General features: G+C 41.8%; 4 protein-coding genes and 1 non-coding gene across 6 annotated transcripts; 3 read left to right on the top strand and 2 right to left on the bottom strand.

Moving 5' to 3' along the window:
* The first annotated feature begins 7,894 nt into the window (after nt 1–7,894).
* Nucleotides 7,895–13,987, top strand: SRP19 (signal recognition particle 19). The gene is made up of 5 exons (XM_047090255.1): nt 7,895–8,007; nt 8,647–8,722; nt 11,353–11,424; nt 11,547–11,658; nt 13,495–13,987. Exons 1-5 carry the CDS (start codon nt 7,967–7,969, stop codon nt 13,626–13,628), a joined length of 435 nt encoding a protein of 144 aa, XP_046946211.1. The 5' UTR covers nt 7,895–7,966; the 3' UTR covers nt 13,629–13,987.
* A 7,117-nt stretch (nt 13,988–21,104) lies between these two features.
* REEP5 (receptor accessory protein 5) lies at nt 21,105–61,062 on the bottom strand. Its single transcript, XM_047090267.1, has 5 exons — nt 60,873–61,062; nt 60,059–60,152; nt 40,603–40,741; nt 28,484–28,652; nt 21,105–23,488 (listed from the first exon to the last, which is right to left on the bottom strand). The coding sequence occupies exons 1-5, from the start codon at nt 60,988–60,990 to the stop codon at nt 23,439–23,441; spliced, it is 570 nt and encodes a 189-aa protein (XP_046946223.1). The 5' UTR covers nt 60,991–61,062; the 3' UTR covers nt 21,105–23,438.
* Nucleotides 61,063–86,792: 25,730 nt separating this feature from the next.
* LOC124522997 (U6 spliceosomal RNA) lies at nt 86,793–86,899 on the top strand. The gene has a single exon (XR_006964890.1). It is a non-coding gene; the product is annotated as a U6 spliceosomal RNA (small nuclear RNA).
* Nucleotides 86,900–108,203: 21,304 nt separating this feature from the next.
* DCP2 (decapping mRNA 2) lies at nt 108,204–158,953 on the top strand. Its single transcript, XM_047090275.1, has 11 exons — nt 108,204–108,365; nt 125,574–125,725; nt 131,037–131,164; nt 131,573–131,671; nt 141,291–141,443; nt 141,566–141,678; nt 141,778–141,885; nt 144,216–144,351; nt 147,414–147,524; nt 148,922–148,973; nt 151,285–158,953. Exons 1-11 carry the CDS (start codon nt 108,313–108,315, stop codon nt 151,446–151,448), a joined length of 1,269 nt encoding a protein of 422 aa, XP_046946231.1. The 5' UTR covers nt 108,204–108,312; the 3' UTR covers nt 151,449–158,953.
* Nucleotides 158,954–160,134: 1,181 nt separating this feature from the next.
* On the bottom strand, nt 160,135–438,156 carry MCC (MCC regulator of WNT signaling pathway). 2 transcript variants are annotated; one of them, XM_047090287.1, is made up of 17 exons: nt 437,940–438,156; nt 275,836–275,949; nt 262,780–262,922; nt 253,422–253,564; nt 236,952–237,115; nt 233,876–234,082; nt 214,756–214,902; nt 213,723–213,812; nt 212,469–212,617; nt 207,929–208,069; nt 205,010–205,113; nt 201,502–201,685; nt 191,539–191,773; nt 186,529–186,735; nt 181,935–182,035; nt 167,014–167,136; nt 160,135–165,253 (listed from the first exon to the last, which is right to left on the bottom strand). In XM_047090287.1, the coding sequence occupies exons 1-17, from the start codon at nt 437,994–437,996 to the stop codon at nt 165,073–165,075; spliced, it is 2,490 nt and encodes an 829-aa protein (XP_046946243.1). In that variant the 5' UTR covers nt 437,997–438,156; the 3' UTR covers nt 160,135–165,072. The 2 variants fall into 2 exon arrangements, with proteins under 2 accessions (XP_046946243.1, XP_046946253.1); XM_047090297.1 differs by lacking the exons at nt 253,422–253,564; nt 262,780–262,922; nt 275,836–275,949; nt 437,940–438,156 and adding an exon at nt 252,606–252,751.
* Between the last annotated feature and the right edge of the window lie 138,560 nt (nt 438,157–576,716).

Consider the following 576,716-nt stretch of genomic DNA (forward strand, 5'->3'; position numbering starts at 1 on the left):
ACTTAGCCCAACTGTTGACCACTGAATCATGTACACAGCCCATGTACCCTGACTATGGCTATTTGTACCAGAGGTGGATACTTGCCCCAGGAGAGACTCATCATCAACCAGCTAGTGACCAAAGACTTGCCTGGCTTAAGGGGCGGTGGGGGGGGGGGGGGGGGGGGGAACTGAGCCAATCAATTTGAAATAAGAGTCACAAAGGAAATTTCTGGTTGGTGATTGAGTGCTAGAACTGAAATATCTTGTAGCATTAGGCTGAGTTAACTTGAAAATAACAGAAAACCACATTTAGACATACCTTAGTTTTTTTTAATTTCAAAGATAGAGAAAACTCTAAAAAACATTTGTGAGGAGAGAGGAATAGGCTGCCTACAAAAAAGAAAAAGAAAAAATTAGATTGGTAACATTTCTCTGCAATGCTAAATGCCAAAAAAGAAAAAAACAATAGAATAATATGTGCAGTATTTGGAAGGGAATGGGAATATTACCTAAGAATTTTGAAACCAGCCGAATTAACATTTAATTTATCTGAAATACTTGTATCACTTAGGATCCTTACAGCTGTTAACAAGACCTCTAAAAGATAAGACGTTCATTTAACGAATGCTAGGTAGCTCACGGGATCTGTATGAGGGCCAGAAAATCATTCTCAGAAGCCCCACAGCAGAAAAGATACCCAACCATCTGTGAAACTGCTTCAGTAAAGATCCACTTGCTTCCCCTAAACGCCAGAACCATCTGACACCATACCCACTGTAAAACAAGATTACATGTGGTACATCTTCCTCACGCTGCTCATTTGAGGACTGAAGTCTTGCTGGAGTGGACATGATTGGCAGAGGCTACGTCACATGTGTATAGAGTCTGGGAGCTCAAGTTTTGTTTTCTCCATTGAGGAAGCTGGATTCATAAAACATGAACTCTCCAAATCCATGAGGGGCATTTTGAAAGCATTGGGCAACTAGAAACCATGAGATGTTTTGCCATAGTATTCCTGCTGCCCAAACAATTAAAACAAATGGAAAAGTGTTAAGGAAACAAAATTTGAGCAATAAAACTTTTCAAGCTGAATAAATGTGTTATTAATTGTAGTTAATCTGATAATGCTAATCCACAGTGATAATAAATCTCAGTGTTAATGTCCACATAAAACTGAAAAGATGAAATGTTTAATAATTTAAACATTAAATTCCAGATTATTCTAACCCAAATTGGGAAACGAGTTGCAAGGTAGAGAAGACATAAAAGCATGCTAAATTTCTAGTTTTATGTAGGCAGTGTCAATAGATCCTATTTTACTTTTAACTTAGAAAAATACAAAGTCAATTTTTTAGTTTAATGGTAACCTCAATGTTAAAAAATTAAAATTTCCGCCCAAACCACTAGCCAAAGACAACAACTAAGAACACTTGAACAAGATCAAAGAATGGGAGACATAGGGGAGAATTAGCCACAAAGCATAAAATGACAGAACAGTACTAAATGATAAATGGATTAAACAAATATAATAATTATTCTCAGATTGAAGTCAAGTAAAAAAGTCCTCCAACTATATGCCATTAATAAAAGACACACTAAAATGATCCAGAATGGATAAAACTACAAGTACAACCACACTTGCACAGGCAAATGTAAAGAAAGTAGTTAATGCAAATTTATGTCAGACAGTATAGTTCTGGATAAAAGGTAGCAAATATAATGAAAAAGAGATTAATATCACTCATGACTTTCTTTAAATTTCAAATGATTTAGTATCAAATGTATGAAATTACAAATGGAAAATAAAAAAACGATGAAAACAAGTGAGACTCAGTGTTTGACGGGTGACGTGGTCTATACAAAACAAAAGGAGCTGTTTTTATTTGAAACCACAACTTCCTTCCAGACAGGGTGGACCTTGTTAAAGGAAGGCTCTCAGCGGTCCTTTTCTATAGCTGAGGACCTTCATGGGTTTGGGATCTATAAAGCCAAGCCTGGAGGGAGGGTTAGAGAAAATTTAACAGATTTGCTTATGAGAGGCAAGATCTTGGGATTCTCGGGGTACCCAGGCAATGGCGGGGGGGGGGGGGGGTTGGGGGCTGAGGAGTAGAGATAGGAGAGGACAAAAGGAAAGAGGAGGCAGCAAAATGAGAAGTCAGGGTCATATGAAAACCTTGATGATGCAGCAGTTAAAATGATTTTAGAACTGAGATACGTTATTTCAGTTGGAACCCTAAGTTCTTTGCAAAATCTCTGTTCCAGTATTAATGTACTCATTGATTTTTATTTTTCAGAATCTTTTCATAACAATTGCAACTGGCTTCACCATCACACTATCAATATTTATTTGAATTTAAGTATAAATTAGATGTAAGTTTTCACCACTGTTTCCTCTGTATTACATGCCTTTCACTATCTTCAATTCTTCATGTTAATATGATTTGCCTTAACTGGACTATGTCCTTAAATAGTTCCTTTTTTCCAGAAAAGCTAAGTTAAGGATATACTTTCTAAATCCTTGCTCGTTTAAAGTTGTTTTCTTTTGCTGTCACACAAAGGATAATTTGGGTCACAATTCTTTTTCCTCAAAAAACTTATGTTTGGGGTGCCTGGGTGGCTCAGTCAGTTAAGAGTCCAACTCTTCATTTCGGCTCAGGTCATGATCTCACAGTTCATGAGTTCAAGCCCCATGTCAGGCTCTGTGCTGACAGTGTGGAGCCTGCTTGGGATTCTCTCTCCTCCTCTCTCTCTGGCCCTCCCCTGCTCACACTCTTTCTCTCAAAATAAATAAACTTATTAAAAGCAAAACAAAAAAAATTCTAATGTTTACTGTGGCTAAGAAGTTCAAATATCAGTCTGAGTTTTGTTTACATTATACATAACTCTTATTTCCTAACTTAGTGATTGTAGGGTTTTGTTCTTATCCTTGAAATAAAGAAATTATACTGGCATAAGTCCAGTTTCGTGTCTTTTTCCCACAACTCTGTCTTTTAATATTGAATCTTACTGATCTCCAGTCTTCAGTTCAATACATGTTCTCATGTCATCTCGGTCATGAGATGCTGCTTTCCCGTCATCTCCTTTCTCTCACTTTGCAGGGGCAGAGACGAAGCCATACTATGGCTTGAACACCAACTTCAGATCAACCATATCTACTAAAATGGCCCTCTCCATCAGACACCAGTCAGACTCTTAGTGGTGCCTACATGGGGACTGTACTGTCAGGAGTTCCTGGTGCCCAGACATTGCATTATGTTCCTCTAGAAATGAAAAGAGCACCTATCTACCACTCAGTATCAACATTTTCCCATAAGAGTGCTTGTGTTCAAATGCCATAAAGGATTTTTAATGAAACAGTTTTATTATAAAAAAGATTTTGCCTCTAGTCTACCCTCCCATCCCAAGATATAGATATGAATCCAACAGAGACTGGATGTGGCATGTAAGCAAATCTTACTCATAAACACCATGTTGTGCTCTGTGTTTTCCCCCTGACTGAAAGCTCTTTCGTTAGGTCAGGTTGGTGAACTTAACTTTTAGTTATCCTAGGGCAGATTCTGTGTCTTTAGAAATTGATTTCTGGGGTGGCTCAGTCAGTTAAGCAACCGACTTCAGTCATGGTCTCACTGTTTGAGCCCAGCATTGGGCTCTGTGCTGACAGCTCACAACCTGGAGCCTGCTTCAGATTCTGTCTCCCTCTTTCTCGCTGCCCCTCCCCGGCTCACACTCTGTCTGTGTCTCTCTCTCTCTTTCTCTCTCTCAAAAATAAATAAACATTAAAAACATTTTTGTTTAAAGAAATTAACTTCTGACACGATGGTAGATAATATTTTCAAAGATGGCACAGTATCTGCCATCCCACATGCTTTTTTGCAATGTGGGAATCTATTACTGAGCTGGCCCTGTGACTGCTTTGACCAATAAAATGTGGAAGAAGTTACAAGACCAGACATTATAAAGGCCTGGTAGTTTCTACTGTGCCATCGGCAGGAAGCTAGCCACTATGTAAGAAGCCCTGAAACTACCATGCTATGAGGCAGTTGTTAAAGAAAAAAGTTATTCTGACACTTGTTAAAATGGTAAGGAAGACTTCAAGGCTACTGCAATAGGGATACTGGACTAGAGGAGAGAGATCAGTTCAACTCCAAATGCAGCAAAGACAGTTGGAGATTTATAACCAAAGGGCAGAGTAAGGGCCTCAGTAGATGGAAAATTTCTAAGGGTAAATTCTTGTTGAAGACAGGCCAAGGACTATCAGAGATGGGAATGAGGAATTTGATCAGATATTGAGGGTGATCAGATAACAAGAGTAGGGGGGTGCTCAACATACTTACTTTGATGGTTAATTTTCTGTGACAAATTAACTGGGCTAAGGGATACCCACATAGCTGTTAAAACATTGCAGGGTGTGTCTGTGAATATGTTTCCGGAAGAGATTAGCATTCAAATCAGAGAACTGAGTAAAAAATATCTGCCTCCACCAATATGGGCAGGCATCATCTAATCTGTCGAGAGTACAAACAGAACAAAAAAAGGGGAGGAATGGCACATTTTCTCTCTCTTTTCTTGAACTGGGACTTCCATCTCCTGTCCTCCCATATCTGATGTCGTTTCTCAGATATTCTAACTGGGACTTACACCATCAGCTCTCCTGGTTCTCAGGCTTTTGGATTCAGGCTGATTTATACCATCAGCTTTCCTCGTTCTCCAAGCTTGCAGATAGCATATTGTGGCATATCTCAGCCTCCATGGTGTGGGCCAATTCCTATAATAATCTCATATATCTCTATATATCTTACAGTTCCGTCTCTCGGGAGAACCCTGACTGATACATTTAACTTAGCAGCATTCTTGCTAAAACTGGGATAGGCAGGCAAAAAAAAAAAAAAAAAAAAAAAACAAGAACACGGGCCAAGGTCAAGGCCAGTCAAGACAAGAGCTCAGAGAAGACTATCTAAAGAAGTTTGATCAAGGAGAGAGTCTTTGTCAAATTTCAGCCTAGCCATATGGAGATGCTACACCACAGGAAAAGGAAGGTACCAGCAACCCTTCAGCTGATTCAACCATACCAGTGAGGCAGAGATATAGGAGTAAAGAAGTCATTTGGGACTTTCTATCTCCAGCAGATGCCATGTGGAACACAGATCAGCTGTTCCAGCTAAGCTCTACCCAAACTACAGTTTTGTGAGGAAATATTGTTCTTTTAATTTTTTTTTAACATTTATTTATTATTGAGAGACAGAGAGAGACAGAGCATGAGCAGGGGAGGGGCAGAGAGAGAGGGAGACACAGAATCTGAAGCAGGTTCCAGTCTCCAAGCTGTCAGCACAGAGCCCAACGTGGGGCTCGAACTCACAAACCACAAGATCATGGCCTGAGCAGGTCAGACGCTGAACCAACTGAGCCACCCAGGTGCCCTGGATACACTGTTCTCTTAAAGCACTAACTTTTAGAGTGTTTTGTTACATTGTAATAGACAAGTGAAACAGACAGACCATCCCCTTAGTTAGCCAGGCTAGCCTGAGTTTTCTCATTGACTCAGTGCAGGCTGGGATGGCCCTGGTATACCTGTATGCATAACAGTCTCACCCCTTAGAGCTGTGAGAAATTCGAGCAAGAGCTATTTTATTATTTTTATCTGTATCCCTAACACTTGGTAAAGTAGCTGGCACATAGTAGCTTCTCAAAATGTCCTTGTTGAATGCAATAGAAGCCATCCAGTGATTTGTAGCACAGATATGTAATCCACCAATTCTTCCCCTAATCACATTTCTGTCAAAGCTCACAGATCATCTTACATATCTACCAGTCCCCTCCTGCCCATGCACACACATATATCATATCTCTTCTTCAATCCCTTCCTCCTGCTTTCAATTCTTCCCAACTATTTTAGGAAAATTTCTCTTGCCCATCTTGGTCTTCTCTTTCCACCTTTGTGAACCCCATCCCTACCCAGTAGCCTCAACCAAGGTTGACAGGTTGAATTTAGTGGCACATATAAATAAGGAAAAGGAAGACAGTTTGATAAGAATTAGATTTGAGAGGCACCTGGATGGTTCAGTTGGTTAAGCATTGGACTTTGGCTCAGGTCATGATCTCTGGGTTCGTAGGTTTGAGCCCTATGTCAGGCTCTCCACTGGGAGTGCAGAGTCTGCTTGGGATTCTCTCTCTCCCTCTCCCATTCACGCTTCCTTTCCCTCTCGAAATAAACTTTATTTAAAAAATTAGATTTGAAAACTAGTGCCATCAATCTCTAAAGCCCTTTCGTCATTTTCACAATTTTCCACATGCAACTTCATCCTCCTTTAAACCAACCTGCTTGTAAGATATTTCAACTATAGTGTAGAGTTAAATAGAAGTTATGGATCTAGCACAGAATGGCACTCAAAAATATCAGCTCCATCATTAACTCCCTTAGTGTTTAGGAACCAGGAAACATAACCAATTTTAATATTGGGACTTTTTGTCTGCAAGTATTTACATAGGTCTAAGAAAACCCTATGGTGAGTAGGCTACTGTATGTATTAAACCTCAGGCTACCTTGTTCATGTCCCATTTTTTCCATATGATATATAAAATATTGATTTTCTGAAAAGTATTTGAGTTTTCATGATGCAACTAAAGTATGAAAATAAATCTTAAAACAGGCAAAGTAGATATTTTAAAGCTTGGATTCATTTCATCCCTGTTGTGTTTTGTTGGTCACATTGCATGAAGCTCTTTTTACAGGAATCATGTACACTTCAAGAAAGAAGACTGATGTATTTACATCAGCACCAAACTAATCCGGTACTGCGAAACTACAAGGAAGATTTAGAGGCAGGAATTGAGGGGGTGGAGAAAAGTCAGGGGCTTCCAGAAGGACCAGATGGGCATTATGCTCAGCCATCATTAGCCTGAATGGCCATTAACTAACTTCAATGAGACTCAAGCTTTGGGGAGGATTTTTGTTTGTTTGTTTGTTTGTTTGATCTGTAATAAAGAATACTTACCTTTGAAAAGTGCCTTTGCGGGGCGCCTGGGTGGCGCAGTCGGTTAAGCATCCGACTTCAGCCAGGTCACGATCTCGCCGTCCGTGAGTTCGAGCCCCGCGTCAGGCTCTGGGCTGATGGCTCAGAGCCTGGAGCCTGTTTCCGATTCTGTGTCTCCCTCTCTCTCTGCCCCTCCCCCGTTCATGCTCTGTCTCTCTCTGTCCCAAAAATAAATAAACGTTGAAAAAAAATTAAAAAAAAAAAAAAAGAAAAGTGCCTTTGTTGGTGTGGACTAAACAGCAGCTACTAGAATAGGAATGAAGGTGTGTTTAGTTGAAGAACGGACATGCTGAAATAGTGCTTTGCAATTAACCTAAGGTATGCAAAAAATATAATGAATTGTAAGGTAGAAGGTGTTTTTCAGTAGTTTAAAAAGGTGTATAGTCAAATTCTTAACATTTAGACGTCTTATTGAAACAGTAATTTATCTTGTTTCACCACTATAAACATACGTATTTGCCAAGTTGGAAACAAGCAAGCTGTGGGGTCCAGGAGCAGATCAAGATTAAACATAAGAGGCATTTCCTCGTCTACTCGGATCTGTGTAGACAGATCACTCGCGGTATACAGCCTTCACCTAAGGGTGAGGGTAGCTAACACCATTCAAACTCAGTGTGAAACTGGATGTGAAGGAGCGTAAAATATTAACCCCATTTTAGCGACAGCGTAAGGTTCTAAAACTTCGGGTTTGACAAGACAAGAGAAGGAATTCGAAGCTTTCGTGGATCCTCTCGCGATAAGAGAGGTGCTAACGCCACGTCAGAAACTACATACGTTAGTGCAGAGCGACAGATGCCGGAACAAATGATAACTGAACAACCGCGGAAGCGTAGGCGGGGAGGTGGGCTGGACTTCCGCCGGAAAACGGAGTCGCCTGGGAAATCTCAGAGCCGATTACCGGCAGGCTTTCTGCCCGGAGGCCGTGGGCGGGCGCTGTGTGGGCCTGGGCGAAGATGGCTTGCGCTGCTGCACGGTCCCCGGCCGACCAGGACAGGTGGGTCCTGAGAAAGGGACGGGCTTGCCGCGAGCCCGCGGGTGTTGCGCCACCCTCCCCACCCCCGAGAAAGGCTAGCGGCGGGGAGCTGGGCTCCGGCCGCAGGCTCCGGGCCGCTCCCCGGGTGTCGGTTCCTCTGGGAGGCCAGCAGCGCCAGGCTCTTCGTAGGTCCTCGAAATTCCGACTCTGGGTAGCTCAGTGTCTGCCTGTACCTGAGACAAAGGACCTTGGGTGCGACGTGGGCAGACATTGAGTAACAGACTCACAAGTGACAAATCTGTTCTCTTGTTACGTTCAGGAAGGTTCGTTCAGGTTCTTCACAGTCTTTTAAAACCTCTGGTGCCGTAGTTTCTGTGTGACAGCAGGCCCCACCCTCGGGAAGTTCTCTAGGCAGCTGTAGCTAACTGAACAGTGAAGGCATTGGTTTAGTTTGGTTTTAAACCTTCTCTGGCAAGTGGTGTTTTCTAAGTAGTAAACGAAAGTTTACTTTTTAGGTAAGTTAAGTAAAAGGGAGACAATTTAAAGAAAAACTACTAAGTAAATAACAGGTATGCTGGCAGTCCTGTTGGTGATGAAAGAATGAATGAGTTTTTGGAAATACTGCTCTGCTGATACTAGCTGTGCTTCCTTCTGTGACAGATTCATTTGTATCTATCCCGCTTATTTAAATAACAAGAAGACCATCGCGGAGGGGAGGCGAATCCCCATAAGCAAGGTAAATGGGCTGCCACCTCGGTACTTGAGGGGCTCTGAGAGGTTGTACTGTTAGGGCTGCAAGGGCTTCTTTTACTGGACTGTATTGTGTAGGACCTGAAGTGAACAGCTGCCAAGAATTGAGGCGCTTAACAGTGGTGAAACCAGAAAGGCTCTAATTCCTAGCTGGGGGGATTTTTTAAATGGTTCTTCATGAGCCTGTGCTTGAAAGAGGATGGGTGGGGGTAGGGTTTGCATGTTGTTACTGGTTTTTAAACCAAGATTGTGAAAACCTTGCCCTTAATAAAGGAAACCAAGCTTACATTATTGTATACGTCCAGAATGCAACTGCGTTTTTAAAAAAGACTTGCAGAGGGGCGCCTGGGTGGCTCAGTCGGTTAAGCATCTGACTTCGGCTCAGGTCATGATCTCGCGGTCCGTGAGATCGAGCCCCACGTCTGAGCTGTCAGCTCAGAGCCTGGAGCCTGTTTCAGATTCTGTGTCTGTTTCTCTGACCCTCCCCCGTTCATGCTCTGTCTCTCTCTGTCTCAAAAATAAATAAACATTTAAAAAAATTTTTTTAATTTAAAAAAAAAATAAAAAGACTTGTAGAGAATTTAGATGTGTTGAGTTTTATAGTTTATGTCCATTATCTTTTTTTTTTTTTTTTAGGGGTAAAGTGTAATACTTTTAAAAAGTAGGGTGTTGCAGCTGTTAAAAATAGGATTTTTCCCTTGTTTAGGTTTTACTTTTTCATGTTTGTTTATTTTTGAGACAGAGTAAGCAGGGTAGGGGTGGAGAAGCAGGGAGAGGGAGAATCCCAAGCAGGCTCCATGTTGTCAGTGCAGAGCCCGAGGATGGGCTCGATCTCATGAAACCGTGATATCATGACCAGAGCCGAAATTAAGTGTGGGACACTTAATCAACTGAGCCAGGCGCCCCAAAGCCCTGTTTATGTTTTGTAATCTAATGACAGATTCAAGGAAGTGACCTGAAGCGATGCATTATTTTTGTGTCATTTATTATTTCCCATTTTGTTGTTTAGATATGTGTAAAGGAAGGTCTGCTTTGCTGCCCCAGAGTAAAAGAGACTATACCAAAGCCCTGATTCAGGATAATGCCTGACATCAAGCCAATGTGACAGAGGCCTCTGGTAGCAGGGTCTCACATAACTTGGAGAATAACTGGTTTTTAACTTTATTGACATATAGGATACATACAGAAATATAGATAAGTCTTAAGTGTATATCTTGATTAATTTTCACAGACTGAGTACACACATGGGTAACCAAGCACCCAAATTAAAAAAAGAAAGCATTTTCAGCACCTAGGAAGATTCTTTTGTCTCCTCACAGTCACTGCCCCCTCCTCATACTCACAAGGATAACCACTGTCCTGACTTCCAGCACAATATATTAATTTTGTTTTTAAACTTTATTTTTTAAATTTTATTTTATTTATTATTATTTTTTAAATGTTTTTATTTATTTTTGAGACAGAGACAGAGCATGAGCAGAGGAGGGGCAGAGAGAGAGGGAGACACAGAATCTGAAGCAGGTTCCAGGCTTTGAGCTGGAACCCACAACTGCGAGGTCATGACCTGAGCTGAAGTTGGAAGCTTAACCGACTGACCCACCCAGGCGCCCCTTTAAATTTTATTTTAAAGTAATCCCTGCACCCAGCGTGGGGCTTCAACTCACAACCCCAAGATCAAGAGTCGCATGCTCCTCCAACCAAGCCATCCAGGCGTCCCTTTAAATTTTATTTAAATGGCATTACATACACTATGTACTTTTGTGTCTGTCTTTTTTCACTGAACTTTAAGCTTAAGAAATTTATTCACATTTTTTAGTATAGTTTGTTAATTTTCACTGCCCTGTAGCAGCGTTTCTCAACAACAGCACCACTGACATTTTGAGCCAGATCATTCTTGTGTGGGGGCTGTTCTGTGCACTTTAGGTTTTTTAGCAGCATGTTTGGCCTCTACCCACCAGATACCAGTGCCTTGCCTGACTCCTCTGACAATTAAAAATGTCTCCTAGCATTGTAAATATCAGAGGGGAAAAATTACCTTACTGAAAACCACTGCTCTGTAGTGTTGAAGTGTATAAATATACCACAGTCTATTCTACTGTTGATGGATAATTGGGTTGCTTCTAGTTTGGGGCTATTACACATACTACTACTGTCAACATTCTTTAGCTTGTCTTTTAGGGAACATGTTTTGCATTTTTCGTGGATATATACTAGAAGTGGAATTGCCCATCCATGAAGAATGCATATGTTTAGCTTTAGTGGACGCTACCAAACCACTTTCTAAAACGGTTGTTACCTATAATAGTTGTTTAATCAGTATTCATTTAGCACTTACTATGCTCCAAGCCTCATACCAGATAACTTGGGAATATAGTGATAAAACAGTACTTGCCTTTGTGAAGTTCATGTTCTGTTGGAAGGGGATGGACACACAAGTATGAATCAGTGTTATTCCCAGGAGTTTTTAAAATTACAGTGCAAAAAACTGTACCTAATGAAAAGGAAACCTAAGGTTTTGATAGGTATTGTGATCATAGTATTTGAAATGATTCACCCAACAATACAGCAGTAGCCACTTACAGTAAGCTGTTTAGTGTTTTTGTTTTAACTGTTCAGGCTGTTGAAAATCCTACAGCTACTGAGATTCAAGATGTGTGCTCAGCAGTTGGACTTAACGTATTCCTTGAGGTAAGAGGTGTTTCTTTCTTCACTATTTTTCCTACTCAATCTCATTGATGTAATAACTTTCTTAAAGCCTGTTTTTTTGTTTTTTGTTTTGTTTTTGTTTTTGTTTTGCCTTTTCACATTAGAAAAATAAAATGTACTCTAGAGAATGGAATCGTGATGTTCAGTACAGGGGCCGAGTCCGGGTCCAGCTCAAACAGGAAGATGGCAGCCTCTGTCTCGTACAGTTTCCATCACGTAAGCTTTTCTGAATAAACAAAGTTTGGGGACAGCTTATTCCTGTACTCTGCAAAACAGGTTCTAAAACTGACCTTTTGAAAGGTAAAAATCATAATTGGCATTCTACAGATTAATTTAGAAAAGGACTACTGCTAAAGAGAGGAAAACAGTGGTTCTAACTTCTCCTAAGTTAAGGACCTCTGAGAATGTGATGAAGCCTGTTTGTTTCTCCAAAAAATTTGTTTTGTGAACATGTTATGAACCTCTGCAAGTCCATCATTATTCCCAAGTTAATAGTGTAGAATTACTGAATGGTCAGATGTTTATGCCATTTCAGATCCTAGAGGCTCTGGGGCCTGGTAATAATTTCTAAAACTAATCTAAAAAGCCATACTAAGTGAAAGAAGCAAGAGAAATGCATAGTGTGGTACCACCTAGGTACATTTAAATACAAAATATTACTGTTTATTGATATATATGTCTCATTGCTTATTGATTATTATATATGTAAATGTATTTTAAGTGGACTGTAAGAAAACCCCAGTCTTAAAATAGTAATTAACCTAATGGTGAGCAGGGAGTGGGGACACAGGGATGGTGGTCAGAGAAGACTGTAGCATTATCTCTTATTTTATTTCTTTTTTTTTTTTTTTTAAAATTTTTTTTTTTCAACGTTTTTTATTTATTTTTGGGACAGAGAGAGACAGAGCATGAACGGGGGAGGGGCAGAGCGAGAGGGAGACACAGAATGGGAAACAGGCTCCAGGCTCTGAGCCATCAGCCCAGAGCCCGACGCGGGGCTCGAACTCACGGACCGCGAGATCGTGACCTGGCTGAAGTCGGACGCTTAACCGACTGCGCCACCCAGGCGCCCCTCTCTTATTTTATTTCTTAGACAACAACAGTAATCAAACACAATTGGATATCAGTATCCCAAAATATTAATTCTTAGTTTGGGGAAGATGAATTTTTTTTTTTTTACACATGATTCTTTTCTGAATTCCATTTCTAAAAACTATAATTTTTTAAATGGAGCTATTAATTCCCTTCTTGTCACAATAATCCCAAGCTGACAACTAAATTGTTTTTAGTTTAGTTAACATAGGTTGGTTTTTCTATGCTAAAACCTGTCCAGGTTAGTAGATATTTCTGGAAACAAGATTGTGACTCCAGAGTAACAGGTAGTATATTCCCGTGTATTTCTTCTTCGGTTTGACATCTTCCTTTACTATCTCTTAAAAGATAAAAAAAACAAAAAACTTTTGACTTCACCAGTAAGTAAAATATAAGTAAAAAATTGAAAACATTTTTCTCCCTGTTTCTAGCAAGAAAATAGTTAGAAAGTAAAAAGAGAGAAAAAATGAGGAGCTTAGTGTATTGAAAGTAGCTACTAGAGCCTGAAGAGTTATTTGGTGCACAGAGAGGGTACCTGCAGGCATAAATCATCTGGGCATATGAATGACATCTTTTGTAGCTTGATGACATTGACAAAATTAAGCAGCCCTGTGTTTCTGTAGCTTAAGATAACAATGATGTCTTCATTCTGTTTCCCAGTTTTTGTATTTAGATTAATTCTCCTTTGATCTTGAAGTCAGTTACTAGAGCCAAGACCAAAATTTGTGTTTTAAATTTTTATTTTGTTCACTTAAATATTTCATTGTAGTTCTTAGAACCTTTTCTCTAGGAAAGGCTCCCACTTGAGCAAGTCATGTCTTCATACTCTTTTTTTTTTTTTTTAATCCTTGTCATTCTCCTGATGTGACAATTTGTTGACCTTTATGATTAATTTGAAGTTAATGAGCTTTTATGTCTTATTCCTTAAGTTGTACACTAAGCCTAACTTCTGGTTCCTAGGTAAGTCAGTAATGTTGTATGCAGCGGAAATGATACCTAAACTAAAAACAAGGACACAAAAAACAGGAGGTGGTGACCAAAGTCTTCAGCAAGGAGAGGGAAGTAAAAAAGGGAAAGGAAAGAAGAAGAAGTGATCGGGGATGAGAATCAAGTATGTGGTACTACTGTGAGAGACGTGAACGAAGGCTTCTAATTTATATCTAAGAGAAACAGAAGCTTTTTGTTTGCATCATTTAATCAAACTATGGACATTTGTGCCTCCCAGCTTCAGCATCAGAGCTGACAATGAAATAAATTTACATCAGAAGTTTCCATCTAGCTCTTACACAGTATAAAAGAAAATTTCTTTGCCTTTCAATGGAGAGTTTTTGTGGAAGAAAGAAGCATATTTTTAAGTGGACAATGGATTCTACCATCAGTTACTTGAAATTCTGTATCTGTCCTGTGTGTAACATGTTTCAGATAATGAGTTTAATTAAAGATTTGAAATACACATTTTCTTCAACTTTTAAGTTAGTGAAATAAAATTTGAAACTGACTTTTAATAGCTTTTGCCTATGAACTAATGCTAGTAGAAGAGGTAATTAAAGAGAATAAAATGAGTCTTAGTGTGAGCTTAAAACTAGAAGAAAATGGCTAAATCCTCTTGGACGTTTATGAACAGCTAGTCTACAGATCATTTTAATCAATTGTCATCAAGTGTTCAGTTACTAGTTTTTTGACATGGAAAATCCTGGAGTTTAAGCTTTAGATTTGCTTGTTTTATAGGCTTCAGAACATTATTTATTTATTTAAAAATATTTTTTTTTAACATTTATTCATTTTTGAGAGACAGAAACAGTGTGAGTGGGGGAGGGATAGAGAGAGAGGGAGACACAGACTCTGAAGCAGGCTCCAGGCTCAGCTGTCAGCACAGAGCCCAATGCGGGGCTTGAACTCATGAACCACGAGACTATGACCTGAGCTGAAGTCAGACGCTTAACCGACTGAGCCACCCAGGTGCCCCAGAACGTTATTTTAATTGGAGTTAATGTTACTACCTATGCTTTAACACCTTGAGATATACTTTTTCTCAAAACACTAAATTGGATTGGTGATTCTGACTTTATTCCAAAGCACTATTTCTGAAAGTGGTAATTTTGTATAAGATTTAAGAGAATCACTATCCAGCCATTTGTTTTTGTCTGAGCATCATTTGGGGAACTGTCTTCTCTGACTCCATATGCTTCTGGAAGGGCTATTAATTATAGGACATACCACTGGGTATGACCCAAGCCAGACCAATGGTTTATTTTTTAGGAATTTAAATCTGGAGTAGAAACACAGACATATAGTTGATGATGGAAGCTAAGATACTTGATGGTCTACAGATTTGAGTTATCCTAAGTCCTGTTCTTGAGGCCTGTTTTGGCTCTTCTGTGAATTCTGTAAACTATACTTTATATTCTTCCAGTAAATCCCATTTTCATTGTTTTTATTGCTTGAGAAAAAATTCCACTTGATGACAAAATAAGTGAATCCAGAGTTTCAGAGTTTTAAATGGACTTACACACCTAAGCTATAGGAAGGTGATCCATGGGTGTGTAGGAAGAAGTATTCAAATTTTTACTCTTTTCTCTCTTTAATAATTTCTGTTGTTCATACATTTTATAGTGAACATAATAGTATAGCAGTTTATATATTTGATTTACAAATAAATATTGGGGCAGTCTATGCAAAACAAGATTCAGAGTAGCCCTCTGGGAAGATCTATTACTTAGGAATGTGTTTATGTAACAAAACAATGAGAAACGTAAGCAGGAGTTACTTTTTTTGGAATAACATAAAACCCAAAGGTATTACAGGTTTTGGTTCAGCTGCTCAGTGATGCCCTCCTATCTTCCCATTCCACTATCCATGGCATGTTTCTAACAGCTTGTTGTCTCAAGCTTATAAAAGGGCTGATAGAACATCAGATTTCAAGGCAGAATGAAAACCTAGCTGTGCCAGACACTTTTATTCCTGCTTTAGGAAAGCTAAAGATTTCTCAAAATCCCTCCCAGCCAACTTTCATTTAAGTCTCATTGTCAAGAACTGTGGCTCATGTCCATCTTGAACTGCAAGAGAGGCTAGGAAAGTGACTATATAGCTTTTTGAGTCATGAAAATGGAGTCAGCCAAGGAAGAAAGTGGAGACTGGATATTGGGGCAGTCAACTTAAAAGATTTGTCACAGGGGTACCTGGGTGGCTCAGTCGGTTTAAGTGTTGACTCTTGGTTTCAGCGCAGGTCATGAGCTCACAGTTTGGGGTTTGAACCCCACGTCGGGTTCTGCAGCTGGCAATGCTCTCTCTCTCCCTCTCTGCCCCTCCCTGCTTACACTGTCTCTGTCTTTCTCAAAATAAACTAAAAAAAAAAAAAAAAAAAAAAAGATTTGTCACAGAAAGATGACCAGAGTCTAAAATTATTTGGGTTATGGGGCAATAGGGATTGTCAGAAAGGTTTCGGGACTCTTTCTGTAATGCGGCAATCAGTGCATAATTGAACTTTTCACATTGTTGCAGTCAGTGCATAATTGAACTTTTCTTTGCCAATCAAGTAAAAAATACAGTCTTTTCTAATGAGCAACACTGAGCAGGTATTTTTATGTTGAAATGCCATTTGTATTTATTTCAGTGAGTTATGTTCACATCCTTTGGCCACTTTTTAAGGACTTTATTGTTATCAATATAATAGATAATGTAAAGAGCCAGCTAGTTTTTGTGTGTTTTCTATTTATTTTTATTTTTTTAATGTTTCTTTTTGAGAGAGACAGAGCATGAGCAGGGGAGGAGCAGAGAGAGAGGGAGACAGAATCTGAAACAGGCTCCAGGCTCTGAGCTGTCAGCACAGAGCCTGATGTGGGGCTCGAACCTATGAGCCATGAGATCATGACCTGAGCCAAAGTCGGATGCTTAATAGACTGAGCCACCCAGGCATCCGTTTGTTTTTTAGGCATTAACTTCTATCTGTTGAAGAAAACGATTTAGTTTTACCCCCCAATGTATGCTTCCTATCCCTCCCTCCTACCACTCTATTTCATAACTTTAATCAGTATTCAGAGTTCACATTACTATCCTGTATTCCATTCATAGCTGAACCATGCAATACTTTGCTACTCAAATGTGTGGTCAGGGGTCCAGCAGCACTGGTCTCTCCCTCCTACCACTCTATTTCATAACTTTAATCAGTATTCAGAGTTCACATTACTATCCTGTATTCCATTCATAGCTGAACCATGCAATACTTTGCTACTCAAATGTGTGGTCAGGGGTCCAGCAGCACTGGTCTCTCCTGGGAAATTGTGAAAAATGCAAAATCTTTGGCCCCAGCCCAGAATTTAAAAGGTCCCCAAGGGATTCTTATGCACATTACAGTGAGAAACACTGAAGTATGCTATTGTTATTTTTGTTTTCTGGATTTGTGTTTTCCATAGATCTAATTATTTTATTAGTTTTTTAAATATTTATCACTAACTCAACCACACAGTATCAGCTGTCAAAAAATATCCTTTTAAAGAGTTTGTACATGTCCGTTTAATTCATCTTTTTAAAGAAGTCTTTTCTGGAGCATTTTACCTGGTTCTAATCTCTACTGGTTACCCTTTAGGCCTAGTGCACAGCTTTACTCTGCATCCAGAGTGACCTGCTTCACTGCTTTGCTGTTTTGGGCATCCTGTATTATGGAATCCTGTGCATTCTGTCTTGGGTTACGTCCTTGTTTGTAGCCCATCTTCAGGATCTTCTGGGAAAAATGCAAGGGAGGTAAATGTTCTTAGGCGTTGCATGTCATTGTACCCTCACACAGTTTGGCTGAGTATAGAATTAGAATCGAAAGTCATTTTATTTCAGAAGTTCAAGGACATTGCATCGTGGTCTTCTGACTGATGTTTTAGCTGAAGGGAAGTCCAAGTCATTCTAGTTAATGATCTTTTGTGACTCACATTTTTCTTGTTGAAACTCACAACATCTCGGGGTGCCTGGGTGGCTCAGTCGGTTGAGCGTCCGACTTCAGCTCAGGTCACGATCTCACGGTCCGTGAGTTCGAGCCCCGCGTTGGGCTCTGGGCTGATGGCTCAGAGCCTGGAGCCTGTTTCCGATTCTGTGTCTCCCTCTGTCTCTGCCCCTCCCCCGTTCATGCTCTGTCTCTCTCTGTCTCAAAAATAAATGAACATTAAAAAAAAGAAAGAAACTCACAACATCTCAATATTTTAAAATATCACAATAGTGTGGCTTTGGACTTTTTTGTCTATTGTGCTGGGTACCTACCTAATGGGCCTTTCAATCTGAAAACTTGTGTCTTTCAGTTCTGGGAATTTTCTTGAAAATTTCATCAGTGGAATTCTTTCTGATCTTGGAACTCCTTATTTGGATATTAGATGTGCTGGACTAGCTCACAAATTTTCTCATCTTTTTTTCCTCTTATTTCCATTTCTTTGTCTTTATATTCTATTTCCTAGAATTCCTCAGCTCTGTCTTCCAACCCCTCTATTGAACTGTTCATTTTTCTTATATTTTCAGCTTCTTCAAGCTTTCTTGTTATCTGAATATTTCCTTTTTCTAGCATTTTGTTCTCAGGGGGTATGCTTTATATTCTTTTGTTTTCGATTTCATTTCGTTGGCGGTGGTTGTGGTTTTTATTTTGATCCCTGTCATATTAAGTGGCTTTCCTTAGACCAGGGTTTTTTGGTTGTAGATTGATGGCTTTTTGAGTGACAAACCAAAAAGCTGATTAGAAGTTCTGAGCACATAAGAAAGGTTTGCAGACTGAATTTTACTAAAGGGATATCTGGGTGAGATGTTCTTTTAGGGGAAATTTCCAAGATCAGAAATGTTTTTTCTTAGACTGACCTGTTCCCTAGAGTCCAACAAGCTCCAAGGAGGATAAAGACCTGGGCGTCCAGTGGGAGAAGTTGGAGTGGGGGAAATGGGTCTTACCATTGAGTCAATCCAGTTTTTATTACAACTTCCCTCCCTTGACTCTGCCTGTGTCCTCCCCACTCCAGAAATCCTTTTACTATCTCTGGAGGACAATCTCTTTCACCTGAAAGAAGATAAGGTGTTTTTTCACTATTCCTTTTTTTAAATTTTTAGTTCCCTCACAACATTAAGATTGTTCTTTGTGGTTATTTTGATATTGCGGGTGACTTTATAAAGAAAAAGTTTTTTTCTTAATGTTTATCATTTATTTTGAGAGAGAGTAAAAGCAGGGGAGGGTCAGAGAGAGATGGAGGGAGAGAGAGAATCCCAAGCAGGATCTACACTGTCAGCACAGAGCCTGGCTGACCTGCAAACCGCAAGATCATGACCTGAGCTGAAACCCAAGATTCGGATGCTTAACCAACTGAGCCACCCAGGTGCCCCTATAATGAAAAAATTTTTAATGTTTGTTTATTTTGAGAGAGAGAGAGAGAGACCAAGTGCGAGTGGGAGAGGTGCAGAGAGAGAGGCAGGGAGAGAATCCCAAGCAGGCTCCGTGCTCCCAGAGCAGAGCAGGATGCAGGGCTTGAGCTCCCGAACTGTGAGATCATGACCTGAGCCAAAATCAAGAATCATGCTCAACCAGCTGAGCCATGCAGGCACCCTATAATGAAATGTCTATACCAAAGAGATTAGGTGTGGTAGGCAGAATAATGTGTTGTTCTCCCACCAAAAAAACCCCCTTGTGAATATTACTTCATATGGCAAAAGGCCTTGCAGGTGTGATTAGGAATCTTCAGCTGGAGAAAGTAGTGGTTATCCAGGTGGGCCCACTGTAATCTGAAGGATCTTTATAAAAGGGAAGTAGAGTGCTAAGGGGTCCCAAGCCAATGAATGCAAGCAGCTTCTAGCTGAAAGAAGCAAGGAAATGGATTCTCCCCTAGTCTCCAGAAGGAATGCAGACCCTTTTGGATGTCTGATCTCCAGAACTGTAAGCTACTAAATTTATACTGTTTTGAGCCACTAAATTTGTGGCAATGTGTTATAGCAACATTAGGAAACACAGACCTGGTGAACCAATATGAGTGAAGGTAAACTGCAGACCTTGGGATTCTTGACCCCAGTAGTAGTTTCTACAAGTTCTTAACACTGGCTACATGTTAGAATCACCCTAGAGTTTTAAAAGCATACTGGCACCTGGGTATCACAGTAGATACCAGAATTTCTGGTAGTGGAGGGAGATACCAGCATTTTTGGAAAGCTGCTCAGGTGATTGTAATATGCAGCCAGATCTAAAAACCACTGTATACTAAGTGTAGAGGTAACGTTTGTCTAACCCGATGGTTTTTATCTCAAAGTGTGGTTTCTGGACCATCGGCATTACCTAGGGATTTATTGGAAATGCAAATTTTTCAGTTCCACCCCAGACCTACTGAATCAGAAACTCTGGATGGGACCAGCAATCTGTTAGAACAATCCCCTCCCCTGCAGAGAAATTCCAATGCACACTGAAGTTTGAAAACCAACTGATCTAACCAAAGAACCTTCTTATTGTTCTTAATACTCTGAGATGTATATTATAGATTTTATAAGCTAATATTGTAATAAAGAGCCAGAAAAAGATTTAATGAAGGTCATTCTCAAACATAATTACTTTCCTACTGTACTACATATAACTTAATATCATCTGATGGCTCAGGATGTGAACTCTCACTCTAGACACCATGATTCTAGACATACAGACATGTAAAAGCAGATGTGGAAGACAAAGCTGACCAAAGCATGCCCTCCAGAAGCATTTTTTTTTTAATTTTTTTTTTGTTAATGTTTACTTATTTTTGAGACAGAGAGCATGAACGGGGGGTGGGGGGGGGGCAGAGAGAGAGGGAGACACAGAATCAGAAGCAGGCTCCAGGCTCTGAGCCATCAGCCCAGAGCCCGACGCGGGGCTCGAACTCATGGACCGCGAGATCGTGATTTGAGCTGAAGTCAGACGCTTAACCGACTGAGCCACCCAGGCGCCCCCCAGAAGCAGACATTTTTGATAAAATTCTCAAGTTCCTCCTTCCTTGGTCTCTTCTTAAGTATAGAGTAATTTGCAGGCACATGCAGGAAGTGTTTGCTACATCAAAATGTACTTACAGGCAACCAACTTCTAGGAGACTGGGTGTAACGAAATATGCAGTAGAAAGCAACTTAGGTTTCTTTTAAATCCAGTGCTAATTTGGGGCGCCTGGGTGGCGCAGTCGGTTAAGCGTCCGACTTCAGCCAGGTCACGATCTCGCGGTCCGGGAGTTCGAGCCCCGCGTCGGGCTCTGTGCTGACGGCTCAGAGCCTGGAGCCTGTTTCCGATTCTGTGTCTCCCTCTCTCTCTGCCCCTCCCCCGTTCATGCTCTGTCTCTCTCTGTCCCAAAAATAAATAAACGTTGAAAAAAAAAAATTTAAAAAAAAATAAATCTAGTGCTAATTATTGCTAAAAGCTTTTCACGTTTGTTTTCCTTTGGGAGTTTTTCCTCTGACAGGTAGTAACCACCAGGGGATGACTACAGGCCAGGTAAAGAATGGGGTTAATGAACAGCAGTGTTTAAGGTTCATTTACCTGTATTTTACTTCAGATATTGCTTAAATGATTCTAGATTCTCTTAAGCCCCAGAAAATAAAATGAAACATAACAGTTCAGTGAGATAACAGAAGTTTATTTACATCCATTTCCATTTAATATATCACATCTTCAGGATGGGTGATAACTTATTTAATGGCTATGCTCATTTTCTTCAGGCTATGGATAGAAAACTTTCCCCAGAGTAGCAGTAACTGTTGATCTGAAAGCTTTCAAGTAAGGGAAGAACTGTTGGGGAGATTCTTTGATTTTACCCCTGAAACACCATTCATGTACACATAAATGCTTGTCTTCTAGCCAGACACAGGCTCAATTAGTTTTTCAAATACTCTAGCCATGGTGATATGTTATCTGGGAAATTTAAACAGACACAATTGCTCAACTCATTAACTTCTGTCATTAGTATGTACACTTTGCCAAAAACAGGAACTTAAATTTCTTACAGAATGCACTGCAGGAAAAAGCTGTAAGGACAAAATAATTGCATTCAGAATATATTTTCTTACTATAGCAGTTTTTAAACTGGTATCAGCCTGTAAGTAGTTATGAGCAATAGTAACTTTTACGCTTCCCCCTCTTGCCTGGTATTTTGTATACTGAAAGTTATATATTCTACATGCTGACAACCTGATTATATATTCTGTATGCTAGAAGTTGCTAATTTTCATTCTTCTGCCACCAAGAAAGGTGTACTTTATTGTGGGGAAAGGAACTTAAGTACTCCTGGAGGAACTTTTTTTTTTTTTTTAATCTAAGGCTTGATTTTCTGCTGATAATTAATTGCTTATTTTCTAAGTTTTTTTTTTTCCTTTAAGGTAAGTTTAATAAGATGTCTTATGATTACCACTGTCTTACAGGAAAAAAATAATGTGATCCATATTATAATATTTAGCTGATATTGTCCCTAATTTTTGATATCTTTGGTATTTTTTACATCACGAGATTTCATTATGATCTTACCCATTATCCAAAGGACAGCTAATTATCTCCTTTTTGCCTTAAAAAGTATTTTACAGACGGGATAATTAAACTTGTTTTGTTATAATTGGTTTTGTTTGGTCAGTGTAGTCTAATTCAGAAGGATGCTCAGTTTTTGAAGTTCCTGTGAGTTGGCAGATCAAACCAGAAACCTTAATGTTAAATTTTTGTTCTGTACTTAAACTATGTGGTTATCTGCAATTTATCAAAACAGAGTATAAAGATGAAGGCATTTAAATGGACCACAAATGACTGAACTTTAAGCCAGGGAGGCCTCTTGTTTGTTTGACTTTAAAGGCCAGAGAAAGAAGGTGAAAGCAGTTTGACTTCACTGTCAACTGGATTATATAGGTTAGATCATCCTTTCATTCTCCCAGCCTTGGTCTAAGAGCCTGGTGTCGTCATTAGCATGTAGCTGCTAATGACAGAAACAAGAACATACCTGTAATCAGAGGTGGGAAAGTCTAGAGGTTCCTTAGGCTAGTTTCAAAAAAAAAAAAAAAAAAAAGACTCGTAAAGAAACAAGACTAAACCAACATATTACTCAGCTTTGAAGAAGAAACCAGGAATGGTTTCCGTTATAGCATCTTAAAACAGACAAATCTAAAGTTTATAATCAGCTTTTTTTTAAAGGCCACAAGACATTACTAGTTCTACAGGAAGTTGGGAGCTGTGTATTATTGGTGTGTGTGTGTACATTTCCCCATCTATCACCAAAGTGACTGCTTTACACATCTATTCTGGTATTCAGCTGCTACAAAGTTAGCGAAACAACCAGGTGATAAACCAGTTTATCACTTAACTTCATTTATCACTTAACTATTCACTGGAAATATCAGTATTTGTTTTTTTAATTTTCTGAGATATTATTTAATAGATCACACCAGCACACTGGAACCTTCAGCTTTTGGCAGGCGCTCCCTGTGAGCATTATACATGTCACAGTCAGACAGTAACATTTCCCTACACATATGTATGCACAAATACATTAAAAACATTTCATACAAAATTGTACATTACATGAAGTAGAACCTTAAAGAGTATCCTAAAATAGAAGTACAGAGAAAATGCATGCAGAGAGAGCCTGTTGAAGTACAAAGCCTGTGGGATATAGAATTTCAAGTTTCTATTTCCTACAGGATGGTAACACATGTCTTTTCCTTCCCAGAGGCAAAATATATTTTCCAAAAATTTGGACGCTGCCCATTGCATTAAATTTAAATGCCCCCTATGTATATAGACAGTAAAAGTAAGCAAAAGAAACCAAAAAAACACACATTCCTTTTTTTTAATATATCAAAAATGTTTCCAAGGCAACATTATTAAAATGATTATACCACAGTCCCTAATATAACATCAAGCGCTAATAGGCAGGTACAGAGAGGGCAGACAGGTCTCATCCAGTCAGCAGTTAGGTGCTCTTCTTTTCTTCACCAAGTAAATTCACTGCTGCTTTCTTGGCTGTTAGGAGGGAAGAAAACTGTGTCAAGACTATTTGTAATGCCAGCTCGGTTCCTAATGTAGTGACTAGATAGCAACTTGGATGACTCATATCCAGATGAGAACACACTGAGGTTTGTGGCAGGGCTGAGAGAGTTTCCAGGAAGTGGACCAGAGAGAGACCTCTTCAGAGCACAGATCCTGAGTACCCTAGCATATTTCGTTAAGGTCGTCTAGCCTAACCCTGTACAGTAACCGTCTCCTCTAAGCTGTCTACCCTCCTTCAGGTGTCACAAGAAGCAGGGATTCCCTGGGCATGTAGTGCTCCTCTGTACAAGCAAGAAATTCTTGTTTGTGTCTGGGTGCTCACCTGTTTAATTTGACTATGTCTCAGTCTGATGACAACTAGGTCATCTATCCCATGGTGACAAAAAAAAAAAAAAAATCACAGAAATTCCTCCTTCCTACACCTCAGAAATGATGGAATATTTATACACCTTTATATTCTCTTCATTGTGCCACCATTTCCCTCTAAGTGTTTGAGTTGGTGGCAAGATACTACACTCATCAAGAAAATATTCTTGTATCTGTGGGAGACTAAGCCTTCCTCTTCCTAATTACCAAGCGACATGGAATATGCTGTAAGAACTAGTGTGGAGTGTGAGATGGGGGATGGGGGTGTTATGGAAGCCTCCAGGGCCTCCTGGGAGAATCCACAAAGTGCACCTGTTTTTTTCAACGTTTATTTATTTTTGGGACAGAGAGAGACAGAGCATGAACGGGGGAGGGGCAGAGAGAGAGGGAGACACAGAATCAGAAACAGGCTCCAGGCTCTGAGCCATCAGCCCAGAGCCTGACGCGGGGCTCGAACTCACGGACCGCGAGATCGTGACCTGGCTGAAGTCGGACGCTTAACCGACTGCGCCACCCAGGCGCCCCCAAAGTGCACCTGTTTTTGATGGGGCCCAGGGTGAAGCACTGCCAGTCCTTCCCTGTTCACCAGCTGCCCGAGGGCTGTTCTCCCTTCACTTAAAGTTGCTGAACAGTTAACAAGAAAGTGCAGCCTCTCTCTTAACTAGCCCATTGTAAAAATTTACTTCCTGAGGAATCCAGAAGTTTTGAAGTCTAAAATGAGTCAGCATGCAAGTTCCTCCTAATTTATTTTCATTCTTACACTCCTGTTTAGCAATGTATCAAAGTAAAATTGGATTTTAGAGTATTGACATCTAAGAACCAAGGGTCTAAGCAATGTGAGTGAACTAGACAGAAGTGACATCGCCAGAGGTTGCTGCTTTGGCTGAGGCAAGGAACAGGAAGGAAACTTCTTAAAAGGAAACTGGCAATCCCCAGGTGGGAGGACATGAAGGCTACAAGTCAGAAAACACTTAAAACTGTAGAAAAAGGAATCCAAGTAGACTGGAGCTGTATGCCTGGGAGAGAAGTCCAGTGGAGAGAGGAGTGTGTGAAGGGCAATAGGGAGAACATATCCACACTGCTGGAGAGCTGTCTTGGGGATCTTACTGGCCCAGTGGTCAGGTCAGTTCTCTCCCACTTTCTAATTACCACAGAGCTCTCCAAACAAAATGGTAAGTCTACATCCCTCACTACTTTTGTCCAATTTATAAAACCCTTTCTGTGCCCTCTGGAACTCAAGACCCAGTCATCAGCAAAACCTCTTCTATCCCCATCCATCTCTCCGAAAGTTTCTTTCACCTTCTTGCTTTTACAGAAATCTGGCTGTCTCTTGAGAACACTGCTTTCTCAGGTAGTGGCTATTTTTTCTTTCTTCCTTGACCCTAGTACGAGTGGGTCTGGAGGGTTTGGTAAGCTGTCTTTGTTCTCCATTGCCACGTTCAGAATCTCATGACATCAGATTATATCTGCTACCAGCCTTTCTTTTTCCAGTCATCTCAGACTCTTGGGTTATGCTGCCTCATTTCTTTAAGATTTTAACTCCAAACTTATTTTAGTTATTGGTGATTTCAGTATTTTGCCAGTATCCTGGCCTCTCGGCTGTCCCCTCCAATAACCTTTACGCTCCATCCTACCAACCCCCACCTCTCTCCCAACCTCAGGCATTCATTCCACGATCCTCATCACTACCTGTGACCACAGTCCCTCTATAGTCTCAGTGTCCAGCATCCCACTCTCCCCCACCACGCCCAGCTGTGCAGCACACGCCCTCTGTTCTACTGATTCAGAGTCCTCCCCCACCACCTTTTCCACCGTCCCTTCCCTCCTTGGCCAGTTGAAGTTCCACCATCAGACACTAAGCACTCCCTGGTCCCTCTCTCACTTCATGGTTCTTTACTCAGTTGGCCTTGGCACAGAGCCCCACCTGCTCTGCAGCTGCGGAGCTAAGTGCGTCAACTGGCCTCACTTTAAGTTCACTGACACAACTTCAAATGAGCCTGTAATACTCCTGACAGTCACGTGGCACTGCCCCAGTCCATCCACTCTCCCACAGTCCTGGAGTGGCCAGCAACCGACGGTCACACTCACTGGTTACTCATCTGGGCTGCTTTCACACTAGAGTGGCAGAGCTGAGAGTCCCAAGCAAGAGCTGATGGCCCACAAAAAATAACATTTATTATCTGATCCTTCACAGAAAACGTCTGCTGACCCCAGTCCTAGGTGCCTATTTCATACCATCTCTTTCTATCACCATCTTCCCCATCCTCTCTCCGCTGACCTTCCTACTTCACTGAGAAATGGGAAGCAGTGGGAAAGTCCCTTCTGTAGGCACCCACCATCACAGGCACTCACCTACCAGCATCTCTACTCGTGTTCTCAACCTCTGTGCCCCATGACCAGTCCTGTTCCTACTCTGGTTCCCATCTCTTCTGGTCTAATTGGGGATGGAGCTCCAGAAGCTCTTCCCTCACTCATACCCACTTTTTTGCTCTCTTCTGGATCATTCCCACTAATTTTCAGACATATTTTGTTCCTTCTACTTTAGGAAAAAGAAAAAAAAGCACATCCTTAGGACCCTAGTTCCTTCTTCCAGGTGCAGCCACAGTCTTATCCTTTTTGCAGGAAATTTCCCAAAAGACCTACATTCTCTCAGCCTTGCTTCCCATCTCTCAAATCCATTCCAATCAGCATTTGGGTCCCACCACTCCATAAACTGTTCTGTCAAGATCACTAGTGCCTTCCTCACCACCAAGTGTAATGGTCAGTTTTCACTCGTTACCTAACTTGACCTGTGTCTGCAGCAGGTGACACAATGGACTACTCCCCACTTTGAAACTTTCTTTACTTGGCCCCAAGGACATCAGTCACATGGTTTTCTTGCTACCACAAATGACTGCTCCTTATCAGTCCACTTTATCAGTTGCTCCCCATCTCCCCAATCTCTAAACATTGGGGGCCACCGCCTCAGACCTCATCTTTCTAACTACGTTCACTCACTTAATAATCTCACCTAGTCCCATGATTACTATCCTGCTGGTGACCCCCAAATGTATATCTCTAGCCCAAACCTGTCTCTGAATTCTCAACATATATATCCAACTAGCTGCCTGACTACTCCATGTAGGTACCTAATAGACACTTCAAAGTTATGTCCAGAACTGAATTCCTTATTTTCCCCTCTAAACCTGCTCTATCTAGTCTTCCCCATCTCTACAACAATTCTTTCCTTCCATGTGTTCTGGCTGAAAAGTTTGGCTTTATGCATGACTCCTCTCTCATGTTCCATGCCTGGTCCATAAGCAAATCCTATTGGTTCTACCTTCAAAATATATCAAGAATCCTGGGGCTCCTTGGTGACTCAGTCGGTTAAGCAACGGACTCTTGATTTTGGCTCAGGTTGTGATTTCATGGTTTGTGGGGTCGTGCCCCACAACAGGCTCTATGCTGACAGTGCAGAGCCTGCCTGGGATTCTCTCTCTCCCTCTCTCTCTCTGCCCTTTCCCCACACTCTCAGAAATAAATAAATAAACATTTAAAATATACATATCAAGAATCCAATGACTTCTCGCCCCCTACTGCTACTACTATGAGCCAAGCCACCATCGTCCTCTCCAGCCGGATCACTGCAAACACCTTATAACTGGTCTCCTGATTTCTTCCCCATCCCCCTTCAGTCTATTCTTAATACAGTGGCCTGTTAAACACAGGGTGGATATGTTGCTCCTCTGCTCAAAACTCTCCAACAGCACCCCACCTCACAGAGTTAAAGCCAAAGCCTCTACAAAAGCCTATAAGGCCTTACCTGATCGGTCTTCCAGCCTCCACTCCCCAACCTCTCTGACCTTATCTCCTTCTTCTCTTCCTCTAGATCATTCCCTTCCACCCATACTGCTCCTGCCTCCAGTTTAAACATGCAGTTCTATCAAGAGCATTCTTCCCCATGGTTTCTTTCAAGTCTGATTCAGGACAGTCTTCTTGGTGAGGATACCCTAAATCACTCTATTTAAAATTGTACCTTTCCCTTCAGCCCTGGTATTCCCTATCTATCTGCTTTATTTTTCTCTGTATACTCTAACTGTATCATGTAATTTTAAATTTTTACTGTGTATCTCTCAACAAGAGTATAAGCTTCATGAGTTCAAGTAGTATGGTCTGTTTGGTTCATCCCCAGTGCTATGAACATGCTTGGCACATATTAAGCACCTCAAGAAATAAATACTTGTTGAATGAATGAATGAATCTGGATACGTGAAAGGGCATTCTCTTGACCTCTAACAAAAGCAATTTGAAACAGGTCAACCTGAAATGAATTAAAGAGATTGTACTGGTATATAAACACAGATGATTCTCTAAACTCTCTGCCCACCACAGGAAAGTCATTTTTCCTAATGTGCTGACTAAACAGTGCATTAAATGTGGCATGGTGGGAGAATCTTGGAAAAAGTAAAGGGCGACAGGCAAAGTATTAGTAAAGAAATCCCAGGGTGGCCTCAGCATTTGGCTGAGGAAAGCTGATAGGAAAGGGGAGAAGCAACTTGTTATTTGGGCCCAGTACTTCCCATGTCCTCTCACCTGCTGAACCCAGCTGCCCCTGGGCCTTACCTTCTTTAGTGATGGTATCTACAGTTTCTTTGGCTTTGTCCTTCAAGTCATTCACCATAGTGTCCACCTGGGACTCATGCTTCAGGAAGAAAGGATGGATGACGCGCTTATACAGCAGTTCTGCCCCGTTAGAAGGGCTTGGGGCCATGCACCACAACAGGAAGCCGCACTGCACAGAATGAGAGTCAGCAGGTTACGGGACAGTAGTGGGCATCCTGACAACACACACTGCCGCCTCTGCTCTGTGGATGCCGCTGCCTCGGCTATGTTCTCCAATAGCATTTCCAGTGTTTTCTGCAGGCTACAAGTGCCCTTTTCTTGGATGGAAAAAACACCTGACAAATCATGACCTAGTAATGCTGAGACTGAAAACAGAAAGGTAAAACACACCAAATCTGACGACCTAACTTCCTTCCTAATTTGGATCACTTTTTAGTTTATGGCTGCAAGAAGTTCTATTAATCAAAACTCTTAAAAATCAGTTTAAGAAACATAGTACTTAACTGCACGTGTAAAGAAAACTGTCTAGGGGCACATAGGTGGCTCAGTTAAGTGACTGACTCCTTTCAGCTCAGATCACAATCTCATGGTTTCTTGGGTTTGAGCCCCACATCATGCTCTGCATGCTGACCATATGTGGAGCCTACTTGGGATTCTTTCTCTCTGCCCATCCCCCCACTTGTGCTCTCTCTCTCTCTCTCAAAATAAATAGATTTAAAAAAAAAACTGTCTAAAGAAACCCGTGAAGCTTGTTCTTAGTTGGCTTACCCCAGTAGGTCTGTCACATGTATCCATCCTGTTATAGACAAACTCAGCAGAATCTCAGTTTTTGCCTTCGAGGAATCTTTACAATCAACTGTTCATCATCTTCCACTTTGAATGTAGATATCATTTCCCAACTCTTTTATGGCTGTACTTTGCCATTGAAATAAAAAAGAGACCAGGGGCACCTGGGTGGCTCAGTCAGTTGAGCGTCCGACTTCGGCTCAAGTCATGATCTCACAGTCCGTGAGTTCGGGCCCCGCGTCGGGCTCTGTGTTGACAGCTTAGAGCCTGGAGCCTGTTTCGGATTCTGTGTCTCCCCCTCTCTCTGCCCCTCCCATGCTCATGCTCTCTGTCTCTCAATAATAAATAAACATTAAAAATTTTTTTTGAAATAAAAAAGACCAGAATTATGCCCTAAAAACTTTATTAATAAGAACTGTCACCTTATATTTATGCCCCCCCAAAAGTCTTACTGTTTATTCAAATGCCAACAGCTTAGCCCTTTTAGTTGTCCCAGCCGCTTATTCTCATCTAAGACACTGAGCAAAAAAGGGGATATGCACAGCGACCTGCTCATTTCCCTAGAAAGTTCAATAACCAGCCTACTGGATTTTCTTAGGGTGAAAGATTCTAACATAGCCAGGTGATATGAAAAATGAAGTCCTTTCTTGAGATTCCAAATCTGTACATTTTACAACTTCTCCTTAAAGAAAAAACCTCACACCTCTTCTGCTGTCCATTAAACTCCACAGCCTTAGTCCTTATTATTCCAAACCAAACAATGTATTCAAATAACTGAGAAGCCACAATGCTTTTCTATGTTTGCTCTAGAGATGAAAAGCTTTTGGACTAAACCAGTAACAAAGCCTTGGGCTTAAAATGCACATATTTGTGCCCCAAAGCTCACTCCATCAGTACCATTTTGGCTCTGAGAAATTTGTATTGCATTTGTATTACACTCAAAATACAAAGCAAAACACAGGTTCTCAACAAATTACCCTCTCTAGATTATCTGAACTACAGAACTCTGGAAAAGTAACACTCATGAACTAGAATTTGTTGGACACAGGAGAGCAGGGGGCTACCTTTCAAAAGACGGGCTATCAGACGAGACTAAAAAAAAATACAGTAAAGCTATATGTTTCTTGTAAGAAACACACCTAAGGCAAAACCAACTAGGAACACTGAAAATAACAGAGTTGAAAGAGGGGCGCCTGGGTGGCTCAGCTGGTTAAGCGTCCAGACTCTTGATTTTGGTTCAGGTCATGATCTCACAGTTTGTGGGATTGAGCACCATATTGGGCTCCATGCTGACAGCACAGAGCTTGTTTGGGATCATTTGTCTCTGACCCTCCCCCACTTGCTCTCTCTCAAAATAAATAAACTTAAAAAAAAATAGATTGAAAGAGATGTATCAGACAAATACCAACTCTCAAAATAGCTTATAAAGTAATTTAACCATACACAAACATTATTGAAGGCAATGATAAAGGAAAACAATTTGCCAAGTAGATTCACATAAAACCTACATATCTTTGAAGATGTAAATTATATATAACCTTGTATGTATATATATATATGTAATTATATAATTATACCATTTGTTTTTATAATTTTATAATTATATAATTATAGATAGCTTCCAAATATAGCTTTGAATTATGTAAATTAAAGTCATAATTGTATAAATGGAGAAATTCCACGCTCATAGATTTTTAACACTTCCACCAGAAACTGAGATATCAAACAAACTAGAAACTAGTAAGAATACAGAACAAGGAATACCAAATTAAAAATCTTGATCTAAAAATATGCAGCTCTCTCCACCTAACAAATTGATTTTAAGAGAGTCAGGGGCTGGGGCACCTGCGTGGCTCAGTCGGTTAAGTCATCGACCTCGGCTCAGGTCATGATCTCACGGTTTGTGGGTTCGAACCCCTGCACTGGGCTCTGTGCTACACACTTGCTCAGAGCCTGGAGCCTGCTTCAGATTCTATGTCTCCTTCTCTCTCTGCCCTTCCCCTGCTTGTGCTCTTTCTCACTCTGTCTCTCAAAAATAAATTTAAAAAAAAATAAGAAAGTTAGGGGCACCTGGGTGGCTCAGTGGGTTGAGTGTCCAACTTAGGCTCAGGTCATGATCTTGAGGTTCATAAGTTCGAGCCCCATGTCAGGCTCTGTACTGACAGCTCAGAGCCTGGAGCCTGCTTTTCTGATTCTGTGTCTCCCTCTCTCTCTGCTCTTCCCTGCTTGAGCTCTGTCTCTCTTTCTCTCAAAAATAAACAAACATTTTAAAAAAGAGTTATATATTATAGTAGATAGAGGTTAAAGAATGGTCTCAAGAGAAACTGGGCTCTAGTCCTGGTTCTGCCATTTACTAGTGAGGCAAACCTTGCGTATGTAACTTAATTGCCTAAGTCTGTATAGACTCTATAATATAAAAAGATATTAACTGAAATTAAAAAAAATCTACCTCACATAGATTTTTGTGAGAAAATAAGAAATATCTGGAACATCTAGGAGTGCTGGGACTTTCTTCCAACAATTCTGTCTTCCACCAACAGCCATGAAACAGTAACAGGCTAACTGATTAGCTTTAAATGGGGGTAATTACAATCAAATCTCAGAACCAATAGATACCCTTTTTAAACAATTCATTTCTAACACTTTTAGTACCTGAAATAAAACTTAAGATAATGATACACCTACGCATATAATTACCAAAAAAACAAAATCAAGAAGTTCTCTAACTTTAATATAAAGGAAAAATAAAGTGAAAGTGACTTATCATAAACAATATATATTTTTAGGGCACCTGGATGGCCCAGTCAGTTAGCATCTGACATTGGCTCAGATCATGATCTCATGGTTCGTGGGTTCAAGCCCCGAATCGGGCTCTGTGCTAACAGCTTCAGAGCCTAGAGCCTGCTTCAGATTCTGTCTCCCTCTCTGTCTGCCCCCAACTCCCGCTTGTGCTCTCTCTCTCTTAAAAAATAAACACTTGAACATGTAAATGTTCAAGCCAAACTATACTAGACAACACCATAAAATACTAAGTAAAATCAGTGACTATTAACAGCTACAAACAAAATTTCCTCCATATATTTCCAAAAGGTTGAGAATTTCTGAACTGGAGGGACTACAAAGGCTGCTTCCCATATCCAAGCACTCAACCAAATGCAATTCCCTGTCATAATCTCCAAGTTATGATTTTAAGCCAATCCTCCCTCAAACCTCCTACCCCTGATGTGTGACAGACTCCACAGCTCATTTACTGAACATAACAGCAGAAAGATGGAATGTTAAGAGAGAAGCAGTGGGGGAAAAGCACGGCAAAAGGAAGGGGAAGAGCAAACATTCAGACCAGCCACCTCCTAGTCTCACCACACACATCTGTGCAACCAACCCAAACTCCACCAAGCCCTCACACACACATGGCATCATAAGACCTTCTGCTACAGGTCCAGGCCTCTCAATGAAGCCAATTCCTTGAAATACCCTCAGCACCTCAGTATGTGTGGGTGGTTTCATGTTTCCTGCTAGTTTTCTCAGAGACTCTGCTCTAGCACCTGCTGGGCTTGCTGGCTATCCTAATGAATTATAAGAAGATGTTGCCAGAGAAACCTTGATTTTCTTAATTGCAAATTTCATAATTTGCCATTTGTAGTAACCCAAAATGCAGAAATAAGTAACTGCATTTTTCCCTGGCTTTAGCTTCCATTTCCTCTGCTTAGAGCCAGGCAGACCCTATAGACCATCTCTGTAGTTAACATTTCCTTGTGGAAGACTTCTGGTTTGTAACATCCAAACATCATACAGTGTTTTCCACTGGTTGCTTATATAGGTAATGTTAATACATATATACCCAAAACACAACAATTTAAACAAAATGATGTGTGAGAAAAAGGAAAAACTACATTCTTGACAGTAAATTAGAATTCCCTATGCAGAGGCCCCCATCGAGTTCCACACTGAGTGTGGAGCCTACTTGGGATTCTCTCCCTCCCTCGCTCTCTGCTCCTCCCTTACTCGCACACATGCGCTCTCTCTCAAAATAAATAGCTAAAACAACAACAACGGTATGCAGTGTCCTAGAGGTGCCATGTACTACTACATACTAAGTGATAATTTTTTACTAACTATGTCAACAATTTGGAAAACAAGAAGTGTTGGTGTTAGCATCTAACACCCTAACACATTTGTTACTTATATAGAGGTATTTTGCTGTGTTTTACTAATATTTAGGAATCTGGTATGGAGTTTTAGATGTATATATCTTAATTTTTACCATTTAAAATTGTAGGAAATAGTCTCCTGGCTGGTATTTCCAGGTAGAGTATCTAATTTTCAGGAATGGATTACTATTGATGCAGACCTAGAAACCCTCATCATAAGTATAGGCATCAAGGTGAAATGGAAAGAACTCACTGGATTAGGAATCAAAGAGTTGGTATCTACTTTATTTTATGACTTTAGGGAAGGTCATAAACAACCTGAGAGTCCATTTTCTCTTCTGTAAGATTTTAGGAAAGTCACAAATTAATGTACTTGAAGAAAGTATACAAGACGGTAGTGGTACTACCAAATCCTACAGTTTTTACTGTTGTTGTAAATCTCTGGAATATTATCTGCCCAAGTAATACCTCAGGCCCCTCAGCAATCCAGAAAAGCTGACTCATTCATCTTTTCTGAATGAATTAAGGCAAGACTACCAGGCAGAACCAGAGCCAGGTGTCTATATTTTTATACCTCTCCAATGTGATTAGGCTTCACTCTGGTCTGCTCCTTTCTTTCCAGGACCCTGTAGCTATCATCTTGGGACAGTAAAATAATTACTGCTCTCTACCTATGTCATTAGCGTTTTCCAGTTTTCAAATGAAATAGCTTTCTTGTATTAAAAAATAAAGTTAATTACTGTTCAATTCTCATGGCTATATTCAGTCACCAGCTTTTACAACTCCCTTTCTTTAACCTACATAACTATTCTAGAGCCCAGGAGTACCCTGAACGACACAGATCCTCACAGTGCCCGCTGACAGCACAATCACGAGCAAACACAAACCCACTCTTACCTGCAGTCCAGAGTCTGTGCTATTTTGGCTGAATTCCTGGCACTATGAGCTCTCATTTGATAAATCCTTAAATTACAGATTACAGCAGGCCAGATAATTCTGTCTGTGGTTCTAATGGCTGTTGCCATCCAATTTTCTTCTAGAAGAGGTATTTCCAAGGTAGGGATACACTTTATATGCAGTTTCTGGGACCAGTCTGGTCAGAACTGAGTTAATATCAAAAAATACAAAATACCCACATTTCAACACATCAGCGACCTGCTGATACACTACAATCACCTGATCAGAAACAAAATCCATAGGGAAACTTCTGCAATGTAGCCACAAGAACAGTGATAGGCGAAAGTTAAAACAGACTGCCCAGCATGCACAAATAAAAGCTCAAAAAAGAACACGTGAAGGGGAAGACTTCCCTGTGGTCTTTGCCTCTTATGAAGTTAAGAAATGTTCTGCTTTCCAACATAGGTGCAGTAGTACAGGTGACAGTCTAAGTCAGGACTAAGAGTCGCCAGAGTTTTGTTTAAAAAACTAATCTAGAAAGTGATCTAAATGAGTGTAAAGAGCTATTCATTGTGTCAAAGCTATTCATTGTGTCACTCATTAAAATGTGATAAAGTGAGATAAATGTCCTAAAATGTCTATCATTTGGGGAATTAGTACATTGCTATCGATAATGGATTAGACAGTTTATCAAAGAATATTGAATAACATGAGAAAATACTCCTAGTATTATGTTAATTGAAACAAGCTAGATACAGAATTATGTATAAAATGTGGTCTCAACCATATATATATATGGTTAAAACAATAATATATACATGGTTCTGTGTGTCTTTATGTACTTGGACCAATATACTTGCACATTAAAAAAATAGGAAGACTAACATGTGACCGGGGGTACGATTACAAATGCTATTTTCCTCCTTATATAAAACATGTCCCAACACACACACACACACACACACACACACACACACACACACATGAATATAAACAATACAACAACAGGGACTTTGTTTTATTCACCGAAGTATCCTTCTGACCTAGAACAGATTCTGGCACACAGAAGTCCTAAATAAATGTCTTCTGAATAAAGAAATGAAAATACACTACTTTTATAATCAGAGGGAGAAAAAAGGCTTTTGTATTTATTTTTAAAACCTCCTGATAAAGGCAGACCTCAGAGCAAAGCTCTGAGCAGGCACGGTCCACTATTTCTAGTGCGACAGATTACATACTATCTTTTCTACTGATCTTTGATGCCTAATCATTGGTTCCTCTTATTTTCTCCAATCATAGGCTGCTTTAGAAAAATGGGGGGAAATGCCAATAATATTAATTCTGCAAAAGATCATTTTTTTGCAAAAGATAAATATTAAACATGTCCTTACTTGGATCTCTGCATACTCCACACAATCACCATGTGATTGTAACATGGCATATGGTCTATGCTAGTCCTTAACACAGGATATTCTCCTACCCACTCTGCAATTCAGAGGCTTCTTCTCAGTGTGTTCTCTGAAGCCACTCAGAAAATGCACTACAGCAAGAGGAAAGTATTTTGATTGACAGCATAATCCATTTTTAATAATCTCAAGTATATTATCTATTTGGAACATGCAGTAAATTCTCATGGATGCCCTGATACTACTAATGGATGCACATTCCTTTTACTATTAAGGAAGAAAATTTTGCTGCAAGGCAATTTTTGTAATGTACTTCAAAACCAACTATAAATGATTTGGTGATTATCTCGTATTTCGGATCCTCTCTTTACCTTCTGTGACCTCCATTAGCAGAAGAGATCAGGAGCGGGCTGGAGTCAGGCTTGCTCATGTTTTCGAAGTGTGAGGTCAGAGTGGCTCTGCTGTCAGGATACTGTTCCCTGCAGCGAGCAGGTGGGCCCATGGCAAAGCCAAGTCTCTTTCCTTTAGAGACTGCACTGTGATGTCACTACTATTAGATGGATCTTATGAAGGACTTCAAAGTTGTTTGTAGTTTAAAATATATGACATCCAAATAAGATTATAAAAATATAAATGCTAAACATCTTTGAATAACAAAAACACACAGAAAATCCAGCAACCTTTGAAATCTTAATTGCTACCACAGGCTTTTTAAAAAAAAATTGCTTGAAAATTCTTCAGCCATCTTACAAGGCATTCTGTGGTAACATTATTCAAAATTAAGAAATTATAATGAGCACGTTTTCATTTAAATTTTTTAACTATGTAGTTCTTTTTTTTTGTTTTACCATAAATGGTGTCCCACTACATGTAATGTTTACCAATTTTTTATAATTAATGAATTATGCAAACATTTCTATAGATGTGAATCATTTCATTCCATTTAACTGTATGGGTGTACTAGTTTTTTCCCAGTCTTTTTTTTTTAATAGAAGTATAGTTGACATATAATATTATATTAATGCCAGGTGTACAACACAGTGATCTGATAGTTATATACACCATGCAATGCTCGTCACAAGTAGAGTTACATCCGTCACCGTTCAGAGTTATTACAATATTATTGACTATATTCCCTGTGCTGTATCTTTCATCCGCGTGACTTATTTATTTTAGAACTGGAAGTTTGTACCTGTCAAGCCCCTTCACCTTCCTCCTTCCTGGCAACACCAGTTTATTCTCCGTGTTTATGAGTCTGCTTCTGGTTTTTGTTTGTTCATTTTTTCCAATTCTACATATAAGTAAAGTCACATATGGTATCTTTCTATTACTTACTATTCTTAGCATAGTTACAGCTATGGACCCTCTAGGTCCATCCGTGTTGCTGTGAATGGCAAGATCTCATTCCTTTTTATGGCTGAGTAATATTCCATTGTGTGTGTGTATACATCACATCTTTATTTCATTTAATTCATTTATTGACAACACTTAGATTGTTTCCATACCTTGGCTATTGTAAATAATGCTGCAAAAAACACAGAGGTGTATATAGCTTTCTCAATTAGTGTTTTCATTTTCTTTGGGTAAATACCCAGTAATAGAATTACTGGATCACATGGTATAGAATTTTAATTTTTTGATGAACTTCCATACTCTTTTCCACAGTGGCTGCACCAATTTACATTCTCACCAACAGGACATGAGGGTTGCCTTTTCTCCATATCCTTGCCAATGCTTGTTATTTCTTGCCTTTTTGACACTAGCCATTCTGACTGGTGTAAGGTGACATCTCATTGTGGTTTTGATTTGCATTTCCCTGATGATAAGTAATGCTGAAAAGACACATGCTTTCATGTGTCTGTTGTCCATCTGTATGTCTTCTTTGGAAAAATGTCTATTCAGGTCTCCTGCCCATTTTTTAATATGTATATATACTTATTTATTTTTAAGAGAGGGAGAGAGTGGAGATGGGCAGAGAGAGAGAGAGAGAGAGACAGAGGATCAGAAGTGGGCTGCACACTGACAGCAGCAAGCCCAATGGGGGGATCGAACTTTTAAACTGCAAGATATAATGACTGGGGCTGAAATTGGATGCTGAACCAACTGAGCCACCCAGGGAGCCCCTCTCCTGCCCATTAAAAAAAAAATTTTTTTTTTCACATTTAGAGGGAGAAGAAAGAGAGTGGGAGCAGGGGAGGGGCAGAGAGAGAGGGAGACACAGAATTCAAAGCAGGCTCCAGACTCTGAGCTGTCACACAGAGCCTGATACGGGGCTTGAACTCAAGAATGAACTCAAGCACCGTGAGATCATGACCTGAGCTGAAGTCTGACGCTAAACCAACTAAGCCACCCAGGTGCCCCTAAAACAGAGGTTTTGGCATAGAAGTCCTGTCCTTGTGAGGCACTGAGGAAAATGAGTGGAACTAAGTAGCAGGGCAGCTCCTCCCCATCCCCTCCTGCTCTGTCCCCTTGAGCTGTGTGTAACAGCTTCTGAGCATCTCCTCCTAATGCTGCTGGGGGAGCAAAGGGTGCTCCTTTGGCCTGAGGGGCTATGTAGTAGGAGAAGGGTTATGAACCACAGTTCCTCTGCTGGCTGGGACTCCCTACCCTAGGACTCATCCGCCCCTACCCACAGCTTCCTGGGACCAGCATGGACTGGCATGTGGTCTTCCTCCATCCCAGTGCCTAACAGAACAGCTGATACTGTTAGAGGAAAAGGAGCTTACAGGCCAAAATAACAGGAGATTTGAAAAGCACAACCATTTCAAAAAGAAAGACAACACGATCAACTACCAAATTCTATCAGCAATAGAAATATTAGAACTAACCAAGACTTAAGCTAAATTGCTAACTATGTCAGAAGAAACAGAGCAATAAGAAACAAGAACGAGAAAATATAGGAAAGAGACAAGCAAAAATATTAGATACAAAAAAGAGTTGAAATAAAGAATACGCTGTGTGGCATATGTAACAGAATGGAGTAAACTTGAAAACTGGAAGGGAAGATTGAAAAATATGTATCAATGAATAAATACATTATTTACAGAAGAAAATATCTATAGATTGTAAAAACAGCTAAGGCCAGAGATAAAGCAAAAATGTATCCATAACTGCCCAGAATTAAAAATGAAGACAACATCAACATGTTGGTAGGTGGGGTGAGGGAGACCAAAGAATGAGAGCTTCCTGCATCTAATTTCCTTTATCTAAATTTCTTTAGACCAAAAATTTAAAAGAAAGTAAATAGAAATGTAGAAACAGTAAGACAAATTGAACTAACAAGGACCCTCGAAATAGGTCTGAATATGTAAATAAGAAAACAATGATTAGTTCCAGGGAAAATAAAAAACAGCAAGAACACTACATGTACACACTATGTACACTATATGGTATAACTAAATCGTATTTACAAAGTCACAATAATGTAAGTGGTGAATGTGTATCTAACCAAAATTATGATACAAACACCTGAGGAAGATGGGGACACAGGAGGACTGCATGTGTATGGCAGGGAAAAGCCAGGAAAGGGAACCAAATCCTACCAGTAGGAATCAAGAGCTAATGCGTCAAATAGAAAAATTAAAAGGTGGCTAAACAAGAATGTTATTTAGAAACACAGAGGTAAATGACAAAATAATCTGCCATAAATGTAGGGATAATGGTTGCTTTTAAGGAATGCAGTATAGGCAGCAGGGTTTGCTGTTTTTCTTTAAAAATCTTACAGAAGTATTTGAGTCTTCATTTCATGGGCGACTTTTAAAAAAATGAATACTTCAGAGTATGAAGGGAAAGAAAACTCAGAATTCATAAGGGCTGGAATCCCCACTCTCTACAGCTTGGGAAGTCTGGCCCCATGAGCCTGAGGTACCATCTACATTCTATGCAACTAACGGGAAGCAGGTCTCTTCCACGGAAGACACTCAAGGAACCAACTGAAGACAGTTTGTCCTATCTATAAAGAAAGAACCACTCTATTAAAAGATGTTAACTTTTTCATTCTCAGTCAGAATCAATACAGGTCCCATTAGGAATGAGTTTCAACTTCCTAATCCTTGTCCTCACATGGTGGTGACCAAGGCTAGATTTCTACCAAACACGAGGTGCGGCAGGGCTGATCCCTGACCATTGCACCTGTCAGTGTTATCAAAATGACTTCCTCAGAGAGCCCACTTCACATCTTCATTCTCCAAACCTATATAAGAAATAAGGTGGGTTTTTTTTCTCCTAATGACTCCTAGGGTGCCTGGGTGGCTCAGTCAGTTAAGCGTTGGACTCTTGATCTTAGCTCAGGTCATGGTCTCACAGTTAGTGAGATCGAGCCCTGAGTCGGGTTGTCTGCTGACAGAACAGAGCCTGCTTGGGATTCTCTCTCCCCCTCTCTCTCTGCCCCACCCCTGCTCACACTCTCTCAAAATCGATACATAAACTTAAAAAAAAAAAGAAAGAAAGAAAAAGGAAGAAAGAAAGAAAGAAAGAAAGAAAGAAAGAAAGAAAGACTCCCACACACCACTGTAAATAATCAATGGCCTGCCAAAATGTGCAGTGCTTCTGCATCAAACCTAGGTAACACTGCCTGAAGGGAGGATCTTGGTAAACTAACAACAATGCTTGTGCTAGGTCACAGTATTTCCATCTTTTATTACCAAACACATCTTGAATACACAATTGCTTTGGCTGTTTCCAAGACAGTATACAAAATAAGGGAGGTGTGTCGAATTCTGTTTTCCTATTTATAATCTGAGGCAGAGCCACAGATGTCCAACACTCAAGCATCTGTTCCTGTTATTTAGGTCCTAAGATGGAATTTATTTTAGTGGTAGGGCACAAAGCAAATACATAGATGGAAGGAAACAGAGAAGTTCACAAAAATCCAACATACCTTCAGCATGTAGTAGAAGGGGACCCATGACAGGAAGAGGTCAGAGAAGAATTCAGCAATGCTGAACACACCATACACTACCCAATAGGTCAGCCACTGAGTATCATCTTCTTTGTTGGGACTCTCTATGGCTTTAATCCTGAAAGGCAATACAAAAGCAAGTACATCATGTAGTGTGATCTCAATGAAACACTTTCGAACAGCAGACTTTGACAGCCCGCCCTCCCATACCAGGTAGGAAACTCAGGCAAATGTATGCACCTTGTCATGGAGATAAGAATACAACGTAAGAAGCAATCTGGAAATAACAAGCCATTGTGACTACCTGTTAACAGTCTTCTTGTCACCAGAGAAACCAGCACTAGCTGTCCCCTGGATTTCCACTCTGTCTTAACCAGGCACCAGGAGATATCACCAATGACTGGGAACTCCCAAGTGCAGGCCTGCCTCCAGAGCTTTATCAAGGATTCTTAAAAAAAAAAAAAAAAAAGAAAAGAAAAAGAATTCTCTTATGGCAGGGAGCCTGGCTGGCTCAGTCGGTCAGTGGAGTATGTGACTCTTGATCTCAAGGTTGTAAGTCTGAGTCCCATGTTGGGTACAGAGATTATTTAAAAATAAAATCATTAAAAAAAAAAAGAATTATCTCATGGTAACTTAGTTTTTATGTACTTTTAATAACTGAGCTATATTATGGGTAAGTAGAAACTTCCACAAAGGAACTTCTGGGACACAGGTCAGATACTGCCCAAAGTCTGTAACATAACTTCATAACAAACAGGTAAAAACAAATATCATGGTGTCCATTTGGTTCTATCATTGTGTGATCTTTTGGCTGTAGCCTTTCTTTCCCTCATCACTTAATAACATGACTTTCTCAGTACCAGCTACTGCTTAAACAAATTTCATTCTGCAAATGAATGGAAATAAGTTTAAAATAATCTGTTACTTCTAGGGCACCTGGATGAGTGGAGCCTGCTTAAGACTCTCTCTCCCTCTCTCTCTCAAAATAAATAAACATTTAATTAATTAATCTTTTACTTCTGAATCACAAAAATTTCTTTCATGCCTGGGAATCTCTTCATTCTAAAGCTGAATTCCTTAATTTTTTAATCCTATCCTAACACATGTCTGGACACTTATCAGAACTGAGCTGGACTAACACAGGAAACTCGAAGGTCTATGAATAATATTGTTAGCTTATAAGATGGGCTAACTGCTGAAAATACTTGGTAAGATGGGTTCCCCAAAGGGACCGTTAGACTGCTGAATCATGCTGAGTCATTCTCTAAGAAAGCCTCTGAAGTGATGAGAAGCAGCTGTGGGCTTGAGGTCCGCTTGTATGCCTGGGTGTTGTAAGAAAACAACCAAAGACGGGAAAGTTCTAGCTGACTGAGATGAGTGCTAATGACATGAGGAAGAGAAGAGGAAAAAGAGATAAAATCAATACCTCTCTGCAAGCCAAGACAACGCAAAAGTTTTTCAACTTACACAAAAGAATCATAAAATGAATTTATGAGAGCAGATTATAAAATAATGGCTTGTAACTTGTGGACTATGTCTGTGTTCCAGCTTTCCTCAGATAGAAGCTGGCAAATGTAACAAAAGGCCAAAGGAAAAGCGTGGGCAAGCACATTAACCAAAGAACTAACAGTGGTATCCCCTTTACCACATAATGCCATTTTCCTATCCATTTCTATTTAAGTGGATCTTTTAAGTTATTAGTTATTAGTTTGATAAAGATTTGTTTCTTAGATGTCACTCCTGGGCAGAGGGGATATGGAGTTATATTTCACTTAAGGTCTTCATTTTGGAAACCAAAGCAATTCATGACTATGTAGTAAACAAACATCCAGTAAACAAATGTATCCACACATAAATATAAACTGAAATATACATTTCATGGAAACATTCTGGTATTTTCAATTCCATTCTATGTCATTGTTTTTAAGAGGTTAGTCAAGATCCACAGATTCAAAAACAGAAAAACCACCCCAAACAGTTCAAGTTCTGTGCTTCAAGGAATAAATTTTTAAATAGTTAATTTCCATAACTTATAAACACTAGGCATTCAAAGGCTTCCATGTTAATACACTTGGAAAACTACGTAGTAACATCGAAAGCAGGAAGAAAAGAGCTCCAAACAACACACAGGTTGATCACAACTTTGTAGAAAACCAAGGCACATGAAAGAGGTCAGGACAAAACCAGATTCTTATTAAGCTGAAGAGATTTTTAATAGAATTTCTCAGATAACTGAAGCATTTAATTACTGTTTTAATTTAAAATACCATAAGGGCACCTTGGTGGTTGAGTCGGTTAAGTGTCCAATTCTTGATTTCATCTCAGGTCATGCTCTCACGGTTTGTGGGATAGAGCCCTACATCGGGCTCTGGGCTAACAGCATGGAGTCTGCTTGGTTTCTCTCTCTCCCTCTCCCACTCTGCTCCCCCTTCCTGCTGGCACATGTGTTCCCTCTCTCTCTCTCTCTCAAAATAAGTAAAATAATAAACTAGTCACAATAAGAAAGAACATAAGTGACAGTCCATAGGTGTGGAAACTTAGAATCAAAACGGTGAAGCACTCCAATCTAGTTATGATAAGAGTAGAGAAGAGCTCAAAACTGGCATTGCCTGAGTGCTATTTATTTATATACTTCCTTGTCCAAGTGCATGGACATAGGTGACTATTCAACAATACACTCCACAGCCTTGTACTTCTACTGAATCATATTTCAACACAGTATATCGAATGAGGATGCAGCAACTTATCAGGCAACACAGGAATTCAAAAATCTTAAGCACTCTACACCCTTCCATTCTAGCCAAAATGGCACAGCTAAAGAATGGGAAGAGGTAGGAACCTAATAATTTTCCTCCCCAACATCATTTACTGGCAAGAATATCTTTTCCCCACTTCATGTTCTTGCCTCCTTTGTTGTAGATTAACCATATAAGCATTATTGACCATGAAAGCATGAGCTAATTTCTGGGCTCATTTTACTGTTCCATTGATCTGTGTGTCTATTTATGTGCCAGTATTATACTGTTTTACTGTGGCTTTGTAATCGATCTTGAAGTCTGGCATTGTGATACCTGCAGCTTTGTTCTTTCTCGAGATTGCTTTTGCCATTCAGGGTCTTTTATGATTCCGTACAAATGTTAAGATTATTTGTTCTAGTTCTGTGAAAAGTGCTACTGCTATTTTGATAGGGATTACATGGAATCTGCAGATTGCCTTGAGTAGTATGGGCACTTTAACAATATTAATGCTTTCACTCCATAAGTGTGTTATATCTTTCCATCTATGTCCTCTTCAATCACTTTCATCAATGCCTCATAGTGTTCAGAGTATACATCTTTCACATCCTTGGTTAAATTTTATCTAAGAGTTATTTTAATTTCATAATAGCCCTATGATGTAAGGATTGTTATTTTCAGGAAATACTGGGGCTTAAGGAAGAAAAACAACATGTGCAGGGCTCCTAGCTACAAGCAGCAGAGACTGGGGGCACCTGGCTGTCTCACTCAGTATAGTGTGCGACTCTTGATCTCGGGTTCATGAGTTCAAGCCCCATATTGGGTGGAGAGCTTACTTTATTTTTTTTTTTTTCAACGTTTATTTATTTTTGGGACAGAGAGAGACAGAGCATGAACGGGGGAGGGGCAGAGAGAGAGGGAGACACAGAATCAGAAACAGGCTCCAGGCTCTGAGCCATCAGCCCAGAGCCCGACGTGGGGCTCGAACCCACGGACCGCGAGATCGTGACCTGGCTGAAGTCGGACGCTCAACCGACTGCGCCACCCAGGCGCCCCGTGGAGAGCTTACTTTAAAAAGAAATTGAACAAGTAGCAGAGGTTGGATTTACACCCAAGATTAATTCCAACAAAGTCCGTGCCTACTTCACTATCCCAGGCTGTTTCCCTATTTAGAACAACTCACCACCAGGCTGCATAACACTTAGCAAAATGTCTGGTACCAAGTAGGCATTTAATAAATATTTATTGCATTACTATAAATACAAAAAGAGTTCATAATATTTCTTTTGGAAGGGACCAGAATGATCTAGTCTTGTGCTGAAGAAAACCAAGACCCAAAAAGGGTAAATTGGTCACAGAAGACAAGTAAGAGAAGGCAGTCTCAAGGCCCAGATCCTTAGAGAAGCCTTCCACCCTCCAACCTGCTTACCTGAGGGGGGACAGGCAGAAGTGGGGAGGGAAGGGAGGGTATCAGAAGTGAACAGGACATGTTCTGAGTTGGTACCCTAGTCCACTGTTTCTCAAACTTAGATGATGATCCATAACCACCTACAGAACTAGTTAAACATACACGCCTGGGTTCTTTTCAGACCTAGTGATTCAGACTCTGGCATGTAGAGCTTTAAGCTTTAGAAAGTTGTGCAGGTGATCCTAAGGCTGAGCCAAGTTTCAGAACTATTGGTCAAAGTTTCAGTCTCAGCACCACCTCTGCATATCCTTTCCAGGAAAGAAAACCCAAATGATGGATTTGTAGCCAAAGGGTAGGTTACCCCTTTCCCGCAACAAACAAGAGGCCAGGAGAGAAGAAAAGTTAGACAGAAAAGGCAAACTGAATGATATCTCTGCTACAATTAGGATGAGTCACTCTAAGATAATGTAGAACGCTCACCTGAGCATTCTCGAACTTGTAAAAGAATTCAAGATAAAAACATCTCCTAAACAAACTCTTTTGCTAAAATTTTAAGAATCAATCTAAAAGTCCTCTATTACGTTGGCTAGAATATCAACCTCCCCTGGGGCTTTTCGATCTCTAGCTAAACCCCAGAGGAGTTCTGGAACTATCCCAAAGACAGCTGGCAACAATTCCAACCACTCTCCCCACAGGCCTGGGCCATTGTCTTATTTATTCTCAATGTGCCCTTGCCCTTAAGTGAGCTTTGTTAGCCATACCACAGACACTAAACCTGGGTTTAGAACTACACATTCACAAAAGACAGACACCATGGTCTTAGATTGCTCTCTGCAGACTCACTGCCATATTCTCACTACTGATCCAAAGCCTGGTCACTTGGGCTTGGTTCTATGGCTTCTTTGTTCTCTCTCTCCTCAGCCACCTACCATGTTCCAGGGGCAGAGCTTGGTCTACCTCAAGCAAGGGGCAAAAAAGAAATGAGGCCTGGGTGAGCAGCAGAAACATAGCTAAGGTGCAGAAAATGGCTGTAAATACTATACATGGGAGGGGTTAGCAGTTCTAAAAATTCACAGAGCAGAATTAGAAATTGTAGAATGTTGAGTTAGAAGCTGTCTTAGAGACAAACTGTTCATGTTCTATATTGTATAGACCAACATATGAAGTTCAAAGAGAAAAGACTGATATTAAAGTAATTTCAATGAAAATAAAATATTATGAAGTATGTGTCTACAGGTTTTTTAAGGGCAGCAATGGGCTGTGTAAATACATTTTGGTATATCCATACAATGAAATATTCTGAAATCTTTAAAAAGGATATTAACAAAGAAAGATGTCCAAGCTACAATGTTGAATGTAAAAAAGTAGATAACTTTGTGTTTTGAAAAAAAAGAGACATGGACATCTATTTCTATGTGTTTACAGACCAAGAATGGTATCCAGAAGCATATATTTCAAATTGTGTAAAGTTAATCCTGGGCATTGGGACTGCAGAATTTCACTTTTTTAAGGTCTTTGTAATGAGCCTGTACAGTATTTTTATAACAAGAGAAAGGAAAAATATTTCTATGTGGGAGAAAAAAATAAACACCAGGCTTTCTATAACTACTTCCTCCTATGGGACTAACTGTCTCTTTAGGGCTTTGTTAAACACTGAAGTGAACATCAGGCATATTCCTTTAATTTCTCTCTTGAGGAAACAGCTCATGGTTTTCTTACAAACTTCTCTAACAATGATCAGACACACCCTCGTGTTTTAGAGCATTAAAAGGTTTTCAATAACACACATATAAACACATAAAGACACAGAGAGAAGAGAGTCCTGTAGTCCAACACATGGAATGGACTCATTCCAATTTTCTATTTCAAAAAAGCAAACTATCAAAAATTTATTAATTACAGGGTGCCTGGGGCTCAGTTGGTTAAGCATCTGACTTGTGATTTCAGCTCAGGTCATGATTTCGAGCCCCATGTCAGGCTCTGCCACTGACAACACAGAGCCTGCTTGGGATTCTCTCTCCCTCTTTCTCTGCTCCTCCTCTGCTCGCGCATGTGCATGTGCTTTCTGTCTCTCAAAATATATCAACATTTTGAAAAATTATTAATTACTCTGGATGATGGAATAGCCTGGCTTTTCCCTCCATTCCTTCCCAATGCTCATCTGGCTTTGCATCACTTCACCACCCTTGGCATGCACCTTGTATCCCAGTTCCAGCACTTACTAGGCACATGACCTTGAGCAAGTTATTCTGGGCCTTAGTTTCCTCATTTGTCAAGAAGGAATGATAAACCTGATCATGCTGTTATGAAGATTAAATGATTACATGCAAAGCACTTAGAATCAGTGACTTGAACCAAGTAAGCTCTCATTATATATAACCTTAATAGATAGTACTTATAATGTGGTAATAGTTTAATATTATTATTATTATTATTATTATTATTGGGAGGCAAGAGAGTAAAAAAAGCTTAGTCCTTCTGGCTAAGTACAGCTGGTAGAGGGTTAACAGCATTGTTAATAAGGCTAAAAGGAGATTAGAGAATTACCCATGGATTTTAATTACACTTCACTCTCCAAATCCCAATGCTATAGAGAGTAAAGAGCTGAAATCCCCAAATCCCATTGGCAGGTCAATGGGAACAAACTCAGACACTGGTGAAAACATTTTTCAGGCCCATGGTGTGAAGGTTCATGGGCCAAAATTCTTTACATTGGTATTGGATTGGTACTGATATGCACAGAACCCACTGGCCAGACCACTGGGCTCCTCCAGTGACTGGTACTGGCTGCCTTCACCCTTTCACGTCCCATCAGTTTGTTTACACCTTTATTGCTATTTTCTAAAAGCAAGGGCAGGAATGAAGGATAGTGAAAGGATAGCATTAAACATGTGTAAAGAGGGTGCCTGGGTGGCTCAGTCAAGCATCTGACTTCGGCTCAGGTCATGATCTCACGGTTCATGAGTTCAAGTCTCACATCACGGTGAGCACAAGCCCTGCATTGGGTGAGCCCTGCTTCTCTCTCTCTCTCTGCCCCTCCTGGGATTCTCTCTCTCTTTCTGCCTCTTGCTCACTTGTGCTCTTTCTCTCTCAAAAAAAAAAAAAAAAAAATAGAGAGAGAAAGAGAAACATGTGTAAAGAAAACAAAGTTTGCACAGAGGTAATCTTGGGCTACCAGTATTCTCTCCCTCCAAATCTGAGTCATTATTCAGAGAACCTAAGATATTCCCTGCCCCATATGGTAATCCACCACAGAAAATCAGTGACAGATTCATTCAGATGCAAGTATATATACTGAGCACCAACAATGCAACTGACATTGTAATTAAAGCCCTTGGGGCCAAAACAGACTCAAGGACCAAAAGCCAACAGTCAAAAAATAGTTCCCCTGCTAATTAAGGAGCATATGTGGGATTGGGGAAGGGTCTTATGAAGGAGGGTTATGGAGGCAGAGTTATGGGAAACTGGAAATCTTAACAGAAACAAAAAGTAAAAAATGGGATTTAAGATTTTAAAATTGTTAAAATGACACCCAGTGCTTAGGAACATGCACACCACTGTACCATAACAGAAGAAAACCATCAGCCATACCACATATTTACAAACCTGGAAGAACAAACTCTTATTGTACTTTTTTGCTCTTGGAATAATAATGTCTTAAGGGCCCAAAAAAGTAAGTGGAAAAAATTAATGAAAATTAATGAAAGGAGATCTTTCCTTAATCATTTAAAAGCTCAATGACCTAGATTTCATCACAACAATGATTAGTTTTCCTCTTTGTAGGTTAGTAAAAGTAACCACCCTTAATTAAGCACTTACTGAATGCTAGATTCTGTGCCAAGTGTTTGACATATACTATCCACCCCTTTTACTCAAGAAAATTGACCTTTATGAAAGTTAATCTGATTTGCCCAAGGGTTAATACAGCTAGTAATTATCAGGTCTATATACATATGCTTCTGATCACTCACACCAAAGAAATTCAGGTATACACCACCTGAATGGTACATGGTTCATATGTAATTTGGCCACTACAATTCAGATTAGCCAAATGACATAAAATTAAATAATATATTTCTTCAAAGCACTGGCTTTACTACTAAAACCAATTGTATCCATCCATGGAAGTTTAATTTTAATGAGTCCATTATATCACCAGACTGACAGTGAATCAAAAAAAAAGCAGTTAATAAAACAACCTATAATAATAAACAGCCTTGAGATATGCTGTTGGTAAAGAACAGAAAGAAATCTGCCTCGATTCCACTTGGTTTGTTTTATCTCTAACGCGGTAAATTTTATTTAATAGCAAATATTCCCGAGTTCAAGGTAGATTATTTGAAGCCTAAATATGAAGAATACAGACCATAATGTTTATAATCCTTTTTGATATGGCAAACATATAACATGACCATACACAGCACCCACTATGCATGAGACTACTTCTGCTGTGTTAATTTATCAGAGAGTGTGATTTAGGAACTCCTGAGAGCTCAAAAAGGTTTACTAATTTCTTATTACCTTGGTTGAGGAGAATGCCACTGCAAATCTTATTTGACACATACAGTGCATCAAATTAGAAGGAAAAAATTACGTATTTTAAGACATAAACACTAGTTTGTTTCCATGCTAATAAAAACATTTTTCTTCTTCATGGAAGAAAAGAAGGTAAGAAGCCATGGGCACTCAGAGTTACTTGTTTTCCACTGCAGAGTAGTTGTGCTCTCAAAGCAAGAGAGAGGATCCTGCACAGAGCTAGAGAAACTAATGGAAGAAAACAGAACATATGAAAAACTCCATTTGCTTATTACGATTTATATCAAGCCAGCCCTCCTCCACTATTCGAAAAAAGAAAAAGAGAGAAAGAAAGAAAAAAGATATGATAGGTAGCTAGGTATGCATCCTAAATATGTAGAAACTATCTTCTAAGGTTACTATACAAGAACAACGAAAATATATCAAACTCCTTTACTCTTTAATATGGTGTTTGTTCTCCTATATAAAATGACCGACTTAATGAAATACATAAATAGGCTAAATTCACAGGCAAATACATTTTAGATGAGTCTATAAAACATCTCCAAGGGAGACTGAATAATAAAACAAAAGTAGTCATTCAGTCGTCAAATAGTTTGGTGTTTAATTACAATGATCTTATTTACCAAATTCCCACCATTTTGTTTTTTAATGCAAAATGAAATATTCAGTTACAGTCAAATATAAAACATGAGGAATGTTAAAGTGTGCAGGCCAGAGAATTCAGGCATCCCCACGACTACCCCTGGCTTTGCCCCAACAAACCCATGACCCAAGTCCAGTAACTTGTTTGTGGCCTTAGTTTCCAAATCTGTAAAAGGTAGCTCTTGCCCCAGCAGCTTGATCTCTAGGACCTAAACTAGCTAACATTTTATAACTCAAAGCTTAATGTGCTACCGGGTGTTGTATGGAAACCAATTTGACAATAAATTTCATATATTGAAAAAATAAATAAATAAAAGATCATTCTTTCCCTGCTTGAAGGAAAAAAAAAAAAAGAAAAAAAAAGCTTAATGTGCTAAACTATTTGATAGTTAAAAAAAAAATGTATGCCTAAAGCAATAAAACAGCAGATGCAAATCCTACTGGAACAACCCTTTGTCAATAAAATGAATGGTTCTATAAATGTAATGTCTATGTCAAGTATAGTATCATCAAGTTTAACTTAGGCTCAAGTACCCTCACAACCTGGACAAGAATGATCTAAACTGACCTTTCCTAGACAAAAGAAGGCCACATCAAGATAGGCAGATAGCAGCCTCGAGTTACCTCTGACATGTAAGTGATCCCTTCACCAGATCACCTGGCATAACTCTCGGAGGCTGCAGGATAAATATAGTGGTCATGTGACTGAGAGGGACTGATAAGCTCTACTCCCAAGAACCAGAAGAGTGTGCTAGCGACAGACCAAAGTCAGAAGAGGTTTCTACAGGCCCCACTTATATTTCAATTGCTACAAAAAGCCATTTCATGAACAATTTTTGAAACTGCTTTCCAATTCTAAATTAATTCATTGTTCCTCGAAATTAACTAATTGGTAATGTTGTCAACAGTCACCAGTACCTTAGAATGTCCCATATGTATTTCTAGTTGTTTTAAATACCATAAGAGGAAATGAAGTTGGAAATGGACTCCTCATTCAGAGTCAGTCTTGAAAAAGAGAACTCCAAGATGAGTTGGATGAAGGCAGAGGACAAATAAACCACATCTCTAGGGCCCTCAAAAATAGGAAAACATTTTCATTAAAATTCACAGGGAGCATTCTAGAACAGAACATTAGGAATGAGATCTCTCCTCACGACTGCTTAAGAGCCCAGAAAGTAGGGGCGCCTGGGTGGCGCAGTCGGTTAAGCGTCCGACTTCAGCCAGGTCACGATCTCGCGGTCCGGGAGTTCGAGCCCCGCATCAGGCTCTGGGCTGATGGCTCGGAGCCTGGAGCCTGTTTCCGATTCTGTGTCTCCCTCTCTCTCTGCCCCTCCCCCGTTCATGCTCTGTCTCTCTCTGTCCCAAAAAAATAAATAAACGTTGAAAAAAAAAAAAAAAAAAAGAGCCCAGAAAGTAGATCATGAGTAAGTAATTTAAATCATTCATCTTATTTGCTCCTTAAGACCTTCCTTTCTCTATGGTACAGGCAAGGGAGATGGGGGGAACCCTAACCTAACCTAATCTAAAATTCTGGCTGTAATTGCCTACAAAAATAGTGACATGCGATTATAAGGATATTTTATTACTTTTTTTAGTTTCTCCACAATTCCATCTTAAAATAGCTCAGCAATATTAGCAGTAATACTAAGTGAAAACTCAACCAATAAAAAGCTGATAAAACTTAAACATCTAATATCTCAGGACGCTGAAGGCAAAATTCACACAATGTCAGTAATGGAGCCAAGTGCACGGTTCGCCAGAACACCACCTGAGCTTCACACTACCCAGAGGAGTCAAAGTGTGGGCCTTCGCCACTCTGCTCTTCAGCACTCCAGCACAGAGCTTACAGTTGTAGAGAGAAAAGCTAGTGTAATAGGAACGTAAGCAGCTTAGGAGAAAGTGTATCTGCCCCCATGTTCTCAAGAGTACAAAAGAAACAAACCATAATTACAAGTTTTTTTTTGGGGGGGGGGAAGTACCCAAGAAAACAAACACCCCCCTTACTAATGAGTGTCAGGAGAGAACCACAAGTACACATCCTCCAGCACCATTAGGGAAGCCTCACTTTGCGTCAGTGGACTTTGTTTTCCGAAACAGAAAGTGGTGCTCAACTGCCAGTCATACCAAGACAACTTCCTCCAATGCTCCTTCGGAGAACACCTCTGTTATAGGAGGCTGCCACTGCAAATCTTGAATGAGTTGATCTGAGTCCTTTGTAAACTATGCTCCCGCACTTTATCTGCTGTGAATCATTAGCTAAGAAGAGGCAGTAGCTTTTACTTCTGGTTAACTGTATTACAACTCTTGTGGCTACTCTGACAGTGTCTTTCCCAAATATCACCCCCCCACACACCATCCCCTTTTCGATCTTACCGCATAGGAGTCACCCCCAAACATCTCCTCCTAAAGATTCTCTGCCTCCTGACACAGAACTAAAGGCAAGGCCACATTCTCTCAGGAAATGCAATTCAGTGTGCCATCCTCATAGGGGCTTGCCCTGGTAAAAGAGAGCAAGTCTCTGCAAATAACTAGTTATGTCACTGCTGTTGTAAATCAATGATACATAACAAGAGAAATAACTTGTTAGTTATTTCTAATACATTCTAACTCATGTTCCCAAAACACTGCAAATGCCTATGTATGCAGATACATGACTTGGTGGGGGGGGGGGGCAGTCCCCTATTTGAGAGAGGAAAAATACACTGCATAAAGACAGTGTATTGACAATGTCAAACTGAGAAAAGAAAAAGTTTACATCAACAGTTCAATTTTCATCTCTGCATAGGGCATGGCATGTATCTGAGACAGTCGAAGAGCCACATGGAAAGTAGTGTAACATAAAACTTAAAAACATGGGCTCTGGGTTTGTTGTTAGTAAGTAAGTAAGCAAGCTCTATGCCCAATCTGGGGCTTAAACTCATGACCCACAAGATTAAGAGTCTTATGCTCTACCGATTGAGCCACCCAGGTTCCCTGGGTTTAAATACACTTTACCATCTACTAATTGCGAGACCCTGATCAAGTTACTTCTTTCTGTTTCCTTATCTGTAAAATGGGAACAATCATAGTACTTACATCAGAGGGTTGCCATAAGGATTAAATGAGCTACATTTGTAAGGCACTTAAATAGGGATATAAGTATCTATTAAATGAAGTGCTACACAGGTATTCAGCTATGCAAAGAGCTAAAAGCAGTAACATTGTTTGTATTGGTGGCACAGTTTAAAATGGGCTGGTATGGGGTACTTGGGTGGCTCAGTCAGTTAAGCATCAGACTTCAGGTCAGGTCATGATCTCACAGTTTGTGGGTTTGAGCCCCACATCAGGCTCTGTGTGGACAGCTCATAGCCTGAGCCTGCTTCAGATTCTGTGTCTCTCTCTCTCTCTCTCCCCCTCCCCCGCTCTGTGCTCTTGCTCTCGCTCTCTCAAAAATAAACATTAAAAAAAATTTTTTTAATGTGCTGGTGAGGACACAGGAGATAGAATCACACATCATTGAAGTGGGCATGAGATTTCAAAGTGTTGCCAAACATTAGACTGTATACAGTCATCAAAATGCTAGACTCTAAACATATTTAATCTTTTCGAGTCTGATACTAAAATATGCCTCAAGGTGCTTTCACATTCCTGTGTAGTAGCTGAGGGTTCCAGACCAAGACTGGCCCCTGTGTGAACTTCAGAAACATACTCTACCTCTCTGTGCCTGGATCATTTGAAAACTAAAGGAATTAGGGGCACCTAGGTAGCTCAGTTCATTAGGCATCAGACTCTTGATCTCAGCTCGGGTCTTGATCTCAGAGTCATGAGTTCAAAGCCTTATGCTGGGGAAGAAAAGAAAAGAAAAAAGAAAAGAAAGAAAAGAGAAGAGAAGAGAAGAAAAGAGAAGAGAAAAGAAGAAGAGAAGAGAAGAGAAGAGAAGAGAAGAGAAGAGAAGAGAAAAGAAAAAGAAAGAAAGAAAGAAAGAAAGAAAGAAAGAAAGAAAGAAAAGAAAACCAAAGGAATTAGATTACATGCTTGATCTCTAAGGCCCAACTCTGATAGTCCCAGGAAGGTGGTAGCCTGATCTTTATGAAAAAATGAAATAAAAATAAAAGTTAATAGACATTTTTGTGGAATTTTTTTTAAGTTGCTGAGTAGGATAGAAAGCAAACTCTCCTCCTTTCCTTTCTCTGCAGGACAAAAGCAAAAATAGAAAATAAAGTCATTAGGGGCGCCTGGGTTGCTCAGTTGGTTGAGCGTCCGACTTCGGCTCGGGTCATGATCTCACGGTCTGTGAGTTCGAGCCCCGCGTCGGGCTCTATGCTGACAGCTCAGAGCCTGGAGCCTGTTTCAGATTCTGTGTCTCCCTCTCTCTTTGCCCCTGCCCCACTCACTCTCTGTCTCCCTCTGTCTCAAAAATAAACGTTAAAAAAAAAATTTTTTTTAAGAGGAAAGAAAGTCATTAGACTTTCCCTCATAATTCCATTTGGACAAAGAAGCAGGGACAAGACTAGCACCCACTCGAGGACCCCTGGTGAGGGCTACCTTAGGTCTCTGGCAACAGACTCTGTGTGTGAGGGTGCAGCATAGCACACGCTCACAGGGCGTCTTTCAGAAAGACTCTTATTTGTGCAATGCCACTAAAAGCAGGGCTGTACTGGGGCACCCGGGTGGCTCAGTCTGTTAAACATCCAACTCTTGATTTTGGCTCAGGTCATGATCTCTTGGTCATGAGATCAAGCTCTGCATCAGGCTCCGTGCTAGGCATGGAGCTTCTTTAAGATTCCCCCTGCCCCCCTACTCTCCTTCTCCCTCCCTTCCTCCCTCCCTCTGTCCTCTCGCCAAACAAAAGCAAGGCTGCACTAGAAACAAAAGGCCATATATTACAGGATTCCATTTATATGAAAAGTCCAGAACAAGCAGATCCATAGAGACAGAAAATTGTAAGTGGTTTCTGAAAACTGGGGCATAGGAGAAATAGGGTGTGAATGCTAATGGATCCAGTTTCTTTTTGAGGGTGATGAAAATGTCTTGGAATTAGATAGCAGTGATGATTGCACAACTTTATGAGTATACTAAACACTGAATTGTACACTTTAAAAAGGCTGCATGTGAATTATATCTTGGCAAAAAAATGGGCAGCATGGGGGTGGGTCTACCTTAATAACAGAGTTCCTACAATGCAGTGGTCTGCCTTCTCTTCTCAGGAATAGAGTGAATAAAGAGATGACAGCAATTCTGTCAATAGCTCTTGACAATGAGAAGGCTGGAATTAGATTTCAAAGTGCCTGTACAGTGTGGCCAAAAAGTCTGGAAACATACGGAAATGATGTACACAGAAAATAAGAGTAACCAGTAGGGGGTGGCGCCTGGATGGCTCAGCCGGTTGAGTGTCCAACTTCGGCTCAGGTCAAGGTCTCGCAGTTCGTGGGTTTGAGCCCCACATCGGGCTCTGTGCTGACAAACAGCTCAGAGCCTGGGGCCTGCTTCGGATTCTTTATCTCTCTCTCTCTCTCCTCTTCCCGTGCTCATGCTCTGCCACTCTCTGTATCTCAAAAATAAATGTTAAAAAAAATTTTTTTTAAAGGGTAACCAGTAGGAAGGGGGTACCTCATAAGGCACTAACTGCCCCTCCAGGAGCCAGGCCTCCAGCTGTCTGTGTTCCAACATGCCACAACCTCACCTGAAGCCAGGTAATGCCAGGGTCCCACCCACAGCTTTCCCAAGGTGGTGAGTCACAGGATAAGCAATGAAGCCATATGAGCTTTTCCAAATTTTATTTCTGTGCCCTGCAGCCTCTAAGCCCAGTGCTGACCATTACATACAATCTGTGGGCCTCCTTACGATGGAGGGAGAAGAGAGGAAATAGCAGAAGCAAAAGCTGAAGGTGAGAAAGGCTGAGACTGGCAAGAGTTTTGCAGGATGGCTAATTCCTTACAGAGATCACAGTAGCCAAAATGACCTTAAAATGTTAATCATATCATGTCACCCCCTAAATTTTTTTATGTTTCTTTCTTTATTTTGAGAGCGAGCATAAGCAGGGGATAAGCAGAGAGGAGTGACAGAATCCCAAGCAGACTCCGCACCATTAGCACAGAGCCTGATGCGGGGCTTAACTGACTGAGCCACCCAGGCGTCCCTCATGTCACCCCCTATTTAAAACCCATCCAAGGCAATCAGAAAACCTGCTAACTCCCTAAAAACTACCAGGAATAAAAACTACACTTATTAACCGGCCACCAGCCTTGCCTGATGGCACCTGCACCTCTCTGGGTCGATCTCACCTTTCTTCCCACTCAGAGTATCCAAGGCGCCGTTCCTGGCACATGCTGCTCCCTCAGCCTGGCTCTGCTCTTGGCTGGCCTGGCACTTTCTCATTCCTCAAGCCTTAACTCAGATGGTATCTCACATAAATACGCAAAGGGGGTCCTTCCCGCAATCCCCTACCCCCGCTCCCTGTCAATTTTCTTCACAGGGCTTACTTACCACACTGTGTCACTACTTTATTTATTGTAGTGCATGTAGGTAGACCGTTCATTCAAAGAGAATGGAGAGCATGTTGACCTCAGCCCATCGTGTATCTCAAGTGTTGCCACAGTGCCTGGCATGTGGCTGGATTTGACTTTTGCTAAATAGATGAACCCATATTGTTTAGAATAACTCTGGCTGGGGAGCACAGGGAGAATTATAAGAGGCAAGGAGAACTATTAAAGGAAAAGGGATCACAGATCACATTTTTTTAAATAATTGTTTTAAGTTTATTTTGAGAGAGACAGAGCATGAGCTGGGGAGGAGCAGAAAGAAAGGGAGAGAGAGAATCCCAAGCAGGCTCTTCAGGGTCAGCACAGAGCCCAACATGGGGCTCAAACTCACGAAACTATGAGAGCATGACCTGAGCCAAAATCAAGAGTAGGAAGCTTAACCGATTGAGCCACCCAGGTGCCCCACATTTTAACTAACACTGATTTGGGTGCCACCAATAACACCATTTTCAAGGGGTTCCTGGCAATTACACAATTACACTGGTTAAGCGATGAACAAACTTGATTAGACTAATGTTTAACATTGACTGCCTGAATTTTACTCACAGGGGGGTCTGTGTGCTTCGTACTATGCACACAGTTACACATCACCTTGACAAAGCAGAGGCCAGGTGGGGCCCAGGGTCAGCAGGCCATTTTTCTCTCCCTTGTACCCCATTTTCAAGTGTAACAAGCACAGATTGCTGCTGCTGTACGTCACACGTTCTCAACATTGGCTGACATTAGAATCCTTTACAAATTGTAAAAGACCAACGAGCCTGAATCCCCCAAACCCAGGCTGCATCCCAGGCCAATTACACCAGAATCTCTGGAGGTTGGGACTAGGCCTCAGCACTTCTGAAGGCTCCTCAGATAATTCCAATGGGCATCTAAGGCTGAGAACCATTGTTTTAGAGAAAAGTCCAAATACCCACAGAGAGCAATCTTCACTTAATTTCCTTATGGTCAGAGAATCTTATCTTTATTTTATAGGTAAAAGAGTTGCGTCTACAAAAAGGAAGCAACCTATGAATAAATACCACTCTAGAGATGCTCATTATTTCCTAAATTTTTGCTTAAATCATGAAATTCCCTTTATTAGATTTTTAGCACTTTTCCAACCCCTAGTAAGGTATACTACAAATGTCACTTTACCTCAGAATATTCAAATAGAAAGGAAAGTATACTCAGTGAATAGAATTAATTCTAAAATATATAAAACCCACCCACCTGGCCCACTCAGAAATATGACTGTCTCTATCATTTCACAGAATTATGAGCAATAGACAAGAGCATTTGGCTTCTTGGAGGTAAAAAGAGCCAATACTATTCAGCTGACTATGCAGAAAATGAATAAATGACTACAAACAAATGATTAAAAAAAGAAAAACCTGAAATTGACTTGCTTTAAAATATGACTGAAAATGAGGTTACTGCTGGAATTAATCCACTTCAGGTCAAGGAGAAACATACTTGAATTCTGTCTGCACCTTTAGTCATGTAGAGTACCGCACATATCTGAATATACATAGCCCACCTAGAAACAGATTTTTACTTGACTAAAGCCCACACCAGTGATCTCATCACATCAACAGAGAAGGTTATGTTTCTCACAGGATTATGTACCAAATGGTACTAATGTGGAAAAGTTTTTTATCCTTCAGTATTTCCAAAAATCTGTATTCCTTGCTAGTTCAAAATAATTCAAGTAGCTAGACAGTTACTAAAATGCCACCCAAGATTTGTTCAAAATATAATCAATAACCTCTGAACTACAAACCTGAAAAATGCTTCAAACTCTTTTTTATTAAAGAAACTCTTGGGGCACATGGGCGGCTTAGTCCATTGAGCATCTGACTCTTGATTTCAGCTTAGGTCATAATCTCATGGGTTTGTGAGTTTGAGCCCCACATCAGGTTCTGCACTGATGGTGTGGAGCCTGCTTAGAATTCTGTCTCTCCTTCTCTCTCCCCCTCCCCCACTTGTTTCTCTCTCTCTCTCTCTCTCTCTCTCAAAATAAATAAACATTGAAAAAAATTTTTAAAAAACTCTTGCAAGTAGAATACACAATCAGAAGGAACGTGCATTTATGTTATTTTGTCTGTTATCATAGACATGTGGTGCAAGCCTTTTTTTTAAGTTTATCTATTTATTTAGAGAGAAACAGTGTGCATAAGCAGGGTAGGGGCAGAGAGGGAATCCTAAGCAGGCTTTGCAAGGTCAGTATAGAGCCCAACGCTGGGCTGGATCTCAAAAAGCCATGAGATCATGACCTGAGCCAAAATCAAGACAGAAGCTTAACGGACTGAGGTACCAAGGTGCCCACAAGCCATTTTTATAATCAGTGTTGCCTACAAACTTCCTATATACACCTACACCATATTCTCAGTAGATTACATTTTTGGAAAACTTTTATTCTTATACTTTTTCTCACTGATCTGAAAGTCAAACCAGTTTTCCTGGTCTGCCCTTCACAATCTTTTGGTATACATATGCAACCTCAATGGTGCTTTAGCAGGTAATACCGGATAAGGGTAAACGCTTTTCTCAACATGATGATAGGACCTCCAAATTCATAAGCAAGTAGTATCCTAATATGGCCAGACTTCACGGAGTGCTACTAAGGATATGCACCCAACTAATACAGCAACTACTTATGTCACTTCAATTTAATTGTTCAAACCAGAACTAGCTTCTAAAACATGTTTCCTTCTTTCTAGCCATATATTAAATTCTAGCCTGCCCTGTAATAGACCCGAGATGTAATAAATGTGTTTATCTGTGTCTTAGCCTCCCAGCCTGAATGTTTTCCTTTATCTCTATAGGCGAGAAAAGTTGCAGAGACCAATTCAACGAAAGCAAAACCCACCAGCTTTCTCGGGTAGTGGTGTAGAGTAAAACAATTCATTTGTGGGGAAGAATTCCTATTTGAATGAATGAAAAAATAAAATTGTAGATAGAATATTTTCAAAATAAACATTGTAGGGTGAAAACCTCAAGTAGTAATAAATTCAGATACATTTTAAAGCTTAATTATATAAATGAGTCATTTCTACAACCAAGGATCTATATTAGGAATGCATTTTATAAGGTTGTTTTTATTTTTATCCTAGGGTGTTTTCCATTTGCCTGTAAGAAGTAGCCAGTCTTTTCAAAATCATGAAAGCAAAAGTCTCCCCAGTTTCTGCATTAACATTAATTCTGAATTAGGGAAGTCCCATTTGATGGGGTTTTACTGTCTGTGCACATACATATAAGGAGAAATATCCATTTAAATAATTGTTAAGGAGAAGGAATCAGCTTTCTGTACCCAGTTAAGATCTCCCCACCAGTTAAGGCAGGACGACTTTGTTGTAACGCTTTCCATTTGTGCATCCATTAGAAGGCACCCACCCTGCCAACATAATCTGATGAAATAAGCATTTCGGCTAGTCATCAGGAGATCAGGCATCAAGTTAAGGCTCTAAAATGTGTAACCTTAAGCAGTTACTACCTTCTGGTGCACTGACCGCTCTCCCAGGAAAATGCGGATGTGTTAGTAACTAGGGCAGCCCTGGATGGGGGATGGGGAGGGAAGAGGAGGAAAGGAGGGTTGGGGGGGAGCCACTTACGAGACGTAGGCCGGATAGCCAAATCCTATCAAGTTGCAGAGGAGAGAAGCTCCATAACCGAACATCAGATACAAAGCCACCAGCCCAATGACACCTGGAGACATGAGGATGAGAGAAGTGGGTCTTGTGGGACAAGAAGCGCTAAGCCGGACAGCCCCCGCCCACACCGCAAGGCTTGGCCGGGTATAGGCGATCTAGAAAAACAAACCGCCGTAAGGTGGGGCCCGCGCCTTTGCGGGCTTTGCAGTGAGTCTGGGGATAACCAGGCAGCCCCTACCTTCGAGCCGTTCCTCGTGCTCTCCCTCCACAGGGCTCCCCCGCCGTACCGCGCAGTAGCCCAGGGAACCCGGCTCCACAGACGATCCGGAGAGGCCCCGACTCCTTCGCCTGCCCGCGGCCCCTCCCCTCCCGGGGACACCCTTCTCTGTACTGAGCTCCACCGACAGTGTTAGGAGCGTGCCCGCGCGCCCTCCCGCAGGAGGCCCCTGCCATCCCGAGCCTAGCCTGCGCAAGGCCACTGGGACACGGCACTCGGCCGCGGGGACAGACACGTCAGCGCCGGCCCTCCCCGCTCCCCGGGCGCTCCGCCACCGGGCCGCGGACACAGGCCAGCGCCCCCCCACCCCCGCCGCCGCAGCCCGGGCGCCCCGGCGGGGTCTCTGGCCCCAAGCCTTCCCGGGCGGCCAGACGACCCTTAGGATGCCTCTCGCCCCGTCTGTCACCGACCTCCGAACCCCCTTCCCGCTCGCTTCCCCTGCAGCTGGTGCAGCAGCTGCTCCCGGGGCCCAGCAGGCGGCGGCGACCCCGCACCCACCGAGCGCGATGTATCTCCTGTTCACGCCGGTCTTGGCCTCGAGCTTGGCCAAAAGGTCGGTCATGCAGTTCTTCTCCTTCAGAAACCGGTCGAATCTCTCTCTCGCGGCCGCAGACATGGCGAGGACCTTCGCACCGCCGCCCGGGCTGCTCCTAGTGCCGGGGCTGAGCGCGAAGACTGGGGCGGGGGCGGGGGCGGGGGCGGGAGGCGGGCGGGACCGGCGCTAGTTGACGCGGCCCGCTCCCCGCGCGGCCCCTCGCCCCGCCCCGCCCGCCCCACCCGCGCTCCGCCACCAGCGCCACACCCGGCCAGCGGCCCGACCTGCGCCTCCCTGGCAGTGGCAAGGGGCCGGAGCTGCAGCGGCTCCCGGCGGGGTGACCGTACCCCGCGTCTAGCAGCCTTAATCCACGGAGGGTAGAGACGGGTGAGACTCTTACGAGCTCCTTTCGCAAATCCGATGAGTGCAAAAGCAGGTGGAAAGGGAGAGGCAGGTGCCCTTGTTGCCCCCACCCTCAGTGCAGTGGGACTGGTCTGATGTGCCTGTACTACTGTGCTAACCCTACTAAAGCATTTGAAATCTAAAAATTGAAATGTACGACCACCCTGAAAGAACTGTCGGAGACATGCTTTTTCCCCCAATGCCAGAACTCAGCATAGTTTTTCTCAATAGCATTTTTGGAAAGACTCTTGAAGAGACTTAAAACACCCTCCCCTGGGGGACACCCTTTCCAAGAAAGGACTGCACTACTTAAACCTTTTTGTGGTGGACTTGAATTTGATTAATGTCTGATATACTGGAAACGTTTCCATCCCCACGCCCCTACCCCCTGTCCCAGGGGAGACGGTAGTCTGCAGTTGCGTACAAGCAAAATACCGTGAGAAGGTAGTTCCAAGATTTAGGGCAGGGCCTCACTTTGCGGCCTTCAGGATGTCCAGCTCCTGCTCTTCCTCCACCTGAACTTTGGCTCTTGTTATGTCTCACCATATTATTTCAGGAAACTCCTTTTGAAATTATTCTTTCTGACTCCTATGATCTGCACACTGGGGTAGAGCTTTCATCATTGCTTATTAAGCTTCAAAACTCCCAGTTACTTACAGACGAGAGCCTACGGTTCCTGAGTACCTAGCACTCACTGACTCTGCGCACAAACTGCCCCCCAGCGTTTCCTCTTTGTCCAACACAACCCCTCTGCTCTTTCAGATTGACTTAGCTACAGCACTGCCTTCCATTTCTGGGAAAAAAAAAAAAGCTATCTTGCCCACTCCTGGGTTTTTCCTTTGCTTTTACTCTAATTCTACTTCCTCTTTTCTTCCCTAGAAATTCTTAGCTCAATTCTCTCAGTGCTTCCGCCACCATCCAGTCACATCAGTGAACAAAATTAAACCAAATAAAAAATTAATGGGATTATTGTGATAGCCTCCCAAATGAACTGTCCATTTCTGTCTTTCCACCTGCAGTCAATTCTCAATGTGTCAGCCAGTTGGACCTTTAAAAAAAAATTTTTTTTAAGTTTATTATTTTGAGAGAGACAGCATGAGTGGGACAGGGGCAGAGAGAGAGAGAGAGAGAGAGAGAGAGAGAGAGAGATAGGAGAGAGAATCCCAAGCAGGTTCCATGCCACAAGCACAGAGCTGGATCCAGGACTCAATCCCACCGTGAGATCATTACCTGAGCAGAAACCAAGAGTCAGTCACTTAACCGACTGAGCCACCCAGATGCCCTGCCAATTGGATCTTTTTAAAATGTGAGTCAAGGGGCGCCTGGGTGGCGCAGTCGGTTAAGTGTCCGACTTCAGCCAGGTCACGATCTCGCGGTCCGGGAGTTCGAGCCCCGCGTCAGGCTCTGGGCTGATGGCTCAGAGCCTGGAGCCTGCTTCCGATTCTGTGTCTCCCTCTCTCTCTGCCCCTCGCCCGTTCATGCTCTGTCTCTCTCTGTGCCAAAAATAAATAAACGTTGAAAAAAAAATTAAAAAAAAAAATAAAATGTGGGTCAAGTGTGTTCTTTTTTGCTCTGAACCCTCCAGGAGCTTTCCATCTGTCATAGGTGATGTAATTCATCCTGCTGTCTTCTGATTTCATCTACTGCCTGCCTCCTTGCTGTGCCTCAAACAGGCTGAACACATTCCTTCCTCAGGCCTTTCACCCTTCTTCTAGCTCCATGGTTCTGAACTAGGGGTGATTTTGCCCCACACAGGACATGTGGCAATGTCTGAAGACATCTCTGGTTATCAAACAGATGGTCACAGCTGGGGAAGCCAGGGATACTGCTTACACATCCTACCATGTACAGGACAGCCTTCCCACAACAAGATTATCCAGGCCTCAATGTCAGTAGTACTGATATGGGGGAACCCTCCCTTATCTGGTAAGCTCCAGGTAACCACTTAACTGTCTCTTCTCACTTTTCGGGTCTTTACTCCAATGGCACATCAGTGGGGCCTTCTCTGATCCCAAATTGCAACCCCCAATGCTCTCTAGTCCCTGGCTTGCTTTTCTCCATAACAATTACTGTCTGACGTTCCATATGTTGTACTTTTTAAAAAAACATATTTTTAAATGTTACTGTATTTAGTTCCAATATAGTTTTATTTATTTAATTCCAATATAGTTAACGGACAGTGTTATATTTGTTTCAGATGTACAATGTAGTGGTTCAACAATTCTATACATTACTCAGTGTTCATCAGGATAAGTGTACTTTTTTTTTTAATTTTTTTTTAACGTTTATTTATTTTTGAGACGGAGAGAGACAGAGCATGAACAGGGGAGGGTCAGAGAGAGGGAGACACAGAATCTGAAACAGGTTCCAGGCTCTGAGCTGTCAGCACAGAGCCCGACGCGGGGCTCGGACTCACGGACCGCAAGATCATGACCTGAGCCGAAGTCGGCTGCTTAACCGACTGAGCCACCCAGGCGCCCCAGGATAAGTGTACTCTTAATCCCTTTCACCTATTTCACCAGCCCCCTGCCCCCCTCTCCTCTGCTAACTATCAGTTTGTTCTCTATAATTAAGAGTCTGTTCTTTTCCTTTGTTCATTTGTTTCTTAAATTCCACATATGAGTGAAATCATACAGTATTTCTTTCTTTGTCTGGCTTACTTCATTTTACTCTGTGGATCCATACACGTTGTTGCAAATGGCAAGTGTAGAGGCCACTTTTAGGCAACAGGCTTGAGCGGTGGAAACTTAAGCAAGGCAAAAGGGCCCACAGTGATCACCAGACTAACGCACACAGGCCCATTAAGCCATAGGCCCTAAGCAACCAATGGGCTGCTTACAACCAGGCACAGTTCCTAAGATACCAAAAAAGGGGAAATTCCATACATTGCCACACTCCCTTACTCCATCCTATAACTGTAGCCCCTCACCATCTTCTCATGACAGACAGCCTCTTCTTTGCTGTCCTGCCCGCTGCTCTTTGGCAATATATTAAGTCAACTTCTATCACCTTTATTGTGCTTTGGGTGAATTCTTTCACTGCCTGAGCCACCAGCCCCACCCAGTGGGGAGGCCCCACAGCAAGATTTCCTTCATTTTTTTATTGCTGATTTAATATTCCTTTGTATTTTATATATCTTTATCTTCTTTATCAGCGGACACTTGGGCCACTTCCAGAATTTGGCAATTGTAAATAATGTCGCAATAAATACAGGAGTGCATGTATCCCTTTGAAGTGGTGTTTTGTATTTGGGGGGCAAATACCCAGAATTATGATTATTGGATCATATGGTAATTCTATTTTTAATTTTTTGAGGAACCCCCATACTGTTTTCCACAGTGGCTGCACCAGTTTGCGTTCCTACTGACAGGGCACAAGAGTTCCTTTTTCTCCTCATCCTTGCCAATGGTTATTGTTTCTTGTGTTATTTTTGCCATTCTGACAGGTGTGAGGTGGGTGATATCTCATTGTGGTTTTGATTTGCATTTCCCTGATGAGTGATGTTGACCATCTTTTCATGTATCTTTTTGCATTTCTGTATGTCTTCTTTGGAGAAATGTCTCTTCCTATGTTCTGCCCATTTTTTCATTGGATTACTTGGTTTTTTGGTGTTGAGTTGTATAAATTCTTTTTTTATATTTTGGATATTAGCCCTTTATTGGGTATGTCATTTGCAAATATCTTCTCCCATTCTGTAGGTTGTCTTTTAGTTTTGTTGATTGTTTCCTTTGCTGTGCAGAAACTTTTTATTTTGATGTAGCCTCAATAGTTTATTTTTCCTTTTGTTTCCCTTGATTCAAGAGACATATATACATATCCAGAAAAATGTTGTTACAGCCAATGTCAGAGAAATTACTGCCTGGCTCTATTCTAGAATTTTTATGGTTTCATGTCTCACATTTTGGTATTTAATTCATTTTGAGTTTATTTTTGTGTATGGTGCAAGAAAGTGGTCCAGTTTCATTTTTTTGCATGTAGATGTCGATTTTTCCCAACACCATTTGTTGAAGAGACTGTCTTTTCCCAATTGGATATTCTTGCCTCCTTTGTTAAAGATTAATTGACCATCTAAACGTGTGTTTATTTCTGGGCTTTCTATTCTGTTCTGTTGATCTATGTGTCTATTTTTGTGCCAGTATCACGTTGTTTTAATTACTGCAGTTTTGTAGTATAACTTGAAATCTGGAATTATGATACCACTTTTCCAAGATTGCTTTGGCTATTCAGGGTCTTTTGTGGTTCCATACAAATTTTAGGATTCTTTGTTCTAGTTCTGTGAAAAATGCTGTTGGTATTTTGATAGGGATTGCATTAAATCTGTAGATTGCTTTGGGTAGTGTGGACATTTTAACTATATTTGTTCTTCCAACCCATGAGCATGGAATGTCTTTCTGCTTGTGCCATCTTCAATTTCTTTCATTAGTGTTTTATAGTTTTCAGAGTATAGTTCTTTGACCTCCTTGGTTAAGTTTATTCTTAGTTATAGTATTGTTTTTGGTACAATTGTAAATGGAATTGTTTTCTTAATTTTACTTTCTGCTGCTTCAATGTTAGCATATAGAAATGTAATGAATTTCAAAAAAGAAATGTAATGAATCTCTATGCATTGATTTTGTATCCTGTGACATTACTGAACTCATTTATCAGTTCTAGTAGTTTTTTGGTGGAGTCTTAAGGGTTTTCTATATATGTTCTCATGTCATCTGAAACAGTAAAAGTTATACTTCTTCCTTAACAGTATGGATGCCTTTTATCCCATTTTCTTGTCTGACTGCTGTGGCTAGGACTTCCAGTACTATGTTGAATAAAAGTGATCAGAGTGGACATCCTTGTCTTGTTCCTGATACTAGGGAAGAAGCTCTCAGTTTTTCATCACCGAGTTTGCTGTGGGTTTTTAATATGTGGCATTTATTATGTTGAGTTATGTTTCCTCTAAACTTATATAGTTGAGAGTTTTTATCAAGAATAGATGTTGTACTTTGTCAAATTTCTGAATTTGACAGAATTTTCTGCATCTATTAAAATGATAATATGGTTTTTGTATTTTTTCTTATTGATGTGATGTATCATGGTGATTGATTAGCTAATATTGAACTATACTCACATCCAGGGAACAAATCCCACTTGATCATGGTGAATAATTATTTTTAATGTATTGTTTGGATTCAGTTTATGTTGAGGATTTTTGCTTTAGAGATATTGGCCTGTGTTCTTTGTATGTTCTACTTTTTAAACTGTTTTTCTTGGACGCCTGGGTGGCTTAGTTGTTGAGTGTATAACTGTTGATTTTGGCTCAGATTGTGATCCCAGGGTCATGGGATCAAGCCCACTGTCACACTCTGCACCAAATGTGGAGCCTGCTTAAGATTCTTTTTCTGTCTCCCTCTGCCCCTCTTCCCCGCTTGGGCAAGCTCTCTCAATCTCTCTCTCTCTCTCTCTCTCTCTCAAATAAATAAATAAATAAATAAATAAATAAATGGTTTTTCTTTTCCCATTACATTATGGGCTCCACCAACGTAGATGTTTTTGCCTATTTTGTTTACTTCTTTATCTCAAACACCTGGAATAATGCCTGGCACTTTATAGGTGTTCAGAAACAATATTTTGAATGAATGGATATCTAACATGCATTGTACTACCCAATAGTCTAAGTGCTCCATGTACTAATTCCTTTAGTCCTCATGAAAGCATGAGGCAGATACTATCTGTTTTACCTTCATTTAAGGGAAGAAAATGAGGTATAGCAAAGTCTCATGAATGTCAGAGCTAGAATTCAGACCCAGACTCTTCCCCCTATATTATACTTCCAATATGGGTTGAATTGCATCCTCCCCAAAAAAGATATGTTGGAATCATAACCTTCCCGTACCTCAGAATATGATCTTATTTGCAGAAAGGATGTTTACAAAGGCAATCAAGTTAAAATGAGGTGATTATGTTGGGCTCTAATCGAATATGACTAGTGTCCTCATAAAAAGGGAGAATTTGGACACAGAGACAGACACAGACAGAGGGAGAGATGTGAGACACGCAGGGAGAAGCCCTCTGTCTATATGCCAAGGAAAGAGGCCTAAAGCAGATCCTTCCCTCACAGCCCTCAGAGGAAAGCAACCTTAGAGACATCTTGATCTTTAACTTCTGGCATCCAGAACTGTGAGACAATAAATTTATGCTATTTAAGCCAATCATTGTGTGGTACTTTGTTATAGCAGCCCTAGTAAACTATTATAACTGCCTACAAGAAGCGCCGAGTTTGGAACTTTTTAGCCAGTTGCAAGTTTGTATAATTTCCTACTAAATGATTGCAGTAATTATTACTTAAGTGGAAGTTGGGGTCATGTTTTTGAGTACTTCAAATGATTCACAATTTGATATCGTTAAGGTTCTTTAGCCAAGGAGCAAAATCCTTTTAAGTTATGTATTCAAATCAGCCTAGTTTTTTTTTTTTTAAGTTTATGTTGAGAGAAAGAGAGGGAGGGCAAGAGAAAGGGAGGGAGTGTGGGGAGGAGCAGAGAGAGAGAGAGAGAGACAGAGAGAGAGAGAATCCCAAGCATGCTCTGTGCTGAAAGCACAGAACCTGACTGAGGGCTCGATTCCACAAACCACAAGATCATGACCTGAGCCAAGATCGAGAGTTGGACGCTCAACCAATTGAGCCACCCAGGCCCCCAAATCAGCCTAGATTTTTATCAGTATGTGTCATACAGTGTCAACATTTGTACTATATCAACTATGCATGAAGTACCTGGAAACATACTATTCATTTGGATTTTTTTTGTATAAATATTACTTCTTTCTCACTTTTGTCCTAACTTAAGTTTCAAATGTTTTCCTTTCTCCATCATTCTACCTAATAGTAGTAAGACAAAGCAGCACAGTAAAGCATAGTATGTGGAACACTGTCTCTGAATCCAGCTTGGATGGGTGACATCCCAGCCCCACCATTTAGCTTTGTGACTTTGGACAAGTTACATAAGCTCTCTGTTGGTTCATCTGTAAAATAGGGATAACAATAGTACCAACTTCACAGATTGTCATGGTGATAAAATAAACTATCATTTGCAAAGTTTTTGGAAGGATGCCTAATGCAAAATAAGTGTTAAGTAATTTAAGAAAGAAAAAGAATACAGCTAGATGTTAAAACTGAGGTAGAAGAATATTACCTAATTCTTACCTTTAGGAAATTACAGTCAGTTTGGGGACTGTGGGACCCTTAGGTCATCCAGTCATCTCTACAAAAAGCTTAGACTCTTTCATAGATGAGAAAGAGGTGCAGAAGGTGAGAACTTAGGTCTCAGACTATTCACTCACTCATATTTATGGAGCATAGCCTATGTGCCAGATGCTGCCAGACCTGGGAACCAGACAGACCAGGTCTCTATCTGGAAGGCCATAGGAAAGGCTGGCCCGAAGCAGGCTGACTTTGGCAATTGCTAAGAAGGAAGTCAAACCAACTTGGGATGATGCAAATGTTATTACTATATCCCTCATAGGCTACAGAAGAAAACTCTGCCATAGATCTATGATCTATGATCAGGCCCCTTTGTTCTCTCCATAAGCTGTTTCTTCAGGTTAAGAAAATTTCTTAACTACTTGAAGTCATTAACACATTTTTGTTCCATCATATACATTAGGAAGAAGATGTGCATAATCTCCCCAGGGAATCCCCATCCCGACACCTTTGGAGGGGACCCTGGCTCTTATTGGAGCCTGGCACCAATGAGGCAGCCAGCCTTCCCAGTAAGGAGACCTTCAGCCCCTGCAGACACAGCTCTGTTGGCACATACCTCTCCCTCTGCCGGAGGAAGCTGATGGCCAGTGATGTCACAGAAATAAGGAGGGGAAAAGACAAAGTTAACAAACCCTGAGACACAGACAGGAGGAAAATGCATAGGCTGAATGTAACTTAAGAAATAGTATTCAAAGAAATAAAATACAAACATTGTGGTGCTTCACTGAATACATTCGAGTTATGTTTTATTTTTCTCATTTGTCTTATTCTTAAACCTCTTCTACTAAAAATATGGACAAAGCATTTTATTATATGTCTCCACTGATCAAACAGAAAGTAGAATTTTAGAAAATTGCTGCTCACAATTGGGAATCAACCAACCTGAGGATATCCTTTTATTCAGCAAATTATTTTTTTTACACTTTTTTAATGTTTATTTTTGAGAGAGAGAGAGAGAGAGCGAGAGAGGGAGACATAGAATCTGAAGCAGGCTCCAGGCTCCGAGCCATCAGCACAGAGCACAATGTGGGGACCGAACTCACAAGCCACGAGACCATGTCCTGAGCCAAAGCCAGACACTCAACTGACTGAGCCACCCAGGAGCCCCTCAGCAAAGTATTTTTCTTCTGAAATAAAATTCCATAGGTCACTGCTATTGCACATAAATCTGGAGATTTTCACCAGATATAACAGTGCCCTCTAATTCACACTTTCATTTCTCTGGTGGCACCTGCACAGGAGACAAATAGATAATAAGTCACTGAGGGATTGTTTCTCAAGGTTCAAGACCAGTCAATCCAGTTCTGGACAAACCATGGCCTTTAGACTACATACTGGGGTAGTACTGTGTCCACTGACCCTGAGATATGGTTCAATCCAGATTTGCCACATGGCCTACAGGGTGGTATGCATTTTTGCTTTTCTTTCCGCATAAGAGAAGGACCAGAGTCAGACAACTGTGTGTACTTCCCTTCATGACTAGGCATTAGGGGAATTCAGTTAATTGAATAAAGGAACTAACCAGTTATTAATTACCTATTGCGGCTGCAATAAATTACTACAAACTTGGTGGCTTAAAACAGCAAAAATGTATTATAGTTCTCTCTACATCAGACATCTGACACCAGTCTCACTGGGTTCAGTCAAGTTATCATCAGCAGGGTTACATTCCTTTTTCAAGGCTCAGGGGAAGATCAGGCTTTTTGTTGTTGTTGTTGTTCTTCTTCTTCTTCTTCTTCTTCTTCTCTTTCTTTTCTTCTTCTTCTTCTTCTTTTTCTTCTTCTTCTTCTTCTTCTTCTTCTTCTTCTTCTCTTCTTCTCCTTCTTCTTTTCCTCTTCTTCTTCTTCTTCTTCTTCTTTTCTTCTTCTTCTTCTTCTCATTTGGGGTTGTTGGCAGAATCTGAATTCTGTGGTCGCAGGACTGAGGTCCCCATTTCCTTCTTCATCTTCAAAGCCAGCAGCAGTGGGTTGAATCCCTCTCAGACTTAAAATTTCTCTTCCTTTTTCTTTGGTCTCGCCTCTCTGTCCCATCTGTCTTCCACTTCCATTTTCAAGGTCTCACGTGATTAGAATGAGTCCACCCAGATAATCCAAAATGATCTCCCAATTTTAAGGTCCACAACCTTAATCCCATCTGCAAAGTTCCTTTTGCCATCTAATGGGACATACTTCAAATTCTGGAAACTAGGGTATGGACATCTTTGGGAAGTCATTACTTTGGCTACTATACCAGCCTGAGGTGGGGGATCCATAACTAGCCTCAAGGTCATGAAAAAAGTAAACATGTTGAGGTTAATTGACCCATGTAGTCCTTTCCCTCACATTGAGAGCCCACCCAGGACATGGCACAGGCTTAAGGCACCGGCCCCTAGAGCAGATGCCCTGGCTCCATTTCTTACTTGCTGTGTGATTTTAGGAAAGTTCTCAGCCTCCAAAAGTCCCACTTTCCTCAGCCTATAAAATGAAGTTAATGTCAGTATCCACCTGCTATAGGGTGAATGGTTGTATACTCTCAAAATTCTTACGTTGAACCTAACCCCAAACGTGATCATATTTGGATGTGGGGCCTTTAGGGGGTTACCAGGTCATGAGGGTGGAGCCTTCATGATGGAATTAGTGCCCTTATAGAAGAGAACTCAGAGAACTCCCTCACCCCTCCCACCCTGTGAAGACACAGAGAGAAGATGGGTGTCTATAAACCATAAAGTGAGCTCTCACCAGGCGTGGAATCTACTGGTACTTTGACCTTGGATTTCCCAGCCTCCAGAACTGTGAGAAACAAATGCTGTTTAAGTCACCTAGTCTATTTTTGTCATAACAGCCCAAATGGGCTAATGTATTACCTCATAGGGTGGTTGGAAAATAAGATACTACATGTAAAGCACTCTGAAGAGAGTCTAGCCTCATGGAGTGTGCTGAGGTGTTAGCTAATCCGGAAGACTCATATACAGATGAAGCAAACAGTCACAAGAGTTGATGCCTAAAATTCCTCTCTCTTGTCTCATTCCATTGATTCCGGGATTTGGTTATCTGTGAAAACAAAAACACTCTAGAAGGAACACAAAGCATATTTTCCTCAGTAATTTGACTGTGGCAAAAGAGGAGGCAAACGAAACTTTATACTGAGCATCTACTTTGTCTTAAACAATTTGTGTGCGTGAGGGGCCTGAGAGCATATTTTAATGAGGTGGAAGCACCAAGTGCTTGAGACTTAAAGGAGCAGGCTTTCCTAAGACACAAAGTATTAAAACAAAAGTGCTAATTTCCTAGTTTTGTCTAAGACCCGTTGGCTAATCAGCAGCCAAGGGAAATGGACCCTCCAGGCCTGCACAGATGGCAGCCAGGAACTGACCTAACCACGCGTGTCAGGTCAAGTCCAGCTGTTCTCTGACACGCAGCAAGCTGATTCATGCAGCCCTTCATCACTTAGTAGTCTCCAAATGCTTCCTCCCTCTCCTTAATATCTCTCTTTCAGCTGTTTGGGGATGAGTTTTGGCTCAAGATCCTCCAGCTCTTGGACATTGGTCATGCTATGACCACAATGATTGACTCAAGTGTGTGCCTCTTCCTTGAATCCATAAATAACTTTTGCTTTATTATAAGCATGGCAGTGCAGATAGGTGAGAATGACTTCACCGTGTAGGCTTTTGCTTATCACCCAGAATGCTCAGTCTAAAATCAATGCAGATGTAGATTAATAACAGGGCAGTATTGGGGGATTTGGAATATGGCTGAGGGGGACAGGCTTGATTTTTTTTCACACCTTTGTTTACAACGACTCTTTATCTGTTGGCCACCATAACAAAAACTGCTCAAAGTGAGAATTTACTAGTTTAAGAAATCATGATGTATACTATCTCCAAATAGCACCAACTGTTGTGTCTATAATCATAACCAGCTTAATCAAATTTTCTGAAACTGTTGATACTTTTCTTTTTTTGGAAGTGTTGATACTTTTAATGATCATTCTTATGCAGTTTGAACTTGGAAACATAAATCATTAGAACTGTAACTTCTGATTTTGTAAATAGTAACTGAATTTATGTTTAACACAATACCAAAATCTATATTATGTATATATTTGGTGTGTTTATTGCTCCACACGGTGGCAAAGAAATGGTTTAAAAGAGGCATTTCCATTTCTGGATTCTCGCGGGGGGCGGGGGAGTGTGATTCCTTAGAAATTATGTCTTTAACATGCAGGAAGACCTTTATACTTAAATTGCTTGAGGGGGCACATAGGTGGCTCAGTTGGTTGAGTGGCTGAGCCTCTGATTTCAGTTCAGGTCAAGATCTCACAGCTTGTGAGTTCGAGCCCCATGTCCGGTTCTGTAGGGACAGCTCAGAGCCTGGAGCCTGCTTCAGATTCTGTGTCTCCTGTCTCTGCCCCTCCCCTACTCATGCTCTGTTTCTCTCTCAAAATAAATAAAAATAAAGCAAATAAATATTTAAAAATAAAAGAAAGAAGGAAAGAAAGAAAGAAAGAAAGAAAGAAAGAAAGAAAGAAGAAAGAAAGAAAGAGGTGAACTTTATTGGGGCACCTGGGTGGCTCAGTTGGCTAAGTGCCTGACTTTGGCTCAGGTCATGAACTCACGGCTCCTGAGTTTGAGCCCCACATCTCTCTGCTGTCAGTGCAGAGCCTGCTTCAGTTCCTGTCTCCTTCTCTCTCTGCCCCTTCCCAGCTCGTGCTTTCTCTGTCTCAAAAATAAATTTTAAAAAAATCAAAAGAAAGTTTAAAAAAAGATTGCTTGATATCAGGTTCACAACTTCTATTTAATGTTAAACAATGCCATGATTTGGAGTAGATGCAAATGTCTTAAATAAGCCACAAAAGACTTGAATGTAAAATTAAGTTGAGGATAGGCAGTTATCTTAATTGGCAGAAAATAACATCGACTCAATTTCAGAGTAATCTTTTTTTTTTTTTTTTAAGTAGGCTTCATGTCCAGCATGGAGCCCATTGCAGGGCTTGAACTCATGACCCTGAGATCAAGACCTGAGCTGAGATCAAGAGTCAAACACTTAACTGACTGAGCCATCCAGGCACCCCCAGAGTAATCTTTTAAAAACAAATTATTTGGGGGGAGCCTGGGTGGCTCAGTCAGTTAAGCTCTGTCCATCTCCCCTGCTTGTGCTCTCTCTCTCTCTAAAAAATATAAATAAATAAATAAATAAATAAATAAAAATTATTTTTTGTAGTTACTTCAAGTCACTTTCTCTAATTTGTATTAATTTACAGGAGAATAAAGGAAAAATATCAGCTTAGACTGAATATTTGCATCAGTTTATATAGCATGATTTATTTTCATTTGCCTTAGATCACATCTACACTGACAACAGAAAGTGGAGAGTTAAGCACCTATCCTATGATTTTGCCAGTAAAAATTGTATGAATAATTACTTGGTGTAGACAGCCCCAGGTCTTAACCTTTCAACAGAGAACAATTGGACATGGGTAGATTTTTCAGAGTGACTTAGTTTGAGACGAAGGAATGGTCAGTGCTGTTTTTATTGGGCATAAAATAGATCCCAGAATACAGTCCTCTACCCTTGAAGTGTGATCCCGATTATTTAGATCTAATTTGTTAAAGGTTTTCTACTCATTTTCAGAAGGATAATGAATCACCAGTATTAAATATTTATCCATTCAACAGTTATTTACTGAATCCCCACTACCTGCTGGGCACTGAAGGTGCCCCTGGAACCAAGATAGATAAGGCACAAGCTTTATGGATATCACAGAAGATAATAACCATAGCAACATTTGGTGTCCCTCATTGAGAATGTGAAATAAACTTTAGCGTCTTGAGACAATATGTTTTTTTCATCACCAAAGAGAAAATTATTATCAATTTAATAAGTTTTAATTTGGGGCACCTGGGTGGCTCAGTCGATTAAGCATCCAACTCTTGAAATCAGCTCAGGTCATGATCTCAAGGTCATGAGATCAAGCCCCACCCTGAGCATGGAGCCTGCTGGGATTCTCTTTTTCCCTCTCTCTCTGCCCCTCCTTCTGCTCGCATGCTCGTCCTGTGTGTGTGTGTGTGTGTGTGTCTCAAAATAAATAAATAAACATTAAAAAAAGTCTCAATTTGGTTATCACAGGTCACCACTTGTTCTCTTTTCATTGACACCCTTTTCTCTGCTAGCAGCAAATGCTCTCTTACTCCACTAGCTTTCCTCCCGTTTCCTCAGATCCAACAGGAGTTGGGGGAGTGGTGACTCTATGGTTGAGTCATCATTTTGCTACATTATATAATAAGTTCATAAACACCAACAGTGGAAGAAAACTAAACAGTGGGAAAAGATCCATTGTTTATCCCTTGTCTCCCAGTCTCGCCATACTTCCCCAGTGGGGTTGGTTTTGAAATGATCCGACCCATGAGGAGTGAGGAGAACTACTCATTGACCTGACCAAACATCTGATGATAACAATCTTTCTTCATTCTATAGGGAGACACTTATACTGTATAAATAGACATCTTACTGTTTTACCTCAATGGAAAATGTGTTAACAGTTAGCAGTTGTTTGTTACAGCAGTGGACTAACATCTGTTAGTAATGAGATTCTGGCATCGTGTCCCATATGAGTAATTCTAAAGAAAGGAAGTTAGAATAGCAGAGCAGTGGTCACCCCAAAATAACCCCGAGACTGCAGCTTTGGGCAGAAGAACTCATAGGCAAAACTGTGAGGTGAGCAGAGCTGTTTACCTGCTGACTCATCCATTTTACACATATCTACATAGTGTCTGTCATGCACTAAGCATGATGTTTAAGGATGAACAAGATGCACTTCCTGCCCAAAAAAGTTTAAAAAGTTTAGCTTCCTTCTCCTGATTTTTTTTTTTATCTCTACATGCCCCATGTGTCCAGGATCCTATTACTCCTTGTTCTTTGCTCTTTTGATTCTCTCCTCTCATCAAATACTCTTCTTAATTAGCTACAAGTTGGGAAGAAACTGATAGTTAATTCATACAAAGGTATAAAAGACTGTAATGGCTTAGTACATAGTGTTCTACTATATTTCTCAGAGCTGTTTGCATTTTCAGAGAAAAGAATCCCTTAATCTGAAGTAGTGAAATTATGGTAGAACTCTAGGCATTAATGAAGCAATAGCTAAGACTTTTTTCCCCAAGCATATGTAACTTCCCAAGGTCCACCATGCGTGGACAAGGCCAGGCCTGACTTTGAGGACTTAATGCTTAGTTCACTTTTAGATAAGAGCCCTAGCAAATCAAGTTGACTACTTATTTTGTGTTAGTATAATTCAACTCAAATATTTCAGATATTAAGGCACATTTCTCCCTTGTCTATCAAGTTACCGTGGCTTTTAAAAGTTTATTCTACTATGCACTTATTCGTTCAACAAATGTGCGTTGACTGGTATAAAATATCAGTGCTACTGTTAAGCAAAACTAAAACTTCCTATTGGCATTAATAACACACAACATAAAATAGATAAGCATGAATTTGGTAAGATATGTGATGGACATATTAGAAGGAAACTATATAACTTGACTGAGGAACATAAAAGATTGGGGACATATTCAATATTATGAATAAGTTAGTTCTCCCCCAAATGTATCCATAAGTTTAACACAATCCCAACATTTATGTTTTGACAAAAGAATTCTAAATTTCGCAACTAAGAATAACAAGCAAAAATAACCAGTAACATTAAAAAAAAAAGAAGGTATGGGGCGCCTGGGTGGCTCAGTCGGTTGAGCCTCCGACTTCGGCTCAGGTCATGATCTCACAGTCTGTGTGTTCGAGCCCCGCATCGGGCTCTGTGCTGACAGCTCAGAGCCTGGAGCCTGTTTCGGATTCTGTGTCTCCCTCTCTCTCTGACCCTCCCCCGTTCATGCTCTGTCTCTCTCTGTCTCAAAAATAAACGTTAAAAAAAATTTTTTTTTTCAAAAAAAAGAAGGTATGAGGAGAGATTGCCTTACCAGGTATATAACTACATCAATTGAAACCATGGCTCCTGGTGCAAGGATCACTTATATATATATATGTTATATATATATATATTTTATATATATGTATATGTATAAATAATATATATATACATTATATATTACATATAATATATAAATATATACATTTATATATAAATAATATATATAAAATAAATATATAAATTTATATTTTATATATATTATTTATATACATACATATATATAAATATATATATATACGAAACTAACATGTGAGAAAAAGCAAGGAAAAATGGCAAAAAAAAAAAACCAAGACAAACAAAACTCTAAAAGGCAAAAAGCAATTCTGGAAAAGTATTTCATATGTGTATCACAGACAAGGTTAATAAATTGATATATAAGCAGTTATCTAAGAAAAACAGGAAAATTTCGAGAAAAGTGGACAAAATAATGAATAGGCTAATTCACAAAATAAGAAAAACAAAGGGTGCCTGACTGGCTCATGTGGTGGAGCATGCAACTTTTTTTTTCTTAATGTTTGTTTTTGAGAGAGAGAGAGAGAGAGAGAGAGAGATGGGGGGAGAGGAAGAGAGAGATGGAGACACAGATTCTGAAACAGGCTCCAGGCTCCAAGCTGTCAGCACAGAGCCCAACGCGGGGCCCGAACTCACAAACTGCAAGACCCTTACCTGAGCCAAAGTCAGGAGGCTTAACTGACTGAGCCACCCAGGAGCCCCTGGAGTGTGCAACTCTTGACCTCAGGTTTGTGAGTTTGAGTCCTATGTTCGGTGTGAAAATGACTTAAAAATAAAATTTTAACAAAAAAGAAAAGAAAAGAAAAACAACAAGCATGGGAAACATCAATCCCATTTGTAATCAAAAACTACTGATTAAAACAATGTGATACTATTTTTGGCTGGTGGGTTAAAAAACATTAAAATAGATACCATTCAGGGTTTATGAGACCCTACAGAAAACCTACACAAGGATATCAACATTGCTTTAATACCAGAAGATGGGAAACAGCCTAAAAGGCCCTAAGTAGATAGTTGGTTACATGATATAGTATTATCATACAACAGAATAGTGTAGAACAATTAAAAACAGTGACATAAATAATTGTAATTAATATGAAAAGCTGCTTGTGATGTGTACTTTTATTAATTTCTGAAGTAGTACATGCATTTTTGGAAGAGATTATGCGGATATATATAAAATAAAATTTAATGTTTCTTCAATTTACTCCCTTCCATCCCATTTCCTGCTGTTAAAAATTTGGTTTGTACCCTGCCAGATCATTTCCTGTGCAAATAAAATCATATATAAGTCTATCTAGATTTATATTTATATCTAGATATAAACATGTAGAATTCTTAAACAAAATATGAGTCATACTTGAATATATGTATTACTCAGTAACTTCCTTTTTCATTCTATGACATATCATAAATATCTATGATATATTAAGTAAAAAAATAAAGTTACAAAACAACATGTTTAGAGTGATCCTGACTTTGTAAAGTGTGTGTGTGTGTGTGTGTGTGTGTGTGTGTGAGTGGTTGTGTGTGCATGCACATGTATAGGCAAAGAGAAAAGTCTGGGCATGTAGATTTCTTGTTGAGGGAGTACAGGTGACTTTCAGACTTTTTCCACTGTTTAAGTTGTTGTTTTTTGTTTGTTTGTTTGTTTGTTTGTTTAGAGAAAGAGTATGAGAAAGGGAGAGGGGCAGAGGGAGAGAAAAAAAAAAGAGAGAGAGAATCTCAAGTGTGAGAATCTCCACACTCAGCACAGAACCTGACTCAGGGCTTGATCCCACGACCCCCAGGGATCATGACCTGAGCTGAAATCAAGAGTCCAACACTCAACTGACTGAGCCATCCAGGTGTCCCTCCACTGTTTAACTTTTTAAAATAAGGAGTTTGTATTACTTTTTTTTTTCTAAAAGCATATTTTACATGTTTATTGGCCCATTACTTCATTGTATTCCTTTTTAATATTACTTTTATAACCAGGATAAAATCTGGTTTTGTTACAAGAAATAAAAATCAGTATTACTGGAAAACTTATGAGACAGCATTTAGCTGAGGGCATACTGCTCACTGGTGGATTATTGCTCTGATGAGCTTTTGTCCTCTTAGTCTGTGAATTAATGTTAATATTCTCCTTCTAAGTGAAAATATAGCTATAATATTATTCAATTATTATATAATATAAAACTATACAATGTAATATACATAAACTCTATAAATATTTAAAGTGAATTGTGGCTGCATTTAGGATTCTCTCTAGACAAGATGAGGCTTATAACTTTTTGTGGTTTTATTGACGTGGATAGTTATTTCTAATAAATCCAGTAATAAGAGGACAAACTGAAGCTGCCACAAGGGAAAGAAATTAAAAACCACAGTCATTTTGTTGCCATTTTTGTTACTGTTAAAGGTGGTGAGATTGATTTCCTTTTTGCATCCAGAGAAGTGAGCTATAAATGAACCTTCCAAGGTGAACAAAAAGAGAACGCCTTCTGCATTCCCTGGTGTCTGTTTTGTGACCCTTCCTGGTTGCAGGGAAGAGGGCCTGCCTGGCATGTAGTATCAGACCTGGGGGGTTTGCTCAGGCACCTCTGCAGCAGATAGTCTTCTGTCACAGATACTCTTCTGCAGCAGATACTCTTTTGTGACAGATGCTCTCCCATGGTAGATACTCTTGTGTGACAGATACTCTTTTTTCACCTTTATTTTCCTTACAAAATCTGTTTTCAGAAATGTCATAAACAGTCACTTCAGCCCAGGGTCCAAATAGGAATGAAACTTTAGGGTAAACCTGGGGTCTCCAGATCTTGACTTATTGTCACCTGAAAGGGAACCCCCAAGAGAATATACCCTTATCTCTACACAGAGTCATGGATCTGTAGCAGTAATAAAGGGCTTTACTCCATAAAATTCTGGCCCTGGGATATGCATGTTCCTTTATGCCTTTGTGGGTATCTATCTTCCTGTGTATCATCTTTGGCCTTGCTTTTTGTGATTCCTTTTCTTATTCTCTCATTTCCTTCATTTTCTCTTTATTTTATTCTCTTAATTGGCCACATTTTAAAAAAATGTGTTACTTGTTGACTTTATCAAATTTTCTATACATTTTCTATATTTTGTATGTTAGGAGTAAAACTCAATTGTAACTTATTTAAAGGTTCAGGATCAACCATATATATTTTGTAGCACTTATCACTAACTGTCATTGTAGTATGCGTTTATTGTTTATCTCTCCCAATATGATGCAAACTCCCCAAGGGCTGGGGACTTGGTCTTGTTCTGTGCTATATCCCAAGTGGGTTGGTCTCCAGCTGCCCCAGAGGTCTTCATTTACCCTGTCCCAGTCCCAACCCTTTCCCTTTCACCTAAAAGTAAGCATATCTTCACTCTTATGGTCATCATTTTATTCTTTCCTTTAGAGTCTGTCCACCCAAGATGCATCTCTAAGTCCTATAGTTTAACTTGCTTTTTAAGAAGTATACATCTTTCAAGTTCCTTCCAATACTCCAAGTGCCCCTCAATTCCCCTGCTGCCCCCACCTTTCCCTTTATAGCTTAATTCTGGAAGAAACTGGGTTGTTTTATTTGTCTTGTAGAGTTTCCCACATCTGGATTTTGCCAATCACATTCCCATGTAATTTACCCAGCTCTTCTGTATTTTCTATAAACTGGTAATGGGATTATAGACTTGATCAGATTCAGGTATAATTTGGGGTCCAACCTCTTTGTAGGTGGCACCTGCAATAGGTGATTATCTTTCTGTGTGATGCAGCCAGTAATCCATTAATTCATTGTAAAGTGCAAAATGGTGATATTCAAATTTAAATTTACTACTTTTTTTAAAATGTGTATTTATATGTGAGAGAGAGACAGAGTGTGAGCAGGGAGGGGCAGAGAGAGAGGGAGACACAGAATCCGAAGCAGGCTCCAGGCTCCGAGGTGTCAGCACAGAGCCCAACACGGGGCTCAGACTTGTGAGCTGTGAGATCATGACCCAAGCCGAAGCTGGACACTTAGCCGACTGAGCCACCCAGGCTCCCCTAATTTTTACTTTTTTATTTTGCTGGTGAAATACTTTCATAAGGGAAAACTTCTCCTGAACTTATTAGCTTACACTGTATAGGAAAGGTAGCATAAATGCTTGATGAAAATACACATTTAGAAAGACAAAATATGCAAAATAAATATACAAAAATAAGAAATTACTAACCATAGACTTATTCAAAGATATACTTCAATAGGAAGAATAGCTAACTTAGAGGGAAGAAATTAAATGCAAGAAAAAATTGTGAGCACAGATATCGATAATTTAAGTAGGTAAATACGATTACTAAAAAAATAATTTGAGGGTTAAAAAGCAATATGGGAGTGCTTAGCAGGTTGTTAAAACACTTAACTTTGTGTCTTATGTAGGAGAAAGAAAAAGCATTGAATACCTTAAGACTTTGTAGGAAAAATGTAGAGCTAAACGTGTATGTTAAAAAACAGAAATACAATGTATAACTTTGAAGACAACAAAGGAGGAAAAAGAATATAGAAAACTTTGCCAGTCCCAAAGAAGAGACAAAAAGAATAAAAAGAAAAAAAGAAAAAGGATAGTAAAGGGAAGACCCAAATTAGATGGTAGAATAATTCCAAATACACCAAGATCATTGTATGAGTTCATTGGATAGAACTCATTTACTAAAAGATCATCCCAAGTGATTAATAAGCAAGCAAGCAAACAAACAGCAAAACTATATCTAGTTCAAGAAACAAAGTTAAAGTGTGCTTGACTGGCTCAGCTGGTAAAGCATGTAACATATGACTCTTGATCTTGGGGCTGTGAGTTTGAGCCCCACGTTGGGTGTAGAGATTGCTAAATACATACATACATACATACATACATACATGTGAAACACACTTAAAACCATCCACAAATATGAAAATAAAGGAAAAATGTAACAATCAAATAAAAATGCAAAAGAAAACCATGCAGAAGAATAATAGTATTTAGTGGAATTAATAGCAAACAAATGAAATTTAAGATTAAAAGCATCATTTGGGGTGACAAGTAAAACTCTTTAATGAAAAAGAATAACTTGCCAGAAGATAGAGCAATCCAGAACCATAGAAGGATGTTTAACCAAACAGATTCAAGAGGAAAGATCTTAACACCCCTTTAACTAATAGGTCAAGCTGGCCAAAAGAAATAAAATTCATAAGCTTGCTTGAATTGATATAGAACAAAGGAATGAGAGCTTCCCCCCTGGTGGATCATAAGGTATTGATCCCCAAAGCCATACAGTTGTCAGGGCAGGGCTTGATTTATTGGAGTCTGTGCATTGTGACAGACCAAAATAATACAAACCAAGGGAGGATGTGGGGGAAATGGCACTATCATGTGTTGCTGGTGGGAGATGAAATGTTACAACCATTTTAGAGAGCTGTTTATCAAATAAGCTATTTATCAAATGAAGGGATTATCAAAATTGATGATCTGCGTATCCAGCAATTCTACTTGTTAGGTGTATACCACAGAGAAACTCTAATGTGTGTAGATTAAGCAGATATGTACAAGAACATTTCTTACAGTATTTTTTTTGAAACTAGGAAAAACTGGAAGTAACTTAAATGTGCATCAACAAGAAAATGGTTTATGAAAATGAAATTGTAGGTAATTAAGTGAGCTACAGTTACTATATTAACATGAGATAAATTACAAGTACATGTTGTGAAGAGGGAATATATATATGTATATATATACATATACATATATGTATATACATATACATATAATTTTTTAAAGTAAGCTCTCTGCCCAACGTGGGGCTTGAAGTCACAGTCCCAACATCAAGAGTCACATGCTGTACCAACTGAGCCAGCCAGGCACCCCTAACAATGGTATTATTTATGGATACATCACAGTATGATAAAAATATGAAAAGGGGCAGAGGAATGATACACACCAACATTTATAGAATGATTGTCCAAGAAAGGGGGGAAAGAGGCTTGCAATACTTTAAAATAAATAAACCTACAGAGTGATTACTGATAGTATTATAGTCTATAAATATGCATATAAAGTATGGGTAGGCTTACTTAAGTTTATACAAGTCTGAGAAAAAGGTCTGTTGTCATTAGAATGGTACACATAGGTGTCTGCTGTCCATTTTCAGAATTGCTACAGTTATATCACCAAGGCAATAATCTAAATTCCTTGGGAAATGTGGCAGATAGGAACCACATGCTGGTTTTAGCTGAGTTGTCCTTCATTTTTTTATGGTTTATAAATACACCCAACTTAAGTCAGGCTTGTGTAACTTGGGTAGAAGCAATCCAAGTTGCACCTTCACTGAGTGTTTTATCTACAAGTTTCTTAGGAAATTCAAAATAAATATAAAATATTTTCTCACACTCAAAGGACTTAAAAACTAATTCCAACAATTAGACAAATAGAGAACAGTGTAAAACCAAAGGTGGGCTGATTGTATGTCTTGTGTTATAAGGATTTAGAAAAGTTGAGGATCAGGATGAGCTCTGGTAGTAACTGGTGATGCTTCATGAAGTGGAACTTGGGGTGGGGGTCTCAAAAATGAGAAGATCTTATCCTGATAAGAATTTAAAGGCAATACTTCAGCTGTGCTCTTCTTCCAGATCTAAGTAAGATTCACTTCCATCAACCATTGACACTAGATTTAGAAGCAGCTCAGCTTAGAAAATATTGGTCCAGTGGGGAACATTTGATTGGATAACTGAGCGCTCAGCTCTTTCCATGCTCTGACTCTTTACTGGGTTGAAAACTGAAATGAGAAGAATGATCATGCCATCCTTCTTTCTGTCCCCTCCAAGTGTGGTGCAACGTATGGCAAGTAGCAGAAACCCAAAAGCAAATGTAAAAACAAGAGCTTATTGAACACATACTGAAGTTTAATAGACATGAACAGTCAGGATTCAAAGGGCTTGTAAATTGAAAGTCAGTCTTGAAATCTACTTTCTCTGTCTCTCCCCTCTCTTTCTTTTGTTTTTCTGTCTCTGTCTCTGTTGCCTGGCTCCCTCTGTTCACTCATCTTGCACAAAGCTCAAAATGGCAGCCTAAACTTTAAATGCACATTCCCTTTGGTTTTGCAATTCCATTTCTTAGAATTTATACTGTGGATATACTTACACAAGTGTGCAAAAATAAATGTATAAAGGTTTTTGAAAACAAACAAACAAAAAAACCCAGAAGCAATCTACATGTCCATAAATAAGGGACTACTTAAATAAATTATGGTATGTCCATTCAATGATACTGATACATACTGATTCCCCCTTTCTTGGAAAATCATTCTATAAATGTTGATTTGTATCATTCCTCTGCCTCTTTTCATATTTTTATCATACTACTATGTATCCATAAATAATACCATTGTTTGGGTGCCTGGCTGGCTCAGTTGGTACAGTGTGTGACTCTTGATCTTGAGATTGTGACTTCAAGCCCCATGTTGGGCAGAGAGCTTCCTTAAAAAAATTGTATATATAAATATATTTTTTTTTCCCTCTTCACAACATGTACTTGTAATTTATCTCATGTTAATATAGTAACTGTAGCTCACTTAATTACCTAGAATTTCATTTTCGTAAACTAGTTCATGCCAGTATTCATTGATTCTTTCTCCTTCTTTTTTTTAAGACATGTCTATTTTTTTTAATTTTCTTTATTTATTTTGAGAGAGAATGAGAGCATGTATGAGTGAAGGAGGGGCAGAGAGAGAGAGGGAGAGAGAGAATCCAAAGCAGGCTCTGTGCACTGACAGCACGGAGTCCTATGTGGGGCTTGAACTCATGAACTGTGAGATCATGACCTGAGCCAAAATCAAGAGTTGGTCGTTTAACCAACTGAGACACCAAGGTGCCCTTCCCATTAAAATCTTAAAATTGAATTTCCTCCCCAAAAGTCAGAAAGTAATTTTGGAGGCACTGAAGTGTCAAGAGCATCACTATCTCTGTGATATGGGAGCTGTAATAAGACGCTTAATGGACTGAGCCACCCTGGTGCCCCTATTCCTTTTCCTTGTGAGTATAGAAGGAATACATTTCTGCCCTTCGAGGGTGGGCATGCTGATGTGTTTTGCTTTGTTCTCTGAAATTCGAAAAGGATTTTAAGAGTCTATGTGAGGTTCTCCATGCTCTTCTGGTGCAGTAATTACAGAGACACACACTGGGAGGCTTCTGTCATGAGACAGAAGCAGCCGGAGCACGGAGCCTTCACAGGGAGGACAGTGGATGCCATATGCAAGAAATAAATGTCTGCAGCATTAAGCCACTTTGAGATTCTGATGTTGTTTGTTATCATGACATAATCTAGATCATCCTGACTAGTCACACAGTCAGTGAAATGAATGAGATTATTACATATGTACTGAAATGGAAAATGAGATTATTAAGGAGAAAACACAAGGGACATGAATGTAAAGAGAATTATTCTATTTATGATTTTATAAAAATGTTATCTACAGAAAAAGAAAGACTGAGGAACTGTTTCAAATTAAAGGAGACTAAAGAGGTATGACAACTAAATGCAGTGTGTGATCTTGGATTGGATTCTGGAACAGAAAAAAATTCTTTTTCTTCCGCTACAAAAGGCATTAGTGGGGTAATTAGTAAAATTCGAATAAGGTCTATACATTAGGTAATAATATTAAATTGATATTAATCTCTTGATTTTTATAATTATACTATGTTTATATTTTAAAAAATTAATGTTTATTTATTTTTGAGAGAGAGAGAGAGAGACAGAGCGTGAGCAGGGGAGAGGCAGAGAGAGAGGGAGACACAGAATCCAAAGCAGACTCCAGGCTCTGAGTTATCAGCACAGAGCCAGATGCGGGGCTCAAACCCACAGACTGGGCTGAGAGATCATGACCTGAGCTGAAGTGGGACACTTAACTGACTGAACCACCCAGGAATCCCTAATTGTACCATATTTATAAAGGAAAATGTTATTTTCAGGAAATACACACTGATGTATTTAGTGGTAAAGGGGCATCATATTTGCAATTCAATCTCACATTGTTCAGGAAAAAAGTATATATGTATATATATGTGTGTGTGTGTGTGTGTGTGTGTGTGTGTATGAGAGACTATATGTATATAGAGAGAAAATTATATATATATATGAGAGAGAAGGAATAATAAACCAAATGTGGCAAAATGCTAATACTTGAGAAGTTCAGGTAAAGGGTATGTGTTTTTGGTACTATTTTTGTAATTTTTCTGTAAGTCTGACATTATCAAAATTAAAAGGCAAAAATATCTCTTTATATATGTATGTACATGTGTATATATATATATATATATATATACAGAGGTGGATGGGTAGACGGAACTGGATCTCTGGGGCATAAAAGAGACTTTTACTTTTCTTGGGTGCTCTTTCATTCCATTTGAATTCTCCAGAAATGATCCATGCTTGTTATTATTTGCAGACACAAAGTTTTGAGGTGATTTGTTTCTCAGCAGTAGATAACGAATGCACCAGGTGACCCCTTGCAAAATGCAAACTGCTGCAGGAGAAAGATGACAGCCCAAGCCACAACCAGAAAAGAGACTTTAACAACATTCAGTTACAGTGTGAAAGAAAATGTCTGAAAACATTAAGCATAATTTTCTTCTTTTACAGTTTAATAGATAAATTTAAATAATTTATTTTTGAGAGAGAGAAAGAGCGAGAGTGAGAGAGTGCATGAGCAGGGAGGGGCACAAAGAGGGGGAGACACAGAATCTGAAGCAGGCTCTAGGCTCTGAGCTGTTGGCACAGAGCCCAATGCGGGGCTCAAACTCACGAACCCGTGAGATCATGACCTGAGCTGAAGTAGGACATTTAACCGACTGAGCCACCCAGACACCCCATAAAAAAAAAGAAAGAAAAATAAGGAAGAGATGGTAGAGGGGACCTGGGTGGTTTGGTCAGTTAAACGCCTAACTCTTGATCTCAGCTCAGGTCTTGATCTCAGGGTGATGAGTTCAAGCCCACATTGGGCTCTGTGCTGGGTGTGAAGCCTATCTAAAGTAATAATAATAATAATAAATAAATAATAATAATAAAAGAAAAGATGGTAATGATGAAACCTGAGTTAGTGATCTGGAAATGGAAGAAAGATTTCAAAATACAGTGGGGAAAAAAAAGCAATAGAAATGGTGAAAAAATGAAGACATGAAGGGCCGGTATGGGAGATATAACATGTAAATAATAAGATTACCAGAAGGAGAAAAAGGAATGAATGGAGGAGAGGCAATAACTGAATTAAAAGAGGAAGAAAATCATGCTCACTTCGGCAGTACATATACTAAAATTGGAACGATACAGAGAAGATTAGCATGGCCCCTGCGCAAGGATGACACGCAAATTCGTGAAGCGTTCCATATTTAAAAAAAAAAAAAAAAAAAAGGAAGAAAATCTCTTAGAGCTAAAGAACAATTTGAATTTAAAGATTGAAAGGCTTTCCTGAATTCCAGTCAGACTGATTAACAACAACAATAACAACAACAACAACAACAGATATACCCACTTACATACAAGTATATTCTGGGAAAATTCCTGAACTCCAAAAGTGAAGGTACTGATTTTATTGTATTTTTTCAAAGTACTAATTTTAGAATCTGTTGGATAGAAAGAAAAATTTACTTAAAAAGGAAAAATATCAGCCTAGCATGAGATTTTGCATTAAAAACCCAAAGTCAGGGGCACCTGGGTGGCTCAGTGGGTTGAGCGGTTGAAGTGTCCAACTTTGGTTCAGGTCATGAACTCATGGTTCAGGAGTTCAAGCCCCACATTAGGCTTGCTGCTGTCAGCGAGGAGCCTGCTTCAGATCCTACGTCCCCTTTGTTTCTGACCCTCCCTGCTTGCGTTCTCTCTCTCAAAAATAAATAAACCTTAAAAAAAAAAAAAACAAACCTGAAGCTCGAGAGAATGAAATGAAATCCACAGACTACCAAGGGAAAACCAAACAAACAAAACAACAAAAAAACCCTACCCAGGGATCTGTACCCAGCTTAGATACTGTTCATTTGTTAGAGTGAAAGAAAGGTCTGTGTGCATCTAGGGAGACTAGGATATCACAGGAGTTCCCATCAGTGAGAGAGACAGCTAGAACCCAGAATGGGGCAAGGGGGCAGCACACCTATTTACTGTGAGGTGTTAGGAATCTGGCTCTGATCCAGAACTTCTTAAGTGTGCATGCAAACTAAAATTAACAACGATGAATATTTAAAAAACAACAGTCGCTTTTTACCAAGATGCAATAATTGAAAAGAACATAATTCCCATGGCTAGTAGCAACAGCAGTGAGTGCAGGAGAGGGCTCGTTCATACACTACATTTGGAACTGTGAATTCAATACGGGCCATTGGCAAAGCAATCTGGCAGTGCCTATTAAAATAAAAAATATGCATATGTTTGCCTTAGTAATCTCCTTCCTGCTGGTCCTTAGAAATAAAGGCACTAATACGTAAGCATTATTATTATGTATATTAAGTATACTATTTTATTGCAGCACTTTTTGTAGGGACAAAAAATTGGAAGCAAAGTGTATAACCATCATGAAGGAAATAACTGGCTAAATCGTAGTATATTCATATCATAGAATATTAAGCATAGAATATTCTATTCGCAGCGTAGAATATTAAGCACTATTATATAGCTAAAAGAATGAGTGAGCTCTCCATCAAATGACTTGCAGAGATTTCCACTATGTATTTTACTAAGAAAGGCAATCCAGAGAATTTTTATAACAATCCTTTTATTTTGTAAAATGGTGAGGAGGAAATCCCCACGTATGTGAGTTTGTCTAATTAAAAGAGTAGGTAGAAGGTGTGGAAGGGCACGCAGAGGTTGTTAACTTGCTCAGAGGAGGGCGATGGAGTTAGCCGGAAGAAGGGAAGAGAGAGGAGGTAAACAGGACCAAGGACATAAGCTTAAGCAATAATTCATGACAGGCAGAGCACCTGTGTAGAGTGGGCTGATGCTTTGCAAATAAAGCTTTCAATTTGTGAAAACTAACACATGTTTTTGTACAGCTTTTATGGTCGTCTTCTAACTATGGAGCTCTGGCAGAATGGGTGTTTTACCCAAATTAGGGATGCATACTATATATTCCAAGTTTAGCAATGCAAATTCTCTTCCGTAGGAAATTAAATAAACAGACATTAATGTAAGTGCTGAATCAAAGCCAAACCAGCAGTGCTTTTGAAACCTGGCAATCTGCCTGTTGATCATTATTTGATCAGTAGATAATCTTTAAGATTTACATGGTTTTAGGAACTGTAGATACATGGTTCACATACCCTGTTGTCATGAAAACAATGATATGTATACGGGCAAATGTATGGAAATTAACAATCCATATTTGCATATTAATAATATCATGGCTTAGGCTTTTTAAGCATAAACATTACATACATTATTTATTTCCAGCATGGGTCCTTCATTGATCTGCATGAATTTTTCGTTTTCAAAGTTAGGAAAATTAACTCTTAGAAAATCATTTACTAGTAAAAACAATGAAGCTTTTTAAGTAGTAAAATAGAGGGCACTTAATTTTTTTTTCAAGTTTATTTAAGAGAAAGAGGAGAGAGAGAGAGAGAGAGAGAGAGAGAGAGAGAGAGAGGCAGAGGGAAGGGACAGTGATGTCGGACTCAAACCCACCAACCATGAGGTCATGACCTGAGCTGAAATCAAGAGTGGGGTGTTTAACTGACTGAGCCACCCATGTGCCCCAGAGGGCCCTTAATTTTTGCTTAAACAAAAAAAATTTCTCTTTGGGTGCCTGGGTGGCTCAGTCAGTTAAATGTCCAACTTCAGCCCAGGTCATTAACTCATGGTTCGTGAGTTCAAGCCCTGCATCAGCTTTGTGCTAACAGTTCAGAGCCTGAAGCCTGCTTCAGATTCTGGGTCTCCCTCTCTCTCTGCTCCTCCCTCACTCATGCTCTGTCTCTCTGTCTCTCAAAAGTAAATAAATGTTTAAAAAAAATTTTTTTAAGAAATTTCTCAGTAAGAATATCAACATGAGTGGGGCTCCTGGGTGGATCAGTAGGTTGGGCATCCAATTTCAGCTTGGGTCATGATCTCACTGCTTGTGAGTTTGAGCCCTGCATCAGGCTCTGTGCTGACAGCTCAGAGCCTGGAGCCTGCTTCTGTGTCTCCCTCTCTCTCTGCCCCTCTCCCACTCACACTCTGTCTCTTTCTCTCAAAAATAAATAAACGCTAAAAAAAAAAAAAAAAAAGAATATCAACATGAGTGGTGAAGTTTGATGTATTAACTCTCTTCATGGACATTTGCAATTTTAGAAAGGAAAAGCTTTAGAACAAAGGAGTTTTTCTAACTCCTAGTGAGAAAATAGTAGTCCTTTAATAGTCCTCTAGTAGTATTTCTAACATTAATGAAAATATAGGTTTGGCCCCTAGTGGGCAGGGAGCCTTCTATCATGCAGAGGACTAGAACCAAGAATAGGGCCCTCTGTTCCTGTCCACCTGGCTCATGCCCTTAAACCTGCTGCACTCCTCAGAGCCCTAGCCAACAAAAGCTAGATGTAGACCCTCCCAGGCTGATTAGAACAATTACCAAAATCTCTTTGTTCTTTTCCAACTTGATTTTTTCTTATTGTCTGTAACCCAGAAAGTTAGAGAAACCCCCTCACCCAAATCTCCCTTCCAATTCCACACCCTTTCCCCAAATTCTGATTCTGTTTAGGACCGTCCAGGCCTGATATTTGGACTTGGCCTCCCAGCTACAATTTGGCTTTCTCCTCTCTCAAATGGTTTTGATCTGGACTCTGCCCATCTCCTTTGCAGGGCCCTACATCAGCCTTAATTATACTGATGGGAAGCTACATCAGATGTTAAATTGTCACCTTAATGTTGCTTAAAGAGTGTTGAGTTGACACAAAGCTTAAGTTGAGTGATATTTAAAGGTTAAAGGTCCTATCAGAGTCGATGTATGGAAGTGCTAACAAGCAGGTAGTCAAGTTAGTTACTCAGTGTGTCTGTAGTCTCTGGGATTTGGAGAGGCAGTGCTAGATTCAGCATTTCAGATCTCTCTCAGGCTTTCCCCTCTATGCCTTGTTGACTCATTGTTTTGTTTTGTTTTGTTTTGTTTTTTAGAGATGTGAATAATATTAGCCAACTGTCTGATTCAGCTCTTCCCACTTGGACCTGTCAGCAGTTTTCTGAAGATATCATATTTCATTCATGGTATATTGATTTAATTATTGTAACTGGAGTATTCTCAAGTTCATCAGATTTCGGAGATCGTTTTGTTCAGGGCCAAATTAGCAGGGTCTAAAGTCCCATTTCCACCTTCAAGGTAGCCCTCTTGCTTTGGACAATTGCTCAATTCCTGCCAATCATCTCTTGGTCTAATTTTTTTTCAAGCTGCTTTTCTCTCCATGCATTATGTAGGACACAGAATGTCCGTGCTTATGTGCTGGCACTCGAGTAAGTTGAGCAGAAAGAAGGTATTTCTTCCCCATTAAGCCCAGCCAACATCCCAGCATTGGGTCTTGGGACTTGGCTTGGGTTCCTAGAGTATCCCTTAAATAATCACTGTGACAAATGCTCTCAGAGACTAGGGGCCAGAATGAAGGGGGTGGGGGTGAGGAATCAAACCCACCCAAACACAGGGATGAGAGTAGGGGAGGAGTAGCTTCTGAAGGAAAATACCTTCATGCCACCAGAGGGAAATGGATGCTGAGAAGTGAAAATGAAACAAAACAAAACAGATGTTCACTTGCTTGGACATTAGCAAGGACATTACAGAGTAGAAAAGAAAAATAAAATCAACTTTAAAATTAATGCATCAGTATGCATCTAGGTCCATCTCTGCAGAAGGCTGCTACATTGGCTGTCACCCTTCTTAGGCCCCTAGTGGCAGGGGCATCTTTGAGAGAATAGATGGTACATGTGGGAATCCCTGACCTTAAACTCTACCCAGGGTGCAGGCCTTCTACTATACCCCCTTTTTTTTTCCTTCTAAAAAGAGGGTAACCTTCCTGCCTGCTCCTCTTCCTTTCTCTACCATCATAGCCCTCTTTCTGCAGAGCCTCAACTCTGCTCAAGGAAAGATACAATTCTGCATCGTTCTGCAGAGCTGTTTACCTTTCAGTGGTTTCTAATTCTTCTAATCCTCTAATGGGAAGGCCTTTGATTTTGTATGATCAAAGGCCTATTGAAAAACATTTTTTTTTTCCAAATCAAAAGAGCAGTCTCAAGCCTTAACTGAGGACTTCCTCAGCCTCTAGATAAGAAGACTGCCTATGTCAGTTTGGACTCCTGTCTGCATAAAAGAGAAAAAAGCCCAATATTGTGGCTTAAACAAGATCGAAGTTTATCACTCTGTCAGTAAAAGAAGCCTAGAAATAGGCCCTCCAGTGTTGGTTTGGCAGCTCCAAGGCCTTCAGAGACCATGGCATCTTCTATTTTGCTTCTCCGCCCAAATGATCAATTGCTGGCCGCAGGAAGGAACAAACAGGAAGGCATGAAGAAATGCCCGCCACTTTTTTTTTTTTGAGAACTTCCCAGAGGTCCTAGGCTACCCTGTGCTTACATCTCCTTGCCCAAAGATAGTTGCCGCAAACCATAAGAGACTCTTAAATATAGAAAACAAACTGAGGGTTGCTGGAAGGGGTGTTGGGTGGGGGGATGGGCTAAATGGGTGATGGGCATTAAGCAGGGCACCTGTTGGGATGTGCCCTGGGTGTTATATGTAAGTGATGAGTCACTAAATTCTATTCCTGAAAGCAATATTATACTATATGTTAACTAACTTGGATTTAAATTTAAAAAAAAAAAAAGAAAGAAAAAGATAAGTCACAAAGGGAGACTGAGAATGAGATACTAGAGGATAAGAGAAGTAAGGAAGTCAGGAGAGGGGAAAACTCAAAGGAGAGAATGGTCCACAGGGTCAGATATCATGGAGTGATCCTGTAATATAGGCAGAGAAGAAGGTGTGCATTATTTGGTGATTGGAAGTTAATGATGGCTTTGGTTAGAGCAGTTTCCATTGAGTAGTAGGAAAAGAATGAAGTGCATTGGGGTTGGGGGGTGCATTCATGAAGACTCGGAAATGAGTGGGCATCATTTTAAGAAGTTTACATTCAAATAGCAAGAGAGACATAATAGCTAGAAAAGCGAACATAATTTTAGGATCTAGAGAATATTAAGCTAAGTGAAATAAGCCAGTCAGAGAAAGACAAATACCATATGATCTCACTCATATGTGGAATTTAAGAAACAAAACAGCGAACAAAGGGAAGAAAAAGAGAGAAGCCAAAAAACCAGACTCTTAACCATAGAGAACAAACAGATAATTACCAGAGGGGAGGGGAGTTTGGGGGATGGGTGAGATAAGTGAAGAGGATTAAAGAGAGCACTTGTCATGAGGAGCACTGACTAATATATGGAATTGTTGAGACACCATATTGTACACCTGAAACTCATACAGCACTGTATGTTAGCTACACTGGAATTAAAATTAAATTTAAAAAAGAATAGTTGCCACATCTCTCACATGTAGCTGTGAGAGGGCTAGAAAATATAGGCTTTTCAATGAGCCCTTCAACCTCCAGGAAGGAGGAGAAGCTGTCAATGGTAGTATCTTCTGGCCATCAAAGTGGCTGACACCGACTGCCTTGCCTCCCCATCATGCGGCTTGGACTCTGTAATTCCAAGACGCCTCTTTGCTATCCTGTGCATTGCTCACAATCCCTTCTATGAGGTTATATTCTGCTGGATCATCTACAGTACCTAACGTTTAGTCAAGTACAATTTTAGGATTATGTCATGTGGTACGTTTGACAGCTCTGAAAAATAGGTTTGGGTTACTTTAAGATATTGCGGTAAAGTTTCTAAGCAAAGCTGAAAGGAAGGGGTGTAGAAGTCACAGAAAGGTCTTCATTTGGAAGATATCGTAAATATTTGACACCCAAGCAGAACATGCTGGTTACAAAAGGGCAACATGAAGGATCTTCGTGGTGATGAAAATGTGGTGTGTCCTGACCGTGTCATGTCAGTATCCTGGTTGTGATAAGATGCTATAGTTTTGTTAAGATGTTACCATTGTGGGAAACTAGGTAAAGGGTAAATCAGATCTCTCTTCTTACAATTAGATGTGATGCTACAGTTTCTTCAAAATAAAAGTTTAATTTTACAAACATCAACATCATTTCATTGTAAACTATATCTCAATAATTTTTTTAGAGTCAACTGCATTTCAAACTGGTACATTTATTTTTTTTCAATATATGAAATTTATTGTCAAATTGGTTTCCATACAACACCCAGTGCTCATCCCAACAGGTGCCCTCCTCAATACCCATCACCCACCCTCCCCTCCCTCCCACCCCCATCAACCCTCAGTTTGTTCTCAGTTTTTAAGAGTCTCTTATGCTTTGGCTCTCTCCCACTCTAACCTCTTTTTTTTTTTCCTTCCCCTCCCCCATGGGTTTTTGTTAAGTTTCTCAGGATCCACATAAGAGTAAAAACATGTGATATCTGTCTTTCTCTGTATGGTTTATTTCACTTAGCATCACACTCTCCAGTTCCATCCACATTGCTACAAAGGGCCATATTTCATTCTTTCTCATTGCCACGTAGTACTCCATTTTGTATATAAACCACAATTTCTTTATCCATTCATCAGTTGATGGACATTTAGGCTCTTTCCACAATTTGCTATTGTTGAGAGTGCTGCTATAAACATTGGGGTACAAGTGCCCCTATGCATCAGTACTCCTGTATCCCTTGGGTAAATTCCTAGCAGTGCTATTGCTGGGTCATAGGGTAGGCCTATTTTTAATTTTTTGAGGAACCTTCACACTGTTTTCCAGAGTGGCTGTACCAGTTTGCATTCCCACCAACAGTGCAAGAGGGTTCCCGTCAAACTGGTACATTTAAAATGACATGTTTAGTATGCAGTTTTGACTATTCTTATCAAATTCTTTTTCAAATATTAAAGAAACAAGGAGGAAAAGTCAGTTGAATTCTCAGTAAGAAGGTCTCAATTTTTTAAAACTTTTTATTATGAACATTTGAAAATACATACAAAAGAATATAATTAAACTCCATCTACTCATCATCCAATTCAACAATTACCACCCTGTTGTTAGTCTTACTTTATCTATTTGCCTTGCAATTTTTCTCCAGTCGATTATTTTAAAGCAAATCCCAGACATTATATTATTTTACCCTTAACTAAGTCTATTTTTAAATCCAGTGATCCTAAGCACGATGAACAAAGGAAATAAAACTCCACAATTTCACATTTCTAAAGCCAGCAATTTTCACACACTGGAAAAAAAAATGTGTAGTTACTGATTCCTGGAAACGGAAGTAAGAATGTAGATAGACACAGAGAAAGCTACAGAGCAGGGATACAGAGCATGACAAGCAAAATAATGCCCCCGAAATGTCCATCCTAATCCCTGGAATCTATAAATATGTTACCTTAATGGAAAAGGAGAAAGAAAGTTTGCAGTTGCTATAAATATGTTACCTTAACGGAAAAGGAGAAAGAAAGTTGCAGTTGAAATTAAGGTTCCTGGGGCGCCTGGGTGGCGCAGTCGGTTAAGCGTCCGACTTCAGCCAGGTCACGATCTCGCGGTTCCGTGAGTTCGAGCCCCGCGTCAGGCTCTGGGCTGATGGCTCAGAGCCTGGAGCCTGTTTCCGATTCTGTGTCTCCCTCTCTCTCTCTGCCCCTCCCCCATTCATGCTCTGTCTCTCTCTGTCCCAAAAATAAATAAACGTTGAAAAAAAAAAAAGAAAAGAAATTAAGGTTCCTAATTGGCTGACTTTAAGATAGGGAGATTGCCCTGGGTTATCTGGATGGGCCCAAAGTAATCACAGGGTTCCTTAAAAATGAAAGAAGAGGGGTGCTTGGGTAACTCAGCTGGTTAAGCATTGGACTCTTGATTTCCGGTCAGGTCATGATCTCATGGCTCATGGGGTTGAGCCCCGAGTTGGGCTCCACACTGATAACACAAAACCTGCTTGGGATTTCTCTTGCTCTCTCGCTCTCTCTCTCTCTGCCCCTCCCCTACTCTCTCTCTCTCTTTCCCTCTCAAAATAAATAAACGTTTAACAAAAATGGAAGAGGAAGCAGAGGTGAGTCACAGGGAGATGGGACTATGAAGAAAGGTCAGAGTGGAGTGATGTAAGAGGAATCGACTTGCCACTCCTGGCTTGGAAGATGAAGGAAAGGGAGCAGGAGCCAAACAATGTAGATGGCCTCTGGGATCTAGAAAAAGCAATGCCCTAGAGGCCCCAGTAGAGAAGACCACCCTGTCGACGTCTTGATTTTAGTCCAGTGCAATCTGTGTGGGGCTTTTCACCTAGAGAACTTTAAGATAGTACATTTGTATTGTTTAAGCCACCAAATCTGTGGTAATTTGCTAGAGCTGCAATATCAAAGTGAGGTCCAGAGTGAAAGGGTGTCACCATTTGACAGAGCTACCATGACTATTCAATTAGAGAAGGCCACCTTTAATGGGGGAGGTTTTGTTATGCGGGAAAGGGTTTCTTCAGAGATCTGAGTCATTTAACCAGTAAATAATGTAATTACGCCAATACCTTAGAAATATGATCCGGTGTATAGCAAAAGCCTCACTTTTTAAGTCCTGCCCTTGGACTAAAAACATGAGTCAGCAGTGCGCTATAAGATTTTAAAATGCAAAAAAGGAATGTACACCCTCTGCTGGTGGATATAAAGCAGACTTTTCATGTTTTGGATTTGGTTTCCTGTATATTCTGGGAAGAGTGAAGACTACCCAGGCCTATCTGGGGGGGCCTGTCTGGACTCACCGCACTATGAACCCCATGTAGACTGTAGAACACCTATGGGGCCAACCTGAGCTGATTATTTTCAGAGTGAGTGTTTGGAGAAGTGATTTCTCTGGATCTGTTTGTTGCTTCAACAGAAACTTTTTTAAACTTTTTTTTTTAATGTTTATTTATTTTTGAGGGGGAGAGAGAGAGACAGAGAGCGAGCAGCGGAGGAGGGGCAGAGAGAGAGAGAGGGAGGGAGACACAGAATTCGAAGCAGGCTTCAGGCTATCAGCACAGAGCTTGTTGTGGGACTTGAACCCACGAACTATGAGATCATGACCTAAGTCAGAGTCGGACGCTTAACCAACTGAGCCACTCAGGGGTCCTCAACAGAAACTTCTTTTAAAGAATTCAGTATAAGAGATGCTATGAGACAAACATGTTTTCCCAGTTAAGATGCTTACAAGGTCATTTAAACAACAACAACAACAACAACAAAAAAAACCCAGACTCCAGCATGCTTTCTCAACCATAACATTTATTCAAAGACTCAACATAGTAATTAGTGTGTTAGTTACTTAGTTTCTGAAATCATAGTAAAAAATAATCCCTTCATCCATGACAAGGAATTAATATAAAATAGTTTTTAAGAACTGTTATAGAGATTATATTTCTGATTTTTAAACATTAAGAAATTATTTATTTGAAAAAAAGAAATATCCTGAAACAATTTTCTTTTTCCTGATTTGTTCCTCATGCAAAAGAAGGTTATTTACCAGTGGATTAAGTTTTCTCTTTTGGGTCTGAGAACTTCATTCCCTGTCCCTGCCCTTTCAGCTGCCTTCTTCCATTCTGGGCAAACCTGTCAAAGCATGGAGGTTAGACATGACAGAGGAGCAGGAAGGGGAGGGCGAAAGAAAAGGAAGAGGTTCTAAAGTTCTAGAGTGTAGAATTCTTTTATATATACATTTGCATGCAATATGTTTATACTTAACATACATAGTTACATATGACATGTATTTACATTATTTATATTTATTACATTATTATACATTGTATTATATGCATTATATATGGTTATATACTATATTTTACATAGATAGACAAATAGAGCAAGTAAGCTCTGTATTAATCAGGACTCTTTAATGAGAGTAACAAAAACCCATCTAAGCTAGAATGAGTTCATCTTTTCCAACAGCAGATTTACTTTGTTTAAAAAGAGATTCACACTCATAATAGGATTTTGCATCCCATCACCTCCTCCTCCTCGGTAACCTTGGCATATATGTGGTGATAACTTACTCGTTGGCCTAGACATCAGTTAGCAAATCTTTATAGAGTGCCCATCACACAAGGACACTCTAGACACTGGGGATTCAATGCATAACTTAGAGAAAAGATCCCTGCTTTCTTGTAACTTATACTATAGTAAGGGAGAGAGAAAAAATGGATTGAGAAAATTTCAGATTGAGGAAGCTATTTAGATGAGTGGTCTGAGAAGAATTTCTGAAGAGGTGATGTTTAAGCTGTAGAGACAGCACAAAAAGGAGGGTATTGCAGAGGGGGTGGGCAGCATTCCAGGCAGAAGGAATGGTCTGTAGAAAGAGCTTGGAGTATGTAATGGATTGCAGGGAGACTACTTGAATGTAGTGGCTCGAATGTAGTGAGAGATGAAGATGGGATGTGAAAGGAAGGTAGAGTGAGTGACGGGCAGGTGCCCCATCATGTAAAGTCTCTCAAGCCATGGCACACAAATTGGATTCTACACTGAGGGTCATGAAGATTTTCAAGTTAATGTTTTGAGATGATCACTCTTGCTGCTTGGTGGAGGATGGATTGCCACAGGGACAGGAGACATTTAGGAGCCTGTGGAAGTAGTCCAGCTGAGCTTGAGATGGCTTGGATTAAGGTGAGGAAAGCTGAGATGGAGAAGAGGGAATGGGTCTTGGAGGTAGACTGGCCAGGACTCATCAGTGGTTTGCATGTGTGCCTGTGTGAGAAAGATAGGAATTAAAGTTCACTCTTAGGTTTCTGGTTGGAGCCACTGGATGCCTAGTGGAACATGCCAATTGAAATGATTTGGGCCAGGGGCACCTGGGTGGCTCAGTCGGTTAAGTGTCTACTCTTGATTTCTACTCTTGACTTCATCTCATAATTTCAGGTCATAATTTCACGAACCATGGGATGGAGCCCTGCATTAGGCTTTGCACTGACAGTGTGGAGCCTCCTTGGGATTCTCTCTCGCAAAATAAATAAACAGTAGGGCACCTAGGTGGCTCAGTCTGTTAAGTGTCCAACTTTGGCTCAGGTCATGATCTCTCGGTTCATGAGTTTGAGCCCTACATCAGGCTCTCTGCTGACAGCACAGATCCTCTGTCTCCCTCTCTGTCTGCCCCTCCCTCTCTCTCTCTCTCTCAAAAATAAACACTTAAAAATAAATAAATAAATGAATGAATGAATAAATAAATAAATAATTGTTTTTTAAAAAAAGGAAAGACATGATTTGGACCAAAGTAAAAGAAAGCTTTGGCTGAAACAAAAAGACTCATAAGGGTTCGTGTAAGTTCAGAGGTAGGACAGGCTTCAGGGTTCATTGTCTGGCTCCCGGTTAGAGATCTAGGTGTGACTTTTCAGGCCTAACTGTAGGCAAACACAAAAGCTCTACTTGACAAGTCTCCCAGGGAATGGCTGCCCTCCCCACGCAGACTTGGTGGGCAGCCAGTGCACTGTAGTCTCTAGGGGGCGCTGCAGTCAGGGACTCGGGCCCCTCTGACTCCCGTGCCAGGAACATGTGCATTCCTAGCCCTGGGGCCTCCACTCCTATCTCTTTAGCTGAGGCCTTGGCGGAGGTCTTCTTTAGTCTCCTCTGCTGACGCCACCTCCTGGGGGAAGGAGGAGTACTTTCCCACTCCTAGCCCTTCCCCTCCCTCTCTGCCCACGGTCCACAAAACTGCCAGAGCCTTTTGTTCAGTGAGACCACCCCCCTGACCCTTGACCTCCACCTGACCCTTGACTCTGTTCCATGGGAGAGTGAAGCTGAAGGAGTCACTGCTTTCTCTGGTTTTAGCCATCCAGGTAAGTGATTAAAGGCTTAACTCTTTCATTTTTGGCTTGTTGATTTAATTGGCTACTCTGACACCTGACAACTCTGGCCCCCACCTGGAGCCAGGTGCTTGAACAAGCGCTCTCTCTCTTTCTCTCACTCTCTCTCTTTCTCTCTCTCTGTCTCTCTCATTCCTCCCCCACACCTACCCCCAGGCCAGGTCAGCTGAGCTCTTGACTGCTCTGCCTCCTTTTCTCTTCAGGTCTTTCAGCTTTGCCCTCCTCCTTGTGTCAGCTTTATCCTCAGGATGACGGTCACCAGCTAGACCCAAGACCTGACCTGTACCGCTCACCCGCCTGTACCCACCAACCTTCGTTCCACATTTTTCCTTAAGTTCTTCTTTCCAGCTTATCTCTTAACACAGGCAAAAGACCTGAGGGCATAGCATCCCTGAAAGAAACTAAAGCCACCTTTCAAACAATGACTGCCTGCAAGAAGAGTGCCGCTGGCCCAGGCCACCCAGACCAACTGGAACGTAACCCCCCACTCACAGGTGCGCAGATGGACCTTGGAGACACTGACAGTTACCTTTCTCTCATTATTATACTAAAATCTCCACCCAAGGAGAAGCACAAGCCTCATTGTCATAACCTGCAATGTATGTATAGATAGGCATGTTTCCTTAGGGTGTGTGTAGGACGCCCACCTCTACATATGGTGACAAGGCTCCCCTTCCTAACTATTCATCCTAACCTTAAATAAAAGGAGCCCATTCAGACTTGCTCCAGGAGTCATGGCTTTGGAAGTTATTCCCATGATCTCCTTACTTGCCGCAAATATAGTTTACTCTGTGTGACAACTCCACCTGATGTAGTTTCTATGACTCACCAACGAGTGAACTCACATGGGTTTGGGTACAGTTCCACATATCATATCCTGACTCGATGACGTTTCATTAAAAAAGAGAGACTTTTACATCTTAAGGATGTAAGCAGGAGTCCTAAGATTCACAGAATGGTTGCTAACAAGGGATGTAATCTGATGATTCACTGAGGCCAACCAGAGCCAAATCCTGGACCCAAGAGTGCGCTGGTTTTCTGCACAGCCACGCATGCTCCATGTGAAACTGAGGACTGCATGTCTGAATCATGATTCTGTTCAGAAAGATTAAGAGGTGAATTCAAACACAGACTGATACATAATTTGCCATGTGCCCCTCATGAAAATATGGACTTCCTTATTCAAAAGGCAGGAAAAAAAGTGTCACTGAAAGTACTAAATTATAAAACCTTTTCCTTTTCTCCATGGTCTTTCAATTTGCCATGGTGTTTTTATTTGATATTCATTGTCATCCTAAGTAAAGGACAACTAAAATTTTGAATTGTTACAATATCACCATTCATCTTTATATTGTGCGTTGCCAACATTAAATGCAGATATAAGAACATTTAACTCACATAGAATCACCAAAATTATACAACTCACATTTCATAGCTGGTACATGCATGATGTATTTTATTCTTACAAAAACGGTGGAAACATTGCACAAAATTAACCCGTCTGTGTTCCTGTCACTTCTTGCTGTGCACACATTCTACCATACTCTCTACATTTGGCTTATGATGAATGAGGTGAAAGGAACTAGAGAAAAGTGTCTTTCACTTTCCTTCAGTGTCACCATTTTTAGCATAAGTGGTTGGTTAATATAGGGAATTAATAGGAAAGTAACCTGACAGGGTTCCTTGGTTCTTTGTGTTTCTGAGACTGCCACTGTCTTCTTTTTGCATCTGAAGCAAGTTCTGATTTATAGGAAGATCTCAGGGCTCACAGTGATCCCACTTACTCAGTTTAACGTAGTTACCTTGTCTCACTTTCAATCCGGTTGAACTTCCATGAATCACGGGCTCACGGAAATTCTGTTCTCGTGGGATATTTAAAATGCTATATGCAATTGGGGCAGCAAAGAGTGAGTACACACACATTATTACATGTATCTCCTCTGCTTAAGTGCACGCTCCTTTGTCTTACCAATTTCATTCACAGAACACAACTTCAAAAATGAGATCAGTGAGAATTTTAAGATGGTGGGCACCTGGGAGGCTCAGTCGGTTGAGTATCTGACTTCGGCTCAGGTCATGATCTCCCAGTTCATGAGTTCCAGCCCTGCATGGAGCTTGCTGCTGTCGGTGCACAGCCCACTTCGGATCCTCTGTCCCCTTCTCCCTGCCCCTCCCCCCACTCACTCTCTTTCTCAAAAATAAATAAACATTAAAAAAATTAAAGATGGTGACGGGAGAGCATTAAAGCAAGCATGGGGCTTTTCTGGGTACAGGGCCTTGTGTGTCACACACACACAGGCCACACACGCACCAAGAAGCAGGCCTTGGTGAATGAGTGCTGGGTAAACAAGCAAGAATGTCCACTACAAGACACATTTACTGAAATGAGAAAGATTGACTATGGAGAATAGTTTGTGTGTAAAAAGTCAAGATCCTTTATATACATAGCAAACGTTTATTTCTTGCTTGGGCAGACTCTGAAGCAGATGTTCTGCTGTAGCTCCTCTCCAGGTCAAAAATTTAGAAACCTGTACTCCTCCCACAGTTTCAAGGGTCTTGTGCTTCCCGGTGGGAAGAGAAGGAAAGAGAGAATGTAAAAATTATATGGGACATTGCAGGAATTGTGCTTAGAAGTTGGATGTATCACTTTTATCTTCATTTCATTGGCTAGAACTCAGTTATCTGCTTCCACCTAAATGTGAGGGGGCCTGTGAATCCCAGAAGAGGAAATGGGATTGCTCAGCATCTAGTAAGACTCCGATAGAGATCAATGAAGGTTTTGTTTTTTTGTTAGACGTGACTAAAGCATTTTATATGCTATGGGAAATGATCCAGCGTTAGTGGGGCTGACAGAAAGGGCAAATATGTGTTGTTCTGTAAATGCTGACTTGAATCATAAGATATTTGTTGGTCGAAGGGTACACACTTTGTTATGAGACGCATAAATTCTAGAGACCTACTGTACAGCATGCTGACTAGAGCTAATAATGTTGTAATGTGTACTTGAAATTTGCTCAGAGTACATCCTAAGTGTTCTTACCACACACACAGAAAAGGTAAGTATGTGAGAGGATGGATGTTCATTAGGTTGATTGTGGTAATCATTACATAATATCAAAACATTACGTTATATCTGCTATGGTCTGAATGTTTGTGTCCCCCCCCCCCCCGACCCATAAGTTCAACTCCTAGTGCCCAGTGTGATAGTATTAGGAGGTGAGGGCTTTGTGAAATGCTTAAGTCATGAATGTAGAGCCCTCGTGAATGGAATTAGTGCCCTTATTAAAGAGAGCCCGGAAGGCTAGCTTGCCCCTTCCCACCATGCAAGGTTACAACCAGAAAGCACAGTCTATAAACTAGGAAATAGGTTCTCACCAGACACCAAATCTGCTAGTGCCATGATCTCGAACTTCCCAGCCTCCAGAATTATGAGAAATAAATGTGTGTTGTTTATCAGCCACGCAATTGATGGCATTTTTGTCATAGTAGCCTGAATGGACTAGGACAACACCTTAAATATGTACAATTTTTATTTGTCAATCACACCTCAATATAGCTGGAAAATAAATTTAAAAAAAAACTTTGAAGGGATGTGAAAAGGCTTTGACAGACTTAATTTAATCTCATTTAATTAATTAATTTTTAATTTAATTTTTTATTTTTTAAATTTACATCCAAATTAGTTAGCATATAGTGCAACAGTGATTTCAGGAGTAGATTCCTTAGTGCCCCTTACCCATTTAGCCCATCTCCCCTTCCACAACCCCTCCAGTAACCCTCAGTTTGTTCTCCATGAGTCTCTGCTGTTTTGTCCCCCTCCCTGTTTTTATATTATTTTTGTTTCCCTTCCCTTATGTTCATCTGTTTTGTCTCTTAAAGTCCTCATATGAGTGACGTCATATGATTTTTGTCTTTCTCTGACTAATTTCACTTAGCATAATACTCTCCAGTTCTATCCACGTAGTTGCAAATGGCAAGATTTCATTCTTTTTGATTGCTGAGTAGTACTCCATTGTATGTATATGTATATATATATATATATATATATATATATATATATATACCACTTCTTCTTTATCCATTCATCCATTGATGGACATTTGGGCTCTTTCCATACTTTGGCTATTGTTGATAGTGCTGCTATAAACATGGGAGTGCATATGTCCCTTCAAAACAGCACACCTGTATCCCATGGATAAATGCCTAGTAGTGTAATTAGGGTAGTTTTATTTTTAGTTTTTTGAGGAACCTCCATACTGTTTTCCAGAGTGGCTGCACCAGCGTGCATCCCCAACTTAATCTCATTTAATTTAAAAGAAGGTCAGTAAGCATATTACATATTTTTTAAAAGAATTTGATGACAACTTGTTTTGTTGTAAGGATTATTGCATTTAAAAAAATATTATACTATAACATGCTGCAGAGACATTAATAGTAATTATTATTGTGTCATTCTCCCTAAAGCAGAATTCCTGAGTTCAGAAGAACTGAATTCTAGTCCTGGCTCCATTTCATACTGTCATTTAATCATTTAATCTCTATAAGCCTCATTAATCTCTTTGCCTATCCCATGTAGTTAGAAAGACTAAATGAGATAGCATATTTTAAAACAGTAAAGGTTTTGATTGGCTCAATTATTTTAAAATTGTATCAGTATTATAACATAAGAACCCCAGCATCTCCCTTTGTCTTAATTCCAAACTCCACTTTACCTGCCTTTCTCAAGCGACAGGCTGCTGGGCCTGTGGATGGTTGGGTTTGAATGAGGCCTTGAATTCTTTGGAAGTCACGGCTCAGGGGACTGCCATAAGGGCTGCTCTGCTGTGCACCCGTCCGGCTCCTAGATGTGTGTGTGGGTGAGGAAGCAGGGGTGGGATGGTGAATGGACAGGAAAGTAGCTTGGAAGATGCCCCCAGACATCTGTGGAATTCTCAGTGGGGAGATTGGCTTAGCACTATTTGGAAGTTTGGGGACTTGCAAGCCCCTCAGAGCTTAAAAAAAATAGAGTTGCATATCTGCCCCTGAGCTGAGACTTCAAAGAAATAAGGGAGCAGGAAGGCTTCCTCCAGGTCCTTTAGCAAGTGTGCAGTAGCCTGCTTCTTTGGATCTTTAACATTGGCCCCTGGGGAAAAACATCACTTGGTCTTCCACTATTGCTTCACTGCCATCATTTAGTGTAGTCTAAAAACCAGACTTGAGCTTCAAATGACACCTAAGAAAAACAGCCACTAAGATACCCCCTACATAGAAAAGAAGTTCAGTTAGGACATATAGAATGCATATCCAGCAAAATAGAACTATTGAAAAAGCTCCCCCTTCCCCTTAGCAATCCATTACACCATGCTGCCTGGACTTCCATCAGCTATCATCTGCATTTTTGCCGGAGGGCTTTTTCTGGCCACCAGAGGCTGCCTTGCTGTGCATGTGGCAGGCTGGCGTACAGGCTCCAGGAGCATGCCTTAACCAAGGACTGACGAAAGTTAGTATATAAATATCCCATCTTCCTCATCCCTTGGGTAGGATAACTCCGCAGCATGTGTTTTACCCTGGCCTCCAGAATTCTCCAGCGGGATCAGCTCCAGTTACACACAGGGCTAACTTCCTTGATAATCCATTTTTTTGGCTTTCTTTGCTTCCTGACTCACTTTCCTACTCTACTACCATTCTTTCCTGGATCACCTCCCACATGAACTACTTGCACTCAAATCCTTGTCCCGGGGTCTGGTTCTTAGGAAACCCAAACTAAGACGTGTAGTGTGCCAAGGGGGTTGAATAAAGCAAATAGAATACTTCTGTCTGTGCTCCCCTATTTGACTCCCAGAACACTTTCAGCTTGGTCTGGAAGGATTTTCTCTTTAGAGAATTTGATCAGCTGGAAAGAATGACCTACAGATGCCGATGCCATGTGCTCCCAGCTAACAGCCCAGCCAGATCACCCCACGGTGAAGCTCTCAGGAAACAAGTTCCGTCTACATTATAGCACTTAACTCTGGTTTTTTAGTTACGTATGCTTAAGTATGAGTGAATAGTTGAGGACCACCAGGAAACTTCCAATATGATAGATGGAGACCAAATTAATAGCAAAAAGCAGCTGAGAGGAATAAGAGGCTATTCAGGAAGAAGAAAACTTTAAAAATGTACTGTTAGGGGCACTTGGGTGGCTCAGTTGGTTAAGCGTCTGATTTTGGCTCAGGTCATGATCTCATGGTTCCTGGGTCTGAGCCCTGCGTCCGCCTCTGTTCTGCCAGCTCAGAGCCTGGGGCCTGATTTGGATTCTGTGTCTCCCTCTCTCTCTGCCCCTCCCCCACTCGCACTCTGTCTCAAAAATAATCATTAAAAAAAATTTTTTAAATGTATTGTTAGTATCCTCATAGGGATAAGAAATCGATAAATCAGGCTATGACACCATAATGAAGAGACAGTTGAAGAACAAAAGAGAACCATAGAAAAGTAAAAGTGGTATAGGCCACTGGAAGATAAATTTGAGTTCTCCAATAAGGAGCAAAAAGACAGATGGAAAACAGCAGAGTAAAATAGGTGGTAACAGGGCTCTTAAGTCAAGTTTGGCCTTGGGTATATATCAGAAGCTGAGTAGGAGAGCTATTAGAAGATAATAGTGTTGGAACAAAAGAAAATTAAACGTGGGCAGTTGTGCAGGCCAAGAATGGAGGCAGAGGTACTGGTTAGGTAATTCTTGCACTAGTGAGGAGAAATAATGGGCACCTGATATAAAGAGTGGGCATTTGGACAGAAATTAAGAAAAAGATAAGAGATTAAATGGTAGAACTGATGGGGTTTGGGGGTGACGGTGTGGTTCAGAGCTGATGGCCAGGAAAGAATTCTTGAAGATGTCCTTCGTGCAAAAAGGTGATTTCATTAAAGCATGGGGACAGGACCCATGGGCAGAAAGAGCTGCACTGGGGTTGTGAAGAGTGACTGGTAATATATCTTCAGGTTAGGAGGGGGTTAGGGACAGCATAAGTTTCTAAGGAATTTTGGAAGTAAGGTTTGTTTCCAGGACTTTGAGGAGCTAGCTCTTGTTAGAAAAACATCATTTATTACTGTTTAGAAAAACATCAGTCATGAGACCCTTCAGATGTATATCAGGGGGCCATAAGCCTGGAGCATGATTGCCAGCATATATCTTGCGGGGGGGGGGGGGAATGGGGGTAGAGATAAAGGAAGTTTCCAAAGGAATTTTTATGTGTTTAAGGAGACTCACAGGATCCTCAAGGGGTTAGGACAATGTTAAGCCAAGATTCCCTTTCGGCCCTAGCAAAGTATCATCATTGAGGCAGCTGAGCTCCTCGAGGAAGGTCACTCTGCCTGTTTCAAGGACTTGTCAATGGGCTGTAGGCAGTAAGGGAATTTAATTTTTCATTTGCCCTTGTTTCCCACATCGCCATGGTAAGCACTTAAACCCCACTACATCTTTTCTTAAATTATTTATTTATTTATTTTGAGAGAGCACGACGGGGAGGGGCAGAGAGAGAGGGAGACAAGGAATCTGAAGCAGGCTCCAGGCTCTGAGCTGTCAGCACAAGGCCCAACACAGGGCTTGAACTTACAAACCCAGAGATCATGACCTGAGCCGAAGTCGGATGCTTGAGTGACTGAACTGCCCAGGCATCCCAAAGCCCCTTACATCTTGATGAGGGTGATATTAGGGCTCCAGGAAACAGAATCTATAGGTTTCTGGAGATTAGGCTATGAATAAGATTGCCTTTTTCTTGGAGTTTACTAAGTTATCTGTAAACTTAAGGAGACTCCTGTCCTGCATGACTGTGATCTCTACCAGTCAGCCATTTGCTTTCTTTCCTTTTCCCTGTTCTTGGGCAGGCAGGAGTGTCTGAGGAATATCACACATATCCCACCTCCAGGGTTGGGGGGTGCTCTGCTGTTAGCCTGACTTGGCCCTCAGCTTGCCCCATGCTCCCTCATCAGAATGAATTAAAGTTGTGACTGAGGGGTGCGTTTGTGTGGCTGTGAGTCTGATGTAAAAGGAGGAAGTTAAAGAATGATGAATCTAGATTTTTTTCTGCAAGATCCTAAATGGATTGGGCTCTATTAAGTAAGATGAGGAATCAGTGAGGGCTAGTAGATTGGAGTATGTGTAGGAGATAGAATGAAGATTCCCAAGTTCAGGTTCAATCAATATTTTCTCAGATCTCACTAGGTGTCAGATAGTAGGATAAAGTTCTGTCTGGGTCCTTTGAGGAAAGGCAGAGGTAAGCCACCACACACACACACACACAAAAGACAACCGGTGTTTGTAGTTAAGAGGCACAGCCCTTGGCCTGGAGGCGATGGGACGACAATGAGTGTGCAGGATACTTGGTGACAGGAATTCCAAGTGCACACTTGCGCAGGATGCGCCGCCGGCGTCTGCCGTGAAGAGGTACGAGCGCCTGCTTGGTCACCAAGAGGACATTTACACCACGCCAAACCCTAGGATGTAGTCTCCGAGTCTACCAGCAAGACCTGAATACTCTGGACTTTCTATAGTGCAAAGGAGGCATGGTGCGCATGCGCGTAGCCACCCCAGGGCTCAATCACAGGCGGCGGGAAGTTGGTTTTCTGAGTAGCAACTGAGCAGCCTGAAGACGGATTGGAGACGACAGACCAATAAACAAACATTTCATTGGCTTAGCTTCTCAGCCTCCCAATTCTACAGCTTCCCATTGGACATTTCAAGCAGAGCAGGGGCGTGACTCCCGGGGCTCCGCCCCGCGCTCTGGCCCAGGCTCGGGGTTCTGGGCTGAGGGAGCGGGACGGAAGTGAGCGGGTCCCGCCCCTTCCCCCTCTCTTTGCTGGAGCCGCTGCCGCCGCCGCTGCCCGCTTTCCGGCGAGCCGGAGTCTCCGTGCCGTACCCTTGGTCCCCGGCCGCGCGGAGCCGGGATGCACTGCTCCTGCTGTGGGTTCTCATCATGGAGACCAAACGGGTGGAGATTCCCGGCAGCGTCCTGGACGATCTCTGCAGGTACCACGTCGCCCCTTGCTGCCACGGCCCCCAGAGTCCCCTCCTCGTTTTCTGTCACGTTGGTCGACCCCGGAGGCCTCCGCGCCCCCTCCCCCCCGGCCGCATCCTTGTTCTCGCTTTCCGGTCCCGCCGCTGCTCGCTTTCCCGGGTCGACCCTTCTCTCCCACGACACCACCCGGTCTTTCACCCGCCGCCTCCCGGTTTCTCACGGCCCCTCCGTCCTTCTTGCGGAGCACCGGAATTTCCTCATTTTCTTAGTTCCTAACTCTTTTGCTTTCCTGAAAGTGAAGCCGTTGCGCCAAAGTCTGGGTCTTGAGCGTTTTTCGGCTGCCTCTTCCCCCTCCCATTGTTTTTTTCTGCCGTTGACTTTTATAGAACCACTCCCCCCGATCCCCTCCGTCTTATTCCTCAATTCTGTCGAAAGACCCCAAAGTTTTGAATCTTCGTCCCACGCCCCCGGACCTACGCAGGGAGCAGTTTCAAACTTACCCTTTCGCTCGTGTGTTCTTCCACGTCCCTGGCATTTTCTAAATTGCTCTAAAGAATTACTCCCTTGTTTATCCCCAAACTTACCGTTGGAAGGGGGAAAAAGTCTAGAGTTGCTTTTCTTTTCATTCTTCAATTTTCCTTGAAGGAGATTCTCAGCTGCAGGATTTTAACTCGTATACTTTTACAAGAGAAATTTTTTTGCATTCTTCCTGTTAGCTATAATTTCAGATAGCGAAAATTGTAAAATGGACTTAAAATATTTTCTTTTCCCGAAGTAAAATTTTTCGTACAGTAACACCCTGGGTTGTCGCCGGCTAAGTGGATTGTGAGATAACTTAAATTACAAGTGAGTAAAAGGCTCTTATAAAAAACAAAACAAAACATCTTTTCAAGTGTGTTTACTGTATTTATGTCTAGAATTCTGACTTTTTTTTTAATTTTTTTTTCAACGTTTATTTATTTTTGGGACAGAGAGAGACAGAGCATGAACGGCGGAGGGGCAGAGAGAGAGGGAGACACAGAATCGGAAACAGGCTCCAGGCTCTGAGCCGTCAGCCCAGAGCCTGACGCAGGGCTCGAACTCCCGGACCGCGAGATCGTGACCTGGCTGAAGTCGGACGCTTAACCGACTGCGCCACCCAGGCGCCCCTAGAATTCTGACTTTTAATAGTTGTGTCACATTCACGCTTTTTTTCCTTCTTCTTCTTCTTTTTTTTTTTTTTTTAATGGGAAAGAAAGAACACACTTGTGGAGGTACTGTTGTGTGCCAGGCACTGGGTGCTCCTTTCTCATCTATCATTTTATTTAATCCTGGAAACAACTCTGGTAGGTGCAGTTCTTTACATTTTCATCTGACAAACAGACTTGGTTTGTAATCTACACAAGGTCACGTTTCTTGTAATTAAGAAAATCAGGATTTGAAACCTAGATCTTTTTCTCTACAATCAATGCCTGTACTGTTTCTCCTATGCCAGGTAGGCCTTACAGAAAATCAAGTCTAACATTTTAAACCTCACAAAACTACGCGTAGATAAGTAAATAGACTAATTTTGCAACTAATAAGAATGTCACTGTACTTCTTTGGTGATGGTATGATTATAATTTTTGGAATATGATCGCTTCAAATGAACCACTTAAAATGTGCTTATTTTCTATGATCCCAAATTTCATAAGAAAAAAAGAGATTTGAGGGGTGCCTGGGTGGCTCAGGTCATGATCTCTTGGTTCATGGATTCGAGCCCCATGTCAGGCTCCGTGCTGACAGCTCAGAGCCTGGAGCCTGCTTCGGATTCTCTGTTTCCCTCTCTCCCTTCTTCCCCCACTCATGGTCTCTCTCTCAAAAATAAATAGACATTAAAAAAATTAAAAATATTTGATGTATATGTGTGTGGATAAATGGACGAACATGTACAAGAAGTGAGAGTATGATTTTTCTTGTTGTTTCCAAGATTTTTTAAAAGGATGTGTGTTTTCTAGTTAGAAAAAAAAGTAAAATGAGTATGTATTTGAAAAGGTGAGCAAGAATTATGTAGGGTTAATAGGGATACACATTAAAGAAAAAGATGGGTAATCTTACACATTTTAATAAAGTAATCTTTCTACTAGTATGGGCTTATTTTGGATACTACGGAGGATTAAATATAATAACAAATAATTGTTGTGTGTTGTAAACAATACGTTAAACATCTGATGAATGTTAAAGATTCTTACTAGGTTTTCCAGTGAGTGTATTTAAGCAATTTTATACAGATTTTTTTTGGAATAGAGTAACTTTTTTTTTCTTCAAGAAATGAGAGTAACTTTTTTGCAATTACTGTGTTTTGGTTATATAAATGAGGATTGTATGTTTAAAAACTAGGGCTAACTACCTGACAAATTAATAAACCAAATAACCATTTCTTAAAACTCTGAGTTTTAAAATAATGACATTTTAATGTTAATATTTTAATGTTTTTGTTGATTAAAGATGTTTAATGTTAACAATTCAGGTTTTTTTGATTTGGGGCTTTTTTAGAGACAAATTTATACTTAGAATTTATGTGTAATTTCTTTAAACATAAAGCTTAAGTGGAAAAAGGTTAATTTTTCTGACTCCTTTGCTGTTTTAAGTACATCTTGATTTATGAGTTTGGTCTTGACCCTTTTTGTTTTTACTCCCTTTTATGTTTTCCCCAATTATAGTGTTTAGTATTGTATTTAAGAGGTTTTGTTTGTTTTGTGTTGTAATTTTTGATAAGTTACATATTCTTGCAAATCTTGCCTACTTCAGTCATTGACCATATATTAGTAACTTTTGGAGAAATGTATAGATTGATTTTGATGTGAAAAATTAGAGCAGGAGACTTACATTTTCAAGATACGACTTTGTAACCATTAGGCTGCTTATAACCTAGGACATGGAATGTTATTTTTGCAGTGATTTCATATGCAACATTTCATTTACTGGGATACTGTGCAGCCATTAGAAATTCCTAAGGTAAACAGTAAGCTGAGGGAAAATATTTGTATCTTGAAATGATGTATGCAGTATACTATTGAGCATAACACTTAGTCATTTGATATCTTTTTTTAAAAGAAATGTTTTAATGTCTTATGTATATTTGTGTGTGTGTGTGTGCTGTGTGTGTGTGTGCGCACACACACACAAGAAGTCTGGGAAAATCAATCAAACTGATAACACTGGTTATTTCTAGGTAGAATGAAATTAGAAGAGAGGAAGGAAAGACTGTTGTCTAAGTGTTCTAGCGAACATTCTAGTAAACGTGTATGTAAAAAGTAGATCTGCCCCATTTTGTGGTGACATTTGCCTCTTGCACCAGTAAAAGTGCATTTGACATTAAAAGTCAAAGAATTTTTCAATACCATTTAAATTAGCTTACTAAAGGCTTGAAGAGCATGTTTTTCAAGTAAAAACAAATCTACAGCTTAAGTTGTTTCTGTTTTAAAGAAATGCTTGGAGTTTTTTTTTAGAGCCCCTTTAAGAATTAAATGGTGAGGCCACTCCAGTGTTAAAAGGAGAAAGGTATTTTCTGGCAACTAATGTTGCTGCTATTTTGGTGATTGTGTAAGCTAATCAAATACTTCATGCTCATCTTCAGCTTGCCATTTTAGTGTTCAATTCTACTGCAACAGTTTTGTACTAATTGTAGTTCTGCTGATGTTCCATTTGTAGGAAAATTGAAAAGATGACATTTTGTGAGGTCCCATAATTACTGTGGAAAGCATTTTATTTCAGCTTTTACTATATATTGTAGTATACTGTATACTAGGTATATATAACATTTTTATTTTATTTTTATTTTACTTTATTATTTTTTTAGTAATCTCTACATCCACATGTAGAACTCATGACCCCAAGATCAAGAGTCACATGCTCCTCCCACTGACCCAGCCAGTGCCCCTGCACACACTTTTAAATCTTTAAAACAGGAAAACCATGTACAGGATGAAATTATGAAAGTGTAATTTTCATGTATTAAAGTTTCCTTTGTCTTACAAAGTTTCTTTTTAAGAAAAGAATTTATTTTGAGAGAGAGAACCAGTTGGGGAGAGAGGCAGAGAGAGGGAGAGAGAGAATCCCAAGCAGGCATTGTGCTGTCAGCATGCGACCGATGTGGGACTCAAGCCTACAAACCATGAGATCGTGACCTGAGCAGGATTGAGAGTTGGACGCTTAACCCACTGAGCCACCCAGGTGCCCCTAAAGTTTCTTAAAGAAGTTAGCTTTTAGCTATTAAAAAGATGTGCTCATGAGTAAGGTTAAAAAAAAAAAAATCGAAGAGTACAGGTGAAGTTATGAAAGAAATGCAACAGCCTCCTTCCCGGCCCCTTTTTATCTCACTCCTGCTCCCTGGGTTTTTACCTGTTTTGTGGTAAATTCTTCTGATAGATACTTCAGTATTTTAAAATATACTTGCACCAGTTTGTTTTATCAACATCGTATGTTAAATTGAGGATTTAGTGCACCTTGGTAGATATTAGGTGATAAGGGTTGAGAGCATCACACAATATTTACATTCCATTTTGTAACCTTGCGAGGGCTGTTACACGTTTTACTGTTGGTTGATTGCAAAAGCTGAACAAGAATAATAGCATTTGTTATATGGAATTGCTATGTACGTATTTTTCACAGTAGAGGCAGGTTTACAATGGCTAGGATTTTGTTTTTTTCCCTCTAGCCATAGTCAGGATCCTTTTGTAAGGGTGTTGAAAGGGAATGCCAGAATGAATTCTCCTTTCTTACATCCTACTAATTGGTCAAAATGCTGCCTTTTACAGTTTTGTCTTTTGGAGAAAGAAGCATGTGCTTTCTTCATAATTCTCTCATTTCTGGCTATTCCTTATTTATTTGTTTATTTAAGATTTTATTTTTGAGTAATCTCTACACCCAACTTATAAATGGGTCTTGAATTTATAATCCCTAGATCAGGAGTCACATGCTGCACTGACTGAACCAGGCAGGTACCCTTCTGGCATTTCTTGAAGTCCTTCTTTTTTCTTTTTGATTGGCTTTTTATTCTCCTTTCGGCTTTTTGCTTCATACTTGGATTATGATTCTCTTGTACATTTTCCTTTCTTCCCCAGCACAACCAGAATAGCTTCCTCCTCTCCATTCTTATCTGCTCCTTTATTATAGCCTCGGTCTTACCCTCAGTCATACTGTCTATTCTACAAAATTCTTTTTTCCTGGAGAGTGCCCTCTTGGAGACCTCCACCCTTCTAGCCCAATCTAAACTGGTTGTTCCCTAGATTTGCCAAACTACTGGCCTACTATAATTCCTTTCAAAGCTCTCCCAGGTTGCATTTATTATCTCTTAAATTGCATGTTTTATGCTTTCTTGGTTTTCATTATTTTGCTGGTGCACGTTGAAAAGTAATTTCCTTTGAGAGGATCATTAGGAAGTAAACTTCTGAGTCCTTACAGGACTAAAATGCCTGTTTCTCTTCTCACACGTATGCTCCCAGGTGGTCCGGGGTCCACACTTTGAGTACCTAGGTTGTAGGAGATAACTTGAACTTCCGGGCCTTTTTTTTTGTTTGTTTTAAAGTAGGCTTCACACCCAGGGTGGAGCCCAATGCGTGGCCTGAACTCATGACCTTGAGATTGAGACCTGAGCTAAGGTCAAGAGTCTGACCCTTAACTGACTGAGCCACTTACGTGCCTCCAGGGCCAGTTTTTTAATACATGTTTTTCTTTGTCATGCGCCAGATTTTCCTTAGATGTTGGCTGATTTTTGTTGCTGTTTCATATTTAAGATGAGGGTATACAGGAGCTTATTTATTGACAGGCTTCTCTTTTATGTGAGTAGATAGGGTGCTAGCTCTTACATTGGGGATCGTTAAACCAGTGTGTGGGAGTTTTGCTTTGGGGTGCCATCACCCAAACCTATCTGCTAAAGTTAGGAAAGAGCCTTGGGTATTCTTCCCCCTTCCCCAGCTCTTTTGTAGGAGAAACTCCTGACTCCTTTAAAGGAGTGAAAGAAGAGTAGACATTCTTCTATTACATAAGTAGACCTTGCTGTTCCCTTCTCCCTTTTTAAAAATTGAAGTATATGACATAAGGTTACATTAATTTCAAATGTACAACGTAAGTGATTTGGCAGCTCTGTTATGCTATGCTCCCAAGTCTAGCCACCATCTGTCACCATACAATGCTATTAAAATACCATTGACCATATTTCCTCTGCCATACCTTTTGTCTCTGATTGACTCTTTCTAAATTGGAGGCGTGTATCTCCCTCTCCTTTCACCCATTTTGCCCATCCCTATAATCCCCTCTCCTCTGACAAGCATCAGTTTATTCTCTGTATTTATGGGTCTGTTTCTGTTTTGTTGGCTCATTTGTTTTGTTTGTTTGTTTTTAGATACCAGACATGAGTGAAATCATTCGGTATGTGTCTTTCTCTCACTTACTTCACTTGGTGTAATACTCTCTAGGTGCATCCATGTTTTCTCAAATGGCAAGTTCTCATTCTTTTTTATGACTCAGTGATACTCCACTGTGTATATATGCATATATACGTATCTATATCTATCTATCTATCTATCTATCTATCTATCTGTGTATCTTTATCCAATCATTTATTGATGGACACTTAGGTTGCTTCTGTATCTTGGCTATTGTAAATAATGCTGCAATAAACATAGGGGTGCGTATATCTTCTTGAATTAGTGTTTTTGTTTTCTTTCGGTTAATACCCAGTAGTGGAATTAACAGATCACATCGTATTTCTGTTTTTTAATTTTTTGAGAACTCTTGATATTGTTTTCCACAGTGGCTGCACCAATGTAAATTCTCACCAACAATCACGTGGGTTTCTTTTTCTCCTTGCCAACAGTTGTTATTTCTTATCCTTTGGTTGTGGCCATTGTGAGATCTCATACTATCTCAGGTATGAGATGATATCTCATGGTTTTGATTTGCATTTCCCTGGTAATTAGTGATGTTGAGCATCTTTTCATGTGTCTCTTTGCCATCTGTATGTCTATGGAAAAATGCCTATTCAAGTCCTCTGCTGTTTTTAATTGGATTATTTGTTTTTTGATGTTGTGTAAGTTCTTTATATATTTTGGCTATTAACCCTTTATTGGATATATCATTTGGGAATATCTTCTTCCATTTAATAGGTTGCATTGTTGTTTTGTTGATGGTTTCCTTTGCTGTGCTAAAGCTTTTTATTTTGGTGTAGTCCCAATGGTTTATTTCTTGCTTCTGTTTTCTTTCCTGAACAGACATACCCAGAAAAATGTTGCTAAGTTGGATGTCAAAGAAATTACTGCCTATGTTTTCTTCCGGGAGTTTTATGGTTTCATGTTTTACATTTAGATCTTTAGTCCATTTTGAGTTTATTTATGCGTGTGGTGTTAGCAAGTGGTCCAGTTTCATTCTTTTGCAGTTGGATGTCCAGTTTTACCTGCACCATTTATTGAAGAGACGATCTTTTCCCCGTATGTGTTCTTGGATCCTTTGTTGTAGACTAATTGGCCACAGAAATGTGGGTTTATTTCTGGGCTCTCTGTTCCATTGATCTGCATGTCTATTTTTGTGTAGTACCATAGTGCGAGTGGGGGAGAGGGACAGAGGAGAGAGAGAATTCCACTCAGTGTGGAGCCCATAACCCTGGGATCATGACGTGAACTGAAATCACGAGTAAGATTCTCAACCAAATGAGCCACCCAGACACCCCAGTCCTGTACTATTTTGATTATAGCTTTGTGGTATATCTTGAAATCTGGGATTGTGATACCTCTGTCTGTATTCTTTATCAAGAAAGCTTTAGCTATTTGGGGTCTTTTGTAGTTCCATACAAATGTTAGAATTATTTGTTCTACTTCTGTGAAAAATGCTATTGGTATTTTGGTAGGAGTTGCGTTAAATCTGTAGATTGCTTTGGGTAGTATGGACATTTTAACAATATTCTTGTAATCCATGAGCATGGAATGTCTTTCCGTTTGTGTTGTCTTCAATTTTTTTCATCAGTGTTTTATAGTTTTCAGATTATAGGTCTTTTACCTCCTTGGTTAAGTTTATTCCTAGATAATTTATTCTTTTTTGGTGCAGTTGTAAATGAGCTTGTTTTGTTATTCTACTTCATTATTGGTGTATAGAAATGCAATAGATTACTGTATATTAATTTTGTATCCTGTAACTTTGCTGAATTCATTCATTATTTCTAATAGTCTTTTTTTGTGTGGAATTTTTAGTTTTTTGTGTATAGTATCATATCTGCACACAGTGACAGTTTTACTTCTTTCTTAGCAATTTTGATGCCTTTTTATTTCTTTTTCTTATCTGCTGCAGCTAAGCCTTTCAGTACTATGTTGAGTAAGTGGCAAGAATGGACATATCCTTGTCTTGTGTGCCTGATACTAGAAGAAAAGCTGTCAGTTTTTCACCATTGAGTATGATGTTAGCTCTGGGTTTGTTATATGTGGTCTTTATTATGTTGAGGTATGCTTTTTCTAAACCCACTATTTTGAGATTTTTTTTTTTTAATTTTTAATGTTTATTTTTGAGAGAGAGAGAGAGACAGAATGTGAGCAGGGGAGGAGCAGAGAGAGAGGGAGACACAGAATCTGAAGCAGCCTCCAGGCTCCGAGCTGTCAGCACAGAGCCCAACATGGGGCTCGAATTCACGAACCACGAGATTGTAACCTGAGCCGAAGTTGGTCGCTTAACCAACTGAGCCACACAGGTGCCCCTGTTTTGAGAGTTTTTATCATGATCGGATGTTGAATTTTGCCAATTTTTTTTTTTGTATCTGTTGAGATGCTCATATGATTTTTATTCTTCATTATATTAATGCAGTGTATCTTGATTGATTTGTGTATATTGACCCATCTTAGCATCCCAGGAATAAATTTCAATTGATAGTAGTGACTGATCCTTTTAATATATTGTTGCATGCAGTTTGCTCATGTTTTGAGGTTTTTTTACATCAGTGTTTATCAGGGATATTGGCCTGTAGTTTTCTTCTTTTGTAGTGTCTTTGTCTAGTTTTGGTATCAGTGTAATGCTGGCCTTGGAGAATGTACTTGGAAGTTTTGTTTCCTGTTGCACTTTTTGGAATGGTTTGAGGCGAATAGGTATTAACTCTTTAAATGTTTGGTGGCATTCACTTGTGAATCCATCTGGTCCTGGACTTTTGTTTGTTGGGAGTTTTTTTGATTACCGATTCAGTTTTGTTACTAGGAATCAAGTCTATTCAGATTTTCTGTTTCTTCCTGATTCACTTTTAGAAAATTGTATGTTTCTAGGAATTTATCCATTTCTTCTAGGTTGTCCAATTTGTTGGCATATAATTTTTTATAGTAGTCTCTTACAATCATTTGTATTTCTGTGGTGTCCATTCTTCTCTTTCATTTCTGATTTATTTTACTTGGGTCTTTTTTCTTTTTCTCTTGATGAGTCTAGCTAAAGGTTTATCATTGTTTATCTTTTCAAAGAACCAGCTCTTGGTTTCATTGATCTTTTCTGTTTTTTGTTTTGTTTTGTTTTGTTTTGTTTTGTTTTAGGTTCTATATCATTTATTACTGCTCTGATCTTTATTATTTCCTTTTTCTACTAACTTTGGCCTGTTCTTTTTTTAGTTTCTTTAGATGTTAAGATTGTTTGAGATTTTTCTTGTTTCTTAAGGCAGACCTGTATTGCTATAAATTTCCTTCTTACAGCTGTTTTTGCTGCATCTCAAAGATTTTGGACTGTTGTGTTTTCACTGTCATTGGCCTCCATGTATTTTTTTTATTTTCTCTTTAATTTCATTTGCCCATTGGTTGTTTAGTAGCATGTTGTTTAGTTCCCATGTGTTTTTCTTTTTTTTTTTCTTGTAATTGAGTTCTAGTTTTATACTGTTGTGGTTGGAAAAGATGCATGATATGATGTCAGTCTTCTTAAATTTACTGACACTTGTTTTGTAGCCTAATGTGTGATTCATCCCAGGGAATGTTTCATGTGTACTTGAAAAGAATGTGTATTCTGTTGTTTTAGTATGGAATATTCTGTATATATCTGTTAAGTCCATTTGGTGTAACGTGTCAAAGACATGTTTCCTTATTGATTTTCTTTGTCTGGATGATCTATCAATTGATGTTAAAGTGGGGTGTTCAGGTCCCCTGCTATTATTGTATTACTGTCAGTTTCTTTCTCTATGTCTGTTAATAATTGTTTTATGTATTTAGGTGCTTCAGGGTTGGGTACATAGGTATTTACAATTGCATATCCTCTTTTTTGTATTTATCGTTTTATCATTAAGTAATTCCCTTTGTCTCTTGTTACAGTATTTGTTTTGAGATCTGTTTTGTTTAATATAAGTATTGCTGCTCTGGTGGTGTTGTGTTGTTCTTGTTTTTGTTTGTTTCTTTTTTTTCTTTCTTTCTTTTTTTTTTTTTTGCTGCTTCCATCTGCATGGAATATCTTTTTCCATCTCATCACTCAGTCTGTATGTGTCTTTAACGTCTGAGGTGAATCTTTTCTAAACGGCCTATTGCTGGGTCTTGTTTTTTGTCCATTCTGTCACCCTGTGTCTTTTGTTTGAAGCATTTAGACCATTTACATTTAAAGTAATTGTCAATAGGTGTATACTTACGCCATGATGTTACTTGTTTTCTGGTTATGTAGTTCTTGTCTGTTCCTTTCTTCTTTTGCTCTTGTATTGATGAGTTTCTTTGCTGCTATACTTGGTTTGCTTTTTTATTTTTTGTGTATCTATTATAGGTTTTTGGTGTGAAGTTACCGTGAGATTAGTATATAACATCATAAATATGTAGCAGTCTATATTAAGTTGATGGTCACTTAAACTTGAACACATTCTAAAAGAATTTCATTTTTACCAACCCTCCATGTTTTATGTATATGTCGTCATATTTTACATCTTTTTGTGAGTCACCTTAACTAATTGTTTAGATATAACTGATTTGACTGTTTCTTTCATTTAACCTTCATATTAGCTTTATAATTGCTTACTACCCTTATTGTATATTAGCTTTTATTCAAGAATTTTTTTCCATTCATAATTTTCTTTTAATTATAGCTTTTTCTTTCCCACTTAATGAAGTCCCTTTAATGTTCCTTAAGGCTGGTTTAGTGGTGATGAACTCCTTTCACTTTTGTGTGGGTAACTGTTTATCTCCTCTTCAATTCTGAATAGTAATCTTGCTGGGTAGATCATTCTTCTTTGCAGTTCTTTCCTTTCAGCATTTTGAATATATCATGCCACTCCTTTCTGGCCTGCAAAATTTTTGCTGGAAAATTAGCTGATAGATTTGTGGGATATTCCTTGTACATGACTATTTGCCTCTTTCTTTCTGCTTTTAAAACTTTTAAAATTTTTAGTCTTTGACATTTTAATTATTATGTGTCATGGTATAGAACTCTTTGGGTTCATCTTTCTCTCCTTTTGGGACTCCTTCTAATACAAGTGTTTGTTCACTTGATGTTATCCAAGAGATCTCATAACCTATCCTGTATTTTTTCTTTTTTTACTGTCCAGCTTGGGTACTTTCCATTATCCTATTTTTCAGATTGCTGCTCCTACATCTTCTAATTTTTTTAAGCTTATTTATTTATTTTGAGAGAGAATGTGCATGTGGGAGCAAGCAGGGAAGGGGCAGAGAGAGAGTGAGAGAGAGAAAATCCCAAGCAGGCTCTGTACCTGTGGGATTCTTTACTTGAGGCTTTAACCCATGAACCGTGAGGTCATGACCTCAGCTGAAATCAAGAGTTGGATGTTTAACCCTCTGAGCCACCCAGGTGCCCCTTCTAATGATTTTTGTTTTTTTAAACACTCAGGCCTTCCCCCCCCCCCCCCCCCCCGAGAGAGAAAGAGAGAGAGAGAGAGAGAGAGAGGGAGAGGGAGGGGGGGGGAGGAAGGAGGGAGAGAAGGAGAGGGACAGAGGGAGAGAGAAAGAGAATCTTAAGCAGGCTTCACACTCTGTGGGATGTCCTGGCGTGTTTCTCCTTTTCTTAACTCCCTTTTCCAGTTGACCTTTCTTCACTTGGGGCTTTTCTGGGTTGGGATGGGAATGAAATTGGATTTCTTTGTGCTATGCACTTTTTGCCACATTTTAGATTGTGGTTAGTGTCTAGAAACTTTACTAGAAATGAAAATTTCTATTTAAAGATAGTAGGTTGTACATAGACATCTACTCCACTAAAAGAGTAAAGTTTAAAAATTCTTAAGTACATAAAACCACAAGAAAAGGAAGAATGGGTGAAAGGATGAGCGACAAAATTTCGGAACTATAAAGCAAAAAGGAATACTGTATATGACTTAGTAGATCTAACAGACCTGAATGAGAGTGGTGTAATAGTGTCAATCTATTCTAAAATAAGTATATTGAAAAATGGAAGAAGTGAATTTATATATCCTGTGTACATATATATACACATATATATCCTGAAAGCCCTCAGCCACCTTCTGTTCTGCTCCTAGAATGTGGCAGCTTGTCCTTTACTCTCCCAAATCTGACATTGGAAGATTCTTTAGGTGATTTGACTAGCTCGTGAGGAAAGACTTAATGACACTGACATTGGTTCCCCAATTAAAGGGCTCAGCCTGATCACGTACCTTAAATGATGCCTTATAGTTTGATAAGCCTTCTAAATAGCTTTGTGGCCTTTCACTTAAATATGGATATCTGAAATAGGCTTCTTAACATTAAAAGGTAGAGTTTAAAGCTCAAAGAAAAGAAAAGCAACTGGGAGCAAGCAAACTATGCAGATAGAAGAAAATTTAAACTATATTGATCTCCTTAGAGAGGTAGATTTTTACAATCATGGAATAACAGGATAATCTATAAAAGCATAATTTAAACAAAGATAGCATTTGGAAATTAAAAATATGAGAGCAGAAACAATCTTAATAGATGGTTTGCAAGATACAGTTAATAATGTTCCTCAGAAGGTTGGGGTGGGGAGCAGAGGAGGAATCAGAGGTAGGAAATATCAGAGGAGAGTAAAGAATCATGAGGATCAGTCCATGAGGTCCTTCAGCACTGAGGGATGTGAATTTCCAAAGAAGCAAGGTCCATTCATTGGCCAGTGCAGTAGATGAAAAATAGACTGCTGGGAAATTTCATAATACTGGGGACAGAAGGAAGAACCTAGAAGCTTCCAGACTGAAAAAAAATACATCAGACAAATCTGAAATGCTTTGTCTTCTCACCATCAAAATTGGAGGCAGGTGGGAGACAGCACTGTCTTCAAAATGATTTCCAGCCTAGAATTCTTTATCCAGCCTGTCAGCTCTGAGGATAACGATATTTTCAGATGTACAGTATCTCAGTACTTATCCCCCTTGCATCCTTCCTTCAGAAGGTTTGGGAGGGTATACTTCATGAAAAGAAGAAAGAAAATTAAGGAGGAAGACAGGATATAGGAATCCTGGACTCTGTAGGATAGAGGCATGGGGAACCATAGGATGCTAGTAAGAGGACAGTGTAGTATGATAGATGTGTATCAGCTGTAGATGATAAGCAGCCGATTGGAACAGATGACAGGGCTCAACGATAGTCTTGGAGATGAAACTGATGTGTCTGAATTAACATTTGAGAAAAAAATTTAGGAAACTAGTGGAAGGTTGAATTAGTGATAGGGATGATATAGAGAAAATGAAACAAATGCAATGATAAGACATTAATTATGGGAAGAACAAAGGATTGTGCAGGAAAGAAAAAGTAATCCTAGCTTACCACATGGCTTAATTGTGACTTGCATTTACAGAATCATAATAATGTAAAGACTGAGTGCTCATCTAACTCTGGTTATCACTGGGAATGATTTCCCCCCCCTTTAGGGGACATTTGCATTACCTGGCGATCTTTTTAGCTGTTATATCTTGGTGGGGAGTGCTAATGAGTAGAGGCTAGGGATGCGCTGAACGTCATGCAGTGCACAGGAAAGCTCTTCTCAACATAGACTTGTCTTCTTCAAAATGTCAGTAGTGCTGAAGTTGACATCCTAACCAAAATTATGATACAGTTTTGTTGGGTGGATGGAGAGATGAGAAGGGTGTGTAGAATGGGAGTGGGAATGGAGTTAATTCCATAATGGAAGTCAGTAGAAAATGCCCCAAACTGAGCAAATAATAAATGTTTAGAGTGTTTTAGGTATGTGTTAAGTTAAATAAAATCAGATACAAAATTAGTTTTTTGCAGTGCTGTTTATCCTGTTTTACCACCCAGTGGTCATTCTTAGATGTGGGCAGTGGTCTGATATAGTTCAGTTCACAAAGTTGGTGGTTTGCTATTCGTAGTCTAATCCAAGCTTGTGCAGTTTGGGATTGAGGCTCAGTTTGTAAACAATTTCCTGGGGCCATTTTCCTGAGCTGCTTCTCTTTAGCTATTTCCCTGATACTTATTGGCTCTTTAGGTCTACCCTTTTGGTCCTTTAGTCAGAAGCCACTCTGGCACACACTTCATGTGTCTCTGCTCACGTCTGAGACCAAGTGGCTGAAGGTTAGAAGAAAAAAAACCAGTGAACATTAGCCCTACTCTCCTGGGAGCACATAGCTCTTGCGATTCAAGAGAAAGTTTCCTGTCCCTTAGAGTTTTAGCCTCTGTAGGTCTCTGTTACACACACTGTTGCTGCCACCTCTAACCATGATGGCATTGCTTGTGGACTGGGGCATGGGAGAATGGAGAAAAGAAAAGGAAAACCCTACTCTCTGCAAGAGTTAGACTCCTCTCTTGACCCTTGAGGCTTGACCCTAGAGGGCTTCTGGGGCTCTCTCTTTCCCAGCTGGTGCTCACTTCTAACCCCCAGTCTGGCCAGGCAACACTAGAGGGTAGAAAAATGGTAAATTCACTTCAGATACTGTCCTCCCCAGTCTTCCTGCAACTGTTTACTTTTTACAGTCTTCAAGTAGCTGCTGTATGCTTTTTTTGTCCAGGTTTGATAGTGACATTTTATGGGAGGGACAGAGTGTGCTTGTTCCATCCAACCAGAATAGGACCTACGTAAGCATTTAAAAGATAAATTGTAGCTATCAGTATGTCATTCTCAATGTATATGTCAAACAATTTGCTAGACTATAGGAATAAAAACAAGGAAAGATAGGGTACATTATCTCAGTGAACTACTTTAGAGGAGTTTGTGGACGGTAATAGTAAACGCCAGATAATTGTAAAGGAGTTGGGAGTCTCAGAGATTATATAAATCTGTTCAGAGGAGTCTGATGTATCTACGTAAGAGGGGTAATGTTTGTAAGTCATGAAGGATGAATTAGGAGTTTGCTAGGTGGACAAGGGAAAGGAAGTAGATATAGTATATAGATGACAATTTAAGACATTTCTAAGAATTTGGTATCCCTGGGTATAAAGAGCCCCTTAAAATAATCCAAGAGGTTATGCAGGTGAGTAGGAACCAGATCTTGAATGCCATCTAGAAGAGTTTGGATTTTTTTATTTTAGATAATGCCACCGGGATTGCATGTTACACATTTTGTTCCTGGTACATGTGCAGTTTAAGCTCCTTTTCCCCATAGTTTTTCTGTATTGAAATATAGGTTAATTGTACCTACATTCGTCTTACCATTTACTTATTTATTCCCTTATTGGAATGTTACATTATTTTTATAATTTAAAAGCATGTTTTTTGAACATGAACAAAAAAGGTTGATTTGAACCTTGGAAACAAGCAAAAATATTTGCTAGTGAATAGTGTGAGTGATCAAACTGTCAATAACTAATTCTTAATTTTTAAAAATAACTTAAAAACCTTTGGATTTTGGGGTGCCTGGGTGGCTCAGTTGGTTAAGTGTCTCACTTTCGCTCAGGTCATGATCTCATGGTCCATGGGTTCAAGCCCCACATCAGGCTCTGTGCTGACACCTTGGACCTGGAGCCTGCTTCAGATTCTGTGTCTGCATCTCTCTCTCCCCACTCACATTCTGTCTCTCTCTCTCAAAAATAAATAAATATTAAAAAATTTAGGGGCGCCTGGGGTAGCTTGGTCGGTTAAGCGTCCAACTTCGGCTTGGGTCATGATCTCACGGTCCGTGAGTTCGAGCCCCGCGTCGGGCTCTGTGCTGGCAGCGCAGAGCGTGGAGCCTGTTTCAGATTTTGTGTCTCCCTCTCTCTCTGCCCCTCCCCTGTTCATGCTCTGTCTCTCTCTGTCTCAAAAATAAATAAACGTTAAAAAAAATAAAATAAAATAATAAATTTAAAACAACCAATGGATTTCTTTTGTGTAGTTCAATCTGTCTCTCCAAGGCATTTCCAAAAAATTCTATGCAGTGGAAGAAGTAATAGGTGGTTGCTTAAGGAGTGCTGTGAATCCCATTCACTTAGATTTTTAAATTCTGACTTCTTAACAGAAAGTGGGGTTTATTGTCTCAGTCACATGTATATGTAATATAGTGTATATTTATGCTGTATATATAAAATATGTCCCCACCTTTCTTCAAATGTACTTGAAAAAGATAATTTAGGATTTTAAAAAGTGAGTATACTTTAAAAAGTTATTTTAAACGTACGTTTTAAGAGGTATTTTGAGCTCCAGTTCTGCAGATGGGGGTCTTTGAGAAGTGTAGTCTGTTAATTAAACAAGAGTTGATTTCTTGTTGCTTTGTAATACTTTAAACAAGAAGATTAAGCAGCTAACATCTTACCTATTTGAATGAATTAATATATTTGTACATTATATGCTGTGGCACCTGGGTGGCTCAGTCGGTTAGGCGTCCGACTCTTGATTTCAGGATTGTGGTTATGATCGCAGGATTGTAGGATCAAGGCCTATGTCAGGCTCTGTGCTGTCAGTGTGGAGCCTGCTTGGGACTCTCTCTCTCCCTCTCCTTTGTCCCTCCCCTGCTTGCATGCATGCTCGGGCGCTCTCTCTCTCTCTCTCTCTCTCTCAGCAAAAACAATGCTTTTTTTTTTTTTTAAATGTTACCAGTCATGGGAGGAAATCCTAGTGAACGTTGTTTCCTTGCTCCCTTTATTTTGTTAACAAAGGGTAAATGGCCTCTTAAAAAAACTCTATTATGAATGAGATAACTGTGAAAAACTATTTTTTCAGGCTTCTCTTCCTTGTGCAGCATTTGTGGTAGAGTGGTGAGCATAGCTGCCTTCCATCCAGACTCCTCTTCCCTACAGTAATGCTTCCAAATTTTCCTTCCTTGATCAGCACTTGGTCCCTTTTTTATGTTGGTGGTTAAAGCAGTTCAGTAGGTTAAATTCGTTACGGTTTGTAAATGTAATTTTAATGTTTTTTGTTTTTGACAGCCGATTTATTTTGCATATTCCCAGCGAGGAAAGAGACAATGCTATCCGAGTGTGTTTTCAGATTGAACTTGCCCATTGGTTTTACTTGGATTTCTACATGCAGAACACACCAGGATTACCTCAGTGTGGGATAAGAGACTTTGCTAAAGCTGATATCCTTTTTTTTATTATAATGACTGTCTTTCATTATTGCTAATAAAATATTTTAGTACAGATTTCCTTTTGCTTGTCTTTGAGATTTAAAACTTACTAGATAACTATACTTGGTTTCTAAAAATTGTCAATATAAATAGTAGACACAATTTAATAGTATATTTATTTTTATCTAGAGGACCCTTTGAAATAATGCAGTGATTCTTAGAATTAAATTTGATTTTCTCTTTCAGAAATAACTACCCAGTTTCTAGAACTGACCTCTTTTTTTACTTTGTTCTTGCTGTTCCATTTAACTAGATGATCTTTAATCAAATCACTACCTTTTGGGGATAGAAATTGTTAAATAATTATTGAATATTTAATATGTTAAAAGCAATGATTTTAGTTTTGTGGCAAATACAAAGAAGTCCTTGCTTTCAAAGTTGTTTTTTTTTCCCATTTACAAATAAGATAGAAGCTTGTCAGTTTATTAGTTATAAAAGATACATATGAAAATTTAAGATTATAAAAGAAGCTGTTAGAAGGCAAAAAAATTGGTGAATTGCTAATGGTCCCAATATTAAATGTGTTTAGAATTCAGAGATTTTTTAGGCAAAGCTATATTTGTAAGGGAATGTAGGATTTTATAAAGAGATAGGAGTGGGTAGTATGTTCCAGGTAAAGAAAAGGATTGAGCAAAATTGGAGAGTTGGAAAGAATAAGGGATACCATAGGAAGTAAATTAGTATATATTGAACAGACAATTCTTATGGGAAGATAGTAGGGAATAGGGATGGGAGGTATGTAGGGGGGATTTGTGGGTTCTTAGATCTTGAGCCAAAGTGGTTTTTATTCTGTAGGTCATTGTTTTTAACTGTAAATCATGTATTCGAATGGAATTGTAACCACAAGTTCACTGTACTATACTGTACTAGAGTTGGAGGAAGAATGGAAATAACTCTTGTCCTCAGCTCCTAGCTATAATTCTCCTTGAGCTCCATGAAATATGGGTCAGCCCTGCCCCAGGTCTCTGCAGAAAATGGATGAAACACTTTGTTCTAGATCATTGGTAACCATAAAAATTTTTTAAATTTTTGATCAAGGCTAAGGAATATTATGCAAATCTTTTGAAATGGTATTCAAGAAGACTTAGTTGGCAGGAGAGGTTAAACCATAGGGTGGGCTGTCACATTACTTGAGATACGGAGCATTAAGGTCTGGAACCATAGTAGAGGGACTACAAAGAAAAGACTGAAGAGACATTTCAGTGGCAGAAATGATCAGGCTGTTTGACTGATTAAATAATGGAGAAGTAAATGAAGAATCAAAGGGGGATAGAACTGCTATTGAACACTATCTTTGTTAAAGACTTGGTCATAGCTTTTGTGGAGAAATTATGGAGGACTTCGCTTTTAAGAAGCTGTAATCTAGTTATAGAAACATGATCAAAACAGGCAAATCTGCTTCTGTGATCTATTTTGCATAGACTTAGGGTTCTACCAGAACAACTTTACATACTTTGGGGTTCTGGGCAAGATTTTGTGTGTGTATTCACATGAGTTTTAAACTTCCCTTGCTAATAATTAAAAAAAAAAGCCCAAAACTTTGTTTTGTTATGTTTATTCAGTTGTATGGAGAAAAGCCTTTCTTGCTAATGTGATAGATTTCATTAAATAAGTGAGTGTTTACTCCATGCCAGGCATTATGTAGTGAACAAAGTGGTCTCAGTCCCTGTCTTCAAGATGAAAGGAAGTTATTAGTGCAGTATGGTAAGTTACGATAGGGTACTACTGAAGAGCATAGGGTAAAAGTTGATAGCATAAGTTCTGGAGCCAGTTTACTTGGGTTAGGGTCCCATCTTTGCCATTTACTGGCCATGCAACCTTGGGCAAATTGTGGAGCTTTTCTGTACCTTTGTTTTCTTTTTTATAAATTGTGTATAGCCTTGGGATTTTTCTTCAGTAAGTGCTCAGCAAGGTCAGTATAGAATGGGCATCCTGGATTTTCTCCTGGGTTAAAGTTTTGCTTTGGGATCTATGTTCAGAGAACAGTGGGGCAAAGGAATTTTGGAAATTGCTAAGAGATTGATTAAAGTGATAAGCCATATTGTTTAGGGAAGAAAATAAAAGCAGGAGGAGGGTGCTAATGCAGACAAATGAATATAGTCAAGATCAATGTACAATAATGATATAATTAGAAGAATGCTGTAGAAAGTTATGGTCATGTAGAATGTTAATTAGAAGAATGCTGTAGAAAGTTATGGTCAAGATGTTTTATTTCAGGCAAATTGCGGGAATAGTTTTAGTGATAGCAAGGTCCAGAATGTTGCTATGGGAATTGGTCTGAGAAGTGGGAATGGATAGGACAAGGAATACAAGGAACTGAGGCTAGAGCTTGAGAGGAGTTGTCCATGAGGAAATTTGTATCATCCAAGATAATGGCGGGATTTTGGAGGACGATTACTGTCTAAATGATGGTTATACCTAGAACAGATTTTTCATGTATTTGCAAAAATGTTAGTGTAAAAAGAGTACTTAAGAAAAATTCACTAGATTATTAAAAACAAAGATTATATGTATTCTATATTCTCTATTGTTGTAAGAATATATTACAAGTGGACATGTGCTTCAAATTTTTACTTTAATCAGTATAACCTCTTAACTACCGTTGACCCATGAATAATGTGGGGATTAGGAGTCCTGACCTCTGTGTAGTATGAAGTCTGTGTATAACTTTGACTCCCCAAAATTAACTGCTAATAGCCTACTGTTGACCAGAAGCCTTACCAGTAAAATAGCCAATAAACACGTGTTTTGCATGTGACATGTATTATATACTATATTCTCACAATAAAGTAACTAGAGGAAAGAAAACATTAGAAAGATTCTTTTCAGTGTTCTAAGTATATCTTGAGCTGTAGTTGGTTCAGTCAACTCATTTTGTGGTGGTTTTGGGGTAGAAAAAAATGAGTAAATGGAAAATGTAAATAGTAGTCAGTTGATTTATAATTTCTCTTGTTAAATCTTTATTTTTTGTTTTTTTTAAAAGTTGTTTAATGGGTAGAAAAGTAAGATAACACTAATTTATGGACATGGTGATGCACCTTGCAGTTATTAGGAACACTGTAGGAAGAGGAAAGAGGAAGAACTGCATAAGTATCTTCCTCTCTGAACTATTAGGACTTCTTTCTGCTTTGTGCATACTTTTGTTTTTCTATGGTAAAAATTTTATTGGAAGAAATAAACATTTATTTAAGATGTATACTTAAGATTCAAAAAAAAAAAACCTGTGATGACTTTAATCTTTATTTATTTTTGACAGACAGGAGAGACAGAGCATGAGCAGGGGAGGGGCAGAGAGACAGAGACACAGAATCCGAAGCAGGCTCCTGGCTCTGAGCTGTCAGCACAGAGCCCCACGCAGGGCTTGAACTCACGAGCCATGAGATCATGACCTAAGCCGAAGTCAGATGCCCAACCGACTGAGCCACCCAGGCACCCCAAACCTGTGATGACTTTAAAACACATAAGAGGTTTTACTAAACATATAAAGCCAGACTATTATTGGGAAGTACCTTTCCAGAATGTTAGCAGGCTTGTATAGAATGAAAGGGTTAATGTTATATCCAAGCTTTGTCCTTTTTTCTCCCTTCCCCAATTAAAGGCATTTATGCTGAGATTCTATTATAGTGAGATTATATTGTAGATTATATATTGAGGTTAACCTAGTGTCTGTCTTTTGATTACAGTGTTGTCCTAGATGGTTGACTTCTTTGGGCTCTTTGAGGGCCTCTGTAGTTTTTACTACAACTCTAAAAACCAAAACAGATTGATTGATCTATTTATTTATTTATTTACTTATTTATTTAAATATTTGTTTACTTTTGAGAGAGAGAGAGAGAGAGAGAGACAGAGTGTGAGTGGGGGAGTGGCAGAGAGAGAGGGAGACACAGAATCCAAAGCACGTTCCATGCTCTGAGCTGTCAGCACAGAGCCTGACGCGGGGCTTGAACCCATGAACCGTGAGATCATGACCTGAGCCAAAGTTGGATACTTAACCAACTGAGCCACTCAGGTGCCTGAAAACAGATTTTTTAAATAAAAAGCTATAGAACTTATAAAATTGTTTTCATAAAATGAATTTAATACGATTTTTTTTTTTAAATCAACTGTCAGTCACAGTGTGAATATAGTGCTTCTTTGAGGGTATTTTGATGTGCCTGTACTAACCAGTTTTTCCACCACCTTTCTTTGCTATATCTGTTAATGAAACCTTCCTTTCTATATTATGCTAGCTATATTCCTTTCTATATTATGCATCATTTGACCTTAATACATCATTTGTATATTAGTTTCCTCCATTTTTAGTAGACCACAGCAGTAAGTAGTACTAGTATCAATATGGTCTCTGAAATCACGTAGTACTTGATATATGTGGTCATCCCAATGATTGAAAGTATGCTCATATTACCTGTTTTTAGGTTAACATCAAAATAAAAACAATAAATGTGTTCATAAAGGACTTGAGGACCCTTAAGAATACATCCTTGGTTTGAGAAACACTGTCATAACAAATATCTTTTCCCACACTTTCCATAATTAAGAGTGTTGTAGTGATGAGGCATTTGATAGAGTAGAGTATTGGAAGCCTGAGCATCTACTTTACAGGTTTAGGTTTTATCTACTTAAAAAATAAAAAATATTTTACTCTGCCCAGTATGGGGGGCAGGGCATGCCCAGTTTCTTTTGAAATAGGCTATCCTTAATGCCCAGATTTACTTTTCTCTATAATTCTTAGTAATTCCTCATCTTAAAAATGTTTTTAATTATAAAACTAGTCAATACATGTGCATGGTGAAGACATTCAACAGTAGAGAATAGTGGTATACATCATCCCTAGTTCTCCTTCCCAGAGGTAACCACTTTTACTTGTTTTGGTGGTTTCTACTTTTCACCAATGTATGTATACTGTACTTCTGTTTCTTGTGATCAGTTTTAGTATTTGTTGACTCCTGATGTGGTGAATTTGACTCACTTAATGAGAAGTATTTGAGATGTTCACATGGCCCTGAATTTGTGTTAGCATAGAGCTCTAAGACTGACTATGCAAATCTTGATTTGTGTCCAGCTGAATGCAGAAGCTAGAAATGACTTGTTCAGGAGAAAACAAAGAGGGGAGGGGTAGTGACCAAGAAGGAGGAACAAAACTTAGGTGAAGATTTGAGTAATTTCATATAAAATTCATAGTTGATTTAAATAGGTTTCTTTTTATATATAAGTACTCAAGCTATATTTAGAGAGAAAGTAGCTTCCTTAACACTATGTATACTCTTCAGTCACTGTCCATTTTTGCTGCCTCAAGGTGAAGATGTGGAAAAAATTTTGGATGAATGGAAGGAATATAAAATGGGAGTACCAACATATGGTGCAATTATTCTTGATGAGACACTTGAAAATGTGAGTGTAATAAAAGATTTTTAGTGCAATCATCACCTGTTTTCATCATAAATAAAATGTATGTGCTATTTATATAATGTTCTGAACTGAGGTTTGAAAATAGACTTTTAGTGCTGAAAGGCCAAAGTTTGTATATTTTTTCTGCATTCTGAGTCCTAATATTTTATACTTGTAGTATGACTTATTGCAAAGAAATGTCACTTTATTGAAGAAATACTTTAAAATGGGCAGAATGCCCATCTTCATACTGGTATAGTGAGACTTTTGGAAGATATTAAAACCAAGTACTGTATAAAAATATTGGTGATAACAGTTACTTGAAGGAAGGTTACTTCAAACACCTTTGACCTAGAAAGGAGTGTGGGAAAGGAAGGCAAGTTTTATTTTTACCTCTGCTCATTTTTATAGGTACTACTGGTTCAGGGGTACCTAGCAAAATCAGGCTGGGGATTTCCAAAAGGAAAAGTAAATAAAGAAGAAGCTCCTCATGATTGTGCTGCTAGAGAGGTGAGTTACTGCAGTTTGAAACACGGTAGCATTCGGTGATTATGCTTTGAGTAAAGTACTTTTTAGTCATGGAAATTTACTGTTTGGACCATCTAATCCTCTTTCTAGAACTTGACTGCAAGAAGTAACTTATCTTTTGTAAGGTGACTGTTGATTCTTTTGTCCACATGTATCATTTATTCTTCCCTTATTTGTTTCCGTTTTCTTTTATTGTCCATTTTTAATTCTGTTATCTCTAACTCCTCTACCTTGTTTTAAAATTGGATTTGCAGTTGGTAAAACACTTTGGCATTTACAACCCCTGTTTTATGTTTATTGTCTTGGCTTCCAGACAAGTGCACAATTTGTGCTTCCTTAAGAAATTTACATTTGTTGCTCAAATCCACTCTACCTTCCCACTGCCTGTAAGATGAAGTTTAATTCTTTAAACTATTGAAACTCCATCCCTTATTCCTACACAAAATTTAGCCATTCCTAAATTTACCTTTATTCTCAGTCAAAAGAATTTATTCTCTGTTACTTGAATTTAACTGATTTGTTTCAGCCTCTAAACTTTGCTTATATTATCTCCTTACTCAGAAAGTTGTCTTTTCTTCCTAACTATTCAAATCCTATCTAGACCGAGCTCAAATTATGACTTTTCTTATTTGTAAAGTGAGGTTTAGCGTGAATAACTTTTTTTTCTTTTTTTAAATGTTTATTCATTTTTTGAAAGAGGGAGAGAGAGAGCACAAGCAGAGGAGGGGCAGAGAGAGAGGAGACAAAATTCAAAGCAGGCTCCAAGCTCTGAGCTGTCAGCCCAAAGCCTGATGGAAGACTCGAACTCATGAACCATGAGATCATGACCTGAACGGTTGGACGCTTAACCTGACTGAGCCACCCAGACGCCCCCCCCCCCCTTTTTTGTTTTAATTGAGGTGTAGTTTATACACAGTGTTAGTTTCAGGTGTAGACTAGAGTGGTTCAGAAAATCTGTATACATCAATGCTATGCTTACCACCAGTGTAGCTATCATTTGTCACCATACAACGCTATTACAATACCATTGGCTGTGTTCCCAATACTGAATCTTTTGTCCCTGTGTTTTATGTATTTCATAACTGGAAGCCTGTACTTCCACTACCCTTCATCATTTTGTTCCTCCCCTAAACCACCTCCCCTGTGGCAGCCATCAGTTTGTTTTCTGTACTTGTGGATCTTTTTCTGCTTTTTGTTTTTGTTTAAAAAAAAATTTTTTTTTAATGTGTATTTATTTTTGAGAGAGACAGAGACAGAATGTGAGTGGGTTAGAGGCAGAGAGAGAGGGAGACACAGAATCTGAAGCAGGCTCCAGGCTCTGAGCTGTTAGCACAGAGCCTGATGCGGGGCCCGAACCCACAAGCTGTGAGATCATGACCCAAGCTGAAGTCGGATGCTCAACCAACTGAGCCACCCAGGCGCCCCTGTTTTTGTTTTTTTAGATTCCAAATATAAGTGAAATAATATAGTAATGTCTTTCTCTGACTTGTTTCACCTAACATCACACCCTCTAGACTATCCACGTTGTTGCAAATGGCAAGATCTCATTCTTTTTTTTATGGCCGAGTAGTATTCGTGTGTGTGTGTGTGTGTGTGTGTGTGTGTGTGCGCGCGCGTGCGTGTATGTACGTACGTGTGTACGTACCCCACATCTTCTTTATCCATTCATCTATCGATGGGCACTTGGGTTGCTTCCATGTCTTGGTTATTGTAAATAATGCTGCAATAAACATAGGGGTGCTTATGCCCTATATTAGGGTATATGTAAAAACACTGCTTCAAATTAGTGTTTTTGTATTCTTTGTGTAAATACTAGTGGAATTATTGGATCATATGGTATTTCTATTTTTAATTTTTGAGGAACCTCTATGCTCTTTGCACAGTGGCTACACCAGTTTGCATCTCCACCAGCAGTGCACGAGGGTTTCTTTTTCTCCACATCCTCACCAGTACTTGTTATTTCTTATCTTTTTGATTGTGGCCATTCTGTAGAGTGAATAATTTCTAAAGTTCATTCATTTTTTCTTTTTAATTTTAGAGAGCACATGGGAACGGGGGAGAGGGGCAGAGGGAGGGAGAGAATCTTAAGCAGGCTCAGTGTGGAGCCCAATGTGGGACTCTATCCCCCATCTCTGGGATCATGACGTGAGCCAAAATCAAGAGTCAGACACTCAACCAACTGAGCAAACCAGGCATCCCTAAGGTTCTTTCTTAATTAAAATTCTGTTTATTTTAAAATTTAACCAGTGAGCTCTATCCTATAGTAGTCTCTGAACTTTAATAACAGTTGTTGTCTAGACATTTGCTTGGCATTAATTATGTAGTACCTGTTATACGTTGTGGACTGTATTCTTGTTTATGAATTCCTTATCATTTATCACATTAAATCTTCTTGAAATTTGAGAAGTTGAGCTATAAAGAAGCACAATATAATGGAGAGAGAACTGCTCTAGGAGTTGAAGATTTGTTCCAGTACATTTCTAGTAAATGTTAGTCAATATCCTAGAGACTTTGGGTGAGCCACTTAATCTTTGTAAGATACACATACTATTAAGAGTTATTTAAGGGCTTCATAACTAGAAGTAAATATCTTTAAAATCTAAGGTGGTAGTGATTAACTTTGAGATGTTTTTGAGACGGCAGTATGGATTTTATGGCATATTTCATTTGGATCTGTTGCCTTACTTTGTCTTGACTCAGTATTTTCCTGTAGCAACGTTCACCTGGTTTAAGTTTGATGTAATTATTGGTGAGTGATAGTAATTAAAATTCTTACAAACCACTAACATATTTATTTAACATAGAAAAACCATTAGTGGTTATTTACTTTGGAGTAGGATTTAAAAAATGATTGAAAATGCTACATTTCTAATTCAGTATGGAACGCTTTCTAAGTAAGTATTTGCAATAGCTTATAGACCAATAATACAAGTAAATGAAGGTTTACCCACACCCCTTAAAATTGAAAGGTAACAGGTGAGAAATTGACACATCCTCTAAGACCTTTCCCTTTCTGTGGATAGTAGGAGACTGAATGGAGCGGTTGTAAAGTCTTCCCTTTTATGTCTTCAAATTTTGTGGTCCTCATGCTCATAAGGAAGACAAAATAGAAAGCTTAGCATCCTACTTAGAGGAATTGATCAGTAATCCTGTACGTAGAGTTAGACTGGTCCTATAGCAGTATGATAATTGTCTGGGTCCAGAAAAGAGACTACATTAACTGGAAAACGGGCTAAATTTGGTGAGATCAGCTGTCTCTGTAATTGGATCTTTTTGAGGAAACTTAGAGAACATCAAATATTTAAATTTGCAAAGCTGAAGTAGTACCCCAGACCCAAGGGATCATCTACATCTACCACTAGAACCTTCCTTCTGACAAATTTTATACACTATATTGTAAGAGGCTGGGTGATGCAGAAATACAGGATATGGGGGTGGGCAGAGGCAATTAACCTGTGAACTGAGGCACTCAGTTTTCACTTCAGTTTATCTTGTTTTCTACTCTGAAATACTAAGATAAAAGATTGTCCTATTCATGTGGTGCTAATTTCAGTAATAATTCTAGATCACCATAATTTGTAAGAAAGAAAAAGTTTATTAGGGCATGGGGAATGAGAGAATGGAGTGTAAATGATAGGATGCTACAGAGAATCTTGTGGGGAGGGATACAGCCATTATGGAAGAGGATCAGCTCCATTTTATAGGAGAGGAACTGAAACAGATCAGTTTAGTAACATGCCCAAGGCCTCACAGTGAGCAGCAGAACAGGGATGCAGAACCTTGGTTGGGCTCTGGAGTCCATGTTTCTGACTACTACAATATAGGCAGTCAAGGAATATTTGTAAATGGGTATTTCTAAACACACAGAGATGGAAACAGAAGGAATTTGTGATTTTTAAGTACTGTGTATCTATTTTCTAATAACGTTTACCTTTCTCAGGTGAATATGTATAAGTTGTTTTTTTTTTTTTTTTTTTGTTTTAGAGCTTTTGCCTTGCTCTGAGGAAAGCATAGGTATTCTTAGAAACCATAGACCCTTAATTTCAAGGAAAGACTTTTTCCTTTTGATAGTAAGAATTAATCCTTTTAAACTTTCAGATCTAAGTAACATCCTCTTTTAGCTGATAAAGGAACATGTCAGAAAAAAACTTGTCTTTAATTTTTCTACATTTTTGGATTAGAATTTGATTTTTATTTTTGGTTTTTAAATGGTTGCCTTTGTTATAAAGAGAGAAAAATTTGGGGGTTAAGGTTGAGCATTCCTATATTCCAGTCAGGCTGCCATAACAAAATACCACAGATGGAGTAGCTTAAACTCAACAGAAATTTAAGTTTTAGAGGCTGAGAAGGCCAAGATCAAGGTTCCTGGTGAGGGTTCTCATGCTGGCTTGCAGGTGGCTGCTTTCTTGCTTTGTGCTCATGTGGTCTTTTTCCTGGGTGCCTGTGTGAGTGCAGAGAGCTCGCCCTTTGTTGTTGTCATCTTATAAGAACACGCCCAACCTTAATGTCCTTATTAGGCCCGCAACCTTATGTCCTCATTTTACCTTTATCGCCTCCTCACAGGCCCTATTTCTAAATACAGTCAGTCGCATTAAGGGTTGGGCCTTCAACTTAGGAATTTTGGTAGGACAAAGTTCAGTGCAAAGCAGCTGCCATTTTCGAGTTTGAAAGTGTTCAACTAGCAGTCCTAGACTTGTAGTGTATATTTCTGCCACTTGGTGGTGCTGCAGTATAACAGAAGCAGTGCTGTGTGGCCCTGGTGGGGGGAGTATCACCAATGTCTTAGCTTAAAACCAGATTGTTATTTTTTGTAGGAGTTCATGTTAATATTACAGTTTTCCTTTTAATTTTCACTTGTATTAACCTGTCAGGAAGTGTTCTATCTGAAATTTTTTAGCTGCCATTAGACTTAGGCTAATGCTTTAAACTTTTTTTTTCTTTTAATTTTTTTTCTTTTAAGTTACGTGTTTCTGTCATGAGTGTTTAAGCTTGTTTTAAGTTGCTAAATAACATTTTAATTTGGTTTATTATAGTTAAGTTAATGTTGTTATTTCATTATATGTGGCTGTCCAGAGGTGTTTTGTTAAAGCAGAATCTGATCCATCTTATAAGAACTGTTTATGTGATCTGAGCTGAAAGAAACACTGAAAGCAGGTTCCTCAGGGACAAGGTATGAATAATTAATAGAAAGCTTAGTGCCATCTTTTTTTTTTTTTTTTTTAGTTTATTTATTTATTTATTTACTTACTTACTTACTTATATAATCTCTACAGCCAACATGAGGTTTGAACTCATGACCCTGAAATCAAGAGTCGCAGGCTCCTCTGACTGAGCCAGCCAGGTGCCCCAACCTTAGTGCCATCTTGATTAGAAATTTCCTGTCTTTAACCTTTTGGTTCACCTTTGTTAATTGGGTTCTGTTACCTTTTTTTTTTAATTTTTTTAATTTATTTTTTTTGAGAGAGAGACAGACAGGGTGTGAGCGGGGCCTGGCAGAGAGAGAGACACAGAATCTGAAGCAGGTTCTAGGCTCTGGGCTGTCAGCACAGAGCCTGACATGGAGCTCGAATCCAAGAACCGTGAGATCATGACCCCGAGCCGAAGTTGGATGCTTAACCCGCTGAGCCACCCAGGCGCCCCAAGTTCTGATTACTTTTATTCAGTGAAGTAGATTTAGGACAAGGATGGGAAAATGTTTTCTAGAGATTGTTGAAAGGATGTGTTAGGATAACTTCAGTATATTTTCATTGTTAATTGTGGTGAAATACCAGTTGTTGAATAAGCAAGTGATTCCTGTGTTTTCAGGATTCCATTTTGTTGCTTACTATTTAGCAAAACAGTATATTTTATTGTAATGAAGCTGACTTTAATATGCATTTACATAACTTAATCTTGATAGAATTTGTACAGAGGAACAATTGGTTGGTTTATTCTACTTCTTCCTATAGGTTTATAAAAGATATTAGATAATAGGGAGAGGATTTCATTGTGCTAGTGCTCTTTGGGCAGCACATTTTTTAATCTTACTTAGGGATTTTTATCTGATATCATTTGGGAAGTTAATGCTATTCTCTGTGCCAGGAAAATTAACTATGTACTATAATACAGGAATGGATTTGATCCATAGAAGATGTGGTATCAAAATTTTTGTCTTTGATGTCTGTGTATGTGAGTGAGCTATTAAAAGCTTTTCCTGGTAAATATGATGAGAATGGATACCTAACTTTATTTTTTATTTTGAGAGAGTGTGTGTGTGTGTGAGTGGGGAGGGGCAGAGAGAGGTAGAGAGAGAATATCTATCCCACCTGGGGCTCCAACTCCTGAACCGTGAGATCATGACTTGAGCTGAAATCAAGAGTTTGGTGTTTATTTGACTGAGCCACCCAGGCGCCCCTGGATACCTAACTTTAGAGGCATATCAATCTTCATCACTTCTAGAATTGGGAGTTTATATCTGTTACTTTATTATATTTGTTCTAAGTTTGGTTGTACAGGGTTTGAAGCTATGTTTAGCGCTGATGGCTCTTTTCATTTTACCTCATATTGTACCACTTCCTCCCATATGATTCTTCAGCTATAGTCTTTCCCAGCTCTAAGCGGAATGCCATTTTCCTATCTGGCAAACTCCTATTCATCTTTCAAGTCCAGCTCAAGTGAATCCAGCGGACTAGAGTGCTGTCCATGACACCTTCTTGAGATAACCACCCTATTTCACAACTCACACCTTACCTTAACCCATGACTGAGTTATGTATTCCTACAGTATCCACCTACCTCTTGGCATGTATATTGTATTACAATTATTTTCTTTTTTAGGCTAAGCTCCTTAAAGAGCAGTGCTTGCTTTATTAATTTCTGAAGTCCGTGTGTAGGATGGTACCTGTTACTTACGGTACATATTTGAATGCACTAAATGCATTACTATTGAGATAATTACAAGTAGTATAGAGCAAAATAAAGAACAGTAACACAAAGAATATATTTGCCTATTAATATTTTGCCATATTTGATTTATTACATTTGATACATATGTGTGTATGGTTTTTATTATTATTGCTGAATAACTTGGGAATAAAATGCAGACATAATGCCCCTTAATCCCTAAATACTTATGCATGTAAATTTTTTTTTAAGATAAGTGTACTCTTTTTTGGCGGTGGGGGGAGAGAGAGCATGTGTGCACGTGTACGCAAACCAGTGAGGGGCAGAGAGAGAGGGAGAGACAATCTCAAGTGACAGCCTGATGGCAAGGCTTGATCTCACAAACCATGAGATCATGACCTGAGTTGAGATCAAGATGCTTAATTAACTGAGCCACCCAGGTGCCCCTCTTTCTTTTTTTTTTTTCTTAAAAAAATTTTATGTTTTTAAAATTTCTTAATATTTTTTGAGAGAGAGAGAGAGAGAGAGAGAGAGCGAGAACACAAGTAGGGGAGGAGCAGAGAGACAGAATCTGAAGCAGGCTCCAGGCTCTGGGCTGTCAGCACAAAGCCCAACACGGGGCTCAAACTCACGAACCATTAGATCATGAACCTGAGCTGAAGTAGGGCGCTTAACTAACTGAGCCACCCAGGTGCCACTCTTTTTTTTAAATACCAAGTATATACATGCACACCCAGTCTGACATTTCCAGAAGTAGGAAATACAAGTAATGTTTCTCCTTTTTCTGTATACCACAGAACATTTTTCAAGTGAGTATATTCACCTTGCTTTTAAGATAAGGAACAAAAGGTTTAGCATACTTAGGAATTTATAGAAGTGAGGTGTCATGGAGGAGCCTAAGTTGGGAGTCATGGACTATACATGCCTGAGAGAAGGAGAGATGTGCCTTTTTTGAGGAATGTAGAAAAATGTACATCGAACTGACAAGAGAAGGCAGAAAGATGAAAGAAATGAGTAGGAATAGCTCCTCTACACCTGGATCTTGCAAGAGATTCAGCCCTGGCCATGTGTTTTAATATCTTCTGCCCCACTGGTTGGTTAGGAGATGCTGAAACCAGAGGGAAGGACTTACTACAGTGTAAAAGATCCTCAGTGGACTTTAGACACTGAGAATCCAAAGCCTTTTTGATTGGGGGGTGAAGTGGAGAAGGACTTCATCAGAGTAACACATGTTATTTGAAGAAGAACTTTAAGGCTAGAAGAGATGAGTAGTTTTTTTATTTTACACAGAAGCCCAATTTGTTAATCAGAGTAAGTATGGTTTCTTTGGTTGAAGGAAGAGGTAAAGGTTGGATGTAACAACAATTCCTGAGATGTATGTTCTCCCATTTCCTCCTCCTCCAGCCCCTGAGGGAAGGCAGTTTTAGAACCATGCGTCTGTCTTTTCACTGGTTTTCAGTTCTTTGCGTTTGCCCCCTACTCACACACAAATGAGGTTGTAGCTCTACTTTTGAAATCTGTCCGTAAAAAAAAAAAAAGTTAGTATTAATCACAATTCAGTTTTCATGTTTGAAAAATAGTTTTATTTGTATAAGAGTTTTTAGTCTGTAACTTGGTGTATGTAGATTCATATGTGCTGTTAATAAAATCATATGTGGTCCCAGCTTAAGAGTTCTGGACCCAATTACAATGAGTGTGTGTGGTGGTGGAGGTGGGGGTGGCTGTTGTTCTCACACCAACAAGCAATTGACAGACACTGGCTGCGTGTCCTATAATTCAGCTCAATTCTGAGTTTGTCTACCTGGATAGAATCAAATCCCACAGGTTAAGGGACTCCTACAAGACTGCCCGTCACTTCAGATGACAGTCATAAGTCCAGGTTTCTGGACTGTCATCTGAATTTCTGTATTTCTGACCTAGATTGGAGGTTCCAGCGGGCCCCCTCCTTGGGTTCAATTAATTTGCTAGAATGGCTCTTAGAACTGAGAAAAACTGGTTTATTTAAAAGGATATATAACTCAAGAACAGCCAGATGGAAGAGATGTAGAGGGCAAAGTATGGAAAAAGGGTGCTCTCTCCTACTGTACCACTCTTCCCAAATCTCCATGTTCATTAACCCAGAAGTCACCATCCAGTTCCCCACCCCTCAGCCTTTTGGGTTTGTATAGAGGTGTCTTTGTGTAGGCAGTCTTGATTAAATCACTGGCTGTTGGCTTTTTGAGCTCAATCTCTAGCCTTTCTCTCCTTCCTGGTGATGGGAGGAGGGTGGGGGTTGAGGGTGGGACTGAAAGTTCCAGTCCTCTGAACTTGGTTGGTTCTCCTGGCAGTCAGCCCCCATCTTTAGGTAGGGGCCAAAAGTTATCTCATTAACATAACAGAAGACATCCTTGTGGCTTTCATGCTTAGGAGATTCTGAGGGTTTTAGGAGGTTTGTACCAGAAAGGTGATGAAAACCAAATAATATATTTTTCTTATTGTAAACCGCAGTATCACACATCTTCAATGAAGAACTTAGGCTCAGATATATTAAAGGGGTTTATCCATAGTTGAACAGTTCAATAGAGGCAGAACTAGAACCCTAGAGCATTCTGACTTCTTGCCTAGTGTTTTCATGCCTTTACTTGCCTGGATATTTCTGAGTTTTTGCCTTTGAAGTAAATTTTAACAAACTGGAGGTCTAACAGCAGCAATTGAAAATCATCATCCAAATTTATTTCCAGGTCTTTGAAGAAACTGGTTTTGATATCAAAGATTATATTTGTAAGGATGATTACATTGAACTTCGAATCAATGACCAGCTTGCTCGTTTGTACATCATTCCAGGAATTCCAAAAGACACAAAATTTAACCCAAAAACCAGAAGAGAAATTCGGGTATGTAACTGAAAGAATTTTCAAGTTGCTAGACAGTATTCAAGTTGCAATTCAGTGAAGTAGGAAATTGCTTTTAGAAACTCCTTGATGATAATTCAATGAATTCTTTTCTTCTGTCTCAGAACATTGAGTGGTTCTCCATTGAGAAATTGCCCTGTCATAGAAATGATATGACTCCAAAATCCAAACTTGGTTTGGCACCTAACAAATTCTTTATGGCCATTCCCTTTATCAGGTATGTCCTTGTTTATCAAAATACTAAAGTAATCTTCATAATTCTGATAGTTTCTTTACACAGCCCAGTTTTAAAAGTGAATTCTTAATGTTTCCATAGGCCATTAAGGGACTGGCTTTCCCGGAGATTTGGAGATTCCTCAGACAGTGACAATGGATTTTCCTCTGTTGGTAGCACACCAGCTAAACCCACTGTGGAAAAATTGAGGTAAAGAAATACATTCATAGGATTCCTATCTCCTGATAGTTTTTTTTTTTTTTTCTTAATTTTTATTTATTTTTTGAGAGGGAGAGAGAGAGAAACAGAGCACGAGTGGGGGAGGGGTAGAGAGAGAGAGAGGAAGACACAGAATCTGAAACAGGCTCCAGGCTCCAAGCTGTCAGCACAGAGCCTGACATGGGGCTCAAACTCACGGACTGCAAGATCATGACCTGAGCCAAAGTCAGACACTTAACCAACTGAGCCACCAAGGTGCCCCTACCTTCTGATAGTGTTTAACACTAACGTATTACTTCCAAAGTTTCCAGAGGTGTTGAATTCTTTTCTGTAGGTACTATTTTGTTACTAGTCTCATAGATAATAGAAATTTTTTTATAAAGGGTTTTTAATGAGGTGAAAAAGGTTAATTGGAGTTGGAAAGGAGCTTCAGGCTCATTTTAAAATAGTATACACAAGAGGGTACCACCTTTTTAGATGGATAGAACATGAGGAAAAAAAAATCTGTGTGTTTATAGTTACTTCTCTATTCTTATATCCTACTTTAAGAGGAAGTTGAATCTGAAGGTGGTTGAATGGAAGATATGTTGAGGTTTGTTTTTGTGTAGGGAGATGAGTGCAGATGAGTAATTTGTTCAGAAAGATAGAACTGTGAAGACGTGGGGTGGCTTCTCTTCTTTCCAACATAGACTGTTGTACTGCAAAAAGTGACTGTTATGTGGACAGGAACCACAAAGAACATTTTCTTGGTTGGAACTTAATTGTATCCAAATCAAAATTACAAGTAGGCTGAGTAAGGAATTTTGTTAAATAAGCATGTATGTTTGTAATAAGCTTGCTAGAACTTTGTTAGGTTCAGAGAGAGTTGCATTTTACATTTTCTTTAATTTAATTTAATGTTCTGTTTTCATCCCAGGGCTTCAAAAATTAAACAGGAGTAACCACATTTATAGACAATATTTTTAAATACATAGGGAATATTCCGTTTTAGCTGGGTTTTATGAGGACAGGAGTTTGGACTAAATGCCCTGAGAATCATTTCTGCCTTTCAGAACCTATGGTTATAATCACTACATTATATATTACTAAAGTAAAACACTGTAGAAAAAGTAGACAGGAGTGTAGGCAAAATTAAAAAGAGACAAACATGCAACTAAAAAGTTATGAAATAGTGACACTGTTTGGAAAAAAAATTGTATGCTTATTCATGTTTGGGTCCACCATAATGTGTGATAGGCCTCCCCTATCTTCTAGTCCTAAGCTTTGTGGTCCTGGAAGGTGGAATAAGGACATAATAAAGCAGCTTTAACCAAATTTCAAGTTTCTTAGGCGGGGATAGTGTGTTTTTAGCATATAGACTAATGTCTTTGGTGATGTGTCAGAGGAAATACCTGAATTTTGTCTCAAGAAAGTAGGGATGCTGCAATTTTATTATAATTAAAAAAAATTTTTTTGTTTATTTATTTTTGAGAGAGAGAGAGAGACAGAGACAGAGTGTGAGCTGGGGAGGGGCAGAGAGAGAGGGAGACATAGAATCTTAGGCACGCTCCAGGCTCTGAGCTGTCAGCACAGAGTCCCAACGCAGGGCTCGAACCCACAAACTGTGAGATTATGACCTGAGCCGAAGTCAGACACTTAACTGACTGAGCCACCCAGGCGCGCCTATTATAATTTTTTAATGGGAAAGGAGAACTCTCAAGTATTCAGAAGCAATCACTGTAATGCAGTTCTTTGGATCAGTGACTCTGGACTGTATTATACATGTAAATGGTACTGTAGAATATTGTTTTTTTTTGTTTTTTATTACGGACCAGTGCCTGAATACAACCTTTTACAATCATATTCTTTCATATAAGAATTTGAGACCAGACCTTTATTTAATTTGCTCATCTATTGTCTTCAGCTCCTTAATTTTTTTTGCCCTAGAATATAGCTTAAATTTTCAGTTCCTCTTCTACTTCAAATTCCATACTTTAAACATCCTGGTGAGAATGTGAGTTATCTGTCCTATTAAGAAGGAATATCCACTTACATTTGTTAGTTTCAACTAAATTTGGAATTATTTTCTTGAGATTTTTAAAGGTATGATCAGTTATAGGGGGAGGTACTGTGGTTAATTTGGAAAAGTTTGGGATTAAAAATAATACTTATTTCATTCAAAAAGTAGTGAACACCAGGCCTTCACTGACTGTGTCCTTATGTAAGGTACATCCCAGTGCAGGGAGATGATAAATAAGAAGGTAAAGTTTGTAATCTGGTGTTAGAAGAACTTTAAGTGAAAATTTTCTGATCTGAATTTTATTTTTTAAATCTTGGTATAGTCGAACCAAATTCCGCCACAGTCAGCAGTTATTTCCTGAAGGTTCTCCTGGTGACCAGTGGGTGAAACACAGGCAACCACTGCAGCAAAAGCCATATAATAATCATTCTGAAATGTCTGACCTTTTAAAAGCAAAGGTGAGTGATAATACATTTAAAGATTTTTCTAACTTTAGATTTGATTTTGAAATGTATCTGAATCGAAGAACTGCAGATTAACAGTTAAAGAGCTCTGAATTGTTGATCAACGATTGCTGCATTCCTGACTTGTGATTTGAAGCACGGCTGAGTCTTCTTAACCTTTACAGTTTTGCTGTAAATACAGTGTAGTAAGTAATCAGAATTAACGTCTGACTTTGGTATATATGCAACCAGTGAAAGGTTTATTGTTGTATTGAATTTAGTGCATGATTATACCACACTTTATTTATCCATTCTACTCTTAATAGACATTTTGGATGTTACCTATTTCAGGCTTTTATAGACAATACTACTATGAATATTTCTGTACATATCTTTGGATGAGCATACACCGTTCTTTTGTGTATAGGTAACAAACAGAATTTTTGGATCCCTGGATATACCTGTGTTCTTCAGTATATGCTGCAAACAATATTCTCAAGTAATTTTATATCCCCAACAAAATATATGAGAGCTTGAGTTGTTCCACATTCTTACTAATTCTTGGTATTATCTGCCTTTATCATTTGAGCTACTCTTGTTTATTTTCATTCTTTTAAAAAATATTCTGGGTTCATCAAAATTACAAACTTTTTGCATTGAAAAGTACAATTAAAAGTGGTTATAGTGTTAAACTTTATGTATATAGTATCACACTAAAAAAACAGATACCCGGAAGAGCAGGATAAAATTGAATTAAAAGTGTGTGGTAATACGAGTTTCTGAAAGCCTATTTCCTTACCATCCTTTTTTTTTTTTTTTTAATTTTAGTTTTTATTTTTATTGGGAGTATAGTTGACAATGTTACACTAGTTTCAGGTGTACAACATAGTGATTCAACATCTCTATATGTTATGCTGTGCTTACCACAAGTATAGCTACCATTTGTCACCATACAGCCACCATACAGCTCCATTACAATGTGATTGGTTATATTCCCTATGCTTTGCCTTTTATTCTTGTGACTTACTCCATAACTGGAAGCCTGTATCTCCCACTCCCCTTCACCCATTTTGCCCAGCCCCCTACCTCTCTTCCCTCTGGCAACAACAATCAGTTTGTTCTCTGTTCCTTATCATTAAGTTAGCTTACTGTTTTCAAGCTATTTTAGGAACTGCTTAATTTTTTCTGTAGGTATTAGATAGGATATAAATAAATGTATTTTGGTATATTTTAAAATATAAAATATTTTATTCACACTGTTTTAGTCAGTTCTCTTAACTGTCCTTTCAAAACCTCTAAGGGCAAATTAATGTTTAAAAACTATTTTGGGGGGCACCTGAGTGGCTCATTCTGTTAAGCATCCAACTTCAGCTCATGATCTCAAGGTTCGTGGGTTTGAGCCCTGCGTTGGGCTCTGTGCTGACAGCTAGCTTTGGGTTTCCTGTCTCCATCTCTCTCTGCCCTTCTCTTGCTCATGTGTGCTCTTTCTCAAAAATAAACATTTAAAAAATTTTAAAAACTTTTTTAAGTTAAACTTAGATATTTTTTTTGGTAAGAAAATTAACTCATGTTAAAGCACTACAATTGCAAGATGTCATCTACTGAATGTTTGGGCTTTAGGTCTAAATTTAGGGATAATGGCCTAAACGTTAAGAATACCAGTCTTGGGGCACCTGGGTGGCTCAGTCGCGTCTGACTCTTAGTTTCGGCTTAGGTCATGATTTCATGGTTTGTGGGTTAGAGCCCTGTGTCAGGCTCCATGTGGAAGTGCGAAGCCTGCTTGAGATTCTCTCTTTCCCTCTCTCTGCCCCACGGGTGTGTGTGTTCTCTCTCTAAATAAATAAATGAATGAATTTTTAAAAATTCTCTCTTTCCCTCTCTCTTCTTCTGCTTCTGCCTTACTTCCATGGACTCTCTGTCTCTAAAAAAGAAAAAAAATACCCTGCTCCCATTTTTTTTTTTAACTCAGGCATTGTAAACAAAATCTGTAGATAGAAATGGGATAAAGCAAGATTGCTAGGGACCTTGTATTTGCCATTTCATACCTTTAGAGGAATCTTGGCTTTGTGAAGCACTGTCTTCTATAAGAAAATATTGATATGGTATGGTTCCCCAGTGTTTTAGGAAAATTTTGGGGGAGGACTTTGATAAATTCCTAATCAACCAGCTAAAAAAAAATCTTTATTTTGAGCTTTCTTTTTTTTTTTAGCGCAGGGCTCAATCTCACAATTGTGAGATCATGACCTGAGCTGAAATCAGGAGTCTGATGCTTAACCAACTGAGCTACCCAGGCACGCCACCAATCTTTATTTTGTATAAAAGAAATTATTAATTTAAAAATGCTTTTTTGTTTATTAATAATTTAAAGCAGATTTTAGGTAATAGTTGATCACATCTGCTACATATTTCTTGTCCTGAGAACTGTGGCCAGTGTACCTTAGCATTCCCCTCACAGAGAGGTGTTTTTTGTTTTTTGGTTTTTTTTAAGGCAAAGATTGTCAGATTGGATTTAAATGTTTATTTCTGAGAGCGAGCCTGTGTGGGGGAGGGGCAGAGAAAGAGAGGGACAGAGGATCTAAAGCAGGCTCTGTGCCGACAGCAGTGATCCCGATGCAGAACTCAAACTCATGAACTGTGAGATCATGACCTGAGCTGAAGTCTGACACTCAACCAAGCCACCCAGGCATTCCTAGAGAGGTTTCTTTGACCGTTGCTTAAGCTTTTCAAACTTGTTCCTCTCCCTGCTCCCATTCTTTTTTTAACTCATGCATTGTAAACAAAATCTGTAGATAGAAATGGGATATGGCAAGAGTGTTAGGGACCTTGTATTTGCCATTTCATACCTTTAGAGGAATCTTGGCTTTGTGAAGCACTGTCTTCTATAAGAAAATACTGATATGGTATGGTTCCCCAGTGTTTTAGGAAAATTTTGGGGGAGGACTTTGCTAAACTCTTAATCAACCAGCTAATTATATATATATATTTTTTTTTTCCCACGTATTCTTGGCGTTATATTCTTTTGTCTTATTACATTATACTGTAGATTTATATTTTATTTCTTCTTATTGGAAAAACAGAATCAAAGTATCAGGGGAAATGGCAGAAAACAGTATCAGGACTCACCTAATCAAAAGAAAAGAACAAACGGGGTCCACAGCCAGCCAGCCAAGCAGCAGAATCCCTTGATGGTAAGACTTATAGTTCTAATGCTAAGAAGGCAGTTCACCCTTTTTAGGAGGGGAGCAAGGGCATTGTCAAGGCACGTTGAATTAATATATTGACAGATTTTTGTGGGGTGAAATTGTGCATTATTTGCTCATTTAAAATATCTGGCTACTCTCAGTTACAGGTTTCTAACATTCAGTTGCATGTCTAATTTTTTATGTAGGTATTTAAATATTATTAGTACTATGAAAACAATGCATAGTCAACCCTGCTTTCTAGAAAGAGCAAGTCCTCATCTATTTTTCTGTCTGTATTTTTCTAAATAGAGTCTGTATTTTAATAAAGTTAATGGTTAAGAATATCACTGTTTTTTTTTTTTAAGTTGATAGAATTTAGAAAATTAAAATGTAGCTGGTGCCATAGCCTTTAGACTAGGGCTAAAGACAAATAACTGACCATTTTGCTCCAGAAAGTAATTCATAATTAATGGGTCTCCTTGCTTATCCTTTCTGCAAATCCTGGTATTTGTCTGTTGAATTTTCTTATAGTTTCATCTACTTTTCTTTTTTTAATAAGTGGGTGAAAATAGTAGTTTTAAGGTTTTAGCAAAAAGTTTTTTACCTGAGTTCCTAGGTGCTGTTTACCTAACTTGTGTTTTGATTTCACAGGCAAAGACATGTTAAAGATCAGTTTACTTTTAGACTACTTGCCTCTTTACTCTTATACTTTTTTCCTGTCTGATTGACACAGATGAAAAGAGAGCCATTTGTATATTGTTGAGTGTGCTGACAACACTTAAAAATAACCATTTGGTATAACCTTCCAGAGAGTAGTCTGATCGTATGGCAAGGCGGAAGAGGTTCTTAAAGTGTTTTCCTAGAAGAAAATTTTAAAGAATGTTCATCCCATTTCTCTTTTTAATAATAAAAACTTGGAAACAGTCTATCCAAGAATATAATAATAAATGTAAATCCTAGAGCTCTGTAGTTGTTAAAGATAATGGTGTGGATTTCTATTTATTCAAAAAAGAATACATTCAGAGTATATTACATTTTAAAAGTAGGTTATAGAGTAGTCTTATGTACTGAATAATTCCACTTAATTCATAGTAATTATACATGGATTCACAGTGTCTTCATAGAGAAAAAGCTAGAAAAATACACTGAAATGTTAAGAGTAATTCTCAGGGTTCAGAAAATTAATGAATAATTTTCTTTTTCCTGGTGTTTTTAAATTTTACATGTTATCAACTAAAAAAAGTTTTAGGCTTAAAATAAATAAAAATACAAGTACGAGACTAGGGATGGTGATTATATTCCTGGTTTAATTTTCTTCCTGATAAATTTGATAATACGCCTCCTCATTTATATTAAGTGAAGTGACTACGGAGGGTATGTTGTGTTTGTGTTTTTCTTAATAGAAATGTGAAAAAAAACTTCATCCACGAAAACTTCAGGATAATTTCGAAACAGGCAAGTCATTTTCTTTTTAAAATCTCTGGTGGGATTTGGTTTGGTTTTGACCTAACCTTGATTTTAGTCAAGAGTGTGATGGACTATGATAGATGAATAGGAAGAATTGCACATGATCTGTAGAGAGTTCAGGTATGTGGTCACGTTCTCTAAATAGGAAACTGACTAAACTGAACTTATTTAAATGATCAAGATGAAACGATTTTCCCTTTCAGTGTGCTATTTTTGTGTGTGAATGTCAAACTGTGCTATCCATGAATATTGTAAGTAAATACTAGTTAGAGGGGGATAGAACCTAGTATTGTAGAAGTGAGGAGACTTCATTCTCATATATGTTAAGAGGAGCACTTATTTCGGAAGGAGATTATTTCCCACTTTTAGGAGGTAATGAGCAACTTTAAGGTGGTACCTATGGATAGCATTTATTAAAGTAGCATTTGCAACGTCTCGATTCTCAGTTGGAAAGAGTAGGTGTGTGATCTGATTTGGAAAGTAATGTTGATGAATGTAGAAAGCTCTTTGGTAATACTGATTTAATAGATTTGAAAGTGCAGTAGACTGTTTTTTGTTTTTGTTTTTGAGAGAGAGCATGCATATGTGAGTGGGCGGGGGATAGATAGAGGGAGAGAGAGATCCCAAGCAGGCTCTGCGCTCAGTGCAGAGAGAGCCTGACACGGGGCTCGATATCACAACCTCAAGATCATGACCTGAGCTGAAATCAAGAGTTGGATGTTTAACCAACTGAGCCACCCAGGCAAGCTCCTCTACACTGTTTTTTCATATATGCTGTTTTGAATTATTTGAAATCTCTGTGCAATAGATGTGCATTTATTTATTATTTTTGAGAGAGAGAGAGCACACAAGCAGGGAGGGGCAGGGAGAGAGAGGGAGACACAGAATCGGAAGCAGGCTCCAGGTTCTGGGTGGTCAGTGCAGAACCCGATGAGGGGCTTGAACCCACAAACTGTGAGATCATGACCTCAGCCAAAACCAAGAGTCGGGACGCTCAACCGAGCTACCCAGGGGCCCCTATTCACCATTTCAATTTAAGGCTTTCATATAGAAAAGCCTAAGAAATAAGAACCATTATAGTCATATTTTTTTGTAATACTGTTTATGATTTGAGCAAGATAAACACTATTTTAAAAGGGATGCTTTAATCCTATTTTGGAAAGTTAAGGTTAACTGTGAAGTAATAGGAACTATCAGTAGTTTGGTATATATAAGTTGTGAGGGTAAAAGTACCCTTAGTAGGATTTTTCTGGCCACGTTGGGTGGTTGGGGACATGATAGACTGATAGTTTAATTAAGGTAAGTTCAGGAGTCAGTTACTTCACAAAGTACTTAAAAAGCCTTATGTTCGGGAAGAAGGCATTAAAAGAAGGTATACTCTCATTTCATATACCCAGCTTAATTGGGTATGGTATTGATATATAAAATTTGAGTTGTTTTGAAAATGAAGTATAAACGGATTTTTGTCTTGGGAAACCTCATTTGAGATTTTCTTAATCTTTCATGGTCAAGTCTCTATTCTACCTTAAAAAAACAAAAAGTGAAACCCTGATAAGTTGGGAGTTTTCTTGTACCATGATTTTGAAAATTTGGATTTTTCTTTAGGTTAATGTGTTCCCTAAAGATTTGGTAAGCTCTGCTCTGCCTTTAGTTTTCTTGAATTGGCCTCTATAAATCTTATATTAACATTTGTAATCTTTACGGTGCTTACATTTTGATCTATGTCAACAGGTTCCTTTTATGTTGGCACAAAAAACAAATATGGGAGGTAGATAAAAGTATGCCCATTATTGAAAGCATGTGAACATTAAGGGTCTTAAAAGCTGAGGGGCGCCTGGGTGGCTCAGTCAGTTAAGTATCTGACTTTGGCTCAGGTCGTGATCCTTGTGGTTTGTAGGTGTGAGACCCGTGTCAGGCTCTGTGCTGACAGCTCAGAGCCTGGAGCCTGCTTGGGATTCTGTGTCTCCCTATCTGCTCCTCCTCTGCTCATGCTGTCTCTCTTTTTCTCAAATATAAACAATAACAATAAAAACAACAACAAAAAATGAATGCTTTAAAAATAAATAAAAGCTGAGATTCAGATTTTGAATGAATGTGTGAAAATAAACAATAATAGATTAGAAAATCAGCTGAGCCCCAGTTCAGGGAAAGGAAAGTATTTTGATGGTTCTGCTTATGTTAGATTTTGAATGTGGGGACAAAAATATATACTGTATATGAATTCCTTTATAACAAAAGAAGGGAAGGACAGTATTTGAGTTCTTACTAAGTTACTGAGTGTATTTATTTTTTTAAACAGATGCTGTATGTGACTTGCCTTGCTCCAGTGAAGACCAGTTGCTAGAACATGCTGAGGGACAGTCTGTGGCATGTAATGGTCATTGCAAGTTCCCCTTTTCATCCAGAGCCTTTTTGAGTTTTAAATTTGACCATAATGCTATAATGAAAATCTTGGACCTTTGATAGCAGCAGATGTGTTGTGGAAGTCCCAAGATCAGAGACCTGTTGCATTTGAGTGGGTGTCTCTTTGAGCCTTACCTTTCTCAGGTGTTTTAAAGAAATGCAGGGAGGCAATGATGTTTCTGAAGATATTGTTCTCTGTGCAGAAGAGAGAGTAGAAAGAAACATGAGTTTGCACTGTAAATGCAGTTAAAACCTTTTATACAGATGTACCTTTTCAGTGTTTGGCCAACGAATTTAAGTTGCTTTTTATGAGAGCATTTTTTCTGTGTGATTGTGGTTTTTATTTCATGTTCTGGTCAAGAAAATAGTATTTGAATCATCATCATCAGGTAGCCAATATAATGGGAATGCTCCATCTATCCATGACAGTGATTGCAATAAGAGTTTCCTTATATTGACATTTTTAAAAGAAACTTAAAATTCACAAATACTAAATGAATGCAAGAACTGAAAATGTCACTGAAGTCAAGATTGCAGGTCATCTGCTTTGGTGGCATTTTGCGCATTTCTCTGCTTCTAACCACTTAGGTTCTCTAATCCTCCTCTGCTTGGAGATTTGTTGAAAGGTTATTTTTAGAGCCAGCATCTACTATGTAATGTTCATGTTAAAAACGAACTCTTAGCACTTCATTAAGGGACAAAGTCCTCAGCCTGGAGAGGGACTGAGTTGGTTGGGTGGGGAGTGGACACTCTGACTTGGCATTGAGAGCCTTGTGCAGTCAGTGATCAGTGAACCTGCTGGGGAGCAGGGAATCCAGGGCCTGGCAACTGCTTTGGTCTTGTCTTCACTGTCCTGCCATCAGTCCTTTAGTATTGTACAATGGTTTTGTTCCTGTGAAAATTTATTTTCTGTTGTAGCTGTGTAAATATGAATGGAATACTGACATTATTAAGTTTTACATTGCATCTCGGTATTGATCTCTGGAAACTGATGTATTAGGTTCCAATTTTCAGTAGTAGCAGAAACTGACATGCTTTTATGGGCATGCTGAAGCCTCTGGACGAAGGAGCACGAAGGGAAGGGGCATATGGTTCAGGCAAGTACAAGTAAAGCATTTCAATAGTGGAGGATCAGAACGTGAAGGTAGCATATACAGAACTCATTCCTGGCACTAGATTTTGCTCCTTCAGGATTCTTAAATCTAAATAAGGGTGGCAGTGCCCATTTTAAGAAGGATTTCAGCTCTAATTGAGGACAATCACCAGGGCTTTAAAGGGGTTTAGTGTTTGGGCTGCCTCTGACCTCACTGAAGGTATTTCTTTTGCGGGGTGGTGTGTGAGCATATGTGTGCGTGTGCATCTGTCATGTGGGTTTTAAAAATCTTTTTTTACATGTGGTATCCACAAAATATATCTCTGCTTGTAAATTTTATTATAGAAATCTTTATTCTGTATAGATAGCCTATTTAATAGGGATTCTATATAACCCAGTGGGACTTTCAGAAGAAGTACTATTGTAAGGAATTCACTTGGTATTTCTTTGCTTTAGCTTTTAAATGGCTTGATTTTAAAGGAGAAATTCTATTTATTAATAAAAGTGTCACCCTCTTGGTGCTAAGCAGGAGAATTCACAATTACAGCAGTGTGTTTAAAATTAGGTTTTTCATAATCCTGCATCTTTTAATGTGATAAACTTGTGAATCCTTCTGTGACCTTTTTTAAAATGCATTATATGACTGCTTTTGGAAGCTCTTACTGTTCTTTCCAGAAATACAGCTGCTTTGCTTGGGTCTCCTTGAGCCATATTTATAGTTGGTCCCAGCATTCCAGATTTCTGTTAAATTGTTAGGCGAGTAAAAACTTAGTTTGCCTCGCAGGTAAATCATTTTCACTCACTTACTGTCATCTGGAAACCATACAATTTCAGTGATTGTGTGTGTGTGTGTGTGTGTGTGTGTGTGTGTGTGTGTGTTGTTTAATTTTTTTCTATTTTAGTCAGTTTTTTCTGGTGCCTAGAGTTGGGTTTTTCAGCTCTAAATATGAAAGCAAAAGAGATTAGAGTTAGTTACCAGAAGTATGTCCTCTAAAGGTGTGGTGAGCCTTTTTAAGAACCAACAGATTCTCTCTTGTCAATTACAGCAGTTTAACAATAGTTAAATGTTATTGCTGTTGTGCTGCTTCATTTAATGCACTGTGGAACAGAATAAGGGTATTGTTGGGATGGGATTTTGGTAACTTGAGGCTTTTAGCTGTGTTGACAGTTTGAGATAAAAAGATGTGAGTTAAAGTTTATGTGTGTGATATGACTTAACTATGCAGAAAATATATAAGTTGGGTGTACCTGTTTTATGTACATCTGCTATACTTACTCCCTTGAACCTGTGTATTTCTCAGTGTTCAGGTTACCTTGAGAAAGGCCATGCTTAGCACAGAACTGGATTTCTCCTCTGAGAAATTATAGCATGGTTTGAAGGAATCAAGTGATAAAGCAGTGTGCTGAATATGCAATAATTTACTTCTGTGTGCTGCATTTTAAGAAGCTAGAGGAGAAGAGTAGTTGTGTTGGCTTCATTATGTTTTATGTCTTTGAGAGAAAAATAGGTCTTTGAGTCCACTTTTTAAATGTTCTTATGTTCCAACCTTACATGTTCCAAGGTTCAGTGCACTGTGAATCTTTTTTTTTAATTTTGTAGGTGCTTTTATGTATAACTGTAATGATTTGTAGGATGTTAAGTGAAGTTTTTTGTACTTAACCATTGTTATCCAAAAGGTAGGGGTATAATTTACATGCTTTCACAAGCTTTTTGTTAAGAAAGAGCAAATGAATGGTTTTAGGATTTCAACCAGTGACACTCTCCTGAGACAGAAATTGAATGAAACCCTTAGCATGGGTAAAATTTGAAGAGGTTTGAAACTTAAGTTGGATTTTCATGTTAATATATAAAAACAAGTCTCCTGTGCTGTCAAAGGATTTGTGGTCACTGCTTGCTGCTTTGAGCTTTGGATATCCTTATTTTTCTATTAAATATCAATTAGTAAGTGCAGATAATGAAGATGTATAGCAAAATACAGCAAAAGTAATTATATGCTGTAAGATTGGGTATTTTGTCTTTTAAGGCTTTAGTAGTTTTGTGTAATGTCAAATAAAAAAATTCAAATCTAAGTGAATGGCATCCTTCCATAGGAATTAAATTTAAATTTTATTATAAAACTCAACATATTATGGTGGTCATTAGAAAAATTCAGGTCTAAGTGCATGTATGCATTAAAAACATTTCGTTACCTAATTCCCTTCCCCCCTCCTTTGGTTTCCAACAGGAGTTAACTTGAACAGTAAGAAGCAAAGTCGATATAAAAATTAGACTGCCAAATTACTTTTCTTACTATGATAATATATTGTGGCTTCTTATCTTTATTTCTGTACCAGTACTTCTCTCTGCCTGTTCAGAGATTGTGTTTTGATTGACATCTATTGTGTCTCTGTATTCTCTGAGGCAGTGTTTTCTTTGCATATTAATCATAGTTACAAGGTCAAATTCATTAACATGTTTCTGATTGAAGAAAGGTGTTACTTAGTGATTTTGACTCGGATTATATTCTGGCCTGGGGAAGGGGCTCATATGTATTGTTTTAACTTCAGATTAATGATAAGCAAGACTTATTTTGTCTGAAGGTGTCAATATCCTTTTCCTTTAAGTACCTATCTCTGGGTAAACAAGTGTTAGTAAAAGTACAGTTTTGTTAAACCTTGTTTTTGATAGTTGGATAAAGCCTGGCTGGTTCCTCATTTTATGTTCTGTCCTAAGCCTTTAAAGTGCATTTGTATAGTTGCCTAAAACTCTAAAAATGAGATTATGATGGGCTTTCTCAGCAGCTTTTTCTACCTAGAATTGAGTTGCTCTTGAAGTTTATACTCCTGTGTCATAAAGATGGCAGATTGCAAATAGGCAGTAAAGGCTCTTTCCCGTGCTTGCAAAATAGAGTTCTGGATTGCAGTTTCAAGATCCAGTATAGAGAATTATTACAGAACAAAAGTGCTTTGAGGGGAAGATAGCTGTAGTTGTTGGGCAAAGAGTGGAAGGAAGAAATTTTAGAAGATAAATCAATTCTTGAGTGCTGTCTGTTGTATTAGGCTAGAAACATGATCATTGCCTAGGCCAAGCAGTGTCTAATATATATGGCCATTACCAGGTGTTTCCTAGCTCTGGGTAAAGTTATTTTTTTACCGTTGCCAAGCAATCCAGTAAATCTTAAGTAATTTTTCTCACTTCAGAGACCAGTATTTGAGAGTGCAGTCCTTCCTGTGCTGATAATTTACAACTCCAGCTGCACTGAAGTGCTCTACTTTCTTACAGGAATGTGACTCAGAGCACCGACAGCCATGGTCAGGCATGTGTCATAGTCACTTCATATGGTAGCTATACATTTGTCCTGAATGGTGATCCATTCCTTTCCATCTAGTTTTCTTGTGACAAACCACATTACTATTGAAACAGTAGTCTAAAGCTAAGGAAAAGAATGAAGCTACCTCTCATACATGGGAGTGGACTTGGAAGGCTGGCTGCCACCAGCTTAGTTGCTCAGACTTTAAAGTACAAAGAAATGTAAATAAAAAGCTATGGTAAAATATGGAAGTTTTATTTTGAGAGATGTTTATAATTGAATCTTTACTCTGGGTCTCCAGATGAATGAAATCACAAGTAATGAGATTCCATTTGTCTTGTGTCTTCTGTGGTTAGCAGAGGGGATGGTCTAGCTCTAGTAGCAGCTTGAAAGCACAATCTGAAAATAACCGTGACAAGAGTGCTTGCATTAGCTGTGTCATATTGGCCAAGGGTGCTTGGGAGAAAGGGATTGGATGCAGAAATCAGTTGAAGTCAGTTGCCTTGGTTTGTGACTTCGTCCCATATCAGCCCTCCTCTTAGTAGACTTCTTTTATCCAATGGAAGAATAAGGCCCTGAACATATATATGTGCTGCTTTTTTTTTGGTGGGAGGGCTCTTGCAGGGGTTTGGGTGTTGTTTTGGTTCTTGGCTTCTATCTGTTGAATGCCATTTGAAGACTGGTTGTTTCTTAATTCTGTTTCTTGGTGTGACTGGCCGGGAAGAGGCCATAAGAGTCTCCACCCCACCCCACCCCACCTATCCTTTTTTATCTCATCCCTTCTATAGAAAAATAGTTTGTGCTACATCCATATGGTGGTAAGTCTGCCACAGTGGGAATTTACATGCAGTGATCATAATCTTGCTTGCCTTCTACAGATGATCTCACTTGACCCTTGGGCTGTAAGCAGACAGGCAGGCTATGGACACCTGTGCTGTTTTGGGTCTCTCAATGCATTTAGCTTGTCTATTGGATTTGGGAACAAAGAAAACTTCTGTGTGGTTCTAGGGTAAAATGGGCAGTGTTCTGCTAGTCTTTAGTCCTTGAGTGGACTTTAGTTAACAGGTTGTGGACTTGCGGAGGTAGAATGTAATATTTTAATTTAAGCTGCTTTTAATTCGTTGACTGAGGTTCTAAAACAGTCTATAGCTACTACAGTTGAAACATTTTGGGCACAAATCTACCATTGTTAGTCATTTCTCAAGCTTTAAGAAGTTAGTTCTTTGTAAAATACCTTGGCTGAATATTCTTTTGTGATATTTTAAGATCAACTACGGATGACAACAAATGAAAGCAAAGGTTTTCAACAGAATGCAGTTTAGCAAGGTAGTAACTATTCCTCAGTCGTTCGGTTAGGTGTTAATACTTTTTGCAGTGAATGGGTAGCAGTGGACTTAACACTCTTCATGTCCTGTATATATCATGTGCACTGATAGAGAAGCACAAAAGGTGTATCTACGAGAGTTTCTCTGTGCGTTTCACTACTGTCCTAGGGCACTGCTGTCTCTGTTCAATTTAGGTTTGTGTTTGGATGTTGTACGAGTACCGTTTAATTTCAAATATAAGTGTCCAAAGAATGGAGTCTTTAATTTTGCTTATTTGCTCATATTTCACTTCAAAGTTAGGACAGGAGACAACTGATTTTCCATTTTCTTACAAACTTTTTTTCAGTAACAGGGAAGGAAAATAAAACCCTGAACTATATTGTATATATATATTTGTGTATATTAATACACACATAGTATATATATATATACACACATATTTTCTTATGATTGTGTTTGAAATGCATTAGCTTAATACCTTATAAAAAATCGTCTTTGGTAAGTATTGACACAATTCAGATTATAAGTTTTACCTGTTGGCTTTAATGAAAACTTAAAACAATCTTATTTCAGAATAAAATAATCAAATGGAATTGTAGTTCATGGATTAACTAAGGTGAGATATTCTTATATATGAGATTGTCTTTCAACTAATCAAAATAAGGATATGCAGTTTAGTTTGGATGGGAAAGGGGGTAAGAAATTTTTTTTTTTTTTTTAACCCTGCTACTTCCAAAACAAGGGTTTGAAGTGTCTTTGATGCTGTGGAGACTAGGTAATGTTCATGGAAGATGTGTAGTCTTAAAACCGTTTTCTTGGAAGTAGGTTTTAGTGTATACAAGGTGAAGCTATTTATGCTGAGTCATGTTAAATTTTATGTGGGACCTAAAAAGCTGGCAGAAAACAATTGAAGTGGTCTCACTAAATAGGATATTAAGAGAACTGGACTTTAGAATAAATGTGATAATTAGGTTTGTAAACTATTCAGTAATCATTTGTCTTATGTGGAATGATTTAACATTTAATTTTTGCCTTAATTATCACAGCATTTTATTACTTTACCTTCTAGGGCATTTTAATGTTTGGAAAAAGACTCTGAGTAAACCATTGGAGTAATTCTATTTATGGTAGTAATGAAGTTCCTGGTGCTTGATTTGGTTGTCAAACAGAGCAGAAAAGGTACCCTCTGAAACACCTGTGGGGTTTACCTCGTTCTACAAATTGAGACCTTTAGAGTGGATTTGTGTTTCTGGATTTATTATATTCTGGCTAAACAGTAGCTTGGTCTCTTTCCCTCTGTGTTAATGGAAGGATGAGGACTGATTTTCACTTAATTTGGGTGTGGCTATTATAAATTAAGAATTTCCAATGAGTTTAAATGTTTGCCGGATAAAGTCTACTAGAAATGCCAGCTGCACTCTCCACTGAGAAAATGAACAAAGACCTGTCTTAACAGTTATTCTTTTTTGAAAGCTTTTTGATGTAAATAACATCAGTTTAGAAATTAAAAACCTTTTATCATACAGAATACAATTTGGATGAAGGGAAGTTCCTTTGTATTTTAAAACATTTTTATGGTTGATTGTTCAAATATTGGCTTTCTGTAAAAATATTATCGTGTTACATTTAGACTGTTTGTAGTGCAATATCAATAAATTTTGCTGCTCCAGCAGTTTTAATTACTACCTTAACCTGGTTTCTGCTACTGTTACTTGTTATTATATTTTGGTTGTGTCTCTTTGGACCGATAAAAAATGACAAGTATGAGATAAAGACCTGCTTACATGATGAGAAGAAATCTTAAAAGGTAGAATGTGTTTGCAAAAGTGAAAATAAAGAACTGGTATGTATTCTCCATCTCAACAGTTTGGTTATTGCTTTAAAGCAGAATTACAGTTACATACATACAATCCCTTATATTTATTCTAGAACCAGGCTTTCCAGATAGAATGCTTGGCAGTCCCAAATAGAATGCTTGACCATCCTTGGATCTTCAGAAAAATCTATTCTTCTCCACTAGAGACCTCAGCTGTATGAGAATTTTTATTTAAAATTTTAAGAGGTGGCCCAAGCTTTCATACTGAGAGCTGACCACACACTTGCAGGAAGAGTGTTTCTCTAACAGATGTGTTGCCATCCTTTCTTGTATTTGTGTGTGACTTCCTTGCTCTTCCAGTTCTTTTTATTTAATGTTTTATTTATTCTTGAGAGAGAGAGCATGAGCGAGGGAGGGGCGGAGAGAGAGAGGGACACATAATCTGAAGCAGATTCCAGGCTCTGAGCTGTCAACACAGAGCCCGATGTGGGGCTTGAACCCAGAAGCCATGAGATCATGACCTGAGCCGAAGTTGGTCGCTCAACCGACTGAGCCACCTAGGTGCCCCCTCCAGTTCTTAATTATATTCCATTTCCCTGATTTTTCGTTAGATAACTTCCCATTCATTCCAAGTTTTAAAAGGCAGCTAAATAGAAATTGGCGATAAATGAGGTTTCTTTGGCTGTTTTGACCTAATATACTATTTTCTAGTCCCCAGCTCTGACCCGGGCTTTCGATTTAATGTGAAGCATCACAGGTTTGATATTTACATGTTAAACAGTATTGCAGGAGGGGCACTTGGGTGGCTCAGTCGGTTAAGTGTCCGACTCTTGGTTTCAGCTCAGGTCATGATCTCGGGGTTGCTAGTTTGAGCCCCATGTGGGGCTTTGCACTGACGGTCCTGCAAAGCCTGTTTGGAATTCTCTCCCTCTCGCAAAATAAACTTAAAAAAAAATTAAACAGTATTGCAGGACAGCCTTACCCTTTAATGAACACAGTTAAAGTACATCATGGAATTAGAAATATTTATTCAGAATATAAGAATGTTTGTAAAATATTATAAATGTCTCTGTATAAATAAATGGAGTTTTTTTTTTTTAAATTCTATATCAAATAACACAAAGTAGCTATTTTACAGCAGCTAAAACTAAAGGCATCTGGAAACATTTAAAGCATACAAGTGAAGAATCTAAAAAATTACAAGGTATAGTACAGTGTTAAGTGGCAACTTTAAAATGAGACTCTCAGTACAAACAGTAGAACAATACTGACAAATGCAAACTTAGTCACATGTGCTTTAATAACTGACAGTACATTCAAGCAGGGTTTTCTAATTCAAGTGGTTTAAAAAGCACATTTTCAAATAGGAAACTGAAATCTCATGCAAAGTAAGTAAGTCTTGATAATATGTCAAGAAACTGATTAGAAATAGAAAAGTGAACATTTCATTATCTTTGCATTAGGTTCAAACAAAAGCAGATTCTTATTAGGGGCTCTCACTTGGCAGTCCTGACAGGAACACTCTCCGTGAATTCTAGGAGTTCTACAAACAGAACATTTTCTACATGGATTTGATTTGCAAAAAGTGCCAAAGTGAACAGTACAGCAAGAACTACCTAAAGGCAGGTCGTCTGTGTGAATGGAGGGTGAGAATTCTGTATATAGCTTGCTTTATTCTGCTGAGCTGGGATTTCAAATGATTAGTGGGTGATTTGTAGCAACCTTGACTATGGAAAAAATCAAGTCAAGGGTATGGTTAGGGTTTGGTTATTCCAGTAGCAGTTGCTGTTACTGGGCAATGATTTCTTGGTCATATGTAAGATCTTAGATGCAATGTGATAAGAGAATTTATCAAATATTAATCACAAATGCAACCATTGTCTATGTGAAACTGTCTTCCTCTGTACAGGAATTGGTAAAATGAGAACGCATGTATAGCTGCTTTTCAGCTTGTACCCTTTTCACTTGTTTATATTTTAATAGCCATGGAGTGCTCAGTGATGATACGGTGGCAGCAGCCACCATCAATAGTTCTTTTTCCAATTCTAAAAAGTCCATGCTTGGCAGCCTAAGGCATGTCTCTATTAGTGAGTCACATGAAATTAATTAGAAAGTAACTTCAAGTGTGTAAAATGGGGAACTTGAGAAGGCCACAGAGTCAGCGCTCACTTGAGCCCGGCTGACATGAACACAGGTTTCAGCGACCCAGAAGAGGATTTGGATAAACTTCAGTAAGAACTGTGTGTGCAGCAGGTAGAGTTTGTAAGCCTCAGTGAGAGGTGATGATTGTGTCAAATAGGCCACTGGACTGGATAAATCAAAAAACATTTGCTGTGTGTTTGTTTTGGAGATTTTAAAAATACTATTCTACAAAGCTGTCATTTCAGAAAAAAACCTCCAAAATGTTGCTTCTGCTCCCTTCCCTCCCAAAATGCCTTGGCAGCCCTATGACTGCACCCTGTTGAATTCAGTGAAATTTCACTCTTCAGGTGATTCTTTCCCTTTGGGTCTCTGCTGCATCTAGAAATGTACATACAGCTGTAAACTAAGTGAACATGATCTTTGCACTTTCTGCAGTTTCACAGATGAGACCTAACTCCCAGTTAGGCATTTGCAAATGGCTTCAAGTTTTATGGATCCTTAGGATTTCTGTAAGTCATTAATAAAAGCTTTGGTCATTTTCTGTACTCCTGATGTCTCTTCTCACTACTTTACTTAGAACATGAACATGATATTCCAAACACGTGAGAGCTTTGAGTTAGGTAATTGATAGAATTAAGAATTTTTAGGATACTATAGAGGTTCGTAAATTCATGCCATTGACAGACTCCAGTCCAGATGAGCTAAAACTATGGGGTGTTTTTTTTTTTCCTTCATTTAGAATAACATAATTGGATCTATATGTAGGTGGGAATTAGATCTTCAAATAGTTTCAAGTTTTTCTTAGAGCAGTAAAATCCTTACTAGCCTCATCCTAACAGTTTTTGAGAAAAAAATCGCATTGTGTCTAATTGGGACTGCCTTTCTGGAGTAGAATGTCAGGGCTCTAATTAAGTTCTCTAAGATCCCTGTAGAAAGTACTGACGCAGGCTCAGAGGAGGACTTAGCAACAGGTGCATGCATCTCCAAGGAGAATTAAGCAATTATGTTTAACTGGCGCTTAATTTTTTTATTAACTGAACATTCCAGTTTCAGGCAACATGGATATTAACTTCAGGAACTTGACATGCTTGCAGATGAGAGCGAATATGAAACAGTTAATTACCTGCATTGGCAGTGATGAAACATCTAGTGTGTACCGCTGGGACTGGAGCATGAGCTGGAGGAAGGGCATGAGAAATCTCACCTGTCTGATCACACAAGATACTTAATCGTAAATAACTTCTGGTATGTCTCAAAGAGGAATCTTCCCACCTGCAAGTCCATTGAAGTTCTGGCAGCTGGTGCAGATGGGGTTTGGCGGAACATCAGATCAGTTGGCAGGCCCACACATGGATGCCACTCCAGCCACAGACTGCAGTCTCTTTTGCCTGATTTTTGCCTTAATTCGGCAGTGGGAAATACAACCCTAAGGAACTGTGAGATGGATCCTTTCTTCCTGTGCCTGTTTCTCTGAGAGCCAGAGACTGACCTCTGAACAGAGAAGGTGACTGCCTAAAAGGAGTAACCACTGAGGAAGCCGGAAAACAAAAAACATGAAAGTCAAATCTGTTTCATTGTTTACCTTTTATGGAGAGGTCAATAAACCAGCTTCTATTTAGAAAGAAAAACTCAGGTTTTCAGGCACCTGCAATTTTTTTACTTTTAATCAATGTGGTTTTAGTGGGACTCATGATTAGAATAAATCAGTGCCTCTTGGTTCACCTTCAACCAGCATCTTGTCTTAGGGAGTATTTGAAAAACACAAGGAAAGGAAATCAACTATTTAATTGCTTTTTTATTCCACACCTTTATAAAAGTAACAGTTTTCTGGGGAAATAGTTTGGATCTAGTCACCACATATTAAAAAGTATGATGTTGAAGGATAAACTCAAAGGAGACCAGGTAGGGTAATACTGGGCTTAAAATGGAGGAGCTGAGACCTCCCGAGTCTGAAAGAGTTACATGACCCTATATGACTCACCTAAAAGAGTGAGTTCTCTTTTAACTTGGACCAAGAATGGTAGACAGAGGTCAGCAGACGATTTTATTCCTGTGTCAGCTATACCTTTCAGTGTTGGTGAAATTAAAACTTCTGATGCCTGTTCAGTCAACAGAAGAGCCATGAGTGGTTTCCCACCCTGGACATCCCAGTTGGCTAAGGGGAGGCCGTTTCCCCTAGGCAGACTGGAAAAATGGGGAAAACCAGCATTTTGCCTCTTAAACCCCTTTTGCACATACTTTTTTAGCCATAAAATTTTCCTTATGACAAAATGAAACTTTATCACACACATAAAAATTAAGAAAAAAAAATCACAAGAACCATCTTTGCTAAATAGTAGATACATAACAGAAACAGGAGCCAGTGGGCACTTTCACAGTGATCAAAGCAGCCAAAAGCCGGTCCTTCCAGACTTACGCTGGTTTTTGTTTTGTTTTGTTTGAAGGCAGGCAGCTTCACTGCTGGCCTGAGAAAGAAGGGTGATCGCTTTTGGGAAAGAACTGCCCTGCCCTCCAAGGTGGGGGCTGGAGTGGCCTTCGCCATTGCAAAGAAAGCTTGAGGAACTCAGCTTGTCTGAAAACAGACTTTTAGTAGCTCACGGATATTGGGGCTGTAATGTGACCTGGTCATAAACAAAACTTCGTGCACTGTGGCATTGGGATACAGTTCTCAGGAGACTGGGTGGATCTTCAGGTGCTACAGAATGAAAGGCAAGTGGTGTTTGAAAATGTCAGTGTAGGGTAACTACAGAAGAACTGAAAGACAGGAATGGAATAATGAATTTAAGATGGTGGAGGCCTTCCTGAAAGAATTCAGGTACTTTGGTCCCCGCCCAGCCCTGTCAGCATTTTTCTTGAGATTTAACCTGTTTAAGGACTAAGTACCGTATACTAACCGCCATTTCTCTAGGGGGATAAAAGGAGGTCTCAACAACCATTTCTTCACCCCCTGCCCTTCCTAACAGCAGAAGTGAAGTTGAACTGGTGGTTCAGTAGCAGTCTCTTCAATAGGTGGTATCAGCCTGCAAAACATTCAGTCTACTCCATGTCCTGCCTCTTGCCTTTAGAGAAAGAGCGGTCCAGAGCTATGTTTCTCGTCCTGTGCATGAGCTTTATTTGATTCATGCAGAACAGCAATTATGTGGTGCCCTGGGGTGGGCAAAAGTACTAATGCTCCTCTGCTCTTGAAGAAACTCCTGGTAAAATTTTAGTTCCACTGTATGTATCAATAGGACTATCTCAGCTCTAAGTCTTGGCTTTAATAAGGCTCCACTGGGAGGGAAAATCCCAGAGTCAAAAGAAAGTGCCCTTCCCATCCCTACATCCACAGTGAGAGGTGAAAGAAGTGCTCATTCTCCCAAACAGCTGTCAGGCATAGCCCTGGGGTTGCTCCCCCTATAACTTCAAATGTATCAGGGACCAGAAGCGATGCCTATGCACCACTCCCCTGTAATCTACCTTCCAGAGCACCTCTGAGCGACCGTCTGTCTTGGGGTTGGTAGTGGGACTTGAACACCAAAGGCCTGGTTGCAATAAGCAAATCAGTTCTAGAGGCTGAAGACAACCCCTCCCCACTCCCATGTGTTGTCAGCATTTATCCCTGAAGAAGAAAGAGGAGAAATGGGATGTCAAAGATAAGGAAAGAATGGACAGTCTTGTAAAACAAATGCCGAGGGTACCACCAATGCACAAGCTCCAGAACAGGTGGGAGAGTGACTGCCGGGGCTGAGAGCAAAAGCAAGGCCTACTGAGCATGGCGCACAGAGCAGGTATTTACAGGCTGTCCGTGGGCCTGGAAGGGTAGGGGCAGGAGCCTCTGGATAGTCTACACGGTGTCACCAGGCCACTCACCCCTGGGGCTGATGAGTCCATGGCACTCCACTATGCAGGTGCTGACCTACCTGCCAACCTTCCTTTCTGTCACTCTCCCACCAGGTGCTCTGCCTCCGGGGTGCTTCTGTCCCCGGTGAACTGCTAGAGTTTAGCTTCCATGGAAGGAGCTTTGGTGCCCAAGTGCTGATTAAAGTGAAGTTTCATTGGTGTGTGGCCTTGAGTTCTCCTCCTCCAGCAGAGCTATTCTTTGCTTGAGCATCCTCACTTGGGTCTCGTGTCTCTCCACCATGGCCATCATCTGAGACTCCAACTTCTTCAGTTTGTTCTGATGCTTCTTCTTTGCTTTCTCATAGGCAGCCACCAAGTTGCTGTGGGAGGAGAGGGGAGGAGAAGGAAGAATTCTGGGGCACACACTACTGTCTGCTGGGTAACCAGGTCCAGAGAGAGGTCCCTCGGTCTCTAAAGTAGGAATCTGAAGTCAGGTGTTCGGCGCTCATGGCCATTCACCTGTTGGCTTAACTGTAGTTAGTTTCCGTGCTAGAGACTTCTCCCTAATCTGTTAGGAGGAGTGTAAACCAACAACCCAGACTAGCCACATCCAAAATCAGTAACAGAAAAGGCAGCTGAATTCCAGAAATCTGTCATTTAAGTACAAACGGTGAATCTGGATCTTTTTGTTGTTCCACGGCTGCCTACAACAGATGGTCGAGCGTAAACTACCAAGAGTGTTCCTCAAGCCCTGCAGTCTAAGTGACCTCACCTAGGAGGCGGGCACAGAGGCTCCAATGACTTCTCTTTACACTTTGGGCTGGTGGGATTCAGAGCACGAGGCCATAAACTAACATTGCCAGCCAAACACGGAATATAAGCCTTTGTGAACTTACAAAGTTCTTACAAAGAACTTATAAAGAGCATGGTGGAAGAGAACAGGGGGTGAGCAAGTCCTAATAATACCCTCTCTGGTTCAAAATAGCACCCCAGTCCATTCCACGTACAGTGAGGTCCTCCAAGTGTGGTCTGAGAACAGACTCCCAGAGATTCCCAAAACCCCCTCAGGAGAGGCCTTGGAGGTCCTTTACCTCCTAACTACACATCTGTGTGAAGCTAGATATTCCGGATTTATTTCAAAACAATATATTGCCTGTAGAAATGGATGTGTGTCCTATTACACCAGTTTATTTTGAGAGAGCACGCATGTGTGCAACAGGTGGGGGGCAGGGGCAGAGGGAGGGAGAGAGAATCCAAAGCAGGCTCTGCGCTGACAGCGTGGACGCACTCCTTCAACAACCTGTAAGATCACGACCTGAGCAGATACCGAGAGTCGGATGCTCAACCAACTGAGCCACCCAGGCGCCCCTAAACCAGACCTTAAATAGACTTCCAAATTGTAAAAACGGTACCACTTTTCTAATTATCTTTTTGGAAAATAGTTATTTTTTAAATAAGTGCCAGTTGTATTATATGTAAATTTATTTTATTTTCTCGTAAATGAATAAAAAGTTACAGACATTTGTCTCGGTTTTAGTTTCTAAAGTGAGATTTATCAATAAATAATTTGAAAACAAAGTTCTTTGAGTCCCTCAAGTTTTGTGAACATAAAGGGGTCCTGAGCCCAAAAAGTTTGAGACTGCTGCCTTAGAGCAGTGCTCTGTAAAGTGTTGCTCAAATAGGGGTGCCTGGCTGGCTCAGTTGGTAGAGTGAGCGTCTCCATCTTGGGGTCGTGAGTTCAAGCCCCATGTCAGGGGCAGAGTTTACTTAAGACAAATAAATACAAAATAAATGTTGCTCAAGAAAGGTTCTGTAGCCAGTTTTGTTTGGAAGACGTTGGCTTAAACACAAACATATCTTTTCATTGTAGGACTTCTCAGAACCTTTACTGTGTTGTTAAGGGGACCACAGTGTGCTGTATTTCCCAAACATGTGGCCCAAGGACAGGCCTTTACTATTTCTTAGTCATCTATGTAACATACATAACACTATGTAATGCTCTAGGGAAGACCAGGCTGGGGGAGTGGGGGAGGGCAGGTGAGGACTTTACATTCCAGTACTGGTTTGCAGTAATTATGGACCTGCCCTCCCTGGTGTGGGAGTCCAGGCACCCTTGAGAATCCACAAATGGAGATTTTACCTGTTGGCTCGCTTTAGGTCATTCACGAACTCTGCTGATTGCTGGTGTCGGATTTCACTGCTCTTGGTGAGTCTTTCCAAGGCGCTCACCAGCTCTTGCACTCTGGCCTTTAACTTCTTTTCTCTGTATCAAAGGAAAGACAGAGCACGCCTTGAGTAACTTGACATGATGGGGGCGGTGGCTATTACCCTGCAAGTGGTGGCAGAGAGGAAGGTTTAGCTTGTGAAGTCAAAAGGCAGGTACGAAGAGGAAGTTACTAGAGGGCTCAAGAGTTCACCTTCCGCTCAGCAGAACCAGAACATCTCAGCACTGCTTTCTTTAATGAGAAGAGCCCCTTAGAGATCTCAGCTCTCCATCTTGCGTCACAAAGGAGTAAGGCGGGAGGTTGTAGCCTTCCAGCTATGGGAAGTAAGCCAGTCTAGAAGTTTCTGCTTGGGCATACCAAATGCTCAGCCACAAGTACAGCTTGACCACAAAACCTTATCTGGGGCCCACACTCCTCCTTTCCAAGTGTGCTGAAGCATCTCTTGAATCACCCTGATTTGAGTACAAAACCTCTGGTCTGGGCTGCCTACCCTGGACAAGTCCCTACTAGGTGAAATCAACATGTACTACTTTTGCAGAAACAAAAAGCAGTACTGATGGAGTGGAAATCAATATTCTCATTTTAAAGGTCCTTGTTCCCCCTTTAAAGTACTTAAATTAGATTTGCACTTTGAAAACTCCCTGCCCCATGATTTCAAGTTCCTTGGGCTCTTTCCTGCTAGAGGAACTCAAAGTAATTGACTTAGGGTTCAGTTATGGGAGGTTTCTGGTGTCCAATGTGCATATTGCCTTCCTGTGATTGCCTCAAGAGCGTGAGACCTGGGCAGGGAAGCATTAATGAGACCTTCCCTCAAGAGGCACAGTGTTACCACATAGTCCCAAGTGTCACATGCAGCACCATCTGATCTGTTTTATTTGAATTCACTCACCAGGTTCTCCCATTAGGATGTAGGCTCTAAGGTGGCAAAGACCTTACTCAAATATACTCTGGTGGTACCCAGCACCAGGCCTGGGTGACAGCTTCTCCGGGACAAAAGTTGTTAAAATAGCTTCATAACAACTCACTGAAGGTATCAGATTCCTTGGAGCATAATGAGAAACCAGGATTTACGGGAGAAATTACTCTAAAAATGATGCATGAGTGGACGACAAATGTACATGAGCACAACTGTTCTGGAAGGCAATTTGGAAGCATGTAGCAAAATAAAAAGTGAACATACTCCTTGAGTAGACAACCTGATTTCAAGGAATTATTCTTACAGCACATGTAGGTGCCTAAAGACACATGAGATTACAGCTGGACTCACTTCAGTACTGGTTACAACAGCTAAGAATGGGGACCAACCAGGGGACTGGCTAAGTTCATTAAGGTATACTGGTTCTATTGAAATGCCCTGCAACTATTTGTTAAAAATGCAGATCGTGCACTGGCATGGAAAGGTATCTGATATATCGTCAAGTGAAAAGGACAAGTTCTACTGGATGCCAGTCTTGCAAAGACAACTAAAAATCTGAGCGGGAACAGCTCAGACACTCTAACAACTACCAGACCAGACACTCTTAACAGACCAGAGAGCTACCCACCACTCAGCAACGGGTAACTCCCAGAAGGGGTGACTGAAGGCTCTCATGTTCTACTTTACTCACTTCTGCATTGCTTAAAGTTTTTGTAATTTTTTTGTATGCTTTTTGTAAAGTGTGTGAGAACCAGTCTCAGTGGTAACGCTTCCTGTAGGAGGGCTGTGGGAGGGTGCACAGATGGGCTAGCCCTTCCTGGCTTTTCAAATATCTTTTACGTTTCTGCCTCCAGTTACTCTAAGCGCAAGTCGGGCTTTCCGACAAGCTCACTAATGAAAGAACTGCGACACAAAAATCTAGGCTTGCTTTTGTGAGGATGGAGGGGGAAAGGTCTTCTTAAAGGAAACCTAACAACCAGCCCTAAGTCCCGATGACTACTCAGTGAATCCTCGCACCCACCCTAAGGGAACTGGAGCCAGGGCGGCTGCAGAGCAATTCCTGAGGAATATGAGTGTCTTAGGGGCCCTAGCAGCCCCCAGGAGATCTCAGATCTGGTTGCATTTACTACTGTAATGCAGAGAGCGGACAATTTTCTAGCAGAAGTGAGAAGTGTCATGGAGGGTGGTGACAGGCAGCCCTCTGTCAGTTGAGGCAATGTGAGGACAACAGGAAAGATTTCTCCCCCTTCCTTCTGGCTATTAAGAATGGGGAAGGGGTTATTTGTCCTACATTTTTTGTTACTGTTCCGATTCTTTTGTCTTTTGTTCTAAAGTTGATGAATAGTGTAAAGGGGAAAAAAAATCATGAAGTGAATTTAAAATGTCACCATGAACTCAATAAATTCAAAACAAAAAAACTGCCCAGAGCGATACCCTTTCCCACCCCAATTCCATCCACACCCCTGCCCCACCAGCCTACAGAATATGGAAATCCCAGGCTCACCACAAAACAAAGGGTTCCTTTGCCCCAATACCCAGGCCCCTGGGGGACCGGAGGGAATTTTTCCGGACCTGGCAGGCTTTTCAGGACTGGGAAGACAGAGGAGAGGCCCTGCCCAACTGAGGGGCAGGGGCACACTGGGAGCTGCGAGTTGCCTCTAAGAACTCCCTGGGCCTCAGGAAGGAGATGAGAGTGCACCTGTTTGTACAGATTCCAGGACAGAACCAGGATGCTGATTTATTTACTGATACAAAGATGAGGCCAAATTTCAAACCTAAACCTAAAACATGGGTTACTTTACCTGTTTTCATTTGAGTGAGGCAGACACCTGTCATAGGAGTCATGGTTCCAAGTGTCACTCGTCGATTGAAATACTAAACCACTTTGAAGTGACCATGAAAGAGGACTTTACCTCCATTTTGACCTTAGTCTGCACTTTCCAATTAAGTTTTTCTTTCCAGTTTATCTCTGAACTCAGGCAAAAGACGTGCAGGCAAAGCATCCCCTGATGGGAACCGAAACTATCCCCTTAAGCAATGACTACCCTGAGCCAGCAAAACCCTGCATGCACCCGCTGACCTCTGTCCCACATTTTCCCTACATAAACCTAGAAGTATCTTCAGCACTTGGAGGCAGTATTTAAGCCAACAGTCCACGTCTTCCCGGTGTGGGCCTCACTCAAGTAAATTCCCTTCTTGTGTCACTACCACTCACCTCTCTGCCTTTGGATTTTGTCAGTGGTTAGTGGCCAAACTTGGTCTGTGTGACCCCCAGCACCAGGTGCTCTTGCACCCCTGCGCCCCAGCTACAACTCTACATCCACACCACCAGTACGGCAGCACTAGCCACCGCGGCCATCTGAGCACCTGAAGCATGGCTGGTCCAAACCCAGATATGCTGCGAGTGTAAACACACACCAAAATTTCAGGACTTGATGTGGAAAAAAAAAGAAAAAACGTAAAATATTTCAACAACTGTTAAAATATTGCGGGGTGCCTGGGTGGCTCAGTCGGTTAAGCGTCCAACTCTTGATTTCGGCTCAGGTCACGATCCCATGGTTCGTGGGATCTGTGAGCCTGCTTGGGATTCTCTGTTTCCCTATCCCTCCCCTGCTTGCGTGCTCAAGCACGTGCATGCATTCTGTCTCTAAATAAACTTAAAAAAAAATATTGGGGTGCCTGGGTGGCTTGGTCAGTTGAGTGTCCGACTTCGGCTCAGGTCATGATCTCATGGTTCGTGAGTTCAAGCCCCACGTCGGGCTCTGTGCTGACAACTCAGAGCCTGGAGCCTGCTTCGGATTCTGTGTCTCCCTCTCTCTCTGCTCCTCCCCTTCTAGCTCTCTCTCTCTCTCTTAAAAATAAACATTGAGGGGCTCCTGGGTGGCTCAGTCGGTTGGGCGTCCAACTTCAGCTCAGGTCACGATCTCGTGGTCCGTGAGTTCGAGCCCCACGTTGGGCTCTGGGCTGATGGCTCAGAGCCTGGAGCCTGCTTCAGATGCTATGACTCCCTCTCTCTCTGCCCCTCCCCCGTTCATGCTCTGTCTCTCTCTGTCTCAAAAATAAATAAAACGTTAAAAAAAAATTAAAAAAAAATTGAAAAAAATATTGATTATATGTTAAAATGATATTTTGGATATATTGAGCTAAACATTTTACTAGAGTAAATTTCATCTTTTGTTTTTTTAAGTTTTAAACGTGGCTACTAATAAAGTTTAAATTGCCCACGTGACTTCCATTTGTGACCTGTGTTCTGTCACCAGGGGACCAGCGCACGTGCTTGCAGCACAGCACCAGGGGTCACCCTGGATTCCATGTCAGTAGGTTTGGGGTGAGGCCCAAGAGCACCCAGGTGATTCTAACTACCAAGCAAATTTACGAAATGGGTAAGGCTAAGTGTTCCTCACCAGATGTATGATGTACTTCACGCGGTCTCAGAAGGTTCTGGATCTGAATGCGATATGACACGCAGGGGGGGCACACTTTCCTTAAGTCTACCACTTTCCTCGGTTTCTGAAAGTTCTTATTCCAGTCACTTTGGAACCTCAATCACTCATGTCCTGTTCCCTCTAGTTTCTGGTTCAAATTTTTCTTGGCCTTTAGCCGAGAAAGAATTTATACTGTGTCTAGATAAGATAATGAGGCTAACACACCACTTTCTTGGCTCCACACAGAAAAGAAAGTAAACATTAAACATGACATGCTCCCTTTGCCCCTCCAATACGGTGTTTTCTGGAATGCCCAGAACAACATCATCCCTGCCTTCTTCCTGGTTTCCTGACTCAGGAACGCGAGCGTCCCCCAGCAGGTGAAAAGTCTCTCTTTTTGGTAGCACTCTCACTGTGCAAGCCTGTGGCACCTGCCTGCGCACACATTTCAGTCAAGGGCCCCTCACTCCACCCAAAACGATGGTCCTTCCTGCTCCCCGAGGGTCCTGTGAGCCTCTCACCACAGAGCCAGGGGCAGTTTTTCTTTTCAACGTGAGCACCTGTAAGTGGCAGCACATGTGTGGTCCAGAGAGGGCCGCAGTGCCCGGGAGGAGGGGAGGGCTCACCAGCCACCAGGGAGGGGGTACGCTGTCTCCAAAACAAAAAGGCCGGTGGGCACTATAATCACAAACCCAAACGTGCTGGGCGCACCAGGGGAGCAACAGGGCGAGAGGCTGTGAGGCCGTCAGGAGACCTTCCGCACAGGCTGCGATCAGACCAAACCGCGGGGAACTGCAGCCACACAGCCACACGGCCTGCAATCTCTGGGTAATTGCTCGTTATACACAATTACTCAATAGCGAGAATCGTCTGCGTATGTGGTTCCTCTCTCCCTCCCCTTCCACTTGTGAACCCCAGCAGGCTTCCTCTCCACTGCCACTACTCGTCAGGTCACCCAGGACCTCAGCTGCCTACCCCTTCCCCTCTTCCTGGTGCACGCGCACCTTCATCCTTCACTCGGGAGCCCTGAGCCCACTCGGCCTTCCACCGTGTGGTCCCAGCCGTCCCTCCCTGTTCCGCACAGACTCCTCTTTCACTGCCCGACTCGAAATCCCCGAGTATTTAGGACTTGGGCCGTATTTTGCGTCCTACCCTTTCTTTACTTGCCTCTCTCCATTCCCATTTACGTTCCTAAAAGTGACCTACGTGCTGGAAGCTTCCAAGTTGTTATTTCCAGGCCCTTCCTTGGATCTCTGGACTTGTCTATTTGACATCTCTACTCAAAAGGCGTCTATTTATCATGCCTGGAGCAGAACCTTCCAGATCATCGTTCCAATCCACCCTTCCTGCCCTGTCAGCAGAGAGCAACACAGCCCAGCTGCAGTCACCAGTCTAGAATCAGCCCAACTCCTCCCTTTCCTTGTCCTCCACCTCCACTCAATGGCAATCCCCATCCACCAAGCCTTGTGAAAATTCTGCCCCACCGCCTAGAGGTCCAGGCTGCCCTCACTGCCGACCATGAGCGCCTCCTAACTGGGGTCTCTGCTTCACTTCTGCACCCTCTGGACTGGTCCTCACACAGCCGCTGGCTAATTCTTTAATAGGACAAATCAGATCATATTATTGTCCTTCAGTGCCTTCCACCTGCACTTAGAGTCAAGTCTGCGGTCTCACATTGATCTCAGAGGCCCTGCTTGACCCGACCTCTGCCTACCCAGTGTTGGGTATCACCCTCCCCCTTGCAGCCTGGAATCCTCTCAGTTCCCAGCACACACTATGCTGTTTCCCACCACACAACCCTATACTAGGTTCCCCCTGCTCGACATGTGCTTCTTCCACTTGGCTACCTTTCCTCTTTCTCATGTCAGCTTAAATGTCCCCTCTTTGTGAAAGCCCACCTTGCCTACCCATCTAAACATACGTCCCAGAGGTATGCCGTCACAGTACCTTGTCATTTCCTCCATACTATTCATTGCAATCTGTATTTAAAAAAACCCATCTCCATAGTGACTGTATCACATCACTCTAGTTATTTCCCTCATGGTCATCATCAGAGTCTGTAACTGCACTGACCTTTGAGAAAAGCCAGGCAGCGCTAACAGCAGTCTCTAAGTCCGTCACACAGATGGAGTTACTTACTTCTCACAACGACCCTTGGCGGTCAGTGCTATTAGTACTCTTCTAGTTTTTCAGATGAGGAACTTGAGACCCACTTAAGCGACTTGCCAGTATGCCCGTGGAATTGGCATGTGCCCCACGGTCTGTGTGCAAGCCTGTGCTCTTCAGCACCTCGCTGTGGGTCACAAAGGGAGGCATGGGGCAGGGGGATAAAGACCTCTAGAGAAGAGCCCATGCCTGTGGCGCTGAGGATGAGGTGGCCCCAGGTAATGACGCTCTGCAGGTGTTAACGTTGGAGCGTGGCTACATTTTGCTGGGAGTAGCAGCAAGATGAGCATAACCATCTTTTCTGGCCCAGACTTTCCCGTGACCATGTTTCTTGCCCAGGAAATGCAGCTATGTGTCCACAGGCGGGCCACTGCTTTTACCTGTGGCTGCAAGGCACTCTGCTTCTAGGAGATCTGGGGAAAGGCCTTCTGTCTGGGCTCTGGGAGTGGAGGGGACGGAGGAGACGACAGAAATGAAAAGAAATGTCAGTTACCCAAGCTCCGCCCACCTCACGGGTGTGTGTGTGTGTGTGTGTGTGTGTGGTGAACATTGGTTTTTACCTATGCCCTTTGAGGCCCTGGCTCAGCAAGTTATTTACATGCTAATCAACTCACAGGTGCACTTTGTACCCCATTAACATCCTGCAGATCCACGTGCATCTACAGAATTCTAAGCACTTTTGTTATTATCTGATTGCTATTCTAAATCAGCCAAATATGAAGAATCAGCAGATACAAGTTTAATAAAATAGCACCGTTTAAAATAGTGGCCCTGGGGCGCCTGGGTGGCACAGTCGGTTAAGCGTCCGACTTCAGCCAGGTCACGATCTCACGGTCCGTGAGTTCGAGCCCCGCGTCAGGCTCTGGGCTGATGGCTCAGAGCCTGGAGCCTGCTTCCGATTCTGTGTCTCCCTCTCTCTCTGCCCCTCCCCCGTTCATGCTCTGTCTCTCTCTGTCCCAAAAATAAATAAAAAACGTTGAAAAAAAAATTAAAAATAAAATAAAATAAAATAAAATAGTGGCCCTACTGACAAAATAGTGAAGATTCTGCTGCTGTTTTGCTCACGGGGGCTCCTGCTCTAAAAAGGACCACAGCTAATTCCCTCTTCATTTATTCTACTCTTTGTATGGCTCAAAGCCATTATTAATCCATAGCTGCTAATAACAGGGGTCAACTGGTGCCATCTTTTGTCCTTTCACAGACACGTGCTTCCTACAAGTCTGGAAGACTTCTAGAGCTGGGCACATTTTTGCAACTTGGACTTGGCTTTGAACTGAGAAGGCTCCTGGTCAGCACCTGTGGGGGCATAGAGAAGAGCAGGTAGGTACATGGTGGAGGTGATAGGAAAGCTTCAGGAAGGTAAGTGTCCTACTGGAGGGGATGAGACGTGGGGTCCACAGGTTGAGAGAGACAGGGGCATAAGGTGAAGAGGATGCTCCCGGGAAGATGATTGTCCAGATAAACTTGGACTACAGACTCTGTACAGGAGAAACACCTGAAAACGGGCTAGCAAGCTAATATACAGACGATCTCAGATGCCAAGACACTGAAGACGTCTGCAGAGCAACCTGATCGGAAGTGTGCTGCTCAAAGGCATATTTGGTGGCAGAATGCAGGGTGAGCCTAACGGCAGAATGACCAATCAGGATGCTACTCCCAGAGTCCTGAGGAGTCGAGGGCTAACCTCAGGAGAAGACAATGCAAATGGTTAGGAATGGCTAGGATTTTAAGGGAAAGAACCACCTATGCTAACAGGAGGTAGAGAGAGAAACTTCAAAGTTGTAATCCTGGATCATTAGAAAAATATAATTTGTAATAAGTAAGAATTCTGAAGAAGAGGCCAATTTCAAAGTGCAGGAGCCAACAGATTACAATTTGTTTTGGACGTGCTGTGGTTTGTTTTTTTTTTTAATACTTTTGTTGTTGTTGTTAAGTTAGTTAGAGCATGAGCACGCACGTGCAAGCCAGGGAAGGACCTAGAGGGAGAGAGAATCCCAAGCAGGCTCCATGCGGTCAGTGCAGAGCCCCACACAGGGCTCGATCTCACAAACTGAGATCATGACCTGAGCTGAGATCAAGAGTTGGACACTTAACTGACTGAGCCACACAGATGCCTCTGGACATGCTGTGTTTTGAGGCTCTAGCATTTTCTCTCTAGCAGAGAGAAATGAGGCTGAGAGAATTTAGGGACCATTTAGAAGGAACAAAGTCATCCGAGTTGAGGTCATATACCTGGGTGAGTAAGCCATGATCCCTGCCCAAAAGGGACTCTCCTTCTGCAAGGGGTGGCAGGTGAAACAGGGGGAGGGGAGGTTGGAACCAGGCACATGAGAAGCAGAGCAATTATGTGTTCTGTGATAGAAGCAAATTCAGGGCACAGGAACCAAAAAACAAGAAACAGACCCATTTTATAGACAGGGTAGAGGCACAGTGACTTGAGTGCTTGGGGTGTGGGGTTAGGTGATGTGAGGGCAGGAGCAGCAGCAGGAGTGAAGTCCCAGAGGCACAACAGAGAATAAGTGGTCTGGTGTGACTCAGGGTGGCAGTGGGGGCGGGGGAGGGGGGTGGTGCACATGATAGGAGGTGAGGGTGGAGAATCAGGCAGGGGTCAGATCACACACTGGCTAAGGAATTTGGACACCGACGACTGTGAGTCACTGGAAGGTTTTAAGTAACCAGGAGAACTGGGTAGAATTCTAAAATGGCCCCCAAGATCACAGGCGTGAATAGACACACCCTCAACACACCAGTGATTCAATCAAAACTAACCCAGGTGCTGCTGTGAGAGATTTTTGCAGATGTAATTAAGACCCCAAACAGCTGATCTTTTAAGATAAGAAGATTATTCTGGGTAGACCTGACCTAATTAGGTGAGCCCTCAAAAGGGGCCGGGCTCTTCCTGGAAAAGATTTAAAGCAGGAAAGGGATTTGATGAGTGGGGAGGTTCTCCTTGCTGACTTTCAGAATGGAAGTGCAGAAGGTATTTCAGAGGCCTCTAGGAGTCGAGTTATCACTGGCCAACAACCAGCAAGAAAATGCGAGGTGAGCCCTACAGCCACAAAGAACTGACCTGCCAATAGGCAGAAGGAGTTGGAGGCAGATTCTTCCCGAGAGCCTCAGATGAGAGCATGGCCCTAAGCGAGAGCAGCCAGTCACGCTGTGCCTGGTATTTCTGACCCAGGCACAACACGGGCTAATAAATGGGTGTGGTCTTAAGCCACTAAGCTTGTGATGATTTGTTACATGGCAACAGAACGCTGATGCAGGGTAACCATCAGATTTGCATCTCACAAAGTCACTTGGTGAGGCCCAAAGACACCCGCCCAACTCCGCTGCGGCATTCTCGAGCACACACACGTGCTCCGGAGTCTCCTTCCTTGGACCCGTTCCTCACGGATCTGCTCCTGCACAGCACCCTTCTCCAGCCAGCTCTCCCATTCTCAACCAACTCCAGTTTGAATGACTGGCCACCTTGCTTTCAAACATCTTTTCCTGGTTCTTGTGTCACTCCTGCAGATAGGTGTGTTGAGGTCTGTCATCTGGAATTCTTTGCCTCCTGACTTGCACGCACGCTGGCAGGCCCACGGGCCAGAGAGAATAGGAGGGGTTCCCGCTCCATCTCGATGAACTCTGAGACATTGCCTCCTGCACCCACTCCTTCCTGCCAGCTCCACTCCCAATTGGGACACATCCAGGTCCCCCAGATCTGGTGTCTCATGACCACACCAGTCAGGTGGGGCCCACCTGCCCTAGATGTCCCCTCTCAGGGATCTGATATGCAGCTCTTCTCCAAACTGCAGTGGGCTCGTTACTCATCAGAGAAAAGGATGTCTAGGTGCATCTCTGCTTGATGAGTCGGGCACATCTGGTCCCTGGACAGAGTGGCCACGGTCATGTGTGGATGACACCTTTAGGTGGCATTTTACAGAATGATCTGGCACATGTGCATGCACAGGTGGTAGATTCCAGTTCCCTACAGGGCTCAGCAGCGCCCCTCGGGGGCCTGGGACTAGATGCCCCCAGCAGGGTGGCCGGCTTCTGCAGGTGGCTGTGTCGGAGCCGGAGCCAGGTCCTGATCTCCCCAGGTGGGGTCTTGCCCTGCTTGGGGGCCTAGTGACAGGTGGATGTGCAATCGTCTGAGGTGGTCACCATGTCACAAGCCCCATTCTTGTTATCTAGCACTGAAGAGCACAGTATCCCTACCTTTTAACCAACAGGAGCCAGGGTCTGTGCGTTTGAGGAAGTTTGCCCCCCGGACCCCAGCACTTCATTTCCCCTCAGCATCTGCTAGACAGATGCACAGTCATGTACCAGGGGCACAGATGTTCCTCTCTGGCCAGGCCATGCACACTACAGTGGGCAGAGTCTTCAAGTGAGCCCATACATGTGAGCTCAGCTCACACTCATCTGTTAGCACTTCTGCCAGCACACGGCTGGGGGCGGGGGGGGGGGCGGCAGCAGAGAAGGTAAAAGCGCACAAATGTCCCACTGCCTCCCTGTGTGACCTTGGGAAACTACTCAGCCTTGCTGTGCTAGTCCCCAGCCCACCCCCATCACATGGAGAGCAATGCCTGCTCCTCACTGTCTCCCAAGAATATGATGGAGATGAAACAGCCTCTCTTCTCAGCTGTGCTCAGGTCCCGAAGGCAGGCTACGCAAACACCACATAAGTACAGAGAGTCATTTCTGAAAATACATTCTCGACTGCATTTTTACAGTTCACTTCTTCAGTGGAAAGGTCATTCACTTCCATTTTACTAGGACAAGAGCAAGAGAGGGATCTGAGAGGAAGCAGGGTTTCGTGGCACACAGCTTGTGTGGACCACAGCAAAAACAAGGTGCCCTGATAAGAAAACTTCTGTGCAAGACTGGAAACCTGGTCATCCAGATGGGGTTTTTTGTTTTTTTGTTTTTTTTTTTTTTAATTTTTTTTTTTTTCAACGTTTATTTATTTTTGGGACAGAGGGAGACAGAGCATGAACGGGGGAGGGGCAGAGAGAGAGGGAGACACAGACTCGGAAACAGGCTCCAGGCTCTGAGCCATCAGCCCAGAGCCCGACGCGGGGCTCGAACTCACGGACCGCAAGATCGTGACCTGGCTGAAGTCGGATGCCTAACCGACTGCGCCACCCAGGCGCCCCCAGATGGGGTTTTATGGTAATGCTGGTGCCAGTAAAGCACAATGTATGTTCGTGCAAGTGGAGGGAACGAAATCAGACCAGATGGGAGTTACACAGTCAACGTGTGATTGTCTGGAGTCTTGGTTTGATTCCAAACAGAAGGTTGGGAGAAGACCCAAGAGGGTGGGGGTTGGGTGGGGAAGGGCTGACAGAGGCTGACACCCAGCGAGGTGGCTGGCAGGGAGACTTGCCTGGGGCAGTGACCTAGAACCAGCAAGGCACCTACCCTCCTGAGAGGTTTCTCCTCAAAAAAAGACCGCTGCTGGGGCGCCTGGGTGGCGCAGTCGGTTAAGCGTCCGACTTTAGCCAGGTCACGATCTCGCGGTCCGTGAGTTCGAGCCCCGCGTCGGGCTCTGGGCTGATGGCTCAGAGCCTGGAGCCTGTTTCCGATTCTGTGTCTCCCTCTCTCTCTGTCCCTCCCCCGTTCATGCTCTGTCTCTCTCTGTCCCAAAAAAAAAAAAAAAAAAAAAAAGACCGCTGCTTAGCCCGTCTCCCAAGCCCCTCTCTACCCCCGCTCTGTGCAGCCTGGATGCCTGGGCCCACAACTTTGTTGTTTGCAACCATCCTTCTTCCAAGGGAGAGATATTGCTGAAAATAGAGGGCAGATTCCCTCAGCTAACTTCCACCACTAGTTCGGCAGTGATTTAAGAGCTTCAAAGAAGATGTGAGCTTCCACTTGATTTTTAAAAATAAAAACACCCCCAAAACCTCAGCTCTCAGGTTATTCGTGTTATATACCCTCATGAAATGATTATTCCAGTTCCTAAGCTATATTTACAGTATAATGACGTTATTTTCCTTTTTCCTGTAGTCCTGTGGGTTCTTTCTTGGCTCCATCTATCTGGGTCTTGATTAGAAATCCATGCTAACCAACTTTCGGCTGGTGATTGGAAGCCTGTCGTGACTGACAGAACAAATGAAGTCTCTCTCTGTTTAGTCAGCAGAACCTGCATCCTCCTTGTGCCAGCAAAGGCCTTGGGGGTTTGGGGAATGTGAAAAATTGAGAATACAATATCCAAATGGCTCCCAGTTGGAAGCAGGGAGTGGATTCGCATCCCATGTTTCTGGCACAGTCAAGTCATTAGGATTTGTTGTGGGCATTTTCCTTGGGCTGCTTTTCTCCTCCCGCCTCAAGCAAAGCAATTACAATTTCACCTCATGGCCAGAGGGGCTGGCAATGTGAAAACAGAGCCATTAAGGCTTGGAAGGGGAGACGAAACCGGACAGTGAGTAAATCAGGAGGGTAGTGAAGTTCCCCACAAGGCAGCCTTCCATCCCCCCCACGCCCCATGCTTGGAGGCCACACTGTAACATAAACAGCCCCAGCTGGGTCAGCACAGCAGCCTGAAAGTCTACTGTAGCCATCCCCTCTGACCCCCAAGTCCCCAGAAATGACAGGAAACCCATTTTTTAAAAGTCCTCAAGCATGTCAAGAAAGCAAGGAGTGCTCTTTGTAAACCAGAAACCATGAGCAATCATAAAAAATGAAAGGCAGGGGGCGCCTGGGTGGCGCAGTCGGTTAGGCGTCCGACTTCAGCCAGGTCACGATCTCGCGGTCCGGGAGTTCGAGCCCCGCGTCAGGCTCTGGGCTGATGGCTCAGAGCCTGGAGCCTGTTTCTGATTCTGTGTCTCCCTCTCTCTCTGCTCCTCCCCCGTTCATGCTCTGTCTCTCTCTGTCCCAAAAATAAATAAACGCTGGAAAAAAAAAAAAAATGAAAGGCAGGTTTTTTTCCTTATTGAAAAGGGAAACAACGCAAAATGCACAGAGAAAAAAAGCTGCTACAAAAGGAGGGAGGGGATTCTGAGGTGCTCCAACTGGAAGCGCCAGCCATCTGGACAGGAGGGGACCAGACAGTTGGGCCACATATGCAGCCAGACAGCTGTTGTCAGCCGGGAGAACAGGAAGCCCAGAAGTTGGGCTTGTGACCCCAGATGGAGAGTCGCAAAACTCCACTCTAAAAAGAACTTACGAGTGAGGAAACAGAGTTAACACAGCAGAAAAAATGTCTTAGAATATGTCTAATAAATATCCTCAGATAGCCTCATCTTGTTAAAAAAGAGAGGATAGTTTTCATCACCCAAATAAAAAAAGAGATTATCAATTTCATCACCCAAATAGGAAAACTCAGTATGGAAGCCAGACACAATTGGGTGTAGCTTAGAATCCATTTGTGAGCTGGAAAACTGAGTGGAAGAACCTCTTCGGAAGGGCTACGTGAGCTCCTGTGCACTTGACACTTGGTTTGAATTTGAGATGTGCTGTGAGTGTAAAATAGATACTATATTTGAAGACTTAGTGAAGAAAAAGGAAGAAGGAGAAGAGGAGGAGGAAAGAGAAGAGCAAGAAGAAGAAGAAGAAGAAGAAGAAGAGGAGGAGGAAGAAGAGGAGGAGGAGGAGGAGGAGGAGGAGGAGGAGGAGGAGGAGGAGGAGGAGGGGGAGGGAAAACTATCTTAATACATCTTTTAAAAAAATACTCTACACGTTGAAATATTTTGGATACACTAGGTTAAATAAAGTGGATTTACTGCTTTCTTTTTACTTTTGGAGTGTGGCTACTAGAAAATGTTAAATTTCCTAGGTGGCTTGCATTCCATGCCTACTGGATAGCACTGCAAAAGGATGGCGGGAATATGCAACGTTACGATCTGGGAGAGAGATCTGGAGGAGTCAGCACCCTCCTTGCAGGAAGAGAGGAAGAAGGGAGGGGTAGAAACACTGCAACAGTAGAGAAAAAATGTCCAGGACTGAATAAATACACATATGAAGACTTCTTGAAAGAGCCAATGATGCTGAAAGGCAGTATTCCCCCTGACGATGCCTGTTTGATCATCACCATTTGACACGGTCCTGAAGATTCTAGTCAATACAACAGCACAACAAAAAAGCAAAGACATTTTCTACTCGCTGATGAAATGACTGCCTATATGCCGTCCCCTGCCACTCCCCTTTTCAGAGGCCTGGCACCAGCAGGGCTTCTCCATGTTGAGCCTCCAAGGCCTGGGTAAAAGTGGACATACCAGCACATACTCTTTCCCGGGCCAGTCTGTAATGACCCACGAAGAGCTGACATGAGCAGCCAAGAGAACTCAGAAGAAAGCCATTGCTTCCGGAATAAAATGCTCACCGGGGTCACGGGCAGGGTGCTTACCGACGGATGGCATTGGCGAACTCGGCAGCCAGATCACTGTCGCTACATGATGTCCTCAGTTCAGCCAGTGACAGAGCTGGGGAGGCGGCATCAGCACACTCCTGGGAGGGGGGAGGCAGTAAACACATTCTGGTTAGACCTGGAGTCAAGCCTGAGCACACACTGGAAGCACAAGGCAGCTCTGCCCCACTTCTTGGGACCTTTGTAGGCTGGCTGGTGGGCGAGGGGGACTCCCAGTGTTCTCTGAGCACTCCACACACATGTTCTCCCACTTAATCATCGTGGTGACCCTTTGAGGCAGATACAGTCGTTATCCCCATTTACCAAGGAGAAAACTAAGGCACAGAGAAGTTACGTTGCCCCCAAGTAACCAGCTAGGACACGGTGGAAGCAGCAAACCCAGGTCAGCTGGCTCCAGGTCTGTGCTCTTCACCACCGGGTTAAGCCTCTGGTGACTCGTAAAAGACAAGTGGGAAATACACCTGAGTTTCCTTGCTCCCCTCCCCCAACTCACTTCTTGGGAGAAAACCAATCTTGTCTAGATTTAGGGGCTTTAGTGGGTTCAGTGTCATCACCTAGAAAACCCAGGAAAAAAGGAAGAAAACAGAAGTGCACCCTCCATGTTTGTCCTTTTTAATTTTTTTTAAGTTTATTTATTTTGAGAGAAAGAAAGTGCAAGTTGGGGAGGAGCAGAGAGAGAGGGAGAGAGAGAATCCCAAGCAGGCTCTGCACTGTTAGCACAGAGCCCAACACAGGGCTCGAACTCACGAACCACGAGATCACGACTTGAGCCGAAGTCAGATGCTTAACTGAGCCACCCAGGCACCCCTGTCCCCCCCCTTTTTTTTTAAGTATAGTTGGAACATGTTACATTAGTTTCAGTTGTGACCCCACTCAACCTTAGACAGGATCTTAACCTTAGACAGGAAACTTGGCATCATCTAAACCCAATCCTCTCGTTTTATAGACGAGGAAGCACAAGAGCCAGAACTCCTAAATCCTAAACTGAGTTAGGACTACTCACAAAGCAATCATCACACCCTCTGAGCACTCTACTTTCCTGTGTGGAGACAGAGGTCAGCAGCTACATAACCAAGTGCCTGGAAGGCCCTCATCTGACCACCTGCTCAGCAGACCTTTACTGCACCCCAGGCTTGAGAATGAAAAGCTTGTAGTCTGTTGCAGGAGACGGCATATAAACAAAGTTATATCATGATTGGAGGCGAACCACAACGAAGTATGACCTGGGCACTAGGAGTCCAGATGACCAGAGGGCACAGGGTCCCCTCAGCACTCTCCAGCCCAGGGACCACACCCAGAAGGCCTCTGCAGCGGCACCGCCAGCCTCGGAACGATTCCCACCACCTGCACTGCCTTTCCTGCCCCTCTCCACCTTGCTCCTGCAGACCCAAGCCTCCATCTACCAGCCCTGGGAGCTGTTGAGATTCCAACACCCTCTCTTTTCGTGCATCAGCAACCACGCAAACATTTCATAAGACTACCTGGTGCCTCTCACCGAACATGTTTGGTAGTTAGTCCCTGTTGCAGAGAGAGAGACAAGTGCTGCAAAAACTGCAACTTAAAACTGCTCCCAACAAAAACCGCTCCAAATCTGCAACTTAGTAAGATTTGGAACCCAGGTTGCTGGCTGGAGAGAAGTTTTAGAATAAGCACAACACCCACCCTACGTAGCCAGCATGGATGTTCTAGATCCAAACCTGGCTTGCCACCTGTTTTTATAAGGCCTGCAAGTCTAAGCGTTGTTTTCTAGTTGGTTTTTTTTTTTTTAATGTTTATTTTTGAGAGAGAGAGAGAGAGACAGAGCCCAAGAGGGGGAGGGGCAGAGAGACAGGGAGACACAGAATCCCAAGCAGGCTCCAGACTCTGAGCTGTCAGCACAGAGCCTGATGTGGGGCTTGAACCCACGAACCACAAGTTCATGACCTGAGCCAAAGTTGGATGCTTAACCGACTGAGCCACTCAGGCACTCTGCATTGTTTTCTATTTTTAAAATCATGAAAAACAGAGTATTTTGTGATGTGTAGAAATTACAGGAAATTTCAATACCCATAAATGAAGTGTTATTGGAACACAGCCCACACCCCTCTGTGTCTGCGTGTTCTCTGCTTTCACACTGCGGTTCTAAAACGGCAAAGTTAAGTACTTGCGGAGGAGTCTGTATGACCTGAAAATTGTACAATAGTGACTTCTGGCTCTTCACAATTAGGCAACCCCTCTTATAGACCGCCCACCTCATTTACCGACAAACAAGACCAAATCAATAGCCCAGAAGGGAGATTTCATTGAAATAGTAAATGGATCTAATATTTGAAAGACAAGATAATCAGCTTACAATAATTGCATTACCTGAACAACACAAGGTACTGTTGGATAAAGCTTCTTACTCCAATGTAAAAAAAAAAAAAAAAAAAAAAAAGAAGAAAATTAAAAATAAAACCATCTGGCCTTTTTGTGTCAGATTTCTGTACTTTGAAGCCATTCCACAAAATATAGTGCTTCCCTCAGTCAAAATAAACACCAAGAACTAGGAGGAAATGCTCAGCTCATGGGCCTTCTGGCAAGAACGCGCTAAGTCCATTTCCACCACACCCTAAGAACACACAGGTGAACACTGGAGCTCTGTCAGCTCCGTCCCGAAGTGACTGGTGACAAACTCAAATGGCTCTACAAAGATTTTTAAGGTGTTGACACAGAATGGGAAACCCCATTTTCTTGAGCCCCAGATATTACTATATGAAACTCTTCACAGGCCGCTGCCCTCCCCCCAGGCTCGACTCCCCAGGCACTGGGCAGATGGTTTCCTGGGGCATCCACACAGTGACCTTCCCTAAGCCCAGCCTGTGTACATCACACCCTACTGCAAAGCCTCCAGTGATTTCTCACTGTCCTCAGGACAGCACAGTAGGCTTCAGCCAAATCAAATCCTCTTCCCCCTGGGGGTCTTTGTCCTTGGCGTTCCGTTGACTTTACAGTGGACCGACCTCTCAGCCCCAGCCCTCTTCCTCAAGTTAGCACCCACTGTCCACTGGGTCCCAGTTCAGGAAACCTGTCCCAAATCTCCACATCTGGGTTCTGTGTTGGGTCTGTGCCCTTCCATCGCACTGGGAATTGATCCTCAGCCTTAGGTCACCGTGTGACGATCACCTGTGTCCCTCTCTGGAATGTAAACCCCTGAAACTGCCTCCAGTCCCCATCAGGACCCACTCACATCTATCACATGAAGGGATGACTGGAAAGCAGCCAGGTCTTGGGAGAGGTGGCCCAGCTGGGTGCCACGGCTATGAACTCCCTTCGCTCCCTTCTTAGGTGAGAGGTGGGCAGAGTGTAGTGGTGGCCCTTTGTGAAGCATGATCCAAAGTTCTTAGTTGTTTAGGCAGGGACCATTCACTGCCACACCAATCAGCAAGTTGCTTCCTTTCCAGGTACTAACTCTCTCAGGGACACCCCTCCATTTGGGCTGTGAGATGCCATTCATTAGACTGACAAGTCAACATATGTCTCCATGTCCTGGGCCGGAAACAAACTGGGATCTGGAGAAGCTAGCATTTATTAGGAATAGAAAGTAGGACGTAGAAAACAGAGGTTCACTACCCTGGGGTGAGGGATGTAATTCTTTAGGGTCCAGAGTATTTTTTTCTCCAATGCAATATTTGGAATAATTCTGAGATACAGTATGATGGAATGAGCTTGGATTCTAGAGAAAAAGACTTCTGGGCTCATGGGAATGCGAGTTTGAGAGATGACACCACCTGACCGCCCACACTCTGTGACACTCTCTACGTGATCCAGTGCTTGCCTTCCTACTCATTTGCCTCAGCTGCTTCCGGCTTCCCGCCTCACCCACGGCGGAAATGCCAAACTGGGGTGGCAACATGGATGAGAAGGGGGAGGACGGTGAGCCAAATCTGGGTTAAATCCCAATTCTGCCACTTATCAGCTGTGAGACCCCTGACTTCATGTGAGCCTCATTTCCCTCATGTAAATGGGGGTACCTACTCCTTCAGAGATGAGATTTACAGGAGGCAGCAAATGCAATGATCAGTTCAGATGTGACCAACAGGCGATGGCCACTGTGCGAGGTGGGGGAGCCAAGGAGGCAGCCCGGTACCAGACCACTGGACGCCAGCACAGATCACTCCGCTCATCAGACTATGGCATATGAAAATGCTTTCACTAGTACATAAAGTGCAATTTTTAAAAACGTGGATCTGACGTACACCTGGGTGGCTCAGTTGGTTAAGCATCTGACTCTGGTTCAGGTCGTGATCTCATGGTTCGTAAGTTCGAGCCCCGCATTGGTCAGGTGCTGTGCCGTCAGTGCAGAGCCTGCTTTGGATCCTCTGTCTCCTGTCTCTGTGCCCCTCCCTGCTTACACTCTCTCAAAAATAAATAAAACGTTAAAAAAAAAAAAGTGGATTTGGTTTTTTTGCACCCAAAACGTTACCTTCTTTAAGGTATCTAGAATAGCTTGTAGTCCTCATGCAAATAAGGAAATTGAGGCTGTGGGGCAGTGAGGGGTGGTGGCGGTCACTGGGTGGGAAGAGCCCCAGGGGTCCCCGTGCCTTTGTCCTACCTTGCCGGGCTTGTCTTTGCCACCGCTGCTGGTGGAACTGAGGGATCGCATGCGCTGCTCCTTCTGCTCCTCCACCTCGGACTTCAGGTGCTCGATGTGCACCAGGTATGCCTGCTCCTGGGCCTCCCGCGTGCTCAGCTTCAGCTCCAGCGCCTTCTTCTCCTTCTCCAGGAGGTAGAGCTGGGCCTTCAGCTCGGCCATCTCCTCCTACGGAGCACACATGGTGTGAGGCACCCACGCTGTGAGAGCAGGGCCAGGTGTGGGAAAGCAGGCGAGTGACAAGGGGCCCTGAGGGTGTGACCCCCAGCCCTGCGATGGAGTTACCACTTTGCAGCTGGGACAAGATGACTGGGAGGAAATAAGCCAGCTGTCTCTACCATCTGAAGGACTGATGTGGGGACAAAGCCATGTGCTTTGTCATTCTACAGACCAGAACTGAGATGAATGAAGGAGTTACAGGCAAGCAGATTTTTGGTTCATTCTAAGAACCTAGTAACTGGAACACACGTCCCCTGCTGCCCCTCACCCCCCTCAGTGGGCACACCAGTCTTGCTGGAAACCACTCTTCCGGCACGCACAGGCTGCGCTTGTCAAAGAGGTTGTGAGGGAGGGGCATCCACACAAGGCTGGGCCTGGCTAGTTCCCCACCAATTCCCACTCCCTTTCCCTTTTCCATGGCACCAATCCACATATTCAATGCCCCCTGGTGGCACCCTTGGCACCCTGCAGCTGAGCCAGGGTTATCACCTCAGATCTTGTCTACCTCAGGAGGCCCAAATAAAATCACTAGAAACTGAGTCCTTCAGAGGTGACTACTCATTAGATAGCTTTGCAAAGTGTCTTAGAGAACTCAGATTAGAGTTTTCTGGGGAGACAAACAAGTAACTCCAAAACAGGGAAATGCTACCTTGGGACCAGCAGCCAGAAAACAATAGCCACCAGCACTTACTGAGCATGTAACACTGCTTTAAAGGTTTATACAAAGTAACCCATTTAATTCTTCCAACCTGAGATAGATATTATGAGCATCTCCATACTTGGATGAGAAACTGAGGCACACAGAAATCCACCTGCCCGCAATTACTGCATAAATTGGTAGCCAGAGTTTGAACCCAGGCTGTCTGGCTCAGAGCCCAGGCTCTTCACCACTAAGCTACAGTCCCTCCCTCAAGGTGGGCCCATGCATGACTCTTGTCATGTGATTCCACCAGTACATGACTGCCAGGTCAGTCTTCCCACCTATCTCTGGGATAGACTCTCTATAACTGAGTCTGAGCCTTGAGAAGGATTCACCTAGGTCACTGATTCTAGTTATCCCTGAATGGACCCTTCGAGGTAATAAGCCACGGGCCTAGTGTGTTCTTCTTGATAAGCCAGACCTGGAGTGTAGATGTTCTCACCCTCCAGTGTGGGGAAATACCTAGAGGGCACCCACTATGGCTTATAATATTCAGATCAGGGTAGAGGGAGGGGGCATTAGACGTGCAGAGGGCAAGGTGCTCAGCGGCTACTCAAAAGAAGACTCCAGATCTTTCGTAAAGATGAGATTATAAAACCAGAATGAAAGGTGGTTCCATACACCGGAGCCTTCTCATCTTTTGCCATTAGAAGCAGAATTCTGAAGGTTCTGGCCATGCTGCATACTGAGCTAATGGGGACAGTCACACCCAGAACAAACATATAAATAAATGCAAGCTCAAAAGAAGGAAAAATGAATCCATGGGTGCCAGAAATGAAGAGGGGAACTGTGCCCAAGAGGAAAGGCAAGGTGGCCATAGTACAGGTCAATGGAGGTGTCGGACCAGGATGAAGGCCCTAGGATCTAGGGCTTTTGGCACCTGTGCTAAGGGCAGGGCTGAGTGCCAGAACAGAGACCCTCTACATGAGCCAGGACTCTCAAAGTACTGCCTAGAGTAAAAGACTAGATTTATTTTCTGGAGATGTGAGGGAACTTATCCCTCAAGGTCTGGGTGGGAAAAGGAAGAGCCTCTTTTGAGGAACCAGAACCACAAACTTGTCATGTGAAGATGTGAAACAGGAATCCTAAGCAAAGAATGTAACAGAAACTAGTTCTCAGTCTTTGAAACCCATGGGTCCAAACAGATCCACGCACAGAACTATTCTGTAGGGACATCTACTACCCAAGAGGACTTGGTAGAAGATACAGTCTCCACTGAAGATGAGCTGGTGTTATCCCAACCCACACAGAGAGAAAATGGAAACGAATCATGATGAGATAAAATCCACCTTTATAAGAACCAGAAATAACAGGCCAAACACTAGAAAACAAATCTTTAAAACAAAGAGAGAAAGAAGAGTTGTAACAGAAGGAAAGGCTATTCAAAAAAGAGTGGATTTGAAAAGCAACCAAGTAGATCGTCTAGAGACAAAAAGTTCATGTACAGGAAGTGAAAAACCCAGAAAACTTGAGTGTCTCAGCAATTGTATCCTAGAGTGAAATGGTGAAATCCAACATAACCTGCTGCTAGTGGCCCTGGAATGGTGCGCATACCCTTGAACATGCTGTGTAGGGAAGGGAGAGGACTCTGATGTTTATCCTTCAAAAACCTCAGAGGAAGGGAACCAAGCCAGATGGCTGGCATTGGCTGCCTCTGGATCATATTATGGGTTATTTTCTCCCAGCTTTTTATAATTTCTGCTCTTTTAGATAATTTCTATGATGTATACACATTTTATTTTCAAATAGCAAAGGGAATATTAGAGCCTTTATTCCACCAAAAAAGTCTTTCTTGGCCAGAGTAACCTGGAATTTATCGCACAACATGTTGGCTTGAACATAAAAAGGAAATCCTTAGTCTTTGGCCAAAGGAAACGTGTTTGGAACACATAACGAAAGGGCAGCTTCACAGCTCATGCCGTGGGGTGCAAAGGCCCACAAAGAGGGCTCCTGATTGGGGAAAAAGGCACTGTGATGATGGACCCAATGCCTGGTTCATGGGCAATGAGCAGAGACATCAGCCAAGGGTGCATGAGGATTCCCCAGAGGGAACAGAAGTCAGGGTCTGAGCTGAGTGGGAAGGACACAATAAACCAGCTTAGAAGCAAAGAAGCTGATTCCTAATTTACTGCCACAGCCCAAAGTCTTCCCAGGCTTCAGTTAGACTCAAGACTGAGCAGTCGCTGAGGACAGGGACACATTAAGCAAGTGACCCGAGTGTGTTGGGCTGACCACAGCTGGTAGCTCCTCTCTGCTCTCCAGAGGTGAGCTAACCAGAGGGGACCCTGCTCTTTTCTGAGGACAGTGTTGGTCCCAACAGGAGACACCAGTTACTAGCTATTAATTCAGCACTTCCTTGACCTACCTGGCCCAGTGGACCTGCCTATGGTTTTAAGCTGGCTTCTGTCCCTGAGCCCCTCCTTCATGTCTCAGTACCTGGGAGTAAGAGACACTGCGGAATCCAAGGCTGTGCAAACCACACTTTTGTGCAGAGGAGAGTGGAGTTTGGAGAGCAGGCTTGGGAACACAGGTCCTGGCCCTGACTCCCCATGTTAGCAGGTCTGGCAGCAGAGTCCTGTGCAGAACCAAGACCTGCAGGAGCAGCCCTTACCAGTGCCCACCTCTGCCACAGGCAGAGAACTGGTTGCAGCCATATAGGAGCTCGGTCCTGGCAAGTGGTTCTTTATTTCCACTCCAATTGGGTGTATACAATACAACACACTCTGACCTGAACTTCCTGGAGTTCTCCCAGGCCCCACAAGGTAAGGATAGAGTCCACGACTGCCTTCACTTCAAACACCAGCCATGAGTGCTGGGGGCGGGTGAGGTGGGGAGGGGGTTGTCCCCAGGTCACTTGCACTTCCCACCAACTGCTTCCAAAAACCAGGTTTCCACAATCCACTCATGATCAGTAACTCGCTAGACTCCAGAAAGCACTACCTATATCTAGTTTTACCATAAAGGGTGCACACAGGGTGTGCCTGGAAGCGTGCTGAATGCAGATCTTCTCTGCTTCAGTGTTGAGGAATTTCACTGGGGTTTCAGGACTAGGCACAATTGATGAAATTGCAGGCCACTCAGTGGAACTCAATCTGCAGCACTCCCTACCCTCACTGGGGGTCAAGGGGCTGGAAGTCCCAACTCTATAATCACATGCTAGATCCTTCCAGGGACAGCCCTGGTATTGCAGCTTCCAGGGGGCCTGCCTCCTTAGCATAACAAAGACACTCTGGAAATTCCAAGGGTTTGCAAACTCTTGGCCTGAATTGGGAACAGACACCAGATACAGTCTTCCGGCACCACAGCAGTCTTCAGAGAAAGCACTCAGGAGAGTAAGGCCAAGTGCTTGGCACCCCTGGCCGGAAACATGCAGAGTGTGTGCTGCTGAAGGGATGGCAGTTTAACCACTTCTCAATGAGGGGCACCAGCTTTCCAAGAAAGCTCCCCCTGCTCTAAAGATGCCAGCAGATAACTCAGCCAGCTGGGCAAACAGCCCAAGATCTTGTCAGAAACACTGACCTGAACAGCACTGGGAAACTTCACCAGAGAGCAGAATGATGCAAGCAGGCTACACATGGCACCAAAGGGACAAGGGCGTCAGGAAACTGGGGCTCTGGTCCAAGTTACGCACCTGCCCTTGCCCTATCCTCTCCCCCACTCCACATTAACATCAGCCTCAACCCAAGAAGCACCATAAGCTTCTGGAGATTAGGGGTCCTTTTATGTGGACACAGGCCAACCTGGAGGGATCTCATCTGGCTTCTCTTGGAGAATGAGGTGTTCCAAAGTTGAGCTGGGACACCCCTAGGCATTCTCCTGAGTTCAGCTGACCCCTCTAGGGACATATCCAGCTCAAGTGACCCCAGGCACACTGATACTATTCCTGCCTACAAATGAGGCTCTGGCTGTCCTCCAGAGGGAGGTGACTGAACCTAGATGGGGTTCATATATCATCATCGTGGACCTGCTTTCAGAGGGCCTTTTCTTGTCTCCTTCTGATGACATGGAAGCAAATGGGCACAGGGTTCCAGGGGGCCCCACCCCCACGGTACCTTCATGGCCATCAGTTCCTGCATTAGCACGGCATTTTCCAGATCCAGCCGCTGGCTGTCCCCCCGGGGCTTAACATCATAGCTGAGGGGATCGATGTGGATGCTCTCCAGCTCCAGCATGGTCAGCTTGACTGCGGCCCTGTCATTCTTGAGCTGCTGGATGTAATCCTTCAGCCTTTGCTCATCTTCTTTAGTGAACTCCGTGTCGCAGCTACTGGCTGTGGAGCTGGTTGTGCTGAGGAGACAGAGAAAACCCGTCACATTCCCCAGCCACTGTGAACAGGTCTTTTTCCTGACTCTTCCCCATACCCATCTCTCCAATGGTGTTTAAATGGTAATCTCCCTGCACCTCCAAAAAAGAAAAAAAAAGCATTCTTCATGGCATGGTAAATTGATACAACTTTTTAAGAGAGAAATAAGTCTGAAGAGTAACAGAAATGCTTACCCCCTTTAACACAACATGTGGACCCTAAAAATGAATTCTGAGGAAATAATCCCACAGAAGCAACAAGATACACCCAAAGATATTTCATGGCATAGAGGGTGTAGTTAGTTATGGTACATTCCAAAAGGCCGTAAGTGATGTGGACATTACAGTAATAATTATGACAATGGTAGAAATATTTTAAGTGGAAAAATAGGACGAAAAGTAGTATATAATAAAAAAAATCGGTGTATGTGTGGACAGGACCTAAAAAGGGGAGATGTTAAGGAACAAAGCTGGAGAACAAAATGTCTATGGTGTGATCTATAGACATGCGTGTGTGCACATACTCACTTGCGCAAACACACGTCCAGGACTTTTAAAAGCAATCCCCTCGGGGTGGCAGTGGAAGGTGTGGTAGAGAAAGGGGAGTGCTGTACCGTGAAACAAACCCCTACGTGTGTGTGCTGTTACTGTGACAACTTAGAAAAGCAGGATGCCCCTGGCCTCCCTGCCATTCCTCCTGCATCATGGCTGAGTATAGCATCCACCACAGGGACTCAGGCCCATCCAAGCGGCCCTTGGATGCTCATGCTGAACGGTGATGGCTGCCAGATCTGAGGAGCACTTAGGATGAACCCTGAGAACATGGTGGCCCATGAAGGTTTGTGTGGGACCCAGACCACCATGCAGGAACAAGCATCATAGGAAAACTCAGGCTCTGGCTCTTAGAGAGGGCTCTGGCTTTTTCTGGCAGTGGGCAGGCTGCCCCCACTGGCTCAGAATGAGGCCCTCTGCACCCTGTCAGTCCTCAAGCATTGAGGCCAGTGTGGACCTACAGTTTCTCCGGATCTACACTAGACTTACCTACACTTGATGCAGTCGTCGTGGCTCTGGCCTTAGCACAATGGCAGACAAACAGGCAGAGTCCCATTTAACTATCATCAAAACAGGACAGTTTGGCATTCTCATCTGTTGTTACCAATTTGGTGACTGAGGCTCAGAGATACTAGGTGGCTTGCTCGGTCATGAGGCCAGACACCGGACTTGGACCACCGTCTTCGCATGCCTCAGGCCAGCATTCACACAGCTCACATTTGTAGAAGCTGTGCCAGGAACAAGGAGCGGTCTCCATGGGCTGCTGGCTGCCGTAGGCCCAGGCCTGCCCTCCTCACCTCAGCCTAGAACAGGGGTAACAGGCCTGGGATCCCAACTCAGCAGATGCAATTGCTCTATAACCTAGGTGTGACCAAGGCCCATTCCACTCTTATGGGATTGACACATATCTAGACACATTATCTAGAAGACTAGGCTTCTGCGGAGACAAAGGTGAGGAGAGGTGATAAGCTAGAGCTCCCCGACTCAGCTGGCCGTGCACAGGAGGAAGAGAACCCCCTAGGGCTTGGGTGATCTTCAAGTCAGAGAACTCCTGCTGGGATTGGAAGCTCCTGAGGACCACAGACTCTGGGATTGCTCCCCCTACCCCCCCCCCCACTCTCTTCAGCCCATCAGGACAGGTAGGATGTATCTCATAGATGAAGGGAGCAAGATCAGCCTGATCAACACACAACACCTCCTCCTCATAGGCTGCGACGGTTAATTTCGTGCGGCAACTGCGCTGGGCTACAGTACCCAGTTGCTTGGCCAAACACCCATCTAAATGTAACTGTGAAGGTATTTTTAGATGTGATTAACATTTAAATCAGACTTTGAGTAAAGCAGACTACCTTCCATGATGTAGGTGAGTCTTGTCGAATCAGTTGAAGGTCTTCAGAGAAAAGACCCAATATCCCCCCGCCCCAAAAAGAAGAAATTCTGCCTCCAGACAGCCTTCAGATTCAAGACTGCCACATCAAGTCTTCCTTGGGTCTCCAGCCAGTCTGCCTGTCCTACAGATTTACTACTTGCCAGCCCCCATAATCATATGAGCCCATACCTTAAAATTAGTCAGTCATTCTATTCATATATTGACATACCCCCACCCTATCCCTATTGGTCCTGTTTCTCTGGAGAACCTAATTCAGAGGTGCTACCTTTACCTGTGACCCAGGCATCTTCTACACTTTGTAGATTTACCGGTAGCCTGACTCAACCTCTCTGTGCCTATCTCCCCAGCTATAAAAGGTAAAGTGTTTAGAACAGTGCCTAGCACATGGTAAGCACTCGACAAATGTAGCTATCATTCATTTAAATAATACTGGAGTACCACTATGGGGTACTCTTCTAGGCCCTAGAAAAATCTGTGCTCTCATAGAACTCATTTTCTAATAGGGGAGACAAACAAGTAAAATAAGCAGTAGATCAGACAGTGAGCAGTACCATGGAGAAAAAGGAAGCAGTTATGGGTAGCACAAAGAGAAGATGGAATTATTCTTTGCAACAGGGTTATAGGGAGGGCCTGCATGATAAAATTACATAAAGCAGACCTCAAGGAGGTGAGAAAGGCAACTGTGTGGATTTCTGGAGGAAGAGTGATCTAAGCAGAGGACACACTGAATGCAAAGGCCCTGAGGCAGTGGGTGTGGCCATCAAGAATTAGACTGTGGCTGAGTCAGAGACAGCTCAGAGACAGCTAAGGGAGAGGGAGCAAGAGAACTGGTCAGAGAGGAGAGTTATGTAGGGGAGGTGGCAGGGTGCCAGGTCATGTCAGGTTTTATCAGGTTTTTTCTCCAGAATTAGAATGGAAGCCATTGGAGGGTTTGTAACAGGGGTGATATGATCTGCCTTACATCTTAATAGGTTCCCTTTGGCCACTGTGCTGAGGGAAGATGCTGGGAAGCAAGGGGAGGTAGGGAGACCCATTCTGGGCTATTGCAACAACCTCGGCAAGAGATGGTGGACACTGGGAAGGCAGAAAGGAGGATAAAATTGTTATTATCAATCACCACTACTTTGTTTTCTCAAGCTGTATTTTATTTTATTTATTATGAGAGTGACAGAGACAGCATGAGTGGGGGAGGGGCAGAGAGAAAGAGAATCCCAAGCAGGCTCCACACTGTCAGCACAGAGACCGATGTTGGGCTCGAACTCACAAACCATGAGATCATGACCTGAGCTGAAATCCAAAGTCAGATGCTCGACTGATTGAGCCAGCTAGGCACCCTCAACCTGCATTTTATTATTTATTTATTTATTTATTTATTTTTTAACGTTTATTTATTTATTTTTTAACGTTTATTTATTTTTGAGACAGCATGAGAGGGAGAGACAGCATGAATGGGGGAGGGTCAGAGAGAGAGGGAGACACAGAATTTGAAACAGGCTCCAGGCTCTGAGCTGTCAGCACAGAGGCTGATGTGGGGCTTGAACTCACGGACCGCAAGATCATGACCTGAGCCGAAGTCGGATGCTTAACCGACTGAGCCACCCAGGCGCCCCTCAACCTGCATTTTAAAAAGGATGAGAAGGGAGAGGAAGGAACACCCTCTGGCTGGAACACTTGAGGGACAATTTCCCTAAGAAATGAAGCAGCTCAAGAGAAGGGAACAAGCTAACAGTACCCCCAGCAGAGGGCGCTGGGGAGGACGGTGGGACTTCTGAAGGAGAGGGACTTTTCTAAGAGAGGAAACAGCCTTCCTCCTTCTAAGGGAGGAAACAGCCTCCCTCAGCATCTCAGCCTTCTCCAGTAAAGAACTGCCTCCCTGAGCCAGAAGGGGTGGGGGCAGGCATGCCTGGAACAAAACCATTCAAGAAGGGCTCAGGGCTCACCTCAACATGGACACGGAGGGACAGACATCCAAATGTCCCACAGACAAATAAGCAAACTGAAGTGGTGGCATTGTTCTCAAAGCATTCCACGGGGCTGAGTGTGTTTGCAGGTGCGGCATGTTTGGACAGCGCGGCGCTGGGAAACATCAACACTTCTCCTCCAGTGACTCGGGAGGAGGCTTCAGGTATGAGATCCTTTCCCATGAAGATGGGGCTCTGGACCAGAGGTTCGCATTACAACCCTCGTCCTTCCTTACATTAACACTTATTTTGAAGAATTTTAAACACACAGAAAAACACAGAGATTCGCCAACACCCATGTGCCTACCACCCAGATGACTTTTTTGTCATATTGTCTTTGGCCTACTTTTTTAGCACTAGAACCCTTAGACTTGAGGTAACGTTTGTTATCTTTCACTTAAAAAAGAATTTTCAAAATTCAAACAGAACTAGAAGCTAGAGTTCTGAAATTAGCCTGCAGGCACTGAAATGATACTACTTTGGCAGATTTTCCATTTAGCAGGACTGGCGTACCCCAGTGGTTGTCAAAGAGTAGTTGCTGGTCTAGCTGGAGCAGCCTCGCCTAGGAAGTTGTTAGGAATGCACATTCCCAGCTCCACTCCCAAAACCTCTAGAATGGGGAAGGAGCAGAACCCAGCAATCTGTATTTTCATGTACCCTCTCATCATCCTGAGGCACAGCCAGATTTGAGAACAACTGGTCTACCCCATAGGGTAAGCAGGCATTTGCACAGTAGCCTACGAGGTAACGGGACCCTTCCGAAATTCTCTAGGGAGAGGCCACTACACTCTTGGGCTGATCTGGCCGGTGCCAGGGATTATGGGATCTCTGGTATCAGACAGACCTGAGTAACTGTGCCTCCTCTGACACTGTCTAGCTTTATGGCCCAGATGAAATGACCCATCCTTCCTGGGCTGCAGTAATGTGGGGATACAAATAGCTCCCACATCACCAGGTTGTTGGAAAGGAGACAGTGAGTCCTGAAGCAGGCAGGGCCAGCTAGTGTAGCACTCCTTCTGGAGGAGGAGAGGCAGCTGTGCCAACATCTGGCACCTCCCTACACAGACTTAGGGGCTCCCTCTAGCTACCTAGCAAGTCAGGCAGAATACTTCAGCTGAGGAAGAAGCAATGCAGCAAGTGCTTGACCAAACTTGAGAAACCACCTAAAACTGTCTAGGAAACACCAATGTGAGTGGGCAGGGCTGAGGGCTGACAGGCTTAGGGGTCTCCTTGAACCCTTGAACACCCCTTAGGGGTGTCTGGGGCCTGATACTAGGCCAGGTAGGGGGGGCCTTTATTTCACCGTCTCTACCATGGGTATAATTTTCAGAAAAGAAGAAAAAAGACCCCTCCACAGATCTACCCTTCTGGGAAGCTCAGCACTCTAAAATGCTCTTACCGGGATAAAGTTTGATTTCCAGATAAGCACCTCGTCCCCACAGCCCCTCTGGCCTCCCTCTCTCCCTTCTGGGAAGCCAGGGGGGAGCGGACCAGGGTTAATTACAATTCTGCTTTGTGCCCTAATGTTCCAGTGCAGAATATGATCATGACAAGTGTAAAAGGCAGGGAAGCCGCTGGCCTCTTCTCTGCCTCCTGCAGACAAAGGCACTGCTGGTCTCCCGGGGGCCCGCCGCTGGCTGCTGGGCCCGGGTTAGGTCATCCATTAGCTCTCCCAGCTTGAAATGCTGGATGGTCTTGGCTGTCAAGGGGGAATGAATCACTGTCCACATAGGCCGGTTACTCCCCGTCTCCAGGATGGGAGGCCTGTTCTCTGAGAAGGATTGTGGGGAGGGCTGCAGGTGGGGAGCCCCAGCCCACCCCAGAATGGCTGAGCAGCACATCTTTGCATTCTGCTCTGGTTTTCTTTGCATTCTGCTCTGGTTTTCCAATAAGCTGGGGCAGGTCACATGGGTTTCTCCTTTCCGGGATGTTGTGCTGGAGCCCCCTCCTGCTGGCTTCACTCCACGGCTATGACTTGCCAGCAATCTACAGCCAGCAGGGTGCACGCTGGCGGCCTGGGACACCCCACCATTCTGCCTGCCCTGCACAATGGGACACAGACTCAGGTTTGGTCAAGTAGTCATGGATTTCAAATACCTCTCTTCGGTCCCCCTCCTTCATGTCCCAGCCTCGTCCTCAAGACAACCCCCTATCCTGTTTAGAAGAAAAATCCATTTTTTCTTCAGCCTCGTCTTGTCTTGGCTAAATGCTAGAATGGCATTTCACTTCTTTGCCACAAAAACCAGAGAGGGATTTTTCCTCTAAGTTTTTATCAATCAATGCCTAACCTGGCACCCTAAATTAAGATCTCATTTCCACCAAGGGACAACTCATTTTCAGAAGGAAAAAGCCATCAGGCTGGCCTTCTGTTTTGCTTAGCATTTTAGATTTATTTGGAGGAGGTAGTCAAGGCCAGGTGCCATTTGGCCACGTCAACCACTCCTAAGTGGCCCCATTCTTCCAAGCTGAAGGTAGGCTTTGTCACCTGCCTGCATCTTTTAGTGTCGTGTTGTGGTACTCCCCTCCCTCTCTGGCAATTCTTTGTCACAAAGGACTAAAGACACCTAAATACAATCCTAACTCGGGGCGCCTGGTGGATCAGTGGATTGAACATCTGACCCTTGATTTCAGCTCGGTCATGATATCAGGGTCGTGGGATTGAGCCCCCATGTCTGGATTAGAAGGTGAAAGCAGGGCATCGTGAGCTCCACTGCCCTTATTCCAATTTGGGGGTGAGTGGTCAGTCTGGTGGGACCCTGACTCCCAGGAGGTGCCCAGCAGCTCACCCGCAAGATTACAGTCACAGATCTCCCACGGCTCACCATGATCTCCACCTGACAGCGGGACAAAAAGGACTTAGCTCTAGCCTCTGTGAGTGCAGATTTGCTGAGGCTTCCTCTGTCTTGGCCACATGTCCTTTCATAGATTTAGATCAATGATTGTGCGTCCATGGAATGAAGTGATATCGTGATGCCTGACAGAAAGGGTGGGCTTGATTAAGGATTCCCTGTTCCCACTTCAACTAGTCCACTGGCCCCTCTGTCGTGAGAAGCTGATAAAGGTATCCAGGAAATCAACATTACTTAGCTACTCAGTCCATGGAGACAATTACAACTCCTGACAAAGCTATGATATGGCCATATTTTTCAAAAGTAAAAGAGCAGTGTCTCTGGGCTCCTGCCAACAGTCAACTGAGAGGCTGGCTACCATTTTTATTCTCCTTGCTGGTAATCACTCTTCTTCTGCTCCTTTCCCAAACCATGACCCTCCTGTCATCAGGAGCTATTTGCCCACTGCCAGCAAGGCATCTGGGAGCCTGACACTCAGCATTCCTTTCCTGAGACCTTGAGGAAGAGCTAACACTGAGTAGAATGCTCTGTGCCAGTTGGTTATAGTGGGAGGAAAGAGGACAACTAGCTTTCTTTCTCCCATAAACTCAACAGGGGGGAATGTCTGAGCTGGAACAGCAAGATGTACACACAGAATTAATCACTGTAATTATAAAAAGGGTTGGTGGTTTGGGACTTTTTCTCGGAGCTCGCATTTAGTATAAAGCCGTCTGGTTGTGTCACAACCACAGAATGTGGTGCGCCACACAAATGGCCTGTGTGTGGTTCTTTGTACCCACCCTGGCTGTTCTGAGTTGGGGGGGGAGGGGGCGGAGTGTGGAAGTGAATTTTTAAGAAAGACAATAGAGTGAAATCTGAACTAAAGTCCTCTGTATTTTGATAGACCTATTTGAGACTGAAATTAGTTCAAGGGCCATTCTTTCACGAGGTCATCCTTAAAAATAAAGGCCATGTCCTGAATTGATCTCAACCCGAGTTACTGTATCACCAAAAATTAAATTTATCTAAGAAAACTGTCTTAGAATCAAAGCTCATCTATACATTAAAGTATTTCTAACAAATGTTCATAACCAGGATCTCCACTAAATAGATGGTTAGAGTTCTTACTTTTGACTGACTCCAAATGTATCCCTGATTTGGATGAAAACAAAGTTATTCTGAGGATGGGGAGGTGTGAGCAAAAGATCCATAACACGTCCCTTATAAGCTACTGAAATAGCATATATTCCCTGTCAACTTACTTCTATGTTCACTAATTCAACAATGTTGCTGACAACACGAGGTCTACGTTTCTACTCTAAATGACAGAAATTATAGATCATACACATCTGGAAAAGTCATTAAGAAGAGCATCTGCTTGCTGTATTAAAACAGAAGAATGTGGTTTTAAGAAAAAAAATAAATTATGATCTGTGTTTCATGGAATAAGACAGTCGGTGCTGGAGTCACAAGGAAATAATTCTCTTGAGTTTGTGAGCACCTGGACGGCTACGTTGTTGGAAATGTCCCCTCTCCTAAGGCACCAGGTCTGGGACAGGTAGATAGATGCACTTAGACAGGGGCACCTGGGTGGCTCAGTCAGTTAAGTGTCCGACTTTGGCTCAGGTCATGATCTCACAGTTTGTGTCTTCAAGCCCTGTGTCAGGCTCTGTGCTGACAGTTGGAACCTGGAGCCTGCTTCAGATTCTGTGTCTCCCTCTCCACCTCTCCCCTGCTCATGCTCGCTCTGTCTCCCTCTCTCTCAAAAATAAATACGCATTAAAAAAAAAATTAAAAAAAAAAAAAAAGATGCACTTAGACAGATGGCTGGGTCCTGCCAGTGGGAAGGGAGATGGGGACATTAGATTGCTTTCAGGCACCAAGAAAACATCAGTCTTTCTCCTTTGGTGCTTGAGATTCGATCCACCCTTATGTGGTTCTTGTCACTTAATTTGCAAGTAGACACTGTTTTTTAATGTCATGATATTCAACCTGGTATAGTGGAAAGAATAATGCGCTTGATGCCAAAGTCCTGGGTCCCAGTCCTGATTTCCCTCTATCAGCCCTGAGACCTTATCTAGGCAAGTCACTTAGAGATCTCTGAGCCAAGGCTTTCTCACCTGTGTGAGTGGGTAAGTTACCCGTCCTGTCTTTTATGATTTGGCTACCACATGAGAATCTCTAACAAAGTACTTTCTAGATGGAGAACTGATATATAAAGGGAAGGCATTCATGGGCTTCTGTTGTAAGAAATGAGAAGATCACTAGAAAAGGCTTCATTCTGATCCTCTACCCGCCTCCGAAAAATTCAATGGCTTCAGCAAATTATGCTTAGCAAGGTCTTCACTACTTTACTCCCCTTGTTTTTCATGTACCCAGTTCAGTTCTTGATTCACAGACACTGAACTTGAACTCAGGTTCATGATTGGGCGTCTGCTAAGTACCTGCTGTGAATATGGTATCACTCTGGGAAGCAAAGAGATGGGAAAAGAGGAGGCTATTGCCCAAGAAGAGCTTATAAAGGGCAGAAGCCCAAGGGGAGGAGGGGAGAGAATGGAGCCTAGAAACAGGACGCAGTGTGAGTCGTGGGTGCTTAGGAACTACTTGCAGCAAATGGGCCTTAAGCTACCCCCAAATACTCTTGGAAATCAAGAACTATGAAGAAATGGAAACGGAACAAAATGGGAGAGAGGGAACCAGACAGAAAGGTAGGTTCAGGTTCCATCTTCAGGTGACACTTTCTCAAGCAACTCTCCCCTTCTCTCTGGGCTGTGGTTCCCATGCTGGCCACAGAGAAGGCCCTTTCCAGCCCTTCTGTGTTGAGTCACTGACCCCCAGATGGGGCAGGCTGCAAGCAGGGGGACAATTCCGCCCTCACCCAAACCTCACCATCTCTGAGAGCTGGGTCACCGCACGTCAAGCCTAGTGAGCAGACCACACATGGACACACGGCCATTTTGTGGCAGAAGGGCTGCAAATTACCTGGTGTGGCTGTTGGAGGAGAGGCTCTCCCAGGGCTGAGCGCTGCAGCCGGCCACGGCAAAAGCGCCCCCGCAGCTGCCGTCCAGCTTCATGAGCAGGGCCTTGGCAGCATTCTCAGCTGTCTTCCGGCAGTCGTGAGCGCGCTGGAGCATCTGAGTGATGTTGTCATCCCCTGACTGGTCTCCTATGTCGCAAAGAAGCCAAAGGATTAGTCAACCAGGTCTACACGAGCCAAGTCTGGGAGTGAGCTTGGATCATCAGTTCTCAGTTCCTCAGGGCAGAGGTGGCCTGCTGGAGAGAAACTAGCAGTGGATGGCCAATGAAGAGATCCACATGCTGGGCCGGGCTCCATCACTTAGAAACTGTACTTAGCATGGCATGTCTCTGCTCTGGGCTCTACTGTCCTCACTGATGAAGAGTTGGTCAGTGTGATATCTGAGGTCTGTCTCGAGCTCTAACATGCTATGATTTTCTAATTATCCAGGCTCCTGACTTCTCCCACTCAGTTTCAATCTACCACTAGGCCATTCTTTCCTGTGTCAGCACTTCCTTGTGAATGAGGCCCAACTGTCTCCTCCACACATCCAGAACTTTGCTCAGAGCTTCGTGTAGGCTAGAGAAACAAACCTAATAGTTAAAATGAGAACTTCAGCTTGGCAGTGTATTTTCTGCACCAGTGTTATCCCTTTTTCTCTCAGCTTGGGCACTGTCAGTGGCGAGCCCAGATGCCTCCATGAGCCAGGGAGCTGTGCTGGAGCAAGACCTCAAGAGTGGTGGGCACCAACACAGAGCTAGACAGCAAATTCCCTGCCTAAAATGGACACATTCTTGTTGTGTTTTAGAAACCATACTGGCCACACAGGTTACCAGTTTGCTACCTCTGCAGCCTAAATCCCTAGTCTTCCAAATATTTTCCAATGAAATTATATACCAAAGCCTAAGATACAAAAATGGTAAAAATGGTAAACAAAACAAAAGGAAACAAAACAGTTGAAGTGGGCGAGGGTGGAGGTCATACATTCAGTTTCCCCCACTCCAAGCCCACTGCTGAGGCCCAAAGACACTCTTTCAGCTTCCCAGGGTATAGTTTGAAAACCATTGGTCTAAATCATCTAGAATGAATGTAACGAATGCCTGTGTAGACAACACAAACCAGAAAAGGGGCGCCTGGGTGGCTCAGTCGGTTAAGCATCCAACTCTTGATTTCAGCTCAGGTCATGATCTCGCAGTTCGTGGGATCGAGCCCCATGTTGGAATCTGTGCTGAGCCTGGAGCCAGCCTGCTTGAGATTCTCTCTCTCCCTCTCCCCCTCCCCTTCATGCATACGCACATGGTCTCTCTCTCTCTCTCTCTCTAAAATAAATAAACTTAAAAAAAAAAAAAAAAGAAACAGAAAAGAACCAGTGACTGGTACTGTGGGTAAATGTCAGTACGTGCTCTGCTGTGCAACTATAGGGCCCGCTAGAGCAAAACGCAGGTCAACGGCTACCGTCAGCAGAATGTAAGGGAGGTTTAATAGGGAACTGCTCATGATAAGCCAACTCACAGCTTTATGGAGAGTGGGGAAGAAGTGTGGGTGTATACGTCCTGCAGGGCTAAGCTTACCAGGCCAGCTTCCCTCTGGCCATTTCTCGGACAACATTCATAACTTACTTCCTTCCACAAACGAGATATTTTCCATACATCTCACCAATTGACTATTCTTTGAATTCTGTTCTGAAGTAGGCATAATATTACTGACTGGCTCATTTTATAAATATATCATGAGCTACCCAGGATTATGTTAATACAAAGCATTTCATTATTGATTTTAAGTATTTTAAATGCAGATTTGTATAAGCCCTTCCAGCTCTTACCCAGTAACTGTGCCAAGTAGATACAAGCCTAATAAAAGGTACCTTTCCAGGACAGGATGGTTTAAGACAACCTCTGATGATACAAACTGGAACTAAGAGGATTGATTTTTTTCCCGTTAATTGATCATTTTCCTTAATACATATATTTAAAAAAAAAATTTGACAGCAGGCCAAGATCATTTTAGGATCAGTTTAATATGAGGTATAAAGTTTTATGGTCTAGTGAAAAGATCCTGAAAAATGAGGTTTCTAATGGAAATGCTGGCAGAGTTTCTACTTCTGGGCTGGGATGTTAATACTACAAAAAATATATAAAAATAAAAATAAAAAGCAGAAAGAGGAAAGGAGGGTGGCCACCCATACAAATGCTCCCTTGCCTGGTAACTTGGATATAGAGCAGGAAATTAATGCCCAGGATACTTCCTTTCCTTCAGATTTGCTTCAGATTCCTGGACAGGTCAAAACTGAAGGGGAAAAAACTTGTGAGTATTCAGTGCGAATGGTAGACTCCAGGCGAGGGGGAGGAGCTGGTGAGAATGTCAGGGTCGGGGTGGGGATACACTTGGGAGGTGCCATGGAGTCAACCTTCTTTGCCAGGTGTATCCTGGAAGGAAGGCCCTCCTGGAGGCTCCCAGCCCTTGCCCAGAAGCGGGTCCTTGACCAATGGCCTGGTTCCCATGGCCGAGGACTCCCGGCTCACCCACACCACCCAGTTTGGCTCTGCCATTAGACAGTGTTCTGGTTACCTGCTGTTGCTTCTTCCAAGAAGCTGCTGCTATAAAATGCAGGCTGAGGTAACGTCCAAGCCTCAGTGCTGAAATACGGCAACGTTCTCCCTTGATCTCTCTTTCCTTTCAAGCACTATTTCTACTGTGTCCTCCTCACATTAATCCAAGGCCCAGAGCCATGATCACGGGCCAAGTTTTAGCAAATGTTGCTAACCAGAATGCCACATTTGTGCCTTTTTCAATTATATATCCCTTCCAGTCACTCAAAAGTGACAGGTACTCGTGGGGGGTACTGCAGATCTAGAGGGACAGATTGGGCCAATAAGACACATGACATGACCCCAGGGTGGGGGAGGTGAGTGGGTCAGCAGACACCTCCGCTCCCCCACAGGGCTGCACTCCAGGGATAGCCTCTGAAGCAGACGGCAGGGTGTGAAACCATTTCCTCTCTGTTCACAAGGCACCTGGAGACGAGGTAGGGGGGACCCATGCCTCAAAACTACCCAAAAGAACAAACCTGGGGGAAAAGCACAGCCAACAGAGCAGTGAGTCGCAGCAAAGGCCACGAGGGCAGCAAAGGGACCCTTAACAATCAGCATCACAGAGAGGCTGCGGGAAAGTTGGTCCCTTTCATCACAAACTGTGGGCCTCCTGCTCCATCTGGTCCTCCTGTTGGCCCGGGAGGGTATGTTTCCTAAGAGGGCCTGTTTGTTTTAACTTGTCTGTAATTCTGTTTCCACTCCAGTTCTTGCTGCATTCAACATAAACAATTTACTCACTCAGTCATGAGGAAAAAACGAAAAACACACTTGACAAGCGAATTTCACGTTGTTGGGAGGTGTTCCAATGCCAACAGCAAAATGAGGGCACCGCAGAGCAGAAGAGGCGGGGGACAAGAAGGAAGAGGGAGGGAGACACACTTACCAGGAGAGGACCCCACACCGGCTGCCCGGAACTGCCCCAGGATAAGGCTCTGCTCACTCTCAGCCAGTGCCAGGAGGAGTTCATAGGCTTCTATGCACTGCTCACTGAAACAGAAGCACACAGTGTCCTCAACTCTGGCAGAGGACAGCGAGCCTCTTCAGTGCAGCACTGTCCCCCTGGGCAAAGTGGCTCCGGACCTGCATCTCAGCACTGCTGTCCACGTAAGCAAGAAAATATCCACAAATATTCCTGCACAAAGCCAAGGGCGTGCTTTGCTATGTTGCCCCTCCTTCCCTTTTTACTTCACTTAAACTTTTACTTTAAACTAGCATCTAGAAAAATACAAGAGTAGCAATAAAAGTGAGAGAGTTAAGTTCATTGCCTCTTTGATGATCAGCAAAAAAGGAAATGTAATATGCCTGTGGTAGCCAGCCTCAAAGATGGCCCCCGCTGATGGCATACGCTGGTATCCACACCCTTGTGTTATCCCCTTCTGCACTGTACCAGAGTTGGTCTATGTGACTAAGAGGATATGGGATGTCACTTCCAAGATCACGTTATTAAAAAGCATGGTGACTTCCATCTGTTCTCTCCCTTCACTTTCTGTCTTGGCTCACCCTCTCTAGAGAAGGCCAGGTGCCATGCCTTGAAGACTCTTGAGCAGCCCCATGGAGAGACCCATGTGGTGAGGAACTAAGGCTTCCAGCCAACAGTGAGTGAAGGACGGAGGACTCCACCCAACAGCTGTGTGAATGAGCCTTCTTAGAAGCAGATCCGCCAGCTCCAGTTAAGGTTTCAGATGACAAGGCCCTGGCTAGCAGCTTGAGCAGAACCTCCTAAGAGCCCCTGAGCTGGAACACTACCTAGCTACACCACTCCCAGCTTCCTGACCCTAGAAACTGCCACAAGAAACAGTGACAAAGGAAGGGAGGGAGGAAGGAAGCCCCAGAAAGAAGACTATTTGACCTAAACCTTCAGGAGCCACTAGCCACATGTGGCTAATTAAAAAGAATTTAAGTAAAATGAAAAATTCAGTTCTTCTGTTGCAATCGCCATATATCGTATGTTGAAGAGCCACATGTGGCTAGCAGTTACCATATTGGACAGCATAGAGAACAGGTCCATCATCACAGAAAGTTCTATTAGATGCTTGTAAAACTATCCCTTGAATCACACAAAATCTCTGACAAGTTTGGATTTCTAAGAGGAAGATATTAGTCTCTCTTCTTTTGCTGATCATCAGTGAACACACCAGGTATAGGTTCTAAGAGTGACCCTTTCCACACTGCCACCCGTGACCCACGTGGACCTGCACAGGAGGTGGAGCGTGTGCTCCTGAGTAGTCCTGACAAGTAGTCCTGAGTAATGCCTGAGTAGTCCTGGATAAGATGCCTGCAGTGCAGAAATCTCCCTGCTAAGCAAATAACTGATTAGCTTCTCTAAGCTAAGCAGGAGAAATGTTGCTTTATTCAACATTTAGTCATCAGACCATCTGTTTTTCGATTTTCTCTGCTCTCATCTTCCTTCCCTAAGAGATCAGGAGCCATCACTAGCTCCGGGTGCCAGTAGCCCCTCCTTTCAAGGGCAGTCCATCTTTCAGGTTAGAGACATGGTGACACTGCTTTATCCACACAGATCAAAGGCAGACCTGTGTCACAGAACAGCCTCTTTCAAAAGTTATCGTAGGTGGATTGTCTGTTTGCTTTGGTGTGTCTGTAAACTAGCATGATCGTGTTTTAGCTGTGGTCTCCTATGATTTGGTTTGATTTTGTTTTTTGAAGAAGCAAAGCTTCTTGAAACATGCTGATCTTTTCAGAGGATGCTAAGAGTAGGGTAGTCACTACTCTGGGATCTTGGCAAATATGCCTAAGTGGTGCCACTAATAAAATAACCTCTGAAAACACTAATGCATAGCTTTGTAGTTAGTAAACAAATAGTAATTTAAAAATAAATTCTGGGGCACCTGGGAGCTCAGTTGGTTAAGTGTCCAACTCTTGGTTTCGGCTCAGGTCATGATCTCACAGTTTGTGAGTTTGAGTCCCACATTGGGCTTTGCACTGACAGTGTGGAGCCTGCTTGGGATATTTTCTCTCTCTCTCTCTCTCTCTCTCTCTGTCTCTCTCTCCACCCAAAATAATTAATCTTAAAAAAACAATCTTCTTAAAAATAGTTAATTCCAAAGCTGATGAGGCTGAAAAAAAGTGGTACATTCATATACCCCTTGCTCGTTGATGAATGAATTGTATTCACTTAAAATGACTTGTTTGTCTGGGAAAAAACTGGGAGCATGCCTGAAGAACTATGAAAATGTTCATATACTTTGACCTATAATTCCTGCTTGGGGGATTTTATCCCAAGGAAAATATTCAAAAGAAGGAAGATATTATCTGTATTAAATTATTTCCCATAAATTATTTTCAATATCCAAAGCCTACAAAAATCTAAACGTATTTTAGAGAAATGAGTAAATAAAATATGTAAGCTTGATGTAGGGATACAGTCATTCAAAATGCATGCAGACTATTGACCAGCATTACAGAACTACCATAGATCGAAGAAACAGAATATCCTAGGTTTTAACAATGTAAAATACACACAAACGTGAATAAAGACTGGAAAGAGCAACAAATGAATATATAAATGCAAAAATAAATATTTTCAGTGATATTGCTTGGACGGAATAATATTTACGTTGAACATGCTAACAGAATGGTTTTCTAACACCATACTCATTTCTCTTATTTTCTTAATTGCCACAAGAGTGCTAATGGATTTTCCATACATATCACATTAGTATTTGCTGGCCCAACCCCCTGTATATGTTCTAAAAGCCTGTTTTCTACTTTTATGCGGGTTACTGTAAATGCATTTCTCAGTTGAAATGCCCCCCACCACCCTTGTGCAGCCTCACTTCCCCACCTGTACTGCAGGGCCAGCCTCAGCGCCGTGGCGTTGGATTCATACTTCCCCACCAGCATACTCATGCGCTCAGCGTTGCTCTTGCATTCTTCCAGGGTTATGGTCAGGAGGTCATTTTGGGATTTGAGGTGTTCAATACGGCTACAAAGGAAGAAAAATCTCTTTCACGATTTCACGCTGGGATTATAATTCATTTGCCAGTATTTGAGTCATCTCCTGTAGACCCAGGCCAGACACGTGCATTAGGATGTGAGCTTGTCAGAGGTTTTAGCAAATGGAACTGACATGAAGTATTTAAAGAAAGCGACTCTGAGCACAAGAATCACTTAATTCTGTGTGAATTAGAAATACATGGAAGTCCCCTGATTATTTCCTACTCAGCCATCAACACACCATGTGCCATGTATGGTGTGAGGCTCTGAGCATACACCAAGGAAAGAAGCCAACCGTGTGACCTCAGGCGCTTCAATAAACCACCCTCCACAGGGACAAACAAAATATCAGTGCCATAGTAATAGCTACTATTTATTAAACCCCTGCTCAGTGACCCTCTAATGGCCCTCTGACTTAAGTACTATTATCCCCATTCTCAGAGGAGGAAGTAGAGTCACAGAGGGGTTAAGGACATTGCCCTGGGATTTGAGTCAAGAAGTCTGACCTCAGATCCTGTACTGTTCACCACTCAGGGCAGAAGCAAAAGATGAATCAGGGAGTGAGTACGAAACTCTCCCTAAGGGTCTCTGAATGGACAGTGGACCAGGAACCGTGGATTATGTCCAAAGCTCCTTCCACTTTGGACACTCCTGCAACTGTTAACTACCTGTAGGGCAAGCAGCAGGAACTTTACGCTTTATAGGAACCAGAACTATAAATTCAGAACAAATGAGTTAATGGCAACGTCAGAAAAACATAAGCATTCAGCTTCTCTGTTTTCTGTCCTAGGACAGAGGCTCTGGATGCAATGATTCATTTCCCATCGACACACCCATTTATAGTACTCTGACCACCAAGGCTTCAAGACACAGGGTTTCACACATACAAAATGCAAGTGACTCAATGCTCTGGTTTCTCTTCAGATCGCATAAGTCTTTCGCCTTTTACAAAATGCAAGTGACTCTTGAAAAAGTAACAGGCTTGGAAGCCATTTGCTTTGTGGATCAATCTTAGGACCACGTATCTTAAGAGAAGAATGTGGACACACTCACCAACATTGGAGATGGCTGGTGAGTGTATAATTAAGACCACTGTGAGACTTTGGCAACTCCAAGGTCAAGTCAGTGTAAGGTGCTACAAGAACATACTTTTCTGTTCTTGTTGAGATTAAGACTTCTTGAGACAGTCCCCACTTTCCTTCACACTCCACCTTGCTCCAATGTACATTTGGACCCCACCAATTAGACGAAACTCTTTTAGCCAGCTCACAGACCTACATGCGACCAATCACATCTCAGGGCCTTTCTCAGGCAACCCCGCTTAATAGGCTACTCCTTCCTTCTGAAAATGTTGTCTCTCACTTAGGTCATAACAGGTCTCTACTGGTTTTCTTCCTGCCTTAAAGGATGTTTCTTCCGTCTTCTTTGCTGGCTCCTTATTCTCTATGAAATCTGTGAGGGTTGGCATTCTCTCAGGACTCAGTCCAGGGTGTCCTTCTGCATCAGTTCCCATCCCTACCCCAGGGTAATTTTATCCAGTTCATGACTTTAACAGGCATTTATGTTCCTATGGCTCCCAAATTTCTCTAGCCCGGACCTCTCTTCTGAGTGCCAGTCTCACATCTCCAGCTGTTTCCTGATACTTCCATTTGGGTGCCACACCAGCACCTCAAATTTAATATTACCAAATGAGACGTATTTCCCCCAAACCTTGCCCTCCCTCATCTTCTCCATTCAGTAAATGCCACCACCATCTTCTCAACGATACAGGTGAGACACATGAGAATCTTCTTTGAGACCATCCCTTCCTCTTACATCCAGATCTACTACAACTACAGTTTCCACTGATTCTATACCACCAAACACACTGACCCCCATTGCTTCGCATCATCTCCACTTTGGCCACACTGGGCCACTGCAATCATTGCTCTGCTTCCACTCTTGCCCCCACCCCCTTCCATTCTTCACACCTGAGTCATCTTTCAAAATCTAAATCAGGTCTGTTCTTCTATTACTTAAAACTCTTTAATGACTTCCATTGATACTTAGAATAAAGAGCAGACTTGGTCCATGGCCTCAAAATCCACATCCCACCAAGCCCTGCCGACTCTGCCACCTTATTACATGTGACTCCTTCTTTCATCCACCCCATTTCAGTTCCATTGGCCTTCGAACAGCTCCTACTTCATGTCAACCTTCTTTTTGGCCATAAGATTGTTAAGTTGGTTTGTAAGACTCTTAGTTTGTCATATGGCTGCTTCCCTTTTCCCTTAAACTCTCAACTTACAGCCCCATCTTCAGAGATGCCTTCCCTGGCTACCTATCTAAAATCAACCCCCTCCCCTCTTACTCTATCACAGTGCCCTATTTACTGGGAGTTTTCTTATGATCTCATTTGTTTGCTTCTTATATAGCTTCCCTAACAGAATACAAACTCCATGAGAGTGGACACCTTATCTCTTTTACTTTCCTCTGCATGACAAATAGCTTAGCATGGAGGAGGTGCTTAAAACAGATTTGTTAAGTAAGGACAAACTTCTGAGGAAGTATGACCTCCCAACCCACACACTATCACAAAGCTACAGCTCTCATTTTTGGACGTGTAAGAGGGCCTCCAACTGTGACATAGGTAGTTTAACATGAGGATACACTGATAGATCATTTCTAAGATTATTCCCGTATTCTCGCTATAGCTACGGTCATAGACAGGACACTGGAGGGGAAGTCCAAGGGCAGGGGGAGAATTCTAGCTAGGCTATTTAACAGCTCTGGACTCAAGGCAAGTCACTCAACACCGAAGACTTTGTTTTCTTATTTGCAAAATGAGACTATTCTTCCCTCCCAAGTTGAAGATTAAGTGGTTGTTTGTGAGAACCCTTTGTAAACTGTTAAACACTGTAATAACGTGAGCTACAAGCACCAAATATTTCCCCTTCCTTTGGTGTCTCCTAGGTAAACAGAACTGAGGAGAAAGGAACCTCCCCCAAGTTCAACCACAAAGCAGGCTTGTTAAATCCCAGAATCTGTGGAGAGGAGATCCTCACTCAACAGAGGGTCCCTGAAGGCATCTGACTTCATTAAACTGCAAAGGGCATATCTGATTCAGTTCTTAAGCACTCCCTGGCAGTGGTACTGAGATGGCGGCTTCTTTACTGCTACAAGGTAATCATCGGGATCGTCACTCTTAAGTATTTTGGATTTAATAAGGAAACCATTTAATTTCCAGATTTGAAATAACCTAGATTGCCATATTTCCTTAGTCCTCAAGCACTGTATTAAACAGCTTCAAATCAGGGAATGCTAATATGATAATTCAATTTATTTAGGTTTGCCAGACACAAGGGGAATGGCATTAAGCAACGGTGGATGGGGACTGGCATCCACATTTCTTCCTGGTCAGTTCATAAGCCTTTCAAATTCTAACTACCGTCTCCCACTGAAGACTGGTAGGTCAAAGCAGCCATGCCATACTTGGATATGATTTAGCAGTGCACTCTGTCCCTGCGGGACTCATTCTGAGCCAGGGTGGTTTACCACGGTTTGGCCCTGGTCCTTCTCCTTTGCTTTTTCAGCAACTCTCATTGCTAGGATGACCTACCAGCCAATCTTTGCTGAGAGGCTTGAGTGCAAACTTTAACTACCTCTGTTGTGAGATTTGAGAAGAATCCATAAAACTGGCAAAAATTTCTAAGTAGGACAGTTTGACCTACTTAGAAAATTATTCTCAGTAGGCCTAAGTAGGATAGAATGTAAGGACTGAGGGTTGTGTACCCTGCAAAAAGCATAAATAAAATTAGGCAGCCTTCCAAGAGAAGCAGGGAGGGTTAAACCAGCATGCCTGGTCAATCCCAGAATGCCTCCATCAGACCGCCTTTGCTACTTCCTGGTTGCTCCAGGCGCCCCTAGGATGCTGACTCAACATTCCAGAGTTTCTCTCTGTGGTTCCTGGCAGCACCGGCCTACATGCTAAGTAGCCATCTTGTAATTCTGACCCACTCGTCATTCTATACAACTGCTCTCAGGACTTGCTACATAATTTGCAAGGGCCGGTGCTCAATAAAAAGGTGGGGCCCTGGTTCATCAATTATTAAGACTTTAAAATGGTAACACTAGAGCAGTAAAGCCAAGAGTGGGGTCTTCCCAAATATGAGGTTTGCACATTTGAAAACACAGGTCACACAACGCCCTTGAAGCCAGCCCCAGCTGCTGTAAGCACTCCTGCAATGCACAAGAAGGTGGAACTCCCCACCCACGAGCCTGAGAGCATCTCTCTGTGTCACAACTCATAAGCCAACTTGAATTGATTTTTGAAAGGGAAAGGAGGGCCGTTCCACATCCCCCGCCCCTGCCCCAAAGCAACCACTCCAATATATAGGATTTCTCCTTACCTATTCAACCGCTCTGTTTCCACCTCAAACTCTCTAATTTTGCTTTCTGAGATGGCAGATCCATGTGAGTAGAGTGTTTGGAAGATCTCCTGGATGTTGGAGCAGTCCTGAAGAGAGTGGGCCAGGTGTTCCGCCACACTGCTGGATACCTGTATAGGTGAGCACAAATCCTCCTCTAGACACGTTGCTTGGGGGACCAGTCCTCAGGCATGCTTTGCATGCAAGAGAATTTAAAGCTGATATCCCTTGACAACCAGGCACCAGGAGATGGTTACCCCGATCTTTCTTGGTTTGTATGATACGATTCTGTGATAATAAGCTAACTACTGTGAAAACAGTACATAAACAGAATCAAAATACAGCTGTATCCTCCAGGCATATACTGCTGGGTGGCAGGCCTGGGGCAGCATGCTGCTTTACAGTTCCTAAATTTGGGGATATTGAACAGAGTGTGGACTCCTTTCCCCTTCCTGAGCTCCCTGTCCCTCCAGGTCCTCGTCTCTGGTTGCTGCAGCCCAACAGAGCAGCTGGTTCCTTTATTTTCACAGTTTGGCTTCTGCACCAAATCTGGATGCATGCAATTGTTCTCAGCGCAAAATTCTAAGTTTAGGGCCTTAAAAAAAATACTATTCAGGCTTTCCCCCACTGCTGGGGATCAGATAGTTGGCTCTCTCAGCCTCACCCCCAATCTTAAAAAAAAAATCCTTAGGGAACTCCAACTACTCCCTTTTCACCATCCATCAGCTGTTATGGGCCCAAGGGGTTTGTAGGCTCTCCAGATGAAAAAAACCCTGATAACTAAGCGGGAAGGTTCCAGTCTTTCCTGGCATCAGGCTACACTTCAAAGGCAGCACTCATCTTCACTGGACAGCACGTTCCCTTTTAAGAGGCATGTGCAAAAGGTAAAATTCTTTTAGAGCTTCCTGACCTACTCGGTCTCTGGGGTAGCAGGGTGATATACAGCAGGTACTTCAAGACTTTCATCTACATCACCAGTAATGAGACCTAAATCATTTCTTTCTGAAAGGTTTCAAGTAGAGAAAAAGAAAAATTCCCTTAAAGCCGAATGAGTAATTCCCTGATGAAGAAACCACTCTACATTTTAATCTGATCCTCTGGAAGGAAATGGGGTAGGATTTATTATTATAATTAACTGGTTTATGGGAGGTGAACTTGGGAAGTTCTGTCATCTACGAGCTGCGGCCTGTGCAGCTCTACTGGGCACTTTCTTGCCTTGTTCTTGTGAACACTCACCCCTATACTACTGATTTCTGATCCCAGGACTGGTCGATCAGATGATGAAGACTCGGACCTGGTCTTCGATAGCTTCACCCTCTCAGCAATCTTGAAAAACAAAAAATTATCGAAAAATGACATATCACTCTCTAGATACACTGTTGAGACTGTGTTTTACAGGGCTCTTGTTTAGCCATGGCAACTAAACGGATCAATGAATTTCTTAAAAATTACTCATCCAATTTTTCTACCATCTGCTTAACCCAGGGTTTTCCAACCTTAGCACTAGCGACATTTGGGGTTGGATATTCTTTGCTGTAGAATTCTGTGCGCCATAGGACGGTTAGCAGCATCACTGGCCTCTAGCCACAAGATGCCACTAGTACTCTAGTTGTGACCACCAGAAAGGTCTCCAGACATTGCCAAATACCCATTGAAGGGACAAAATCACTGCTGGTTGAGAAACACTGGTTTGACCCAACTTCTTCAACTTGATGATTGAGAACTAACCTTCTTGTGGAGACTGGTAGATTACCAGGGAAGAGAATATGTGTCATCTGACCAGTCCCTCTGGGGCAGACTCAACATATAAGCAGGCATGAGGCTGCCTCTCTAACTGACATGGCGTGCCCAGCAGAGCTTATCTGTCTGCAGGCAGGGCTGTTGGTCCTATGAGAAGGGAGATCATTGATTTATTACTCAGGGTCCCCTCCTGGGCTGAATCCCAGTCCTCAAGAGCAACTATCCATCCACCCCTTCTACTGTAGAACCTGACAAAACATCTTACTTTCCACAATAAGTTGACAGCATGACCTGCTCCTGCTAGTTGATTAATGAGAGTTGGCATCCAGGTCACAGCTGAGAGAGACTTAAAACTACTAGCGGGTTATCTCTCCCTGCAGCCCCAGCATAGGAGGCCTGTGTGAGATGCTAGGGAAGAGCCCCTCGCAGCCTTGTGCACTAATCACATGCCTGCACAGTGGCCATGCTTGGGAGGGGCTGGTGCTTCCAGATAAAAGAGGTGGTGCTCCCACCCGCTCCTGGAGCTCACCTTGGCGATCGGAATGTCGTTGCTGCTGCTGCTCGTGCTCAACTCCCCGGTGCTGGGGTTAACTGGGCGGTTGGCGGAAGTGAGGCGGCCAGGGCTGGCGGGCCCTGTGGCCTGAACGCTCTGTAGTCGCGTTTGAAGCTCTCGGACCTGAAATAATAATGCCTTTAGACACAGTCTGTAGTTTCCCTGGCCAAAGGGCAAAATAGCCAGATGGGTGGATGGCTGAGTTTTCATTTACATTAAGAGATCAGCTTCACTGAAAAGCTAACTTGGTTAAGTCCACATACAAGTTTGCCGTATTCTTAACTAGACCTGCCACTGGCTGGCCATCATCTGTTCTTCACAAGTATGATGTAAAAATGGTTTTTAAGGCTCTGGAAGGTTCCAACAGAGCTTCAAGGACCATCTTTAAGGAATGTTTATTCCTTGAACCTCATGGGCCCGAACGCCTGAATGGCACTGCAGATAGAGAACCTGGGATGAAATCGCCACTCTCATGGAACTCAAACATGAGAGAACAAATAATTTCAATGCAAGTGCACATTAATGTTATAGATATCCACCTAAGGTGCTGTAGGAAGCAAAAAAGAGGAAGAATGTGTCTCCATCTGAAGTCGACAGGGAAGGAGGGGGTGGTGCTGGAACAGAGTCTTCGAGGTGACCTGGTTGTAACAGACAAGAGTAGGGGCTGGCTCTCGTGGTGCTATGGGTGAGCTGAAGTGTAGCTGGGAGAAGAGCATGCACAGGAGCACAGGCAGCCGGGTGACACCCTAGGCCTGAAGAGCTGCATGCACTGGCACAGAGGGGAGCCTAAGGGGAAGACACAGATGCACCTGAGCTTTTCCCCAAGAGAGGTCAAGGAGGGCTTATCCTGGGAATAGTGGAGTGTGTCAACAGTCTTTCTGTATAAAAGAGAAACACGGGGCCCCTTGAGTTGAATTTAGAACACACATTTACCTGCACAGAATTTAAATGTCCAAACTCCCTTCTCTAGGACTATGGCTCAGCGATTTCCAAAGTGAGAAGTGTTCCAAGTAAGTGAAGGTAATTGTTTGAAATTGGTCTTCCTGATGACCTGGATCACAGCTTTATCATCGGGTACAGTGTCTACCTTGAAGGGCAAACGGACTATGGCACCCGAGGGACCTTCCAAATGGGCACCAGGTCCTGCTGGGAAGAATCATCACTGGCACATCTGAGGCAGTGCTTTTCAAACTTGTCAGTGCACCAGAATGTCAGGGAGGCTTGTTAAAACACAGAGTACAGGGTCCCACCCCCAGGGATTCTGAGTTAGTAGGTAGAATCTGCATATCTACTAGGCTCCCAGGACCTGCAGATGCCCCAGTTGGGGGCTCACACCTTGAGTCTTAAGGGACTCCCAGGGCCACACAGCACCTCAGCCACATCCCTGACACCAAAACCCTTTTCTAAAAGCGACTGGAAAGCTTTTTATATTAAATATCTTGGATGTCTCCATCCTGCTAAATTGGGAACCAAAAGTAATTGAAATTTCAATAATTCATCAACATATTAGAAGCCAAAATTGGAAAATTCCCTCGGAGCAAATTGCATTCAATAGGGTAACAGCTACAAAGCGCCTAATGCTTTGATGAAGCTTCCAGTAACTGTGGGTTGATGGAAATGTGGGTCGTCCTCATAGTACACCAGACACAGAGCTGACCTCAAAATAGTTTAAAGACTAGAAAAACATATGCTTGTTAAAGCCAAATGGTATTGCTGGGGAAAGATGACAGAGCTCATTCTAGACTGGTCCCCAACAAATCAAGAAGAGGCATAGCGTGGAGGCCTCTTTATGCTGCATGGCAAAGGGCTCTGAGGGCCCACTTTCCCATCAAGCTGGCTTCCTGGCACCTGGGAAAACTCCCTGGTGGAGACCATGGATTTCAATTACTTATTGCTGTTTAAGTCTGATGAGGGCCTTAATAACAAACAATGTTAACACCACTCCAAAATCTAAAGAGTATCTGAATCATTCACAAAGCAATCAATGGTCTGTTCCCAGAATGCCAATTGGCCCACCTCATCTTACTTTTAAAATATATACGTAAGGCGTACGTGGGTAGCTCAGTTGGTTAAGCCTCTGACTCTTGATTTCGGCTTAGGTCATGATCCCACGTTTGTTGGAATTGAGCCCCACATCGGGCTCTGCGCTGAGCGTGGAGCCTGCTTGGTCTCTCTCCTCTCTCTGCTCCTTCCTCTCTCACCCTCTCGCTTTAAATAAATAAGCCATACACACACACACACACACACACACACACACACACACATATACACACAAACATATAAATTTATTTGTAAATATATATTAATTTCCTTGGGCAAATTTATAAGAACTTCATTAAAACTACCTAGGTTATTGGGGCACCTGGGTGGCTCAGTCAGTTAAGCGTCCAACTTCAGCTCAGGTCACGATATCATGGTTTGTGAGTTCGAGCCCTGAGTTGGGCTCTGCTGCCACACCTTGGATCCTCTGGTCTCCCTGCTTCTCTGCCCCTCCCCTCTGTGCATGCGTGTATGTGCATGTCCTCTTTCTTTCAAAAATAAACATTAAAAAAACCTGCCCATGTTATTAAAAAAAAGTTTCTTCCTCTAATCACTAAAGTGAAACATGTCCACTGTGGAAAATTTAGATGGCACTGAAAAATAACAGAAAATGTTCTTTTTTTACTGCGTTTCCATGGCTTGTTTGCGCACAGGCATGCATGCTTAAAACCATTTCTAAATCTAAATATCCATTTTCCTTGAAAAAGTTTTAGACCTAGAGAATGTCTTTGAAAAGCACAGAATGATAAACATGTTTATTTTTGGTCTACGCTTTATCATTTAATGATAATTGTTAGGCAGTGAAAAAAAATCCAGCTGAAGGGAGTAAAGTGAGCTTGTTATGAAGATAGACAGCCAATTGGATTAAACAGCCTTCTCTCTTTTCTTGATTTGGGGGAGGGGGGTAGGGCTTAATTAATTTAAATGAATAAATGCACAGAAATGAAGGCTACAATCAATTTGCTGATTCAGCACAGATGAGGCTTGGGAGAAGGGAGAGACACAGCTCTGTCCTCATTCCTATTCTCACCCACTATAGGAGATTGTGTCATGTATTCCCCACCCCCACCCCCACCCCCCAAAAAAGACAGGCCAAGTTCTAAACCCCCAGTACCATGGCATCTGGGTGGCTCAGTCAGTTGAGCATCCCACTCTTGGTTTGGGCTCAGGTCAGGATCTTGCAGTTTTGTGAGTTCAAGCCCCACCTCAGGCTCTGCGAAGGTAGCAAGGAGCCTGCTTGGGTTTCTCTCTCTCCTTCTCTCTCTGCCCCTTCCCCACTTGAGCTGTCGCTCTCAAAATAAATAAACTTAAAAAAAAAAAAGGTCTAGTAGTTGTTCAAAAAGCAAATAAAAAGGAAAAGGCAATGGGGGCAGGGTGGAATGGGGTTGGGTGGGGTGGGGTGGAGAGGACTGTGAAAGGTTCAAATAAGGAACGGACATTAAAATGCCAGAACTCTGCATTTCTCATTTATACTCTCCCACAGAGTAAAGGGTCTTATAAAAATCATTTGATTAGAAAAGAGAATGAGGGGCACCTGGGTGGCTCAGTCAGTAAAGGTCTGACTCTTGATATGGGCTCAGGACGTGATCTCGAGGTCATGAGATAGAAACCTGCATCTGGCTCTGCACTGAGTGTGGATCCAGCTTGGGATTCTCTCTCTCCCTCTCTCTGCCTCCCTCCTGCTCGCAAGCATGCACATTCTCGCTCTGTCAGAATAAACAAGCATTAAAAAAAATTTTTTTTTAATGTTTTTATTTATTTTTGAGACAGAGAGAGAGCATGAGCAGGGGAGGGGCAGAGAGAGAGACACAGAATCTGAAGCAGGCTCCAGGCTCTGAGCTGTCAGCACAGAGCCTGACGCAGGGCTCAAACTCATGGACTGTGAGATCATGACCTGAGCCAAAGTCGGACGCTTAACTGACTGAGCCACTCAGGGGCCCCCAAAACAAACATTTTTTAAAAAAGAAAAGAGAATGAACTAAATGAACAAGAAAAAGGAGGTAAGTCAAGAGATGTACTGACAGTTCAAGAAAAAGATAAGGTTCAAACATCACAATGGAAGCAAAAATGGTAAAATACACCCTAGACTAGCATTACCCAACAACTCCTCGTACCAATGCTGATGTTGTACAGCTGCACTGGCCACATGTGACTTCTGAGAACTTGCAATGTGCCTACTAGACCCAAGGAACTAAATATTTAACTGCATTCTATTTTAATCAATTTGAATTCAAATGTAAATAGATGTAGCCAGTAATGACTTTATTGGTCAGTGCAGTTCTAGAACTATTCTAGGAAGTTAAAAACACACACACACACACACACACAAAACACAAATTGGTGGCTGGTGTGATTTAGTGAATCAGGGTGCCACTCAGCACAATGGCGAAAACATAAGAAGGAGCAGATTTTTCAAAGAGAAATAAAGACGCTAGCTTTGGACATGCTGAATTTGAGAAAACCATGGGGGTATCTAAGTGATTCAGTCAACAATTAGAAATAGAACCCAAGGGAAGGAGAGCAGAATTGGGCATACAGTTTAGGAATGTTACATGAAGATGAGGCTGCCCAGGGAAGAGGCAGAGCAATGGGGGTGGGAGGAGAGCCCATACACAGGCAATTGATCAATGGAGGACTGACGAGAAGGTGCTTTTGCTCTGGGATGGAAAAGAGGTGAGGATAGGCAGTAAGAAAGGGGAGTTTGCAGATAGGAGGAGGATGGGAAACAGAAGAGCTCCCATCAGATGGGATGTTTCTCTAAGAGAAAAAAGTTAAAGTCCTCTGCTAGGAGTGAGGGAGGGAATAGCAGGTATCAGAAATGACAAAGGAAGCTGAGGACCAAAAAAAAAAAAAAAAAAAAAAACACAACCCTGCAAACTAATACGTCAGCACTGAGAATGCACTGAACTCTTTCATTCAAGACAGGAGACTGAGTCAATGCATTGTTCTCTTCAAACTCTGGAGACCTCATGGAAATAGTGAAGAATAAAAAGAACAGATTAAAACCGTAACAGTGAAAAGCACATGCTTAGGGCATTAGCAGAAAGATTTGGGCACATTCTGTACATGCAAAGTAGAAGGAAGAGTAATGATAGAAGGAACAGAATGGAAACACCAAATTCTATCAAATACACGAGGGAAGGCGGCCTGTCTACTCCCAAGAAGGTTGGCAGGGCTTAGACGCAGCCTTGGCAGGTACTATGAAGGACGAGAATGAAAAGTAGGCTGAAAACAGGAATAAGACTGTCTGTATACAGAACAAATGACAATTTCCAGCATATGACAGCCTCAGCTAAAGTAAACAGGCATTCCTCTTACTAAGAATGCAGAGAAATGCTGCATAAAAGAGCAACAATGAGAAAGAAATTTACTGCCAAGGTTAAAAGAAAGGCAGTGAGAGCTCCAGGTGCCAGAAATGAAGTGGGAAATAAAACTACAGAGGTTAGGGGGAGGTGGTGCCACAGCAGCCCTGGGAATTGAGAACAAGGTATATCATGTGGGGCCAGGAGGGGCAGAGAGGCACCCCTGTCAGGCTGTCTGAGCAGATCCTCCTCTATAAGCCTGGAACTTTCCTGCTCCGCCGTTCTGTGACCAGTGCACTAGCACAAAGGGAGTTGCTGGAGAAGCCAGAAAGAAGCCCCAGAACTGTGCCCAGGGGTAAACCATAAGAAGCCAAAATCCCAGACCCAGGACGCATTTAGGTGTTAAATCCAAATCTACAGTATCTGTGTATGGCAGGGCCCCAATCTTATAAATTATGAGTGAACACTGGTCTGGATTTTGCCAGCCAGGCACTGCCTCAGAGACCTTATTTGTAAATCACCCATTATCTCTGGGGGACATAAGGCTCCCGTGACCAGAAGCTGCTGGACATGGAGGGATGACTGCAGAGAAGGGACAATGACACAAGAGAGGCAGCAATCTAAAGCAGAGATGAAGCCACCCAAGAAGAAATGAAAATAAAGCAAACGGCAAACTATGTCACAATCAGTCTACTGAGGGCCCTTCGAGAGAGGAAAGGAATAATTTCTATAAAAAACAGAAATTAGGACACAGGGGCACCTGGGTGGCTCAGTTGAGCACCTGACTTTGGGTCAGGTCATGATCTCAGGTTCGTGAGTTCAAGCCCTGCATTGGGCTCTCTGCTGTCAGCATGGAGCCCACTTCAGATCCTCTGTCCCCCTCTCTCTGACCCTCCCCCACTCAAGCACTCACGCACACATTCATGCTCGCTCACACTCTCTCTCTCTCTCTCTCAAAAAAAAGTCTATAAAATTAGGAAACAAAATCAGGAAAATATCAAACAAGAATAGGTGGATAAAAAAAGCCAGGAGAAAATGTAGCCAATAAATAAAATCAATGTACTGGTTAAAGTCTAGACTGGATAAAACTGAAAACAGAATTAGTGACCTGGAACAGAGAAATTAATTCAGAACCCAGCACAGGGAGCTGAAGAGATAAAAAATATGCACTAGTCACTGATACCACAAATAGCCACCGAGGCTCCAACATACTTTTAAAGAAGTTCCAGAGGAAGAGAACATGACATGCAATGTCATGACAGACAAGCAATATTTGAAAAAAAAATAGATGGGTTTTCCAGACATGGAGGCAGACCTAAGTCCAGACACTGAAGAATCACATTAGGTTCTAGCCAGGTGTGGTCATTTGCAGATACATCTGCAAATTCTTTGATATTCCCTCCATCAAGGGGTGGAGTCCAATTCCCCTCCCCTTGCCTGTGCCTGGCCCGAAGGTCTGCTTCTAATGAACAGAATGTGGTAGAAGCTAGACCACACAACTTCTGAGGCTCGATTAGAAAAGAATAATCAGTCTTGCCCACTCGCTCTTGGGATGCTGGCCTTACAAGCCACGGGCCACTCCACCATGAGGAAGCCCAGGCCACCTGGAGAGGATCTTTGCAGGTGTTCTGACCAACAGTCAGAGCTTAAGGTCCCAGACAACAGCCAGCCTCGCCCCGCGGACATAGGAGTAAGGGGAGCCTCCAAGATGACTCTGCCCTAGCCACCATCTGACTGCAATCACACGTGAGCCCAAGTGAGAACTGTCAGCCGGAGCCCCCTGGTTCCCCAGAACCATGCAGATAGTAATGAATCATTGTTTTAGGTCTTTAAGTTTGGGGTGGTTTGTTATACAGTTAGAGCTACTTGGAAAGTGAGGATGAAGTCAAAATTGCATATGTAGCAACAATGTAGTGCAAACGTAGGGGGGAAAAGGAATAAAGAGATAATCTTAAGGCTGTCTGGTGGGATGCCTAGCCACTTAGGCGAAAGGAAAAAAAACCTAAGAAACTAGAAACTGTCATCCTAAAATGTAAAACATAGCTAGACTATTGTGGTAGGCCCAATAATGGCCTCCAAAGATGTCCACATCATAGTCTTAGAAAGCTGTGAATATGTGACTTTACACAGCCCAAGGGAACTTGCAGGAATAACTAAGAATCTCATGATCAGGGAGAATCTTGAGATGGGAAGATTATCCCTGATTATCTGGTGGGCCCAGCAGCCGGAAGCATCCTTGCAAGAGAAGCAGGATGAAGGGGCACGAGGCCTGCTGCTTCTAGAAGCTGGAAAAGGCAAGGAAGCGACTTATCCTCTAGAGCCTGAGAAGGAATGCAGCCCTGACAACATTCAGATCTTAGGGGGTGAGATGCACTTCAGACTTCTGACCCTCAGAACTGTAAAATACGAAATCCATGTTATTTGAAGCCACTAGGTTTGTGGTAAATTGTTACAGGAGCAAGAGGAAGCTATGTAATTGTCATCAAGAGCAAGGGCAAAAACAAAGACATGCTCAAAGATTAAGAATTTACCCAGCGCAGACCTTTACTGAAAGAACTTCTTTAAAATTTTTTTAATGTTTATTTTTGAAAGAGAGAGAAAGAGAGAGGGAGAGAGAGAGCACATGTGCATGCGTGGGGGAGGGGCAGAGAGAGAGAGGGAGACACAGAATCTGAAGCAGGCTCCAGGCTCCCAGCTGTCAGCATACAGCCTGACGTGGTGACCCACAAACCGTGAGATCATGACCTGAGCTGAGGTCAGACGCTTAACCCCCTGAGCCACCCAGGGGCCCCTGAAAGAACTTCTTTAAGGATACATGCTTTCAGTAACAAGAAAACCGAACCCTAAAAACGAACCCTATGAAAGAGACCACAATGAGCACAGATGGCAGGATGAAGGGGCAGGAGGAACCCTCCTGAGCTGCCCATGAGTGGAAGGACTGGAAAGCCGTTCTGCAAAGCCATGCTGTGGGGCTTGGTCAAAATAAGAATATGGAGACCCAGGACTCTGCACCCTAACTGCTGGACATGTACTGCAGAGAACTTCCCACCCAGGCCTGAAGGATACAAGGGTACAGGCACTGCAACGATGTCTGTGGTAGTGAAGTCTGGCTGTCAGGTATAGTCCATGTGGCAGGTGACTCTACAGAACACGAGGCAGCCGTCAGCTCACAAGGCCGGATGGATGTGCAGCAATATGGACAGACCCAGAGTGCTGAGCAGGAGAAAGAAGTCTACAGCACAACAACATTTATGTAAGTTAAAACACAAAACACTGTGTATAAAAACATATACAAAATGGGGAAAGGAAATGGGATATAAAAGGAATAAATAAAGCAAGGAACCTTTCACAGATCAGTGAGTGTGCCTTTAACAGACGAATATAATTAGCTTATCTCTCTTCCCTTGCAGGCCAAATGAAAGCAAACAAATGCAAGAAGGTAAATACCAAGATGAGAGATCAGGAGCCTAAGAGATTATGGTGGCCAGACAGCGAGATGCTGGTGATGAGGAATCTGGTGCTGGCGCTGACAAAGGCAAACATCCGGTGGGGCGGGCACAGGGGAGGGTTTCCAAAGTGAGGGGAAGTCCCCTGAAAAAGTGACGCTAGGCCAAGTGTAAGATGGGTCAGCTGCTGGACACTTTGATCTCCCAGGACAGCTGTAGGAACAAAGACAAGGCCACTGCATCTGTTGATGAAGTCATCTGTGAATGTGGTCCACAGACAAGTGACAGGCAGGAATGAAAGGTGGCCTGGGAGTCCTGAGCAGGATTAGAAGCACCATCATCACCCAGAGAAGGAGGAGTCTGTTCCACTTACGATGTGCAGCAGTACTGGCTGGGTGGTTGTAATTTCAGACAATTAGGGTGTAATTCATAATTTCACTGTGTAATAGAGCTCATTGAGAGGAGAGGATCTACTCTGCAGAAGGGCAGAACCGCTGGGCCGCAGAAACTCTACTTAACAAGCTTCAGGCAGTTGGTCCCATGTGCTTCTCAGAGAGCAGCCTCCTCCAAGTCCAGATTTGTGGGTATTCTGCAGAGAATCACTCTCTTTTTTTTTCTTTTCTTAAATTTTGGTTTATTTTTGAGAGAGAGACAGAGAGAGAGAGCGAGCAGGAGAGGGACAGAGAGAGGGGGAAGCACAAAATTCCAAGCAGGCTCCAGGCTCTGAGCTGTCAGCACAGAGCCCGACGCGGGGCTTGAACCCATGAACCATGAGATCATGACCTGAGCTGAAGTCGGAAGCTCGACTGACTGAGCCACTCAGGCGCCCTGAGAATCACTCTCTTACTGGAGATTTTAGAAGTCTTTTCTTGGAGTCTTTAAACAAATGAGGAATCCGAATTTACTTACAGAAAAGACACACATTTGTTCCTATTAATCTCATTTCCACAGTGTTTCAGGAAAGTTGTATTTTACGGGTCATGGCAATTCTGTGTAGGCTGAAACACAAGAGGAAGGGGACCACAAGACAGAAGAAGGAAAACAAACCCGACAGCATTTCCATTCTCTGAAGATTTGATAGGTGCATTGTTTTCTTTGTGTTCCACAGCCCACCAAATAACCTAGACTGGATTATCAAAATGGCTCCATCAGGGAAAGGGGCAGAGTTTTGGCTGCCATCTTAATTTCTTACCAGCATTCCAAAAAAAGGGAGTCAGCTATTTCACTTATAGCCAAGAGTTCGCCTTTGAACAGCCTGACCTGGGATTTAGGGGTCGGGGTTGGAGAAATGGTAAGTAAACACTGGCGCCCACAACTAAAAAAGTTACCTCACAATTTCCATGGCACAAATGTGCATGAAGTGTTTTTAGAGTAAGTGGAACTGTTTTTAAAGAAGACATGAAAAGAATCATAGTTCTGAGAATTCTCGATCTTGGATCCCACTTCACACTTCCTCAAGCCACAGAAAGGAGGGGCGATAGGTTTTACCAATAATGCTTGTTGGGCTCAAATCAAGATAAATACACCCACCATTAACTTCTTCTCTGTGAAACAAACTCATTTTGCCTTCATTTAGTGTTGTCTTAGCATGCTAGCAAGATTGATCTATAGAGCCTAAGGAATCTGGTGTCCCTGTTACTGTCACAAAGGATGGTTTATTAATTTCTGATCTGTGTGGAAGCAGGAGATAGGATGAGGAAAAGGGGGAAGAGGACCCAGGAAAAGCATCTGAACAATAGGACAAGAAAAACTGCATCACATATTAAGGCTAGGAGAGCCCAAGTTTCGGTGCTAAGAATTAATGTCAGTGTAGACGAGGATAAGATTATTAAACTTTTGCGGGCATTGGTTTTCTCATCTCTAAGAAGGGTATAACACTAGTACCTATCTTGTAGAATTCTGGTGCAGATTAAACAAGACGTGCATAAATCATCGCTCATCACAGGTAAATGCTCAAAGTATGTTTTGTCTTTGAATTTCAGTTTTAAATCCTGCTTTGCCTTCAGAGGTATCTGTTTTTAGTCCAAGAGGGTTATGTTTACTCTGAAAACATTCAGAGAGTGTTAATGGTATCAATGTTAACAGGTTTTTAAAAAATAAGCTATCAAGATTGCATTACAAAAAAAAAAGATTGCATTGGTAAGTGGTACCTTGTAATCCTTTCCTGGATGAGCACAAAAAGTTGTCACTCTGCTAGGTGATGCCTCCTTGCCTTTGGAGCCCCAGGGTGCCCATGTCTTGCCTGGTTCCATGACAATCACATCCCTCTCCAACCTCCCTCCTCTAGCTCCAGTGACCCTCCCGAGTGAATGGAGCAGGTCAAGCTCTTTACAGCCAGTGGCTTCCCCCTCAGACACCAGGCTCATCACTGCCACACTGTGGGTGCCAGGAGGAACAGGCCAGGTGTGAGGAGAAGGTGCCTGAAAAGCTGAGGTTCTCGTTTCCACTCACCCTGCAGGAAGAGAGGTAAAGATGCTTTGAGAGGGTCTTGGCCCACATCCACTGGGTGACTGAAGGACACTTTGTTCTCTTTCCTGTCCCCGAGCACTTGCTGGGATCAAGATGAGGAAGTGTGCCAGGGTCCACACCCCATCCTTTGATTCAGTGGCTCATGGAAGGGCCTGAGCACATATCCTTCTAAAGAGCTTCCCAGTGACTCTGACATATACACGGAGAGCCACCACAAGATGGAGGGTCAAACGGCCTATTTCTCTGGCACCCTGATTCACGTCCAAGTCTGTCTGGTATAACGCTCAAAGCAAACATGCCAGCTGAGTTAGGAACATTTTCTGCTCAACAAATATCCACATGCACTTTCACATTTCTCAGGCCCTCTGTGGTTAAATGGAGCATCTGTCCAGTTCAGGCCAACTGGCTGTGGGCGGAAACACGTAAGTGCAGAGATGTTGTAGACGACGGGTGCCATCAGCCTGGGTCCCTGGAACAGTGCTATGTGCTCATCCCCAAATATGCACTGGACATTCAGTGCAAGCAGGAAATCAGCTTTTTTGGTATGCCATGCCACTGAAATTTGGGGGGTTAATTTGTAACTGCTGTATGACCTACCCTTATCCTAATATACCAGTCATACAAAACAAAGAGCCACCTGAGACCCCAAAATAGGGGTTGGAAGGACAGCACTGGGCCAGACCACACTCCTCTCAGCTCCCTTCCTCATGGCCAGATCAGGGCTGGGGGTGTTAAAACAGGTGGCCTTTCTCATTCTCTTTCTTTCTCTCTCTCCTTCTGTCTCTCTTTATGTCTCTCTTTCTCTCTTTCTCTCTCTGTCTCTCTCTCTCCCCAAACCGCTTAGCTAATACTAGCAATGTCTTTCTCATATAAAGAAAGTCCTAAGAAGAAATGGAATAAGATATGAACAAAATTCCATTGAGGACAAAAGAGAAGACTATTTGTATCTGACTACTACTTGCTAAAGCTGGGAGACACAGATCACTGTCCATAATCCTTCCTTTTTCTTAATTTGAAAATTAAGGAAAAGTATAAACAAGAAAAATATGCCTAATGTTTCACTGCCTAGATTCAGCCTCTATTAATATTTTGGCACATTAGCTTTCCTTCTATTTCTTTTTTTTCCACCTAAGTATTTATTTATTTATTTATTTATTTAGAGAGCGAGCGAGCGAGCAAGCACATAAGCAGCGGAGGGACAGAGAGGGAGAGAGAGAGACAGAGAGAAAGAGACACAATCTCAAGCAAGCTCTGCACTGTTAGTACAGAGCCCAACATAGGGACCAAACTCACAAACTATGAGATCATGACCTGAGCTGAAATCAAGAGTTGGACACTTAACCCAACTGAGTCACCCAGGCACCCCTCATTCTATTTCTATGTATATATTTCCACCTATTAAAAGTTATACAAAAGAACACATTCATTTAAAAAATAAAATTAGAACATCGTGGAAAAGTTTGAGTACCCTTTGACCTACACTCCTAGGTGCTTGCTTCCCCTTCTTGCCATAACTATTATGAGATTGGTTTATATTGTTCTGGTCTATCTTAAATACATGCACACGTAGCCAATGTAAGTTTATGCATATATAAATTCATAGTAAATATAAAGTACCATTTTGCAGCGTTGCACTTTCCATATACAGACACTGTGGTCAAGAAAAGCAACATGGAGGGGGAGGCAGAGCGGAAAGAGCTCAGATGGGGCTTAAAGCCAAATAAGGCAAATCGGAGATGAATCTTTATTTAACCTACATAAGGTCACAACAATTTCACTTCCAGAAATATTCCACTGTTACTGATTTTTAGTTAAAAATATCAAAGAGATACTGAATTAGCATATAACAGGAGACCATTCAGACAAAGTGAATGGATGCTTCAGGGACAGACAGTGCTCTAGACACATCCGTATGATACTATAAATCTCATTCCCTGGTAGAGGTGGGCAGCCTACTAGTAAATATGCATTGCAAATGGATTAATTAGTAGACAAAAGTATGTAATAAAATACACAGTCAACCTATAAGGTAATTATTCTAACAGGCTCTTTGGCTTAATACGGATTCTTCTTTCCAACTTCTTTAAGCATGACCACTGATGGACAAGTGCCCTTGGAGATAACACAGGTGAATACTGAAGACGGATCTAGTGTTTAGAACCAGTTCAGTGTTCAGAAGCTGGCACCAATGGATTTAGAACTAATGGCTCTAGAGGAGGACCTGGTGGTTATAGAAGATGATGCTCTGTAAATGGCCCCAGTTGGTGAGTTCATGGGACACATGCACACCCGGCTGAGAAGAACAGCCCTGGACCCTCACAACCTCCTGGAACTTTAGGATAATGACAGTGGCAGACACAGTGCACCTCTATCATGTGTGTCATTAGCACAAACTTAAAAGTAGCCTGAAGGATATCAGCCTCATCTCCCTGAAGCAGAAGCAGCTGGGAATTGAGGTCAGCCACATGGCCAATAATTCAAGCAATCACACCTACATCATGAAACCTCAATAAAAACATTGGATACTGAAGCTCGGGTGAACTTCCCTGGTTGGCAATACTGTGAGTATTGTCTGAAAAGGAAGTAACACCGTCCAGGATTCTACTTAGGGAAGACAACAGGAACTTCTGCATATGGACCCCTTCCAGACCTGTGGCATCTTTATTTTGGCTCGTTCTGATTTTTGCTATAATAAAACTATAATCATAAGTTTAAAAAAAGTGGTCCAAAGTAATATATGACAGGATTATTACTTTGAAAAGCTTTAGAATTAATGGTCCACAGAGAGTACAATGTGTGAAGGAAATTTCTTTTTACCTGAGGTCCTCCTTTCCCAGCTGTCCCCACCCCTCCTCCCCAAAGGCTATATGACTAGGAACTTGAGGCTACTTTCTTTAGGAGGGATGAGGTAAGGGGGAAGGATATGGGCATTGCAACATTCTAGAAATTTACTCCTCTTTTTTCCTGGCCAAGGAGCCAAGTGGCAGCCATTAAAAAATCTGAAGTTGAGACCCCATTTATATTTTAAAAGACTTTAGCTGAACTGATTCCATTTGTATTACATGGGCCCTATGAACACAAGACAATGAAATCCCTTCACAAATGCAACACTACATTTAGGAATCAAGAGTAACTGGTTTGGAAAAGACACACACTTGTATCTTCTTAGCACTAGTGGAAATACTGCCCTTCCCCTGCCCAGCCAAGTCAGTTAACTAACACTAAGGGTTTTTTTTTTTTTAATTTTTTAATGTTTATTTTTGAAACAGAGAGAGACAGAGCATTTTTTTTTTAATTTTTTAATGTTTATTTTTGAACACTAAGGGTTTTTAAGACATTTTGAGGGAAAGTAGAGGGGGAGAAACCTGAGATTAGCGTCACTTTTACTTAGTTCAAAACAGTGTCTCTTCTAGTCTCTTGAATTTACTGTGGTGATAACCAGAGACTCAAACTTGAAGTCAAACCCCAAGGATGAAGGAAGCTCAGGAGAGGTTGATGAAATTCACTTCCAGACACACTGGAAATACCCAGGTGGGGCATGGGGTACACAGAAGAAACCCTCCTACCACCACTTTAAAATGCCATGAATTTGTAGAACTTTCTGAAGAATTTGTACCAAATCTCAGAAGGAACTGTATGGCCTGATTTTGATTTAAGTCTATGATTCAACGGGATACAGATTCATGAGCCCGTGGTCATATCCAATTTGCTTTACCCAACTATCTGAGGAAAGCACTAATGATTTTTGCTACATGGCAGTTGACCTAAACAATTAGGTAAAAGATGCAAATAGTGTGGTGAGGCTGGACCTACTGTCCAATGACGCTCCTTTGGACTGCCAGGGTGCCCTCTGTGTTCATCCCTCCCTACAACATGACATACACCATTGTGACAACCTGTTGGCTTGCCTGTCTCTCCAAGACCCTTCAAGCCAAGGACTCTGTCCTATTTGTCACTATAACCTCTCTGCCCAACACAGACAAGATGGCCTATCATGTTTATGAAATGAATAAATGAATGAAGAGCAAAGAGCTTCCTTTCTAGAGAAATTAATTCTACCTTGCCTAAATTAAGCCCACTTCTTAAAGTGTGAGGAAATGAGTGGTTATATTATTGAGCATGCAGACATAAATGATTATCTCATTTAATAATGAGCTGGGCCCAATAATAAAAATTGTCTGTCTGTTGTTCCTTAGTTACTGCTCTGCCAAGTAGCCCAATCTGTTAACTGACATTAAAGCTCTAATTTAATTAAATCTTGAATCAGGCCTAGAAAACCTACTGAGAGCACTTTGTTTAATTACAGGCAGGGGGCAAGCACCAGTCCTATCGATCTGGTCAGTTCAAATTCTACACGATGAATGTGAGCAGTGAAAAGAAATGTGGCCCCACTTGCTTTTCAGGCAACTTTGATGAACTGTGGATTCAGACCTGCTCTAAAGACAGCCAAGGCAAACAAGCCATGTGCGATGTGGCATCACAGAGATGGAAACAAAACTGTACCTTAATCTTTCCAAAGAGCGACACATCAGGCAGGAACAGAAGAAAACAAACCACAAAAGACAGATTCCTCCTCAGGGAAATGAAATATATTGGGTGGTGGTGGGTGGAAGTCATCCAACATTTAAAGTCTAGTGAACTGGCATTCTAACACAGCCGGCAAATTCTATGAGACCCACAATTATTTTGAAATAGAGAAATTAATTGTGGGTAGGTACACAAATTTCTGAGGACATTTCCCGTTGACGAAGAGACACAAGGCTCCTCAACATTTTATGATTGGGATGTAACGGAAATATAAATTATATAAAATCATATTAACTGCAAACCTTCAAAGATATTAAGTGTGATCAGAATTAAGGTTATCTGGGGCACCTGGGTGGCTCAGTCGGTTTAACGTCTGACTTTGGCTCAGGTCACGATCTCACAGTTTGTGGGTTCGGGCCCCTGTGTTGGGCTCTGTGCTGACAGCTCAGAGCCAGGAGCCTGCTTGGGATTCTGTATCTCCCTCTCTCTCGGCCCCTCTCCCACTTGTATGCTGTTTCTCTGTCTCAAAAATAAGTAAAAAATATTCTGAAAAATTAAGATTGTCTAAGTGCTTTACGAGTATTAACTAATTTTGGATACTACATTGGATACTATTCTTATTCCCATTTCATGGCAGAGTAAACTGAGGCTCAGAGAGGTTAGGTAACTTGCTAAAGGTTCATGGTGACTTGGCAGGTCAGGCTGTGACCCCAGTTACATAGTACTACATAGTACCACCACAGTACGCTGTTCTTAACACTAACCTCCAGAGTTGGAGAAGATACTTGAAGAAGGGGGACTGGCTTTTCAACCTTTGCTTGTCACAATCCAGGGATGTTTTGTACTTTAGTAACTCAAGTTTAGAGGAGAAAATTTATTCTAATACACAATATGTAATTACATCTAAGACCAACATTTCCTTCACAAAACATGCACCATCCGAACGTGCACACTAAAAGCAAGCATGCCTAATTAGGGCATTAGTCATAATGATCAGGGAGTGTAACCCAGGAAGCTCCAGGTGGTGTGGGCCTCAGCACTAAGTAAATTTCACCAGCTTGCCCAGATAAAGTCTTTGCTGACTGGGATGATTTACACCTGCTGATGCAAGTGCAGAGAATGGCATCCCATACAGCTGGGGACTGAAAATAAGCTTAGGCACGTGAGTTCAGACAAACACGTTCAGATACGGGAGATAGGAATGCGGGCCTTTTAATTATGACATGAGCCAGAAATGAGGACAAGAGCTGGTCATGGTTAAAAATAGTAATTTCTTCCATATTCATATGTAACGGCAACCAAGAAAACTTGTCTGTGGATTAAAAACAGAATGATGGGGGCCGCCTGGGTGGCTCAATCAGTTAAGTATCTAACTTCGGCTCAGGTCATGATCTCGCAGCTTGTGGGTTCGAGCCCCAGATCAGGCTCTGTGCTGACAGCTCAGAGCCTGGAGCCTGTTTCAGATTCTGTGTCTCCCTCTCTCTCTCTCTCTGCCCCACCCCCACTCACACTCTGTCCTTCTCTCAAAAAATAAACATTAAAAAAAATTAAAAACAAAAAATCAGAATGATGTACACATGCTGACCTTAGTGAAGACAAGTTAAATGTAAAGGAGAGGAGGGTGCCTGGATGGCTCAGTCATTTAAGTCTCAGACTTCAGCTCAGGTCATGATCTTGTAGTCTGGGAGTTCGAGCCCCACGTCAGGCTCTGTGCTGACAGCTCGGAGCCTGGAGCCTGCTTCAGATTCTGCATCTCCCTCTCTCTCTACCCCTCCCCTGCTTACACTCTGTCTCTCTCACATAATAAATAAGCGTTTAAAAAAAAAAAAGGAGAGGAGGGGCGCCTGGGTGGCTCAGTTGGTTAAGTGTCTGACTTCAGCTCAGATCATGATCTTGCAGTGAGTTCAAGCTCTGTGTCAGGCTCTGTGCTGACAGCTCAGAGCCTGGAGTCAGCCTCAGATTCTGTCTCCCTCTCTCTCTGCCCATCCCCCACTCACGTGCACACACACACTCTCTCTCTCTCTCTCTCTCTCTCTCTCTCCCTCATAAGTAACTAAACATTAAAATAATAAAATAAATAAATAAAAGTAAAAGAGAGGGGCATCTAGGTGACTCAGTTGGTTAAGCATCTGACTTTGGCTCAGGTTATGATCTCGCAGTTTGTGAGTTTGAGCCCCTCATCGGTCTCTCTGCTGTCAGTACAGAGCCTGCTTCTGATCCTCTGTCCCTCTCTCTGCCCCTCCCCTGCTGGTTCTCTCTCTCCCTCTCTCTCTCTCTCTCAAAATGAATAAATAAACTCAAAAAAAATAAAAGGAAGAAAAGCAATGGTGAAGGATGAGGGGATCTACTAAATGTATTTTACCTAAGTCAACTTTATCTTTGTGCACAATTGCCAGTCAGAGCACAACTAGAAAGCAAGCTTCTAATATTGCCAAGATTGAAAAAGAGAGTAAAGTACGTCTAGTAATTGAAAGTGAAGTTCAGAGGGAATGTGTTTCTGATTGAAGAATTCATTGCTTTACCCCAGACCAATCACAGATCAAAATCACAGCCAAAGAAATACTTGTAGGTTCCTGAGAAAAAAAACTCCATCTTTGAAAAACCAAGTGCTTTAACAATTCTGCCAAACATTTCTCTCCTGAAACATCAGCTCCTTTAGTAATGGATGCATTTCCTAAGCAAGTTGCTCTTAAAACTGGTTCAGGCCATAGAGCCATTTGGTATGTTGGGGTACATTGGGGTGAATGCCAAGAATTACACACACACATACACACACTTAACACACAGAACATGTGTATGCACACACATATACACATATGATTATTGTAACATTCATACGTGCACTAGAGGAAATGACATTTCACATTAGACTCAGTGTAGATAAGTGAGAGCAAGTACTATAAACTGAAAGGAAGTTTTATAGAAGAAATTGCAAAGGGGGAAATTCTATAAATTTTAGCCAATTATAAAATATTTTTAGTCTACCTTAAAAGAAGATAATTTAATTGAGCTTGGGGAAGATGTGCATACACTGGAGAATGGTTTGAGAATCACTGAGCTGATATAATTTTACCATCTACTCAGATGTGTGATTCTAGAGAGTGGTGTTTTTTAAAATCTTACCTGCACACCTCAGCACTTTCAAAATACTCCCCTTTGCAGAATGACTTCATGATCAGAAAGGGATGGAGATTCCCAAAACTGCAAATCCCACAACATTCTTGGGGCTGCCCTTGGCGGTATACGCTCATTTGTCTTTCAGCCCCACAGCCTAGGGGAAAGGCCTGGCCATGTTGGATTTGGTGCACTCACCCGCCTCCGGAGCCGGTCCCGCTCCTCCCGGATAGCGTTCATGGTGGCCTTGGTCCTGTTCAGCTCCTCCTCTTTGCTGCACAGCATGGCAGTCAGGCTTTCATTCTCTTCCCTCAGCCCAGCCAACTCCTTCTCCCAACGAGACCGCTCTTCAGCCAGGTTGGGATACAGGTCCCGGCCAAGTACCCCCTCAATCTCCTCGACTGTCTGGAAAGCACAAAGACAAGGTGAGTGGGTTACCTGGGAGAAAGGTTGGGGGAAGAAAACAGGCACGATGGGAGCAAGTACTGACAGAAGAGTAGGTTCTACAGCTCTTTCACTGCAAGCAGTAACCGTGACTACCCTCAAATTATCCCCTCCCCGTTTTCAGATAACTTGCCTGGGTCATAGTCTGTGTTTCCCAATAGTCCCCAGAGTAAGAACAACACAGTCCCTCCAAGGTAAGTTGGTCTATCTGTGGCTCTAACTGCCATGTCCACACAAATGTTTATCTCCTCTGCCCATGTTCTAGAGTCAGAGAATACACATAACTGGACAGCAAGCCAGTTGATGATCATCATGGTTGCAAATGTGAAGTTGCAAACAGCATACAAAATCTAACTTGAAGTTTCCCAAGATAGGCCTTGCACATTCCAACTCCCAGATAACCGGGGGTCACATCACCATTTCTAGCTTTTAGTGTCACATCAGAATTCAGAAGGTGTGAATGAGGTTCACTCCCAAGATGTGAAAGATAAAAATAAACCTCAGTGACACAGAAAAGATGAAGCTCATTGTGGATGCTTCTAAGACAGTAGGGATTTAATTAATTAATAAGACAGCTATGAGCTAAAAAAGAAAAGAATCTTAATAGTACTTGGAGAGTTTTTTTCCCCCCACAAATTCATTTAAAACACAGTATTAATGGAGAAGAAAAATGCATAAAATTAGAAAAAAGGAAGAACTCATTCCGCTTGCTTTCAGAAACTATTTGTTCACATCCATTGCCCTTTGACATAGGAAGCATAAGCCAAAGGACATGGAAAAAAGAGGGAGTATTACCATGTAGCGTAGAAGGCAGTGAGAAGATGTGAGGAGAAACAGGTGGTCTCAAAATTTCAAGAATGTGAGGGGATGACTCCCTTGGACACCCACGTTGGTTCCTTGATGAAAAGTTACCCAAATCTCGTTGCCACTTTCCCTACGTAGGGCTTCATCGTTTCTCTCAAATCTGATGCTCTTTTCCTTGTCAGCCTGGCTCCAGGCTCTTGCTGGTTGGCAGAAATCCTCAGCCCCTTCCTGCCCTCTCCAGGCTGAGGCTAGGGCTGGGCACCTAAGCTGACATTACAATCAAATCTAGGGCCTGGGAGAGGCTCCTGCGTGGCTCAATCGGTTAAGCATCCAACTTTGGCACAGGTCATGATCTCATGGTTCGTGAATTCGAGCCCTGCATCAGGCTCTGTGCTGACAGTGTGGAGCCTGCTTGGGATTCTCTCTCTCTGCCCCTACCCTGCTCACTCTTTCTCTCTCTCAAAATAAATAAATAAAATCTTAAAATGTTTTATAAAAATATAGGGCCTGGGAGGGGCACCTGGATGGCTCAGTTGGTTAAGCATCTGACTTCAGCTCAGGTCATGATCTCACGGTTTGTGAGTTCAAGCCCCGTGTCAGGCTCTGTGCTGACAGCTCAAAGCCTAAAACCTGCTTCAGATTCTGTGTCTCCCTCTCTCTCTGCCTCACCTCCACTCACACTCTGTCTCTCAAGGATTAAAAAAAAGAAAAAAAAATACAGGGCCTGGGAGACTAACATGAAACAAACATCTGTGGTTTGCTTCCCCAAACCACATCAACTGTATATTCATAACTGAGATGAATAAGATGGAAAACCAGTTGTGTTACACACATGAATCATGGTTTACCTGGAAATACCACAGCTCTTTTGTGAAATCCAGAATTCCTGTGGACAGAAACCTGCGCCTAGCATCGAAGGTATTTTTCAATTAACGTGTCACATTTTCCCTTTACACAGGCTCCTCCCAGACTTTTCAGTGTGAACCGCTCTGTCTAGATTACCGAGCTCTGGTGAAGGCGCATAAAGATGCCAGAAGCCCAGTAACAACAGGACCTGGAGTTCCCATCACTCATGAGGAGTTTGTGCAGATGCAGCACCTTCCACTGGTGCTTCCTAAGCAGGAAGACGGACGGCTGTGACAGGCATGGCTGACACCTAGCCTAGCATGCTCAGGATAGAGGACTCATTCAGACCCTAAATTAGCACCATGAATGGGTAACTTCTGAAATAATATTCTAGGAGCCTTAAAGCTGAAATAAAACTTCCAAGTTAATCCTACAACTTGCAAGTGCTACATGATGGGCCATAGTAAAATGATGTGGTTCAATACTAGCAGTCTAAGAGTTTTCAAGGAAATCTCCGCCCCACCCCGCTTTTTTTTTTTTTTTTTTTTTTTTTTTTAGAGAGAGAGACAGAGACTGAGCAGGGTGGGGCAGAGGGAGAGGGAGACACAGAATCCAAAGCAGGCTCTAGGATCTGAGCTGACAGCACAGAGCCCAACACGGGGCTCGAACTCACAAACAAGATCATGACCTGAGCCCAAGTCTGACGCTTACCCAACTGAGCCACCCAGGCGCCCCAGGAAATCATTTCTGCTGCAAAGCCAGTGACTTTGCTGAAATAATGAGTTGTTTCTAACATTTATTTATTTTTGAGAGAGAGAGAGCACGGGGGAGAGGCAGAGAGAGAGGGAGACAGAGGATCCTAAGCAGACTCTGTGCTGATAGCAAAGAGCCTGATAAGGGGCTTGAACTCACAAACCGTGAGATCATGACCTGAGCCGAAGTCGGACACTTAACCAATTGAGCCACCCAGGCGCCCATGACTTTTTTTTTTTAATGTGACTCAACCCAACAAAAATTTATAGGACTCCTACTTCTCCCTGCTCCAATGTATAGTATGGTTTTCTTAGAAACACGCATTCCTAACAAACATTTGCAAAAATCACACTTCAAAAGGGAGAAAGATGTGACCATTTCCCTTGGATGCTCTCAAAGAGCCGGCCAAAGGATGGGGATGGTGTACCTTGATGGCCAAGTCACAGTGCTCGCTGGCCGTGGTGAGCTGCTCAATGTGCCTGTCCACTTCAGCCACGGAAAGGCCACAGCTGCTCTTCTTCCTGCAGCAGACAACATTCTCCAGCCCCGTCAGCACCCTCTGCAGCTCCGAGTTCAGGTCACTGCAATTATCTGTGAGCAAATGTGGATGCGAGGAGTTAAGTAGGCAGGTGGGTAACAACGAATGCTCTCTGTTTCACTTATGTGAGGGACCCAGTCACGTAAAATGGAATGGCAACGGAGCTTCATATTTCCAACTTTCATGCCACGTGGCCTCATCTTACAGGCTGCTGGCACTGCCTCTGAGGCTTAGAGCCAACATAAAGCCTTCACTTATGTTGGCCATTTTCGAGATAGCCATGCCATGCTCAATGCTCTCGTCTTTCCCTGGAAGACAGCTATGTTCAAATTCTTTGGTAAGAACGAAGAAGGGTCCCAGAAGGGGCTGTTGGGACTTCAGAAGCCTTCTGGTCAACTTTCTCCTCAGCCATTCAGATGAGCAGACTTCAGAAAGAGTTTCAGCTGAGATCTCATAACTTTATTAAATAAACAAAAAAAAAGGCCCAGAGTGAACAGGGACACTGAGCATTTAAAAAAATAAAAACTGTTAAGAGACAGCCCTTGCCTTCAATGAGCTTATAATCAGGATTTTTTTTCTGATACGACCACTGAACGTGTTCTACCATTACAATTTAACCCCCTTTTCCATCAGGGGAAAAGTAAACTGTTCTAATGAAGTTCATTTTGTTCTCCATGTCAAGATCTTGTAAACAATTCCAATAATTTGATTCTGACTTAAAAATATGGGTTACTTTTAATTGCTGGACACCTAGGGCCTGGTTTGGGAAGAAAAGTTAATTATAATTTAATGTGAGCTACAAATATTTTATAAGATAATTTTGTTGGGGGAAAAAATCCCCTTAAAGCCAAACCCAAATAACCTGTTACTTTGGATTCTTTTCTTATTGCAAGACAGGTGTTAGCTCTAAGCAGCCTCTCAGGGTACATTCTTCCCCTACAGCCAATCTGCCTCCTGCATGAAAGGAGCTCAACGTCTAGTTTCTCTTCTCCATCCTCCACCCCCTTCCTCAGTACATGCACTACAACAGTCCATTGTTTTTGGTGTTTACCTTTGGAAGACTTCAAAACACTCAGTGGGCTTTATCAGAATATTTTGGCCAACCGTATTTGACTGCCCGGATCTCCAAGTTACCTCAATCTAGAGAGAAGACAGCCTGAGGCTTTCACACCAACCAATGGACCCAATTATTCACCCTCCTCTCCCACCCGTTCCTGCCCATCTCTGGAAGGGCATCACCATCCACTCAGTTACTCAGGCTAACTCTCAGGCAAGCTTCATTTCTTTTTGCTTCACGTCCAGAACCCAATCCATCTTGTGAGTGCAACTGCCAAAGCTTATCCCCAAAGTGAGTTCTTCTTACCATCTCCACAGATATCAACACAGTTCAAACTACCATGATTTCTCCATGGAACCACCTGAACAAACCTCCAACCTCTGCTCCCCACACTGCAGCCAAAGTGAGCCTCTTAAGGACATAAGTCAGCTGTTATTCCCCTAGCCCAGACCACCTAATGGCTTCCTGCTGTCATTCAACGAAAGTCCAAACTCCTCACCAGAGTCTGTGAGACTCTGCATCATCAGGACTGATGATGTTCTCAACCCAGGCTGCACCATGGAATTTTCTGGAGAGCTTTTATAAATTACCAATGTCCAGGCCCCACCCCAGACCAATTAAATCACAGTCTCTGGAGGTGGGGCTTGGGTACTGGGAACATTTTTAAAGTTCTTCAGATCACACTCACGTGCAGCCAGCATGAGAACCGCTGATGCTGTCCTTGCCTCATCTGCCCAACTTCCCTTCCCCCTCACTCCATTCATACTCCTGACCTTCTCTCCATCCCTGGAGCATGCCAATCTCCTGTCTGCTCCAGGACTTTCTTTTCCTCTGCTGTTTCTTTCTACCCAGGTCTCCACTTACTCAGTTCTTAGTTCAAATGCCACCTCCTCATCAAGCCTCTTCCCTACCTAAAGCCTGGGGTTCCAGCTCCTCTCCCAGCTCAGTCCCTACCCTATTATCCTATCTCCTTCATGCCAATTACCACTATCTGATCTGACTTAGGTGTTTCTTATCTTATCTCTGCTGAAATGTGAAAAGAAGAAACTTTGATCTTCCTCACCAGTGTGGAAGAACAAGAATAGATCAACAAGAATAGATCACTATTCTTCAACAAGAATAGTGTAGGCGATCAAGAATTAGTTTTAAGTGGGCAAATATGAACCTCACATCATATATTTAAGAGACAGACAGACTACAAACACAGGCTGCCAGTAGCATCATGTTTTCTATCAACCTTACTCTTTTTGTCCTCATCACAGACCATGCCCTGAGCTGCTGACAACTGAGAGGCACTCCTCACTGTACAAGGCTCTCTGGAGATGGAGTACAGGCGCCTACCACCAACTCAAGGCCAGGAGGTCCGGAGCATGCCGATAGAACTGTCTCTGGAGCACACTTCATTCTAAGTAATAAGCAGAGAAGTTTCTCCAAATCATCTTTTACCTCGAGGTGCAGGGCTCTTGCTCCACTGTGATGGAGTAACACACACTCCCGAGTGACTTGTATTATTTTTTTTTAACTTTTTAAAATGTTTATTCTTTTTTTTTTTAATTTTTTTTCACGTTTATTTATTTTTGAGACAGAGAGAGACAGAGCGTGAATAGGGGAGGGGCAGTGAGAGAGAGGGAGACACAGAATCCGAAGCAGGCTCCAGGCTCTGAGCTGTCAGCACAGAGCCTGACGCGGGGCTCGAACTCACAGACCGCGAGATCATGACCTGAGCCAAAGTCGGATGCTTAACCGACTGAGCCACCCAGGCGCCCCTAAATGTTTACTTATTCTTGAGAGAGAGAGAGACAGAGACACAGACAGAGACAGAGCATGAGTAGGAATGGGCAGAGAGGGAGAGAGACAGAATCTGAAGCAGGCTCCAGGCTCTGGGCCGTAAGCACAGAGCCCAATGCGGGGCTTGAACTCAAGAGCCACGAGATCATGACCTAAGCCAAAGTCAGATGCTAAACTAACTGAGCCACCCAGGCACCCCTGCATGATTTGTATTATTAAGTGCTTAAAAGTAGGATGAGGAATAAAGACGCCGCTATTCAGCCATTCCATACGGATTTCTCTAGCACAGCTGCACTTGATACAGTGGTTGCAAGGTATCACACGTCTGCTGATGTTCTCTCATGGCAGGACCTGAGAGGTGGAACCAGGCTGTATGCCAATGATATTGGGTCATAGGGAACAGGAGGAGGGTATATAAATCTGGCCAGTGCGTCTTTCTTATTGCTTAACCAAACAGTTGCTGAGCCCCGCCTCAAGCTAGAAACAGGATACAAAAATGAACAGGAGACTCTCCTCAACCCTGAGAGGCTCACAGATGTACGAGAAAATGCCACGGTCCCTTCTCTCAGCTGTCTACCAGCATCATGGGGAAAGTGACCATAGGGAACATGGTGCTAGTACAGGATGGAGAGTCAGGAGAGCTGAAGAGGGGATGTATATTAACATACAGACTGAAAGCAGATGAGCGTTTTCTCTTCAAACCAAAGAGAGCTATAAATGCTTTCTCTGGTCTTAGGAAGCCAAATGTGTAATGCAAAGGTTGGAAGATGAACGCCACACACTCCTGCCTGTTATCCGCAGAGCTCTGCACCGTGGCTTTACACGAATCAGGGGACACTTGGCTGTCTCTTGCTATTGTTCGGTTTAGGAGGACAAGGTGGCTAGGTGGGCAGAAGCAGATATTCTCCACCCCCCGCCCCATAGCTGAGTGCCGCCCCATAGCACGAGTCACTCACTACCATTCACCTGAGCACTGGGGCTGTTCCATACAGGGTGGAGTAATCTTTCTGAGTCTGTGGTATATTCCTCTAGATACTGACTTGGAATAAACTCTCCATCCCTTCTCCTGGCCTACGGTGCCCTACGTAATCTGGCTCCTGCCACTGAGAGTCTCTACAAAAGGCGAACGAGATGAAGGGACTGCTTGTTAAGTTAAGGGACCAGAGGAGCAGGATAAGACAGGGACCAAATATTCCAGACTGAACAAAAGGTGCCTCATTTACAAATCAAAGCCACAACAAGGTATCACCTCACACCCATCAGGCTGGCCACTATTTAAAACAACCACCGGAGAAAATCACGTGTTGGCGAGGATGTGGAGAGAAAATTAGAATCCTTGTGCTCCACTGGTGGGAATGTAAAAGGACGCAACCGCTGTGAAGAACAGTACGGCAGTTCCTCAAAAATTAAAACTAGAACTAGCCTATCATCCAGCAATCCCATGTCTCAATCCAGTTTCAAAAGAATTGAACATAGGGCTCAAACAGATACTTGTATGCCCATGTTCATAGCAACCTTATTCACAACAGTCAAAGGTGGACGCAACGCAAGTTCGCTGACCAACGAACAGGTCAACAAAATGTGGCCTATACAAAACAGAATGTCATTCGGCCTTAGAGAGGAAGGAAACTTGGACACATGCTACAACACGGATGAACCTCGAGAACATTATAGTAAGTGAAGTAAGCAAGTTAGGAAAGGGCAAGTGAAGGACTCCTCTTATAAGAGGTACCTAGAGTAGAGGCAGAAAGAAGCACAGAGGTGACCAGGGACTGGGGGGAATGGGGCAATACACACTTTCGGTTTGAGGGGATGACAAAGTCCCGGAAGTGGGTGGTGGTGAGGGTTGCACAACTCTGAATGTACTTATTGCCACTGAACTGCACGCTGGTCATGGGACGGCAGCATGAGGACCACACTGAGGCAGACTCGCTATAGTACCTCAGGCTGTGCTGTGCCTTATGTCACAAGGTGATGGCTTGGTCCCTTGTCTAGAGGGCAAAGAGGAAAGGCCCTTCATACCGAATACACATTCTGTTAATGGAGTTAATGGAGGTTATTTTTATCTTTCCAAAGAAGAATCTCAAGTAGCACGTAGCAAACACCACATGTAAGGGGGAAGGACAATAATCGGAACCAGGGAAAGGCTGAGGATGCAAACGGAGACTCACACAGCTGCTGGGGCGGACACTTCCACTTAGCCCTGAGCTTCCTGGCAGCCAGAGCAAAAATGAAACATGTCCTGTCAGAAAGGAGGAAGCATGCCAGTTTCACAAGAGAGACAATGTGTTCTTAGCAACAAATGCTAAAAGAATTTAGGTATAAGGGACTTCACATGTGCTGTAAAGCGATGTGACTGCCAGTCTCCTCAGACACACTTTTAAACACAGACGAATTTCATGATTTCTTACACTAACCTTCAATTAAAATTAAGCTGTGGGCCATTAAAGTACAATGTGAAGGGAATTCTGGGAAGGCGTAAGTTCACACAGTCTTGGCTTTGTGCCTTTTAGTTGTTTAATTTGCTGGAAAGATGAAACAGAGGACACAGATGAATAAATGGAATGAGCATCTCCCTTTGGCCAGAGGAGGCAACTAGCCACCTGCAGTCCAGGATGTGTTGTGTTTGGACAAGAAGGGGTTGGTATCTGGCACAGCCCTTTTGGTTTTTTTGAAAACAGTTTTGAATTAATTGTCAACATTTGAAAGTCATTAGAATTTATGGCTATTGTTGTAAAATCAGGTCTGGCAATACTGGGCCTGGCTCCTCACACGACAACCATCTGTGGAGTGGCCAGCAGCTGGCCGCTTTGGACTCAGCATGGCCACGGTGCTCCTCTGCTTCCCTCACAGCCGCACACTGAACCCCACCTGCCACGTCCCCCCCCATCCATCAGTCTGCAGCCCTGCCTCTGCTGTTAGTTCTAGATACAACTTTTCCCAGTTAGATTTCGGAGAGGAGCTGAAGACAAGACAGCTCAGGTTCATCTTCCAATGAGAACCCAGAGGCTTAGGTTTTTACGTTGCTGTCTGAGGGAAGACCCAAGTCCTGGGAGAATCGGGAAAGAGGGTAAGAGGGTGTTCGTGGCTATGAAAACTAACCCAGACCAGCATTCTTGCTTGGTTAAACACACACACTAGTTTTCTTCTTTCTTCCTCAGGATCAATGAAGCCTAGCCCTAAAGTTCCATACAAGAAACTATCCCAGAGTTAGTTCATTTTGCATCAGGTGTCAAAGGCTGCCTGTTCTCTGTTTTTTTGAACCCCCTGTAAAAGCCCTAACCCTGATAAAACATTAGACATTAGAAACACTTCCCCTGGTCCGCCCGATTCTGAGCTGTGCACCTTTACCAGAACGGCTCTGCTCCAAAACATGGTTGCAGCTTCAAGAGCGCACGCTCCTGGGGCTTCTGCTCCAGAGTTAACGGTCATTTGCTGGCTTTGTTTGGATGCTTCTCCCTCTCTTCTTCCTAGCAGCTGTTTTTCAGGCTTTGCCTCGAAATACCCTTTTTCTAGAAAGCCTTCCCTGATTACCCATGGTCTTAAAAAAAAAATTATTCCTTAAAATTTTTTTAAATTGTAGTGTAGTTGACACGCAACATTACATTAGTTTCAGGTGTAGAGCGTGGCGACTGGACAAGTCTATACACTATGCTGTGCTCACAAGTGTAGCTACAAGTGTAGCTCACAAGTGTAGCCACACAGCGCGATTATAATGCCACTGACTGTATTCCCTGTGCTGTGCCTTTCATCCCTGTGACTCCTTCATTCCAAAAGTGGAAGCCTATATCTCCCACCCCCTTCATGCATTTTGCCCACCCCTACCCACTTATAGTCTTGTATTTACTTCTTTCTTGGAGGCATCACATTCCCTGTAATTACTTATTAACTGACATATCGACCCTACTAGGTCCAGCCCTGGGGACCAATGACTGTTTATTAGTCCTTGTGTTCCCAGATGCTCACAACAGCGGGCACGGAGCAGTGCTCGAACAAGACCACCTGAGCTGAACGTGTAAAAGAAATTAAAGACTTTTTTTGTAAATCAACTTTTACAAGTATCCAGTTGCTGTTAGTCGGCTCACTGGTAAAGAATCATCAAATCTAAGACCTATCACGTGGCATACCACACCCTGTTAAAAAGGCAGAAAGCTTTCAATCGGGTGGATCCCTAAGGTGGATGTGTCCACTCAAGTTACAGATGCTAGGCACAGTGAATTTGAGCAAGTCTTAGAGAGAGAAGCATCAGAAGGCCTGCTGTGAACAGTCCAAAGGCCTTACCTGTGTGGTGCAGCAGCCCAGGGCATAATCATAACTCCCACGGCCTTCCAAGGGCCAGCACACATCCCCCCTACTGCTGTTTCGCCTGGGCATACATTGTGCCTTGTAAGGCAAGTCAAGTGGAGCAAAGGGCTACAGATTCTTTCAGCACTGACCTAGACGTTCCACTAACAGGCCAGATGTGAATTCCTAAGGATGTAACAGTTCGGCTGCTGTCGTGGCTCTAAGGCTGAAACCAGGAGGGCTGTGGCTTTCCTTTGTAAGCAGTCCCCTTCACACAGCATGCAGCAAGGAATAAGCAAAACCAGAACAAAGCAAGACAGAAAAGGAAGAAACAGAAGACAACAGAAGGGTCCGCAAGAAGGGAGTAAGACGGTATCCATAAAGGTTGCACGCTGCGTAATGTACACAGGGCCTGTGTCTCCTGAAGACAGGAAGACTCAGAAGAACAGGGCTGTGATAGCTTAAAAGCACCTCAAGATTGCCATTAACGGACAAACTGATTATCATGAACTTCCTGTGGCAACACAGTAGTAGTGAAGGCACATCATCACCCATGTATATTCTTGCAAAAACTGCTAATCTCAAATCTAACACTAAAAAAACCAATCAGACCATCTAGATTGAGGGACTCTACTAAGACGCTACTAACCTGGCTTCTTCAAAAAGGTCAATGTCATGAAAGACAAGAAAGGTGGGGGACCTGTTTTAGATTAAAGGAGCATAAAGAGACATGGTAACTAAATATCATGTGTGAGCCTTGACTGGATCCTGGATTAAACAAAAGCAACAAAAGACATTAATGGTACATTTGGGAAAATTTGAATATGGACTATATATATCGTTCCATCTGGGTTAAAATTCTCGGGTATGATAAAAGTGCTATGGTTAAAAAAGAGAAGTTCCCCGTTCTTAAGAGGTTTGTGCTGATATATTTAGGGTGAGGCATGAAGTGAGTTGCATGATGTCTGCAACTTACTTTCAAAGAGCTCAGAAAAAAAATTCATGCATGTGCGCAAAAATCAAATAACAAAAATCGCATAACATTAACAGCTAGTGAATACAGGCAATGGGTTTATAGGGGTTCATTTTACTGTTTATGTAAGTTTTAAGTTTTTCAAAATAAAAAGTTGAGGGGGAAATAAATACTTGAGCATTCAAGGCCAGAAGGTACGACAGAGCATGGACACACTGAGTCTAGATTTAATGTAGGGACCCCTGTGATGTTCGATTTCTCCGTGCAGCTACGAGAACCAGAATGCTTTCTGGAAAGTGTCACTGCCACACCCAAATTATCCCCCAAGACCACAGACATGAGTCAGGCTGGGAGCCACCAGCTACCACGCCGGCTGGGTCCTAACTTAGCTGGAAGGGATGTGTTTCTTTTCCCAAAAGAAACCAAGTTATACTTTCAGGATTTTTTTTTTTATGTTTATTTATTTTTGAGAGAGAGACAGAGACAGAGCATGAGCAGAGGAGGAGCAGAGAGAGGGAGATACAAAAGCAGGCTCCAGGCTCCAAGCTGTCAGCACAGAGCCCGACACGAGGCTCGAACCCATGAACCGTGAGATCATGACCTGAGCCAAAGTCGGATGCCCAACCTACCGAACCACCCAGGCGCCCCTGTACTTTCAGGACTTCTATTTCAGCCCAAACGTACCAGCCTGAATTTGTTTTCATTTTTGCTAATGTCACTTTGCAGTTTTAACACGCTTTGTTTCTCTGCAACATCACCTCTGATCACTCTCTCCCCAAGCTCACTAACTAACCTCTGGTCCAAATGGTCCTTCCTCAGTGCCTGGATCTTCCATTTCAGCTCAAGGGCCTTTTTCAGACAGGCCCGTCTCAAGCCTCGAGAGCCAAGAGTGGCAGTGCGGAGCAGGCTGTCAGTACCAGTCCCAGACCCCGGGGCTCTCACTGTGGTAGGGATGGGAAAATTTCCAAAGCTTCCAGGAGAAGGGAGGAGATGTGCCTCTGACATCCAAATATGGTTGACACAATCCTTTCTCCCAGGAACAATGGCCACCGTGCTGGTCCGGGTTATAGTAACACAGATGAGGGTCCCGTACTTTATTCCCATTACAGATTAAAGCAGGCTTTCACAGGCTGGTCTTGGAAGCGAACACTCCCTTATAATGCTGGTTTTAAGGAAAAACATGTCATGCGTTTCCAACAATCAAAAAAACAATTTCACCTGAAGAGACACAGCCCGTTTAAAAAATTGAGACAACTTATATTATAAAAGGAGTTCCTGAATCCCAACATTTATGGAAACTTGCTTCGAATGAATGTGGTGGAGTCTTTTTGAAAAGTGTCTTTTCGGGGGCTAAAAAACTATTTGAAACATTTCCCTCAAATTGTACTCAAGTCACATAAACTGAAGTAGAGCAGTGACCCTGCCTGCTTTCAAGCTTGATTACTGTAAGGAAAGTTCCAGAATGATTTCAGATGCACTCCTCAGTCACTCTGCCCTGTTGACATTCGCAGACAGGTCTTATTTGACCAGGCTCAGATCCCATGGAGAAAGCACACAGCCACCTCAAAGAGTCCTCCAGTGAGTCAATGTTCAGAACTTCAAAGTCTCCTCTAGGCTTGGTTCTCAGGCATGACCAACACTGTGCACGGCTTAGGGGAAATGTAGCTGCCCAGTTAAAGTGAGGAGAAGGAAAAACAAAAAGGCAACAAAAAGGCAACAAAAGGCTTGGCCTATTCCATCAACTACTCAAGATGCTATTTTCAGTCCCATCTAACCTTTCCAACCTGTGGCCTGGTTCCTCAAAGTTCCATAATCAGGTTATAAATGATTTGACTGTCAAATATTTTTTGCTGCAGGATCCATTCTAGTCACCCTCATTCCTAATAACATGCAAATTTTCTCCAGACAGGCTCCCCTGCCTTTGTCAACACTTCTCTCCAACCCTACAGAAATCGTTTTTGGAGGAGGCAGGGCTGCCTTTCCCTGCCCCGACCCCCCTTTCTCCTCACTGGGAGTGGCTGCTTGACACTTTGGAACATTTTTCCTGAAGCCATTAAGCCTCATCGGCCATTAAGCTGGGAAAATCTGGCTTTAACGTTAAACATATTTCATAGTCACAGCTGTGCCAAAGAGCCAGGTTTCATGTGTAAATTCTTCCTTGGTTGTCCTCCAAAAACTATGCATAAGGAGGAAATCTCTATCTAAATGATCCCACCAGCCAACAAGGTATCATATGCTTCCTTTCATCCCTAAGGGTGGAATAGTTGGGCATTGCTAGGTCCCAGAAAAGAAGAATTTCTCACCTAAAACAGAACAGATCTCAAAATAAGGAGCAGAACCCAACGCAGGCTGTGCAAAGGTCCACTGGATCGAGGATTTTGTTTTTACAAACAATTGCTCCAGATGAGCTCTTCTGTTCCATTAGCAGAGCTGGGAGAGCAGCCTGCTGGAGAGTGTGCCACACACGCACGAACATGCACACACATCTGTGTTCTGCTCTATGGCAAGAGCCAGAATCGTTTGGCCTAAAAGTGTTGTTTCTAAGATGGAGGTCTGCAAAATCTCGATTAACAACAAATACTCTGCTACGAAGCCAGGTGCTGTGATCACACAGCTGCTCCCTAAATTCCCCCATCAGCACTAGAGACCTCAAAGGATCGCAGTTAAGTGGAACACACTAACCGTAGGCACGTTTCACGATTTAGGCAGAGGCACGTAAGAGCAAAGCCATCTACAGAAACACGGGCGCCAACAACAGTAACAACTGCTTAGCTGTGTGGCCTTGGACAAATGACTCACCCCCTCTGAACTCTGTTAGCCCAATTTTACAGATGAGGAGATTTACAGGGCCTCCTTTCAAGGCTGAAGATTAAACATGAAGATGCATGTAAATGCTCGACACAGAGTGAGCAAAACACGTTATCTGTTCTAGCCAGCCTCTCCCTAACTAGAGCTATTTACCAAATTGAGGGAATAAAATTCCCAAGCCGTAATTCCTACCTTGTCTTTGTCTACTTAATTACCTTTATTTTCCAAACAACTGTGTGACCAGGTTTGAACAGAGGTAAAGCAATTTATTTTAAGATGCCGTGTGACACTGCTGGGATCTGTCTCCTTCATAGGACTGGTTAGGTGTGTCGAAGCACTTTCTAAATTGCTGGTTTACTCCTTCAGGGCCCAAGGACACCACCTAGGAGCCAGCTCACTGACTGGGCAGCCTGGCTCTGATGGGTGGGGTCTGAAAACAAGAAAAGTGCTTCTGATGAAGGGAGCAGATTGGACTTAACTCCTGCTATCTTGAATGAAGACTGGTGAATATACTGCAGCAAACTCTGCCTATAAAATCCGGCTCAAGAAAACCTCTGGGTTGCTAATGCAGGTTTGCAAATATAGCAACCATAATGAAATGGCTGCTTTTTAATGATTTCCTATAACGGTGTTTATATATGGAAGCTTTTTCCCCTATTGAAGCCATTTAATTGGAAAACAGCAAAGGAGTAAGAAGAGGCAGCCGTCCAGTTCCGATGAACGCACACAGGGGCGGCACTCTGCAGAAGCCCTGATGCGCTCCTCCTCCTTGATGTCCCTGTGCCTGCCCTCCTCAGGGACCCAGCGGGTGCCAGCCCTCTGCCTCCTAGGCTCTCCCCCTGCCTCCTGCTCTTTACCTGCATCGCTCCCGCCTGTCCCCCGAGTTCTGCTAGATGTGACCTCTGGGATGTATTTTCCGATGCTCCTGCCCAAGGGTGTTGCTAGGAGCCCCTGTCCACCTCCTCTTGTGGCCCTTACCTCAGTGCTGGTCATTCCCTGTTTCCTTGCGTGCATCCTCTGGAGAGCCGGGAGCTCCAAGATGGCATTCCCTAACACTTAGTACTGGGGGCCTCCTCTGTGTGGGCACTGTTATACTGGCACACAGGACAGTGCAAGTCCCTGCCCTCGTGGTGCCTGCATTCTAGATTCCAGTGTGAGGGACTGGTAAGCACTGGTAATGCACAGTGAAATAAATGCACATACAATGTGTCACCAGGAAGCACTAAGTGCTGTGAGGAGAAATGAAGGCAGAAAAGGAGGACAGCACCTGGCAGTGAGGGTGAGGGAAGGCCACAGTGCTCCACCAGGGCCCTCTGACTGGGGCTGGCCAGCAGCCATGCACAGGAAGCCGAGGGTTGGCTCTGGGAAGGAGCACTCCAGGCAGAAGGAGCAGGGAGACAAGATGAGCTGGTCAGGCGTGAGGGGCAGCAAGGAGGCCAGTGTGGCCATAGCTGGGGGAAAATGAGGGATGATTAGGGAGGGGGCCCGCCTGAGGTAGGAGATGCTCAGCTCTGTGGGGGCCTATTGTCAATGGTCAGGAATCGGGATGTTACTCTGGGTATGAGAGAACAAAGTGTGAGAGTACAGAGATCTGAGGGCAGATCCTGTGACTCATATCCCCCTTGCACAGCACCCAGTGAGTTATTCAACAGATGAATAAGGGCCGCCTGTGTGGGCAGAGAACACATACAGGCATTGCGTCGACAGGGTCCTTTCCACCAGGAGCTCAGTCCCATCAGCAAAGGTACAATCCCTGGCTATAACAAACATATATTTGTAGTGAGGAAAAGGATGGAAAGAAAGGATTTGAGATTAATGATTTGGAAAAACGAAGCCAGCTCATAGCGCAGACAAGCAGATACTGGCTCCTGGGCAGACAGCCTGAGCTATCGAATGCTCCATCAGGAGCCCCGAGAAGCCCCACCAGAAAGATGCCCGGTCCACTCAGGCAGGTTTATCCCCCCACTCCCCCACTTTGCTTAAGCAACATTGTTGGAGTATTGGGCACTGATTCAATTTCATAAAACACTTTCAGAGACATGAATGGAGGGATCAGTATAGGCACATCTCTTTGCTTGAATGGGAACATCTTGGCCGTCAGCACCTGTCCCACTCCCAAGGCTGGAAGACGGAGTCCAGAAGCCTGGGACCACAAAGGTTTGAGACCCCGATGCTGATAGAGCAGCACGTGGGACTTGAGCCCACAGCTGGGATGGTCCCAGAAGATTGTGTGTGTTCTAACTTAAGGCCTGGGATATGGGTTCAGGTGAGTTTAGAGAGGCAGTTTCAGCCTGAAGCCAAGAGCTTGAGGACCTAGAAGGTGTCTCCACTCCTCACTCCTTTTCTGTTGAGGTCACATCAGTTTCAGTTTACAGCTCTCAGTGACTTTGCTGGCATTAGGAGCAATCCATCCTGCTGACCTCTTCCTTCCTTTTTGAGTTCTCTCTGCCCCGCTGGCTTCCTAAACATGGCTCTCCTCGTTTCCTTCCTACGCCTTTGGCTGGCCGACTGCTTGATGGACTCACCGACTGCTTTACTTGTTCATTCCAGCAAGTATCTCTGGACACACACCGTGTACCAGGCCTGGTGGTGGGCTCTGGAACTCTATTAGAATAAAGATACTTCTGCCCAGTGGAGTTTAGTGGGAGAGTCAGTCAAGCAAAGAACTAGAAATATATCATTTAAAATTTCAATTCGAAGGGCACCTGGGTGGTTCGATCGGCTAAGCGTCTGACTTCGGCTCAGCTCATCATCTCACCGTCTATGAGTTCAAGCCCCACATGAGGCTCTGTGCTGACAGCTCAGAGCCTGGAGCCTGCTTCGGATTCTGTGTCTCCCTCTCTCTCTGCCCCTCCCCTGCTCACGCTCTGTTTCTCTCTCTCTCTCAAAAATAAACAAACATTAAAAAAAACTTTTTTTTTAAAATTTCAATTCAATAGAAGGAGACAAGTGGGGCAGCGAAGAGTCAACTCAGGAACTTGCACAGACTGGTGCTCACGAGATGCTTTCAGAGGAGATGCATTTAAACTGAGACTAAAATGATGAGAGGCATGTCCCTGCCAGGAGCTCTATAGAGTCTCCTCTTCAGCTGGCGGCCCCCAAAGCCCAGGCTCCCGTTCCCTGTACTCCTTGCTCTATGCATGGCCTCCCACTGCTTCAGCAACTATCTGCAATAACCCAGTGTCTCCTAACTGCTTTCCTTCAGCCTAGACCTCTCCTCTTGGCTTCTTATGTATACCTGCTGCCTTCTGAAGCATCTACACCCACAGACTTCGAGACAGACACCTCAGACTTATGCCCACATAAAACATATGACCTCCATCCTACACTCCCATCCCCTCAAGTAAAAGAAAACCAAACAAAACTCGAAGCAAAACCACCTGGCTCTTTTTCCTGTGCTCCCGTGTTGGCGACTGGCAGCATCATCCGTCTATTGTACAATCCAGACACTTAGAGAACATCTCCATACACACACTTTCTCCTTTCACCCTCTGTTTCTATTCCTTCAGCAGATCTTATCAGTTTTATACCTTTCTGGATCTCAACTACCACCACCCTGATCCTAGAGATAATTGTGCCCACTGAGACATTAGCAATGGTTTCCTAGCTGGCCTCCCCCATTCATACTTGTTTTTTTAACGTTTATTTATTATTAAGAGACAGAGAGACACAGAGTGTGAGCAGGGGAGGGGGAAGACAGAGGGGGAGACATAGAATCCGAAGCAGGCTCTAGGCTCTGAGCTGTCAGCACAGAGCCCGACGTGGGGCTCGAACTCACAAACTGTGAGATCATGACCTGAGCCAAAGTTGGTTTCCCAACCAACTGAGCCACCCAGGCACCCCACTTTTTTTTTTTTAATGTTTATTTATTTTTGAGTGAGAGAGTGAGAGAGCACACAGTTATGCAAGCGCATGTGGGGGAAGGGGTGGGGGGCGGCGGGGACAGAGGATACAAAGCAGGCTGCCCGTGAGATCATGACCTGAGCTGAAGTCAGACACTTAACCCACTGAGCCACCCAGGTCCCATTCATTCTTGATCCACCAATTCTCTTACTACAGAATGATGGATTCAAAATGCAAATCTGATCATCTCATCCCCTTCCCACACTATTAAAACCTTTCAGTGGTTTCTTGTGCATCCTTGAATATAGGTCAACCTTCCTCACATGGTCTATAGTATCTTGCATGCTATGGCCCCTACCTATCTCTCCAGCCTCCGTCTCACACCTCTGGGCCCTCCATACATGATGAGGTTTTTTCATCTCCTTGAATGCATCCACTTCCCCCACCCTCCCCTGAATGCATCTCTTCATTTACTTGGTTAATTTCTACTTACCCTCCAGCTCTCAGCTCAAATGTCACTTCCTAGAGGAAGCTATTCTAGAATCTTAAACTGAATCAAATTCCTTTGATAAACTCTCATGGTACTGTGTTCCTAAATTTTATAATGAATATAAATGTGTACTATTAAAGTCTCTCCCCAGTGAAATTTTAGGTTCCAAGAAAGTTATACTATATTTACACCTCCTTCTCCTTTTTCCTCCACCTCCCCCCTATATGTGACCATTTCCTAAGATATGGTGCTCCTCCTCCTTCTGACCCCACACGCTTTGGACCACAGAGATCACCTTACCTCGTAACTTCAAAGGCTTTATCCTCAACCCCAATCTCTCCAAAGATCCAGTTAAGCATCTCCAAGCAGACCAGTGGTTTTGCAACATTTTGTGGGTTGACTACAGCCCACAGCTGAAATGTTTCATTTGGCAACTTACTACATACATACACACACACACACACACACTCAACAAATAAGTCTCATGAAGCAGCGTTGTCATTGTATTTTTTTCCTATATGATTTCACTTTAAAAGTTATTTTCATATAATCTCAAGATCCACTATCAGGTCACGACCTGCAGTTTAAAATACCAGGTATTCCCAGATGGGCATTTCTCTACAACCTCAAACATAACGTATCTATTTCCCAACTCATTTCTCAACCAAACTTCCTGACTAAGAAATATGAGCATGTCCTTAGTCACTTAGGATCAACATGTTGGAGTTATTTCAGATTCCTTCTTACCCAACAGTTGCTAAAAACGATTGGTTCTTCCACTATAATGTGTTGCCACCCATTCCATCCTTCCCATCCCTGCCATCATGGTTCAGATTTTACTTGAACTTGGAACACTACAATAGCCTTTTCCTTACTTCCAGATTTTTCAAATAGAGGTGGCATATGTTTGAATCACAAATATCAGGGCAGAAAGCTAATTCAGCTCTTCAGTTCCAATAAAGGAGCATATAAGGGACCTTCAAATGGATATGCCTTCATCTACTCACCAAACTCCCTGACTAATTAAATTTTAATTCAGGCTGCCTCATATTTCTAAAATTCCCATTACAATCCAGAAACCAAACTCTGGTTTCATGCAATGGCAGGCAGACTCACCCATGTCAGCGGTGACCATGGTGGACTGGTTTTCAGGGATGGAGACAGAGGTCTGGTCTTGGTCCATGCTTCGAGAGTCTTCGTTGACCTCGTGCTGACTCTGGCTGAGTTCTGATCGCAGTTCTGAGTACTCATCTTCCTCCCTGAGAAAAAAGGAGAGTCAGCTACCACTGACAGAGATAGAAGACAAATTCCTAGAGAACATGGCTTTGAAGGGCAGGAAAGAAATTCAGAGAGAAACAGATCTTCCCCACCCTATCCCCTCAGCCATATGAACTAGCTAGGACTCTTTTCAGGCCAGATAAATGGTTAGTCACATCCACAGTCAGTATGTGAAACCGAAAGGTTGCTTCTGTGTACACACACACACACACACACACACACACACACACACACACACTGAACAAGATTCATTTAACAGCCCACTAGAAACTTTTTTCCTTTAAAGATTTCCTGAAGAAATTAGGTTTCTTCACCTCCTCAAATTCTGAGGTACAAAAGAACCCAAGATCCGAAGCACTGTTAGTCTGAGTATGGAGGCTACACTGGGCAAAATAAGCAGGAGTCTGGTGCACAGGAATGTCACATCCCATCAGCTGGAGAGTCCCACTGGTGGGCTTTCTCCTTGGAAGGGGATGTAAAAAGGTGTTGGGGCTGGAGCTACCAGAAAACCAGTACCTCACCTGTGCAGATCAGACTGGATGCTTTGAGAGGTATGTCTAATAAATACCACACTTACTTTCCCCAAAGTAAGTCAGTGGCATTAGGGGATGGGAAAAGGTGGGGAGAGGAGAAAAATGGACACAGTGAGTGAGTGCACCCCTCTCAGTAGTCTGTTTCCACCAGTTAGCACTTGTAACAGGAAGACAACATTTAAATGCTGCCATACACACACACACCCACCCCTTCTCAGCCCTTCACAGTCCCTCAGTCTTTGGTTCCTGAATTAGCTATGAGCAAGCGAAGGAAACTTAAAATTGTACCAAGTCTTTCAAAGCACATGCATGCCTCTTCCTCACGTCACCACCATCACTACACACACAACGGACACGGACGTGGAGAGCACAACATTAACTCCCTCTGAAGCATCTACTTTGCAAGTAGATGAGAAGAGCCAGAAGAGAAAACTGTCAGGGGATTTACTATGAGGGTGGAAAGCCCATAGGTGTCTATGAAGAAAGCCAAGAAGAGAAGTCCCCTTGGCTTGGCATTCACTTAAAGTAGTTGACAGCAGGAGGGCAGAAAATCTTCCAGTCTTGGGTTTGGGGTGGACCAAGATGGTGATGGGTGACCACTGGAATTTGCAGAAGAGGCAACTGCCATTTTAAGCTGGGGAGACACAGCTATAAATTAAAGAATGTGCAGAACTCTCCAGAGTTCTTAGTTCACTTCAGAAATCAGTATCCTCACAGGGAAGGAATTCAGCTGAGCCCCTGCTTTATAAGGTGTTTTTAATAAAAGCCATCCTGAAATCTGGGGAGACTTTGAATAGATATTAAGCCCCCAGACATGCAAAATATGAATTAGAACGGGAGTAGTGAAGGCAAAAAATATAGGTTAATGTTCTATGAATAAGTTAATTATTAGCCACCTGCAAAGCTAACAATAATTAGGTTTAGGAATGAAAACAATTAACAAGTACCTTAAGAGTAGCCTTTTTGGTCCAGAGGGTAATTGTGTCCTGATATATCAGTTCTCCTTTCAATCAGCACTTAGAAATCTGATTTTAGTTAACGGGAGGTTTTGTGTGTGATGAATAAATTACCTTTGTTGCATGGCCAATGTAATCAGCTTCAGCTTGGCTGAGACTCTTTTACAGCCAAGAAAGCCAGATAAATGCTGCTGTATCTCTGGTATAAATGGCATTTGCAAAATCATTAATAGCCACCTTAAACACTTCTGGCTTGGCAGGTTCTAAAACATACAGTGGCTGCCAAATCTCCTGCTTTGTAAGGAATTACTTCTAGGGATTATTAGGATGAACTTTATACAGCAGTGAAGAGGGAAGGGGTAGGAAAAGGAGGCTGTTGATTGCAGGGGCCATTCCTTACCGAGGTCAGAGCACACTCTGAAGGAGAATCACACCATACTAGAAATTTTATCTTAGGCAGAAGACTTTCAGGGTCATGAAATGCAAAGCAAGGATCCTTGGTCAATGTATCTGAGCACCAAAATAAGGACAGGAAAGCAAAGACCAGATGGATGCTGTCTTCCAGGAGTCAAATGTGTTCACAACAAATTCTAACCTAAGAAGGATGCTGTGTGTGGGCACAGGAGGGGCGTCTGGCACTGCAGGTGAGTAGTGACCAGGGAAGACTCCTGGCTTTCTTCACAGACACCTACGGGTTTTCCATCCTGACCGTTTGTTTTGAATGTGAATGACGATGGGAACAGAGAGGAACAAGTGACCAGTATAGCTGAGACCACATGGGGTGCAGGATATCGACATGAGGCTGGAGGGACACTCAGGCTGCATGTTGAGTGGGCAATTTTGATCAGAAGGAGAACTTACTGTACTGAAGGAGGCAAATCATGAGGGTTAGATGGTAGAAATAAAAAGAAAATGAGTGAAGTCCAGGAACTCGGAAAGAAGTGTGTGCTGCTGAGCTGTCATATGGAAACAGAACAAGCAGGAGGGAAGTGTGGAAGGTCTAGGTTCTCGACCCCAAAGGGAGGGGCTGAGCTGAGCACACAAAATCTCTGGGTAAGATTCCTCCTTATGGTAATCATGTTGAGCACTATAGTACAAACCAGCATGTGCAAACAAAGTAAATAGCAATTAGAGGCAGAAAGCAACCTTGTGAGATCAGGCCAGCTTTTGTACCACGAAGAATGAGGTATAAAAATGGTTACACAGAATCTAAATATTAAAGTTTGCGCAACTTGCTATTTCTCCCACTGACTTTGGTTAAAGAATTCATAGAGCTGCATATTCTTATCATCTCCTGAACATCATGACTGGGATCATTCTTGAAAAGAGGCTGGAATCTGGGACTGAGAAAGAACAAAAGCCAATTCGCTCAGGGCCTTTTGTAAGCTGATAGTCAATCTGTGATTGCAGAATATGTAGAACACTCATGCTTGAGGTCTTCTCTCTACTGTGTTATTCGAGAGCACGGTTCACCCAGAGCAGTAGAGCGAGAAATCAGAAACATCCCACCGGTGCCAGCAGTTTTACAAAAGCAAGAATATGAGGTGTGTTTTCAAGGCTTCTCTGTGCAACAGGAGTCTTCAGGTTGGTAAAGATGTGTAGTTAACAACACAGCATCAGTGCCTCAAAGTGACTTCATTGTTTGCTTCTTTCTGTTATGTATACAGTCGCTCTTGGCAAACGGTAACTTATTTTGGGGGGGGGTGGGGGAGGAAGAGAACCTCCCCAAAGAACACCAGCTGCCAATGATGCTGGTGAAAAGGAAGAAAACATGAAAAGATCCAAGAAGTGACCATTTTAAGCCAAAAAAAACCCCCAAAGCCAAAAACAAACAAAAAACCCCCAGAAGCTTTGATAAACTAACTGTTGATAATTAGACACTATTGTGGTAGTTTCGCAATTATGGAATTACAAAGTTCTCAGGTGTCTCTCTTTGGAACATCAAGAATCATCTCACAGAATTCTAAATGTACCTTGTTTCATTTCATTCACTTAGAAGCATTTGTGAAGTGCTTCCAAATTGCTCTTAGAGTAGCAATGATTAGTGCTTGCTACTAGCTTAAACGACAAAACAAAAGAAAAACGCTCCCAAGGAGGCAGGCATTAGATTGTCCCCACCACCTGTGTAACTAAGCAGTGGCAGAAAAGTCCCAGACTGGCAGAGATCTTAGGGCTCATCAAAGCTGGGATCAATACCTTTATTTTACGAACAAGGCAGTTGAAGCTTCAAGAGGCTTAAGCAGTTTACCCAAGATTCTGCAACTAGTGAGCAGTACAGCGTCACTCCTAAATTTAGGACCAGTGAAACAACAATCAAATATGGTGACCCATGGAAAAGATCTTGTTGTTGTTGACGATGATTTTTAAAGATTCCTTCTCATTATTGGCTAGGGATGAAATGATCCCTTTTCGGAAAAGGGAACGGTCAATGAAAGTGTAATTCTTATCCCGCTTTCCAGACCTTAAGCTGAAGTACTATGGAATTAGTAGTATTTGACATAAATATTATTTCATTAGCAATCCCCATGCCTTTTTATTTTGGCATGCACATTCATGCCTTGTCACTGGATTGATTTGTGAATAAGACGTGGATGGACATCTGCCTGCCTTGACACCTGTCAGTCAACTATGTCCAGCTACCCCAGCCTACCTGACCCGGTGGGGGGTTTTGCTGAACTACATTCTTCCGTATAAGTAAAGGCAGACTTGCCTTGAAATGCCATCATTCTTTTAAAGAACAAAGATTTTTTTAGATACAAGGAGGAAATGTATCCCTTTCAGCTCTTTTAGAAGATCTAAAGCAGGAAATCAGTGATGAGCCCTGATTCTTCCTGCAATTCCATCTCTCCCTATTTTTCCATCTAGCACAAAGCAAGATCAGTCTCATCTATGAATCTTTTGGTGAATAATTGGGCAAATGGAAAGGTCAGGCTCATGGAGCAGGCATGAGATTTTAGAGAATAGATTATGTTAGAGTAGATGGAGACTTTGGATATTATCTCTGTTGGCAAATGAAGAGCATTTTGCAGACAAAGAGGCAGAAGAGTGAAGTGGGAGGGAGGTAACACAGATAGGCGGGGTCAGCTTTTTGGGGCTACAGCCCTTCAAGGTGAAAGGTGGGGAGAGAGCACCCAGGGTAAGAGCCAAGGCTGAGGGTCAATCTTAGGGACAGAAGAAATGATCTAGGTCCTAGGAGTTCAAGAAGAACACACCAGGAAGGAGAGAAGATTTAGGGGCACAGGCTGCAGAAAAGGACCAGAAACAAGAAAAGGTCACTGGAGTTTTCAGTTAAGAAGTCACTGGTAGTTTTCAAAGAAGTATCGTAGCCTAGGCTACTGTATAAAATACTGTGGACTAGCTTAAACAATAGGACCTTATTTTCTCTTAGTTCTAGACTTTGGTTTGAAGTCCAAACAAAATCAAGGTGCCCACAGGGTCAGTTTCTGGTAAGGGCTTTCTTCCTGGCTTACAGATGGCTGCCTTGTCACTGTGTCCTTACACAGCAGGGAGAGAGTGTACCTGTGAGCAAGCCCTCTGGTGTCTCTTCTTATAAGGGCACTCACTACAAGCACCATATGGTCCCCAGCCTCCTGACCTCAACTAAACAGAATTATCTCCCCAAGACCCCAACTCCAAATGCTATAACATTGAGGGGGCAGGGCTTCAACATATGAATTTGGAGACATAATTCAGTCCCTAACAAAAGAAACTTCAGCAAACTGTTGCACTTAGAAGCCAGACAGCCGTGGGCTAACAAGCAACAGGAAACGGAAGCGGAAAACATGACTGATCATGAGAGCCGGCAGTGAAAGGGTGATGTTATGAGAGTAGCTTTTGGGCAAAGAAAATGATCTCCTCAGGAAACAAGAGTTCATGTTTAATTTGCTTAGAACCCACCCACCCCTCCATTCCAAAGTGAGCTACTGATGTATTTTTCCATTTTCCCCATCCCATTATATAACCTCTCCAAGTCAGATGAGCATTTAAAACAGCCATTCATAACATACAGTTAAGTGAAAAAGCATAGATTACAAAACATTGTGTGTGCTATGATCCAATTTATTTAAAATATTCATGAATAAAATTTTTTAGAAGGCCATATATACAAAATGTTCAGTGTTTATTCCTAGGAGACGGGATTTAGGATGCATTAGGCAGGGTTCAGTTAGGAACATAAACTACAGTGGATGTTTCAAGTAGAAGAAATTTAATTTAGGCAGTTCCATGTTTGCATAACGGTTAGAAGAACCAGAAAAGTGTGGGTGGAGGCCACCAGGAGCTGTCACATTTGCCATCACAGTTGTGGACCCCCCCAAAAGTCAGGTAACTACCTCTGCCTTTACACCTGCCCACAGCCCCAGGCTCTGGCCAGTCAGTGCAGGACCTCATGCCCACCAAAGCTTATATGTCAGCTGCTGCCATCTTGGCCTGAGTAATAATGGCTCCCACCTCCTTTTCCAAATCCACGTGAAGGCACCTCACTGGCAGACAGAACCCAAACTGTATCCAGATCACAGCTATTAAGGCAATCTGGGAAGTAGTCCCAAGTGTCCAGCCTCTTTGATTCCCGGGAGAGTAGAGAGGAGGAGTGGGAATGGTACCAGGTGCTAGATAACATGTCACAGGCCACATTCCATGGCTACTTGACAACCACACACATGGTTGAAATTTCCAAACTGACATTTCCAATTGCAACAGCAAAGACTCCAACCTTCTCTATCTCTCATTCAAATGTAAATGAAGTCACCTTCTCACCAAAATGGGAGACCCAAAGTCCCAGCAGTTATTGTATCCATTGTCAGGTAACCACTTCTCTTCTAGTTCAGGGGCAAATCCACCTAGATACCATCTAACCTAACCATCAGACAAGTTTCATCACCAATACCAGCTCACCCGATGTAATAGGAGAGAATAAGAAGGTAAAAAAAGGAAATTGGATACGTGCATAAACAAGCAAGAAAATATGCACAGCCTTGCGTCTTTTTTGCAACTGACCATGAGGCTACAGTTGATGTTTCTAACTTCCTTCTTCCACTAGGAAATCCCTATTTCCTTTGTGTTTGGCCAGCATCTTAGTTGGTTAGAATTCTTTACCTAGTGAAATAATTATAAATCTTTATTCCTGGGGGACCTGAGTGTATATACCTGGCACCCTCTACCTGAGATCAGATTGCTGTAGAGTCTCCAAGCTTTATCAGACAAGGAGGAGAAGTGCTTCTGCAGAAGGGGAAACTCAGTGGAGTTTGTAGGCTCTAGGAATTGTGATTCATTGAAATCTACCCCAATGTTTCCATTCAAATTCTCACCATTTCATCTTTTCCTATCAATGCTTAATCTTTACCTAAAAGATCTGATGTGGCCGTGAATTCAACTTACACTGGAATTCAGCCACCTGCAGTGTCTGATTCTTGGCTACATTAGGCCTGTGGCTATAGGAGATGGGAGAGTGTCTTGTAGGATAGTCACAGAAGGTCCCAGTTCTGACTGTGACCTGACATAAAAGTTTAAAACTATGAGATTATCATTTTTCTTACTTAAGCAATTTAGCTTATGGATAGCTTATGTACAGATATATCATAGCTTACATAAACTATTCCCATATTATTTTTCAGCATTTCCAATACATTTTTAAATTTTTTTTAACATTTATTTATTTTTGAGAGACAGAGAGAGACAGAGCATGAGTGGGGGAGGGGCAGAGACAGAGGAGACACAGAATCCACAGCAGGTTCCAGGCTCTGAGCAGAGAGCCTGACACGGGAGGGACTCGAACTCACGAACCGTGAGATCATGACCTGAGCCAAAGTCGGATGCTTAACCGAATGAGCCACCCAGGTGTCCCTCCAATAAATTTCTAACTCAGGCCCAACTAAAGGGACAAGAAAGTCTGGAAGGTACTAGTATTGTACCTGACTAGTATGACAATCAATTCTCTAGACCCTGGATATGCTAGGGCATCTGGAGTTCCTTGTAGGTGTGTGCCTCCTTACCACTCCCACCCCTGCCCGACTTGGTCTAGCACAGCATCTCAGCACCTGAGGGCAAACCCATTTCTGGCAGTGCTGGGAGCAGGAGACAAGCCTTAGCCATGGAAGTCAGAGGACAGGAAGAGCCTTGTCTTACTGGCCCACATTCTGCAGGGAGATCCCCGAAAGGCGGGGGATAGCTCATTTACATAATGAAAACTGGCAGAATTTAATGTGACATCTGCACAGATGCAATCTCCCTTTAAATAAAAGGCACCAATAAATGTTTATGGTCAAGAAGCTCACTGTATTTTAACATGAAGCCATTTGGCCATTATATTCAATTTAAACATCCTGAAATTGAGTTTTCCAGGTGATGTGTGATGCTTTTTTTCACAACTCACTGAGCCCATTTTCCCTCACCTTCTCAAGGGTTTAAAAGTGCAACATGTTTTAATGGAAATTACAAATTTACCAATGTACTCTGCCAGCCTCCTGTAAGTCGGCTCTAATCATTTCTTTGGTCTGAAAATTCTTCTCTGTTCATGCGTTTCTAACCTACAATCACTCCGAAGACCAGGATACAATTTAAAAGACTTGAGGTTCTACATTGGAATATGGAATTTATCGTGTGGCTCCAGTTCAGTGTCAAGTTTTCCATGATTTTGCCCAGAAATCAGAGGCCGTCAGTACTCTCACCAAGTAGCCCTGTCATTCCTGTAACTCTCAGAGTTGGAACAAAATGCACCCAAAGTTTCTTCTAACCCACTAGGACTTCTAGAGGGACAGTTTAAAGTAGTTGCCTCTAAATGGCCATAATTGTGGCTTGTACAAACATTCAGTGAACAAAGCTCTTTTCTCCAGAAAGGTAGGTGCCAACTGTTTGCTCTCCTCGGGGCTGTTCCCTGAGCACAAGCAGCATGATAAAAAGCTCTCATCCTTGGCTAAGTCACTCAAAGTAAACCCCTCCTCTGGAAAGCAGGGCAGACACGCCAATTAAAATTGTGCTGCGTGCAGGAGACTTTGGGGCTAACTGATTGATAAGGAAAGCAGGACCACCAAAAGTCACTTTCATGGAAAGACTATTAAGTAAAAGCAGAGAGACTGCGGGTTCTAACTCTGCTTCTACCCTCTGCTAAATTTAACTTCAAAGTCATCAACTTAGTATTTTTAAGCTCTCGCCTTTTTGCTAGGTAAAATGATGTTATCAAATCTTGCCCCCCACATTAGGAGTTTTTATAAGGCCACATCAACGTTGGTAGATCAACTCTAGGTGAGCTCAAAATATTAGATTACCTAGAAGCATATGTACTATTTAGTTATAAGCCACATTCACAGAGCTCTCAAAATCCCCAAGGGAGGCACACAGTTTGCCCATCTAGAGAAGACCACCTAGATTCAAGCAGTGGTAGGGGTGTTGGTAGGGAGACAGAGGGGCTCCATCCAGAACTGGTTAATAAAGCATTTCACCAACTTCTGGCTCCACACTCTTATCAGTACCTGAGGATTATAACTCCCACCCTGGCTACCTTCCAGGACTATCCTGATGATCAAGATGAGAACAGAACAGTGGAGGGGAAAGTGCACGACCGACTATCAATGTAAAGAGAAAGTAGTTATCAACAGCAAAAATCTTGGTTGCAAATAAAACATCATTATATTTCATCAGGATGATTTCAACCCCAGGAGCCAGGTCAGAGCCCAGAAGGGCAGAGAGAAAGCTGCACTAGGAGCCCACTACCTGATGGTGGTGCCTTGCAAACGGTCTATCTTCTTATTGAGCTCAGCAATGATGCTGTGGAGTTCCGTGATGCGTTCCTCGTACCGAAGCGTGGTTCGCTCCTGGACGTCCTCATGTTCTCTCATGAGGTGGGACTGTTCACACTGGGATCAAGAGAACAAGACAGAAGGGCCAATGAGTTGACGCACCTATGGGTGAATGATTCCAAGTTTTATGGTTTCAAGCCACCACAGCCTCAACATTGAGCACACTCCAAATAAACATATGCCCGCTCATTGGCCGGAATCCCAGAAGCCACAACACCAGCTAACTTTTATCATATCTTTTGCCTTTGTAGCATTCATTCTGTCTTTAAGAGGGAAAGTCCCTCTGCCATTGCTCGCAATCTCTGTGGCATTATCCAAGTCTCCTGCTTTCCACCCCCCTCCAAGAAGTGGGCAAGTGGTCTGAGCTGGATCCATCAAACACCTTCTTTTGGGAATGTTTAGTGAATAGACTTAAGACTGCGTGGAGTTGATTCACTTGACTGAGGGTCCTGAAAAGACTGTCCCTTAGTTCCTGAGACCTATACCCCTGAGCTGTCGTCCCACATTCCTTTATGGCTGTTCAGTTTCTATGTACCCTTTTAGCTGATGTTTGCTAGGGTACATTTCAGCTGCTTTTCAACCAAATAGTCCTAAGTGATGTGACAATTATTTCTATCTGGCCAGTTATCTGCAGACTTAATTTTTTCCAATATCCTTTTCTACCAGACTATGAACTCTGGCAAAGCAAAGACTAGGTGATTCTGTAATTTAGCCCTAACACCTGGCATGTGGCTTGCTTCACTGTGGGTGATCTAGTAGCGTTATGGAATGAATAAATCGCAATATATCACACTGTCAAGGAGGCTGCTTTGCAGAAACAATGACAGAAGAAACTGAGGCGCTTCCCTTGCTCAGCATCTGATGGTGTAAGAGGCAGCAGATGCTATAAAAACATTTTTGAAGCTAGAGTTTAAATCCTAAGGAACCTGTTCATCTCTTTCACTTCTCTAACCCCTCCTCAATGCCCTACCAGTCACCGAGCATTTGATCTCATTTGCATAACAATAAAACACTCATCAATGATGGAATAAGGAATCTAGCTTCTGTCCCTGTCTACTGCGTTCAGCGCTGATTAATTTCCTGTCCAGCAGAGGAATTTTAATTTCATTTCAGCAAGGTTTTCCTAATGCCAAGAGCCATATGTACTTGCCAGCTTTGCACCTTCAGGGCTAGTGGCAGACGGAAAAGGGTAAGACTTCAAACCCACCACGTCCCACTGTCCTCCTACCTCCCTAAATCTGTGGTTTCCCATGGTGTAACCCAGAAGCTATCGGGCAGGGACAAAAGCCTTCAAAGATAAGCAGAACACTACACCAAGCCCAACTCAATACTGAAACAGAAATACACAGCAAAGAAGTCTGATAAATATGGTGGTATATATCCCGGCAGGGACCACACCTACGAACGACTTGATCAGTATTAATGTGGTAACTTCCTGGGGGCTGCTCAGAGCTCCAGGAGCAAGATTGAAGGCAAGGAGGTTGTGGAAGCTGTATCACAGATCTTTGGTGCGACAGCTGCTTTCACAGAAATAGTGATGTGAATTTCTGTTCTTAGGGACAACCTGCAACATCAAATAATGTCCACTCAAGGTCACACGCTCAGGAAATAAGTGGAAGGAGAGGCAAGAATGAAAGGTGAGTCTAAGTCTCATTTACAGGGAAGCTTTCCTAAACAGAACAAAACTGTAACAGGCCCCAAGTACTCTTTGCATGAAATTATGCTTTTCATCCATGATCCACCATATTTTACAAGGGACAACAGAAGTCCACAAAATGACAGGGTGTCAAAGACAGTATCTGTCAAAAAGTGAAAAAGGCTCACATTTCTTTGGAACATAGCCACAGCAGAATACTGTTTTTCTCCATCCCCACAAAGTATCTGTGAGTTTTTGTTATCAGTCTTTATTCCCACCTTCAAATTGTGTGTGTGTGCATGCACGTGTGTGCACGTGTGTGTATGTGGTATGTACATGTGTCAGTGTAGCTGGCACTCTCATGAAGATCACCAGTTCTAGATCTTAAAATAATTACAAAATCATGCCCAGTTTGACCTGGATCTCATTTCCACCACGACTCTTCCTGCCATCTTGCTGGCTCCTCCTCTTTGCTTTTCCATATTCAGCTCTGTAGGGCTACAAATCACTGTGAAAGGCTTCCCCTCACAAACTTAACAGCTCTCCCTCCCCACCAATTCCTCACTCACTCTTCCTCTTCCACAGTCTTCAGAGGTCAACAGCCCACTACCATCACCAAGGCAGACCAGAAACTGCCAGATTCACTTAAAAATGAAGGTGTGCAAACATTCATACAAGAAAAAGGCACACGATCAACTGATAACCACCAAGACAACTCTGGGCATCCCTGGTGACTGTTGTGAGCTACTTAACAGGCAAGATCCGGGTTGCTGGAAAAGCAGATGGCCAATGCCCAGATAATGAGAGCATGTTATCTGGGACTAAAGCATCTTCGCTCCTGCCTCTAACTGGGGAGTCTGCCTAGAGGGTATGAGTATGAACAAGAGACAACAGGAAGCCTGATGATTCAGACAGAATGGCACTTGTAGCTAAAAGGAGACAAAAGACTCAGAATGTATATTTGGAACTTACGGGTTCATTTGGGAGTAGCAACAAGAATATATTGGAGAAAAAAAAATTCCTAGCTGAAGGCAAAGATAATCTGGTTTACATTCCTATATTTTTTTCCACAAGTATGGTTTCCTAAAATAGTGGAAAGCCTCTGTAATTTAATTCTTCCTCTACAAATAATAGATATGTCTCGATTCCCTATAACATTTAAGATGGTGTGCTGGGTGCCACAGTGGGGGTCACTATGACACATACTTTGAAGCAAACTGTAGTCACAGCTTCCGGGTGGAATTCTGTGCTGGAGGACAAAAGTGGGGGTTGGGGGGAGGAGAGATGGTGGAAAGGTACTCTGGGGATTCTTTACACAGTGACAAGAGAACACTGGAAAATAATTATCCTCTTAGCCTCAAGGTGAATGAATGGCTGGAGAAGACATTGCCCAAGCCCCATCTGTATGTGTCCTTGAGGTGTCACATTAAACACACTTCACCCATTCTGTCCACACTCATTGCAACCAGACCAAGATATACTGAGGCACTCATCTCCAAGCTTAGTGAAAATCCCTTGAGATTTTCCAAGCTGCGGTGCCTGCACCACAACTCCCATGAGAGCAACAGGGCAGGAGAAAACAAGTCGTGACCTGCAGGAGCCAACAGAACCCAACAAAACACCCTTGTTAAATAGTCCTCATAAAGCTGCACAAGACCAACCCCAGCAAGGGACACTTTGGTGCAGGAAAAGTAGAAGAGGAGTAGCGGCACCCAGGACAGACACAGCCATTCTGTGCACGATCATGCCTTCCTGCCCTGGCAAGCTCCTGCACGGGCAAGCCTGGTTTGTTCAAGTCATGCCGGATTTTATTATCACACTCCAGTATTGTTACTGACCCATGCCTCTCCCCACCCTCAGTTTTCATGATCTGTGAGAGCAATTTTTTTTAGCCTGGGAGGGTGTGTGATTTCAGGCATTCTGTTTCACAGGGGCACAGGCAAGGTCAAGCTGCATATCATACCACCACAGAGGAATCACCCAGGGTCAGGTAGCCCAGTAAACCCTCAATTGAGAAGGTAATACAACAATGACAACTAAGCAGGAAAAAGGAGCATTACCTCTATGATTATAATTTTTTGACTTTTAACTTACAAGTTTAAGTACTTTATACACATTAAAAAATGATAGATGTCCACTTTCTCCATAATCCATGAATAAAACCCTTTTTCAAATGGTGTTCATTTCTCTCCAGTATTTTCTTATGTATATGCGGCTCTACTGGAGCCACCATGTGGGATGTGCATCCCATAAGCGCCAGCACCCCTGCAGTACCCAGCAGGGGCGCTCATCAAGACTCTGGTTCACCTCCACCCTTGCACATGGTGGGATTATACTTCCCCTTTCCCATGAAGCCGGATATGGCCATGTGACTTGTTTCAGCCAATGAGATCTCAGTGAATTGATACCATTTGCGCCTGGAAGCCTTTACCAGCTCCTTCAGCATTTGCTACATTCCCTTCCCAGGCCATGGCTGCTGGCAGTGTTCCAGACGGTGGAAGGCCTTCAGCTTAGGAGGCTGGCTGAGGACAATGCCACACAGAGTTTTCTGCCAGCACTACTGAGCTCCTAGCAAGGAACCAGAAATACACCTTTCATATCTTAAGCCACTGCAAATCTGCGGTTATGTGTTATCACTGCATATTCTGATGATACAACCATTTTACAGATGAAAACAAATTAAATGTAAAGTTACTGATTTGTTATATCCCAGACAAGCAGAACCCTCTGAAAAATCTTTCTGATTCCTGTTCATGCCATCAAAGGGTTAAAGCAATTGTAGCCACAATTTTCTCCCCTCAACTCCCTCCCAGATCCCTGACCTGTGGGCTGGTCTCTGTACCATTTGCCTAAAGATCTCCAGGGGCACCAGAGTCGCCCTCCTTGGTCCCCTTCCCTGACCTGCCTCTGTTGAACTCCAAGAAACACCAAGTATTATGCCTTCCAATATCAGAGGAGAAGTAGAAAACCCAGACAATTCTCTCCTCAACCCCCTGGAGCACCGAAATAAAAAAGCAGACACACAGGGCTGTAAGACAGGACATTCTAGATCCCTCCAGTTCCCATAAAGCCAGCGTTAGCTGCCCAAGTCAGTTACTCAGCAATGACTTTCTTAACAGGGAGGAATGGCAGCTTCTTCCTGCAAAACTTCCAAGTGAGAAATTATTTTCTTCTCTTCACCATACACAAACGTTCCATATGATTTCAGTCGAACAAAGTAAGAAATGGTCTCAAACAACATGCTGCCTATGATCCCAGGGAATTGCATCCAGGGTTCTCCCTCCTCCCAGCCTGTATTCATCAGTTTTTGGACTGATCCTGCAATACAGCAGAGAAAGCAAGCCTGTGGTTGCAGCATCTTGCCTGCCATGAGTTTCTGGAGGTCAGAATCATTAGGATTGCTCCTACAACTACCAACTGTTGGTCTGAAAGGCAAGGAAAAAAAGACTGGGGTTGGATAGGATGAAATTGCGTTTTTCCTGAATTTCATCCTGACACTTAACGTATACTCTGAGCATTTTCCCTAGGTATCAGCTCTCCTATTTGAGGATGAAGCAAATTTAAAATCTATATAAATACTTATGTCTAGCCACATATATTGGTGAAACTGCCTATATGCAAAAAATGTTTATTAAAAACAAGCAGTATCATTACAACCACCAAGAATAAAACCCTTTAGTCTCATGTCTGCTATTGGTGCAATCCAGGGATAAAGCCATGAGTCAGCCTTGAGACAGACTGGTCTGAGAACTTGAGCCCTTGTTGGAAAAACCCTGTGCAATGTGCTGATGCTAAGGAGCTTTATGGTTTTGTTAATGTTCTTCACTGGGTTTTATCTTACCCCCACAGAGGCCACTGATCTTTAATCATCACATTAGTCTCAGCTGTCAAACCTAAGAGCATTATGAACTCCATTCTTGAAAACTGCAATGCCATCATTCATCTGTTAACCCTCTCAACCGTCCTGGGGAAGGGGGTCAGCACCACTCCCTTTTAAAATACCCAAAGAAGTAATGCTACTCTCTCAGGATCACAATGGATTGGTCTCAGTAATATTACTAAGGGTATTTTCATCTTCACTCTAAGGCCTGGCCCAGGTCCTCCCAAGGGGAAGGTGGGAGGAACAAGGCCAACTAAACAAAGAGGCCCAGCACAAATGGAAATGCCTTTGATGAGCAAAACAGCAAGAGCAATTTACCAAAGAAAAGTTTAAAACCAGTAAGAAAGGAATAGAGAACATTCCTGACACAGAGAATGCATGCCAACCACATCTGTAAGTATTTCATACAATGAGAAAAAGAGATAAGAAAGGACTCTCTCCATTACATTTAATGAAAACTATTTATGTTTTCTTCCTAAAAGCCAAGAGGCAGAAAATTCAGAAGACTTGCTTTCCAAAGACAGAGGGGTTAGAAATAGAAAGTGTTCTGAGGGCGCCTGGGTGGGTCAGTCAGTTCAGCGTCTGACTCTTCATGTTGGCTCAGGTCACGATTCCATGGGTTCGTGAGATGGAGTCCCATGCTGGGCTCTATGCTGACAATGTGAAGCCTGCTTGGGATTCTCCTCTCTCTCTTGCTCTACACCTCCCCTGTTCTCTCTCTCTCTCAAAATAAATAAACATTTTAAAAAAATCTTTATGGAGTGCTTGGCTGGCTCAGTTCGGTAAGTGTCCAATTTTGGATTTCAGCTCAGGTCATGATCCCATGGTTTGTGGGATCGAGCCCCATTTTAGGCTCCATGCTGTTAGCATGGATTCTCTCTCTCCCTCTCTCTCTCTCTGCCCTCCCCTGCTCACACACGTGCATGCTCTTTCTTTCAAAAACTCAAAAAAAAAAAAAAAACTTTAAACAAGAAAGTGTCTGTATTACTACTGACTAACTTCATTTCAAAGGGATTCAAAAGCTTGTTTGAATTATCATTTTATAGCACTTAAAAATGCAGCAATTTAAAATGGTTGGTACTAAATAAATAGCAAATATGCTGAAAGCATCAAACTAGTACTATATATGATCTTTGCCAGCTTCCCACAAGGCTGTTCCCTATGAGGCTATTTAATGTTGGTGCAAATGCACGCATGTGTCTATGCGCCTGTTTGATTGGGATGGAAGGGATGTTTAAACCAAATGGACCTGTGCATCATCCCCTCCTCGTGACTTCGAGATCCCCTCTGGATGCTAAGAGTAGCCTGGGCAGCTTAAGAGACATACAGGGATCAGTACAGCTGTGGATTCCCACAAAACCTGGCTTCAAATTCTAACTCTTGGTTACTTTCTAGCTACATAATCTCAGGCAACATACTCAAATTCCCTAAACCTTAATTCTTTCATTCATAAAACAGCCATGTTATTAGTACCTGCACCATAGGTCACTATGAGAACTCCCTGAGATAAAGCATGCAGAATGCTTGGCACACGCCTGGCACAAATATAGCTCAAGAAGCATGGTGATTATCACTACTGGCATAAGCTAATAGTGGTGTCTATGTGTTAATCAAATCCCCCAGGAAGTTGTGATGAACAGCCTCCAAAATGCCCTTATGATCCCTGAATCTCCTTTGTGTGATACCCTCTTACTGAGCCTGCATGGGACCAGTGACTGGCTTCTAAATAATACAATGTGGCAAAGGTGATGGACATCACTCCCATTACATTATGTAAGACTGTCTTATCAGCAGACTTATTCTAGAATCTTTCTCTGCATGGATGGCTTTGAAAAAACAAACTGTCCTGAATCCTACAACCACAAAGAAATAAATTCTGCCAAGGACATGGGTGAGTGGACTCTTCCCCAGTTGAGGCTTCAGATGAGTATTCAGCTCTGGCCAACACCTTGATTACAAACACGCATGGAACCCAGTTAAGCCATACCTGAGCTTCTGATGCACAGAGCTGTGAGCTAATAAATATGTGTTCTTTAAAGCCAGTTTTTGTGGTAACTTATTACACAACAATAGAAAATAAACACAGAAGTACTTTGCCTTCCCCATCACACTGATATAAGCTCCTTATTCTTAGAACTCTACTGGCAGGTTGACTTTATGACCACGTATAATAAACCTTTTTGTATTCATCTAGTTCCAGTGTCACCATCAATAGTGACTCAACAGATGTTGAAGCTCTTTTTGCAAATTACTAATGCATACAGCCACTGTTTGCATTTTAGTTTAATCATGGTTCCATAGTATTTAGAGAGCTGGTAAAACTTACTAAAGCCACAGAGCATAAATGTATGCATGAACTTGCTCTTCCACAATCTGGTCAAGCCTCAAACATCAATCACTCACCAAGGCATATAACAAAGGAAGCGTGGCACAGCCATTTCATTGTTCTTATTTTTTCTTGCATAAATCTTAATTTTATAAAAGATATGAGACTGGCGAGTCTGACCTTTTTTTCATGTTCTCTTTCTGGGTCCCAGTATCTGAACTGGGGAGACATCTCCATTGAAAGGAACAGAGAATAATTTTTAAGTATATTTAGTATAAGAATGCAAACAGGATAGAGTCAATTAATGGCACTATGATATAACGAGCCACCAAAAACTCTTACATAAGATTATCTTAACCATAAGTAAGTTAAAAGGGAGCTGACTCAATCCTTGATCTAGCAAAGAAAAAAGTTTTCCATTATCCTCTACCATCCTCTGTACAAGATGTTCTGTCTTTGTAGTCTTACATTTTAATAAATACCCTCCTGGTCATCTTTTAAAAATCCAAGGCTGTAGTACATGTCAGCTTCCAGTTAAGGGCTTTCATAATTTCTTTCCTCTTAAAAAAATACTCACTGATAAGAACTAATAACAATAGTTGACTTTGGATGGTTGTAAATTAGAAAACATGGTCACTTAACACTTTTATATTTTTCTTCAATACAAAAATAATCACTCTCTCAAAAAACCCTTATGAAACAAACAAACATTAAAACATGTTTTAATTCACCAGGGCCCACTACTGAAACATTACAATGCTTTCTTTCCAATTTTTCCTATCATATTTTTATTACTTTTACTATCAGAAGGAAAATATTTTAAGTTTTCACCTAAGTACAAACTGACAATTTTGATCTGAATAACATCCTATATGAGGAAAGAACACTGGGGACCTTGTCTTAGCTCTGGTGCTAAGCTATTCACTTGACCTTCACTAAGCAAGTTAACCTCTCTGGGATGCCTGACAAATGTGGAAGTAAATGATCTCAAGTATAAAGGGTCTTTCCTCCGTACTCAAAACCATCTATGATTATGAGACATGAGTTTTCAAAACTTTCCATAGGTCATCTAGACCAATGACTGGCAGCCTGGTTTTTAGATCTCTCTTGAATTCCCACGTGAAAACAGAGCACCTATGCAGCACAACTAAAGCTTAGAGGCAAGGTATCCTCTTGAGCAACAAAATACAAGTAAGTAAGGACAAATCCACACTATCCACAAGCCCGGAAGGGTGTCTGAGTGGGCAGAAGCAGAGGGAAGCAACAAGGTTGGTGGACTTGAGAACTGGAAAACCCCAAAATAATCAGTAAGTATACATAGGAAAGTGATGAGGGCCAACTAAAGAACAGTAGCTAACACTAGGAAGCTTCTGCCTGAGCCAAGAGTAAATAAAGAAGGGGTCCACACTAAGATCTGAAGGAGCTAAAGCAGCTAGTCCTTGAGAACTTGCAAGACTGGCCCCAGGACTTGCTTCTAGGAGGAGAAACTGCTGACAGTGGGATCAGGATTGAACAGGATTGAACTGACTCAGGCAGTTGAGCACCTGACTCTTATTTAAGCTCAGGTCATGATCTCACGGTTCTCAGGATTGAGCTCTGCACTGGGCTCTGTGCTGACAGTGCAGAGCGTGCTTAGGATTCTCTCTCTCCCTCTCCCTCTCTGTCTCTCCCCTCTCTCAAAATAAATAAATAATAAACTTCAAAAAAAAAAAAAAAAGGACTGAACAGAATGGGGTAACAGAGACAAAAGAAGGAATAGATCCAAACAGAAGTAGGTGAGGGGAAAAGAGCTAGGAAGCGTCAGAGAGCAGTCTGCCTTATTTTTGACAAAATGAAAACAACAGGAGACTAAGCCTTGTGAACTTATAAAGCCACCTTAAATCCTTCCTCCTAAAAGTTGAAGGAAACTATTTTTCACATAAAAATAAAAAATGGAAAAGTAGTGAGGTCAAATTCCATATAAAGTTATAAGAAGAAAGAAAAAAAGAGTAGAATAATATCCCTATACACCATGAAAGCATACCACAAAAATGGAACATCTCCCCCCACCCTCAAAAGCCCCAAACAATAGCCTACTATTTCAAAATAAGCCAAAAGACTTGAAGGAAATAAAATGACATAAGACATGAAAGAATGTAATTCAGAATTAGAAAAACTCAGTAACAGAACACAGACAAAAATCAGAAATAAATAAAAACGCATTTCAGGAATAAAGACTAAACTAGAAGGCACACAAGAGAGAATAAACACAACATATAATGTCCCAAAACAAATATTAGATGGACAACAGGAAAAAACAAGTACAAAGGGAGAGATAGGATATGGATAGTGAGATACTGAAAACAGTCAAAAACGATCTAACATACAAATAATAAGCATCCTTGAAGAAAAAAATCAAAGAGAACAGAACTAATATTCAACTCTACAAATTTTTAAAACTTCCCTGACATTAGAAGATTAAAAGAGATAATCAAAAGAATACACAGAAAATCTGATAATATCAAACCAGGATGACTAAAATTAAGAGTTAACTCCACCCAGAAACAAATAATCCAGTGAAGAAATGGGCAAAGGACATGAATAGACACTTCTCCAAAGAAGACATCCAGATGGCCAACTGACACATGAAAAAAAATGCTCAACACCACTCATCATCAGGGAAATACAAATCAAAACCACAATGAGATACCACCTCACACCTGTCAAAATGGCTAACATTAACAACTCAAGCAACAACAGATGTTGGCAAGGATGAGGAGAAAGAGAAATCTCTTTTGCACTGTTGGTGGGAATGCAAACTGGTGCAGCCATTCTGGAAAACAGTATGGAAGTTCCTCAAAAAACTAAAAATATAACTACCCCATGACCCAGCAATTGCACTACTAGGTATTTATCCAAGGGATACAGGTATGCTGCTTCGAAGGGCACGTGCATCCCCATGTTTATAGCAGCGCTATCAACAATAGCCAAAGTATGGAAAGAGCCCCAATGTCCATCGATGGATGAATGGATAAAGAAGATGTGGTACTCAGCAATCAAAAAGAATGAAATCTTGCCATTTGCAACTACATGGATGGAACTGGAGGATATTATGTTAATCGAAGTTAGTCAGAGAAAGACAAATATCATATGACTTCACTCATATGAGGACTTTAAGATACAAAACAGATGAACATAAGGGGAGGGAAGCAAAAGTAATATAAAAACAGGGAGGGGGACAAAACATAAGAGACTCTTAAATATGGAAAACAAACAGGGTTACTGGAGGGGTTGTAGGAAGGAGGATGGGCTAAATGGGTAAGGGGCATTAAGGAATCTACTCTTAAAATCATTGTTATACTATATGCTAACTAACTTGGATGTAAATTAAAAAAATAAATAAACATGGTTAAAAAAAGTTACTCTAGTAGGGGTGCTTGTGGCTGGCTCAGTTGGTGGAGTGTACGACTCTTGATCTCAGAGTTGAGTTTCAGCCCCACACTGTGCATAGAAATTACCCAAAAATAAAAGCTTTTAAAAAAAGTTACTCTAGTAAAATTACTGGACTTAAAAAAAATAAAGAAAAAATATGTCATGGATGTCTAGAGTAAGTGTCTTGTGAGGCAAAGAAAGCTGTATTATCAGACTTTGAGGGCAACACTCTGTGTTGAATAAAAGAATAAGGAGACATAGTCAAGTAAAGAAAAGATGGGCCAAGGGTTTTATATCTAGCAGAAATGCCTTTCGAGTACAAAGGGCACACACGCACCATCATTAATGAGCAAGAGCTTGGTGAAGATTATTCCCCTGAACCCTCCCTGAGGAATCTACTAGAAAATAAGCTTCAGGCAATAAACACACAGAGGAACATTGACATAAGGACCATAGTAAACATGAAATATATATTTACTTGTCGAAGACCAAATGAGGACTAGAAGGGAAGAATATGAGTTGCAATGGCCATATGGTCAGGCAGGGTGGATAAAGGACAACTGCAAGTAACTGGAGGAGTGAAGAGAGCATAATGCAACCAAAAACAAACAAACAAAAAAACCAAATTAAATTCTTCTCAGGAACTACATTTGTCATAGTGGTAGTAATATTCTTTTCTTTTTAATTTATTTTTTAACGTTTACTTATTTTTGAGACAGAGCATGAACAGGGGAGGGGCAGAGAGAGAGGCAGACACAGAATCTGAAACAGTCTCCAGGCTCTGAGCGGTCAGCACAGAGCCCGACGCGGGGCTCGAACTCACAGACCGCGAGATCATGACCTGAGCTGAAGTCGGACGCTTAACTGACTGAGCCACCCAGGTGCCCCTATTCTGAAACCATATATACTATGGAATGAAGCAAGTAAGTAATTACGGGATATTCTAATTCAATCATCCTCTGAAACCTTAAGAACCAGGATTCTTCGCGTGAAAGGAAGGAGATACAGATAAACATACAAGAAGCTAAATAAAAAGTGCCTTTGTAATCCGAATTTAAACTGCAGCTATTAGTATGAACTCCTAAAGTATTTTATCTTAATATTAATATCTAAATAAATAAGGAATAAAGAATTCCCTGGCTGTGTCTAATAAAGGAAGCTTGAAAACAATGACTAACCCAGAAGCAGTAAGCAACCTTTGCACCCAGACTGTGGTACTGAAGTATCATTTTCTGCAGAGAGAAATAAGAGCTACTTGGGGAATGGTCACTACCAGATTTGGGACAAAAAATGCACTAGATGAGTCTGGAGTAACTACCAGACTCATGTCAAAAGACTCAAAGCCAACATCAAGACTTCATACTGGCCAAAGATAATACGATTTGAGTTTCTGTAAGGAAAATAATTACAACAGAATAAAACCCAAATATGTTTAAATCCACAATTTCGTAATACTATTTTTAAAAATTCACTGGGCAATTTCCAAGGATTATAGGTAATTAATGAACTTGAAAAATGTTAATGGAAAGATGAAGCATTCGGCTCTTCATTTGTTGAAACCATGGTTTCAACAAATCAAGGATAATGGGACATGTCATGACCTGAGCCAAGATCAAGAGTCAGATGCTTAACTGACTGAGCCACCCAGGCGCCTCTCTGTGTTTTATCTTAAAATAAAAAATACAAATGTTTTCTAAAAACTTTCCAGATCCCTTACCTGTGCCTTGGCCAATTTCTTTTCCAGAAGGTCTCGTTCCCGCTCTGTTTGCTGCAGACGTTTATTAAGCTCCACTATATCTCCCTTGAGTGATGCCAGGGCTGCCAAGTGGAGCTGTGGCAACAGAAAGAAAGGAGCACAAGGTTAGTTAGATCCTTTGGCAGAAACATTCCTTCCCTTCATTCCTTGTAATTAGTGTGATCATATTAAAAAAATGCATCATCTCCAATGGGTGCTATTAAATCAGGTGTCTTCCAGGCAAGCCAGGTTATATGGTCACCCTAAATGTAACAGGGAGAAGATTTATGTGTGGGCAGCAGGACCTAATTTTGGTGGTTAAATCAGGACAGAGAGCAACACTTCTCATTCTCAGGGCTTTCACTGAGTTACTCAGTGAGAATGAGATTAAGAGCTGGTGTGGGGTCGCCTGATTCTCAACCTGAGCAGCAAGGAAAAGGGAGAACCAAATTAGCTTTTTACCTTTGGGAAATATGAAAGGTGAATAGGGCAGTTCAATCACCCATATTGCCACATGTACAGACAGACCATGGGGCTGAATATTAAGAAAAACTGGGAGAGGTCTTTTTTTTTCCCCCCAGGACCTCTTAAAGTGGTCCTTGCCAGCTCATCTTTCCTCATTGTCCCCCACACAGACTACACTGACTAGATGCTCCTTCTGGGCAAGTAGACCCTCTCGTAGGAGAATTAGAATGCTGATAAGGATGCTAGGAAAAGACAAAGAACCCCTCCAGATCTCTGTCCCCAGCCAACATCCTCAGGTTAACAGGAGCTACAAGTGATGTTCTTCAGCACAGTAGCAAAGGGGTACCACCCTGCACTTCTGGGATCTCAATCTGCTCAACATCCAAGCCCAAACACTGAGCTGCAGCTGCACCAACAGCTACCACACCTGCCTTTTGTGGCCTTCCAGGCCAATGGCTTAAACAGATCTGTTTAGGATCTGTTCAACACACTGATCCCAGAGCAACACCCTTCAACCTTCTTGGCCCTTTGAGTCACTACTTCTCATCGGTCTTCATCACCGGTTCCAGGGGGGAACTCAGACTGTTCCCCAGCTGAATTGTATACTATGTTTGGGTGAGTAGCTGCAATCAGAACAAACCTTCCTTCCTTGCAGGTTTTTAGTAGCTTCTGCCAAGAGGGAGTTAAAGGAGTGAGCAAATAAACATGATCTTTAAAAATTGGACGTGGCACGACAGTACACAGTTCAACTTTGAAGATTTTAATTTCAGGTTTAGAAAATGCTTTTCTGCAACTGCATGTTGGCTGGTAGGTTTGTTGCGGGGCGAGGGGGAGTATGGGACAAGGATGTACAGGGCAGAGTCTGGGCTATCAAAGCAGTTGTTTATGTTAGACTAGAACAGCAGTGAATGTGACTTCGCTTAATTGCATCAGGGCTGCAAACCAACAGATCAATAGCCGATCTGAAATTAGGAATGCTTGAAATTTAAAAAAGGAAATGTCAGGCAATCTGGTGGTATTTGCCTTCTCATGTAGGGCTACGGCTGCCCAGAAAAAGGTCACTTTGGGTTTCAGATACAAGGTTTTATGTGATGAATTCTCAGCACAAATACCACAGTGTTCCCATTGTACAATCTTTTTGAGGCTGTTCTGCTTCCAGGAGGGTGGAGAGGGACTCAAATTCACTCCTTTAGACAGCTGGGTTGCCCCCTCTGCCTCTGAACTGTCAATCTGAGAATTTTCTTTCAGTGTCAGACATTGTGGTCTGTTACACATTCTGTCGAGTCTTGGGAGAGGCTTTACCACTTCTCTGGAGAGAAGGATAAAATACTTGGGGAGCTGAAATGTTCTTTAAGAAATACAGGAGTGGAAACAAAGATCCCAACTATATAAACCTAGACATGCCTCCTCTCTCCCACATCTCCCTCCTACTTCTGGGGGAAGGACAACCTGAAGGACCTGGGGGAGAATTAGTTGACAGAGGAAGATCTACATTCCACACTAACTTCATAAACTGGGCCAGATGAGGAGACACACAGAGTAGTTATTTCCATCAAAGCACACGGCAGAGAGGGTCCAGGGGGTCATCCCTACTGGGGAGAGTATCCAGCTTGGAGCAGATAACACCTTTGGGCCTATCAGCTCTCCAGATTGCCAGGAAGATCCACACGATGTGCATCTGGGCCAAGTCTCTTTGTTTTCCTGGATGGAAGATGCCTCTCTATGAAATGAGAGTAGACCAGTTGTTCTTCACCTTCTTTGGGTCACAAATTCCTTAAGAATCCATGTGGGTGACAGATTCTTCTCTTAGAGAAGAGTATAAATTTGGGGTTGATGCATGTATTTCACCTAATTATGGTGATAACACACTCTGGACTCTTTCCATAAACTCCAAATTAAGAAGCCACAGATGCCACATAAGTTTTGTAGACTCTCTCATGGGTCATAATCGTAGTTGTTTGGGGAAAGGGCCCTGGGTACTTGACATCTCCCATTCCACATTTGCCGGTGAAGACCTAAAACCCAGAGATTGACTTGCTTACTCAAAATCCTATGGATAACTCAACACTAGCACCAAGGCCACCAGTGTCCTTTCCCCGCTATATGATGTTGTACATGATAGTAATTTTCAATTTTTTATGTGGATGAAAACTTTACTTAAAGTATTTCCCTCTGATTATAAAAGAAAAAAAATGTAACAGAAAAATAAACATTCTAACGTATTAGCTAGAATTAGAATTGTTTAATAAGAATTAGAATTAGTTAGAATTGTTTAATAAGTTTTTTTTTAATTTATATGTATTATTTTTTAATTTTTTTAATGTTTATTTTGGAGAGAGAGAACACACATGAATGGGTGAGGGATGGGCAGAGAGAGGGGGGGACAGAGGATCCAAAGCCAGCTCCATGCTAACAGCTGAGATCCTGATACGAGGCTCAAACTCACAAACCCCTGGATCATGAGCCAAAGTCAGTAGCTCAACCAAATGAGCCACCCAGGCACCCCAAGTGTTATTTTTAAAAGAGGCTTCTGCTCCCTCTCTCTCTGCCCCTCCCCCGTTCATGCTCTGTCTCTCTCTGTCCCAAAAATAAATAAAAAGCGTTGAAAAAAAAAATTTAATAAAAAAAGAAAATAAAAGAGGCTTCTGTATTAAAGAAACAAAACAGTTGTGGCTATATATTCTGCACATGATGGCTGTAGCATAAAAACTTTGAAGGGTTCTTTCTCTTCCTGGCTGCATCTTCCTTCCCTATCAACCAGCTCTTCTGATAGAAGATAAAAATTAAAAACAACAACAAAGTAGAATATACACATGTTCCTTAATGTTGCTGACAGTTACTCAACAGAAACTAACTACAGAGTGGGGGGCAGAGTGGATAAAACAGACATGTTGCTTAGAATCGGGCTGACGGCACCCCCTTACTGCCTGATGACTGAGCATGAAGTACGCTAAGTTGTCACTACAAGAAGACCCCCCATCAATAACTCAGTAATCAAAAGCTAGTTTGACCTCCCTTCTTTTTGGGTTTTGCTCCCCTTCATTCTGACAGACCTCTTGATATCCCTGCAAATTCAAAGGCTAGAGGGTTTGAGAGCAACACTACAAGTATTACCACACAACCTATGTCCTGCCAAGGCAAGTATTAAAAAATAAGAAGCCGAGAGGTCTTTTTGGGTATACTTTTTAAAATAGGCTTCACACCCGGCTCAAAGTCCAACATGGGGCTTCAACTCACCACCCTGAGTTCAAAAGCCAGATGTTTAACCAACTGAGCCACCCAGGTGCACCTATCTGGCTAATTTTTAAAAGGACTAACAGTGGGTTTTAATCCTAGAAAGATAAATTTAACAAAAGTAACCAAAATTGTTAAATATCTGTAATAGGAAAATTACACGTATACCATTTTTTGAGATCTCTTTACTTGTCTTCTGAGTTTGGAAATGCCCTCTACCTTGACTCAGAGCTTCAGACATATGACCCATAAAGTACCATTAAAAGATGTTTCACTAACCAAAGAGAAAAAAACATATGTAACGTCCAGAGTCTGTGCTAGTGTCCTCCCCAATTCATTCTTCTCTTCATACTCAGGAACGAGACCCTAATTTTGGGCTGGTCATATTGTCATTCAGCTAAAACATCCCAGTTGCCAGCCTCCCTTGCAGGTGGAGCTAGGAGTAGCCGTATGACGAAGTTCTGACCAATGAGACATAAGCAAAAATATTATGTGGGAGTTCTGAGAAAATCTTTCTGAGAGAAGTCATACCCTTTTTTTTCCCCCTATCCTTGCTGCTTGGGGTACATGAATGTGGTAGATGGAGCCCCAGCAGCCATCCTCCTCCTTAAAGATGAGGTCTATACTCCAGAGAGCCAAAACTTGCTCCTACCACCTTTGGACTGTTGACTCCAGACTTCTGTTGTATAGGCCACTACTATGCTGAAGTATTCTAGCAAATGAAGTCGATCTAATCCTAATTTATAAAGAACCAGAGAAGCCTGGATTCCAATCTCATTTATGCCACTTGTAGGTGGACTACCTTTAGATAGTTTATTTAATCGCTTTGTTATAAGGTTGCCATAGAGACAAATGAGACAGCATCCGTAAAATAACTCACACAGCGGTGCCTGGGTGGCTCAGTCGGTTGAGCGTCTAGCTCTTGATTCTGGCTGAGGTCATGGTCTCACAGTTCCTGAGATTGAGCCCTGTGTCGAGCTCTGTGCTAACAGCATGGAGCCTGCTTGGCATTCTCTCTCTCTCTCTCTCTCTCTCTCTCTCTCTCTCTCTCTCTCTCTCTCTCTCAGCCCCTCCTCTGCTCGCACACACACTCTCTCTCTCAAAATAAATAAATAACTTAAAAAAAAAAATAACTCACACGTTGTGTCTGGAACCAGGTAAGCTTTCAACAAAGGCCCATTTCCCCTTTCCCAGCCAAGTTTTAAGTCAACAAGTTTCAAGTCAACAAGCTTCCCAGACTAAGCCCCATCAAAGGTAGTGGGTAAGACACTCAGATGAGTGAGTAAGCCGGTCCTGTCATGGAGCAGCTTACTTCCTTGTGGGTATCAGCATAGGATTGAGAGACCATAGCTGCTTTGTCTGATTCTGCTGAAGTCCTAAGGTTTATCTTAAGGAACTGACTGCCAAGGCTCTTAAATCTCTGTGAAAATTTTACCCGAGGCCTAAGCAAGGTGGGGATGGGACCTTGACACTTTCTAAACAAATGTGGGTCTAGTGCTTGATGGATATAAATCCATACTTACTTCATCGTTCTGGAGATATGAGGCACTAAGTCCCCAGGCTGCTTTGAGACCTGCCTCACATTCATTTTATAGTGTGTGTCCAAATGAGACTAAACCACCTGGAAATTTGACTGCAAGATAACTGTCAAAATGGCTGTTATTTTTGGATGAAACATTACTTCGCTAATATTTCATCATTCAACTAGCTCTAAGAACAGGCTTGCTTAGCCTAGGACAGACGCCAGAGGCCCGGGTGACAAGCCAGCAGTGCCTTTGTGACAGTTCCTCCTGGGCTACATGGATAGATGCTTCTCCTGTTACATATTAGCTGTGTGACAAAGGGCTTCTTCACACTTCTTAAGATGCCCTTTTAAGCCAGCAGCCCAGTGACTCAAAGGAGTCTCCAGAAGCATCGCTGTGTATTTACAATTGTAAGGTGCTTCTCCACCTTGCTACTACTGGCAACAGCAACAAGCATGTCCCCACACTATCCAGTTTGCACAGCACTCTCCCCTGCATCAGCCCACTGGACCTTCGCCATCACATTCGAGCTCTGTGGCCTGCAGGGAAGCCAGGGTTTCCTGTTTGCTGAGGGACAAGTACTTTTCCCAAAGTCCACAGTTGGTGAAGGACATCCAGGACCTGAATCTAGGCTGCCAAATTCTACACCCGCCATTTTAACCCATCTTTCTGGGACTCTGGTTTACCCTTCAACAACACTGTCTTCAAAGGGGCCAAAGTCTTCCATAGCCACACCTGAGACAGAGGAATGAATTCATTCCAGAATCTCCATCCAGACACAGGCACCATGGAGCACTAATGGTGTGATGGCAGAGGCGGCCTTCCCTGCATTGGTGGAAGGTAAGCTCATCCAGGGCAAACTGTGCCTGTTCTTTCTTTCTTACTTGCTCTGGTGCTACCTGAGGTGTTCTAGAAGTCATTCCCTGCCAAGGTACCTCTATTTCCTTTCTGCTACGTGATGATGGGAATTACCATTCTGTCCTAATTGAGCCACCTGCCTTCCAAATACAAGGTATACCCCATTTTTGCTTAGGTTTGAGTGATGACGACAGGTAGTGCCAACTTCTTTCACCTAGTGAACTGTTTTCTTTGCTAAAGAGGAAGAAACCAGCACAACTCAACATTACTGAACGTACACGCTCTTGACAGGTTCTGCTGTTTTCTACACATTACCCAACTGAATCAGCTGCAGAGCCCTGCAGAAGAAAGGGCAGTGTCAAAACCCCAATGCCAATCTTTAGGCATACTTTGAGAATTCTATCTTGGGAACTGCTGCTTGGGCTAAGTGCATTTCATGCAGTATCTCATTTAATCCTTGCCACAATGCTGGGAAACAGGTATTGTTACCTCTTGACAAATGAGGAAACGCAGGCATGGAGTGGGGCAGAAAATCAGTCAGGGGAAGAAAACCAATAAAAAGTGGACCAGAGGCTAATGCAAAGGCACTCGGTGCTCTAATCTCTGCCATGGGCCTCGCTGGCACTTCTAAATCATTACATCACTGTTCAACCTTGCTCGTGGGATGCGTATGCTTGTGCCTGTATGTGTGCATGTATGTGGGTGGGTGGATGTGAGGTCAGAGGCCAAATGCATGCATTGGCAGGGGAAGGATCTCCGTGGATGGGAGGAGCATGGGGAGGCGGCAGGGCAAGCCCTTGAGCAGCAGTGATGACATTTGGGGCTGGTGGTCAGCTGAATTCCGTGTGAATTTGGGGGAATCACTTAACTTCCTCAGCTTTTACACTCCTCTGAGAAGGGCTTGTACCAGATGGTCTCTAAGATTCTTCTGGGTTTACACCTATACGCGTGTGTTCCTGGCACATTCCACCTGACCAGGCCTCAATGCTGAGTTCTGCACTTGGGGCTTTGCGTACTTTATTTGCCCACTAGTCCCAGAAAGAATCTGCTGAAGCTCACCATATAAGGAAGCTTCACTATACATAGAATTGATCAGCAAAGATCGTTCTCGTAGAAACTGAAAGAGCACGCAGAATCACACGCAATCTTCCTGCTGGCGAGGGAAATCAAGAATATCTAGTCTAATTCCCTCACTGTAAAGAAATGAAACAGACCCAGAGAAACAAGGCTCATCAAATCCACATTTCCTCTTTCCCACTCTCCCATATGGCAATCCAGGAGCTCCCGGGTAGTGAATAAGTGTGTGTATCCCAGCCCTGTCCTTGGAAATAGCAGGAGACATCTGCACACGAAAAAGCAGCCTCACTCAGCTTCCACTCCAAGACTCCCCACATCCCGGGTGCTCTAATTCAGATACACAAAGAACAAATTCCCTGGCAAAAGGGTAATGTTGCCTCCCAGATGGACACAATCAGGCCTGTTCAGTGGCTTCCAGGACTAGAACATTCCGATTTATTGCTAGAACTCCAGCTAGGAGTGCCTGCTGTGTATTAACTTCAAAAAAGGTTGCTCGTGGCCTTAAAACTCAAAACTCATTAAATATCATCTACGATTTTGCTCACTGCATGCAAATCACTTTTTGCTGCCCTCCATCAACTCAGAAAGCATCAGCTTTTTGTCCTTCATTTTTACCTGATACTTCCACCGAGAGATCAGTGGCCCAAGTTACTTTTTAAACCTCCATTGAAATTCAGTTGTTGAAAACAGCATTTAAGTCTTCTTCAACATGGTAACACGAGAGTATCATTCATAGAAGAAAAACTGTCCCCATCCAAGGGTGCTTGACATAGGTGATGGCACCAAATCACAAAGCAGGGCCCAGGTACTAACCATGACGGTGGCCACACCTAAAGCCACTCTTTCTTTGTCTCAAATAAATGGTCAGGGAGGTGGCTCTCAAAAAAGGGGAGCTGTCCAAGATTGGGCATCCCAGCTTTGAAGCAATCCTCCGTCCTACCCATCCATGAACATATGCTTCTGTAAAAATACATCACATGACTAACAAATGGGTACTTACTATGTGCTAGGTGCTACACTAAGCATGTAACATGCACTTTCTCAATCATTCTTCACATTGCCTTATGAGTATGCTTTGTTGTTAGCCCCAATCTAAGGAGGTCAGAAATTGAGGCTTACAAGTTCAGCACCTTGTCAAACGAGGAAGTGGCAGGGCTAGCATGAAAGCTCAGGTCTGTCTAATCCCGGAGCCCGGCTCATAACTGCCATGCCTCCTGATTTGCAAGAGACTATCCTAGCCCTTCTGAGATCCTCCCAGACACCCATGAAACTGTTGAGAAGATAAGATCTCGACAGAGGGTTCTTTTTATAAGAAGGGAAAGCAGAATTGCAAAATTAGCACGGGCAAAAGGACATCAATTCTTTAAAACTTCCAACACTGAGAAATAGAAGACCATTCAGCTGATATCACACGCAGGTAGTTATCAGAGAGAAATTAATCTCCAGCTATTTCCACACCCTACAAGGTAAAGAGGAAAATACTGCAGCGTAGGTGAAAAGCTAAATAAACAGAACATAGGAGAAAAGGTTACTTTAACTGATCTTCAAAAATAAAAAAAAATTGAGCTCTCTCCTTGTAACTTCATTATTGCGGTATGTGCAGTTAACTGTTCCTCACCGTGTATTCTCATGACTTTGAGGATCCAGAGATTCCTGGCCAAGAAACAAAAGCAGAACCTGAACTCCACCCCCACCCCACCCATCCCCTTGTGGATCTGGATGAAAATTGGTGATAAAATCAGGTACAGCTCCAGAGGAGGCACTGGAGAAAAACCAAACTGGGTCTACAAGTAATCACAATGAGATGGCGTACCTATTCATGCCCTATCAAGGTCACGTGAGATGGTGCATATGTTCATGCTTTATCAAGCTCACACTTGATGGCGCCCATATTCATGCTCTATCAAGCTCATTCGCTCATACCTATCACTTTAAGTATCACTACCACCTGGGCAATTGGGATTTTTGCTGGAAAAATGATTTTTCTGTTCCTGGAAAAATAATTTTTCTGTTCCTGTACTTCCGCACTGGTGGGTTGGTTCAGTAATAGGTGAAACCTTTTGTTTGAAAAAAAAAAATGATAAATTAAAAAAAAATCTGTTAAGTTTACTAAATTAAAAAAAATCTTAATAGATTTTTAAAATTTACTATACAAGTATTATAGTACAATATTTGCCAGTAAGTTGCTTACTACTTTCTGTTAACAAATTCTTACTGTTTGTAGTGTTATTTTATTTTCATGGAAAACCAAAATTACATGTATATACAAGGATATTTGGAAGGAAACACGGACAAAATAAAGACACTGCAATAAACTGGTAGCACCCACTTAAATTTCAAGGTGTGTTGCATCCTAATGACACATCATGAAAGAGATGACAGTGTAACAATGAAATCCTGCTAATCAGAGGACATTAAGATTTCAGCGTGCACTAAATACTGATGTGATCCCTGAGGCAGAAACTCCCACAGAGAATTCTATGAACAGGAGTAAAAGAGTTCCCTGATAAGGCCTGCATTGTTCATAAATTTTTATACTGATCCAATTTAGCAGGTATTGAATTCCCCATTCTAGGGAAACCAAGTACCTTTAACGGCGAAACAGTCAATAAACTCTGCAGATCAGCAAAGGACAAGGTATGTTTATAGCAATAGTTGAACTGCTTTGGAAGGACCCTATTTTTTACTGGATTGAGGACAGTGTTTTTTCTTTGGGAAAACTACTGAACACTTAGATTTGAGTGTCTGTGTGCATACATACACAGATACATACTTATACATATAACACTAACACATGTATATATACATGCGAAATTTCTAAGTATACAAAACTCCAGTCATGTGCTTTCAGACTTTTCACTAAAGCACAGGACACAGCTAAGATGTTGACTACTGAAATATTCGATACAATCATTTTTAAGTGCATACCTAGCCATTAAAATTACTGAGGGGCGCCTGGGTGGCTCAGTCGGTTAAGCATCCGACTTTAGCTCAGGTCATGATCTCATGGTTTGTTGGCTTCGAGCCCCGCATTGGGCTCTGTGCTGACAGCTCAGGGCCCCGGGAGCCTGCTTCAGATTCTGTGTCTCTGTCTCTCTCAGTCCCTCCCCTGCTCGCACCCTGTGTGTGTCTGTCTGTCTTTCTTAAAAATAACCATTTTAAAAAATTAATAAAATACTTTAATATGCACTACATTTAAAGAAAATCCCTTTAAAATGTCTGATGCCAGTTCTCATTTCAGCAAAGGCACAGGCAGGAGAAGGCACTGACTTCTCCCTCCTCACCACAGGCTGCTGACTGATGGGCCATTTTACACTCACTGTTACATCTAATCCAAAGCACCGGGAAAGAGCAGGAGACACACATTTCAAATCTGCTCAAATGTTCTCTCCCATTAGGGGTCCTGCTGATTGTTCAGAGAACAGTGCGTTCAGCTACAGAGAAAAGGTCTGAATCCTCTCTCCTTTCCAAATCGCCTAACCCCGCCAATATCAGCCACAACCAGAATTATCTTGCTCTCTGAAAAGGAAGAAAATGGGAGGAGAAGAGGGAAGAAAACGATGGCAAAAAACGTTCACGATTAAATACAAAGCTTTATCACAAACAAAAATAAATAAAAACCCCAGATCTGAGTACCAGTTCAACCTTGGGTACATTTTTACAATTTTCCAAGCCTCAGTTTATTCACCCTGTAAAATGGAAACCATACCCACCCACCTAACCAAAGAGAGTTGTAAAGGTTCAACGAACATACTATAAGTCAATCGCTTAACCACAGTGCTGCCTGGCTGAACGTGAGCCACAATGACCATTATCGTCTTAATTATGCCACACGTTGAGCTTGCTAAGAAGCGTTAAGATAAAATTGAGCCTTGAAAACAGTGATGGTTACTATTCTATCTTCTTGTTTTCACAAACCCTGACTAAGCAATCAGAATGAGTCATCACACTGAGGCCTAGAACACATTAATCACAGTAATCTACACTTTGATTTCCCCTTGTGCAACTGAATCCACTGCTCCTGCACCAGGGCTGGTCCTGCAGAAAAGCACGCAAACACATTAATCCTCAGCAGCCTAGAAACTGGGTTTAGCCTCATACCCAGTGTGTTCCCCCGGACTTCCTAGCTCCTCATATCACAAGGTAAGAGATGATCAAGAACCAAGTGGGATACATACAGCGACCCCAAAATGAATTTTCATGAAAATATATCTGAATGGTAAAAAGACACAAGTTACTGTGAACAGGGATGTGCACAAAGCTCTGTTCATGATGGTAGAAAAAACAAAAAAGATTAGGTGAAAAGACTGCATGATATGAATAATATACTATGCTGTCAACAAAACAGAAATATATATATAATAATCAACATGGTATTCATTATTTCACATATGTATGTTCATTCCCTTGGTTCATTCAGGTTGCTTTCTACCTGTCCCCACCAGCCACCTGGAACAAATTTTCCTTCCCCCTACCCCATATCTACCCTTTTACTCCTCTTTATTTTTCATAACACTTATTAGTACCTGACAATGTATCATATAGGTTTTTTGCTGACCCATTTCCCTCGTGAGACTATGAGTTCCCGGGAGGCACACAAGTCAACATACCAGGGATACAGCCAAAACACAAGATGAACTAAGCCTGGCCCATGATGGAACTTCAGACAATATTTATTAAATGGATAAATTTAGAAAATTCAGATAGAATTTACATTATCCTTAACCCCACCACCTACAGATCACATCACTCGCAAATATAGGTCAGATATTTTTCTACATGTAAATATATACTTAAAATAGCTTATTTTAAACAATATGTTTACTATATCAAATTCTCCAGGTAATTCACCAAATCGTTAACTCCTCTCCAGGTTATCAAACCTCTAGGACAATTCTTTATCCCTCCAGCAGGTCAATGTTCCTTTTGATAAGTACTACCTAGTACCAAGCACAGCACTCCAGATGAATTTTGGCCAACATACTTCCTATGAGCCAGAGACCATGCCAACTGCCTTCCACGGGTTTCACTGAATTCTCACCCAACAAGATAGAACCTATTATTACCTCATTCTGCAGATAACAAAACCAAGGCACAGTTTTTCTAGTACTTGAAACCCCAAACTCCCAAGCTGACCTATCCCATTTACCATTACTGCACCTCATCTATCACGGCTATCCAGGGTTGCACATTCCCAGATCCCGCGACCTGACTGGGCCAAGGGAGAGAATCAGAGTCGTCAAGATTGCAGACTTGGATGGCGTCCAGCACCAGATGGTTTACAGCAGTGCTGCACAAACTGGAAAAGCCGCTGGTACCAGAAGGGAGTTTCAGTGAGATCCCCAGTACTTGCTTTGACTGTGTTCAGGGCTGAAGGGAAGGAGCTACAGGGTAGGAGAGGGGCCAAACAAACCCACACAGACCCTGTGCATGCAAGTGAGCCATTAACCCACCAAGGCGGGGGTGCCCCCAACCCGATCTGCCAGCACCAGCTTGGCCAGGGTCGGTGAGTGTTGCACAGTCCCTTGCCAAATCACAAAGATGTCACGACTGCAGCTCAAAACTCTGACACAAGTAAGTGAGCCACTAATATGAAACACTGTGGTTTGCGTCCAGCTTGACAGCATTCCTGCTCCTTTCCTGTAAGGAGCCCCCATCCTTCAAAGGCACCCGACCCTCCTCCTTTGCCTCTAGAAATCACAACACAATAGAAATTCCAACAGGTACATCACAGCTTGGCGTTATTTTAATAAACAAAGCTTCCTTTTTCCCCCCTCTACCTACACGGAGCACATTTCATCACATATGCCTGGACAACTTTCTTATTGGTTTATTCCCCTTTCCTGGACCCTCTGTTTCACAGACTAACTCTGAAATGAATAAATTCCAGTGGGAGTCGTGGCAGAACTCACTGACTGCAGGTGGGGAATTAAGGACGATGTGAAATCTCCTGCGCCAGGGCCCATCTCTGCCCTTCTATAACAACCTGGTAGCGAAGCAGCAGAAAGGATAAAGAGGCGGCCACACCAGAGGACTGGTGAAAGCAATGTTCCTTTGGGCACAGATACTATGAGCTGTTTCTGACTTTCTTGAGTGAAAGGAGCCCCCAGTGAAGAAGGCACTGTCTCCCAGCCTGTAAGGCATGGCTCACAACAAATCCAAACATGCTTCTGGACTTAGCTCCATGATGGGGACAGAGACAAACTATCTGGTTGCCCAGGAGGTGGGGAGCTTTAGCACAGGGCCTCCTAGAGGTACGGTGTTCTTTTATCAGGTATTTTGGATAGGGCATCGCTTTCTTCCCATCACACAGGTTCACCTGCAAACTACATTCCTCCTGTGCTTATAAGGGATGAACTGTGTTTTCCCAAGCCCAAGAAGTTTGGCCTGATAGGAGTTCAAACATGCCACAGCCAAACAAGGGGACATCTAACCCTTGACTTTCTTGCAATGTTTACTTCCTCCATGCCCCTTACTTACTTCCTTATAGACAGAGCACTATTAAAGAAAAAAAATTCCCTAAAACTGCTTTATTTTGTTTCCTGAGAGCAGAAAGGCAGTGAGCAGAAAACATATTAAAGATTCCTAGGCGGTTTAAGAATGAAACATTTCCAATCTAAATAAAAGTATCAAAGGAAAGCCTAAATCTGGCAGCGACTAGAAATATTGCAGTTTCAACAATACAAAACCCAAAATTTACCCAAACTATTAAAGCTTAGCCTCACTGCTAAAGAAGTTGACTCTGTCAGTCATGAGGCATAGGCCTAAACGCAGGGGTGGAAAAAACGGTGAGCAAGATTTTGCCTGATATTTAGACGCACTCTCCTTAGAGGCTGGTGTGCACTGCCCTGTGCAGTCACAACTCTGAAATGCTAACTATAAAACTGTGTTGATTCTATTATACAGTTTTGAGATGGATGAACAGGATTACAAATCTAAAGACACGGTGAGATAATCTTCCCATCAATCTCAATCCAGGGCATCATTTTATAAAAAATCGTGAGCTTCGTTCTGGGCTCCCAGAAATATATCACAAATGTGAAATGGGATTATTTAGCTCTGAGGCAAGAAGGATGAAGGCAAATTAGCACTAGCTGAGAGGCATATGATGAGCTCTTATGTGGAGAGTCACTAGAGTACATACAGCTGAGATAAAGAATTTACATTTCAGCATGAGGATTCGGGTTTGCTCCCAAAGACTCTCCTGACACTGGGGCTTGTTAGGTCTTAGAAGGTGCCACAAGGGCTGTGGAATTTCACTCCCAGAAAACCTTTCAAGATAGGGGCGAGTCTCAGCTCTCTGGGCTAATGTGGGTGCAGTCCTGCCTGGGAGTTTAGTCTACAGCCTCTTGAAATTCATTCCTGATGATTCTCTTGTTTTACACCAATAGATTAGCTGGGGCAAAAAAAAAGGCGAGTCAACACACAGAGCAATTATGGAGGACATTTCTTCTTATGTGGCAAAGAAAAACAGAGGCTATTTCAAGGGAAGCACAGGCAACTCAAAGTAAGCCTTTTGTTTGTTCTCTGGGTTTTTTAAAATCCCTAGCGATAGCGATTGCTAACAGAACAGCATTTACAGGAACACAGGATTGGTGCACTTCGTTCCCTGCTGCACTGTGGCCAGAGAACTATGGCATTTACATACCTGCAGGGGCAATAGTTACCCACAAAATGACTGAAACGGAACTGGATATTTAAAGTGATTGATACATAAGGAACAGCTCTCCCTCTCCCAAAATGACAGGGTGAAAAAGTTAGAGAACTTCCACCTTAAATGGCAATGGAAGAGATGGAATCTCCCCTCACACCTTTAAAACAATCTCTCCTAGGGGAGGCACACTTAATGTGTGGTATGGGTTTGCCCTTTCAATTGCCATCTTAAAAGAAACTAAAATTATTCAAAGATTCCCTACTGTCTCAAAACTTTTAAAATTACAAACTTAACCCACCTCATTCCAGATTTTATATTCTTTTGGGCAATAGATTTATGTTCACAGAGAAAAAGTGGGAACATATCACATCATTTCCGGAGGACACACAGAGCCTGAGAGTGTCCCCGTAAAGCAACAAGGTTAAGCTGACTTTTCTTTAGTCATTTCACATAGCTCGTGCGCATTAAACTGTGGACATGCCCCAGCAAGCCTATCTGGAGCTTAGAGAGCGTATGCAGTACCCTCTCACACCAACATGGCAGCTAGGGAGCCTTAAGGAATTGATAACTTAAATGTGGAGCATTACAATTTTGCTGAATATGTGTTCTTTTTTCCTAATAAATTCCAGATGTTAAGAGTAGCTTCATATCCATTCAGACCAGTGCTTTAAATGATCTGTTCTTTGGAACCTTCTGAAAAAACATACTTGCATTTCTTTTTCCCGCTGCATTTTATGGACAAAAACAACGTTTATTCATGTACTTAAAAAAAAAAAAAAAAACTTTTAAAAAAGATTAGCCATGCCCCATAGGTTAAATGATTTCCACAGAAATACATTAATAGAGATACAGAATGATAAATCTGTGCTATGAAAGATGATAATGTAAAGCAGACCTCTCCTATGGTGAGTTCAAATTCCAAAATATATCATATGCACAAAACTCTTGTGGTTTATGGAATTCTGGATCTCCAAGTTTGAATGGGGTGCAGGCCATAGCAACCCATGTTTTTCTGCTGTGTCTGTGGTTTTTTATTAAGCCCTCTTAGTGACTGGGGGTGGGGAAGAAGAGGGCAAACAGACTGGAGGTTGGGAGGGGAGAGCAAGGCAGCGACAAAGGACTGGGCAATGCTAATTCCATGTACTGCATTTTACCCCTTAAAGTCTGTAAAGCAAAGATCCCTTGAATTCGGGCTAGACTAGTAACAATAGCTTAGGCAGGCTTCAGCCCCTATAATACCCGCTAGCTCTCCTGCAGGCATCTAATAGAAGCAATCAATCCAGGTAGAGATTGTGTTGGCTAAGAAAATAGACAAGGTAAGACCTCTGTGTCTCCCCCTCCCCAAACCCCTGCCCCAGAGTATACTGAGTCCTTGTGGTATAGAAATTTTGGAATTGTCACCATCCCAGATGCCTGCTGGGGAGGAAGAGATTTTTGCATTGCTCTTGCTCTTTTGTAGGTAAGGGAAGAGATAAAGGGGGAAGGAATTCAATCCAAAGGACAGGGGGAAAGGAGAAATGAAATGGACATGGCATATACAAGGAGGCAGCCATTAATTCTGAAGGAAGCCAAGAAATCCAGAAGGAGAAAGGAAAGTAAGGAAATAACAATGATGAAAAATAACATTGTAGGTTTAAAAAAAAAAAAAAAAAAGGTGGGCTCTTTGGGGAAAACAAAACAAAACCAAGCATACAGATGCAGAGAACAGACTGGTGGTTGCCAGAGAGAGAGGAGGAGATGGGTGAAATGGGTGAAAGGAGTCAAAAGGTACAAACTTCCAGTTATAAAATAAATTGTCATGGGGATGTAGTATACAGCATGATGACTGTAGTTAAAACTGTATTGCATATTGAAAGCTGCTAAGAAAGGAGATCTTAAGAGTTCTCATAACAGGAAAAAAATTCTATAATTATGCATGATCATGGATGTTAAATTAGACACGGTGTTGATCATTTTGCAACATAGACAAATATTGAATCATTATGCTGTATACCTGAAACATAACATTATATGTCAATTATACCTCTTTTTTTTTTAATGGGCTGTTTGAAAGACTTCTTGAAGGACCACTCACTCCTGTACCTAAATGTGCCAAAGCCTTCATTTTGCATCATCTCCTATAACACCATGCCCACACCTTCCCAGCCAAGCACACCAAGGAGCATTTATCCTTAGATAATTAGGTGGAGTTGAATTGTGGACCAAGAAACAGCTCGAGGTTGTTCTCAAAAAATAATTCTCTCATTCAGACCTGGTCAAACTGCTCAGGTGCAGAGCCAAAGAGGTTAATGTTCAAGTTCAGATATTCTGTGCAGGTCACATTCTGGCTGTGGGGAGAAACAAGGGTGGTTTCTTAAAATGCATTGACTTGCACTCTTCCCCGTGACAGATCACCTTTTGAACTGCTGTGGGATGACCTAGGAGAAAAATAGAAAGCTCTGCAGCCAGGCACTCCTGTGTGAGTGTAGGGAACAATCAGAGGGCTGTCTGGAAAACAAAATGCCTCATTTCTTTAATAGTAGCTATTCACGCAGCAAGAGGCAATTCAGAGACCAGCCAGCAAAGTGCACTGCTTGGGAGATAGGCATAAATGATATGTTTCTATTCTGCCCCAGCATTTATGCATTGTCCAACTTCACTTGGGTTAAATAGCGTACTTTCTTCTGGGGATGGCAAATGCATGATACCTTGGCTATAGCTACTGTGGTAGATTAGATGAATCTACCCCATATCTCAACTCCAGTGTAAAATTAGGAATTTTAATAAAAAGCACAAAATTTATTGTCAAAGGACAAGATCATTGACAGGTCTTGTCTTCATGGAAAGAAATAATTAATTAATGTGGTATCCACATTATTATTATTTTTTTCTTTCTTTCCTTCCAGCAACTACTTCTTTGGAACGAGGACAAATGGAGCCACAGGATGCACCTGGTTCCATTATTTTTCATTTTTTTCCTTCCTCTTCTTCAATGTACTTTATTTCTACCCCATGGCAGAACCATCCTTCTCTTGTAGGATTGGGCAATATGCAATTTTCTACCTTTCAGGCAGGAAGCCACATTCCTGAAAATTTCTGATAAAACACAACCACATGAATGATGAGAAGCTCACTGCTTTTTTTGTGTATGCCTGTAACTAAAGTACCTCAGGGCCCAACCTCTGTCTACCCCCACCCACTCCTGTTTACTTTTCTGTGAAAGCTCATAGTCACCTTATCTACTTCCCATGGATACTGGGGAGAGAGGGAAAGTTTATATAAATGTTGTAGGTTACAAGCACCATTAAAATGTTATAAAAAACATACGATACAGTTCAAGGGGGTATTTACTGACTTTTATATTTAACTTATCTTACTTGGGTCTTTAAAATTCATCTCTAACACACTTTATGCTGCCTCTGTTTATTAAGTCTGAAAACAAGTCATGTTATGGATGACAGCCTCTTTGCTAATGGAGTCAGCAGTTACAGTATAAGCAAGCACCTCTGATGTTTTCTGCGCCCACAAAGGAGCCTTAAGGAGAATGGATCTTTAAGGGCAAGTCTTGAAATTTGAGGGTCAGGATCCAAGTATTTCCAAATCACTTGCACTACTGTTACACTAATGGTCTCCTGAAGTCAAGGATAGGCGTCTGGCTCCCATACTGGGATTTCTGCATCCTGAACTGACACTTCACTAAAGTGTTGGGAATGACTGTCCCTAAAAGCTTTGGCTTTTAAATATGTCTGGTGCTTCTGTGGAGCATTTCTGCTTTGTTGGGGCATTTGGCCATGACCTCAATAAATCACAGAAAGTGAGTTACTGCAAGTTCACTCAGATATCTGCTTTCAGCACAAAACATCTTATCACAGCTTCGTACACCCACAAGGAAGTTCCAGAGACAAATTCTGCAAGGCATAACCATAGCATGGTACAAGGTAATTTCCCATCAGACAGGGAGCCATAACTCTGGAGACTAAAGGAGGACGCACAGAAAATAAAGCTGTTTCATCACGTGGGTACCGATTAGTCTGCATTCCTGCCCCAAACGTATTAAGGTTTCGTCTGGCAGTTAGCTAACAAGGGCAAAAATGCACAAGCAGAAGGTGGAAACCCCCTTAACCCAAAAAATGTAGCTCCGTGTCCCACATCATTTCACAGTGGTACTTAGGCAGCCTCCAAGAAAAGAAGTTATTGAGAAGGAATTCTCCAGAAATTGTGAGGTATCAAAGCACAAGGAGTTTCAGAGAGATCTGTTTGTCAACCAAAGAGTCATGGAACTCGTCAGTAATTGACACTACTGCAGGAAACCCCGCCTAAGGAAGGCTCTCCCCTCCCTGCCTCCATGACTGATCTAGCATCAGTTGAACATTTTGTCCTAGAGAAAGTAAAATGGAAAGCTATCCAGATGTGGCTGACTGACTTCAGGCACTGCGTAAGCCTTAGAAAGAAAAGTATTTAGGGAAAGGATTCTTTATGAAAACACATAGGATACTTTTCTCCACTCATTGAGTAGAGACAGATACCAGTGGAAAGTTATTACCAAAGCACATAATTCAGTTCAAACAATCCAGGTACCTAACTTAATACTGACGACCAAATTCCACTTAAAAATGAGATGGGATTCTGGGGTGCCTGGGTGGTTAAGCATTCAACTCTTGATTTCAGCTCAGGTCACTGATCTCACGGTTCATGAGACTGAGCCCTGTGTTGGGCTCTGTGCTGACAGCAAGAGCCTACTTGAGATTCTCTCTCTCCCTCTCTTTGCTCTTTCCCCACTTGCATGTGCATGCTCTCTCAAAATACATACATAAACTTAAAAAAAAATGAGACAGGATTCAGAGCTGACTGGCACAGCTTCTCCATGTGACCACAAAACAACACAAGTAAGTATCTCAGGTGTCAAAATCATCTCCTCTTTAAGGTTATTGAATAGCCTGGGTAAGGTTTTGGAGGTTATCACAGCTTCTTTGCTTCTTCAGCAATTCATTCGATACAGAATACACCTCATTTTCTTTTCATTCCATATGTGGTCGCATACTTCCTACAGGTTTATAGTTGAGAAATCTTTATTTTCCATATACATATCTTCCCCTTCTAAGTAATCTTGTTTGAATAAAAGGGACCAGGGTGGCAGATCCAAGAGTTTTCTCTTTCTCCACACTTTTTACACATTGACAGAACCCAGAACAAATCAGGCTACAAGAAAGATGACCTCACCCATGGCCATCTGTCCATCTCAACATAATTACCTATGTGCTAGACGTACCATACTTTAACCAACAACCAATGATTGGATGTGTAACCAATCTTCCTTGTCGTATAATGCTGCAGTGAAGAACATTAGGACAAATTCCTGGAAATTGAATTATTTGGCCAAAGCCTCTGAATATGAAATTGCTTCCCCACAACAGCTGTTATAAAATACTTCTGTTAGGTGTATCTATTTTGCTTTACTGCCAACAAATCTAGACACATGATTTAAATACTCTTTTTGCCAATATAGTTCCAAAATGACTTCTAGTCTTCATTTCCTTGGTTATTTGAGGCTAAACTTTGTTCAGAAGTTTATTAGACATGTGGCTTTACTTTTCTAATTGCCTGTTCATGTTCTTTGCCCATTTTGACAGGATGTTGACTTCTTAGAGTTTGATGTGTATTAGAGATACTAATCGTTCACCATATGTATTGAAAATATTCTTTCCTAAGTGGCTGTTCACCTTTTAACTTATATAGCATTTTTTTACATCTGTGTTTTATATTATTGTCTTTTCCTTTACAGATTTCTTCCCTCTGCTTTTGTTTAGAAATTCCTTCTCCACTCTAATCAGATAGCTATGTGTATTTTCTTCATTTTAAAAATGCAGTTGTTGGGGCGCCTGGGTGGTGCAGTCGATTAAGCGTCCGACTTCAGCCAGGTCACGATCTCGCGGTCCGTGAGTTCGAGCCCCGCGTCAGGCTCTGGGCTGATGGCTCAGAGCCTGGAGCCTGTTTCCGATTCTGTGTCTCCCTCTCTCTCTGCCCCTCCCCCGTTCATGCTCTGTCTCTCTCTGTCCCAAAAATAAATAAACGTTGAAAAAAAAGAAATAAATAAAATAAATAAATAAAAAAAATAAAAATGCAGTTGTTTTTAAAAACTTTACTCCATTGGGGAATTGCATTGTATACATAAATTACAAATCCAAATTTGTTTTTACTTAATAATTATCCTAGTACTACTAAATAATTAAGCCCTTTGTACTGTTCTTATTGCAGCCATTATGATATAACTAAATCCTTTTATGCTATTTTAAATGACAGTATTTTAATGTTTAATGTTACATTAATGTAAAATATTCCCTTTGTTTTTCAAAAATATTTTAGCTATTTATTATTCAGATAAAATTACTATGAAGATTTTTTTTTAAATCTCATAGGGTTTGGATCAGAACTTCCAGTCTCCCCATCCCCACCTCTCCCAAAGTCAATGAAGTCAAGTATAAGACTGAATGCCACCTGAAAACATGGACATTTATCAATTGCAATTTTCTTTGTAGTGGCTCTCCTTACTAGACACAAATTCCTTGAGGAAAAACACGTCTGTTTTATCCTCAGTGTATTCTATTCCTAACAGCTAGTACAGTGCAAGCACACATACAGTTACTGAAAGACTGAAATCAAAGTGACCTACAACTTTTTTTTTTGTCTTGAATATCTTATTTGGGTTAGTAGCTCTAACCCAAAGTGGCTAAAACAGCATCCTTACTCTGCACTTGTTGTGTGTAAACTGAGCAAAGGTGTACAAGGGAGTTACAGGCCACTGCACCCAACTCTGACCAACGGCATAATGAATCCAAAGATGGGGACCTCTCTAAATTATGGCAATAGCAACACAAAGGGCAAAAGAAAGAGGAGGGTAGCAATGGGGTATAGTAAGATGAACTAAAATCACAGATTAGGAATGTATGCTTGAGAACCACAGAAACCTTACTAGAGTGGGGTCCTTTTTATATCATTGCCATGGAGGAGTAGAGAGAGAGGAGGAGAGAGATCAGAGAACTACTTTTTAAAAGTCCTAGAGTTGCCTGGGTTGTTCGGTTGGTTGAGCATCCAGCTCTTAATTTTGGCTCAGGTCATGATCCCAGGGTCATGAGATTGAGCCCCGTGTTGGGCTCTGTGCAGAGCATGGAGCCTGCTTGGGATCCTTTCTCTTTCTCTCTCTCTCTTTCTCTCTCTCTCTCTCAAATAAAAGGGGAAAAAAGTCTTAAGAGCTGAAAAACAAAAACAAAGTCCTAGAGCCAATGCTAAGAAAGATTTAGGACACTTAAAGAGTGATAGCCCAAGGACATGGGTAGGTAGAGACAGAAGCAACCTGGGTCCAAAAGATGGCCTGACTCAGTGCTCCTGACCCATCTTCTTCCCAATGTGCTGCTGAAGGAACTCAACTCAGAAAAATCAACCTGCTGGTGGAGCCTGGAAGGAATGATGTGAATCATGTTCAGTCTTCTGGTAAGGATCACAGGATCACATTCATTATTTAGGATATCCAAGGAGCACCTCTTTTGACTTAATTTACTGGTTTTAGGATATATTTACAAAGGTGCTATAGCAATGTAATGATGACAACAACTGAACTAAACAACCAAAACACAGTGATCATCTACAAGGGAGTGAATACATAAACTGTGGCATACCCCATATTTTGCGTCTTTGAGAAAGAATGAGGTCTATTGGAGATCTTAGAAAACCATGGTATAATATTTCATTTAAAAAAGTTAAAATTAGGGGCGCCTGGGTGGCGCAGTCGGTTAAGCGTCCGACTTCAGCCAGGTCACGATCTCGCGGTCCAGGAGTTCAAGCCCCGCGTCAGGCTCTGGGCTGATGGCTCAGAGCCTGGAGCCTGTTTCCGATTCTGTCTCTCCCTCTCTCTGCCCCTCCCCCGTTCATGCTCTGTCTCTCTCTGTCCCCCAAAAAATAAATAAACGTTGAAAAAAAAATTAAAAAAAAAGTTAAAATTAGGATATATATAGTCTGATCTATTTTTATAAAAATGTTCACCATATTTGTGTATTTTATATGAGGAAAGATAGGTATTGAAGAATAAACACAAAGTTGTTAACACACATTGAGGAGGAAGATGGAAATATATGGAGGAAAAGGGACTGAGTTGGCTATTTCATGGGATACTTCTATGTTGTTTGACTTATTACAATGGGCATGCATAGCTTTTGTGCCTTGAAAGGGAAGCCTAATAAATTATTATTCCTGAAAATAAAGACATGTCAACAAAATTTGAAAAATGGATATTAACAATGCAAATGTAAAATTATCTCAGAATTATCAAATGTAGAACAAACAAAATAATGAACCCCATTAGAACATACTTGAGACAGTCAAGCTTTGATGACTCAAAGCTGGAAAGAGGTACTACAATTAGTTTCCCTTTGATTTCAGGGACTCATTTATTCTGCTTATCTCAAGACAGAGCTAATAGACCAAATGGTTTTGAAAAGTCTTAAATGGTTCTCAACATTTGGGTATATTCCAGGAAGACTAGTTAATTTAGCTATTCAGAGAATGGCACATTTGACAGGGAAAATGCAAATCAGATTACTATAGTTGGTGTTCAATTAGCCTCTCACACTGGAGGAAAAGCAGTGACAGATAAGTAGAGATGATGCTATATCCACCATAATTTATTGGACTTTTGAAAGCCTCGTTCAACTTGCTCAGGAAAATATTAAGAAAGCTGTATGCGATTGCAAATTTGCTATGGAGGAACTGGGGGATAAATTAACAATCATATGACATTCCTTCTAATATACTCTAAAACATAGTTAAATCCAAGAAAGAGATAAAATGATCCCCAGTCAACTATCCCTAGAGTACTTTTCATGAGTGTTTTCAACCTGTGGGTCTTGAGCCATGAATCACTCTAGAAATAAATTTAGTATGTTGTGATCAGTATAGGTCTAGATAAACAATCAAAACAAAACAAACACGTTTGAAAACCACTGCACTACATGAAAAGATGCCCAACGTCGCTCCTCATCAGAGAAATACAAATCAAAACCACACTCAGACACCACCTCATACCAGTCAGAGTGGCTAAACTGAACAAATCAGGAGACTATAGATGCTGGCGAGGATGTGGAGAAATGGGAACCCTCTTGCACTGTTGGTGGGAATGCAAACTAGTGCAGCCACTCTGGAAAAGTGTGGAGGTTCCTCAAAAAATTAAAAATAGATCTACCCTATGACCCAGCAATAGCCCTGCTAGGAATTTACCCAAGGGATATAGGAGTGCTGATGCATAGGGGCACTTGTACCCCAATGTTTATAGCAGCACTCTCAACAATAGCCAAATTATGGAAAGAGCCTAAATGTCCATCAACTGATGAATGGACAAAGAAACTGTGGTTTGTATACACAATGGAATACTACGTGGCAATGAGAAGGAATGAAATATGGCCTTTTGTAGCAACGTGTATGGAACTGGAGAGTGTTATGCTAAGTGAAATAAGTCATACAGAGAAAGACAGATACCATATGTTTTCACTCTTCTGTGGAACCTGAAAAACTTAACAGAAGACCATGGGGGAGGGGAAGGAAAAAAAAAAAAAAAGGTTGGAGAGGGAGGGAGTCAAAACATAAGACACTCTTAAAAACTGAGAACAGGGGCACCTGGGTGGCTTTGTCGGTTAAGCGTCTGACTTCGGCTCAGGTCATGATCTCACGGTCCGTGAGTTCGAGCCCCGCATCGGACTCTGTGCTGATGGCTCAGAGCCTGGAGCCTGTTTCAGATTCTGTGTCTCCCTTTCTCTCTGCCCCTCCCCTGTTCATGCTCTGTCTCTCTCTGTCTCAAAAATAAATAAACGTTAAAAAAAAATTTTTTTAAAAAACTGAGAACAAACTGAGGGTTGATGGGGGGGTGGGAGGGAGGGGTGGGTGGGTGATGGGTATTGAGGAGGGCACCTGTTGGGATGAGCACTGGGTGTTGTATGGAAACCAATTTGACAATAAATTTTGTATTAAAAAAAAAAAGAAAAGAAAAAGAAAACCACTGCATTACATATTCTTATTTTCCCTGCCCCCATCCCTATTCCTACTCCCAACCAGCAGGAGCAAAACACTTTCAAGTCTGTTGGCCACATCCTGTGCTGATTTTCAAAGAGCTGATTTTGCCATTAAAAAAAAAAAGTCAAATTCCAGTATCCACCAGAAAATTAAAGAGATAATTCTATTCTCTCCACCTCACAACAAAGTGTTTATTATAATGGGTAAGTGCTTTGCGTTTGGATTTCTCCCTGAGAAATAATTCATAAATTCCCCTTATATATTAAAATGCCACATACAAATGAGGGGGTTACAACAATAAAGTTGTAAGGCTGGGATCAGGCTAGGTTCCTAAGGATTGCATTAACAGTCCAGCACCAGCAAGAGCACAGGAACTGTGCCCTGGGAGCAACAGCTAATAGTTAAATTCTCAAATCTCAAAAGTTACTTCTCGCAATGTGTTGCTGGCACCTGGAATTCCCAAGACTGCTGTTGTCAGCAAAATTCAGGGTGAGTGACATCTCCTGTTGAAGCTCTACCATGTGCCTCACAAAAGTAAAATACTGATTTCAAACCCAATAGCCAGGAGAATATAGCTCCTTGTACCTCCAACCTGTATGTTCAGCAGCCTACCTGACCTCTGTACCCAGAGACGAACTCAACGTATTTCAAACTCAACCTGGCTTCTTCCCTTGCCAGCCAACCCATCCCACACATCACCAGGCTGCCAGGCTGGTTGTTCAACTAAATGAGCAAGTAAGTGCCAAGAGCCAGGTTCTACATGCCTATTTGCCTAAACCAAAGACTCTGGCGTCCTTTTTTGAATTATTCCTCCCTACTCCTTGCTCTTATCATCAGTTTCTTTCTCTCTCTCTCTCTCTTTTTTTTAAGTTTATTTATTTATTTGAGAGAGAGAGAGCACAAGCAGGAGAGGGGCAGAGCCTCTCTCAGAGGGAGAGAGAGAAGCCCAAGTAGGCTCTGCACAGTCAGCACAGAGCCCGATACAGGACTTGAACTCACAAACTGTGAGATCATGACCTGAGCTGAAACCAAGAGTCAGACACTTAACTGACTGAGCCACCCAGGCACCTCTTATCATCTGTTTCAGTTGCTCTTATCTCATAAATCTTTCTGGAAACTGTTCATTCCTCCCCATGTCCACTATCATCATTCTAGCTCAGGATACCATTGCTCACCTGGATTGCAGAAACAGAGCTTTACCTGGTTTTCCTGCCTCTGCCTTTTCTCCAGACTGTTCTCCAAAGCCAGAGCCAACAGTCTACACGCAATTCTAAGCACTGTGTATCACTTCTCATGCTAAAAGATCAGTATCAACAGCAACAACCCTTCAACGACTCTCCTTTGCCCTTAGGTAGATCCAAATTTCTCAATGTGGCCTAAGAACCATCCTCTCTCCTCTCCCCTCAAAATCTAACTTCTCTGGCCATACTAAACAAATTGCAGTTCTCCAGATAAGTTGCAATCCCTGCCTTCCACCCCATGCCACTTAACTGCACATCTCACTCAGGTGGTTTCTGGAAAGACTTCTTGAATCCTGGTGGGCACCACCCCCACGTGCCCTTCTTCCTTCCTACCACTGCACCTACCACACCACCCTCTGGCTCCATTTCTTGGGTCTCCTCTTCCAGATCCCCCCTGAGGAGCAAGCTCATGTCTGACTAGCTTACAACAGCCAGCACTATGCCTGGCTGGCGGCAAATATGAAATATGTGTATGTTAAAATTTAACATCACTCAGTTTCTCTATATGGGGCAATGGAAACTATGGAAAAGTTAAAACAGGCATTGGAGGGTCATCGTGTGATTCGTCCAGTTACACAGTGTGGACTTTCGGCAGTGGCTGGGAAGCCACAAAGCCTCTCAGGCACACAAGGACGGATTATATGTCTGCCACACAATCTCAAAACAAACCGGAGCATGAAAATCAGTTATGGAAGTCTGCTTGGGATTATAAACAATGTTAACATTAACTATGTTTTATCTTTAAAACCACTTTGTAGAAAGAAATTACATTCAGAAATCACAATTATAACAGCTATTAGATTTTTCTACAGTCCTTTCCTTTTTTTTTTTTTAATTTTTTTTTTCCAACGCTTATTTATTTTTAAGACAGAGAGAGACAGAGCATGAACGGGGGAGGGGCAGAGAGAGAGGGAGACACAGAATCGGAAGCAGGCTCCAGGCTCTGAGCCATCAGCCCAGAGCCCGACGCGGGGCTCGAACTCACGGACCGCGAGATCGTGACCTGGCTGAAGTCGGACGCTTAACCGACTGCGCCACCCAGGCGCCCCTCCTTTCCTTTTTTTAACCACATATTTTTGGTCTTTTTAAATGGCTATCATCATCGAATACATGTATTGCTAATTTAGGTTTCCCAAGTAGGTATTAATATTCACGTTTTTAATGACTGAGTAAAGTCCATCAAGTAAGTGCACAATTTTCTTAATCTTATTTAGGAAATTTCTAATCTTTACTAATTTAAATAATACTGTAACATATACATAAAACACGTATATATAGGGGCACCTGGGTGGCTCAGTCAGTTAAGCGTCTGACCTTCGATGTCAGCTCAGGTCATGATCTCACGGTTCGGGAGTCAGGCTCTGTGCTGTCAGTGCAGAGCCTGCTAGGGCTTCTGTCTCTGCCCTCTCTCTGCCTCCCCGCCCACCCCCCCCCCCCCACCACTTGCACATGTTCGCTCGCTCTCTCTCTTAAAATAAACAAACTTACACACACATAAAATTTTTTTCAAATTAGAACAGAGTAGATTTTTTTTTCTCATTTTAAAGGACTATTTCACCACCTCAAAGAACCACAAAAGAATGCCTGCTTGGACACTGTCCATACAAACAATATTCATAACAGTGGCTAACATAATTATAGAAAAGAGGGCTTGCAGATCAAAACATGTGCGTGGTACACAAAGAGGAATAAGCAAGAAAGGAAGCTGTGAGTGGTGACAAAGACCAGAGAAAGGAAGAGATGCTGCTGAAACAGATAAGGAGAAGCAGGAATTCAGACAGGCAAGGTGCCAAGCGGAGTATGTTCCTGAAAGACAGGAGAAGGGCAATTCTAGAGTTACTCTCCGTTCTTAGTTAACTAAGATGCTACCTTTCAGCTGTCCCTAAAAAGCACATCCTAGTAGTGAGTGGACCATCTTGACATCTCAGCCCCCAGCAGCTTTTCTATCAACATGGCTAGGTATCCAATTTAAACATGAAAGCCATGACTGACAGCAGAGGACTTTGAAATTCTTCCAGTAGCTGGGGGCTAGCAGGCAGGAAGAGCCAACAAGGGAGAAGTGGCTACCAGGGCAGAAATGTATTTATGAGGGACACTGTGGGGAGCATATCCAAAGGAACAGCAGAATCTCTACCCACTTTGCCCATAACCAGTGGTCACTCTATCATACTCCCTCCTCACCCCCACGTCCTGTCCTGCCAGTGACAGCTGAACTTCTGCCAACAGCCCGATCCCTTCCTCAATAGGCTTCTTATAATTAAAATTTGATTCAGCACTCATGTAAATATTATTTCTCACACAACTGTCATCTTCTATCATTCTTGTGCTAACCTCAACAATTTTCCCACTCCACTTCCACTGTCAAAGAGTAATAAAATCCTCCTAGATGTCTCATTCTTAATGAATGTGCTGTTTTCTTTTCCTCCCACCCTGGTAGCGCGGATCCAGCTCTAATGGAAGGCAAGGGGGATCTCAAGTCTCCGTGTGAACACCAAGCTGTGGTCTCAAGTCATTACAGTCCTAGGTCTGTCTATTCTATTTATTTTATCAAAAAAAATCTTATAACAATATTTATATATCCTCTAAGAAGCCAGGTTACTGTTAAGCCTTGAATTCAGCAGAGCTTAAAAATAAGAGGACAAAATGGTCAACAAGTCATACTTTACTGTTAAAAATGCTATATATCTCATGTACCATTCCCCACCCCCACACCTCTTCTGTGTCTCATTCAATACCCTACAGAGACCCTTTAAGAACACAGTCTGTGCTTTCAGCAATAACTGACATCCTTGTAAATCCATGTAATGTTCAGAAAATAAATCCAGTGCTCTCTCTGCCCATATAGCAACATTAATCTTATGAACAGTACTAGAGAGCACCATCCCCTCCCCCTCTCCACCCCTCCCTCCATCTGCTTTAAGTAGGGCAAGTATTTTACTCATGTTAATTGTTCTGACAGATGAGGATCAACACTGCTTTAATCCATTTGCAGCCTAGCACTGGGTACATTTGTCTTCTCAAATGCTGTTAGAGGCAAGTACACGGGCTGTTAGTAACACAAGAGCTACTTCAGGGCAATGCTCAGTACTCTTAAGTGACTGGTTCTACATTCCTTACAGAGCAAATCCAAGGGAAATTCTTCCCCAAACTGGTTCAAGGCTTTTTGATTGCCATTGTGCTTGTGCTTCAAGACTTTAAAAACACTAGATAGTAGGATTTTGTTCAATTAAGGCAAATTGAATCAGTTACTATTGATTTCTTTTAAGATGTTAGTGTATTGTCTCATTTACTAACTAATTGTATGCAAGTTCTCTAAAAGACAAAAGGATGAGGCTGAATTCAGTAGGACTTGACTATAAAATTGGGCAACTCAGGAACCATGTGTGTTTTACAAGGATATACCACCTATTTACAGCTCACACTGGTGAGCATTAGAGCCAAGGTCTGCTGGTGTTGACAAAAGCATGAGCCTTAGATACAGGCAACACCTGGGTTCAAATCCCAGCGCCACCATCTTTCACCTCTGTGCCCAGCTGCCATGGGTACTGTATCAAATGATTTAGCACATTTAACACCCAGCCCCATACTCTCCCTACCCAAGGACTTTGGGGGTGTTCACTTAAGCTACTGTTATGCATACCTACATCTTGATTTTGAATTACCTGAAAAGTAGCTTCATATGCTGCACTATGTATTTGCTAGATAGTTCTACTCCCACCTCACAAGTGTAGCCAAAAAGGACTTCTACAGACAGGGAGCACAATGCTGGCCTGACACCCTCCTCCCAACATTTTAGCACAGATGTAGCTCATCACACTGTCCTCCCTGAGCACTATTTCTTTGCTGGCTCTGGACTCCACTGGCCCATTTCCGCTGCTTACCCGACCTGGTTTTTGAATTTGCCATTTTCTCTTTCCTAATGCCTCAATTGGTCTTATTTCTATTTCTTCTTCAATTCCATCATCTATCTCCCGTGTTTTCAATTTAATAACCTTATACATTTCAAGTTTTCAGTAGAGTCCTTTACAGTTCAGAAATTTAATGAAGAAAAATAAATATGGTATGATTCAGATTTATGGAATATATTGCATAGAGAACCCACCTGCAAAACTTGTTATCCCTCACAGACAGGGTCACTGATTTCCTCCCGCACCACTTCCCCCTCCTCCTCCTCCTCCTCTCTCTGCTTTCAACCCTACTTAGGCTACATTGGTGAACAAAGAGTAGACAGGCAGGAGAACAGTATTCTAGTTTGTTGGCTCTTTCTTCTTCACCTTTCAGGTGTGTGTGGCAGGGAGGGGTGGCCCATGAGAAGCTACTTAACAGAAATTCCTATTACAGACATGAGAAATGCTTATACTACATTCCAGCCCTTCTTATCCAAAACAAGTATACATTTGCACATGTTAGGATCTCAACAATGTAAACAAGATCAACTTTTTCTCTATACAATAGAAAATATCAAAGATAAATGGTAGGGGTGCCTGGGTGGCTCAGTTGGTTAAGCATCCAACTTGATTTTGGCTCAGGTCATGATCTCACAATCCTAAGATCAAGACCTGTGCATGCTTGCGTTCTCTCTCTCTCTCTCTCTCTCTCTCTCTCTCAAAAAAAAAAAAAAAAAAAAAAAGATAAATGTTAAGTTTATCTGACTACGGGATTTTAGGTAATTTTGGTTTTAGCATCTTTCTGACTTCCTATATTTTACAATGAAGAGTAGAATTATTTCTCTTATCAGAAAATAACTGTAATTATGTGAAGTCATTGATGCCCTATCCCCATTCAGCACCCTACTTTGCCAACCATCATTAACTGTTTACAATTTAGTCTGAAATAATCCTGAGTAGCCACTTCTAATTTTGAAAAGCCAGAGTTCTGACTAGCCAAATTGATTATATTGATGAAGTAGTGCCCTAAAAACCTACATGCATTCTTCTAAGCTCCAAGCTTAAGACCAAAAAACGTCTTCATGAGCTAGCAACACCCATTTAAGATAACTTAAATCACGAGAAACAGACAATTTAGACAGTTGCCAAATGTAGACAATTCCTAAAGGTGGATTTTGATGGGAAGCCTTGATTCCCAAGAAATAGTTTTCCTGGTTCTACTGCTAACAAAATACACGCGGATGCACACGGGCCTTTTTAAAGACCAAATCAGGCAAATTTTAGACCAACACAATTTGTCATAAAACCAGGGCCAGCCTTAAAATGTCCGAATCAGAATTCAGAAATGGATTCTGGTGAGCTACACTTTTACTGAGACTCTAAAGGAATTTAGCTTGGCTGTTGTATTGTTTCTAATAGCTGAAATCAGTATTTAAGGAGATAAAAGGTAACATATATGAACTCCATAGACTAAACTGATAGCGCCCAACAAAAATCCCTTACATCTCTAACTACAAAATGGAATATAACCGGAGAGAAAGCACTGTGCCCTGCAGTCAGAAGAGTGGGGTCAAATCTGACTTTATTCTCTGGGCCCCAGTTTCTCCAGCCACAGGATAATGAGCCCACTGGAAATGGTGCGGTCCAAGGATGAGTATGAATGAGTGGACGTGGTGACAGCGCTGACACGTGCAGGGTGTTGGGCTTCCAGTGTTACCCACAAAATGCACATCTCAAACCAAAATGAAGATCTTAGACCTGGATTGTTCATTTCTTCTCATGTAAAAGTCACAGCTCCAAAACCAACACCGCGTAAAAATACCAAGAACATCGTGAAACTGGTAATTCTGAAGGACAAGCGAGTTTCTTCAGCCGTGACTGCAGCCACCCCTGCTACATTCCGAGTGCCTGTCCTGCCCAGGTGCTTGTAACAGTCCCCGCACAGACACAGCACTCTCCACAGGACCAGCTCCCTGTATCATCTGTTCTTCCTGAACCACCCAGCCAGAGGCCCTGCTGCTCCCGCCAGGTAGAGCCAAATTGTGCTCTGTGTCAGCTCTCTGGGCTCCACTGGAAGGGTTCTCGTGTTTTTTTAAGGTAACAGCCACAGGGCTCTTCTTCACTGGGGTCACTCCTTGCCCATCAGTTTTGTTTCTCTATCAGGGGAGCTCCCCACAACTGAAATGCTCTTAAGGAGGTTTTTATAGGAGAGGAGGGATTAAACTGCCTTCTATACATTATACAAAATGTCTTCATTCCATTAGCATTTACCAAACGGCTTATGCGAAAGGCACTCTTCATGTCTGTTCTATTAGAGCACTCAAATCAGACCCGCTGTTCTAGTGCAGTTAATTGGGCACACATGCTGTCTGCTAACTAAATGGTAAGTGATTCATTTAATATGCACATTCTGGGTACCTATCAGGCACTGGGCATTCTGGGGCATTCTGTTAGGTATGTAAGTCAAGATTGATAAGACAGTCCCCAACTTCAAAAGGGAACACCTCAAAAAGCTATGCAGAGGCACTCACTTCTAAATATTAAAGCATTTGGGGCCCCTGGATGACCCAGTTGGTTAAACGTCGGACTTCGGCTCAGGTCATGATCTCGCAGTTCATGAGTTCGAGCCCCACATTGGGTTCTGTGCTGAACACTCAGAGTCTGGTGCCTGCTTTGCATTCTGTGTCTCCCTCTCTCTCTGCCCCTCCCCTGCTCATTCTCTCTCTTTCTCTTTCTCTAATAAATAAACATAAAAAACCCTTACAAATAAACAAATATTAAACCACTTGCTACCTCCTTTCACCATACAATATATATCAATCACTGTGAGTTTTGTATTTACATGTCAGCTCCACATACGATGGTGAGCACCTAAATTTAAGCTATGTCTAGTTCCCAGCACAAAGACTGGTAGTCAACACTCCTTGCATGTTTAGCCAGTGTGGACCTCACAATCTAGACAACAGGAAGGTATATACCGAATAACAGTGCTGTCCACACTACCACAGAGGCTTACGATAGGACACAGTGCAAGTTCCAATAATTTGCCATCAGACAGCAAAGGGGACTCCATGCAGTTCCCACCTGCGGTGATTTAGGAAGATTTTACTGGAGAGTGGGCATTTGGGCTAAGCCTGGAAGTAGGATTTCAACAGGTATAAAGAAGGAGGGAGGGGGGAAGGTGTCCAGGTGGGCAGAACAGCTTAAATGAAAGCATCTTATGATTTATGTTGGGTACCTAGCTGCAGGGAGATGGCCTTACACAGCTGGGGCTCTGGATCGCTCAGCAGCCCCAGCTGCTCCTTATTGTTATGATTTAGAAGGTTAGAGGCTGCTCTAGCAGCCAAAATGCAGGCCCCCTAGCCTCCTGATTCAAAGTGGAGGGAGGTTTAAAAAGTTTAAGCTGTGTGTGTATGACAGAAAGAGAAAGTTTTTTTTTTTTTTTTTTAATAATAAGTATCTCTAAATTCCAATGCTGTCAATATATGACTCCTTTCAAATCTTTTTTCCTTTAGGTACCAGGTTAGAGAAAACCTACAAAACTACTCTTTAAAAACCTTCTTTCCTGGGGCGCCTGGGTGGCTCAGTCGGTTAAGCGTCCGACTTCAGCTCAGGTCACAATCTCGAGGTCCGTGAGTTCGAGCCCCGTGTCGGGCTCCGGGCTGATGGCTCGGAGCCTGGAGCCTGCTTCCGATTCTGTGTCTCCCTCTCTCTCTGCCCCTCCCCCGTTCATGCTCTATCTCTGTCTCAAAAATAAATAAACGTTAATAAAAGAAAAAAAAAACACCTTCTTTCCTTTCTTATCTCAGAAAAGAAGAGTACACAGTCGGTCCTCAGCCCTGATTAAAACATCAAGGTCATAGACCCAGCAGCATCCTTCCCCCTCAGACATCTCCCTCCTCAGCAGGGGCCTGGCCTCACCCAAGGGTTTCACGGTAAGTAAGCCTGGAGGGGACACTGTATTAACTGCCCCAAATGACAATCCAACCTTAGCTGCATTAATAGGAATATTGTATCCAGCACAATATCGAGAATATCGACCCCGAGCTAGTCAGACGCCTGGAGAAGTACGCACATGCAAAAACCCCATCCTAAGAGCGCCAAAGGGAAACCCGACCATCCAGAGGGACGTGAACTATCTGGAAACCCTCACTAGTGAGGAATAATTGCCCAAACTCTCTGATGTTCTGCCTGACACAAGATATGCGGAGGAGGGAGGGTACAGAACTACCATTATCCAGCTCCTGCCACTCCAGCTCCTTTGTTACCTTCTCCCCCTTCCAACATTCCAACACCCGCCCCTCTATCTTCCCAATTCCCAATTCTGTTCTCCACTTGCACAAACTGAAGCCCATGTAGGTTAGGGTAACTATCCAAAGTCACAAAGCTGTGAGCAGACCAAACGTCTGATGCCAAAACCCATCTCCACCTAGCTCCAAAGCTCATTACAGGAGAGAGCTGGCGCTTAATTTCTAGTAATCTTCCAAAGAACTGTCATCTCTTCATGTTACAGTTTGCTCTTATGAGATTATTTTCCCACTTATTAGCACCATGTATTTGTTGAGATGAACTTGGCAATACAAAGTATCAATACTTTGGCAGAACATAATGGGATAATTCAGGTCCTTAACCCAAAGCTTTGTTTCTACTTAAGATAGTCTAAAAAAGCTACAACATCAGCTTCTAATTCTCTGCCACCCACTCTCCCACCAACTCAGTTGGTTTTCCTTAACTTCTAGGCATAACTTAATTTTTTTGTTTGGGCTGGTCAGAGAGATGCTAGAAGAAAATGAAACCAACTTGTAAAACTTTATTTTGCTAATTTGTGGAACAGCACGTGGCTTTCCTCTATAGTGGTTCAGTTTCTATAATCCTATAGGAAGAGAGGTCAACCAGGCTTGTTTTTATTAAAAAATCAAAAGAAGAAATGGACCGGTATAAGTCAAATGAGTCTGTCCAAAGGCAGAACTTCCATGTAAAAACTCTCTATTCCATCGACAGAAGTGTACTAGACAGCTAATGGCTTGAACTTCACATCTCCAATTCTAGGATTATACTCTAAAATAGGCAATCTGAATTCTTTTTAAAGGACTTACAGACATACACTGTAGTCAAAGGAAAATTTGCTCTGAGAACTTCTGTCCCCAAACTCAAATCTCATCTCCTCCACCTTTTAATTGAAAGGAGAAGAGGGGCGCCTGGGTGGCTCAGTCGGTTAAGCGTCCGACTTCAGCTCAGGTCACGATCTCACGGTCCGTGAGTTCGAGCCCCGCGTCGGGCTCTGGGCTGATGGCTCAGAGCCTGGAGCCTGCGTCCAATTCTGTGTCTCCCTCTCTCTCTGCCCCTCCCCCGTTCATGCTCTGTCTCTCTCTGTCTCAAAAATAAATAAACATTAAAAAATTTTTTTTTTTTTTTTTTTTTTAAAGAAAGGAGAAGAGAGAAGGATGACAAAGACACCCAGGGGGCCCCATGGAGGATCTAATGACCATGTACCATTGTATCTACTACAGCACATTGGTCAAAAACCATGGAATAAATGTTAGGCCACAGAAGGCTGTTAACCATTCCACGTGTAAATGGCTTTTCCATGATGGTTGAAACTTCACCTTTATAAGGAGAGGGTGGGCATTAAGAAGTTGAATGCATCCATGATCGAGTCCTGTCTATGTGGTGTTCAAGACAAGGCCCCAGCTCCCCAGGCAGTTGGGAGAGACAAGAGGGTGAGGAAGTGCAGCTGTTTGGGAAGAGTTTCTCAGTTGTCAAGTCTTACTTGACAAGATAGAAGTCCTAGAAGGGACAACTCTTCCCCAGACCTGAAAACTGGGAAGCAAAATAAATGGCTCTGACCAGCCAAGGAGACATTAACGTCAAACCTGTGCTCAGATACTTGACCCATACTAAGGGTCCACACACAGAGACCATCTATCTTGTCTGAAATTCTAGAAACTCTGGTTATATGATTCTAAAATTCCTGGATGCATGAATTCCCAACACTAGGAGATTAGAAGCAGCAAATAAAAAGGACCAGAGACAGCCACACAGTGACAGCCACACTGACAACTGATGAGAAAGTAAGAAGGACAATTATGTTAAAAAGCAAACATATTTAAACACTCAGCAGCAGCCCAGGATTGCTGAGAGGAACAAACAGCTTTACCAACTTCAGGCGCTCAAGTAATTACCATCCCCAAGCATGCTAAAATAATTTATTACAACTGTAGGAGAGAAATACAGCTTGGTAGCAGAATATATAAAAGAGATTTACAAATTCTAGTTCATACTAAGTTCATGGTGAATTAAGCATGCCCATGGCTGCCAAGGAACTCTGCAGTCTCAGGACACGGTAACAGAGGCTGTGTGGGGAGTATGAAGAAGGAGTTAATTCCTCCCCACCCCACACTGGTCAGATGAGTTCATTTCTGGAATCCTTGACTCAAGAAGGAAGAGTAAATAAGCGTGCATTCAAATGAGAGGCACCAGCACCCTGAGATTTGGAAATGGGTAATATGAGGAAGTTTGTGGGGCTTTTTTTTTTTTTTAGTGGAGGGATGGTGCATGTATGTTGGAGGGAGGGGGTGATACATAAACCCAATACATAGGATTGAATCAGAGCTGCTGCTAAAGCAGGGTAAGGGTCCCCTGGGGTTCCCAGAGGTCCCAGCACACCCCTGTGCTACAATGATCCTCTCAGGTTACTAGGGCTCTGACCACATCTGCTTGGTCTCCCTGGCTCAGAGGCTGTACTTCTCACACTGGGGGGACCCCACTGTGGGTTACAGGGTACATGTCAGTAGGCACTTGAAGCCACAGCATATGTGGCTCTGGGGGGAAGAGGAGGTATAAGCTGGCCATTCAGATACATTGTGTTTGGTTTGCACAGTCTTCCTTATTTAAGCCTCTCTTAAATATTAATGGATTTAACATGAAAACCTGTGGATTTCTTTAAATGACCTGAACTCTAGTAACCCAGGGCCTGCAGCAGGCGTGGTGACAGTGGACTTGAAGTGAAGACAGCTTTCCCTCTTGACCACGGTTCTCCATAATTAACACCATCTTTTAGACAAAAACAAATAAACCTTCTAAAGCCCACTTTGTTGATTTAGCCTACCTGCTTGGCATTTGGGTTTGTGGAAGGCTGCCCTACAGCAACACTGTACTTGATTTAACCAGAACTTAAAAAAAAAAAAAATTTAAGATTGGTGTGGATATATTAAAGAACAAAGCAAAGCACATATGCACTTTCAAGAAAAAACCTCTATTAGCCCTGAGATGTTGAAGAACTTTCAAGTCATGAATCCTTTGGAAGGTCAGCACTGTCTGCACTCTTGCTTCCTGCAAGGAGGGCAGTTTCTAAGCCTGCCTTATTTAAGGGCAAAGAGTCTAGTCCCTGTTGTGTGTCTTCAACACAATTCCTAAAATAGATATTTATAGTTTACTATGACACACCCCTGAATGCCATTTCATTACTACATCATTTAGAGTCTACGCTGGCTGTGCAAACACTCAGCAAGCTCCCAATCAACCTGTAAGTATCATTTAGTCTGGCAGAGAATGTTGTGATGAAATACACCAACAAAAGCAAATGTGTACACTCATGATGAGAACAGAAAAAACTAAACTCTTTCCCCAAGAGGTAACTTCTCACAAATGTGAGCCACACCAGGTTAGCCAGACCCCACATTATAAGCCAAGCTCCTCACAGTTCTGTTACATACTCAGAACAAATTGAAGGACAAAGATGTAACGACAGGGGCATAAACAAGTCTAGTGCACAGGCCTGCTGGAGCATGATCCCATTACCATTCTAGAGATGGAGAAGTAGAATCAAGTAAACCACGGCATCAAGAAGCCTCTCTCATTCGCAGGGGTTTGCAAAGGGGATGTAAAAGGGGTCATGCAAGATTTAGAATTAAGGAGGCGGAGATCTCAGATGGGAATTGAAATAACAGATATAGTTGATATCAGAGCCAGCTTGTCCATGTTACAGGCAAGCCTCTGGTTGTTTCTGGATGCCCCATTTTTCCATTATAAATTCATCGCAGCCACGATGGGATATTGTTAAGCTTCACGAAAAAGACAAGAGCCAGCTGACAAACGAAATTTCTTTTGGTTACCAAAAGGAGGCCAAAAAAAGAAAAAAAAAAAGATTCAAATTATTCTAGCATCTTCATCAAACAGGTAACCAAGAAACACAAAATCATGTGTTCTGCCATAGAATACCTTGTAGTCCAAATTTAGTTTCAAAAGGATAGCCACAGTGACTGCAGGCAGCAAAGTTTCTATTATTTAATAAATAAATTTGAACAAGAGGCTGAAGGCTTTATGTTTACATGATCATTAAGTAAAGATGTATTACAAACAGCCCAATAGCACAGAGGCGAGGAGGGGGAAATCAAGATTGAGGGCACACACATGGTTAATCAGAGTAAGGTAGGAAGATGCTATTCAACATTTAACCTGAATGTCACAATGTCATGTGCAAAGTATTACACACTTATCGGATCATTCAATCATCACAATGGCCCTTTGAAGAAGGTGCTATTGATATCCTCCTAAGTGTGAGTTAACAGAGGCTGAATAACGTGCCCAAGGTTGCAAAGCTGGGTCAGTGGCAGAGCCAGGAATCAAAATACCTGACTCCAAAGCCATACTTTTTACTTAGGTAAACTGAGTTCAATGAACTATTAAAACAAAAGAATATCGGGGCGCCTGGGTGGCGCAGTCGGTTAAGCGTCCGACTTCAGCCAGGTCACGATCTCGCGGTCCGTGAGTTCGAGCCCCGCGTCGGGCTCTGGGCTGATGGCTCAGAGCCTGGAGCCGCTTTCCGATTCTGTGTCTCCCTCTCTCTCTGCCCCTCCCCCGTTCATGCTCTGACTCTCTCTGTCCCAAAAATAAATAAACGTTGAAAAAAAAAAAAAAAAAACAAAAGAATATCAAAAGCCAGTATTAGATAGCATGGATGAGAAATGGATACTAAAGAAGTAAGTGTGGGGCGCCTGGGTGGCGCAGTCGGTTAAGCGTCCGACTTCAGCCAGGTCACGATCTCCCGGTCCGGGAGTTCGAGCCCCGCGTCGGGCTCTGGGCTGATGGCTCAGAGCCTGGAGCCTGTTTCCGATTCTGTGTCTCCCTCTCTCTCTGCCCCTCCCCTGTTCATGCTCTGTCTCTCTCTGTCCCAAAAATAAATAAACGTTGAAAAAAAAAATTAAATAAGTAAGTGTGAGGGGCACCTGGGTGGCTCAGTTGGTTAAGCGTCTCACTTAGGCTCAGATCATGATCTCGTGGTTTGTGGGTTGGAGCCCTTTGTCGGGCTCTGTGCTGACAGCTCAGAGCCTGGAGCCTGCTTCAGATTCTGTGTCTCCCTCTCTCTCTGCCCCTCCCCACCTCGTGCTTTGTCTCTCTCTCAAAAATAAACAAACATTTATAAAATTTTAAATAAGTAAGTGTGAGAAGAGAAATGCTTGTTACCCCACAGGACAAAGTAGAACTTTGTACAACAGATTTTCTGACTGCAAAGCCTAGAGACAGTTTCACCTTCAAGAGTCAGGATGTCTGTCTACCCAGCCCTGTGAAAGCAATCACTGGAACGCATCCATCCCTAACACCTCAGACTTGACTTGCCCACTGCTTGCTTCCAAAGGCTTCTAACCAGAGTTCAAGAACAATCCAGTGTGTCCACCCTGAGCCCACTGCCAGCCACAGCCCTTAACTTGCTCTCATGTCCTGTCTGGAAGAGGCTGACCTCCTATATGGTGACCAACAGTCAACTGGGCCCTGGAGTGTGGCTCTGGTGGAGGGACTCACTATAGGACATCCCCTGATTTCACAGGACACGAGACAGAACCTTTGAAGTTCTAGCTTAATTTTACACTTAGAAAAGAATGGCCTGAAGGATCCGGTGACAGGAGCAGAGACAGACCACGAGGGTCCGTTGGAAAACATATCAGACTGGCTGTGAGGCAGGTCAGTAACAAGGATGACCTATTAACAAGCAGGCCTAACTTACACATTGATGTGGTTGCATTCTGTCCTGAGAAGTCTGCTCCGGAGGACAGGCACTTGCTTTCTCAATGCTGCTGCCACTCAGACACTTACTCTCTCCCTGACTGCCACACCAAATTCTTAATTAAAAAACAGCATTCTCCTGATTTGTTATCTACCTCACTCACATTCAATGCCAATTGCCCTTTACTTTTAAAATAATCCAATCTGCCCTCAAAGGATGAAGATGTGTAGCTACGAAGAAAAGGTCACAGCAAGAACGTGTGACAATCTTTGTGAGGAATTCCAAAGGAAAAGTCCCCTGAGTGTCGTCTCACTGTATTTTATCAGAAAATATTTAGAACATACACAAAAGTAGAGAGTTGCACTATGTATTGACTACCTCAGTTTAATAAATGTCAATCTTTGGTCATATTTGCTTCCAGAGTTTTTGAAAGGAAGTATGTTACAGCTACACATTGAAGCCCTCTTTTGTGCCTGTCTTCGATCCCATTCTCTACCTCAAAGACAGCTACCCCACCGAAGCTGGAGCCAACCTGCCCTCCCAGGTTTTCACATAACACATCTTTCCATAAATTTCTAAAATTGTTTATCTTGCTCTAAATATCATACATGGCATTCTCTTATACAGTCTTCAACATGACACCGCTCCCTCATCACCAGTATTCATTTTAACTGCTTCCTTTTCCCTAGCTACAATCTTCAGAAAGTGCTCATTTCAAGTGCCATATGGTATTTCATCATATGGTGATTCCATGATTTGTCAAGCTGGAAGTTTCAGTGCCCTTCATTTGTTTACTGATATGAACAGCATGGTGATGCAGTGTTCTCTACTTGTCTCCTTGTGCTCATGAAGGAGCATCTCCCAGATACACCCAGAAGCAGATCTGTTAGACTACCTTCAGTTTTCTGGAAAGCTGCACAAATGTTTTTCATTTTTTTATTATTTATTTTGAGAGAGAGCACACACGTGTGTGTGCACAGGAGTGCAGGGGAGGGTCAGAGAGGGGAGAGAGGGGAGAGAAGAGAGAGAATTCCAAGTAGGCTCCTCACTATCAGCCTAGAGCCTTATATGGGGTGGTTGGTCCCGTGAGATCATGACCTGAGCCAAAATCAAGAGTTGGACACTTAACCAACTGAGCCACCCAGGCTCCCCACCAAATGCTTTTCTAAATGGTGGTAACAATTGACACTCCCATAAGCACTGCATGAGAGTGGCTACTGCTTCTCATCCTAATACAAATCACATAATTGGAGTTTAATTTTTGATAAATGGGTGTTGAAACCTTCCTTTAATATTTACACTGTTCACATCTCAATGTGATGAGGAATCTGAGCTTTTGAATCAGAATCATGGCTTTGAATTCTGGCTCTACCATTTGTTGCTCATGTGACGTTAGTAAAGTTCCTTGGCCTCACTAAACTTTGGTTTTCTGGCATGTAGCATACATGGTGGGTATAAAAACAGCATCTTCCTCAGAGGCATTATTATGGTTATATAATGTACTTAAAGCAACTAATACAATATCCCTGGCACAAAGCAAGTTCTCAATTAATGTCAGTTGCTATCATCATCATCAAAAAAGTCTCTAAGTAAAAGCCTGTCCTTCAGGTATAAGCCCATTTTACAGGTGGTGAAACAGAGTCTGAAAACTTAACTGGACTGACCCTCTAGAATCAGTGATTTGCTAAAGCACAGCCAGGAATCAGGTGACTCCAAGCTCCCCCATCTACCACTAGACCACACTGCTTCACATATCCCTCTGTAATCATGCCGCACAACAGAGAATAAATCAAGAGTGAGTACAAACCCACTGAGCAAACAAGAGCCTCCAAGTGCTGAAGCAGTGATCAGAGTTTGGTAGAATCACAGTTTCAGCTTTGAAAAGAGAAGTACTTTGTGTTCAAGGACATGGATGGGACTACCAAATTAAGTTTTACAAGGCTAGCTGCTTACTATTCATCAGCCACAATCTTAATTAGACCGTCACACAGAAAGAGGAAGCCCTATAACCGCCACAGCTGTAGAATGTTTCCCGCAGGAGGGACCCCAGGGTTCCTTCTTTGCTTGGGTTACCAATATGGCAGCACTAGCCTCTGGAGACCCTGGCCTGAACAGTCAACTGTACCCAGTCTAGCCACCTTGCAGCAGCACCCCACCACTCCTCCGCCCAGGGTCTTCCATTAGCATCCAATCAGGTGTCGAAGTGCCTATGGCATCCCCTATTTCCTGCCCTGAGAGCTGTTCTAACAATTTGGCCAAACTGTTGTTGTAAAGTGGTCTAGCTCCACAGCTTACAGGTCAGATGACAAGAGGTGAGGGGGCTAGCAGTCTTCCGCTTGCATTTGCAAGGCTGCTCCAAGTCCCAAAGGCTTTGACTAGCTGCTTGGTCTCCATTTCCATGAGAACCAACAGGTGACCGCTAATTGTGCCTTCCCAGATCCAGGCTGCTTGGCCTACCTGGCAAGGGCAAAATCTGGCGGAAAAGGAAGGCTATCAGAATTCTCCAAGGTGGGAGAACTTCAAGTGATGCACCCCACAAGAAAAGGACACTCTTGGAACACAGAGGAGAAATGTTCTGGATCAGGTGCCCGGGTGGCTCGGCTGGTTAAGCATCAACCCTTGATTTTGGCTCAGGTTATGATCTCACGGTTTGAGTCCGAGCCCCACATTGGGCTCCCTGCTGACAGTGCAGAGCCTCCTTGGGGTTCTCTCCCTCCCTCCCTCCCTCTCTTCCTCTCTCTCTCTCAGAATAAATAAATAAACTTAAAAAAAGAAAGGGTTCTGAATCAAAACACAGAAGATCCCCACTGCAGGGAGGGATCTTACCCCAGAATCACAGCTGAAGAATGCAGAGCTGGCCAGTATGAGCTCTCCCTTCTGATAAAACTCAACAAACAGACAAAACCACCACAAAACTTAGGGTGTAGTGGGGTGAAAGCAGGAGCTGGTACAATACAGAAATAGGTTACTGGTTAAGAACTACAGCATCTAGAGATGCAAAGAGGCTGTGTGCCAAGGGACCCCATGGCAGAGGCAAAGGCAGTGTGAGAAAACACCCTCAGAGCTGACTGCTTGTTCCGAGCATCTGCCTCATTCTGAGAGACAATGAAAAAAAAACATGTTCAAGTTTCAGAACAGAAACGGAAATGCCCCTTGAAAACAAGAAACAAGCCCCCTCACCACATCCACAACTGTGCTTAGGGCCAAACAGAAGTACCCTGAAGTAGGTGGGAGAGGGAGATGAAGGGAAGGTCAGAGCTGGGGGTGGGGGTGGGGAGGCCCGCACACAGCAGGCAGGATCAGAACGCCAGGACCTGAGCGGCCAGCCTGCAGGACCAGGGCCTCCAGATCATATGAACAGAGTTTTACAATAACAGAAATCATCAAATACAAAAACTACGGTCACCCCCCGTTTGGAATTATCCACCACACTGCATATAGGTTCCCAAAGGTCTCTGAGCAGAAGCTAGAGGCTGTTTACCTGAACATGCTCCTGATTTCTTGCCATCCAGACGTGACACGAGTCAGAGGTGGGAGAGTTAAGAAGGGTGGTGTGCCCCTATCAGCCTCCACAGCAGACTGGCCACACATTTTTCTGACCCTAGCTCTCCTGGCCTCTTGGGTTTTGAGAACTCCTTGAGGTGTCCATCCCATCCTCCATCTGCTCAGCCTCGCAGTCTCCACATTCCAGACCCACTGGGCTTTGTTTCTGCCACTCTCCTCCCCTTCCACCCCTTCAGAGGAGCAGGGTGTCCCTGATCTTTTTTAACTTCTTCTTCTGGCCCTGGCCTGTGCAGAAGCATTGTGGTCCTGGGGTGACCATGTTCCAGACCACACTGTGGGGAAATGGGGGCGTTCTCGAGCATGACGTCATGGCACCCGGGCAGCACCCAGACGGTCTTCCTGCTGGGCCTGTGTCCCCACAGCCGGCCTGTCGCCCTCAGCTGAACAAAGGAAGGCCAGCAGACAGGGGAGAGTGGGGCCCACGGAGAGGGAAGAGGACAACCACGGGGGCTCCCTGGTCTCATGGTGATGCCGGTAGAGAGTTCCTCCCTATCTTCAGCAGCACTTTTCCTTGAACTACACCTCTGTGTGCATGAGGGAGAAGAGAAAGGAAGCAAGGTCATGGAGCTGAGGATGGGGTAACTTTTTTTTTTTGAGATTTTGTTTTATGTGACAGTTAAAGTGACACAACTAACGTGCCCAGTGGCACACATCCCATGTTGCCTGTGCCCGGAGCCATGTGTCCCACCATCTGTGCTCCTCACCTGGCCCCGGACATGACCCCACACCTGAGAGTCATCAAAGACAAAACGTGGAGATGTTTTGATAAGGCCACACTCTTAGATCAGAGCGCCCTTTGAGACCCATCTTGGAGAGGGCTTCTGATCCAGAAGAGAAACATTCTCTGGGAGACTTTATTGTCAGGGACGATAAACCCTAAGAGGCAAGGTACCAGTATTCTACTAACAGTGTTTTCCCCTCCTCTTGAACATAAGATTATATATTCTCTGTAACGAATGTGTAAATTAAAAAAGCAAAAAACACCATAAGCAGAAAATATCACTTGTAACCCCAACTACTGCTTACAATTTAACATGTGTCCTTTGCATGTACTTCTAAGAAGTAAGGGTTAAAGACACATACATATGCATGGGCTTTGGGGTCATGCGGGCCAGAGAGAATCCTAGCTCTGACACTAACAACTGTGACATAAGATTCTTTTTTTAATTAAAAAAAAAATTTTTTTTTTAATCTTTATTTATTTTTGACAGAGAGACAGACAGAGCATGAGTAGGGAAGGGGCAGAGAGAGAGGGAGACACAGAATCCGAAGCAGGCTCCAGGCTCCAAGTTGTCAGCACAGAGCCCAACGCGGGGCTCAAACTCACAGTGAGATCATGACCTGAGCTCAAGTCGGACACTCAACTGACGGAGCCACCCAGGCGTCCCAGTGTGACATACAATTTAAGCCTTATACTGAACTTATTTGCAAAAAGGAGAGTTACACCACCTTCCCCATAGGTTTGTGAGGACTCAGAGATGACACACGACATAGCCTAGACACAGAAGCACTTGCTGAGTGACAGCAGACATCATTAGGGAAGTTTCTCATCCATTCAGATTCTTAGTTTCCTGTTGCTACTGTAACCAATTACTATGAAATTAGTGCCTTTAAACAACACACATTTACTACCTTACAGTTCTAGTGGTCATGAGTCTGAAATGGGTTCACTAGGCCAAAATCCAGGTGTCAGTAGGTCTGGGCTCCTTCCAGAACCTCTAAAGGAGAGTCCCCTCCTCTCCTCTCCCAGCTTCTACTGGCTGCTGGCATTCCTTGGCCTGAGGTCCCTTCTTCCATCTTCAAAGCCAGCAGCCTCGCTCTTCAAATTGCTCTCTGACCCTCTGCTTTCCTCATCACATCTCTCTCTTCCCACTTCCCATCTTCCTGCTTCCTGTTATAAAAGCTCCTTTTGATTACATTAGGGCCACTTGGTGATCCAGAATGACACTTCTATCTCAAGATTCTTAATCACATATACCAAGTCACTTTTATCCTGTAAGGTAACCTATTCGCAAATTCTGGGGATTAAGATGCGGACATGGTTAGTGGGGTGCACGTTCTATTCAGCCTACCAGATGTTTTTACTGTATTAAGCTCTTTGAGGATGGTAAAGTAGATTTGTTGGAAACATTTTCTCTAGTTTATCTAAATTCTTTCCACGAAAGTAACACGTTTGTTGTCAAATCCTATCGATCTAGTCTTTTGTTATTTCTCCCACTAATTTTAAGCCTAGAAATTCCTTCCATATCCAGTCAGTTTAGTACTCGTGTATGTGTGCATGCATCTGCACGTATTTTATGCATTGTTACAAATACAAACACCACAGAGATGGGGAAAGTAGGAGTAAATTCTGCTTCTTATAGGAAAGCACTTAATAGCTTAGGATCCACTGTCCAGGAGCCTATGCTCTTCAATCACACACACATGTGCATCTCCATCTGTTTGTGGGGCCAATTTGTACACCTCTGTCTACAGACCACCTGGGATTTTCCTCAATGAATGCTGTACACCTAAGGATTCCTCCTCTCATTTGTTTGTTTCCTAAGAATGATTAACCAAAGCATCACTTAGGTAATATGTGCTATTTTTCTATGAAAGCACGTTCGGCGGGCTATTCCTGTTTTTCCCCCTGGTTACTCACACCTGGTGATCATCCACCTGTCGCTTCTACCCCATGTCTGCAGGTACCACTGGGCACCTGGTGGCAGTTGCACAAACTACAGAAATAGCACTTTGGCAAAATTAACCAGCGTCCAGAGAACTCACTTTGTAACCCAAGCACATGAAGTGACAACCATCACATTTCTAGTTTTATGGCTAAGGGAAAAAGAAATGGTTGCACCTGACAAGTCAATGATTCTGCCTATCATCTGTCACAGCAATCAGGGCACCCAGCAGGCATGCATGGTGTTAACTTGTCTGTTACTCACTTTGACACCTCCACAGCTTTGCCTGATGCTTAGTGCACACAAAACACACTCAAGACACTTACCTTGAATAAATGGGTTAAACAAGTCCAGCAGAGCCCCACAGAAGAGAAAATAACTGGACACTATTTGAAAGGCCTCCTGATGCCACATGGTTGCTATGTGATCGCCACTCCACTCACTAGGAAGAGCTCTGCAATCTCAAATTCCTTTATCAACAATCATTTCTCAAGGACCCGTTGTGAAACGAATTTAGATGCAGTGCAAAAAGCCAACAAAATAAACCAAACCTCAAAGTGTCACCAAGTCAACAAAGGAGAGTGCACCCCTGAAGCTCCAAGGGCAGGCCTCACTTCTGTGCTCTCTGTGGGGACACTCCAGCCAAGCTGGCAGTGTCATCTCTGGAAGCAGTGACGTTAACTCCGAGTGAAACCAAATCATCCCAGCTAAGAAGCATCTGTACGCATTTCTAATGGCGACTGCACCATAGGCTTTCTGAGGGCACAGAATGGACTAGACACAGCCAAGCATTCATCAATGGGAGCAGAATAAGCCAGCTCCAACATGGCAGGTGGGTCTCATTTGGCGTGAGGACAGCGGCAGACTCGTGCGGATGTCAATCAGTAATTACTCAGCTGCGGCACTTCTCACCATCACTGGAGAAGACAGAGCATCTCAGCCAGCACTTGCCGTCAGGCAGCGGATTATAACCATCAGATCCCAACCAGTCCCACTTAGAGAACGGAACCCACAGTCTGGTTGGAGCCAGACACAGACGACTGTCCGAATAGGCGTGACATCACCTAGAGCAGCCCCAAACATGTTTCCAATCTCCTTATTAGAGACAGGTAAACTCCTTTCCAATTATCACCACCCCCCTTTGATGTACTTAAAACTGCATGTGAAATTTATCACTTGTCTCTGGGCCTGGGGTCACTGGGGCTCTGCCAACCTGACAGAAGCCACAGGCCAGAAGGAAAAGGGACCCTTCCCACATCATTGGAGCACCGCGTGAAGACATGGTTTTCAAGAAAAAGCAGGAATAAAGGGTACAAGGGCCAGTCAGGCAAACATGTTAACAGCCATTTCTGCCCCTGCGATGTTTGCTGGCAGGAAAAGAATGAATGTTCATTTCTCAAGCTCCTTTGATCACAATACTCTCAAAAATCTTTGGCAGCTTTCTAGTGCCTATTTCCAAATGCCACTGTCTGGCCTTCAAGGTCCCTTGTCTGACCCCTCCTCCCTTTCCAGCTCCCTCTGCTCCTCCATGTGTGGGTCAAACTGGTCATGTCACAGCTGTTTTTTCCTGCATACGTCACTCCCTCCAGGGAGAAGGCCATTTTCCCCTCTAGATGTTGAAATATTATCCCTCAAGAGCAAAGTCTCATTCCTGAGACCCCCGCCCCAAGCAGCTCAGGCAAAATTACACACCACTCCGTTCAATTCTGTTTCCACCACTCACCTGGCACCTGTCACCTTCTACAGCGGTCACACCCAAACGTGGACCACTGTCCTACTATGGGTATACCTATCGGTGATATACATGAACTAATCCTGTTCTTCATTCCCATCTCCCTCGCCCTCCCCCAGGACCCAGTGCCAGGTCTTAGAAGCAGCACTGAATGGACGACTCACCCTCCTTCCTGGTATCAGGCTCTCATAACACGCTGCGGACAGGCGACAAACTCCATTCCCAGGAGGACAGACAGATGAGACACGAGGGAAGCAGACTGGGTGAACGTGACGGAGCAGGGGCGTCTGTGACAAACGGGACAGGTGTGCCCTGCTTACTACTGGGCATGTGCTTCTCAACACCAGCATTCATTGCCAGATGGGAATGTGGACCCCATGTTGCTAGACAATTTTTTAAGAAAATCCAAAAATCTGGATTTTTAAATGAAATATTTTGATGTCAAAGGGCTATTTCCCAATGCTAATAAAAAAAAAAATCTGTGGGGGAGCCTGGGTGGCTCAGTCGGTTGAGCATCCGACTTCGGCTCAGGCCATGATCTCGCGGTCTGTGAGTTCGAGCCCCACGTAGGGCTCTGTGCTGACAGCTCAGAGCCTGAAGCCTGCTTAGGATTCTGTGTCTCCCTCTCTCTCTGCCCCTACCCTACTCATGCTCTGTCTCTGTCTCTCTCAAAAATAAATAAACATTTAAAAAATTTTTTTAAAAATCTGTGGGTAAATAGAAGCATGTCTAGGGCTCCAGGTTTCAACGTGTCCAGTGATCTAGAACCTCTACTGATTTTCTTTCCAACTACTTATTAAGGGTGTCATCTTGCATGTAACATGGACAATAAAAGACACAGTCTTTGCCCTCAGAAAGCTTGAACCTTAGTTCTGAACACATAACATGTCTGTGTAGTAACAGGAACAGGAAATGGCAGCATGTGTTAATAGCATGGAAACAGGACTTTAGACTTTTTGAAGTGAGAAAGGTTGTCCTGGGCCAGAGGTCACCCTGACAGGCTCCTTTCTTACTAAAAGAAGCTCTTATTAGACCCCTTCTAGCACCCAGGAAGTCTCGTATCTCAGACTACAGGTGACAGAACCCATCTCTTTCATTTTCACTTCCTATTTCTTGGGCCATGGCAGCCCAAACCAGTTAGAAGTGGCATCAAATATTGAGAACTTACTGAATACTATGTACTAAAGCACTTTATTTCACGGATTAATGAAATATGGGCATTTGGGTCATTCAATCCTCATAGCACCTTATAAGGGAGTTATCACCATCGTCGCTTTGCCCTCAAGGGAAGACAGGAGAGGGTACTAAGTAATCTGCTCAACACAGACCACCTGGGAAGTCAGGACCTGAACCCAAGGCCACAGATACTGAGTCCTGTGGTCTTCAAACCACACTATGCTGCCTTCCGTAAACCGAGGTGGGAAGAAGGGGAAGGAGAGTCATGTGAGAAGAGGAAGGCGCATCACCAAATGCCGTGTGAGCTGGAGGCACAGCACAGGTCTAAGGAGGAAAGTGGGGGCTGCTGGCTGCACCGTGAGCCGATACAGGTTCAGACCCAAGGGAAGTAGGGGCACTGTGGGTTTCCTTGTTCATAATATGTGTACATCTGACTTAAAACGGGTCTCTTACCATACAGAAATGGTATCACCCAGAGAAGGTGATTCAATTTGTTTGTGTCTCTGCTGGTGTAATTATTTGAACGTAAAGGGTTTTGGCATCTTCTTCCACCTTCCCCTGCCGTTCAGTATCTAACACCTAGTAGGTGCTCAGGTATTTTAAAATAAATATTAAAGTATTTAACACTTAAATTCTTTTAAAAATTAAAATATATTCAAAATATTATAATAAAAAACCTCAGAGAACTCCTAGGTTTCTTGAGAGGAATTAGGAACTAAAACTGTATCCCTGCTGACCCTTTAGAAACGTACATACATGACAAAATTATTTCTGAAGAAAGCAAGTCGACAATTGGTGTAAGATTCAGGAGAGAGGTGACACTGGCTTGGGTTGGTAGGACAACACAGGTGGAGGTAAATACGGTCAGGTTTTAGTTTCTGAGCTCACAAGTGTTCGTTGTTACACAGAAATACAAGTGATGCAAGAGGGCCCTGTGTGGACCAGTAAAGAGGGCGACATGAACTATGATTGGCCCTATTCTGTGTACCCGGGGCTGAAAGTAAATAATAAACGAAACCACACAACATGCAGAACAGACGATCGGTAACACAGACTGTAGTAAAAATAAATTGCCAAGTTTCAAAGCCACCATGTGTACGGCTTATGCAAAGGATCCTTCACCTGGAGTTCACACACCTTGGTCAGGATCTGCCAAATCCCCTGAAACTGGACACAAATTGAACATGTGTGTATTTCCTCTGGGAGGAAGGTTTGCAGCTTTCAGACTCCTGAAAGGATTCATTATCTAACACAAGTCACAAACAGGCTACGCATTAAGCAGGGAAGCCCCAGCCTGGCAGCAGGGATTGCAACCATGGAGCACAAAGGAGTCTCAGGGCCACTGCAGGGGAAGAGGGGGAAGCTGCTGGAGACCCTCATGGATGAGATCATTACTCCCCAAAGGTGCAGACTTCCTGAAGAAAATGATAAATGGTACAGAGAAGGATGCGACAGCTTGCCAATGCTGATCCCACCCTCTCTTCTCCTCATCTGCTTTTTTATGCAGGAACAACCATTAAAACCTCCTGAACTTTCTGAGGACAGTCCTGAAACCGAAGGGAGGTATTTTCCTGACTTCTTTCAGGTGAAGGTCATTGATTTTCAAAGATAAAGTGGACATGGATTGTAACAACATTTGTGATGATGCCCAACAGGATTTTTATATTTTAGGCAATGTATAAGGCACTAGAATAAAGACCCCTAACGGGGCAAAAGGGTACCTCCCAAGCTCGAGTGAAAAGAAATTTGCAATGACAAACTGACCCAGTGAACAAATTTTAATGTGAAATATGGGAAGTGGAGAAAGACGCTTAGGTGAAACTTAAAACCTAGCTACAGAGGAAGGAAGGAAGATAGAATAACAGGGGATTCAAACCCAATAGGAAAGAATAAAAGGGAGCTGGAATGCCATCATAAATGCATGGACTATGGGTAATAAACACCATGAACCTGAATATATGAAGGAAAGGTGATCTCATACAAATATAGCCTTGGTGGAAGCAACAGAATAGGAAGGGGCATCTTGTTCAAAGAAAGCCATCCAGAGAAGCGCATAGGAAAGCAGCCGTGTGTCAAGATGACAACTTCACAGTGGAACCACTTGTTGTTCTAAGAATACATCACTGCCTACATGTCCACAGATCCACTCCCCACTAGAACACTGTACAAAGGAGGGGCTAATAGGGTTCCTTCCAACACTAACACTTAACTGGTTCAACTTAGAGAAATGTTCTACCATCTTCAACTTCCCAGCCCACTTAAGTTTAGACGTTGGGTCTATAAAGCAGACTGAGCTGACATAGAAAGCCCCTTACTTATTTCAAATATACAGTAATGTTAGATAAAACTTAAGAAAAAAAAATCTATCCAACCTCATCAGCAAGAGGGTCAATTCCCAGAAACAAAGCAGAATTTCAAAGACAGAGCAATGAAGGGGTGTGAAGCTAGACAGCACCCCCAGAGCTATCTGGATGTGTCAGATGTGTCCAGGGGTGAGGTATGAAGACCTCTTAGCTGGCGGGGAACTAGCGCTGTCCTCCATAAACCCAGGAGAGGGAGATGACTTCTATCAGGTTCAATCTTTAAATATATTTGCATTTGTTCAACACAAACCAACTTGACCATGCAGTTGATGGGAGGCTAATTTTCTGCACTGGGTCATTGACAGGTCATCTGGAGTATGGCAGGTTGAGATCAAACATTTCAATTCTCATTTTAACCACTACACATGGGAAAAAGCTTCTGATCTATCCCTCCAAAATTCATCTTCCGTTACATATGCTCAGATCTAGAGTTAGAAATGACTGGCCCACTGCAATCTAGCATCCCACGCCCCTCCATAAATCAAGAGCTCCAAGTTAGGTGAAACTGCATCCGTGGCTCCTTGCTGGTGACTTACAAAATCCAAGAACCGATTAGCTTTTGTTTTTCTCCCCGGTTATGAGTGTTGTTAAACAAACGTCTTCTATTTCAGAGTTGATGCTTTTGACATTCTCCTTCTTTTGAACTTTTATTAAAATTTGAAAAAAAAATATTTCAACTCTATTCTGGATCATACTTCAACATTTTTAGGTGCTCCTTCACTTCAAAGTGAGTAATTTAATTACGCAGGAAGGTTAGTTTAATAGAGGTTCATTAATGCCCAAGACACACATTCCTTTCTCTTTAAAAAGGGAAAGTCTTATTCTGCTAGAGGGACAGATTAAACCAACCAAGTTTTTACACTCAAGCTAATTGAGACCAGGGGAGCCAGGAATGAAGTGGTTTCCTGACGGGCCATCCAAGCAACATGCCATCAGACAGGCTACACTCACGCCAGCCAGGAAAGAGGTGACAGGGGCAAGGAATGGACTACCCCCCCCCCAACACACATACACCCTGTTCTCTTCATCTTTGCACTCTTTCCTGCCCAATCCTTACTGGCTGCCAACACAACCAATTAAACAGCAAACTTTTCTTGCACCAAAACAAGCTTTCCTTCTTCCCTGACCCTGTACAACCTCTATCCTCCATTACTAATATCCCCCATTTACTGAAGCCACCAAACATCTGCTGTCTGCCTTCTTTGCCTTGGACACCTCTGAACAAATTGAGATGAATAGAACTCAATGTTCAGCTCTGCAAGAGGGGGGAAAAAGGGGAGAGCTGGAGAAGAAATTAAAAAAATAAAGCAACCTCTATCTTCCACCTAAAAGCACAGGGAGCTTCAGGAAGAAATGACTTCTTACTTTAAAAAAAGAAAAAAAAAAAAAAAGGATTCGTCTAGTCCAAGCAGCCATTTTTTCAATCAAGATTTGCCCAAATGAATTTTCCAGGACTCATAACCTACAGCAGAGAGTTCCGTCATTCAGAGTTTACCTTGAAAGGTGTTCCGCAGCCACCATCAATTTCCAATCTTTATTGACAATGTACACACAGAACTGGTCCACAGATTCATCTCTATAGTTCCTTTTTTTGGTCATGTTCACTTATTAATAGTCATTCAGATGTATCTACAGTGTCTGTGGTGGAGACACACACACACAAACACACATGCCTTGTCCACCTGGCCCGCAGCACGCCTTCATATACACCGGGTGCTGCCGTCTAAGGCTGGGGACAAAACTTAAGGCAAAGACCAGAAAACTACCCTCCTTTCCTAGAGAGATGAGACTTCAGGACTTCTGTCCCCATTGCCCCCCACCCCAAATACCCTCCATTTCCCATACCCCCAGTCCCAATTCAGACAAAAATTGGCCATTTTTGCACTTTTTCTAGTAGCATAGAAGCTCCAGACTAACTATATGGAGCCCATGAAAGAACAGTGACTTAACATCCTTAACCCTGTTTTTCTCACCCACACCAACAACGCCTGCTCACTGCCAACTTTAAACGGGACCTTAAATGATGCCCGATCTGGAGAAATAGTATTTGTGACTGCTGGCTACTCGTAACACATATACAATTTCCTCTCTTCCCTTTCAGAATTTCTGATCTTCTGGTGGCCAACCCCCTTTGCATCTGCACAGAGAAGCCCGCACTCAGGACCAGAGGCTGAGGTCCTATGTTCCAGCTGGGGCCTCACTCTTCCACGCCCATGGATCTGCCCAGGGGCTCTCAGCTGTGTGTACCTGGGGCCTGGGACAGAGATTAGCTTCTCAGGTTCCTACCTTAGGGCTGCTATTCTCCTCGCCTGGCGTGGAGTGGAGTCTTCACCAACCCAGAGGTGTGGGTGTGGTGGCGGCACAGTCCAGGGATTGGCCTTGCTGCCTGCCCGTGCAGTAGCCTTTTAATGAACTCAGTGACTCAGCAGCGTCCCCTTCCCCCCACTGGCCTCCCACCTCACTCCACTCAATTGCAGTGATGCCCATGTGACAGCGCGTTGTCTCCACCGAGACTAATCCCATATCAATAAGAGCTTTCAGCACGACCCAGACCAGATTACTCTGTCTCACAACCACTTTGCTGACCTTCCCCGGGGGCCAGAGAATACTCCCCCAGCGCGTACTATTTACAGAAGAGTCGACATAAGCCGGATCGCTTGGTGTGATGATTTCACTTCCAAAGTTTGTGGCTTTAACAAAGCAACTCGGCAACCAATATTCAACCACACAACCAGGCACTGTGCAAGCCACCAGGATGAGAAAACTATGTCGGGTTTCACACAGAGGCAGTGATAAAAATCGTTCTTGGGCTCCATAAAAGAGTACATACATCACCACTACCACCAGATCAAAAGATTACGTAATAAAAGCTGCATATGAAATGGCAGGTTAAGAGGGGCTCAAAACCACCAGATGTCTGGGCTTTGCTATTAGATTTCTTTGACAATAGACCCAAGGCAAGGCAACATGGCATTTTATTCTCAGATTAATCTAGACTAAGTACGATGCATTTTTGTTAAAGAATGTTAAAACAATTACTAAGATTTTTCATATCCAAACTAGTCTAAAGCACTCCTTAACCAGAGGTAAATGAAACTAAACTTGAGAGAAAGTGCCAGGGAACCAAACTGAGTACAGATCAATCTTCTCTACTTTCTCATCTTTCTCCAGCAATTTTTATCCTGTTCTTAAAATATGATGGCTGGCACAGGGGAACACTGGTCTCTCTCCACAGCCTTTTTGAGCAGATAAGATAAATAAGAGGGATGAGTACACAGCCTACAAACTGTCAGGGAGATCTCTGGGTGTTCCCAGAGAACCATTAACATACGTGCCTGGAGAGGCAGTCTTGAGATTTTGTAAGAACAGTTTAATCAGCATTACGCGTAAGAACAAGAATGTGAGGCCATATATAAAGTCGTCACAAAGGATTTTTCCAGCACTCAATGTTAAGTTACGAAGCCGGCTTGGCAGATGAAGCTCTTTGCACACAGAGCTCTCTCCCTCAAAAAAGCTCTACTTATTGATCTTGAACACAAACGTTTTTAGCTCTAAAACTGTGATGATAGCAATTCAAAATTCAACCTCTTTTCCTCAGAAATACACAAAGATTAAAAAAAAAAATGCACCAAATAAAAATTTACTTTGACTATTGAAATACCTGAAGCTTATATTCCGGTCTCTATTCCAACCAGTGGAGCGGCTCTGAGGGGTGCTGGGGCAAACACTACAGAGGAGAAAGCCTGGGGGGAGAGCCGCTCTCTCCAGGCAGGAAAACAGAAGGGGAGAGCAGAGATGCCAAGAAACCAGGAGAAATTAAGGGGAGATTCATTCCAAAGGAGTTTGCTTTCTGACAATTACTACCAGAAGGGAAGCTAATTCCAACGACTTTCTGATCACAATGCCTTCTGCACTTTGTCAGATATTAGACCTCGGATTCAAGGTGGATTAATTTGGAAACTTAAATTGAATCCATTTTGAAGTCTTAATTTTATATGCACCAACAGATAAATGCGAACAGGTAACGATAGATCCACAAATACTTAGTGGGAAAGTGGAAATGTCCCTAACTTTCCCCTAAACACCTGACGAGGCTGACACAGGCAGTCGAGGCTGACACAGGCAGTCGGGGGCTAGCGTATGGTGTTACAGACAAAGCAGCAGGGGTTTCCATCACAAGGTTGCTGCCCACTGTTGGTTAAGGAGGCAGGCAATCCAAGTGCCGATCTTGGTCTTTTTCCTTCTTTCTCCTTTCTCCTGACTCCTGCCTCACTAGCATTTTCCTCAACGAGTCCCTAAAACATGATGTTTTATGCTGGCGAGATGGAGGTGCTGCCTGAAGCTTTTACATTAAGTGCTGAAATGGAAATCAACTGATAGAATGCAAAGAGTCAGAAGAGGGGGGTTGGAGACAGAAGAGTCAACAGCCACAGGCTTGTGCGCAAGGAGTATGACTTTTGAGACTTCATTTCCTCAGCTATAATGAGGACATTACCTGCCCTGCTTGCTTCCTTCATGGGACTGACCTGGAGCCTCTATGGGTCAAGTCCATGAACATGGCTTTGTATCATCGAGAAAGGGCCTCAACAGGATAAAGGAGACAAAGCCTGAGACCCAGCTTGCCATGTCCCTTGTGCACTTTTCTTCCCGTTTAGGCCATTTGTAAAGCGTGGATTGTCATTCCTGCTCTGTGTACCTGCCAGTGTCAACATGGAGCTTGAACAATGCACTTGAAAATGAATGTTACAAAACAAGATGCTATCACAGGGCACATTCTTATCAATCCTAAAAACACTACGTTTTTAAAATATAAGTAAATAGTTCTAAGATTGAAATAAAGTCTTAAAGAATATTTTTATATTGTACTCCAAGGGAAAAAAATGCACTTGCTTTAAATAAGGGAAATCTAATAGTTTCAAATTGATGGATTAAGGGTGTGGGGGGTGGGGGTGGGGAATAAAACATTCTCCCAAGTACGACTACTGCATTAGAACTAAAGGTGTGAAGAGAAGCTCAGTTGACATGGTGCACAGACCAGCTGTGGAACCCAGCACTGTTCCACAAGACATTTGAAGGATACACAGGGATCCTGCTGTCCCAGCCTGTGAGGTTCTATCCAGCCCTTTTGCCAGCAGGGAGAAAGGCCAGATGCAGCACACAGACACCGTGTGCTGGCACCCAGCACAAACAACCACACAACTGGAGAACTCATTCAGTCCCGCAGGACTGCCCTAAACCCTCAAGTTTAGAATGACAGATATCACTGGAGCCTGGAGTCATTCAGTTCGAGTATCTCGTTTTACAGATAGGGAAACTGAGGCTTGGCAGCACAATGAAGGCACTTTCTTGGGAAAGGTAGCATCCCAGCTCCACTGAGCACCCTCCCCATCCGCTCCACTAATCTGGGATGCTTATTGTCACCTAGCTGTAACTGTACTGTTTGCCCACTTGCCAATATGTGTATACACACCAAAAGACCTTAAATTATCTTAAGGCATTTTCTCCTCCCAGCTTGATCAAAATCTTTGTTCCCTTATCCTTTCCTTAATTATTTTCTAAATATTTAAATATTTCAGCTGCTTTGGGGGCCTCGATGTCTCAGTCAGCTAAGCGTCCAACTTCTGCTTGGGTTATGATCTCACAGCTTGTGGGTTCGAGCCCCACACTGACCCATGTACTAACAGCTTGGAGCCTGGAGCCCACTTCAAATTCTGTGTCTCCCCCTCTCTCTGTCCCTTCCCCACTCACGTGGGCTCTCTCTCTCTCAAAAATAAACAAACATTAAAAAATTAAAAAATATATTTCAGGTGCTTTCAGGAGCCCTAGAGCCTTGAATAGTTTTGAACTTATAAAATAGGTAAATTAGGTAATTAGTCTATGAATCCTTCCTATATAGCTCCTTGTGGTTTCCATAACTTTTTTCCTTTTTTTTTCTCTTTTTAAAAAATATTTATTTTTACTTATTTTTGAGAGGGGGAGAGAGGCAGAGAGAGAAGGGAGAAAGAGAACCCCAAGCAGGCTCTGAGCACAGAGCCCAACATGGGGCTTGAACCCATAAACTGTGAGATCATGACCCGAGCCAAAATCAAGAGTCAGATGCTTAACCAACTGAGTCACCCCGGTGCCCCTCCATAAGCTTTTTTCTCACCTGACCCTCACAATAGCTCTGTGATGTAGGCAGGGCAAGGATTATTTCCCTAATTTATGTGGTGCTCTAGAGAGGTCAAATGATTTATCTGGTACCAGAACCAGAGTTAGACCCAGGTCCTCCAACCAAAACCTTGGCCTTTCTTTCTCCATTCATCCACATTGGGAGCCTATTATACACCAGGCACAGCGGGACAAAGGTGGACAAAACAGAGCTCAGGTTTTCAGGGAGCTGGCATCTAGTGGACACACACAGAAGTTACAAACACATGGCTTCAGGGGCTAGAAGCTTTGGGGTCAGACTCACATTTGAAACCAGACTCCAATATTTACCAGTTATGCCAACATGGCAAGCCATGAGCAAGTATCTTTAAACTGAGGTTTCCTCCTCTCATAGGACCTGCCTCCAGGATCACAGGAGCTAACAGATGAGAGATATTTAGCACAGGGCCCAGTTCACAGTAAAACATCATGTACACTCTGTTTTAATTAACATTAGCATAGTACAACATACAAAGGTCATTACTGGAGCAGGGCCCAAGGACACCCATCCTTGATTTGGGAGACAGGGCTTCTGGAGGAAATGAATCTTAGAGAATGGCTCTAATGAAAGGGTTGTCATATAAAAGGATCTTCTTTTCATCTGTCCATCCATGTAGCTATCCTGTGCCTACTCTGAGCACAGCGCTTTACAAAATGATTCTCAGCAGGACTCCCTTGAATAAGCATTTTCCTAGAATACTTAAAATATGAGCTCATTTATAAGAGTTATACTCACAACTTTGCAGAGTTACACCTACTGGGTGAAATGAGGCATAGCTGTATGGTAATAGCTTAAGAGATAGACACCTATAAAAAGAACCTCAACAAAAGACTTGTGTTAGCAATACAAAAAAAATGCTTCCCCCCACCCCCAAGGCTCGACATTAGAGTGGCCTGCTGAAAGAGGACCTTACTCTCATAGCAGAGGTGGAGCCTGAGAAGTTTGAGAGTTCAGTCATGTTTGAACCTCACCTTCCATTTGAAGGAAGAGATTTTACCTGGCTAAATGCTTACACATAGGCAATATTTGCTTACCAAAGGTAATGTAGATAATAATCCCACAGTTTCCACTTTGTGCTATGATTTCAACTTCCTCCCCATTTATACATTTCAACTCACCTGCTCCTGGTATCTAAAGAAGCTAACGCGGATGTAGTAAAGATAAGGACAAAATGGGCTAGCCTATGAATTAAGAAAAAAGTTCTGCTACTAAAGATATAAGAAAGTCACAAAGTATAATAATTCGTAAGCTGGATAATTCAAATTCATAATAAATCAATCCTTTGCATGGCCAACTTTAGGAGAAGGAAGTTGGCATCTACCTGTGCTTTAACCCAATGGACAAGATTAACTTCTTTCTACAAAGTTCCTAAATCTTATGCAGAAGAAAAACTACCAACTTTCAAGAATACCCAGAAGCTATTTATAGCTGCCTCCCAGATGGCTCTCATCTGTCTCAGGCTGCAGCCCTGTAAAAAAAATGAGGGACCAAATCCTTTGGATAATGATCTTTGTAACTTTCTTCAACCTGATTCTTTGAGATGGGAGATTTTCCTTCTCCTCTGAAATGAGGTGAAAGAACTGAAGAAGAAAAAAAAGACCCACAAGTTTTTAACCATAACAAATATAATTGCTGTGAAGAAGCTAACACTTGCTTTTAAGTGTACCAGAAACGGAGAAAAAGAGGAAGTCACAGAAATTTTAGCAAACAACAGTACCACATTAAAAAGTAAAAACACCCGTTTCTTAAAAAAAATTAAAGAACTGAATCTTTTAAGTTTTTGTTTTTTGTTTTTTGTTGTTGTTTTTTTTTTTTTAGTGTTTGTTTATTTTTGAAGGAGACAGAGTGCAAGCTGAGAAGGAGCAGTGAGGGAGGGAGACACAGAATCCAAAGCAGGCTCCAGGCTCCAAGCTGTCAGCACAGAGCCCGACGCGGGGCTCGAACTCACAAACCATGAGATCATGACTTGAGCCGAAGTCGGATGCTTAACCAACTGAGCCACCCAGGCACCCCAAAAGATTCAGTTCTTTACAGATACATCTCTTGCCTGAAGAATTACAGAGGTCCCTACTGTATTACCCAAACACAATGTCACCAACAACATGGCCACAAAAATGCTGGCCTGTGTTTCTTAATGCTCTAATGTATTACAAACTCACCATAAAATTCAGAGGCCTAAAACTGAGGTCAGATTCTGAAGTCATTCTGTGAGGGGTTAAGGGATGTGGTGTACATCCATATCCTATAGTGATCTAATTTTATCCAAGAGCAGATCCTAAAATACTTCAAGAAGTGAATACGATTGCCTCTTAAGTTACTTCCTCTAAATATCATCTCTTATAACCAGGGTTTTTAAAGAAGCTGTATATCCAACAGAATAAGATTATATTCTGTATCAAGGGTCTGGGTTTTCCTGACAGGTTCTTACATCTCAAGATTGATGTTTTAAGTAATTCATTAACTCATGCATACAGAACTTATTCAGATTTAGGGAATACTTGACATGTTTACCTGAAGTCATAAAGAACAAACTTATTAAAATGCTTTAGAAGTAGAGAAAGTAAGGCTTCAAAAATTATTTTCATTCCCAAAATGTTATTGTTCCCAACTGTCATATATCAACGGTTCCCAATCAGCCATGCTCTGCTTAAGCAATGCAAGAAAACACCAGACTGTGCCTAAGGCAATTCCACTGGGTTTCTCCAAACAGAGCCCATAAAGACTACAAAGGAAATAGAAGGATGACAGAATGTACAGTTATTTTAGACCTATCCTGATTTCCTTTAGGCTTTGGATACATGACTACCTTTATGGCTGCAATAATTTTATTATAAAGGCCCAGTACAGAAATTTCTTCTGGGAAAAAGTTTTATATTAAGTTGTCAAGCAAAAAGCAAGGTATGTTTTTTTCTCATTCAAGGCCACCACTGCACTCAGAACAGGAAAGGAGCTGCTTTCAAACATTAGACCATAGCCCCTGGTGTCTGTTCATCTACTAACACTCTCCTTCCATGGCTTTTCCTATAAGGAATCATCTACTTCCTGGGATATCATGTTTTGGTTAAGTTCCACATTCATCTTACCTATTCTCCACAGGGGTGGGAGGGAACACCAAATTTGGCGCGCGCGCGCACACACACACACACACACACACAAAAGTGGAAGTAGAGAGAAGTAGATAATGTTTTTGTTAAATTTGTAAATGAATAATGTGTCTACAGGCTATTTCATTTTTGCTTATAAAAATGGTGTCCATACTTATAGCCATTTTTGTCAACAGTGATCAGATTTGTAAGATTTAATGCCAATAGCATTTTTCACAGAACTAGAACAAACAATCCCAAGATTTATATGGTACCATAAAAGACCCCAAATAGCCAAAGCAATCTTGAAAAAGAGGAACAACACTGGAGGTCTCACAATCCCTGATTTCAAGATCTACTACAAAGTTGTAGTAATCAAAGCAGTATGGTCCCGGCATTTAAAAAAAAAAAAAAAAAAAAAAGGCACAAAAGTTCACAAAGAACAGAAAACCCAGAAGTAAACCCTCAACTATATGGTCAATTAATCTTTGACAGAGGAGGAATGAATATACAGTGAGAAAAAGACAGTCTCTTCAACAAATGGTGTTGGGAAAACTGGACAGCAACATGCAAAAGAAGGAGACTGGACCACTTTCTTACACCATACACAAAAAAAACCCTCAAAATGGATTATGGACGTAACTGAGACATGAAACCATAATAATCCAAGAAGAGAGCACAAGCAGTAATTTCTCTGACTTCAGCTGTAGCAACCTTTTTCTACATAGGTCTCCTGAGGCGAGGGAAATAAAGGCAAAACTAAACTACTGGGACTACATGAAAAATAAGCTTCTGCACAGCAAAGGAAATAATCAACAAAATTAAAAGAGAACCAACTGAATGGGAAAATGACATATCTGATAAAGGGTTAGTACCCAAAATATATAAAGAACTTACAAAACTCAACACCCAAAAAACAAATAATCCAATTAAATAATGGGCAGAAGCCATGAACAGACATTTCTCTGAAGTTGACATCCAGATGGCCAACAGACACATGAAAAAACGCTCAATATCACTCACCATCAGGAAAATGCAAATCAAAGCCACAATGAGACACCACCTCACACATGTCAGAATGGCTAAAATCAAAAACACAATAAACAACAAGTGTTGGTGAGGATATGGAGTGAAAAGAACCCTTGTGCACTGTTAGTGGGAATGCAAACTGGTGCAGCATTGTGGAAAACAGGGAGATTCCTCAAAAAATTAAAAATAGAATTACTGTAGGGCAACTGCGTGGCTCAGTTGAGCATCCAACTTTGGCTCAGGTCATGATTTTGTGGCTTGTGAGTTCAAATCCCCATCAGGCTCTCTGTTGTCAGTGCAGAGCCTGCTTTGGATCCTCTGCCCCCCCGTCTGCCTGCCCCTACCTGCCTCTCACACACATACTCTCTCAAAAATAAATAAACATTAAAAAAAAAAAAAAAAGAATTACCATACAACCCAGTAATCACAACAAACACAAAAACGAGAATTCAAAAGGATACATGCACCCCTATGTTTATAGCAGCATTATTTACAATAGCCAAGATATGGAAGCAGCTCAAGTGTTCATCAATAGATGAATGGATAAAGAAGATGTGGCATGTATGTGTACACACACACACACACACACACACACACACACACACACAATTCAGCCACAAAAAAAGAATGAAATCTTGCCATTTGCAACAGCATGGATGATCTAGAGAGTATAGTGCTAAGTGAGATAAGTCAGAGAGAGACAAATACTGTATGATCTCACTCATGTGTGGAATTGAAGGAACAAAACAAGCAAAAGGAAAAAAGAGGGGAGACAAACCAAGAAACCAACACTTAACTATAGAGAACAAACTGGTGGTTACCAGAGGGGAGGTGGGTGGGGGGATGGGTAAAAGAGGTGACAGGGTTTAAAGAGTACACTTGTCAAGATGAGCACTGGGTGAGGTATGGAATTGTTGAATCAGCATATCGTACACCAGCAACTAAACACTGTATGTTAACTACGCTGGAATTAAAATTAAAAACTTAAAAGATTTGTAAGATACACTCTCTGACTTAAAGGACATATGGTTGAGTGGTTTTTTTTTCTTTTTATTGTAGCACCACAACTAGATGTCACCTATTACATTCAGTAGGCTCTTGTAGCACATATTTTGACATTAACAGAGGGATAAATTAGGGCAAGGAATGTGGTGACAAAGCTGTGGCTGTAAAGAGTGAAGTGTTAAGCCCTCAACAGTATAACAGGACATTTTTCTGCCCAGACAAGTGACTCTGACCAGGAATTAGAGGGCATCTAAATATACCTTTCCATAATTTGTCCATATCCTCCCTTCCTGCTCCCCAATTCTCCCTCTTAAATATTCATCCAGCACCTATTGGCACTTGGTGCTCTGTTAAATCCGGGTGGGAGTAGTTTAGAAAACGCGTATGAAGCCCTCATCATAAACTTCTATTTTAGTCTGGAATGCAAGGAATATAATAAGACTAACACACACCCCCACTCAACACACACATAAAATCTACACTGACTATGAGCCAGCCAGTGTATCTGATGAATATATGTCCCTAGACTCAATGTGGCTGGGATTCAGAAGGAGATTGGCAAGTAGGAAGACAAGTGTGGTGAGGAATCCGAAGGTGGAATTTGCAGAGGTGAAAGCAAACAGGATGTGTGGGGGCACAGGAACATAAATACACAGGCAAAAAGAAGGATCTGACCTGAGTGAACACAGTAAGGAGGAGAAACCAAGGTTTACTGGTACTACGGAAGTTCCATAAAGGACGAAATTAATCTCCAGTGAACATAGAGCTATAGGAACAATAATTTAGCACAGACCATAGGATAGGGATGTGTTCATTTTAATCTACCCCTTAGGCACCAGAATCCACCCCAACCAGGCACACATACTCCCAATATTCCAGAAATGTGCAGCTAGCATTGGCAAGCTAGCCGCACACCAGAGGCAGCTACTTCACCTCTCTCCGGACCCTGAAGCCTTTGTAAATTAGCTCAGTGGAGGTCAGAAAACATTTCTCATTGGTGAAAGTAGTGGTGTTTGAGAGATGTAGGTGGGCTAGAAGTGTGGTAAGGCACTCTACCCAAGGACAAACAAGATAGGGGAATCTAACAAGCCCAACCTTACCCTGTGTAATGGTGCCCACCTCTAGATTCATGAACAATCCTGCATACAGCCACTGGTTTGGAGGCTTCTCATCATCGGACCCTGACTAGGTTGGCAGAATTTTGCCCCCAGAAATGTCACATTTGCTTCACAGTAACTTCTCACATACGGTATTGACAGAACATCTGAAAGTTCAGAGAACAGGCTCAGTGGCTGTTTCATGCCTACTTAGTTAGCCAATTAGCGACTGCATATGCAGCAGGGTGGATAGGAGTCCAGTCTCACACTGCGAACATGACAGAAGAGTAAGACTTCTATCCCTCATCTACCTTGACTGCTGAAGGTTAGTGATGGCCACCCCAAACCCCACTCAATCAAACATAACCAAACTAGCTGAGAGGTCAGTTTGCAGCACACGTGAATGAAGACGTTTTATTTCTAGAAACTAACATATCATAAAAACTAACATCTTTTAAAGTTTATTTACTTATTTTGAGAGAGAGAGCAGGCAAAGGAGAGAAGGGAGAGAATCCCAAGTAGGCTCTACACTGCTATTGTAGAGCCCGACGCAGGGCTTGAACTCACAATCTGTGAGATCATGACCTGAGCCGAAATCGAGTTAAATCCTTAACTGAATGAGACACCGAGGTACCCCTAAAAGTTAACATTTTTTAAATCATGAAAAATGAGAGTAGTTATGTGTGACACATGCCTGAAAAATGGATACTGCAAACTAAAATGGATTTTCCTTAAAATCAGAACCTAAACATGAAAAATAAAACGCTCTAAATTTTAAACTCATTCATGGTTTCTCCAAGAGAATGTCCCTAAATGCTGTAAGATTCCAAATGATTCCAAGAAGAATACGTATTTGCAGTTTAGTATAGTGCATTTTGCTAACATCTGACATTTTATTTTAATGTTTGTTTATCTTTAAGAGACAGACACAGACTGCGAGCAAGAGAGGAGGGGCAGAGAGAGGGAGTCACAGAATCTGATGCAGGCTCCAGGCTCTGAGCTGTCAGCATAGAGCCTGATGTGGGGCTCGAACTCACATGCCATGATATCATGACCTGAGCTGAAGTCGGCCACTCAACTGACTGAGCCACCAAGGAACCCCTTGCTAACATCTGGCATTTAAAAACCAGTGGGTTGGGGCACCTGGGTGGCTCAGTCAGTTAAGCATCCAACTTCAGCTCAGGTCATGATCTCGCAGTGAGTCAGAGCCCCACATTGGGCTCTGTGCTGATAGCTCAGAGCCTGGAGCCTGCTTCAGATTCTGTGTCTCCTCCTCTCTCTGCCCCTCCCATGCTCATGCTCTGTCTCTGTCTCTCAATGATAAATAAACGTTAAAAAAAATTAAAAATAAAAGCCAGCGGGTATTTGATAACTAACACTCTACTAGATCTCTCAATAAGAATACATCAGCAAATAAAATTATGTTGGTACATAAATTACATACATAACCAATCTTTACTAATTCATTATACACACACACACACGTATTTATATTTATATGGCCGGGGCGGTGGGGGGGGGGGGGGGGGAGACTAACAATACATACATATCCAGTGCTAAAAGGCAGGAAAAGCCAGACCCCTCTCTTTGCCGAGCAGCATGGTACACATACATTTCCTTCTCACTAAAGTTAAATCCCTAGATATTTTCAGCATGAATGTTGGTTGCTGACAGCCACCATCAGACAGAGCTCTATGACCTGACTCCTCCGCAGGGAAGGCCAGAGACAAGCCTTCATACCATTCTTGGAAAGTACTTTGACTGCCTCATCTTTTAGCCTCATCTTTTAAAACCAAAAGAATCCCACACCACAGACAGCTTTGCTGTGTTTGCTTGCAGTTGTTATACTCACACAACAAAATGTAAGCCTCAAAATATAACCATCTTTTTTTTTTTCTTAACTTTGCCAATATTCAAACACAAAATCTCTACCGGTTCGGGAAACATTTATCACCACCTGCAATTTCATTCTCAATTCCCAGCCCCTTACTCTGAAAAACTGTTCCTACTGGTCATGCACCAACACACACCGAATGCCAAGGCACAGAATCCCAGGCACAGAGCACAAAACTGGACAGAATGCAGTTCCTGCCTGCATGGCACTGGGAGGGAGACCTTCTCATACTCTCCAGATTGCACAATTTCTACTGTGTCAGTCTGCTCTGTTGCTTCAAGAAAAAGCAAAAACAAAACCCACCTTGCTCCAAAGCTTTACCATCCTCCTTGCTGCTGCTTCCCTTTCCCGCTCAATTCTGGTTTTTCTTTACCTTTGATTTACACTAATCATTTTCATCTTTAATTCCTCCCACTCTTCTGTTTGTCACGTTCCTTCTTCCTTCTGAAGTGTACTTGTTTTTCTGCATTTTATTTTTTTTTTAATGTTTGTTTATTTTTGACAGACAGAGAGAGAGCACGAGCAGCGAGGGGCAGAAAGAGGAAAACACAGAATCTGAAGCAGGCTCTAGGCTCTGAGTTGTCAGCACAGAGCTCGATGTGGGGCTCGAACCCACAAACAGTGAGACCATGCCCTGAGCTGAAGTCGGACACTTAACCAACTGAGCCACCCAAGAGCCCCAAGTTTTTCTGCATTTTAGAATTGTACTCCGCAAGTCTTGTTTTCCAGTGAAAAGGTTCCTTGACCTGTATTTTAGAATAACCTAACCAAAATTGTTTTCTGTAAGATTGCAGTAACTGATTGCTGCTCTCATGTGCCGTGTCATCACTATTCCTATTTGCCACTTTATCCTGGGGTCTCTGTTCCTTACTGACCACCCCACACCTCCCTAATCTTCTGCTGAGGAAGCAAACTCGTGGAACTAGGAATAAATATGCAAAAAATCAGAGTCCTTGGGAGCTAGGGTTTAGCTAGTTGGCAAGATAGGCCATGAGGCATTCAAACAGTCAACAGATTGTGAGCATGGCCCTAAGAGTTACACAGTGCCACGGAGGCTCGGAAGGGACAATGAACAAAATCTGTTAAATCTCATTCCAGAAGCCGTGTGACAAGTAAAGCATGATGGCCACAATATCCATAGCTTTTCAGAAATGCTCATAACCACCATAACCCTTCAGGTAGTGCACAGCAAGCAGGGTCCTAACAGAAAGATGTAGTCATAAGGAGAACACTAACGTCAACTGAAGCACGTGCAGACCCTTAACGAAGGAGGCCAGGCTAGCTACACCAACAGGCTGCCCATGGTGTTGATGGTCTTGTCAAAGGGTGTCTGGTAAGAGAGAGAGGCAGGCTGAAGGTCCTTCCCAGTGCACGGAGAGAGGGTGGCAACAGTTACCAGGCTTACACGTTTCAGAAGCCGCTGGACAAAAAAAGTAAGGTCAATTTCTAATTCCAGACACGTGCTGTCTTTCACACACACTCACAGTGGACCGGCCACTTCCTTTTGTTACCCTTGTCACTCAGTATTCTGTATTTCCCTCCCCAGAAGCTACTCTGTCCGGAAGAGGGCACACCAGCTAATCCCCAAGTCCTGCTGAGCACTAAAGCGTTTCCCCACAGGGTGCATCATTCATTTGCTTGCCACTTCCTAAATCCTCCTCAGGCACAAGACACAGCACAAGAGGACTCAGGCAGCCAAGTCAGAATTTGTTGGATTGGCAGTTTTTGCAGAGGTATTGTCTCTCTGCGTCTCTCCTCCCACCCTGTCTCCATATTCTAGACTTTGAATACAAGGCCATGCACCATGGTGTGAATGCACAAAGGCTCAAAGCCACACACCAAGCAGCTCTGAAAAGTGCCCTGGGTTGTGGCCAAGGCCTGACATGCCCCCTGTTCATTCCCTTGAGCCTGCTTTCAAAGCCCACAAAAAGCACCGGTGTGGAGGATGGGGAGACACCACCCCATGCTCAATCCTGTGTGCTCATGGGTCCCTTCTTGTCAGCCACACCCACAGATCTTTCCATTCAACCCATGGCCATAAACTGAGGCCACCTTGCATGTTCATGTTGCCCTCTTATGCTGGGTTCAGTGGATGCAACGTTGAATCCCTGAGTAGCTTTCAGTCCAAGTGGAGAATCTCAAAAGTAAACACTTAAAATACAAGGTGACATGTGCTAGGATAAAGACACACATGAGATCCAGTAGCAAGCCAGGTCTGTACCTTGACTCCTCCCACTTTGTCAGTCCCACGACCTGTGTTATCAACTCCAGCCCCTAAATTCTGAGGAATTTCTACTTCCCCACTCAACACTCACTCAGTTCATCAGCCTCTCCCTCCAGGATCACTTCAGTCTGCTGACAGTTCTTTCTGCTTCTGTTCTCACCTCCACATGGCAGCCAGGCACATCTTTCAGACCTCTACTTCAATGCAGTTGCCCTGCCCCCAATCCTTAAAAATATCAGTCAGTGGTTCCTCATTACCATCAGGATAAAGTCCATAGCACAATGCCATGTAATAACCCCTCTTGCCTTTCCACATCCCCCTGGCATCTGGTTTAGCCATACTGAAACACCAGTGGTACTCCCCATCACCATGCTCAACACCGCCCCTCGGACTTGGCACACAAACCCTTCCCAGAACACAATCCCTACCTCCCCTCACATCCACACCCTTTACTTGGCTAGCTGCACCCAGGCCTTTGAAGTTTGAGTTTGGATATTTCCTCTGTGCTGCTCCTTTAAGCTCCTGGTATAAAACCTATACCTGTATCACAAATGCTTGGTAGCATAACTCTTTCCTCTATCAGATGTCAGGCAACCCAAGGGGACTAGAACAGAACCTCCCATGGTCTCTTGATATCGGTTACAAGTAAGAAATCACAGGCCAGGAACTAGGACTTGGTTGCCTTTGTATCTTTGTCCTTAGATTTTGGTTTTTTTAATGTTTTTATTTATTTTTGAGACAGAGAGAGACAGAGCATGAGCAGGGGAGGGGCAGAGAGAGAGGGAGACACAGAATCCGAAGCAGGCTCCAGGCTCTGAGCAGTCAGCAAGCACAGAGCCCGATGCAGAGCTCGAACTCACAGACTGTGAGATCATGACCTGAGCTGAAATCGCTTAACCAACTGAGCCACCCAGGCGCCCCAGCATCTTTGTCCTTAGCATAGTGCCTGACAGAAGCAGGTGACCATTTATGGAATGGACAAACTCTGTCTGGAGACTTCAGTGGAAGGCTTCAAACAGGAAGAGATCGTCTGAGTCTTGAAAGAAAGAAAATGGTTCACCCAAGGTTTGGGAAGACCCAGTTATGATTATGGTTTTGGTGGCTGTCATTCTAGGAGATCCTCATATTAAAACAAAGGCAAAGCCTAACTTCCCATTAACCTTGTGCTCCCACATCAATCATGGCTGCCAGAAACGGGCCCTGTCTTCCCCAGTATAAGACAAAGCACTTCATTTTGGTACGCCCTAAAAGATGACTAAGCTGAATTACTAAGACTAATTTTTATTCGTACAACTGACCTGTGGACAACTGTAACTCAACGACTGTAACTCAAATGATAGAGCTGGTTTGTTACATTATTATTTATGTTCAGAGGTAAGAATATAGTGTGAAATGCATCACAAATATTCTTACATCAAATGAGATGTTACTAAAATCACCTCAAAGCAACAAATAAATGGATACCTTTAAGCTTAAGCCTCACCAAACCTCTGGCCATATTCAAAAATCTTTCCTGTGCCCTGCGGACAATACACATCCTCAGATTTTTTTTTTTTTAACATTTATTTATTTATTGGGTGGGGAGGGGCAGAGCGACAGAGAAAGCGAATCCCAAGCAGGCTCCATGCTGTCAGCACAGAGCCCAATGTGGGGCTTGAAACCACAAACCATGAAATCATGACCTGAGCTGAAATTAAGTCACATGCTCAAGTGACTGAGCCACCCAGACACCCCAATCCTCACATTTTTAGTAAGAGATCAAAACTTTCTTCATTAATTACCTGAATATTTTTGGACACTAAGTACCAGCACTTCCATTCTCCCCCCCACCCCCCCCCCCCCACTCCCGCAACAAAGAAATAAATAAAATAAAACCAAAAACAATAGAATGCCTGCTGGGCCCAAGACAGGTGGCCAGCATTACAAATCAATTTAAAAGTAAGACTAAGCTTTCAAACAGGCTATTTTTTTCTTTAGAATAAAACATCAAGTATTTTATACATAATTCAGTTAAAACTTGACTCATACTCCTACCAAATTCTCTCCCTCCACTATCATATTGCCTCAATTACTTAACTATAGGCTAAACAGAAACCATAGTTTAGTCATTTGACAAACACTTACTAAATGCCTAAAATATGCTAGGTAGGGGCTAGAATAACCACACTCCTCTCTCAAAGTAGCCACCGATTTCTTTGTTGTTCAGTCAAAACTGTTACTTTTCAGTCATACCTTGTTTGGTAACAAGCCTCTCTCCTTCCTCTATTCCAGGGGTCAGGAAACTACAGCCCATAAGCCAGATCTGGCCTGCTGCCTATTTTTATAAATAAACTTTTATTGGAACACAGCCATGCCCATTCACTGACACGGAGAGGATGTGCTTTTGCTGTTTTAAGGGCAAAGTTAAGTAGTTGTGACAGAGGGCATATGGCCCACAACACCTCTAATATTTTCCATCTGGCCCTTACAGAAAAAGTTTGTCAAGCCCTGCTCTATCTATTATAACTTTTCCTTTTTGTTTCCTCCCTACCTTAGTGACTGTGTCTTCACAGGCTTTTGTCATTCTGTGGCCCAGTGAAAGTGTAAGCTGGTGTCCCCAGGATCTGTCCGTCTTTCCACCTGACACATTCTCCCTCCATCCCTCTATCATAGTTCCCACAGCACCCAAACATCCCTCCATCACAAACCTGGAGGGTAATTCTCCGTGAGCCTGTCTTCCCCAGCAGACTAGGCTCCTTAAGGACGGGGCCCATGTGTTACAGCCATAATTCAGCATACTACAAGGCACACAGTAGCCATTCAAAAAATGTCAACGAGACAGACAAGTGTTTACAAGGATAAATATATTTAAAAGCTCTGAAGGGGCGCCTGGGTGGCTCAGTTGGTTGGGCATCCCACTCTTGATTTCAGCTCAGGTCATGATCTCACGATTTGTGAAATCAAGCCCCACATCAGGCTCTGTGCTCACCCTGCAGAGCCTGCTTGGGATTCTCCCTCCCTCTCTCCCTTCCTCTCTCCCTCTCTCTCTGTCCTCCCCTACTTGCACTCTCTCTCTCTCTCTCTCAAAATCAATAAGAAAAAATAAGCCTCTGAAAAAAATTCAGCCATAGTCCCCCGGGAAAAACACAATAGTTGTTCAATTCACAAAATTTTTATTCTTTTGTGTTATCAGTTCTGATGTGTCTATAGACAACACAGGTGGGTGACAAAGTGGAACCCCTACTAGAAGGTTTCTCTTTGAGATAAGGGTTGAAAGCCTGTGTTTGCCATCTACTAGCTGTAGAATTTCAGTTAAGGTGTCCACTCTCGGACCTTCAGTTGCCTCATCCAAAAAATGAAGATAATTAGATAGTAGGTGGTTGTGAAACCAAGAATATGTGTCAAATGCCCACCACCTTGTCAAGCAATTTCAGTGTTTAATCAACAGGGGCTATTATTTTTATGGACAAGTTCTTCTGCTTTAAGGCTCCAAGTACACTGGCAATGAACATGGCTAGATTTATTATCTGTGTGTCCCAGCAGCACACTTCAGCTTTTCATAGCAGGAGCCCAGGTTCAGGTGGTTGGTTCATATTTAACATATGACAAGCATTTGTGTCTTAGAGCAATAAAATAAAATAAAACCTCCAACTATAGGAGCAGAGCCTTTCATTCTCTTCCATAAAGCTTCATCAGGTACAAAACATCAGTGCTGGTGGCACTTGGGCGGCTCAGTTGGTTAAGCATCTGACTCGGAATTTCAGCTCAGGTCATGATCTCATTGTTCGTGAGTTCAAGCCCCACGTCGGGTTCTGGGTTGGCAGTGCAAAGCCTGCTTATGATTCTCTCTCCCTCTCTGCCCCTCCCCTGCTCACTCGCTCTCTCAAAATAAATAAACTTAAAAAAAATAGTGCTGATACAGGATGCCTGGGTGGCTCAGCTGGTTAAGCGTCTGACTTCACCTCAGGTCACGATCTTGCGGTTCTTGGATTCAATCACCCCGCATTGGGCTCTGTGCTGACAGCTCAAGGCCTGGAGCCTGCTTCAGATTCTGTGTCTCCTTCTCTGATCCTCCCCTGCTCATGCTCTGTCTCTCTCTCTCGCTCTCAAAAATAAATAAAAATTAAAAAAAAAATTTTTTTAAGAGTGCTCATGCTAAATGGAATCAACAAAATATTCTGTAAATTGTCTTTTCCAGATAGCTAAAAAAAAACATAATGGTAAAACCTATAACACGTGCCTTGGAATTCAAGCTGCCAATTTTTAAAAGTAGGTATTTAGGTATTCAAAAGGACAATTTTAAGTGAATTTTTAACACTTATTTTTAAGTTAAATATTTTTAACATTTATTGTCAAGATACTTTTTCTAAATCAATGAATATATGTGAAACTTCCTCTTTTTTAAGGTAAAGGCTGTCATACAGGCATTGGGACAGACATACATGGGACAGACACGTCAAAATAAGAAGAGGGAGTAATACTAACAAATGCACCAAAAGGGGAACACACAGATATCCCACAAGCATATTGAGACATTTGGAGAGGCTGGGAATTAAGGAGAAGGGTGGAGTCTTAAGCTAATCAGGGGAAAAGCTCTGCCCTCCACCTCTACCCATAAACTGACGCTCTGGTTCCATCATGTGACTATGATGGATGGCCATAGCACTGTCATTTATCTTCCAGAGTGAAACCGGAGAATCCAGGCAGAGCTCACTGAGCATTGCTCATGGAAGTATTAGCCTATGTATTCCCAGGAGACAGGAGAAACACTGAAAGGTCAAAAAGGACATGTGCACTATGTGCGCACCATGCCCAAACATCTCACTCTTCTTGCAACAGAGCACATTTCTGGGAGCCAGGGAAGTATGCAGTAGATATGCAAAACCTAATTCTTCAGTATTTTTATTTTCTGCAGCTTGATCTATTCTCTATTGACCAGACTTCGCAAATGGCTTAGCTTAGAAAGGAACCACAACTCCTAACTGAGCATCTGGCTCCTCAGAAGATGGGCAGGGAAGAGGGTAGGGGCTTCTCTTACTCACCGACCTGAGTGAGACTGGCTTATAAACACTTCATCTATAATAAATAGCTTTTAAAATGTATGCTGGGTAGGTGGATCCATACCCTGGCTTTTATTAATTTTATTCTTTTGCATCTCTAACATTTGCATCTCTTGTGATGAGCGGGTAGTTTTATCACTAAGCTGAAAGGTTGGGGGCTGGGCCGAACAGTTTCAGAAGCAGAGTGAATGTCAGACAAGGGCAAAGGGCACTGTGTGATCTGCTGAGTGCCTCTGCTTTCTCCCTATTACTGACATTACCATCCACTCAAACAGGAGGATAGAAGGTAGGTCAGGATAATCAGTTAAGTGCATTAGGGTTTCCCCCCCTTCTTTCTTACAAATCCCACATGGGCAACTAATGAGAAAATGCCTAGAGGTAGAAATGAACTTCAGGACACCAAAGTGTGGGTGCATTTTGATTCACGCAAGTCAAAAAGTAAGTTACCCACCAATAAGTTAGGGAGCTATTTTTTCACATCACAGATGAACTCACTGTAGAATTCTGTTAGAATACAAATGTCTTCTCAGGCATTTTCCATCATGAAAACCTTTGATTTGTACACAATGTGTTTGGCGATTATTCCAGGCAAGTCAAGATATGCTCAGACATGAAGAAACCTCAGTTTTAAATGTTTAGCTACTTTATCAAATAAAAAATTAATAACTATCATTCTAATAGAGAGGCAACATTTCTAAGAATGGCTTTGGAAATAACCTAGAATGAAGATTATCCATAGAAATTGCTGACATATTATGGACAATATGTAATTTGTGTGTTTTTAACGGGAGTAGGGATAGAGTCTAAAACAAATCCCTATACAAGAGAGAAGTGTAGTAAGACAGCAGTTTCTAAACTGTCCTCTGCCTCCTGAAAGGGTTCACAGCTTCCTGCAAACAATCAGGTATTTGCTGTCAAATCCAAAATGCCTGGAGAGGTAACTTGTTAGTTCCTTTTAATGTTTCTGGTTGTTTTCAATGGTGGGGTGCTGAAGATTTCATTTGAACAAAGAGTTCCGTTGCCAAGTCAGTTTGGAAACTATTGTTTGGAAGGTGCCTAGCAGTCTGTGCACAGAGAAGTTTGAGGAAACAGCCTTTGGCATTGAATTCACTCCAGCGGCCTTTCCTTGGGGCCGTCAGCTCCTGCTGTGACTTCCAATAGTAAGTTACTGGCATCAAGAATCAGCAATTAAACACACACACAATGATCAATTGTTGTCTTTATCCACAAATTTATCTACAAATGGTTTTAACATGATGTTTTTATCTTCAAAAATAGTTTATCTGAAGAAATGTGAGGTTACAACATTAATGTCTCCTAGAATAAGTCGTTTCTCATTTTATTAGTAGTAGCCTATTATTGATAGTCATTCATTTTTAAAATACAATGTGTAAGAAGTCCCAGCTAAGGGACAATATGATGAATCCCCTTCTATCTATTTTCTTGACTTTTACATATGGCTAAAATTTGACGTAACAGAGACTTCTCTCAAATCCCAGCAGGCCGGACAGATGTTGTTTATGTTAAAGGTAAACTTCGTGTCCCTTGAACACAGTCCAGAGGGTTTTTGGGTTCTGCTCTGATGAGGGTATTGATCCAGCTCCAACCCCCTAAAAACTGGCCTTTCTGGTTCTCGTTGTTGTTCTCACCTCCTTTTCTGCTTTACACCCAGGTGTGCTATGGAACCTGACCGCCCAGGTCCAAGTACCTGGTTCATCACACCCTCCTGGTGAACAACCAAAATAAAACCTACTGAACTGAGCAACAAGCCTTCTCTCCAATTCATTTCACTTGGAGTTTCTAAAAACATCCGTATGGGGATCCAAAGACAAAGTGACCAAGGTCCTTTACAGAAGAAATACCAAGGTACATTACTGAGAATGATTTGTACCCAGCGTTTACTCAGGTTTCGTTGAAGTAAGAATGACCATCCTCTCTCAGAATCAGGCAGGAAACTAACTGGAGTGTCAGTGTGACTTACAGAAAGCATCGGCCACATAGAACTCATTAATCAACAGGATTGCTCATAAAAGTGAAACCGTTTTAGGCAAAGGCTTCACTGCAGTACCAGCCTGTGTTCTAGAACTACTCAGGCCCAGTTTACTCACCTATAAAAACCAAGATTGCCTTCCTATACCTCAGGCCCCTCTGGGCATATAGGTATACAAGCCTCTGGGCATATAGGTATACTGTCAGAGCCAAACACAGTTCTATTTTAGTCTTTCTTTCAGAAACAAGTCTATTAAAGACAAGAACATAAACGCTGGGGTAGTTTAAAAGGACCGGTGGTCCCAGCCATAAACGAAGCTTTGACTTGTAGACTCTGTAGTGCTTCCTCATGTGTTTTCCTAACCCACTTTCTCCCACATCCAAAAAAAAAAAAAAAAAAAAAAATCAGGAAATAATTAACAACCACCTCTTTTTTTTTTTTTTTAATTTTTTTTTCAACTTTTTTTTTATTTATTTTTGGGACAGAGAGAGACAGAGCATGAACGGGGGAGGGGCAGAGAAAGAGGGAGACACAGAATCGGAAACAGGCTCCAGGCTCCGAGCCATCAGCCCATAGCCTGACGCAGGGCTCGAACTCACTGGACCGCGAGATCGTGACCTGGCTGATGTCGGACGCTTAACCGACTGCGCCACCCAGGCGCCCCGTCAACCACCTCTTATTAACAAGGGTGTTTTCTAGACAAATAGACAAGATCAAAGAAATATAGGTCCTGCCCTTTTTATTCAAGTTTTGAGGTATAATCGCCCTATAATCAACCTCACATATTTCAAGTATACAGAACGGTTTTGACATTTATATACCTGTGAAACCATCACCACAATGAAGAGAGTGAACACACCCATGACCCTCAGAAGATTCCCCAGCCCCTTCCCACTTTCCCCAGCCCCAGGCAACCACTGACCTGCGTTCTGTCACTACAAATTACTTTGCATTTTACACTTTCATATAAATGCAATCATACCCTCTACTTTTTCTGTCCTGTTTCACTCAGCCTACTTTGAGATGCAACCACGTTGGTTGTGGCATGTACCGATATACTTTTCATTGCAAAGTACTTTATTGTACCGATATAACACAGTCTGTCTATCCATTCACTTGCTGATGGGTAACTGGGTTTTTTCCAGGTTTTGGCTGTCGAGCTGTTCTGAACGTTCGTGTGTAAGTGTTTGCAATGGCAAGGTGATATAGCAGGTTTATGTTTAACTTTTAAGAAATTGTCAAACTGTTTTCTAAAGTGGTTGAACAATTTTACACACACACCATTGGGTCATCAGGGCTCCATTTGCTCCACTTTCATGCCAATCTTTGTTTACTCAGTCTTTTTACTTTTAGCTATTCTTGCGGGTATGTAGTGGTTCTGGGTTTGCAAAGATGTGGAAATTCAGGGGAGAACAGCAGGGTCAGAGAGCACGGAAGCCCCACTCCTCCTCCAATACAGCCTGCTCTATGTATCTCTTCATCTGGCTGTTGATTTGTATCCTTTGAGATCCTTTGTAATAAATCAGTCATCTAACGAGTAAACTGGTTTCTAAGTTCTATGAGCCACTATAGCAAATTATCGTACCCAAGGACGGGATCATGGGAACCTCTGATTTATAGCCTGTCCATCAGAAATTCAGGTGACAACATGGACTTGCAATTGGCATCTGAAGCAGAGGGCAGTCTTGCAGGACTGAGCTCTTAACTTGTGGGATCTGATCCTCTCTCTGGGGAGATAATAGCAGAACTTAGTTGAATTGTAGGACAACCCAGCTGGTATCTGAGAATTGCTTGGTGGTGTGGAAACACACACATCACAACTGGGTGCAGAATCTTACTGGGATAGGTTGCAGAAGAGATCACCCAGGAAGACCCCCTGAGGGCATGATACTTGAGCCAGAAATCACAAAGGCACTCAGGGGGAGGACTTTCCCACCCAGCACTCAGCACAGTGCCTAGGGCTCAGGTATTTTCCCCAAAATCTAAGAGCAAGACTTGCCAGGCCAAGTGTGAGGATGTCAAAACACACATTCCAGGAAACCAGGATTTTACTAATAGGGGCAGAGGCACAGGTAAAATAAGGGGGTGCAAAAGAAGAACCACCAGCTGTTAAGACCAGCTTCAAGTGTGATCCAAGGAGTGCCACAAGATGGGGATAGAAGGCAAGCAGGAGAGTGGACACGGAAGGTCTCGTGTCCCTAGACTTGGACATTGGGAGATGTTGCAAACTAGCAGCTGTAGACCTACTGGCCCAAAAGCATGTCCTGTTTGTGAAACATTTGAATTAATCACAAAAGTTTAAAACTCTGGGGATTTATATGCAAATTGGGATTTTTGGCTTCTATTAAGAAGATCTGACCATACAGAGTCTGTGACCCCCAGAATCGAGAAGCATGGGTTCCCCTTGGAGTCCCCCTAGTTCACCAAGATCCCCACCCAGCCTGGGCCCTCCAAGGCATTTCAGTTTGTGGAACTAGGTGCTAGATAAAATCACTGTGGTGGCAGTGCCAAGCCTGGCACAGGATGACTGGTTGTAAGGACAGGGCAGAAGAGGCAGCAAGCCTCTATTAGGGCAGTGGAAGCAGGAATTAGAGAGGAAGGAGGATTTTTTTTTTTTTTTTAAAGCAAGGGTTAAAATGGCGATTCAATCAAGACAGAAGCCAACGTTCCTAACCTAGATAAGAGAATGACACTTGAAAACTGGCACTCTTTCCAAGCCCTGACATACTGGCATGCTCTTCAGGTCTCTAGGCCAAGGATTCCTGAGGCCTTCACGTGAACTTCAAGCTCCTTGCTTTGCAGCTATACCAGCAACACTCACTGAGAGCTTACTATGTGCCAATCGCTATTTTAAGCCTTCTATAAACAGTAACTCGAGTAATACACAATTCTTGGAGTAGGTATTGTTAATATTTTTTTTCTACAGGTAAGGAAATAGAGAAGTTAATCAACTTGCCCAAAGAAACACAGTGAGTAAGTAACAAAGATGGAATTTGAATCTAGGCACTCTGACTCTAGATAGACCATATGTTCTTAACTACATTTTACCCTGTACTTGAATGATCTGTAAGCAACAGACTCAGAAAACTCAAAATATAAAGCAACTTTATAGGCTAATATGCTGATCATCTCCACATTTATCACCACCCCCTTCCTAGACACTGTCTAGCCTTGTGGTTTCTAAGCCTGGCTCACCACATTCTCCTAGAGAACTGTTTACAAGTACGGATCTCAAGTTCATCTTGAAAAAAGCCATGTTGGAAGACCTGGGATCCCCACCCCCCACCCCACACACACCACACCCCTGGCTACACACCCTGGCTACTCAGCCTGGGGCACCAGATGCCCCACAGTGCCCGACTCACTCTGCAAGCATGCTGGATGGTAGAGCACATGGGTTACAATCTCTTACTTTACAGTTACAGATCCTACAAGTTCAATCAAGTGTCCCACAAATCTCGAAAGGCAGCCCTGATGCCATTCTCATGTGAGGATCCTTCAAAAACCTCAAGTCAGCTACCATCTTCCCTCAAGCTCTTCTTCTCCAAGTTACTTCTGCTCTATGGATAGGGTCCCTAAACTATTACATGCAAGTCAAATTCTCATGCCTCTCCAAACAAGAAGGTATCATACATGTTTAATCTCTACTTTTGATCTTCAATTAATTTTCACTTCTAACGTTTAAGCTTTAAGCTTCATTGCCACCAGCCTGTATTTTAAATAATTTAATGATCTACAAGACTTGGAAATAATTATTAACAATTCTTTTTCAAAGTCCATGAATTCCCCTCTACCTCCATTATCTTTTAAAGTTCAAATTTTACAATGGAAGAATCTTTCTTAATTTTTTTAATGTTTATTTATTTTGAGAGAAGGAGAGAGAGAGCACGATTGGGAAAGTGGCAGAGAGACAGAGAAACAGAGAATCTGAAGCAGGCTCCATGATGACAGCACGGAGTCCAATGTGGGGCTTGGACCCACGAACTGCGAGATCGTGACCTGAGCTAAAGTCCAACACTTAACTGAGTCACTAGGGCACCCCTATTATGGGAGGGACTTTAAGTGGGGCACACCTGTATGCTATTTCTCCTTTGACCCTTAATGGTTTTCCCTCCCCTCCACCCTCTTTTAAAACAGCCTGCTTTTATATACTGAATACATGCCAACTATTTTTCCTATTCCAAGTCTGAATTAGAGGGGCCTAAAACTAAAAATGCTTGTTTTCCTCAGAGGAAATATCCTTATCCTTAAGGATTTTCTAACAGTGACACAACACTGAATTTTTTAACATCACTGTGGGAAAAACAGAAGCCTTTTAAGATTCCCCAGGCTCAGTCAACAGTATGTTTTCTTCTGTGTAAATTCCAAAAGTACCACCACTAATCCAAACGGCGGCTCTTCAAATGGGAGTAAATAGAGGAAAAACCTCAGCTTAAAGGTCATAAAAAGGACCTTTCTGAAGTCCAAACAATGGCTATGCATAGTAGCTGCTAATTCCAAATCTCTTACAGAGGCAATGAGGGAAATCTAAATTGACATTCCCAGTTTCACAGAGACCAAAAAAAAAAAAAAAATCAACCAGGGGATATCAAGTGACTCTTTAGGAAAATTTTTTGTCAGACATCAATTACATAGGATAGACAGGCTGAAGAGTGAAAAGAAGCTGGTAGGACATAAGAGATGTACAAGTGGTGGCCCTGCTCCCAGCTCACAGTCTGCAGAACTGAGAGGAAGGGCTTAAGAACGAGGTCACATCCACAAGGACCAAACAACAACCGACATATCTACACAGTGCTTTCTTGATTGCCTAAGGCCTTTATATACACTGCCTGATTCTGCAATAACCTCTCAGATGGGTATTTACAGATTTGTATAGAATCAAAGATACCAGTATCACTAAGCTGGTTATTACCTGAATTTGTGATCTGAACCCAGCCCTAATACTACACCTTACATGCTTTCCCCTGTGTTCCACTGAACTAACATTATCAATGAATTTCCTTCTGAAATTTGCAATGGAGGTGTTCTGATGGCCGCCATTCTAAAGATCTCCATCCCAATCCAACTCCGGCAGTCACCATTTAGACCCTGCACCATTTAGAATTGCTCTACCTCTGAAAGCTCACTACTAAGGTTCCCTTCTTGAATCAAACCTCCTGGCCACCCTTCCACTTGTCCCACCCTACTCCTATTGAACTTTCTTTGGGCCTCAAGAATTCCCTCTAGGCATTTACTGAACATTGGTACAATTTGGCTAAGTTCTTCCAGTAACTTCCTCTGCACACTCACACTCTATCAACCCTCCACTCCAATGAGTACTTCATGACTACAAGGCCCACCCAGTCCTTCACCTCCTTGATCTTCTCACATAATTACAACACAAGGTTGTGGATTACAACCCAGGGAACCTGTACAGGCACCAACTTCCTCCTGGGTCACTGGTGTGTGCTGGACAGTCACAGACTGTCATCACTGTCATCTGAGAAGCAGTGAGAATCATGCAGTGTCAGAGCTAGAAAGTATATTGAATGACTCCTCTAATGTCTTAACTGTAGAGATGAAAAAAATGGTGTTAAGGTGAGTGCTAGCAGCCAGTAGGCTGAGCAAGAATTTTACTAGAAGAAAAAAAGTTTTACTAATATATTTAAGAAGAGCCAGAAAGGACCAAAAACAATGACTTATAAGGGACTAATGTCACTGGAAAGCCAAGAGCCAGGATAGAAAAAAATGACATGTGCTCAAACATTACTTTGCAGGCAAAAGGAAATCCATAAACACTTCTGTATAAGATGCAACACTATCAAAAAGTTCAGAGAACACTGTTCTGGCACCCATGCATGGGACAAAACAGGCTTTCAAATAACAGCTTTTATTTTCAAATTATATTATATGTATGTCTAAACGCTACATTTGCAAGTAACTAACCATTTAATGTGAAGGTCTAGGTCATTAAACCCCATTTTTGAAGAGAAGATGTTATAACTTAAATAATTTCCATATGTTTTTCATAAGCTTTAAATTAAGCTAACTGAACACTGCCTCAAACCAGTAATGAACAATATCCCCTAAAATATTAAAAGCTTTTATCACTGGGATATGAAATTATGTAAAAACTACAACAATTTTCTTTGCAGCAAATACTATTTGTCATCAGGTGAAAAGTCTTCTAGAATGGTTTTGGTAGAATTCAAAGTCTGTCTCTGCTATTAGCCCACTAAGTCACTTCAACTGGATTACTCTATCTTAATACTGGTTTTTGCATCTGAAAATGGGGACAATTGCACCTGCAACTGTATAATATTGTATATTGTTGTGAAAATTAAGGATGTATATTGTTATGTGCTAAGGATAAAGCAATGCAGTTTTATCAGATATATTTAACAGTAGCAGCAAAACCAAGCCTCAAATTTCATTTTACTTTTCAACCAAAGTGATAAGACAACCTACTCCTAAAAGGAACTAATTAAGTAATTTGGTTTATCATTAGAGAATTATAAAGCTTTGGATGGCTAACAAAAATTGCCCATAATGCTCTAAGGCACATTTTAACTTCTTACAATGGTCTCTGCCTATTATCTCAAGGTTAACCAGTGTCTCCCGTGTCCCAATACCATCTTCAAATAATAAATTTTATCTTTTCTCCAACATACCAGAAAATGTAAGTATTCTCAATTTTGTCAAATAATTTCATATTAAGTACTATAAAAGATATCAAAACATTAGAGAAAATAGAATAGGAAACCTCACCAAAAGATAGCATATTGTATATCTCAAATAACTCAGACATACATTTTCCAAATCTTTCTTTCCGCAATCGAACCATACTTCATGGCAACTCAGGTTGTCTATACAGTGCCTTCCAGGTAGGGAACATGGTTCCCAAATTTGACTTCAGTTCCTATCTGTAGCTGTGGTGCTTCATTCACTCATACACTAATCTTGTGCTTTAAGTAAATATGGCTTCTACTACCCCAGTGATTTTTATCCTTAAACAAAGGTCAAATTACATGTTTTAGTAGACGGTAGAGTTTACTTAAGTCTGGATGAAACAACACTGAGATTGCTTATAAAATCCTCATGGGCATATACTACTTTTCTACAACTATAATAGCTATAAAGTAGGAGGTAGATGTCAAACATATTCTGTTCCTATCATACAAGTGAAGTAAGAGGCAGTCTTTTCCCATTAGATCTATTACTTTCTCTTATTCCCCACTTTTTAGCACCTGTTATGAAAATCCTATAGAAGAAACCTGTAAGGAAGACTGCTCATCAACTATGCTCCTCATCGTTCACTCTTGAGTCAACCCCTCCTTCTGCTTAAAGACTAGTCCGGGCTAACCAAAACCAGTTAAAGGTATTAAGTACAACGGAGTCGATGCCAGGCCACTTGCAATCAATCCACAGGTTTATGCCTTTTAGCCCCAGTCAGTCTAGGGTCAATGAAACCCAAAAGACCAGAATATCTGACTACTCAAGTCCCTGTTAAAGAAAAAAAACCTATTTCCAAACTGAAGATAAGAAGATCACCAGGGGAAAAACCTTTAAACATTCAGAATAGGTATGGAGCCCTCCAAAGAGTTAGATTCTATAGGTCTACATGATGCACTAAAACTATGAATGAACAAATGAATGAATGGCTAAATAAATAAATAAAATAAAAACAAGCCAAAATCTCTCTCCTGATGATCACATACATTTGGAAACCACTGCTAAAGTGAGAGACCCAAGCCTTCCCAGACTCTGCCAAATTGTCCTACTCAGGGTGGGAATGACTCCAGGAGAGAAGGAGCCCAGTTCCAGACCTGCCTCAGCCCAAACAGCATTTATTGAGTAGCTGGCAGAAAGCCAACTGAACAAGCTGTTCACCCTGGGACACCCAAGGCCTCTTCACTGTCCCCATGGACAATCTACCATATATCTGTTCCCTTCAATGTTATACACTTCTTAGTAGACTCCTTTTTAATTCCTCAAATATCTAACCATATTGAAAAAAAAGGTACCTCAATTATTTCCCCATCAAAACTGGGATACAGAACTCATCCTAGCCAAATGTGGGACAATTTGAGTATCAAAACTAATGACAGTAATGATTATACCACACAGGATAGAAACTAATTCACTAATTTGTACTTACACTGAACAAGATTTAAAACAATGGAGAGACAGAAGTGAAAGCTTTTTACAGAAGAATATCGACTAATATGGAAAGAATCATAGAAAAAAGAAAACTACCATTTTACAGCCACCACAGTAATTATTTCAGACAAGACTCATTGGTAGAAATTGATACCACTGCATGAAAAGTTGTTGGGAAACAGGATAACCACACAGTCTCAAAGTGTCACTTCAGAGACCACTTACTAGGAAAGGAAGAAAGACATCTTTACAGTAAATAAGTTAGTCGACACCATCCTAACCAATGACCTCAACTGGCATCACCAACAATGAGACAAAGTGACCTCATGTGCCCTACTGATGACAGACTGAGTAGCACCTGTATCTCCTGGGTTAGTCTCCTGCCAAAAATATTTTCTCATGACTAGATTCCAATTATACAATCAGATAAATCCAAATTGAAGGACATCCTATCAAACATCTGGCCTGGATTCTAAAAAATGTTAAGTTATAAAAAAACAACAAAATCTAGGGAACTGTGACCTAGATTTAAGGAGATTAAGGAAGCATGACTACTAATGCAATTGATGGAACTTGATTTTTAAAAACAGTTAAAATAAACATTATGGAAACAATTGGGAAATTCAAATATAGACCGTATTAGGTAGTAGTAATACATCAGTGTTAGATTTTTTGGAAATGATACTTATATCATGGATATCTAGGAGAATGTCCTTGTCCTTAGAAGATACACCCTGAAGGGTTTTATGCATGAGGGTCATGATGTCTACAACTAACTCAAATTCAGAAAAAAATTATAAACCCAGGTAGAGATAGAGGGATTTCTTAAAAAGTGGCAAAATGTTAGAGTCAGTGAAGGGTATACAAGTGTTAACTATGCCTGCAACTTTTTGCAAGCTTTGACATTTTTCAATAAAACTATAATATGGATAGTTAGGCTTTTTAATAGAAGGAAATTATTCAGGAAAATAGAAAAGGATTACTGATAATTTAACTATCAAAAGTGGCATAAAATGTATTCATGCAACTCTGGCAGAGGCCAAAAAAAAAAAAAAAAAGGATCCAAACTCCATTCATTCTGTTAGTATCTTTGGGTGTCACGTACCCAGCAGCACTGCACCAGGTGCCGGGAAAACAAGCCCCTGCCCTTGCAACTTGTACTTTAGTCGGGGGACAATAAAGAAAGATTTTAGGTTTTTTTAGATTTATATGTATATATTTGTTCATATTATAAATGTATTCATAAATACACTTAATAGAAAATATGAATGTAAGTAAATAAAAACATGTATGTAAACAAGTTATAAACATTAAAAACTCAGATGGTGCTAGGAATGGAGGCATAGGGAGCATGTTTATAGGCTGATCCAAAAGGCCTCATTGATAAGGTGGTATTTGAGCAGGGACCTGAAAGAAGCGAGGGAACAAATCATGTGGCTATGTGGGTAAGTGTGGCCCCAAGAGAGAAGCTGTCAGCATGCCAGAGGGACAGCAAGGCACCCAATGTGTCTGGAGCAGGGAGAACGAGGGGGAAATTATAGGTGGTGGTGGCGGCAGATGACCACATAGGGCCTTATGGCTCACTTTTAGGACTTTCAGCCTTTATACTGAACGAATGGAAAAAGAGGGTTTGGGGCAGAGGAATACCATGAACTGACTCACTTTTTAAAAGGATCACTCAGCTGCTGTGGTGAAAACAGACTGTGGAAAGGCAAAGGAGGATTCAGAGAGACCAGTTACAAAAACAAAAACAGACACACAGGGGACAGTGAGTTGGCTGTGTGTACACACACTACCTAGATTCCAGGGGAGCTTTGAAAGGCAGACACAATAGGACCTGGAGGTATGAGAAAGAAGGCTCAAGGCAAACCCCAACATTTCCAGCGTGAGCAAACCGAAGGACTGGGTCCCCATCTATACCCACGGGACAGACTGTGTGAAGTGCAATTTGACTTCAGCATATTTATTTTGAGATGCCTCTTAGATACTCAATAATGATGAGGAAGAGGCAGTTGGACATGGATCTAGAATTAGGAGAGAGGTGTGGGCTGGCAGGGACTTTGAAGTCCCTGTTTAGATCGTTTTACAGCCAGGAGATATGGCTTTAGGACACCTTAACGTGAAGAGCTGGTGAAGGATGGAAGGACCAGTCACAAAGCTCAAGAAGGGTAGCCAGTGGGGAGGGAGAAGAGCCCAAAGAAGCAGCGTTCTGGCCACACTATTACATGTGAACTAAAAGCCAATTTAAAATTGCAGAAACTGATAAAAAGACTGCTTATTCTTTTAGGGAGTGTACAGGTAAATACCTCGTGAGTATATACATAATGGTGACATTGCAACTATGTATTTTTCTAAGTGCCTAATAATGTAAAATATTAGTGATTTCAATTTGTACACAGACAGAGAAGCTGGTTTTAAAAAAAGATGGAGGAGCACTGGGGTGGCTCAGTCAGCTGAGTGTCAGACTTCTGGTCTTAATCTCACAGTTCGTGAGTTCAAGCCCCACATCAGGCTTTGTGCTTACAGTGTGGAGCCTGTTTCAGATTCTCTATCTCCCTCTCTCTCTCTGCCTCCCCTTCCCCGCCCCCCACTCATGCTCTCGCTCTCAAAAAAAATAATTAAACTTAAAAAAAGATAGAAAATTCTCAAGCCAGCAAAACAGTACTTTTGAGGACCACAGGTCTGACTCTGCCTTTTCTAGTGCCCTCTATATTGGTGTGAACACAACACTCCATGCAGAGCTAAGCAGTAACCTAGAGAACTAGAGAACTTTTTGGAAGTTACTATATTCGCTACATTTCTGCTCCATGAGAATTCTTTCTGCTCATGTGTCATTGAAGGAGGAAAGTACATTGCCGTCTTCATATCACCTCGAAAATTCTCAGTCCGAGAAGATAAATAGTGGATGCTAAAAATGGCCATTCAATCGTTCAATTATCTAATCCTTTTTCCTACTAAATTAAAGTGGCAATAGGATTTTTTTTAATTGGTCATGGATTTTAAAACTTGCTTTCACCATTTAAAAATATCTTCATTAAAAATTCAACCTGAAGACACTTAAGGCAACGAACACGTCCATGTCCTTGAGAAATGACTTTGAGTCCAATTTTAGATGACACGGCAGGAGAACTTCCATCTCATGAACACAGAACACCACTGTAGTTTCAGAAACTCATCTATCTGATATCACAATGTTAAGAGGGCCCTAATCAAATTCTTCTATGCAACACTGCACATCTTACTATTCCTTCTGGCACGGTGAATAGAAAGCTACAGTAATCTGACATTTCTTCCTTTTAGAGAGAATAATTCACAATTTTTCAATTTGTCAAAATTGTGCCTCTGATCCAGTAAGAATTAAATAACTAGTCCATCCAAAGCAGAGAGAATCATGCTCATGTAGCCTAATTTGGAAAAAGGTTTACTCTTCTTCTTCATTGGAAGCTACAAATTACTAACTTGCAGATAAAAAAAAAGGATATTTGGTGCAACTAGCAAAGAACTCTGGTGTCCATTCCACCTCAGGTACATGAACCTGGCCATGTGACTGCATCTCCTCATTGTGGTTTCTCCCAACAAAAACTATCGTTGCCTTGACTCTCTCTTCCAGCAGATGAGCCATATTACTTAAAAAAAAAAAAAAAAAAAAGAATGGACCATTACCTTTCACCTCTGATTAGCAAGCTCCCATGTACTTCCTATACCTTGCAAGGAATTATTTCCCAATTCTGAAGAGATGAGCCCAACACACGCATTTTGCCAGCTACAGAAATTCCTTGGATTGCAGAATTTACATACTGCAATCAAAATTTTCAAGTCGTCATTCTGAAAAGCAAACCCTATTCTTCAAAACTCTTACCTAATTCCAGAAATGTTTCCTTGGGGCAGAAACAATTTCAAGAACCCAGCCCTCAAACACTGGTGAAAATTGCAGAGATTAAGTCTTAGTTTTTAAAGGGAGTATTAAGGTACAGGAATGCTTTCCTATTTCAGTGTTTCTCACGAGTCTCACCACTTCCTCATAAGAGAAGTTTCCCAGTTTTAAAATTCTGTCACACTTCCAACTCTAATTTCATTTAAGAGCTCAGCTTGTATTGTACTCTCACATATCACCAGTAAAGATGCTCCCACCTAAAAACGATCTTAGAGTGCAAATCCTTAAAAAGAATCATGCTTTTTCAGTTTTGCAAATGAGATATTCTTAACCTGTTTACTTAAAATGAATGAAACCTGTTATTAAGCCAGATCTCACCCGGAATATTCACTTGACCACAGGACGTAGGTGAGGTTTCCTTCATTTGTCATGGCGGTCTTCCACGTTTGCTTTCTCCGTATAACCAAATATGCTAAGGAGCTTTCTCATTAATCCTCCCCCACTATAACACCTCCAGACTGGAATTTTCTCCTAGAAAGGAAATGCTCACAAGTTTTCTTGACAGCTATGAAAAGTTACAAGTAGTGTGTCTAAGATTACCATGATTACCAATTTGCTGATGTGTAAAAGATATGGAATATTTGGATTGAATTTTGAAACAATAAAGAATATCATGGTTTTGATGATCCTCAATGCGTTTTGCGAGCTTTCATATTTATTTCAAGGCTACTTCACATAGTTAGTGTTCCTTATAAACATCCAAATCATCATCTACTCTTTAGTACATACACTTCAACTGTTTATACTAATCCCTAGTTTTCACTATATCCAACAATTTATTACCTGAGACTAAGTTCTACAAAACTCTGACTTTGAACTTAACCCTTTGGGTTTATATGCACTAAATATTGGATTCTTCAAAGTTTATTTATTTTTGGGACAGAGAGAGACAGAGCATGAACGGGGGAGGGGCAGAGAGAGAGGGAGACACAGAATCGGAAACAGGCTCCAGGCTCTGAGCCATCAGCCCAGAGCCCGACGCGGGGCTCGAACTCACGGACCGCGAGATCGTGACCTGGCTGAAGTCGGATGCTTAACCGACTGTGCCATCCAGGCGCCCCTGGATTCTTAAGCTACAAAATACAGTTACCAAGATAGTTTATCGCCACTTCAAGCACAAAGATTGCACACTAACTCTCATCTTACATAAAACTCTTAACACACAAACAAAAATAAAGTTTACCACTTCTAATGTTGGATTTCCTAAACTCCAGGGGAAAAAGACCTAATAAGTGTGAAAACACCACTTATGCACATGAGGTAGGGAAACAACATACTCAGAAACTTTTTTCAGATGTGAATACTTAACCCATATAATATAAAATAACCATATAATATAAAATAACCATATCTCATCTCCCAGTGCTGGAAGATTGGGCCTCAGTGTGTAAATGAGAGCTTCAGTTAGTTGACTTCTGGAGTCACTCTAGCACACAATAGCAATATCTGTGTGAGTCAACACATCCACACTTTTGCCCACATCCATCGGCCTTTAGGTCACCCCAAATGCTCCTTTTCCCTTCTTCTTTTGGAGTCACAGGCCCAAAAAGCTCCAAACAGCTAAGACCTGAGAAACTGTCAGTTTATTTTGCAGGTTTTCTTATTTTGGGTTCAAATTCAGATTAATGAGTAATCCTACACACATATATTCAGTATGTCAACACTTAAACCTCTAACTCTTAAGAAAGGTACTTTGAAAATTGATTAAAGGACCAATTTGAACACTAAGAGAAATCTAGAATTGCAAATTAAGTATAATTAATGTACGTTTTACATGAAGCAGAACTTTCATATAGATCTTCAGAAAAACGCAGACTCTTATCCGTGTGCAGGGTGCTTTAGGGGTTTGGGGCCCAACAATCCAGGCTTCAAGCCCAGTTCTTCCACTTCCTGTACGACGTGGGGCAAGTTTCTTAACTTCTGTCTTCTCAACTATAAAATGTAGACCATTAAAACTATCTACCCAGGAGCAGAACCAGGTTTTGAGAAGCTGAAGTTTATAGAGTTGAGTAGTTCTTTGCCAAGATGTATGACTATATGAACCCATAGCTAGGCTCTTCCAGAACTTTGTAAGTGGCCATTCAAGTGAGGAATAGCCACATAGTAAATACACCTCTGTACCAACCACAGAAGCTTGTTATAGGGATTAAATAACACATGCAAAGTGCTTAGCAAAGCATCCAGCATGCAGTAAGTGCTGTGTAAACTTGATTATCACTAATATTAATGAAACAAAATTGAACAAGAGAGCAAATGGGTGGTAAAAGCCCATTCACTTTATTTTAAACTTTTTAAATTTTTGTTTTTAACATTTATTCATTTTTGAGACACAGAGCTCAAGCAGGGGTGGGACAGAGAGAGACAGGAAGACACAGAATCCGAAGCAGGCTCCAGGCTCTGAGCTGTCAGCACAGAGCCCAACGCAGGGCTTGAACCCATGAACGGTGAGATCATGACCTGAGCCAAAGTCAGAGGCTTAACCGACTGAGCCACCCAGGCGTCCCTATCTTCAACTATTAAAGCAAAGGGAAGAGGCCCCTTTGAAACAAATAGTTTGGAGGACAGATAGAATATTTATTTACACAAGTTCCCATAGGAGTTGTAAAGGCTGAATACCCATATTCAGGGAGGGGGAGTAACCAAAAGGGTTTTAATGTTTCCCTTAAATATCTTAAATCATTAAACTTAGATCCCAAATTATCCTCAATGGCTCAAGACCAGGAAGTACCTCCAGTGATGAATTTAAGAAAAAGTGACCAAAGTAATCATGCTACTGGCTCCAAACACAAATATGAATGCAATTAAGTCTCAACTGGTCATTCTCTGAGACTCCAGGTATTAAGTCTTATTATTCCAAGAGATTCTCCAGTGATTTAGAATAGGCTCGGGCACCTGGGTGGCTCAGTCGGTTAACTGTCCGACTTTGGCTCAGGTCATGATCTTGCAGTTTGTGGGTTTGAGCCCCAAGTCAGGCTCTGTGCTGACAGCTCAGAGCCTGGAGCCTGCTTTGGATTTTATCTCCCTCTCTCTCTCTCTGCCCCTCTCCCACTCATGCTCTGTCTCTCTCGCTCTCTCAAAAATAGTAAATAAATAAACATAGAATAGGCTCAAAATTCTCACTTCTCTGTGGTTTAGAGTTTTGAGGTGATGCTAACTTGCATGTGTGTGCATTCTCTTTTCCCTCCCTCGAGTGTCCTCCCTTCCCCCATTCCACATCTGTCAGTTTGGGGTAGAAAGTGGCATTTCATTTACCATTAAATCAACATTTTGAGAATTAGACCCAAATCCATCCCAAGTCACCTAAGATATATTTAGCTGCCCCAAATCCCTAGATTACAAATAATATTCAATCTTAACTACTATGAAATGTGTCACACTAACAGATGGCCTGGGAGGACCTTGATTGTCAGAACCAATTCTGCTTATCTGATCCTCCCCTGCTCCCAAACAGAAAAGAATTCACAGGATGGGGAGACCCTGTGGAAAAAAGAATAGAGAGACAAAAGTATATATGCTAAAGAATAAATTCTTCCACATTCTACCATTAAGAGTAGGGGGAAATGTTCTGAGCCACTTGGCACAACAGTGTGATGCTAACATACAGTGTAAATATAAAGAACCATTCTTACTAGCATTGAAAAGAATAATAGGCACTGAATATTTGTTGACTAACTGAACTTAGTAGTGCTGACCCACTTTCAGGAACATTTTGATACTTCGTGAAAATGAAATTGCCTCATCATTGCTTTGATGAGGAAAGACATTTAAACATGTGAAGAAACCTATCACACAATATACTGCCAGAATACTGAAAATTACTTTTAAATAAAGCTGCTACTTTGATCCATGGTCACTTTCAACAGCTAACATACATGAGATCAACTCTTCACATTGACTCACATTACCAGAAAAAGTCCAAGGTCTCATACAAATATAGGTTTGGATAAAATCAAGTGTTATGAACCTGCCAAGAAAGGAAGGCCTCCGAGAGCAACATTTCAGTAATAAAATGCAAGTAAGCTTACCAATTTCCTCCTCTGTGAAATGTGACTAGAAGCAGGGAGTCTGCATCAGATCAGAGTAGAGGGACAAACTGTAAGACCGTGTTATGCTTTAGGATGCCAGAGCAGGTCCCCCTAGATAGGCTTTCTACGATACCAAATCCCTGAAGAAAAGGTCTCTATCTGTACCCATAGTTTTCAGTTTTCCTTCAAAAAGGTAGAAAAGTAGAAAGCAACACTGAGTACAAATATTATATATAGAAAACAACCAGTTAAAATAGTACTCTTCTTCCCACCCATTTCCTCAAGGAAACTCACCGCCCCACCCAGCCTCATACATAATACTATACTACTTCACGGATCCCGGATATGCAGGCTCCAAATAAAACCTAAGCTGCTAAAAGCAGCTACAGGTTTCTCACAGAATGACAAACACTTGGGTTCTAGCAATTCAGCCCAAAGATACATGAAAGAGACACAAATGTCTGAAGAAAAGGAGACAAAACCAGGGTCCTGATCCATTAGTCAGGAGTCTTGAGCTCCCGGCCACAGATTTAGGCAGTAACTTCAGTCTTCTTTCTAACTTTCAGCCACCTTCCCAACAATACTCCTAAAAGGTTCCCTTGAACTGCTTCTCCCAGGCTGTGCCTGACAGATTTTCTACAACTTTAGGGATGAGATAACTCTGCTCAAGGAGCTGCCCAACATGAAAGGTGCCATATAAATTCTAGACTGTTCCACAATGAAAATGGGCTTGATTTAAAAATATATCAATACAGGCAACAACACAAAACTCCTATCTTTCTTTTCACTTCACATCTTAGGTTCTCCAAAAGTTTCATTTCAGTAGACAAGAAAAATGAATCATAGAAAAATTTTCCTCTGAGTAAAAACATCAGCTTCCTTATTAACTTAGATGCCAATAGCCAAACATACACATACCACAGTCTTTCCCAAAAGAAATTCCCAAATAAAATTTAATCTGATTCGGGTGCAAGTGGATTAGTTTCTTTAACCCACTTAATATGAGAAAAGTAAATGAGCCACAGATAAAAAGTATATTTAAATGGAATTTAGCACTTGAGAGTTAAGAAGATCCAATTATACTTAGAGAAGTGGGGGAGAAGGGTTATAATAAAATCAGATGCTGACTTAACTGTCATGCCACTGGAGGGCAGAGTGCCTGGGAAACACTCTCCTGATCCCCATCCCTTCCGTGATAGAACCATACAAGGAGATTTAGAGCTTGGAGAAGCACATCTTCACTACAGGGGTAAGGAAGTTACTTTGGGTATGATTTCTACTATACAGATTCCATTTTGATTAAAAAAACAAAAAACATAAAAACTTTTAGAACTTACATTTCTCCAGAAAACAAAACCATTTTGAGGGGACATCCTTTTAAAACTTCATTATATCCAGCTCTACAGCTCCAACTCTACAGAAGCAGAAATAGCTAGAATCTGAACATTCTGCTTACTTGGCCTAATTTTGAGAACCACAGCATTTTGTCAGGGTCTGCCATACCTCTTGGGAGTTCAGAAGACCAAGGCAGCATTAGTGATGCTCCTGCTACCACATCCCTGGTTTCCCAACCTAAGTAGTCCAAATTCCCCATGTTCACATCAGACCCTTGAGTGCCTCAAAGGTGGAAATCTTGTAATAGGGCAAGATGCTGGATGCAGTATCCAATTCTCAGGTTTTCTCTGATTCTCTGATTCTGTTCTCTGAACTAAGCCATGTTCCTAAGAGCGCACAAGATGGCAGTTAGTAGGTGAGTACACATGACTTTAGGTTTGAAATGACATCACTACATTTATTGCATAAACCCAGAAGGATACTGATAATCTGGAATGCAAATTTCAACAAATCCTAGAAATGCTGGTGGCAGACTTATCAGATGCTAGCTACATTTGTGGTCAGCATAGCATAACCTATAGAGTTGTCTAATTATTATGTTGTACACCTGAAACTAATGTAACATTGTGTGTTCACTATACTTCAATAAAAAAATAAAACCGCAAAGGAGAGAGAGACAGAGACAGAGAGCAAAGAAATTAGAGCCTCAAGTTAAGTTGCATTCACTCTGACGGCTTTTTAAAAATTGGAGAGGATGGTTAAAAAGAGCTCCTCATGTACTAAAAAGCCCTCATGGTATTCAATAAATACTTGCTAATTGAACTTGTCTGTTCAAAGAGAAGTTAGAAATGTATATGCCTTCAGGGAACAAATCTTGGTATATACAATTCACTAAGCAGCTCGCTTTTTTTTTTTTTTGTTTTTTTTTTTTTTTGAGAGAAAGAGCGTGCATGTGCATGCATGAGTGGGAGAGGGACAGGGAAAGAGAGAATCATAAGCAGACTCCATGCTCAGTGCAGAGCCCGATCCCATGACGCTGGGATCATGACCTGAGCCAAAATCAAGAGTCAGACACTCAACTGACTGAGACACTCAGGCACCCCTTGCTTCTTGATAGTAACCACAAAATACAGTTTATATTTAAGTTAAATATTTAATTGGTATAAATATATTACTGAGATCACAGAGGTGAAAATGTCTATTTTATTTCTATTTTTTAATGGGTACAGTTTTGGCCAATATGTTTCAACTCAGAAATTTGAGTTTCATAGCTCAAAGATACTTTGTGATTTAGGGATTTTCACTGACATCATGCACCACATTATGGGGAAATAACCGGGCATGCTCCATGGAAAGCAACCGCCACCTGCTTCTACAGCTCATTTATCTTAATGTTCTTACAATATTTTTCTGGAGAAACCCAATAATAAAATTGCAAACTAGGAAAACTGGTGCCTCTAGGATTAAGAGGTCATAAAACTATCTAATCTTATTTATGCCAAGAAAAATCCAAGTAAAGTTCAAATCTACAGAAGAGTCATTTACTTTAAAATGACAGCTGTCCACCAAGGAGCCGGAGAGGAAAACCCAGAGACTTCAGATCTCAAACAAGTAAGAGAATAAGAACCAGTTGTATTTTAGAGAAAGCACGGCATATGCATGGGCTACAAGAAAGACTGTGTTTGAAAAATAAAACCAGGCTTCCTCATGGATTGGTCTCAGCTCTATCGTAATTTCTAACTGATTCTGAAATTTCTAAGGTTCTCAAAGCAAAACACAGACAGGAGTTTTGATGTGTGTTGGCTGGATGAAAAATATTGCTGGTGATTTAATTTCTTCTAAGGCAAGAGCGGTAAAAAACAATCTGGGTCATCTCATGCTTGAAGTTACCCAAATTGAATTATTTTTCAGCAACAGCAGAAAAATAATTTCCATGAATTGAGTATGGTGGGGAGAAGGAAAGCAAAAACCAAAGTAGGAATTCAGAGAAGGAAGGAAGTGTGCCTCATGGATTTTCCCTCCTTCAATAATAATGGAGAGTACAGATATTTCTGGCTATTAGACTAGTACCAGACAGACATCAAGAATGCAGACATATTTGGTTTCTCACATGGCCTAAGTAGCAGCCACACCAACAACACACACTCAGCCTTACAGTCACTTAAATTCAGTAAGGAGGTATGCAAGAATTACAAAGCTTTGGGGTTAGGGGCACCTGGGCAGTTTAGGATACAAAATGTAGTAAGACATTAACATACCTTACCATCCCTATCACTACCTATAGATGTACACATCTTAAATCAGGCTGATGCATTTTTGGCACTTTTAGAATGGCAGTAACATTCAGAAATTCTTTTTCTGTTTTGTAAACAAAGCGATTTTATCACTGGAAACTGAGAAGAAAAAAAGCCACCTACACTATCACTATCTACAACTAATTGTTAATATTTTGGGCTTGTTTGGTTTTTTTCCCTATTTTCCTATTTGGCAGTTAAACATGGTAACACACAAGAAACAAAGTCTTGCATTTTATTCTCTCTTCTCAAGAAACTCTTCACTGAAGCTGTTAAAACAAAACAACCCAGGGGCGCCTGGGTGTCTCAGTAGGTTGAGTATCTGACTTCAGCTCAGGTCATGATCTCGCAGTCCATGAGTTCGAGCCCTGCATCGGGCTCTGTGCTGACAACTTGGAGCCTGAAGGCTGCTTCAGATTCTGTGTCTCCCTCTCTCTCTGCTTCTCCCCTGCTCACACTCTGTCTCTCTCTCTCTCTCAAAATAAATAAACATCTTTAAAAAACCAGTAATTTAAGCTAAAACAAATTTTGCTCATAGATTTCTCCCAATTTTAAGTTTTTGTGGTGGTGGTGGTGTTTTTACTTCAAAAACAAAGGCTGTTGGGGAGCCTGGTTGGCTCAGCCGGTTAAGCATCCGACTCTGGATTTCGGCTCAGGTCTTGATCTCACAGTTTGTGAGATCTGTTCGGGCTCTGTGCTGACAGCGTGAAGCCTGCTGGGGATTCTCTCTTCCTCCCTCTATGCCCCTCCCTCATTCATGTTCTCTGTCTCTCCCAAAATAAATAAATCTTTAAAAAAAAAAAAAAAGAAAGGCTGTTAAATCTAAGAGTTAAAAGTATAGACAAAGAGCCAGGAGATTAGGGAAAAAACCCGTCAACACCTTGAAGAACTCAGGGGCTTTGTGTCTGTGCTCCTATACTCCAAGGGGAGGGAGTGAGGATGCTTACATCTCATCCTTACTACAGTTTACCTCATAGTCTCAAGGTGATACAACATGGCAGCAGGGAAATACTTGGGGCATCAAATATATAACAAAGTTACAGCTCCCATTTTTGCAAAAGTGGTTGTTTGCAACTTAAAACACATTGTCCAAGAGCCCCCAAATAAATCCACATCTATATGGTCAATTAATCTATGATAAAGGAGGCAAGAACATACAATGGGAAAAAGACAAGTCATTTCAGTAAATGGTGCTGGGGAAACTGGACAACTACATGCAGTGAAACTGGACCACTTTCTTACACCAAATACAAAAGTAAACTCAAAATGGATTAGAGACCTAAATGTGAGACCTGAAACCGTAAAATTCTTTTTTTTTTTTTTCAATGTTTATTTATTTTTGGGACAGAGAGAGACAGAGCATGAACGGGGGAGGGGCAGAGAGAGAGGGAGACACAGAATCGGAAACAGGCTCCAGGCTCCGAGCCATCCGCCCAGAGCCTGATGCGGGGCTCGAACTCACGGACCGCGAGATCGTGACCTGGCTGAAGTCGGACGCGTAACCGACTGCGCCACCCAGGCGCCCCTGAAACCGTAAAATTCTTAAAAGAAAACCTAGGCAATAGTATCTTGGACATTGTCCTTAGTAACACATTTATGAATATGTCTCCTGAGGCAAGGGAAAACAAAAGCAAAAATAAACTATTGGGACCAAAATAAAAAGCTTGTGCACAATGAAGGAAACCATCAACAAAACTAAAAGCTAACCTACTAAATGGGAGATGATGTTTGCAAATGACATTATCTGATAAGAGTTAAATATCCAAAATATACAAAGAATGATACAATTTGACACCAGAAAAAAATAATAATTTGATTAAAAAATAGGCAGAGAATTTGAACACTTTTCCAAAAAAAGCAGATGGCCAACAGACATATGAAAAGATGCTTAACGTCAGTCATCATCAGGGAAATGCAAATCAAACCCACAATGAGATATCACCTTCACCTGTCAGAATGCTAATATCGAAAAGAAACAAGTGTTGGCAAGGATGTGGAGAAAAAGGAACCCCTGAGTGCTGTTAGTAGGACTGTATACCTGGTCCAACCACTGTAGAAAACAGTATGGAGGATTCTCAAAAAATTAAAAATAGAACTACCATCTGACCCAGCAATTCCACTACTCGATATTTACCCAAAGAAAACAAAAACACTAATTTGAAAAGATGTGTTCATGTATTGTTTACTGCAACATTTATAATAGCCAACATATGGAAGCCGCCTAAATGTCCCTCAATAGATGAATGGATAAAGAAGATGTGGTATGTGCATATACATGCACGCGCGTGCGCGCGCACACACACACACAGACAGCAATATCAGCCATAAAAAAAGACTGGACCTTGGGGCACCTGGGTGGCTCAGTCGGTTAAGTGTGTGCCTCTTGATTTCAGCTCAGGTCATGCATGATCTAATGGTTTCTGAGATTGAGCCCCTCATTGAGCTTTGTGCTGATAGCATGGAGCCTGCTTGGGATTCTCGCTCTCCTTCTCTCTCTGCCCCTCCCCTGCTTGCACATGCTCTCTCTCTCAAAATAAACAAACATTAAAAAATTTAAAAAAAGATTTAGATTTTGCCATTATGACTTAGAGGGTATTATGCCAAGGGAACTAGGTCAGACAGAGAAAGACAAATACCACAGGATTTCATTTACATGTGGAATCTAAAAAACAAAGCAAATGAACAAAAAAATAAAAAGGCAGACAGATTCTTAAATACAGAGAACAAGTTGGTAGTTGCGGGGGGGGGGGGGGGGGGGGTGGGGGTGAGAGGTAGGCCAAAATTGGTGAAGGGGATTAAGAGTACAAACTTCCAGTCATAAAATGAGTAAGTTACAGGGATGAAAAGCACAGCATAGGGAATACAGTCAATAATATGGTAATAATGCTGTATGGTGACAGATGGTAACTCTACTTATTGTGGTGAGCCCTGAATAATGCATACAATTGTCAAATCAATGTTGTACACCTGAAACTAATAACATTGTACGTTAATTATACTTCAATTAAAAAAAATGAACAACAACAACAAAAAAAAACCCAACACATTTCCAGGGAAATAGTACAAGAATGGGGGTGGGACACATTTCCAGTTTACTCTGCAAAATCTAATCCATGTAGTTTGAACCGAAGTTCTCCAAGACAAGGTAATTGTGACAATTCATTGCAGTGTGAGAACATTCATCTGTTTATTTCTCACCTTTTTAATGCCTAGTTCACATCTTATAGGATATGTAACATTAATACAGTAGGAAAAGTAATTTCTAAATATACAGAAATTGGCAATATAAGCTGCAAAAGCTCTGACTTGTTACTTTTAAACACAGAGGTTTGGAGACCATTAGTCCATGCAGTAACACCAGTATTCCTCATGTTTGCTACCATATTAATAACAAGATCTCTTTATAAAACCATGTTCCATGTTTCAACCGGGACAGTCCCAGGAATAAATCTGTCACTGCAACATCCCATTACACTGTGGGTCTCTCACATAAATAAACTGAGTAATGAGAGTTTGGAATCCCAGAACAGGGGCTTTGAGAGGAAGCTAGGCTACTTCATTTCTCCAGGGGGACTCTCAAAAAGCAGTGGTTCTTCATCGCCTTCAATTTAGCCCCCTCTTAATCTGGTAAGTAGAACAGACCTTCTTCTCAGACAGTTTCAGAGGTTTGATTGATGTACCTGCTGACACCCTTCCATGGATCCCCGGAATCATGATTGTAGGAAGTAGAATGTGGATTCAGCCACAACTAGAAAGGCCTTCAGCTGAAAGTCAAGATGAGGGAGGGGACCTGAGGTCTGACCCATCAAAGTACAGCACACTCGTGGCAAATTCTCCAGTGGGAAATGGCTTGTGTGGATGGAGCCCAAATCTGAGACGCTTATCATCATCAACCATGGCATATATGCTCATTTGTCACACACACATTTCTCATTTGTCAGATTTCCCACAGTGAACTGCCAACTCCTCTCTGGGTGAAATCCAAACACTGAAAAAGACAGATCCCTGGTTCTGTGCCAGGTGCTACCAGTTTCTGATCATTACCTGGTCTCCTATTTCCAACTCAGTTTAACTGACTGATTCTCCACACAGGGCCCAGATCCAGCTTTATGACACAAGTCTCAACAGAGTGTTCGTATGTCATTCGTATCCTCCAACGGCCCCTTCCTACTTTTAAAAATCCAAATCCTGCTCCTTTCTGGTTTCCTATTCTGCAAATTAAGTTTTTACAAGTGACTGTACTTCCCAAGTATCAAACAGAGTGGTGGTGGGGCTATTGTTATTACCCACCCTAGTCCTTTGGGAAAAGCTCCTCTCTTCTGTGTGGTTGCGAGAGGTCTACTGCCTCAGAAAACACAGTCATGATACCCTCTCCCCAGCATAGTGACTGGCCTGGGGTTAGAACCTGATCCAAGGGAGTCTTCTCTGAGGTCAATATGCACAAACACAACTAATAGATGAAGAGAGAGTAAGGTGTAAATACCTGGCCTCAGGATCTGGCTATGGGTAAAGTCACTCCTGCACCTGTAAGTTTTGTAAGCTAATTTTGTTTGTTGTTGTTTTAAGCTAATGTGGAAAAGTTTCTAATTTTTTAACTGATCTAAACCTAGAACTTAGACCATATTGAACTGCCCTGCCTATAATAGTCGTGTAGTCTATTTATAAGGCTACAGGAACAAATATGTCCAGATCTTTCAACTCAACAAGGCAGGAGCATATAACAAGCTCCATGAACTCCACTCTCCCGTTTATGTAGCTTAACCATACTGAATCCTTCCCTCCTCGCTACAGTATGGCTTGTTTAATAGATCAGCGGGACTAATTACAGGAATATAGTTTCAATGGAGATTGCACTCATATCACATGGACCTTCCTCAGAAAGTGTAATGCTAACTGTGACATAGTTTCTAGCCTCCTAGCCTCTACTCAGCAGAGAGCAAGCTGGGTGATTTCACTCACACAATTAACACACCAGCTGCCACAGAAGAGCAGATGGGAGTTTGCATTATAGCCAACCAGAATCTGCTCCAGGAACTAGAGTCTCTGGACCAGAAGAGCTGGGAGCCAGGGTGGGCCGCCGTGCTCCACTTTCCAGACGAGGCGATGACATTTCCCAGGTATTTCAGTTTCTCTGGGCCTGAGTCTCAAGATCCACATTAACAACCCTGCAGTGAGGCACACACAGACAAGCCATCCTCCCTTGCAGCCATTAGCACAGAGAATCACAGACTGTTTACCCTAAAAGTCACCTTGAAGACCAGACCCTTTATTCACAAAACAAGGAACTGGGTCCTACAGTGGGGAATAATTCAACTCTCAGCACCACAGAGTTAGGTGAGAAGAGATCCTTGCCTAGCCCCACGCCACTGCCCTTCCAGGACATCACACAGCCTCAAACACACAAACACCAACATACTGCCATATTCTTCAGTTGCCCTATAGACTGGTTAAATCAGAAACTGAGGAAAATCACTAGGTCATTTAGAAATATCTTCAATTTCTGGGGTGCCTGGGTGGCTCAGTGAGTTAAGCATCCAACTCTTGATTTCAGCTCAGGTCATGATCTCATGGTTGGCAGACTGAGCCCTGAGTTGGGCTCTGTGCTGACAGTGCAGAGCCTGATTTTCTCTCTCTCTCTCTCTCTCTCTCTCTCTCTCTCTCTCTCTCTCTCGTCTCTCTCTGCCCCTCCCCTGCTCACGTGCATGCTCTCTCTCTCTCTCTCTCGCTCTCTCTCTCTCAAAATAAATAAACATTTATTTATTTATTTTTTAAACATTTTATTTATTTTTGAGACAGGGAGAGACAGAGCATTAACAGGGAAGGGTCAGAGAGAGGGAGACACAGAATTTCAAACAGGCTCCAGACTCTGAGCTGTCAGCACAGAGCCCGACGCGGGGCTTGAACTCACGGGCCGAGAGATCATGACCTGAGCCGAAGTCGGCCACTTAACCGACTGAGCCACCCAGGTGCCCCTCAAAATAAATAAACATTTAAAAAAATCATGGCTAATGTGGGTTTTAAGTTTATTTGTTTTCTATTTTGAAAGAAAGCACAAGCAGGAGGGGCAGAGAGAGGCAAGAGAGGATCCCAAGCAGATTCAGTGCTGTTAGCACAGAGCCCGACACAGGGCTCAAACCCACAAACTGGGAGATCATGACCTGAGCCAAAATCAAGAGTCAGATGCTCAATGGACTGAGCCACCCAGGTGCCCCCATGGTGAAAGAAAGAAAGAACGAAAGAACAGAACGAAAGAACAGAAAGAACGAAAGAACGAACGAAAGAACGAATGAAAGAACGAACGAAAGAACGAACGAAAGAACGAACGAAAGAACGAACGAAAGAACGAACGAACGAACGAAAGAAAATTAAAAAAGAAAACCACATCTTCAATCTCATAGTAATAACAGGGTGAGTTACAGGACATTGATATATTGATATAACTGTATAAAACCTCAACTAACTTCCAGTCTTTTCTTTTCAGTGTGATAATATAGGCCTCCGGTTAAACGTAGCAGATTGACCACACACTGTTCACCTTTCCTTTCCAAAGCCACCTAAATGATGGCAAGACATTTATTCTACAAACATGTGTATGTATATATTATATACTTATGTATTGCTTATATATTCATTATATGTATTATATATTCAAAGTATGTATTTATAATGTATATGTGTGTGTGTATATATGTATACGTGTGTGTGTATATATATATATATATATATATATACATACATATAAGAAATCGATGAGAGCTAGAGAACAGGAAAGGAAATAGAAGATTAATTTCAACAAATTTCAGGAAGACGAAGCAGACAGAGCAATGCCTAACCTAACTTCCTCAACTCTGCTATAGCCAAAAGAACCTGCAAAGGAGATACCAAGAATAATTTGCCTTCACAAAAGCCAAAGAGGCTCAGGTTTGGAGACACTGAGTACCTGGAGGAGAGAAGTAAGACATGACCCTGCAAACTTAGGGTCATGTTTGACCCTAAGGATTGTTTGAAAGTTTATTTAGAAAGAAGCCGGACTCCCAGGTCTCTGCCTTAACCCTTCATAGGTAAAAGCATGGTGTCTTCTCACCTTGACCAACTTCCCTCAACTAGAGAGCCCTGGACAATGTAAGGTATGAGGGACTGCACACCTCAGGCACTTACAGCCAACACAAGTAAGGTTTGGAATGAGGGGGAAAGAAAAGGCATTAAATAAAAATATGCATTCTGAGTCATGGGACTCAAATGCTCCTTTTCTTCTCCAAAGTTTTGTTCCTCCAAATGTCAGAAGCCAGATAGAGATCCCCAAAGTAGGAGATTAGGAGGCTTCTTTGGAAAAACTTAGACAAGACCTCCAGTTATCGTATGGAAATTCAGATTGGCAAAGCGGTTGGCTCCAAAGCCCACCTGTCAGCTAGGCCACCCTACTCCCACAGAGCTTCCAATCAGCTTTTTCATATTCTTTTAAACAAGAGCCAATGACCAAGAGCACCACACATTTGAGGAATTACTCCAACAGAAATGAGAAACCAAATTAAATAATATAGTATAAAATGAGAGCTCTCCCTCTCATAAACCACACTTTAATTTTTTCCATGACTCTTTCACCCCTTCCTTTACCAGAGCTAATCCAATCCCTCACCATAACCATCTCTAGCAGCAAACCAATATGCCTGGTATGCCTGGGCTCATTCACAATATTCTGGGCTTCAGCAAGGTATTAACAAATTCCTCCAAAAGATCACTTGAGTTTCTTGTGTCAAGAGATGGCCAGGCTGAAAGATTAAACTTCAGGGAGGAGATGGCCTCCTGTGGGATGTTACAAAGCATCCACTCCAGCTTTCTCAACACTTATTGACAAGCATGTCAGTGGTATGGTTCTCAAACTTGAGAGGATGTCACTCCAGCTGGGACACCAAAAACATAGGCTGACAGAACCAGGATGCCACCCAAACAGAATTTGAAATGATAGGCAGAATAAGGACAAAATTGACTGGATCAAAAATTGTCTTATATTCTTATTTTTTAAAAAGCTATACAAATAGAGGGAGATTTTTTTAAAAAAAAAATTTTTTTTTTCAACGTTTATTTATTTTTGGGACAGAGAGAGACAGAGCATGAACGGGGGAGGGGCAGAGAGAGAGGGAGACACAGAATCAGAAACAGGCTCCAGGCTCCGAGCCATCAGCCCAGAGCCTGACGCGGGGCTCGAACTCACGGACCACGAGATCGTGACCTGGCTGAAGTCAGACGCTTAACCGACTGAGCCACCCAGGCGCCCCCAAATAGAGGGAGATTTAAGTAAGGGTGACTTATTAAGAAATTTTAAAGAAAAATATAACGTCAAGACTCTGAGTTTCCTATACACGTTCAGTGACTCTTTTATAAAAACAGTTGCCCAGAAGACTACCAGTCTTAGACGGCAGCAGAAGTAGAATGCCCAAGACACTGGGCAACTTCTGGACTTAGCTGTGGTGATGCACAGGCATCACACTTCAAGAGGGTGGTGAACAGGGCAGAACATGACCAGAGAGTGTTACCAGATTGACAAGGCTCAAGGTGATGCAGGAGGAACAACTGAGTGCTGGCCACTTCAGTTGCTCAGAAAGCCATTCTCTACCATCTCGCCAAAAGGAATAGAAAACAGAGTTGTGGTGGGCCACCGGGGTGGCTCAGGTCATGATCTCACAGTTTGTGGGTTCAAGCCCTGCGTCGGGCTCTGTGCTGACAAATCAGAGCCTGGAGCCTGCTTCATATTCTGTGTCTCCCTCTCTCTCTCTCCCCCTTCTCTTGCTCTCTCTCTCAAAAATAAATAAATTTTTAAAATTTAAATTTAAAAAGAAAATGGTGTTGTGGAAACTTGAGAAAGTAAAGCTGTGACTTCACAATAATAGGGGTCAAACAAGACCAAGACAAGAGAACAATCCCAGGGTGGAACAATCAGTGGGAGCCAGTTTCCACTCCGCATTCGGACTAGGACCATCAAGTAGATCCAATTTACATTGAGGTGCCATGCAGACAGAGTCTTTTGTTTCTAGTGAATTACTTATTATAAAAAGAATTTAAGCCAAAACACCCAGTCAAGCAGTTTACTGAATTCTGAAACTAACAACCATGCCCTCTGCATCCTACATCTTGCAATCCATATATTCTAGAAGCCCAGGTCTAGAAATGGCGGTCTATAACCAGGTTTTTCTTTCTCTTTAATAGGACGGGATCAAGTAATGGCATGATCTAGCATTTTATTGCAGTTACACCAACCCTTCTCTAGTAATGAATCATCAACACATATAAATGGGAGGTTTAAAAAAAAAAAAGATTTATATTTAAAATTAAAAGAAAAAACCAGGCACACCTGGGTAGCTCAGTAGGTTAAGCCTCCAGCTTCGGTTCAGGTCATCACCTCGCAGTCTGTGGGTTTGAGCCACGTGTCAGGCTCTGTGCTGACAGCTCAGAGCCTGGAGCCTGCTTCATATTCTGTGTCTCCCTCTCTCTCTGCCCCTCCCCCGCTTGTGCTAGCTCTCTCAAAAACAAAAATAAAAATAAGAAAACAAGTATTAACTCACATGCCAACAAAGCTTTGGCAAATATAAACACTCATGAAAGCCAAGTTAGTTGGTTACTGGAAAATAATTCAAGAGTACTGGCCACACCTACTGTTTTCACCCTTCTTCGTGTTTAAAAACTACCATCGGCTCCCTAGGACTCCTGAACTAAGTCACCAACCCAGCCTGGCATTCAAGGCCTTGGCAATGAGACTCATGGCTCTCCGGCCAAGCTCTCAGTGATGCCCTGCATTTGCCCCATGTCGTAGCCAACCAGCACTATGACAGTTCTCAATACATCCGGCATTTACCTACTTCCTCTCCTAGCTTCGGGCTCTACTACCATCATCCTCTGCTTCTCCTAACCATCCAACACTCAGCTTGACCCAGATTTCAGTTTTATGTATGATGCCATGCAAGTGGATCAGAACACTAAGTGCCTAGCAGCAGGAAGCGGGTAACAGGATCCAATTCTACAGAATGGGCAAAAAACTTAAAAAGTAAACATACAAAAATCTGGTTAAGAAGTTTCCTTGTATAGTATATATGGAAATACCAAAATTATCTAAATCTAAAATAATTGATTCTGACAGATTTGGTTTATGTAATAAACAGATTTCTAAATGGGAACATGCTGTCACCCCCAAACTGCATCTGTAATATACTTTGGGTCTCAGGTATGCACTTTTAACACATGGAATGGTCATCTATATTTCAATGGAATATAAATACACAAAATAAATACCCACAGTTAAGTAATCTGTAAGGAGACTTAAATATCAAAGCTATTAGGAACAACCATGATATATTTTTATCTTTCAATAGTTAGACTCTAAGTAAATGGAGGAAATACTCCGCATTATATAATACTTGATATAATCTCTAGAACTGGAGGGGGAATGTGTTTAACATCTGCTCTGACGTTTAGCCTATACATTATGAAACTTTAGTCATCTCAGCTTTAAAAAAGACCAAAAAAAAGACTTAAATAACATTTCTAAATACATTTGGCTACTAGGAGTATCTCTTGTGACTGAGAATTTACTTAGTCTGAAAGATGAAATGTCAGATTCCAAAAGGAAGGGAAAAAAAAAAATAACAGCAAATCCAAACCCACTCTCACACTGAAGAAATGATGTCACTTAGTTTACTGAGTTCTGCTGTTGGAGGCTGGTAACACAGATAGCAATGCGAAGAAACACCTCCCTAAAGTAACTAATAAGACAATGTTTCTTTCACTTTACTACTGTCCTCCACCACCACATCTATAAATTCTTATAAGTAGAACACTCCCCCAGTATATATGAAATGTAAGTCCACTGTGACAATAAATTTGTCAGATAAAATCAGAGTTTCTCCATTGTTCCACCAGCAATGTTGCCCAAAAGTATGCAAAAATTAGAATCCATTAGTCAATGTTTGTTAAAATTTAAAAAATCAGGGGCACCTGGGTGGCTCAGTCGGTTAAACACCCGACTTCGGTTCAGGTCATGATCTCACAGTTTGGAAGGTTAGGAAGTTCAAGTCCCGCATCAAGCTTTGTGTTGACAGTGCAGAGCCTGCTTCAGATCCTCTGTCTTCCTCTCTACCTCCCCAGTTCACACTCTCTCTCTCTCAAAAATAAACAAACATTAAAAAAAAAAAATCACACAAACCTGTTCGATTAAGTCACCTGGGTAAGCTCTTGCTTTTGGGAAGAACATAAATTTTTTTCCCTGTGGAGTTTCAACCCAAAGACCCTTAAGGAGCAAACCAAAGAAATCTCTTATATCCTCTCTTTTGTTTTCTCCAAATCATCTGATTTTTTTCACCCAATTGAATATTTTAAGTTGATTAACTTAACTGTGCTGAAGCCAGGAACCATGTAACTAGTCAAAGATAAGGGTTAGCAGAATCGAGTTTTAAAGCTTTAGAGCAACCAACGACACAGGCCAGTAAGACCTGTACCACCAGGATAATAGGTGGTTTGGAATTCAGTGTAAGAAACAAAACTCCTAGCGATTAATGTTGAAGCTGTGCTATCACCCTGCAGCCGTCCTAGGAGGTACAGCTTCTCAGCTCCAGTAACACCTATCTGACAAAGCCTCATACTTTTTATTTTCATTCCCCTGCCTGAAATGATGGAAAATCCAAAGGGATCCAAGCCATAAAGAACTCCTACTGAGACAATTTAAAACTCATTCAATCACAGCAACTGCCACTTTGAAAGAGAGAGAGAAAAAAGTCACCCGGAGTAAAGGCCAACAATGTAATCAACATCTAATGGGATCAGAAAAATGTCTGGAAGCCTGGGCAGTCAATGACACAGAGGCCAAAGAGAACAGTGTTACTTCAGAGGTTTTAGAAAAAGATGTTGTTAGAATGGCTTTGAGATAAGGTCCTAACCAAAAATATTCCCCCAAGGGGAAGATGGGGAACAAAAAGAATGAAGTTTTAGCAGAAAAGAGAAACATCTGGATTCAGTTATCAAAAATGGTTTATATTAGAAGAAAATTTGATAAACAATGGTAGGAGAGAGTATTTGGCCAGAATTTCAAGACTATCCCAAACAACTCAGATTCTAGAAGTTTTAGACTTCCAGAGACAGTTAAAATATTTCTACTTGCTTGCTCCTAGTCTGAGATTTAGTCCAGTGAGATTCCTACCCATGGAAACATTTTTAATTGGTAAATGGGAAGTCCGCCCATTCTTCCACAAGCAATTTCTTGTACAAAGTAGTCTCATCTTCATTTCGAGGACAAAGGATATAAAGGGGAAAGAAAAGTAGAAAGAAAAGCAGTGCTGTATTGTGGAACTAAAAGGAATTCTGATTATGTCTTCCAGATCGAGGGGTGGGGCAGGGAAGAAGGGGCGGATTTGATTTTTAGAACAGGAAAGCCAAGTTAATGGTTTGGTAAGTGCCTGCTATTGCCAACTCAACCAGGAACTCAGGAATGGGAAGAAGGGGCAGCTAATCCTATTTAGGACAGCCTGAGGCGGAGAGCCAAGTAAATGAATCCTAAGAGGAGATACTGTCTTTTGTCTCCAGTTGGGCTTTTCATTATTTTCTGAAAGTTGTCTCATCATTTTCTGTGACTGTAAGAAAAAATCCTCCCACTTTATTTTGGAACTCTCTATTGTCTTTATTAAGTTATATATTGCTTTTGCTTTTGTAAACCACTCTACTCCACTGCTTGTAACAGGGACAGGAAGTCTGCAACACAGATATCGTTTCCAAATCCAATCATTGGAGCCATTCATAGAACATTAGGTTTAGGACCTGAAAAAGGACTTATATTTCCCTTCCCTTCAGCAAAAACTGAGGCCCAGAGAGATCAGGAGACATGGTAAGGTTCTCTGTGACTTTTAGAAGAAGTGAGATTCTAACCCAGTTTTCCTCACTCAGTTCATTGTTCAGTCCATTTTGGGACCTGTTCTTTTCTCTCTTTGTCCTCACATTTTTTGATGAAGAGGAAGGTGTTAGATACTAAAGAAGTAATCTTGAAATCTTGAATCTCCATTTCAACCTTAGTCTATACTTTCTAACTGATGACGTTCTTTCTAGCCTAGGACGCGTAGGCAAAGCATCCCCTGATGAGAACAGAAAATACCCCCTCAAGCAACTGACTACCCTGAGCCAGCAAGACCCTGAATGATTGACTCCAAGATAATGATGGACCTGACCTTTCCTGCCCACTTACATGTACCCCCCCCCCGACCTCTGTCCCACATTTTCCCTACATAAACCTAAAAGTATCTTCAGCACTTTGCAGGCAAAGTATTCAGTCTTCCCAGTGTTTGCCTCACTGAAATAAATCCCTGTCCGGTTTCACCACCACTCATCTGCTTTTGGATTTTGTCAGCCACAAGTGGCCAAATCTGGTTTATTTGGGACCCCTGGAGCCAGATGCTCTTGTACCCTTGGGCTCTGGTTACATTCTTAAGACATGATCAGTGCCCTGGAACAGTTTACAACCACTGAGGAAAACAGGGCTTACACATGAAAACATAGGTGATAATATGGTTAGCAAAAATCCTACAGGAATCCAGAAGAGGGAGTCTTTGCCAAGGGCAGGGGCAGGGCAGGGGCAAATGACCATGAGGGGCATTTGGTGGAAAGAGTAGACCACAGGTGAGGGCAAGAGAGCACTCTAAGTGGGGGAGGACGGTAGGGATATGGTCCCATCCCCAGCACACAAACACATTGGAATGGCTCATGACATATTTCAGACAACAGAACAATGTAAACAGGGATAAGAAGGGAGTAGAAAAACTATAGAAAGTTTTCAATGCCAGGCTAAGGAATTTCAACTTTATTTACCAGGCAGCTAATAACAATTTCTGCTGGTAAAGATAGAAGTTTTAATAGAAATAAAAGTGATGTAGGAGCACCTGGGTGGCTCAGTCGGTTAAGGGTCTGACTCTTGGTTTCAGTTCATGTCATGATCTCACAGTTTGTGGGTTTAAGCCCTGCCTTGGGCTCTATGCTGACAGTGCAGAGTCTGCTTAGGATTCTCTCTCTCTCCCTCCCTCTGCGCCCCTCCCCTGCTCATGCTCTCTCTCTCAAAAAAATAAATAATTACGGGCACCTGGGTGGCCCTGATCATCTGACTTCTGCTAAGGTCATGATCTCGTGGTTGATGAGTTCGAACCCCAAGTTGGGCCTGCTGCTGTCAGCCTGTTAGAGGCCACTTTGGATCCTCTGTCCCCCCTCTCTGCCCCTCCCCCACTTGCTCTCTCCCCAAATATTTAAATAAATCAATAAGTAAACCTTTCAAAAGGGGAAATAAAAGTGATGTATACAAGGCAGCATTTTAAGGAGTAAAAGGTGGAACTGCAGTATAAGGTGGACTGAAGAAAAGACTGGAGTCGGTAATTTGAGAGGAGACCAGCAGTTCAGGTGTGAGGTTGGGGCGGGCGGCGGGTAGTCAAAAGAGGAAGACAAACAGGTGTAGGAAAGAACATTCAGAGAATGATCAGTGGGATATGGCCATCGACTGGATGTGGGGCAGGAAAAACAGATGGAGGAATCAAAGCTCCAAATCTTCACGTACAGGTATGGGAGGATAGTGTCTCCGTGACCAGAGAGAAAGACGTCAGGGAGACCCCAACAGGTGGCAGCAGGGGTAGTGTGCTGGTCCAAGCACACTGATGGAAGACAGATCCAAAGGCAGAGATCAGATGCTGAACTGCAGCTCTGGAAAAACACTAGGAAGCAAAATGTTGGGAACCACACAGAAGTAATGACAACCCCTAAGGATGAATGAGCTATCCAAGGAGTTCCAGAACTCAGCCTGGCATACACCCCATTGTTAGGGGGCAGCAGGAAGCAGGAAATGTCAGGAAAGCAGAGAGGAAAAAGCCTCAAGAGGAGGCTAAGAATGAAGACAGAGTGTAAGAGAAAGCCAGGAGGAAGTTTCACAAATCAGCATTTAAATGTCCAAAGAATCAAAGTCCATGAACACAGAATACACATCGGATGAGATGACTACGAGATCATGGGTATTAGAAGAAAAAGAAAGCTGATGTTAAGCAATAAAATGGTCCAAAAGGGGATATGACAATTTGAACAACCTACATTAATTATCTTTAAGTAAATAATATGAAGTTAGCAAAATCTGAAAGGCAGAGAAACTGGAGATTTGACCGTAACACCGGCTCTAAGGTGCTGAGCATGAAAGGGTGCCATGCGCTGCACTGAGCCTTGTATCTGTGTTAATGAAGTCAATCTTCACAATAGGCCCACAAAGTGAACGCTACTAGTTCCTTTTTCTTTAATTGCATAAAATGTAGCACTGAGAAGTACTAGAACTTGACCAAGGGAGCAGCTGGGTGGCTCAGTCAATTAAGCATCCAACTCTTGATTTTGGCTCAGGTCATGATCTCACAGTGCATGGGATTGAGCTCCATGCTGGGCTCCGTGACAACAGCACAGAGCTTGCTTGGGATTCTCTCACTCCCTTTTTCCCTTTTTTTCTGCATTCCCCCCACTCGCTAAATAAATCAATTTTTTTTAATTAAAAAAAAAAAAGGTACTTGACCAAGGACACAGTCGTTAAGTGCACCGACTATTAAGTCAGAAGCCTTGAGTGCACCTTACTCACTGCTCTTCTCCTCCAGGTGTTGTGTAGCCTTGGACAAGGGCAGGTCTTTTGAGCTTCAGCTTTCTCACTTTAAAAATATGGTTAGGGGGGTGCCTGGGTGGCTCAGTCCATTGGGCGTCTGACCCTTGATTTCGACTCAGGTCATGATCTCACAGTTTGTGGGACTAAGCCCCACATCAGGCTCTGTGTGCTAACAGCCCGGAGCCTGCTTAGGATTCTCTCTCTCTCTCTCTCCCTCTCTCGCTGTCCCTCTTCCACTCATGCGTGTGTGCACACTCTCTCTTTTAAAATAAAGTTAAAAAAAAACACACATGGTTAGACTTCACTGATATGCAACATTTCTAGCCTTAATGTCCTGAGACTCTTAGGCTTGGTGTTACAGAACATCTTTGCAAAGTCTTCCCTAAACACCCAGCTTCCCTTTCCTGGCTTCTTTACATCTCAACAAAGGGCTGCTTTATTTACAATTAAGCCAGGAGCCCAAAAGAGTGACTTACCCTCAGCTTGCCTTCTCCTTGCTTTTAACAAGCAGCTAGAGATCAGAGTCACACAGGAGAATGTGAAGGAGATCAAGTACAATACCCAGTTTTATTACATGTGACCATTCTTCAGGGCCCGGGGAAATATAAAAATCAATTCTATATGTAACTAAAGTAGAAATAGGAGGATAGCCTAAGAGATGATCTGGCTGCTTTCTGAATTTCCTCAGCATTGCAACTCTAGTGATTTTCTAGGGGCGCCTGGATGACTCAGTCAGCTGAGCGTCCAACTTCAGCCCAGGTCATGATCTCACAGTTCATGGGTTCCAGCCCCACATTGGGCTCTGTGCTGACAGCTCAGAGCCTACAGCCTCCTTTGGGTTCTATGTCTCTCTCTCTCAAAAATAAAAAACATTAAAAATTTTTTTTTAAAAAAGACAGAAACTCTAGTGATTTTCTAAATGCTAAAAGGGACATGGGTCAAGACTTCTTGGGCTGACATATTTAGCAACAAGGGTTCTGAATAGTAAAGCTATTGCCACCCTCTTATTCCCTGGTCACAGCAGGGTTCTAATAGTAAAATATTCTCTGCACCAGGAACAGGACAGAATGACAGTCTCTGGTTCTGAGGGCACATGAGGCAATCCCTCTCTTGTTTAAATGCCTGATTAGACACCACACTCTGCAGATTCGGAAAGGGAATAGATGTAGAGCAGAGCCGAGTCCTGTTGTTTACAGTCACTCTCCTTCAAATGTCCATCCCAACAGCATAAAGGTCCATTTAGAACCAAATAAAACACAGAAAGATCAGGAGGTCGGCGGAGAGAGGAAGACGGTAAGACTTCCCTACTTTACTGAGGACGAGTCAGATTAACAATTCCTGAAGGCCCCATCTCCCCTGTGTTCAAACCATATGCTATTCTTTTATTTCACAGCTTTCTGTGATAACAAGATTTCCTCTCACGTCTGACAAACCCTTACACTCTACCTACGTTCCAATCCCATCCTTTCCAGCCTCTGTCCAGCTGTGGTTGTATTAGCAATTTCCTCTCATTTGTATCTTCTCTCTCCTCCTCTTGGCTCACCCCACAAACATGCTCAGCGGGACGTGGCTGCTTCTGTTTGTGTCTGTGTGTTCGGGGCAAGTACAATACACCTGTCACTGTTGGGTGTCAGGGGCAGAAAACAGAGCTGGTGCATAGCAGCAGGCTTCATCTCACTTCCATACCTGCTCAACCAGGACCAGGGTGGGCAAATCTATCAGAGTGGTGAACCTGGCCTTCAGGCCCTCGACCCACTATCCCTTACTCTGGTGTCCCCGTCTACCCCCAATCCTTCAGTGTTGCCAGCCACTAAACTAATCTTTTCTGATTCTAAGACTTGCCATGTTACTAGCCTCTTCAGGCTCCAAAACAGTCTTCAAGAGGGCCAGGGCAGTGGCGAGGGGGAAGACTAAAGAAAACAATATTGCTGGATTTCAGAAACCACTACACAAGAGTAAGAGAAACATCTAGAAGGAATAGAACTTCCCTGGCATTCTGAAACTCAGACAGAAAAGATGGTCTCCCCATGAAACCAGTCTTGCTTCCCACGGGATCTCCAGATGCACTGCATACAGCAGGAATTGAAGATGGTCATGAAGACTCGCCAACATCAGAAATTACACAGGACACTGTTACCTCAGAGAAGAAGAGGCTGACAAGATCACTGATCCGACTGTAACTGAGGAGCGTCTTGCCCAGGATTCTCAATCTCTCAAGCAAAGACAATGGGAGTAAATGACTGCTCGAATGTCAGAGACGGGAACACTGACTGGAAGACCATCCATAGTTCAACTGCTTCCGTTTATACAAAAGGAAAAGGAGATGCAGAGGAAATTTGCTCAAAGGTCACACAGCAAGACAGAGACAGAGCTGGGACTGGAACCCATGGTTCTTGAGTCACCATCTCAATTCATCCTGTTACCACAGTCCACGGCCTCCCCATGTCAGTCTTCTTACATGCTGAGACATGTCCCTTTGTAAAGTAATCAAAGTTACTTAGATTATCAGACCTTTTCTGTGATCGTGTTGCTACTGGAATCTTAACATCAATCACAAAGTTATGTCACACACTTCCTGAGAAGTGCATGGAACTGTTTATGTAAGCAGTGTGGGGAATTCAGATCAAGTATTCAGTGAGTGACTCAAAACTGAAGACAAGGAGGGCCAACACTGGAAACCACATGTGACTTTTTCTAATGGGCTGGGTTCCAAGCGTATGTAATACTACTCCCTCTACTTCCTATGTCCTGTGACTGGAAATCTTGGAGTTAGTCCAAGGTCAACCTACACGCACAAAGGGAACTCCCTAGGATGGTCTTAGGGAAATATGGCTTCCAAAAGAGGTAGATTTAGGGCACATCAATCCAATAAACTATCTCAAGTGACAAGGTTCTTTCCAACTGTTACAACAAAGGATGAATATCTTTTCCTTATTAACTGAACGGGCAGAGATTTTATCCAGAAGGATTTCATAAGGTACTGCTTCAACAATGCAATTAAAACCGTTTCATTCAGCTCCACTTTCTTCCATGTTAATACATTACTATTGGGGCACCTGGGTGGCTCAGTCGGATAAGCATCAGACTCTGGCCCAGGTCATGATCTCACAGCTCATGAGTTCCAGCCCCACGTTGGGCTCTGTACTGACAGCTCAGAGCCTGGAGCCTGCTTCAGATCCTGTGTCTCCCTCTCTCTCTCTGCCCCTCCCTCCCTCCCTTCCCCACTCACTCACTCACTCACTCTCTCTCTCTCAAAAATGAACATTTAAAAAAATTTAAAAACAAACACATGGCTATTGTCTTGAGGAAAATCAAGTTATCCCATCTCTTAGCTTATGAACTTCAGGAGAATTCCATTTGTCACCTCACCGCCTTGTGAATAGCAGATGTGCTAACCACATCGTCAAGAATATTTACATCAGTCTGGCTAGTAAGTATTCCCTTTCATAACTTTTAATCAGTGCTGCCTGCTCTTTTCTTTTTCAACAAAAACACTGGATTTCCCTAGGTTAGATTTCAACTTTTAGAATTAAAGTTTCCATACGATCCCATTCATTTGTGCATAGAGAAAAAAAAAATACCACAAAATGTACTCAAAGAAACTTTAAGCTACAGACAGCTTCCCTGGTAGTTTGGAATCTTTTGCAGATTTATCTCTATAACCAGGATGACTAATGCAGGACCACAGGGGCTTGGCAGGTAACTAAATGAGTCAAGACGTCAAGGCCAAGTTCACATGCAAACACAGAGTGGTAGGGGCTCCTGCCAAGTGGAGAAGGGACAGCCTGTCTACAGGGGCAGCAGTTAGGAAGGCTTAGCTCATTACTACTGTGAGGAAGACCATTTCAGTGTAGCCAGATCTTCCTTTTTGTCAACAGAAGCCACAAATCCAGGTTTGGAGGGAGGTCTCCATTTTTTAAAATGTCAACTCAAAGTGAAAACAAAACACTGTGCCCAACTAAACATGCCCATGGGCTAGACTTGGTTGCTGAGTTTCCAGTTTGCTATAGGAAGTGGGAATAATATATATTCAGTGACTACAATAGTGTTAAAATTCCTTTAGAATGTTAGTCTCAGGGGCCCCTGGGTGGCTCAGTCGATTAAGCGTCCAACTTAGGCTCAAGTCATGATCTCATGGGTCGTGGGTTCAAGCCCCGCATCGGGCTCTTTGCTGACAGGTCAGAGCCTGAAGCCTGCTTCAGATTCTGTGTCTCCCTCTCTCTCCGCCCCTCCCCGACTCATGCTCTGTCTCTGTCTCTCAAAAATGAATAAACGTTAAAAATAAGAGACAATAAAAAGAATGTCACTCTCAGAAACCCTCCAGTGGGCTAAGGAAATGTGTAAAATGAATAGTAACATGAGCAGAGACGGCAAATTATTAAAGTTTCATAGACTTAGGGGACAATGAAAGCATTCCGATTCTCTGTAAAGTCAATGGGTTAATGCAAATAAAACCCCACCCTTCATCCACTGCAAAAGTCAACCAAGAGTCCTGCTCTCCTTTACCACTCTCCATGCCCCCATTTACTCCAGCCATCCAACCATGCTGCTAACACTCAGCCAGTGGCCAGCACCAACAAGCACCCGTCCCTCACTCCCTTCCCATGAGGCCACTGCCGTCACTATGGCACCCCCAAATTCCAGCTTTTCTCTCCTCCTGCCTCTCTCCAACCCTGGTTCATTCTACACAAAACTACCAAAGTGATTTTTCTTCAATGTGCATATCATAAATCCTCTGGAAGTAGAAAGGAAACTGCTAACAGTGGTTGCTCCCAGGAAGGGGACCTGGAGAATGGAAAGCCTGGGTTTGAGGAAGTCTTACTTGCCCCTGCACCTCCTTCTGTACTTTCTGAATTGTTTTCAGCATGTATCACTTTCTCAAAAATATAGTAAGTTTTTAAAAATGTAATATTCCAGGGCTTCTAGATTAAGAAGCAAGGCATTGCCCCATTCTAACCCACAGGGACACAACCGTGGACTAACGATGTTAATAAGATCAGAGCATATTGAGAAGTAAAGCACAGGAGAGCCTGGGACACAAGCAAGCAAAAGCCAGAGCGGAGCCGGCAGCTGGCAGGAACTGAGATTGCAAGTGTAGGTACTAAAAGGAGAGTCTGTCTGAAGCACTGACTGCATAATGGGGGCCAAGCTTGAGCTCCCCTTCCTTAGCCTACAAGGGCAGGGTAGGACTGCTCCCTGTCCGAAGTCAGACATCTACTCTCCAAAACAAGCAAGTGATCTGCCAGGAAGGAAGGCACCCCTTAGTAGGGACCTCTTCTCTGGCACTGAGGGAACCTCAAACATGTTATACTGGCTCCACCCTAAATTGTTACACCCTAAACTGAAACCTACTCTTTGACACACCGTGCCTTCACAGTTTCAGAACTCACAGCCAGCCCTGCCAACAAAGGAAAAGGTCAGCAGGGACAGATGTTTGGAAGAAAAGGGAAATTAAGTGAGCTACCTAGAACCATAACCTTGTCCTTCATTTGTGAATATGGACGGGTAACCAAGGATCACCAGATTTGAGGAATGCTAAAGGAATAAAAGAGAAAGACAAGTATGAAACAGAACTGATCCAGAGAGAAGAGAGACAGTAAATTCATGAAGTAGAAGAGAATGGGGGTGGGGCGGGCTGGATCCGAATACAGTCAAAGACATCAGAAAACACAAAATACGCACATGAAATAAAACACGTTATGAAAAGGAAAAGACTACAGAAATTAAAATTTGACTTTTGAAGTTAAAAATTCAATAGAAGGGCAAGATGAAAGGGTGATGACATTCTCAGAAAACTGGTCAGGGGGAAGGAGAGAAGACACAAAGTGTGATTAAGGAGACTTGAGAGTTAATCCAGGAGATGTAATATCAATCCATTGAATTTATCCCCAAATAATGGGGGCGTGGGGGAATTATGGAAAAGAAGTATCGAAAGAAATAAGAAAATTCCAAGAACTCAAGAACACAAGTCTTGACATTACAAGAGTCCACAGGTGCTGAGCAGGATAAATGGAAAAAGATTCTCATGAAAGTTTACAGTATCAAGGAGAAAGAAAACATTTCTAAGCTTCCAAAGAAAAGTCCATATGAAGGCACAAGACTTATTAACATTGGCTGCTAGAAAGAGATTCCTTTCATATGCTGAGGTAAAATTATTTTGAATTTAGAATTCCATACCCAGCCTAATTACCAATTAAGTATGAGAGCAGATAAGCATGAGTTCAAAGTATGCTTGCCATACACTCTTTCTGAAAACTTACTTCAAAATATACTCCAGCCAAATTAAAAATACATCTAAGAGGAAGATACAGAATCCAAGAAAAAGTAGAATTCAAGAATAAAAGGAAACTTCAGGATGACAGGTATATAAGCAGGCCTAGAAAGCAGTTAATAAAAAAAAAAAAAAAAAAAAAAAATCCAGGGGTGCCTGGGTGGCTCAGTCAGTTAAGCATCTGACTTCGGTTCAGGTCATGATCTCACAGTTTGTGAGTTCAAGTCCCACATCAGGCTCTGTGCTGACAGCTCAGAGCCTGGAGCCTGCTTCAGATTCTGTGTCTGTCTGTCTGTCTCTCTCTCTCTCTCTGCCCCTCCCCTGCTTACGCTCTGTCTCTCTCAAAAATAAACATTAAAAATTTTTTTAAAAATCCAAAAAGCTGTATAATTAAGAGAATAAGTTTTTATAGCAGCAAAAGAAAGAAAAACACATTACTTCTGCTCATGGAAAAACAGGTAATTAGAAGGTCCAGGAAGAACAAAGCTGCACAAGAATGTCATGGCCCACACATGAAGCAAACAAAGGTGTGCCATGATCCTGAGTAACTGATAGAAAATTTGACTTCAATGATCAGACTATCTCCTTTCAAATGGCCTACATTGTAACACAGATTTCTACATTTCTGGTCCATTTGGATACCATTTTAGTTGGATCTAACCAACTAAAAAAGCAAACTGTCTCCTGCATTTTCCTAATATAAGAGTGTGAAAGGTACTGTTAGTTGGCTGAGGAAACCTGCATTTCCCCTTCTTGATTTCCTAACCTCCTTTTGAATGTGACCACAGTTAGAGCCAAGGTCTTTGGGTGGATAAAAAGGCCAAGACTTGCTAAAGAGAATGGCTTGCCCTTTTCCCTTCCCTGTTTTTCCCACCATTTTGCTTCTGAAGATGAAAGCCACATATTAAGAATGGCGGGCATGTGGGGTATGTGTGTGGCTCAGTTAAGCGTCCCATTCTTGATATCGGATCAGATCATGATCTCACAGTTCGTGAGATTGAGCCCCGAGGTGGACTCTGCACTGACAACATGTGGTCTGCTTGGGATCCCCTCACTCCCTCTGCCCCTCTCCCACTTGCATGCACATGTGCTCGCTCTCTCAAAATAAACAAACAAAACAAAAAGAATAGTGGGCATGAGATCAGAGAGTCCAAAATGACCTCCATGAGTGCCTCTACCAACCCTGGATGGCCTTCCTTTGGGCTCCATGTCACAGAAGAGTAACCTGTGTCTATTTAAGATGTTATCTGATTTTGTTGGGGATCACATTCCTAACTGAAACAAGAAATCAGTTTCCATTTTGAATAAAACCCAGTTTGAGTTGGATTACCTGTGAGCCAGAAAGATCTAACTAATACAGGCTCTTTTTCCTTTGGAGCAACGTGCAAAGAAAGAGCATCACAAAAACCAAATATTTTACCCTAGCCTTGAGAGGAACAGGATGTTATGTAGGATTTTCCACAGAGCTTTCATTTAAATACCTACTTGGTTCCAACCACAGGCTAATTCCTATGCTGAATTTGGGACACCAAATTCTTGTCACCAAGGTGACAAGACACATTTGTCCTCGTGGGACCCAGTAAAATGGGACAGAGAGTTTACAAACACAAGAAATATTGCCAGAGTATGGGATTATGTTATGCTAGCAAAGTGAAGGGAGTAATTTAGATCAATCTAGTAATATTTCAAAACATAGCAAATTCTCAAATTCAGGAGTGCTTGTTTGGTCTGATTTGGTCACAGCAACATTTCATTCACCAGTAAACTCTCAATAATTTACTGAACAATTCCATAGAAAAGCCAAAGTAATGTTTTTCTTGAACAAATGTATATGTTAAACTGGGTGTGTCTGCTGTTCTGGTAACTTATCACACCCCAAATAGACTGAATCCAAATGGAAGGGTCCAATTCAAAAGAAACCAGCATGATGTGCCAACCCTATTATCCTTAGTAGAGTTATTCCTGGTTCTCCCCCATCTCCACGTTAGAGGCAGCTGGCTGACACCACCACTCTATCCTCATCCTAGCACTGCTTATTTCATTCATTTTGCAATATTAAATGAGTACCTACTGTGTCAGATGCTCTGCCAAGTGTTGTGGGTATTCTAGAATGTAAAACAATATTCGCCTTCAAAGGGCTTATGTCTAACAGATGGCAGGAGCAGGGTAAGAGTTTAGACAGGGGAAAGTCACCAAGCTATTATGATATATTATACTGAAAGGGGAAATTAAAGAGTACTGTGTTAATACAGAGCAGGGATTTGGAGAGTAGTCAGGAAAAGGAACCCTAGAAAAAATATGGGATGCTAAGGATGGGGTCTCCATTTCCACTAGGAAATGCACAAGTCTAGAGGCAAGACAGGACATGATATAGTCAACGAATCTAAAGTTCAAGTTGAAGGAACTGGTCTACCTGTGTATTTAAGCAGATAGCAGGTTTGAGATATTCAACCAGGATTCCAATGGGTAGTCAGTCACCTAAGAGTTGTACAATTACTGCAGACTCCACCTCTTTCGAGATTTCAACCGGACACACTTAGCATAGCCTCAAATCAGAGACGAGTCACTGTGGCCTTCAAACCCGGATAATGCCAGTTTTTGCTTTCTTTCTACACCATACCAGCTTTTTGCTTATTTTTCAGGAAATGCTAGTAAAGCAACACACAGCAATCATCCCAAGAGCCAGATTACAACCTTCCTTGGCTTCTCCAAGGTAACCAATTTCAGCTAATCTTTTGAGTAAGAGGTGAGACCCAGCAGGAGGCTATCAAGCTCCATTACCCCTCTTCCTTGATCTGTCGGCACCAAGCCAGTGTCAAAAAATCATCCTTTTTTGCCTTTTACCTTCTATCTTGTTGGTTGAGATGACCAGATTTTTGTGGTATCAAGATACATAGGCAGCTGGGTCTTGTGGGGCTGAGCATGTTCAATCTTAAGATTCAGGGGATTTGGCAAACACTCCATCCAGGCACCACTTCCAGTCATCCTGGCCCAGCAGGGTGAGACTATGGTTCAAATGGTGATATCTGGAGCCTGCATGGACAAAAGGCACCTCTCCCATTAAGGGAGGGAGAGGAGACAAATGGGCAGATGGTACTAGTGCAGAAACTTGCAGGTTGGTGACAACCTGAGGAAGTCACAACTCAATGGCTCCGTAAAGTAGGAGATAAGGGCAGCTGCTGAAATTGACAGAAGTGATCAGCTAGGAGTACAGAAGACAGCAAATAGCCATTGGGGTGAATGGCAGAGTTGTCCAAGTCAGTGTTTTCCAGTGAGCTGGTTGCAAGGGATCCTGATATCAGTCTTGTTTTTGTTTTCTTTTTTTTACAAAGGTATTTTAAAAATGAGAGTATGGGGCACCTGGGTGGCTCAGTCGGTTGAGCATCCGACTTTGGCTCAGGTCATGATCTCACGGTCCGTGGGCTCGAGCCCCGCGTGGGGCTCTGTGCAGACAGCTCAAAGCCTGGAGCCTGCTTCGGATTCTCTGTCTCCCTCTCTCTGACCCTTCGTCCCCATCTCTCTCTCTCTCTCTCTCTCTCTCTCTCTCTCTCAAAAATAAGTAAACATTAAAAAAAATTTTTTTAAAGACAGTACATTGCATACAGTAAAAGCAGTCATTGTATATAATAAAAATTAATATAACATGTTTATATGCATACTGAATCATGATATGAAAGTGTTCTTTCTGCAGTTGGGAGTCAAAATAAAGAAAAGCCAACAGACTAGCGTAAACAGAAGGAAAGGCTCAGTAGCACAGGGGGAGCACCAGGGAGACCTGGTGATGTTGGAAAGAATTCCATTTGTGGCTATACCCAGCTACATCGTTACGATTTGTGCCTCACACCTGGCCTGCCTTAGAGAAGATAATTAAATTGGAAGGCTCCTGTTAAACGCAGTGACTCAGGGAGAGAAAGCATATAAAAATACATAAAGTAATAGATCTTACAACTTATTCTACTTAATTATGCTAATTAAAATTTTTATGGTAATTTGACAGTAAATTAAGAGACTGTACTTCTCTGCTTGACCACGTAATTATGCTCTTTGCTATCCATTAAAATTCTTCTATCAAAAGATCTTTAAGTGATCTATTTAACTTGTAAGATAGATCATGCGCTGGGAGTAAAAAGGTTAAAAGATGTTTTATTTTAAAACCACCCACATTTTATGATTTACAATACCAAAAAGCAAGACAAAAAAAACTCCACAGAAACCCCATTCTTGTTAAATACTCTCTAATAAATGAAGCCAAATAAATCCTCTCTTGGAAAGGTGTTCCTCCACCCCCAAAGGAACAGTAAAAATGACTCCTTTAGAGAGAAATGCATTTACTTTTCCAACCTCCGTCATTTGTGAGATGCCTCATTGTCACAGATGAATCCCAACTGAAACAATAAAAAAAAATGAATACTGCTATCTTTCTCATTTAGCCAAATAGCAAATACTATTCAGAGAACAAGGCTGTCCTTCAAAATCATTCAGCCTGGACTTCTAATTCCATGTATCTACTTCTCAGGTTAGAAAGACAGACATCCTTGGAAAAAACAAAGTTGCCAGGTAATGGACTCTACTCCCACCTCCAAGTCATTTAATGACTCATTATTTACCACAGGAAAACAAAATTAATTGGAAAGCATGTTGCTCTTAATAGCTTCAAAAGTTATTTGCAAAGAACTGTGAAGCATTTGTTTCTTATCTCCAGGAATCAGCTTCAACCTTGGGGCTGGAGCAGGGTGAAAGGCATGGCTATGATTCCTCCCTCTAGGAGGGTTCCAACCCCTAGCATATATTAATCATCACAATAAAAGTGAATAAAAGTTATTTCATATGTGTGACTCTATTTTGGGTACCACAGAATGCAATATTTCAGGTAAATATTTATTTCTAGGGAAAGTTAAGCCTCAACTTAACCAAGATGTCTAAGTAAGCTCTCTCTACAAAATGACTCTCAAACAGATAGAAAAAGATGAACAAGTTAGCTGATTAATGAACATTATCTTTCAAGGTGCCTGAATTGATTACAAATTCATGGTAGAAACAGGAAATCAATGACATCCAACTCTGGAAAAAACTCAAAAATTTATCTAACCCAATGGTTTTCAAACGTTTTGGTCTCAGGAATCTTGTACACTCAAATTACTGAGGACCTCACAGACCTTGGTCATGTAGATTATAACTATCACCAATCACCATATTCAAAATTAACAGAAATTTTTAAAATATGTATCCACTTAAAAATATTTTTTAATATTTTTTTTAATTAAGTAAACTCTATGCCCAACATGGGGCTCGAACTCATGACCCTGAGATCAAGTGTCAAACGCTCTACTGAGCCAGCGAGGTGCCCTGATTTTAAAATATTTTAAATTGCATGTTAGCATAAATCCTTTTAATGAAAAGTAGATCTTCCAAATGAAAAAAGATTTAGGGAGAAGAATGGCATTGCTTTGCATTTTTGCAAATCTCTTCACTACCTGGATTAGGAGAAAATAGTCTCCTGCCTGCTTCTGCATGCATCCTGTTGGGAAAGGCTGTACAGGCTCAAGTTCATGAAGAAAATCCGGCCTCACAGCTAAGTAGTTACAAAATGGAAGGATAGGGGCGCCTGAGTGGCGCAGTCGGTTAAGCGTCCGACTTCAGCCAGGTCACGATCTCGCGGTCCGTGAGTTCGAGCCCCGCGTCAGGCTCTGGGCTGACGGCTCAGAGCCTGGAGCCTGTTTCCGATTCTGTGTCTCCCTCTCTCTCTGCCCCTCCGCCGTTCATGCTCTGTCTCTCTCTGTCCCAAAAATAAATAAACGTTGAAAAAAAAAATTAAAAAATGGAAGGATATTTTAATGGCCTTTTTGGGTAACTGGATGCTCTTCTTTGGTATGTCCCTAAAATTCACCAAGTAGTAATTCCTTTTTTTCTTTCTTAACCTCCTGATTGAAATAGGATTGACATGCAAAAAGCTGTACATAATGTATACAACTGAGGAGTGCATACATTTTGGTCAGGGTAGTTTCTTAAAAGTTCATTGCAATGTGGAATCTGAAACAGATAAACTCACTGTACTGTTACAGTAAAATCCAATGGTCCAGGGCTCTGCCAGATTTAGGAAAAATCTTGGTTCACTGAGAAATGATGACACATTTCTTCAGGACATATAAAAAAAAAAATCACATTCCTTAAGATTACCGTCAGTCTTAGCAAGATGTCTTTAAAGTGTTGGGAAGCTGTCAAGTACAGGGTTGTGAATACAAATTTTCCGACAATTTTTACTTCTTACTTGACGGCTCAAATTTTATGATTGGCAACATAGACTGTCCAGGGTTTTTCCTGAAGTGATATGAGGAGCCTATCAAACAGCTTAAGTGCTTAGAAAGATTAAAGTTAGGATATGTCCTGATGAATTACGCAAACATTATATTGCTGACAAATAATTTAATGTATAGAAAAAGGCTCATGATATGTTAAGTGGAAAAATGGAACAAAAAATGCTGATTATGGTATCAGGTATGCTCTAAGAAGTTTGTATTTCTTGCAGTTCTTCTGTATTAGACAAAACAGCCACAAAACCAAACCCAGAAACTTTTCTTAAGCAGAGGCAGAGATCATTCCTGTGAAATAATTTACAAATGAACACTCATCAATACCAAATTTTAACACTGATGGGAAGCCTTACCACTATTATCATCTTCAAATTTAAAAAACAAAAAAACCTTGAGTTCAACATCACTGATACAAGCTAAAAAGAATGAAGTACAAATCCTATTCCATCCCATCCAACATGAAAGAAGTGAAGCCCTGTCTTTTGGCACAGGAGGTAAAAAAGCAGCGTAATTTCAAATGTCTTTTCCCCCAAAGACTGCCCTCGTGTAATTTTGACAGAACAAATGAGTTGTCCAAAATCCAAGACATTTCTGGTAATCACTTCCTTCTATTACAGAATCAACACAATGCTACAGAATTCCTGAAAGCTATGTTTAAACTATGAATAATTTGACATCATTTAATGTTACCTGAAGTGATTTTTTTTTAATTGAAGGGTCCATGCATCCATCTAGCCATCTGCTAATAAAGAATAGGGGCGTCTGGGTGGCTCAGTTGGTTAACCATCTCTCTTTGGCTCAGGTCATGATCTCACAGTTCATGGGTTCGAGCCCCACATCACAACAGGCTATACAGCCTGCTTCAGATCCTCTGTCCCCTTCTCTCTCTCAAAAATAAAATAAACATTAAAACAAAAAAATTGGTAATAAAGACTTATTTACCAGGGTGCCTGGCTCAGGCAGTTGAGCGTCCGACTTCAGTTCAGGACATGATCTTACAGTTAGTGGGTTGGAGCCCCACGTCCAGCTCTGTGCTGACAGCTCAGGCCCAGAGCTTGCTTGGGATTCTGTCTCCCTCTCTCTCTCAGTCCCTCCCCTGCTCATGCTCTCTCTCAAAAATAAACAAACATTACAAAAAAAAAAAAAAGACTGGATTAACCAATCCCTCACCAACTCAAAAGCATTAACTTCTTCATGTCTGTCTCAACAGATTTTTTTTTTTTTTTTTTTTTTTTTTTACAATACAAGGTTCATGCAGAACTTAAGGCCTGTTGCGTAAAGTTCCCTGAAACAAAGGCACCCTCTGGGATGTCTGTACTTTCAGACTCCTTCAATCTTTTAGCACTTGGCTATGAATTCAAACTCAACAGATTTCCAGCAAAAGTAATGTCAATTTCATGACTCTAGAGTCACATTACTATTTATACCTCAACTACTACATTTACTATCAGGTAAAAAGGGGGAAAGTCAAGGAAAATACCCTTGGCTTGGATTTTATGAAAAAGATTAGCTTCTGGGGGTAGGGGCGAGGTGGTCAGAAAATCATTTATGTATGTATATGTATGTATGTATATATATATATATATATATACACATATATATACACACACACACACATTTATATATATATATATATATACACACACACACACAAACATACATTTGTATATATATACATACACATATATGTATGTCATGTCTTCTTGACTGCAAAACCAGGGCTGAGCCCGTTTTAGGCCTTTATCTTCCCATTGTCTATCACCATACCTTGTAAAAGATGGTACCAGCAGTTACAGTTTATGAGTACTCATGTACAAGTATTTATACATATCAGCTTAATAATCCCACAGTGACTGTGGAAGGTAGAGATGGTTACCCTCTTTTTATAGAAGGAAAACTAGTCCCCAGTTAGCCCCCAGTTAGCATTTAGGTAACACAACTAAGATGCAAACACAGGCTTGGCTGTTAACAAATGGTTCTCAAACTCTGGTGTACATCAGAATCATCTGGAGGTCCTGCTAAAAAAAAAAAAAAAAAAAAAATGCCTGGGCCTGCCCCCTGATTTTCTAATTCAGTAGGTCTGGAGTGGGGCCTGATAATTTGCATTGCTAACAAGGCCCCCCCCCCCGCCACACACACACACACACACACACACACACACACACACACACACACACTAATACTGCTCATCCAAGGATCACACTTTGACAACTGTTGTTGTAAACCACATCAGCCAACAGGACTTTGCGGAGGGTTCAATGTGCATGGAGAAAGCAAACGCAGGGTAACAACACAAGTTTATACGGAATAAAAAGGTTAGAATTCTGACATTTTTCAAAATTCAACTTTCATACTTGTGTATTTTTCTACTATTTATGCCCTTCAAGAAAACCTACTTCTGGTTTCCATTTGCCTCATGGCACCATCAACGAGTCTGCAGAGCAACAACCACTCCCCCTGCCCCCCAAGCATGTAGAGAAGAGCTGATAGGAAATCGTGACTATCCAGTCCTCCACGTGGTAGACGGGGAGTGTTCTCAAGTCAGGAAAGAACAAAGAGACTAGCCCTAACCACCCGAGTGTTCAGGTCTCTTCTAGAGCAACAGTTCAGCAGCATCTGCTGGAATTAGACGGCAGACAGCCTTCCAATTTGACTAGTTGGGGGGGGGGGGCGGGCAGGGGACTGCAGCTAAATCTAAGTGACTGTGACGGAGAAGACCCTTAAAGGGAATGGAAACTGAAGGCAAAAGACAAAGGAAATGGGACGCATGAGAGCAGACATCTTCTCGGTACATTAACTATGGATCAGATATTGGCTGCTATACCCAAGAATCATAGCTTGGTTCCTATTGATTAATCAATAGTGGCCCTGATTCACTTGGACAGCTGAAGAGCTACAGGTTCAACGTAGCAAACCTCCCCCTAGTAAGCTGCGAAACTGGCACCGTTAAAACATGGCTCTTTCAAATTGTTTAAAACTCGCCTACTGAGATGCACACATTTTCAGCAACATTTCATTTCTCAGAGTAACATAACTCAAGGACAGAGCAAAAAGACGGCAATAATTTCATTGCAGGGAAGCCACTCTGAAAAGTAAAAGCTGTAATACAGCTATTACCTAAGGGGTTATCTCCAGGAGCATCTTAATTTTCTGGAGACATCCGTGGTGCGGCCGACAACAGCTTGACTCACGGATGCCAACTCCACACAGATCAAGACACAAATCTCACACGTCAACGTGACAAAAGCAACATAACCGAAGGGACTAAAAAAGGAAAGGAAGAATACCAGTGGGCTTATATTTAAGGGGAAGGAGAAAGAAAAAGAAAAATCACAACCCTGGTCAGACTGGAAGCCAAACAATCGGACTTTGCCTCTGTCATGCATCTTATTTGCTCAGTTTACAGGAATGTCCATGTCCTGTGAATGAAAAGAGATGCCTAGGTATTAGCGCTCTTTGGAAACAAAAATTAAGTGATCCACAAGGATGTGATTTTCTGTATTTAAGAATGTTTATAAGGCAAATCCCCACTAACACTGCCTTCCTAAGTCCAGCACACTTAGTGAGGATTTAGAGGAACTAGAACCCTCCTACATGCTGGTGGGAACGCCAAGTTGTCACCACTTCTCCGGGAAACAGTCAGAGTTTCTTGAAAAGTTAAACATAGGCTTTCCATGTAACCAGCTATCCCATTCCCAGATACTTACACCCAAAGAAATGACACCATAAAAAGACCTATTCACAAATGTCAACAGCAAATTTATTTGAAGTGTCCAAAAAGTGGAAACAATTCAAACGTCCATCAACAGATGACAGGATAAATTGTAGTACACTCATATAATGAAACATTACTCAGCCACAAGGAATGGATCACTGATACATGCAATGTGGATGAATCTTAAAGTCATTACACCAAATGAAAGAAGTCAGACAAAAAAAAAAAGAAAAAAAAAGGCAGAACATATTATAAGATCCCATTTACATTAAATTCAGCAAAATGCAAACTCATCTATGGTGACAGAAAGCAAATCTGCAATTACCTAAGAAAGAGAAGGGGGATGGGGAGTAGAGAGAGGAAAACTTTGTGGGATGAGAGATATGTTCAGTTTCTTGACTGTGGTCATGGTTTCATGGATGTATACATATTTCAGAATTTGTAAGGTTATACAACCTTAAATATGTGCAATTCATGGTTAATTATTGCCTCAACAAAACAGCGTTTTTTAAATTTTTATTTATTTATTTTGAGAGAGAGAGTGCGCAAGCACGTGTGTGGGAGAGCAAGGGAAGGGGCAGAAAGAGAAGAAGAGAAAGAGAATCCTAAGCAAGCTCCACACTGCCAACACAGAGCCCAAACTGGGGCTCAAACCCATGAACCATAAGATGACGACCTGAACTGAAATCAATAGTTGGACCCTTAACTGACTGAGCCACCCAGGTGCCCTAAAACAGGTTTTTTAAAAAAACAACATACTTTAGATCTTTCAACTATTGAGTAAGGGAAGGTGTGAATTTTAGCAGCTACACTACAGAGTAGAAAACTAAACTCTAATTCTAATCTGGGCTGCACATAAAGCATTACACAATACTCGAGGAGCATGAGGAAACTGCATGGGCTCCAGCTTGCTGCAGTGCACAGGGGGCCTCAGTCACGGGTCAAGCACCTCAAAGACTGGCCTGGCAATCATTAGCTCCCGGTTTTAAAACTAGCTCACTGAACGTGAAACCCTTCCTCTATCTCCAGAGTTAGTTACGACACTAGCCAGCAATCTCACAGAGATCTGGTGAGGTGAATGAAAAGGTTAAAATAGTCAGGACTCACATTTGATGAAAGCTGTTCTCACCCACCTGAGCTATTATAGAATAAGGGTCCCTTGGCTTCCCTGTCATGCTCTAAGGTCTGTCAACTACAGCCCATGGACCAGATCCACCTCACCATGTGTTTCTGCAGGACCTACAAGCTAAGAAGTATTTTTACATTTTTAAATGGTTATTTTTAAAAACATCATCTCCTAACATGCAAAAATTTTATGAAATTCAAGTCTTTGTGTCAGTAAATAAAGTTGTCCTGGAACACAGCTATACCCATTTGTTTACATGTTGTCTATAGTGGCTTTTACCCTATAATGACAGAGTTGAGTGGCTGAGACATAGATCATATGACCCACAAAAATTAGAGAATATTTACTATCTGGCCCTCCATAGAAAATGTCTGCCTTGCTCTGGGCCCAAGTCCTACATGCCTCTCAGGGTTTTGAGACCCTTAGAAAATTAATGCTGGAGACACACAATTATAATGAAAAGCAGCAAGGTAGTTGTTTTATCCCACCCCAACGTGGCATCTTTAACAAATGCTTCTCCTTCTAATTAACAGCAAGGCTGTGGTGTGCCCCAGCTTCAACGTCTGTACTCAGAGGACAGAGCAGCTCTCTCCATGAGGCCACTTTTTCAGTAACTCAGTCCCTACTTCTATCCTCTACTTTACCTTCTAATAGGTCCTTAAAGCAGCTATAAAAATCTCAGACTGCTTTTAACTGCTGTATTAGTTAGGGCTCCTTTGGTTTCAAGTTCCCAAAACCACTTGAGATAATTTAAGCAGAAAAGTGAACCAACTCCCCTTTTTCTTTGTTATCAGTACACAACAGTCCCCAGGAGCTTGCAGGTACCATGCAGAAACGTGAGCACATCTTTTAATTCTGCCCTTCTATGCACATCTCCGCCATTCTTTCCTCACTGCAGACCAACCCCCGCCCCCCTTCCCAGTTCATATGCCACCAGGGTTTGCATCTCCCGTTTCAGAGACAATCAAGCTAGGAGTGAAATTATACCCTGCTTCCAAATGCCCAGGAGCCAGGTGGAGCACAGGGCCTAATGTAGCAGTATAAATAGAATGCAGGGTGGTTCCTAGAAAATGAGGAGAGACCTACACAAACAATACTTTAAGTATCCACCTTGCCTACCAAATACAGGGGGAAAAAATAAGCTACGTGCATTTAAGAAAGGAGACCGTAAATCTCCTTCCAAAGCCAAGTTTAATAAGACTCTCACAGTATGGGGAAGTCTCAGGCAGTTGATTTCAACTTTTATTAAAACCATGGGTCCCACACCGAACTCTAGGAAAAATGGATGTTCTACTTTATGGTTCCCTTTGTTTCATTCCCTCTGGAAATTTGAAAACTATCTATACTTTTTGGTCCTAGCTCAGATGACCACCACCTCTACCTTCCATCTACATTTCTTTTTTAACTTTCTTCCCCTGTCTCACTGCACCTTCTCCACACTCCCCTCCCTCCAGGCACACAAACCAACCACTACCCCCTCCCACCAGGGAAGCCTCACCAACTCTCCTTGGGGGCTCAGTGGGGAGAGCCTAACAGGAAAAATATTCAGCCTGATGTTCCATCTCCCAAAATGGGACTCTTATTTACCCAGCAACAATCAATTACACCAATTACAAATGTGTTACACAACAGAGCAGGGCTTCCTGCAAACGCAACCACAGTCAGTCCTTGGGAAATTCCCATTATCTTACATCTGGCTTTATTTCTGTTTATTTGGGAAAGGGATGGGCAGCAGATGGGATAGCACCAAGTCCCTCACATTTAAAGGCATCTCAGCACTTACAAAGCCCATTTGCACATCTTGCTGCATGTGAGGCGATCTTCAACACCCCAACAAGGAACCTAATGATCACCAACAGACCAAAAAAACAAAACTAAACTAAACTAAAGCTCAAAGCAATTGGGTGTCAAGCTCAAGACAACACACTATCTAGTGGAATCCTGGCCCCAAGATTCAGGTCACATTTCTAGCCCAGGGCACTTTATTGTTTTGTTTCACTGTATTTTAACTAAGGGCCTAAGTTACTGACCAGTTAGCATGTGGGCCTGGGCCAATAATAAATTGGGTCAGAGAATCCTGCACAGACATGACTTGGCCAACAGTTAGCTAATTAAGAGAACTGAGCAATGATTGCATTATTAAACCATTTCAGCAGAACAGGTTTAGCGTTACCATGTATCCTAGGGCTCTCTCTCTGGAGCTCCTTCCTCCCACACTCCCCCACCAGCAGGCCTTCTCCTCATCTCAGCCCTCTGCTCTCCCTTCTCTAACCTCTGCCCCGGGGAATTTCATTGGCTCTCATGGACTCAACTACTGACTCAACAAGCATGACTTCCCAAGAGGCTCTTGCAGCCAACAATTCACACATGACCTGCTATCAACCCAAATGGGAGGAGGCCTAAATTTTATCCCCTTACCCCTAACATTCACCTTCTCTTCAGCAAGATAGGTCATGAAAACCCCTACGTTTATATACAATAAATAAAGGCTCATACAAGTTACCTGGTCTTCACAGTAACTTTGGAAGGTGCTGTGATCACTCCCATTTAATAGGCCACTCAACCTCCAAGCTTCTTTCTCTTGGGGCACTATTTCCCATCCATCTGACAGCCAAATCAAAACCCAGCTTCATAATAAGACACGCTACAACATAGCTAAACCTTGAAAACATTATGTTAAGTGAAAGAAGCCAGTCACAAAAGCCACATGCTGTAGGATTCCCAGAACAGGGAAATACGCAGTGACGGAAGTAGATTAGTAGTCACCTAGGACTGGGGAGGCAGGGAGTGTCTACTAATGGGGTTTCCTTCAGGGATGATGAAATGTTCTAAAATTAGATGGTGGTGACGGTTGCACATCCTGTGTATAAAAAAAAAAAAAGCACTGAATCGTACACTTAAATGGATATATTGTATAGTATATGAAGATCTTAATAGAGTTACTAAAAATAAGTTGGTTTTTCAAAGAGTTTATTTTTGAGAGAGAAAGTGGGGGAGGGGCAAAGAGCGAGGGGGGGGAGAAAGAGAAAGAGAGAGAGAGAGGGGACCCCAAGCAGGCGCCACACTGTCGGCACAGAGCCCACCATGTGGCTCAAACTCACAAACTGTAAGATCATGACCTGAACCAAAATCAAGAGTCAGACACTTAACCAACTGAGCCACCCAGATGCCCCAAAATAAGTTCTGTATTTATCGGTAACATCGCATAAATAAGGTATGTCTGTTGAAACAGAACTGGTCTTAAAGTAGAATGACAATAAAGTAGAATGAACAATGGAAAACCATTTCCACCACCACCCCCAGCTCCATCTTCAACCCCTCTCTGCTTCTTTCCTTCACAATCCTCACTCGGTCCTATCACCCTCGTACCCAGCACTTCCTCTTCTCAGTCCAGGCCCAGTCTCTACAAACATGGGTTATGGAGACAACTCCCCAAGCGTTCTGCCTCACACCCAAATGGCATCTCCCTGTCCAACAATCCACACAAAGATATTCAAAATTCATCTACCACCAAGCAGCGTTTTCTGCCCTGCTCCCCCACTCCACAATGGTTTCTCCTCAAGTGGCCAGCAGATGCTCGTATCTAACTCCACCTGGAATACAGAGGCCCTCGGGAGCCTGGCTGAACCTGGCCTTTCCCACTCCATCTGGAGTCCCATCGAGTCGTACTTGTCCATTCAGCTCTCCCTGGGTCTCTCTCTGCCTCGCTCTCACAGCACCAAGCACCACCAGAAATCTCTCTTCCTGCTCACAGGAGGTTGTCCAGGATGTACACCTTCATCAGTTTCCAAACCATTCTAGACCTTAAGTGTCTTTCTCTCAACACCTACCATTAATCTCTAGGACTCAAATGACCACTTACATAACAAGAGGACACAATGTTGTGTTCTGCCTCCCAGTGAGCATCAAAGGGCAGCTCAGGCAGTTAGAGTCGCATCTCTTGTGTCCTCCCTCCATCAGACCTAAAACAGAACACTGTTATACAGTGTCCCTCAATTTATCGACCATTAAAGAATACCATGAAATAGTTACCCATTCACTGCCTATATAACACTCCAGAAGCTGTTGGCAAAAGAAAGACTTTTGGGGGGGGGGGGGAGTGGTGTTTTTTTTTTTTTAATGTTTATTTATTTATTTTGAGAGACAGAGACAGAGCATGAGCAGGGGAGGAGCAGAGAGAGAGAGACACAGAATCCGAAACAGGTTCCAGGCTCTGCGCTGTCAGCACAGAGCCCGACACGGGGCTCGAACTCACAAACCGTGAGATCATGACCTGAGCTGAAGCCAGAAGCTCAGTCAACTTGAGCCACCCAGGCGCCCCTAGATTTTTTTTAAAAATTTTTTTTTCAACGTTTATTTATTTTTGGGACAGAGAGAGACAGAGCATGAACAGGGGAGGGGCAGAGAGAGAGGGAGACACAGAATCGGAAACAGGCTCCAGGCTCTGAGCCATCAGCCCAGAGCCTGACGCGGGGCTCGAACTCACAGACCGCGAGATCGTGACCTGGCTGAAGTCGGACGCTTAACCGACTGCGCCACCCAGGCGCCCCTAGATTTTTTTTTTTTTAATCCATTAATCTTTGGTTATTTGGGAACTAGTTTCAACTGGCTTCTAGAATGGTTCCCAACATTGGGTTTGAGGGGGAGAGAAACATCAGCTAAGGCAGACCAGCTTGGAGAAGCTAAGGATTTTACCCACTAGTGTCCTGATTGGTTAGTACAGAACACAAAGACAGGAATATTAACACTGACTGGTTTTATCTGCAAAGGCCAGACTTGCTTCTCAAAGGAATGCAGGAAAGAAGCAACGGGGACCAAGGGGACAAAAGAAAAATGGCAGCAAAAATCACAAATAGTGAAGGTAAATGCAGAAATAGCAAGGCCATGGGGTGGGTGAGGTTTGACAGAGAAGCCAGGGATGAAGAAACAGAAGTCAGACCAGCTTTGCAAGCTGGAGGGAGACAAGGCATAATAATTCCCTGCTTACAAAAACCCAAGGAACACCAGCAGGCAAGTTCCCTTCCTGGGGTCAGGCCGTAAGAGCTCTCTCCAGGTGGGGACTGGGCTCTTTGACTCCAACAGGCTCTAATGCAGGGAACCAGAGGCCAATGAACTCCTAGCCATAAGCCTTTTCAAATAAGGCCTGAATGATAAAGAACGCCGATGTGGTTAAACACCTATCTCTGGAACTTAACTACTATAATGATAACAACAACAACAACAACAAAAAGCATTTCCTTCACATCTTTAGAATGTGTTTTTTTCACCCTGACTTTGAAACAAATTATTAAATTGTATTCGCTTTCTAAATCTGATGAATGTTATTCAGGGACTCCCACAAACTGTTTGCCATTTATTACACTTGCTAATTAGGAGTTCTAAGGTCTTTATCTTCCCCAACCTACAGTCACATGCCCAGGATGGAGCTTTGCTAAAAGCAGGACTCCTGGCTAATACTGTTAATGAGTTTAGCACTGCCAAAATGTCAATGGTTTTTTATTTGGTCAGAAAGGGCCTAATTTATCTAGTTCAGCTGCCCTCGGTAATTTGCATGGAAATGTCAGAGTAGCAATCAGGAGAATCGTATGGCGATAAAGATGATTACTAGCAGGGTAGCAAGAATACCCCACTGATAGACTGCTTGTGTTTTCCCTTCACCACTGCAAGATTTAGTTCAGAGATAAGGCAATGGAGTACAAAGAGCTAAGAACCAAAGCATAACTCCATATGCTTCTATGAAGTTTGTCTGAAGTACAATTACATTTTTGAGATTTTTAAACATATAGGGTATAAGAAGCTTAACTATAGAAGGAAGAGAGCATAAGAAAATGTTTCAGGGTAAGAGATGGAAAGAGCAGGGCAGTTGAACAAAATTTGCTTCAGTTTACAACGAATTTTAGGATGCTATATAAGAAAAGGGTACCTAAAGGAACTAGATCTAGATTGCTTTCAGCACTTTTGCACTGGAAAAAAAAAAATCTGCTAATGACTTAATCAGGACAGAATAAAAAGAGATTTCTTCTTTAACCAGTTCAATTTATCCCTTCCTAAATAAGTGTTAAGTGGTAACAAACACAATCATTGTTAAGAGTAGGTAATGGATAATAGGGCTGTTCACCTTTAGGTCATCGATGTCTGGAGGTCCAAGCTCAGGAGGCATTCACTTAAGCTAAGTGCAACGGAAGGGTGGGGTGGGCAGGGAGAGCCCATACATGTGTGTTGATTTGAGGGGCTGGACTCACTCAGCCTTTCACTGACAGAATTCCAAAATTTACAATGGAGACATATCAAATTCATTATGAGTGTCATGAAAAAGGAGAATCATACGAAACAAAGGATAAAGAAAATAAAGCACTCAGTCCAGTCCCCACGGACTGACCTCTATGGAATAAAAATTCCAGGCTCCCAAGATGTTCTTGTCATCCTCTTTGCCAGCCAGCCTGATTGATACAAGGAGCATTGTAGCTCTTTAGCTTACCAGATGAAGCAGAGAAAATGCTAACAGGGCCTCTGCTCAGAAAGTAGAGAAGCAGAAATCCCAGTACCAAACCCCATGCAACCAGAGCTCCCCACTAACTCCCACACATGTGGTTTTCCAAGTAGCCTGGAAGGTCTTTGCTTTCAATTAAAGGGCCCAAATATTACCAACATAGGTGTTTAAGAAAAGCCTTGGGGGCGCCTGGGTGGCTCAGTCAGTTTGAACGTCCTACTTCGGCTCAGATCATGATTTCAACAGTTCGTGGGTTCGAGCCCTGTGTCCGGCTCTGTGCTGACAGCTTGCTCAGAGCCTGGAGCTTGCTCGGATTCTGTCTCCTCCTCTCTCTGCCCCTTCCCTGCTTGTGCTCTCTCAGAGATAAATGTTCAAATTTTTTTTTTCTTTTAGTTAAAAAAAAAAAAAAAAGCAAAGCCTTGGACAGAAAAATAACTATTTCACTTTACCTCTTCAATTTCCCTGCAAAAACTAAACAAATCTACAAGTAAAATGTTGGCATACATGGGCTTAAAATTTAATCCCTCCTTAAAATTAAGTTTGCTGTGACAAGGACAAAAACATTTGCTTCATGAAATTTTCGATCAACTAGTCTACTTAACTAAGCAATTTAACCAAGTCAGTGATTGCAGCTGTACTATTTAGAATTGGACCTTTAAACGATCAAACAAGTTTACTTTAATGGAAGGAAAGATTTTTATCTAAGAGGTCTTTGTTTACATTTCCAAGCACAGACTCACAAGGATGTAATGCTACTACTTGGCTACTGTGGATTCTTATGGCAATATTTTGCTTTTCCTTGATTCTGTTTCCCCATCACTAACACTGGCATAGTTGTTATCTTTTCCACTAACCACTCAGAATGCTGGATTCACAAGTTATCAGGTAATTGCTAAGCACAGTGTAGGCAATGAAGTCTCCAGGCTCAAATTTCTTTTTTTTTTTTATTTTATGTTTATTTTGAGAGAGAGAAACAGAGGAGAGTGGAGAGGAGGAGATAGGGAGAGAGAGAATCCCACTCAGGCTCCGTGCTGTCTACGTAGAGCCAGATGTGGGGCTCAATCTGACAAACCGTGAGATCAGGACCTGAGCCAAAATCAAGAGTCAGAGTTTTAACTGACAGAGCCACCCAGGTGCCCCCAGGCTCAAATCTGAAACAGAAGACAGACATAATCCACAGGCTGGAGACCTAGCTCATTTAAAAACAAAAACAAAAACAAAAAAGACAAAGAAAATTTTAATCTGAGAGAGAATGAGAGAGCACATGCGCATGTGAGGGAGGGGCACAGGGGGAGAGAGACAATCTTAAGCAGCCTCCATGCTCAGCGTGGAGCCTGACGTGAGCATTGGGGGGCTCAAGCCCACAACTCTGGGATCACAACCTGAGTTGAAATCAAGAGTCGGACAGTTAACCAATTGAGCCACCCAGGAGCCCCAAGAACAAGGGTTCTCATGACACAGTTGGTTACCTTAACAGAAATTCAAATGAATAAGAATATCTGCCTAATCAAAGAAAACTAATTGAATATAGTTACTTTAATTCGGGGTCTTTTTGCATTAAAAATTGGAGCCTGACTAGCTTTAGCCTGTGTATATCTTCTCTGTCTCTTGATTTTTTTCAGTTTCACCTAAAGAGAACTAGGTGTGGGTTTACGTATCCAGGGCTCTGCCACTTACCCTGTGACCTTCAGCAAGTTATTTCACCATGGTCTCCAGTTCCTCATCTGGCCAGGCACACAGTAAGCATTCAAATGCGAGCCAGCATCATCACCTCTAACACTGGAGGCCTGGTGCTATAGCTATAGCCATGTCAGTCCTGCTGGTAACTTTTAGATAGCCGTCATCATCTGTATAAATACTGTGGATTTCTTCTTAAATCTCAGAAGAATCTACAAGTACAATCAAGTTAATGTGTTCTCACTTAATTCCTCCCCTTTTCCCTGACAGAGCTATATAAAGAATAAAGATGCAATTTGATTTCCTTCTTCAATTTTAAATCAGGCTCTACCATGCTCATTTTAGCATAACCAAGTGTTAGAAAACTCTTATAATGACAAAATATCATTATTTCTTTCTGAGTAATTTCTAATTACCAGAATACACTTGTCCACTTTAGGATATGTTCCCTTTTCCAACAGCTAAGCTAGAAATAGGAACAAGCTTATTAGAATTCTAGCAACACCAGTAACAAAATATAATTAGCTTCTTGGAATTTATGAGCCTATTCTTTCAACAAAATACAGTAATTATTCTTTAAAAATGAATACGATAATGCACGGATTGCAAAGAAACACTTCACTGAATGAATTAAGGGACATTACTCTCATATCTATGTTTCTTTTACTTTGTTGTCCCTTTATTCATTTGAATTTTCAATCTCGAGCTAATAAAACCACTGACTATCACGTGAGTAGGCAGCACAGAATCACAAAAATGTAATAATGTTGACAAGATGGCTGCTGATTCTTGGGGCTGCTAGCAACAAGGACTGCAGAAATGGGGCGAGCAATAGTTTAAAGAAGTTACCATTACTATTTCACCAATGTGAAAACGTTAATGAACTAAGGAGAGAGATTAGTCCCGTGATAATAGAGAAGAAAATAAAAGAAACTCTCTATCTACTGTATTTGTCAGAACAGTACCTAAGGGGCTGAGAGCGACACTGGACAAACTTTTGGAGCGGAAAGAAAAGCAGCATTTCCTCCAAAGCAGGAAATTGATTCAATACCAATGACTGAACCAATGCACAGTTCCTGGCAAACACTAGGAATGCCATGAATGTGTGTCCTTTTCCCCTTCTGGCAAAGTTCCATTATCGGCTACAGCACATTACATAAAGGGATCAGAGTTTTCCCACTTGCTCAGGGTTTTCTAGCTGCCTGCAGGGAAAACCCTGTGGATGAGCCAGGAGATCTTGGGGAGTTTATACAAAGCTGAGAGTCAGGGATTCGGGCCTCAATTTGGAGTCATGCCTTCAACGTGCAGTCTTTTCAAACAGGTCTTTGATTTTCCCGTATTGTGTTAGGTATTACAGGGGGTCAGCAGGAGAGCACAGCAAGTACCAGACATTCCAAGCCACTGAAGGTGTTTACAAGCTTGTGGGGCAGGGAAAACTTCCACAGGAGATGCAGGATGAGGCCACACATTGTAAAGCCCTTAACATGTGCGTGTAGAGATTAAATCCAGTAAGATTTTTAGAAAAGCAGTGAGAGTAGGCATGTAGTGGTGCCAAGTTGAGTCAGCTGGATCGAAATAAGGGCATCTTCATGATTAATTCGGATTAAGAAATGCAAATAACACTATGCAAATGGCCACAGTAATAAAGATCAGGAATCTCTTCATCCATAATAAACTAGATGATGAAAGAAACACAGTAATATCAAGGGTGGATAAGTTAATAAAACCTTCCTCCACGAAATATGCTCTGTTTCCTGTTTCCGTTCATCCTCCCAGTCCTGCCTATCTTGCTCTGCCTCTAAATTCTACTCCTAATTATGTACAGTTCACAGGTTTATCTGTACTACTGACATTCAGAGGAAGAGAGTTTTATCTCTACATGGAGAAATGCTAGCTTCTCCAGTACACACAAATTGCTGAACATTGTACACCCACCAGCCATATGAAGCAGGGTGGGGGACTTCCAGGAAGTCACCGATGAGTGCCACATAGGGACTGACTTACTTCAGTCATGCAATCAGATAATACCTATTTCCTAAGATGGCCTGAATTCTTGTCCCAGTGTGTAGTAGCAATTCGAGCACAGCACAAATCAGATTCCAGGATTAGTCAGTTCCTTCCTACCTTGCGGAGAATGGTAATTCTTAATAAACTAACTTCCTTCCAGAAAAGAGGGAAACCAATAGAGAAGCATCTGTACTAAGCTGGGATCATTTCATTTTGACTAAAGATACTCTGAGGGCTACTGAAATGGAGGCCAGACTGGCACTCAGAAAACTACTTCCAATCATTCAGTTAAGTTTCTACTCCAAACCTTTGTTGGGCCTAATACTAGGCTATTGGAATCACCAAGTATGAAGGCTTCCGTCATTCAAGTTCCCACTATCAACTCTTTCTATTTGCATACTCATTTCTGAATGTTCTGTCTTGTGCTTAACAAAGTATGTTTACATTCAGTGACATCTCTGGGCAGGAAACCCGGCTCTGACACCTCCCTGCACCATGCCTATATTCCCAGGTTGGCCTTCAACATGTCAGAGAAGAGGGGAATTGGGGCACAGAGGACAGCAAGGCCAAATTGCAGCTTGCGACCTTCCCTTCGCTTCTTAAAAGCAGCAAAGACCTGACACCATCCTAGCAACCAAAGCCTCCAGACAGGTCATCCGAGGTTTGTCACAGGATTACTGAGCTCCTTAAAAAACAACAATAAACCCCCCCAAAAAACAACTTGAAGATACAAGCAGGCCCTTTAGCTACAAAAATAGCGACCCTGGGGGGAAAAAAAATAGTTACTCTGATTCCAAGAGCTAAACCGACTACCTGGCATAGTTTGCCAAGCTAGTAGGTTAAATGCTGCTCTACATTAGCATTTTGGTCATATCCACTTGAAACAAAAATTAAGTAAAGCCTTTAACCATAGACTGGTACTTAGCAACATAGTTTAATTTAGGGATTTTCAAGTAATCATTTTGTTATTTATAGGAAGTCACCATTAAAACAGAGAAACACCAGGGTGCCTGGGTGGCTCAGTCTATTAAGCCTCCGACTTCGGCTCAGGTCATGATCTCACAGTTTGTGGGTTCAAACTCCACATCGGGCTCTGTGCTGGAGCCTGCTTTGGTTTCTGTGTCTCCCTCTCTCTCTGCCCCTCCCCAATTCGCATGCACATGCTCTCTCTCAAAAATGAATAAACATTAAAAATATATATATTTATATGTTATATATTATAATTATATTATATATAAATTATGTATAAATACATAAATATATAATATATAAATATATAATGTATACAAATATATAGGGAGTATATATACATTATATATAATTTATATTATATATATTTATATATAATATGTTATATTATATTATATGTAATAAATATATAAAATATAAAATATATATAATTATATATATATATATATAATATATATAAAGAGAAACACTAGCGATTCATAATGGTAACACTCTTTGGCCAGAAAATAAATTTCAGCAGCCCCTATAATTAAAAAGGATTCCACTGGACCACAGGAATTAAGCATCCTACAAAGAGAATGGTTCTCAGAAGACTTTGCAACAATAGATTAGTAGGAGATCGTGCAGAGGCAGGTTAGTATTAACATACATGTAAGAAGGAAGTAATACATTATTAGATTTACATGTGAAATAGTCTCTTTAAAAACACCATTCTAGGGGCACCTGGGTGACTCAGTCAGTTGAGTGACAGACTTCAGCTCAAGTCATGATCACGCGGTTCATGCGTTGGAGCCCTGCTGGGCTCTTTGCTGACAGCTTTGGAGTCTGGAGCCTGCTTTGGATTCTGTGTCTCCCTCTCTCTCTGATCCTCCCCTGCTCACGCTCTGTCTCTCTCTTTCAAAAATAAACAAACATTAAAGATAAAAAAATAAAAAAAAACACCATTCTAAAATTGAAAGAAAAAAAAAAAAAGGCGGGGCGCCTGGGTGGCGCAGTCGGTTAAGCGTCCGACTTCAGCCAGGTCACGATCTCGCGGTCCGTGAGTTCGAGCCCCGCGTCAGGCTCTGGGCTGATGGCTCGGAGCCTGGAGCCTGTTTCCGATTCTGTGTCTCCCTCTCTCTCTGCCCCTCCCCCGTTCATGCTCTGTCTCTCTCTGTCCCAAAAATAAATAAAAACGTTGAAAAAAAAAAAAAAAAAGGCAGGCTAGCTCACTCCCTAACCCCTGCATCTCCCTGCCCGGTTACACCCATCCTACTGCCATGGATCAGAATGTCAAGGCCACAGTAGCCAGTTATGTTGGCCCCAAAGGGTAATCGGATGGAACTATACAGTAACCCATTCTGGCTGCAGACTTGCTGCCCAGCCTTGCTGGCTGTTCTGCACTCCGTCCGTCATGCCATCTGACACTGGTCAGCACTCCTTCACCCCTGTAGAGACATTCTTAAATAAGCAACAGGCAGAAAACTACGTAAGTGGGCCTAGGTAGAACAACAGATGGTCCCAATTTATTAGAGCCCATGTGTGGTTTTGTTTTGTTTTTTTAAATTGACCTCTTTAGTCTTTGGATTCTGTTACAAAGACCATCCCAGGCCTCAAGGCACCCTTGTTTTTTCTTCTTTAACATTAGACACCAACTCTGTACAATATACTGTTCAGTTTCTCCATTTACACACATTCTCACTCTCTCAATCTCTCTCCTTCTCCCTCCCTCCATCTGCCCTCAAGATACAAGAAAACATGAAATTGTGTTCGTACATTACTTACATGAAGAAGGATTGAAAACCTAAGTATTTATTCCATAGTTAACAATCCATCTTGTATACCATAAAATGCTTTAGAGTTATTAAAATTCAAGTTTTTAAAAAAGAAAACATATCAAGGAAAACTTGAGAAAAAGTAGGATCTAACACTATAAAATCCAAGTATGATCCCTTTAAAGAAATTTTACTTCAAGAATATATTAAAATGTTACCTGACAGTATAATTAAGAGACTTCGTTTACCCATTTATTTTCCAAATTTAGTATGTATATATATTACTTTTATGATCATTCCCACATGCCCCTTATTGCTTTCCCTGCCCTTTAAGGACCAATCAAAGGTAGAAAAGCTCATGTGATTCGTAATGAGTTAATCAGATTCTTTTTTTAATTAAAGAAGCATTACTTTAAAAAAAAACAATTTCAATTATAATGCTGATTCTGAACCATCAGCATCAATGTATATATTATAAATACATAAAATGCAGGGCGCCTGGGTGGCTCACTCAGTTGAGTGGCTAACTTCGGCTCAGGTCATGATCTCGGGGTTCACAAGTTTGAGTCCCATATCAGGCTCTAGGCTGACAGCTTGGAGCTGCTTGTGGCCTGCTTTGGATTCTGTGTCTCCCTCTCTCTCTGCTCCTCCCCCAGCTCATTCGTTCATTCTCTAACATAAACAAACATTAAAAAAAATTTTTTTAAATACATACATACATACATAGGGGCGCCTAGGTGGCTCAGTCAGGTAAGCATCCAACTTTAGCTCAGGTCATGATCTCGTGGTTTGTGGGTTTGAGCCCCACGTCAGGCTCTATGCTGACAGCTCGGAGCCTGAAGCCTGCTTCTCCCTCTCTCTGCCCCTCCCATGCTCATGCTCTGTCTCTCGATAATAAATAGTTGAAAAAAATTCTTTTAAAAAAGTACATACATAGATAAAATGCTAGAAAGCAGAGACCATAGTTCTTTGACCTGCATTTGAATACACAAAGTACCTTGTTGCTTCATTCTACTCCTTATTTATGTCTATGAGGTACAGGCATCTACTGGGCAGTGGCTAGAACAGAGCACAACATCAGCCCCTCTGTATTGGGAGCTAATAGCCATGAAGGCCAAAGATTCCCAAATCCTGACCAATTTTTGAGCCTTATTATCCCACAGGCCACACCTGCACATTTCCACCTAGAGGAAATTCAGCACAAATTCAGCATGCCCAAATCCAGACTCATCATTCCTTACAAATTAGATTTTACATGAAATCTCCAATCTCGCCTATCAGCATCATCTGCTCAGAAAGCTGGACATCATCCCCAATGCCACTCCTTCCCTGCAACCTATCAACCCACCCACCAACCCCAGGTCCTACAGATGCCAGTTCTAGAGACCATGGCCACACAGCCTGAGAAGGCTGTAGGGACTATGCACACAATAGGGACTTCTGGAATCAGACCCCATTTTAAATTTCGCCCAACACACCTACTAGATGTGTGACGTTGCGCAAGCCCCTTTATCCATCTGAGTTTCCATTCCCTCACTACCAAATGCCCCTAAGATAGGACCTGTGTCACGGGGCTGTTGCAAAGTTTAAATTAAGGTCATTCACTCTAAAGGGAATGTGGAGGGCTAAGTTCTGTGCGAGTATTAGTGATGGGCAGTGAACAGGAGCCACTCTGGTAAGAAATCCCAAGTCCACAGTCCTGTGCAGTATATTAAGTGCCATATCGCAGACATAGCTGATGCTAATGGAACCCAGGGGGCAGTATGGCATCTAGACCAGAGTGGGAATATGGGGGAAGACTTTCAGAAGAACACACACTTGAACTAAGTCCTAGGAGATGAACAAACAGAAAGTAGATACACAACAGTTGAGGATATGGACTGTACAGAACAGCAAATGTGAAGTTCTAAGGCCATGAGATAGGCCCCTTGAAGGTACGGAAAGTAGCTGAGTTGGCTGGAGACTAGGATGTGAGGATGAGAAGTGGCCAGAATGGAGCTAGAAAAGTCACCAAGGGTAACCTGAAATGAAGGGCTGTAAGCAAAGAATGGGCATAAAAAATGCATTGCAAAGTGCTTCACACTTTTGAATGCTACTCCTCAATACTGTATGTAACTGCCTTCAATTTTACCACGATCTAGTCTGCTTTACGCTTTCCGCAAATATATAACCTAATGTCTTTTTTCTTAAGCTGGCCTCTTCCTATTAATTATTAATATGTCAGAGTATTTTTAAAGAGCAATTCAGGGGTACCTGGCTGGCTCGGTCAACAGAGCATGCAACTCTTGACCTTAGGGTCATGAGGTCGAGCCCCATGTTGGGAGATTTCTATAAAGATTGCTAGGGAAAAAAAATCATTTTAGAATTTTTCCACAATTTACTTGGTAAATTAACGGTGGGAATATAAAGGGAAAAGCTCATCACTCTTTGACAGTCAGAAGAGCATGAAAAGGTAAATTTCTTATCATAAACCTCAGAACTCTCTCTGTAACTGATCACACTAACTTCCCAATTCCACCTGCTGTGCTAAGTTGTGTTTAGAAGATACCGCATCGGCCTCATTATTTCAAGGCATAATACATGCCCATCTTCCCATCCAACCCACATCAGCTCCAGTAGTTCAGGGCACTCAGTCACCCAGAGCATCATCTGCCCTCTGCTTTGATGAAAACTTCATTCAACCACTGAGGAATACTGCAATGCCACATTCTGGAGGTAATCCACCCCAGTAACTCAGACCTCACTGGAATGCCTTATTAGCTCCATATAGTAACCTACGAATACTGATATTTTTAAAATTAGTGAAATGAATTGAAATCTTTATCCTTCCCACCAGATTAAGAATCATTCATCCAAGAAAAGCAATTAACATATTTCTGTCACTTGCAAATGAATACAGAAGCTTAACTGCAGGGACTTCCCTACCTTTTTAAGAAAGGATGTCTTTTTGCATGTAGGGCACAATAATATATAGAATTACCCTCCACATCCTCAACCTTAAATACCACATATTCATTTCTAATTTGCAGGGGGGAAAAATCCTGATGAGGTTAGAGGTATCAGATTAGCCATTCTTGTGAGTTCTACATTTTCACTTTAGGTCAATCATAGTATCAATGAACAACAGAAATTTCTAATGGGATGCTTTTGAATATAAGAGCTTTCTTGTACTCAAAGTGATCCGTTTTAGAAAGTATAATTTAGGGGGCACCTGGGTGATTCAGTCGGTTAAGTGTCTGACTTTGGCTTAGGTCATCATCTCACGGTTCATGAGTTCGAGCCCCACATCGGACTCTCTGCTGTCAATGCAGAGCCTGCTTTGGATCTTCTGTCCCCACTCTCTCTGCCCCCCTCCCCTGTTCGTTCATTCATTCTCGCTCTCAAAATAAGTAACTTTTAACTGAGAACAATCTGAGAGTTGATGGGGGGTGGGAGGGTGGGTGATAGGTATTGAGGAGGGCACCTGTTGGGATGAGCACTGGGTGTTGTATGGAAACAAATGTGACAATAAATTTCATATTAAAAAATAATAATAAATAAATAACTTTAAAAAAAATATAGATTTAGACTTTGATATGCATAGGGAAAAAAAACTTGCAAGATGAAACAGAAGTAATTGCTTCAAGTATTTCAACAAAATCTTAGTATTGCTGTCCTTCACATTTATTTCTAATACAATAGCACACTCTAATTCCAGCTCCTGGAGCTACTCCTACCATCCCAGGACCAGAACCTACCTCCAGCCAGCCTCCACTCCGATCTCTCTTCCTAAGACAGAACACCAAGCCAGGCTCAGGTACTCCTGTGAGTACAGATGGAAGCACATCTCTCCAACCCCAGCTGTACTGGGTGCGCCCCTGAAGCCAAGACCAGGGTTTGCCTTCAGGATGAGAAGGAAGGCGGGTATAGCCAGGATCCATCTTCAGGGACAGAGAACCTGAGGGTGGAGGGTGGGGCTTACACCACTAGCTGGTACATAAGTAGTTGTCCTTTCTGTAGTTTTTTTGTTTGTTTTTTGGGGGGGGTTCTTTTAATTCCTTTTCATGATTATTAATTGTTATGTATCCTGTCTGCCACGCTGCAAGAATGTACTCTGAGAAGAAAGCATTTCTCTGGCCACAGGCCACTTCCGCCAGCTAAGCTTCTGAGAAATACGTGAATACACCGTATGGTGGAGCACTGGGGGGCGTCAGTGAACAAGTAATGCTGCCAGACTGCAGGGGGTACTTGGCAAGCACTGACTGCAGGTTGAGAAAGGCCTCCTGAAGAAGGTGACATGTTGTAGGGTCTAGGATGAGCCGCGGTCCCCAAGGAAGGAAAAGCATTGCAGGAAGAGGGACTGGTGTGCGATCCTGTTTTTGAGGGCAAGCAGGAGGAAGAGGAAGTTTTGTATTACACACAACCTGTGCTCCAGCTTTCCCAGTTGGACATTCCCATCATTAGACACAGACCTGTGAGGCAACAGCTTAGCTAGAGACTAGCTTCAGCAGTGGGAATGGGGGTCTACAGAGGTCAAAGTTCAGGGAATCTAAAACTTGACAACCCAAAAGCGAGACTCACAACCTCAGGCTTATTTAGGTCTACAGCCCCCGGCCATCTCCTTCCTACTGCCCTCAGGTATATACTCATCAGCAAAGGACCAAACATTACAACTTCAAAAGATGAGACAGAATATTCTACCACTTACTTCCTCCTTTCTGACCTTTAGACAAAACTGCAATCAAGAGACTTAAGGAAAAAAAAAAAAAAAGTCTTTCAAATGAAAAGTCAAACCAGCCATAAGCAGTACCAGAGTGGCCTTCACTGCTGTGGGGCACACTCCCACTCTCCCAAACCCATGGACCGCAGTTCCTGTCTCACCTCCAGCAGACGTGCCCCTCCAGCGCCATGGCTAACCCAAGCAAATCTCCCAGGGTGCCGCTGCTATCTTCCCACAGTTAATAGATCAAAACTTGTAAGGGAATTCACAAAGTATGTGTCATTGACAAAGCCTTATCTTCATGAAATAAACAGTTACACAATACACAATCACAGTCCATTTCTCTGCAATGCGTCCTCATTCTAGGCTTGGGGGGGGGGGGCCTTCCCTCCCCCACCATTAACCATTGTGGTTGTCTTAAGGTCAGTTCCTGGGCATACGAGGGGCTGAGGACACTACAGCCCAGACAAAATAAAAACAAAATTAACAGAGATGAGAAGCCAAAAGAGTAACATTGAAAAAGCAATTAGTGTTGCCATTTGTTAGCTCATTAACATTCTCGCTCTATGAATCCAAAAAAAAGAAATTAGCCACCTTTCTTTTCTAAGATTTGCCAATATTTGGAAGAACAGTTTCCCCAGGTAGCTTTTGGCATTAAGGTCCAGAGACAAAACTACCAGCAGGCTAGAAGACTCTCAGGATTCCTGGATATGGTCTTCATGACTTATTTGTCTACACTTAAGAACTACTTCTACATTATTTCAGTGCTCACAAATAACAACCGCTAATGTTTTGTTTATAAATGTTTCTGTTCTACTTGGTAACTTCACTGTATCAAGTAAGCACTGTAGTAGCAAGTAACAACACAATTGTGTTGTTAGGATTACGGCAAGAGCTAACAAATAGTATTTACCTTTTTTTTTTTTAACGTTTATTTATTTTTGAGACAGGGAGAGACAGAGCATGAACAGGGGAAGGTCAGAGAGAAGGAGACACAGAATCCGAAACAGGCTCCAGGCTCTGAGCTGTCAGCACAGAGCCCAACGCGGGACTCGAACTCACGGACCGCGAGATCATGACCTGAGCCGAAGTCGGACGCTCAACCGACTGAGCCACCCAGGCGCCCCAGTATTTACCATTTTGATAAGCACTGCATAGACTATTTCACTGGCCTTCAAGTATCTGTCGAAGGTGGATACTCTTATCATCACCACTGTATAATAGGGAATGTGTAGCCCAGAAAAAGCAACTTTTCCCAGATCACCTAGCCAGGACATGGCAGAGCTAGGATTTCAGATCACACTTCACACCACACAGTTTTGCACACACACCAACTGAGGTGACTCATCAAGTAACTTGACCCAGGAAAGAAGTTAGTACAGAAGGTGGCCAAAGAAAACACAACACAACAACAAAAACAAAAACAAACAGCCTTTCCTCATCATTCGACATATTCCTCTAACCCCTGTATTAGCTGGGGACATTTTAATGCCAAATAGGAGATATGCCCCATCTTTCACACTTGAGGAATTAAAGGGTCTGAAGGCAGCTTTCTTTCTCAGCATCACACACTTTCTTCGGCAGTAATCACATGTGTGTCCAGACAGCATTTTCGTAAGCAACTCAGAAGCCCCAAATGAAAACACAGTCTTGGAAGTCATTATCAGTCATACCAGGTGTGTGGCTTTCTGCCCCACACGTACATCAAGGCATCCTGAAAAGAGGGGACCCGACATTCAAGTTAAAACCTACCCATTCTCAGCTGCAAGTAAAAACTCCTCCTGTCCTGGGGGTCCAGCTCACCTATTTTCCCCCTACTGACTACTAACGCTCTATTAATAATCAGTCTGGGCCAGCAGCCCCTGGACTCACTCATTCCCGCAGCACTAGCGCTCCTATATGATGCTTACTCTCATCCAAACACTTCATCAAAAGTGCTCCCAATCAAGCATGAAAATAAATTAGATTTTGGTTTAACCAGGATTATATTCACAGCACCAAGAAATAAAGTAACAGTTATCTAATCTAACAGGCCAGTCTCAGACTTCTTGGCTACTCTCCACAGGCCCCTCTTTCTAAAAGCCTTTCCTAAAACTCCTCTTTAAATACTGTGAAATCACAGCATGTTGTGGAACAAAGTAACTCTTCAAATGCCAAGGACATAACACTTGTAACTCTCAGCTAAGCATCTGGCTTCTGGCTTCAGCTCAGGTCACGATCTTGCGATCTGTTAGTTCAAGTCCCAAGTCAGGCTCTGTGCTGACAGCTCAGAGCCTGGAGCCTGCTTCACATTCTGTGTCTCCCTCTCTCTCTGCCCCTCCCCCCACTCTCTCTCTCTCCCTCTCTCTTAAAAATAAATAAAACCTAAAAAAACAAAAAACTCGTAGCTCTGGTGCCTGCCTAACACTGCTAGAGAGCGTCAAGCCAGTCCACAGGCAAAGCTGCTGGTCGCCAACCTATGAAGTGCGTGCTGGCCCCACAATGTGTCCGGAAGCACCTTCTTCCTGGACACCGAGGAGGAAGGAGCCTCCTGGCTTGGGCGGAGCCTGTTTGTTTTCCGTGGGGAAACCTCCATTCTCCTGCCTGGCTTCACACTCACTGTCTCTCCATCTGGAACTAAGCAAGGCATAAGCACCTGCAAAGCCCCAACCATGGAGAACACAAGATCTGCACAAAGGAGAAAGGGATAGGGAACGAATATCCCAATTATAGGAAGAACTCCTACAGAGCAACAACAACAAACAAACAAACAAAAACCCAGCTCAATTTTAAAACAGGCAAAGGGGGCACCTGGATGGCTCAATCAGTTAGCATGGGACTCTTGATCTCAGCTTAGGTCTTGATCTTGGGGTCCTGAGTTCAAGCACCGAGCTGGGCTCCACACTGGGCATGAAGCCTATTTAATTTAAAAAAAAAGGGGGGGGGGGCAGGGACAAGGTCTTGAACAGACATTTTTCCAAAGACGCTATGGCCAATAAGCACATGAGAATATCTTCAACATTCAGGAATCATTATGAAAATGCAAATAGAACCCAGGATGAGATACCACCTCACAGCCATTAGGAAGGCTATTATATAAAAAGCAAAGCAAAACCAAAAGAACAAGTTCTGGCAAGGATGTGGGGAAACTGGAACCTTTGGGCACTGCTGGTGGGGATGATGGAAAGTACAGCAGCCACTATGGAAAATGTGAAGGTGATTGCTCAAAATTTTAAACACAAAATTACCATATGGTGTAGCAATTCCACTTCTGGGTGTATACCCAAAAAAAGTAAAAGCAGGAGTCAGATATTTGCACACCTGTGTTCATTGCAGTGTTATTCACAACAGCCAAAAGGTGCAGGCAACCCAAGTGTCCACTGATGGATGGATGAATGGATAGACAAAATAGGATATGAACATACAGTACACACCCTTACATAGGAAGAAAACTGACATGCTACTGTACTGATGAATCTTTAGTACAGTACTGATGTACTTAAGACCTTATGCTAAGGGAAATAAACCAGTCCCAAAAGGACAAGTTTTATGATTACACTTACATGAAGGATCTAGATTGGCCAGATTCACAGAGAGTCAAAGAGTGGTTGCCAAGAGGGCAGTAGGGTAGAAATGGGGAGTTAGTGTTTAACAGGAACGGAGTTTCAGCTGGGGGAGATGAAAAAGTACCAGAGATGCAAAATGAGGATGGGTGCACCACAGTGTGAATGTACTAATGCCACAGCTCTGTGTACCTAAAAATGGTTGAGGGCGCCTGGGTGGCTCAGTCAGTTGCACCAACTCTTGATTTTGGCTCAGATCACGATCTCACTGTTTGTGAGATCAAACCCTGCATCAGGCTCTGCACTGACACCACAGAGCTTGCTTGTGGTTCTCTCTCTCCCTCTCCCTCTGCCCCTCCCCCACTTGTGTGCGTACACGCTCTCTCTCAAAACAAACATGAAAAAAATAATAAAAATGGTTACAATGGGAGATTTTATGGTATGTATAGTTTACCACAATTTTTAGAAAAGGATAATATTGACCAAGTCATGCAAACATCAACATAGAGCCGCTGGCAAACCAGCCAAACACTAAGCACATCTCTCATTTCGCCAAAACAGAACACAACTGCCCCTCTGGATTTTTAAGATTTTTAGGCCCCAATAATCTCAGCCAGTAAGAACCCACTGAGAGGAGACTACTAAAATATACCCAAAAGATCAGAGCAAAAACTAAATTCTAATTATTTTAATAGTGCGATTAGTAGTAATGTATAAAACAAGATTTGCTAAAGAATTATGCTTCCTCTTTTTAAGATAATGACAGAACAATAGAAGACACATACTTTACAGCAAATCCTGTGATACAGAAACAAAGTAAGTTGAGGCCGAAGAGGAAGTATTATCCCTAGGAGTTTAAAAAAAAATCTGGGTTTCACACTTCCTCCTCTGCCCCTAGCCTGCCTTATTCAGCCCTCAGTTTCCTCATCAGTCATGCAAATGGCTTGAATAAGATAAACCTCCAATCAAAAATGGCTAAATGGTACCACCCAATTGAATTTGTCCAATTCCATGCTTACCAGACAACTTTCTGGTATAATCTGACTACCAAATAACTTTTTTTTTTTTTAACGTTTATTTACTTTTGAGAGAAAGCACAAGCAAGACAGGGTCAGAGAGCAGAACAGAGGATCCAAAGTGGGCTCTGTGCTGACAGCAGCAGGCCAGATGCAGGCTCAAACACAAACCATGAGATCATGGCCTGAGCCAAAGTTGGACACTCAGCCAACTGGGCCACCCAGGTGCCCCACATTTTTAATTTGAGAGAGAGTGGGGGAGAGAGAGAGCGCGCAAGCGAGTGTGCATGTGAGTAGGAGAGGGGCAGAGAAGGGCAGAAAAAGAGAGATAAAATCTTAAGCAGACTCCATGCTTAGCATGGAGCCCAATGCAGGGCCTGACCCAGGAATTGTGACCTGAGCCAAAATCAAGAGTCAGACACTCAACCAAGTGAACCACCCAGTTGCCCCCACAAATAACTTTTCAACAGGAAAAAAAGTGTCAGCATTCCAGGCTCCTCCGAACTGATACTGAATTTCATAAAAAATAAAGTCAATGATTCTAAACAGTGGAAGGAAATTGGTCCAAGTGATAGTGGAAAGGAGAACCCAGTTTTCCTAATTCAGAACCCAACTATATTCTACATCATCATCATCCATCAACACTGAACCATCCATCAAGGGAAGGCAGTTTTCAAATTATTTGTGACCATGCCACTCAGTTCTTTAAATGTCCATGCCACTCAGTTCTTTAAATCATTCAAGAGGAAAATGATCTCAAATATTCTGAAAATGTCCAAAAATAATGTTAAAATCACACAATTTGAAAATTTGGGAATATGCCCAGGCTTTAAGGTAGTGAATGAAACAAAAGGGAGGGATGGGGCATTTGTGAACTTCACTCTCTTCTGAAAATAACTTCTTTAAATTGGCTTTTGGGACACAATCTTCCTGGCCTTTTTTTGCTAACACCTCCTCTTCCCAAAATTTCCTCCACCCTGCCCCACAAATAAATTATGTAAATAAATTATGTAAATACATATATGTATGTGTGTGTATATCCACATGCACACACATTTATATATCAGTTCAGGCATATCAAAACTCTCCAGAGAAATCCAAATTCTTTTCCATAGCCTAGGAGGCTATAGGTAATCTTGGCAGAACCAATTTTCTCAGACACCTCTTTCCACTGTCCCCTTGCTTCAACCCCTTGTTTAAACACACCATGTGTATCTGACCTCTGCCTTTGTTCTTCCCCCACTTAAAATGATCATCTCCCATTTTTGCGTGGCTCTATCCCTCATTTCATTCAGGTCTCATCAGTTCAAAGATTCCCACAGACAGGTCTTCCCTGATCACTACAATGGCATCCTCCCTCCTTCATTCCCTGTGAATTTTCTCTTTCCAGCACATACTATCAGTGGACATACACCTGTCACATGTATGGTCTGTCTCCCTCTAGAATGTAGGATCCATCAGAACAAGGACTATAGCAGTTTTGTTTCTGTACCCCCACACCTAAGAACAGCACTTAGCATGTAGAAGACCCACTGTATTTGCTGACTGAATAAACCAGTGGGGAATAGAGGGTAAGTTATGGTAATAATGACCAAACTAAACGGGGCGCCTGGGTGGCTCAGTTAAGCAACCGACTTCGGCTCAGGTCATGATCTCAGTCCGTGGGTTCGAGCCCCATGTCAGGCTTTGTGCTGTCAGTTCACAGCCTGGAGCCTGCTTCAGATTCCGTGTCTCCCTCTCTCTCTGCGCCTCCCCCACTCATGCTTTCTCTCTCTCTCAAAAAATGAATAAATGTTGGGGCGCCTGGGTGGCTCAGTTGGTTAAAGCGTCCAACTTCAGCTCAGGTCATGATCTCGCGGTCCGTGAGTTCGAGCCCCATGTCGGGCTCTGTGCTGACAGCTCAGAGCCTGGAGCCTGTTTCAGATTCTGTGTCTCCCTCTCTCTGACCCTCCCCCGTTCATGCTCTGTCTCTCTCGGTCTCAAAAGTAAATAAATGTTAAAAAAAAATTTTTTTTAATAAAAAAATTTAAAAAAAAGAATAAATGTTAAAAAAATATTTTTTTAAATAATAATAATGGCCAAACTAAATTCCCCCAAATGTGCCCTTCAACTAAATTATAGAAGTGGTCAATCCAACACATCTGTCACACTCTAATGCCAAGTTGCAGTTTGGTCCAAACAAGTAGCTTCAAAATTTGTTGATGTGGATGCTCTACCATGTCACATACTGACTAAGTGCTGGCAATAGTGAGGGGGTTTTCCTCCGTCCCTGCCTTCAAAGATCTCCTGGTCTCACACGAAAGCTATGGATAATTATAATAAGTGTTGTGAACATAGCTGAGGGCAGGAACAACCACCGTGGGAGGCCAGAAACCGCCCAAAGTGAGTGTGCCACATATTCTGTGCACAAGTCCACACAGCCCATAGGAAACAGGGACAAGCAATTACTCCCACTCTTACCATGCAACCAACCAGAGGACTCCACTGCTTTTTCTAACTGCCAGGCAATCTCTTCCCATGTTGGCATTCTTCCCTTGACAACTGCTTCAATATTTTTCACAAATCCAGCTGGAATCGTTAACTGACGTGCATGCATACACACAGAAGTTTCATGAAACTTTCTGTTCTCAGGTAATCAAACACTACAGCCTTTGGCTTAAGATGCATTTCCATCTCTGGTCCCATATGCCCCATCATGGGTTGTTCCAAGCACTGATCAAACCTCAGGACAAGGGATCTGCCTCAAAATATCCCACCCGCCAAAGCTTCAAGTAGCTTTTAGCACACAATGTTCCCAACCCAACAGGTTTTTATTGCTTGTTTACAAAGTTAACAAACCCTAACCTACAGCTTCTTATATAGCAAGTGGAATCAACAGCTGCTAATTTGGGATTTTTGTTTCTCCTAGATTTGATTTGGTTTAACTTCTTTGCTGAGTTTAAGAAATATCTGAAAAGATTTGCACATATAAAGTACTCTGCAACCTCAATCACTCCTTATGGTAACACAAACCTTTCAAAAGGTGTCCTCCTTCCCCCAGGAACTAATTTTGGCTATTTCTGTTCAGCGAGAGAAAAGGACATTTGCTAGAAAGAGAACAGCTGTATGGTCCCAGTAAATATTTACTCTATAAATTGAACTTCTGTTTATCTGTGTAATCCAGGTTATTCTCTCCTTATTTCTTTCAAAAGTGAAAGATACCAATGTTAGGAATCTGGGTGTAGTTGGGGGTGGGGGAAGCAAGTGAAGGGATGGAGAAAATAACTGCATATAATCTATCTCTGCCCTGACATGCCCTCCCTGATGCACAAGTCCACATCCTCAGTACTGTCAGTTTTCAGAGTTTTTTGGCTTATCTGATTCCACCATCTCACCAATACAAACCTCTTTCCCAGAATGGAGAAATTACTTAAAATGTAATCTTGGTTTTCTGAAGTTTGATTCCTTAGATCAAAACCTGAATCTGAAGTCTTTGTTCAGCAGCATCTTCTTAATGTTGCCATAAATGCAGCTTTTATCTTCCGTTCCAGTCTCATTTTGGAGGAAGTGTTCCACATGGCTTGTGCTGGGGTAAAGGAGCTTCGGGCAGCTACTAAAGCACCCTGGAGTTTACCTCCTGAGTATTGCCACCCCTTTCCCTATCCTGCATGGGTGCCCCCACCCAAAGCTCTGGTGCCTCAAATCCGGTAGCCACACATCCTGTAAGTACTTCCTTAATATGGAGAAGTCTTGGGATTCATTTTACAACTACCCAGTTGGACAAAGCACACCCTTGGAATCAATGTTCTCTCTGAGCTTTCACGTCTATGGCCACCTCAGCCCCAATCACCTGCCTGGTCTTTGACTAACCTCCTACTCTCTTATCCCATTTCTCCTTTTTCTTGTTACTTTGGCGACCCCCTGGTTCCAGCCACATTTAATCTATTTCCCCTGGCCAGCTGGGACTGAGTCATGGCCTCACTGCCACATTCAGCACGTGCTTCCTCAGGACCTGACCACCAGCAGCTGCCTTGCCACGTGGCCCTGGCCACCAACTTCACTGTGTTTCCTGGCTTTCTCTGCCAACCTCTGCCCTCTGCAGTGCCACAGTGATTTAGCAAACTGTAGTAGGAGCCTAGAGCCCCACCTGCAGGGGTGGGAGCACACTCATTCTGTGACAAAGGAAGCCTTATTCTGGCACCTCAAACATGGCAGGACTAATCCCTCAGGCGCCTCTGAGTACACAGCCAGTGGGACCTCTTAGTGGGGGACAGAGGTCGCCATGCCCCTGTCTCCCTAGCAGTAAACAAGGACAGAAAGGAAGGCCCTCCTGGATGAGGATCACTCCATTCTTTATTGACAAATCTGCTTTTAGGGCTCTGGGAAAATCAATGCATAGAATTCCTCAGCCAGTTGAAGGTGATGGCAGTGACCATATCCCTTTAATCATATTCATTTCATTTTTATCAAAAATATTTAGGGGCACCTGGGTGGCTCAGTCGGTTAAGCGTCCGACTTCAGCCCGGGTCACGATCTCGCGGTCCGTGAGTTCGAGCCCTGCGTCAGGCTCTGGGCTGATGGCTCAGAGCCTGGAGCCTGCTTCCGATTCTGTGTCTCCCTCTCTCTCTGCCCCTCCCCCATTCATGCTCTATCTCTCTCTGTCTCAAAAATAAATAAACGTTAAAAAAAATTAAAAAAAAAAAAATTTATCTGTGTATTGCACGGAGATTACAATACACATCAAGTTAAAAAGGCCTATTATACAGAATGCTCCCTCCTAGGAACATGTGATCACAAGCTGAGAGCACGAAGAGAAACTGATGAAAGGAAACCATGTACAAATGATGGACCTGGGAGAAAGACTACTAGGGCTGGAAACCTGATTCCACCACTAATAGTCTGTAAAACCTCACTAAGTGTTTTCACCTCTTTATGCCTCAATCTCCACACCTGTAGAATGGGCCTAACAGAATGTCTCTCATAGGGTTTTGATAATGAAGCAGGTCAATACCCTGGAAAACCACTGAATTAACAGCTAAGAGACCAAACAAAAACTATTGCCAGGCACTGAGAATTAAGAGAAGAGGGTTTGAGACAAGGCTTTGTGTTTTTGAGGCCTCTGGAGTAGATTAAAAATGGTTGCAAAAAAAAAAAAAAAAAAAAAGTTGCAAATTCTTTGTTATATACGCCTTGGAGAGGTAGAGTCTATTTCTTCACAGCTTTCAATCTGGGCTAAGCATATAGCTGTTTTTGACCAACAGATGCACAGAAATGACTCTGTGCCAGTTTCAATCCTACATTTTAAAAGAACTGCCTGGGAATGCAAGCTGGTGCAGCTACTCTGGAAAACAATATGGAAGTTCCTCAAAAAACTAAAAATAGAACTACCCTACGACCCAGCAATTGCACTACTAGGCATTTATCCACGGGATACAGGTGTGCTGTTTCGAAGGGACACATGCACCCCCATGTTTATAGCAGCACTATCAACAATAGCCAAAGTATGGAAAGAGCCCAAATGTCCATTGATGGGTGAATGGATAAAGAAAATATGGTGTGTGTATATATATATATATATATATATATATATATGTATATGAATATATATGTGTATATATATATCCACACACACACACACACAATGGAGTATGACTCGGCAATCAAAAAGAATGAAATCTTGCCATTTGCAACTATGTGGATGGAACTGAGGGCATTATGCTAAGTGAAATTAGTCAGAGAAAGACAAAAATCATATGACTTCACTCATATGAGGACTTTAAGAGACAAGATAGATGAACATAAGGGAAGGGAAACAAAAATAATATAAAAACAGGGAGGGGGACAAAACAGAAGAGACTCATAAATATGGAGAACAAACAGGGTTGCTGGAGGGGTTGTGGGAGGGGGGATGGGCTAAATGGGTAAGGGGCATTAAGGAATCTACTCCTGAAATCATTGTTGCACTATATGCTAATTTGGATGTAAATTTAAAAACATAAAAAATAACATTAAAAAAAGAAAAGAAAAGAAGAGAAAAGAAAAGAGAAAAGAAAAGAGAAAAGAAAAGAGAAAAGAAAAGAGAAAAGAAAAGAGAAAAGAAAAGAGAAAAGAAAAGAACTGCCAGGGGTGCCTGGGTGGCTCAGTCGGTTGAGCATCCGTCCAACTTCGCTCAGGTCATGATCTCACAGCTCTTGAGTTTGAGCCTTGCGTCGGGCTCTGTGCTGACAGCTCAGAGCCTGGAGCCTGCTTCAGATTCTGTGTCTCCCTCTCTCTCTGCCCCTAACTGACTTGCATTCTGTCTCTGTGTCTCTCAAAAATAAATAAACACTGGGGGCGCCTGGGTGGCTCAGTCGGTTGAGCGTCCGACTTCAGCTCAGGTCACGATCTCACGGTTCGTGAGTTCGAGCCCCGCATCAGGCTCTGGGCTGATGGCTCAGAGCATGGAGCCTGTTTCCGATTCTGTGTCTCCCTCTCTCTCTGCCCCTCCCCCATTCATGCTCTGTCTCTCTCTGTCTCAAAAATAAGTAAACATTAAAAAAAATTTTTTTAAAATAAATAAATAAATAAATAAACACTAAAAAAAAAAAAAAAACTGCCAGCCTCCACCTCTCCTCTTGGAACCCAGCTGCCATGTTGAGAGGAAACTCAAACAGTATAGGGGTACACCCACATAGAAGAGAGGAAGAGAATAGGGGTGATCTCCCATCCACAGCCAGCACCAGTTTGCCAGCCATGTGATTAAGCCATCTTGGAAGTGGATCGTCTGGGTCCAGTCAGACACAAGCCTTCCCTCCATGAGCTGTTCCCAAAATTGCAAAATCATGCACAAATAAGATTTTTTTTTTTAATTTTTTTTTCAACGTTTATTTATTTTTGGGACAGAGAGAGACAGAGCATGAATGGGGGAGGCGCAGAGAGAGAGGGAGACACAGAATCGGAAGCAGGCTCCAGGCTCTGAGCCATCAGCCCAGAGCCCGATGCGGGGCTCGAACTCACAGACCGCGAGATCGTGACCTGGCTGAAGTCGGAGGCTTAACCGACTGCGCCACCCAGGCGCCCCAATAAGATTTTTTTAAAGTCTCTTAATTTGGGGGCAGTTTGTTACACAGCCATATATAGTCACAGACACAAGCCTCAGACCAAGCACTTAAAGCAGTTCCTCAAATTCCATATGTATAAAAAGGGAAAGGGAGGGGCCCCTGGGTGGCTCAGTCAGTTAAGTGACCAACATTGGCTCAGGTCACAATCTAATGGTTTGAAAGTTGGAGCCCCGCATAGGGCTCTCTGCTGTCAAGGCAGAGCCCACTTTGGATCCTGTCAGCCTCTCTCTCTGCCCCTACCCCACTCACGCTCTCACAAGCTCTTGCTCTCAAAAATAAATTAAAACAAAACAAAACAAAAACAACTATTTGCAACTAACTGGATGGAACTGGAGGGTATTATGCTAAGCAAAATTAGTCAGAGAAGGACAAATATCATAGGACTCCATTCATGAGGACTTTAAGAGACAAGACAGATGAACATAAGGGAAGGGAAACAAAAATAATATAAAAACAGGGAGGGGGGAAAACAGAAGAGACTCTTAAATATGGAGAACAAACAGGGTTACTTGAGGGGTTGTGGGAGGGGCGATGGGCTAAATGGATAAGGGGCATTAAGGAATCTACTCCTGAAATCATTGTTGCACTATATGCTAACTAATTTGGATGTAATTTTTTTTTAAGTTTAAATTAAAAAAAAAAAATGGAAAGGGAGAGGCAAGGTGTTCATTCATTCAAATGTGTGTAGAACACCTACTACGTGCCAGACTCTATAACAGGTCTTCACACTGTTCTTCTGGTGCTGATGGTCTATGGCTGGGAGAGACATTAAACAACTTGTTACAGCGAAGTTGATTCTATAAAGACAAAGGAGTATAAAGGGGTATGGGAATATTAGGTGATCTCACAGGCCCCTCCAACTCTGATATTTTATAACTGGCTGACGAAACCTACATCTATCTGTTAGATGGCCCCTGAGAGACAGTCATACAGGATTATCCATGTAGAGAACAACTTTCTCCTATACAAATCCACTTCTTAGAGTATCAACGAAGATGTGGAGTTTCCATAGCTACCCAACAAGTAAATAGTGAAAGCACACGAAGAGTTGCCTCTATAGACTATGTTCTGGAGTGGAATCATGTCATGAAAGCAGCTTTGAATAAAGGGATAAGGAAAGAGTAAGGGAAGTAGGATTTCCAGGGGCAACTAAGGTAAACATTGTTTAATGTTTAAAAGGCAAAAAATATGTAAGTTGATTGCTTCAGACAAATTATTCTTGAGTATTTTTTTTTTATTCCCCAGGGGTTTTAATGATCACCAGGAAAGAACCCTTAAAGATAAATTTTTATTTTGCTGCATAAATAAGTAGCTTTCTACCAGACAAGCAGATCCAGTAGACAGCTCTCCTGTAAAGATTTAGTGAATTCAAATCATACCTTGCAAATACTGTGCCTTGAGACCTCCTTCTCCCCAAATCTGAACTATTCTAAGAACTAGGAAACGCGACCGTGGTAATGCAGCAATGTCAAACTATATACAGGTCCCACAAGTTTCATCAAGACAAACATAACTGAGTGCAAACCAAAAAACCATGGCGAGGAGGAAGAATTAAGAGCCTTCCCTTGACGAGATTTGGGAGAATTTAATCCAGTGCTGCTGACCGTGTACTTGATTTTCTAAGGACTCTTGATTTGGCTGGTGTTGAAGTCCTTCCTTTTAACCTCACATTAGAAAAAGAAAAACATCCTTTGATTCTTTGATAGGGTCAGCTAAGAGCCAAGAAAAGAGAACAGCCAATTCCTGCCGCTCAGATTTTCCTTTTGCATTACTGTGGTTAATGCTAAGGATTAGTTTGCTCTAGTTAAAGTGTTCAGACTTGATATAAGCCATCTGTGGTCATGGATAAACACAAATGTTTTGAATGCCCACAGGTAGGGGTAATTTCACTATCTCCTAGAATCATCTCACAGGATCTTAAACAGCTATTGTTCCAGCTAAAGACACAAAAGGAACACATTCATGAATTTCCTGTTTTTCGACCTTAAAAGTTCTTACACATGCAAAACACCTCACGCCCAACACCCAGCTCTAGGTCAAGTAGCCCTCACACCCAAATCCCTCCTGCCTCTCTTGTATCCGAGCATTCCTGGAGTAATTGTAGGCAGAGGTCAGCACCTCAGCAGCTGACCAAAGCTCGCTGCTCTCACAGAAGGGACCAGCAGATTATAGCTGGAAAACTGATGCAAGTCACTCCCCTTGTTGAAGATGTGATAGAGTCCATGCCAATATTACTGCCAAAGGGTCAGCGATTCCTGGGCCCACAGGGCCCCTGTACAAGGGGTCAGCTCACAAGTCCACGCCGAGAGAGGCCTCTTGTTTCTGACCCCCAGCATCCTGGGCTCTTTCAGGGTTTTTCCTGCCCCTGAAATGCCTGGTGAACAACAGGCTGAATCTGACCCCATGGTGACCTCCAGACAGCCTAGAGGCTCCTGGGCAATAAAGACGTGGTACTAAAGGGGTCCCTGAGGGGATTTTATTAGCTCTGCTTCCAGGTGAGGAGGAGGAACCAACCATCAACAGGGGCTGGCAACTTTGCCGCCCAAGACGTTAAAGCAAAGCTAGCATTTAACAGAAAAATTACGTGAAAAGAAGAAACAAACGCTCCTTTACACCAGAGACCTAGTTGTGAGAAATACAAATGAATTGTATTCAGAAATAGAGGTATTATAAAAAAGGTCAGGGGGGTGGGGGGGTGATGAGCATTGAGGAGGGCACCTGTTGGGATGAGTACTGGGGGTTGTATGGAAACCAATTTGACAATAAATTTCGTATTACAAAAAAAAAAAAAAAAAAGTCAATCCTCCAACTATTGCCCGTGATAAACTGACCTGACATTTAGGGTCCACAAGTATGACCCGCACATACCCCCTTGCCTTACAAATTCTCTTACACATACCCTAATTGAAAACATGTCCAAAAACTAAAAAGTAACTACCCTTACTGTCTATGGCAACTACCAGATCTGCAGGGAAACTGGGACAAGGGGAGACAGAGGGGCAACTAAATCACTGAACCTAGAAAGAAGACCCCAGAGAAGTTAAGAAATGATCAGCAGATTTTCTCTCCCTTTTCTCAGTGTCTGCTCAAGGATATGATTGGGCAGAAGCTTATTTCCTCAGGGACAAAACGGTGTTCCATAATGCTCAAGTATTACCGCTCCAACTAACGCGGGGGGGGCCACGAAGCACCCTCCACCCTTCCCTTTGGCCACAAGTTTTCTAAGGAGTATATCGGAGTGGATACAAGTAGGCAAGGAACCCCCCTAACTCTGGGTTCAACTAATGCCCTCCCCTGATCACCCCAACACCAGGAAAGTCCGTTAGGACCTCCTCTCTCTCTCTAGCCAGTATCCTAGCCACCTTCATCCTAAACCTGGAATTCATTCTGAAAACAAAAGGTAACAACAACACACTTCAGGTAAGGAGAATTAATGCTGCCACAAAGAAATAATGTGAAAGACCAGGGAAAGACTTTCTGCAGGACAAACACCTTTAAGTTTTTGATTTTTAAGTGACCTTACAAGGTAAGTCACAGGTTTCTCCTTAAATAGGGTTTCTCCTGGGTCCTTGGTCCTAGCAGGGCCCTAGGTTCTATTTTTGATGTGAACTTCTCCCTGCCTGTAAAATTGGCAAAAATCACTTAGGTCTTCCTGCCTCTTTCCTTAACCTCTTGTTTTCAAGTTACGTCCTCCCCCTCTTAGCATCTCCTCACCTTGTAAACCACAAGAGAATCCACCAGGATTAGGAAATGCCTCTACCTCATTCACCAACACCTCCAAATGCTACTCTAAACCCTAGCAGGGACAACACACAGAGCACACAGAGCACCAGGCAAGGGCCCAGGGCATTCACTGCTGGATACCAGCTGCAGACCCACTCAGGTTTCCCCGGTCTATGCCCCCCCCTTCCCCATCTCCAGCCCTCTCCCCACAGCCAGGGCTGCATCCTTTCATTTTTCCTTCATCCTCGGTAATCTGACATCACCTCTGTCTGCCTTCCGGCTGTTTTTACACTGGTCTCCTTTTCTTCCCCTTTCCTCTCTTCAGCCATACTCAAGAGGCACAGACTATTTATTCTACTTTTGCCCCATAAATAGCTCAGTGATGATGTTAAGGAGGAAAACCTACAGCCACCAAGACTCCTGCTGCAGACATCGGTCACACAGAATCCTCCTCTCCTCTCTTTTGAGCATCCACTCAAAAGAATACTTTTCAGGTATTCAAAGCGGGGGGGGGGGCGCTCAGGGGCATGGGGGGGGAAAGAGGGGTTGTGCCCGAGGCATCCCTAAAGTCATCAAAAAAAAAAGGTGGCTTTGAGCATCTCACCGCTGACATATTTGCATACCGTTTGATGTAGCTTTAATTTCAAAGACAGTCTCAAACACTCAAGTGGGTATGTTACAGTGAGAGCCAGGAATTGCAAATGCGCTTGCCTCAAAGACTCAGGAGTCCAGTCCAGGGCAGGAAATAAAGTTCTAAGCGGCTTTGATGTGCTTCCTCCCCACTTCCCTCCCCAGTGTGGGTCATTCATCTCCGCCGACGAGAGACCACCTTGCCCGAACTTAACCAAACGCATTACACGTGGGAGCCAAGTGGTAGATTTAACAATCCAATGAGCTCCGCAGCCCCACCAAATTAGTTACCAACGGCTTCGGCTCAGCTTGGGATCCCCGACTGCTAAGAAAAGAAATGTTGAGCCTAAACTGGAGGAACCGGGGTAGGAAGGGACGGAGGACCCAGATCCGCGGAGAGCAGAAGGTCTTGGCGGCGCGGTGAGAGCTTGTTTCTTTTTTGAGCCACTGATTTCAGACTGAAATATCAAGCCAGTTCAGGTCATTTCCTGAGTAGCACTACAAGTTAAAACAAGATCCAAAAAATCTATTAATCTTTAATTGCGCTGCCTCCCGCCTGGGAGCACGAGGTGGGTAGGGCGCAGGGGTGTAGGGCTGGGGGCGATCGGGAGGGACCGGCCGTTTGTCGGAAATCAAATGCCTGAGAAGCCAGAGCTCGCGACCTCAGCTGTTCCTTACCTCACTCAGTTCCGCCGAGGAGTCGTTTCCATATTTCATGGCAACTCCAGAATTCATGACTGCACTTTTCAGAGCCGAGCTCCTCCTCCTCCTCCAGGTCTCGGAGCTTCTGAATTGGGCTTACCAGGTTCGATAGCCACCGCTTGGTCCCTTCTGGCACATTTTAGTCTAGACAGCCATTTTCAACCAAGACAGTGGGGAAGCCCCAAGGAAGGATGCAAGCTCTCCTGGAAGGCACAGAGCCGGCTGGCGTTTCACGGACGAGCCATTGCTGCAGGAGGCTCGGCGGTGTGGCGCGCTCGCAGCTGCTGCAGCGGCCGAGCAGGCGCGGGGACCCGCCCGCGCGCTCCCACCGCTGGGTCCCGGGGAACTGCCACCCTCCGAGCCGCCGAGCCGCTCCTACGGGGCCTCGCCGCCCCCCATTACCAGGCTGGAGGGCACCTCCCAGTAGGATCCGGCACCCCGGAGGGCTTCAGCGAGCTCCCGAAGAAACCAGGGCGGCGGGGAGAGCGAGACCCGCGCCTCGGGCTCCAGGGAGGGAAAGAAAGCTACAGAAAGCCGGAGCGGGGCTGCACTTCACGCTGAAGTTTCCCTTTTGAATCGTCTGGAGTTGTAAGTGGTTTCTGATTGAACACAGCTGTCTAGCTGCTCGGTGCGCGGTGAAGGCGGGGCCAGAAAGAGAAAAGGGGCGGGGGGGGGAGGCCGAGTAGAGGGGACCTTGCCGGGAGAGCAGGCATCCTTCCAGCTCTCTGCGATAGTAATTACAGGACCCAAGTCCAGGAGGAAGAGAAGAAACAGAAAAGGCCACCTGAGTATTTGTGCAGAATTTTTTTTTCAAAATTCCTCCTAGAAGCCCCTTTCCATGATCTAATAAGGTCAAGACAAATCTGACCACTTGTACATCAGGCAGCGCTGTGCACTTCTCATGGCACATTAAGATTTTACAAGAGTGTAGGACGGTCATTTTCCCCTGATCTGTCTAAAGTCAACACCGAGGGTGTAAATTCACTGTGAAACTCCCTCTCTGTCGCTGGGGCAGATTACATTTTCTGCATGTCGATAATAAAGATGAAGATGCCCCATTCCTTGAGAGGTATGAAATAGGCTTAAATTTTCCATCCTCCCCAACGCTAGACTGTCCTTTTAAATGTTACATTCTCCATCCTCTTCAACCCCCATACCCTCCTTAAAAATCTCACTGCTCATCTGAGCAGAGCTAGGTCCGTATTTCTGGGGTTTGGAGTATGAATCAGAAAAGATTCAATGGACTGTTATATCCAGTAGACTGGTGGAATCAGAACTCCCCTCAGTTTTGAGTTTCCCTGAAGTAAAAGCATCCCTGTGTAGGGAGGTGACAGGGAAGGGATTTTTCTCCCCTTAAAGGTTAAAGTCCCTCTGAACTTGAAATACACTGAAAAAATGTTCTGATCCTTCCAACAGTAGGTCTGCAGGATTGCTTAAGAGGCCGCATCAGTCTCTTTCTACACAATGGGAACAAAATGTCTCCAACTCCAGTGACAGACTTGGCATTTCCTAGAGCCTTCTATGAAAAAGCCATTGTATTGTTAATTTCCAAGGTCTTTTTTTTTTTTTTCAACTCAAATAGGATGTTTATTTTGCTCTTTAAGAAGGAGCAAAGAGCTTGACCATTTGCATTTATCTTCTTACCCAGCTGCCTTCCTGGTGGGTTCATTCATTGCCTGATAGAGGCACTATTGGGATAAAAAAAAGTTTGCTGCTTTGGGGGAGCACTGGGTCCCAAGTTTCGGGGCACTGCCAGACTAGAGCACATTGGGAGAAGCTCTTCTGCATGGGGAGAGGCTAGGAAGCCACATTTATTTTTCTTATTTACTCATTAAAACCTATTGAGAACTGGGGCCCCTGGCTGACTCAGTCAGTGGAGCATGTAACTCTTGATCTCCAGGTTGTAAGTTCAAGCCCTGTGTTGGGTGTAGACATTACTTAAAAATAAAATCTTTAAAAATCATTTAAAAAAAAACCCTGTTGAGAACTGAATGTGTGTTTGAAGATGGAGATGGTGGTGAAAGACTATAAAAATATAAAGGAGACTCAAACACTAGCCCTGCCCATAAGGTGTTTATAGTGTCATAAAACATAAAGAACATAACAGTTCTGGATAGAAAATGAAACTTACCATGAAAGCAACACAAATGAAGATCTAGTGCAGTTCAGGGGAGGAAATAGGATTTTGGCTGGACTGAGTTGGAGGAGAACTGTGAAGGAATCTTAGGAGAGGCAGCATGTGAGTTGATCTCTGGAGGGCGGAGTCCAGCAAAGATGGGGAGTAAGGTGAAGGTACCCCAGACAGAGGGACCATGTGAAAGAAAATATGGATGGAGGATGGAATGTGCCGGGCGTGTGACGGGAATGGCAGGTGTTCCATTTTGGAGTGGAACCTGGATTAGGTAAGTGAATTACAGCCAGATCATGAACAGTTTTGAGTGACAGGCTAAAGGAATGGGACTATGATAGGCAATGGAGATCCACTAAGGGTTTCTGAGCACAGAAATAATAGGATCAGAGCTTTGCTTTGAGACATTCCAGTGGATTTGTACCACACTCGTGAGCAATTCACATGAATTCAAATAAACTAGTGTTGAGTGTGATTCTGGTGTTTAAAGAAACATATTTTTCATACTAGATGGCCCCTAAAACCAAGCAGATGACTTCATCTGGTGTTCAACCAAAAGAAAATGATCTGTTCCAAGACTGAAGGAAAAATTGGCAGTGTTGAACTTATTAAGAAGCAGTATGACTGCAGATTCTACTTTATGGACAATATAAGGCATTTTCAAGAGGAAAGTTGAATATATGGAATTTTCTTCTTAAATAGTGACTTGAATACTTAACCACCACAGAAGATGCAACTCCATGACAATCTGGCAACAGAGAATGTAAGTTGAAAGTGGGACCTGAACATGCCAATGAGACTATCCCAGTAGGTCCAGCAAGAGGCTACAAAGGCCTGAATTAAGTTGGAGCAATGGAAATCAATGGGAGGGGACAGATGGAAGAGATTCTATAGGAAGAGAGTAGACAGGGGCACCTGGGTGGCTCAGTCAGTTGAGCATCCAACTCTTGATTTCAGCTCAGGTCATGATCCCACAGTCATGGGATCAAGCCCCACATCAGGCTCCATGCTGATCATGTGGAGCCTGCTTCAGATTCTCTCTGTCCGCCCCCCCCTCTGTCTCTGCCCATCCCCTGCTCATGCACACTTGCACATGCATTTACACGTGCTCTCTCTCAAAATAAATAAAACTTAAAACAAAATTTTTTTAAAGACTCTCTCTCTTCCTCCCTCTACCCGTCTCCCTTGCTCTATTCTCACTCTCTCTAAAAATAAAACAGGGGCGCCTGGGTGGCTCAGTTGGTTAAGCGTCCGACTTCGGCTCAGGTCATGATCTCACGGTCTGTGAGTTCGAGCCCCGCGTCAGGCTCTGTGCTGACAGCTCAGAGCCTGGAGCCTGTTTCAGATTCTGTGTCTCCCTCTCTCTCTGCCCCTCCCCTGTTCACGCTCTGTCTCTCTCTGTCTCAAAAATAAATAAACATTAAAAAAAAATTTTTTTTAAATAAAACAAATAGGCGTGTCTTTCCTGACAGCTCAGAGCCTGGAGCCTGTTTCGGATTCTGTCTCCCTCTCTCTCTGCCCCTCCCTCCCTCATGTTCTGTCTCCCTGTCTCTCAAAACTAAATAAACATTAAAAAATTTTTAATTAGGTAAATAAATAAATAAGGAAGAAAGTAGACAGAGACTGTGGTGGAAGGAGGAGAACTTAAATGTGACTTGTAGATCTACAATGTGGCTGAGTGTGGTTTCAGGCAATGTCCTCAACAAAAATAGGGATTCCAAAGAAGGAATAGGTTAGGGAGGAAACTATGTTTGAGATATCATAAGTTTGAAGTGACAACTGGATATTCAAGGGGAGCTGTTCAGCCAGAAGCTTGCAGGGGAGCTACAGGGATAAATCAGGGTTGAGATGGAGATGAAGGTTTGGGGTTACCCCTATAAAAACAATAAATAAAACCATGAAATCAAGTAAGGTTGCCAAGGAAGAAAAGACAGGGAAAAGAGGTCTGAGGACATTATCTTAAGGAAGGTCTTTTCATGGAAGGTTAAAAAAAAAAAAAAAGAGGAACCGGCAGGGAAGGCCAGTTAGCAGAACTAGGGAGATAACCAGGAACTCTGGTCTGGGAGTCTAAGGGAGATGTTGTCAAGGCAAGAGGGCAGCATCTATATTATAAGCTACAGAGAGAGCAGAAGCCTGAAAACTGATAAAGGAGCACTTCAAAGACATTAATGTCCATCGAAGAGAAATTTCTACAAAGCTAAGGAGACGGAATGCAGATTACCAGAGCGAATGAAAAGGACCTGTGATGAGTAACCGTGTACTACTCTTTCCGTAAATTTGATGCTGACAGGAACTCGGCAGATGGCATAATTTCTTAGAGTAGGTAAGCAGTACTGAGTAGAGGATAGGAGGGGCATATGTGAAGTCTGGAGATACAGAGAGAGAAGGCAGATGGACCAAAATTCCTGAGAAGGGAGGGAAGGACAGAGCCAAGGACCATGAGATTAGCTTTGGATAGGCTTGGGGAGGCAGAGGATTCTGATGCTTCTTCCCAGGAGAGCAGTAAGGGTTGAGAGAGCTGGAGACCATACATACTAACTAATAGCACTTATTGAAGAGCCATCCAACTTCCCTCTGTGTGATTGTGGAGGGGGTAATGAAGACTAATAACTTGTAATTAAATTTTACTTTAAGGAAAGGAAGACCTGTCGATGCAAGAATAGAATAGTCGTGACCTTGACCTCTGAAATTGTTCAAGAACGGGGGAAGGCTGGGGGGACACACTGAAAGTCATTCAAATGTGGAGAACGGTTTCATGCAATGAGCTTTTCCCAATCTAAGATTCCATGAAATGAAGTGTTTTTGTGTTTTGTTTTGTTTTTTGCTATCATTTAAACATTTTGTTATTTTTCTTAACCTGTTAGTCTAGTCAGAAATCAAGCTGGGAATCTCTACCATCAAGAAAGCTAAAGATAAGTGCTGTACACAAGATGTTAACTGGGTCAACATCCTAAGTACCTGAGAAATGCAAGGAGCAGCCCAGCATGTCATCTCAGCACACCGGAGGGGAATAAAGCCCCAAATGCATTTCCAGTATAATAAGAGAAAGGTCTCAAGGTTAGCACTTACCATAGTTTACCAAGTATATAACTGAATGCCTACAAATCCTTCCACATTGTGGCCGCCTCAACATGATACCTCTAGAAGAGCTTCTCCAAGTTCTGCTTCAGCAGAGTCGGCTCCAGTCAGAGGTGTGGGTATGAGGTGGCAGAGGTGTTTATCAGCATCAGAGAGCAGGGCTGGGAGGAGCAGGAAAACCTGCTTTCTAATGGGGCAAGACCCTGAGTTCCCTTCCTTCCTGGGCCTTGTCTTCCCTAAAGGCTAATCTCTTCCCATCTGGTCTCTGGGACAAGAGGCAGCCACAGCCCTGGGAAAGTTTCTGGGAAAGCAGAGGTTGCCGTTTGCAGGAGTGGATGGGACTGTGTGCTGATCACACACTGTAGCCATACTGGCTTTCTGCTGTTGGGGGCAGTCTGACCCCTCTATGTATGGCTGCTGACCTTGGTGAGTTTCTATACAGTAGGGATAATATTCTGGGTCTTGTCTGTACTCTCTACTGGTAATGAATATCAGATTAATCAAAGAAACCTTAGGCAAAAATCTTGAACCTCCAGCATTAAGGAAATTGACTGAAACTTCGGGGCTGGCTAACCTGAGCCCTCTGTCTCTACCCCCTGGGTGTCCAAACCACCCTTGCTTGCATAGCAGTCCTCTGTGCTGGGTCAGGCTTGTCCTCCTCCAGCCCACACAAGAACCCAAACTCCAAAACTGTCCCATGCCCCCTTGAGTCTCTCAACCCAAACACAACAGTTGATACCTCAGATTTTAAGAAGAAAGCAGCAGTTAAGCTAATTCACACAAAGGTGAAAAATACCTCGTAATCTTCTCAACCAAGCCCAAAGCATTTGCATTGGAGAAAGAGAATGCTTTTTAATGATGCTAAAAGGTGGGATTTCTTGAAGAAGAAAGTTACTTTTCAGGGGAAAGGGAGATTTCAGATCTGTGGGGATCCAGGAAGTCCCAAACCCCTAATTCCTTGAGGGTCATAAAAGTCAAACTATACACTCAAAAGAATTTCCTGCCCTAAATCTTTAAGCCTACCCCACTGTCCCACCCCCATGAGTCCAGAAATGCTCTCCATAACCCAACTCCTATGGCCCCCCTGCTCAATCACCAAGCCAGCTTTTCTCTCAGGCACTGGGCCAGGCGTGAGTCCCAGGTTGGGAACCTCCAGACAGCTTTGATGGCCTGTCCCATCACATACCTCATTTGCTCCAGGTGCCACAACATAAAGAATTCAGAGAGCATTGCACTGGACAGTGTTTGTCTTGGTCTCTGTGCCCTCAGAGAACAACATTAAAAAACTGGAAGAAATCCTATAATCACCTAGCTCCGCCCTGCATCCCACTTACCTAGATGACAATATGCAGAGTCAGCAAGTTTGTGGTGTTCATTCAAAAAAAGAAAAACATCCACTATGTGCCAGACATGGTGCTATGCCTTGGGATTTAGCAGTATATGGGGCAGAAAAAAATCCTTGCTTGGTGGAAAATGATTAATAAACAAAGAATACAGCTTGTGATGGGTGTTATCAAGGAATTAAACAGGAGCTGTGATGATGGAGAGCAGGCCCGTTAAATGAAGCAATCAGAGATGGTCTCAATGAGGAGATGACATTTCAGCATGAAGGTCAAGAAGGAACCAACTAGGCAGAAAGTGGGAGAAGACCAAGGAGTGGGAGGAGCAAGCACAAAAATTCAGGGGCAAGAAAGGACTTGACTTTTCCAATAAATTTCAATAAACTTCAAGTCTGTTATTTAATTTTAAATATTGAGAAAAAGTAGTGTGAAGGAACATGATGAAAAAGATGATGGAGGAAACAGACCATGCAGAGTATGTGTAGGCCATAGATTTCATTCTGTGTACATGAAGATGCCACAGGAAGACTAAGTGGGGCAGAGACATGTTCCAATTTACATTTTTAAAAGGTAAATCTATTCCTATACAAACTTTACCACTGGGCAACCTAAAAAATAGACAAAAGAAAGTTCTTGCTTTATAGAAGTATTCCTTTTTTTAATGTTTTACTTATTTTGAGAGAGAGAGAAAGAATGTGTTTGCACACGTGATTGGGGTAGAGGGCAGAGAGACAAGAGAGAGAATCCCAAGCAGGCTCCATACTGTCAGAGCAGAGCCGAACATGGGGCTCGATCCCATGACCCTGGGATTATGACCTGAGCTGAAATCAAGAGTCGGACCCTTAGTCGACTAAGCCACCCAGGCGTCCCCTAGAAGTATTCCTGTGAATAAGTGAAGAATTGATTGAAATGGAATATCCCTATTTTACAACCACTAAAGAATTGATAGATTTAGGTATAAAGCACATCTACTAACATCACAAAACGACATAACACCACCACACACACAACTTCTGATGGAAGAATACACCTATGAAGACATCTCAGCAGTGTTTAACATGAGGAAACCTGTTAAATTAACCACAGGGTGCAATCAGTGAAATCCAGACTCTACAGGACAAACAATCTGGGTTCTTCAAATAAATTGCAAGGGGAAAAAACACAAGTGAACGAGTAAAATATTAATGGAAGGGGAAACCTATAGACATATCAGCCAATTATAATGTGTGGTCCTCATTGGGATCTTGAGTCAAACAACCTGACTGTAAAAAATTAAGATATTTATGAGACATTAAGAATACTTTTCAGATATTTGATGATTTTAAAAGTTACTTTTTAGATGTGTTGATGGTCTTAAGGTTATCCTTAAAAAGAGTCGTTACCTTGTGTAGTTATATATTGAAATATTTAGGTGTGAAATGACACAATGTCTTGGATTTGTGTCAAAATACTAGAGGAAAAAAAATACTAGAGGAGGCAAGGATATAGGTGGGGTTTTCAGTGAAACAGACTGACATGTCCTTTGGTTTTGGAGATTACTGGTGACCTTGAGAGAAGCAATTTCATTGAATGGTGGAGAGAGATAGAAACTAGATTTGTGTGGACTGAATAGTGACTAGGAAGGGAAATGTCGAGAGAGCACAGGGAGAGAACTTTTGACAAGCTTATTGCCCAAAGTCTCACTATTACTGAACTATCAGATGAGATCTTGAACCAAAATCCTAACTTCTACTTCTGAGCTTTTCTCTCCCTGCACAAGGCTCCTTCAGTCAAGTTATCCTGGAATCCGTTCTTGGCCAGGATTAGAAACTCTGAGTTGTTACCATGGTGGATCTCTCCCTAAACTGGTACTTGAAGTCTGTTTCGTCATGCTGGGTCCTCACCTTTTTGTTTATGAAATCAGTCATTGTTTTTAGACCCAGTGACTTACTGCTGTGAAATAGATGGAATGCAGTAGATAATTTGGTTTGTCTGTGTTTAAAAATCTGCTAAGAAAAGAAATACTTGAAAACTATTTCCAGATTAAATCTCACACATAGAACACACAAACCCAGCCTTTTCCAATGGCAAATGCAACTCAAGAGAAGAAAGCACCCCTGTGGTGTTTGTCTGTCTCTTTAACTGCATTTGTGGTCTGCCTCACACCCAGACTAGGCATTCAAATAACCCAGAATCGTTTGGCATAGACACCCCTGACATTATTAGTGGGGAAATCCTAGCTGAGATTCACCGCCTTATGCAAGCATCATGTGATGCTTCAAAAACCTCTTTGCCGTCTGATATTTTGGAGCCCAATAAGTATCTATGTCATCTTGCCTTAAATATTCAAAGTATCTTTCCAAATCTTTACTCATTTGTTGTCCAAATGTCTTTAAAATATATCAGGTTCTTCATAGAAAGGAAAATATAATCAGTGGAGATTAGGGATTTGGAAATCCAAGGGAGTTTAAAAAGGCTGGGGGGGGGTGGGGAGGCTAAATCTTCCCAGGAGTACTTGCATATGGTCAATCTCCTGGAGAGGAAAAGGAAAAAAATATATATTAAATAGATGCATGAAAATAGATGTAGTAAAATTGGAGAGCATGCTGAAATTAAATGAATTCCAAATGCCTGCCACTGTTATTTGTAGGGCTCTTTGGGAGGCTAAAACAGCATTATTCCATTACTTTTAGCTAGAATATGCTACAGGAGTTGCCCAAAAGGAGTAGAGAAATAATTAATCTAATATGCCTCATAGACCTAATGACAAAAGAGGCAATTCACTTGGCATCATACCAAGCTGATGGGTGAAGAAGGAAGATCTCGGGCACAGGCGGGGAAAGTCATTCCCAGACTTTCAGTCCACAAGTGCCAATGGATGGGCTGCTATGGAAGAGATCTCCCACAGGGACAAGCCAAGGCATGAGGAGCAGGCTCCTGCCCATCCCTCCCAGCCCTCCTCAGTTGTTCTGCATGATTTGACACATGAGCTCAAACTCTCCCTTCCAAGCAAATGCTGTGTGATCAGCAACTCTAGCCTTGACCCTTGCTTGTGCTCCAGTTAATGTTTTTTCAGGTAACTACCAGATACTTTCATTAAGTCTTGCCATCACCACCATAAAGCCTGTCTAAAACTGAGCTTGTCATGTTCCACCAAAAACCAGCTTTAATTTCAGCTTGCAAATTTCTGTTAGTGGAATCAGAGTTTCCAGTCTAGAAACATTGGAGTCATTTTCAGCCCCCTCCTCCGTCATCTCCTCTGCCAGTCATTTAGGCCTTTCTCTCTACTTGGTCTCCATTTGTACTGTTAGCAGCATCTTCCAGGCCTTGTCTCTTTATATTTTAGTAACTATAACTTAGCAATATGACTCAACTCCAAATCATTCTGCATATTCTAGCCCAGCTATTTTTCTCCAAAATACAGCTTTCGATCATATCATTGCACAAGTAAATCTTTTTTTTAGATATTTTTATATGCTTTGTTGAGATATAATCCACACAACATAAAATTCACTTTTTAATGTGTACATTTCAGTGATTCTCAGTATATTTGCAGAGTTGCACAACCATTACCACTATCTAATGGCTGTGTCAATATTAGACAACAGAAGCAGTTTGGGTCCAGTTGGTAAATAACCATCGACCCAAATCAGAGGGTGCCCACTCCCTAACCAGTCACTGCCCAGGCTACCCCAATTCCTATCTCCAGAAACTCCCAGAACTTTCTATAGTTCAGCTGCCATCAGACTAACAGCTGGCACAATCAAGGACTCTTGGACCTTCCTCCATTACTGTGGCTACTCCCTGGTATCAAGTATTTCGTAAATCACCCCTGGAGAAAAGAGGTATTATTTCTTAAATGAAGACAGAATCAAAGAATGCATTTCTTTATTAAAGGTACGCAGTTACATGGTTCAGTTAAATCATCCTCATACTCGTACAGAATTTCCTTACAGCATGTGAACCCATCTTCCCCAGCGCCTTTACCACTCTCCAAATATGAAACCCTTTTAAGGTTCCATATTCTTTACAATGCCAATCCATCTTTGCTTTCCAGCTCAAGTTCCTTTCTGTTTGTGTCTCATACCCCCAGGATCTTTTTAGGTTTCATATTCCTGAATTAACCAAAATATTTGGCTTATTTTCCCAGTTATTAGGAACAAAGCCATTTGAATGCACCGTCAGCCTCCTCTTGGCCCTTCAGAGTCTGTTTTGTGAAAGTCTGTGGCATATGAGGAAGTGTGCACAGGCCACTATCCAAACTAACAAAAGCTACCCTGTTTTTCCTTCATATCCCAAATATTAAGTTTTTGCCCTCTTTCTTCATACAACTCATGTTTAAATCTTTTCATTTGAAATTATTTTTCAAACACCTTCCATTACTGGCAACAAGGATAAAGAGAGAGAAATGTATCTCATGAGAAATAAAAGCTAGCCCCAAGATGCAAACAGCTGTCATTTGGGCAAATTTGGAAATTTGAAGAACAAGAAATGGAAAACAATTTTGAACTAATTTCTTTTACTTTTCTTAAGGCAGGAACCTCCTCAAAAGTGAACATTCCTCCAGATTTTTGAGACAACAGTGTCAGATTGATGCCTTTTCAGACGTAGCCTTGCCTTCATTCAAGAAATATTTATCAACTACTATGTGCCAAGCATCTTGTTAGGGACTAGGGATGTAATGATGAATAAAAAGAGATACCATCATTGCCTTCCACTGATCCTGGAATCATATTGTGGGAGGACACCAAGATGCCCCCAACCTTCACAACTCCTTGTCAACATGTCCTTGTCTGTAACTTTGCAGTGCCCTCCCACTCTGATTCTGGACTTGTCCGTGTGACTTACTTTGGCCAGTAGAATGAGCCAGAGGTAATGGTGTACCTGTGCTGCCTCAAGAGCCTTTCATGTGTCCTCCTGAACATCTGCCACTAACATGAGAGCGTGCCTGGGCCATTCTAGAGGATGAGAGACACAGGGAGCCGATGCCCCAGTCTTCAATCAGCAGTCAGCCAGCTCATCCTCAGATATATGGGTTAGCCCAGCTTCTCCAACCAAGATCAACAGTTGCCCTGCTAACCTGCAGCTGACCCCAAATACATGAGCCATAAACACTTACTGTTGAGTGCTACTGAGATTTTGTGGTGTTTTATCACACAGCATATGTGGCAACAGATTACTGCTACATTAGTTAACCATAAAAAGGAAACACAAAATTAGAAGCTGCAGTGTGTGCTCTGAAGGGCAGGAGTATAGAAACACGAGAGTACACGAAAGCTACATCTAGCCTACAACAGTGGAGAGGGGAAGGTCAAAGAACACTTCTTTAAGGAAGAGATGTGTGGGCTAAGATCTAAAGGATGTACAGAAGTTAACTAGGTAAAAAACGGGAGAAAGTTATTTAGGTCACTGGAACAGCATGTGCAAAGGCTTTGTAGGGAAGGAATACAGGCAGTGAGTTACTAATAAGAAGGCCAGCAGGGGCGCATAGGTGGCTCAGTCAGTTAAGTGTCTGACTTTGGCTCAGGTGAGTTAGAACCTGGGCTGACAGCTCAGAGCTTGGAGCCTGCTTCAGGTCCTGTGTTTCCCTCTCTCTCTGCCCCTCCCCTGCTCACACTTTGTCTCTCAAAAATAAATAAACATTAAAAAAATAATTAAAAAAAAGAAGGCCAGTGTTGGGGTGCCTGGGTGGCTCAGTCGACTAAGCATCCGACACTTGATTTCAGCTCAGGTCATGATCTCACAGTTTATGGGACTGAGCCCAAGTTGGGCTCTCAGCTAACAGCATCATGCCTGATTGGGATTCTCTCTCTCCCTCCTCTCTGCCTCTCCCCCACTCATTCTCTCTCTTTCTCTCTCTCTCTCAATAATGAAAAATGAAAAAAGCATAGAGAAGGAACATCAAAGTCTGTGAGGGACAAATTACACACTGGAAGAAAAATGGGTTTGAGGAAATTAGAGCTCCTATTCCGGCGTAAGAGTTTTTGTCCTATCTGACCCTGGTGGGTGAGTGTGCAGCTGGGCTGGAGACATAGGAGAAATAGGCAAATAACAGGAATGTCCCAGGGCACCTTCCTCTGTGGAAGTGTGTCTCCTAATCCAGAAGTCACAGGTCGGTATCAGCACTCAGCTATTTTCTTAGGTTCCTGTTGTTTTGGGGTGTTTTTCGTGCATCCTTTAGTGGAAATCATAGTCCGAGAAGATATCTGAATTCAAAATAGATATTGTACGCTCTCTCAAAGCTCCTGGAGAGGCCCATATAAGAATCTGCCATTTCATAGGCAAAATGGTAGAATAAAATCAAAAGGTCATGGGGCTTCACTTTGTCTTTATTGGCCTTTAAAAATGATAGGCAAACAAAAGCTCATTTTTCCAATTACAATATGGTTGGACTTGTGAGTCAGGGTTGGAGAACTGTAGCCCTCTGTTTTAGAGATTTTTATGGGGATGCTATTTTCCTGCCAGTCCTGAGGTGTTTGTACTAGAAAGGGGGCACACGAGCACCATTACTGCGGTCTCACCTGAGAGAGGTGTTTTGCTCAACTGTGCACAGCATGCAGCCAATGTGATATGGACCAAGAAAGAGCCTTGCTGGGGCTCCACTGGGCCACAATGTTCATTTTGGCAGGTCAGCTGAGGTTCAGCAGGACCTTCTCATTTCTCATCCAAGGATCTGGATCATTCCGGGCCTTGGACTCTGGCCTCCAATTTGCATACTCTGTTTGCAGATTTAATCTGCCAGGGAGCTTTGTTCTCCTCAAGCAACAAGAAAGGATTTTTTAACGAAATGCATTATAAGCTGTATTTAATATTCATGTTCTCTGCAAATAAAGTTGGTGATTTTTTACTACTGGATGAGGTTCTTTTAAGGTGAGGATGAGAAGATGTTAAATTATAAATCCCAAATTTAGTGCCGTGCTCTCATGCACATATCCTCATCCCTGCTAGGAAATCCCCAAATTCCTAACAACAGCCACATCAGTGAGCTCTTCTTCAACAGTAGTTCCCAAAGCTCTGTCTCTTTTATTGATAGAATTTGCATAGTCTCCATATACTGAGCACAGTCATTTATCTAGTGGGGGCTCAACAACTTACAGGTATTAGATTGAACCTGATGGGACTGACAATGTTCATAGAACATAAATGGTAAACAGCATGATTTTTAAACAGTTCAACTTAATACTAAGTTCTGTGGCACAAAGCCAGTTTAGAAAGTCTAGTTTGAATTGTTATGTAAATAATCTTAATAGCATCCAGAGAGGTCAAATGCTCTTCATTTGACCTTTTTTTTTTTTTTTTTTAATGACAGCAAAAGATTGGGATGAATGGATTATTTCTCCTTACAAAGTACCCAGACGCTGCTGGACACAAAGTAGACTCTCAAGAGATGTTTCTTTTAATAAGTAGGAGAATCTACTTCACATTAATCATATTCAAAATTGAAAGACTATACAGATAACTTGAGAATATTGCTTAAAATCCTTTGTATTGCTAACCGAATTAAAATAACTATTACAAATAATAAGAACGAGGGAAAAATAAATTTAAAGGCCACATCTGCTAGCAAAGCCAACTACCTATTCTTGACGGAAATGAATTCTCATAAGAGTTGCATATTCTCCTAGAGCTCGTTAATATTTCTGTCATGATCCAGTAAGTTCTGGAGTGAGAGAAACTACATTTCACACAGCCCACGTGAGCCCTGGCACATCTAATCTGCAACCTCCACTTTTAATTTACATCTGGAAAATGAATGAATGAGCCACTACAGAGACATTAAAGGCAGGGTCACACAAACACAGTGCATCATCTTCTTACACCTGCTGCCCAGCTCTGCACAAATAAACTCCGTTTTATGTGCTGGCTTTGTATCTAAGAGGGGAAACCAAACTGCTCTCCCATCCTGGGGCAGACATACAAAATCCTTCAGCTAACACAACACTCAGCCCAACCCACTGACTTGGTCCTATGTATATCTGTATTTCTAAAACCAAGTTTTCATTTTAATAACATTCCTTTATAACTTAAGCAAAGCAAAATGGAAACAACACTGGAACAGATGCAGAAGTCTAATAAGAACGTCTTCTCGGACAAAGCTATTTTAATGAAAGCGACACTCTGTGCAACCTCCCTGATTCCTCCTCGTGTTCAACCACCCAAATTAGATTCACTTCATTGGCTGTTTTCATCAGGTTTCACAACACTGGGGACTATCCAAAAGAAATAAAAGGTGAGCATTTTCCTTAAAGCAGGATGCTAGGTTTTGAACACAAACATTCACATTAAGTGAAGGAACTTGATTAAGCCCACAATTCAAGATGATGATGAACCGAATGCTGGAACTCAGCTGCCTGACACACTTTAGCATATGAATTAAATTTTCTGTTAGCTAACTCACTTAAAAAAAAAACAACAACTGTATTTAAACATCTCCCTTCAGGGAACTGGCCATATGTGGAATTAACAGACTCTTGGGTCCACATGGGACTTGGCTTGCAATTTCTGAGTTTGCTGGGAAAGTGAGTTTATTACATTGTATTAAAATGGACACTGGGAGATTTATTTGAGCATATGACACTCTAATAGGGATGTCTACTTAATCAGATGTGCCAGCACTCAAATATATACAGGTGTACCGGCAGTTGTTTAATGAGTGATCACACCAAAAAGGGATGTAGATGGCCAGATGCTAAAGAAAGCACTTCAAATAAGGAGGCGAGTGCATGTGGTGATGATAGGGAAAGAGCTGTCATGATGTACGACATGGATCTTCCTAAGTACATTCGCAACTCCGTAGCAAAATGTTTTCCATAAAAACTTCATTCCACAAATAGAATTAAAAAAATGGAATCGTAGCATATGGCCATGTAAATTGTACATGCAATCCACATGTCTTCAACAATGCCAGTGCCGATGGGCTCAGGAAGATGCAAACGGGGAAGGGCATACTATGGAGTTGGCGACCTCACAATACCCAGATGTCCCAGAAATTCCAGAGCCATTTTGTGAATATCAAAAGGAAAAACCTGATCAGAATACAATTTCAGCTTTGATCTTTACAGTCTTACAGACTTCAGATGTTACATCGCTTAAATATCATCAGATGCATCAGGAGACTTAAGTGCTTTATAAATCATACAAGGACAAAAGGGAAGCAAATCAATTATGAAGAGGTGGAGGCCAGATGATTTCCAATTATTGATACCGCACTGTAGGGAGATGGCTCAAGATTGATCTGTGAAGGAAATCAGATATAAATGATGAAGTCCTGAAGAGTTTAGTTAGCTGGGGAGGGACTACGTTTTTAGTACATTCATTTTTTTAAAGCACTAGACTACATACTTTACATAAATGGTAAGTTACTGCCATTTTGAGATGAAGATGACAAAAACTCAAAGATGAAATAATTTCTGCAAAGTCACAAAGTAAGTACCCCAATAGATATGTGAACACAAGTATTTACAAGACTGTCTTCCATGTATCACCTTTGTAACTTTTGCCATACCATGGACCATCTGTGTTATATTATATTTAATACTTTTCTCTAATTCATAGATTTATATTTTTTTTCATGATCTTACTAGAAAAGGATTTTTTTTTCTTTTTTTTTTTTATATGAAGTTTATTGACAAATTGGTTTCCATACAACACCCAGTGCTCATCCCAAAAGGTGCCCTCCTCAATACCCATCACCCACCCGCCCCTCCCTCCCACCCCCCATCAACCCTCAGTTTGTTCTCAGTTTTTAACAGTCTCTTATGCTTTGGCTCTCTCCCACTCCAACGTGCTTTTTTTTTTTTTTTTTTTTTCTCCTTCCCCTCCCCCATGGGTTCCTGTTAAGTTTCTCAGGATCCACATAAGAGTGAAACCATATGGTATCTGTCTTTCTCTGTATGGCTTATTTCACTTAGCATCACACTCTCCAGTTCCATCCACGTTGCTACAAAAGGCCATATTTCATTTTTTCTCATTGCCACGTAGTATTCCATTGTGTATATAAACCACAATTTCTTTATCCATTCATCAGTTGATGGACATTTAGGCTCTTTCCATACTTTGGCTATTGTTGAGAGTGCTGCTATGAACATTGGGGTACAAGTGCCCCTATGCATCAGTACTCCTGTATCCCTTGGGTAGATTCCTAGCAGTGCTATTGCTGGGTCATAGGGTAGGTCTATTTTTAATTTTTTGAGGAACCTCCACACTGCTTTCCAGAGCGGCTGCACCAATTTGCATTCCCACCAACAGTGCAAGAGGGTTCCCGTTTCTCCACATCCTCTCCAGCATCTATAGTCTCCTGATTTCTTCATTTTGGCCACTCTGACTGGCGTGAGGTGATACCTGAGTGTGGTTTTGATTTGTATTTCCCTGATAAGGAGCGACGCTGAACATCTTTTCATGTGCCTGTTGGCCATCTGGATGTCTTCTTTAGAGAAGTGTCTATTCATGTTTTCTGCCCATTTCTTCACTGGGCTATTTGTTTTTCGGGTGTGGAGTTTGGTGAGCTCTTTATAGATTTTAGATACTAGACCTTTGTCCGATATGTCATTTGCAAATATCTTTTCCCATTCCGTTGGTTGCCTTTTAGTTTTGTTGGTTGTTTCCTTTGCTGTGCAGAAGCTTTTTATCTTCATAAGGTCCCAGTAATTCACTTTTGCTTTTAATTCCCTTGCCTTTGGGGATGTGTCGAGTAAGAGATTGCTACGGCTGAGGTCAGAGAGGTCTTTTCCTGCTTTCTCCTCTGAGGTTCTGATGGTTTCCTGTCTCACATTTAGGTCCTTTATCCATTTTGAGTTTATTTTTGTAAATGGTGTGAGAAAGTGGTCTAGTTTCAACCTTCTGCATGTTGCTGTCCAGTTCTCCCAGCACCATTTGTTAAAGAGGCTGTCTTTTTTCCATTGGATGTTCTTTCCTGCTTTGTCAAAGATGAGTTGGCCATATGTTTGTGGGTCTAGTTCTGGGGTTTCTATTCTATTCCATTGGTCTGTGTGTCTGTTTTTGTGCCAATACCATGCTGTCTTGATGATGACAGCTTTGTAGTAGAGGCTGAAGTCTGGGATTGTGATGCCTCCTGCTTTGGTCTTCTTCTTCAAAATTCCTTTGGCTATTCGGGGCCTTTTGTGGTTCCATATGAATTTTAGGATTGCTTGTTCTAGTTTCGAGAAGAATGCTGGTGCAATTTTGATTGGGATTGCATTGAATGTGTAGATAGCTTTGGGTAGTATTGACATTTTGACAATATTTATTTTTCCAATCCATGAGCAGGGAATGTCTTTCCATTTCTTTAAATCTTCTTCAATTACCTTCATAAGCTTTCTATAGTTTTCAGCATACAGATCCTTTACATCTTTGGTTAGATTTATTCCTAGGTATTTTATGCTTCTTGGTGCAATTGTGAATGGGATCAGTTTCTTTATTTGTCTTTCTGTTGCTTCATTGTTAGTGTATAAGAATGCAACTGATTTCTGTACATTGATTTTGTATCCTGCAACTTTGCTGAATTCATGTACATAGATTTATATTTTTAAATATTTATTTAAAATAAAAAATTTATGGGGCGCCTGGCTGGCTCATTCAGTAGAGCATGCAATTCCTGATCTCCCGGTCATGAGTTCAACCCCCATGTTGGGTGTAGAGCTTACTTTAAAAATAATAAAATTGGGGGCGCCTGGGTGGCGCAGTCGGTTAGGCGTCCGACTTCAGCCAGGTCACGATCTCGCGGTCCGTGAGTTCGAGCCCCGCGTCGGGCTCTGGGCTGATGGCTCAGAGCCTGGAGCCTGTTTCCGATTCTGTGTCTCCCTCTCTCTCTGCCCCTCCCCCGTTCATGCTCTGTCTCTCTCTGTCCCAAAAATAAATAAACGTTGAAAAAAAAAATTTAAAAAAATAAATAAATAAATAAAAATAATAAAATTAAAATTGTATAATACTATTATTGATAGAAAATAATTATCATTTGCAGAAGGCAACTATAAAAATAAATTCTATCTAAACAGTGTTACCCATCCAAAGCTCTGAACCTGGGGCCTGCCTCTTTCTTATAAGGAGGGCTTATAGGGGTGCCTGGGTGGCTCAGTTGGTTAAGTGTCTGCCTTTGGCTCAGGTCATGATCTGGCAGTTCATGAGTTCGAGGCCCACGTCTGGCTCTGTGCTGACAGCTCAGAGCCTGGAGCCTGCTTCAGATTCTGTGTCTCCCTCTCTCTCTACCCTTACCTCTCTCTCTCTCTCTCTCTCTCTCTCTTAAAAGTAAATAAACATTTAAAAAAATTTTTTAAATAAGGAGGGCTTGCAAAATTAGGGAGGTATTAAAGACCTCCATGCACCAAAATGAGGCTTTTCTCTTGAGATAAACAGAAGGACTGAAAGAGCACTAAAATGAAATTCTATTTTTCTACTGTGGTATAGTTTTATTTGATGACCGTATGTGCAACATGTGGAGGTACCAACTGGAATTACCCTACCTACTACCTGTGGCATGCTGGCCACACTTTGGGGAATGATGCGTCATTGGATGAGCATTTTTTGCGTTGGAGCGAGGGAAGATAGAAGGGAGTTGATTGCATCTTATCTTTTTCAAATCAAAATTCAACTTGAAATAAACTAATCTCTGCTTCCATATACAATTTGATTAAATTTTTTAAAAATTTTTTATTAAAGTTTTTTTCTTTATTTATTTTTGAGAAAGAGAGAGAGACAGAGCACGAGCAGGGGAGGGACAGACAGAGAAGGAGACACAGAATCTGAAACAGGCTCCAGGCTCTGAGCTGTCAGTACAGAGGCTGATGCAGGGCTCGAACTCGGGAACGGTGAGATCATGACCTGAGCTGAAATTGGATACTTAACCGACCGAGCCACCCAGACACCCCTCAATTAAATTTTATATGTAACAAATCTGAGACCAAACTCAAAATTAAACATAGGGCTGAATTCTTTCAAAATACTGATATTCAACACGCTTCAAGCACATTGGATCTAGGAACTATTGAGTATCCTTTACCATGGTTCCTGGTTAAACTACTGCAGGACATCATGATAAAAGGCATCACCAGGCCCCTCCGTCTTACAAAACTTGGAGAAGACAGGCTAGAAGTTCCTCATACCTTGCCTATTCCAGGGCAAACCTGACTCAAAGAGTGGCCACTTGGGGCCCAAAAGTCATTTCTCAGCATCATTTTGTCCTGACCTTCCCATTTCTTTTCTAAACAGTACAGAATGGCAGCATGGCTATTAAAGTACCAAGATTATCACCATCACCACTTCCATATGTCCAACAGAAGATATCTACATCCTTGTTTCTTAAGTATTTTGTTTCCTAATCTTCTGTAATTTGACTCACTAGCATGTTTAACAAGGCATATAAACTTCTGCAAAAACACAGGGGTGCCTGGGTGCCTCAGTCGGTTAAGCATGTGACTTTGGCTCTTATCTTTGGGTAAGATCTCATGGTTCATGAGTTTGAGCCTAGCATCAGGCTCTCTGCTGTCAGTGTGGAGCCCACTTCAGATCCTCTGTCCTGCTGTCTCTCTGTCCCTCCCATGCTTGTGCACTCTCTCTGTCTCTCTCTGTCTCTCTCTGTCTCTCTCTGTCTCTCTCTCTCTCTCTCCTCTCTCTCAAAAACAAACAAACATACAAAAAACCCTCCCACAATATCTTGGCTTTCTGTATTTTTATATGCATGTACTTGTCTTCCCAGAAAAACCCACATTCATAAGTGGACCAAACTTAATATGTAATAATACATATACACATACATACACATAAGCTGTCTTTAAAAAACTGAATGTCAATAGCAGATATGGCAATAGATCCTAAGTGAGAAATACATTGAAAATGAAAGAAATGCAAATTCAGAATCATGTCAGGAAACAGATTTTCCAATGGTGATAAAATTGTACATGAGACAAGACTATTTAAGAAAATGCACCAGAGTCACTGCAAAAAAAAAAAAAAAAAAAGAAAAAGAAAAAAAAGTAAATGTCTGGGAGGAACAGAGTATTTACTGGCAAAGAAGCCTGATAACCTATAAGCCTCTACTCGGTCCAAATATTTATATTTCTGGAGAAATACATGTTTATTTTAGCATTAGGAAAGCATACTGCGTACATCTTAAACTTTCCACTAGTCAGTAACTAGTTTGATTATTAACAGAGTTCCCTGACCAAACTATTGCTTCAAAAAAGGTAGTTCCCTCACAGATTACACCCTTCTCTTTGCAGTCCAAGGCTGGGCCCAGTCACTGGCATGCGGTTATTGCTGAATGAAACCTCAGTGGGCAAATCAGTATATGGATGAGATCTCACTTTTAAATATAATTTGGCCAGATTTTGAAAACGTGACAGGAAGCTTGACGTGAACGTCAGTCCTTTTGCTTCTCTGTGGGGTGTGAATATGGCACTAATGACACTTTCTCAAATATTTTTGATGTAATATCCTGTACTTTCATAGTTGACACAATTATATAAACAGCTTTAGGAAATTCAACTGCTCTCATTTTCTAAAGCTAAATTTTTATTTAAGAGAAAAAGTACAGGGGCGCCTGGCTGGCTCAGTCAGCAGAAGCATGCAACTTTTGATCTCAGGGTTGTGAGTTTAGGCCCCACATTGGGCATAAAGCTCACGTAATAAAACACACACACACACACACACACACACACACACACACACACAGACATGAAACAATATTTGATTGTACACTTGTGGCTCAGTGGTCATTTTGCTCTGTTTTCATGAAAAACCCTCAGAGCAACTGAAACTACAAAATATAAAGGAAAGAAAATAAGAATGATAAGCAATTCTCATTTCTACTGAAATCTGAAAATACAGAATGTCTATTTTTAATCTGAAGTCTAGACACTAAACTAGAATATGTCTTTTCATAGCCGAGTTCTAAAAACCAATGTTTCTTTCTAAAATAAAGCAAATATGAAATTTTTTCCAAAAAAAAATATGGAAAAGAATTATTCTCAGGGTCACATAATTTTAATAACTTTGACCTCAATTATCAAACTTTGGTTTTGGGAACTTTGGTTTACTAATGTGAGGTAAAAACCTAAGTCAGAGCTCAGCCTTCTGGATGTAGGAGGAACTGCACCAGGCAGGTGCTGAGGCCACATTAGGAAACCCAAGGACAGTGATGTTTTGTAGTTGACGCCTAGAACACATAAAAATATCTTCTTAATTAGAAGCATCTCAATTATTAGAAGATGGGGCCTTTTATTCCTGGACTTGATTCCAGAAAAGCATATGCTCCATTTTTGTTAAGTAAAAAGGCTTTCTTAAATGTGAAGCCCCAGGTTATGTATTAAAGAGCAGTGCTTCTCAAACTTTAATGTGCATATGAATCACCTGAGAACTTGTTAAAATGTAGGTTTTGATTCACTAGGGTTTGGAGTGAAGCCCAAGATTTGTATTTCTAACAAAATCGGTAATGTGGATGCTACTGATTTAGCCACCATATGTGAGTGCAAGGATATAGAGAACATAAAACGGTGGCTTCCCCAACTTTACCATCTAGTGGAGAAAACCCATAAGTAAACAAGTAACCATTGTAGTTTGCCTTTAAATCACTTCTACCTACTGATTCTCATATGATGGTAGTAATTTTTTGAATTATTTCTGCATTAAAACTTCTTTTCATGGATGGGATTGAAAAAACTACAGCTGACCCTTGAACAACCCTGGGGTTAGGGGCACTGACCCTCACACAGTTAAAAATCTGTAGATAACTTTTGACTCTCCAAAAACTTAACTACTAATAGCCTAATGTTGATGGGAAGCCCTACAGAAAACACATATTTGCATGTTATATGTATTATATACTGTATTTTTATAAGAAAGCAAGCTAGACTGGGGCACCTGGGTGGCTCAGTCGGTTAAGCGTCTGACTTCGGCTCAGGTCATGATCTCACGACTTGTGGGTTTGAGCCCCACGTCAGGCTCTGTGCTGACAGCTCAAAGCCTGGAGCCTGCCTGCTTCTGATTCTGTGTCTCCCTCTCTCTCTGCCCCTCCCCTGCTCATGTTCTGTCTCTCAAAAATAAATAAACATTTAAAAAAAGAAGAAAGAAATAAAGCTAGAGAAAAGAAATTGCTATTAAGAAAATCATGAGGAAGAGAAAATACATCTGTAATACTGTGTTTACCAAAAAAAACAAAAACAAAAACCGATCTGTGTATAAATGAACCCATGTAGTTCAACCTTGTGTTTTTGTAGAGTCAACTGTAAGTAAAATGATCCCACAGAAAAGGACACAAATAACAAATCTGTTGTGAACAGTTTCACTTAAAAAAAAATCAAGGAAATCATTTATGAAAAAGAATTTTAATTGTACAAGTTTCCCAACTGAAATAAATGAGAATGTTTCAGTAAGTAAAGAGGAAATCACCTCCTCTTACCTCTATCCAATTATTCAATTAAAATTTCTTGGATGAAGTCAACATTAACCAGCAAGGTTCATTTAATCCCAATTTATACCTCCTGTTTTAAGCAATCAGCTGAGATAGAAGGTAGGGGTTTCCCATTCATTCAATAAATACTTACTGTGAACCAACAATGCAGTAGGCACCGGTCTGGTGCAGAGGACAGAGAGTAAATGAGTAGGGAGAGACAAACAAGCAAATAAACAATTAATTGGAAATAGAAAACATCCAGCACTGCCTTGGCAGACAGGTGAGTGAGCCACTCTGGAAGCAGAGCCCACAGCCCCAGTCGAGCCTTCAGATGACCCCAGCCCAGGGTGACCCACCCAGCCCTGCCACACTTGGATTAGTGACCCACAGAAGCTGTGTGAGACAACAAATGCTTGTTGTTTTAAGCCATTAAAGTTTGGGGTGATTTACCGTGCAGCCACAGGTAACTACTACAGAAGAGACCAGGTGAGAGGCAGAACATGCTGATTTAAACAGGGCAGTCAGGTAAGGCCTCCTTGAGAAGCAGATAGCTAGGCTGAGATAGATAAAATGGAGTCAGCACTGAGTAGAAGGTGGCAGTAGTGGTAGCAGGATGAAGAATAAATAGCATTGCAGAACAAGGGCACCAAGTGAGGATCCTGAGCTGTATGTGGAGGCCGTGTGGCCAGAGCTTATTCCTACAGGGAAGTGGGAAAGATGAGGTCACAGAGGCCATCTTAGCCAAATCGGAAGGGCCTCTTGTAAAGAGTTTAAATCATATTCTTAATGCATTGGGGATCCTTTGATGAGTCTTTACCAGAAGATTAATGTGATCCGCTCTGTTTTAAAAACCTCCATGGGGCTGCAGTATGGGTGAGGAATACTGATGCCTCATCTGCCATCTACTCTTGAGTTATTCAGAAGCTCAAACAAGAATGATCAGGAATGGTTTGAAAGCATTAGGAATGATGAAAAGACCTAATTACTGTCACTATTACTGATGCCATTATTCCAGACTCTGGCCTGGTGTGGCCTCTGGGCTGTTGCAGGGGAGAGAGCAACAGGGGTCTCTGCTGGTTTCTGCAGGACTTCAGGGCATTTCTTTTCTTTTCTTTTCTTTTCTTTTTTTTTTTTTTTTTGAGTGGGCTCCACACCCAATGTGGGGCTTGAACTCACAAGACCCTGAGATCAAGAGTCATTACTGACTGAGCCAGCCAGGTGCCCCTTCTGGGCCTTTTCTGAAGCAGTCTCTGAACCTCATTGAACCCAATTCCAAACACAGGAGAGAGTTATCTACTTGCTAAGCCTAAAATGTTGATGTGGAACAAGAACAAATTTACAGTACAAATATTTGCATTTTGGTATGGGCATGTTTTTTTTTTTAAATATAAACTTAATGTTTTATTATATAGATAATGCTTACTATAGAAAAATGCTCATTTATTATGCAGGTAATGTTAACTGTAGAATAATTAAGAAATGCAAATGTGCAAAAGAGAAAGAAACCTAAAAACTTCCAGTCACCCCAATTACTCCCAGATAGACACTGTTTTCATGTTGTAAGTGTCCTTCCAGTATCTCCAAGCTTATATGTAACATATACTGGTTACTACTAAGATTTTTAAGTCTTTTTCCTTCTCTACTATAAAAGCCATAAGTACTGATTTTAGGTAGTTCGGAAGATACAGAAAATATAATGAAGAAAATAAGTAGCACCAATAGTGTTACCTCTGTTTCTTTCTGAGAATCTAAAGGCAGCTGATATAATCCATTCAAATCTGCAGCTGTCATTCAGCACTGACATTTTACAAATATTCAATTCCCTAATTTCAGCCTCCCTCCTTAGCTTATTAGTAAAGGAAAATGAAAGTTGAGGACTGTTTATTACATAGAGGATTTTGGCACCATTTTTTGTACCTCCCATTGAAATAAATAAGTTGGAGGTGGGTAGAGAAAAGAGGTTTCTTCTTGCCACAAATTCTAAAGAACAACTCCCCTTTGTCACGTTGTAAGGGCAGTAATCTATCTGGAAAAGTATATTAAATTCTGGTTGTCCTGGTTGTCTAAGTTTCTCTCAAAACATATTTCAAAACATATTTTTAATCACCTGAATCCAAGTTTGAAATAAAAATTCTTCCCCTCCTAGACATTAGCCATTCTTATTTTCATATGATTCCCTGGACATCCTTTGCAAAGTCTTTTGTTGCTGTCTTAGGCAATTGCCCAGAATCACAAGTGCTGTGGGCCCAGAGAAACTTAAATCTCAGTGATAATCTTGCATATTTTATTGAACAACTAAAAGCCATTTACTTGATGGAAAGTATTACAATACATGATGCCATTCCAATCAGGGTTTAATTCATTTGAAGGCAGAATTTCAAGAGTGTAAACCTGTATTTGCTTATAAAAGGAGCCAATCCAAAGTTAAATTTCATAGGAATTTTAAACTATCCAACCATAGCCAACCCTGATATAGTTTTACCCCTCTGTTACTACAGTTACCTTTTTGGATTCACTGGAAACGGTTTTAGCCAACAAGCTCTGACAGAGACATAATCTTAATGTACCTGAACTCTAGAAAGCCATGGTGAAAGCCAGGAATTTGGACTGCATTGTAAAAAGGTAACCTGAGATGATTCTAGGTGGGGGCATGGGGGAAGGGGGAAGGCAATGAGCAAATACAGGAATTAGGGTTTCATTTACACCTTTGGTTGTAAATTAGATGTTTTGTCTAGATTAAAGCCATTAGTGGTTACAATTGGAGAAAATGTGTTTGAATGTGATATGGTTTGAATTTTTCACATCTAACTATGAATCAGAACTAGGGATAAGAGTAATATGAGGCATATGGAAGAACTGAAACAGAACCAGGACTGTCTGGTTAAAGGTTATATATGGTTGCATGGTAAAGGGGAAATTAGGACACACAATAGAAATCACTATATGTGGAGTACCCGGGTAGCTCAGTTGGTTAAGCATCTGACTCTTGATTTCGGCTCAGGTCAGGTCATGATCTCACCATTGTGAGACTGAGCCCCATGCTGGGCTTCACGCTGGATATGGAGCCCGCTTAAGATTCTCTCTCTCCGTCTCCCTCTGCCCCACACTTGCTCACTTTCTCTCTCTCTCTCTCTCTCTCTCTCTCTTTCTCAAAATAGTCAATATATATAACTGATGTATAGTTTTGGTGCTATCTTAAGTTTTGTTTTGTTTTGTTTTAAGTAAGTTCTATGCCCAATGTGGGGCTTGAACTCATGACCCTAAGATCAAAAGTTTCATGCTCTACTGACTGAGCCAGCCAGGCACCCCATGGTGCTACATTAAGTTTACAATGAATTTTCTGTGGTTCTCCCTAGAGAGTATGGATTCAGTCATCCCCGATACTGTCATCTTCATAAGTTCTCATGTTAATGAACCCCTTCAATTATTGTTAAACATAAGATATCTGAATTGGGGTGGGGGATGTCAGACCATTTAGAGTCAAGATTCTGTAAATGGTCCCTCATTTCAGAATTCTGCCTTAATAAGGCCTATTTCTATAATGAAACAATTTTATTCACATATAATTTCCTGCAGAGTTTCTTTGAAAAGAATACTTTGATAAACCACAAAGGGTGGAAATGTAAGATGCTAAGGACCTGTTTAGTAACAAAGGATGGTTTCTACACTACAACATATAGTATTAGGAGAGGAATTTGCATCCCTCCTGTGAAAGAGAAGGACATAGAGAAGAGTGGGCAAGGGCTCTGCTGGGGAAAAGGGTGTAGAACATAGAGAGAAAAGCCTCAGATCTGGGATGGAGATGGTCTCCAGAGGACATAAGTATCTAATATGGACTCTTAAACTCCTTGCTTAAGAAGAGGTGTGTATGGGCACAGTGTGTGTGTGTGTGTGTGTGTGTGTGTGTGTGTGTGTGTGAGAGAGAGAGAGAGAGAGAGAGAGAGAGAGAGATTTACATGTGACACAAATCTCTCCATGTTCTCATCCCTTACAGAATCTATGTTGCTCACCAATTCATTTGTTGTTGTTGTTTGTAAGATTTTATTTTTAAGCAATTTCTATACTCAACTTGGGGCTCAAACCCACAACCCCAAGATCAAGAGTCCCATGCTCTACTGACTGAGCCAGGCAGGGGGCCGGCTCACCAATTCATTTGTGAACATAGATTCCTCTTCTCTGAGTTCCAATTCAGAGTTTCAATAAGGACAAAATTAGAGACAGCACAGACAGATCCTGAAGCTGAAGGACAAAGAGGCAGTTGACATTTGGGTTATTATAACCCTACTACTACTAATTATTATTATATTTAACATGAAACACATTACACTGACATCTGTAAACACAGAATACAATCTAACAACAAAATGATTCTTCTTAGAAGTAAAACTGATGCATACTTCATGGACCCGCTAATCCTTTTCTGCCTCATTCATTGGCAGTGTTTATTCCCTCTTGAGTGTATATGAATGCCACTCTTACAAGCAGGCAGTGCCTTCCCCCAACCTTCAGAGAAACAAATGGCACAATAAGCGATAACAAGTTGGGGGAGGGCTGGAGAGGGTCAGGGGGAGGGGCTGGCCATCTAAGGTTTAGAGGAGATGATCCAGGCAAGATCCAGCACAGAAATATCCAGCACATCATACACACTTAACAAATGTGACCGATTAGTAGTAGTAGCAATAGTAGGAGCCGTTAGTCCTTCTGCCTGCTTCTGTCTCTAGCGACAAGTTTGGCCCTTATCCATGGCACAAGGATAATTACCTCAAAGACCCAAGAGACACAGGACTGGGGAAGAGATTCTCCTTTGCCCCCGAAGAATCTACTGACAAGTTAAAGTGAGGGTCCACCTCTCTCACTACTACCTCTTCTCTCCGCCTTTAAGTTTAGCTGAAGAAAGCCTGTGCCATTCCCAGCAATTAGACTGAGGCCCCTGCGTTCCAAATGCATCTTTGATAGATGCCTGTAACTGCATTACAGTGGCAGGTGCATTTCTCTCAGCATTTAATGCTAATCTTCCCTGTCATCTAGGTATAAATAACTACACAACCATGTCAGGAGGCCCCACCATAAATCCACTAGGGGTTTTAATTACTCTCCAGTGACAATGTCTTATACAAAATCAGACACATGAAAACCTAACCAATGAATGTGTGTGTGTGCACGTGCGCACTCGCGCGCGCGCGTGTGTGTGTGTGTGTGTGTGTGTGTGAGAGAGAGAGAGAGAGAGAGAGAGATGGTGCAGTCTATCCCCAGAACAGCCAGATTATCTGTGCTGTACTTGGAAGGAAGAAGGTCAGAAACCTTTACCCAGTTCAGGGTGTGTGAGACAGCAGCATGCCCTGTAGGTCTGGCCAGGAGAAGGGAGGATTTTGTGATGGCACCACCTGCAGCATCCTTCCTTCCTCTGGGGGCACATAAATTCATGCTGCAGAGTCAGGAGACCTGGGTTCAAATCTCAGTCCATTGCATCCTCACTGTTTCACCGCAGGCAACCTCTCTAACCCTCAAATTCCTCATCTGTAAACAGGGATCATAACCATACATAAGGCATAAGGTTATTGTGAGGATTAAGCAAGATAACCTATGCATAGTACTGAACACAATACAAGGTGTCCAGTAAGTGCTCAATAAATATTAGCAACAGCAGGAGAAATGCAGAGGGAACCCCCATCCCCATGGAGCAAAGCACGGGCTGTCATGAGGGTCCGGGTATCCTTTCTCCCACCTAGGCCTCTGGTTGGGTGAATCCAAAAAAAGCATCTTATCTCCCACAAGTACTTAAAAATAAACATAGTGAACAAACACTTCAAACGCTTAAAAAATATATATATGTATGTATACGAACACAACTGCTATAGATCTCACTAATTCAGAAACAAGCCCCGGATGTTTATTCTATGTCCCTTTTATAAATCTAGGGACTCACGTAATCCAGGTTCACAAGGTTATCCCTTTCAAAGAAACGATGACTAGAAGTAATTTAAAGTAAATCAAACTCTTTATTTAGGTTCCTCAGATTCCGTCTTAAGTAGACTCATAAATAATACACTGATGTACTTCTCAGCGTCCCTTTGCTTTCCTCTTGAACTCCGTGCCATGATTCAGTGTCATTGGAACTTCTGTCTTCAATACTCCAGAACTCTGCAAACACATAGTCTCATGGCTGCATGGTCTCTAAAGCTGCTCCCCCAGCCCCCTCTCTTTATCATACAGACCTGCTCCACCTCTGTCAGCAAGCAGGGCTCCTACTATTTAGGAGCTGAAAGAGAGGTAAACAGAGTTAGTTGAAACATGATTCTCCTTAGTGATCATGGCCCAGGGGGCAGCTCTGTAGAGTTGGGTAAATGATTTTTGCCTCTGCATATGCAGAATACAAGAACCCTTCACTCACTGTACTTTTCTTCTTCCTCATTCTTTTTTTAGAAGTTTTTTTATTGTGAGAGAGAAAGAGAGAGCAGGTGGAGGGGCAGAGAGAGAGAGAGAGAGAGAGAGAGAATTCCAAGCAGGCTCCCTGCTGTCAGTGCAGAGCCTGACGTGCGTTCAATCCCACAAACCCTGAGGTCATGACCTGAGCTGAAATCAAGAGTCAGACGCTTAACCAACTGAGCCATCCAGGAGCCCTTTCTCCCTCATTCTTAACTCATGACTTCATTTGCAAATGGAAAGATGCAAAGCTAGGAAACATTATTCCTCCCAAATTAGGGGTGTATATTTCCCACCTTTCCTTAACCTTGTCTTTAAAAAAGAAAGAGGACATTAAGATGTGAACAACTAACTCTATTGTTAGAGCCCCACTGAGAAGTGATAGGAAGAAGGATGGAAAAGAAACTACACGGAATGACAGACAGGATGCTTGCCAAGCAGCTGATTTGTATTCATAAAACACTTCAGACATAAATGGTTTGTCTGATGTGGAGAAGACTCCTCCCTTCCTCCCCTACACAAAAGAAGGGCAGAGAGATGTGGAGACAGTGGTAATTGTCCGGTGTGTACATATGGGGCCACTGCCCTCTAGTGTACACTTTAAAATTCACAAAATTCCTTTATCCTGGCAAACCAGAGAGGTCTTACCCCAAAGGCAGTAGAAAACAGAATAAAACATGAACCCCTGTTGAACTATTCCGCAGAATCATTTTTTAAGATTTTATTTATTTGTTTTTAATTTTTTAAAAATGTTTATTTGTTTTTGAGACAGAGAGAGACACAGCATGAGGAGGGAAGGGGCAGAGAGAGAGGGAGAACACAGAATGTGAAGCAGGCTCCAGGCTCTGAGCTGTCAGCACAGAGCCCGACGCGGGGCTCGAACCCATGAACTGCGAGATCATGACCTGAGCCGAAGTCGGACGCTTAACCGACTGAGCCACCCAGGCGCCCCTAGATTTTATTTTTAAGTAATCTCTACACCCTATATGGGGCTCGAACTCACAACCACAAGATCAAGAGTCACACGCTTCACACACTGAGCCAGTCAAATACCCCCTCCCACAAAATCATTTAAAAAATTTTTGTTTAAATGTTTACTTATTTGTGTGTGTGTGTGTGTGTGTGTGTGAGAGAGAGAGAGAGAGAGAGAGAGAGAGAGAGAGAGAGCAAGCAGGGAAGGGGCAGAGAGAAAGGGAGACACAGAAGCTGAAGCAGGCTCCAGGCTGTGAGCTGTCAGCACAGAGCCCGACATGGGGCTCGAACTCATGAACCGTGAGATCATGACCTGAGTCGAAGTCAGACACTTAACCGACTGAGCCACCCAGGCGCCCCTCCCACAGAATCATTTTTAAAAATTACTGAGAGAGTAAGATCCAATGGCTGCCTGTCACCTCGCTATCTGTTGATATCCACACTCTTATCAGGCCCTAAAAGTGGATTTATTGTTTCAGTCCAACAGGTTGCCAAAGGGCAGAAGAGATACTAAAAATATTTAATAACTGGTGTGGCACAGTCAGCAGAATCTAGAACACATGCCTGCAAGATGCCAGGTGGCAGCAGTGCCGGGCCCCTGCAGGGCAGTCCTTACCCCTTACAGGCTGAATCATGGGGGGGTTGCGGGGTCCTGGGAGACAGCACCAGGTAGCAAGGACAGTGGGGGCCTGATACAGAAGTATGCCAATATTTTAATAACTGGTTGTCTGTACTAGGGAGTTCTGGCTGAATGTTAGCTCTATAAAGGAGAGTAGAGGACATAAGAACAACAACCCAGCACCACACAGCAGAGCAGAAGAGTGACCCAGAGCCCAGTAGCAAAGATCCGAAGGAGAGGACGCAGGGGTCCCTTGTTACCCACCGGCAGCTGTCCCTTCTCTTGCCAGTGGTGAGGGACATCTCCTAGTCCTAGGGAGGGCATGGTGGGGTGTGAGGAAACCCACCCTCTAGTCTAGGTTTTACTACTTCTCTCTATGTGACATTAAAAGGATATTTTGATCTGGGCCTCTACACCTCCATTTTTTATTAAAAAAATTTATTTTTGAGACAGAGAGAGACAGATCATGAACGGGGGAGGGTCAGAGAGAGGGAGACACAGAATCTGAAACAGGCTCCAGGCTCTAAGCTGTCAGCACAGAGCCCGACGCGGGGCTCGAACTCACGGACCGTGAGATCATGACCTGAGCCGAAGTTGGCCGCTTAACCGACTGAGCCACCCAGGTGCCCCTACACCTCCATTTTTTAAATGGAGGGTTTGGACAAAGGCAGGAATTATTACCTTTTTGCATGATCTGATATTTTCAAGTGAATTCTACATACAAGATTACTCGGCATAATTTTTAACAACATCTTTGAGACAGCTCGTGGCTCATAAAAAATTGCTCAATATCTGGAAATCTCAAAATCTTGAGAGATGTCATTTCTTCAGAATGTTTTAAGTTTTTGTTTCCAAATTCCACCCCAAACTTATCCACTTGTAAGTAACTCTTGAGGCTTATTTCTGATAATTAGGTGGGGAAAACAGCAATAACAACCACAAATATTTACTGAGCACCTATTTGCATGAGACATTGTATTAAGCCCTTTCTATGCATTACCTTGTCCTATTTCCAGGACCACCATATGAGGAGGGTATCATTATTCCTATTTTGTGAGAACACAGATACTAGCAGAGGCTAAATGACTTGCCCAATGTCAGACATACAAGCACAGTATATGTGGCTGAAGTCCACATCCACAGTTACTCTGCTAGAGAACGTCATCCATGCCGAAGTTCCCACTGGTAAATGGAGAAATGGGAAAAACAAGAACAACTGTGAATTCCTCCATGAAGTTAAATTTACCTTTTCCATGTATTATTTAGAGATGCCTACCTACCTTTGTGCCAAAAAAGTCCTCTCGTTTATGGAATGATGGTGGTATTAGATGGTAGTTTAGAGTGGCTTTTGATTTTTGGCAACATACAAAGTTGGCAAGTCTCAAGTTTTTGACATGTTACTGGTCCATGGATTTGCAATATCTGGGAGTCATTGTTCTCCAGTAGAATGAACATGTGTTATGCAGGGACTCTGTTCATTCCCAAGAGTAAAAGCTTCAAAAGGATGGTATGCCTGTCTTTTGTGCATCTTACTGGTGATAATTTGTTGATAGGGAGAGTCAGGTTATCATTTCTTCACAATCCAAATAAACTAGAGGGGAGAAAGAAGAGGATTCCTCAGCCACCCTATAAGTTGGTTAGTCATTCCATTTGTGACAAAGACGTGGAAACAGAAGCTAAACTAAGAGCAGAGGGGGGAAAGTAAGAATAAGTTCAGATTCTGCTAAATAAGAACAGAGAACCTCCCCAGAGAAAACCAATAACTTACACCACTGCTCCTGTATTTGTAGATTTTATGCTAACAATAGCAATAATAGTGAAGCATCCTTTGAGAGCATCTTCATTTTCACAAATAAAGACCTTCGTCAAATTTAAAATTCTTCCTATAACAAGTATTGTAATTTCAATAGGATGTTAGAACTTAATCTTAAATTTATCACTGTGGAGTACTTCAGAGATTAAAAAGTACTTTGAAGGCTTTTTAATAACTCAGTCTTTACGAAGAATTAGTATACACTGGAATAAATAATCTCTGTACAATTATGGAGATCTCCCAAAAGGCAAATAAATATCCAGAGAACTAACTCTTCCACTCTAGTGCCTTTTTTTTTTTGTGGCAACTTCTGTATGCTTCCATGCTATGAAAAGCATGAACTGCAATGATAGTTTGTGTATACATCCATGTTATCTTTTATACTGACCAAGGATTGAGCTAAGGTGACTCGTTTGTAAAACCTGGCAGAGCTTGCCACCACTGGTTCCAAGTTTTCCTGGAGATGTAAAGAATTTCTTTGGGACTAAGGGATTTACAGGACTCTATATTTCTTTCTATTCCCTTCCAGGAAGCACCAGCTTCAGGACCTAAAACACATAGGGAGATTTTTCTCAAGAAGAGAGTTGAGGGTGGTGGGGTGGAGGTAGGTATAATAGACAAAGAATAAAAGGGTGTGTGTGTGTGTGTGTGTGTGTGTGTGTGTGTGTGTAGGTGTCTGTGTGTTTGTTTCTTGTGAAGTCAGCTAACAAACAGTGTAGTCTTGGCTTCAGGAGTAGATAACCATGATTCATCACTTACATAAAACACCCAGTGCTCATCCCAACAAGTGCCCTTCTCAATCCCTCCACCAATTTTCCCCACCCCCATCAACCTTCAGTTTGTTCTCTGTATTTAAACAGAGTCTCTTATGGTTTGCTTCCCTCTCTGTATCTTATTTTTCCTTCCCTTCCCCTATGGTCTTCTGTTAAGTTTCTCAAATTCCACATATGAGTGAAATCATATGATATTAGTCTTTCTCTGATCGACTTATTTCCCTTAGCATAATACCCTCCAGTTCCAACCACATTGTTGCAAATGGCAAGAGTTCATTCTTTTTCATTGGCGAGTAGTATTCCATTGTATGTATAAACCACATCTTCTTTATCCATTCATCAGTTGATAGACATTTGGGCTCTTTCCATAATTTGGATATTGTTGATAGTGCTGCTATAAATATTGGGGTACATGTGCCTTTACAAATCAGCACTCCTGTGTCCTCTGGATAAATTCCTAGTAGTGCTATTGCTGGGTTGTAGGGTAATTCTATTTTTAATTTTCTGAGGAACCTCCACATTGTTTTCCCAAGTGACTGCACCAGTCTGAATTTCTACCACCAGTGCAAGAGGTTTCCCCTGAAGACAATGATTCAAAGTCCTATAAGAAATAAGAAAGGAAAAAAGCTAGTACGAGGCTGACTGGGTCTAGCCTAATCTAAAGGTAATGACGGGGTAATTTACATGGCAACCAGTAAGTGCTGCATTTGTTAACTCCTACCCTATCCTATCCTATCCAGCAGTAAATAAATTAAAAAAAAAAAAAGAATAGAGTGTCAAAGTATAATTTTCAATAAAAGGAAAAACCATGACATTCATATAAATATAGAATGAACATTCTATATTTTTCTAAGATTAATTTATTGAAGAACCTAGCAGGATGGTAATGCTGATTCAAAGGACAGGAGTCACCATGCTCAGTCGGTTGAGCATCCGACTTCGGCTCAGGTCATGAACTCATGGTTCATGAATTCAAACCCCATGTGGTGCTCCGTGCTGACAGCTCAGAGCCTGGAGCCTGCTTTGGATTCTGTTCCTCCCTCTCTCTCTGCCCCTCCCCCGCTTGCGTTCTGTCTCTCCCTCTCTCAAAAATAAATGAACATTAAAATTAAAACAAAAACAAACACAAAGGATAGGAGAAGCTATATAAACAATGGGAAAAATGCTGGAATAAGACGTCAAAGTTAGTTACGAAACTGGTTAATGGGGACGCCTGGCTCGCTCAGTCGCCATTATGACTCAGCATATGACTCTTGATCTCGGGCTCATGAGTTTGAGCCCCACATTGGGTATAGAGATTACTTAAAAAAAACTGGTTAATGTCTTATCAGAGCAAATAAAATGTGACATTTGAGGTTATATTTTCTGCTTGGAAAAAAAATAATTTGCATCTTTACCTAGACAAAAATCATTTGATAATTTACCAATCTTCTGCAAATTCATATCCAGATTTATAGAGTCTAGATCCTAATTAATAGTGTAGTGGAGGAAAAATAATTTTCCCCCCTACCCTTCTTTTTTTTAGATTTTATTTTTAAGTAATCTCTACACCCAATGTGAGGCTTGAACTCACAACCTAGAGATCAAGAGTCACATGCTCCATTGACTGAATCAGCCAGGTGCCCCTTCCCTCTACCCTTCTGAGTTCTTAGTGGAGACCTCTATAATAAATAAATTAACAAGAGAAAAAGAACCAAAAGTTTATTAACATGTATACAATGGAGATGCCCAGAAAAAATGAATACCTCCCTGAGGTGGCTTAGAATTCAGGATTAAATACTATCTTAATAGGGAAAGGGTAGGGGGATATAGGACTCTCAGGGGGAGAGTAAACGACTTTTAGGAAAGATGAATGGGCTCTTAGAAGAATAGATGGAAGGAATGGCAGTTTGTGATCAAGTTTGGGTGTGGGGTCAAATTCTAGTCTTCTCTCCTGTAATAGGAGTCAATTTGCTCTAGTTGATGAACTTCCGGGAGGGGATCAATTTGAGTTCCTTTTGGAGAAACTCCTTTAGTCAGATAAAGGGAGTTCAGAGAAAGTCTCTCCCTGAACTTGCTGTTTTTTCAAGGCCTAAAGCTCAAAATAATCAAAATACCAAAGTGGCACATCTGGAGGTGACATGTCCTTAACTCTGACACTCATATTTTGGGGTGGCATTTTCTATTCTCCTTCATTTGTAAACAGTAAGCCCAACAAAGCTCCATCTCCTGTAGCATGAGATGGCTTGTAAGGGGCTCTAATAGGACTTTGAAAGGGCCACCAGTAATCTTTCTGTTCCAAAATGTTGACAACGTCTTGACAGTTTTCACACCCCTTGATTCTAAAACACCAAGGCAGCTGATCCAAACAAGAGGGAGATAGGATATGGATGGTGGCAGCTGAAAAGTATTAAAAAACCTCAGTATCCCATACTTGGAGTGAAGAAAAGGGAAACAAATCAAAAGTTAGCATGAAACATGAGACGTTGGTCAAGTGGTTAAACCAAAAAGGTGACTCTTATCTGTCTCACCACTACTTATTATTTCCTTATTTACTGATAAATTCCTTATTTATTTACATACATTTTGAAAATTTTTCTGTATTGGCTGAAATAAGTGGATTTGGAGTATTCCTCAAAGTAATATAACTCTGAACTCTGCATCAAATAAAGTTCAGTTAATAGTGAATTATATTAATAATTATGATCATATAGAAGATTTGCATGATAATGGACAGCATTTTAACTCAACTTCCAACACCTGTATGTTATCACCAAAGAAAAAAAAAGCTGGACTGTTGGATAAACAGAGTAGCAAAACTTGTTATGTCCATTTTTTTTAATGTTTATTTATTTATTTTGAGAGAGAGAGAGAGAGGGCGGTCATGCGGTCATGCACACACACACTCGCATGAGTGGGGGAGTGGCAGAGAGAGGGAGGGAGAGAATCCTGACTCTCGGCTCAAACTCAAACTCATGAACCGTGAGATCACGACCTGGGCGGGAATCCAGAGTCAGATGTTTAACTGACTGAGCCACCCAGGAGACCCGTTACTCCCGTTTTTTAAATTCACTAATTGTATTTGCACAACTCATAACTGTCTTTTTTTTTCTCCTTTAAAAATGTAAATCACAGCAGACACTGGCACAATGCATAGCTCACTAGACTTCTAACACAGGGGAAAATGTAAACCACTTTTGCAAAAAGACTTTAAGCATGAAATTAAATCTTTAAAACGGGCAAATTTGAAGCCAAATTGTCCAAAGGATTCTAAAGGAAGCTGGCCTTGGACAACAGGATGCACAGAATTACTCCATCTGCATCAAAATGAGGCAACTCTGCTTATAATGTCATCATTTGAAATATTAGGGAAAACTCATGAAACAGCGATAGCTGGCTTTTCAAATAACAAACAACACAAAGTCAACTGGATTATTTGCCTCTCCATATAACCCACTAATTTGTTTATTTACTCTAATTCAGCTTCAATCATTTGGAAGTAAATGGTTCAAGATTCTGATAAGTTTCTATCAACCCTATATTCTAGACACTTCTGTAGCTCCTCTCAGAAATCCAATATTTTATTTGTACTGTCCCAATTCTCTGAAAACCTAAAGGGTGATAAGCTTGCCCTGTGCTGAAGAATCTCTTATTCTTTGATTCGGAGCAATCACTCAGAGCCCAGAAGAGGGTGCTCACAGAACAATCTGCTTGCTTTAACCAGCCAGGATACATCCTCTCGACCAAAGGTTTCAATATGGTAATCCCAAATTAGGCAAGAACCATAATGATCATAGCATCTTAAAATTACAAAAGGAGAAATGGAAAGTTCCCTAAATTAAAAGCAATTCAGGGATACATAAACAAAACTGGTGAAGACCTTCTATTTTTTTATTTTTTTAAAGTTTGTTCATTTATTTTGAAAGAGAGAGAAAGCATGAGTTGGGGAGGGGCAGAGAAAGAGAGAGAGAGAGAATCCCAAGCAGGTTCTGTACTGTCATCACAGAGCCTGACATGGGGCCCTAACCCATGAACCATGAGATCATGACCTGAGCCAAAGTTGGACACTTAACTGATGGAGACACTCAAGCACCCCTGAAGACCTTTTAAATGAGGGAATATGGGGAGACAAATGATGACTTTAACTTTTCATTAAATTTCTGTATTGATTCAAACACTTTATATCTTGTGCATGACTTCTTTTATAGTATAATTACTTTTCATTAACATCAATTAGTTAATGTCTTTATCAGTAAAAATTAATAAAGCTGATAATGAATATTTGAAACAAGTAGCATGGCTGAAAGAATCTATCAAGAAATTGGTATTTTCTTGACAGGTTTATCAGTATTGTAGCTAGAAAATAAAACTTCAGTTATGTTTTTTATTTTAAGTAGGCACCATGCCCCACGTGGGGCTTGAGCTCACGACTCTGCGATCAAGAGTCACACGCTCTACCAAGTGAGCCAGGCAGGTGCTTCTGTTCTGTGTCCTATACTTAAATATGTCACTACTCAGAACCTAAAGCATCACGATTAATACCCTCTTCCCTGAAATACAAATCTTTGGAGAGAAAATCCATCAGAGAACAGATGGTACCCCTTTCCCATTGCCTCTCTTCTTTACTAAACTCCCCGAGGGTCTCATCTTGCTTTGCTGATAGCCATATGAATTAGGTTTACACGGTACTGGGAGTTTCGCCGCTGGCCTGTGGTAGCTTGGTGCTAAGTCAATTTAGCTAACCTGGAATGTTTCCCAGAGCTTTTTTTTTTTCCTGTGTGATTCTTTATGGCCACGAGAGACATTCTGTGTGAAATCCAGAAGGTAGAAGTGAAGAAGTCATATTTTTTATGCCCTGGACATTATTGTTAATCTGCCGCTAACTTACTGGTGTATCAGGCTTGTAGCAGCTCCAGGTCCCCCGGGTCTTCTCTTCCTGCTTCTCTGAGTCCTGGGCCAGGTATGTGTGCAGCTCCATGATAATGGGTGCCAACTTCCCCTGCAGGGTCACCCACAGCATTGGGGTTGGTCATAGTAAGAGATAGAAGTGGGTTCCAGTGTCTCCTTATGAGTTCCAAGTTGTCCTCATGCATGCTGGCTTGTCTTTGCCTCCTCTACACCCAGCTTTCCTTCTGGTGTGCTGATCTGACAGACTTAGAGTAACTTCAGGCTCAACCCTAGACATAGAGTCAACAGCCTGCACAGATCACTCCACCAGCTCCCACATTCGTGTAAAATCTACCCCTTGTAATAAATCCCTTATTCTATGTCAAGTGCAGCCATCTGCTTCTCAGATGAAACTCTAACTGCTATAAGCTTCTATGTACATCACCATCTTGTTGCCTTTGCATTTTGAATAGTGTGTTGAGCCTCAAACTCATAACATCCACTGTCTTCGGTAGAAGGCAAAGACAGGTGGTATTTGGTTGTAGGAGAAAAGGAAGGGATGCTTAGAATGGTAAAAGTTTGTAGAGTAAGCTCCCAGAAGCTTTTCAACACTAAAAATGCCTGTTCCAGTTACTGATTTCCTCTCATCTCCAAATCCATCTTTCCTTGCCTTGCTTTGTGATGCTGAACCTGACCCTGTAAACATTTATTCCATAAGAAGCACTGGAGGGACACTGGAGGAAGAAGGGAATTCTCATCCTGGTTTTGTGGTACTCTTCTCCCCTGCTTGCTCTTGGGGTGGATGGAGGCCAGAAGTGCACGGACATCCAGTGGTGCTCACCCCTAATAAGTTTGATGGCACCATTTGGGGGACTTTCCAGTGGGTTTTGCCACCACTGCAGCAGGCAGCTTCCCAATGAATTCCTCTCACACCTTGAGGGGCACCTTCTTAGTGATGCTCAGTGAGTCTGGCAGATGCCCAAATGGGTAGCTTCCAGCAAGTTTCCTACTTACTAGCCCCCTCCTGTAGCATCTCAGGGAATTTCTCTGCCATCCAGTGGTCCCCAGCCACTCCCTTTCAATGGAGACAGGTGAAGAGAGGGCCCTCTTCTAAATTTGTTTCTTCCTTGAGCACCATGCCTCAGCCTTAGAGGGAGTGGGTACTGTTTACACGTGCTACTCGTGTGTTCATTAGAATTTTCTTTACTCCTTAGTAGGTAATCTGCTACTAGTTAATAATTTTTATGTCAGACTTCCCCCGTGTGAATTACTGTGTGCTTTTTGGATGCTTGATAAAATGTCTTTTGCTCTTAGTAGCTATTAAAGAAATAAAACTTAATCTTATTAGTTCAGGATTTGTTTTAGAAGGAACATAAATTATGTGTAATGTGAGTGCATAAGAGAAGGGATCACCCAGGTGTGCAGTTTAGAAAAGCTATTTGCTTTCTCTGGCCACCTCTACGAGGTGATCCTCAAAATGGGATCCATGGTTCCCTGTGAACAGACCCCAAGTCCACTATTGCTGTGAAGCAAACCACCCTAAAAATAATGGTTAAAACCATAATCATTTATTATTTCTCACGTTTGTCAGGAAGACTCCAAAGTCACACAACAAATGGTGAAGATACAGGAAAGGGTGAAGAATCAAGGCTCAAAAATGCACCCTACCACAGGGTCCAGGGATATTACCAAAGGTCTGCAAGTTTAAATGGTATTTTGAAATTTGCAATTCAGTGAGAAAATAAATAATGTGATCACATTGTGATAATGAAGTCACAGAACTTCAGTGCCTGCATTTGCATTATGGTCCTATTCTCACCAAGGAATCACCTTAAGGGAGCGTGTACCTCTTTGTTTGTGGAGTTATAGTTTCTTTCTTTCTTTCTTTCTTTCTTTCTTTCTTTCTTTCTTTCTTTCTCTCTGTTTCTCTCTCCCCTTCTTTTTTTACTTATTCACTGTAGTCCAATGAACAGTCACCATTTTTATTATGTTTGTCATAAGCTTTTTATTGAAAAAAAATTTTAAGTTTATTTATTTTGAGAGAGAGAGAGAGAGAGAGAGAGAGAGAGAATGGCAGGGAGGGGCAGAGATGGAGAGAGAGAATCCCAAGCAGGCTCTTCACCCTCAGCACAGAGCCCAATGTGGGGCTCGAACTCATGAACCTCGAGAAGATGACCTGTGCGGAAATCAAGAGTCGGATGCTCAACTGAGCCACCCAGGCACCCCTGTCACAAGCTTTTATACACATAAAACATGTATATGAGAAGTGTACAAACTGTAAGGGTATACTTCATGAATTTTAGTAAAATGAACACTTCTGTATGTTATAGGCTTACAGAAAATTTGCAAAGATAGTTCTCATATACCTCATACCCTGTTTCTGCCATTATTAACACCTTACATTATTATGGTATAGATGTCACAATTAATGAACAAATATGGACACACTATTATTAACTAAAACCCATAATTTATACAGGTTCCTTAGTGTTTTACCTAATGTCCCATCAGGGTGCCATATTACATTTAATTGCCATATCTTCTCAGGCTCCTCTGAGCTGTGAGAGTTTCTTTTTCTGAGACTTTCCTTGCCTCTGATATCCTTGACAGTTTTGAGGAGTACTGGTCAGGTATTTTATACAATGCCCTTTTAATTGGGATCTAAGAACTGTATTTTAATTATTGCTGGAATATTTAGAATTGTTAGCTCCTTTGAACATGTCACCAAAAGTGTCGGAATCAGAAAAGTATCTCAAACACAAAAAGTTTGAAAATCAGTTGTCTACATCAAAGCAGACTATAAGTATACATAAGTGAAGTTGTCAAGATGTCTATTCTACCATTCAAACTTCAATTTCAAAAAGCAATGTAGGTTTGCAGACCATTCTCACAGTGTTTGGTTAGTAATCTTAATTTACAAGCCGTCTGCCTGTCACCCAAAACAGCCCAGACTATCAGCCACCCACCTGCATTCCCCTGCTCTAACATCACATGGAAGATGTTCCGAAGTCAGACGCTGAACTCACTGAGCCACCCAGGTGCCCCAACAGAAAATGCTTTTAAAGTACAAGCAGAAACAATAATCAACCTTTCAATGAAATATTTCCCTCTTTGCATTTTAAAGGATTAACATCCAAATTAGGGAGCAGAAAGGATTACATCCTATCAATTTGCACTCTGGTCATGGAAAAGCTGTTGTCAATACTCTAGTAATTAAATCCATGCAAGTTACAGACTTCATTGAAAAGCCTTTGACAAGAGTGAAGTCACTGATCACAAGTGTTTGTGGAGCACTTAACATTATTGGCAATGCTGTAAACGGTATATGGTTGTTTAGCTTCCTAAGAAAGATAATACCAGAGCTCAAAATTAAAATACCTGTATTGGAATACATACAGGCCTAAAGATGTGTTTTATGAACCAGAAAGTACTCACTGTGTTGGCCAGCTCCAGATAGCTTCCTCCTACAGAGCTGCCAAAATGCCGTGACTGTGTGAGCAGTTTGTGGAGGGCAGCAGCCTGCTGATGCAAAGAGCGTCCGCCACACTCGAGAAGCTTCTGCAGGGCCCACTGACTTTGCAAGTCCGGGCTCTGGAGGTCCCTGGCACCGGAGTCATACTCCCAGCTCTCCCTGGCTGCTGACAGGGCACCTACGTCCAGGAGAGGCAGGGGAAATAAAAAGATATTTCCTTCATTAGTCTCTGGGTGGCCAATAAGCAATGATTTGGAACCCCCTAAGCCTTCCACGTGCCAGCATGTCAGAACACACGCGGTGCCCAGACTGCAGGCTAAGTGCTTTCTCTTTCAAATTGACACCCGGGGAGCCTGGAGATAAAAGTGGTTTTAGGCAAATCATTCAGAAATAACTATCCATTGACTTTGTGCCCCCCAAACAGAATTACTTAGCAAAAAAGCACCAGAGAGCCAAGAAAAGGGAATCCGGAGCAAAGCCACCTCTGTCTGTGATCAGCCTTCTTTTTAAAAAAAAAATATTTTTTGAGCATTTATTTATTGTTGAGAGACACAGAGAGATGCAGAGTGTGAGCAGGGAAGGGGCAGAGACAGAGGGAGACACTGAATCTGAAGCAAGCTCTGGGCTCTGGGCTGTCATCACAGAGCCCGATGTGGGGCTTGAACTCACTAACTGTGAGATCATGACCTGAGCTGAAGTCAGACGCTTAACCGACTGAGCCACCCTGGTGCCCCTCTGTGATCAGCCTTCTTACTGTAAACCTTTTCTCCTGGTTGAGGAAGAAGGGAGCAAGTGAGAAGACAAAAAGTTAAGATATGGCACTTTATCATGATTTTCTCTCTCCTGGAAGTAGCTACAGGAAGCTGAACCATGTTTGCCAGTTAGGTGTGGCCATGCAGCTGAGTCCTGAGCAGAAGGTGAGCAGAAGTGACAAGCATCGCTTCAGGGCCCGGTTCCCAAAACCACCGGCATGCGACTCTCCATGCCCTTTGCCTTCCGGCCTGGTGCAAATGGCCAGGCACCCTTGGAAGCCATGTGGTACAGATGGTGAGGCCGTAAGATGGACGATGCCTGAGTCCCTGAATTATCTCTGGCAGCAGGGCTGGCTGCCCATCTCAGGCACCCTGCTTCGACTTCATGTGATTAGGAAAGGGAAATTCCTTTGGTGTTTGAGTCACGGCATATTTTTTATTTGTTTCTCAGAACAGTTAGTATGACCTTAACTGTTACAACAGATTTAAACCTAATAAAAGATGCTAATAATTACGATACAATGACAAAGTAGACCTGGAAAGGGGTGGGGATGTTCAGGGAAAGCTTTCTGGAGGAGAAAGCCTGATGCTTCAATTGTCACCTTGGCTAGAACAATTAGATTTGGGGCAAAGCACTCTTCTTTGTGTTGCTCACTTCTGAACAGAAGACCCTTGGGTGCAGCTGGCTGGTGGAGTCTGGATCACGTGCCTGTGTCTCAGCTGCAAGGGAGGCTGGGAAATTTGTTTCCTGGCTTCTACTCTGGGGAGGCAGGGTTTGTAAGGTGAGACCTTTCCTAAACATAGGAGTGATTCAAAATGCCTGGGCAGATAGAAAACATGACAAAGGTCTATACACAGGCACTGTGCCCAGTACTGGGGATGAAGCAGTGAGCACAACAAACTGTTGTTCCTGCCCGTAAAGTTTTCATATTGGTGCATCTTCAATACGTGACTTTTAATGGCAAAAAGAGGGGGACTCATTAAAATGATTTAATTTGTACTATGAAATGAGAACATATACAGATTACTCTATAATTTATTTGAGTGTAATTACATATAGCAAACTACAAATTATGTTCATTGGTTTCTGATATGAACATCCAATCTTCCCTTAATAGGTATTGGTGAGTTTAATCAATGTGATTGGGTAAACTGTCTTTGTCTGGAACCACCCCTATGGTTCATGTTCTGATCTTCTTCAGTCAGTTTGACCCAACACTCTCACTCTCTCTCTCTCTCTCTCTCTCTCTCTCTCTCTCTCTCTCTTTTAAGTAGGCTCCATGCCCAGCATGGACACTGACCCAGATGCCCCAGACCCAACACTTCTTTTGTACAGTGCTGTATGGCTGGAGCAACAGTCTTTGTATCAAAGCAGACAATCAAAGCAATCACTATGTTTGCAATTGTTTAAAGTTTCTTTTAATATTAAACTCTGTCAGCTGTATTGCAAGGACAGTTTTGTTTTCCTTCAACATAGACTGCAATAGGCCTGCCCTCCCTCCGCCTGCTCCTCTGAGTGATTGCTGCCATTTGTCTAGCGCCTCTCATTCTCTGTCCCAGCCCAGCAGCATGTGGCAAGAGGACTGACAGAGGTCAGAGCTGAAAAGTGGGTTGAATCACAGAGGGCCTTCTATCTCCTATATAAACAAGCATGGGCATGGACCCTTGCCTTTATGTTCCACCACAGGACCCAGTACCTTGCACACACACAGCCTGAGACAGCAGGCATTTAATATACATTTAGTGAGTGGATGGCTGAATTATCCATGGTTGTGGTACCATAGGGTTTCACTTATTAACAGGAAAAGCAACATGAAGATTAATTTTTAAAATCAAAATAAATTATACACTTAAACTTTATCTCTATGCAAACAGGGAGCCTCGTTTTCAAATAATAAAATACAGCAGTTGTGGGATAAGACGGCCCAAGGAAGCTTCATTTGAATTTATGATGCTGTACTAACAGACCTAAACCCAGTTTCTGACAGAGTCATATAATCAGGTTAGCCAAGCTCCATGTTAAGCAGCAAGATCAAAAGGCCCTCACACTATTACCATAACAATTTTTGCTGAAGTGATGCTGAGGAACTCAGGTCTTCTGCTAAGAAGTCAAGTCAATCACATTAGCATCCACATAAATGGACCCCAGAAAAGGAAGTGCACATTTAAAATACAGTACACAGGGCGTCTGGGTGTCTCAGTCGGTTGAGCTTCTGACTTCGGCTCAGGTCATGATCTCACGGTCTGTGAGTTCGAGCCCCGCGTTGGGCTCTGTGCTGAAAGCTCAGAGCCTGGAGCCTGCTTCAGATTCTGTGTTTCCCTCTCTCTCTGCCCCTCCCCCGTTCATGCTCTGTCTCTCTCTGTCTCAAAAATAAACATTAAAAAAATTTTTTTTAAATAAAATACAGTACGCTATTCCCATTACTCTCTTTCAATCTGATTTTTCTGGATATAAAACCAACATTCTGGAGACAAAATTAGTAAATTCGGATGATCTCACTGAAAACCATCAACAGTGTAGGTCTGATAACTGTCTTCCTTCCCCCCCCCCTTTTTAAAATTCATTTATTTTTGAGAGGGGGAGAAAGGGGAGAGAGTGGGAGAGAGGGGGAGAGAGGATCCAAAGCAAGGCTCTGCACTCACAGCAGAGAGCCCGATGTGGGGCTCAAACTCACAAACTGTGAGATCATGACCTGAGCTGAAGTCAGATGCTTAACAAACTGAGCCACCCAGGCACCCTCATCTTCCTTTTGCCCTTTGAAATATCATGATGCCTGATGTTTCCAGGCTCACACTCAGCCTCTTGTTGGTCCCACTTCACTCCTTTGCTAACCTCAAGAAAAGCCTGTTGACCTCAGGGAGATGGCCGTGCTTCTTTTCCTTCACATGGATACCATTACAATTCTACTGTCTCCCTGTGCTCACCATGCTCTCTGGTCTCTTCTAATAAGGACACTGATGTCATCATGAGGGCACCATCATTCATGGCCTCGTCTGACCCTAATTACCTTCCAAAAGAAACATCTCCAAACCCCATTACATTGAGGAGTTAGGGCTTCAACCTATGAATTCCAGGGGAACACAAACAGTCAGTCCACAACAACCAATGATGAGCTGCTGTCCGGGCCACTTAGGAAACCGACGGCATGGCATCCCTTTAAAGACCAAAGGCCAAACCACTGCCTGGGCCTAGAAATCTCTGCACACACAGAATCAAAGAAGGCCATCATTTCTGCCATGATAATTCTTTAAAATTTTTTTAATGTTTATTTATTTCTGAGACAGACAGAGAATGAGTGGAGGAGGGGCAGAGAGAGAGGGGGACACAGAATCCGAAGCAGGCTCCAGGCTCTGAGCTGTCAGCACAGAGCCTGATGTGGGGCTCGAACTCACAGACTGCAAGATCATGCCCTGAGCTGAAGCCGGACGCTCAGCTGACTGAGCCACCCAGGCGCCCCTGCCATGATAATTCTTTAGGGCAATCTGAAGTAAGGGATGAGGTGTATTCTTTTATTTTAAATGTTTAAAGGCGGCAGGCACATATTCTAAATGTTTCCCTGATCAGAAAAGCACAGAAAACAAGTGGCATTTTAACATGTTTATAAAATACATCATTGCAGAAACCCTGATCTCAGAGAAATGATGAAACAGAAAACCTGCCACACATGAGACCTTTATTCTGCTGGGTACATGGCAGCTATGAGCCAGTGCTCTAATCCCACCTTCAAAGTGTCACCCAGCTTCAGGTCCGAGGCCTGCAAATACTGTGCCTATTCACCAAAGGCATTACGAGACCTTCCTAGTAGGCCAAACCCCCCATGAGGATAAGGCAGGACAAAGCATTTAAAACACCTATAAGTTGGGTGCCTGGGTGGCTCAGTAGGTTAAGCATATGACTCATGATTTGGTCTCAGGTCATGATCTTGCAGTTCCTGGGTTTGAGCCTGCTTGGGATTCTTTCTCTCTCCCTCTCTCTCTCTCTCTCTCTGCCCCTCCCCTGCTTGCTCTCTCTCTCTCTCAAAATAAATAAATAGACTTCTTTTAAAAAATTAAGAAAAAAACACCTAGAAGTCACCTTAAAGGTAGTAACAATTTGGGGCCCCTGGGTGGCTCAGTCGGTTGAGCCTCCGACTTCAGCTCAGCTCAGGTCATGATCTCATGGTTTGTGAGTTTGAGCCCCGCATCGGGCTCTGTGCTGACAGCTCAGAGCCTGGAGCCTGCTTCAGATTCTGTGTCTCCCTCTCTCTCTGACCCACCCCCGTTCATGCTCTGTCTGTCTGTCCCAAAAGTAAATAAACATTAAAAAAAATTTTTTTAAAAAGCAACAATAATCATGATACCTAACATCTACTCAAAGCCACTAGGAGCTGGGCACCATTCTAAGTATCTTCCATATATTATCTCATTCAGTTCTACCCACAGCCTATGAAAGACAAAATCATTTTTCCCAGTTTTAGAAGAGGACGTTTTCTCTCTTTCAGCTTCATTTTGTAGACATTGCCTGTTTGCATAGGATAGCAGTTAAGAGCTGGGGTTTTGTAGTCAAGTTGCTTGGGGTCAAATAAGACTCACCATGACCAGCTAGCTACGTGACCTTAAGCAAATTATTTAAACTAAGCCCAGGTTTCTTCATCTTTTAAATGGGGATCATAACATGTTCTTCACAGAGGTGTTGTGAGAATTAAACAAGATAAAAATATGTAGAAAATTTAGACAATCCCTGGCACACAGTAAACTGATCAATGAATGTTAGCAATCATCTGGTCACATCTCACAATTTTAGTTATTTGGAATCCATTTTGAATAACTCCATAGGGACAAACATAAGGGAGAAATATATACTCTCTCCCAGCTTTTAAAGGTTACCTGTTGAAAAACAAACCTTTGGCACCTAACCAGTGGCTAAAATTTCATCAATGATTTTATACTTAATATTAGGGCTATTGTAAGGAAAAGAGCCAATTAAGTCAGAGCCAAAGTTATATTTCTCTGAGTAAAGAATACTCCATTAGTAACTCAAAGTCTTTGGTTATTGGGTTTGAAAGACTTTGCTTCCCTATTCCACTTGGCCTACTCTTATCTCCAGAGGACAACCCACCTTCCTAAAACTGGTGGCAGCAGCTCAAAAGCAGAACAAGTATGAGTTATTCATCAGATCTGTGCTCTGGCTGCTCTCACCACTCCTCTGTTTTCTACCTGCATTTCCTTCTTTTCTATTCTTCATTTGAATGTTGGGGCCTCACATCACATTATGGGCAGATGATAATGCAGAGTGGTTAGGGGGTCCCGAGACCTGTATTAATAGCGTCCTATGATACTGTCTGTATCTAGTGATCGTTAATTTTTCATTTCTGTGGATTATTTAGACAACATTACCTAATTTACTCCCTCAATGGCAAGAGAGAAAATACTCCTTTCAAAACACCAGGGGCAGCTACCTTTCTGAATTTAGACGTACCACACCGATAGAAAGAAGCATGGGAGAATTTGAACAAATCAGCTTCCAGGTGTCAGCCTTCCCTGTCATAGCACATTTACTATTCCCAGATAATAGTGACATCAACAGAAGCAGCAGTAAATCGTTTAGTCCAGAAGGGAAGCACTGTTTGAGTCTTTAGTCATTTATTAATGTCAATGCTTGGTACAAAATTCAGGAGCGCAACTCCCATGAGGACCTCTAGCTTTCTCTAGCACAGATTACATTGCAAATGCAGGCCAATTGTCTTAAGAATCTGGTCTGTGATCACAAGGAAAACTGGGTGGTAAAGGATTGATAAATAGAGCCTACCTATCTTTCTGGGAAAAACAAAAACCAAGAGCAATTCAAAGCACATGTCCTACCTACTAAGGGAAGATAAATAATATTAGCTCCCAATGATAAAATTCAATTCTTTGGCCTTTGGCTATCTTCAGGAAGTGAGCCTTTTAGTGTCCTATTTTGAATATATGTCACATGTGTCCTATCTAGGGACAGTGTACTGAATTTCAATGAAACTTTGGGAATAGAGTGTAAGATGTAGTTTGAAATGCAATTCCCTTTCCCTGCCTTAAGACTGTTGATAGGTGGCAAGAAGCAAAGAAACGAAAAAATGCATTTTTCTTCCTTAAGTGTGCTTACCAACATCATCATCACTGGCTATTTCTTTTTTTTTTTAATTTTTTTAAATGTTTATTTTTGAGAGAGACAGAGAGACAGAGCACGAGCGGGGAAAGAGCAGAGAGAAAGGGAGACACAGAATCCAAAACAGGGTCCAGGCTCTGAGCTGTCAGCACAGAGCCTGATGCAGGGCTCAAACTCACAAACCGTGGGATCATGACCTGAGCTGAAGCCAGACGCTCAACCGACTGAGCCACTGAGGCACCCCTACTGGCTATTTCTTAATGCTGCACTCTTTACAAGGAAGTTCAATGATCCTTGGTGTATTTAAGCACAGGCTTGAGAAGGTCTAATGGAAGGTAGTTCAGAGACAACCAAAAGGAAGCAAGAATAAATAACCTTTAAAATTCTTCTCCAGCTCTAGATTATTCCCAGATTCTATTGGCCTGGTTAAATTTAATATAAAGGAGAAAATGTCTGCCCTTAGGCAGTTAATAATTTAGTTATGAAAGCACAGCTGAGGCAAGCATCTTTAACTCTAAAAAGACAATTAAAAATAATATCTGGCAGCTTATTATCTTGGCTTGTCTAAACTAGATATATGAAGGAGATAAGCAAGAGGGTTGATTTAGGGCTAAAGAATTCAAAGGATTGTTTAGGCAAAGTGTTAAAATGAGCATTAGAGCAAAGAAGTATTAATTGAATTTCACTTGAACCTGAAGCTGGCTTGGGGTTAAAGGGGCTAATGTTCATGGTCCACAAAGTTTAAGATTTTATTATTAGATTTTTTTTAACGTTTATTTATTTTTGAGAGAGAGAGAGAAAGAGCACAAGAGGGGGAGAAGCAGAGAGAATGGGGCCAGAGGATCAGAAGCAGGCTCTGTGATGACAGCTGAGTGCCCAATGCAGGGCTCAAACTCATGAATGGGAGATCGTGACCTGAGACGAAGTCAGACTCTCAACCAATGGAGCCACCCAGGTGTCTCTAAGATTTTTTTTTTAAGACTTGTCTCTCTTGGTTAGAAGGCAGAGACTGTATTTTGGATCAACTTCTCTTCCTCTTACAAGGCATATTAATGGGCCATGTATTCAGTAAGCCCTTGTTAGTCACTAATTTTTAAGTACCAGACTGAATGAGGATAATGCTAATCTGGGCCTATGCTCTGTAATGAGAAGCATCACACAGATCCTTTGATTGGCATGGCCATAGGGTTTGTCATATTTCTTGGCTGAAGATTAGCCTAATCAAAATGGAAAATGCCAGGGGCGCCTGGGTGGCGCAGTCGGTTAAGCGTCCGACTTCAGCCAGGTCACGATCTCGTGGTCCTTGAGTTCCAGCCCCGCGTCAGGCTCTGGGCTGATGGCTCAGAGCCTGGAGCCTGTTTCCGATTCTGTGTCTCCCTCTCTCTCTGCCCCTCCCCCATTCATGCTCTGTCTCTCTCTGTCCCCAAAATAAATAAACGTTGAAAAAAAAATTAAAAAAACAAAACAAAACAAAACAAAACCAAAATGGAAAATGCCAGGCAGGAAAAATACACAAACAGGAATTTAAAAAATGATTCTGATTCCAGCTTCTTAGCAAAAACTAGAATTATATTATGCTTTATTCCTAAAAAGTTGCTACTTTTCACTTAAGTTTTTTAATGTGTTGGATCATATTAATTTTCTTTTTTTTTTTCAACGTTTATTTATTTTTGGGACAGAGACAGAGCATGAACGGGGGAGGGGCAGAGAGAGAGGGAGACACAGAATCGGAAACAGGCTCCAGGCTCTGAGCCATCAGCCCAGAGCCCCACGCGGGGCTCGAACTCGCGGACCGCGAGATCGTGACCTGGCTGAAGTCAGAGGCTTAACCGACTGCGCCACCCAGGCGCCCCATAATTTTCTAATGTTAAACCAAACTTGCATTCAAGAGACAAACCCAACATAGTCAAAATATGTGATATCTTATTTCTTATTGATTTTGGTTTGCTAGTATTTTGTCTACTATTTTTGCATCTCTGTTCAAAAGTAAAATTGGCCTTATAACTTTTCCTTCATATACTGTCCTTGTCACATTTTGGTATTAAGTTTATGTGTGAGTCTAATTATTTGTTTTTGAATGTTAAGTAGGCCTCACAGTGAAGCTATCTGGGCCTTGTGGACATTTTGAAAATTACTGTTTTGATTTTATTCTTAGTTATAGAACTATTCAGATTTTATACTCCTTAATAAATTAGTTTTAGAAAGTTATATTTTCCTGGAAGTTTCCTTCTTCCTTAAAAAAATTTTTTTTAAGTTTATCTATTTATTTTGAGAGAGAGAGAGACAGTGAGTGCAAGCGGGGGAGGGGCAGAGAGCAAGGGAGAGAGAGAACTCCAATCAGGCTCTGTGCCATCAGCACAGAGCCCCACATGGGCCTTGATCCCACAAACACTGAGATCATGACCTGGGCCAAATCAAGAGTCAGATGCTTAACAGACTGAGCCACCCAGGCACTGCTCCTTATTTCTTTTAAATTTTTAAAATATAGGGGCGCCTGGGTGGCGCAGTCGGTTAAGCGTCCAACTTCAGCCAGGTCACGATCTCGCGGTCCGTGAGTTCGAGCCCCGCGTCAGGCTCTGGGCTGATGGCTCGGAGCCTGGAGCCTGTTTCCGATTCTGTGTCTCCCTCTCTCTCTGCCCCTCCCCCGTTCATGCTCTGTCTCTCTCTGTCCCAAAAATAAATAAATGTTGGAAAAAAAAAATTAAAAAAAAAAATTATATTGGCAGGGGGCGCCTGGGTGGCTCAGTCGGTTAAGCGGCCGACTTTGGCTCAGGTCACGATCTCGCGGTCCGTGAGTTCGAGCCCCGCGTCGGGCTCTGTGCTGACAGTTCAGAGCCTGGAGCCTGTTTCAGATTCTGTGTCTCCCTCTCTCTGACCCTCCCCTGTTCATGCTCTGTCTCTCTCTGTCTCAAAAATAAATAAACGTTAAAAAAAAAATTAAGTAAAATATATTGGCAGAGCTGTTCATAGTGTTTTCTTTTTGTTCATTTCTGCAGTATCTTTGTACTCTTGATATCAGTTATAACAAACCCTCACTTGGCCACCTAACCTGCCAACAGGTAGGCTTGGCTGGATGACACAGTCTTGACTTAGTTGCTATGTGTGCATATCAGAGGCCCCTGGATGTCCTATTCCTGCTACATACCTGCCTCACCTACATAGCATATGACCTTCCGCCAGCCCAGTGTGTAGCCAACCAACAAACCCAGATACTGCCAATCAACAGTGCCCAGGGGCTTCGCATTTCTGATAAGGACCTAGACAGTTTGTGGTCTTCTTTTCCCCCAAACTGCAACCTAGAGAACTTTCCTGGACTCCATGCTTGATTGAGTTGCCGGTTTCCCCACTCAGCAATCAATCCTAGGTCTCTAATGGGCTCTATTTGTTGTCCTTAACAATTATTTGTGCCTTCTCTTTTTTTACTTTAGCATTCTTGCCAAGAAGTTATCAATTTCATAAATCTTTTAAAAAACTCATCTTTTGTTTTTATTGTGCCTCTATATTGTGTGCTTATTTTGTATTTCATTAATATTTCTTATTTTTATTATATCCCTTTTTTCTATTTTGTGCTTATTTTGCTGTTCTTTTTCTAAATTCTTGGAATGGATGCTCAACTCAGCCCTTTTTTATTTTCTTATAAAGCCATCACATTTCCTCTAAGTGCTGCATTTCAACTAATATTTTCATAATCTTTCAATTCAAATTATTTTTAAATGGTCACAATTTTGTCTTAGCTCCATGGGCTATTTCAGAGTATGTTGCTTAGTTTCCCATCATATGGGGTTTGGGCAGTGTTATTGATTTATAGGTTCATTCCAATATATGTAGAACGCAGGGTAATGAACCTATAGATCAATAACACTGCCAAGGAGATGTCTGTAATGTTTATTTATTCTGAGAGGTGGGGAGAGAGGTAGAGAGAGGGGGAGAGACAGAATCCCAAGCAGGCTCTGCACTCTGAGCACAGAACTCAACATGGGGCTCAATCTCATAAACCATGAGATCATGACCTGAGCCAAAATCAAGAGTTGGATGGTTAACTGATTGAGCCGCCCAGGCATCCCTGTCAGGCAGATTTTTACAATCCATTCTTACCATCTGTTTTTCAACTATAGAATTTAATCTATTTATTTTCAATTGAATTACTAATACAAGGATTAATTTCTTTCACCTCATTTTCTTCTTCCTATACATCTAATTTGTTCTGTATTTATTTCTCTTTTCTTACCCTTTGAAAAATGTTCTCATTTCACTTTTTAAATCTATAGGTTTGACTGTTAAACATTTTCTTTCTAGGGGTGCCCGGCTGGCTCAGTCAGAAGAACATGAGACTCTTGATCTCGTGGTCATGACTTCGAGCCCCATTTTGGGTATAGAGATTAGTTAAATAAGTAACTAACTAACTAAATAAATAAATAAATAAGCTTTTGAAAATAAATACAAATTAAAAAAAATATTTTCTTTCTGGGAATGCAAGCTGGTGCAGCCACTCTGAAAAACAGTATGAAGGTTCCTCAAAAAACTAAAAATAGAACTACCCTATGACCCAGACATTGCACTACTAGGCATTTATCCATGGGATATAGGTGTGCTGTTTTGAAGGGACACATGCATCCCCATGTTTATAGCAGCACTATCAACAATAGCCAAAGTATGGAAGGAGCCCCAATGTCCATCGATGGATGAATGGATAAAGAAGATGTGGTATATATATACAATGGAGTATTACTCGGCAATCAAAAAGAATGAAATCTTGCCATTTGCAACTATGTGGATGGAACTAGAGGGTATTATGCTAAGGGAAATTAGTCAGTCAGAGAAAGACAAAAATCATATGACTTCACTCATATGAGGACTTTAAGAGATGAAACATGAACATAAGGGAAGGGAAACAAAAATAATATAAAAACAGGGAGGGGGACAAAACAGAAGAGACTCATAAATATGGAGAACAAACTGAGGGGTGCTGGAGGGGTTGTGGAAGGGGGGATGGGCTAAATGGGTAAGGGGCACTAAGGAATCTACTCCTGAAATCATTGTTGCACTACATGCTAACTAATTTGGATGTAAATTTAAAAAATTAAAAAAATTAAAAACAAATTAAAAACAAAAACAAACAAAAACTATTTTCTTTCTATTTCAGTGATTCTGCTAGAAATTACAACATGCATCCTTAATTTATTAAAATTTAAAGCTTATGAATTTATTTACCTATCTCTGGACCATATTAGGACCTTAGAAAATTTGAAATCTATCCATCCCACTCCCAACTTATAGGCTACTATTGTTTTATATTTATTTTCCCTAAAATCTCCAGAACACAGTATTATTGTTTTACTCTGCTTATTTATGTTTATCCACGTGTTCACCACTTTCTTTATTCTTCTTTTTCTCTTGCAACTCAGAACTTCTGTCTGGAACCACTACCATTTTGCTTGAAATATATCTTTACAACTTATCTTAATGAAGAGAGGGATAGGGGCAGAGAGAGAGGGAGACACAGAATCTGAATCAGGCTCTAGGCTCTGAGCTGTCAACACAGAGCCCGACGCAGGACTCGAACTCACAAACCGCAAGATCATGACCTCAGCCAAAGTCAGACGCTTAACTGACTGAGCCACCCAGGCACCCCATTTTAATGTTTCTTTTTATCCTATTCTTTGTGTGTGTTTCTGTATGTGTGTGTGTGTGTGTGTGTGTGTGTGTGTGTACGTATTTTCTCCTGTATTTCATAATATATTAAAGAGGGATTTTTTCCATTTTTTAAATTTGGGGGCAGGCAGAGGGAGAGGGAGAGGGAGAATCTCAAACAGGCTCCAAGCCCAGCGTGGAGCCCAATGTGGGGCTCAAACCCACAACCCTGAGATCAGGACCTAAGCTAAAATCAAGAGTTAGACATTCAACCGACTGAGCTACCTAGGCACCCATGAAGTGGGATTATTTTGTGTGTTCTACTTGCAGACTCTCCATTCCATTTAAATTAGGTTTTTCTTCTTGTTTTGGTCTCTATTTCTCATTTTAGAGGAATTTCTCAGACATCTGGTGCTCCTTGGTTGTTTGCCCCATTAGGCCATATGATGTATTCCAGATTTCAGATCAACATTCCCAAAATGACTATAGTTTATTGGGTCCAGTTCAGGAAACACTGATCTCTGCCATCTTAGATGAATGAGAACTTTATCAGACCAGGCATAGGCAGGAGTAACACAGACAAAATGGTTTTCATAAGCCTCACCCCCCTTCCTTCCTCAGATTTTTCTCCACAACTCAAATTTTCCTTCATCTACTGTTGTCCTTCAAGACCTTTCCTGTGGCTCCTCCCTCAATAGAATCACTTCAAGTAAAAATCTGGTTATCTTATTAATATACAGTATGAATGACTGATAAGACTAAATATGTTGTCTGGTATTTGGTTTTTAGAAAATGGGGACAAAGCATTTCTTGGGGATATACCAAAGGAATAGACTCTCAGGATATAAATTAGCCAACATCAAAGCAAATCAGCAGAAAGGTGTATGAAAATAGCCAACTCCCTTAATAAAAACAAACCTCCTATTCTACAAGACTGGCAATGGATGGAGAATCTCCACAACGGATGATGAAGAAGAACCTCATAACCTTAACTGTTGTCCTCTATGATTCACCTTCCCCTTTAGGATTTCTATCTAATTATGCCTGCATCCATTCCCAGGCCATAAAGAGGTAGATCTAGTTCCCTTTGGTATGGTGGCCCAAGATATGGACAACTCTTAATTCCTTAATACCCCAAACAAAGCAAAGTGGCAGCATTCATAGAACATTTTGCAAATGTCTAAAGATAATTAACATAGGAATGGCAAGAAACTACTACGGCATATCTGAGGTGACTTACCATTCGTGGGTACTAGCCCTACCCCATCGTAATTCCCAGTACAGCCCTATCTATCGGGTATTATCACAGTTCCCAATGTTTACAAGCATAAGACCAGATAATCTAATTCCTCTCATCCCAAAAGCAAGGTAATGAAGACTGAGAAAGAAGCTATCTCCTGCACAAGTAGCAGACTGGTGGGCTATGAACTATATCTAGCTTACAGATATATTTTGTCAGTTCTGCTCTACTTAAGAGTCCTCTTTTAAAACTTTAGCCATCAACATTGAGAATCTGGAGAAATCATATTTAATAAAGGCAAAAATATGTTCTGGCGTTGAACACACACACACAGGCATGAAACACACACACACAAGATCTGGAAACATGTGGCCCCTTGTCCCACAGGGCAACATTCGGCTACAGTTGAGCATTAGCTACCCTTGGCAAATAGGCACATGCCTTCCAGTTTGCTGGAGCCTCCATCTAGTCAACTTTGCTTGCTCACATTGTCTGCCTGCCTTCAGTAAACATTTGCAACCCTCGTGAACTGCAGGTCTGCGTCTGATGACCTACTCTTTCTCAGGTGACAGACTGGGAGGAACTACTAGCAATCACCTTCCCCTTCAGAGGACACCCCACCCTTCTCAGGGCTGTGGCTTCATAGACCTAAGTATACACCATATTATAGTCCCGATAGTCATATAAGAGGCATACACTTAAAATGGGGTGCTTTTGTTATGAAGAGGGCTTTTGCCCAAAAGCCAGTACCATCTCACTAAACACTAACACACCCTTAGTGAGATTAAATCTCACTAAGTACTGTGTTGACATATACACAGCAAGGTGAAAATGTTGATGTTTACATCCCTGAGATTCTGGGTCTAGTTACTGTTACCCAAATGAGATATATGTGAAAAATCCTTTGAAAGATAATACAAACTAACTAAAAGAAAAAGGCATTGTGTAAAGTGCTAGAAAAATCTAAACATTATGAGTGTTTTGATTTTGTTATGAAAGCAACTGAAATAGGTGGCAATGGTAATTAAATTAACTCTTTAGGAGTCCAGGGTGGCATTTTCACACCTAAATCTCGATGAAGAAATTCTTAACAAGAAAATGAAAACCATCTTGGAAATTGGAATTCTAAGTTTTTGTTAATACAGCAGGAGAAAAATAGAAAAGAATACAGCGGTGTGAACTGTTAGAAAAACAATTAAGTCAGGAGTCAGGAGAGGTATAGTCTAGCCCCAGCCATGTCACCAGCTAACTCTGTGACATGAGAATTATCATTATTTAACACTTCCTCTCCATTTCCTCATCTATACTATGTAGAGTAAAACTAGATGATATGTAACAAACCCTCTGGGCTGAACTATAATTCAAGGGCAAACTTTTATCAAAATACTCTAAATCTTAAGTCAGATAAATCAAAGAAAACACTACAAATACCAAGAGACAAATCTGACATGATAATTAGTTTGCATTAAAATTTATCTAGAACTGACTTACACACATCCATAAAATGAAAGCTAAATAAATACACAACATATCAGATTAAATTCTGCTTCAACTAGAAGTGAGAATGTTTTTCTTGTAGATAGCAAACATAAATGGATCCACTGGAAACCGTACAAAATGCTTCCAAAACAACCATAAAAATTTAACTGATTTAAACAGTCACTTACTAATGTCCTTTTATTAATATTCTCCAATGAACTTGCAGTAGCCTTGAGAGAGATAAAACAGGAAGCAAAATAAGCCTTCCTGAGCCTTTTGTGATTTTAATGTTGAGTGACAGATTCTCTAGAATGAACAATGGACAATGAAAGAGTCTGGCCAAACTAAACACTTTCTGTGAGCAGACTGAGCCTTTATCTCAGCCAAGAAATCATTTTTACTCCATGAAAAATATCTAAAATCTTGCCAAGTTGTACCACTGCCACTGAAATTGGAATGGCTTCAACATCCCATAAATACAGTGACACTTAATGAATTGCTTCAGTTAAATCATGCTGGAGGGAAAATAGATGAACAATCTTATTGTGTTATATGTCGTTCAAAAGATACAATCAACACAGGTAATCAGGGGCGCCCTTCATGCCAGGATTACCCTTGAGATAGGCACATCTGGATTCCCATGAACTTCTTATTTTTTGCCGACTAAAATGAAGTAATTTATACCATTGGGAAGTGAGTTAAAATAATATATTCAAAAAGAGCAGCACCAAATAGCCAGAAAAAAACAGCAAAAAATTAAATCAGAAAGTAAGAAGGACCAGTGTATAATACTTGAAACATCATTTTCCAAGAATTTCGACCACCGCAGAACAGCATAGTGACTTATAGGAGGTAATGACCTGCAAAAGAAATATAAACTATTTAATATCTCAAGAAATAAGGGTGCCTGGGTGACTCGGTTGAACATCCGACTTTGGCTCAGGTCATGATGTCATGGTTTTTGAGTTCCACCCCCATATTGGGCTCTCTGCTGTCAGCACAGAGCCTGCTTCAGATCCTCTGTTCCCCTCTCTCTGCCCCTTCCTGCTCTCGCTCTTTCTCTCAAATATAAACATTAAAAAAAAATATCTCAAAAAATACCTGAGAATCCGGTGATCTTATATATGCTTGCTTAAAAGTTTAAAAAGGAATACACCAGGGGTGCCTGGGTGGCTCAGTTGGTTGAGCATCTGACTTTGGCTCAGGTCACGATCTCATGGTTCGTGAGTTTGAGCCCCGAGTCGGTCTCTGTGCTGATGGCTTGGAGCCTGGAGCCTGCTTCAGATTGTGTCTCTCTCCCTCTCTCTGCCCCTCTGCCGCTCGCTTCTCTTTCTCTCTCTCAAAAATAAATAAACATTAAAAAAAAAAAAAGAATGCACCCTGTTCTTTCCTTCTTACATTGTCCTTTATTGTTTCCTTTTGCCTGCAGTGACTGCAAAATGGACAGATGATAGTCAATGTACTACAAATAGATTTGACAACTTTAAGTGCAGAATTCAGAGTTCAGACTATGAAAAGCCAAATAAACACAAAGAATCAAAGTCCAAATATATCCAATACAGAAACATTTTCAGCCTGATAAATAACATACATCTGATTCTTGATTATTTTCACTTTCTCAGATGGTGTCAAAGTCATTTGTTATCTTTGATTTCATTAGCTGTTTAGCACTTACATTCTAATATATGGGTTCAGTTATCTGAGATCCCACAACACCTAAAATAACCAGTGAGGTCATAACTTGGTAGGGGTTTGAGGTGAAGTGATTTACAATATCCTCTCCTATTCCCTTGTTCAGAAGTTCTCTTGGCCTCTTCATGGCAAATTACATGATTTCTCAGGCTAAACGCAAACAGATTTTCTTTCTATTTCAATATTTTCTATTTTCCCTGAGTTAGGAAAAAGGAAAATATTTAGTTTTAGTGGATGCTGCTGATCTGTAGGTTACTAGATCTGAGATATATTAAGGAGATTATCATATTATATCCTTAATTATGCTCATAATTTGAAAGCAATATATGCCACATATAAGCTGCTGTAATAACCAAGATTTTTCTGCATTAATACACTTTCATTGTAGGATTATGTCCCTGTGTAGGCTGAGTTGAGCCTTCTTCTTCTCCTCCTCCTCACCTTCTCCCCTTCCTCCACCCCTCCCCCCCCTTCTTCTCCTTCTCCTTCTCCCCCTCCTCCTCCTCCTTCTCCTCCTCCTCCTTCTAAATAGCAAAGCCATTGCAATAGTCATTCTAGAAAATGTCTTTGCTGGTAATCTTAACAGTGTTTGGGCAACCTTATATCCTTTTTACCCCCTGACCCTGATGGGCTCTGTAAATTACTGTCTGATAACAAAGTGATCATCAGCTTAAATGTCAAGAGCCCTAAACAGCCCAAGAAGACAAACTAGAAGAGAAAAAAAGCTCTAAGGTTTGTACGTGAAAGAATTCTTTAATACAGTGCTTCTCTCAGTCTTCACCCAAGTACTCCAAAGGCAGTGGGCAAAGAAGTGTGTAATTACCCCAAGCCAGAGATTTCTTTCAAGTCTCATGTTTTACATTGAAAATTCAGGGGCGCCTGGGTGGCTCAGTCAGTTGAAATTCTGACTTCAGCTCAGATCATGGTCTCATGGTTCATGGGTTCAAGCCCCGCATTGGGCTCACTGTTGTCAGCATGGAGCCTGCTCCAGATCCCCTGCCCCCACTTCCCCTTCCATGCTTGCGTTCTCTCTCTCAAAAATAAACAAAACATTTAAAAAAGAAAGAAAGTAAATTCACATATATTTTGAATTCTACTACTCATATATCAGCATTTCCTTTAATACAATTTTTTTAAACTTATCAAGTTATACAACTTTGCCTCCAAATAATCAATTACACTGATGCTTGAGATTAGGCACCATGTTTGTTTGGGGGCATTTAATAACCTTCCCAGCACCCCCAACCACTTCCATGTGCTCCCCAAATGTTCACAGAACTCAGTGTGAGGTACAAGGACATTTAACTCAATTACAGGTTAAATACTCTCTAATGAACTCTTCTCTACCTCATCACCACGTAGGTATGTTTTCTTATTTCTACATCCTTTTACTTCTTTCCAATTCTCCAAGATCAGCTTGGGCTTTATTTATTTATTTTTTTACAAGAGTCTTGTCTTGTTTCTCTGTCCAACAGTGATTTTCCTTTCTCATCTCCTTTGCATACCTTGTTCACCTCACATGTGTTTTATTTGATCATATAGAACTCTGAACTAGTTCTATTTATATATTTTGTGTTTTTTTCCAGCTTTATTGACATGTTACTGACATATATATAACACATGTAAGTTTAAGGAGTGTAAAGTGATCATTTGACACACCATATATATTGCAAAATGATTACTGCAGGAAGGTTAGGTAACACGTCCATCCCCTCACATGATTATTATTTGTGTTTATGTGTGGTGATAACATTGAAGATCTACTCTTAAAATTTTTCAAGTATATAATACAATGTAATTAATTATAGTCACCATGCTGTACATTGGATCCCTAGAACTTACTCATCTTATAACTAAGCTTATACCCTTTGACCAACATGTCCCCATTTCTTCTGCTTCCAAACCCCTGGCAACCACCATTCTACTCTATTTCTTTGAAATCAACGTTTTTGCATTCCACATATAAATGAGAACATATAGTACCTGTATTTCTCTGACATATTTTGCTTAGCATAATGTCCTCATGGTTCCATCCATGTTGTCACAAATGGCAGGATTCCTTCTTTGTCATGGCTGACTAGTACTCTGGTATAGATATATATGCCATATCTTCTTTATCCATTCATCCATCAGTGGACACTCAGGTTGTCTCCATGTCTTAGGTATTGTGAATGATATTGCAATGAACATGGGAGTGCAGATACCTCTTCAATATAATAATTTCATTTCCTTCAGATATACACCCAGAAGTGGGATTCCTGTATTATTTGGTAATTCCATTTTTAATTTTTTAAGGAACCTCTACTATTATCCACAGTGGCTGCACCAATTAATATCTACACCAACAGTGTACAAGGGTTTCCCTTCTCCACATCCTTGCCAGTACTTGTTATCTCTTGTCTTTTTGATGGTAGGCATTCTAACAGGTGTGAGGTGATATCTCATGGCTGCTTTGATTTGCATTTCCCTGATAATTAGTAATGTTGAGTATCTTTTCATGTACCTGCTGGCCATTTGTAAGTCTTCTTTGGAAAAAAGTCTATTCAAGTCCTCCACCCATTTTCAATTTGCTGTTTTTCCCTGTTATTGGGTTACAGGAGTGCCTCATATATTTTGGATATTAGTCTTTAATCAGATGGATGGTTTACAAATATTTTCTCCCATTCTGTAGGTTTCCTTTCACTTTGCTAATTGTTTATTTTGCTGTGCAGAAGACTTTTAGTTTGATGTAGTCCCACTTAACTTATTTTTGCTTTTGTTGCTTGTGCTTTTAGGGTCATATCCAGAAAATTGCTGCCAAGGCCAATGTCAGGGAGCTTTTTCCTATATTTTCTTCTATTAGTTTTACAGTTTCAGGTCTTATATTTAAGTCTTTAATCCATTTCAAGTTAATTTTTGTGAATGGTGTAAGACAGGGGTCCAATTTCATTCTTTTGCATGTGAATATCCAGTTTTCTCAATACTCTTTATTGAGGAGACGATCCTTTCCCTATTCAGGATTCTTAGCTCCCTTATCAAGTATCAGCTGATACTATATGCATGGGCTTTTTTTCTGGGCTCTTGATTCTATTCCTGTGGTCTAGAGTCTGTTTTTATGCCAATACCATACGGTTTTGATTACTATAGTTTTATAATATAGCTTGATATCAGCAAGTGTGATGCCTCCAGCTTTGTTCTTCATTCTCAGGATTGCTTTGGCTATTTGGGTCTTTTGTGGTTCCATACAAATTTTAGGATTGTTTGCTCTATTTCTGTGAAAAAAATGCATTGAATTAAAAAAAAAATTTTAATGTTTATTTATTTTTGACAGAGAGAGAGAGAGAGACAGAGCATGAGCAGGGGAGGGGCAGAGACAGAGGGAGACACAGAATCCGAAGCAGGCTCCAGGCTCTGAGCTGTCAGCACAGAGCCCGATGCGGGGCTCGAACTCACAGACCGCGAGATCATGACCTGAGCTGAAGTCGGACGCTCAACAGACTGAGCCACCCAGGCACCCCAAATGCATTGAATTTTGATAGGGATTGCATTGAATCTACAGATGGCTTTGGGCCTTTTGTTTTCATTCATATTCATAATAATTTCACAAACTTAAGGGTAATTCTTTATGTGTATCACTTATCTACTGACACATAACAAGCCATTACAAAACTTAGTGACTTGAAACAGCAATAACTCATTGTTTCTTGTGATTCTGTCAGTAATTGGTCAATAATTTGGGCGGGGCTTACATGGGCAGTTCTCCATCTTATCTCATCTAGACTCACTAACATAATTTGCAGTCATCTGGTAGCTCGACTGGGGATGGAAGAACTAAGACATGCACACATATGTGTCTGGGCCATGATGCTACCTATTGCCTAGGCCTCTCTGTGTTGTCCCTCACCGTTGTTAGTCTAGCCCAGACTTCTTTTCATGGTTGCAAGAATGTTCCAAGAAGTGGGGGTGCCTAGTGGCTCAGTCGGTAGAGCATGTGACTCTTGCTCTCAGGGTCGTGAGTTCAAGCCCCACATTGGTCATAAAGCTTACTAAAAAAAATAATAATAATAAAATTAAAAAAAAAAAAAAGAATGTTCCAAGGAGTGAAGCAGGAAGCTGCAGAGCATTTCGAAGCCTAGGCTCTGAGAAGTATGAACAGACAAATCAGGAGGGTTTAGGAACTGCTCAAAAATAGGAAAGGCAATGATTAATAAAAAGAGATATAAGTCAACTAAATTAATCAGAGAACTGACCAAATCTACCCAAACTAAGTCTAAAGACCAATCGAACTACAGACAGTTGCTTGACAGTATTATTATTATGCAACAAAAGAATGTGAAATGACTGTTCCCATAATTCGGCTATTGTAGATAATACTGCTATAAACATAAGGATACATGTATCCCTTTGAATTAGCACTTTTGTATTCTTTGTGTAAATACCTAGTAGCGCAATTGCTGGATCAGAGGGTAATTCTATTTTTAATTTTTTGAGGAACCTCCATACTGTTTTCCAGAGTGCCTGCACCAGTTTGCATTCCCCATCAACAGTACACCAACACCTGTTATTTTTCGTGTTTTTTATTTTAGCCATTCTGACAGTTGTGAGGTGATTCTCATTGTAGTTTTGACTTACATTTCCCTGATGATGAGTGACGTTGAGCATCTTTTCATGTGTCTGTTGGCCATCTGTATGTCTTCTTTGGAAAAATGTCTATTCATGTCTTCTGCTTTTTTTTTAAATTGGATTATTCATCTTTTGGGTGTTGAGTTGTATAATTTCTGTATATATTTTGGATATTAACCCTTTATCAGATATGTCATTTGCAAATATCTTCTCCCATTCTATAAGTCGTCTTTTAGTTTTGCTGATTGTTTCCTTCACTGTGCAGAAGCTTTTTATTTTGATGTGGTCCCAACAGTTTATTTTTTATTTTGTTTCCCTTGTCTCAGGAGACATATCTAGAAAGAAGTTGATATGGCCAATGTCAAAGAAGTTACTGCCTGTGTTCTCTTCTAGGATTTTTATGGTTTCAGGTCTCACATTTAGCTCCTTAATCCATTTTCAATTTATTTTTGTGTACGGTGTAAGAAAGTGGTTCAGTTTCATTCTTTTTCATGTTGCTGTCCAGCTTTCCACAACATCGTTTGTTGAAGAGACATTCTTTTTCCCATTGGATATTCTTTCCAAGTGTCCATCAATTGATGAGTGGATAAAGAAGATGCGAGATTATATATATATATATATATATATATATATATGTATATGTATATATATATATACATATATATATAATAGAATGTATATATTCCATATATATAATGGAATATTACTCAGCCATAAAAAAGAATAAAATCTTGCCATTTGAAAGGACATGGATGGAGCTAGAGAGAATAATGCTAAGTGAAGTAAGTCAGTCAGAGAAAGACAAATGCCATATGATTTCACTCATATGTGGAATTTAAGAAACAAAATAAATAAGCAAAGAGGAAAAAAGAGAGACACCAAGAAACAGATGCTTAACTATAAAGAACAAACTAAGGGCTACTGGAAGGGAAGTGGGTGGGAGGATGGGTTAAATAGGCCATGGGGATTAAGAAGTGTACTTGTGATGAACACCAGGTGATGTATGGAGGGTTGAATCACTGTATTGTACACCTGAAGCTAATATGGCACTGTATGTTAACTAACTGGAATTTAAATAAAAACTTAAAAAAAAAAAAGAAAGAAGGCAATTCCTTCTCCAAACTGCAAAATTTTGGCAAATCAATATAGGACCTTGTAATGCAACAAAACTATGTTGTACTTGTTGGAATCATAAAAAAAAAAAAATGTGAAATGGTATCTATTACTTAAAGACTTTAAAAGCCTATTCTAACTCCTGATTTAGGAGTAGAATAAATTAAATAAACATATTGTTCACTCTGTGACATAGAGCTTAGAGTTTGCAAAAAAAAAAAACTACCACTACTGCCAGTAAAAAAACAAACTTCCAGAACCTTCAAGTGGGACCAAAATCTACTGTGATTTCAGTCTAGTTTTATGCTAGTTGGGCAGTACTTTTAACACTGAATCACTCTCATGAGTGATTTTATTTAAAAGGCTCTGTGTTAATTATTAATTGCTCACACAGAACCCATAGGGGATTTAAAACATTTTTTTATTTTCTTAATTCACCAGCCAGAAACCTACATACTAGGGATAACCCAGCTGAATTGGAAAATGCCTTCTTGTCTCACTTAATTTAACCTGTTTCAAGAGTTTAGAAGAATTTTTATATACACAGAAAAAGCCCCAACAATATTTAAGAGTAACATTCATTCTGGAAAAAATTGGGATGTGTCAGGACTAGACAGGTTTTATGTATATTAACTAATTGTGGTTTTAATTTTTTGAAAGCAAGATACTAAACCAACATTCAGGGAGCTGCTTATTTATTTCTTTAAATCTGATAAGCAATCAGTATCTCCTTACATGTGGGGTTTGGAGACCTTTCTGCCTAAACTATATGTTCTTTGATCTATTTTTTTTACTTTGAGTTCCTGTTAAGTAAAAGCCTTGTTATTTTGGTTTCTCTGAGACACTTCAGTACTTTGTATGTTCCTGCTGGACCACAGGGGCATTACCAGAGCAGTAATGAAGTCTGAAACATCAGGTGGGAATATAACTTAAGGCCAGACCAATAAAGTATCTTTGAAGATATAGGTTATTGGAAAATGTGCCCAGTGTTCTAATCTTGGCATAAATTAAACTTAGTTGTATTAATTAACAGGTTTTAATGTCTGCTGTCTTAAACAATGTTTTAAAACTATAGGGATTTGATTCAAATAAGTTCTTGGGCTCTCTGAGGTCTGACCAAAGGAAGAAAAACAAGTGCCCTCAAAGATCTGAAAAGCATAGGCTTGTAACAACCTCATTAGGCAAACTTGAAGGATTTTATCAATTCTCCTCAGGCAATTCAGTGGTGTTTTTCAGTGGTCCTCACCCTGAAGCACTATCTCTTTCACAAAATTCACACATTTGACAAAAATATGTGGAAATCATGTGTAAAGTTTACAGGTTGGTTGAAGTAAAAAACTATTTATTTAAAAGGGCATGTTTAAATAAAGGCTTCAATGGAATGGTGAACATGTATAAATATCTAAAGTTAGGATTTTTTTTAACTCCAGTCTTTCCTAATCACAAAGAAAATTGAAAAAAAAATTAAATCATGGTTTTTAAAATGTGATTTAATTTTTAAAATTTACATTTCAAAATGAAAAAAATTAAATCACAAAATTTTAAATGAAAATTACAAGTGATTATAATAAACCTAAATCACTTGTTTTCCACTGGGAAATTAGGGAGCACACATTAAACCTCATTAACTATTTTGATGTAATGTATGCCATCACTTCACTGCCAAAGGGATGGGTTTACCTAGCAGGAATTGTCCTCTCAGATCCTTTCTCAAGACCCTGGGGACCATGTGCCGACAATTTCTGGGAGTGGCCTCTGGATGGCAGTATTCTTTTAGTTGGCATCTTGATCATTAAGACTAAGTTCCAGGGGACTCCGAGAATCATCTTTTTCAATAATCAACGTTTTAGTGTTCTCAACTCCTTATTAGCTCTGTGGCTTAGAGCAAGGCAAGTAACTTCTTCAAGTCTCAGTGTCTTCCACTGTCTATGGAGGATTCTATTCTAAACTTGGAAGGTAGTCACAAGGATTAGAGATGATAATGATAATTATTATAGGAACACTATTATTTATTGAAAACCTAATGTGAATAGGCACTGTGTAGGAACTTTACAAATGATATCTCACTAAGCCCTTCCAGTTATCCTCTAATGCAGGTATTACCACTTTATCTTTACAGATAAGAAAACTGAAGCTGAGAATAATCAAGAATGCAATCTAAATCCCATAGCCACTCAGTGGTAAACCTGGAATTTCTTTCTAAGCATATAATACAAGTAAAGTGCCTACCAAATTGCCTTGTGCACAGTAAATATTAGTAATTTTTAACCTTTTTTAAAAAATTTCTTGTTAACGTTTATTTATTTTTGAGACAGAGAGAGACAGAGCATGAACAGGGGAGGGTCAGAGAGAGGGAGACACAGAATCCGAAACAGGCTCCAGGCTCCGAGCTGTCAGCACAGAGCCTGACGCGGGGCTCGAACTCACGGACCGCGAGATCTTGACCTGAGCCGAGGTCGGCCGCCCAACCAACTGAGCCACCCAGCCGCCCCAATTTTTAACCATTTTTAATATTGTTATTTCTATAACTTAAGTTTTATATAACTGTTGTCTGAAAGACATTAAAAATTTTTAATATTATTTCTAAGTGGACATAAAAGAGATATAAAAATCTATTATGATCTAGTTGTTCAGATATCTTAATTTTTCCCCAAAGTATATTTCAGCAGAGAATGTAAGGACAAAGAGAAGATTTGTAAATAAAAGTTATGGTCAATTAAATGTGTGAAATGTTATATATTTTATTCTTCTCCTGGAGAGTCGCAAGAAATATTAGCATATTAAAGACTCAGAGATGTCTTGCAATAAAGAAAACTATTAATCTAGTTTAATCCAAAGCTTTCAAATGTATTTAAAAAAGTAATTCTTTCTTCACAAAATATTTATGACCATCCTTTGAAATCGGTGTTCTGTGGAAAACATTTGAGAAAAATGAATCTTTTGAAATTCCTCTCCCAACTTGAGCATGTAATGTTTTGATAACTCTTCTTTTTCTGCCAACTCAACTCCCTGCTGTGGATGTGGTGTGAAATGTCAGGACTGACAATAAAATCTTTCTGACACTTTACTGTTAAACCTAACTTTTTCTCAGGCTTTTCTTACAGCAGTACAACATTCTTTCTACTTCTGTCCATATTGCAACCACAGGTAAAACTTGCCTGAAACTCCTGCTCACAGTCTTTCTTATCTTCTGCACCATTCAGTTGCTTCTAAACCTCTGTTGACTCTAACTTAAATTTTATTGCTACTTAAATTGCCATGTGATTATAACTTCACATTTAAATTATAAGTTCCTTGGTGTCTGGAACCATGCATTGTGCTGCCATTTATCCCTGAAAAAGCATGAACACTGTGCACTGCCCATTCAACAAATGCAACAAATATACACTAAACATCTCTAATATGCCAAGCTCTGTTCCAGGTGCTGGGGTATAGTAGTACCCCTGTAAGGCTGTCAGTACTTTAGTGGAATTTTCATTCTACTAGGGGAGATACATAAATGAGTCTTAGAATAAGTACATAATGTAATGTCAGATAAGAATAAGTGGTATGAAGCAACAGGGCATGTGAAAAGGCCTCTAGGGGCGCCTGGGTGGCTCAGCCAGTTAAGTGTCCGACTTTGGCTCAGGTCATGATCTCACGGTTCATGAGTTTGAGCCCCGCATCGGGCTCTGTGCCAACAGCTCAGAGCCTGGAGCCTACTTCAGACTCTGTGTCTTCCTCTCTCTCTATCCCTCCCCTGCTCACTCTGTCTCTCAAAAATAAATGTTAAAAATGTTTTTTTAAAAAAAGAAAAGGCCTCTAATGAAGGAATATTTAAGATGAAATCTGCATAACCGAAAATGAGGTCAGAAAGAAGAGTGTTCTAGACAAGAGGAAAGGGCCAGGGCAAAGGCTGAAGGCTGGCTCAATTTTCTAAGTTAGAGGAAAACAGGAAGGTCAATGTGGCTAGAACAAGCATAATAGGTCAGGGCAATCAGCATGATAACACTTACAGTGGTGGGTATGAGCCAGACTGCAGTACGGAATTTGGACGTCATTTTAGATGATATGGAAGCCATGGAATGCTGCAGACATGGGAATGAGCTAAGCATGTTTCCATAATGTTAAGAAGACCACTCTGACTGCAGGATAAGTAATGGAATACAGGGGGTCAAGGTAGGCATCAGGGATGCCAGTTATAGGCTATCTTAGTAATTAAGGCAAGACATGATGGTGATTTAGGCAAGGGTGGTGGCAAGGGAGCAAAGGAGAGTAGACAGATTCTGGGTGTATTTTGACAAAAGAGACAACAGGACTTGCTGGCTTGAGCAAATGAGAGGGTGGTGATATTGTCAATATGGGGATATCTGGGAGATCAGTGACCCTGAGAGGAAGACTAAGGAAGGGGGTCAAGAATCCTTTTGACCGTGTTAAAGGTGAGAGGTCTATAAGACATCCAGGAATACGTGTCATTTTTACCTGATTTGGCAGCTCATGGGAAAAAGCAGGGCTAGATACATACATTGAAGTCGCTGGTACAAAAAACATTATTTGAAGTCATGGGCACTAAATCATCCTGGGAGAGATCGTAACTCCAAGGCACCCTAGAGACCAAGACTGAGAAAGGGAAGCCAAAATGGCAGGCAGAAACCCAGGAGAATGTGGTGTTGAGAAGTCCAAAAGAATAAAGTGCAGCTGGAGTGAGGGAGTAGTCAGCTGAGTAAAATGGCAAAGATCCAGAAGAGGACCAAGTTGGTCAACATGGAGGCAATCAGAGCGGGTCCATTGGAGCAGTGATGACCAAAGCTGGGAAGATTGGGTTGAAGGCAGAGTGAGGGCTGGTAAACACTCAGTGTAGACAAACTCTTCATAAAGTTCTGCTGAGAAGAGGAGCATAGAAGTGGGACAGGAGCCAGAAGGGACACGGAGCCAGGAAAGGGCTCCCCTGATCCCAAGATGGGAAGTACTAGACTCTACCTACATGGAGTCAGAAGGGAAGATTGCAATGTGGAAAAGAGAGGGACTCATAACTCATTGTTTAATTATTGTAGAGTTTTAAATGTATTTGTCTCACATTGGATTGAATAGGAGACTGTTTTCCAACATACGAGTTGCAACTGTGACAATCAATAGGAAACGAAACTGAGTGGCAGTAACGATAATATTAACTTGTATATAGGGCTAATTATGTGATAGGCACTGTTTTATGTGCTTTTCATATGTATATTTAGCATCTAAATTCCTCTAAATAACAATTATTGTTCTCACGCTACACTTGATGAGGAAACTGAGATATGGAGAGTTAAGTAACTTGTCTGATGTCATGGAGGCAGGAAGTGACAGAACCAGGATTCACACTCAAATGATCTGACTTTGAAGCTTTAACTACCAGGATAAACTGGCACAGGGTTGCACATCTGCTGGCATTTCCTCAGTTCACAAACTGTTTTATGACTCACCAGCCCTCAATTACCTCTTTTTTCTCCAAGTCATACAGTTACAAAGGTTGAAAGGAATTGTTTTTCAACTCTTTCTCTAGTTAGGGCAATCCTATGAAATGGCCCATTCAATTAGATGTGGGCAGCAATTCTATCAAAACTGTCCCTTTTAGAATATTTATAAACTACACATTAAAATAAAAATTTTGACTGTATAGGTTTTTTTCCATACAAGCATTCCTCCTATATACACAGTAAATATTACTTCAGTGACCACATGGGATTCACTCGTTGGGATATACCACAGTTTACTTCAAATGTGTCTGTGTGTGTGCTTATTAATTTATGTAAGATGGCCATGTTCTTGGCAGAAAAATTAGAAAATACAGCTTACAAAAAGAATTCCACTCATTCTTTCATTTAATACACATTACTGTGTGTGCATTTTAGGTCATGCAAGTATTACAAATCATACTTTCAAATGCTATTTAAAAGCATGAGGAGGGGCACCTGGGTGGCTCAGTTGGTTAAGTGTCTGACTCTTGATTTCGACTCAGGTCGTGATCTCACGTTCATAGGATCGAGCCCCATGTCAGGCTCTGTGCTGATAGCACAGAGCCTGCTTGGGGTTCTCTCTCTCTCTCCTCTTTCTCTGCCCCCCACCACATGTGTGTACACACACACACATGCTCTCTTTCACTCTCTCTCTCTCTCTCTCTCTCTCTCTCAAAATAAATAAATAAACATTTTAAAAAGCATGAGGAAAATGCAAAGGAAGAATTTCAGGATATAAAACTATAGAAAGTATGTGAAAAAAATAGTAAAAAACAATTAAATCACATATACACACATGAGAAAGAGAGAGAGAGAAATCTAAACAGTAGCTATTATTTCTGGATGTGAGATATTAAGGATGATTTTTATTTTCTTCTGATTGCCTTTCCCCCCTTATTTTTCTATAATGAACATATATTACTTTAATACTCGGAAAAATGTTACTTCAAAAATTAAATATTTCTACCTATTATGCTGAGAGCACATGCATTACCAGACATCTGATTTGAAGCTAAAATGGAATCCATTAAGATAGTAAGGCATAGGGGATATGAGGACACGTTTATTATTTCAATTACTCAATAATAATGCTCCAAATGATTTCACTGCCAAGAGCACTGTTCAGGATGTGTGTGTGTGTGTGTGTGTGTGTGTGTGTGTGTGTGTGTTGTGGGGCACTACATAATTATCTATGCTAATTAGTATATATTTAACAAATGATGGACAATTAACATGGAGCTCTGTTTCCTGCCACTAGATCTACCTCGGAGAAAAAGAAACAGAGAAAGAGAGAGATCCAGGAGACATTTTCAAGGAAAAATTTTTTTTAATTCCTTTAAATATAATAGAAAATTCAGATACTTTCCTCTGGCCCTTTGTTCAGGCTACCCTTTCAGATGCCTCTTGTTTTTCCCTTTAAATCTTGTAAAAATTGTGAAAAATTATAAATATACTAACAATACATAAACATTTGAGTGCTCAAAAAAATGTACTATAAACCCCATGCTCCCATCACCCAGCTTCAATAATTATCAACATTTGTGGGGCCTTTCTTTCTAATTGCTTATCTTGCACTAGTAGGAAACAATAATACTTATGAACAGGAAAACTCTGTAGAAAAAATTTTAAAGACTAAGCAAACAAGAGATGGGTTTTTTAAAACCACACTGCACAGAGCTGCACTAAACTTTGAAGGAGTCCCCAAATAGCTTCTGAGGCCTACTGGTGCAGTCACCACCTTTCCCATCCAATGTGCCCCCTTCTTCTCCAACAGCTAAATAGCTATGCATTATTACGCTTGGAAAATGGAAGAACTAAAATAAAGAATGCACTAAGCTCAGAACTGAAACTGTAAGACAGAATTGGGGGAAGTAGGGAACATTCACCCAGGGAAAGTGTGGCCAAGAAGACAGCCTGCGGATGAGCCAGCAGCAGGCTGGGCAGGCCACTCTCATCTACAGAGGTCACCAAGCAGGGCTAGTGGAGCACTACCAAACTGTCACCTGGTTGTACCTACCCAAACTGTTGTCGCTGCTCGTGGGCCAGGACGCAATTCTATCCCTCAGCTTCTTCTTTTTACAGGAGTTGTCTGACTTCTCAGAAAGACCTACTTCCTCCTTCCTAATTTCTCGAACGAGCTGCATGCGGCACCTTGTAAAATCCTGAAAGGAAATCTTCCCATGTTCATCTGCGCCCAACTGGTTCATGATCTCAGCCACAGACTCTTCCATATTCAGTTGGCGGCAGACCATCAATAAGTCATTTCTACAGGAGGGTTGGACAGAAGAAAACTCGTTAGGAGAGACATTTGAGCTGGAGAACGTGGTCAATGGGGGTGGGGGAGGGGTGGAAAGAGCATTTCTTGAACATATCCACACACAGGAAACCTATTTCCAACTTCCTCATTGCTTCTAGAAAAGTGGTAAGTGTGCAAAAAGATCTGTTTCATCTGGGTGATTCTAGACAAGAACTCTATTTAATTATTTGGAAGAGTGTGGTGCCTGGGTAGCTCAGTTGTTAAGCATCTGACTTCAGCTCAGGTCATGATCTCACAGTTCATGAGTTCAGTCCCACATCAGGTGAGCACAACCCCTGCTTTGGGTAAAAACACAAGCCCTGCTTCAGGTGAGCCCTGCTTTTCTCTCTCTCTCTCTCTCTCTCTCTCTCTGTCTCTCCCTGCCTCTCTCTCTCTCTCTCTCTCTCTCTGCCCTTCACTCACTTGTGTTCACTTGCTCTCTCTCTCTCCTCAAAAAAACCCAAAAAATTATTTGGAAGAGTAGAGCAACTTAGAATCTTTTGGTTCTCTTTTCCCTCCTGTCTCCAGGCCTCTTCCTCCCTGTCTTTCTTTTGAAATTGATGGAGCACCTGTAGAGTGCAGCCCTGTAATCTCACTACAAGATAAAGTTTCAGAACATAGAAAAGACATTGTTTCTCCCTTTGGCAGAGTTTAAAATCTAGTCCAGTTGTAAAAGAACAACAAAGATTTTAACAAGCTTGTTCTGAACCAATCAGCAAACTTCAGCACTTCTTTCAAAGACTATTTAATCTCAACTTGCATGACTCACTGCTGGCCTACCTCTGGTTTTTCTTAATCTTCTTTGAGTATTTTCCATCTTCTCACCAGCAACTAGCCCTAAGACTTAGAGCAGGAGTCAAAATCCCACACATCTTCCAGGACTAGGACATTATGTAAATGTGAGAAGTGGATGGATCTAAGACAGGAGGGGCTGGTCGAGTCTGGGGCTGGACTAGAGAAGGATACCCAGCCTGTATGTTCTCAAATTTAAAAATCAAAAATAAAACTAATTAAAAAGGAACAAGAAGAACAACAACATGATGCTGGCCAAGAGCACTTATCTAGAGGACATCATTTGACCCCTGACACATAAGTCTTGTTCTTTTCTATCTGCATTCCTTGGGGAAACATATTGTTCATATTGCTCCAACTAGAAGTCTCAATGAAGGTCAAAGGATTACAGAATTTAAGAGCTGGAAGAGACATAAGAAACTCATCCATGGTCACAAACAAAGCTAACTTGTGCTCCTGTCTCAACACACCACCAAAGTTCAATTATTTTGAGGACATGGCCAATTTGATGTTTGCTGATATCTGAAACCTAACCATGCAAAGTAAGACCAATTGCTGTCTTCCAGCCACCCTTCACCACTGCTGCTCCTGGTCAGTACTACTACAGTTTCCCCACCTTCCCGACGCTCACGGAATGATAGATAATTTTAATTTCTTCTCCTTCACTCCATCTTACCCTTAATTTCCCCCTCCCTGGTTCCCAGTGTCCAGTTTATTGTCAAATTTCTGTTGCTCCTGTCCTTGGAATGCTTTTATATTTACTCTTAATTGGGGTTTTCTGCTATATTACACTAGTTTCTCTAGCCAATCACCCTGCTCCCATATGTCATTCCATCTTCATGTTTTAGAAATATTTTTACACATAACTACATGTTTTATTTTATCTTGTGTGTATGTGTGTGTACATATGTGTTTTATGTATATGCCTATGTACATATAATTATATCTATCTGGAGGGTAGATGGATGGGTAGATGAATAAATAAACATACACATAAAAGTAGGAATGGCAGATTAAATTATTAGTCTTAATTTTTCATTCCCCTGGAGTAGTGCTATACATCCATACCCTTGCCTTGACCTCAGGGCTAAGGACACTCATGGTAGGTATGTCTTTCCTTTCCCCTTAACTTTAGGCTTGACATCAAACTTGCTTTGGTTCCCTGGGATGTTAGCATATATATATTTATGCAGTTGGGCTTGTCCCCGGCCACTTTTCCCTTCATTGTGAAAAGAACAAACCACAGTAGCCATTAACCCTCTAATTTGGGCCCCACTTCAGCCAACCTGTAGACCCGTAGCCTAAAAAGAGCCACTTCAGCTGACCCCAAGATGTATGATCAAGGATAAGTTCTTGTTTCTGCTAGTGAGATTTTGTGATTCCTCCCCAGCAATAACTAACACTGGAACAGTGTTTTGTTTTGTTTTAGTGCATTCATATGCTTATCTTTTTTTCCCTTCCCTGAATACAACCTAATACTCAGCTGGATTCATCCAAGACTTCAGGATGTTAGGATCGCTAAAGCAGTAATCCAAATAGAAGGCAAGGGTCAATGTTCTAATATAAAAATTTTATATTCTAATATAGAAATTTCTTTTTTATATTTTCAGATAATAGCCTTAACAGTTAGTCTTGGTAGGAAATAAAGAGGTTTTCTAAATTCCAGAAGTTCACGTAAAAAGATGTCACTAACATTTTCTGAATGGTAGGAAAATGGTGTCTTCACTCTTATGTTTGCCTATCTGTATTTTGTAACTTTCTATAACATACTCCACCACTTTCATAAATTCCTATGTCATTTTTCAGGTTTTAAAAATGAGAATAATAGGGGCACCTGGGTGGCTCAGTCGGTTAAGAGTCCAACTTCAGCTCAGGTCACCATCCCACGGTTCGTGGGTTAGAGCCCTGTGTTGGGCTCCGTGCTGACAGCTCAGGGCCTGGAGCCTGCTTCAGATTCTGTGTCTCCCTGTCTCTCGGCCTCTCCCTGTCTCTTGGCCCCTCCCCCACTCACACTCTGTCTCTCTCTCTCAAAAATAAATAAACATTAAAAAAACCTGAGAATAATAAAAGCACCTATCTCAGAGCAGTTTTCTGAGAATAAATGACATAATGCATGTAAAGCACTTAACAGTTCCTGGCATATATTAAGTACTCAATAAATAGTATCCATTAATGATTACATTATAACTATTGATCGTACATCTTTCACAATGCCCCAGTTTCATGATTAAGTCTTTAGTAATTAAGCACAAACTGCTCAGGGGAAAACAAGTGCTTATTGAACTGAACTGACTACCTCACTAAGTGGAGACATCTGTCTGCAGAGGATGCCTTTCCTCTGCCTGTGGCACACTTATGGGCGCACCCTGGTGAGAAACCCAACTCTGTCCAGACTTGTGAAGCTCCAGTCTACAAAAAGTGGCTTAAATAAAGAATTTGTGTTCTAGAAAAGCCACCTCTGAAGAGAGTGCGTAATGATACACTTTTATTTTAAAACTGGGCCGCTGAGAGGCTCATCTAAAAGATCAAAAACAAAATACATTGCCCTCAACTAAATATAGTCAAATTGTAATCTTTAAATAGAAATACGAGTTTCTTTCTTTTTTTTAATTTTTTAAAATGTTTTTATTTATTTTTGAGACAGAGAGAAGACAGAGCGTGAGTAGGGGAGGGGCAGAGAGAGAGGGAGACACAGAATCTGAAGCAGGCTCCAGGCTCTGAGCTGTCAGCACAGAGCCCGATGTGGGGCTCGAACTCACAGACTGCAAGATCATGCCCTGAGCCGAAGTCAGAGGCTCAACCGACCGAGCCACCCAGGTGCCCCAGAAGTATGAGTTTCTAAAAACTAAATGAAAGCTAAATTCTTTCAGCTAGTTCTTCAGAACTAGCAATAACAGCCGACATGCCTGCAGAGGCAGTGCTATTATCCCCATTTCACAGGTAAGGATGTGAAGGCTGAAAGAGGCACAGCACTATTATGTGACAGAGCCAAGAACCTAAATCTGGAATCAGTCTGATTCCAACGCTCTTACCCTTTCCCTTCTATCATCCACCATCTTGAATGTCAGCAATACCTAAATTTTGGCAGGTGAACACAAGTGAGGACAGCTTGATTCAGTATCATTAATTAATGATACTTTTATATTAAACCAGAAAGACTATATATACCTATACATTATTACCTACTATGTTAAATATGGATGGAATAATAAATTACTTTTTGTTATCAACATGATGAGAAAACTAAGTTACACGAGAAGAAAAAAAATTCCCAAAGCTCTCCTTTACATACCAGGAACTAAGCCTACAGAACTTGGATCACAGAGTTTTACCATGAGCCATTGTGCTAGGTTGTTTAAAATGGCTCTCGGTGAATTATACTCTCCTGTGACTGTGCGCCTCTACAATGTGCCTTGACTATCCCTCCCTTCAACAGGCAGAGGCGATTTCCCTGCCCTTGAATCTGCGTTGGCTTTGTGACTTACTTGGACCAATGGCATGTGCCAGAAAGAATATTTCAGGATTGCTGAATATAGGCCTTAGGAAGCCTTGTAGCTTCCACTTTCAGCACAAGTCCGTCCAATCCAGGCAGTCCTGTAGCCCACTCAGGCCCACAGGTGAGCTCTTCCTTCTGACAGCAGTTAGCCCCTGCACCATTCACTCAGGGCCTATACACAGTTGCATGACAACTTTTGGATGCAATTTTGGAAACTTGCATTTCTCTCCCTCTCTTGTTATTATTTTCACATGCTCGAGTCTAACCTTCCCAATGTGACCACAAGGTCCTGGACGCCAGTGTGGGCCATGCATCAATCTCCCTTAAGATCTGTGCCGCACCTAGGACATTGCCCTATACATGGCAGAGCTCCATGACATTTGTTTTGATGGACTGATTTATAAAATTCTCAGAAGTTAAAAATGATCACTCTTTGGAAGGGAGTTCCCAATTTATTTGATATTTCCCCACATATACCTCTGGTATTTTCTCACATAAGGCAGCACACGGATGCTCAGTAAGTATGAATGACCAATGGGCACCGTAAAAACAACAGCCCTGTAGCCTTAGTGACAGAGCAGCATGACAGTTTCTTTGCTCTAGGCCAGGGACATCTCTCAGAGGAAGAGATACTAAACAGCAGTTGTCACAGACCAAGATCATTTAGTGAAGTACTATTTCAGTAGCAGCAACATCTCACAGAAGACACTTGCATTCAATCCAAAACTCAACCAAAATTTTGTACGTTATTTCAGAAAATATATTCATTCATTATAGAAAATGTAGACAAGCAAAAAGAAGAAAATACGAATTACATGCAGCCACTCTACCCAGCAATAACCACAGTGAACATTTTGGTTAATTTCACAAAATTTTGGTGAACATTTCTACCTCTAAAGTTCTTCTAAATAAATAAATGTCCTCTAAACCCGTTTTTTACTTTCATCATTTCTACAAGGTTTCTCATATTTATTCATATTCATGTATGCATATCTTATCTTCAGAAGATGTTACCATGAGCAAGAAAGGATTCCAGTTTATAAAAGAGGAACTGGCAAGTCAGATAATATTTAGTTCTGTAGAGAACACCAGTCACCAGGCAGCAAAATTAAAATATGACTGAAGACCGATGACTCTAGCTCAAAACTGCATGTTTTTGCAATGTACAGCTATTACTTTATATATAAAAGCCTTTTTGTCTCTTGGCTATTCTTCTTCCTTTAACTTATAAAGAAATTGAGTAGGAAGTGGAAATTCAATGAAGCTATTTATCATTCAGGGAAATTCACAGCCTAACATCAGGAATAGCTAATGGAAAAGATGGGCTTACATCTACAGAGGCTCAGAGGCAGAGAAAAACATTATTCTTCCCCACAATGATACTAAATCCCAAACCCAGTTGGAATGAAGGCTGAGCAAAAGCAATCATTACTTTGAGTAAGAGGTAGATGCCTCTATTCATAATTCTCAGCAGACACCTTTGTAGGTAGGCCAGAAGGAGTTGCTTATGAAAGAACTCAAAAAAAGTCTGAAAGTTCACTTTGCCCCTAACTGTTCAATTGGAGTCACACAAAAAAATGTAATTTACAAGACTCTAATTTCAGTTCTATAAATATTCAAAGTGTGAAAAATCATAAATAAGACATAAAAAAAAGCCAGGCTCTGGGCTACTGTTGGTAATTTCTGGGGATAGCTGTTGGATGGAATGAATACATCTGCCTTTCATCATTGCTCCCAAGTGAAATAATTAAAGTGATGAACAAAACAAATAGGGAAATAAGGAAACAAACCCATAGTTAAGATAAAAAGAGAAGAGCTTATCAAAGATAAGGGATTTCAACAAATTCCAGCAACATGTAAGAGAGATGGGAGCAGCTAGCCAGGATGATGAATGGTAATATTTAGAGCTGTGTACAGCGGGGTGGCCTTACCTTTCATAGCATGGAATACAGAGATATTGTTCATGTTGATATATCAGGATACAAGGTATAAGTACTTATGGAAAAAATGATCAGGAGAACTAAAAGCACAATTGGGTAGAAAGAAACTACCCTAGGGAGTGGTGTGGGCGTGGGGAGGGAGGGAGGGCAGAAGACTTGCATTTTGTCACAAGCTCTTCTGTACCATTTTATTTTGTTTTTTTTTTTACCACGTGCATGAAGTGCTTTGATAAGTCATGTTTTCAAATTTTAAAAAACCAAATAAGTCATTAATTTAATTTGAGATATGAGAGACAAAAGATTAGTATTTAAATATAAAATGAATTCCTACAACGCAATAAGAAAAAGATAACAACCCCACTGAAAAATGGGCAGAAAATTAACATAAAAGGAAACCTGAATGGTCAAAAAAGATGTGCAAAGATTCTCAACCTCACTACACACAAGGAAAATGCAAATGAAAGCAAACAATGGGGGCTAGAGTGCCTGAGTGGCTCAGTTGGTTGAGTGTCATGATCCCAAGTCATGATCCAGGGTCGTGGGATCAACCCCTGTATTGGGCTCCACACTGAGTATGGAGCTTGCTCGGGATTCTCTCTCTCTCTCTCTCTCTCTCTCTCTCTCTCTCTGTGTCCCTCTCCTCTGCTCATTCTCTTAAATAAATAAATAAATAAATAAATATTAAAAAATGGGATACCATTTCAACACCAAGGATTGGCAAAAATGATTGTCTGACAATACCAAGTGTTGGCAAGGAAGCAGAAACTTTCATGTGTTGTAGGTGGAAGAAGGATTGGTACCACATCTTTAGAAAGGATATATGCAACATTTATAATGGTAGGGTTAAACACACATTTGGTGTTGTGGTGTTAAACACACATTTGGTGTTGTGGTGTTAAACACACCAGAAATTTGACTTTTAGTTAGATATGCTAAAGAAACTTATGCATAGATATAAGGAAAGAAACACAACATTTCACAATATGTGAGCATGTCATATCAGAATGTGACAGCAAAGATTTGGAAAGAACTTAATAATAATATTATTGGTAATACTGATAAGAATAGCTAATGTGCATTGGATGATTATTGTGTTTCAAGGCCTGACTAGTGCTTTACATATATTAATTACTGTAATCCTCAAACCTCCTATGAGATTGATACTCTTACTAGCTCCATTTAATAACTGAGGAGTTCAAAGAACAGAAGTGTGCAGGAACTAGTCCGGATGCCTGCCAACAGAGAATGAATATATAAATTGAGGTTTTGTCAGGTAACAGAATACTACAGAATGAAGTTTTTGAAAGAAATATAGGTACCGTATATGATCATAAATAAATCTCAAAAACAGTGATGAGTAAAAACCTCAAATTGAAGAATAATATGAATAGTAGGATAGCACTTAAAGTTTAAAAATATGCAAAACAACACTATAAATTATATATGGGTTTACACACAAGCAAGTCATTAAAAAAAAAGCCAGGAAGCATAAATATCAACTGTAAAGTGGGGAGGGAGGGAGGAGAATAGGATTGGGGAAGGGTATAAAGGGGATTTAACATGGATTTGTAATATATTAAAAAATCATAGGCAGATATGGTACAATGTTAACATCTTTTCAATCTGGGTAATGGGTCCATGCATGTTCCTTGCATACTCTGTAATGGTCAGTATTTTAAATATTTCTTAATTTAAAAACTCTAACATAGGGGCACCTGGGTGGCTCAGTCGGTTGAGTGTTCGACTTCAGCTCAGGTCATGATCTCTCAGTCTGTGAGTTCGAGCCCCACGTCAGGCTCTGTGCTGACAGCTCAGAGCCTGGAGCCTGCTTCAGATTCTGTGTCTCCCTCTCTCCTTGCCCCTCCCCTCCTCATGTTCTGTCTCTCTCTGTCTCAAAAATAAATAAAAACGTTAAAAAAAAAATTTAAAAAAAAAAGAACAAATCTAGCTTCTTAAAAAAAAAAAACTCTAACATATAAAAGCTAATGCAAACAAAACAAATTTGGTCTGAGGCCATGGTTAAAGGGTAAAACAGTTACTATGTCATTCGTATCAGTAAGCACTTACAGGGCATGTTTCCTGGAATTGATCAAATTAAATGATCCAAAATGTCATTTTGGAACTTTTGTTCACTGTTACCGACTACAGAGCATATGATTATGTTTCTGGCACGATTTTCTAAGAGTGAAATTACTTGTTGTTAAATGGTGGTATCTCTCAATACAGTTTTCCAAACATCCGTTGAGAAACATCTACCAATTTATAGCCCCACCAGCAGTGTCTGAGCTGCCCATACTTCAGCTAAGTTTCTGGGGAGCATAGTCTCATTCCGATCTCTAAGGCCTTGCTTCTCTTCTCTGCAAAGGTATCCATACCACAGAACCCCAGAGACACTTTTCTCAGCACTGACTGCTGCCGTCTTGAAACTCCTCCCTTCAGCCTGGGTAACAGCCCTGTCTTCCAGTTCCCTCCCACCTCGATTTAACTGCTCCTTCAGAATTCTGGTTCCATATATGCATATTACCCAAGGTTTTCTCCACTGCTGTCCTGTCTATTTTGACACCTTACAGGCTCTCTGTGGGTGACCTAATCTAAATGTGTGGCCTTATCTATCACTGGGCACACTGACTCCCGAATCTCCACGTCCACTTTAGTAACAATCCGTTTTCTATTGGGGAGCTACACTTTGGTGCCATGTATTTATCCTGAACTCAAAATCCTGAATAAATTCATCATCTTCTACCCCTCCCCAGGTTTATTTCTCCTGTCTACATAAATTACATCACCCATTCACCCAAGCCAGAAATCTAGAAGGTGTCTAAGATGTTTCATTCTCATTTATCCTCATGTGCAAGCAGTCACCAAGACGAGAGATTCTGTAGTCTAAACAGTGCTCACATGCATCCCATCCTGGTCATGCTTGCCACTCAACCATTTTCTGTCTGGTTTACCACAGTAGTACAATGACTGCATCTCCTCCTCTCCAACGGGCAGCCAATGAATTACTCTTCCCTGCTTAAAATCCTTTATTTGCTCCTCCCAAGACTGTTAGCTCCACACCCATGCTTCTCACTTCCTAACCAAGGCCCATCAGAATATAGCCCAGCCTCTCTAGCCCCATCCTTCTGCCCAAGTAGGCAACCTGCATTCTAGCCCCACTGGATTGCTTTTAGTTTCTAGAAGAGGCAGTGTTGTTTTACATGCCCATGCTTTGCACGTTTGTCCCTCTGCTTAGAGCATCCTTTCCTTTTCCTTTCTCCAAACTCCAACCCGTGCTTCATAATCCACTTGAACAGCATCTCCTTCAGAATCTTCCCTAAGTCTCTCAGGTACCGATGGCCCTCATCTTGTGTCACCTGTGCTCACTTTGATCACATACTCTACTCTACAGTAATTATTTATTTTCTCTTTCTTCTACCAGACCAGAGGTTGGCAACTAAGGCCTGCAGCCGAATCCAGGCCATTGCCTGTTTTTGTAAATCAAGTTTATTGGAATGTAGTTATACCCATTTGTCTAGATATTGCCTATGGCTACTCTCTCACTACAACAGAATTGAATAGTTACAACAGAGACTATATGGCTCATAAAACCAAAAATAATTTCCAGAAAAAGTAATTTCCAGAAAAAGTTTGTGAACTCCCCTACTAGATTATAAATTTGTAGAGGATAGGGCTCATTCTTTGTTCATCTTCCAATCCCTAACACCTGGAATATAATAAGTGCTAAATAAATAAATAAGTAGATAAAATGTTAAACTTTAAGTAAAAAGAAGCTTCAATCCCATTTCTCCTTTGCTTCTTGTAAATCTCAATTTGCAATCACAAATCAAAACAAAATAAGTTGATATCATTAGATTTAAAAGTATCTTCTTGTATATATGCTGGCTCCATATCCCTTAAGCCTTTCTATGCTAGTAGCACTCAACTCTGGCAGCATGCATAATTACCTGGAGTGATTAAAACATATTGATACTCGTGCCCCATGACAAACTAAATCAGGATGGGGCAGGTTTGGGCAGCATCAGTATTTGCTAAAAGGCTTCCTAAGTGATTCAGAGTAGAACTTTGGTTCTATACCAATAGTACTAAGGAATGAGGGCTTTAAGGCAACCCAGAAATCTTAGTAATCGAAATCAACCAAACACACTAGGTTGTGATAATTCATGTACTTGCAGGATGAAGGGAAATAGATATTTTCAAAAGATTATCTATGGAAGTGGAACAAAAAGGATTCTGCTAGAATTTAAGCTCCATGAGAATGGAGAATTTTATCTGTTTTGTTCACTGTTGTATTCCCAATATCGAGAACATTACCTGGGATATAACAGGTTATCATAAATAAATGATGAGTGTATGAATGATTTTTTCATTTTACTTTTGATCAACCAGAAGCCCGTAGTTGGAAATATTCCACTTAATTGAAATTATATATATATATTACATATATTTTATACATATATTACATATTTTATATGTATTATATATAATATGTATATGTATATATACAACATATATACATATATGTATATGTATATATACAACATATATACATATATGTATATGTATATATACAACATATATACATATATGTATGTGTATATATACAATATATAATATGTATATGTACATATAATATGTATTACATATAATATTACATATATTGCATACATATAAATTACATATATATATATATATATATACACACACACACACATATGAAGGCAAATTGGCAAATACAGTCTCCAGTTATTCAACAGACAACTTTCTTTAGAGTCACAATCACATTCTATAATTTTTTTAAGTTTATTTATTCAAATAATCTCTATACCCAATGTGGGGCTTGAACTCACAACCCTGATGATCAAGAGCCACACACTCTTCCAACTGAGCTAGCCAGGTGCCCCAATGTTCTACAATTTAAAATGGTGCTTTGGGGAAGGCAAAGACAAACTGCTATGGATAAATGTATCCCAGCTCCTTTTAAAAATTCAATCCTTATTTTTTAAAAAAGGTCAGTAATACAAGCAATCCAATTAAAAAATGGGCAGAGGACCTGAATAGACATTTTTTCAAAGAAGACATACAGATGGCCAACAGATATGGGAAATGATGCTCAACATCACTAATCATTAGGGAAATGGAAATGCAAATCAAAACCACAATGACATATGACCTTATACCTGTCAGAACGACTAGAATCAAAAAGACAAGAAATAACAAGTGTTGGTGAGGATGTGGAGAAAAAGGAACGCTTGTACACTGTTAGTGGGAATGCAAATTGGGGGAGCCACTGTGGAAAACAGTATGGAGGTTCCTCAAACAATTAAAAATAGAAATATCGGGGCATCCAGGGGCGCCTGGGTGGCTCACTTGGTTGAACGGCCAACTTCAGCTCAGCTCATGATCTCGTGGTCTATGGGTTCGAGCCTCGCGTCGGGCTCTGTGCTGGCAGCTCAGAGCCTGGAGCGTGTTTCTGATTCTGTGTCTCTCTCTCTCTCTACCCCTCCCCTGCTTGCTCTCTGTTTCTCTGTCTCTCTCTCCCTCTCTCTCAAATAATAAACATTAAGAAAGAAAGAAAGAAAGAAAGAAAGAAAGAAAGAAAGAAAGAGAGAGAGAGAGAAAAAAAAGAAAGAAAGAAAGAAATATCAGGGGCATCTGTCTGGCTCAGTTGGAAGAGAATATGACTCTCGATCTTGGGGTTGTAAGTTTGAGCCTCATGTTGGGTGTAGCAATTACTTAAAAATAAAATCTTAAATTAATTAATTAATAAAATAGAAATAGAAATAGAAATACCATATGATCCAGTAATTCCATTACTGGGTATTTACACAATGAAAACAAAAACACTAATCTGAAAAGATATATGTACCCCTATGTTTCCTGCAGCATTACTTACAATAGCCAAATTATGGAAGCAACCCAAGTATCCACTGATAGATGAATGGATAAAGAAGATGATGTTGTCACAAATGGCAGGATTCCTTCTTTCGCATGGCTGAACGGTATTCCATTATAGATATATATACCACATGCATATGGCTATTACTTGGCCATAAGAAGGAATGAGATCTTGCTATTTGCAACAAATGGATGGACCTAAAATATATAATGCTAAGTGAAATAGACAGAGAAAGACAAATACCATATGATTTCACTCATAAGTGGAATTTAAGAAATAAAACAAATGAACAAACTAAGGGAAAAAAGACAAACAGACAAAAACAGACTTAAATACAGAGAACATACTGGTGATTTCCAGAGGGGAGGTGGGAGGGGAATGGGTGAAATAGGTGAAGAGGATTAAGAGTACATTTATTGTGATAACACTGAGTAACGTACAGAATTGTTGAATCACTATATTTTACACCTGAAACTAATATAACACTGTATGTTAATTACATTTCAATTAAAAATATTTTGGGGGAGCGCCTGGGTGGCTCAGTCAGTTGAGCATCTGACTCTTGATTTTGGCTCAGGTCATGATCCCATGGTTGTGGGATCGAGCCCCGGGTTGGGTTCCACACTGAGCGTGCAGCCTGCTTGAAGTTCTCTCTATCTCCCTCTGCCCCTCTCCCCCATTCATGCAATCTCTCTCTTTCTCTCTCTTTAAAATAAAAAAAATTTAATTAAAAAATATGGTTTTTTGAAATTTTTGAAAAGGTCAGCTGTAGTTCGCAAACACATGGAATGAGATTATGAAAAGCCATGAAAGAAAGAGAAATGCCATAACAAACAAAACACCATACGACACGCATCCTAAGAAATTAACTGAAATCATCTTGGACCTCCCACTATGGTCTTAAAGCCAAGTCAGCAAAAGTAATAAACATCTGAAGCTGGCTCAAAGTTTAACATATTCACTCTCTCTCCCTCTCCTTGTCTGTCTGCCTGTCTCTCTCTCTCATAAAAACATACAGCTAGAAATGATAAAGCTGTTGACCTAATTTTTATTATATCTGAAAAATGCTTTTGGTTGAAGTTACCAAATTGAAAATAAATATGAAAAAATAGAAAAGACAACATAAAAGTTGAGATTGAAAGAAGAAACAACACTTTATTATCTAATTTATATTATAGAGATCATTTTTTATAAATTCCACACCCAGTGGAACATTGAGATAAAACTTTTTGTAAAACCAGAATCTCCAACTACTAACCTTCTCAATATTGTCTATGCTGAAACCTGTTTTAACTCTTGTGAATTAATACTTATGGTCTTGCATTGTGCTGTTCAATAGGGTAGTCACTACACACAGGTGGCTGTTTTAAGTTTACATTTAAATTAATTAAAATTAAATACAATTAAAAATTCATTTTCTCAGTTGTGCAAGCTTAATGGCCACATTTCAAATGTTCAAAAGCCATGTGTCTAGTGGTTACCACCCTGCCCTGTACAGATACAGAACATTTCTGTCATAGCAAAAAGTTCTATTGAATAGCATTAGGAAAATAAAATAGAGTACAATATTCTTAAAAAGCTTCAGGCAATAGTATTAGTCAAGCAAGGAAATTGTTACAAATGTCAGTTATTACTTCTAGGTAAAGAAAGAACAATGAAACTGGAGGCATTTCCCCTGAATATAGGGGGGGAAAAAACCATCGTATCATAAATCTGTTGGTTTTCTTTGCAGCTGATTTTCCAATTTTGGAATTACCCCTATTTGGAAGACACACACAAAAATGCCCACTTTTTACATAAGGAAATCTGATCAGATTCAAATTCATGTCCAATACACTACCACTCACACACACGCACACACACAAAACTGGAGTTGAAAGATTTATCAGACTTCAGGGGGCAGGTGGAAGGATGTGTTTCCAGAGGAAGCACCAGCTTTGTCTTCTTAGACTTGAGTTACTGTGATATTAATTCTTTCTGATGTTCAGACTGAACTTCCTGAGAGTTCACGGAAATGATGAATAGCCAAGATCAGTCACTGACACGATGGTCTCCCTTTCTCCAGGTAAAATGTCAAGAGTGACTAAAAGTCAACATTCAAGAAGAAAGCATCTGCAGACAACTAAAGTATTACTTTTACATATTTTTAAAAAGCTCTTCTATAATTCCTTTACATGTGACTGTTTTCTAATACTTTTCAATGTTTTGGCAATCTATCAATTTGGTGTTTCCTATTGATATTCCAAAAGAAGAAAATATACTTTAAAAAATTTTTTATAATATACTTTTTATATTTATTGATTTTGAAAGAGAGAAAAAGAGAGGGGGGAAGGAGCAGAGAGAGGGAAAGAGAGAATCAAGAATCCCAAGCAGGCTCCTCACTGTCAGTGCAGAGCCCCACATGGGGCTTGATCCCATGAACTGTGAGGTCACACCTGAGCCGAAATCAAGAGTCAGATGCTTAAATGAATGAGCCACTCAGGCACCCCAATAGAAGAAAATATTTTAATGTATTTTTTCCTTGGATTTTTTTTTTAATGTTAATTTATTTATTTTAAGAGAGAGCGAGCACGTGTATGAGCAGGGCAGGGGTAGAGACAGAGAAAGAGAGAATCCCAAGCAGGCTCCACACTGTCATCGCAGGGCCCCACATGGGGCTCAGTCCCATGAACCATGAGATCATGACCTGAGCTGAAATCAAAAGTCAGAGGCTTAACTGACTGAGCCACATAGGTGCCCCTGATCAGTAAATTAACATTCAAATTTTTTTTAATGTTTATTTATTTTTGAGAGAGAGAGAGACAGAGCATGAGCAGGGGAAGGGCAGATAGAGAGGGAGACAGAATCTGAAGCAGGCTCCAGTCTCTGTGCTGTCAGCACAGAGCCCAATGCGGGGCTTGAACCCACAGACTGTGAGATCATGACCTGAGCCCAAGTTGGACACTCAACCGACTGTGCCACCCAGGTGCCCCTAACATTAGATATTATGCAAGATTCAGCTTATCTTCTCAATGACCTGCAAAAACTGCCATTCAATCTCTGCCATTCCTGGGGGAAAATACTCATTCAGAGTACCTGTTTCAGGTGCTTTAGAAATATAATTTCATTTAATCCTCATAATACCTTTAAAAGGTATTCTCTCCATTTTACAGAGTATATCAGTTCCTTATAAGAGGTACCTGTCCCAAATTCCTGGCACAGCAGGTATTTAAACAGGTTTGTGGATGAATGAAGGAACAGAGGGCACCTCTTTTGTAATCCCAGCAATAGACCTAGAACCTTGCAGTAAGCACTCAGCAATAATGGTCAGTATGACAAATAGATAAGTGGTTCCTAATATATAAATGGTCCTCCCAGACCCCAAAATTATGCAAGGCAGTCATATCTGAAAGATAATAGAATGAAAGGGTACTTGGAAAAGACTGGAGGGATTTCATTGTGGAGGCAAAAACGATTTGGGGAAATGTTCCACTTTTTAAAGATGATTTTAAGTGTATTTTAACAACACTTCCAGAATAGTTATCCTTTCAGATCATTTTAGGTCACACTTTTATGGGGAAATTACAGCACACACATAACACCATAATTATAAAAAGATAATTGCACCCACATTTTTTCACCAAGGCAAAAAGATTCATATTACAACATGTTTTTGACATATAAAAGACCTCATAACCTACTGTGAATGATAAACTTGTAATTGTATTTATTTTTTCCAATGTAAAAGAGGAGTAGCTAGAAGCGATAACAGAAGATAAAGCAGAAATTTTCATCAAGTGCTTTTCAGTTGAATAACCAAGGCTAATAAAATTTTTTATGCTAGGCTCCAAATGTATACTTGATCCCTGGCCTTTATAAATGTAAGTGGTCCACCCACCGAGCCTGTCACCAGGAGCCTCAAAGCCCAGCCAGCCTGGAAGCCTCCCACCTATCCGCATCCTTTTCAGTTCTCTTTTGGTCTCTTTCTTTCTACCATATAATATCCCTCTCAGTTCTTCTTGCTTCACCCGTAACTTAGACCTGTACGCCTGACCCCCTAATCCCTATCAACCCTGCTCTCACTACTAATGCCTGCTGCCTAGACAAATTTTGCCACTCAGAACAAGGCGGTGTTGTCAATGTTTACTCTGGCTCTGTGGTTGTACTTTGGCTGGGACAGAAACCCAAACCTCTCCCTGAGGCTGACACTGTGACTCTTGCTAATGTCCCCAAATTTGATTATTTATATACTCTTCACCAGCATTTAAAAACATTTCTGAGTGCAAACCCATCATGTTAAAGTTCTCCTAAATATCTTCCAGAGTACTTTACTTTTAGAAAATAGCACTAAAGTAGAAATAATATGGGAGGAAATGTTATTACACTTTTCTTTGAAGGGTAAAAAAAAATGCAATGTTCTTTTCATGACCAATTTTCTCTTATTCCACTCACTCTCTCAGATTCTAATTAAAATATCTTAACATGAAAAGCAGACGAGGCCTTGTAGTCTGATGACAGAAATGAGAAGGGAAAGATTTAATCTTGGTGTGCGCGGCAGCCGCAGGCGAGGAATTTTGTCATTGTGTCTCATTTCCTGAAGTTTTACACGGGTATATATCACTTGTCACACTATGAAAGCAAGCCAAGTCAACAACTTTTAGAGCAATGCATCTGCCTTATAAGCGAGAGAGTCATGGAAATTTGAGGAATTTTCTAGACTGTTGTAGAAAATCTAATCTGTGATAGATTGACATTTGGTAGAATAAAATAAAATGAGTTTTCAGGGAAAAAAAAGATTTTAAAAGGACCTATAAAAAATATAAGCTCAATTTTAAAAATTAGATTCAGTTCTTCCAAATTAATATAAAAGTTTCTGAACTTTTTAAAATTTCCAATTCCTGTACTTATTTCCAATTCTTGTATTTACTTTATTGCAGTCAGGTAAGAAAAACACTTAGTCTGTGGGCCATTCTTTGAGTAACACTGCTTGAGGTATTGTGCATGTGGCTAAAGCAATTCCTTAGTCCCTAGAAATGGATGTCGGAAGCAATGGTACCAAACAGCAATAACACCAGGATCCTTCATAGCTCTCCATTTTATTCACTTGGACAGATCATTCTAAGGAAAGCAAGTATACAGTGCAACAACATGTAAGTCTATATTCAGGATTAGTGAACACCATATTGGGGAAATAACCCACAGAAAAGCCATCATAATCTTATAGTTATAATATATTTAAGTTAAAATACTTTTTTTTTTTTTTTTTGCTGCTTGGAATCAGAAGGTAGATTTAAAAAAAGAAAAGAAGAGGGGCGTCTGGGTGGCTCAGTCAGTTGAGCGTCCGATTTCGGCTCAGGTCATGATCTCATGGTCCGTGAGTTCGAGCCCCGCGTCAGGCTCTGTGCTGGCAGCTCAGAGCTCAGAGCCTGGAGCCTGCTTCGGATTCTGTGTCTCCCTCTCTCTCTGTGCCCCCCCGCCCCAGCCCACCCCCCATTCATGCTCTGTCTATCTCTCTGTCAAAAATAAATAAACATTAAAGAAAAAAAGAAAAGAAAAAAACTATACTTACTTGACTGAATTCAAGCATTTAGGGTTGGTTTGTTGAATTAAATTTACTCAAATTGTGGACAGAACCACAGTTCTAAAAAACATTTATATTTATATTTAAAAATATAAATATTAAAATATAGTGAGGTGAATTGTACAAAAAGGTCCTTTATGTTTTAGAAGTTTGGCATACAAACTATATCACAGATTATAAAATAGCAAGCCCAGGAGGGAGATCTATAGATCTAAAAATCAAAGAGAGCTCCTCCTGGTTTGTGCCTGGACCTGCTATGTAATGATAATGGCTTAGGGTGAGGTGCTAAAGTCCCAACAGGAGTCATAGAAAGTTGTTTGGATAAGAAGGAGGAGAGGAGATGGGCAGGTGAGGAAGAGGAAGGAAGGAAGTAGCAGAGGGACAAGGATATAGCCCCCCAACACCCCACTCCCTGAGGTGGTAGGGAGGCAGACCCTGGAGTGAGCATGTGATGTCTGGTTAGCAGAGACAGTGGTTCAGTGGTGAAGTGGTAACTATAAAACCAACACTTTAGTTTTAAAGGTGAAAACTTGTTTGTTTCTTTTACTGAAGGTTGGGCTGATTCACCTCCTAGGGTGATTTTCAAATCAAGAAAAAGAAACCAACCTCTCCAATGCCTCCACATTACCAAAACTCAGGGGTTCTCAAGCATCAGCACCTTCCCTAATTCCCTCATCTATGAGGAAACATAGAGAAATATGTCTATTTCCCATTAAGGCCGTAAGCAATGCCCTCAAATGGTTGGAAAAAAATACAGTGTCTTGGAGTGTTGGAAAATGAGCACTGATCACAGAGAGAAAGTCACTAATGTAACATGAGTAAGCCCAGAAGCTCTGGACTGTGACCAGGTTCAGAAAAATACAACCTTCAGTGACAAAGGTCAGGTTTAGGATTTAAAAAGAGCATACCCCTCTCATACTCTGCCAGTGGGCGTATAACTTATACAAGGTGTACTGCAGTTTAGCAGCATCTGTCAAAATAAAAAATGCATATATCATTTGACCAGCAATTTTACTTCTAGAAATATCCACCCCACAGATATGCTGATGTACACAAAGCAATGAATGTACAGAGTCATTCAATGCAGCACCGTTTGTATTTGCAAAAGACTGAAAATCATATAAACATCCACCAGTGGGGGTGTGGTAAATAAAATAAAGTCCATCATACAATTAAATTAATACTAAACAGCCTTTAAAGGGGTGCTTGGGTGGCTCAGTCGGTTAAGCATCTGACTCCTGATTTCGGCTCAGATCATGACCTCATAGTTTGTGGGATCAAGACCCATGTTGAGCTCTGTGCTGTCAGCACAGAATCTGCTTGAGATTTTCTCTTTCCCTCTCTCCTGCCTCTCCTCCGTGCTCTCTCTCTCTCTTTCAAAACAAATTAATTGATTAAAAATAAATAAAAATAAAAAGAATGAGGCAGCTCTATATAATGATGGCATAATCTCCAAAATATATCAAGTTTTAAAAAGGGCAGATGCAGATCAGTCTATATGTTATATGACCACATGTTTAAAAGAAGAAGTAGAATGTGTGTCCGTGTGCCCATGATATGCACAGCTTATCTCTGGAAGGACATCTAAGAAACTGTTACCAGGACTGCATCTGGCAGGTGGCACCGTTATCTGGAGAACAGGGGTGGGACAGAAACTAATTCTGCCACCTGCCCTTTTTTGGCACATTGTGAATTTTTATTCATGTACACATACAAGGCTTTTTTTTTTTCAAGCTACATAACAGGTCTACAATGACAGAATCCTGGTATCTGAAGAGCAGTGTCAGAGAAAAGTGAGCCAAGATTAGCTTTGGCATCCAGCGCCTTGCCAAGAGGAAAATCAGATGTCTCCTTGTGATGTATCAGCTTACAGGTTATTCCAGTTATTATCCTGCCAAGAGATTTTAGCGGCTTGCAATTCACACTTGGCCTTGACAATAGTTCACTTCGATTGTCCAAAACTCATTAGTTAATCTTTGGTAGGTGACTTATGTAATATGGACAACAATATATAAGATATTTTTAAAAGATTTAATTACTTGGGAGTTGGGGAGGATTTGAATTCTTCTCACTCTCCAAACTTTGTAAAGATAAAAACAAAAAAGTGCTCAAAACCTACCAGGCAAAGTGATTTAGAGGGAAAAGAGCCATACAAAATTTTGCAAAAAAAAAAAAAGTATAAATATTTCAAGTATATAGCAAAGTCTACATGACTATGCTATATTTTCCTTTTAAGCATCATTGTATGATTTTCAGTGAAGGGTATCATTTTTCTTCTGAAGATTCCAGAAAATCAGGATGCTTTCATGGTCCACCTCTTTTCTAAACAATTATGTCTCAAAAGCTAGACAATTCATGGGCTAATTACTCCAAACCAATGTATAAATTAAAAGTTCACAGGTTCATCTTAGAAACTGAGACTGGAAAAAAAAAAAAACATTTACACTTGTTAAAAGCCTTACTTCTTGCCTGCACTAATGTGCAATTTGTTCATCCTGAAAAATTATGGTGAAGTTAAACACAAACAGTACTTTCTAAGTTAATTACAGATATCTTCCCTGCAATTTACATTTTAGAATCCAGCTCTATGCCGTTTTTTTTTTCCTTCCAAATGAAGGAAAGGAGTTGCCACCTTAAGATCATTCTGCATGTGCATATCTGATTTTCATCAAAAAAATCAGAGGAATCACAAATTCACTTGCACCATGGAGTGATGACTCTAGTCCCACTGGGGAATTTTCTAAAACTACCCAAATCAGACCCATTCTGCTAGGACATAATAAACCCTTGCCTATGTAAATGTAATGTAAAGTCTCCTCAAGCTGAAACTCTATCATGGTCCTTTGACCTCTCTTCTGAACCAGTAATAAAAATAATCCTCTACAATCTCATTGGTAGTCTACATCTGTACCCACTAGTGAAAGCATAATTAAACCACATTTTTTAAATCATCTACATATAGCTGGATATTCATTCAGAATAATATTTGAAAATAACTCATTCACAGAAAAGAAAATAAGAAACAAATTAAGAAGTAAAGATTATTTTTATTTAAAAAAAATTTTTTAATGTTTATTTATTTTTGAGAGCAAGAGACAGAGTGTGAGAGGGGGTGGAGCTGAGAGAGAGAGGGAGACACAGAATCCAAAGGAGGCTCCAGGCTCTGAGTTGTCAGCACAGAGTCCAACGTGGGGCTCGAACCCACCAGCCGTCAGATCATGACCTGAGCCGAAGTCGGATGCTTAACCGACTGAGCCATCCAGGCACCCAAAGAAGTAAAGATTATTTTTAAATTTGAGGTCATGCATCTTACATAGAGAATTGAGTATCCCTGCTATCCTACCAGCAGGTTCAAGGAGATGACCTGCCTGCAGAGAATCTCAGTGAGGATTGCACAGATCCATGAATAGAGCTTCCACAGATGGGGGCAAATGCCATCATTAGGTCTGCTGAAAAGCCACCTTGAGCCTTGCCCATCTGGTGAAGGGGAGAAAGAACTAGCATTTCTTGAGAGTGCATGATGCACCTGGCAAAGTGTTAAGAGTTTTATAGCTCTTGCTTGCCTTACTTAATCTTCACAACAATGCTGCAAAGTAAGTTTTATTATTGCCAGAAAATTCAAGCAACTAATCCAAAACCAAAGAGCAGTCGAATTAGAAATTTTAACTCAGGGTCCCCTGGGTGGCTCATTCAGTTAAGTGTCTGACTCTTGGTTTCACATTAGGTCATAATCTCATGGTTCATGGGATCGAGCCCCGCTTTAGCTCTGTGCTGACAGTGCGGAGCCTGCTTGGAATTCTCTCTCCTTCTCTATCTCAAAATAAATAAATAAACTTTTAAGAAATAAAGAAACTTGGGGGCACCTGGGTGGTTCATTCAATTAAGTGTCTGACTTTTGATTTTGGTTCAGGTCTTGATTTCACGGTTCGTGAGTTTGAGCCCCATGTTGGGCTCTTGGTTGACAGTGCAGAGCCTGCTTGAGATTCTGTCTTTCCTTCTCTCTGCTCCTCTCCAACTTGTGCACACACACACTCTCTCTCAAAATAAATAAACTTAGGGGTGCCTGGGTGGCTCAGTCAGTTAAGCGGCCGACTTCAGCTCAGGTCACGATCTCGAGGTCCGTGAGTTCGAGCCCCGCATCAGGCTCTGGGCTGATGGCTCAGAGCCTGGAGCCTGCTTCCGATTCTGTGTCTCCCTCTCTCTCTGCCCCTCCCCCGTTCATGCTCTGTCTCTCTCTGTCTCAAAAATAAATAAAACGTTAAAAAAATTTTTTTTAAAAATAATAAATAAATAAACTTAAAATTTTTTTAATTCAGCTACATCTGATTCTTAAGGTCTGTATTCATCCACGGTAATAAAACAAGCAATAGGACCTAAATATCAATTGCAGCAGAATAGACGAGTAAATACTACTTCTCCACTTAGTGAAAACAGATGCAGCCTCTAAATACAAATACGGAGATCCTGGGCAACGGAAGAAAGGCTTATAATAAACTGTCCAAGAGAAAAAGGCAGAATACAAAAGTTTACCCACAAGTACTATAACTCCAGAATAAACTAATATAATTATTAAGTATTGAGCCATACTTTGTGCTCAGCACTTGACATAATCCTCATGATAAAGGATCATGCAGGTTGAGTAACTTGTTAACTGGGATTTTGGCCAAAATCTACCTGGTTTCAAAGGACACACAGGAAATGTTTAAAAAGAAAACTGTTTAAGGAAAACCTAAGCAATAGGAGTATTATGGCAGCAAACAGAGTGAAAAGCATTCTTTAGACTCAGAGATAGATTGAGATCCTACTAATACTAGCTGTGTGACTTTGTTAAGGAACTCTGTCAGTCTCTATAGCCACTTTCTATTCAGGATAAAATCTGAGAAAGTGGTGAGTCCAGGGCCTCCCCTGCAGCAGGGTCCTTACATTCGATCCATTCTGCACATTCCATTATTCACTTTGCCAACATCACCTGCAAGCTATAGAATATGAGGATTGTGAGCACTGCATACAACTGGTTAAACCTCCTCAGTTAACAGATTAGAAATCTAAGGCCAGAGCTGAGTTTGTGGCTAGTTAAAGGCAGATCTTAAGTAGGTCTCCTAACTCCCAGTCCAGTGCGCTTTCCAGTTCATCAAGAGGCCTGGCTAGGAGAGGGGAGCAGAGGAAAAGGAAATGGAGATGTAGTAACACAAACTCCTAACATAACTCTAGCAAACAACCTCAGGTCCATCTGAAAGAAATATGCCTTGGACAGAGAAATGCTCACTCCCAACTCTTCCATTAGGTTGGTTTCTTAACGTAAAAGTTATACCTAGGACAGTGGTCTAAGACATAGAAGGCAAATTCTGGGGCAACAAAAGTAAACCTCAAGTATAGTTTTGCCCTGATTGTGTTCCAATTTTTCTAAATTCCACCTTTGACATACTATATTATTTACCATGTTTACTCTATTTTTAAAAGAAAAAAGAGGGAGGGTGTTCTGTGGTAAAAATACTAGATCTTTCTCTTAGGGATATAAAATGTACTGTATCACTAAACACTACAAATTTAGAAGAAACCTGTTTAATCTTAACCTAACATTTTCCAATCTTAACCTGACAATGGCCCACTAGGTATGAAACAAATGTTCCATACCATATACTCAGACCTGAGGTTCTCAAAATGTGGTCCCCAGACCACCAGCATCACCTGGGACCTGGTTAGAAATGTGAACTGCCAGGTCCAAACCCAGACCCATGGAATTAGAAGCTCTTGGGGTGTCTTACCAATTCTGCCAGGGGATTCTGGTGAGAGCTGAAGTCTGATAACCACTAATCTAGGCAAACCATGAAGGCTGTTTTATCATGAATACTGGTTGTTTTGGGGGGGGTTCCCTTGGGCCAGTGCCTTCAAACCTCTCCTCTCACCTGAAGGAACAAGGGAGCAGGAGATGGATGAAAGTGTGCCAGGTTTCAGGGCAGATATCCACCCTGTCATCACTGTGCTTGTCTGTTTTGTATATTAGGCTACAGATTAAGACTTTATTTGAATGCAAGTTTTCACAGCTTAAACAAAAGTTTGAAGCTCACTATTAAGGAGCTTCAGGATTTTAAGGAGTTCAGGACCTAGATCAATTGTAGTGCCTGCTAATTAGTCAAGGGGTCCTTTGATGGCTTAGGCTGGAATGGCAGCACATGGAGTCCGCACAGCAAAACAGGGATCGAAATTCTCACCGCATAACCCTGTAGTTACCCTTCTTCTGCACTTGAGAATTTAAAAATGTGTATTTGCGCTTGTCTGGAATGTGGCTAACTAGAAGAGGCATTTCTGGACCTGGGCTCTGATCTTCATTTCCAAGCCTCCTTATAAGTCTTTTTTTTTTTTTTTTAAGATTTTAGTTTTAAGTAATCTCTACAACCAATGTGGGGCTCAAACTCACAATCCCGGGATCAAGAGTCACATGCTGCACTGACTGAGTCAGCCAGGTGCCCCAAGATAAGTTAAGTCTCGCCACAAAGCCCTCTTTTCAGGGACAATGGAAATGCAAAACCCAAATTCTATTAACACAGTTAAATACTTGAGCATTACATCTAAATCATTAAGATAATTCTTACCAATTGAGATTCAGTAATTTTTAAGTGATAGAATTTTTTTTTTCAACGTTTATTTATTTTTGGGACAGAGAGACAGAGCATGAACGGGGGAGGGGCAGAGAGAGAGGGAGACACAGAATCGGAAACAGGCTCCAGGCTCTGAGCCATCAGCCCAGAGCCCGACGCGGGGCTCGAACTCCCGGACCGCGAGATCGTGACCTGGCTGAAGTCGGACGCTTAACCGACTGCGCCACCCAGGCGCCCCGAGATTCAGTAATTTTAAAGAAACATAAGAATCCTGTGCTACTCACTCAATCCTGCCCCACTCCAAAACTCAAAATGTGTACATCATATTGGGAAGATAGGGATATTTAACTGGTCTCTGTCCCTTCCCCAACACTTAGACCAAAGGTTCACGTGGAGCAGGCACTTAATAAATGTCACCTGAATAAATTATTTTAACATATTTAACAGTTATATTTGGTGCTATGGATTGCACATGAAAGTTTCTTTCCATTCTATTATTTTGTCATAAAAAATAAACAATATGCTTGCTACATACAGTGTTTTAATATGGAAAAAAATAAAAGCAAAGAAAAATTATCTGTATTTTTGGTAGTATGCTATGATCATACTTCCCATTACAAATTTGTGCATTCTTACAGACATTGCTCAGGTATATCTACACATAGATATAGATATGTAGATCTTCATTTATGTGATTGTATCATCTATGCAATGATATTTATTTCTCAAATTACACATCTATGTTTCTACCTCTCCATATCTTCCCACTAAATGGAATAATGCTAAATGTACTGTTTTATAATCTGTGTATTCATGAAACAAAAAATCAGGAACATCTTTCCATGATAATATATATGTGGCACAGCATATCTTTAAAGTACCTGCATGGGGGCGCTTGGGTGGCTCAGTTGATTAAGTGTCCAGCTCTTGGTTTCAGCTTAAGTCATGATCTTGCAGTTTGTGAGTACGAGTCCCACATCGGATTCTGCTCTGGCAGTGTGGTGCCTGCTTGAGATTCTCTCTCTCCCTCTCTCTGCCCGTGCCCCACTCATGCTATCTCTGTCTCTCTCTCTCTCTCAAAAATAAATAAGTAAACTTTATTAAAAAAATAAATTTTAGGGGCGCCTGGGTGGCGCAGTCGGTTAAGCGTCCGACTTCAGCCAGGTCACGATCTCGCAGTCCGTGAGTTCGAGCCCCGCGTCAGGCTCTGGGCTGATGGCTCAGAGCCTGGAGCCTGTTTCCGATTCTGTGTCTCCCTCTCTCTCTGCCCCTCCCCCGTTCATGCTCTGTCTCTCTCTGTCCCAAAAAGAAATAAAAACGTTGAAAAAAAAATTTTTTTTAAATTAAATACCTACCTGCATGGTATCCATTGTATAGATATAGCATAATATGTTTTAAAAATCTATTTCATTGGTTGTTTCCATAATTTTTCTCTTATAAAAATGCTGTGATGGACATCCCTGAGTATTTGATTACTTCCTTAGGTTACAGGTAGGACTGGTAGAAATGGGATGGGCTCAAAAAAAAGTATACTTAGTAAGGACTTTCACAGCCCTAAGGAAAGGCTGAATTGATACTACTTTTACCAATATGTAAAAAAATCACACCTACACCAACACTGAGTATTCTCATATTCTAAAATATTTTCCAAAACAATAGGAAAAAGGTAGTCTCTTGGTTTTCATCCATTACTGTTGACAAAAATCAAACTTCTGATAACATTTTTGGTGACTGTGGAGTAACAGCCAATTTCATACATTGTTAGTGTAAGTGTAAACTGCTACAATCTCTATGGAGAAAATTTGACAATATCTATGAAATTAAAAAATACACACTCCCCTGACCTAACAATTCTGCTTTTAGAGCATTCCTCTGCTGATATATTCTCAGATATGCCAAATTACCTATGCATAAAGATTTAAATGCAGCATTATTTTCTAAAGACAAACGATAGGAAACAATTTAGATATTTGTCATTACAGGAGTGTAAAAAGAAATTGTGGTGTCTACATAATGAAATACTATGAAACTGTTCAAAAGAGTCATATCCCAACTTTACTGTATGCTTGGAAATTTTTACTTTAAAAATGTTAGGGGAGGGACGTCTGGGTGGCTCAGTCGGTTGAGTATTTGACTTCAGCTCAGGTCATGATCTTGGGGTTCCTGATTTCGGGCCCTGTATTAGGCTCGCTGATGTCAGCGTGGAGCCTGCTTTAGATCCTCTGTCCCCTTCTCTCTGCCCCTCCCTTGCTCACGCTCTCTGTCTTTCTCAAAAATAAATAAACATTTAAAAATAAATAAATAGGGGGGCCTGAGTAGCTCAGTCGGTTAAGCATCTGACTTCGGCTCAGGTCATGATCATGCAATTCATGAGTTCAAGCCCTGCGTCAGATTCTGTGCTGACAGCTGGGAGCCTGGAGCCTGCTTTGGATACTGTGTCTCCCTCTCTGCCCCTCCCCTGCTCACACTCTGTCTCTCTCTGTCTCTCAAAATGAATAAACATTAAAATTTTTTTAAATAAATAAATAAATAAATAAATATGTTAGGAGAATAAAGAAAAGACTGCTTATATGTATTATATGGAAATATTTTCAAAAATAACTGTTATAAGAAGAAAGAAAGGTGTAGAAAAACAGTGTTGTACTGTTATATAAATATGTGTGTGTGTGTGTGTGTGTGTGTATATATATACATATATACACAGACACATATATATACAGATACAAAAATATATGTGTGTATACCAGTGTTCCCAGACAACCACAAAGGAGGCCCCCCAAAATGGTAATGGTAATTGTCTTTGGGGAGGAGAATGTGGTAGCTGGAGAACAGCATGGGAGGAAAAATTTACTTTTTGTTGCACATAATTTTGTATTCTAGGATTTTTTACCATGTGCATATTCCTGTTCAATAATGAATAAGTACATAGGTAGAACTTATATCTCATTTTGATTTATATTTTATTGAACTAGTGGTTGGCTAGATTTTTATTCACCTATTGGCCATTTCTATCTCTTATCTAGTGAATTACCTTTATACACTCTTGCCTAAGATGCTTTCTAAAATCCGGTAACAGATTTTAAATCTACAAGCATTTTAGGAACATCTAGATTTCATAAAGCAGAGCTGTTTGTTACGACACTATGAGGGGCCACGCTCTCATTTAGGGAAATGCTGTTACAGCTCGTACTGTGCTTCACTAAGAAAGCAGTGATTTCCCTCAGCACCAGTACAGTAAGGCAGGTCCACTGAGGCACAAGACAGTTTCCACATATGAAAAGCTACAACCATGATGAATGTTGGAAAGAAAGAACTTTCATCTTGGGGATCAAAAGCCAATAATGATTAGTGTACACTTTTCTAGGTTTATGATGTGTATGTGTAAAATACCACACCAAAGTGAAAATAAGAAATAATCTCCCTAGTGGCACTTACGAAGGATAGTAGACTTAAAAATTACAAGATTTACTGGGGCGCCTGGGTGGCTCAGTCAGTTGAGTGGCCGACTTCAGCTCAGGTCATGATCTCACGCTTCATGAGTTCGAGCCCCGTGTCAGACTCTGTGCTGCCAGCTCAGCGCCTGGAGCCTGCTTTGGATTCTGTGTCTCCCTCTCTTTCTGCCCCTCCCCTGCTCATGCTCTGTCTCTGTCTCTCTCTCTCTGTCAAAAATAAATAAACATTAAAAAAAATTACAGAATTTACAAGGTGATTGCATGCTGCTTCTGTGGTCATTCCATCTCTCACGTATTCTTTCAGATACAGGATTTGAAACCACATGGTGGGTTGTCAGGTTTTTTTTTTCTAATTTTTTTTTTTTTTTGAGAGAGAGAGAGAGAGAGAAAAGGAGGGAGAGAGGGAGAGAGGACAAGTGGGGGAGGGGAAGAGAGGGAGACAGAGGATCTGAAGTAGGCTCCTCACTGACAGTGAAGAACTCACTCGAATTCATGAACCATGAGATCATGACCTGAGCCAAAGTCAGACACTGAACCAACTGAATCACCCAGGGACCCCACCACATGGTGGTTTTGTCTAGGGCCTTCTGTTTTCTTTTCTATTTGATATAGGCTCCAGGTGTGATGTCTGTTTGCAAGTACAGTAGGGCAAACTAGAATCAAAAGAACCACATTTGAGCAGACACATGTTAACCCTTCCAAGAAGTGGGAGGCCCCGGCACAGCAGCACCTTCTCGCCCTTCTGCCAAGCTCCAGTCACGTGAAACATCATTATCAATTTAAATGTTGGTCTGGGGGCGCCTGGGTGGCGCAGTCGGTTAAGCGTCCGACTTCGGCCAGGTCACGATCTCGCGGTCCGTGAGTTCGAGCCCCGCGTCAGGCTCTGGGCTCATGGCTCAGAGCCTGGAGCCTGTTTCCGATTCTGTGTCTCCCTCTCTCTCTGCCCCTCCCCCGTTCATGCTCTGTCTCTCTCTGTCCCAAAAATAAATAAACATTGAAAAAAAAAAAAAATTTTAAATGTTGGTCTGGGTAAGTGAAAAAGGGATTTGAAATATCCATCTCGGAGGTGTATTGTGAGGTCTAAATAAAGCAATGTCCCTAAAGCTCTTGGTACTTGCCTTACACAGGGAAAGCACCCAATAAGCTGTGATGTCATCACCATCACCACCACCATCATCCTCCTCGAGCAGATGAACACAAGAATGCAGCCATTTATCAAGGTGAAGGCAGAATAGACACAGAAACCACAAAGGAATCTACACGCCACGGTCCTGGGACTATGAGGGTCTTTAAATAAATATTTCCCTACAAGTAGCAAACAGAGCAAAATGAACGCAGCTATTCCGCAAGTGACACCAGGCAGCACCTCATCACGGAAGTCAGCTGTATCATGTCTCCCACAGAACATCCCAGCTGGCACAACTGACCAGAGAGGGATGCACATTGTCGGAGAACTGAACAATGAAGGTCATAAGAGTAAGCGACTAACCGAAATGAAGCCACTGGGAAGCCGTTTGGCATTTCCCCAAAACGTCAAACACAGAATTACCACGTGAGCCAGCAATTCCACCGTAGGTGTATGTCCACGAGAACTGAAAACATACCTGCTAAGAGGTATGGGGATTCTTTTGGGGGTGATGGAAATAAATGTTCCAGAATTAGATAGCGGTGATAGGTGCACAACAGAGTGAATATATTAAAAACCACTGAATTGTACACTTTAAAATAGTAAATTGTATATTATATGAATTATATCTCAATTGGGGAAAAGTGGGGAAAAGTCGTGGATTGTGCCACAGGCTACCCATATTTAAGATTCAAAGAATGATTTCATGGGCTCAGTCCATTAAGCATCTGATTCTTGGTTTCGGCTGAGGTCAGGATCTCACAGTTCATGAGTTCAAGCCCCTAATCCAGCTCTGCGCTGATGGCATGGAGCCTGCTTCGGATTCTGTCTCTCCTTTTCTCTGTCCCTCCCCGGCTTGTGTGCTCTCTCTCTCTCAAAATAAATAAATAAACTTAAAATAAATAAAAGAATGATTTCATGTTGTCCATGAAAGGGAAGAAAGCAGAGGAAACACCACCACCAAAACCAAGTTAAACACAAACTAGTAACAGTGAAAAGAAAGGAAAAAAGTCATCTGATGGGACTACTTGTAAAATCTCTGTTATATTAAGATTATACCCAACAACCCTGGAAAACATTTTTGCCTCATCTCCTAAGCAACTTTATGAAGTCTTTCAGTTCATTTCAAGGGCTAACACTTCTCTGTGAAGCAAATTTTAATATATAAACCGGACAGCAATTCTTCCTCCACCAAAGACAGGACACTACAGGGTCCCCAAACCAGAGTTTGGAACAAAAACAAAGAATGAGTGTGATGTGAGGCCCAGAGGTGCACCTTCCACTGCACACTAATATTCTTGTGACTCTGAAGAGGAATGTTTTATTTTTTAAATATAAGCAGTTTATTCATGGCAATGATAGCCATGGGGGACAGTAGCCTACTATTTTCTATTTTTACCTCCTATGTCGAGGTTTTCTCCCTCCACTGTCTTTCCAGACATATATCAGTCAGATCTTTTTGTTCTTTGGGAATCCACCTAAAGTTAAAGCACCATCTAAGCACTAAAGTTAAATCTAACACACTTTAAGTCTCCTAAAAATAATTACTGACTTTCCATTATAACTCAGTAACCTGAACTTCCAAAGATCTACAATTAGTAGAAATTTTGTAAAAGAATTTTAAATATGATTTTTTTTTACTCCCGGGTTTTTCTGGAATAATTATTTCAGCAAACTGCCCTTGAGCTACTGCTCAGGGCAAACACAACTCTTTAATTTCACAACAGTAGTAACTGGTCAGAGAAAGAACATGTCATACAGGTCGATCATCTCTTATTCAAACATATTAAAGGCTTCCTGCGCAGTATTATTCCAACTTGGTATCAATAATTTTTAATCTCCATCTCTTAATTATAGAAGCTTTAGCTTTTTCAAGCTTACATATACAAGATCCTTTGGCTCAGCTTGGTCATACCCTTCATAATACATTGCTAGAAGGGCCCAGATTTTTTTTTTCTGTGACTCAGTTCTATCTTCATTTCATTTCCTTCTTTATTTCTGCCTAATAAAATCCAGGTAGCTAATACATACCTTTGGGTCTTTGGTTCTAACTACTCTCTCCTTCCCCATTGCCTCTGTCAGTTAATCTCTATTTTTACTCAGTTCCACACAAATTTTCAGGCTACAGGGGTGTGCTGGTGAATGTTTCACAATGGGCTCTCTGGGGAGAAGAAGCCCAGATTTGAAGCATTTGCTGATTTCCATAGTATAAATACCTCTGCCACTGCTGATTTTAAACCATCACTGTCATATCACCGAATGTGAATTTGGAAGAGAGGCACGCAATAACACACCAAGATCCAAGAGACACAAATAACCTCAAGAACATGGGTATAGTCACTAGGAAGTGACACGTTTTGAGTATTCATTACCTATGCTGTTAATATAATATATTTGATTGCAAGTTTATGTGATTTAGTTTTTAACCGTGCTTATGTTTAACAATGGCCTGACAAAATTCCTAAAAATTTCGCAGTTGGTTTTTGTTAGCCAGTATGAGCCAGCTCCAGCACACCACCGATCCTGGGATATTTTAAAAACCTATACATTATATCAGTATGTTGTGGCATGGTTGGGCACAGCCAGGCTTGTTGGAGAGGCCTGTGTCACCTGAGGAGCATTGGGGTCCAGGCCTAGATGAGCCCAGTGGGGATACATAAGGATGGAAGAGACAGACTGAGCCAGAAGAAATCTGAGAGGTCACTGTAGACAAGTAGGTATCAGTGGGTCCTATACAAAATAAGGAGGATGACAGAGACTTCTAGCTAAATATGGTGGATTTAATATGCTTATTTATTTCGTTTCTTTTCGATCCTTCCTGAAGCCATCCTAAACAGATAAAGGAATTTTAAAAAGCATAAAACTACAGTTGATCCTCATTACCTACACATTCTATGTCTGTGAAATTACCTATTCTCTAAAACTCATTTCTATTCCAGAATCAATACTGACAGTGTTTCCACAGTCACTGTGGACATGCTCAAAGCGGTGAAAAATTTGAGACTCTTGATGCTCCTGTTCCTGAGGTTGAACGTGGCCACCCTCTAACTTCTTGTTTCAGCTCTCACACTGTAAACAAACATCCTTTTCATAGTCTATTTAGTGGCATATTTTTTGTATTTTTGTGCTTTTTGCTGGTGATTTTGCTGTTAAAATTGTTCCCTGAGCACGGTGCAGAAGCACAGTCTAGTGTTCCTGAGCACAAGAAAGCTGTGATGCACCTTATGGAGAAAATGTATGTGCTGGATAAGCTTCACTCAGGCGTGAGCTCCAGTACTGTGGGCCATGCCTTTGATATTAATGAATCAATAATGTGTTTTACATAAGGTTTCTTGAAAGAAATACACATAATAACAGGTTATGTATTGATTAGTTGATGAGGCTTGCAGGTACCTAACCCTGCATTTCCTTGGAGCAATGGTTCAGTGTTAATTAATTAGTATTTGAAGCAACTTCATAGAACATAATTATTGCAAATAATGACAGCTATTCTATAATGGCAAGAACAGAAGGGAAGATCAGAACGAAATTTCAGAAGCTGCAAAGCATACAAATGAGTAGATTTAGCACAGCAGAGAAAAAACTAGGGAGCCAGAGAGTACACATTCAGCTCAAAACGGTGGATTAGTTGAAAGTGTGTGTAAGGAGTCATTGGATCCCCATTTCCCTTCCCCAACCCAGCACAGTCAAGTCTTCCCAACCCAGGAAGAAAACCAGAGGTTTATTCTCTACAGTAGTTGATTCCAAATTGATTCTCAATTCTGGGCCTGAAATTGGGGAGTTAAGGGAAAGCCCACATGTTGAATGATAAAACCATTGGCTCCTTTTCCCCCACTCAGCTCTGAGAACCCTTGCTACTAGCTTTATAACATCCAGGCAGGAGACTGAAGGATGTCTCTCTAGAGATACTACCTGGGCCAAAGGAAAATACCTGTATATATTGGGCAGGGGAGGTATGGATCACCCAATGAAACAGCCCCCTAAGATCATCCTATAGTGAAGCCTACTGACCAAACAGTCCTCCTCACCTAAACACACACACACACACACACACACACACACACACACTCCCATACCTTCTAATTAGTTTTGTTGTGCCTTACTCTTAAATATGAAGAGATATATAATAACAACTACATATTTGAAAAGAGTATCTAACATAAAAGGGAGAGACAAAAATAACAAAAAAAGGGAAAAACAACTCAGATGAAACAGAGAAAAAATGCTGGAACATAAGAAACCAAAATTTTCTAATTTTTTTTAAGTTTATTTCTTTATTTTGAGGGGTTGGGGGAGGGGAGAGGGACAGAGAAAGGGAAAGGCAGAATCCCAAGCAGACTTTGTGCTGTCAGAGCAAAGCCTGACCGTGGGGCTCAATCTCACAAACCACAAGATCATAATCTGAGCTGAGACCAAGAGTCAGACGTTTAATTGACTTAACCACCTAGAGGCCTCAAGAAAATTTATACAAAATTATCATGGGTACCCACAGAGAGTTAAACAATGGTATAATATTCATGGAACAAGAACAGGAAATTTTTTTAATGTATTGATAAATGTCTTTTTTTTTTAATATGAAATTTATTGTCAAATTGGTTTCCATACAACACCCAGTGCTCATCCCAACAGGTACCCTCCTCAAAACAGGAAAATTTTTAAAAGAACACTCAGAGGGGCACCTGGGTGGCTCAGTCGGATGGGCATCCGACTTCGGCTCAGGCCATGATCTCATGGGGGGTGGTTCAAGCCCCGTGTTGGGCTCAGTGCTGACGGCTCAGAGCCAGGAGCCTGCTTTGGATTCTGTCTCCCTCTGTCTCTGCCCCTCCCCCACTCACGTTCTGTCTCTCTCTCTGTGTCAAAAATAAACATTAAAAAAAAAAAAAGAACACTCAGAGACAAACAACATAAAAAACCTTGGGAAATTAAAAGCAGAAATTAAATTTTAATTAAAAAATTAAAAGGTAAAGTTGAGTAAATCTCTCAGAAAATAGAATAGCAACATTAACAGTAAAAAGAAGTAGAGAATATGAGAGATAAAGTAAAATTATGAGGAGATATTTAATATCCAAATTATAGGAGTTCCCAAAATATGACAGAAAAGATGGGTGGGAGGAAACTATCATTGATATACATTTTTTTTAAATTTCCTAGAACTTAAGGTTATCTGTTTCCATAGGAGAGGGTCCTTCATGGTACCAACATAACAGATTTTTTAAAAATGGTACAAGAACAGATATTCAGATCAATGGAACAGAATAGAGAACCCAGAAATGGACCCACAAACGTATGGCCAACTAATCTTTGACAAATCAGGAAAGAATATCCAATGGAATAAAGACAGTCTCTTCAGCAAGTAGTGCTGGGAAAACTGGACAGCGACATGCAGAAGAATGAACCTGGACCACTTTCTTACACCATACACAAAAATAAACTCAAAATGGATGAAAGACCGCAATGTAAGACAGGAAGCCATCAAAATCCTCGAGGAGAAAGCAGGCAAAAACCTCTTTGATCTTGCCCGCAGCAACTTCTTACTCACCTCGTCTCCGGAGGCAAAGGAAACAAAAGCAAAAATGAACTCCTGGGACCTCATCAAAATAAAAACTTCTGCACAGTGAAGGAAACAATCAGCAAAGCTAAAAGCAACTGACAGAATGAGAGAAGATATTTGCAAATGACATATCAGATAAAGGGTTAGCATCCAAAATCTATAAAGAACTTATCAAACTCAACACCCAAAAAACAATCCAGTGAAGAAATGGGCAAAAGACATGAATAGACACTTCTCCATGGAAAACATCCAGATGGCCAACCGACACATGAAAAAATGCTCAACATCACTCATCATCAGGGAAATACAAATCAAAGCCACAATGAGATACCACCTTACACCTGTCAGAATGGCTAACATGAACAACTCAGGCAACAACAGATGTTGGCGAGGATGCGGAGAAAGAGGATCTCTTTTGCATTGTTGGTGGCAATGCAAGCCGGTGCAGCCATTCTGGAAAACAGTATGGAGGCTCCTCAATAGAACTACCTCAATAGAACTAAAAATAGAACTACCCTACGACCCAGGAATTGCACTACTAGGTATTTATCCACAGGACACAGGTGTGCTGTGTTGAAGAGACACATGCACCCCCATGTTTATAGCAGCACTATCAACAATAGCCAAAGTATGGAAGGAGCCCAAATGTCCATTGATGGATGAATGGATAAAGAAAATGTGGTAGAGGAGTCACGAAGATGGCGGTGTAGGAGGACGCTGGGCTCACCGCGCGTCCTGCTGATCACTTAGATTCCACCTACACCTGCCTAAATAACCCAGAAAACCGCCAAAGGATTAGCAGAACAGAGTCACCAGACCCAAGTGCAGACGAGAGGCCCACGGAAGAGGGTAGGAAGGGCGGCGAGGCGGTGCGCGCTCCACGGACTGGCGGAAGGGAGCCGGGGCGGAGGGGCGGCTCGCCAGCCAAGCAGAGCCCCCGAGTCCGGCTTGCAAAAGCGGAGGGGCCTGACGGACTGTGTTCCTACAGCAAGCGCGACTTAGCGTCTGGGAGGTCATAAGTTAACAGCTCTGCTCGGAAAGCGGGAAGGCTGGAGGACAAAGGGAGGGTGAGCTGCGGAGCCCCCGGACGACAGAGCTCAGTTAGGCGGGGAACAAAGGCGCTCGCCAGCGCCATCTCCCCCGCCCATCCCCCAGCCAAAATCCCAAAGGGAACCGGTTCCGGCCAGGGAAATTGCTCGCTCCGCGCAAACACCCAACTCTGTGCTTCTGCGGAGCCAAACCTCCGGCAGCGGATCTGACTCCCTCCGGCTGCCACAGGGCCCCTCCTGAAGTGGATCACCTAAGGAGAAGCGAGCTAAGCCTGCCCCCCCTGCCGCCGTGCACCTTGCCTTCCCACCCCAGCTAATACGCCAGATCCCCAGCATCACAAGCCTGGCAGTGTGCAAGTAGCCCAGACAGGCCACCCCACCCCACAGTGAATCCCGCCCCTAGGAGAGGGGAAGAGAAGGCACACACCAGTCTGACTGTGGCCCCAGCGGTGGGCTGGGGGCAGACATCAGGTCGGACTGCGGCCCCGCCCACCAACTCCAGTTATACACCACAGCACAGGGGAAGTGCCTTGCAGGCCCTCACCACACCAGGGACTATCCAAAATTACCAAGCAGAAGAATTCCCCTCAGAAGAATCTCCAGGAAATAACAACAGCTAATGAGCTGATCAAAAAGGATTTAAATAATATAACAGAAAGTGAATTTAGAATAATAGTCATAAAATTAATCGCTGGGCTGGAAAACAGCATACAGGACAGCAGAGAATCTCTTGCTACAGAGATCAAGGGACTAAGGAACAGTCACGAGGAGCTGAAAAACGCTTTAAAGGAAATGCAAAACAAAATGCAAACCACCACGGCTCGGATGGAAGAGGCAGAGGAGAGAATAGGTGAACTAGAAGATAAAGTTATGGAAAAAGAGGAAGCTGAGAAAAAGAGAGATAAAAAAATCCAGGAGTATGAGGGGAAAATTAGAGAACTAAGTGATACACTAAAAAGAAATAATATATGCATAATTGGTATCCCAGAGGAGGAAGAGAGAGGGAAAGGTGCTGAAGGGGTACTTGAAGAAATAATAGCTGAGAACTTCCCTGAACTGGGGAAGGAAAAAGGCATTGAAATCCAAGAGGCACAGAGAACTCCCTTCAGACGTAACTTGAATCGATCTTCTGCACGACATATCATAGTGAAACTGGCAAAATACAAGGATAAAGAGAAAATTCTGAAAGCAGCAAGGGGTAAACGTGCCCTCACATATAAAGGGAGACCTATAAGACTCGTGACTGATCTCTCTTTTGAAACTTGGCAGGCCAGAAAGAATTGGCACGAGATTTTCAGGGTGCTAGACAGCAAAAATATGCAGCCGAGAATCCTTTATCCAGCAAGTCTGTCATTTAGAATAGAAGGAGAGATAAAGGTCTTCCCAAACAAACAAAAACTGAAGGAATTTGTCACCACTAAACCAGCCCTACAAGAGATCCTAAGGGGGACCCTGTGAGACAAAGTACCAGAGATATCACTACAAGCATAAAACATACAGACATCACAATGACTCTAAACCCGTATCTTTCTATAATAACACTGAATGTAAATGGATTAAATGCGCCAACCAAAAGACATAGGGTATCAGAATGGATAAAAAAACAAGACCCATCTATTTGCTGTCTACAAGAGACTCATTTTAGACCTGAGGACACCTTTAGATTCAGAGTGAGGGGATGGAGAACTATTTATCATGCTACTGGAAGCCAGAAGAAAGCTGGAGTAGCCATACTTATATCAGACAAACTAGACTTTAAATTAAAGGCTGTAACAAGAGATGAAGAAGGACATTATATAATAGTTACAGGGTCTATCCATCAGGAAGAGCTAACAATTATAAATGTCTATGCGCCGAATACCGGAGCCCCCAAATATATAAAACAATTACTCATAAACAGAAGCAACCTTATTGATAAGAATGTGGTAATTGCTGGGGACTTTAACACCCCACTTACAGAAATGGATAGATCATCTAGACACACGGTCAATAAAGAAACAAGGGCCCTGAATGAGACACTGGATCAGATGGACTTGACAGATATATTTAGAACTCTGCATCCCAAAGCAACAGAATATACTTTCTTCTCAAGTGCACATGGAACATTCTCCAAGATAGATCATATACTGGGTCACAAAACAGCCCTTCATAAGTTTACAAGAATTGAAATTATACCATGCATACTTTCAGACCACAATGCGATGAAGCTTGAAATCAACCACAGGAAAAAGTCTGGAAAACCTCCAAAAGCATGGAGGTTAAAGAACACCCTACTAACGAATGAGTGGGTCAACCAGGCAATTAGAGAAGAAATCAAAAAATATATGGAAACAAACGAAAATGAAAATACAACAATCCAAACACTTTGGGACGCAGCGAAGGCAGTCCTGAGAGGAAAATACATTGCAATCCAGGCCTATCTCAAGAAACAAGAAAAATCCCAAATACAAAATCTAACAGCACACCTAAAGGAAATAGAAGCAGAACAGCAAAGGCAGCCTAAACCCAGCAGAAGAAGAGAAATAATAAAGATCAGAGCAGGGGCGCCTGGGTGGCGCAGTCGGTTAAGCGTCCGACTTTGGCCAGGTCACGATCTCACAGTCCGTGGGTTCGAGCCCCGCGTCGGGCTCTGGGCTGATGGCTCGGAGCCTGGGGCCTGTTTCCGATTCTGTGTCTCCCTCTCTCTCTGCCCCTCCCCCGTTCATGCTCTGTCTCTCTCTGTCCCAAAGATAAATAAACGTTGAAAAAAAAATTAAAAAAAAAAAATATCAGAGCAGAAATAAACAATATAGAATCTAAAAAAACTGTAGAGCAGATCAACGAAACCAAGAGTTGGTTTTTTGAAAAAATAAACAAAATTGACAAACCTCTAGCCAGGCTTCTCAAAAAGAAAAGGGAGATGACCCAAATAGATAAAATCATGAATGAAAATGGAATTATTACAACCAATCCCTCAGAGATACAAACAATTATCAGGGAATACTATGAAAAATTATATGCCAACAAATTGGACAACCTGGAAGAAATGGACAAATTCCTGAACACCCACACTCTTCCAAAACTCAATCAGGAGGAAATAGAAAGCTTGAACAGACCCATAACCAGCGAAGAAATTGAATCGGTTATCAAAAATCTCCCAACAAATAAGAGTCCAGGACCAGATGGCTTCCCAGGGGAGTTCTACCAGACGTTTAAAGCAGAGATAATACCTATCCTTCTCAAGCTATTCCAAGAAATAGAAAGGGAAGGAAAACTTCCAGACTCATTCTATGAAGCCAGTATTACTTTGATTCCTAAACCAGACAGAGACCCAGTAAAAAAAGAGAACTACAGGCCAATATCCCTGATGAATATGGATGCCAAAATTCTCAATAAGATACTAGCAAATCGAATTCAACAGCATATAAAAAGAATTATTCACCATGATCAAGTGGGATTCATTCCTGGGATGCAGGGCTGGTTCAACATTCGCAAATCAATCAACGTGATACATCACATTAACAAAAAAAAAGAGAAGAACCATATGATCCTGTCAATCGATGCAGAAAAGGCCTTTGACAAAATCCAGCACCCTTTCTTAATAAAAACCCTTGAGAAAGTCGGGATAGAAGGAACATACTTAAAGATCATAAAAGCCATTTATGAAAAGCCCACAGCAAACATCATCCTCAACGGGGAAAAACTGAGAGCTTTTTCCCTGAGATCAGGAACACGACAGGGATGCCCACTCTCACCGTTGTTGTTTAACATAGTGCTGGAAGTTCTAGCATCAGCAATCAGACAACAAAAGGAAATCAAAGGCATCAAAATTGGCAAAGATGAAGTCAAGCTTTCGCTTTTTGCAGATGACATGATATTATACATGGAAAATCCGATAGACTCCACCAAAAGTCTGCTAGAACTGATACATGAATTCAGCAAAGTTGCAGGATACAAAATCAATGTACAGAAATCAGTTGCATTCTTATACACTAACAATGAAGCAACAGAAAGACAAATAAAGAAACTGATCCCATTCACAATTGCACCAAGAAGCATAAAATACCTAGGAATAAATCTAACCAAAGATGTAAAGGATCTGTATGCTGAAAACTATAGAAAGCTTATGAAGGTAATTGAAGAAGACTTAAAGAAACGGAAAGACATTCCCTGCTCATGGATTGGAAAAATAAATATTGTCAAAATGTCAATACTACCCAAAGCTATCTACACATTCAATGCAATCCCAATCAAAATTGCACCAGCATTCTTCTCGAAACTAGAACAAGCAATCCTAAAATTCATATGGAACCACAAAAGGCCCCGAATAGCCAAAGGAATTTTGAAGAAGAAGACCAAAGCAGGAGGCATCACAATCCCAGACTTTAGCCTCTACTACAAAGCTGTCATCATCAAGACAGCATGGTATTGGCACAAAAACAGACACACGGACCAATGGAATAGAATAGAAACCCCAGAACTAGACCCACAAACGTATGGCCAACTCATCTTTGACAAAGCAGGAAAGAACATCCAATGGAAAAAAGACAGCCTCTTTAACAAATGGTGCTGGGAGAACTGGACAGCAACATGCAGAAGGTTGAAACTAGACCACTTTCTCACACCATTTACAAAAATAAACTCAAAATGGATAAAGGACCTAAACGTGAGACAGGAAACCATCAAAACCTTAGAGGAGAAAGCAGGAAAAGACCTCTCTGACCTCAGCCGTAGCAATCTCTTACTCGACACATCCCCAAAGGCAAGGGAATTAAAAGCAAAAGTGAATTACCGGGACCTTATGAAGATAAAAAGCTTCTGCACAGCAAAGGAAACAACCAACAAAACTAAAAGGCAACCAACGGAATGGGAAAAGATATTTGCAAATGACATATCGGACAAAGGGCTAGTATCTAAAATCTATAAAGAGCTCACCAAACTCCACACCCGAAAAACAAATAACCCAGTGAAGAAATGGGCAGAAAACATGAATAGACACTTCTCCAAAGAAGACATCCAGATGGCCAACAGGCACATGAAAAGATGTTCAGCGTCGCTCCTTATCAGGGAAATACAAATCAAAACCACACTCAGGTATCACCTCACACCAGTCAGAGTGGCCAAAATGAACAAATCAGGAGACTATAGATGCTGGAGAGGATGTGGAGAAACGGGAACCCTCTTGCACTGTTGGTGGGAATGCAAATTGGTGCAGCCGCTCTGGAAAGCAGTGTGGAGGTTCCTCAGAAAATTAAAAATAGACCTACCCTATGACCCAGCAATAGCACTGCTAGGAATCTACCCAAGGGATACAGGAGTACTGATGCATAGGGGCACTTGTACCCCAATGTTCATAGCAGCACTCTCAACAATAGCCAAATTATGGAAAGAGCCTAAATGTCCATCAACTGATGAATGGATAAAGAAATTGTGGTTTATATACACAATGGAATACTACGTGGCAATGAGAAAAAATGAAATATGGCCTTTTGTAGCAACGTGGATGGAACTGGAGAGTGTGATGCTAAGTGAAATAAGCCATACAGAGAAAGACAGATACCATATGGTTTCACTCTTATGTGGACCCTGAGAAACTTAACAGGAACTCATGGGGGAGGGGAAGGAAAAAAAAAAAAAAAAAAAAAAAAGGACGTTAGAGTGGGAGAGAGCCAAAGCATAAGAGACTGTTAAAAACTGAGAACAAACTGAGGGTTGATGGGGGGTGGGAGGGAGGGGCGGGTGGGTGATGGGTATTGAGGAGGGCACCTTTTGGGATGAGCACAGGGTGTTGTATGGAAACCAATTTGTCAATAAACTTCATATAAAAAAAAAAAAGAAAAGAAAATGTGGTATATATATATATATATACAATGGAGCATTACTCGGCAATCAAAAAGAATGAAATCTTGCCATTTGCAACTACATGGATGGAACTGGAGGGTATTATGCTAAGGGAAATTAGTCAGTCAGAGAAAGACAAAAATCATATGACTTCACTCATATGAGGACTTTAAGAGACAAAACAGATGAACATAAGGGAAGGGAAACAAAAATAATATACAAACAGGGAGGGGGACAAAACAGAAGAAACTCATAAATATGGAGAACAAACTGAGGATTGCTGGAGGGGTTGTGGGAGGGGGGATGAGCTTAATGGGTAAGGGGCACTAAGGAATCTACTCCTGAAATCATTGTTGCACTATATGCCAACTAATTTGGATGTAAATTTAAAAAAATAAAATTAAAAAAATCATAAAAGAAAGACCTACACCTATACAAGACACATCAACATGAAATTTCAGAACACAGGCAAAGAGGAGTCTAAAAGCTTGCAGGAAAGAAAAAGAGAAACAACAACAGGTCTCATGCAAGAGATTGGGAATTGTAATAGCACTTACTTTTTCACTAGCAGTTCTGGGTACTGAAAGATACTGGGACAATCATTTCAAAATCCCTAGAGAAAAATACTTTCCAGCTTCAAATTCTATGCCCAAACTATCAATAAAATGCAAAGGCAGAACTAAGATGTTTCTCAAAACACTGAGCTGTCATGGATGCTTTCTCAGGAAGCTACTAGAGGAAGGATACACCAAAAACAGGCTGTTCACAAGAAAGACAGAAACGTGGTATATGGCTTTGGTTGCACAGAAGCGATGACCAAGTAAAAGCAGCATAAGCAAGACAGTTGATTCTCCTCTTATGTAACAAGAAATGTGAATATTGACCTAACCAAAATTTATGATTAGGAGAACAGGCAAAGTGGAAGTGGGTGTGTATTTGGAGAGGGCACCAGATTCACATATTCCTTGTAGAAAATCAGTACATAATATCTAAAATTGAAGTAAATAGCAATATAACAATGGAAGAAAAGCAATATAAACAAATCATAATTATAGAGGGAAATGAGAAGAAACAGCTAAAAGTGTTAAATTGTTAAACAGAAAGGAGCTAGAAGTAGGAAGGGGTGGACAAAACAGTGCCGTTTCTCATTATGAATGTTGAATATCTATCTGATTTTTTCTTTTTTCTTTTTCTTTTTTTAAAGTGTTTATTTATTTTTAGAAAGAGAGAGTGAGCATGAGTGGAGGAGGGGCGGAGAGAGAGGCAGAGACAGAATCCCATACTGTTGTCACAGAGTCTGACTCAGGGCTCAATCTCATGAACCGAAATCATGACCTGAGCTGAAATCAAGAGTCAGATGTTTAACCGACTGAGCCACCCAGGTGCCCCGAATGTCTATCTGACTTTTTAAACCATGATAACTTCGATCAAATATGTGTATATGCATACATGTGTGGTGGTGGTGGTGGTGGACTGGTAGGTGGAGGCCAAGCCAGGGATGTGGTGTCATGGGAGCCTGGCAATGTTCTGAAGCCCGAGGCATCATTAAGTGAGTTTGTCAGCAGCGGCAGATCCCTAGCCATTAGGCAGAAGCTCAAAGATAGAATATCTCTCCCTAGAGGGAAACAAGTGAGATCTAGGCAGGCCAGGTCTTCCAGTGAGAGGACTGAGAGTTGCTGGGTTTTCAAGGCAGCGAGTCAGGCCCAGGAAACAAGGTAATGTGGGGACTTGGGTATCAAGAACTGGGACACCACATTGGAGCCTGTCTGGCAGCCAACGTGAGCAGATGCTGAGGCCCAGAGTACTTGGGGCTCACTCTTTATCTCCATCTTGCCTGAGCTCAGAACTGGGATCAGGCTGAGTGGAAGATGAGAGCAACAAAGGAAGCAAAACTAGAAACCTGTGTGGCCTGACAAATACAAAGTCAACAACAGCTACTAGATCTGAGAGCTACAGATCATTGTCTTCCTTTAAAATGTCTATTATTGGGGCGCCTGGGTGGCGCAGTCGGTTAAGCGTCCGACTTCAGCCAGGTCGCGATCTCGCGGTCCGTGAGTTCAAGCCCTGCGTCGGGCTCTGGGCTCATGGCTCAGAGCCTGGAGCCTGTTTCCGATTCTGTGTCTCCCTCTCTCTCTGCCCCTCGCCCGTTCATGCTCTGTCTCTCTCTGTCCCAAAAATAAATAAACGTTGAAAAAAAAATTTTTTAAATGTCTGTTATTCCCCAACTGGGTGCCATACAAAGCACCCCAAAACCTAACCTCAGGACTAGTTAAATTGTGCTTCATCCATACAATGAAATGGTATGCAGCCAATGAAACAAATGTTAAAATTTCCAGGCTAAGCTTTTCTTTCTTGATATAGGTGCCACCATGTCCTATTCCTCTTTCTATCCTCTTGATGCCTGCAATATGGTACCTGAAAATGGGCAGGGAATCTTGCAACCCTGCAGCAACAAGCATTCTGAGGATGGCAGGCAGAAAGACAGATTAGGTAGGTAGGTAGGTAGGTAGATAGATAAGAAAAGGAAGGAAGGAAGAAAGGAAGGAAGGAAGGAAGGAAGGAAGGAAGGAAGGAAGGAAGGGAGAAAGAGAAAGGAAGGAAGTCAACAAAGGCATAATTGAGCCACCTACCCCAAAATTCTTGGCACCTGAACACATTCCTAACTGGTGTGCCTTCCCAATATGATGGGAATGGATTTGACTGGAAACCACAATTTTTAGGCTTTTGTAATATTTCAGAAACTCAAAATTTACTCCTGTATGATCTACTAGGAGTAGAAAATGAGTTCAATATTCTCCCCCCAGGACTCCTGTCTGGAGTAATTACCTTTCCACAAACAAAATCCACAAAACTCATCCTCAAATAAAATTGCCCTTGAGAACTATGGAGAACTCAAAGTGTGCACACTTAATCACACATTGCCTTATCACATCCTAATTGGCATTATTTTGTGCAGATGGGAAAACTGAGGGGCACACCTTCTCCAGGTCCAAACAATTCATTAGGATAATGAATTACAAAAGACACTTATCCTGAAAAGTTTGCTAAAAATAATCTTGAATATATCACATGAAGGACATTTATAACCAGTTTAAAACTTCTTAGGCAATTTAAATGTATTGCTGATTTTGAAAGGGGTATAAGAAGTTTGTGTCACTTCACTGAAATGCAATTAAAGCAATTAAAAACATTTCCCAAATGCTTATGTGGACCACCACTGATACAAGCTGCTGCTGTTGAGGAGTTGGTTGGAAAGTTCCCACTGATTTCTCTACATGGAAGAAACATATTGTTGCCATCTTGCAAGAAAATCAAGTTATTCAATTTAATGGATCAGTACAGAAAACAAAACTCTGTTTGCCAAGCAGAATATTTTGCTGTGTTTGAATTTCCTCTGATCTAAATTTGCTAGCTTTGAATGCTGCTTTGAAATAAATGCACACAAATGGCATTTGATATGGCCTGCTTTATTCATTAAAACAAAGCGAATAGCATTATGGAGTCACTTTGAAAGGTAGTTTGGGCTTTCTTATTTAATTAATCCATTACACTTAACCTTCCATTATTTCATTCTCTGAAAGTCCTGCAACCATTATTAACACTCCACAAATATGTTTTGCATTATTAAATTTAAGAATTTAGTACCCAATAAAATTCTCAGCAGGAATATTGTTATTAAATGAGTTCATTAAACCTAACCACACTAATTAACAGTCAAGTGTTGAGGAACACTTATACAGCACTGAGCCATATTCCATATTCATAATTCCTCTAATTCTAGCAAATGAACATAAACACTCTCAGAAAAAAAAAAAAAGTCCAGGAAGGTTACTGAAACCACATGTACCTCTGCAGAAATGAGCTCCTTCAAAATAAATGTCCAGGCTTGTCTAGAACTTGCTCCTCGTCACATCCTCTATCAGTTATTTTCAGTTAAGTGCACAACTAGTTCTAGCTCCTCCCTCCCTTATGCTTGTAATGACATGACTGGAATTATTGTGCATTTTAGTTTTACAATTAATTACTACTCTTAGCTGGCCAGAACCAGCATTTTCAGAGGGCTTCTACATACAAAATCTGTAGCCTCTAGCACAAGGGTGATCTTTTAACCACACATGCGTGCGAACACACACACACACACACACACACACACACACACACACACATTGAACCCCAACTACAGGAATATTCAACAGATTTTTTTAAACATTTTTTAAAGTTTATTTATATTGAGAGAAAGAAAGCACCTGTGCAAGTAGGGGAGAGGCAGAGAGAGACAGAGGGAGAGAGCAAATCCCAAGCAGGCTCTGCTCCGTCAGTGCAGGGCTCAATGCCAAGCTCAATCCCATGAACTGTGAGATCATGACCTGAACCGAGATCAAGAGTCGGACACTTAACCCACTGAACTACCCAGGTGCCCCTATCAACAGTTTTAATGCATAACTAAGGGCTCCTTGGCCTTAGCTCCTATCCTGTGGAGTGGATGCAGTGATACAGTACCAGATGTCCTCTTTATGGGCTAAAGCTGTGAGGAATGTTACCTGCTGAAGGCTCATGACCAAGTCCTTTTCTGGGAAATGCCCTCTGCAAAAGGCGGTCACCTTGCCCAAAGTTACACCCCTTCCCCAGAGGCAGCCAATATCTCATGACTGGTTGACAAGGAGGTGCAAAGGCCTGACCCCCTTTCTTCAACTCATAGAGGTGCTAAAGGGCCATCTTACTTCCAGAGCTTCCCATAAGATCAGCTGAGACATCTCTTGTAAATGTGTCACAGTTCAACTTTTCTATCTGCCTAATCCTGCTTCCTGGGACTCCCTCACAGGTGTTGACCCCAGAGTGCTCCCCAGCAAGCCTTCTGCACCCAAATCCCCATCCAAGTCTGTTTCCTGGGAAACCAGAACTATGATATCCTTACCTGAAGAACCCAAGCTCAAAGAAGGACTTAAGAGGAATCTATCTGCATAGTTTGGCTTTCTGTAAAGAAATAAATTAATTCCAACCAAACTCAGTTGAACTTTCTAGATTACGGGTTTGATCCTTCATAGTCGAAAATATATTAAATACAATTTAGACCTTCCAATAGAAGAACTGCCTTTGAAGCCCCCAGGCTCACTTATCTTAACATAACAGGTGGTATCAAGCTGAGTTGCTTCGCGGTCTGGCTAATAACCTAGATCCCTTAGGCAGTTCTGTTAGTCAGAACTTATTGTATCCCTAATCATACAATACCTGAGTATCCCACTATCCAGTTGCTCTCCCTCACTAAAGCAATGGGGGGACAAAAACCTTTACACATACTTTTTGTGAGGGAGAGTGCTATGGACTGAATTGTCCCCCGCCCCCCAACAAATTCATATGTCAAAGCCCTAACCCCCAATGTAATTGTATCTGGAAAGAGGGTCTTTAGGAGGTAATTAAGGTTAAATAAGGCCATAAAAGTGGGGGCTTAATCCAATAGGCCTTCTAAGAAGAGGGAGAAGGAGAGACATTTCTTTCTTTGCCATATGAGAGCACACCAAGAAGGTGGCCATCTGCAAGCCAGGAAGGGAGCTCTCACCAGGAACCAAATCAGCTGGCACCTTGATCTTGGATTTGCTGGCATCCAGAAGTGTGAGAAAGTGAATTTCTGTTATTTAAGCTACACAACCTATGGTCTTTTGTTATGGTGAAGATCCTCCAGGGGGTGAGGGGTATGTAAGATGAGTAAACTACAGCATGGTGCTAGTCCTCACAAAGGCACCACTTGTTTTCCCTTTCAGCTCTGCTTCTCTCCTTTCTCTCAACTTCCTTTCTTCAGTTCCTTTTTTCCCCTCCTCATTCAGTGTCAGTGCCCTTAACTCATGAATGCTGTACATTTTTTTAAGTTTATTTATTTTGAAAGAGTGAGTGGGGGAGGAGCAGAGAGAGGGCAGGTGGAGAGAGAATCCCAAGCAGGCTCCAAACTGTCAGTGCAGAGTCCAACACGGGGCTTGAACTCATGACCCATGAGATCATGACCTGAGCCAAAATCAAGAGTAGGCGGCTTAACAGACTGAGCCACCCAGGTGCCCCAATAATACCATACATTTTTATTTTCTTGCCCTGGCTGGACCAGCTGGTGTTGTTCTTTTCAGGATTTCAGAGGCTGCTAAGTGGTAGCCTAAAACTTATTCAGGGAAATTCTGAGGAGCTCAATAGTAAGGAGCCCTTAGAATTTGAAGATAAGACTGCTTCTTATCTAAATTAGAAAACATAAACAAATGAATGAACAAAGGAACCAACACTATAAATGAGGTTAGCAACCTACAAAAGTAACAGGATTGTGAGACAATCATGTGGTTAGGGAAACACTAAAATCCAATCAAGGCCACATCTTTGTATACTCAGATATGAAACACAATCACAACAGACGCTATGTCCTTCATGAATTTTGTTAATGTGAACTAACTCAGCTGAGCCAGGTCACCTCTGACAGAATGATAAAATCTAGTTTCACACCATAAGTTTCCATTAACAGATGGTCCAAGTAAAGCTCTTCCTGTTGGGCTATTGGTCTTCGTTGGTTATTTTAGGGGACAATATTGAGGTAAGCTGGGACCCTATTAAAGAAGGGCCTTGGGGCACCTGGGTGGCTCAGTCGGTTAAGCGTCTGACTTCAGCTCAGGTCATGATTTTGCAGTCCGTGAATTTGAGCCCCGCATCGGGCTCTGTGCTGACAGCTCAGAACCTGGAACCTGCTTCAGATTCTGTGTCTTGCTCTCTGTCTGCCCCTCCCCTTCTCATGCTCTGTTTCTCTCTCTCTCCCTCTCTCTCTCTCAAAAATAAACATTAAAAAAAAAGTTAAAAAAAAAAAAAAGAAGTGGGGCACCTGGGTGGCTCAGTCGGTTGAGCGTCTGACTTCGGCTCAGGTCATGATCTCACGGTCTGTGAGTTCGAGCCCCACATCAGGCTCTGTGCTGACAGCTCAGAGCCTGGAGCCTGCCTCGGATTCTGTGTTTCCCTCTCTCTGCTCTTCCCCTGCTCACATGCTGTCTCTCTCTCAAAAATAAATAACGGTTAAAAAAAAAAAAAAAAGAAGTGCCTTGAATGACAAATTTAAGACAGGCCTTTCTTTTGTATGCAGCCAGGGCCTAACCCTGTACAGCAGTGATGTGAGCATAACTGTATGTCTGGCAGCGTATGAATGACAGGCTGGAAGCTAGCGCGAGTAGACAAGAAGGACAGTAGGCAAGCTGGTGCACTTGCTCGGGGGGGGATGTAAAACAGTCAAGTGAAATTGGAAGCATGCCCATGGAAGACACTGCAAAGAGAATCAACATGTCTTGGCCATGTCTTGGCAACTTTGTTGGCAGGAGGGCATGGGAAAGAACGTTTGGGGTCTGGTTGATTGTGGAAACGAGAGAAGAGAGAAGTTGCCACAGAGGTCAGATGACTTGCCATGTTTACAGGGCAAAGGGCGGTCGGGACAGAAGAGGCTGCAGGTGGGGCTGACCACCAGGCAGCTGTAAACGAGAGCCATGGGCTCTGGAGACAAGCTGGGTTACAGGAATAAGCTTCGGAGTTAAGGGCGCAAGGCCGATATTGGAAATTATGGAAATGAATATGAGCGGAACACGCGGAGAGAGAGAAGGACAGGAACCAAGCCATGGAAAGCTAACATGTGTGGGGTGGGAAGCGCAACAGCCCAAGGAGGATGAGGGAAGGGGGAAGGTCTCACAAGAGGCAGCTACGGCCTCAAGGGAGTAGAAAGTGCAATCTTCTGTGGACACATGAAGGAAGGGGATGAGTCCAAGGTGGTGAAAGGATGGGGGAAAGCAGTGCAGTGGGTTAAGATGCAGAGTTGAGAAGAGGTGAAAAGCAGGCTGACTGAGTGGTGGTAAGGGACCAACCACGGCAGCGATATTTGGTTGGTGCTTGCTGGGGCCACTGTAACAAAGTACCACAAACAGAATGGCTTCAACAATGGAAATTTATTGCCTCACTGTTCTAGGGGCTAGAAGTCCAAAATCAAGGTGTAGACAGGACTGTGCTCTCTTTATAATATTTTTTTAAGTTTATTTATTTTTGAGAGAGATTGAGCGAGCATGTGAGCATGAGCGAGCAGGGGAGGGGCATAGAGAGAGGGAGAGAGAGAGAATCCCAAGCAGGCTCCACGCTGTCAGGGCAGAGCCCAATGCAGGGCTCAAACTCACAAACTGTGAGATATGACCAGAGCTGAAATCAAGAGTTGGATGCTTAACCGACTGAGCCACCTAGGTGCCCCAGGACCATGCTCCCTTTAAAGGCTCTAAAGAAGGACCTGTTCCAGGCCTCTGTCTTTGCTGCTAGTAGTTACCTGACTCACAGCTGTGTAACTCTTAACTTCACATGGCAGTCTCTCCTGTGTGTGTGTCTGGGTCCAAATTTCTCCTTTTTACAAGGACACCGGTGTTAGTGGATTAGGTGCTCAGCCTACTCCAACATGATCTTGTCCTAAATAATTACAGGTGCAATGACCCTATTTCCAAATAAGGTCATGTTCTGAAGTACTGGGGGTTAGAACTTCAACATATAAACTTGGGAGGGAGGGCAACAATTCAAGTCGTGACAGTGGATGAAGGGCTTTCTGAGGCACTGGAAAGCTGGAAACAGAGGTGCTATTCGAAGACACCTGGGCACTGACTCTGAATTCTTCCTGCACTCAGCAGCAACAATCCATGACGATATGGCCTTCAAGGGGTACACTTGGAAGCAACAGCTCAGAAATTAAGAATGTGAGCTCTGGAGCATGACGGTTTTAAGCTCAACTCTGCCACTTATTTACCATGTGACCAGGGGGAGGCAAGATGTTAAAACTGACTTTTTCCCAATCTCCTATTTATAAAAGACCTATCCCATAAGGTTGAGAACTAAACGCATTAATAAATAGCACACCTAACATTATTATTCTCATTTTATAGATGAAGAAACCGAGACTCATCCTGGTTGACTAACTTGCCCAGGATCATGCGTGTAATAATAACATACAGAAATCAAAACTTCATGCTCATAACAATTCTGTTCTATTGCTTCTCATTAAGTTGATATTAGTATTTAAATAAAAAGTATATGAGCGAAAAAGAAAAAGGAAACCATTTCCTTAGTTTAGCAAGTTTTTTTCTGGGGAGTATGACAGAGAAGAAGTAGTTATAATATCAGTTACAAAAAGAAGGATCAAGAATACAGAAGAATTAGAAATGGAAATAAAATTTCCATATTCTCTTTCTAAAACATTACCACTACACTTTCAATAGGAGAGAGAGTACTGAGATAAGAAAATAAAAATTGAATAAACCAGAGGTTAGGTTGGCTTCTATTTCTTCTTCTCTTCCCTCCCACTTTCTCCAGTCTCTGTGCTACCCCTGAGAATCCAAGATAATATTGAAAGAAGCATATATGGGGTAAGAGATTTCCAGCCTTTCTGTCAGCTTAATGCTTTAAAAATATTTTTCAAGCCTTCTTTAAAAGTTTATCTTTATTGCTGTCTACAATGACAAACATCCAATGTTATGTTTACCCTTAGGAATAAAACAGCTAAGACAATTTTATTTTGGTCCCAATGCTGTTATCTTACAGAGGAAATAGGGAAAGACAAGCAGAGGCAAACAAAAGAGAGCATCAAGGACGCCAGCTTCTTGCAAACTGGGCTTTCTCATCTGTGTCCCCTGGCTGCCCTCAGCACAGAGCCTCACACAGCCGTGTGCTGAATAAACACTGGCTGAACCAACCAACTGTGGCCCAGGAGGGGAGAGGGGGAAGCCCATTCTTTGTTATTACTCCTTTATCTTCTTTGTGTTCTATGTGATCCAAGGATAAAGACAGGGAGGTATGAGGTAGTCACACAGAATACAAGTAATTTCCTTAAGATTATGCAGGAACATCACCCCTAAAATTCTAAATTGATGGGATCATTGAATATTTGCATTTCACAAAAATCTGGGCAACAGATGACACACACACAGGCTCACATGTAGACATATATACTCACAACACTTGGAGATAAAGCAGAAATAGTTCAGCACTCAGATGATATCTGTTTTTGCTCAAAATTCCCTGAGCCAAACTTCAAAATTCAACTCCCCAGTCTCCCCCACCCCATTTTTGTCCTGCTTTGATTCTTTAGATGCTTTCAGTACAAAGGGTTCCTTATCTACTTTCCAGAGTAATAGAACTATTCCAGAACCCTGACTAAGGCATTTTATTATTGATTAGGTTGCTCTTGGGTATAGAACGAATGGGTAAATATACTCTGTAAATTTTGGTGTGGTGGAGTGGGGGGCAGCGAGGGACAAGAAACCCCTCAATTTTTGCTGCTTTCATGCTGAACGTCTGATCTTTCAGTGCCTTGTGGGATTCCCTGTGGAAACCATCCCACAGTTGATGAAGGTGTCCTAAAATCAACACGAAAGCTGTTGGCCATCACCAGTCCATAAAACCTAGTGACAGAGCAAGCAGAACTCTCAGGATCTGGACAGGAAGACAGGTATCCTATGTGGAATGTATAAAAGGAGACCTGACTCCTATTCCAAGAGCTCTGACAACTTATTTTGTGATCTTAAGCAAGAGATTTGTACCTCTTCTCCCTTAGGGGAAAAAAAAGTATTTTCACTAGAAATTCTTAATGTTCTTTCCACATCTAACACTTTGTGATTCCATAGCTAAAGAGGTGCATTCTCAGGGCCCCATCTGCCACATGGTAAGGCCCATGAGCTGAGTCAGGTTAAGAACACCAGATATGGAGCAGATAAATCTGGTTTTGAACCCCAGTGGCTCCTTCTTATTAGCAGGATGATGTTTGGAAAGTAACTTACATCCTTCTCTGGATATCATCTGTGAAATGGGGATGCACTTCACACAGTTATTGTGAGGGTTACATGTGGTAACTCTCAGAAAATTACCTCTTATTATCCTGGGACTGCATTATGTCATAATGGTCTAAACCAGAGCTATTAGACTATATTGGGCCCAAGTAATGTACAAAATGACATTTATATATACCTTAAGAGCATTTTAGAAGGGACCAGGTAAACAAGTAAGTTTCAAGTATCTATTGAGCACTTTTCTCAACACTATTAGGCACTGTGGGGAAGCTAAAAATAAAAAGATGAGGTATGGCCTAATCTTTTAAGAAATTTTTACATTTAGGTGGGGAAATCACTAGAATATATATGAATGTTATAATATGAAAACATTAAACTTAAGTAGATGGAGAAGTGCTAATTTTATAACAAATTTCCTTAATCTTAAGGAGAGAAGACAGGAATCAGAGAGCAGGGATTGCCTAGGAAGGTGTAAGAGCTGCCTCATGCCCTGAGTGTGGGGGCAGTGTCTTCTCAGAACACAGTTCCTGAAACCAAGGAACAGATACCACAGACATAATTGTTAGGGTCAAGGATCATGCTGGGTAGACATTCCGCAATGCAGGGCCAAGGTCTGAGCTAAGGAAACAATAAAAAAAGCAAGTTGAAAAACACAAAGGATCAGATGGAGAAATGGGAACCAAAGTTCAATTTGGAGAAGTCGTAAAGAGCAGACCAGACCCAGGGGGTGCAGTTGTGAGACTGACGGTTAATAACAGGCTCAGAGTAAAATTTTGGCCAAGTCCTAGACTTGACTGTGAAGGCATGCTGATGCATTGAAAGTGGCTGACAAGGGGCAGATGGAGACTCGTATGGAGATGAGGAGACAGCAGGCTTGAAATAAGGGGAGGAGTCAGGTAGCCGTATATAGATCGAATAGGAAAGAGAAACAGTGTCTGAATAAATCACAGAGAGATATAGTAAAGAACAAACCCTTATTATATGAAAATTACCCCAGGGGAGATAGGGGTGAATATAACATGGCAGGTACCCTCACAAGGTCTCTCAGTGCCCTGGACACCTCACAACTGACAGGACTAGGAAGAAAAATCCAATGGTCAGTAACAAATTTTCTGTTAGAGATCCCTGCCATTGATGATAGATGCAGAAGCAAAATCCCACGCTGGGGCCACAGGTAATCAATCATCTCATTCAATCTCCTTGAGCGTCAGTATCCACATTTGTAACATAGGGCCAGTGACATATCTATCCCGTAGGATTATTGCAAGGACTCAATAAACAATGATGGATAATGCTGAGCAAAAGGCTAGCACACAGTAGGTGCTTAACTAGTGCTGGCTGTTGTTATTATTATTAATGGTCATTTTATTACCTCTGGGCCTTAGCTGCTGATGCTGCCTTCATGCATCCCCTCATCTTTCCTCACGTTGTTGCTGTGACAGCCCCCTGACTGGTCTCTTTATCTCCAGTCTGACACTTCTCCTCAATGGAGCCTCGGTGTTCTTTTATTAAAGACAAATCTGGGGGCAACTGAGGGGCTCAGTCAGTTAAGCATCCAACTTGGGCTCAGGTCATGATCTCATGGTTTGTGAGTTCGAGTCCCGTGTCAGGCTCTGTGCGGACAGATCAGTCTAGAGCCTGCTTCTGATTCTGTGTCTCCCTCTTTCTCTTCCCTCCCCTGTTTGTGCTGTCTCTCTCTCTCTGTCTCTCTCTCTCTCAGAAATAAAGAAACGTTTTTAATGAGTGGGGGAGGAGCAGAGAGAGGGAGACACAGAATCTGAAGCAGGCTCCAGGCTCTGAGCTGTCAGCACAGAGCCTGATGTGGGGCTCGAACTCACAAACTGTGAGATCATGACCTGAACCGAAGTCAGACGCTTAACCAACTGAGCCACCCAGGTGCTCCCTTTTTTTTTTTTTAATGTTTATTTATTTTTGAGAGAGAGAGAGACAGTGTGCGCGGAGGAGGGGCAGAGAGAGAAGGAGACACAGAATCCAAAGCAGGCTCCAGGCTCTGAGATACTAGTACAGAGCCCGATGCAGGGCTTGAACTCATGAACCGTCAGATCATGACCTGAGCTGAAGCCAGACGCCTAACTGACTGAGCCACCCAGGCACCCCAAATTTTTTTTAATTTAAAGACAAATCTGAATATTTTTAAAATAATTCTTTAATGTTTAATGCTTCAGATTCTGTGTCTCCCTCTCTCTGCCCCTTCCCCACTCATACTCTGTCTCTCTCTCAAAAATAAATATTTAAAAAATTTTACTTTGAATGAATTTTATTATTTTTTTTTTCAACATTTATTTATTTTTGGGACAGACAGAGACAGAGCATGAACGGGGGAGGGGGTAGAGAGAGAGGGAGACACAGAATCGGAAACAGGCTCCAGGCTCTGAGCCATCAGCCCAGAGCCCGACGCGGGGCTCGAACTCACGGACCGCGAGATCGTGACCTGGCTGAAGTCGGACGCTTAACCGACTGCGCCACCCAGGCGCCCCTGAATTTTATTTTTTAATGTTTATTTATTTTTTAAGAGAGAAAGTACAAGTAGGGAGAGGGGCAGAGAGACAGAGAGGGAGAGGGAGAGAATCCCAAGCAGGTTCTGCACTGTCAGCACAGGGCCCAACAGGGGCTCTATCCCATGGAACTTGAGATCATGATCTAAGCTGAAATCAAGAGTTGGATGCCCAACTGACTGAGCCACCCAGGTGCTCCCAAGTCTGGATATTTTATTCCTCTGCTTCAAATTCCTAAATAGATTCCCACAGATTTCTTTGGAACCTCCAGCCCTTCAGCATCTGGTTCTTGCTATTCTCTCCTGACTCTCAGATATTATATTTTAACTACATTCTCCACGTCCCTCATCTCTGAGACTTTGCATGTGTTGTCAACACTGTCTAGATTGCCTCGTCCCCCCTTTTCTGCCTGGCTGTGTCTTCATTTCAGCCTTCCCTGGCTTCCCTCTTTACCTCATCCCCAATCAGGCCACAACACCTTGATCTCATTTTTACCATGGGCACATAACACTCTGCAGTGTAGTTGTTCATTTACTTATCTGTCTCCCCAACAAAGTGTTTCCATGGCAAATATCACATCTTATTTGTCCCTGGAGTCCCAGTGCAGTGGTTTATAGGTCCTCAATAGAGACTTGTATAATGAAAAGAAGGAAAGAAGCAAGAAAGTAGGAAAGAAATGGAAAGAAAGAAAGAGAAAGGGAGGGAAGGAGGGAGGGAGGGAGGGAGGGAGGGAGGAAGGAAGAAAGGAAGGGAGGAAGGGAGGAGGGAAGGAAGGAAGGAAGGAAGGAAGGAAGGAAGGAAGAAATGGATGAAGCCTAGATCCTTTAAGAGAACTGTAAGAATCTCATTTCTAGTAAATTTTTCAGTAAATCAGCAAATGAAGACAGAGGAGGAACAAGAGGGAACAGGAAAGAGAAAAGAGGAAGAAAGAAATAGGAGATTATATCAGAAGTTAGAAAATGACATATAACTGCTCTGGTTGATAATGAAAGACACCACCTGATTTTTTAGATTACTTCTGCAACCACGGTGTGACTGGGACAAAAACTGTTAATTGTTAATGTATAAGAGTTCATAACTTCTTCTCCTCTCTACCTCCATCCCCACTGTGTATTTGCAGATTAGGTTAATAGGGCAGATGAATAGCCAACAAAGATAGAGAGGGAATTAGAAAAAAAAAAAGTTATATTTGCAGTAGAGAATGGTGTAGAACAGGTGTTCATAACATTTTTTATAAAGAGACAGATAGTGGGCGCCTGGGTGGCGCAGTCGGTTAAGCGTCCGACTTCAGCCAGGTCACGATCTCGCGGTCCGGGAGTTCGAGCCCCGCGTCAGGCTCTGGGCTAATGGCTCAGAGCCTGGAGCCTGTTTCCGATTCTGTGTCTCCCTCTCTCTCTGCCCCTCCCCCGTTCATGCTCTGTCTCTCTCTGTCCCAAAAATAAATAAACGTTGAAAAAAAAAATTAAAAAAAAATAAATAAATAAAGAGACAGATAGTAAATATTTTATGCTCTGAGGTTTGAATGTGGTCTCTGTCGCAAATTCTTTAGTTGTTGTACACTTTAAAAACAAAAACCACTTTTAGCTTGAGAACAATACAAAAGTAGGTTATAGAACAAATTTGGCTGGCAGGCCATAGTTTGCCCATCCCTGGAAAGCAGGGTAAAAAAAACCAAAACAGCTTGAAAACCTGGAAAAGGTTTCAGTTGAAAGTTGAAAGCAAGAGATGAGAAGAGAGATACTAGGTAGCTACAAGGAAAAAGATAAAGAGATATTGGGATTATTAAAATTACATTTGTAGGTTATGAATTGGATGTCCGTTGCTATTCTCAAGAGTTACTGGATTGAGTCTTCTTTGAAGCAAGCAAGAAGGAAGCAAGACTGGGTCATGTGGACACCACATTTATTTGGGTAACAATTGTATAGTCCAGATCCAGACCATACAACCCTGAAGACAACCAAGCGAAGGGTGGGTAGCCATTGTCCTTGAAGACAATCAAGGAAGGATGGGGTTTGGCCCTCAAGCCAATGTCTGGTTTCATTACTGGGATTAAAAGGCCATCTGTCTCCTTCTTACTGCTGCTACTGACTCCTGGCTCTGTTGGTTATGTTAATGGAAAAGGCTTTTATTGTTCATCAATTATTACAGCTCTTTTAGGTTAGTGGCTCATTTAGTATTCTAATTCTCTGTATTGAATCAGTTTCTGGGCCAATGACCCAATGATAATAACAATAGTAATGTAAAATGGGCTTTACATTGTTTTAGGTCACTTATCCCTAAAATAACCCTATGAAGGAAGTAACTGCTGTAGAGGAGAAAGCTGAGGTTAAAAGAATATAAGTAACTTATTCAAGCTCAGAGCCAGCGAAGGGCCAAGCTGTATGCTTAAACATAATACAATACAGTCTCTTCATCTTAGATCATTCAGTCTCCCTGAATGATCACAAATCTGTACCTCAGATCCAGCCCAGGCACTTCAACTCTCTTTATCATGGAATATGGTCCCCTGTCTGACTTTCCATCTCCACTTTCCAGGAAGGCTGGAGCAGCTTTCTTTGTCTGAGAGCTAAATCAGTTTCCAGGTACCAAGTCTGGAGAGTCTTGGGAACATGACATTCCTATAATTTGTAGTAACTGGTCCACCAGTTACTGGATCCTCTCTGCATCCACCTTTCCTCAGCTCTGATTAAACCTCTCTCCCTGGGGGTTTGCAGGTATCTGTGTACATTAAGATCCCACTTTGATTTTTCAACAGCTGAATTTAGAGCTAGAAGAGGTCTTAGAAATACCTAGTCCAACCACCTCCTTTGACAGATGAGGAAGAACACATGTTCAATGTGAATACATTTTGACATTCACTTATAGCTGGCTCATCCCCCAAGGATTTTTTTAAAAGATATATCTTTCTTTTTTAACTGGAGACACTATTAAATTGGCTAGAGTTCAAATAAACACGTCCTCCCCACATTCTCTCTCTCCAGATCGGCTTTCTCAGAGATGGAAGGCGCTACCTCTGAGACTGTTCAACACATGGGGCCTCTGTGCTCATGCCAAAAGTCCAGCAGTGTCTGGAACTGCCAAGGGGCAGCCCACCGAGGGAGAGCATTTTGAGACAGAGGGCCAGCTGCCTCATTCCGGGGGAATCTCTGGAAGACAGCCAGCAAATAGTTGTGGCTTTGTGGACCTTCTTCAGGAGTCTTATGGGGCTGGAATCTGGCCATTATTTGGGGAGAGATGGCAGGGCCTATTCAAAGGGAATAGGAGGAGGAAAAAGGAAAATGAAATCTGTCTTGAAAACAATACATTCGAAATGTGAATGTTACCACCACCATAAATAAAATAAGGAACACGTATGACATCTCACAATAGGACAGAATTACATCCCATTTCCATCATCTGCCTCTTTTCAGTTTCCAAAATTCTTTAATTATTCCAAGACAGAGAGCCCTTTTTTGAGAGATGGAGCACCCCCGGGGCAGGGGTGGGGGCTGTTCTATCAGTGCGGTCAGCGGTCAGTCAGTCAGTCTTGCCTCTCCTTTCCTCTTGGTACATAATCTCTGAAGGAGGAACATATGTGGAAGAGCTTTGAGTCTGGTAAGGACACATAACTCGTGAAAATATCATAGTTCCAGACACAACTGGCTTTATATCAGAACAATCGTTCCAGGGTAAACATTTTGTTTAAATATTAATCTTAAGTAAAGCCAGACACAAGAATACAGTCTTAATAACAAAGAAAGGCAGCAAAGTCCTCAAGTGAAAGGGAATTAATACATGTTTCACCAGACTGACAAACGCTACTGACACAGAATGGCAGCCTTAGGTCCAGTGACCCCCTATGGTCTTTTGGTTTTCAGATTTGATACATTGCCTTCATCTGTAATGCATACAGACCCAGCTTTTTTTTTTTTTAATTTTTTTAATGTTTATTTATTTATTTTTGAGAGAGAGAGACAGAGTGTGAGAGGGGGGAGGGGCAGAGAGAGAGAGGGAGACACAGAATCCGAAGCAGGCTCCAGGCTCCGAGCTGTCAGTACAGAGCCTGATACGGGGCTCGAACTCACAAGCTGCGAGATCACGACCTGAGCCGAAGTCAGACACTCAACCAACTGAGCCACCCAGGCGCCCCCTTTTTTTTTTAATTAGCCATTAGGGGCACCTGGGTGGCTGAGTCGGTTAAGCATTCGACTTTGGCTCAGGTCATGATCTCATGATTCGTGAGTTTGAGCCCAATATTGGGCTCTCTGCTGTCAGCACAGAGCTTGCTTCAGATCCTCTTTCCCTGCCCCTCTCTGCCCTTCCCCTCTTCTCTCTCTCTCTCAAAAATAAATAAACATAAAAAAATAGCCTTTATACTGATATTAGGAATAAATACTCTGTTTTTGTATATTAAGAATTTCTTCTTTAATATTTTTTCCCTGGCATTATAAAATTGTCACCTTAAAAACATCAGTACTGGGGTGCCTGGGTAACTCAGTCAGTGGAGCAGCTGACTCTTGATTTCAGCCCAGGTCATGATCCCAGGGTCATGGAATTGAGCCCTGCACTAGGCTGCATGCTGAGCATGGAGCCTGCTTAGTATTCTCTCTCCCTCTACCTCTGCCCCTCTCCCCAGCTCACGTGTGCACACACTCTCTCTCTCTCTCTCTCTCTCTCGCTCTCTCTCTCTCTCTCTCTCAAAACAAAAACAAAAACAAAACCGTCAGTACTATAAACTCCTGAGATTTCAATGCCAATGGGGAAAGAGAAGGTATTTTAAAACAAGGAGGGATGATCTTCAAAGAATTCTCCAATGCAACTAAACAAATAAAGGTATAACATTTGATTCTGATCTTGTCACTCATATTTGATTTTTTCCTCTCCAGTAAAGAAGGTTTGGGGTACCTGGCCAGCTCAGTTGGTTAAGTGTCCAATTCTTGATTTCAGCTCAAGTCATGATCTCTGAAGCCCCATGCTGAAAGCACGGCGCCTGCTTGGGTTTCTCTCTCTCCTTCTCTCTTTGCCCCTCCCCAGCTCACACATGCCTGTACACTCACTCTCTCTCTCAAAATAAATAAACTTGATATAGTATGTCACATATATTGCATGTAACAAATAAAAGTTAATACTGTTTGTCCCATGCTCTAATTTGCTATTAATGTCCAACCATTCATCACTGCCAGCCTGATCTCTAACAGTCACCAGGAAAATCCTACAAAGGGCTAGCTCGCCTGCTTACTGGGAATGAAATAGCACAAATGGTTCATGAACTAATAAATTGTGTAATTACTTTCAGGTCAGGGAGGATACTAAACAAAAAGCCAGTTTGATATCCCTCAGCACCAGGGATTTAAGTGAGAGAAAAACAGCTAATTGTAAAAGCTAGAGAATAGGACCTATGAGGAAAGCTAAAAGAAACAAGTTACTTAGCCTGCAAAAGACACAGCTGAAAAAATGTTCTAATAAAGATATTCCTGCATATGTGAAAAGTAGAAAAGATGATTGAGGCAAGGAAGAAAGAACAAGAGTAAAATGAGACCAATATAATGATGTCAGGGATTCAACACTGTAACCAGAAACTGAGAAAGAGTTGTTTCCTTCTTCCCTGCCTTCCTTCCTTCCTCTCTTCTTTCTTTCTTCCCTTCCTCCCTTCCCCACCCTCCCCCACTTCCTTCCACAGTGTGCACTAGGTATGTACTGTCAACAAGATACCTGCCTCAGCAGAGGCCAGTAGCCCTCTTTCCTGTGATGATTTCTGTGGACTTTAATCTAAAGACAAATTGGGAGTTAGCTTATTTAAGATTCGTATTTTCTTTTTAAGGGAAGCAGAGCAGGGTAAAGTGAAATAGGAAAAGAGCAGTATTCAAGCTTGGAACAGTCAGTGAGTAGGCTCTGAGGTGAAACTGCCCACGGGTTACAAGTGCTAAGCCCCAGGACAGGCTACATGTGGATCTGGGAGACGGAAGAAGACAAAAACTAGCCATGAGCTTATCTCTTTGGTCACATACGTCTAAACTGATCCAAGAAGTATCTGCAAATCACAACAAATAAATTATGATATTAAAATGTATGTATTTCCAGATTAGAAACTTTTTAAAATTTATAGTCCTGCATGGGACAAAAAAAAAAAAAAGATATCCTTTGTTTGGATGGGGAGGCCTGGGTGGTCTCACATGTAGGTAGAGAATATGGCTGCCTTTGGAGTATGACTTATTTCTATTACAAAAAAGTTTACTTTTTCCTTCATAAAAGGAACACATGCTCATTATGTACAATTTAAGGAATGCACTGCCAATATTTTAGTGAATTTGTTTAAAATACGATTTTACACACATTAGAAGGGTCTCTCCCTGTATACACCCTCCCGCAAGTCCCCAAGAATGAAATTCTTTCATTAGACTCTTTCCTTGAGTTAAAGTTCATAGTTAAAATCAAATATTGGGTCAGGAAGAAATAACATTAAATATTACCGTTATTAATACCTTACTTTGAATTAGTTTATTAATTTAAGCCTGAAGAACTGCCTCTAAGAACTTGAGAGGCCACAGAGGTGTTCAGGGTCCTGAGGGGTCTCTGGGAGGAGGCGAGGGAGCTCCATGCTACCATGGGGTCAGTTGTGGGCCTGGCCCTGCTGGGGACCCCGCAGCTTGAGACAGTTCTTTTGGCAAATATAACAAATGGTCTTTGACTGACATGGTGCCCCCAAACCGGCAGAATCATGAACAGAGATGTCTGCAAACCCCAGGAGATAAAGCACTTTGGCTAGGATCATTTACTTATCATGACCCATATGGGACCTAGCACACTTCTGAAGCCACTTAACAGATGTTCTCATAGCATATGCTACATTAAGAAGTGCTTATAAGGTGGTTCAGAATTTCCACAACTCTCTCTAAAGATGATTTTGAAATTCTTTTCCTAAGCATTTTGAAACACATTCCCCTTAAACTGACCCATAGTACACCTCTACACACACGCCAGAGAGAATGTCAGCCTCGAGAGGCAGCATTTCCGTAATGCACCATCAGCATCTTTGATGAAGTCTACACAATGCAAATTCCTGAAGTACTTTTACAAACACTTATCTTTCTCTTCAGGAGGACAGTTCGTCTTCATTCTTAGCAATCAAAATGTATTAACAGAAGGGCCTTGTAGGTTGTGATTCATCCTTTCTGAGGACAGCACTTAAGCTTTTTTTTGTTTTTTCTCCTCCGTTCTCTCTCTGCCCTACATCCTCTCTGCCGTTTTTATTCTCGTGCATCTTTCCTTGTCCACAATTGTATATTCTTCTTTCCTACCTATGATGTAGGCCAGCACATGCTGCCACAGAGGAAGTAAAATAAGAAGTCCTAGCTGGTGGCATTCTTCTGACCATCTGATGCCCTTCCACCTCTTCTACAGACCCCTGAGATGAAGCCAAAGTGTCTGTGGAGGGCTTCGAGTGTGGGTGGAGAGATTAGAGTCAGGGAATATGTATTTATTATAATAACAACAGCTAACACTTATGAAACACTTACTGTGTTCCAAACACTGTTCTACATGCTTTCCATTTATGTAAAGTTCCATACTTTAATACTTTTTCAGCTGCATACTTCAAAGCAGAAAACTGACTATGCTCCATGTCCAAACCCTGTCATTTGTATGACCTGCATGAAGAAATTTAGAGGCAAGCCTCTTCCCAACCAAACACTGACATGTTCCTATATTTGCAAATAAGTAAACACATACAGACATATATACATATCAAAATGTCAAAAGACAAAAGGCTAAAGGTAGAGAAAAGTAACACCAAGAAAAATGTTTTAAATATCTTAACTGAGGTTGTATTTCTTTACATGTAGACCCTCCACAGGGTCTTTCCTTCCCTCTGTACTATAACAAAAGGCCCTAAGGTAAAACAAGGGATTCTTCAGGAGATGAAAAAGAGTAACAATTCAACAACTAGCTTTTTAAATTCAATTTATAATTTATCCGGAACATTTACTTATGTTATCTTACCAGTCACTGTGACAACCCTGTGAGGCAGGTATCACCTATGTAATGTCCATTTTACAGATTAAGAAAATTGAGGTTTGTAACTGTCAAAGCATTTGCTCAAGCTACACACCAAGTGTTTCAGTTATCTACTACTATGTGACAAACTACCCCAGAATGTCGTGGCTTAAAAAATCAATTTATAATTACTCATAACTCCGTGGGTCAACCAGGTTGGCTTGGCAGTTCTTCTGCTCCACAAAGCATCAACTGGGAGGTTGGCTGAGGCTGGAAAAATTGAGATGGCCTCACTGTCATGGCTGGCCATTGGCAGGGCACCTCAGTTCTCTTTCACTTGGCCTCTTCTCTTCCAAGATCTCTTTTTTCATAGTCTCTCTAACAGGATAGCCCAGACTTCTTTACATGGCAGGACTCAAGAGGGACAAAAATGGAACCTGTCAGGTCCCTTAAGGGTAGGCTTAGAAGTCACACAGAATCACTGCCACTGCCTTCTACTGGTCAAAGCAAGCCACGGCCAACCAGATTCAAGGGGAAGGAAGTAGACTCAGTCTGTTGAGAGAGAAGCCACATGCATGCACAGGAATGGGAAGAATCATGGGCAGCTATGTTTGCAGACAACTTACCACACTGTGAGGGGCATAGCTGGGACTCAGAAAGATCAGTAAGGATGCCATTATGTTCAAGTCTAGGGTTATGGTTTCATTACAGACCCATACACACGTGCAGGGGAGTAGTTCCCCACTTGCTCTCAGGTGGTCCTGGCATCATTGCAACTATGCCTTTATATGTCATTTATCTGGAAGGCAGAGATTAAACAAGGCCCATATGTAATTGTCTGTTGATTTGACTTAATGTGCCAAATGCTAATGTTCTCAGTGACAAACAACTGGCCGAACAATGGCTACTCGCTGATGAATGTTAATGACAAAGAGCCACTTGGCAGCACAAATCAAGGGAAGAAGGTTGTCTATGTGACTGACTCATGGCCTTATTGAATTTTCTAGCTTCTAGACACATTTAGCAGTCATCCCATCAAACCCTCTCCTTTGACAGACACATTGTCACAGCTGAGATTCTTTTAGGCATGACACTCCTCCAGTGCCTAACTCACTTAACACACCCACTTGTCCCAGTCCTGCATGCACACGTGCACACACACACACACACAATGCACAGTTCAATTATTAAAAATGCTATAGAACAGCTAGTTTAAATAGGTGAAAATTAAAGTTGACACTTTTTCCCTAAGATTTTCACAAAGCTTGGGAAGTAACCAGAGCCACCATGGAGTGCCACAGTCTGTCACAACTGGTGCTTCACAAGCAGTCACCAAGCAGCGGTGGTTGTGGTTCTTCCACCTCCTTAGCCAAGGGCAATCCTGACAATGCCCTTTCTGTTTTTATGAACCATCACAAAAGGTGTTTTCCTCTTGTGTGAAAGCAGGCCTGATTTATAAGGGAATTTACAGGGGCACCTAGGTGGCTCAGTCAGTTAAGTGTCTGACTTCAGCTCAGGTTATGATCTCATGGTTCGTGGGTTCAAGCCCCACATCAGGCTCTGTGCTGACAGCTCAGAGCCTGGTGCTTACTTCAGATTCTGTGTGTGTGTGTGTCTCTCTCTGTCCCTCCTCTACTCACATGCTCTCTCTCTCAAAATAAATAAATTTTAAAAAGCATTTAAAAATTAAAAAAAATTATATATATATATATATATATATATATATATATATATATATATATATATAAAATGAAATTTACAGTTGCCTCCCACGTGTTTTATGTGTCTCCACAGTTAAACTGGATGGGACAAGAAGAAAGACACAGAAGAGACGATCTCTGGGGTAGGGGTGGTGCAGGGACTAATTTAAGAATTATTAGGGGCGCCTGGGTGGCGCAGTCGGTTAAGCGTCCGACTTCAGCCAGGTCACGATCTCGCGGTCCGTGGGTTCGAGCCCCGCGTCGGGCTCTGGGTTGATGGCTCAGAGCCTGGAGCCTGTTTCCGATTTCTGTGTCTCCCTCTCTCTCTGCCCCTCCCCCGTTCATGCTCTGTCTCTCTCTGTCCCAAAAATAAATAAACGTTGAAAAAAAAAATTAAAAAAAAAAAAAACAAAAACAAAGAATTATTAAAGCAGTAAGCACTAAATATAAAATGAAGAATATTTTTTAAAGAACAACCTAAAAAGCTGTTCATATCCCTCCTTACTTAAAAAGGATTAAAAAAATAAATAAACAAACAAACAAATAAATAAATAAATAAAAAGGATTGCTTTGCTTGTTTTTGTTTTCATGTAATTCAGTAGATTTTGTAGCAGAATCCAGGGCCCAAGGCAGATGGGCGGTTTCCTTGATAATATGTCATTCTTCTAGCTAGATATCAGTCATAATAAAACCTTAAGGAAGACTAACTGAGCTAAACATTTTTAAAAAATTTGGTGGGGGGAATGCAAGCTGTTGCAGCCACTCTGGAAAACAGTATGGAGGTTCCTCAAAAAACTAAAAATAGAACTACCCTACAACCCAGCCATTGCACTACTAGGTATTTATCCATGGGATACAGGTATGCTGTTTCGAAGGGACACATGCACCCCCATGTTTATAGCAGCACTATCAACAATAGCCAAAGTATGGAAAGAGCCCCAATGTCCACCGATGGATGAATGGATAAAGAAGATGTGGTATATATATACACAATGGAATATTACTTGGCAATCAAAAAGAATGAAATCTTGCCATTTGCAACTACGTGGATGGAACTGGAGGGTATTATGCTAAGGGAAATTAGTCAGAGAAAGACAAAAATCATATGACTTCACTCATATGAGGACTTTAAGAGACAAAACAGATGAACATAATGGAAGGGAAACAAAGTGATATAAAAACAGGGAGGGGGGGACAAAACAGAAGAGACTCATAAATATGGAGAACAAACTGAGGGTTACTGGAGGGGTTGTGGAAGGGGGGATGGGCTAAATGGGTAAGGGGCACTAAGGAATCTACTCCTAAAATCATTGTTGCACTATATGCTAACTAATTTGGCTATAAATTTAAAAAAATAAAAAATTAAATTAAAAAATTTTTTTTACTTTTATTTCTTTTTGAGAGACAGAGTGAGACAGAGTGTGAGCAGGGGAGGGGCAGAGAGAGAGGGAGACACCAAATCCTAAGCAAGCTCCAGGCTCTGAGCCACCAGCGCAGAGCCCAACGTGGGGCCCAAACCCAAAAACCGTGAGATCATGACCTGAGCCGAAGTCAGACGCTTAACTGACTGAGCCACGCAGGTGCCCCAACATTTTAATTTACTTTAACTATATCAACTGACTTCAAAGAGAGGATCATGAACAAAATTATAAGAGCATATAAATTCAAAAGATGCTCCTATACCATCCTCATCAACTGGAAATACTGAAATTTGCTGTATGAGAGGGACAGATATGCTGTTACACAGAATATATGAAAAGTATTAATCTGGGAGAGGAAATAATATGCACACACACATAGATTTATACACTGAATAATATGAAGCAAATAATAACTGACTGAAATAAATTACACCCTGAGGATGTAGACATATACACACTCAGAGTTGTCACTCATCCTTCACTATGTGTCCATGGCCTCCAGAGTAAAATCCAAACCCTTTTCACTAGACAAACCAAGTATTTCATGTTGCCCCCTGCTTTCCACCCATTTGCCTCCTCTCCACACTGCCACGGCTCTAGTCCTACATGACTTCTTGCAGTCCCCAAGAGCACCGCAACCCCACTCTCTGGTATCCTTTATCCTCTACTCAGAAAAGCCTTCTTTGTGCCCAGCACTTGGCTCAACTGACACCCCATGCTAGAAGGCTCCAGGTCCCTCCTTAACAAGCCAAGCCTGCAAGGCCACCTGCCATCCTGCCTCGCTTTCCTCACCCTGC

Source organism: Lynx rufus, unplaced genomic scaffold (genome assembly GCF_022079265.1).
Source record: "Lynx rufus isolate CCGP_SWC_20201006 ecotype Redwood Valley unplaced genomic scaffold, mLynRuf1.p SCAF_1, whole genome shotgun sequence".
Taxonomy (NCBI): domain Eukaryota; kingdom Metazoa; phylum Chordata; class Mammalia; order Carnivora; family Felidae; genus Lynx; species Lynx rufus.

What these genes read in the sequence shown, in the direction of transcription:
- REEP5 (XM_047090267.1), bottom strand. Translation starts at nt 60,990, where the DNA reads ATGTCTGCGGCCGCGAGAGAGAGATTCGACCGGTTTCTGAAGGAGAAG. An exon ending in GGCTATCCGGCCTACGTCTC is followed by an intron (nt 40,742 to 60,058) that starts GTAAGTGGCTCC and finishes ATTGCCTTTCAG; the next exon opens with GATTAAAGCCATAGAGAGTC. An exon ending in CCTTCTACTACATGCTGAAG is followed by an intron (nt 28,653 to 40,602) that starts GTATGTTGGATT and finishes CATTCTGTGCAG; the next exon opens with TGCGGCTTCCTGTTGTGGTG.
- MCC (XM_047090287.1), bottom strand. Translation starts at nt 437,996, where the DNA reads ATGAATTCTGGAGTTGCCATGAAATATGGAAACGACTCCTCGGCGGAA. An exon ending in CCTCGGCGGAACTGAGTGAG is followed by an intron (nt 275,950 to 437,939) that starts GTAAGGAACAGC and finishes CTGTTGCCACAG; the next exon opens with CTCCACTTGGCAGCCCTGGC. An exon ending in AGGAACTGATGGCCATGAAG is followed by an intron (nt 186,736 to 191,538) that starts GTACCGTGGGGG and finishes TGTGCTCCGTAG; the next exon opens with GAGGAGATGGCCGAGCTGAA.
- SRP19 (XM_047090255.1), top strand. Translation starts at nt 7,967, where the DNA reads ATGGCTTGCGCTGCTGCACGGTCCCCGGCCGACCAGGACAG. An exon ending in GGCGAATCCCCATAAGCAAG is followed by an intron (nt 8,723 to 11,352) that starts GTAAATGGGCTG and finishes TTAACTGTTCAG; the next exon opens with GCTGTTGAAAATCCTACAGC. An exon ending in GACTTAACGTATTCCTTGAG is followed by an intron (nt 11,425 to 11,546) that starts GTAAGAGGTGTT and finishes TTTTCACATTAG; the next exon opens with AAAAATAAAATGTACTCTAG.
- DCP2 (XM_047090275.1), top strand. Translation starts at nt 108,313, where the DNA reads ATGGAGACCAAACGGGTGGAGATTCCCGGCAGCGTCCTGGACGATCTC. An exon ending in TTGATGAGACACTTGAAAAT is followed by an intron (nt 131,165 to 131,572) that starts GTGAGTGTAATA and finishes TCATTTTTATAG; the next exon opens with GTACTACTGGTTCAGGGGTA. An exon ending in ATGATTGTGCTGCTAGAGAG is followed by an intron (nt 131,672 to 141,290) that starts GTGAGTTACTGC and finishes ATTTATTTCCAG; the next exon opens with GTCTTTGAAGAAACTGGTTT.